The sequence below is a fragment of the Hermetia illucens genome, chromosome 6, assembly GCF_905115235.1.
Source record: "Hermetia illucens chromosome 6, iHerIll2.2.curated.20191125, whole genome shotgun sequence".
Classification (NCBI taxonomy): domain Eukaryota; kingdom Metazoa; phylum Arthropoda; class Insecta; order Diptera; family Stratiomyidae; genus Hermetia; species Hermetia illucens.
The window spans coordinates 58,760,422-59,320,747 of record NC_051854.1 but is presented as its reverse complement, the minus strand read 5'-3'; the positions used below and the strand labels follow the sequence as shown (position 1 = coordinate 59,320,747).

The following is a 560,326-nucleotide window of genomic DNA, read 5'->3' as shown; positions in this document are numbered from 1 at the left end:
GGTTTACGTTGAAAGAAATCCACTAACAAACGTCGGGGGCTCCCCTGACTGGACCACTTTCAACAAAATGGCCACATGTTAGTCTCACCCTTGAAGAATGTCAGGGCCAATACAGACTCAGATCACTATCTCGTTGGCATTGTTCATCGACAATCAAATGAAAGTGATCACCAAAGCCATCAATAACAAAATCCTCCATAACACCTATAATGAGATATGGATGCCGCAATAACCGCGATCGAATGTCCTGGAGATGAAGCATCAACAAATGACCTTCGCCAACACCTAAAAAACGTTATTATAGGTACATATTTAGCCCCAGTCGCAAAAAATCGGATTGACTGGCTTCATGATGATTGTGATCTAGCAATGGAACGGAAGAATTCTGGATACCGGACAATGCAACAATCTCAAAGGATGCAGGCATGTGCAGAGACCTATCACGAACTCCGAACTCCGCACTAGGCGCGCAAGTTTTACCAAGTCAGTAAAATGAAGCTTTATACACCTCAGTGGTCAGTGGTCATCCTGCCGACACAAAAAGGAAACCTAAAGTTTCCGATCATATTGTAGTGATGGACTGAATATTCTGATGAACCGCTCAACAACCAGATCAGAATGAGGAGAACGAGAAACAAATCGTGCCGCAACCAATCATAGACGGTACAGTTCGTACAGTTCATTGGCCTTAGAACCATAAGTGACCTAGAGCCAATGGTAATTAATGGTTAAATATGGAGGTGACTAACTACCCCAAGGGACTTATGCTCAAGGTTTGGGATAGCGGATCATGGCCTGATGGCTGGCATCAACGAATTAACTGTCTGATAAAAAAAACCTTGCTGAGTACCATTTATAATATATTCTCTGTTATTCTGCTAGGCCGGGCCAGGGTAAAACTGCACAAGGCAATGAAACAATTTAATATTCCAACTGAACAAATAAGACTGATTAGGCTGACCCTGACTAATGTGCGAGACAGACAGAAGTAGCAGGATCATTCTCGAGATTTTTCAACATCAATAACGGGTGAAGGAAAGGCATCCTTTTCAACATGGCCCTGGAAAAAGTTATCCATGATACTAACGAAAATGCGAGAGGCACCATCCTCTTCAAGCTCACCCAACTACTGGCCTATGCTGACGATATTGACATTGTGGGAAGGCCAAGAAGACATGTACAAATTGCATTCATCTAGATCGAGCGCTTCCCTTTCTTCCGCCTCTTCCGTAAAAGGTGCGATTTACTCTATATTATGTAAGTCGAAGACCATCATTGTTCTTCGCTCTCAAAGTGGAGATGATCCTCTACAGATTCTTGATATGATTGAATTTCAATCTATCTAGTCCCTGAGAACATTCAGACTCTTTTGGTCCAGTTAGAATACCAAGCTGAAACCCTCCACGTTTGCAGATTTGTCCTTCCGACATCGGATATGTTCTGTACTGCGCGGCTCAGTGTTTACAATAGTGAACTTGGGCCGACTGCTACAACTCAAAGCCGGGATCACCTGGAGCCACTTTAAGGCGATCTTATTAGTGCACTTCAAGTGAAGAAGCTCATTACGAGAACCTTGATTGTTAAATCCTGGCTTCTATCCAGGCTACAGCATTTTTTTCCGCAAGCGTTCTCAGAGGATGATACATTGTCCCTCTGACATTTTGTCACCCTTGGAAGAAGCTCCTACGGCAGCGCTCAGAACTGGGGTTGCAGCTTGCGCATACGTCACTTTCCTTCCTGCCTTCGTGTCCGTATTCCTATCGGAGAGACCAGTTTCATTGAGATCTCTCTCGCTGATTTGATTACCTCCCGGCACATCGGTCGTAATTTCCGCGGGACGGGTGGATATAAGCCCTGATGCGGAGCACAATAAAGCGTTGGCCACAACAGATGTGTTGGTCTTACGCTTCTTGCGCCCATAACCGTTGACAGAAGAGTCTGGTGTGTCCAGTGTGGATCTCACCGGGGTTGCCAGTTTTTCCCAACTTCCGCCGAAGATTCCGCTTCCTTGCGTCCAATTTCTCTGGATATTACCGCATCTAGCGGTATAGCCTCGTCCATGCTCTCATTCCCAAGGTACTTCATCTTCCTTCGCAGTGTCTTCTTCTCCTACCGGCTTGGAGCCTTTCCAGGTTCACGTTGTTCGGGTCGCTTGGGTCCATTTCCACATACCGGCGTTAAACTAGTAGCGTTCTTAAACCAACCCTGCTTACTGGCTGGAGTTCCCTTCTGCCGAGCCTTCCTCTTCCGGTTATGGGTAGATTTTAGCTGTAGTAGCGCGGACGGGTCGGCCGTAGTCGAATTTCCAGTTTCTCCCAAGATGAGAGTTTCCGTATTTTCCTTTCTGGTTACTTTCGCTGGAGGCACTAAATGCAAGCTTTCCATTGAGTCGGAAAGCATGCCTTCTAGAGATTTATCCATAGGGGCGCCTCGGCTGCGACATGATGGTGGATTCAGTCTGTGACTTCTTACCACTTGGAGAGTTTAAATCCCTTGTTTCCATATTCATGTTTGGACACCGTTAATGTAGTAGTTAATTACTACAGGTTCCCCCACCACAACAAGCTGGTGCCCGAGGGGGAGAAAAATTCTCCTCTACTCAGGACCGGACCTGCATGCCTAAAACGGGGTTCTCCAAAGCATCAAACCTGTGTCGAAAGTCCGGCATCGTCCCATTCCGTGATAATGAGATGCTGAAAAACGTCACCCATCCAGTCTTTCGGTCTTGGGCTTGAACCTGAAACCGGCGTCGTATCGAAACGAGATTGCAGCGGTGGTACCCTGAAGGTTGAGATACCCCAAAGCTGTTTTTTTTGTTCCAATATTATTCGCTGATTAGCACTTGGTCTGTGTGAACTATGCTAGCAACTCGTCGGGTTGGAGAGGCTCTACTGTAATACCAGAAACCATAGGCTTGGAACGGGGCAAGAAAAACTACCCAAATAGACTTAAATGAAGGTTTATTTCATTATTCAGAAATTTTCAAGGAAAAACTGCGCTAAGTGGTTGCAAATGACTACTAGGTCTTACTTGCACCCTCTACTGACTATTATAACTGGGACACGGTGATCGAACCTTAACAATCTCCTCCGAATATAACAACTTTGCCTTACCAATAAGTTCTTAAGTCTTAAATTAAAAGTCGTGTATGCTTCAAGTGTTTGCTATGCCTTGTATCGCTTGTCGCCTGCACGAGCTTGTGGCAGGCGCAAGTCGCAAAAGAATGGAAATGCCAGGTAACAGACGAAAGATGAGCGCGAGGAATGTAAACACGAAAAGAAAACGAAACGAATGCCTTTAGGTCTCACTTTGAACTTCTTATGATGTACTTAAACCAATTGCTTATCAAAATAAATAGGAAAACAGCATGCAGACCCTGGGGGCGCTACGTGATGTTCTCCGTCGCGCCTCTGAAACGCCACACAACCTTCGTCCACTACCGCCCGCAATAATTTGTTCTAGAATTTAACTATAAGTCGCGCTAGGTCCGAGAATTATTGGTCGCCGCCCGCACCCACCGCGGAGCATTCGTTGAACACTTGCTGTACCTTCGCGAACACCTCGTCGGCGCTGAGGCTTGCATCGATTTCCCGCACCAAGTTCAGCTCTTTGAAGTGCTCTATGATGGGCAGCGAGTCGTTGTTGTAGGTGTTGATGCGCTTTTTCACACTCTCGGCGTTGTCGTCGGAACGACCGCTTCCGGATTTGCCGCGCCCCAAGCATCGCTCCGTGCAGATGTCCTCAGAGCAGTTGAAGAACAGCACGAAGAGGATTTCCGTCTTGTCGGACATTTGCTCGTTCCAGCCATCCAGGTTGTCCTGGTTGCGAGGAAAGCCGTCGATTAGGAACTTGTTTTTGCCGAATTGCTGCAAGTAAAATCAATAAGTTCGGTAAAAATCGAAATGCGAGGCGGCTTGGACGTGGCTGGGACTGACCTTAATGTTGTGGTTCATTGCGTTCTCAAGCAACGAACAAGTCACCTTGACGGGGACAATGGAACCGTTCCTGATGTGGTATTCGATTTGTTCTCCGTATTCAGATCCCTCCCGGGCGCGCTCCTCGCGCAAGAGGTCCCCGGCCGATAAGTGAACGAATCCATACTTCTCTACAATTCTCTGGCACTGAGTGCCCTTTCCGGCGCCTGGACCACCTAGAACGAACACAACTTTTGGCTTTCCACTGGCCATTGTCGACGAGTACCACCGCGTTACTACTTTTGACGGCAAATAACTGGTCTTGCGCGGTTGGCAGGACGTCCACTGACGATTGCTAGCCAACAACTTTTTGACACTAAAGCTAACGTGCCGGGCACAATGGGTTATCATCAAATGCTGATTAGTCACGCACTAGGTCTGTATGCACTGACATCCGCCGTTCACTTAATCAGTCAGACCAATTACAGCTTGTTTCCCAGCGAAGTAGACGCGATAATATCGTTGATAGGGAAAAATGTTCTATAATTGAAATTGGTTTTAAGTAGGGGAGTGCGAGGCGGAGGTACTCGGATCGGAAGTCACAGATGTCAAAGCGGCAGTGGTTCGGCGTTAACAGTGTATGAAAAGTGGAACAAGAAAGTCGAAGATGAACGAGACTGTACCCACGTCAAATTAAGCGCCTCGAGCGATTTGAATTGACTTCTTCTCGCGTGGGGTGGGAATACTAAACTAAATCCAAATTAATGCCGCAAAATGTGCTTAAAAGTCGATTAAACAACTGAATCAAGTACCTAGCAGATGTTATTCCAGAACTTCACGAAAACCCTTTCAATCCGTTAAACTTAATGTCCCGAAAATATATTATGCCAATTTCCTCATAGTTGACAGCGTCTTTTCCTTGGAACTAATAATAAAAACAAAACATGCCGCTTCCAGTAGTGGACGGCCTCTATTTTTGTTGTGTAAAATGGTGAAATGTAAACAGTAGCAGTGATGTCAAGTAAATTTCTAAATCTTGATGGCCTGAAGGAGTGCTTGGGGTCTGAAAACCCAGCAAAGGCGAAGGAGATAGTGGAAAATGCCTGCAAGTTCTTTGATCAAGACTTAACTTCGGCGGAACTAGGTAACTATTTGAAGAATTAGTGATAGTCGCAAATTGGCGGGAAAAAATGGTTGCATGATTGGTGAAAGGAAAGGATAGGCGGATTTGGTGCTTTTTATTATGTAAACGACGAAGGACGAGGGTGTCTTTTGGGTCCGATATGTCTTAAATCCTCAGATACTAACTGGAAAGGGCATTCATTGCTCAATGTCAACCCTGTAGAGAGCACCTGTAAAGAGGTGTAGGTTTCATGGGTCTGAGGAAATCCTTTGAAGGGCCATGTTCTAATAAGGTCTCCTTTGAAGATCTACACTTTTCTCATACTAGTGGGAGTTTTATGGCGAATTTGGTTGATTGTAGGCACCGTCCAATTCTAAGACGTAATTAGGGCGAATTATTTCGTCAAACCTGTTAGCAAGTGATCCAGAAACAAGAGAAATTGCGAATTCTTGGCCACGTTGGAGAGAAGAATCCTCGGAAGAATTTTGTTCTTCCTACATGGATGGACGATCCCGTAGCCTACACAACCACGAAATCTATGAGCGATATCATGACCGTCAGGTTGTGGATAAAATCCGGCTCAATAGGTTGTGGTGGGCGGGTCACTCAATCCTTATGGATGAGGATGATCTAGCCCGAAAAGGCTATAAAGGGAATATCTATGGTAGAAAAATAAGACGAGGCAAACCCTTCCTCAGATGGAGTGATGGCTTAGGTTTGGACACCAGACAGCTTTTAGGGATGTCGAAGTCTGGTATTCCTTACTAAGCCAGATCTACACTGGATACCGGTTGTTGTACCATTGATGATACTGGCCTCAGTGGCTTCTAGCGTGCCACCTGAAAAATACCTTTCTTTGGGTGTATAAATTGCTCTGTACTTCAATAACTACTCAACTATGATATCGGGCTGGAAATTGGGAATTTTTACGCATGCTCAAGATATTAATAAATATACAATAAAAAATTCGCATTTCAGTCAGTTTTTCACAAAACGTGGCCTTCTTTTGCGTACTCAAACACATGATACTGAATAAAATGAAGATTCTTAACTTATCTCCTTATGCGGAGTTATGCTTACCAAGCCTTAAGAAAAAGTCACAGGCGCAAACCTGTGAACAGGATGTTTGGCTTGGTTGCTAGCGCTTGTAGGCGATTTTGGGCATCCACACTTCATCATCATCAACAATCGGTATCCGGTCTAGGCCTGCCCTAATAAGGAACTCCAGACATCTCGGTTTTGCGCCGAGGTCCACCAATTCGATATCCCTAAAAAATTCCTTGGGGTCCTGACCTACACCATCGCTCCATCTTAGGCAGGGTCTGCTTCGTCTTGTTTTTCTACCATAGATATTGCCCTTATAGACTTTTCGGGTGGGATCACCCTCATCCTAACTCATTGAGCCGGATTTTATCCACAACCGGACGGTCATGGTATCGCTCATAGATTTCGTCGTTATGTAGGCTACAGAATCGTCCATCCTCATGTAGGGGGCCAAAAATTCTTCGGACGATTCTTCTCTCGAACGCGGCTAAGAGTTCGCAATTCTTCTTGCGAAGAACCCAAGTCTCCGAGGAATACATGAGGACTGGCAAGATCATTATCTTGTACAGTAAGAGCTTTGACCTTATGGTGAGACGTTTCGAGCGAAACAGTTTTTGTAAGCTGAAATAGCCTCCGTTGGTTGACAACAACCGTGTGCGGATTTCCTCATTGTAGCTGTTATCGGTTGTGATTTTCGACCCTAGATAGGAAAAATTGTCAACGGTCTCAAAGTTGTATTCTCCTATCCTTATTCTTCTTCGTGTTTGACCAGTGCGGTTTGATGTTGTTGGTTGATTCGTCTTCGGTGCTGACGTTGCCACCATATATTTTGTCTTGCCTTCATTGATGTATAGCCCAAGATCTCGCGCCGCCTGCTCGATCTGGATGAAGGCAGTTTGTACGTTTCGGGTGGTTCTTCCCATGATGTCGATATCGTCAGCATAGGCCAGTAGTTGGGTGGACTTGAAGAGGATCGTACCTCTTGCATTTACCTCAGCATCACGGATCACTTTCTCGAGGGCCAGGTTAAAGACGACGCATGATAGGGCATCCCCTTGTCGTAGACCGTTATTGATGTCGAATGGTTTTGAGAGTGATCCTGCTGCTTTTATCTGGCCTCGCACATTGGTCAGGGTCAGTCTAGTGAGTCTTATCAATTTCGTCGGGATATCGAATTCTCTCACGGCCGTGTACAATTTTATCCTGGCTATGCTATCATAGGCGGTTTTAATGTCGATGAATAGATGGTGCAGCTGTTGTCCATATTCCAACAGTTTTTCCATCGCTTGCCGCACAGAGAAAATCTGATCTGTTGCTGATTTGCCTGGAGTGAAGTCTTTTTGGTATGGGCCAATGATGTTCTGGGCGTATGGGGCTATCCGGCCTAGCAAGATAGCGGAGAATATCTTATAGATGGAACTCAGCAACGTGATACCTCTATAATTGCTGCACTGTTTGATATCTCCCTTTTTATGTATGAGACAGATAATGCCTCGTTGCCAATCGCCAGGCATTGATTCGCTGTCCCATACCTTGAGCACAAGTTGATGAACCGCTTGGTGTAACTGGTCGCCTCCATATTTAACTAATTCGGTTGTAATTCCGTCGGCTCCTGGCGACTTATGATTTTTAAGCCGATGAATTGCACGGACTGTTTCTCCTATACTTGGTGGTGGCAGTATTTGTCCGTCGTCTTCAGTTGACGGGACCTCCAACTCGTCGATGTTCTGGTTGTTCAGTAGCTCATCAAAGTACTCAACCCATCGCTCTAATATGCCCATTCTGTCGGAAATATTTGTCTCAGCAGGATGAGCATCGTGGTGTATAAGGCTTCATCCTGCTGGCTTGTTGGTAAAACTTCCACGCCTGGTGCGGTTGCTCTTTGTACTTTTCAAGTTCACAGACTTGTTGGTTCTCCCAGGCTTCCTTTTTCCGTCTGTGAAGTCGCTTCTCCGCTCGACGCGTACTTTGAGAATGCAACATTACTCGGTATGCAGCAATCTTCCGTTCCGTTGCTAGCTTACATTCATCGTCAAACCAGCCGTTCCGACTTTTTTTGGCCGTATCAATGATAACGTTGTTGAGGTGGTTGTTAAGATCGTTTGTTGATGCCTCATCTTCAGGTCCTCTGTCGACTGCGGTTATTACGGCATCCATTTCCCCCTTATAGGTGTCGCGGAGGGCTGTGTTGTGGATGGTTTCAGTGTTAACTCTCACCTGATTGTCAGAGGGGATTGTAGGTGGTGTCGTAATTCGAGCTTGGAGTACCATGCCAACGAGATAGTGGTCCGAGTCTATATTGGCCTCCCTATATGTTCTGACATTCATCAAGGCTAGGAGATGGCGGCGTTCAATTAGCACATGCTCAATTTGGTTGAAAGTGGTCCCGTCTGGAGAAGCCCACGTATGTTTGTGAACCGCTTTCCGCGCAAATCACGTACTTCCAACAACCATCTCGTGTGATGCTGCTAACTGGATAATGCGCAATCCCTTATCATTGGTATCCTTATGTAAGCTATGGTAGCCAACGTATCGCCTGAATACTGGCTCCGTCGTGCGGCAGCATAACTTCCTTTTTTAAAATGCGCGCCACTCAGTTAGTTGCTGTCATAGCGGAGCGCTAGTGGTCTCGTTCAAGAGGGGATACTGTAAAGTTTTGTCCCGACACGGTTCAGTTGCCATCATGCGTTGGAATAGTGAGGAGCGTGCTTTTGCCGTTGAGGTTTACTTTTCAAGCGGATATTCGGTTAAAGCACAGCGTGCATTTCGGAATCGCTTTAATTTAGCCTCGTTGGCTCCCGTCCCAGACCGCAAATCAATTGTTACATGGGTCACTACATTCAGACAAACTGCAAGTGCGACAAAAGGAAGAACTCGAGTCCCTCGGCCCGTTAGATCACCTGAGAACATTGAAGCAGTGAGAGCGTCAATGTTGCAATCGCCACGGCGTTCTGCGCGCAAACACGCATCTGCCCTTGGACTATCCGATCGTTCTGTGAGAAAAATTCTTCGTGATGATCTTCATTTTCATCCCTATAAGATGGCGATAGTTCAGCAACTTTCAGAACGTGACTTCAATTCTCGGATGAACGCGTGTGAGCTTCTTCTTGATGTCGTTCCCGAGGGTGCTATTGTTTTTTTTTTTAGTGATGAAGCCCATTTTCATGTGTGGGTCGGTTAACAAACAAAACATGCGCTACTGGGCTGACACCAACCATCGAGAATTGCATCAAAAGCCTTTGCATTCACCCAAAGTCACAGTGTGGTGTGCAATTTCCTCAGCTGGAATTATTGGTCCCTGGTTTTTTGAGGAAAATGAGGTTACAGTGACAGTGAATTCGGACCGGTATGTAAACATGCTACAGAATTTTTTTTCCCACGGCTAGAAAATTTGGATTTGGGGGACACTTGATTCCAACAAGACGGTGCAACAGCACATACTTCAAGAGTATCGATGGCTGTTTTGAGGGAACACTTTCTTATCTCAATTAGAGGCTCTCCCGATCTGTCCCCTTGTGATTTTTTTCTATGGGGTTTTTTGAAATCCTGTGTTTATGTGAACCGTCCAAGAACCTTACAAGATTTGAAGACCAACATCCAAGAAGAAATTGCCAACATAACACCTGCAATGCTAACAAGAGTCATGACAAACGCCAGAAATCGGTTTACGCAATATATGGAGAATGGGGGACGTCACTTAACAGATTTGATCTTCAAAAAAATGTAAATAAAAACTTTAGATATGTACCTACATTATAAAAAATAAATAAATATTTTCCGATGCATACAATAGTTTTTATTGAGTTTTGAAAAAAGAAAGTTATGCTGCCGCATCCTGTATTTTCAAAGCTGATAACAGCAGCATTCGGTCTGTACAGGGAGCGCACGTTCCATGAGAGCTCCTTTCGTGGCTTCGTAACATTGGTATTCCGTGTAGGGTTGTCAGCCCTACCCAACCCCCATCCTGGAGGATCAGTTGGTACATTTGGTCCTGTTTTTAGGTGCGGGAGACTCGCCTTCATCTTTCTCCGTCTGCAGTTTTTCATAAAGAAAGAACTCCCAGCGATCACCACGTGGAGGTGGAGATAGGGTTTGGTAGTAGAGCTGTTGGTGTTGGTTCAGCAGGCGTTTCCCAGGTTTTATGCTCCATCGTGGGTACCAATCCACGTTTCGCCCTGGGACCAATACTACCCTTTGACCGCCACACTTGCCAAACCTAAAAAAACCTTCGTAACGCAAACATGTGGACAGGGTATTTAGCTTGTAGTCCAGTCATTGAAGCTCGCTGAAGTCGCGAATTATTTCAATCAAGACCGATTGACATAAACTTTGAGGTGGGAGTAGAGGTCGGCATAAGAAAAAAAAGTTATGTAGCGCTGATATGTGCATCCCTTCCGAATGTGGCACCCTCTTTCGGGGGTGAAATTTTTTTTCGAAACAATCGCAGAAATCGATCAAATGATCTGAGCAAAAAATGGCCATCCCTGAGAGGGTTGGGGGGTCTTTACTGAAAGAATTCGTAGGTCGCATCCGATTTTCAGTTACAATGACTGGACTGGTAACTAGCGCTTGTCGCTGATCCGATGGAGTGTCGGTTTTTTGGTATATATCAAAGGGTGTTTTTTCAACTAAGTCAGGATGTGGAATCTTCCAAAGACATTACCAGAAGCCGCTGACGTGTACGATTCGTGGACGTAAATCTGCGCCTACATACTCAGCCACACTTATGCATCCTTCAAACCCTCACCCCGCGGAACTGTCGTTAGATATTACTTCACGCGGGCGGTTAGCAGTTATATTGTCATTCCTGTACTGTTGTCGCTCGCCCTCTCCTTTCCGCTATACGGAGCTTTTTTTACACATTAGTTACGAATGGCACTAATTCCTGCCATTTGTCTTCCGACTTAAGCATGCGCTCCACCAGAAGATGCACGCCCGGAATGTTGGTCCTCTACGCCGTGAATCGTCTGCAATAGAATATTGTATGCTCTGCGTCTTCTTCCTCGCCTGGGCAGGTTGGGCATGTTGGCGAGTCGTCATGCCTAAAGCTGTGTAGATATTTGTGGTACCCGCCGTGACGAGATAGAAAGTACGCTAACTGGTGACGATTGACCCACATACGGGTGATTAGAATCAGCTTATGCGTCCATCAGCTTTTTGTCGAGTTATCCCATTGGGTCTGCATCTGACCATTGATGATACCTTTTCCTCGCTCCAGATCAATCGCAGTGCGTTTTGAATTGTCGTTCTGCTGCTGTAGATTCGTTACAAAATGTCTTCCGGCAGCAGTCCGGCTATAACTAACGCCGCGTCGTCTGATATCGTTCGAAAGCCACTCTCAGGGCACATAATCTGTACGAGGGGGATGTTTCGATGACTGACCAGTGTACTGAGTTAAAAGCATTCTTCAAGCCCAACGTGACAACTGCGCAGTACCCTTTTGACCCCCATCGCCACCTCACAACTTCTATAGCAGCGGCTGCGGTGTTTCCCACAACGTTTATTGCATCTACGGTGGACCTTTCTAGAATCCAAACTGCATATTGGAAAGAGCCCTTTTATCGGGGTACTGGTGCTTGAGACAGTAACAAATGAGGAACTTCAACAGCGTACAAGCCGGATACTCACGGATGTGTTGATATGAAGGCGGAAGGCGTAGTGGATAAGGTACATATTAAGGAAGGGCGAGTGTGCCACCCAATAGTCAAGTTGCACAGGAGACAAGAGTGGAGAAGAATTTCGAGTTCCGCAGAAAGTCGTGGGGTCAGTTGTTTCACATCGGGGTGTATATATATAGGAGATTCTTAGGTTGATGGGTATTAATTCCATCTGCATTGATTTATATACGACATGCCAGTCCATCCCTAGGTCCAGCCTATAAATTTCTAAGATTTCCTTCCATGTTTCTGTTCTTATATGAGCCTTACATGAAAACCCTTTTGAAGATGTACAATTGTATTTTCAGCCCATGCCATTGAGGTCCTATTTCATGATGTTAATGGTGCCCTCGCTTTCGTCAACAAGTCCATCAGGCACAACAAACTATTCAACGTTTCAAACGTTGCCATTTTCGAACTTTGGAGCAAATTATTCTCAAACTATGCAAAAGAAATCAACTTTGATGCCTACATCGAAAATGCTTCCACAGTAAGTAAATTTTCACACTTTTGACCTGCTTTGAAACATGTTTCCTTTATCGTATATTAGACCTGCTTGCAATATGCAGTATCGACTGTCGTTTCTGCAAAGGAGAAAGAATGCGCTACAATTGTGATGCAAGAACTAGTCCAGAATGGTTTGATGCGTGAAACGGACGTGTCTCCTATTGTTACAAAGCTGTTGGCAATTGTAATGAATCAAAAGATTAAACAAAGCACATTTTTGCAAGAAGTGTATAAGTTACTGGGGATAATCGCTCGTAACTCGCCTAATGGCATGACCAGTGTGGTTGACGCTGAGTCAATGCGGGATGTGTTTTTGAAACCTTTGGAAATTGTTTTGTTGAATGAAGAAACGGTAAAGAGACTAGATTTCTAGCTACAAGAAGATTTTTGATTATATCATTTTCATCTGTTGTCTGCAGCTCCAATTCAATACGCTAACAGGAGCTCTACAAGGACTTAATCTATATTTGATGAGTTTCGCACCATCCCCAGAGGCAGAACCAGATGTTTGTAAGCGAATATATACGTGCGTGAAAAGGCTATCGGATCCAATGGACAGCAGCAAGAAGGCTACATTCCGGGCAGCAATTGAGCTATTCACAACGCATACATCTCTATTTGGATCACTGATATTCAAAGATGCCCAGTACTGGCATACTTGTCTGGAAAAGTGGCTATCATCAACCATCTACGAAGATCGTCGAAGAGGCATCTATGCAATTCACGCTTTTCATCAGGCAATTGCCGCGGAAATATTACACCGTAAAGATGAGAATGATCGAAACATTTTGGGATTTTTTATGAACTTTTTTCGCGAAAAGCTTGAATCGAAGGATTCGCCATCGTATTTATTTCGTATTGCTGTACGTGGATTTGGAGTTATGTCCGGTCCATGTAAAGCATTGTTGCCGGATATGCTGGATAAGTTAACGTTGTTGGTGATACAGCGAACTGAACTCGTTTCGATTGCGGAGGATAATGAATTGCGAGACATTTTAGAACATTTTCCAGACTATGTAGAAGCCTTGTCGCAAATTATAACAATTACGGATGATAAGCAGGTAATGGAAATGTTGGCGCACAATGTTGAAACTATTACGATTAGGCTGATAAGAGACTTTCATTATTTGTCTCGAGCGTACACGCAGTTGGTGTTAGGATCCTTGCTTAAGGCGTTCTTCAATTTGAGCAAAGTCAGCGGCAATTTGTTGGATGATATTTTGGAGAAGGTGTGTTTCGATTTTACTTGGTGCTAAGATGCAAGGTTTGATATCAAACTCCTCTCTTTCCAGGTTATTTTCCAAGGAATGATATTCACCTGTGCCCACAAGTTGGTCTATGATGCAACTCTGGACTGGTCAACAGATATCGATTGGAAGGAGAACATCACGTTCAGAGCCTATTTTCCTTTGTGGGAAGGTTTCATTCTTGATGTGGAGAACTTTACGTACAATAGGCCAATGATTGCAGAGAAAATATTTAATTACATCATGAAAAGCTTATTTGCGATAGTCAACAAACTGGATTTTCGCACGAAACGTCGCGTCTATACTGATGAAGATGGGACTGATAAAGAGTTCTACTTTTGTGATCCTAATATTGATTTGTGCCCGGTAAAACCACAGGACTTTCACATATTCTTCAACGTAGTTGACTTCCTAAGAGATTTGTTTTGGGTGAAGTTTCGGGCCACGTATTTTCGGCCTTGGATTCAGGAGTTTTGTACAACGATGCTTCGATTGGCCATACAAAATCCTCTTGTGAGTGGATTCTTAAAGTTGCTTGAGATTGGATTAGTAAAGGCCGAGTTTCTACGTTACTTTGACGATACAATGTTGCTAGAAGTTCACAATCTTCGATTGCACCTCTCCCACTTCCTCAAGCATCTGATAACGAAATGTCAGAAGATTTCTGGAGAATTGCAGATATCGTGCTTGGAACTGATCTTGAAATATCCAATTCATTTCTATAGAGAGTACATTACAGCCCTAATACCAGTATTTCAGATCGCGCTGGATATAGGCAAGAGTACACTTTGGTTAGCGAAACTAGCCGTTGGAGCTGTTGAAAAAATGCATGACCAGTATTCAGAAGATTCGCCGGAAATGTCGAAATTCTTCAAACGAGTTCTTCCGTGCTTGGACTCATACTTACGAAGTAAAGGCTTCGAGGAAGCTAAGAATCCTGAAATTGTAAAAGTGAGAAACAAACGTCGCATGAATAAAGCAATTGCACCGAAAGTGAGTGAAACTGAGTTGATATCCCTTCAAAAGCGGATAATGGCATTTATTGGCAAATTAAGTCCGCAAACTGCTACCGCAATGATTTTGGACGGGAAACCCCTCGATAATTTAGTGAAGTGGGAAATGAACCAGAGTTTGCGTGTTATTCTTCATTTCCCGACAATGCGGCCAAGTATCTATTTGGACACTATTATGCCAAGAATATGTGAGTTGGCTGTGACTTCTAGTGATCGAAAAACAAAAGTTTCTGCTTGTGAATTAGTGCATGCTGTGATACTTTATGTAATGGGAATTCGGAGATATAAGGGACAAATTTGGAAGGAATTATGCCGGTAAGTTTAATTTTTAATTGCACTTTTCAACAATAGAAGGACAACCAGTCAGTTAGGGTGGCAACACACGACACAGAAAACGTAGTAGCAAATTTTTTCTCTAGAAAAGAAAAGAATTTCCAGGCCTCCAATCGTAGTTTTTGGATATTAGGCTAAAATGTTTTTAATTATTGTCGCCTGATGCATACTCAAATCTTTCAATCTACTCGGGATGTATCTTCTTTTTTAATCTTTGTCTCGTTCACAAGCGTGGCGGCTCGTCGTGATCCGTTGCGCCATTTTGCTTTGTTATTTGTCTGATCTGATCACCATCCAGCATATCAGGCCACCATTGTTTCGGCTGACTGTTTGGTCGTTTACCATCGACTCCTCCTTTGAGTTAACTTGCTCTATTGCGATCCGAAGAGCAGAGTTCGTAGTGTGGCACGTACATAGGAATCGCTCTACGTCTCTATCGGTATTCATCCGCGATTCACCATTTCTTTTTATTCTTGTGAAGTGCACTGTCCGAGGCACTGCACACTGCTCTATCGAGGTGATGTTTTCCCATCCTCTCAAAGCACTTCTCACAATTGACGGTCTCTCCCATTGGCTCGCATCAATCAATTCAACCACCGAGGATAATGGAAACCGCAAAATGAAAAGCCAGCCAATAAAGACAATGAACGCTGCCTCGTGGTTATGGAAATGAGAGAAATCGGGGGCACAAAGTTCGAGCACAGAGGCTTCCATAAGGTCAGTTGGGTTTCAACTGTTCGACACCGCACGAGCAGTCAGATCGACCGCTTTGCGATCAACAGTAGATTCAGGAGTTGTCTCCTGGATATGCATAACAAGAGAGACGGTGACGTCTTCCTCGAAAGGGAAGTTCAACGTGGTATGCACTGGGACAAAAAAGGGAATTTGCTATTGCGCTGGTCAGGGAAGCGGAAGATGCCGCAGAATGCAATGATTTCAGAAGCGTATATTGCATTACGAAAAAGCTTGCATGTGTTCACAAATCCTTCGATCGTCCTGAGAAGGATGTTATCAGTCGATTCCTCATCCACAGTGACGAGCAACTGAAAAGATAGAAAGAATATTTTACCACGGTTCTTAACGATATCATATCCGTTGAAGTTTCTCTGATTTCCGCTTCGGATCTTCCTGCATTGACCAGATCAACACCTTACAGATCATGTTGGAAGAGTGCGCGGAGTTTAGATATTCGCTTCGCCTGTTCTTCATCGATTTCGAGTAAGCTTTCGATAGTGTGAACAGGGAGTGTATCTGGCAGGAGGGACATTTCGGAGAAACTAATAGCTATTATCAGAGCATATCAGGCATATGATGGCGCAAATTGTCACGTGCTGCATCGAGGTATAACTTCAGAGGATTTTGAGGTCCAAAGCGGAGTCCGTCAGGATTGTATCTTGTCACCGATATTTATTTCTTTCAGTTATCGGTGGCGTTCTTCATGCTGCCTTGCCCGGAGGACATGGAGCAGTTCAATGAACGATGATTTTTTCTTCATACATCTCGACTACGCTGATGATATTTGTTTCTTCTCTCGCTGGATCATGGACCTTGGCCAAGTGGCTCTGGATTTGGAAAAAGGCTGGTAAAGTTGAACTAGAGAGAAATGACAAAGTCAATGTTCTGAGCCTGACGGGTCATCATACTCTCAATATCTGCATTAATGACCAGAGCATCGAAAGCGCTGATCAATTTATATATCTAGGAAGTGTGGATTCTGCCGAAGGTGGCACTGGAACCGAACTGGATATTATCCGACGTATTAACAACGCCACTTTGTTTATAATCTGGGAACGGAATTATCTCAACACCAAGATCACTGTCACTCAAAGACTCCAAGGCTCCAACACCTACCTCTCTGCCATGCATCACTATTACAAAAGGAAAAACTTGGTCAGTGAGTTGTCGAGTTCTAACCAGTAATCGGTTCTTTTTTATAACTTGATGTATAGCAGATTAGAGATTGAAAGAAGAAGATAACAGTGGAATGCGGAGAGCTAAATGATGTCACCAGAAGAGAAGACATCTTGCTGCCTTCGAAGAGCAGTTCGGCATTTTTTCGAAGAGCAGTTTCAGTATTAAAAGTTGCTTTCGATAGTCTTAAATTCTGCTACTTTGCAGCCGACGACCAAGACAGGTCGAAAATCCACCAAGGGCTGCACCAGAAAGTCACGGCGTCTATTGCTTAAAAGGCAAGAAGGTATGGATGATTGGCGTGCTGCAAGTAGTGGCAAGTGTTTAGTATATAGAAAGGAAATTGATACAAATTAACTTCAGCCATTCAGAGGCGGCTCAGGTCCTGGTAGGCCATTCAAGAGTGACATTTAGGCAATTTACGAACAGTACCAGCATTATGATGGAAGCAGGCCTTTCAAAAAACTAAGGCGGGAACTGATTTGCACATCTGCTACCCTCATTCTAATTTAACTGTGTGAAAATTTGGAATAATTTCGTGTTGGGTGCTAAAAATCCCAGTCCTAAAATAATTGGTGGCAATTTCAACGCATAGGCAGTCGAATGGGGTAGGTAGGTAGGGTAGGGAACAATTCTTATCGTCACAAACGTCAGAAGCGAAACTCCCTTTTGAGAGAAAAGCGCAGTCTTGATTATTGATTCTACGTAGTTCAGTGCTCTCTTGATGAGGGGCTTGCTTGGCGAGTGAGTGAACATTATACCCAAGAGATATTTAGTTACCTTTCTTCACATTGGAGACAGGGAAGTCAGCAATGAAATCCGTTTTCGTAACAAGACAAGTCATGGTGCTCTACTTCTCCCTCGAAGCTTTTTAGAATTCAAGCAAGAATACTTTTTCAAAAGGTAAGAGCGATGTCGGATCATCATTGGAAAAACTACAGAAAATCTGTGGAAGTATTAGTGAAGCGAAGTCTTCTGGATGCGATGGAATTCCAAATAGAGCTCTTAAACTGGCCATTGAGACCTGGCCCAAGTGGTTAACGATCACTTTTCATTTGTGCATGATGAGCAATGAGTTTTCCCTTCATCAGAGAAGCGGAGGTTGGTTTTAGGACCAAAACCCCAAAAACGCTGTTCTTAATCATCAAGCAAGTTGGAGGTTTATCAGAAAGACAATGTGGGTTTCGGTAAGCTTTTTCTGCGTACGATGTGATAGCAAGGGTCGTGGATCTAGCTAAGGATGCGATGACCTTCGGCAAGTGCTGCGCTGTGGTAACGCTGGACGTCAAAAGTGCGCTTAATTGGATCAGCTGGGACTGTACTAACGGCACTTTGGCAAAAGTATTATAGTTGTCCCTGCTATCTACCTTGGTTAATCGGGAACTATTTCTCGGAGAGACTCCTATGATTTGATAGATCCCTATCAAGTGCCGAAGGAGTGCAATGGGATCTCTTTTAAGGTACGTGATGTACGAGTATGGTGAAGGATTCTACGGTTGTCGGTTTTGTGGAAGGCTGCAACTGCTAGTCCATGCTTGGCAAGGATTATGCCTAACATTGGATTAATGAGATGCAGCGCAATCTATTCCATTACATGTAATTTCTATCTGGCCAGGAGTAATCTTCATCGCCGAAAACCATAGAAAAGTGATTTCCGGTATCGTAGGAATGATCCCTATATGTGTTCTAGCAAATGAGATACATTGTCTTTACGAAAAAAGGAAAAGAAATTCATCCGATGTGATTGAGGAGGAGAGGACACCTTAGGACCCCGTTATCGATCAGTATGTGTGCATTACAGAAATCAATATTTGTCTTCGTAGGAGAAGTCAGTTGACTGGTAACGCCCTATCAGCGTCTTACCAATCGATTGATTGTCACAACGAAGTTAAGTGTTTACTATTACTTATGTTAACATTTTTCCTTCGATTGGCTTTTTGATGCATTGTCATATTTAAAAACAAATCATATACATATGGTTCCAATTAGAATAAGGGCAAGTTCGAATAATGCGAATGATCTCTTTCTCATATTACAGATGCATGTTTATCTTGGGATCAGACAGCGATGGAACAGTTCAGCAGATGTTTGAACCCTTGCTCAAACAAGTGATGCATTACATGTCGAAATACGAGAACTTTGAAGGAGTTGAATCCTTAATGGAGGCCTTAATGAATGGTATTTCCAATAGTGGTAACAGTTCTATACGAGATCTGTCGGCTGTCTGCCTACGCGAATTTGTTGAGTGGAGCATCAAACAAGTCAGAGCGGAACAATTGGCAGCATCGGAGGGCAGTATATCTACTATTTTGGAACATCTAAAAATGTACAGCTTCGACTCAGATAGCGCGAAAAGGAATGGTGCCGCCTTAGCTTTCAATAATCTATATCGCATCTTGCGAGAACAGGAGACAATATGCGACGTTTACTTCATCGATTTGTTTCATACGTTTTGCGTTAATTTCAAGCTCAGTGAAGAGATGAGTACGATTTCATTAGCAGAGAATTTGAATTCTGATCTGGAACAAGTTTCGATGAGTTTAGATCATGTTGTTCGCGTCTTGAAGGAGCGAAATGACATTTTCAATAGAGAGCAGTCTAACAGAATTGTTCCCTCCGTGAAGGAGATTAAAACGTTGAAAGACATTGTTCTATTTCTGGTTACTGAGTGTTCTTCAAAGCTGATGAATTATCGTCATAAATGTATCGAAATAAGCAGAGTGTTATCAGTTCGGGTCCTTAACATAAATTCATATGCGGAGTTTTTGAAAAAACATACATCTATCGGACTTTTGCAAGATATTTGTGAAGGGCCAATGGACGGAACGGGGATTAAAGCACGCCCAAATTTAGATTTTTTGAAGAACGAGAAGAGTTCTCCGTATTCATTGATTTATTCATGGCTCCAACACTTTTTGTCATCTTTGGATTGTTATTGTTTGCTTTTAGATGTTAACTCCCTAGAAGGCTGCAATGATATCTTTGATGGAGCCAAAATCTTTGAAGTCATTTCCTATTATCTAGATAACATTTGCTGGGAAAAAGTTGTTGAAATTTTGAACAGAATCGATCCGAACCCATCCATTAGTAGTGCGGATACAATCGTGCAAATGAATTCCGAGGATTGCTCTAGAATCGAAACGATTAAAACAATCATAACAATTCGCATTATGGACTTTATGTGTAAAGCTCATGCGAATGGCTGTGCTGATGCATTTCCAAGTTCATATTGGGCTGAGAATAAACATCTTATCATAAAATTTCTAAATCAGATGATATTTGAGGTGCACAAACTGAACTTTGACTTTAGAGTGCAGAACATTCGTAGAAAATTACCGAAATACATTGAAGTTCTTATGGAAATTCTTCATGAAAAATGCGCAGATAAACAATTTGTGGCTGAATTGCAACGAGACATCTTAGAAAGTTTGAAATTTCGCTTAAACGACATTCACACGTCGATAGAAGAAATTTTAAGCTCTGACTCCGTATCTGAAGAGCAACAGAACTCTGTAACTGGTATTAAATTTGTATGTCAGCACTTAGAAGTTTTTCATGCCGATGCATCGGGGCGGAAATTTTTGAAGAATATGTCAATGGAAATTTTCAGTGATTTATTTTTGAAGATCAAGAAAACTGTGCTTCGAAACGCCTTTGCTGTTGAATTGGATCCAAGCGTTGAGAAACTAGTGAACGAGTTGATGTCTGTGTGCTTTATTGTAAATACCATGGCTCCGAATGTTGTCCATTGTCTTTTAGACACAACGGAATTGAAGGCGCAGAAATCGGGCACAATGATAACGCATGGGAGTCATTTTTTGAAAGTTTACAAGAATACGGTCTTCAAGTATAGCGATGAAAGGTAAGTGCCGGGAGTCGAATTTCTATTTCTCGTATAAATTAATTGAATTGTCGTACAGGTTCATTCAAGATGTAATTTCACAACTCCTTCGAAACATTACTTCGTCCAATTTCCATCAAATCTTAAATTTTTTCATTGATCTCATCGATCATCTGGATAAAAACAGAAAGGACGATACATCAAGCCTTAAAGCAGCAATTGACCATATTTTGGAGAATATAGCAAACATCATTCAAGTGGTTAATAAAAATAATGAACATCAAACATTCACCAAATTGGTGAGTAATTTATTGAATGCTAGTCCGTACGAAGTGCAAAGGTTCCGAAAAAAAGCTGCGAGTCTTGAAGAGTGGATTTTGGATCAACTGAGAAACGAAACATTATCCTTGAAGCGAAAATCGAACATCATCTATCTTCTTCCAGCATTGGTTGGACCCGACGACCAAGAGCACTGCGAACTCACTGAAGCCTTGGAAGGCATCCAACGACAATATCTCCCATTAAGATCTTCAGAGTTTGCTAAAAACAGCTATGAGGAAACTGCACTGAAATATGTATTCAAATATTTGCTGAACTGCCTAGTCTTTTCCAAATCCTATGTGATTTTAGAGTTTTTGATCAAATGCACTGCCCCAGATAGTAAGCATGTAATCGAATGGATGATCCGGTCGGAGCTAAAGTCATATACTTTACTGCTGTCCATTAATCAACAAACTACGCAATTGAATCTGGTCTTGAAGGTGATCAGCGATCGCGAAATTGAGCCGAAATTCCGACTGACAATTCTTGATCGCTTTCTGCTTACAATGATTCAAAATTGTCATACAAAGAGTCTTGAGGAGTTCTTTATCGCTAGCATAAAGCGAATGTACGAAATGATAGAGACTAACTATGGATCGGGAAACTCTGGATGGATTGTTGAGCATTCACTAGTTGATCGTATCATTGGATTTTCTTTGGTTGAAGTGATGTTTGGGAGCTTGTCTAAGGACAATCTCCTCAGTCGAGATAGCGCGATAGGAAGGCAGCTTTTAGGCGAGTTGAAATCTGGCAACGAACTCGTCGGGATTTTGACAAAGAAAGCGTTCTATTCCAGAACTGAGGTGTTTGTGACGGATGATCCATCTGCAAAGGAGTTATTTCGCCAGTATCAATGCGCCGCTTACCGTTCAGTTTGTTCTCTTGTCTCCAATACACAAAACGGGTTACAATTTTATTCTAAATTCATCTTTGAAGAAAACTCAACGAAAAATGAGTTAGTTTGGCAAAAACTAATTGATTGCACGAATAACACATTATATAGTTTCGACAGCCAAGAGATGGAAGAATATCTCAAAGTCAAGGAACGCTTTATATCGATTCGAAAAATCAATCCACGACCAAGTTCCAGTGGCCTACTACCGACGTATTCCTCCAGACAACTTCAAACTCAAAGCATTTTCCAATCGAGTCTAAGTCAAGATGTTTCCAAGCTCGACTTAAATTACTCCACAGTTCGGACCGACGCTGAAGTGCTTGCGCAAATGGAAAAACTCGAAGGAACTGTTGCTTCAGTCCACTTGGAGCGCACCGAATTGAATAAACATGAAGTTATGCCGATTTTATGTGGAGTTATTGAACATATGTTTGAAAATAGTATTGCACCGAAACCACCACCAGGATCGGAAAATCGACGTCCATACAAGTGGATTACTGCAATTGCAAGTGCTATGGAAAATTCTGAAAATCATAAGAATATTCGATTGTTTTTGGCGCAAATGGTGCAGAATTGTCGAGAGGTCTTTCAGCATTATAGTTACGCGCTTTTCGGTCCAGTCCTTCAGGTTTTGGTTGATGAATGTGCGGGGACTCGACTTAATTTCTTCACAACTGATCTCATAGCAATGCTGTTATCTTGGAGTAAGTACAATTATTTGTAATTCATTTTTCTATAAATTTAATATTTAGATACTGAATCAAGTGAAATGGATGCGCGGTTTTGTATCAAAATTAGACACAGCTATCAGAACTTTGAGTTATTTCCTCTCTGCGACCAGCATGATCTGACTCTGCAACAAATCGGTACTTAATTGTTGCGAATTATTTTGATCGATCTCATTTACCAAGGCTCTGAAGAATTGCCTGTATCACCACTTGTTTAATTCATGCGATCCAATACAAATTGAATACGGACTACTTAACCCTCTATAAATATCCGTTTTTAAGCGGAATCTCCTCTCCGCTGTCTTTAGTTAGGCTCGGTTCTTATGGTCTATAATTAGGCTGTTTTTTGTGGGTAGGATAGGTGAATGTGTTTACGCACAGAGTGTTGGACTCCCATAATGCACGTAGACGGACTGCCAACTAATGTAATGTATGTATAATGTATGTTTTGCGCAGTGAATCCGGCACAAGTGCAGCAACATAATCCGCATAACTGACCAGACACGACTCTTCTGGCATGACGAGTCTTATCAGGCTATCGTTGGAAGCATGTCAGAGCGCAAGAGATAGCTCGGCATGTGAATGAATTTACTAGTACGTCTGCCCATCTTAAGAAATTGAATGCATTTTGTGGAGTCTCCTTTTATCTAATCCGTATTCTGTCATTGTGGCTTGCCTCCTTCGGCATTCTCGTTGAATTTATGGTAGTGTCACCGCGAATCTGAAAGCATCGGGCTGGTGCACTGCGACAAATAGCGTGAACCACTGGGAACTTGCCGAGAAGTCTTCTAGAATTCGCGTTAGTGATTCCAACGCAAAGGTTATGTCGGGTATGCTTCGCGTCGCCTTGGATGCGGAGTTTAAACTATGAGCTGTGTTCTGCCATTTCCAGGAGCCTTTTCCCTCTGGAATTTATCCCATTCCACCGCCCTGACATTGAAGTCACCTCCAACCAGGATCCACCACTCCGGTATCCTGCAGACCATTAAGCCTGCCGGATAATTACCTTATTTACTCATCCGCTGTTAGATAAACGCTAAAAACCATTATCACAAAGCCATCCTCTCGGCTCAGAGCAAGAATCTAAAATCGGGTGCCGGACCCAGATGGCAGCGGTATCTGATAAGTCGAGATGTCATGAAGCTTCCATCCGTGAATTGGTACTGTACGCTGATGAGCACTAAATCATATTTTACTAATTCTGATTTTCCTGCTATTAAGGAATTTCCTTGCGTATTGCACGGCAACTTCCACCACAGCGGGATGTTCTTGAGACTTCGAAAAGGTGATACCCGTTCGGGCTCTGGTTACACTGGACTTTCACGCTTGGTGGTTTCCTCTAATTTGACCTTTTCTGTGAGACAGTCAAGATCTCGAATTTGCATGGAGAACGTAAACTCTAGATTAGAAACCAGAGCTTTCTCTCCTAGTAGCCCCTTGACCATATAGCGGAACATACTCTTGCGTGTTGTCTTCGGATTTAATTTAACTAAGGCTTCGCAACCTTCCAGTGTCTTCGGGCTTGATCTTATATCGGATCTCGCCGAGAATTTCCGCAAAAATTTTGTATTCTGTCAGTTTAATGAGACGGACCGACGATCCAGTTATCCTCCGTTTTTTCATCTTTACTTTAATGCCCCATCATTGGTATCCGCCTTGACTTTGGGTAGACGTGTTGTTTCATTTTCCTTTTTTTTTTAAACCCTGGAGATTATTTGGATGGAGTCTCTTCCAGAGGTGTCTTCCTGTTTCCACTTTTCCCCAGTGCGTTTGGCAAACGAACTAACTGCGGCCCGTTTGGTGCTTACGGTGTTCTCAGCTGGTAGCGCAGTTATTTCTGGGTGTTTTCTGTTGTTCTTTTTCAGGGGCAGGGTACTAGAATTGCCGTCCCGGTACCGGCAACCACATGATTTCCTATTTATTTGGCTGTGCATATTCTGGTGTCTCGCTGGGTGTTTCAGCCCTTCCTGTCTTCTTCTTTGCGTGCTGCAGTGAGCGATGCATTTTCGTACTCTGCTCAAATGCAGGAAAATCTTCCTTCTTCTTTACTATTTCCTAAATTTTATTATTTTCATACTCCAAGAAAATGATGCCAGTCCATTAAAAGCCCCCGGAATTTACGGATGAATCGGCGCTCGTCCGAGCCGACGCAGTATACTAATATCGGTTCGGTGCACAATATCTTTGATAAAAACGATAGTGGAAGTTGGCTTGCATTTTAGCGTAACCACTTTGGAGTGCCAGCTTTTAAGCGGTTGCACGCCATGTTGCTGTTTATCATGCGTTTTATTATACAAAGTCCATGCGTATCGTCCTGTCGGAAAATTATGGTGGAAATTGCAGTAAAGTTAGTTTTAGAGAAAAGGAAAAAAAAACTAGTAAGCCATTTAGCCTTTGATATCGAAAGAACATTAAAATTAATAACTAACATGTGAATAGCATTATTCACGCGAGAAAAACGTTAAAAAACGGTTTCTGACAAGATTTTGACTGGTGGATTCCGCATGAAGGCATCAAGCATCAAGGATAAAGAGCATCGAAATTGTGTAGTGCTACGCACCAATGGATATTTTCAATATAGAAGGAGGAGGCTCCCTATATGGGTGATCTGAATGACAAGTTGAGCTCCGACAACACTTTGTTGATCGTAACAGTAACGGTTTGTACACTTTTGCAACTTCCTCCGTGTCGTCGTCGGTGTTACACTTTTCAAGCACAGCTCTGTCATATATTTTGATCGGTACCGAACATCTAATCAAATCAACCATATTTCAATCAATAGTGCTCAAGAAGGCTACATACAGAGGAGTAATTCAATTTTGTCTGAATGTTATTGCGTATTCGCAGGGTAGGTGAGAGGTAACTAACTGGTCCGTGGCCCTTGTGCTTTATGAATTGGTGTGTCAATGGCGTTTAGATGGGCTTCTTCTGTGGGTTTCCCCATTCCATGTGGCAAGCATAAACAGCTTGCAGCCATGTGTTCGCCGCCGCCTGGTCGCCCACCAATCCACTGCATCACATGTATAGGACTAACACTAGAGTACAATGGACCACTAGGGTCTGAGTGCTCAGAGGCTTTGCCCCTCCCCCACCTCATATACGGAACACCACAGTAAATGGGCGAAAATTTCCAGGCGCAAGTAGCGAAGAACGTCGAATATATGCAATTGTTTTCTTCTAACATACATAATTAAAAACAAGTCGGAATACCGGAAGCTCGCACTTCGAGTATAAAGGTTTTGTGTTCATCTTATCTAAGAAATTTCAACGCACATTTTTTTATCCGTATACAGCTACAAAACTACGAGACATACGTAAATATTACAGCCGTAGATGTTACGCTCACCCTAAACAAACAAACTGCCTATTTTCGAATACTGTACACATATAGGCACGTATATAAATTGATCGTACCCATATTTTCGATTTACTTCTTATATCTATCGGAATTAGCCACTACCCGCAAAGTCCATTAGCACGCATATACTATATACCTACATACACACATGTCTCGTTGGAATAATTGATATTCATATACAAATGACTAAAAACTAAAACAAAATAATCCTTTTCCACCCAATTCATACAAACTTATTTCGTTGTGGTATTGACGAATTGATATGTGATGATGACGTCATGCAGGTTGTAGAGTGCATGAAATTCACAAAAAACTGTAAAGTTTTACCCCCTATAACTTTGTTAATAATAGTTTGATTTTCTTCAAACTTGACCAAGTTGTGCATTATGTTCTTCATTACACGCATGCCAAATTTTGTACTTCTGGGATGAACATAAGGGGGGGTTGCCGGGTAAATTTCTAAAATATAGAAATATACTATTATTAACTTTATTCGTGTAGATATCGGAACCGGATATATTTTGAGGCCTAGACTTCGTAGGGATGCACCACTGTGATTTTTTTTCAGATTTTTCGGTTGTATAGGTTCTGAGAACGAGACCTGTTACGCTTTTTGGGGGTCATATTTTGAGCCCTTACTCCCCTATGTTTCACCCAATATCAAATATTGAACGGAAAGTACTAATGGTACTAATGGAGACCTTTCATTTGACATCCCACATGGCCACATTTTATGAAAAAAAATTTTGCACCCTCCTTTCACATGTATGGGGAGCCCCCCCTTAAACTTAACACAAAATGGTGTCAGTTACTGCATGTAAAGGGAACGGCAGGTCACATACTCCTACCAACTTTCGTGACAATCGGTCCAGCCGTTTCCGAATAAATCGGCTGTGACAGACAGACAGACGGACAGACAGACAGACGGTGCAGGGCTTCGGAAACCCAGTACCGGCGGCTTTTGGGAGTGGGCAAGCAGGCTCCCGGCCGTCGATATCCCTCGACTGCAGTGCCTCGGTGGTGGATTACTTGGCCACCGCTGCATCAAATACTACAAGTAGCCTGGAGAAAGAGGCATTTAAAAGGAGTACATCACTCCCGAGAACGCCTGTTCAAAACCCAAGAAAAGATGGGGCACAAACTGGTCAGTTATTAGCCCATAGCGGGGTAACTACACCTGGTCGAAATATGTCGCAGGACTTAGTGGTTGATCCATTTAAGAGAAGCTCGACGATAGCGCGATCTCCTCCGAAATCAACCTTGATGAAGGAAGGGAATCAGGGAAGCATTCGGAAGGCTAATAAGTACGTAAGCGCCCAATGTGAAAACCAAGCGGAGGAGCTATCTCAGAGTCCGGAAGAATCATCGTTTGCCCTACTCGAAGGTAAAATAGTAGAGTTGTCGGAATTTATTAAGGACAAACACAACGTGCACCAGGCCATCAAAAACATGGTCCGTACCATTCGGGTACTATACAATGGTGCCAAGGAAGAAAAAAACGCCTCGAAGAAATCAAGCGTCGCCCAGGCAACACAAGTGACACCCCCTCAACATCCAAAGGGCGGTAAACTTGAAAAGAGGAGTAGAGAGTGCGCGAACGATTCTTTCGGATCCTCACAGGACGCGAAAAGGCAAAAAGGCCTCTCACCGGCAAAAGGCAAGGGAAACAAAGTTACCAACATCGTGGAAACTGCGGCGCCGGCTCCAATTGACCCAAGGGAGGCAAAGCCTCAAAAAGGGACCAAGGAAGCATGGACCAAGGTTGGTGGAAGGAAAAATACGGCGCAGAAAAGAAGATTACGGCCCGAATTAATCATCATCTCCAAAAAAGGGGATATGACTTACGCCGATATCCTTAGGAAGGTTAAATCCTATCCTGAGCTGATGGACCTTGGAGAAAACATCAGCCGAATCAGACGCTCCCAGAAAGGAGACTTGATTCTGGAGCTGAAGAAGTCTCCGGGCAAAACGGCAGAAAATTTCCTCGGCAAGGTGGAGAAGTCCTTAGGAGAAGAAGCTCAAGTACGGGCCAGAAAGCAGGAGCTTGTCATAGAATGCAAGGACATTGACGAAATTACGACCAAGGAGGATATCCGTGACGCCCTAGAAAAGCAGTTCGGACCACTTGGCTTGCAAGATTCCGCAATCAGGGGACTGAGGAAGGCGTACGGAGGCACGCAAACGGCAACTATATGCTTACCAACTGAAGCAGCGTTCAAACTGCTGGCGGCTGGGAAAGTAAAAATAGGTTGGGTCGTTTGCCGACTCAGGGAGCAGGTATCCCTTAAGCGCTGCTTTAGATGCCTGGAATTCGGCCACATAGCGGCGAAATGCACCGGTGACTGTAACAGGTCAAAATGTTGCAGAAAATGTGGGGGAGAAGGCCATATGTTCAGGGAATGCAAGGCTGAGCCTGAATGCATGCTCTGCAAGGAAAAAAAGGGCGTCGACTGTCGGCACGTTGCAGGCAGCAGCAGATGCCCAGTGTTTAGGCGAGCCTTGAATGCAGTCAAAAAATGAGGTTGATACAAATCAACCTCAACCACTGCGAGGCAGCGCAAGAACTTCTCTCGCAGACCATCTATGGGAATCGAAGCTGCCATAATCAGCGAGCCCTATCGCAACAATAAGAGCGGTGCCTGGACTGCAGATGAAATTGGCAAGGCGGCAATATGGGCGTGTGGAAATCAGGCCATTCAAGAAGTGATGGAGTTTCCAGAAGTTGGATTCGTCAGGGCAAAAATAGCTGGCATCTATATATATAGTTGCTATGCTCCACCAAGCGCGACGATAACAGAATTCGAAGGAATGCTAGGTATGCTAGTCTCGGATGCAAGAAGTCGAAACCCCAAGATCATAGCTGGTGATTTCAACGCGTGGGCCGTGGATTGGGGCAGTCGCACTACGAACACCAGGGGCCGTATCCTGCTCGAGGCTTTCGCGGAGCTAGATTTGGTGCTTGCCAACACGGGAAACGTTTCCACTTTTCGTGGGACAGGGTCGGGCTCAATAGTCGATCTGACATATGTGAGTACCACATTGGCGAGGAGAATGACATGGTTTGTCAGTGAGGATTATACTCACAGCGACCACCAGGCGATTTTCCTCCAGATCGAATATGGGCCATGCGTCGATGCGTGTCCCCGTGAGGCTGGAAACCGGGGCTGGTCCGTGAAAGGGCTTGAGGAGGATGCATTCATAGAGATGCTATTGGGAGGCCAATGTCCCGGTGGTGCGGCTACGGAAAAGGTAGAGCAAATGATGGGACGCATAACAAGAGCATGCGACGCTGCTATGCCGAGGCGACGAGTTCTCGCAAAAAGGCGCTCAAACTATTGGTGGAATGAAGAGATCGCGGTGTTACGGAATGCATGTTTTCGTGCTAGAAGGATCTGCCAACGATCTAGAGCAAGACCAGACTTCGACGAGAAACGGCTAGCATATGTGAACCTTCGAGGTAGGCTTAAGCAGGCTATACGGACCAGCAAGCGAGAATGCTTCAAGCAGCTTTGCACAGAGGCAGACCAAAGCCTCTGGGGAACAGCGTACAGGATAGTTATGAAGAAGATGAGAGGGCGAACACCACAATTGACCTGCCCGCATCTTCTGCTCGATATCGTGACGGCGCTCTTCCCCCCGGATAAAGGGGAGCGCAAACAACACAAGCGAGCACTCGACGTCTACACCATACCTGCGGTAACTGAGGAGGAACTTATGCAAATTTGTCGGAGAATTGGTGATAACAAAGCACCCGGTCTGGATGCTGTTCCCAATAGAGCCCTTAAACTCGCTGTTAAGACCAGACCCGACTGGTTTATCAGCGTGTTTGAGACATGCATGATAGAAGGAATTTTCCCCGATCGGTGGAAGAGGCAAAAACTAGTTTTGCTCCCGAAGCCGAATAAACACCCAGGACACCCATCATCATACCGACCGATTTGCCTTATCGACACGGCAGGAAAGATGCTCGAAAGGGTCATCTACAACAGACTGCTCCCTATCATTGAATACAAGGATGGACTATCGGAGCGACAATTTGGATTTCGTCAAGCCCACTCAACGATCGACGCCGTAGACGTTGTTTTGAAGCTGGCTCGAGACGCGATGTCGTCTAAAAAATGCTGTGCCGTAGTGACGTTGGACATCAAAAATGCGTTCAATTCCGCAAGCTGGGAGTGGATAAAAAGTTCACTGGCTAACACGGGTGTCCCTAGTTACTTGACTAAGCTCCTCAACAGTTACCTTTCGGAGAGGACACTGTGGTACGACACGGATGAGGGATCCAAGCAGTACACCGTCACCGCAGGAGTACCACAGGGCTCAGTGTTGGGTCCTCTCCTGTGGAACGTCATGTACAATGGGGTCCTTGTCCTTCCCGTGCCAAAGGAGGCCACGATAATCGGTTTCGCAGATGATCTAGCTGTGGTTGTCGTCGCGAAAGAACCTGAAGACGTCGAAATGTACGCTAACGAAACCATTAGCGCCATAAAAGCGTGGCTGGAGATGGTTCAGCTTGACCTTGCGGAACAAAAGACGGAGGCGGTCTTGATTACCAATCGTAGGAAGAGGAATACGATTAATATTCGCGTTGGTGGTCACGTCATCACTTCGAAGCCGGTTATCAAATACCTGGGGGTGATGATTGACGCTAAGATCAATTTCAGGGGACATCTGGACTATGCCTGTGAGAAAGCGGCAAATACCAGCGTATCATTAGCGCGGATGATGCCTAACATTGGAGGTCCAAGGTACAGTCGCAGATTACTTGTAGCCGGAGTGGTTCGCTCCACACTATTATACGCGGCACCAGTTTGGGAGAAAGCATTAGCGTGTGAGAGTAATCGTAGGAGAGTGAATATGACTTACCGCTTAGTGGCGCTAAGGGTGTGCAGCGCCTTCAGAACAATATCAGGCGAGGCAGCGTGTGTTATTGCGGGAATGATCCCGATAGACATTCTGGCAAGTGAGACACGCTGCCTGTACGAGGCAAGGAAGATGAATCCTCTTGAAAAGGATGCAGAATGCCGAAAGGCGGCAAGGCGAGAGTCGCTGGAAAAGTGGCAGAAACGGTGGGATCACTCGCAGAGGGGTCGCTGGACCCACACTTTGATTCCCCGTATTGAAGAGTGGATCCAGCGACGACACGGTGAGATTAACTACCATCTGACGCAATTCCTGTCAGGACATGGTGGTTACAGGAAGTACCTGCACCAATTCAGGCTGGATGATTCTCCCTTGTGTCCTGAATGTGGTTGCACACCTGAGGACCCGGAGCATGTTATGTTCCACTGTCCACGATTTCTGGTCTGTCTGGAAAACTCCCTGAAAAACAGTCTAAGCCCGCAGAATATCGTCGGGGAAATGTTGAAATCGAAGGGAAACTGGTGTGCGGTGAACACCGCCATCAAAGAAATACAAGAGGAACTGGCAAGAGCGGAGCGCGCAAGGAGGACGCGAAGAACGGAAGGCGTGGTCGCGTAAAGCGCAGTCCACCCCGCGAAGTAATGCTTTGCGGCGGTCCCGCGGGGAAGGAAAAAGGAGAAAGTGGGGGTGGTTTTAGTGGGTGAGAATCCCACACGCTGCTGCAACCTGGCGCGGCAGTGTCTTTCTAAGATTTCCACCTCCATCCATAAAAAAAAAAAAAAAAAAGACGGACAGACAGACAGACGGACAGACATCGAATCGATTCTAATAAGGTTTTGTTTCACACAAAACCTTAAAAAAGGGCCGCGAGACGAAACTTCTGTATGTAGTTTTTTTGGTCGTGTTGACGTCGGCGTCGAAAGGGAATTTCATCTGGCCATAAAAATTCAAGCAATGTACCGCGAGACGAATGTGTGTAGTCTTCTTGGCCGTACCAACATCCGCCTCCAAAGGGAACATCATACCTTCAGCGTGCAGCGAAGCACAAAAACAATTTGAAAGTGCTACTTTTCCTAAGAATATTAACGAAGAATTGGAGCACTCACAGTATCCTCACATACGTCAAAACAGAAACCACTGATTGGTGACCACTGATTGACTTCGGGGAACAGAGAATGAGATCTCATGTCGAATGTAATTTCTGTTGAGCAAAGTGAAACCCATTCATGGGGGAAACATAAAAAATGTGTTGTCACCAGGCATTGACCTCCAACAAAACCAGAGATAAGCACTTTTTACTTCAGTTCAGGATGCCTCGCTCCCAACAAATATATAAATATTTGTACATTCTCGATGACTCTTCAATTACCAACACTAGTTGTAGGTTATGCAACTATGGAAAGGAGGTCATCCAGCATATAATAACTGTCTGCAGCATGCTGAGCAATACCGAGTACACCAGCCGTTGTAGCTCCGTCTGCAAGATTCTCCATCAAATCTATTGTCAATGACGACACTGTTGATAACAATAGGCCCGATCTAGTTCTATGCGTCCTGCATAATCGAAGTAGCTGTTCCTGGACCGGAACACTGCTTATAAACAGTGAGAAAAATTTCGGAGCTAGGGCGCTTGGCGGACGAAATGGAGCAGACATGGAAACTACAAAACATCCAAGAAGTTCCAGTTGTGATTTCAACGACGGTATTAGTCCCAAAAGATTTGCATAAAGCGCTGAAGACGGTCGATCTAAGCCGGACTGTACATGGAGATGAAAAAGGCTGTGATCTTAGTAACCTGTGTTATAGTCTGAAGAGACCTGCTCGATAACAGTTTGGCCTAGTGGGCTCGGTTTTCAATTTGTACTGTCTAGAATTTATCACCTACCTCTCTCTGCTGTTTATAACCACCACCACCTCCTCATTGCTTAAAGTGTTTGCGACTATCAGGGAAGTAGCGATATATTTTCATATTGTCGTAAAGACGCATCATTGCTGTGATGTGACCTTTGGTTTTTCCCTTGTCTTAGCATAGTGAAATTCAAATTAGATAAGAGCACTCTTGAATCGAGCTCTAAAGATGGGAACGACCAAAATTGCAATCGGCACAAAGAGGATCAGAGAGCTCTTTCTCTAAGATAGAAATTAAAGTCTATCGTAATCAAATAGCAGTTTAGCAACTAATCAACGCATGCTTACAGATTAGGGGTAAACGATAAAGGGTGCAGAAATGACCGACCATTTGTATCAAGTGTATTTTCAAAACGGCATCAAATAATAATTCTAGTCCATTAGCCATACATAGCTTGTAACTCACTGGATTTTATATGCAAAATAGTATCATTGGAGCGAGTTCAATGGGTATTTAATTCGTTCCATAGCCACAAACCGCCGGGCTGAGATGGCGTCATTGTTACCATATTAATAACGAGAAAGGCTCCTGGTATGGGCACCTTGCTATAGCTTCTGGACAATGAAAGTCTTTGCATAAGCAAAGCAAATTTTTTTTTACAAAATATAGTCAAATGAAAGGTCTCGATTAGTACTTCCCGGTGTCGGTCTTATTTTTGATATCTGTTCGAAAAGTGGGGGGTGCGGGGCATCGAAAATGATCCTTTCTTTCACGGACCCGTTCTCAGAACGTACTTAACCGAAAAATCTGGCAGTAACGATATTCTGCCTAGGCTTCGAAATACCCTCCATACTGATGTCTGTTCAAATAAAATTAATAATAGCATATTACTTTAATTTTTAATAATTGGCTGCAGAACCCCCTTAAGGTCATCCTAGCACCGTGAAATGTATGAATGCAGCAATGTAGGCTATGGCATAGAGCATGATCTTGCCAAGTTTGGTGGAAATCGCACTATTACTAACAAAGCTATGATAGGTCAAAGTTGTCAATTCTGTGCAAATCTAAGACTTTGAATGTTAGTATCACGCGAAAGTGGATATATGCATATATTACGTGGGAGATTCTAATGGAACAAATGTCCACTCAAATATTTTTATATAAGAAACACACAAAACCAGAAGTGTCCAGCTTCCGGTCCCCTGACTTGTTGATGTATGCATGCAGCGTCTTGTGAGTTGACGGTGCGTTGGCCGAGTTGGTTGAATGTTATCCTCTTGATCTCGCTGCCCCGCTTCAAATCCGGCTTAGTCGGAATATATGAGTTTGTCTTTTTGCTGCTCCGCTGTTGTCGGCTTATCATTTGTACAGCATTGAGTGTGATGATAATGAAACTGAAGAACCCCCTCATTTAAAACAAATAGGAAAAAATAACACTACGAAAAAGAGACTGCGTTGATGTTACATATTCCGCAAAGGGGATGAACAGGAGACATAAATGCATTCTGAGTGTAATTATGCGGTGTTTTCAACGATTTATTATCTGAAATAATAAAAAACTTTGTGGAATATATGACATCCATAAATGCATGTGGTTGAAGCTAAACTTCATTTAAATCAGGAAGATGCAAGTAGAGATTCCTAGGCTGCAAGTTCTGGAGGCGGAGCACGATGAATGAACAGGTGTTGAATCGTACGGCTATTGGGAAATCTCAGAATAAGCATTAGGTCCCTCTGATTCTTGTGAATCATATGATTTACAGATTTATCTTTAAGAAGACATACTATGTCATAATTGCCATACTATGTCATTTGGAATTACGAGCATACTAATGGTAACGACGGGTCAGTTATGGTAGAACGATGCAGGTCAGGGGTGTTCTCGAAAATTCCGATTATGGAAAAAGGGTAAAATAATGATCATATTGTAGAAGGAGATTTGCCTTTTTGTTAGTAGCAGAAGAATGTTTGCCATTCGAATTTATTTCGACAGTCAGTCAACGTTACGTCACTAAATGGCAACGCCACATCAAGTCAATTGGTGTGGAACTGCGGATCGGCTTATTTCTTGCCTTCATTGTGAAGTGTGAAATCGAATCCTTGCGCGCAGCCGAATATACGAATTTGAACTCATGCCGGCAAGCAAAAATCTCTGTAAAAGTTGAGAAAATATCTCGGATATATGCAACCAGGGTGAAAAAAGGAACAGATGGTCCTGCACTTTATAAGCAGTAGCTTGGCTTCCTCAGAAGAGCAGACGAAGACAAATCAGTGTTTTTTTTTCAACGAGGAGGGGTGTGCAGATACCCTCTGCACGTTGGTTGAGAGGGAGATTCAGTCAAGCCGTTTACGATCAGATAAATCAAGAGCTCCTTCTGAACATTCCAATTTCTGTTTTGTGTCGTAAATCTTTAGTTTTAGTTTGCAGCTCTGAAACGCTTAAATGATTCTAACTTTTTTTTCTACTTTCCAGCTTCGAAAAATTTCTATACTCCGTCGACTTCTGAAGAAAAACATTTGATATCACAACTGTTGAAGTTTGTCATGAAAAACGCTTGGCACGAAAAGCGAGAAATATTTAAATTCAACTTGGAATTGATACAATCCATGATCAATCTATGGAAAGATTGTATAGCGGTTCCAAGCCAACTGCTTTTGGATGCGATTACAAGAAGTCAAACACCAAATTCACGTGAAAATGGCTGTGGAATCATGCTTCTTGGTCTGGTGCTTAATAGTGGATTAGATGTTTGGACATCCAACACAAAACAGCTATTCCTCCGCAGTATAGTTATGAATTTGAACAATGACTTAACGATTATCTACCAATCGGCATCAAGCGTCTTAGGGATGATGTTGAGCAAGTTGCAGTCGGAGGAAGATACGGATTTTGCTGAAACTCAGATACCTGAATTAGTACAAAGGATTAAAAACATGAGAGGGAAGAATGAGAAGAAATTTCTAGACATAGTTTATGGAATTCATAAGCACTATCCTGAAATAGTTGATTCGTTTCGGGAAATTATCATCTTTAAAATCCCTTTAGCGTTGGGTACCATCAAGTGCATGTACTTGGAAATGCTGCTGACACGAATAGAGGCCTACGAGGGTGACGATTTGTATAAGATATTGGTTTCGATTGGCATTACGAGTATAGTCAAGAGCTTGGATTATCAACTCCTCGGATTGCATATCATTAATCGGGCTGTGCGCAAAATGAAGCACGAGGATGTTCAAACTATTCTAAATATCATAGAAGAGTGCATCGAGTCTCGGAAGGCCGATTGTCGAGATGTAGCCTACGAAATTCTCATCTACATAGCACTGAATTTCCCCACCGAGATGGGCAATCGAGCAGGACAGCTACTGCTAAACGGTTTAATGGATCCAGATACGAAAATTCAGGATCGCATTTTTCACTTCTGGTCAAATGAAACCTGTTTATCGTCAAAAATCGAAGAGAGAATATTGTTTTTGATATCAGACTACAGTGTGAAATGTGAAAAACAGTTTTTAGGATTCTGCACTCAATTGTTGCTTGAACTGACAATCAAAAGTCCCGAATCCAAGCGGCAGGTGTTTGAGTTTCAAACCGACGATGATTCAAAACTGATGGAGTATTACATTAGCACAGAGCCGCAAATTAAAAAGACGAATTCGCTACCGCCGTTGTTCGCAGAAACCCATAATACACGGCGAAGTTTATTGCTTGGTTCGCAAAGTTACAATTACGTGCAAAACGGAGGAAGTAATGATTATTTCTTTGAACCTACTCTGGATCCGGGGAAAACAAGAACTTTAAGTCAATCTTTTACATTGCCGACTCAAAGTGCGCTGCCGTTTATAATATCATCGCAGACTCTTGATCGGAATTCACAGAAGGTCAAAGCTCAAGAGGGAACTGAGGCTATAAGTTTGAATAAGTCTTTCGATAGACTTCGAAAGCGGTTCCTCAAGGATAAGGAGAAAGAGACTAGATATCGAGTGCTGCAAGTTATTGATAGGAGAGTGAAACAGAAAACTAAGATGGAAATCGATTTGAAGAAAAAAGAAAGTCGTGTTGTCTTATATCGACGCTATCGTAATGGGGACTATCCGGATTTGCTGATAAATCATTTGGCGTTGTTGCTGCCGTTGCAAGGACTAGTGAGGAGAGATCCAGTTATTGCTAGAGAGGTAAGTTGGAAGGGCTTCGCGATGCCAGCCGGTAGAAATTGAGGTTGAAAATTCTGTTTTAGGTTTTCGTATCCATATTTGCTACTGTGTTAGAGGCTCTTGGACCTGAGGCAAACATGTTCATTATTTCGATCAGCAGTAAAATCCAGGGAATCTTGGAAAACGCAAAATCTTGTGATCCTATGATCTTCGCAACGTTCCTTGAAATTGCCCTTCTTCAACCTGCGAAGTTCGATTTTGCTCCCGAAATGATAGCAATGATTGCGAAGGCGACAAATATGCTAACAATTGGGGCAATCTATTTGGAGCATCGAATCAATGCTGATTGGGACACCGATTTGCTGTCTGCGAAAAGTAGTTCGACGGTGCCGATAGATGAGCAACATTGGCTGCATTTGTCGGATATCTACAATTCTTTGGCCGAGTATGATGTGGTTTCGTCAATTTTCGCGGATAAGATGAGAACAGATCCAAGACTTGCTGAAGCAATTGAATTGAAGGCAAACGGGAAGTATGAGGAGGCGCAGCAGCTTCTTTTGGAAGTGATTGATAGGCGTGTACAAGTCGAGCACTACTATGCCTACATTTGCTACTATGAATGCTTTTTGGAAATGGGAATGTGGTCCGAACTTTCTAAAAACGTTCAGAACCAACTTGATGATTTCGAAGAACTGTGGACTGATGACTACAATACGGCTTTCCTGCTTCCAAATCTTATGCAATCCGAACTGCAGTTGATACTTCAGAATAAATCACAAAGCAACGACTTTCTCCGGATCCTCGAAAGTTGGACAGCGGATCCAGTAAAATCGGAGTACATGAAACGAGTCTTTTGCGAGGAGTTGATGATGTTACACATTGCCAGTCGCGATTTCCTGCAAGCTCGTGTGTATGGTGAAGCTTATTTGCGGGCATTCCAAATGGATTGGGCTATAATAAGCTCGATGAATAATAAATTGCGACTAAAGAATTTACTGAATGCACAGAAGGTAGCAGAGATTGATCACTATGCCTCGCTTTTAATTGACAACTTCAGCGAGGCGTCTGTGGCAAAATTGAACAGTCGCTGGGAGCGCTGTTCCATTGGAGACTCAGAATCGTTGCGGTTTTGGAATTGTGTCCTTGCGTATCGATCGTATATTGGACATTTGATTCAGGATATGTTGGGAAACGTCAACAGTGAGTATATCTCTTGCATGTATTTGGTTCTTTTATAGGCTGATTTTGTCAACGATACATTTCCGCTAGGGAAGATTACTCTAACCTTTTTTGGTACTTTCAGATAAGTGTTTCCACTTTTTCCCAACGGTTCTGGCCAAATTTACATCTAAATTTATGCATTAATCAACCTTCCTGGAAAAGTTTATTCCATAGTTAAAAGTAGTATTGTTCTCCTTTCTTGAAGCGTGGTCTTTGGGCCGTCACTCTCGTCTTTTAATCAACTCGTTCCCATTTGACTCGTATTTTGCCTGTTTGTATTGCCAGTTATCCTGCTTGTTTCCAGATTTCAGACAAGAGAGCAAATATCGTTTGATGCTTTTAATATCTTGTTCGTCGATGTGTATAGGGAGAATGTTACATATGTCAGACTGAGAACGAATTCACGTTGGTGCCTAGGTTCGAGTACTTGCCTCGTTCCAGAACTTTAAAGGGGCCCTCGTATGTTGGTTGCAGCGACTTCTGAGGGGCGTCCTCCCTGATGAGGACCTGGTCACACGTCTCGAGATCCCTGGGGGTGTTGACTTCCAATGTCGCGTGTCTGGACCGTGGAATCGGCCGTATCTTCGAATTTGGGTCCCTAAGCAGACGCAGCATTCCCGAGTCGTTTAACTCTGCTCTGATGTCCAGAACAGGATCGGCGGGGGGCGTAGATTCTCCCCGTAAACCATCCTCGCTGGGCTGGTCGCGAATTCCTCTCGCTGGGCTGCACGGAGGCCGAGGAGGACGAAAGGCAAGGACCACAATCACGACGGATCGTCGTAGGTCAACGTTCCAGCATACCATTGGACTGTGTATGGTGTGCAGTAGTCCTATGCCGTGTAAAGCCAAGGAGCTTTCCTAACTCCGCGGAAAGAGTAGATTCGAATTGCATTCCCTGGTCCGTGTTGATGACGGCTGGGAAACCAAAGTGCGGAATCCATTCTCGACAGAGCGCCTCGACACATGATTGCGCCGTACTGTCAGACAGAGGTATTGCTTCAGGTCGACGATGATTGTGAGGCAATACTTGAATCCGTGCGAATCTCGCAAAGGCCGATGATGTCGAGATGATGGTATGAAAGCGCTTGGTTGCGCTTCAATTCAAAGGCGCTTGTTGATCTTGCATTTCTGGCACGTGATGCACTGTCTGGTCTAAGAATTTACGTCCTTATTCGTGGACGGTCAGAAATATTTTTCGGTGACTAATCGGTTCGTCGACCTGATGCCTGGGTGCGCAAGATCGTGAATCGCGTGAAATACTTCCTTGCGAAAATCGGCGTTAAGAGTTTGAGCCGAAAATAGGAAACTCCTTGAATTTATATTTTGATTTTACCTTCAGGCTCTGAAGTTCTGCGTCGTTTTCTTGTGCCTCGGCGATTGCCGTATAATCGACCGAGGCGGGGACTGCCCTGCGAAATTCGAGACAAAGCGTCTGCAACAACATTGTCTTTACCAGACACATGTTGGATATCACGACTTTACGGCTACGACCTTGGTTATCGAAAACGGCTAATGGTTGGTTCCTGGAATGTCCGGGTCTCTTGCGACATAACGCTTTTGTACTCTGGGAAGTCAAGCGGTAGCAGATACTTATCCGACATCGAATTTTTATTGAAAGCTAACGCCAGGCGAGTTCTCTTGAACTGGGAGCTGATTTCTGGCATAATCTTGACTGTAAGATTCTGGTCCAGGTTAGGGAGGATCACAATTATTCAGTGATTCGCATCAACGGAGAAGGACGCTTTCTATGAGCAATTACATGCAGTTTTAAAGAGGCTTCCTAAAAGTGATATTGTGATCATGATGGGTAATCGCAATGCCAGGGTGAGCTCTGACAACATGCGGCGACTGGCGACTGAATAACAACGGTGACAACGGTCTACAATTGGTCACCGTCCAAATTGGTCGCATACTGTTTGAGCACAGTTCGATCATGTTAGTCGGGTTTCGACTGACCATATGGTGATCAGCACTAGATTTAGGAATTTCCTGAGGTGTTGACATAGGCCTCGAAAGGGACCAACCAATCTGATGGTTGCTTACCTTTGTGCATCGCTACTGCATCTGCTCGTAAGGGAAATAGAGCGGCGGCCCCTCTAAATTCGAAATTTGAATTCAATATGATCTCGAGAATCCCGAGAATATTGATGAGCAAGGGGTCGCCATCACGAGTGCCTTGATTTATAGTGCGGGTTAAGTTGTTAGCTAGGCCTCGAAAGGACGTTACAAGATCAAACTAACTGCGGAAGGTGGATTGATAAAAGTAAGGGGCTGAGAGGTTTATTGTTAGTGACGAGCGGAGGTGGACATTGATGCACACAAACGAAGTAAAGCCGGGGTTGATGGTCTCCTGCGGAACTTTTCCGGGCAGCTCCTGCAGAGTTGTTACTTCCACTCATTTGTAAATGCTAGGAATCTTAAAACTTAAAGATTCTGAAGAAGAACAACCGTCTTGGGCACGATAATTGGGAAAGTATTCGCATACTTTCTGCTGTCACAGAGATTCGTTAAAATCAGCCTGGAATTCATAAAGAAATACCTCAAAAGTTTAATCGACAAAGAGCAGGCCGGTTTCCGTTCTGGGTTTTCCTGTACCGACCACATTTATATTTTTCGGATCATTGTGAAACAGTACGCAGTTTAGATTTCCAGCGGTTTCGAGGAAGCTTTCCATAGCGTAAACAGGGACTGTGTCTGGAATGATTACTTAGGAGGAAAGTCCGCCAGAGGTGCATCTTGTCAAAAATACTTCTTTTTCCCGTTATTAGTGACTTTCTTGATGCTGCCTTGGCTGGAGGATGTGGAGGGATCGACTAAGCTGATGATATCTGCTTGCTCTTTCACTGAGTTATGGATTCTTGCCAAATGGTTCTAGATTAGAAAAGGGAGAGTCAGATTGGAAATATATACCAAGAAAACCAAGGTTCTCCGTCTGGCTGGCAATAACAATCTTCTAGTCTGTATTAATGGACATAATAACAAGGGTGTCAAGTCGATCAAGTTGTTTAGCTAGGTAGCGTTGTTTCTGCTTGACGCATTAACAATGCTAGGGCCGTCCTCACTGTTTGTGCAAAATTTGGTAATGGAACTGGATCTCAACATTAACATCAAGAGCCAGTGTTCTCTCTTTGCTATTATATGGGGGTGGTTTCACTCCAAACTGACATTCAGATCTTTTATTACGGTTAACTGTCATTTGAAAGGAACTTATCTGCATTTTATGGGTGTCTCTTCATTAGTATTTCCCTCTCTTTTTTTCATTGTAATCGTTGATGCTTTGTATTGATTTTTTCGATGCTCTTGAGTTTGGAAACCTTATAGTCAGAGCTATGTCTGAAACCAGCATTTTGGACTCAAGCCCATCCAAAATGGATGGGCAAGCTTTTCGAAATCAATTAGTCCCCCTCATAAGAAGTTGACGATTTTATGCTTTGTTTAATTGCCTTCGAACTATGTCCTAATGTAAACCATTTCTTTCAGGTGAGGGACTCGAGTCGATACAACTCCAGGACAATCTCTTCAAAATGAATCTTCAACTTTTCAACACCGCTTTGAAGCAAGGAAACTACATTCTCTCCGCAAAAGTTTTAGAGCAGCTGAGATCTAGCCCCTGTTGCAATCGCAACCTTTTCAATCTGCAATGCGAAATTTCAACAGTAAAACAAGTTGTCCTGGAAAGCCACAGTAGTACAGCCAGCAACCAAGTTCAGATTCTCAAACGAGCCTGGTTGATGTCCGATAACATTATCCAGAACAATGAAGTATTCAGAGATGACACTGCTCTGCATTTAGAAGTGCTGAAACTACATTCGAATATTGGAGAACAAATATTGACCTTATTATCGCCGGATATCCTGAGAGGTGAATTGCTTAGCGATTTAAAAGATATAAGTGGTGCAAATACCGCGCAACGGATAAAACAATACATTTTCGATCAATCGTTCCAATCAACGAAAAAAGCTGCTGAAATATCAGAATCGGTCGCCCAGAAGGCTGATCTACGAAGTAGTGTTTCGGACAGCTTTTATAGATTTGCGCAGTTCTGCTACGACCATCGAAATAATGAAACCAACGAAGATTCTGTCGAAATGGAGGAGCTGGTCATAAAGTTCGTGTTTTTAGCAATGAAATACGACTCCAAGGAAGCTTGTCAATTATTTCCAAGCATTTTACAACTACAATCGGTTGAAAATCAGACGCTACTTTCGGCATTTAGTGATTACTCTGCAGATGTGCCAGAGTGGATGTTTTTGCCTTGGATACCGCAGATATTATCGCACTTGGATTTAAATAAATCATCCCATCTGGACGATATTGTTCGAAGAATTGCGCATGCATATCCAAACGCGCTAATTTATCCATTCAATGTTTGGTTCGAACGTTTTACGGACGAACCATCTTTAAAAAGACATTTGAGAGCCGACATTCAAGAGATAGCTGACATTCTGGAGAATCCAATTGCGGATATGTTCATAAGAAATTTAAAGATTCTATGCCTGCCTGAAGCTCTCCTCATGACACACATAGAGCAACTACTTAAATCAGTTACACAACGGGAAAGACCAAGCCAAACTGTATTCCGCCAAAAGATAGATAGCCTTGTGCATTCCGTCTTCGTGGAAAACCAGGAACTGCAAGGACGAGCATATCGCAGTATTCAAATACACAAGCAACATCTCCTAAATCTAAAAACGCTCAAAATTCAAGTGGATTTTGAAACCATTCAGGAACGCTTGCATAAAATTCGAGACAATGTGAAAGGTGCCATGCAGAAAGTCGAAAATCATATTTCCCTCGAGTCGATCTGCCCTTGGCTCGCACATTATCAATGGTGCGGGGAAGAATCATTCCTAGAACTTCCAGGCCAATACGAAGATGACGTTCGTCCAAAAGTTTTCGATCACATAAAGATCATGAAATTTGGGCAGAAAATTGAAGTTTTTGGATCATTACGAAGACCCTTCCGGATTACGATTTATGGTAGCAATGCTAAGGCCTATGATTTTCTAGTCAAGTTTGGTGAGGACTTGAAGCAGGATCAGCGTATTCAGCAGCTGTTGCGATTAATGTCTTCGAAACTGGCAGAGGATCAGAATTGCAGAAATCATAATTTATTCATAAGGACCTTTAAAGTAACTCCGATTGGAAGGACTTGTGGTATGATGAGTTGGGTGTTGGATACAATTTCATTGCAAACTTTCTTTACGAAAGCATTGCTCAGCCGGGATCCAACTGGAAGCGCATTACTCGGGGAGATGCATGCAGGCCATGTTCAGTTTTTGAAAGATGCCAGTCGAGATGAGAATCGGGGAGCTCGCCCGGCTTTGGATATTTATGGAAAGGCTGCTCAGCATTACAGTAGGAATCAGGTAAGGTGCATGTTATAATTATAAATGATAATTTGGTATTGATGTGCAGACACAGTTCTATAGTTTTTTGTTATATTGCTTATAATAATATTTTCCCAGAAGCGAAGAAGTAAAGGCAGGTTTTTAAGGCGTTTGGCCTCGCGGGAAATTTCTCATTTCTCAAAAGAAAAGTTTTTCGCCTGGTGGTGGAGATGGTCGTATGTATTGCCTACATTGTCTTATTTATTAGATCTCATGTAGACAACCTTGCCTAAGTTATTTTCATTTAATCACCGTCTTTTGTCCGGTTTAGATTGAAGATTCTTCTCAGGTTAGTTTTTCAGAAATTGCTCTGAGGTGTCTATTATAGGTACCGATCATTGTACTTAATCACATCTCTGGCAAAATTACAGGAATTTACGGCAAACACAAATATTTCACCTTTGAAGTTTTTTACAAGGAGCTTTTTAATCAATAATCGGTTATTCAGGAGCATCCCTTTGCAATGGTAACCCCGTGAGGGAGCGAGCAATTTGCCTGTTGCGTGGCGTACGCACGCAATTGTTAACGCTCTGGAAAGAGTCCGCCATGACTTGAAAAAATTATTTTTTGACAACTACTAAAAGTGGAAACGAGCAAGTATGAGCCTAGAGCGCCGGAGAGCGTTTTCTTTGCGCTTCATTATACCAGATATCAGTACTTTCTCATCCCTCATTTACCCAACGCTCTCCATTAGGTCATCTGAAAAAATCTTAATCTGCACGCTCAACAGCCTTTCCAACGTTTCTGAAGACGTCGCCGATCCACGCATTTGCGCACTTTAAAAAAAAATACCTCAAAGTCAGTACCGAGCCTAGTTTTTATGTTTAACATCATTTAACACTGCTGGTTCCCCTATCTTTTCTAACGCGTGGCCAATACCAGAAGCTTGCATTTGCGTGTAAAGAGTTTGAAGAACTTTTTAAGCATGGTATTGCAGCCTTCAGATAGCTGTTGGTTTTCGCCACTTCCCATGAGCTCTTAACCCAATGACAAATGGAGACCTGATGGTGATTAAAGACGTCTAAATGCCCAGATAGTTCTCGGTCTAGAGGTATCCCGCTCATTCACCACTTTGAACATAATCAAGGCATATCTTCACACTCCTGCAGCTCCCGACGATATACGCACACCCTTCGGATTCTTCGAGTTTACTAGGATAATTTTTGGATTGTGCAATGCATAGAAATTTTTTTAGAGATTCATCCATTCTGTGCTGCGAAGCCTCCACTTTTGTTTCGTTTATGTGGATTATGTTTTGTTCGCGAATTCCAGTATTTAGAGCAGTTCGAGTGCATTTTTTAACGCGTCCCTGAAGCCGGTCTAGTACTCAACGTTGGAATCCAACTCCTTGCAATTGCAGGTGAGATTAGCCCTGAAGGCTAATCGGGTCGCACTCAGAGCACAAGCGATTTCGAGCTTCCTGCTTCTGAAAACAAGTAAGGATCTGGAAAGGCTCTTGAGCTTGTTAAAACAGTACCATCATTTCTTGCCCAAGCCCGCCCGATCGCTCAATCGATCCTCAACGTTTATTTATTTGGGCCGAAGGCTTCCGTGGTTCCCAGAGGCGTTTGAAACCATCAAGAAAGAGCTGGTAGAAGCTACACTTCTGGTATATCCAAGATGCACCCCTAGTCGTATTTGTCGGTGCCTCAGACATCGCCGTAGGTGTTGTCCTTCGCCAAAAAAATCTGGCAATCGTTGAGCTCCTTTGCTAAGCAGCTGAAACCCGCTCGGCGGAACTACGGGACTTACAATCGTAAGTTATTAGCCGCGTACCTCGCAATTCAATACTTCCTGTATTCCCTTGAAGATAGACCCTTCACACAAGATCCGCTACTGTTGATTTTCCGACAATCGCGGCGATACAAAAGGACGGCGTAGTTTGTGAGAGTCTCAGGACCAACTTCAAATATACATTTATGAAGTTTTCTATCTTCGGCTTAACGTTTATTATAAACTGCGAGACCTCAGACGAGGGACCAAGAACATATATTCTGGACGATTTTCGAAAGGATGTATTTCATGCCGTTCATGTCCTAGCGCAACGCGGCGTTCAGACAACGAATCGGTTAGTCACCGCAAAGTATTTCTGATCGTCCAGGAATAAGGACATTAATTCTTGAGTCAGGTAGTGCATCGCTTGACAGAAGTACCAGGCTACGAAGCATATCAGGGAACTTGTAGGAGTGTTCCTTCGGTTTACCAAGCATTTCAACACAACCCATCTTGAATTAATTAGCCATTTTCGAGACTTGAACGATTTCAGGTAGTGCCTCACAATCAATTAGTATTCGGCAACGGTCACAATATAAATTCCTCTACCTTTACCGTCGTTTCTTCCCAAGGGCGCCCAATCGATCCATAACGCTTACTTGAACCGCTTGATTGCTTGGTGCGAGAGATCAACAAGCAACAGCTAGTGGAAACTACACTTTTTACATTCCTTCAATAAGGAGCACCTCTAGCAGTATCCGTCGATGCTTCAGACATCGCTGTAGGTGCTACCCTTTACCAAAAAGTGAACCAAATCTGGCATTCGTTGAGCTTTTTTTCCAAGCAGCCGAACCCTACTAGACGCTAGAAGAACTTGCAATCGCGAGTTATTAGCCGTGCACCTTGCAATTAAATACTTCCGGCGTTCTTTTGAAGGTAGTCCACAGTGTTCACGAACTATACGCAATTCAAATCCGACAAAGCGTCCATTCGCCAACTTAGGCATCTGAATATTGTCTGACGTTTTGTCACGTATTGCAGGGGTCAAGATCCCTACCACTGTTGCTTTTCCAGCAATCGCGGAGGCACAGACGGACGATGCAGTGCTTTAGAGCTTCAGGACCGTTCCAAATACACATTTATGGAGTTTCTTATTTTCGGTTCAACGTCTAGCATATATGGCGAAACGTTAGACCAGGGACCAAGACCATATATTCCGATCGATTTCGGTAAGGAAGTATTTAAGTAAGCGTTGAGGCGATACTTCTGGAAGACATTTCTGCAAAACTTTATGCCGAGGCCCTCTGTCGAGAATGAATTCCACGCTTCGGTGTGGCGGTATATATAACCGCCGACCAGGGAATGCAGTTCCAGTCCTTCCTTTTCTCGGAATTAAGCAGATTCCTCGGCTTTAAACGTTACTGGACAACTCCAGTTCAATCGGATGCTTGAAAGATGAAGAATGCCGGAGGTCCCTACAATTGTCCAAGACGACCCTTTTTGTTGATGTATGAGAAGTGATTCTAATAAAATATCCCAAGAGGCAGATATAGTTTTTTTTATCCTTGAAGTTTTAATACCACTTAAAAGAATGTATTGTCTCTTTCATCGAAAAACTTTCTGCTAATTTCTGCTCTTGAAACTGTTTCTTCAGAATAGAAGACATCTCAAGTTTGAATGCGTGAGTGGCTGCGTTGTCCTTGCCAAATTGCTGAACAAGATTTGGTTTTTCTTCCTTGATGATCTCTTTGCGTATTGGGAGCAAGTTTTACTGGTTTTGTTTTCAAAGTAATTTATGATAATGATGAAGAAAATGGATGCTAGCAAATTCTCCACAGAGCGTGAACAATTGAATGTGCTGGACGTCGGTGTTGATGGTCGCTTCCAGACAATTTACTGCTACGTCTCTAGATCGAAGTAATGTATCTTAATCTCATCCATCTTGGCCAGCCTAGAATATCTCAAGTTTGTCCTTGCCAAATTGGCTTTCCTTTTGTTGAATGGTTAACATTTTCCGTAGCCAATATGAAGATGCCTCATGTGAAGTTCATTGGTGATAATTCTTTGGATGCTGATCTATGAGATGTTCGTACTTTCAACTAAGTTTTTTCTTTCCAGTTTCTCTAATCGAACGGAAAGGCAACCTCGCAGAACAAATTGACTGGCCTTTTTTTCTTCCGGTAAAAGTATGTAACTTTGCAGTCGTTCTAAGTTAGTTCGATACTTGGGGGAGCTGTAAAGTATCAGTTCTGGCGGCATGGACGCCTATGGGCCAGTGCCCCCTGAAAACCGCCATAATCTAGTGGGTATTAGCACACGTCTGGCCCAAAATCTTTTGCGATCGAGGAAACTCTCGCACCAACTCCACAGACCATACGTCACCGGTCTTTTACCCTGCCCTGGTTGGAAAGTACACAGCAAAATTCCTTTTGAAAGGTCGACTTGCGTGTAGGGTGATCTGTTGCAAATGTCGAGAGTTTCAATGTGAGGAGGCGTAAGATTACATTGACGGCATCTGTCAGGTCAGACTGCAAGCACTTGCATCTGGTTCTTAGCATGGATGCTATCAATGGTGCAAGACATCCTTTCAACCTTATCCTGGTTGAAGCCTTCATGTTCCTGGTATGAATTTTGTTGAATGCTTCTTCTTTATACAACAAGGCATCTAGGATATATTGCTTGTAGCGTAGCAATCGTGCTAATTACCTCGTGATGGAAAACGGTTCCTGTGATTTTGTTTTTGAGATATTTAAGCTTGGAGAATGACGTCCTTTCCATGATCGTTCTTAAGTAGATGTCCAGGACGCGCTCTAAGGTCGTCAAGATCACAGAGGTGAGGCTGATTGGCCAAAAGTCATTCGCGGATGCCTGATTTCGGTATGAAAACCACCCGCGCACTTGTCCTGTAAATCTATACAAGCCACAACACAAACCCTTTCTTGCTGTTTTGGAACATGACTGGCATATGCTGTCTGGGTCCAAATATTTGTTGCGGAGAAGCTGTTTAGCTGACTTTGTCCTTGGTGATTACCGATTTGATAATCTCACACGGCTGGGGCTGCAAACCTTCCAAACAAGATCCTGATTCACAGTTCTCTTCGTTGACGGGAAAATGCGAAGATTCTGTCCAGGAGCCTTCCGAATTTTTAAAGATGGATGGGCTCCTATGTCTCTCTGCCGGAATCTTACAAGAGCCTCCAACCATGCCTCATAGTTATTCGAGTTGGAGAAATGCAAGGTTAGTGTACTGCCCCTATCAACAGGCCTTTCTGCCTAAGATGATGGATGTGAGATTTTATAGTTTTTCTGCTGGAGTTAATCTACGGTCATGAATCATGTACGCCCAGGAGACATAAACATTTTCATCTTTTCCGGTTTTCACTCCGAATCGCACTTTGTAGTCAGTCTTTACCAGGCCCTCCAGATTCTTTTCATTTGTGAATGTGGAGTTGAAATGGTTTGCTATTCACCTGGAGTTCCTCCTCCTTGATAACTTTTCAATCGTCCATGGGAATCCTAGGGTTTTGAAGACGCAGGGATTGGGTGAGCTTATCCTTGTCCATGTGAATCTTTGGCGAACTGAAGCAAGCACCCGTCTCCTGAGTCTTTTTGTATGGAACAATTTTGAGCTTTACGCCCTTCCAGACTTCGCCGATTTTAGCGACGTTCGAATCTAGACAGTAACTTGGAGACTCGGTTTTCGCTTGCTATGAACTGATATCCGCGGACTACCTGGGGTGGATCGAAGCTGGAGATTCATCCCATTGCTTTCCAGGGTTTTTGACAGCCTGGCCTCAATAATCCACCTATAAATGACTCCTGGCCACATCGCTGAAGAGTTTCGCAGTGAGTGCTTCGTCGGCCGGGCATTGCTGTTTCGCTGCTTGCAGAGACTGTTTGGCGTCCGAGCCCTTGCATTGCAGCTTGTGGAGAATCGGTTTTGTGGCAGCATATTGCAGCCTATTGGCTTACTGTATCACTAGGTGTACCTGTTCAAATCCCTTTTCCGAATTTGTTATTCGTTAGATTATATACTCTATCGAGAAAATGCGACTGAGTATGATGTAAGAGGTGGTCTCGCCTTCCCCATCGGAAATTCTATATATTGACTTTCCAGTGTAAACTTTCATTGTACGCACGTGCTTTCGTAAAGACCAGCGGCCGATAATTAGACATATCGGTATTCTCATTTTGAATTCATTTAGTTACAGGATTTTGTTTGTTTTTGATAGCTTCAGTCAACCAGTTCTGGTCGATGGATTGGTAGTTTGGTAATTGCTGAAACAAGTGAATTTTCGAAGGCGATTGCCTTTGTTTGTTATACACTCCAGATTGAAATATGACTTTGACATGAATTTACTTTGTAATTAGGATATTGCCTAGAAATTACTTTTAACTTGTATTACGTAAGTTGAGAAAGGTTGAATGTAATAATGAAATTCTTTTCCTTATAAAAATATGCTCATATTGCTCTTTACAGATAGTCGCAAACTTCAGAAACCTGGAAAACATTATCAACTTGGAAATTATCAAACTCGGCTTGGTCGACATGTCCGTATCACCCGACAGTTTCTACGTCCTTCGAAATAACTTTGCGACAAGCATGGTTGCGATGAGTATCAGCAACTGGATTTTAGGAATCGGTGATCGTCACATCTTAAACATTCTTATAAGCACTAAAGATGCAACACTAACTGGAATCGATTTTGGTTGCACATTCGGTTGCGGTGTTCGAAATTTGCCGGTGCCAGAATTAATTCCGTTTCGTCTTACACCTCACATGGTTGGCACCATGAATCCAATGGGTACATCGGGTGTAATCTCAAAGTGCATGGGTCATGCCCTTCGAGTGTTCCGAAATTCAAGGAGAATTTTGATGGCTTGCATGGAGGTGTTTGTACGAGAACCTACAGTTAATTGGGTCAGTTCGACACGAATTGGAAATATTGGCGGTGGGTCTGATTCATCCGATGAGAATTGGGAGCCGCGGGATCGGATCGAAGTCGCTGAGCAGAAATTGTTGGGTTATAATCCGATGCATTTGATGGAAAAAGAATTGAGGGCAGGTGTTATTGGCAGGTATTTATTTTGACTTTCTAAAGTAATTTTAGGAATTAAATACATTTTTGTCCAGACACCCCGATTATTTGGAAGGATACGTGAAGATACTTAGAGGAGATCAACAGTTCAACATAAGAGCTCGTTTGCCAGAGCAAAATTTAACTGTAGAACAGCAGGTGAAATGTCTTATAGACTTGGCAACTGATCCCGCAGTGTTAGGCATCGCGTATGAAGGTTTCTTACCGTGGCTTTAATTTTCAAATTTCTATTACCTATAAGGCATTGAACAGAACAGAAATGTTAACCGCTATGAAGGTGAAATTTGTTATAAAATAAACATAGTTTAGTTTTGTTTTTCAGAAATGGTCGTTTATATTTGCTGTTGTAAAATTTGAACTTTTATGCTTATTATCTAGCATAGATGGGCGGTAGCGTGGCAAATGTCAAGTAACCTGTATGGCCAGGCATTGTCGGTGGTGCAGATGATGTCAAGTATTTTTTTATTTCACGCTCTTGTTTGGCGTTCGTTTCTTTCTTCGAGTCACTATTGTCTTTTACCTCGTTATTCTCTGCTGGCTGCGTTGGCTTCTGGAAGAGAAAGAAAGATTCAATTCGATTTAAATTTTGACGGAGCCAGAAGCGACCTTAAACTATTGACCCGCTTACAATAAAGTTGTCATAAAGGAATGTTGAATTGATTTCCAACATTATGACGCCACCTGAAATGCTTAGATGTCGATAACATTTTGAAATTAGTTAAAAATCTCTAAAAACGAGTGATGGTTTTGTCTAGGCGTCGGCAGAAGGAAACTTTAGCCGCAAAGGAGAAGGGACTACAGGCGTGCCGATCAGAACCTTCTTCGCCTGTATCCGGAAAAACGGAAGAAAGGGAAGCTGGTAATGTGGACGCAACTGGTCTAACGCCGGTATGTGAAAACAGATCCATGCAGCCCGGACATCGTGAACCTGGTAGGGCTCCTAGCCGACGACAACGGACGGTACTGCGAAAGAAGGGGAAGTTTTTTGGGAATGAGGACATGGGCGTTACTACACCACCAAGTGTGGTGATATCCAGAGAAATCGGACGCAACAAAACGGAACTTTCGACGGAAGGACAAGTTGGTAACCCTGGTAAGATCCACACTGAATGCAGCAGACTTTTCAGTTCGCGGCGGTTTTCATATTAGACTGCACTTATGGCTTCAAACATAAGAGTTAGTCAAATTAACCTGCAGCATGCCAAAGCTTCTTCCTATCTACTGGCGGCAGGGCTAACAAAGTTGCAGGACTATCCTTATATATTTTTGGTTCAAGAGCAATGTGTTCATTTTAACAGAATCTGTGGTATTGGATCAATCAACGGAACTAGGATCTTCTTTGATGAAAGATCCTCGAGACCGAGGGTCTGCTTTCTTATGTCAAAATTGTTTTAGGGGCAACCATGCTGAGACAATTCTGTTCCCAGAACCTTGTTGCGGCCAACTTACAATACCACGTTAATGGTAAGATGAGAAACGTCATAGTTGCCTCTGCTTACTTACCCTATGATTCTTTGTGCCCTCCGCCGACGCATGAACTAAGGGAGCTGGTAGTGTATGCAGAATCGAATGGCCTTGAACTTTCAATAGGTAGTGATGCGAACGCTTAGCATATTTGTTGGAGCAGTAGCAATTGCAATCCTAGAGGAGGAAAGCTGTTTGATTTCATTACTTCAGCTGGTCTGATGACCGCGAACGTAGGGTTCGCCCCTTACGTTCGTGGGGCCAAGAAGAAATGAAGTAATTGACCTAACAATCTGCACTTCAAAGTTGATTAGAAACTGGCGAGTGCTGGATGAAGTCTCACTCTCAGATCACCGTTACTTAGAATTTAGTTTGACTATTGCAGGCGAACAGTCTGTAATACAAAGACGAAATCCTAGGAACACAGATTGGGCAATGTTTAATGAACTTCTTGGAGTTGAGCTCCCTAGGTGGCTAATGACTCCTTTGGCGATAGAAGATCAGTTGAAAACTGTGAATCGTACACTTTTAGAGTGCTTTGAAGAGGTTTGTCCTATTTACCGAGGCCAACGTGGTAAATTGATTCCATGGTGGAACCGAGAACTGCAGAGACTCAGGAAATCAACCAGACGGCTTCTAAATCGCGCTGGCAAAAGCAGTAAAGATGGAGACTGGCTAAATTTCCGGAATTGACAGTGTGAATATAAGAGGCTCGTAAAACGTTCGAAACGAGACTCTTTTAGAGCATACTGTGAGGAATTGGAAGGTGACGGAGAGACTTCCAGGCTGTGCAGAGTACTTAATAAGGATGATTTGGTCAAGTTCGACTCTTTTAGAAAACCGGATGGTACTTTCACGAACTCCAGAAACAGAACAAATAGACAACTCAAATAAACTTTGTATTCATTTACAGTTCCTTACAGTTTTGGTAAAAATTAGTAGAGAGTACGACTATTGTTATTCTGAGATATTTGTCTATTGGTTAAATATCAATATTTGGTTGGGCCCCCTTTGGTTTCCAGGACTGCTTGCACCCACGATGACACAAGCTTCTGTGTAAAACTTGGAGGTATAGTATTTAATTCATCCTGTAGGGCCTTCTTTAGAGAACTCTTTGAACGAATATGATGTTTGTGTAACTGCTTTTCGTGGTAAATCCACAAGTGATCGATTGGATTTACGTCTGGACTCTGCTTTGGGGAATGCAGTTGCTTTGGAACATTATACAGTAACCACTCACGTGCAATACGAGCTGTATGTTTGGGGCCATTGTCCTGCTATAAAATGTAATTGGGACCCAAACCCTTTTTATTGACAGATTCCTGTAAATTGTTTTTCAAAATATTTTGGAATACATGCTGGTCCATTTTACCATCAATAAACACTAAATTACTGACCCCTGACCAACTCATACTCCCCCAAAGAAGCACATTATCTCCGCCGTGTTTCACGGTGCTCCGTAAATTCTTCGTCTCTTATGCAGTACCCTTATTCCACCAAACTTGTGCACCATCGTGACCAAATATCTTGTACTGACTTTCATCTGTAAACACAACTTGTTTCCAGAACGATGTGCCCTCGTGTTTGTGCAGAAAAGTAAATTATTTTCTGCAAAGTTTTTTAGCTCTACTGATAATAGGCTTTTTCCTAGCTATCTTAGAGGAATACCCGCGTTTGTTTACAGTTCTTTGCACCGCCCTAGTGCTAACGTCTTCATTATGCTTTTGGAAAAATTCTTCTCTTAGTTCTATTACACTTGTTCTTAGGTTTTGCGTATTGCACTCACTATCACTCTTTTGTCCTTTTCAGATAACTTACAACCGCGCCCTGTCCTTATTTATATTCCACTGTTCTCGTTTCTTTATAATTTTCCACGATATTTTAGAATGTTGACTTCGATTTTTTTTGAGTTTAAGCTGTTTCCCATAATGTTCAAGTCCATAAATTAATCGCAACTTGCCTAAAATCTGTGGATGTGTGTTTTCTTTTACTTTTTGTAGGCGGCATTATACATTTACACTTCGAAATCCTTGCGGATATTCCTTTGCGATCACTGCGTTGTGACTGACCGCATTGCTATGCAGTTTCTGACTATGACTTTTATCGTTTGAGATAAGGTGCATATTTATATTTTTTTTTGTGCTATTACTCAGGAAGGATGCCAGGCAAACATTGCAAACAGGCGTGGCCAATAACACTTGTAATAGAAGTAATAATATATAATGGCATAAATAATATATAATCAAAATAAACAAGTCGGGAAACCGGACGCTTGACGCTTCAGATATAACAGGTTTTGTGTTTCCCTTTGTGAGGAGCATACGGCAGTTCTCTATTGGGTGATAGCATTGACTCGAGATATTTAAATTACTCAGTATTGTCAGCTGTAGTAACCTGCCCAAAACAGAGCGAATTAAATATCTTGGGTCAATGCTATCCGTCAATGGAGAACTGCGTAATGAAATTGTTTCACGTATTAATGCGACCTGGATGAAGTGGCACTCCACAACTGGTGTTCTTTGTGATAGACGTATCAGCGAACGTCTCAAATCTAAAATTTACCCCAATGTCGTCCGTCGTGTTGTGAGTGTTGGCCGACTATAGAAGACAATTAACGGCGTCTTGCGGTAATGATGAAGATGTTGCTTTGGACTGATGGCGTGACACGTTTTGATTCCATCCGAAATGAGGATATCCGCGATCGATATGGGGTTGCACCGATCGTGGAGAAACTCCGAGGAAAGCGTCTTCGATGGTATGATCATCACGTAATTCGCGTTAACGAGAATTCACTTACCAAGAATGCTCTGAACATCGAAGTCAATGGTAAGCGATGAATAGGCCGGCCGAAACAACGGTAGCTTGATACGCTGGATGGGCATTTAAAAGCCTCGAAATTGCATTCAGATCAGGCATTTTATAAAATAAAATGGCGAAACCAATCACGAAGAGCCGACCCCGCGTGTGAACGGGACAAAAGCTGAAGAAAAAGAAGAAGATCTGACGAGCGACCAGTGCATGACAGCTCCGTGTCACATAGTTAAAAATTCCATTGCGTTCTAGTTTTTAGAAATCGATTTAAATAAATCATTTGATCGAAAGCCCTGTATTGATAATAGTCAACCACATACGCTGCAGACTGAGTCTATTATTATTAGCAAATGTAAAGAATTTAATCTACAACAGATACAAAAAAAGGCTAGGGAAAAGTAGATTGTTCATGAGGAATTTTAATATTTCATTCGAATGTCAATTATTGTCGTTAATTATGACGTCAGCATCTTATTTGTATGGCCTAGGATGCTGTTAATTCGCACGAAATTGATAAATTTGAACTGCTATAACTTTGCTGATGCAACATTTCTATATTCCTAGGAGTTGGTAGTATACTATATATTAGTAAGTTTATTTGAGCAGATATCGGAATGGGACTTCATGGGATTTCATCTAAGCGCACCTTCCTGACTTTTTTTCGAATTTTGGTTTGGGTAGTTTTCGTAAATGAGTCCTGTCTTACTTTAAATGTGCACATTTTGACTCCTTATTCGCGCACTTTACAATTCACGTCAAAACTAATTACAGATTCGGAAAGAATTGATTGAGACCTTTCGTTTCATATTCCACATGACTATATTCGCCGAAAAAAATGTTTATATCCTGCCTTTATATGTATGGGAAGCGCCCGTGCAATTTTAAGGCACGTAAATTTATATCACGAACGATAAATTCGCGGCAAATTCTACTATTATTGAAAAATTTGCAATGAGTGAAAAGCATCTTTCCAAAGTTGCTTATTGTAGAATCTCCGTATTTTTCTCTCTCTCGACAATTTGAAAGATTTTACCACTTCTATTATTTGCAATCAACGTATTTACTCACAAAATGAATCGCCGATCATCAAAAAATAATGCACATATACATAATATTCACATTCATTTGTTTAGCAAATTTCTGAAATCTGCGTTTGCAAAACATTCATTGGACGTCCAAACAAATAAACAGATTCTAATTTCCTTTTTGTCAATGATTTTCGTTTATTTTCCAAATACGCATTTCGGCAGCCACTTGCTGTTTTCTTCAGCGGAATATTCCGGGGCATTAAGAAATTTAATAAAAGTTTCAAAATTCGAATGTCGAAAAATATTTTTCGGAATAAATTGGAATGCACGAAAACACAACGGGAGCTGTGGTGTCACATTGAAAAAACGTTCAGTCAGCGGCAGCGGCATTTGTTCGGACATGAATTCTGTCAATGCAAACATACCGTAATACCCTTCATTGGACTTCAGTTTAATTACTTTCTTGCAATGAACCCCGTTTTAGTATCGATGAGCGGAGAGTGCCATGCAGAATTTCATTCAAAAGTAAATAGATGTGTTTTATCTGGTCTATTCTAAAAATATTTTTACTGTAATAAAACTATTTGCATGATGTGTACACCAATAGTCATCATCACCTCATATGTCAGGATGGCCGAGCGGTCTAAGGCGCCAGACTCAAGAGTAATCTTGTTCGGACTCCGGTTCGAATCTGAAACTGGGCGTTCTGGTCCTCTCTGAGGGCGTGGGTTCGAATCCCACTTCTGACAAAATCTTTTTGAAATTTTTATTAGCTTTGGCAAGTATACACGTTTTCCCACTTCATCTGTATAGTGCGCACTCTTTTAGATGTTTTTCGATTCCGCCCAATGATATTAAAAGGCCTATATTCTTGCTTTTTAAAAAGTTGACTCAACTCGAAGCTCTTTTTGCGACAGGCGATTTTGACTGTGAAAACGTTTGACATCATTGAGATTAAGAGAGATAATATTCCAGCAACCAAAAAGGGTCCTGCTTGCATTTCAATCAAATTATCAATTTCAATCAAAACGTCATAATTACCGAGAAATAGTCCAACTAGAAGGATTAAGTGTGAGTACAGTTTCTACATATGCTAAAAATATCCATGAAGGAAAGAGCTACCAAGTCTGCGATCGAACTGTAAGACCCAACGGAAAATCGCACCGAGAATACACTGGATTGTGATTAGAAAATTGTTGGAGAACCGCAAAGCAACTTTTAAGAAGGCCGAAACAAAAATTGGAGACTAGTGGGGTTTTTTGTCCATTAGAACGTTGAAGTGTCGATGTGCTGAAACTGGTCTGAAATCATATCGTCCCATAAAAAGGGCAAAATTCATACATAACAGACGATGAAATAGATCCGCTTGAATTTCGCAAAGCAATACAAAACCTTCACTGCAGCTGACTGGGAAAAGGTAGGAATTGAAAGAAAAGTAAGTAAGACCAGTGTGTTTCCGTTTGACGACGATCAAGGGAAAAGTACCATCCTTCCTGCGTTCAAATAACTGTTAAACACTTTCATTCAGTGATGGTACGGGGAGTGATAGTGACCAAAAGTTCTGGACCCTTCCACTTTGTGGGAGGCACCAAAAACCAATATTGAAAAGTCTTAAAAGAGGTCGTCTTCCATTTAAACAGCGAATGGAAGCAAATGGATATTCTAAAATCTTTATGCAAAGCAAATATCATGCCATGTTGTGAAATCTGTCAAGGCGTTTCTGTCCACTTCGCATATGGCCGCTCTTCCTTGCCCACTCAAGTCTCCTCACATCATTGTAATTGAAAATGGTCGCAATGTTTCAGCACAAAAGGCTTATGAGAGGCAACACTCTACAAAGAAAGTTTTAACGCGAAATATTTACGAAGTATGTCTGGGCTTGTGTTCAAAGGATGCCGCGCAGAATTGAAAGTAGGATGGAAAAATTATTAATAACTTTTAGATAAAAATAGATATATTAAAATGGCCCATTTCAAGGGGGCGGTGACATCAGGAACTGGAATTAGAAACGGTGGTGGAAAACCTCAACACAATCGTCATTGACGTATATGAGACCAGCTGTCCGGCCAAGACAGTCAAGTCATCAAGGGATGTACCATGGTGAAAGAAGAACCTAGCCAGAATGAGAACAGAGGCACGAAAACTCTTTAACCGGGCAAAACAAACCGGGGACTGGCGGAGGTATAAAAATACACTGACTGCGTATAGCAACGGGATCAGGGAAGCGAAACGGAACAGCTTTAGGGAATTCTGTGAAGGGATTGAACAGATCACAGAAGCAACCAGGCTGTACAAGGCTGTAGCCAAAGACGGGGGAATATCCTGTCTGCTTGAAAAAGGAAGATGGGACATTCACCGAGAATGAGGAGGACAGGGTACACCTGCTTCTCAGAACTCATTTCCCGGGGTCCTACCCCTCGGCGGCAGGCGACAACAATCTGCCTGACACCCCAACAACAAATAAAGGGGGAAGGAAAGAGAGCTGGAAACTAGCAAAAGAGGTATGCTCAGAAGCTAGGCTAAGATGGGCAGTGGGAACTTTTAAACCAATAAAATCTCCCGGAGTAGATGGCATTTTCCCAGCACTTATTCAGAGAGGCCTAGGAATTATCTTAGAGTCTCTTCTGAGGGTGGTAAGGGGGAGCATAGCACTGGGTTACATACTAAGGGCCTGGAGACGGGCAAAAGTGGTCTTTATTCCGAAAGCGGGTAAAAAGGATCCTTTTCACCCTAAATGTTTCAGACCAATCTGCCTAACATCGTTCATACTCAAAACGGTGGAGAAGGTCATAGTCAACTATATTAGAACTAACGTTCTAAAGCGTAATCCCCTACATCACTGTCAACACGCTTACCGGGCAGGATGGTCAACTGAAACTGCTCTGTATCAGCTGACAGAGGTACTACGGGACACCATAGAAACAAAAGAAATTGCACTGTGCCCGTTTTTGGATATCGAAGGAGCATTCGACAACACATCGCACACAGAGATACAGGATGCAATGAGCCGCAATGGAGTGGGAAACACCCTGGCACTCTGGATGGGCAAAATACTAGAAAGCAGACAAATAGAGGTACAAACAGGTACAGATTCTATTATCATGAACACCAATCAAGGCTGCCCACAGGGTGGGGTACTATCGCCGCTGATGCGGAGTATGGCAGTGGATGAACTCCTGGACGTGTTAACTAATACTGGAATACAAGTCCAGGGCTACTGCGGACGACATTGTTCTAATCTGTAGGGGCAAATATGAAGATACCCTATGTGATAGAATCCAAACTGGATTAAGGGTTACTAGTACCTGGTGCAGGAAGGTGGGACTGCGGATCAACCCAACCAAAACCACCATAGTACCATTCACTAGGAGGCGTAAGCTGGATCACCTGAAAGCCATAACATTACATGATATGGAGGTGAAACGAGAAACAGAGGTCAAATATTTGGGAATCACGCTAGACCAAAAATTACTCTGCAAGACACATGCCGGAAAGCCACGAGGGCTCTGATGACTTGCAGATCCATAGCAGGAAAAAAATGGGGTTGCAGCCCGAAGATACTACTTTGGATATATACTGCAATAGTAAGGCCAATGATTACCTATGGAGCGGTAATTTGGGCAGAAAGAACTCAACTCAGCACACAAGCCAGGGAATTACATAAGCTCCAAAGGCTGGCTTGCGTGTGTATCAGTGGGGCAATGAGGACATATCCAACGGCATCCCTGGAGGTCCTTCTGGGATTAACCCCTCTACATCTGCACATACAGATGCAGGCAAGGAGATCAATATTCAGGATGGCCGGTAGTATGAGTGAGGCGGGGAGTTGCCTAAATCGAAGGAAGATTGATATTCTTTCTAGGCGGTATCCCGAATTACTGATACCGGGGGACAACATGACAACGAGGTTTCACTTCGATAAGAAGTTTGAAACACGTTGGAGTAACAAGGCAAACTGGGAGAGCGTGGTTGTGACATACGGCTTAAACCAGCAACTGATTACTTGGTACACTGACGGATCCCTCACAGCAGAGTGGGCGGGTGCCGGTGTCATTGGTCCAAGGAAAATGTACTTTGAGCCAATGGGCAGGTACACTAGCATATTCCAGGCGGAAATTTACGCCATAGACAAATGTGCCTCCTTTAATCTGCAAAGGAACTACAGGGGGCAGAACATAGCTATTCTCACCGATAGCCAAGCAGCGATCAAGGCACTTAGGTCCGACCAGGTGAACTCTAAACTGGTATGGGAATGCCTTGAGAGACTGAATACACTCGGCTCGTCCAACAAGGTCTGGATACTTTGGGTTCCAGGCCATGCTGGGTTGGAAGGCAATGAGGCAGCGGATGAACTAGCCAAGAAGGGAGGAGGGATGCCTTTACACGGGCCAGAACCCTTCTGTGGAATCGGAAACGGTTTCATGGCTATGAATCTAAGAAACGAAGAGAAAAGGTTGAGGGAAGTATATTGGGCGGGCCTACCAGGGATGGAGCAGTCCAGGGTCCTTATTGGGGGATACGAACTCATGCGTACAAAGGATTGCTTAAACCTCACCAAAAAGAACCTCCGAATTATAGTGGGAATTCTCACTGGTCATTGTCGGCTGAACTATCACTTAGGGAAGCTAGGGATATCTACGGAAACTGCCTGCAGGTTTTGTGAGGAGGAGGACGAAACCTCTATGCACGTCCTGGGACAGTGTCCGGCACTTGTGTAAAGTAGGTCGATACATCTGGGAGAACACTTAATACCAGATGCAAAGCTGAAACATCTAGAAGTGTTCATAATCCGGTGGCACTGCACTGTATAATAATCTTTTGATAGAACTATTTACAAATTGACTTCAGGCGTAAGGCCCTGGAAAATAATGAAATCAAAAGTTGTGCAGTAGAAAGGCACCCCAGTGTGACCGCTGGGGACTTTATTTGAGGTTATTAGAAACGACCCTAAATATGTGAGAGGTGCCATTGAAGTAAAATAAAAATTCTGTGGGATGACCACAACTTTAACAACTGCGATAAACATTTGTAGACTTTTATGAAACTTCCATTGCTTAGGCATTTGGTGCATATTGTTCGAGCACAGAGTTTGCCATACGGTCAGTTGGGGTTTTACTGAACACGTTGTGACCAACTAAAGATTTGGAATTAGTTGAATATCCGAAAAACCCATTAGAATGTATAGATAAGTGGTTGCCAGCCATTGAAGGATTTTAACTTTTCGAAATTTGGGGTGGAGGTGATATTCTACAGCCCAGATTATGTGACCAAACTCGCCGCCACCACTCAGCCTTCATGAATGCCAGAATATATAGGGGGGCGAGTATAGACTTGGATCACTATCTCGTTGGCATAATGTTCCGGGCTCGAATTACAACGCCGCCTACAATCCCCTCTGACAATCAGGTGAGAGTGAATACTGAAACCATTCACAATACAGCCCTCCGTAACACATATAAGGGGGAAGTGGATGCCGAAATAACCGCAGCTAACAGATGCCCTGGAGATGAAGCATCAACAGATGATCTTCACAACCACCTGAAGGGCGTTATCATTGATACGGCCACAACATACTTGGCTTCAGTCGCAAGAAAAGTCGGAGCGGCTGATTCGACGATGAATGTAAGCTAGCAACGGAACAGAAGAATGTTACATTTTCAAAGAACGCGGGCACGTTTGGGAGAATCAACAGGTCTGTGAGCTCGAAAAGTACAGGGAGCATCCTGTCGAGACAAAGAAGCAAATCTGATTTCCGACAGAACGGGCATATTGGAACAATGGGTTGGGTATTTTGTTGAACTGCTCAACAACCAGAATATCGGCGAATTGAAGGTCCCGCCAACTGAAGACGATGGACAAATGGTGCCACCATCAAGCATAAAAAAAAACAATCCGTGTAATTCATCGGCTTAAAAACCATAAGTCGCCAGGAGCCAATGGAATTACAGCCGAATTGGTTAAATATGGAGGCGACCAATTACACCAAGTGGTTTATCAACTGATGCTCAAGGTGTGGGACAGCGACTCAATGCCTGACGACTGGCAACGACACATTATCTGTTCCATACATAAAAAGGGAGATATCACACAGTGCAGCAATTATAGAGGTATCACGTTGCTGAGTATATCTATAAGATATTCTCCACTATCTTGCTATGCCGGATAGCCCCATACGCACACAACATCATTGGCCCATACCAAAGAGGCTTCACTTCAGGCAAGCGATGGAGAAACTGTTGGAATATGCACCATCTTTTTATCGACTTTAAAGCCGCCGGTATCCCGATGAAATTGATAAGACTGACTAGGCTGACCCTGACCTGGCTGGCCAGATAAAAGCAGCAAGATCACTCTTGAGACCATTTGACATCAACAACGGTCTAAGCCCTGGAAAAAGTTATCCGTGATGCTGAGGTAAATGCGAGGAGTACAATCTTCTTTAAGTCCACCCAACTACTGGCCTATGCTGACGATATCGACGTCATGGGAAGAATTACCCGAAACATACAAACTGCCTTCATCCAGATCGAGCAGGCGGTGCGAGATCTTGGGCTGCACATCAATGACATTAAACTACAACTTTGAGATCGTTGATAATTTTTCCTATCTAGGGTCGAAAATCACAACTGATAACAGCTACGATGACGAAATCCGGGCACGGTTGTTGGCTGCCAACAGATCCTATTTCAGCTTACAAAAACTGTTCCGCTCGAAACGTCTCACCATAGGGTCAAAGTTCTTACTGTACAAGACAATGATCTTGCTAGTCCTCATGTATTCCTCGGAGACTTGGGTTCTTAACAAAAAAAATTGCGAACTCTTGGCCGCGTTCGAGAGAAGAATCCTCCGAACATTTGTTGGCCCCTGTATGAGGATGGACGATTCCGTAGCCTACATAACGACGAAATCTATGAGCGATACCACGACTTATTTAGCTCACCCGTATCCAATATGGCATATGCTAACAAATGTTTTAAGTTTTGCTATTGCTCCCAAGGGAGAATGGATTGCGCTTTTTTCTGGGGACTTATGCTTTGATTTATCTATGGCTCGTGTTTCACTTCTTTGTGGAGTATATGAGATCTAGACAATCTCTTCTTTGTTGTTATTATTTTAGATAAGACTATGTTTCAGTTTTATTATTATCACACTGAATACCGACAAGTCAACAGGAATCGTATAAAGCAAAAACAAACATAAGCATCCTCGATGATAATCCAGATTCGAAGCTGGGGTTACGAGATCGTTTAACCACGCGGCCATCGCGCGAACACTGGGAGATCTAAATTTTTGTTTAGGAAGTGAACTAAGTTTTTTGTTGCCTATCAATTCTCTCTCAAAATAACCTCATATTTTTGACTTTGATTGATCTTATTCCCGGTAGATTCATATTGATAATGCTACTGAGACACTCTGAGTTGCTAGCTCTGGACTTTTCAATCCTGTGCTTTTAGGACTTAATTTTTCATCCCTTTAGTTGGAGGATATCTAAACCGAAAGACTTACTGACTTGTAGGTACTTGAAGGAGAGGTTAATATATTAGAGAACTCACACATGAAATTAAGTTATACAGACTGGGAACCATAATTAAAGGCGAACCTTTGAAAAGTAAAGCGTCGAGATAGTATTGTGGCATCTTAGAAGATGAATGCGTCCATTTTCATAAAGAAATTTAATTGTTCTGCCGATATCCCAACTGAATCAACACACTAACAAACAATGATACAATCAAAGGGACGACAACCTTAGGAAGAAGACCAGATCAGAAACAGTGAGATTTTCCTTTATATTCTACACGTCTCACTAGATTTTTCTCTTTCTTTTGAGTTATAGAGCGTTTAACGACGTCATATTAAGAAGCACAAACCAATTATCATATTAATCAACATTTAAAGATGGCACACGCCATAACTATTATGGTCCCATTACAGAATCAATTATGCAAGTAATTAAACAAATCTAAATGTGCCACATTACAGATATTATCGCCGTGCTTCAAGTTGATAGTCTCAACATGGGGTCATGATTTTAATACATAAACTCACGAAACTCCCACTTTCTACATTGGCAAAGGCAATTTTTCATCCTAAAAACTTTGTGTTCTTTCTTATCAAAATTACACTGAATTGGCACGAGAATTAAGCGATATCATATGCGTACAGGCCTTCGGAAAGATACAATTTAAATCTATATTTCCATCCAAGAACCTGTTTATCTTCTTCCTGGGGTCAGCAGCGTGTCTTGTCAATGGCTCACTTTTCGGTAATAAGTTTTGGAAAATAAAAGCCCATGAAAGCCGTTTATGCTCTAATGGATGTATTAATGGACACTTTAAAAGCCCATATGTGAGGAATTCGTAAATCTTCATGGTTATCTTGTTTTCGGTGACAATATTTTTGGGGATAAATGCGAGGATTCAGTGCGTGGAGCAAGAGTAAATCCGGTAGACGGATGACTGATCTGTTTCGTTTTAGGGAAATTAAAATGTTTTGCGGTTTGCGGTTAGCGTCGATTGCGATAAGAGCAAATTCAGTTAGTTGGTTATTTTCGAATATTACCTTATGCTTGAGATATTCTAAATCCATGACTGGAATGTTTTTAGTCTTCACAATATCTTCAACCTGTAGAATTTCCATTGACTGGATTTCAATGAACCCATTAGCTTGGAGCTCCTCACAGCACCTTTGCGATTGTTCAATGCATGGTGAGAAAGAACAGAATCGACCGCCTGTAAATGATAGAAGAAAAGTGGGAATTATTCATTTGAGGTTGATGATGGATATCAATTTAAATTTATATAAATCGGAATTTATTGATCAATTTATCTAGATAGTTTGACCCCCGAAAGAAATTAGAAAAAGAAGATTTTTCCTCTTATATATTTCCAGTAGCCAATGTATTTATTATACTCTATGCTCCTTGCGCATTCCTCCTATGTAGAACAGCCAAAATCTTTTTTTTTTCTGGGTTCAGGTTTTGCGTTTTCCAGCAAGACTTTTCCGATTCATCAGAGGGACGAGGTATATTATTCAAAACATATGTATAAATAAATATTCTAAACGTTTCCAGTTACTACCGGCCCTATCAGACCACTAGTTAAGTATTATTTGGGCTTAGTTTCAGGTCCCCAAGCTTCGAGCTCTTTCGGTCGGTTTCCTTCTTGCTCGCTCCTTTTGAACGTTTACAATTGCGGTTTTCACCTTGCTCCACTTCTGCATTCAGTGCGTACAGTAAACTCATTTTCACGCAAGTATGTCGTCGGAATTAAGCCCACCACTATAAGCATTGCTTCATCTGATGTGGTCTAGAATTGCTGCAGGTCATCAGAGCTATTAGGCAATAACCCGGAGTGTTACGAGCGTCTTCCTCAGCATAGACGTGATATGAACTATATATGTTATGCGCAATTTCTGATAGTGTTTCTGCCCGTTGACATTTGGAAATATTCTTGTCAGCAGCCACATTCTAGATACTGACTGAGAAATGATCGCATGTGCTTTCCAGTCAGGACTTTACCGCTTCCCGTTGCAAAAGTTAACACTCGTAATGTTGTCGTGCCGTGATGGGATACTTTGTGGAGCTCCCATCCGTCCCGTACCAGAGAATCCTCTCTGGAAGAACATTATCGACCAAGCCGGCCAAGCATCCTTGTTTTAATGTACGTATCGTAAGTTCGACTCCAGTTGGCGGAATTCGGTGTTTTTTTGACAGTCAATACCCGATCACCAGCCAGAATGCATGAATTCTGGCCTAGTACATCCACCGTGGATTGGAGCGCGGAAACTCATACTGGCGCTTTACCAACTTTCTCATTGTATCTAACAAGCAAATTTGGATTTTCAGGTAGCTTAATGGGCTTAAGAATCAGCATCAACTTTGTGCCGATTCTGCAACATTTTGCCCGTTGCCAATTCTCCCACATATTTCCATGAGTTCTCCTCGGTAACTGGCAGTTTACCTGCATGATCCTCACAGTTTTTCGGCATCCTTACGTACCTCTTCCTTTCTTTTGTTCCGGATGGCCTCTTTTAGGTTGACTCACAGTTTGTATGCTTGCATTGATGCCGGGTTTTCCTCTGAGCTTCTGGTCCGAAATTATGCGGTCTGCAGCATTGTCATTTCATTATCCCATTAGTAGTGCTGGTAACAGATAACTAGAGGGCTACCGGGCCAGCATCCTTGATAGCATGTCAAATGTGGATGAAAGAGTACCCCCTTATAATCTCACCGGGAAATGCTTATTCGTACGGTATACTGACCAGGAGAACGAGTAGACTAAACCATGAACTACCGGATAGTCGCTCTATGCTCTGTAAATGGCTTGGCAATGGAAGATGGTTTCGTGAGATTTGTGGTTGATGTCTAAGTGAACAAATGTAAGATGTTGCGTTTTCTATCTGGGATGCCGTATATTTTAAGCTGAACTGGTTTATATAGGCTCTGTTTGCAGCAGTAACATTGGAAGGACCTGCGCCCTATAATAAATCGCCTCTTTTGTAGATCCTTTCTTCTCGGAGAGCTCACCTTCGTTTCTAACAAGTTGACAATCCGGTGGATCGTCTCCTTGACGCTCACGCTAATTGTTGCCCGTTAAATCAACATCTAGGACCATATTATTTTCCAATAGTAGTTGGGTTGCCTGCCTGACACTGCATTTGGTTATAGTAGCATTGCCTGCTTCCGTGACTCGTTCGAAAATCTGGGCTATACCGTTCAGGGATAAAGCTTTTGCCATTCATCCGCGCAGCCAACATCTTCGGGAATTACATGAGCTGGTAATATTTGCGAGTATCGCATTCTGACATCCGTTGCTCAGTTGTTTCAGTCAAGAGCCCGCACGTAAAAACTCTCTGCTGTGATTTTTTAGGGCCGGAAAACCCTCCTCCTATTCGGCAAATGTAGTGCTATGAGGAGCTTAGCAACTTTGTATGTGGATTACTTTTCCCTTCGCCGAAAGAAATCTCACCTCTGAGTGCTCTAACAAATGATCACTCAATTCTGGTAGGCAATCATTTCAGGTCTTACTCGGGTATACCTAAAAGGGCATTTTCTCAGAACAGGGCTATCGTTATTTAGTATTTTTTTAGGTAGGGTAAGTGAATGCGTTTACGCAGTGTTGGACTTCTTCAACGGTAGGCCGTCGGATTTCCAACTAACCAGAGAATTAACTTGGAACCGATTGAGATATTACTTCGAGATAGCCATTTCTTTCTCCTGCCTAAGGGAGCTTCTTTCACTAGGGAGAGGAGAGAAATTGTTAGTTAAAGAACCCTCTGCCAACCGCAGGTCGAGCTCTATCTTCTTCACAACAGGAAGAACCATAACGTAATGCGCTATTGGCGGCTCAATCTGCCAGTGTCATGATCTCTTGGAAAGAGTTTCCCTGCACCTGCATAAAGCTGTTGACGAATCGGAGAAAAAAATGTGTGACTGGCGCCATCGTCGAAGACGACCAAAATGAGGAATACACAGTTAGGGAATTGTGCCTTCACTATCGTGTGTAAGACTCAATACCTCCATCCTCGCTTAGAAGCTGGGTGAGGAAATAATCAATTTCACTGTGCTTTCGATTTAGCCACGAACTTAAGGTACCGATGAGTCACGCAGCTCATTTTTCTCTTGGCTCCTTTGCCAAGAGGGCAGCTACTCATTTTGTGTTTGTTGCCATTCTTCACGAGTAACCAGCTCCCTTGCACTTGTACATGACTTTATGTTCGTTAGTAAGGAGGGCTGTTTCGTCTGTGTTGTTTTACGTGAGTACCTGTCGCGTTGGCTTAACGAAACTAAATCTCTACCGAACTAAGAAGTACGGCCCCGTGTTGAAACGCAACACCATGCCGAGGTCCGAAGGTCTCTCTGTTAGCTTGAAGGTAATCAATCAGGTAACCAAGCGGTATAACCAAGCTGAACGCACATGTGACAAAAATTCTCTTGCGACATGTAAATTCAGGGGTCCCGGTTCCCATGGTACCTGTATATCCTAGTAAGGTTTCGGGACCTATAGCCACTTCAGATGAGTCCCCGCGCAGACTCGGGTCTGATCGCCCTAATTAGGTTTTTGAAGCATTTATATACTTTATCATGGTCAGTAAACCATAGTGAGTACAGTGTATCCCGGTGCAACTACGTGGAGGTCCTCCTCGGCCATTTGGGTTTGGTCTGGACGACAGGGTTGCTGCCCCGTCTTCCTCGTCGTCACCTCAGAGCACCAAGCAAAGAGGGCAACGGGAATAGCTCCTGCGATGAGCATCACGGCTAATTCTGCCATTAGCCACTAGCAAAGCTTCCCATATTCGGCCATGCGCAAGGCGCTTACGATATGATTCTCTGCCAAGAGCATCAACCTGCACTTTCGCGCCGTGGATCAGGACGGGCTGTGTTGCATTCATTGCAATCTATTGCTGGATGTTGGACACCTAACGTTTGCCATAAGCCGAATTAAGGCCAGAACTTCGGCTGCAGCCTGTCTGCTGCTGCTTTCATCTTCGAGTCGAGGTACTTAGGCGTTGGTTTTGATTCCATTATCAACTCGATAATCGCCATGAGGAATATTTTGGGTTTCTTTTACCAAAGCAAGGCTGGAAGGTTGAGCGATCATCCATCCGATTAGCCGTCGCATTAATGTGTCAAGTCTGCTTTCCGCTTATTTAACAGTACGTCCGGCAACAAGTGCCGCAACATTATCTGTATAATAGACCAGGTGCAACTCTTCTATCGAGCGTTGCAGAGGTCCGGCTCTAGGATTGATTCCTGTTCTATCTCCGACGTGATCTGCGTCCTCCTCTAGCCTTCTAGCGCCTCATGGAACAGAGAGCGTTTTATCAGATAATCCAGCAATATCCGTAAAAGATAGCCCGGAATGAATTTGTTAGTGTGCCTGTCTTTTCATCTTGCGTAATGCATATCAGTACTCATCCTGTACATTATCGTATCGATTCCAATGTCAGTAAAAGTAAGATAATGGAATCAAGCTGTCTAAATTATTTCACTTACTGAATGTAGTGAAAATCAAAGTGAAAACGCTCGACGTCTGCATTTCAGTCGTTCCGGTCTTAGTTTTGACAGTTGTTGGAAAGGTGGGGAATGCAGAGGATCCAAAGTGGTCATTTCTTCAACGGACCCATTTTCAGGAACTACCCGAACGAAAAATTTGAGAAAAATCAAGAGGCTACCACTATATAGTGCCTAGTCTCCGAAATACCGTACATACCGATATCTGTTCAAATTAAGTTAATACTATAATTTTTAGTAATTGACTGCAAACGCGGGGACGCGCAGAGACTTACCACGAACTCTGTCGAGCGGAGACGCGACTTCACAGACGGAAGAAGGAAGCCAGGGAGAACCAACAAGTCTGTGAACTAGAAAAGTACAGGGAGCAACCGCACCAGGCGTGGAAGTTTTACCAACAAGTCAGTGAGATGAAGCCTTATACACCGCGATGCTCATCCTGCCGAGACAGGGAAATCTGATTTCCGACACAATAGACATATTGGAGCGATGGGTTGAGTACTTTGATGAGCTACTGAACAACCAGAACATCGGCGAGTTGGATGTCCCGCCAACTGAAGACGACGGACAAATACTGCCACCACCAAGTATAGAAGAAACAGTCCGTGCAATTCATCGGCTTAAAAATCACAAGTTGCCAGGAGCCCATGGAATTACAGCCGAATTGGTTAAATATAGAGGCGACCAGTTACACCAAGTGGTTCATCAACTTGTGCTCAAGGTATGGGACAACGAATCAATGTCTGCTGATTGGCAATGAGGCATTATCTGCCTTATACATAAAAAGGGAGATATCACACAGTGCAACAATTATGGAGTTGTCAAGTTGCTAAGATAGCCCTATACGCTCAGAACATCATTGGCCCATACCAAAGAGACTTTACTCCAGGCAAATCAGCAACAGATCAGATTTTCTCTCTGCGGCAAGCGATGAAAAAATTGTTGGAATATGGACACCAGTTACACCATCTATTCATCGACTTTAAAGGCACCTGAGAATTCGATATGTCGACGAAATTGATAAGACTGACTAGGCTGACCCTGACCAATGTGCGAGGCGAGATAAAAGTAGTAGGATCACTCTCAAGACCATTCGACATCAACAATGGTCTACGACAAGGGGATGCCCTATCAGGCGTCCTCTTTAACCTAGCCCTCGAGAAAGTGATCCGTGATGCTGAGGTAAATGCAAGAGGTACGATCCTCTTTAAGTCCACCTAACGATTGGCCTATGCTGACGATGTCGACATCATGGGAAGAACAACCCGAGACAAACTGCCTTCATCCAGATTGAGCAGGCGGTGATTGGCGCGAGATCTTGGGATGCACACCGATGAAGACAAGACATATATGGTGGTAACGTCAGTACCAAAAACCAACCAACCAACAACATCAAACCGCACTGGCCAAACGGGAAGAATAAAGATAGGAGATTACAACTTTGAGACCGTTGATAATTTCTCCTATCTAGGGTCGAAAATCACAACCGATAGCAGCTACGATGATGAAATCCGCGCACGGTTGTTGGCAGTCAACAGAGCCTATTTCAGCTTACAAAAACTGTACAAGAGGCTTGGGTTCTTAGCAAGAAGAATTGCGAACTCTTGGCCACGTTCGAGAGAAGAATCCTCTGAAGAATTTTTGGCCCCCTAAAAAAGGATGGACGATTCCGTAGCCTACATAACGACGAAATCTATGAGCCATACTACTGTCAATTTGTGGATAAAATCCGGCTCAATAGGTTAGGGTGGGCGGGTCACTTAATCCGTATGGATGAGGATGATCCAGCCCGGAAAGTCTATAAGGGCAATATCTATGGTAGAAAAAGAAGACCAGGCAGATGGAGCGATGGCGTAGGTCAGGACACCAGACAGCTTTTAGGGATATCGAATTGGTGGAAACCGGGATGTCTGGAGTTCCTTATTAAGGCAGGCCTAGACCAGATACCGGTTTTTGTGTCGTTGATGATGATGATGATATGTACTAACTGTTCGATGTTTGCAAGGTCTATTCACCCAGACGGAAATTCAAGGTTGCAGTTTGACCTTAGCCCCTTTTTCCAAACCCAGAATCCCAACAAACAAGGCGTACGTCAGCTAAGTCAATTAATCGTTTTGTATTGAACTTGAGAGGCCTGCAGACCCCTCCATTTTAGACTGTGGAAACAAATAACTGAAGATATTTGAATATAAAATTGCCCTCGAAGCGGAACGGTTTTGACTACTCTTGTTTAGGATAGAGAAAATGCATAATAACATTACCGAAGATCTGGTGGCAGGACCATGACCGATTGCTTATGCTCTTCGGTATGTGTTTGTTAGCTTCTGTCCGCGATGTTCTAGCTTCGCGATGACAATAAATTGGCACGCTTTATTTTAACATTTATTAATTTATCATCCAACTGCACACTCTGTCCGGTATCCAACGTTTGGTGGCTCTGATGGCGATTCTGGTATTCATTGGACGCGCATCATATGGAAGAGATCCCAAAGCTTACACTGGACACCGATGAAGGCGCAATTCATGTTTCAATCAGCAAGTTAACTAGTAATTGACATTCGAATTTGTACTTTATGTGTTGACTAATTAATTTACGTTGGGCTTATCTGGTAGATGAATTTGATTTGCAGGAATGGGCATCAGAAGACTGAAGATACTATGTCAAGTTATCAACTAGTAAGAGGAAGGAAATACGGAAAAATGCGTCGTTACTTTCAGAAATCTATGAAGAATAATATTATTTTTTTTAGTTATCTGTTCACATTGCGGAGAAAATTCTGGACTTGTTTATCTATTGACGCAGTCGTCGTTGTTCCGAGATTGAAGGTACACTGTATTGCGCAAACTGTGAATAATGCTACGAAACATTTCAGATCTAATATCAATAGATACAAATCGCAAATTAGATAAATAATACAGAGTTGTTTGCGAACACTAACGAGAATAATGGTCTCTCCAATATACAAAATACGACCCTTTCAATCTTTACCTATTGAGAAGTCACGAACGGAACAGGCTGCCGCATTTGGCCTTGCACATCTATCTCCGCGCAGCTAATGATAATTCCTTGCCTTTTTGCCAATAATTATCTATTCACTAACTACACCTGCGAAGGAATGCAAGAAGACGCAATTCTGTAGTTCCGAATACAGCGCGCACTCGACTTAGGCGTGAATTTAACTTGGCATCGAACCAACTCCATGGAATCGGGGCCAAAAGCAGGAGATTTTCAATCAACAAGAAATTGTCATTACAATGTGTGAATCCGTTTACAAATAAGGCGATACTAGTAATCAATTAAAAATAAAGTTCATTTGCTGCACCGCGGGATGACGCGATGTTTTCTGCACGGGCCTACAATGTAGGTAACGAAACGATCGATCGATCGTCGTCACTCCGTACACTAATTGCAGTCAATAAGGAAATGCAATCTTAGAAATATGCACCCGAGCGGCTGACAAACCGCTCCAAATCGCCATCGCATCACGGATTTGCACTAATTTTGCCCATTTCGCGACCGCGCGACAAGCCTTTACTGTCACACGTGAGCCTATAGAAATGCCCACGAAGGCGATTTACGCGAAAAGCACTAATCTTAAATCTCCCGATAGATACTCAGGTCGATGCTAAATCAATGGATTACGGAATAAAATTTTTGTGTCGGCGGCTGTTTTATGGAGTGCCACGATAAGGAATGGATGATCGTTCGAGATCAAAGGGAGTGTGTGGTGTAAATTGGAGTCCCGGTTCCAAGGTGAGTGCGTCTCATTTAAATTGACCAGAGAATCTTTGAAATCTTAAGCTAATTTGATGACCTTTCTTGAATTGTTATGGAGAGAGGAAGACCCTGTAGGTTGACAACTTAGAATTTTCCTTCGTATTTCCTGATAAACGGATACCGAACTTAATATGAATGTGTGAGTACACAATTTAGGAACATAGAAGTTTTCTTATTATAGTGATTACCAGCACTTTTAGGTTGGAAAGAAATTCTCACCCTTACGACTCTCAGCAACAATATTATCTGAATATGAGCACTGACGCGCGCTCCTTTAGACAACCGCGGTTACGCGGGAACTCCTGTGAGTCTGCTCTTCATTCTTTTATTTCAAAGATGGAGGATGCAACTCTGAAGGGTGAGTACGCGATGGGGGTGTTCGTGGACATTGAATGTGCGCCCTTCCAAAAGCTCTGTGATGTCGCCAGAGATCATGGTGTTGATGAAACTCTAATAAAGTGGATCTACGCTATGCTAACGCAGAGATTGTTGTGTGCTGAAGTGGGTGTTGATCACTACCTAATAACGGAAGGGATGAAAGGCTGCCCTGAAGGAGGTGTGCTATCGTCACTTCTATGGAGTATGCTGACCAACTCACTACTATGCGAATTGCAAAATCTGCCAATACACGTTCGAGCTTATCCGGATGATGTGGCTGTGTTGGCAAAGAGCATTGGAAGAGTCATTTTAAGAATTGAATCTAGTTTTGGCAATGTCTCCCGATTCCCAGATCCTCATACATCTGTTTGTTCTTTAGGGCTGAAGTGAATGCGATCCTAAGGGCGACAACCTGGATGATTGACGAGCGGTTGAAGGGCAGGCGCATCGCAATCTGTAGCGATAGTCAAGCTGCATTGAGGGCGTTGAGTAGTAATTTGATCACTTCAAAAATCGCGCAGGAATGTAGAAACCGATTGAATACCTGGTCATTGTGGTGTAGAGGGAAATGAAATCTTGGGTGCCTTAGCAAAACAGGCTTTAACTTTCCCCATGCCCAGAGCGGAACCAGCAATTGGGGTGTCGGTAGCATTGGCTGATGCTGTTATCAAAAACCTTGAACAAACCACCCATAATGAATGACAGGTGGCGAAGCCTTAATGCTGCTGGACACACCCAACTTTTCCTGTCAAAACTAAACAAACACTGCAAAGTTTATCCTGTCAAAAAGCAGGAAGACTTGCAGAAGTATTGTAGCCATTCTGGCTGGGCATAATTCACTAGCTGGGCATATGTTCAGAATAGGAATTATTCAAGATGATACGTGTCCATCCTGTAATGAGGAATCGGAATCCACGGAACATTTTCTATGGGAGTGTCCCGGCTATGGACGCATCAGACATCCGATTTTTGGTGCTGGCGTGCTCCAACTGCAGCGGGTAGGATCGCATCCTCTAACGGAAATCCTGCAATACATAAAAGAATCCGGGATATTCAATTAGACGGGGGAATCGAGTACAATGGACCACTAAGGTCTGAGTGCTCAGAGGCTTTGCCTCTCTCCCACCTCAAACACACACATACACGCACCGAACGACCTAAAAGACTATGTTTATACATGCGTTTATACAATTGTACTTCTAATGAAGCTGCCCTGTAAGTATAATAGGTATTTTCAAATGTATTTTTACTAAAGTAAAACCCTGTTTTGGAAAGACACGATTAACAACGTGAAATTTTTGTAGTGACATTATTAGCATGAGCTTGATCCTATTTCTAAATGGTTACATAGAGGTAAGTTAGTGCCGCTCATTCCTCTAGGTTGTGGGGGTTATTCTGTTATTCACGAGTTGTGAAAATAAAGAATTTCATTCATAGGTACACTCGGAAACGATGCTTTCACATCGAAAGGCAGTAGGATTTCGTCTTCTTGTATCTTTCTAACTCCGTTCAGTTCAGTTCAGTTTTCTTTTGTTTGAGGATTGAGAGGTTGAATCAGCTGGACGCGGACTTAGGATTTTCTCGGAATCTTCAAACAAAAAATTTCACTTCCGTCAAGTTTGCCATTTCAATATACAGTGGTGTTCAGTTGGATATAATTCTCACCGATGTCCTGTTTGCTATTATACAAGTATATAAAGGAACGATTACCATTGTTGAAAACAAAATCTTATTAGAATCGGTTTACTGTCTTTCTGCCTGTTACATGCATGAAGTCACTTCGCAATTCTATGATTGGGGTTTCATGTTGCAATTATAATTTGATTTCATTGTCTAGCTGATTTTGGGGAGTTATGTTCCTACACGGACTGTTTCTTCTATACTTGGTGGTGGCAGTATTTGTCCATCGTTTTCAGTTGGCGGGACCTACAACTCGGCGATGTTCTGGTTGTTGAGCAATTCATCAAAATACTCAACCTACCGCTCCAATATGCCCATTCTGTAGGAAATCAGATTTTCCTCTTTGTTTCGGCAGGATGAGCATCGAAGTGTATCAATCAACACGTGCTCAATTTGGTTGAAAGTTATCTCGTCTGGAGAGGCCCATGTATGTTTGTGGACCACTTTCTGCGCAAACCAGGTACTTCTAATAAACATTTCGTGTTCCACTGTAGTGTAGTGCTTTTTTGTGAAGAACTGGATAAAGGTAGAGATACGAACTTTTCAACACATATTTATTAATATCTTGAGCATGCGTAGTAATTTTTTCAGACCGATAGCATAGTTCGTTATTGCAATACAGAGCAACTTATACGCAAACTAGGGTTATTAAAAAATAATGAAAGCTGATTTTTTGATGCCTTGTTAAACTGTTTTCTTTTTTGGAAATTTTGGTGTTTTTTCAAGGCTTCTTTAATGAATAAAAAAAACTACCGAATGAATTGAAATTATCCTAGTTTGCGGACCGTAGAAATATGTTCTGAATAAATCGCGCAAATTTCAAAGAATTTCGTTGGATAGATTTTGAGTTATGGTGGCAGCAGATTTTCAATATGCAGTTTCGAGAAAAACGCATTTAAAAAGTAGAATGCGATTTTTAACCATGAAATCTTAACTGACCAAAGACAAGTAAAGGCTTGGCTTCAATTCTTATGATTTTAGGGAAGTCATTCGAACGTCATTCGGACCGATAAATAAGCGCCTTATTACGGCGATCGACATAAACCTGGCATTTAACATTTTACCTGTTTAACACTGTAATTTCCGAACGACTCCGAATATCACCTTGCCCATATATTCTACACTATATCTTGATACAATTGATGCCAAAAAAATCGATCTATTCCATGCAGTGAGCAACATCGTTTTTTTTGCCGCAATATAGGCACCCGGGGCATCAAATAAAAAGTCCTGCCTAGTACTTTGTAAAGCTCAGGGGCTAGAAAGTAGTCATTTCTTTTCCAGATCAATTCTCAGAAGCTATTTAACCGAAAAATTTGAGAAAAATCATGGATCTGCCACTATACTATATGCTCCGAAATGTCTTCCATATATATAAGGGACCTACTATGAGCATAATTGAAACTCTTTCGAAGCAGCTAAGGACCTAATTTTCCCCTGGCGTGGCCAGAATAAAATCATATTGCGAGCAACGGGGGAAGATTGTATGTCTTCGGTGATCTTTTGTTTTTATAAGTGGTAACGGAATGACAAGCAAAGAAATGCGCATTTTTCAATAACCGCAAGAAATGTTCGATAATGGCATTTGATTCAAGAGTTTGATAAGTATTGATTCCATGAGAGCAAATATCCCCAGAGCTGCACCGAATACATCGTCAAGCTATCCACTCCGTCTCTATGTGAGTTGGGGTTTAAGAATACCATACACTCAAAGTATTCTCTGCTTGTAAAAGGCAACTAAAAGGAATTGAAATTTTAGGGAAAATGAAAGACACAAAGCGGCCTCTGTAACCCGCGGGGTCACCAAGCCGGGTAAGCGGTACATCAACCGAGATACTTGGCTTTGGAATGATGATATTGAAATAAAGGTCCGTGAAAAGAAACGCCTCTACCACAAATTTCTCGACGATGAAACGCCTGCTAATTGGCAAATTTATAAGAATGCCAACCGGGAAGCCAAGAAAGCGGTCGCTGTCATCCGAGCGAACCATTTCAAAAATCTTTACGATAAACTGGACACTCGGGATGGCGAGAGAGATCTGTATCGACTTGCTAAAAGCCGTAATGAGGGTACACAGGATATCGAACACCATCGAGCCGCAACGGATAGATGGCGAGAATACTTCGAGCAGAATCCAACTGAACAATTGGTCATCCTCCGCTTCCACAATCATTGCCGACATTTAAACCAGTACCACCTGTCAGCGCAACTGAAGTCGCGGAGGCAATAAAACGAATGAAATCGGGGAAAGCCATAGGACCTGACGACATCTGAGCTCTGGAAAGCGAAAAGCTGGGACCCAACACTGTGGCTCAGTGAATTCTTTAATCGGGTTATTCAGGAAGGAAGAACATCATCTGACTGACAAGAAAGTATTACCGTTCCAATATGGATAAAGAAAGTTAGTCCAGCAGAATGTTCAAATTACCGTCCGATCCGGTTACTTTCTCATACCATGAAGATTTTTGAACGCATTCTTGACAACCGTATCTGCGAAATCGTTGAAATGACCATGAATCAAGTTGGATTTGTCGAAAACTGCGGAACTACTGACGCAATACACGCTGCGCGTTTACTCATGGAGAAACACCGTGCATTTGTGGATCTAGGGAAAGCGTTTGACCGTGTGCCACATGAACTCATCTGGTATGCTTTACGACAACACTTAGTGCCAGAAGAACTCGTGCGCTGGGTACAATTGCTCTACCACGATCCGAAAAGTAAAGTTCGAAGCATGGCGGGTGTATCCGGACCGCTTCGTATCTGTTGGTGTTCATCAATAAAGTGCCCTCTCACCACTCCTCTTTGTTCTTGTTATGGAGACCGTCACACGGGATATCCAACGTCCTGCGTCCTACACATTGCTTTATGCAAATGATGTTTTCCTAGCATCTGATAGCAAAAATGATCTCGAGCAACCTGTCCAAAAATGGAATGATTGCCTCATGCAACACGGTCTCAGATTGAATCTAAACAAAACTGAATTTTTGACGACCGATCCCCACGGAACAGGCACAATGATTGTCAGCGACAGTGATCTGTCCAGAACTGAGCGATTTAAATACCTCGGATCAACACTATCAGCCAATGGATAACTGCGTTATGAAATTGCTTCACGTATTAACGCAACCTAGATGAAGTGGCGTTCCACAACTGGTGTTCTTTGTGGTCGACGTATCAATGAACGTCTCGAATATAAAATTTATCGCAATGTCGACGATCCAGTCGCTCTCTATGGTTCTGAGTGTTGGTCGACTATAAAAGACAATGAACGGCGTCTTGCGGTAATGGAGACGAAGATGCTACTTTGGACTATTGGCGTCACACGTTTAGATCACATCCGAAATGAGGATATTGGCGATCGTTATGGGGTTGCACCGATCGTGGAAAAGTTGCGATGGTATGGTCACACAATTCGTGCCAACGAGAATTCACTTGCCAAGATTGGTCTGAACATCGAAGTTGATGGTAAACGACCAGAAGGCAGGCCGAAACAGCGGTGGCTTGATACGCTGGATGAGGATTTAAAAGCCTCAAGACTGCACCCAGATCTGGGGTTTCTGAAGCAAATGAATTCGGACTTAAGAGAATTAACGGTTAAAATACGCAATGAACCTATTGGTTAGGAGTTTGGGAGAGGGAGGCTAGTGAGAGCCTGGGCCCGCTCGCATTTAGGATGGTGTCATCAACGAAGAGGATACCTACTGATGCAGGAGAACCATTGACGTTGGGAAGAAAGGGCAGGGCCTGAGTTGTCGTTGGCGTGAGTGATAAGTTTACAGAAGGGAAGAAAATATCATGGAGGAAGATGTTAAAAAGTTTGGGGTCTAGAATGGATCCCTGAGGGACTCCTGGGTTTACCGGGAAGTCGATGGAGCGAAGTCTATCGAAGCATCTTCGAAGCGCACGTGGCAAGTTCTGTAGGAGATGAAGGGCTGATTTCCATGATACGGGGAAGTGTCCGTTGCTCAGGTAGTTGTTGAAAAGGATGGCGAGATGTTCGCTGATGGCAGGCGCAAACTTCCGCTTGACAAAGTTAGAGATACCGTCGGGACCCCATGATTTTTTATTGTTGGAACAGGTGATTGCAAGGTCGACTTCTTCTAGGGGACACATGCAGCCGTCTAGGAAACAAGACCCTCGAGGGGAAAGACGGGACTCTAGCGTTAATGATGTCCGCGCTAAAGAAGAGCACTTTGCCGTTTTTGTTAACTGAGACGCTGTTGCGGTCACCGCCGATGATGAAGGCGTCGAAACTGACCGCGAGTGCGGGATGCTTTTAGCTCTCTCTTTGCGTTGTGTTGATTCCAGCCTACGGGGGCATTTGGAGAAGTTGGCTGACCCAGTTGGCCACAGTTTGCGAATTTGAGAGGCGCTGCCGGCTCCTTGCACAGTCGAATGGGAGCAGTCCCTAGAGGCGTGTGGGCCCGCATACTTGACACATCTGGGGTCAAATCCGTAGTTGGCGGAAACGTGGCCAAATTGTTGGCAGTTAAAATATTCGGCGACATCCCCGAACTGATCCGCTGATGGAGCAGGATATTTTGTTTAGTGGCTATGTTGGCATCTGCCTAGAAATTAAATTGGTGTCGTTGGCTCGTGACCACCGGGTGGAAAGCCTTGACACGCGGATCGGCGTAACCTGTGTTAACTCCTTAATTTCCGATGCCACGTCTTCGGGAGTGAATTCGTGGAGGGAGATTCCTCTGGCCTCCTCTCCTCCTTCAAGATGAAGGAATGACTTTCCAGTTTGGCGATCTTGATTAGGTGGAGTTTCTTATGGGTATTGGGGCAATTGAGCCGAACTTTGAGCCTGTCGGCCGGTGGGTTGGTAATCCCAAATTCGGCAATTTTGTCGATATTCTTGATAACAAGGCCTAGTGCCCAGTCAAGCCATACAGAAAAATCAGAGGGACAAAGCTAATTCTATTCTTATCTTTAACTACCGGTGGGCTGGTCGTATCGGCAGATTTCAAAGTTTCGGGACGTGCGTGCGTCGTCTCGGGGCGATGCCGTTGTTAGAGAGAAGATAGAAGCGGTTTTTGTTCGCTGGGGCGTCGGTGTCCGAGATGTCCGGATTCGTTTGTTTTCGCTTGAAGACAGGCTTACCTGAAGCAATTTTGAATTCGTCTTCCAATCCTCTTTCAATTCTGATCTGTTTTTTGTTTTTCTCTGTAATGACATCTCTCGATCAGAGAATTTGCGTTACCGTGTTTGTGCTTAGCAAGTTTTACTTGAATCCTTTCCTCAAACCACTAGCGCTACTAGACGCTAGGACTGCGGCCTGTTCGATTACCAGCATCTGATAATGACTTTCTTCTCAAAATTGTTACTATCCACTTAGTAGAAATATACAAGTATTCACCAACGATCGATCAAGACGAGCCAACCTCGCTTCTAAACAGGACAGGCTCTAAAGAAGGGAGATTACGTTTCCTGAGAGGTTTGGGCAGCAAAAATATAATCGCCCAGCATATTGAGCCGCATAATTTACACTAATATTTTTGTGAAGATTCTATTTTCCATTCAGTTCTTTACAAAATTCCTTCCATTTTCGCTATGGATTTAAAACCCATTGCAAGATTTTTGTGAGAGATTCAAAAGCGGCATCCTAAGCGCTTTGCTCAGTAAATGGTCTTTATAATGGTTGGGGAGCTATCCTTGCATTCTACTCCACCAAATCACACAGTATATGATAGAAGTAAATATACTTTCTGACCTACCTTCATCTTTAAGAGCTTTCAACGCATGTGGAACTGCCAAATGTGGTGCCGGCAAGTCCAGAAACACGGCGTCCGCTTTTCCATTCAATTCTTCCGAGAAACCATGCTGACACACGTCGCGATGATAAACCTGGAATGAAATTAGATATCTTAGCCTTGTCTTCAGTTAAATCTAATGAAAATCGTCCATTACCGTCACAAACTCGTTAATTCCATGTTTCGTAAACTCCTCTCTCGCCTGCTCCGCTCGGGCTTCATGGAAATCGAACGTATGAAGTTGTCCGGATGGTTTCACTGCTCGAATGAAATAATGTGAAAGTGAGCCTGACCCGGTACCCGACTCGATGACGATGCTTCCCGGCTTGATTTCTAATTGAAAGAGAATCATGCTGATGTCGGGGGTGTAGATGATCTGCGTTCGGTGCGGCAGAGTCTGGGTCCACAGCTCAGGATTGGCTTGCAGCACGTAAGCCCAGCCCCGCGACAACTTGATCTTCGATCCGTACTTCACTCCGATCAGTTCCTTCACTTTTAACGCCCCGTACGTGGTCTGGAAGACATTCTCAATCGTTTCCCCTTTTTTGTTCAGAATCGTTGGATTCACATCGATTGCGTGCATGTTGTTTATGCTTATGTAGAGGATGACAGTGTCACCTTGGTCTATGATATCCTTTGGCTTGAGGAAACTCATGTTTGTTTTATGTTTACTCGCGTGGTTAGAATGCGACGAGACCGCGACCGCGAAAGAGCCGAGTTGATGTGAACTGCAGAACGTAAACAATAAACATAACCTAAATCTCACATGTCTTTGACGTAAGGTAAAGATATTCAGCTAATGTAGTTTATGGCTGAATGTGTCACATGTGTGACCAGATTGCTGCTTCTTAAAGATGATTTAGCCGTTACGAAGCGTTGAAGATTTCCTTTATAAAAGTGGTTCATATGGATGACTTCTAATCGATTATTTTATAAAGTAAATCCTTTCTGTTGGAAGTATATAAACTCATAAGTCCATGTTCATTTCCGTTCATTAAATCCTACAATATGATAAAATATATAGAGTGTAAATAAGGGAGAGGAAATATTTCTCATTTTGCATTGGTTGCTTTATGAATTATATTTACAACTGGCTGGTTGGATAATAGTCGGAACATTAAAAGCGGTAGCGAATCTGCGAGGCTCAGTAAGATTCTGTTTAAGAAACACAGGAGCCCATATTTTTTTAAAAAATCGAAAGGCTCCTGGACGTAATCCTCTGGTGAAACCGTGGAGCGGCTGGTTTAGACGCCCTTCCCTGCCAGCTAGTAGGACTGTGAGTCAGAGCCTTGCATGAAGGATATGCAGCCGTCCCAACCGTTAATTACCGGGAATAAGATTGGCTGAGCTATAAACATGTAAATCTCCGGGTCCAAATGGCATAATTCCAGGCATACTACAAAATCAGCACAAAAGGTTTGTGGCGTGGCTTATTGAGATGTACGGAAACTGTATCTCTTTGGGATACGGACCCAAGTATGGAAGACAAGCACGAGTGGTTTTAATACCGAAAGCGGGCAGGCGCGGCAATGAGTCCGCGAAAGACTTTCGACAAATCAGCCGCACCTCTTTCTTGTTGAAGACTCTAGAGCGCGTCCTGGAATGTATTTAAGGAGGATTATGGAGAAAACGCCTTTCTCTAACTCCCAGCATGCCTACCTCAAAGGCGAATCCACAGAAACCGCCCATCAGGAGCTAATTGGAATGATTGAACATTTACTGCAGTACAAGCAGTATATTCTAGCTCCTTCTTGGATATAGAGTGTTAGTACCAATGTTATCAAGGAAGACTCGACCAGTATTAGATTGGAGGGGTATCTTACATAATGGATAATGTCCATGCTAAGAACCAGGTTAAGGTAGTCGGATCTGGAAAGCAACCACTTGATTAGAGCTGTGAACAGACGCATGCCCCTGCATTAAATACATTGTAACGTGCAGTACTGTCAGACTGAGTGCGGGTGCTGGACAGCGAAGGCCATAGTAAGATCCTAGAAGAAGTACCTCGCGAAATCAGGGCAGAGTGAAAGACCGGCGACGTGTTGCAAGGCTCAGTATTCTTCACCGACAGATCAAAGATGGTCGTGGGGTGGATACGGGAGTTTTACCGAATACACACAGTGTACCCGAGTCGTACGGTTTCCCAGGTTTCGCCACTGTATTCCAAGCGCAAGTACTGGCGATACTGGAAGCCTGTCACTGCCTGGAGCATGATCCAAACCCCAACCGTAACATAGCCATTTTGATCGACAGCCCCGCGGTCATTAAGGCCTTGTAGTCAGCGGCGACATCCTCCAGACTGGAGGGGCAGTACAGAAACGCGTTGAACTGCCTGCGTGGCACGCTCAAGGTAACCCTCCTCTGGGTTCCTGGTCATAGGAACGTGGGGGGGGGGGGAATGAGTAGGGTGTCGAACTTGCCAAGCGGAGCTCTGGTCTTGGTAGTCCTTCGGCGGGAACAGTCTGTGCCCCGCTGGCGGCTGTCAATGATGGAGTCCACTCGCACTATCTAGCAGCCCCAGACCTCAGATGGCGAAGGCTCTCCACCTGTGCCAAGACAAAGAGGATTTGGTCAGCTTATAACAAAAGCCGATCGCGAGAGCTCTTATGCCAGACGCGTGCAAATACATACAAGATTACGGCGGTTTACATGGGGGATTGGCCTATAGGGGACTATGCCGCTAGACTACAATTTGTATTACCAAAGCTGCGGAGAAGAAGGGCAGCGCCGTTTTTAACGTTTGGTCTGAAACAAAATTCACTAAAACCACTCTCAATTTCCCTTTGTTTCTTCCTCGCGGAACCGCCGCAAAGCATTACTTTGTGGGGAGGACTACGCGTTAAGCGACCAAGTCTTCCGTTCTTCGCGTCTTCCTTGCCCGCTCCGCTTTTCCAAGTCCCTCCTGTATAGTTTTGATTGCGGAGTTCACCGTACATCAGTTGCCCTCCGACTTCATCATTTCCCCGACGATGTTCTGCGGGCTTATGCTGTTTTTCAGAAAGACTTTCACGCTCCTCGTCTTTGAGTAAAATTATGGACAGGCAGACCAACCACATTCAGAATAAAAGTGAAACCTGAATTGATGCAGATACTTTCTGTAACCCCCATACCCTAACAGGAATTGCGTCAGATGGTAGTTAATCTCACCGTGTTGTCGCTGAATGCACTCATCAATAAGGAATCCTGCGATCCCTCTGCAAGTCATCCCACCGTTGCTGCCACTTTTCTAGTGACTTTCGCCTTGCTGACTTTCGATATTCTGTATCCTTTTCAGGTAAGTTAATTCTCCTTTTCTCGTCCAAAGAGCGTTTCTAACTTGCCAGAATGTCAATTGGGATCATTCCCGCAATGACACATGATGCCTTACCTGAGATTGTCCAGAAGACGCTGTACACCTTTACCGCCACTAAACGGTAACTCATATTTACCTTCTTCCGATTGCTCTTACACGCTAGAGTTCCTAGACCGGTACCGCGTATAAAACGGTAGAGCGCACCATTCTGGAAACAAGTAATTTGCGACTGTATTTTACACCTTCAATGTTAGGCATCATCCGCGCTAATGATACGCTGGTATTTGCCACTTTCTCACAGGCATAGTGCAGGTGTCCTTTGAAACCGATTTTTGGGTCAATTATCACCGCCAGGTATTTGATAACTCGTTTTAAAGTTATAATGTGTCCAACACGAATACTAATCGTATTCGTTTTCGTACGGTTGGTAATCAAGATCGCCTCCGTTTTTTGTTTCGAAAGGTCAAGCTGAACCATCTCCAGCCACGCTTTTATGGCTACGGTGTTAGCATATACTTCAACGACTTCAGATTGTTTTGCGACACAGCAGTGACGATATACTGTTTGGGTCCCTATCGGGACCGTATCATACCAAAGTGTCCTTTCCGAGAGATAACTTTCGAGCCAGTTTTCACGTTCAACGTCACAACATTTATTCGACGACATTGCGTCTGGAACCAGTTTCAAAACCACGTCCACGATCGTTGGGCGGATTTGACGAATTGTCTCTCCGATAGGTTATCCGTATAGTCTATGCTAGGGAGAACCCTATTCTAGATGACCTTTTCAAACATTTTTCTTCTTCTTCGGTAGCAAAACTAGTTTTTGCCTCTTCCATTGAACATGCTTCAAATACCCAAAATCTGATCTGGTCTTTATTATCACCGATCCTCACCTCAGTTACTGCAACTATGGTGCAGTCATCCAACGGTTGTTTATATTTTCCGTGCGCTCCTTGATCTGGGGGGAAGAGCGCCATGATTATACCGAGCAGAAGATGCGGGCAGGTAAGTTGTGGTGTTTGCCCTCTCATTCTCTTCATAATCATCTTGTACGCCGTTCCCCATGTGTTCTGGTCTGCCTCCACAAGAATTTCCTTGACGTATTCTCGCTAGCTGGTCCGCTGCGCTCCCTTTTCTGAAGCCGCACCACCGGGTTTGTGGCCTGCCAATACCGCTATGAATGCATCCTCTTCAAATTTTTCAAAAAGCTAGCAAGGGGGGTTTCAGCGAGTAATCAACCACACGCTCCCCTCAACTCGGCTGCCGTAAGTCAAAGCGGACACGAGGCGAGCCTCTCGTCTTGGTCATCCTAGCTGAACGAAAGGCTTCAGTCGAGCCAAGGAGACCCATTTGGTGGCTGCAGCAGCTTTCGACCGGCGTCGGTCCTAGTTAGGACATGCATAGATGATTCGAGATCTCTGGTCACGTCAGTCACGGTTTTCGCGTGGTTGCCTGATGGTGGTGGCATCAGTTTTCGCATTGCTTCCTTGAGCAGACGCAACAGACCGGTAGCGTTGAATCCCGACCGATGTTGAGAATAGGGTCGCTGGAAAGTCTCAGATTCTCCCCGTATACCAGCTCCGCGGGAGTTGTAGCAAATTCCTTGCAATTGGCGTACGGATTACAAGAAGAACGAGTGGCAGGATCTGTCATTATAGCGGTTGCATTCCTTGGTCTGTGATTATAATTGCCGGCACATCAAAACGTGGAATCCATTCCTGAGAGAGGGCCTCTCCACAGGACTGTGCAGTAATGTTTTTCAGAGGTATTGCCACAGGCCACCGCGTGAACCTATCGCTGGTTCAGAGGCAATACCTGAAACCGTGCGAGTCTTGCAAAGGGACGAGGTGGGTTGTGCGGAAATGGTTAGTGGAGGAGGAGGGAACACTCCTACCTCTTTCCTCACATGCTTTATTGTTTTGCACTTCTGGCATGCGATGTACTGTCTGGCTCAAGAACTAATGTCTTGTTCATGGGCGGCCAGGAATACTTTGTGGTGATTCACCGATTCATTGACTGAATGCCTGGGTATGCCAGACCGTGAAGGGCGTGAAATACTTCCTTTCGGAAATTGTCCGGAATATATGGCCTTGGTCTGAGGTCTCGCAGTATATACTGGATGTTGAGCCGAAGATAGGAAACTCTTCGAATGTGTATTTGGAGTTGGTCCTCAAGTTCTGAAAAACTGCGTGGTCCTTCTGTGTCTCGGCAGTTGCCGGAAAATCGACGGTGGCGGCGATCTTGATCTCTAGAACACGTGACAAAGCGTCAGCAACCACGTTTTTTGTCACTAGGGTGAAGTATGTTTGTAGCCGTATCAATGATGGCTGTGAAGATCATTTGTCGATGGTTCGTTTCAGGACCTCTGATAGTTGCGGTTATTGCGGCAGTCACTTCCCTCAAATAGGTGTTACGGAGGGCTTTGTTATAGATGACGCCAGTATTCACTATCACCTAATTGTCAGAGGAGATCCTTATATCAAGGCTTTCAATCAATACGTGGTCAATTTGGTTGAAAGTGGTCCCGTCTGGAGAGGCTCACGTTTGCTTATGGACCGCTTTCGCGCAAACCGGGTACTTCGAACAACCATCTCGTGCGATACTGCTAACTGAATGTAAGCTATGGAATTGACGTAACCCCTGAGGAGGGACTCCGTCCCTACTTAGCTGTTAAAATCGCCAAGGATAAGTTGACAGGATATCATACTTGGAACAGGTTTCGCCGCTATATTGCCTCGTAAAAGGTATCCATTTCCGACTCTGCAGTCTCCTCTGTCGGGAGTGAATGTTAATGAGGTTTATATTTCTAAATTTGCCTCGCAAATGCAGAGTGGATAGACGTTCACTTATGTTTTCAAAGCCGATAATAATGGCTGACTTGGAAACCTACTCGGAGCATATGGTTTACTGGGTGGCCGCTATAAGATATGGTCTAGTGATTTTTCTCCAGGAAACCGGTCCCTGTCCAACGCATTTCTTGCAACGCTGTTACATCAACCCTATATTGGGACAGGGTATCGCCTAGCTGCCTCTTCCATGAGAAAATGTTAGTTTTCGTTGCCGGGTCTGTCGCTGTAGAATCCGTTCAGTTCGAGGCACCCTTCGTAGTTCCGTAATTTCGGTTTTCCTTGTAGGGTTGTCAGGCCTGCCCAACCCCAATCCTGGAGGGTCAGTGTGTAACATTTGTTCCATTTTTAGGAGTGGGAGACTCGCCTTCATCCTTCTCAGTCTATAGTTTTTAATTAAGAAAGGACTCCCAGCGACCACCACATGGAGGTTTTAGTTTAGCTGACGTTTCCCCGTTTTTTTTTGCGTCATCGTGTCTGTCAATCCACATTTCGTCCTGGGACCTATACTACCCTTTGACCGCCAGGCAATGCATACGTTTTCTTGAAAATCACCTGATAGCGTTCAATTGCCCTATTACTGAGTCATTCACTTTGACAAAGTGGCTTATCTTCTTTGGTTAGCAAAATATTGAAGGCTACACTGTGCAACCTATCACCAAGTTTTTGTAGCCCCGGCATAATCTTGAAGGAAAAGCTACCTCAGTTTGTGGGCCAGTTACCTTTGGAGATGTCGATTAGAAAGTTAGAGTGGCAGCAGGTAGATCATAAAATTAGAACAGGTGGCAATTCTATTCCTTTCCACATTATGAGGAGAAGAAGCATAGACGGGAAGTCCTATGAGATTGGAAGGATATTACCAGAAATTGGTGGAGATGGTGCGTAAACTTATCGACTCTATGCTCCAATATGCAAGTGCATTTCAATACTATTCCCGTCATAATCAAAGTTTGGGAGTAGTGGGCGTCGAAAAAGACTCTTCAGACGCCCCAACTTTTTCAGACCTTGACCCATAGTTATAAAACTGCTTGATAACAAAGGTGAAACTGACGTATAGTTAGCCACTTTTTACATCTTAGTCCACGCTCCCAAAGCTTCAAGAAACAACGACGTGTTGTTTAATGATTGATTGAAATTTGGATGGCTTCCTCTTCCTTAGCTTGCGTCCAGGGTAACTTTTTTATGTGAGTATAGAAATTATTGTTGTGTTCCCTGTTTAATATTGCTTCACAGGATTTCCATTCTGTTCACGGTATACTTCGAAAAGGGTAAAAATTTCCATAGATACAGGGGTTTGTTTACATCCAATACTAAGCGTCTATGGTCATGTCGTGGTCTTGTCTTTTCATCATTAGTGAAATAGTTTCGAATTAACAAACTTCTTTGAGTAAATATCGAAGGAAAATGCTTACAAAAAGGGAGAAACTTCTCATTCGACCATGGCAAATGCAACGATATGAGAACCATAAGAGGAAAGTAAGTGCAATCTTAGTCGTCCTTTCATTTCCTCAATAATTTTGAATACATTTTATTTCAGATTGAAAGCGCCCAACCAGCAATTGACTTCTCCTCGCCAACAATTTACCCTCACGTATCCTTAAAGTGGAAAAAACTTCAGGCGGAGAAGGAACGTCTGGACCAAATCAAAAAAGAAAACGTTCGTCTTCTCCAAAGACTTGGCAATATAATGACGAAGAAACGGATTGAAAACTTTTGGCAGCACCCAAGACCAGAGTAAGTAGCACCTACAGTTAACTTTTCTACATCTTTAAGGATACTTTCTTAATTTTTTGAAGCTTTTTGAACCGGGAGAAAATCTACGCCAATCGCCCGAAAACATGTTCAGGACGGGTTGAAACTGTAGCAAGTGAAGAGTCCTTTGTATCAACTGCGAAATCTAAGAGTCGTGGGCGCTCGGCAACTCGTTGTGCTACTTGCTCTGGGAAACCGGTGAAACGGAATCAGGTATCAGTTCGTTGCCTTCAAATTACTAATATTTGATCGATACTTTGGTACTATCCCCTAGGTTATCCCGGAAGAACGTATCCCATGGGAACCGCCACGTAAATCGTGGAATGTAAAAATTATTTCCAATGAATTCAAAGGACATAAATGTTGTCCTGTGTGCTGTTCGCAATGATAAGGCGAGGGCTCTCTTCCCTTGAAATTTATACAGTTGAGACTGCTTCAATAAATATTGAGAAAACACTTACTGAGACTTAAGAAATTTTGTATTTGGTCTGTATCGGGTAAGCTCCGGGTGAATCTATCTGATCTGATCTGATCTAATTCCCAGATATCCCAGAACGTTATGGTGCATCATTATCTGCGTGATAAAAGGAAGAATATATCGCTATATAGCTTAGAGTTAATCTATGTTAATCTTTTCTGCTCTTGTCGCAATCAATGCAAATTTGATGGGTGCGCAGAGAGTTTGGATTCAAGCATTTTTATGCCTGAAAAAACGTCAAAAACTGACTTGTCTGTAACAATCGGATAAGCATCCAAATTTTGGTAGTCTATCTGACTGTTGTTACTGCGGCTTTTTGCTAGTTGTCAGTGGACCTCAAAAACATAGACCCTGGTCGGGTACTATGCATTGAACCGGTGTTAGTAGAATTCCGGGATCAGCGTTCCTGCCTATTGCGGCCCGCACACGCTGTGCTGGTGAGTTTTTTATGGAGAATACACATAAATTAATAAAAAAAAAATCGACGAAATAACAGACAAGAAGGAAGAGCTGAGTGCGTTTGGGCGCAGCGCAAAAATGCGTCGTTCACCGCAGCGGTCAGCGAAAGAGGCAGCGAGGGCTGACATACCCAATGTGACACCAGGGCGCCCAAATAAAGAGGAAGCCTTATTAAGTGGCGCGACTGACCGTGTGGAGATGGCAACTATAATACCTTGTAGTGTCCCTGTTCGGAACGAAAGCCTAGTCAGAATTGCTAGTCCTGAACAGATAGATTCGTACACAAACCGGGTGCAGGTGCACTCGATCGTCTTAGCTAGAGTCAAAGAGGAAATGCTCATCATTAAAGGTGTGAAAACGGGCTGATTGAACTGGAGGAACTATTGGACCGCATCTCCTTCTATAGGCGAACGTGGAGAGCAGTGGAAGACGATTGGAGAGCAGAAACAGCCGCACTCCCCGTTGAGATTGCTACTTGCGTCAAATGGACCGCAGATAGCTCACTAAAAGACGAACTGAGGAAAAAGCGGAAAGAGTACGACGTGCCTGAAGGAGACTTTATCGTAGTTTCTAGAGCCCAGAAAAAAGGCGAAGAAGGAAAAAAGGAAACAACTGATTACGCCGCCAGAGACCCGTCTTTAGGAATCCCGAATCTTGACTGTCTCAGAGAAAAGGTCGAAGTGGAGGAGACGATAAAGCGTGAATGTCCAGAGGTAATCAATGCCGGGATAGGTATCACCTCTGCAAATGCTCGAGGTCAAAAACGCCGAACGAGACGATGCTGGACTTTCGGTGCCTGCAGAGCCGAGCTGGAGAGCGCTCCGGGGGTGGTAGCATCGCAGTTGACACCGTTGTAAATTCAGTGATGAACCCGATAACGACGGCGCGTGAGGCTTCTATGCCCAGGAGGAGCGCGATAAGCCTTCTATTTGCTGGTAGACCGCATAGATTGCCGACCTACGACGGGAGTGTCATAAGCTCCTCCGTTTGGCACAATGTTTACACGCCAACCTGGAGTCATGCGCTATAAAGGCACAGTATAGATCAGTAAAAAGGGGACTACGCAGGGCTAGAAATAAAAGCAAAGCTCGCGGCTGGCAGAACCTTATCAACGAGGTGAATGAGGACCTGTGGGGCTTGGATATAAGCTTGTTACCCGAAAAATCGGAGCTCTGCGGAGGCCCTGCATACTAAGTATTGACCAGATGGACCAGAAAGAGTCGAGGATTGCTCCTTTTTACAATGAGAGAGCTCGAAGAAGTGGTTCTCACTATGAAAAACAAGAAGGCACCAGGTCTGGAGTTCCCCCAACGGCCAGACTTGGTGCTGGAGGCGTTCAATGCTTGCTTGAAGGAGGGCATATTTCCTTGTCACTGGAAAGTGGCCAGACTCGCGTTGACGGACAGATATGCTAGGCACATTAGAAAACTCATTCCACGTGCCAATTGGGGATATTGAGGGATTGTCTGAAAGACCGCTCCTTGCTTTATGAGACGCTAGAGGGCCAGATAATAATAATAATAATCGTTGGCGCAACAATCCATATTGGATCTAGGCCTTGAAGTGTGTTAGAGCACTTCATTCAAGACCGTAACGGTACACCACAGTATACTGTGGGAGGCAATGTGGTCAGCATTGCGCTCGCCCGAGATTATTACCCTGATTTGACTCAGGTACTCATTCACAGCTGAGTCGACTGGTGTCCGACATCCAATCACGATAACAAATTCCTCTGCCCCCAGCGAGATTTGATTGGGGATATTGAGGGATTGTCTGAAAGACCGCTCCTTGCTTTATGAGACGCTAGAGGGCCAGAGGAGGATGGAAATCACGTCGGGAGTAGCACAGGGGCCCATCCTAGGGCCGGACCTCTGGAATGCTTCCTACGATAGTCTGCTGAGACTTAATATGCCCGAAGAGTCGCCCCTGGTCGGTTATGCGGACGAAGTTGCGGCGCTTTTTGCGGAACTTGTTGCGGCGCAAGGCAGACTTGGCATATTGATGCGACGGGTAAGCAGATGGATGACTGATCATAGCTTCAGCCTTACGCTGGAGAAAACCGAATTAGTCATCTTGACCAGAAGGAGAGCATCCCATATCGATCGGCGAGTTAACTATAAAGTCAAAACCAGTGGTTAAATACCTTGGTTTAATGCTCGACTCGAAGATGAGCTTCTTCGAGCAAATCAAAGCAACAGCGGACAGGGCTGCAGCTTGAGTCACGGCTTTGAATCGGCTAATGGCGAATGTTGGGGGTCCTATCTTTACTAGGAGACGTCTCCTTCTGGGAGTAATGCAGTCGGTTTTGCTCTATGGCGCGGAGGTATGGGCTGATGCCCTTGACAACGAGGTGCATCGTAAGCGGCTTGCTCAATTGCAGAGGCGAGGAGCTTTGCGAGTGGCGTCTGGTTATCGCACTGTCTCCGGTCGGGATGGTGATTGCAGGAGTGATCTCCGTTGCCCTCCTTGTCAAGGAGCGGAAAGCTATCTACCGCTGTAAGGGCGAGAACTTAAGAGAGGTGGATGCCCTTGAAGAATGTCAACGCACCCTTACCGAGTGGCAACTCTCTTGGCAAAATGAGCCAAGGGGCAGGTGGACTGTGCGGCTCATCGACAATTTAGATCCGTGGCTGAACCGAACTCAACTTCTAAGCGGGCATGGAGGTTTTCAGTCTTACTTGCACAGGGTTGGGAAGGCGCGATCTCCTGGCTGTGTGTTCTGCAATGGAATGATGGACGACGCTGAACACACCTTTTTCTCTTGCGAGTGGTGGGAACGGTTTTCGTCAGCAGCCTTATGCAGACACAGGGGAGCTCTCTCCAGACAACATTGTCAGAGAGATGCTGAAGACCGCTGGCAGCTGGAATCATGCTGCGCGCTATATTCGGTCTCTTTTTATTGCGAAGAAGATTGAACTCGACCGACGGAGGGATCGGATGGTAAGGGGTTCCCTAAACTAACACCTCCCTTCCTCCCCTCCCCTCCCTATGGTGAAAGGGATTCCCTGACTTGACCGCTCCCAAAGCCGGGAGAGTGGGAGGACTAGCCCGAAGTAATGTGTCACACGGTTGCAGGCTAATTCTGTGATGGCAGGGAGGTGTTTAGTTGCTAGTTCGGCAGCGTACGGTTGCGGGAGTCCAACACTTTGTGCGTAAACGCCTACCCTTCTACCAAGAAAAAAAAAATAAAAATAACAGTCCAAAGGATTACAGACCGATCGCTCTGAATCCCTTTTTGTTAAGAACGATGAAAAGACTGTTGACTTTGGATAGGTTTCAAAAGTTTAACACGATAATCGATCGAAACAACGTTTTATGAAGTGGTTTCTTTCTTTCTATAAGAAATATGCACTTGGTATATTCTTAGACATTGCAAGTGTTTCAAAAATATTACAATTGAGGGCAATTTCGAAATTCCTTATATCTATATTAAATTGATAACGAACTGATTGAAGTAATTAGTACTGAAAGGACCGTTAGCTGTATTTCACAATGATAACTATTATCACCGCTTTTATCGATACTTTTGAATGACTCTTTAAAAAGCCAATCAACGGTACTGAACAAGAAAGAATAGAGGATTACTGCAATTGAAGGCGGAACACAGAACCCCAAAAAAATATGGAGCCATAATACAGGCAAATGCTAAACGTAATGTGGAATACCTTACTCCACAAAAGCCGAAAGAGCTGTGATTTGTTAACACAATCACCCCAAAAAAACCTTCGACACTCTCAAAAGATATGGGGTACTATGGAAGGTAGAGGTAGCGATAGGACTAAGGGTAAACTAAGCATCCGCATTTGCTGAGAACGCCAGGGAATTACATAGAAGAAGGGTTGCTGAAGCAGGAAAATATTATCCAGTAGCATTTATTGACTGTAATGGACATTATATACATGTAAATTAAGCCAAGAGAGATGGAAAATTTCGCAGGAATGTGCACCCAATAGAATCTGTTGTTGGGTGCCCCATGCCCTTATTTAATGAAGTGGAGCCCCTGAACTCGGCGATATTCATGGAGTGCAATAAGGGCTGGAATCAAGTTTTGATGATACCCAGACCAAAAGTATTACGGCGAAACGTTGCACAAGCTTATCCAGTAGCAAAGGAGTCTCCAGGACCAAGAAAGGAACATTTTGATTTGTGTCCACTTTCATCGTGGATACAATTCTCTTCTTCTCCGTTCGGAGTTTTTCTTCCAGGTGACAAAAAGCTACCATGACCAATGTACTAGGAAGAAGGGTTTGAAAGTGAGATTATACTAGGATCTCATAGTTTTTCTTTTCCTGGGCTGGCTGTTGTTGTTGTAGGAGCTGTCCGTATTCACATGTTATAGTGGCTTGCCATATCATTATCAAGAGGTAGAATTTCTTCAGATGTTATATGATGTAGAATCGTGGTGATTCTACCTCTTCAGTTGAGTTTGATAGTGGACCATCGAAAGACATACGGCTACATGCAAGCTCTTTCGTGAAGCAGTAGACGGTAGTGAAATCATTGCTATTTACAGCAGCCTCCGCTTCTGCCACTAATGCAGTGGTGAAATTCCTGTTTTCAGGGAGTACACCACGTTGTTTTTCTCTTGCTTTTTAACAAGTACGGCTCAAAAGTTGTCTGGTTGATTTCCTGAGTTTTTGCAGTTCCCGGTTCAACCGAGGAACCGTTTTACCACTTTGGCCTCAGGAAATAGGACAGGTCTCTTCATAACACTCCAAAAGTGTGTAATTCAGAATTTTCAATTGATCTTGTATTGCCAAAAGAGTCCATAGTCGCCTAGGGAGCTGTACTTTATTATCAAGAAATTCATTGAACTTTGTCCAATACGTTTTCCCAGTTTCGTTTTTTTATTTCAGACTTCGATCCTTCTCTCTCCCCGTACCCAACGTTTGCAGTTATGAGACCAGCTGAAGTGATGAAATCAAATAGCCTTTCTCCTCTCGGATTGCATTTGCTACTGCCCCAGCAACTATGGTGAGTGTTCGCATCCCAATCTATTAAAAGTTTGAGACCACTTGTTTCTGTATACACTACCAGATCCCTTAGTTCTTGGGTCGGTGGAGGACACAGAGAATCATGGGGTAAACAAGTAAAGGAAACTATGATGCTTTTCCTTTTAAATCTGGTATTGAATGATAACGATAACCAGGTCCTGGGAGCAGAACTCGGTCAGCATGGTTGCCTCTAACCGTCTTAACATCTGGATGCAAGCTCTCTAATGTTTATTGGAACTCAATGCAACTCATAAAGTTAGTTTAATTTGTAATGGAAAACAGTTCGTGCGGCCGGCGTGCGACGGGGTTTCGCCCACACAGCAACGCCAGAGACTCGATCCGTTCGTGTTTGAGAATAGCCGCAGTTACAGGTACAGCAGTTGCCATGTCCTCATCCATGAAAGGTCTCATCTCAGCTTATCGTCTGTTTTCCATTGAACACCTTCATTGGTTTGCGGTGTTCGGTTTGCATAGTTCCGATCACTGGCACTGACACCAAGTCAGTTTCGTTCACATCTCCAGCTTCCCTTTCTTCCACCTGTTCCGTAAATGGTGTAGGAGAAGATACCAGTAGGTAGCATTCACTCTATAGTCTCTCACCAGTATGAATACCCATACAATGCGCACGGCTCCATTGTGGGAAAGTTCACCGAAGATTCTGGAATTTGCTCTATAATGTGTGAGTCGGAAGCCATCATTGTTCTTCGCTCTCAAAATGGAGATGATGTTCAACAGTTTCCTGATATGATTGAATTTCAATCTATCTACCCCCTGAGCACATTCAGACTCTTTTGGTGCAGTTCGAATACCAAGCTGAAATCCTCCACGTTTGTAGATTTGTCTTTACTGGGATTCATGAACTTTACCCTCCAGCGCGGGAGGACTGCGGATGATGTCCTCGGCTTTCCTTTGAGGGCCAGGTAACCAACATCCGACATGTTCTGTCCCGTGCAGCGCAGTGTTCACAATAATGAACTTGGGTCGACCGCGAGGACTCAAACCGGGATTATCTGCTGGAGCCACTTTGAGGCTGTCTCATCAGTGCATTCCAAATGGAGGAGCCCATCGCGAAAACCTTAATTGTTAAATCTTGGCTTCGTTTCAGGCTCCACTATTTTTTTCACACCCATTCCTGGAGGATGATAAATTGTCCCTTTGACATTTTGCCATCCTTGGAGGAAACTCCTACGGCGGTCAGTAATGAGGTTGCAGCTTGCGCATACGTTCTCTTCTTTCTCGTCTTCGTGTCCGTATTCCTATGGTTAGGTTTGTTGAGATCTGATCCACGCGGGATGCGCAGATGTTGGCCCTGGAACAAAACATAATAAAGTGTAGCCCATCACACGCTTTTTGCGCGCATTACCGTTGACAGAGACCTCTGGTGCGTCCAGTATGGGCCTCAACGGAGTTACCAATTTGTCCCCACCTTCCGCCGAAGATTCCGTTTCCTTGTGTACGATTTTTCTAGTGATGCAGCCACGTCCATGCTCTCATTCCCAAGGTGCTCCACCTTTCTTCCCCGCCGGCTTGGAGCCTTCCCAGGTTCATAGTGTTCGGGTCAGTAGTAGGGTCCATGTCGCCAGCATCCCTTTCTTCCACTCTTCCCTGATAAGGGTGATGGAGAAGGTTCTGACAGGCAGGATTCAGCCTGAAACAGGCATTATCACTGCCCATGGCAGTCAATGGTGAACTACTTTTGAAATTGCTTCACGCATTAGCGGAATCAGGATGAAGTGGGGATCTACAAATGGCGGTCTTTGTGATCGACGTAGCAATGAATGTCTCAAATGTGGCTTGTTGCCCTCTATGGTTCTGATTGTAGGCCGACTATACAAGACAATGAACGGCGTCTTGCGATGTTGCGTTGGACTAGTGGCGTGATACGCCTTTATTACATCTGAATTGAAGATATCCGCGAACGATATGGGGTTGCACCGATCGTAGTAAAATTGAGAGAGAGGCGTCTTCGATGGTATGGTCACGTAATTCGCGTTAACGAAAATTCACAAAAACTTCTGAACGTCAAAGTCGATGGTGAGCGACCAAAAGGCCGGCCGAAATAACGATGGCTTGATACGCTGACGAGCCGACCCCAATTGTGAACAGGACAAAGGCTGAAGAAAAGGAAAAAGAATATCGCTCTTCTTTTTCGATCAGAAAGAACTGAACTCAGCACAGTAGCCACGAAGTTACACAAACTTCAAAGAGTTGCTTTCGTGAGTACCAGTCGGGCAATGAGGACATGTCCAACAGTCCCTAGTCTTTCTGGGATACAGATGTCCCCATCTTCATATATAACTTCAGGCAAGGAGAGCGATTTTCAGAATGACCGAGAGTATCAGTGAGGCAGGCAGCTGCCTAAATCGAAGGAAAATTGACATTTTTTTCTGGGGGGTATCCCGCATTACTGATATCAAGGGATAACATGACAAAGAGGTTTCATTTCGGTAAGAAGTTTGAAACACGTTGGAGTAACAATATTCTAGGTGGAAATATATACTGTAGACAGATCTACCTCCTTCAACCTCCAAAGTAACAGTAGGAGAAGATTGCAATTCTGACCAAGAGTTAACGGGGGATCAAGGTATTCAAGTCCTATCAGGGGAACTCCAAACTGGTATGTTGCTTTGAGAGACTGAACACGTTTGTCTCGTACAATAAACTGTGGTGGAGCGAATGTACACAATTGCGAATCGCGTTAGGCATGACTTCGAAAATCAATTTTTGACAGCAAATTTGTTTTTCTAACCAGTGTACGGAAAAGCCTATAGACTTTAACAAGAGATCATTTTTTTGGTGAAACTTTAAGTGACAGATTTATACATATTAAAAAGTGCAAAAATTTGAATTTGATTAAAAGAAAATTTTAATTAAAATGAGAATATTTAATTAAATTGTTCAAACCTCACCTAGAAGAGCCTCCGGATTATAGTGGGAACACTCACTGGTCGCTGTTGACTAAACTATCATCTGGGTAAACAAGGGATATCTATAGACATTGCCTGCAGGTTTTGTGCACACGTTCAAAGTAGCATCTGGCTTCCAGGATATACACATACGCATAATAAAAGCAATTATGTCTTTCAATTAAAGAAATCAATTTTATTATTCCAAAATTTCAGTGTTTTCAGGCGTTCTTAACTGATTTTGGGTGCATTTTTCAGTCATTGTTCCAAATGACACAACTTTAGTCGAAGAACAAAGCTGTGTTGTTTGGCACAATTGCTGAATATCAAGTGATTCCATGGATTAATAATCGAGTCAGATTCCATTTGAATGAGCGCCAAAACATGTTTGCGCTACCAGTCGCCCCTACACTATCTGAATTCCCAACGAAAGCTCATTTAGTGCAATAACGTGTACAGTATCAGGTTGTCCGCTCTGCCTTCGAAAAGTCCAAGATAACACCTCTGACCACCATGCCTGGAATACGTAATGCACTTTTAATAGTCCGCCAACTTAATTAAAAGCAGTTGGGCGACGAGTGGGCCGCGCATTCTATTCGCAGTGAACCAGTGATCATAAGACAATGGATAGCGGACAGTGAACAGGTACACACGACAGGTAACCCATCAAAGCCCACTATCAACTCCTCACCTGGCTGCCAGATAAAGAAGCGAACAAGCTCCACTATGCAACCGTGCAATGCCCGGATCAACTGATAAATGAAACGTGAACGCGTGCAAGTGTTTGTAAAAAACAATCCCAACAACAATGGGAAAGTTGAGCGCACACCTTCTTGCCCCAGTAACTGCCGGTGTGTGCGTATTCTTGGGCCCAGGTAAGATCAGGTGGGCGCCAGGTGAGACGGCGAACGTGGCCGATGATTTATGCTGCAAGTCGTCATTGGCCAGTGGTTGGGTTTGAGCCGGCTTGTTTCAGAGCAAACCCGGCCTACACCAGGCTACGCCCATTGGTTTTGTTATCAGCTTACCTGTCCACCTCGGCGATTAGCCGTGGTCACCTGGAATTTATATCTTGCAGTGAATGTATGCGTGTGAACTATGGGCATGGGATCAGAGCGGTGTGGGCGATGCTGGGGGACAGTTGGCGATTTGATGTCTTCTTTCCAGAAATATTTAAGGCAAACATGTCTCTTTTATGATGGCCAGCAGTAAATTTACCAATTTATTTGCGTGGATATTTTTCTCAGATGCAAATTTTGTCTGGCACGTGATATTAATTTGAACAACTTAATGAAATTCAAATTCCGATTTACGCTGTTTGTCGGATTTAACGATAATTTTTAGCATTATCATTGTTTGAGGACTCGCTTGGACACAGTCGCTATTGTTCCAGTGTTTGCTCCACTTATATGGGGTGCACAGTTGGCTATTTATGGAGGAAAGGCAAACATTGGATTAGGAAATTTATTCTGATTTAAAAATATCATGCCAAGAAAGCGTGAACAGTCCTGAATGACTGGGCATTTTGCTAGTTGGAACTAGTTAGACACGTGAGCCACGCAAGCTCAATTACCGGTGAGCGGTTTCGTTCCGCTCTAATAAGGACTAATTTTTGAAAAAATATGGTTTTTGTAAGATACGTGGGTGGATTAAATAAAATGAACTTTTTTATATACAAAGCTTTTATCGCTTCAGTAATGTTCAGGTAAACTAGCATTTTGGATTGGTTGCTAGCAGCTTTCTGCTGTTACTAAAGCTAAACCTTCCCCATTAGATGTCTAAGTTCCCAGATTCCGACTATGCCAGGCGTGCAACAACAGACCAGGACTTATGATATTCTTTCTGCGGGTGATGCTTCCGTGTAAGTTTCGGGGCGATAAACACCTCTTAATAGTTAACTTTTGGAGTAATTGCGTTTGCACAGTCTGTAAGATGCTGGCTTGGCCAGAATGAGAACAGAGGCACCAAAACTCTTCAACCGGACAAAACAAACCGGGGGCTGGCAGAGATACAAAAATGTCCTGACTGCGGATAGCAACACGATCAGGGAAGCAAAACGGAACAGTTTCAGGGATTTCCGTGAAGGGATCGAACAGATCATAGAAACCACCAGGCTTTACAAGGCTGTAGCTAATGACGGGACAATATCCTCTGTTTGTTTGAAGAAGGAAGATGGGACACTTACCGAGAATAAAGAGGACAGGGTACATCTGCTTCTCAGAACTCATTTCCCGGGATACTCCCCTAGACCGGCAGGTGACAACATTCTGCCTGACAACCCAACAACGAATAAAAGGGGAAGAAAGGAGAACTGGGAACTAGCAAAAGAGGTATGCTCAGAAATTGAGTTATGGCGGGCAGTGGGAACTTTTAAACCACTAAAAGCACCCGGAGTAGATGGCATTTTCCCACCACTCATCCAGAGGGGCTTAGGAATCATCTTAGGGTCTTTTCAGAGGGTGGTAAGGGGGAGCATAGAACTGGGATATATACCAAGGACATGGAAATGGGCAAAAAGTGGTCTTTATTCCGAAAGCGGGTAAAAAGGATCCTTTTCACCCAAAATCTTTCAGAGCAATTTGCCTAACATCGTTCGTATTCAAAACGGTGGAGAAGGTCATAAACATCTATATTAGAACTAACGTTCTAAAGCGTAATCCCCTACATCACTGTCAACACGCTTACCGGGTAGGACGGTCAACTGAAACTGCTCTGTATCAGCTGACGGATATACTACGGGATGCCATAGAAACAAAAGAAATAGCATTGTGTGCATTTGGATATCGAAGGAGTTTTCGACAACACACCGCACACAGAGATACAATTTACTCTGAGCCCCAAGGGAGTGAGAAACACCCTGGCTTCTGGAGAGGCAAAATGCTAGAAAGTAGGCAAATACCGACAGGTACAAATTCTATTATCATTAACACTACTCAAGGTTGTCCACAGGGTGGGGTAGTATCGCTGCTTATGTAGAGCATGGTAGTGGATGAACTCCTGGACGTGCTAACAAATACTGGAATACAGATCCAAGGTTACGCGGACGACATTGTTTTAATCTGTAGGGCAAATATGAAGGTAGCCTATGTGAATCCAAACTGGACTAAGGGTTACTAGTGCCGAGTGCAGGAAGGTGGGACTGCGGATTAATCCAGCCAAAACCAGCGGAGTACCATTCACTAGGAGACGTAAGCTTGATAACCTGAGAGCCATAAGGTTACATGACATGGAAGTGAAACGAGAAACGGAGGTGAAATATTTGGAAATTACGCTAGACCAAAAATTACTCTGGAAGACGCATGTCGGAAATAATTGTCGAAAAGCCACGAGGGCTCTGATGACTTGTAGGTCCATAGCAGGGGGAGGGGGATTGCTGCCGGAAGACAATACTTCGGATATATACTGCAGTAGTAAGGCCAATGATTATCTATGGAGCGGTAATCTGGGCAGAAAAAACCGAATTCGCTACACACGCCAGGGAATTACACAAACTGTAATGAGGACGTGGCAAAGAGGACATGTTCAACAGCATCCCTGGAGGTCCTTTAGGGATTAACCCCTTTCCATGTGCACATACAGATGCAAGGAGGGCAATATTCAGGATGACCGGGAGTATTAGTGAGGCGGGGAGCTGCCTAAACCGAAGGGGTATTGATATTCTTTCTAGGCGGTATCCCGAATTACTGATACCAACGTATAACATGACGAGGAGGTTTCACTTTGATAAGAAGTTTGAAACACGTTGGAGTAACAAGGAAAACTTGGAGAGCGTGGCTGGGACATACGGCTTAAACCAGCAACACTGGTACACTGACGGATCCCTCACAGCAGAGGGAGTGGGTGCCGGTGTCATTGGTCCAAGAAAAATTTACTTGGAGCCAATAGGAAGGTACATTAGCATATTCGCAGCAGCAGGAACGCTTTTACACGGGCCAGAACCCTTCTGTGGAATTGGAAACGGTTTCATGGCTTGGACATTAAAAAATAGAAATGGAGGAACAGTTGAGGGAACTATACTGGGCGGACCTACCAGTAATGGAGCCGTCCAGGGTGCTTATTGGGAGATACCTTACCAAAAAGAACCTCTAAATCATAGTGGGAATTCTCACTGGTCACTGTCGGCTAAACTATCATCTAGGGAAGCTAGGGATATCTACGGACACTGCCTGCAGGTTTGGTGGGGAGTGTGATGAAATCTCTATACACGTCCTGGGACAGTGTCAGGCACCTGCGCAAAGTAGGTTGAGGCATCTGGGAGAACATTTGCTACCAGATGCAAAGCTGAAAGATGTGGTAATAGGGAATATACTAAAGTTCCTGACGGTTATAGGCTTGCTTGATGATACTTGAACCAGTAAAAGTTCTTTAAAGACGCGGTGCAACTTTCCCTTAACAGAATAATAATAAAATGCTTTTAAAAAATTTTAAATATTTGCTATACGGTTTCGATCGCAGGGCAGAGGCGATCTCATCAGACGCTGCCCATGGCGGGTTTTGAATTGCATATAAACGAGCCAATTGCCACCTGTTGCCGCTTTCGGTCACGCTGCTCCGCAGGGTAGAGGCGCTGAGGCAGCGTCTGATGAGATCGCCTCCGCCCTGCGATCGAAACCGTATAGCAAATATTTAAAAATTTTTTAAAAGTACTGGGCGCTCGCCCACGAAGGAGCAGTCCGCGCACTGAATAGAAGAAGTAAGTTGCTTCTCTAATATGTGCAGCCCGCCATCAAGTAGATGGTGGGCTAAGGACAAGCTCATCCCAAAACAAAATTTATTTTTAATAAAATGCTGTCGTTTTCTGGCAATCATAATAAGTAATCTATCACCAAGAGCCACAACAATGGAGAAAGAACCCTACCATGTGGACAGTCTCAACTTACTTCAAATGTTATGCATCTTCCTCGAATCTATGCCCCTTTGCCGCGTTACATGTAGCTGCAATTGAGTCAATATTGATGATTGCACCTAAAGCGAATTCCCTTATTCATCCATACATTAGAAGAAGGTGTCGTGAAATGCGCTTTCTCCCAGGCAGTAGAAGATATGGCAGTGCGTTTCTTGCCCAGCTATCTCTATATTCGTTTTGGAAACGTCAAGGAAACTCATAGTCTACCAGCTTCATTTTCCTGTCTATTGCCTACTATCACACAAGACGTTGTACTCTAATTGCTTTGAACATTACAATATTTCAGAAACTTGACAAAAGTCTGCTTCTTACTGCGAAGCTGTAGGAAGGACTTCATGAATGATGACAGCTCGGTAACTATTTCCAGCGTTGTCCGTATTCCCTCTAACAGGGCAGTACTGTATAAGCTGTTCGTTTGTGCACTCTTTGGAAGGTACTTCGTCTAGGATGTTACTATGGCCGTAGGGCTTTACTGACCAGTATCCGGACTCACGTAGTCAGACAGCACTGCACGATACAATGTATTTAATATGGAGGTGAGGGGTGTAAGAATTCATTTAGGGCATCTGCCGGGCAGGATTGCAGAGCTTCGGTATAAAATCAGGATGTCTGGAATTCCGTATTAAGGCAGACCTAGACCGGCTACCGGTTGTTGCGCTTTTGATGATGATCATCATCGTTTTGCTTGCCGTTCCACTACGTTTTCAAACTTAGCCGTTGTTGGTAGTACTTTTATGGTACTGTTTAGGTCAGCTGAGTGGTTAGAGCACAAGGCTGTCGTACGGAAGGTCGCGGTTCAAATCTCGCTGGTGGCAGAGGGATTTGTATCGTGATTTGACGTCGGATACCAGTCGACTCAGCTGTGAATGAGTACCTGAGTCAAATCAGGGTAATAATCTCGGGCGAGCGCAATGCTGACCACATTGTCTCCTACAGTCTACTGTAGTGTACCGTTACGGTCTTGAATGAAGTGCTCTAACACACTTCAAGGCCCTGATCCAATATGGATTGTTGTGCCAACGATTATTATTATTATTATTATTAGGTCAGAAAGTCGTTGTCTTTTCGATTTGCTTTTAGTCACATAGTCTCAGAGGATACTATCCCTTGCAAACTAAAGAATTTGACTTGTCAGGAGGTAATTATCTATATCAACTTATGCTCAAAGTATGGGACAGGGAATCCAAGCCTGACGACTGGCAACGAGGCATTATCTGTCTCATATATAAAAAGGGGGATATCACGCAGTGCAGCAATTATAGAGATATCACGTTGTTGAGTACCATCTGTAAGATATTCTCCTCTATCTTGCTAGGACGGATAGCCCCATACGCCCAGAAAATCATTGGCCCATACCAAAGACGCTTCACTCCAGGCAAATCAGCAACAGAACAGATTTTCTATCTGCGGCAAGCAATGGAAAAACTGTTGGAATATGACCATCAGTTGCACTATCTTTTTATCGACTTTAAAGCCGCCTATAAGAGCATAGCCAGGGTAAAACTGTACACGGCCAATAGCGAATTCGGTATCCCAACGAAATTGATAAGACCGACTAGGCTGACCCTGACCAATGTGCGAGGCCAGATAAAAGCAGCAGGATCACTCTTGAGATATGAACAATATCATCAACAACGGTCTAAGATAATGGGATGCCTTATCATGCGTCCTCTTTAACCTGGCCCTGGAGAAAGTGATTCGTGATGCAGATGTAAATACTACTACTCCTACTTTCATCCAGATTGAGCAGGCGGCGCGAGATCTTGGCTGCATATTAATGAAGGCAAGACGAAGTACATGATGGCAACGTCAGCGCCAAAACCAAAACCGAAAGAACGAACAACATCGAATCGGACTGGTCAAACGAAAACAATGAAGATAGGAGACTGCAACTTTGAGACCGTTGAAAATTTCTCCTATCTCTGGTCAAAAATGACAACCAATAACAGCTATGACAATGAAATCCGCGCACGGTTGTTGGCTGTCAACAGAGTCTATTTCAACTTACAAAAACTGTTCCGCTCGAAACGTCTTACCATAGGGTCAAAGCTCTTACTGTACAAGACTATGATCTTGCCAGTCCTCATATATTCCTCGGAGACTTGGGTTCTTAGCAAAAAAAAAAACTGCGAACTCTTGGTCGCGTTCGAGAGAAGAATCCTCCGAAGAATTTTTGGCCCCCTATATGAGGATGGACGATTCCGTAGCTTACATACCGACGAAATCTATGAGCGATACCATGACCGCCAGGTTGTGGATAAAATGCGGCTCAATAGGTTACGGTGGGTGGGTCACTTAATTCGTATGGATGAGGATGATCCAGCCTGGAAAGTTCATAAGGGGAATATCTACGGTAGAAAAAGAAAAGGGAGACGAGGCACACCCTGCCTGAGATGGAGCGATGGCGTAGGCCAGGACGCCAGACAGCTTTTAGGGATATTGAATTGGTGGACCTCGGCGCAAAAGCGGGATGTCTGGAGTTCCTTATTAAGGCAGGCCTAGACCGGATACCGCTTGTTGCGCCGTCGATGATGATGATGATGATGAAAAGCTGACCATCAAGGTGGTAGATGATTGGAGGGAAGTTTTCAGTGAATAACATAATGGATAGCATTTGATTATATTAAGTAGCAATTTATTCGTAGCACACTATAGAGTTAGTATACTGAAGTTTGATGAAAAGTGGCTTTGTTTAACAGGTGCATCGACAACAGAAAATAGTTTGAAACCATCTGCATATAGAAAACAGAGACAATTCAATAAGGATGGAAGATCTTTTACGAAGATTGAAAACAAGAAAGAACCAAGGATTGAGGGCTCCAGAAGAGGGAGAAAAGGGTGATGATACACTACCATTGAAGGAGACACAACATACTCTATCATTCAGGTAGGGGTCAATGAAATCGAAATCTGTATACTTGAACTTTGGAAATATTCTCTATTTCCAAGAAGTGCCATCGTAGGTTAATTTTCAGCCAGAATAATGTCAACAAAAGATAAGAGCTTTTTTCCACTTATGTGGAAAGGTTTTTGTTCGTTTGTTAAAAATGATAAAAAGAGGAAGAAAAATGTAATTTTTAAGTTTTTTAAGAAGGACATTTTCAAGGTCATCATGACACTTTAGTCGATCCTAGCGATAAGAAAGTCATAGTATAGAAAAGGAGAAGAGGTAAATGTACTGATTATGGCAGGATCGGCTGCATTGGAAGAGGAGTAGAATGAAGAGGTAGAAGTAGAAACTGAAGACAAGTGATTGCGAAGGAAGTTGTAAAATGTTAAGCCGGCCTGGTACTATCCAATTACAGAAAGACGCCTATTCAGGTCTAGGACATATAGGTCCTGTTATCGTCAAATCTTTCACGGAGACTGAATTAACAACGCTTTTTTTCATGTGTTTTTCAGTAGTTTGAACGGACGGTGAACGGACATTCAGGGAGAGATTCATCATCAATTGGAACTTCATTGGAAAACGACGAGAATCGTTGCGCTTTATTGATTATTACCACGGTTGAATGGGTTAAGTATTATTTTCGTTATCTTGTGCCCCGGAGTCAAATCACAATTACATTCTAGATACTTGCATTTCTTCCTTGTGCTTGGCTTGTTGCTGTGGGTCACCCAATACTGGGATGATATCGAAACTGAAGCACGCCTCGTCGAAAATGAAATGAAAATGGAAATAGAGGGTGGGGATGCTTTACTAGGAAAGAGCTATAAAATTTCAAGATGATGACTGCGCAAAATTCATGAAAATGATCCTTGCAAAATTAATGACTCCTACGAGAAGCGTTTCACAAGCTAGACGCAATCTTATTTAGTTATGGTCCGAAGTTTACTCTTTGCTTTCCGCTAGCTGTAAAATGTTTTCCGTCCTGTCGCCCTCTATAGTTCTGAGTGTTGGCCGACTATAAAAGATAATGAACCGCATCTTGCGGCAATGAAGACGGAGTTGTTGCGTTGGAATAGTGGGGTAATACACCTTGATCACATCTGAAATAAGAATATCCGCGATCTATATGGGGTTGCACCGATCGTCGAAAAATTACGAGAGAGGCGTCTTCGCTGGTATGGTCATGAAATTCGAGCTAAAGAGGATTCACTTGCCAAGATTGGTCTGAATATTGAAGTTGATGGTAAATGACCAAAAGCCGTCGAAACACGGTGGCTTGAAACGCTGGATGTTGATTTAACAGCCTCACAACTACATCCAGATCAAGCCTTTCGTTGAAAATTGGTCTTTGTACCGCTTCGGTATCTTGACCTCGCTTGAGGTCCTGTAGTTGATGGTATAGTGGTATATCCTCTTTCTCCTCGTTACTGTCCCTTTGGGTGGACTTCCCTGGCTCGCTAGAATCGCTTCTACACCATGTTGAAACTCGCCAATGGTAGCCAAGTGTGAATATGGTTATCAACAAAAACGCCAGAGTAAATTATAGGCTCACCATAATGATGAGTACATTGAAATAATAATGGTGATGCTCCGCTGGTGGAATTGTCGACCCAGTCTTGATGTGTAGCTGATTGAATATCGGTTCGTCCATTAGATATATCGGTGAAAAATGTGATAGGGATGCATTCGTTCGCACTTTTGTCCAATCTTCAGGTAGAAGCGGTTTTGAAAATGCTTATTAATTATCCCCACGTCCGCCAAAGCCATTTCTCACCATACAATAGCAACCGTAGTAGGTTCATGGCGATATTCAGCTAACTGTTCGCGGCCATAAGCTTCTTCTATATTGTTCTGTTATTGACGACTTCATTCACATAGCACCTTGGCTTATCGGGGCGATCATATCATATATATATCATATATCCAGTACGCAGTTAGGTACGTCGTCTATATCTTTGGTTATTTTGGGTGAACATAGAAGGTCTCCTTTTTGCTTATAGCATGACGCCAACAAGGCCGGATCGAGATTGAAATACCTGGCCAGATTGAAGTTACCGCAGTATTTGATAGAACGCCCCCAGCTTGGCACCTACATTAGCCATCGTGCTTGCCAGCGTTTCCTGACTAGTAAGGCCAAACAATCACCCCCTTAATGCAAAGGAGACGCGATTCGCCTGTACTTTGTGGCTAATTCGTCATAGTTATTCATCATCATCATCAACGGCGCAACAACCGGTATCCGGTCTAGGCCTGCCTTAATAAGGAACTCCAGACATCCCGGTTTTGCGCCGAGGTCCACCAATTCGATATCCCTAAAAGCTGTCTGGCGTCCTGACCTACGCCATCGCTCCATCTTAGGCAGGGTCTGCCTCGTCTTCTTTTTCTACCATAGATATTGCCCTTATAGACTTTCCGGGTGGGATCATCCTCATCCATACGGATTAAGTGACCCGCCCACCATAACCTATTGAGCCGGATTTTATCCACAACCGGACGGTCATAGTATCGCTCATAGATTTCATCATTATGTAGGCTACGGAATCGTCCATCCTCATGTAGGGGGCCAAAAATTCTTCGGAGGATTCCTCTCTCGAACGCGGCCAAGAGTTGGCAATTTTTTTTGCTAAGAACCCAAGTTTCCGAGGAATACATGAGGATTGGCAAGATCATAGTCTTGTACAGTAAGAGCTTTGACCCTATGGTGAGACGTTTCGTTTGTAAGCTGAAATAGGCTCTGTTGGCTGACAACAACCGTGCGCGGATTTCATCATCGTAGTTGTTATCGATTGTGATTTTCGACCCTAGATAGGAGAAATTTTCAACGGTCTCAAAGTTGTATTCTCCTATCCTTATTCTTCTTCGTGTTTGTGTTTGACCAGTGCGGTTTGATGTTGTTGGTTGATTCGTCTTCGGTGCTGACGTTGCCACCATATATTTTGTCTTGCCTTCATTGATGTGCAGCCCAAGATCTCGCGCCGCCTGCTCGATCTAGATGAAGGCAGTTTGTACGTCTCGGGTGGTTCTTCCCATGATGTCGATATCGTCAGCATAGGCCAGTAGTTGGGTGGACTTGAAGAGGATCGTACCTCTTGCATTTACCTCAGCATCACGGATCACTTTCTCGAGGGCCAGGTTAAAGAAGACGCATGATAGCGCATCCCCTTGCCGTAGCCCGTTGTTGATGTCGAATGGTCTTGAGAATGATCCTGCTGCTTTTATCTGGCCTCGCACATTGGTCAGGGTCAGCCTAGTCAGTCTTATTAATTTCGTCGGGATACCGAATTCTCCCATGGCCGTGTACAGGTTTACCCTGGCTGTGCTATCATAGGCGGCTTTAAAGTTGATGAACAGATGGTGCAACTGTTGTCCATATTCCAACAGTTTTTCCATCGCTTGCCGCACAGAGAAAATCTGATCTGTTGCTGATTTGCCTGGAGTGAAGCCTCTTTGGTATGGGCCAATGATGTTCTGGGCGTATGGGGCTATCCGGCCTAGCAAGATAGTGGAGAATATCTTATAGATGGTACTCAGCAACGCGATACCTCTATAATTGCTGCACTGTGTGATATCTCCCTTTTTATGTATGAGACAGATAATGCCTCGTTGCCCATCGTCAGGCATTGATTCGCTGTCTCACACCTTGAGCACAAGTTGATGAACCACTTGGTGTAACTGGTCGCCTCCATATTTAACCAATTCGGCTGTAATTCCATCGGCTCCTGGCGACTTATGATTTTTTAGCCGATGAATTGCACGGACTGTTTCTCCTAAACTTGGTGGTGGCAGTATTTGTCCGTCGTCTTCAGTTGGCGGGACCTCCAACTCGCCGATGTTCTAGTTGTTCAGTAGCTCATCAAAGTACTCAACCCATCGCTCTAATATGCCCATTCTGTCGGAAATCAGATTTCCCTCTTTGTCTCGGCAGGATGAGCATCGAGGTGTATAAGGCTTCATCCTGCTGACTTGTTGGTAAAACTTGCGCGCCTGGTGCGGTTGCTCCCTGTACTTTTCTAGTTCACAGACTTGTTGGTTCTCCCAGGCTTCTTTTTTCCGTATGTAAAGTCGCTTCTCCGCTCGACGGAGTTCGTGATAAGTCTCTGCGCGTGCCCGCGTTCTTTGAGAGTGCAACATTACTCGGTATGCGGCATTCTTCCGTTCCGTTGCTAGTTCACAGACTTGTTGGTTCTCCCAGGCTTCCTTTTTTCGTCTGTGAAGTCGCTTCACCGCTCGACGGAGTTCGTGATAAGTCTCTGCGCATGCCCGCGTTCTTTGAGAATGCAACATTACTCGGTATGCGGCATTCTTCCGTTCCGTTGCTAGCTTACATTCATCGTCAAACCAGCCGTTCCGACTCCTTTTGCGGCTGGGGCCAAGTATGTTTGTGGCCGTATCCATGATAACGTTCTTCAGGTGATTGTGAAGATCATTTGTTGATGCTTCATCTCCAGGTCCTCTGTTGACTGCGGTTATTGCAGCATCCATTTCCCTCTTATAGGTGTCGCGGAGGGTTATGTTGTGGATGGCTTCAGTGTTCACTCTCACCTGATTGTCAGAGGGGATTCTAGGTGGTATTGTTATTCGGGCTCGGAGCACCATGCCAACGGGATAGTGATCCGAGTCTATATTGGCCCCCCTGTATGTTCTGACATTCATCAAGGCTGAGAGCTGGCGGCGTTCGATCAACACGTGGTCAATTTGGTTGAAAGTGGTCCCGTCTGGAGAGGCCCACGTATGTTTGTGGACCGCTTTCCGCGCAAACCAGGTACTTCCAACAACCATTTCGTGTGACCCTGCTAATTGAATAGTTCGCAGTCCCTTATCATTTGTTTTTTCGTGTAAGCTATGGGAGCCAACGTATCGCCTGAATACGGGCTCCTTCCCTACTTGGCTGTTAAAATCCCCAAGTATGATTTTGATATCATATCTGGGACAGGCTTCGAGGGTTCGTTCTACTGCCTCGTAGAAGGTATCTTTCTCCGACTCTGCAGTCTACTCTGTAGGGGCGTGAACGTTTATGAGGTTTATATTTCTAAACTTGCCTCGCAAGCGCAGAGTGCATAGCCGTTCGCTTATGTTTTCAAAGCCGATAACAGCAGGTTTCATTTTTTGGCTGACTAAGAAACCTACTCCGAGCACATGGTTTACTGGATGACCGCTATAATATATGGTGTAGTGGCTCTTCTCCAGGAAACCGGTCCCTGTCCATCGCATCTCTTCCAACGCTGTTATATCAGGCCTATATTGGGACAGGGTATCGGCTAGCTGCTCATCAGCTTCGTCTCTGTACAGGGAGCGCACGTTCCATGAGAAAATGCGCAAATCGTTGTTCCGTTGTCGTTGCCGGGTCCGTCGTTTTAAAATCCGTCCTGTCCGAGGCTCCTGTTGTGGCTTCGTAACAAGTTGTTTTCCGTGTAGGGTTGTCAGCCCTACCCAACCCCCAACTTGGAGGACCAGTTGGTACAATTTGTCCCGTTTTTAGGCGCGGGGGACTCGCCTTCATCCTTCTCCGTCTGCAGCTTTTCGTCAAGAAAGAGCTCCCAGCGGTCACCACGTGGAGGTGGAGATAGGATTTGGTAGTAGAGTTGTTGGTGTTGGTTCAGCAGGCATTTCCCAGGTCTTATGCTCCATCGTGGGTACCAATCCACGTTTCGCCCGGGACCTATACTCCCCTTTGACTATACTATTCACGGCCATCAAATATGTTGTTATAACATGGACACTCAATCTACCGGAGTCCACCTCGTTAAACCGGTTGTTCATTTGATTTACTGTCTGGATAACTTTGTTCAGTTTTTCGGTGAATTGCCCCAGTCGATGAGAAACCCCAGAATGATACGTCTCATCTCGGCACGTTCTGCTGGGTCACCGCCTATAACGTCGTTAGTTTCTCATGCCGGAGGCCTTCCATATCGTTGTATGCCTCATCCTTAACTACGAAAACCGCAGTCAGTGCTCTGCCTAGAAGACCCATCCTTTTCCTTATTGTCGAAAGGTCAAGGAGCTCATCAATATCGTGGATAATATCCTTGCATTTAAAAGTAAGGTGATTTAGTAGCGCATCATAATGCGTTGTCGTGAATAATTTTGATGTATCCTCGCACATCGCGCGTGATGGATTTAGGACCTGCATGATGTCTCGGCGGTCATCCTGTATTACCCCCACTGGGAAATCCACTTCAATCCTCAGTTCACCTCGAACTATTCGGGCTTGGCCTAACTTTTCTATGTACATGGTATCTCGCGTGAGGCCTTAAAATTTCATAGTTCTCGATGGAAATGTTCTGAGAAAGTGTCATCTCATGTGAAGAACATAATTGTCAGATTCACGAGTGTCCTTGCCCATATACATGGCGCGATACGCGGTTTCTTAGATCGTTGAATGACAGAAGATGTTGAGAAATTCGCGCTTCGTTTTATTTTCATCGGTTCTGCCGTCAGTTGTTTCTGCTCTGCTTACTTCGATCTTTTCAATGTTGGCTCTTTCCGCTCGGATCTCCTTGATCTTTCCGCTAGAAGGGACAAACAAAAAGTGTCCCAATGTCAATGCTTCGAAGTCTTCAGGATTGTTCGATTGGGGAACTTAGCCGATTTTACCGCTGCTTCCCATAATCCCCCAAAATGTGGGGTTGCGATTGGAATAAATCGCCAGGTAACCCCATTTTTTGCGGATATTGGAGCCATCTTTCTTGATGCCACTGCTATGGCCTGTTACATCTCCTGATCCATTAGGTTCTTTGCTTCCACAAAGTTTGTTCCGTAATTGTTATTTATTCCCGAATACAGTCCTCTTCGTGCCGTAAACCGTTTGAAAACAGTCAATTCGAGATGCACAGCCTTTGTCACCATGCACACAAACACGCAAATGTACCCCTTCAGTGCAACGGTGGAACGTTCTTTTGACATCCTAGTTTTGAACGGACCTGCGTAATCAAGAGATTAGATATTGTCTGCTATTTGTAGTTTAGCCTAAAATTGATAAACCAATAGCTTCCTCCAAACTACAATTTTTATTTTTCAATGTACATATATATTTCGGTAGCAGCTTACCTTCTTCATCAGTACAAAGCTACTGCAAACAATTGGTATTATACCCTCCTTTTATACTTAAACACTAATTACCTAAATTACTTAAAAAAAAAAAAATTAAATAACTTAATTACCGCGGCGAGTCTTACTAATTTTGTGAATTTGCGTTTAATAACCGCGTCTTCTCTCAAAATTTCAAGACTTTCCTGAGGCTCCAAGGGTGTCGTTCGGTTTATAAGACGCAAGAGTTCAAGATTTTCCTGTTGAATGGTATGGCCTTCTTCGACCATGTGCGCTGCCACTGATGATCTTATGCACGACTTTTCTTTCCGAACACTACTTACCGCTTCCTTGATGTGTTCATTAAATCTAGTCGTTATCAGACGTTTAGTCTGTCCGATGTATACCTTATTACAGTTGCTGCACGTTATTTGGTAGATCCCGCTTTTTTCCTCCGCTGCTAAAGGATCCTTGACGCTTTCCAGTAAATTCCGCAAGGTGGACGATTGACTCGAACCTACGACTTCCAGTTGAAATATTGTTTATAGAGGAGGTCTAACAATCGCAAATAGGTCATCTACATACCTAAACCATACATTAGGCATTATTCCCCTTGATTCAATTTCTTCTTCGGTTGATGAAATTAACCTTCCAGTGAGCAACGGCGAGAGAGGGTTCCCCATCGCTACTCTCGAAGTAGTTTTGTAGAATTTATCCCGCAACGTAAAATAGTTTTCGTTCATGCAGAGCCTCGCAAGGTTTACATAGATACGAACTTTTCTTCTCCATTCCGGGCCAGATCCAAACTGGTTCAGCCATCTCTCGAGCTCGAAAGTTGACACTTTCACTAGCGTGCTGGGAAACAGTGTCTTCACATCAAACGACACCATCACCTCCTCCTCACCCATTCTCTCAATACTTAGCTTTTTCCATAACAACGACGTTGTTTCCTTTGTCCGCCTTGAGAAAGTAATCAACCCCACAATGGAGGAACGGTGGACTTGAAGTGATCCGTACGGCAGAAAGGTCACCCATCAATTGCTGGCCATGACTTCTAGCATATCTCACACAACTAAGGCAGCGATGAAGATACTCCCGGATTATTAAACGTGATGTTCTCGCGGTAGGAGTATCGGATTTTTCCGTTGGTCTGACAAGTCCGCATTCCGCAACCTTCCTCCAACTTTCAGGGGACCTTCTTGGTCAATAAACGGATTTACTTTCTGAAGTCCTTTTTGCAACGAGTTTCCTTTTACGAAGTCGTCTATCTCTTTGCTAAATTCAGCCGGTACCAACCGAAGAATCCGTAATCAACTCCTTTCATACTCTTTTGAAGTTGTACATCCTTTCTCCCCATCATAGAGCGTAGGATATACCCCGTTACTCTCACCAGCTTCGAAAATGACGAAAAACGTTCCAATAGATTGAAACCCTCAATCATACTTGAAAAACACTTGATGTCTTCAGCAATGCGTCCCTGAGGCATTGAGAACCATTCCACCATAGTGGGTGCCCTGCGAGCTCCTTAGAGTTTATTCCTTCAGGAGCACAATTGGCTGGATTGATATTCGTTAAATATAATTTAACACCTCCGATAGAATAAAGGGACGAAACCGATCATGACAAGCTAACTCCGCTTGTGGACGGGACAAAGGCTAAAGACAAAGAAGAAAGAAGAAGCACCCACTACTCCGAAAAATGCTCCATTTAGAAGGTAGTTCAGTTTCTTTTGGGTACCCTAGGATATTACGGTCAAGTAGATTAGGTAGATAGCTGCTCATATATTTTCCACCTCCAGTTTGCAGTTTTAAGTCCATCAAGTTTGCTAATTTTATTCCTCCGAAGCAGAGCAGTTTTGGCAGAAATTTGGCTTCTCCAGGTTTAAGTTACTAATGCACCCTTCGAAATTGGAAAAATCTTTGGAGTACCAAAACTCCCCAAAATGATTAGGAGGTCCTTTCCTTTTCTTGAAATATGCTTGTGGTGGGAGATCCTTTTCTGAGTTTAAGTTTTAAAGAGCATCTCATCCAACTTGGCGCCAAAATTCATCTTCCAGTAAGTTACAGCCACTCACTACCTTCCACATGGCTCTACCTTAGCCGCCGGGTGAAATGTCCGACTATTTTCCAGCCAACTTATAGCCAGAAGATGCCCAAGCTTAGAGGCTGTAAAGAGTGTGTGCACACGATGCGGTGGCGATCGATTGGGCGATCTTGGGCAGGTATCCCCCCGAATCAGCGGACAACTCCAACCGGAGGTGAGCCAACAACAAGCAAAAACACCCGAGCCCCGACGCTTGAATGTATACGAGCGTACGTATGATGCATGGATGGGATCGGAGCCCGGGCCGCTTACACCTTGAGAAAATTTACCTTTACCGGTAAGATACTTTAGTGTTCTTTAAGATCGCTGCGGATTAACATGCGCGTCGAGTTAGCGAGTGAGGAGGATCCGCGTCGCTAGTGAAATTCCGTGTTTGATAGACGATGCGATCGCGCCTTTTCTTTTGATTTTCGCTCTTCCGTATACGGAAATCGGCCCAAGGAATGACTGGACTAAATTTTTGTAAGAAAAAATCCTTGAGGAAATGGGCTTGGGAAAACGGTCGGACAGCGTTTGTTAGTGTTCTTTTGTGAAATTTTGCACATTTTTTGAAATGTGAAGTGGTCCCTTGATCTGGTTACAAGTTTTCCAGATGAGTTTTCCCGCGCATTATTTGTTAGATGTATCTTGGCTCGAACCTTAGTACCCGTCGTATATAAAATACGTTAGTGACCATATTGCATAACTGATGATTACAGAAATGCGGACACCTCATCTCTCCGATACATTCCGTAAATGTTGCATGTACTAGGTGGTCTCGATGTTGTGGGTGTGACCGCTGTAAGATTAATTAATCATTTCCCAATAATCCATACAATAGTAACGATTTTAGTAGATCCAAGTGCGAGACTGCGTACAGATTTCGGTATCTAATGAATGGAGAAAGTTGTGATTGTTTTCGATAATGAAATGTATTGTTTAGAAAAAAGCATTGTTTGATGTGCGATGAAATACAATATTTGTTTGGGGTTGTTTTGAAGAGATTACTCAATCGTATTGTGCTTGAATGAAGTGTTTGCTCCGATACTGATTTCTCACGGAATGGATTAATAAATCATTATTGAATGAGGTTCGTAACTTATTGAATTTATTACATTTTACCCGGTTAATTTTTATTATAAAAATAGACCACAGTCTCAGAATTGCATCAGAGCAAGTTTCCTTATTGTTGTAGTGTTATTTATGGGGGACTCAATGCTCTAAACAGTTGGATGACGTGTTTTTTCTGGAATACTGGAAAGTTTGATGTACTGTGAATCATTTTTTAAGGTTTTCTGTAAAACAAAACCTTATTCAAATCGGTTTACTGTCTGTCTGTCTTTTTTGCCGATGGAAGGTGGAAAGCTTGAAAAGCTACCGCAGGCTCCTGCCACACTTTCCCCGCGGGACTCTCATTTGGTACTACTTCGCGGGGCTGGATCAGAATTTATTCTGCGATCATGTTAACATTCCTATTTCTCTCACTTTCATTCTTTCGGATGACTTCTTCCTGCCTAAGCTTCTTTCCGATGGCTGCAATCATTTTTTCGACTTCGGTCCATATCTCCTTTGCTTTCACCATAAGTTCCATTATATTTTCGGGTGTAAAGTACTTCCCGGTTGTAGCTTCTAATGTAGCCCTTTGGGCTTCGAATCTGGGGCAATGAAAAAAGACGTGTTCTGCGTCCTCTGCAATATTTGGGCACTTAGGGCAATATGGCGAATCATCACGCCCAAATCGATACACTACTGCCTGTCTGTCGTCTGTAAGTCTGTCCGTCACAGGCATTTTACTCGGAGATTGACTACTACACGTTGACACCAAATTTGGTGGAAAAGTTGGCACTGTGAACGCTCATGCATACAGTGAGTTACATCCTTTTACGTCTCATTTAAGGGGAGGTCTCCATACAACCAAAAGGGGGTGTACATTTTTTTTCACCAAATATAGTCATGTGGCGCATTATATGAAAGGTCTCAGTTAGTGCTTTCCGAAACTGGTCTTAGTTTTGAAATTTGTTGCAAAGGCGGGGAATTCTGAGGATCGAAAATTATGATTTATTTAACGGGTCCATTCTCAGAAGCTGCTCAACCGAAAAATCTGAAAAAAATCAAGAGGCTGCCACTATATGTTGGCTAGGCTCCAAAATACCTTCCATATCGATATCCTTTCAAATAAAGTTAATAATAGTATATTATTATAATTTTTAGTAATTGGCTGCTGCTGATATTGTTTTTCCACCTTAGATTTTGTCTATACAGACTTTCCGGGTTGGATCATTCAGTTTCATGCAGCCCATTAAACTGGATTTTATCCACAACCAAACCGGCAATGAAATCGTCCATCCTCTTTTTCGGCGGATTCTAGCCATTTTATTCCAAGAGCCCAAACCTCCGGGAAATTCATGAGGGCTGGCAGGATCGCTGCCTTATGCACTAGAAGCTTTGACCTTATGATGAGGCGTTTCGAGTTGAACAGTTTTTGCTTGACACGACCGATGAGTTTGCAACTATTCATAACTTTTGTTCTCACCACAGGGTTGGAAATATGTCCAGATCTCACTGACTTTTGCCTAAGATTGAATATCGATCAAATCAAAAACTGCCCCTTTCGGTATGAAGTATGATTCTGATTAAGTAGTTACCTTAATGGCAAGAAAGAGCACCTTAGCTTCGATAACAAAGGGAGAGCTGTATCTATCAGTTTGCAGGTGGTAACATTTGCTGCGGTCGAACAATTATGTTCCCAATTGCTGTTGTACTATCTTTAAGATAATTAGGGATTTATCTAAATACACAAAAAGATAGAGAGAGAGAGAGAGAGATTTTTCGTCATACCGGATTCTTTTATTTTTAGATTGAATAAAGTCTAAATTAATGCAATAATTCAAGTCATTTTTTTTGTATTTAGTAAGGTGGCTTCATATAAAAAAGGTCCTTTCAACATATATATAGGTAAAGGAATCCCTAGTTTTATAAAGTAGAAATTGAAGGAAACCTGCAAAGTAGCAATTTTTTTATAAATGCTGTACCATTTTAAGGTTTTGTGGAAAACAAAAGCTTATTGGAGTCGATTTACTGTCTGCCTATCTGCCCTGTCTGTCTATTACACGTTTTTTCTTAGAAACTATAACACCCACTGACATGAAATTTGTTGAGGAAGTTGGCACTGCGAACATTCTATCTTGAAATTAAGGGAGTGGGGATCCCCTACATGGAAAGGCGGGTGTTAGATTTCTTTTTATCAAATATAGCCATGCGGAATATCAATTGGAACGTCTCACTCAATTAGTACTTTCCTAGTCAGAGTTTAGACACTAGGTGCACACTGGGGGAGTAAGGGTCACTTATATTAAGAGGTTATTTTTAGTAATTAAAATTTGAAAAAAATCACAAGATGCCCCTCTGTAAGATTTTGGCGTTATGTCTTGCGATTGGCTTTGTCAATGTAGAACTATCGTGCACAGAAATATCTTTACATAAATATCCACAAAACCTTTCATACTTCAAGCTTGAAGCTTTCGAGTTCCGACTTCTATAAATGCCAAACCAAAAAAATTTTGATAATATGATAGTGAAAGGAGATTTACCGCGGTTCATTCACTGAACGCACTGATAAGTTGGTATGCCACCCTTCCATGGCTGTCGCCAAAAACTTTGTTAGTTTTGGATCCATGCGATATAAATGTAGGATATTGATTAGCCAGGTATGCGGGACCCTGTCGAAAGCCTTGGCATAATCGATATAGTAACTAAGGAGGTTTCTTTGGCCTCTAGTTGCTTGTCCTACAATTATCTAGTCGGTAATGAGTTGCTGTTTGCAGCACCTTGAACCGACTCGGCAGCCTTTCAACTCCTTGGACAGAATGTTGTTGGTCTCGAGGTGCGCATTGACCCTTCCACTAATAATGGACGTAATGAATTTGAAGAGGGTTGGTAAGCAAGTAATCAATCTTGTGCCTGCGGCGTCCTGCACCGTGTCTTTTTTAGGGACAAGGTAGGTAATAATTGTCTGAACGTTCTGCTGGAATTCGTTGAGAGATCTAAAAAAACTCCGCTGGTTCCTTGCGTATGTTGCATTCTGGACACGTCTGGAGTGACTTTCGCCATACAGTCGTAACCGACTGCATATGACAGAAAGTTTCTGCTTGAGTGTGTCCAGAATTGCAACTACGGGTGTTTCACTGGGAATGGCATAGTTCCTGTAGACCCTTTGCATTTTATTTCTCCTCCGTCTGCTGGTATTTCCAGTGCTGATCTGAATCAGTCTAGGATTGTTCTGCCTTAGTGAGTCCTGCCGATGTTCTAGACAAATTTTTCATGGTATATCTCTTCGGTCACTCAAACCAATAATGAAGTAGCAGTAAGCAGTAACATATCAGCATGCAACATACAATCTCATCATTGATTTGAGATGGAATTCTCGGAGTTAGTGGAGATGCATTGAACCTGGGAATACTTGGCCTATGCAAAGGATTCATTAGCGAGAACTCTATAGACGGTCTTTGGAATTCGTCTGGAACTTCAATCTTGACTCCTGCTGGACGGTGGAAAATAGTGCTTCGGCGAGTACTGAAACTATTGCCTACAGGGCGGCGTGGTGTTGTTGATGCTGTCGCGTCTGTCCCCATTGAATCTTGGTCACCAGTTTCCGCGAATACCTCAAGTCGAACACGTTCCCTGATGATGAGCGGGATTGTATCGCTGCTAGTAATAAAGCGGTACTGGTCTGAGACTCGCTCCACAGTCACGTGCGCAAATGGGAACGCTTGACGAATCTCTGGTGCAATAAGGGGCGGTAAGATGTTGTACCCGCCCCCGTCATTATTTCGTAGTAGGAGCGATGAAGGAGTTCATTTCCTCAGTCTACTTCATTCGCTGGCTACGCGAATCTGCTGAAGTGAGCGTCACAGGTTTTGAACAAACAACTGCAGCCAGCTCCTGGACGTCGTGGGGCCTGTTTTAGAGGAGGCTTACATGCTAGTCTTAACCCCAGACAAGCAACTAACTTTCCTAGACCTTAAGGTTACGGCATTTTCCTTCGTAACTTTTCATTTTCCATTTTTAAGGAAATATTTTTAGCTTTGATACGAATGAAGAATTTGATACTGATGAATTCAGGAGTCATTGTAAAGCAATCAAAGGACTCATATGAAATACCTGAGTATAATTGCAGACTGCGATGGTATTATCATCGTGTAAAATGATACTTTCTAGACTAATATGGTAGGATTTACTCATGTGTTCAAGGTAATTAATATGAGCCGCCCCCGACCCTCTGATGAGAAAGCGCCCTAGTGTTGCATTGTATCTAAAGCCTTTTTTAACGGCGCGATGTTTGAGAGGGCAGAGCGCCAGCCTCTCAATCTCGTTGCTCTGGTTCGAGTCGTTGTGGATATCTATGTTTATATTGTGTTTGGCTCGTTACTGTGAACTTTTCACTTACACAGCATTAAGTCTGATGACAATGAAACTGAATTACAATCTTATCAGAGACTGTGTGAATGCCCTATACTCGGGAGTGAACCACTAAACTGCCTTTTATGCTATGTTCGCTAGCCTAATCGATGGACATATTCTGCCGTGGCAAGCTTTTGACGGAAAGAGAATCTTTGACGTGGAATAAAAGTTCTGTCGCAAAGACACAATAACAGGTATTTTTCTAGCAGCTTTCTGAGGATTCTGAACAGCACAGATAGGAAGTTTCAGTTCTGTCTAATTTCACGTCATATGGGTATTAACTCTGTTATTTTACATTTGTCAGTGAAGTGAGTAGACTTTACGGTAGCAATGAAAATGTATGTGAATTATCAAAATCCTTTTGTTAGTATCTCTTCTAGCATCCTTCCAGTTACATCATTTGTTCTTGGAATTTTCATTGGCTTCTTCTCTGATTATCATCTTGATTTCATTCACACGGAGGTATCTAACTAGTGGAGGCAGCGGACGAAGTATGTCTAAGAAATTGATTTTTCCCATCGTTTGATAATTCCACGCAATATTTTTTCAAGTAGCTCAGAGTTTTCTTGGGGGCCGGAACGGACATTTTTAATGAAAAAAGGATGAATGGAGGGCCCGCATAATTTTCATCTTTGGCCCGGGTTTTCCGGCCTAATTTTCGGCTGGGCTGGTTTACTGGTCCTACCTATATTTCTGCAGAAAAAATGTTCCTGGTTGATGTTTTCGAGTAGATTAGAAAAATATGTTTCAATGAAATATAGTTTTTACCCAATTTAGTCCAGCCCTTTATCTTTGCCTTTGCACTGTTAGTGAAGTTTTCTTCTTCTATGCTGATATTATTGGACATATTATATACTTTTTTATTGGCGGTACCCGCTGTAAGATGCTGTTTCTTTTCCGGCTTATGTGAAATACGGCTCCGATTCTCAACTAGTTTTTATTGGCTGCTATTTTTAGCGGAAAGTTCAGAGATCATATTTCTTGGAACAATTTTCTGTAGTCATTAGAGTCAGTCAAGTACCCTTTTACAAGTGTACTTTTATGAAGAGAAAGGTATTTTGTATAATCGTGGTGGGTGGTTCGTCCCGGGCCGAAGTTGCTGGTGGTTTCCCACAATATATTTCATTTTATCAACTAGGGTCATGCAATGAAGTTGTCTATTCTTCAATGTGTGACTTATCCACTCATTAGCATGTCCACGGGTATCGACGAAACACAGACATGAATTGATGCGACCCCATATACATAGAGAGGCCATTGGCGAAAAACAACCTCAACTTTATGTCGGGGTTGAGATAGTTCCGATTTCAATCAAGGTTGAAATCAACACATAGGAAGAAAGAGAGAAATGATAACGTTAGAAGATTCTGGAAGTACAAAAAAGACACAATAAACGAAAGAGATTTGAGAAAGAGACGCGGCGCGTAAATGTTTTGAGGGCAAACCTCGGACAAGTTGATAGGTTCTGAGGATCGGCTCCACCTTGAGCTTCTCAAGAAAAGGATGCTTCTAATTTAATTTCACTACACATTTTGGATATTCAAGCTTTAGAAAATCCGATATTTTGCCATTTATAATTTCCGTATAATATTTAGGCCTACATTATTATTACTCCTCTATTCTATTCCTAACTTGAGCGTATGAATTAGACACAGCTTCCCCGCCTTTATTTGGATGAATGTTAGCTGCCAGCTTATGGCATACATTGATGTTGTAATGTTTAATCTTTGAACACACGGGCAGGACATACATACGCCCATACCTAACGGTCAAACTGTTGACGCTTTACAGCCCTGCTGATATGATTTTTCAAAATAATGACATCACTTCATTCCTCACCATTATGAGTAATTCGGCATTTCCTGTTCTGGAGCCATTATCTGTAAGACAATGAGAATATAAGTCTGCTAAAGAGAGGACCTTCCAAGCTGATAGATTTGGTAATGTGAAAACTAAAGTGTCCGACGTTTAGCTTGTAAAATCATCAAGCTCTATCACTTCACGGTCCTCATCAGCCAACCCAGTTACGACGTTACATCGTAAGCTATGTTGGGCTATATATGAGCAGGCTGGTATATAGATTATTAGCAGCAGTAATGGAAAGAGGCGCTCAGGTAGACTACAGAATATTAATTTCTGGGAGCGGCTATTCAGGCGTTTCGCGAGCACTATCCCGACATGAGGGAACTGATGCTGCGAGTACAGTGAACTCCGAAGGATACAGAGCTAGTGAAGACTCTCTGGTGGGTTTTACAAAGGAACCTGACTTGAGCGCTTCCGAATTTCATTCCTTGACGTTATCTCTTAGAGTGCTGGACGCTAAAGCGACTACACGATAAAGAGCGAAAACGGAATTTTTATGTCAAGAGCGCCTACAATTTTTTGTCACGGACAACATCAGACAGAGAATTCTTTCGTCTTTTCACAAAACAGGATGATGGTCAAATTCGTAAATTGGCAAATACACCAAGAGGATATGGACATCGCAGGATATAGAATTGGTAAACATGTTAAACATTATTAAGTGAGATGAGTTTTTTAATGAAATTTTACTGAAATTCGTTTCTAGAGCTACCAGCTTCATCAAAAGCTCAAGTTCTGCTCAAGTGACCTTCAAAGTTTCCCAATCGACAATTTTAAAGCCTTTGGCCAAAAAAAACGAGGGAGATGACAATCATATTGACCTCTCCGAACTTGGAACAATCTCAAGATAACCTTTGGGGGATTTTGGGGCGCTTTATATACATATCTGGTTGCCATTCACCCCTTATCGTTTATAGAATGTTAACTAAACTCATGCCCCATCGCTCAGGATTTGCTGAAATACCCTTCAGCTCGTCCTATTATTTCAGAAGATGCCCGCACTCCTCCTCGACTATTCTGCACCAATGGCTTTTGGGTCGTCCTGGAAAAGTGGGTCGTACTGCATGGCGTAGCTAGCAATGGAATTGTTGCCCCTCTTTAATGTGTGACTTATCCACTGCTACTTTCGCCTGCCGATCACATCGCGTAAAGGTGACCGGCTTGTGCGCTGACAAAGTTCCTGGTTTGAAATAGTATCCGACTGGCGTACTCTGATAATACCACGGGGGCAACTGTTGACGAAGGCTTGGAGCGGGAAGCGGGTTCATTTTCCATGTGCTACTTCTATATAACAACACCAAAAGCATATCGGAACAGTATCAACTTGATCTTGCATTTCCAGATTTTAAACAAGGCAGCAAAAGCGTATCTAGCACTGTTAAGGCGTTGAGCGACATCTAGTTGTCACCGTCCACAGAAACCACGCTATACCCAAAATGCTCTGCGATGATACGTCAGACTGAGAATCTTGATTTTGTTGGTGTTTACCTTCAGTTCTACTCTAATTGCTTCCCTTTCTAAATTCAGAGCCATTTGGCCAAAGGCCATGACAGAGTGAGAAAACAAACAGATGCCATCAGCGTAGTTGCGGGGTTTGTGGAAAGATGTCATCATCCATTGACCCCCTTCCTTGTCCTCCGGCAAAACCAGCATGAAGAACGTCGCAGATAACAAAATAAAAATAATGAAAATCGGTGACAGATGCAGCCCTGGCGGATTCGTGACATTTTGCACCATAATATGCTATTCTGATACTAGCTACTAATTTCTCTGGAATTCCCCTCTTGCGTGGAGCACTCCAGATACACTTTTCGTACAAGCCATTGAAAGTTTTCCCGAAATAAATGAAGGATAAGTGAAGCAAATATTTAAACGTCACGTACTTTTCTAAAAAGATCGGTAGGGTGTTGACGTGGTCAATGCAGGAAGATCCAAAGCGGAAATCAGCCTGCTCTCTGTCGATCAAGCTTTCGAGATGTTCTTCGTTGTATTTCAGGATTATTTTAGCTATTATCTTTGCGACGGCAAATAGCACGCAGACCCCCAATTGTCACACTCAAAATGGGTGCCGTTCTTTGGAACGATCATTCCCTTATTGCACTCTTTAGGAAAAGTCTCCGATGACCAGAGTTTCCGTACGAGTGAAAGTAACAGGGACGAATAATTCTTCGGCGAGACCGTCAAGCCTAGTCGCTTTGTTTCATTTGAGTGCATTGATAGCCGAGACGATTTAAAAAGGGCACTCAGACGGGATCACTTCATGAATTCGTAAATTTTCGAAGAAGGTCTCCTGAATTGATTGGGAAAATCCCAGGGGTATTTGCCAGTGAAAATAATAGTTAAAATGATAAGTTTAGGATACGGTTTAGTCACTCATCATCATCAATGGTGTAAAAATCGGTATCCGCCCTAGGCCTGTCATAGTGACTAATTCCACAAATCTCGGTTTGCCCAGAGGTCCACTAATTCGATTTCCATAATAGCTGTCTGGCGTCCATTTGATTAGTGCTATTTGTGCTTCGGTTTTTTGCTTACGTTGTTACCGAGGTCAAAGAGGGTACATCATAGAGCATCCTCCTAACTTAGGCCGTTGTTCATGGTGAATGGTATCGAGAGAGATCCTGCTGTTTTTATTTGGTCTCGCACATCGGTCAGGGTCAGGCCAGCCAGTCTTATCAATTTGGTTGGGGTTTAGCCATTAGTCCTCTTTTAATACAGAAGTCAGCTAAAGCATTGAAAATGTTTTGTCTCCTTTTTAATGTGAAATGGGAAAATCTTATACTTTCCAAAGGGTTGGAAAAATAATACACAAAATGATAGTAAGAAGGGTCCACAAACGAACAAAAGAATACCATAGAACTACTTGACCAAATAGCATTGGAGAAAAGCGACGCTCTCGGAAAATGAAATGTTTGCGCTTCAATTCTTATCACAAATTTAGTACTTGACGCTTTTGCTAAACACCATAAGATCAGAGTAGGCATGCCTCAGGAGAGTGCCCTAGTGCCTATTTTGTATCATTATACATACATCGTATTTTGCTGTTGACAGGCTAGTGATCGCAATGCAATGTTTAGCACACATGCTATCTTTAAATGAAAGGGTAGAAAACCGCCTGCCGAACTGCAGAATGAAATAAAATCAGTTGAAATTTGTACAAACGACTTTCACTTTGCCGAAAGAAAATATGAAACACGTTAATAGCATTTACACTAAGTACAGAAGTGAATCGAAGATCATCCTCCCAATCTGAGCAAATTTTCGTGTGTGCTCCCCCATTGTGCGTGTGTTGAACTCGTCAGAGAAACTGATACTCACGCAGGGTGTGCGTGATTAATAGTGAAAGCGAAGAAAGGTCCACCTGAAAGTGGCATATAGAGGGGAAAAATCTCTTAATCTCTTAAATCACTTAGGTTGCAAAACTTTTTTTGGGTGTTTCAAAAAGATCGCATGTGAACTGTAAGTTACTGGTCTACAAATTAATGGTCAAATATTAGATTTAGCTTTTTAGATTAGATTCAGATATGGGCGAAATCATTCGATATCGACAATCTCAGTTTAAAATTTTGAAACGCCTACACATATGTTTAAGTGCAAAAGGCTAATATTGGAATAAATTGAGTATTGTGATGTCAAAAAGGATCCCCTTTTGTAGAAAATTCCCAAGGTTGAAAACAAGTGACCCTAACTTAGTTTGCGTTTCTCCTTCTACTTTGTAATTCATGATGAATTACAATCTTGGATATTAACCCTAGGCCGTTTTTGGCGAATTTTTTTAACCTCTTCTTGATACATAGTTAAGACTGGATACGACGAGTTTTGCGTGTTAGAAAGCGAATTATTTCGGCTGGTTGGCGATAGGAAGACTACCTATCACATTCGTTGCCATTATCTTGACACAATTTCTAGCCGGTTTTTTTTCTAGTTTTAATTCGACAAGCAGCATCTATGTACGAGGGGGGATCCAAAAAAAAAACGGGAATTTCGTCATAACTTCTTTATTTCTCAATATTTTTAAACCAAATTTTGATAACCTTCAAAGTATTCGCCTTTGACTACAACTCACTTCTCCAAACGATTCTTCCATTGTTCAAAACATTTTTTAAATTCACTCATCGGGATGTCCTTTAAGCCTTTCAGCGATTTTTGTATCACCTCCTCCACAGTACAAAACGCTTTCCTTTCATATTCCTTTTGAGTCTGGGGAACAAAAAGAAGCCACAGGAGGCTAGACCCGGTGAGTATGGGGTCATGACGTTTTTGGTCAAAAATTGCTTCACGGAAAGGGCGGTGTGGGCCAGCGCGTTGTCATGCTGGAAAAACCAGTCGCCTGTGCGCCAAAGATCTGCCCTTTTCTTCCGGATACTCTCGCTCAATCTTTTCAAAACCTCCAAGTAGAAGTTCTGGTTGACAGTTTGACCCGGGGGAACGAACTCCGCGTGCCCAACACCTCTGCAATCGAAGAAACAAACGAGCATTGTCTTGATGTTTGACTTCACATGACGAGCTTCTTTGTGACAAGGAGACCAAGCTGTCTTCCACTGCTTTATTTGCTGCTTTATTTCGTGGTCGTATTCAAAACACCACGATTCATCACTTTGGAAAAAAATGCAGGGTCCTCTTCGTCCTGATTTTGAAGCTCAAAACATGCCTGAAGCCGACGTCCCTTTGCTTGTCTGTGAGAAGGCGCGGGACGAATCTGGCTGCAACCCTTCTCATGTGTAAATCTTCGGATAAAATTCTCTGAATTGAACTCCATGACATTCTCGACATCTCACAGAGTTGATCAATGGTTCGGCGACGGTCTTCACGAACGAGGTCATTGATTTTGTCGACGTTTTCATCAGTTCTTGACGTTGAGGGGCGTTGGTCTCCAGTAGACATTTCTCCAATTTTAAAACGTGAAAACCAATCGTAAACTGTGGTTTTACTTAAGGCAGCATCCCCATAAGCAGTCTAACGGACATGTGGTCAAACAATAGGTTCCCCCTCTATCCCTCTCCACCACAGCGTAATTTCCGGAACTTATGGGTCCCCCCTCGTATAAGCCCTTCTAATCGTCTCCAGATTTTTTTGGTTGAACAACACAAATTCAAATTATGTATGTCTCTTTGTTTTAATTCTTGCCACAGAGTCTAGGTTTAACCCAAACAAAAAATGTCAGTAATAGCGGACTAGATATTTTTCAGTTCTGTGGATGTGGATTTGTTTCACTGGATTACGTAACTGAATTGAAAGTGTTTTAGAAACTTCTGAGAACTTTCCATGTAATTATTTTAATTATTCACCGTCGTGATGCATCACTTTGAGTTATGATCACAATCATTATGTACTTATAATTTGATTTGAATTAAGATTAAAAGATTAAAAAATTAAGATTAAAAAATTGAAGGGAATTTTTGAGGAGTATTCAAGACATATTCTTTTTTGGCTTAAACCCCTTTTGTCTACAATATAGGACTTTCTCCACTTTCCTTAACGGCAACAAAGTAAATACTGATACTGCTGAGACCTATTTTTAAGGGTTGATTTGTAAAATAAAACCTTACTATGTTTGTAAGAGAAAACCTTATTAAAATCGGTTCAATTTCTGTTCATCTGTTCGTCTGTCCATTCCTCTATTTATCTGTCTGTCACATGGAGTTTTCTCAGAAACGACTACACCCATTGACCCGACATTTGCTGCAAAGATGGCAACTGTGAACGCCCACACATGCAGTGAGTTCCATCTTTCTGTGCTGATTTGCACACATACAAAGGGGGGTGACAATTTTTTGTCATTTGCGGTATAAAATGAAAGGTATCGGTTAGTATTTTCCTAATTTTTAGTTCTGACATGTGTTGGAAAGGCTGGAAGTGCGGAGGCTAAATAGTGATCATTTCTTTAACAGACCTATTCTCAGAAACAACCTAGCCGAAAAATATATTATTATTATAAATATTATTAGGTTTTTGTGAAATTGGCTAGACACCCCATTAAGTTTATCCTACAGTCATAAAAGTCTTGCGTGTAAATTTACTTCAACTCAAAATATTAATCATCAATATCACACTAAATTGAAAAGTGTGAGATACCAAATGTCTTCTTTTTCTTCAGCCTTGACTCGTCGTGATCCTGGATGCAATTGCGAGACTTTTAAATCCCCAACCAGCGTATCAAGCCACCGTTGTTTCGGCCGACCTTTTGGTGGCTTACCATCGACTTTGATGTTCACACCAATCTTGCCGAGTTAATTCTCGTTAGCGCAAAATACGTGACCATACCATGAAAGACGCCTCTCTCGCAATTTTCCGACTTAATCCCACGGTCTTCTTAGGACACGGATTGATTTTGTGACCACAATCAGAGCCCCACTGTGACAAGCAACAACGGTACCATTCTATACCAAGTGCATGGCTTAACATTCATACTGGTGGATGCAAGACCTACCTAAATCTCTACCAAACTAAGAAGTACGGCACCCGTGTTGAAACGTAACACCACGCCGAGGCCCGAAGGCCTCTTCTCGCTTGAGCATAACCACAGCCCCCATGAAGCTCCCACTAGGGGGCCAACCGCAAGCAACCGAGCTGTACTCATATACGACAGGAATTCTCCCGAAGTATATGAGTCCAGGGGATACCCCGGTTCCCATGGTACCAGTATACCCCTGGTAAGGTTTCGTGGCCGAAGCCACTTCAGATGAGTCCCCGTGCAGACTCGGGTCTGATCGCCCTAATTAAGCCTTGGAGCATTCACCTACTACATCACGGCCGGCAAGCCAATGTGATACAGCGTTTCCCGGTGCTACCACGTGGAGGTTCTCCTCGGTCACTTATTTTTGGTTCAGCCGACAGGATTGCCGCCTCGCCTTCCTCCCCACGACCTCTGAGCACCCTCATTTCGGATGTGATCAAAACGTGTCACGCCATTAATCCAACACAATATATTCGCCTGCATTACCGCAAGACGCCGTTCTTTATCTTTTACAATCGGACAACACTTAGAACAATGGAGGGTGGCAAATTTTAGATTTGATACGTTCGTTAATACGTCGATCACAAAGGACACCAGTTGTGGAACGCCATTTCATTCAGGTTGCCTTAGTGCGTGAAGCAATTTCATAACGCAGTTCTCCATTGGCTGATAGTATTGACCCGAATTATTTCAATCCCTCAGTTCCGGGTAGATCACTACCACTAACAGGGATTGTGCTTGTTTCATTGGGATCGGTCTTCAAAAAATTTAGTTTTATTCAAATTGAATCTAAGACCGGATTGCATGACGTTATCCTTCCATTTTTGGACAAGTTGCTCGAGATCATTTTTGCTATTGAACGCTAGGAAAACATCTTCTGCATAAAGCAGTGTATAGGGCGCTGGACGTTGAATGTCCGGTATGACAGTGTTCATAACAAGAACAAAGAGCAGTGGTGAGATGGCGTTTCGTTGATGAAAACCAACAGAGAGACGAAGTGGTTTTGATACACCCGGCGCACTTTGTACTTTAATTTTCGGATCTTGAACCCAGCGTACGAGTTCTTCTGGTACTAAGCGTAGTTGTAGAACATAGAAGATGAGTTCGTGTGGCACACGGGGCAAATGGTTTCTAGATCCAGAAATGCAATGTAAAGAGGATGATGCTTCTCACGGTGTTTGTCCATGAGTAACGGCGCTGTGTATATGGTGTCAGTGGTTCCGCAGTTCTTGGCAAATTCGGCTTGATTCACGGTTATTTCAACGATTTCTTGAGTGTAGTTACTAAGAATATGTTCAACTATCTTCATGGCATGGAAAAGTAAAAGAATCGGAAATTATTCTGCTGAATTACTTTTCTTTTTCCATATTGGAACTGTGGTATTTTCTTGCCAGTCAGGTGATGTTTTACCTTCTTGGAGAACCCGGTTGAAGTATTCACTGAAGCACAATGTTGGGCTCCAGCTCTTCGCTTTCCAGAGCCTAGATAAGATGTCGTCAAGTCCTGTTGCTTTCCCCGATTTCATCCGTTTTATTACTTCCTCGAATTCAGTTGACCTGACTGGTGGAACTGCTCTAAATGTCGGCAAGACTTGTGGAAATTGAAGATGAACCAATTCTTCGAAATATTCTCACCATCTATCCATCGCGGCTCGACGTTCTGTAAGCAAAGTATCGTTCATGTCATTAACGCAATATAAGTCTTCGATATCCTGTGTTTCCGTTCGTGTCGACTTTTGGTAAGTCTATATGGATCCTCTCTCGGTATCACGAGTGTCCAGTTTATCGTAAAAATCTTTGTAATGGACCGCTCGGATGGCATTCTTATAAATTTGCTAATTGGCGAGGTTATTGTGGAGGCGTTTCTTTTCAAGGACCTTCATTTGAACATCGTCATTCCAAAGTCAAGTATCTTGATTGATGAACCGCTTACCTGACTTGGTGACCCGAAGGATTGCATAGGTCGATTTGTGGATCGCGTCTTTAATTTGGTTCCATGATTCTTCCACATTCGTAATGGTTGGTGATCGTGTAAGCGAGATAATTTCTTCTTTCTTCTCATGAAATCGCCCTCATTTAATGCGCGGTGGACCAGTGCGTTCCTCACCGTGTTTTATCGGTGGCTTGATTCGCAAGACGGCGATTAACGGAAGATGTTGAGGTACGATGGTCTCATAGAGAACGACTTGGCAATCAGTGACGATGGTAAAATGTCGGCGTCTTATGAGAATATAGCCAATTTGCGTTTTACTGTTCCCACTATAAAATGTAGGAAGATGAGACAATCGTTTGATGAACCATTGTATTCATAAATAAAAAGTCATGGGTGTCTGCAAAATTGACTACACACTACGCTCCAAACCCTTTTCCCCCATGGCACCTGCTACCATCTGCCTTTTCACCCACATGACTATTAAGGTCGTCTGCAATGATATGTAGTCATCAACAGGCGCATTGCTGGTCTTTGCATCGAGAAGTTGCCATCTTTCTCGGCATCAGGTTGACCTGTCTGTGGTGCGTACGCGGTGAAAAAGTGAATAGTGTGATCAGCTGATATAATGCTGAGCTTCATCAGCCGGTCATCAAATCGTTCGACTTTTTTAATGGCGTCACCAGATCATCGGGTTTCTAGTAGAGCGCAGATATCAATGAGCCTTTTCCGAAGGGCTCTTGGGAGTTCCTCGCAATTCCAAACACCTTGCCAGAAGAGTCGCGCCTGGTCGGCTATACAGATGATGTCGCAGCGCTTGTTGCTGGACGCACTATCGAACAGGTGCAAAGCAGACTCGGCATATTGATGCGACGGGTAAGCGAATGGATGACTACTCATGGTTTTAACCTTGCACTGGAAAAAACCGAAGTAGTCATCCTGACTAAAAAAAAAAAAAATTCCGACCCTGCGTCCCATATCGTTCGGCGAGTCAATAATCGAGTCAAAAGCAGCGGTGAAGTACCTCGGGTTGACTCTTGACTCAAAGATTTTCTGAGCAAATCAAAGCAGCAGCGAGCAAGGCTGCGGCTGGAGTTTCGGCGTGAAGTAGGCCAATGGCAAACATTGGGGTCTTACGTCTAGTAGGCGACGTCTCCTGATGAGTTCAATGCAGTCTTCCCTGCTCTACGGCGCAGAGGTATGGGCTGGCGCTCTTAACAAGGAGGTATATCGTAAACGCCTCGCGCAAGTACAGAGACGGGGAGCTTTACGGGTGGCGCCTGCGTACCGCACTGTCTCTGAACCGGCCGTGATGGTGATCGCGGAAGTGATCCCCGTTGCCCTTCTTGCTAGGGAGCCTCAGGCCATATACAAGCGCAAGGGAGATGAGCCAAGGGAGGTGGTTGCACACTCTAGATGAGTGGCAGCTCTCTTGGCAAAATGCAACTAGAGGCAGATGGACTGCGCGGCTCATCGGCAACTTAGGTACGTGGCTGAATCGGAAGCATGGTGAGACCGATTATTTCTTCACCCAATTTTTAAATTTAGATGGAAGTTTTCAGTCTTACCTGCACAAGATTGGAAAGGCGCGTTCTCCGGATTGTGTGTTTTGCAATGGAGTTGTGGACGACGCCCACCACACTTTATTTTCTTGTGGAAGGTGGGATGGGGTTCGTCAGCAGCTCTATTTAAACACAGGGGATCTCTCTCCAGACAACATTGTCGAAGAGATGCTGAGGGCTGCTGACAGTGGAACCGTGTTGCCCATTACGTTCGGGCCCTTCTCGTTGCTAAGAAGATAGAACTCGACTGGTGGAGGAGCCGGTTGGCAGGGGGTTTCTTGAACTGACAGTTCCCTCCCTCCTCTCCCCTTCCGTTGGTGAAGGAAATTCCCTGATTTGAAGGCTCCGCAAAGCGGGAGAGTTCGGGGACTAGCCCGAAGTAATGTGACAAACGGTTCCAGGCTAGCTCTCTGACGATGGGGAGGTGTTTAGTTGGTAGTCCGACGACGTACCGAATCGGGAGTCCAACACTGTGTGCGTAAATGCATTCACCTACCCTACCCCAAAAAAAAAAAAAAAATCCCAAACGCGGATTTGTTTTGCTCGGACTAACTTCCTTACGTCTTAACGCCGTCCATGCGTCAAGAACCCTTGCCCAGTTCTTGACAGGACCGGGTTGACTGAGATGGACGCCCTAGCCTCCGAGGCTTGTGAATCGATCCGATCATTTTGCTTTTAACGATATTGGATGCATTTTCTTAGTCTGCCTGTCGCGGGGCTTGTCACCAAGAGAGATCAGGTATGATTTACCATAGTGGCATAACTCCGACTATACTTTATTTATCTCTGTCCTTGATCTCAGTATTTTATTTTTGTTTTACTGAGGATGGTACGAAGTATGTTGCCTCAAACTCTTCTCCATTGCCTGGGCTTGGGACCCGCATGCTATGTAAATAATATTTATATCACGGGCTACGTATAAGTGGGGTAGTTCTGCACTCAAACATACTTCGAAAAAAAAGAAAACCTTTCATACTTGAAGCGTCAAGCTTCCGATTACCAAACGAACGCAAAGAGGTCCTTCGTTGTGACTTAGATTAACAGCATTTTGTTAGGCAAAAAAATTACGTAACGCGTTTTTGCTTTGGTGTATCATGCTACTGCATAATTAATTAAATTTTCACATCAATTAAATAGTTGTTTTTTGAGTTCGAAAAACATTATTTTCTAAATTTAGGTCACAATAATGAATCAATTAGACTCTCAAAAGATCAACCCCCATAATTGAATTAAGTCAAATTATTTGATCCTCTGAGAGGTATCCCGTTTTCTTAATCAAATTCAAAAAGATTCTCGCGATATCTAAAACTGTCTTCCGTGTGATTAATATTCAATGATTTATTGATTCAAGTCCGGACACGTGATTCATCAAATCGGTACATTCAAGAGTAGATATTTTCCAGCTATCATACGCGATGAGAAATAGTTAGCAATAATTGTTTAATGTGTGGTCACTGGTTGTCTTTGTTATTGTTTTTTATTCAAGCTGAAATAACATGATAATTTCCCAAGATATTATCCATTACCTTCATAAGCTCATCAGAGATTAGCTTCCAAGTAACTCTTTATAGCTACACCAGCTATTATTGATTCTGATTCTAATGAAGGTGAAGCGGCGACAAGAGCAAAAAACCGCAGCACCAGCAGCGGCCACTCTCTTTCTTGTTATATAAAAGAATGCCCATATCGCTGGTTTGTGGTTTGTTTGATTGCCTGTTTGTTTTTTATCATGTACTTTACGGGCTAATCAATAATCAAATAAATATTGGGATCTATGGTCTCAAAACGGTGAAGATGGAGAAGGAGCCAGTGGGGCTCGAAAATTGCTGTCAATTTATCCATTAGCAATTTTCAACACAAAATAAAACATAACACATATTAATCTTGTGATTTGTTATAATTTACTTTTAGAGACTTTCGATAATATTGTAATGATTGTGGTGGGTTTTAAATAAATTTTCTGGGCGGATTAAGTTGGTATTGAGTCTTCTGGGGCTTGATGAGGAGAGGTGTAAATGGGTAGTTATTTTGAAGCTTTTGTAGCGAAATATTTGGACATTTTTATCAATTATTTCGAATTTATGAAAGGGTAAAAGGTAATTTCTGACTCCACGATATTCTCAGCTTCTGTTTTCAAGGAGAATGGTTTTGTTTCCAGAAGATTTTTGCACACGCTGCGTTTAAATTTAGCTTGTTTATCATTTATTCAAATTATCTTGACATCAGATTTAATGTCTAGACTGGGAGTTTAGATAAGAAGATTGGAAAGTGAATTTCGATTTTCAAGGACATTGCGGGCAATCCAGCTTTCCAAATCAAATGCGGAGTTTCCTACTTTAAATACAATAATATCCAAAGTCTTTTTTTCGAATATTCAGCATTATGATCGCACGCATTGATTGTAACGGAAATGCCTCTTATAATCAGCTTATCAGCAACGCGTTTAGCATATATGGATTCGTTTCACTGGATTGCGTAATTCCAGAAACACCTTAGAAGTTTTTGTGAAATCATTTCAATAATTTACTGTCGTGGTGAATCATTTTGAGTTGCGGCTCAATTGGCAGTTATGATCATAATTAATGAGTATTCACAATTTGATGAGAATTCACGATAATAATGAAACCCGTGGGATTTATTTAGTTTTGTTTTGACGGTTTTTAAATTTACATAATTTTTTCGAAGTTTTTTTTACTACGTAGGTTTTAAGGAGTGTTTGGGACAAGAAAGGAAATGTTTTTATTTTTTGAATAAGGTTTATACTTTTTTTAACAAAACAAAACCTTATTAAAATCGGTTCAATGCCTGTCTGCCTGTTTGTCTGTCTGTCCTTTTTTTTCGGCGTGGGAAGGTGGAAAGGTTCAAAACCTACTGCTGGCTCCTGCCACGCAGTTATGTGAGACTTCTACTCACTAAAACCACCTCTTTCTCATTCCACTCTCCCCACGGAACTCCTATAAAGTATTGCGTCGCGGGGCTGGATCAGCTTTTAACTGCGACTTATTATGGTTCTCTCTCTTCCTTATTTTCGTCGTAGTTCCTAAGCTGTTGGTGAATAGCTTGCAGTTCCCTTATAACCTGGTTCCAGGCATCCGTTGACTCCAGCATGAACTCCACAATGTTTTCCATTCTTGTTCGGTGCGCGCTGAACCTGGGGCAATCAAATATGACATGCTCCGCATTCTCAGCCACGTTACCATATCTTGGGCAGCATGGTGATTCGTCGTGACCAAATCGATGTGAATAAGCATGATAACCTCCATGTCCACTTAAGAATTGTAATAACTCGTAGCATAATTCCCCATGGTTTCGTTCAAACCATCTCCGAATATCCGGAATGATGCGGTATGTCCAACGATCAGTTTGTGACTCGTCCCATCACTTGTGCCACCCTTCGATAGATTCCCACCGTGACAGCTGCCGTCGAAATGCGCTAGACTCTCCAGCTGCATACGTTTTATCGTAGAGTCGCCGGCCTTCATTCGCCAAAATGTCTATGGGGAACATTCCTGCTAGTACAAATGCTGCTTCTCCTGTCTGTCTGTCTGTTTGTCTGTCACAGGCACTTTCCTCAGAAACGGCTATACCGATTAACACGAAATTTGGTGAGAAAGTGGGAACTGTGGACGTCCAGATATGCAGCGAGATATATCCTTATACGTTGAGATTAAGGGGGGTCCCCATACATGCAAAAAGGAGGTGTGGCATTTTTTTTCGCTAAATATGGTCATCTTGGGTATCAAATGAAATTTCTCGATTGGTACTTTTCGAAGTAGATTTTAGTTTTGACATTTGTTAGAAAGGTGGGGAGTGGGAGGGGTGGAAAGTGATGATTTCTTTAACGGAGCCAGTCTCAGAAACTACCCAACCAAAAAATCTGAAAAAATCATGAAGTTGCTTCTATATGGTGTCCAGGCCTCAAAATACTTTCCATATCGATGCCTGCTCAAATTAAGTTAATAATAGTACATTGCCGTATTTTTGGGGAAATTGGGTGGAAAACGCCCTTAAGTTTATCCTAAAGTTTTTAATATTAGAGAATATAATATCAACCATGCTATCCCCAAGTTTGATCAAAATTGTACTATTACTAGCAAAGTTAAACTAAAAAAATGGGATAGTTCCGCAATCAAATACACTCACAGAAGAAGCAAATAAAACCTTTCATACCTGAAGCGCCGAGCTTCCGGTTTCCCGACTTGTTTATGGTTTTTACATGCTTTCTTGGAGCATCACGCTTACTAGAATATTCAAGAAAGTTAATTTCTTAACCCTTTTCTGAATTCTACTCAGGGCCTATAAGTACCGCTACCATAAAATGTTGAATTTAGTTAAATTCGGCTATGAATAGAGACTGGAAACTATTCAACTTAAAGACAAAGAAATAAAGAATACCGGCGAATTAGGAGTTGATGAATGCATTGTATTCAATGATAAGCAGTGAGACTCCCTGTCGTCCAATTCTCCAAATCATCTATAACCGTGGTTCTGACAAACAAATTGAAAATTCTTTAAATTTAATTTTTTTGTTTCCTTGTCGTTATATGGCTATTGTTTTGTTTGCTGTTCTAAGGTTTAAGAATTTGACTTGCTGATGACATAAAACTAAATTCAATTTATTTTTCTGCTTCAACGTTGCCTCTGTTCTGCTTATGTAAAGTTCTACTACATATCGTTCAATTTTTTTGGTTTCCCTGGCGGGCAGGAAATCGGTTTACTGTCTATCTATCTGTCTGCCCGTCCCTCCGTTTGTCTATCACACCCATTTGTGAACTGTGAGTCCTCTGTGAGTGAGTAGCATAATTCAATTGTTCAGTTTGAGGGAGGTCTTCATATATGTATAAGGGGTTATACACCTTTCTATCGAAATAGACATATGGGGTATCAAATTAAAGGTCTCAATTAGTAGTTTTTGAAACACTGTTAGTTTTTTTTTACATTAGTTCCAAAAGGAAAGGAGTGCGGGGGCTGAAATGGGTCAATTATTTCAAGGATTCTTTCTAAGAAACTATCCAATCTAAAAATCTGAAATCTGTTCCGCGCGCATAGCATCTTGGCTTCTCGTTATGATGCTCGTTATGTTATGCTCAAATAAAGTTAATAATAGTATATTGCTAAATTTTGAAAATTTACTGCAAACCCCTCTTAACCATTTCCTAGGACAATGACATTCAGCAAGACAGACTTTAATAGGAAGCATCGTAATGGAGAGTTTGGTGGAAATCTTAATATTATTAACAAAGTTATTGTAGGTCAAAGCTGCTCCTTTCGCGTCAAATTACTACTTTTTATAAAATAAAATGTCAGTACCACGTCTAATTAAATATCAGGTATATTAAACGTATATTCACTATGAGCTATATAAACATAAGTGGAACTATCATATGTACAATTTTTTACTTGTAATATTTTTGGTAAGAGCCGCGAAGTAAAAGTTGTATGAATTCGCGGTAAACAAGTGGGTCACTTTGGTGGAATCATCAGAGACAGAGTGTTAAATTTTGAAGATAAACTCTAGGTATATCGTCAGGGAGGTGGGAAGAGCTGGGGCTCGAAAGCTGCTTCAAATACTATTAGTATTAATACTACTTTTCATTATCATCAACGGCGCAACAACCAGTATCCGGTTTAGGCCTGACTTGATAAGGAACTCCAGACACCTCGGTTTTACTCCGAGGTCCACCAATTCGATATCCTTAAAAGCTGTCTGGCGTCCTGACTTACGCCATCGCTCCATCTCAGGCAGATATTGCCTTTAAAGACTTTCCGGGCTGGATCATCCTCATTCATATGGATTAAGTGACCCGCCCACCGCAACTTATTGAGCCGGATTTTATGCATAACCTGACGGTCATGGTATCGATCATAGATTTCGTCGTTATGTAGGCTACGGAATCTTTATGTACGAGGTCAAAAATTCTTCAGAGGATTCTTCTCTCGAACGCGGCCAAGAGTTCGCAATTCTTCTTGCTAAAAATCCAAGTCTCGAGGAATACATGAGGACTGGCAAGATCATTGTCTTGTACAGTAAGAGCTTTGACCCTATGTTGAGACGTTTCGAGCGGAACAGTTTTTTAAGCTGAAATAGGCGCTGTTGGCAGCCAACTACCGTGCGCGGATTTCATCGTCATAGCTATTATCGGTTGTGAATTTCGACCCTAGATAGAACGGTCTCAAAGTTGTAGTCTCCTATCTTTATTCTTCTCATTTGACAAGTGCGGTTTGATGTTGTTGGTTGGTTGGTTTTTGGTGCTGACGTTGCCACCATATACTTTGTCTTGCCTTTATTGATGTGCAGCCCAATGGCCGCCTGCTCGATCTGGATGAAAGCAGTTTGTACGTCTCGGGTCGTTTTCTTTATATCGTCAGCATAGGCCAGTAGTTGGGTGGACTTAAAGAGGACCGTACCTCTTGCATTTACCTCAGTATCACGGATCACTTTCTCAAGGGCCAGGTTAAAGAGGACGCATGATAGGGCATCCCCTTATCGTAGACCGTTGATGATGTCGAATGGTCTTGAGAGTGATCCTGCTGTTTTTATCTAATGGGAGAATCAGAATCAGATTGTGTGAGAGTCCCAAAACATCAAGGGAAGCGGTGAGGGATTTAGTTACAATACCTGTAGTTGATAATATTATGCGAATTACAACCATCCTCTCGACACGTCAAATATCTTCGATTTCTTGAGCCAGTGGCTCATGGTTCACCTTCTTCTCCACGTATTTCAGTCCAATGTTGCTATTATGGGGAATAGCAACATCAATAATATACGCGAAGCGGCTCTCCTTGTGGCCATCAGTTGCCAGTAACAATACATGCTGTAAGCAGAACTATCAACCACTTCCTGCTGCACATATCGGTAAACCGAACATGTTCCCGTGATCAGCCCATGCTTGTATGCAAGGTTTTGATGATTTACCCTACATACAGCAGGGTGCCTGTTCGTGTATTGCGCCGGTGGTATTGTAGTACAGCTTCTAACGTCGAACCACACATCCTGCACTGATAGTTTTCCACCCGTTCTTTCATTATGAGCATTTTGTATGCTTGTGTCCCTCCCACGTCCCTTGACGAGGGAAGTTCATCCGCTCCATGGCAGAGTCTGAATGATGCATTCGAAATTTGGACATAGTAGTCTGTATCCGCCGTTGAACGTTTCGCAGATAGGTTTTCGTCCACGACAGTATTACGAATGCATAAACCAGTGAAAGGTAATGTTGTTCCTCTGGAGATGCGATTTCAGCACCAGCTTTATACGTAGCAGCAATCCAGACAGCAGAGCATCCTTCAGAACACCAACTCGAGCATGGGTTCCGTGTGGAATTCTCATGTACTTGTAAAAGTCCGTTTTGGTTATAGCTTGGATGTGAAAGTTACTAATGCTATGTCCGGCATGTTACTCGTGATGGCATTTGCAGGGACTGTACCAGAACATGTATGTCGATTTGCAATTCCCCTCAACGAATCTTCTCTTGCCGCTGCGAGCGATCCGTCAGTATACCAGGTAATCGATTGCTGGTTTAAGCCGTAGGTCGTTGCTATGCGGTCCCAATTTGCCCTCTTACTAAGACTCTATTTAGGCGGACTACTAGGGGAGTATGGAAGCTTGAACGCCTAGAACAAATAGGGATAGGTTTATAGATTTTCTTTACAAATTGCGTGCAGTTAATTTCCAGCATTATTGCACCCTTTTTGTGTGGTGTATATTGCCTAAAAATACGGAACTTCTTCTTTATAGTGTCGATTGGTCATCATGTGACCACTGCATATTTACTACTATTGAAAAATAACATGGAGTCCTCCCCTTGGAGAAGCATTTTTCCTTCTCAGGTGAAATCATACGGATTAGTAAGTCGTTATATAATTACTGGATGTTTCTGCATTTTTAGGCTGAACTTTGAGACGTTGAGACTTTCACAACAACTACTAAGGCGGATTGACCCAGAGGTTACAATTATGTTTTAATGAGCACCAAATGAATAGCGTTTTCTCCCCAGTTCGTTGAAGGCATCTTTTGCCGTCGTTTTATAGCAAAATTAATTCGGAGTACAACCTGACGTGCCCTGGTAGATAGATACATATCGAAGATGAGAATATTCGCTATTTGTCTAGATACGTTCGAAGGAGTCTCAGACATGAACCTCAAAATAGTGGTGTGCTACTCCGATCTTTCAAATGGAGGACTACGCTACAGATTTTTACATTTGATAAAACTGAAGTGTATCTAAAGCCAGGAAGGTTTATATTATTTCAGACAGTAAAGCTGCAATCAAGGTACCAGCTGGCATTGGTATGAGTTAAGATTGGTTTGAGATTGTTCAGAAAACATAATCTTCCATGTGTGTAAAGGGACTCTCGGGATTCAGGAATTTGAAGGAAGACTGTGTTGCTAAACATGTCATTCGAAAGCTTTTGGTGGACCGTGAAGATTGTTTTGTAAACCTCGCACTACGAAATCGTCTGTGGTTTCTGACCATCCAGCAGACGCAAATGTTATACAACTTTTTGGCTTACAAAACGGGCTAGAATTTCAGTATTGAAACTACTGAAAAGGCCCCCAAGAAAAAATAACCAGGAATGATGTTGAAGGGAGGAGGGTTACTGTTCTTGAAATACATTCTGTATAACATAGAACTTTAGCCAACAAAACTACCAACTCTAACTTTGGAAATCGGCTCATAAGGGCTCTAGCTACATCAACTAAGACATATCTTGGGGTTGTGCGACCTAATTCAACCCTAAAAGTATTTGGGAGACAGTTTCGCAGTTAGAAAGTGAACCCGTCGTACCTAATCGAGGATTAGCTGGTAGAATTGTAGGTAATCAGGTCATAGATTTGAGGACGCATGTCACAATATTATATCAGCTTTAATAAGATTTTGAGCAGAATAATTTTCTTTTGAAATTTTTTCCTGAAAATGTTCACCATTTTTATGGTTTTTTTTCAAGCAATCGTTTATCGTTTCATTCACCCCATGGAATGGTTTCTTGACCCCATCAACTAGTATTTCGTATTAATGTTAAAATCGTGATTGTGTTAGTTTTTGAATCACGTTATTTACTGTTGAATTTGTCACCGTGCTCTTTGTTTCAAATTGGTATGTGCGAAATTTAATGGTCTTGAGGGAAATTTTGGCCATGTTTCAAGTTCAAAGATTTGGGTTAGATCGTGACTGAATACGTACGTTTAAGCGTTTGGAAATTTTTTTAAGTGCGTTCTCGCCTTAAAGAATGCTAATGGAATTGCCTAAAATCCATGTATAGTGTTCAATGAATTGTCAATTTTCGAAAAGAACTAGAGAAGGTTTCGCAATCACAATAGAATTTTATGCATTTTTATTATTTTTTATTAAAATCGGTTCAATGTCTGTCTGTCTGTCTGTCTGTCACAGGCACTTTTCTTAGAAACGGCTATACCGATTGACACGAAATTTGGTGAGAAGGTGGGACCTGTGGACCCCCAGACATGCAGTGAGTGATATCCTCCTACCTTTAGATTTAGGGGCGTCCCCATACATTAAAAAGGGGGGTGTAACATTTTTTTTCACCAAATATAGTTATATGGGGTATCAAATGAAAGGTCCCGATTAGTACTTTTCGAAACCGGTCTTAGTTTTGAGATTTGTTAAAAAGGCAGGGAGTGGGAGGGGTGCAAAATGATGATTTTTTTAACAGACCCATTCTCAGAAACTACCCAACTGAAAAATCTGAAAAAAATCATGAAGCTGCCTCTATACGGTGCCTAGGCCTCAAAATACTCAAGCAGGAGTTTTCCGTAAATTTAACTTCTTTGATGGGAATTAAGCTGTCTTATATTTCATAGACTATTTCATATCAGATAAATTAGCATTGGACTGAGGACATCAACTTCCTTTTCATTTTTCTGATACAGCAGTCGTCTAAGATTGATAAATCATGTAGGTCTTTACCGGTATATCTACCTTCGTTGCTGCCCTTATAATGTATTTAATTTTTTTTACGAAAGGCGTCTTTTACTTGAAAGTGTCGTATTGTAAAGCTTCGATAATGGATTACACATAGATTGCCTTGTTTAAATATACTAAAGGCGTTTATAAGCAATTTTCTGAGCTGGACTAAGTTTGTCAGTAACCATTGCACCTTTTTCACTAATATCTTAACAATACTTCTTAATGCTAGTTATATCTTCGATAAATATTGCCGAATATGCTCAAATCCTTCGAAAGATGAATTGCTCCGCATAGCCCAATATAATATGTTTGGAGGTTGCCATATTGCATTTACCCATGAGCACCGTTGCAAAGTATTTTCTTAGTGATGGTCTTGATAACATCGGATGTTCTCTTTGGAATGCTGTTGATTCTTTGGTGTACTTGTATCAGAGCTGAGGCAGTTTCTGGTGCTCAACTAATTTAGTTCTTTGTAAAAAGACTTCTAATGAACTATTGAATGAAAGTTTGAAAGGTAGTATCACGCTCGGGGAAGTCGTTTCAATTTGTCAAGAAAATAAACCAATGTCAGACCATCTTTCGACTTTCCCAACTTGGCACGATTCTTAAATGAAGAAATACTCAAGCCCCTCCAGAGAAGTCGGTACTGGTGTACCATGGGAGTTGATCCAGGTTCTGGTCAATCCAAGTATGATGATTTTGTGAGGCACAAAGGCAAGGGTACAGCTCTTTTTCTTTGAATAGAAAGGTTGACATTAAGACCAATTTTTTAGTGAAGAAAACGAGAAGCTCTTTTTATTGACGATGGAAAATTATAGAATTGCATTGTTTTTCACTGAAATTTTCCCTATAATCGTAAATTATCCTAGCTGTAGAATAGGAATCATCGTTACTGTTGGCAGGCTACACTTCGAGGCAAATGAATACCTCTTTTGTGATTCTGATTATGGTATAATTTCATTGGAAGGCTACATTTTGTATTTGCATAGTTGGTGATGTAAAAGGGGTTCAAAAAGTAAGTTGAGCATAAATGATAAACGCTGATTGACCAAACATCACATCCGAAGATTATGCAGCAGCGGGGTCCTTAAGGATTAGATCTACATCATTGAATTTCGTGCATGTTAATACATCACTGATCAAGCCTTAGCAGGTCATGATAATAAAACTGACGCATAGTCTCATCGAAATAAAATAGAAGAAGTATCTGCTGCTTTATGACATCTTTAACACTGAATGGGAGAAACATAATACTAGCTGAAACCGTGTCTGCCTGTGTCTAATTTGCCAAAAACTGCTTTTTATTTTTAGGCATTGGAAGAATCAAACAAACCTGACGATACACTTGTTTTGTTACTTTAAATGTCGGTGTGAAATTACTAACGTTTACAATATTCGTCCAAACGAAGCAGCTACTGCCGTATATGTGTTTGGATTCTTGAGTAGCTCCAAAAGTATAAGCTAAAAATGACTTTCGCGGACCAGTCAGTGGTGGCAAATCTACCTTGTCAATCCTCATCCAGCCTATCGTGAAACTCAACTAAAAAATATACGCTTTTGCTCGAAGATTTGTAATTCCTGCACCATGTTGTTGACATGTTTCGACAATCCTTGAAGTAGAAGCTCAAATTCGTAGGCTAGCAATTCGTGCATCTTGTTTTTTTTTTATGTTTCAGTAGCTCTTGAAGTAGAAGCGGTGATCCGGTTATATTGGCATTTTTCTTGATTATGCAGCGAAGATCCAGCTTGCTCCTTGTTCTTGCTTCTTAAATCTATGACTGTCCGGTGATGCTTTGTCATAAGTCCCCCAAGCCGATTGCGAGGGATCATAATTTGCTATCTCTGCTGATTGTTATTACTTTTATTCTAATCTATTTTAGTTACGGTTTTCAATTGACGCATTTTTTGGGTCAGTGTCAGACTACTGTTCTAAGACAGTAGTTAGTCTGCTAAAACACTTCCCTGTTGCCTCTAAGACACGAAACTGGAACCTTTTGACAATTTGTATAGATATGTAAGATATGCCTACTGAATTTAGGACCTCCGTAATTTTCGTATTAAGAGTGACTTGAGTGTAACGTAACACTTGGTTCCATATACATGCTTCAACTAGCAACTGACTTCCTCCACAAGAGTAGTGGTGGCAATGCTAGGCGTCATCAACGACCTCCAGCTAGTAAGTACAGCCCGGTGTGACCGTGATTTTTTGAATTTGTGCAGATAAATTCGAATGATCGTAAAATAACGTACAATGGGTATTACAGGCTCAGATATTATACTAATCAATCATACACGATCCATTTACTCCATTTCCCAGAATTGCCTTCAGGCGCTGAGAGCGCCCGCGCTACTGGCGTTTCCAGATGGTTCAAGTTTACCACCTGCATTATGTCGGGAAGAATTTGGCCCTCATATGACAAGTCTTGGTCATGAGTGCTTTTGGCTCAGGCTCACCCAAATGCATTGAGGATTATGGTAGTTTGGACGGAGTGCTAGCCTAAGGGACCATGTTGCCAGATTCAGTATACCTTGTATTCGCATTGTCAAAGTTGTGGAGAGGTGGAAGAAAGTGCAAGGCACTTATTTTGCTACTGCAGCTCTAGCTAATGCCAAGCTGCGGACACCAGGAAAACTACTTTTGGGGACCCTAAATCCCTGGTTATAGGTTGGGAGAGTTGCTACCGTTTGAAAATGCTACGGGCTGGCTGTGAATTTGTAAGCCCGCCGGATTCAGTTCTTCTTGCTTTTTACACAGCAGGCGTGGTGATAGGAGTTTGTGATATTAAAATGGCATACAAGGACGCTAATTGGGCATCTCGTCTTACTTACCCACCTTTCCTGGAAAATATAGATCTCCGCTGGAAGATGGATGCAATCACTTCTGATATCATAATCACCATTAGACGCTACTACGCGAAACTACCTGCCACTGTACCTGCGCTAGGCAGTTGCCGGACATTTTATTGCTGAGGGAATCATTCTATATTTCCGGTGTGTAAAGAGGAATGAATTGTTCTTATTAGCAAACGATGTTTGATGCTTCAAATCGTAAAATTTATCAAAATGTCGAAATATTTTATGATTGGTTCAGAGTGGATCCTCATTACGCCAAAGAAGGATTCAGTTAACTTCCTCTTTCATCAGAACGGCCACCGGAGTTAGGAACATTCACGCTCACTCGTTTATCTACTGCCTAATTGCATCACCATTCCTAGTATGTTTTGGGACGTGCGGCGATTATTGCCACCACATCATTTGTATTTATATCTCGAGTCATACGACAATTTCATAGAGCGATGCCCAGTTCGTTACGCAGTTGTTCGCTATTCACAAGAGCTAGTCTGAAATATGGACATGATTTTTCAACGCGTCAAATATGTTGGTCTACTTTTCAGAATTCAGGGTATCACTTGCCCCGAGAGGCACCGCTTATTATGATGGTTGCGCTGAGTCAGCTAGCCTGACCTCTGCGACTACTTTCCCAACCGCATAAATACTGATTTTCCGTCACTTACTGCTTTGGCGAGAGATCCTCTGCAGTACGTTTGGGACTAGTCAGTCTTGGCTTGATAAGATTATCGAGTAGTTCCTTCAATGTGTTCAACAAACTAACAGCACCGATCACTCGTGCCAATTCAATAAACTTTTTTACGAGCCTTGCAAATTTCTGGAGAGACATTCTCTATTGAGCATGCATCAAATGAGTTGTGTGGGCGGGTCCAACTGATGCCCAAACACGTTTTGCACCATCCTGTCCCGGCGCTTTTTCGTTTTTCATGGACAAGACTCTCTCTTGTATTTTCCTTACACAGAAGAGTCAGCGGTCTTCAGTACAATCATTTTGTCGATAACGCTGGCTTAGATGGTGGAAACAGTGTCCAACATGCTAAGAGCACCGACCGCTAGTGACAATTCATGGTAACTTTGACATTTTTTTCAGCCCGAGCCTTGTCATTTTCTGAAAAAATATCCATTACCGAGCATGCATCGAATGAGCTGAGTAGGCAGCTCCAACTGATGCCTAAGCATACTTCGCCAAAGGCATTATCCTGTCCCGGTGATTTTTCGTCAAGACCCTCTTGCACTTTCCTTACACAGAAGAGTGAGCAGTCTTCAGTACAATTATCCTCGTGGATAATGCCAGTTCAGATAGTGCGCGCAGGAAAAATAACTGCACGGTTTCTCCCATTTAATCTGTTTCCACGGGAGAGAGTGGTCGATATGCTTTGAACTTTTGGATGACCAATCTTTACAAGAGATGCCATGGGTAAATGTTTATGACACTGACTACCTCCTGCCAGCGACATATTATTTGCTTATTGATTAGATGGTGAAGTTCTTTCTTAGCAGCTTTATATTCTGTCGTCCTAAAGGTGTCTCTTGTGGGTAGTTCTTTTGTAAATTTGCAATTTTAGTTATGTACCAATACCATGGAAACTTTTCACCTCTGGCTAAGGACAACCTCTGCGTGGTGCCACCAAGTAGCGTTGTATTCATAACTGGCTTGCTGGTCTTGGGGGATCAGATCCGAGTCTGCAGAGGGCTCATCTGAAGCCGTTCTTGCCGTGAAGCCTCACCAGAGGTTATATGGTGCAATGGGAACCGGGGTAGTCCTCAGAGTTCATATGTCTCTGCAAAGTGGAAGTAGTGTTCAGCAAGATTCCTGGGGCATGCATTCTCGGTCCGGTTATTTGCGGTTGCGCCCCTAATGTATGGCGGATATGGCTATGCCCACTTTGCGGGCAGGGTTCTTCGGGTCTCAAACATGGATGTGCATCGCGGGTGCGGTACTTGCTAGTGCAGTAGAAGCCTTAGGTAGGTCTTGCATTCGCCAGTAGGAGTTCTGAGCCTGCACTCAGTATAAACTGGTATCTTTGGGCTTATTACAGCGGAGCTCTGATTGTGCTAGCAAAATCAATCCATACTTTCAGAAAACCGTGGGGTTAGGCCGACACGCCGTTTACTCGCGTAAAACCACCAGGATGTAACTCTTTTTGAGCGCTCCAGCGTTGAAATCCCTTTAAAATTGCATTCTTGCTTATGTATTTCTGATCTCATCCTTCAAGACACGGACTTATCCAAGAAAGCAAGTATTTCGTTAGGTGTGGGGTAAACTCTGAAAAATGTCGTTCAGTATAATAAATATTGAAGAAGGCATTTCTTATGCTATGGGTTCGCACTCGCAACTTGATTTATGTCGAACTAAAAAGCAAGCAGTACCGTATATTAGCTTAGCAAGAGCATGGACTCTACCTCGATACTGCTCAGTGAGGAACAACAAACCACTTCTTCTTTATCTTACTATTAGTCCAATCTGTTCTTGACCAAGTGAACTCCTGTGTATATTTCCTAACAAGATGTTGATTATTTTTGAGTTTTCACTTTTTAGAGCTGCTTTTTGAAGACCTGAGCTATACGTCATAGGTTCAGATCTTGAATTATCGGGTCGGAGCCACACTGTTTAGTATCCTACAGATTATCCTTGTGATATTTATTTTCTTTCGATCGAGAAATTGTTGCTTCTCGTTTTCGGAGAAACTGATGCAAGTTGTTGTCCTCTGGAGTTAGTGTTTCCTTTTCATTCCTTTGTGGAGTATAGGACATCCAGATAGTCTGCTTGTGATTCACATTAAACGCTGTGCAAGTGATAAGCTCACAACAGCCCGACAAATGCAAAACGAACACAGGTACCATGATGACTGGGATTCAAATCCTGAGCAGCGAGATTGAAAGTCTGAGACTCTACCCCCTCAACCTCGCGCCGTATTCGGAGTTGACAGATGTGATTTCCGCCTTGTAGTTGATCGTATGTATATCTCCTGTTTGGTCAATTTATTCAAGAAACCATCGAAAGGTCTTATGTTGAGGATGCATTTGAGTTCAAGGCTTGAGATGATTACTTTCATGCTCATTCTGGACTACCGATACACCGCCGGTTTTCTGGGTTGGCAGTGTTACAGATTTTTTGAAGAGCTTTCACAAAAGCCTTCTATTATTTAAAGATGTGACTCGCACCTTTTTTTTGCAATCATAGTTGTTTTCAACTTTGCTATGCTGTGGCCCTTATAGCCATTATCCAGCTTTTGCTGTTGTTTTTTTCCCCTTTTTCAAGTCTGTTTTGCTAATTGCTTATCATCTCGCCGAATTCCTTTTTGTAGCGCCATTGCCAGCTGTCTTCTGGGAGTTTTATTGATGTGTAATGATATCCAGGATTTCCTTTATCCTAATTCTGTCATTTTTAAGGTTTTGTGTAAAAAAAACCTTATTAAAATCGGTTTACTGTCTGTCTGACTCTCACACGCACTTTTTTCGGAAACGGTTATATCGATTGACGTCAAATTTCTTGCAAAGGTGGGGACTATGAACGTTCATCCATACAGTGAGTTATATCATTCTATGTTGAATATAAGGGGGGGGGGGGGGGGGTTCCATACATGCAAAACGAGAGGGTGCATTTTTTCACCAAATATAGTCATGTAGGGTATCAAATGAAAGGTCTCAGTTAGTACTTTCCAAAGCCGTGTTAATTTGTGATTTTGTGATCATTTCTTAGTGACAAAAGTAATCATTTCTTTCAAGGACGAAAAATCTGAAAAAAATCAAGAGGCTGCCTCTATATGGTGCCTAGGCTCGAAAGTAGCCTGTTCAAATAAAATTAATAATAGTAGAATATATTACTCTAACTTTTAGTAGATGGCTGCAAAACCCCTGTAAAGTTCTTCCTAAAATCACGAAATTTTGCTGCAATGTTTGGTGGAAATCACACTATTCCCCAAACAGGTAAAAATTGTCACTTCTGTGCAAATGTTCATCCAAATGCTTTAATAAAGGAAATACACAAAACCGTTTATACCTAAAGCGTCCAGCTTCCGGTTTCCCGACTTGTTAACGCTTATCCGGAAATTCTGCTGGAGGTTGATAATAACTTTAAATTTTCCGCGTGAGATAAGTTCTGGTGAAATAACCTGCACCTCTAACTGTTTATTTTTTCCTGAGGAGGGTATACCATTCAGCTCAGACCTTGCTTCTTTCCCCGCGACCTTTTTCCAACCTTGAATGGTGTCACCCACCTGGCAGCACCTGATGACAAGTCCACATCTACTAGCTTGATATGTTGTTGTTGTTTAGTGCTGATAATTTGCCCGATTTTCGGAACAGATTCGAATGGCGCGACCCCTTTATTTTTGCCGCAGGCATCTTTCTACTGCCAATGAATTGGTATATATCTCCGCCTGGAATATGGTCGTCATTTTTCGGAGAGGTCGAGCCAGTTCCATAATCAAATTACCTGAGAATACCCCTGCGCCAGATCCGTCTTCCACAGCTGACCTTTCTGCGAAGATTATTAAGTCTGTAATTTGAAAAGACTTATGGGAATTTATCGACCATTCTCCTCTTTTGGATCCTGAAACCATATGATCGGCGGGGCATCAGAGCTACCGGATGTTTGTTAAGGAATTTCCAGATCCGACTGCCTCAGTCGGTGTAGTTATCATTGCTCAAGTAATATTCAAGCAACCGAGCCTCTGAATGTGCGTTAGCAACTTCTTGCAGTTTGTAAATTTCAGTGTCGGCTATCAAAAGGGCTTTTATTATATATGTATACATCCAATGTGTCTGTTTTGGTGAAAGTCCCCAGGTCTTACCTACCGAAGTCCTACAGTAATATAGCAATCTGCAGGATTTCTGATATTGTTCCTGGATATGGTGCCACGTTAGCTTGGAGTCCAGATGTACTCCTAAATACTTGACTGTTTATACCAGCTGGATTTCATCCCCTGCTAAGGTGGGTAGGGTGTAGCTGCCTCAATTGACGTTTCTAGTGAAATTAACTAGTCTAGTTTTCCTAACGTTCACCGTGAGTCCATTGTGGAGGCACCAGCTGTGGATTTCATGCAGAGCTGTATTCAATTATTACGGCTAGATGGTCTCCAAATGCTTGTGCGAAGACTTTTTTGTCCTTCAGGAGCCAAAGCAATGTATCCATTGCCAGAAGCCATAACAGCCCCCCCCCCCCCCCCCCTATGGGCAGCCCTTAAAACATCCTGCCTCAATAGACTTCTGGCCAATTAATATGTGTTTTTTTTTACTACAGCATGTTAAGGAACCAACTGATTTACTTTAGAAACGATAGCTAGGCATCCATTACCAGGAGCCATGAAACAGCAGAGAGAAACCCTCCCTGTAGGCGGCCGCTAAGATGCTGTCTTGACGCGTTACAACTTGCCACGAATGAGGTATAATTGAAGGCACTTTGGATATCCACGAACGCGTCTAAGCGTGTTATTTTTCTTGCATTGTCTTCAAAATTTTTGCTGCACCCTTGTCGTTCTCCTCTGTTTTGTCAAATCCAATTTCTATCATTATATTTTACCATTCTTTGACGCCTTGAGTTGACAGGTTTCTTCGAAATCTTTGCTCATGCTAGTTGTGACCATCTACATTGTTTTCTCAACTTCAGCAATGGATTTGATGTGTCTCAAAGGGATTACGACTCGGGCTGTCAATTCTATCTTATACGACACCTAATTTGTCTTCCGCAGATTCCGAAATGGAGTCTCCGCAGGTGGATTCATGCGCATTATGAAGAGCGCGATATGGTTTGATACTCTCCACTATTCGACAAGAGCCGCAATGTCAGGGGATGCTATCGTGACGCCGATGTCCTCTACCCCGACCAAGTTTTAGAAATTGGGTTCATTACCCAAATTGAGGATCTCCAGATTAGCTCTTATTAGATACACCTAGAGAGGCTGGTGTTTTTTCGGTAAAGGTGCCATTGGAGTATTCGGGCGGCCAGATGTATTTAGAGGCATTGATTCATCAAGGGCGCAACAACCGGTGTCCCGGTCTAGGCCTGCCTTAATAAGGAACTCCCCAGACACCCAGATTTTGCGCAGAGGCAAACAAATTGGGTATCCCTAAAAACTGTCTGGTGCCCCGACCTAAGGCATCGTTTCATTATGGGCAGGGTCTACCTCGTCTTCTTTTTCTACCATAGATAGTTCCGTTGTAGAGTTTCTGGGTAAGATCATCCTCATCCATACGGATTAAATGATCCGCCCACCGCAACCTGTTGAGCAGGATTTTATCGACAATTTGACGGTCGTGGTATCGCTCATAGATTTCGTCGTTATGTAGGCTACGGAATCGTTCATCTTCATGTAGGGGGCCAAAAATTCTTCGGAAGATTCTTCTCTCGAACGCGGCCAAGAGTTCGCAGTTTTTTTTACTAAGAATCCAGATTTTCAAGGAATATACATATATAAGGACTGGCAAGATTATAGTCTTGCACAGGGAGAGCTTTGACCTTATGCTGAGACATTTCGAGCGAAATAGGTTTTGTAAGCTCAAATAAGCTCTGTTGACAGCCAACAACCGTGCGCGGATTTCATCGTCATAGCTGTTATCGGCTCTGATTTGTCACTCTAGATAGGAGAAATTTTCAACGGCCTCAAAATTGTAGTCTCCTATCTTTATTGTTTTCGTTTGACCAGTGCGATTCAATGCTGTTCGTTCTTTGGTTTTTGGCGCTGACGTTGCCACTATGTACGTCTTGACTTCATTCCGAGATCTCGCACAGCCTGCTCGATCTGGATGAAGATAGACTATACATCTCGGGTTGCTCTTCCTATAATGTCTGTATTGTCAGCTTAGGCCAGTAGTTGGGTGGAATTAAAGAGTATGGTGCCTCTTGAATTAACATCTGCATCGCGGATCACTTACTCCAGTGCCAGGTTAAAAAGGACGCATGAGGGGGTATCTCCTTGTATTAAACCATTGTCTCAAGAGATCCTGTTACTTTTATCTGGTCTCGTACGTTGGTTAGGGTCAGTCTTATCAATTTCGCCGGGATATCAAATTCTCTCATGACCGTGTACAGTTTTACCCTGGCTATGCTATCATAGGCGCCTTTAAAGTCGATGAAAAGATGGTGCAACTGATGTCCATATTCCATCAGTTTTTCCATCACTTGCTGCAGAGACAAAATCTAATAAAATAGACTACTTCTGAATTATGTACCAGGGAGTAATTATGGAGAAAGATAGTCGTGGCGGGAAGTGCCTTTTGGCGCTGAAACATATTGCCATGGGGGTCGTGATTTATTCCCCAGTGGCGTTACAGGGGGTATTAATTCAATTTTAAATTAAAATCAACTTATTTAAGTTCGAAATAAATCGGAAATTCCTCAAAATATAAATAAAATTTATTTCCTTTCTGCGACAATTTTATGACCTCGAACTCTATTGAATTGGCATTCAACAATACCACGTTTCCTATCAGTGAAATTACTGAAATAAAAGATGACCCATGTAACTGAAACAAAACTCTCATGTAACTGAATCAAATTTTACTTTCAATTGTTCCAAGACATTCCACACAAGCTCAGCAAAAAGGAAGGAATAAAAGACATCAAAAATCATATAACACCGGACCTATGGCTATTGTGAGTTAACCTCGATCTTGCCTTAATGTCGCTTTTTTATTACTACTTATAATTTTTCGTTGTTACTATTGTTGTTTGCCTGATATTGTGCTGTAGTTGTTGAAACAAAAATCTAACCTCCCGCAATGAAACAATGAAAACTCCACCAATATACGTAGCCCCAATATACTACATGCAAAATGCATCTTTAAAGAAAACTTTGTTATTTATTTTTTATCTTTTACAATTTTCATCTTGTGGTTATTATATATGACGATGAGTACAATATGTTGTATCTTTGAGTATCTGGAGGTCTTTCTTGCGTTCTCCTTGACTTCTTCAACTTGTTGGATTGCAAAAGAGTAATCGTTGCTATTGTTATGATTGTTATTCTGGTGGCTCCTATTCTTATCTTCTGTGTTGGTTTTATATGGATGCTGTCGCGGACGGTTAAAGTGGGTTATTTGTTATGTTGGCCCTAAACGTTACCTAGTCTAAAATTAAATAATAATAATAATCGTAACATTGTTGCTGTGTTTATAGAGGAGAATAGGTAATATAATATAAGAGCGCAATGAATGTGTCTTATGGGATGAAGTTCGGAGTCGTTAGATGAGTTTCTGCGAGACTTTGTAGTGCATCAAGGGTTTGAAATGGTGAACATCAGAAATCACGTATAGATGTTAGTGTGAAGTATCTAAACCAGTAATCTGTGAATCAGTAAAAGGATTTATTCTGACTATTAACATTGATCTTCAATGGAGTGACCTGGATTAGCTAATTTCAAACCCAATAGAGGTTAACCAATAGCCCGGTAAGCGGAAGCTTCAACCATGTAAGAAGTAATTATATTAACTAGTATCACGGATTCTTCTCAGTTCCCACTAAAAGGAGGGAACATTAGTATCACTTTGAGTTTCTACTAATGAAGGTTGGAATGCATGTCTTTAGTGATGAAGTTTAGTATAGGGTCTGAGATTTGAGAAGGAGTACCTATATACGTTTAAAAATATTGCCGTGGTCATCTACTTGGGAGGATACTCAAATGCGGCTAATTAGCCGAAAGGATTAGAGTCAGCTCCCTTTCAAATTTAAAGATGAACATTCCGCTTACTGATCTGTTCATGGGACAGTTAGGTTCACTCATTCATAAGAACGATCTTTTTAAAAATTTCACTCCAAATTAAGTTTATGTAGGTTCTCAATAACGAGTGCAGAGCTGCCTCAAAAGCAATGAAAATTAACCATGCAGGTGCACAAGCACCTAAGTGGAGGCCAGGCTTATGAAGATAGTCCAGAGATCCACAAAAAGTTACAAATAAGAAGGGAGAACAAAAATTAGGATTAAAAAATATCACGACTCGGCCTAGAAAACTCGATACCTGCATGCCGCGATCGAGGTGACATTAAAGTACAGCTTGCGGGGTTTCGACGTTCCCTTGTATCTTAGGCCTGCAATTTATGAAGACGCTCTTTGGTATGCCGATGTCTGACAGCTGACGCATCGAGGCGGACACTGCAATTAATTTCAATGAACTGGAACTTCGAAGTTTCGAAGGGTCAGAAGACGCCACACCTCATAGTTGGAAATATGATGAAAAGTGGCTGCCAAAGTTTGCTCGTACCCAATTTACTGGATTCCCACGAAGAAACACAAGCTTTCGAACAATTTAATGAAAAAATAAAAAAGTGAGGGGAACAAACGCTAAACTTCTCATCAGTAGTAAGTGGGCCACCCTCCTAATAAGTTTTGTGTGTTAGAGCAAGATAAAGTTATAAGTTTTGGTTCTTTCTCGTTCACTGCTCTGGAAATATCTTTTATTCTCATCTACTCTTTCCCACCTACTCCGCACTTTGATCCATGCTGATGATTTATACTTTCTGGTTATTTGCTTGGTGTACACTAGGAGCAGGCATACATCCTCATTCACCGTCTGTGCATTAGTAACGAGAATTGTAATATGTACGTGCGGATTATTCTTTTGGCTGTGAACAATAGGAAACTGGTGTTATCAATATTAACCGGAAGCACCACATCAGTACTCATATGGAGTTGTTGCCAGTTGCCAGATAAACTTGGTTGACTGATGCGGGTGATTGGCACTTAAGCACTTTTGATGTATTGGCGGGCCAGTGGTGCAGCTAACAAGCAGACTGATGGTGTTTTGTTTCTAGAGAAAACAGAAATAGCTGAACCTGTCAAAACTATATGACATTTGAGAAATACTTTTTAGGCACAATAGTAGGCTAAAAGGGCATTATCGTTGTCTTTTAAGATAAAGAACATGGAGACTCGAGAGGTGTTTCTAAGCTTTAACTTTTATATTGGAAGCTTATAGTCGAGGCTTTCTCTATTGCTATCGTGACCAAGTAAGAGGATCTGACGACCTTGCATTTCGTACGCTAGTGTCTGGGTTTCTCAGAATATACAATGGAACGATCGATAAAGGAATTACACACCTGCTTGCCTGCCTTTACGAGACATTCTTAGATTCATAATAGCCTGCCATAGTCATAGGCTAAAAATTATCTGAACTAATACCTTAGAGAATGACATATAATTATAACATTGTTGTGTAAAAAAAACTTATTAAAATCGGTTGACTAGCTATCTGTCCGTCTGTTTGTTTGTCTGTCACATGCATTTTTTTCAGAAGCGGCTATACCGATTGACATAAAATTTCAGTAATGTAGGTTACAATATAAAGGGTAATCTTACAAAGTTTGGTGGAAATCACACTATTAGTAACAAAGTTATAGTGAGTAAAACTTGTCGCTTCAGTGCAAATTCTAAGATTTTGAATGTCAGTAGCATGCGAAAATAAGTAGTCTAACATAATATGTTATGTTAAGTACTAATAGGACAAATGTCCACTCAAATGATTTTACATAAGAAAATACACAAAACTTTTCATGCTTAAAGAGTGCAGTTTTCAGTTTCCCGACTTGTTTTTTTTTTCTCTTTGGCTGAGAGAAATCCATCTAGATACCCATCTGGAATCTAGGACGCGCATGCCGGAATCTTACGGACTAAATTCTCCCATACTTACTCTACACTCTGTGGGGGTGTTCAGTTCTTAACTGTTCACTCTACATGCGCCGCTACGACTTTGGATGGTGTTAATTGCAGTAGCTTACCTTCAATGGCCCGCTCTGTTTCTGCTTTTTTAATCGCTGGTGGATCCGTGCACCTTTTCTAACCTGGTCTCTCGAAAAAGTGATCCGTGATGTTAATGTAAATGCGAGAGGCACCATCGTTTTAAGAAAACGAGTTAAACCCTGCCTTAATAAGGAACCCAAGCCATCCTGGTTTTTTTGCCGGGGTCCATCAATTCGACATCCCTAAAAGCTGTTTGGCGTCCTGACCTACGCCATCGCTCCATCTCAGGTAGAGTCTGCCTAGTCTTCTTTTTCTACCATAGACGTTAGACTTATAGACTTTCTGGGTTGGATCATCTTCATCCATATGGATTAAGTGACCCGCCCACCACAACCTATTGAGCCGGATTTTATCCACAACCAGACGGTCGTGGTCTCGCTCATAGATTTCGTCGTTATGTAGGCTACGGAATTGTCCAGGGGCCACAAATTCTTCGGAGGATTCTTCTCTTGAACGCGGCCAAAAGTTCACAATTCTTCTTGCTAAGAACCCTAGTCTCCGAGGAATAGATGAGAACTGACATTGTCTTGTACAGTAAGAGCTTTGACCCTATGGTGACACGTTTTGAGCGGAATAGTTTTTGTAAGTTGAAATAGGCTCTGTTGGCTGCCAACAACCGTGCGCGGATCTCAAAGTTGTATTCTCCTATCTTTATTCTTCCCGTTTGACCAGTGCAATTTGATGTTGTTGGTTGGATAGTTTTCGGTGCTGACGTTGCCACCATATATTTTGTTTTGCCTTCTTTGATGTGCTGTCCAAAATCTCGCACCAATCGCCGCCTGCTCGATCTGGATGAAGGCATTTTGTACGTCTCGGGTCTTTCTTCCTATGATATGGTCAGCATATGCTAGTAGTTGGGTGGACTTAAAGAGAATCGTACCTTTTGTATTTACCTCAGCATCAGGGATCACTTTCTCGAGGGCCAGGTTAAAGAGGACGCATGATAGGGCATCCCCTTGTCGTAGACCGTTGAGAGTGATCCTGTTACTTTTATCTGGCCTCACACATTGGGGTCAGCCTAGCCATTCTTATTAATTTAATTTTTAATTAATTAATATCTTGTAGATGGTACTCAGCAACGTGATACCTCTATAATTGCTGCCCTGCGTGATATAAGTTGATGAACCACTTGGTGTAATTGGTCGCCTCCATATTTAAGCAATTCGTCTGTAATTCTATCGGCTCCTGGCGACTTATGATTTCTAACCTGACGAATTACACGGACTGTTACTTCAGGGCTTGGTGGTGGCAGTATTTGTCCGTCGTCTTCAGGGAGGAACTCCATCTCACCGATGTTCTGTTTGTTCAGTAGTTCATCAAAGTACTCAACCCATGGCCCCAATATGCCCAGTCTATCAGAAATCAGATTTCCCTCTTTGTCTCTCAATGATAACATTCTTCAGGTGATTGTGAAGATCATTTTTTGATGCTTCATCTCCAGGACCTCTATTGATTGCGGTTATTGCGGCATTCGTTTCCCCCTATAGGTGTTACGTAAGGCTGTGTTGTGAATGGCTTCACCTGATTGTCAGAGGGGATTGTAGGTGGTGTTGTTATTCGAGCACGGAGCACCATGCGAACGAGATAGCGATCCGAGTCTATATTGGCCCCCTATATGTTCTGACACTCATCAAGGCTGAGAGGTGGCGGCTTTCGATCAACACGTTGAAATTTGGTTGGAAGTGGTCTCGTCTGGATTTGTGGACCGCTTTCCGCGCAAACCAGCTACTTCCAACAACCATTTCATGTGACATTGTTTATTGAATAATTCGGAGCCAACATATCGCCTGAATATGGGCTCCGTCCCTACTTGGCTGTTAAAATCTCCAGTATGATTTTGATATCAGATCTGGAGCAGGCTTCGAGGGTCCGCTCAAATGCCTCGTAGAAGCTATCATCACATCAAGTATTTTTGTTACGTCAGTTGGCTTACTGCTGGAGTGGAAATTACATTTTTGTGCCCACCACCTGCCTCTGGAAATTATTAGCTTATATCCATTTTTGGGTTAGGTTGAGCGAAGTTTTCCTCTTTTTCCCTATATGGGGTGGACAATATAATGAGGAGATCTTCGTATTTTCGTTGAATAGTTGCACACTAATAGTCACAAGCTGCATTTTGTGGTTTTGAATTTTTTTGATTGAAGTTGAGCTGATTGGCGAATAAAAGCATTCTAAACGAAAATAACTAACGAATTCAGAGCTTAAAACCTGATGGAAGCTTAACTTAGGCCCTTGAGTATGTCATTAAAAAAGCACTATCGATACTTCAGGAACGTTGTTCCAACAAGATGGTATCCTCCTGGATGTGGAGTCAGCGGTAATGGAACTGGAGCTAAGTTCCATTTACGCCAAAATAAGAAACATTATCCAAACAAGACAAAATATGTCAACAGGGGATTACAACTAGCTGTTAAACACTACGGCGCCTTTTAAGATCAATAAAGGAAGGCGCAGGCTGGAGAATTAGGTGTGATAGTCAGTCATGCTGCGCAAATGCAGTATAGCAAGCCGCATTGGACGAATGGTGGAGCAATAATCCGTAGGGCACTATGGAAATGCGATCATCCGATAGATGATCGTGCATCGCTCAGCATTCTTACTGGAACATGCAAGACCTACCAAAATTTCTATCTAACTAAGGAGTACGACACTTGAGTTGAAACCGAACTCTACATTTGAGGCCCGAAAGTATCTAGTCCGATTGGATGTAACCACGACCCTCAGGAAACTCCAACTAGGGACCAACCGCTAATAATCGGGTTGTAAGTTTTCCTGGGACATGTAAATTCGGGGGCTATTCCGGCTCCCATGGTACCAGAAAATTTCTGGTGAGATCTCACGGCGGGACTCACTTCAGACTATATGGGTTGGTATTTGCCTCAAGTACTACTGGTGTAGGAGGCTGTAGGCTCGAGCGTCCAACACCAAGCCGTCTTGCATCTCCTCATATTGCGCTAATGTTCCACTAAAAGGAGCATAACAGCTGTAGATATGGACGCCGTTGACTTTTGTTTTTACAAAGCCGTCTCTTGGAAATGCCATTGTTTCTTGAATGGCTGCCGTCCACATAACCATATCGCCGCGTTTCCCGATAAGTCATTCACCCACTGTAATTTTGGGAGGCTTCACATATTACCGTCACGTTCACATTCGACTCTCGAATGGTTTGCGGGAGCCAGTCCTGAGCTGCTTTGTAATGGTTGAGTTTGATTTGTATTAACCTCATTTAACCCTACGATTCAGGTCCCTCCTATATGCCGGCACCTGCTGCTGCAAAGTTGCTGAAATCGAGGCATCTGAAGCATCTCTTGAGAGATACTTGCTTTCTAAGTCGGCGCATGACCCAACCTATTCTTACCTTTCCCGCGGTAATAAGTTTAATCCCTGCTTATACCGGCAAGTTAATAATAGCGGTCTGTGTACCTCTTCTTCATCCTTTTGATGGCACTTTCTTTGCTAAGGCTGAATTGTTGTCTTAACGTAGCTCAGATATCCTCGTGATGTGACCCCGTCTAGGTCTTTGCACTCGATTACTATCTGTTGCTTTCTAGCTTTCACGTCTGTTTGCTCACCTAGCACCTTTTCTCCCTGAGAGTGAAAATGATCCACTGTCTTCTCGCTAGATTTGTTTAGCTCCAGGATCAGATCTCCTTTTTGCCTACGACTGTACGACTCACACTGCCGCCCAGGTTTGTCAATTCTGGAGCCGCTTTGGCTTTCCGAAGGATATTCATGAAGGACATATCTCCTTTCTGGACAAATCTTCATTTTCTCCTTCTGCCGCCCACCATTGTCCATTATTCGGGTTTACGAGTTGTAGGTTTGTCCCCTTCTGTCAAAGTTGGGTTCGTAATCGAAGAACTACCCGGAACTTCCGCTTGCTCAGCTTTTTTCGGCGAAGAAGCTTTTTTCTTCTTGGCAGCTTGTTGGGCTGTTGGCTGTTGGGGGACTCTCCAAGTTAATCTTCTCTTGTAGCATTAGATACCACAGTAACCAAGTTTCCAACTACTGAAGCACTGCGGTCGCTGGATATCGCCTGGAGCCCGCTTGCCCACTCCCAAAAACCGCCGGTACTGGGTTTCTGAAGCCCTGCACCACCGAACGTTCCCTTATCCGCACGAAGGGACACGCCTGATGGGAGATTTGGCAACTTCACACAGGTTATTAATCAGCTAAAGCAACAAATGGGTGCTGATATATTAGTGGGGCGTACTTAAATTGTCATATTGTGTGAGCATGCTGTGAAAAATTGGCGAAAGTAGGAGGCACTCTCTCGTAAAAATTAGGGCAGGCCTAGTTAATCTATTATGGTTTTTTCTACAAAATGTCACAAATTACACTCATTTTTCTTCTGGCATATAAATAAATACATTCATTGATGGGTCCAAATGTTAATTTAAACAAACAAATTATAATATGTCTACAATTGCATATCAATCGTACCGACATGTATGGCTCATGAGACGTTAATTCAATTTAGCCACCTTGTCACTTCGACGCAACGAAATTCTAACATAACAAAAACATCATTCAATTGTCATTGAATTAATCACCGAAGATATCGTAGAAATATTTTCAATACCCCCCATGGATAAGGTGGTACCAACCCAATAATCGCATTGTCGGCCTCGACGGAATTTAACTAATTGAAATAAACCCGTAACGAAGAGAAATTGATTTTCAATCATTTTACGCGTAACATTTGAATAGAAAGTACAACTCGATGAATTTTATAGATGATCTTGTCTGTTAGATTGGTAATGTGGCAACTTTATCTACTTTGAGTTCCTTGAGAGCAAGAAATTGATATTGCGAAATTGGTTGTAGAAAAGAGGGTATATTGCCATATGGGCTTGCAAATGAACTATGTAAATAGTGAAATGAGAGATCGATTAGCAAGAAATATATATTTGTAAATCTTCTTGTGGGAAAACAATTCTTTTCTTTGTAACTGAATCTTTAAACAATTAAAACCGTTGGTCGGTGCATTAGCTAATCTTCCTCGCACCGGGCCTTGTGTAAAGTATCCTAATTGATTACAGAAATTAAGGAAAAAAGTCCCACTTAAACAAATATTTCCGACCATGTTACTGTCACATATCTCCAGATAGTCTTTGTGTATCTTTAAATTGACATTGAAGTAAATAAATTGAGTGCTTATCCACAAAATCTCTTCAAGGCTACCACCAATAGATAGATTAGCTCCTAGATTCATCTTGCAATGATCGATCACACCCCAACTAAACCCATTGCTCATAAAACTACCAACATTTTGGGCGACCTTTTGTTCTCGTGAAACAAGTTGTCCAGGAGCATAATCAACGTCTTCGGGGGTCATATTAAAATGTCATTTGCTTCTGAATTGAACATCCGTCTTTTGTATCATTTTATCGGTGGAAACCTGTTCCTCTGTGCCGTTCAGGTTGTTCGACTTGTCGGACCTATGAGGCATCAAGCAACAAGAATTGAAAAATTAAGCTAAGAACCGGTGGACGAATGGGAAGGAGCCATGGTCGATAGTCATACGCTGTGCGGCCTGCAACAATGTGATCATCAAATGGTCGATCAGTTTACGGAGAATTCTAGTCAAGACAAGTGAAGTCTTGTGATAATGAACCCACCTATGATGTATTTGGGACACGGGACAGTTTCTCGCATGTCAATAGCCTGAAGACCACGGAATGTATCACATGGAGATGCGTATGCTGAGGCTTCACGTTAAGTGCTAATTAATAAAAAAAATCAATGTCAATCATATGAATAATTACTGAATAGCCGACTCGGGATTTTGGACTTTTTTGTTGAATTTTCTTTTGGTTTAAGTTGATGAACATTCCAATTTAGATTTGACGAGATAAAATCTGATTTTTAGCAGTTTCGGTGAGGTGTAACCGTCATTAATTAATGTGGGCACCTATAAATCCTCATATTATACGAAATAAAGTTTCTCGCTCAAGTCTTTTGTTTTTGTATGATATTTATTTCTTGTATATGAACTTCTTATTATGAAAACGCACTAATGTTGTAAATAGCATATGTGGATCGAGTTTTTGATCAAAAGCTCTTTTTTTGTAAAATTAGCTTCAAGGTGTGACTGTGGAATGTTTAGAATTAATAAAAAGTTCTGAGAAAAATCTTCGAATCCATATGGGTATAATTACAGTTTTTTTCCAATTATGGCAGTGTTTTCTTTTATTGAGCGCAATTTAGCTCAAGCGTAATTCACGGCAATGTAAAGTAGTGAATAGTTGGATTCCTTTAACCAAAGGAAGGTGTAGGGTATTTGCCATTTATCCTAGAAGTGGGCCGTTCACTTGTTGTGAAAATATATCAAGTTGGGCGACAAACATGATGGTTGGTTGCAGTATTAAATACAGAGATAATGAGCGGATGAACAGAGTAGCTTTTCCAATATCGTTGTTTAGGATCTGCGGGATCCTAAGTACCCATCCACTTGATGGTGGACCGGACTAAATGAGGAGCAACTTACTCCCTCGTTTTTTAGTCCATGGATCCCTAGTATTGGAGCGTAGCACCCCAAGCATTAAGAATTGAAAAAATCAAAAAATTTTTTTTTTGATTTTTTCAATTTTCCAATCATTACTGGAAGTTTCATATAGATTTCAATTCCATTACACTAGACTTGTTCATTTTAAGATAGCTCTAATATATAAAAATATTACATAATGCAGTGGTAGATCCTTATAAAATCTGAGGGAGTGTCTTTATGATCTCTGCATCTATAATTCAAATCTAGTGTGCAGCGCTGCATAATAAAGTATGTAATATTTTCATCTGAATCGATGGTTCCAAGCACTGTCATAACCTGGTATTAAACAAACTTTTATTTTTTGACGGCGCGTGAATTGTAGGGGAAGACGGCCTGCATTTCAATCTGTTGCCTTGGGTTTGAATCCTAGTCATTATGGATATCTGTATTTGTCTTGCGTTTGACTTGGTACTGTGAGTTTACCACTTAATCACAGCATTAATTGTAATGTTAATGAAACTGATGCACAGTCTTAATTAAAAATGAAGAGAAAATAAAAACAGTAACAAGAAAGAGACCGTGGGATACCTTTGCGCCGTGGATTGTTGCGCCAACTATTATTATCATTATCACTATCAAAGATAGGACCAATGTGACTATTTGTCATGCGCGCAGAATTCTTCCGACACGAACTGAAATTGCCACCGCAATTAGAGCCCCTCAACGAATGTCACAGCGGTATAGGTCAAATGACGGTTGTTTTCTGTGTCTTTCTCAATGTCTAAGGGCCAAAACAATGCAGTTGTAAAGTTTTTACTAAATTTTTATAAAATTCAACTTGTGTTGGCATTCGCAAGTGCGTTACAGCCTAGGAACATCATCATCATCAACGGCGCAAAAATCGGCATCTGGTCTAGACCTGCCTTAATAAGGAACTCCAGACATCCCGGTTTTATGCCGAGGTCCACCAATTCGATATCTCTAAAAACTGTCAGCCGTCCTGATCTACGCCATCGCTCCATATTAGGAAGGGTCTGCCTCGTCTTCTTTTTCTACCATAGATATTGCCCTTATAGACTTTCCGGGTGGGATCATCCTCATCCATACGGATTAAGTGACCCGGCCACCGTAACCTATTGAGCCGGATTTTATCCACAACCGGACGGTCATGGTATCGCTCATAGACTTCGTTGTTATGTAGGCTATGGAATCGTCCATCTTCATGTAGGAGGCAAAAATTCTTCCGAGGATTTTTCTCTCGAACGCGGCCAAGAGTTCGCAATTCTTCTTGCTAAGAACCCAAGTCTCCGAGGAATATATGAGGACTGGCAAGATCATTGTCTTGTACAGTAAGAGCTTTGACCCTATGGTGAGATGTTTCGAGCGGAGCAGTTTTTATAAGCTTAAATAGGCTCTGTTGGTTGACAACAATCGTAGCTGTTATCGGTTGTGATTTTCGACCCTAAATAGGAGAAATTATCACCGGTCTCAAAGTTGTATTCTCCTATCTTTATTCTTCCCGTTTGACCAGTGCTGTGTTTTGCCTTCATTGATGTGCAACCCAAGATATCACGCCGCCTGCTCGATCTGGATGAAGGCAGTTTGTACGTCTCGGGTGGTCCTTTCCATGATGTCGATATCATCAGCATATATCAGTAGTTGGGTGGACTTAAAGAGGGTCGTACCTCTTGCATTTACCTCAGCATCACAGATCATTTTCTCGAGGGCCAGGTTAAAGATGACGCATGATGGGGCATCCCCTTGTCGTAGACCGTTGTTGATATCGAATGGTCTTGAGAGTGTTCCTGCTGCTACTCAACCCATCGCTCCAATATGCCCATTCTGTCGGATATCAGATTTCCCTCTTTGTCTCGGCAGGATGAGTATCGAGGTGTATAAAGCTTCATCCTGCTGACGTATCGGTAAAACTTCCGTGCCTGGCGCGGTTGCTCCCTGTACTTTTCTAATTCACCGATTTGTTGGTTTTTCCAGGCTTCCTTTTTCCGTCCGTGAGGTCGCTTCCCCGCTCGTCGGAGTTCGTGATTAGTCTCTGTGCGTGCCTGCGTTCTTGGAGAATGCAACATTACTCGTTATGCAGCATTTTTCCGTTCCGTTGCTAGCTTACATTCATCGTCAAACCAGCCGTTTCGATTCCTTTTGCGACTGGGGCCAAGTATGTTTGTGGCCGTATTTATGATCACGTTCTTCAGGTGATTGTGAAGATCATTTGTTGATGCTTCATCTCCAGGACTTCTGTTGACTGCGGTTATTGCGGCATCCATTTCCCCCTTATAGGTGTCGCGGAGGGCTGTGTTGTGGATGGCTTCAGTGTTAACTCTCACCTGATTGTCAGAGGGGATTCTGGGTGGTATTGTTATTCAAGCTCGCAGCACCATGCCAACGAGATAGCGGTCCGAGTCTATATTGGCCCCCTTATATGTTCTGACATTCATCAAGGCTGAGAGGTGGCGGCTTTCGATCAAAACGTGGTCAATTGGGTTGAAAGTGATCCCGTCTGGAAGGACCCACGTATGTTTGTGGACCGCTTTCCGCGCAAACCAAGTACGAGTACTTCTAACAACCATTTCGTGTGACACTGCTAACTTAATAATCTGCGGTCCGTTGCATTTTGCATTTTGCATTTTGGTGAAAGCTATGGGAGCTAGCGTATCACCTCAACTAAGAAACCTACTCCGAGCACATGGTTTACTGGATGGTCACCATAATATATGGTGTAGCGGCTCTTCTCCAGGAGACCGGTCCCTGTCCAACGCATCTCCTGTAACGCTGTTACATCAGCCCTATATTGGCACAGGGTGTCGATTAGCTGCTCAGCAGTTTCATCCCTGTACAAGGAGCGCACGTTCCATGAGAAAATGCGCAAATCTTTATTCCGTTGTCGTTGCCGGGTTCATCGTTGTGTAATCCGTCCAGTCCGAGGCTCCTGTTGTGGGTTCTTAACTTCGGTTCTCCGTGTAGGGTTGTCAGCCCTACCCAACCCCCAACCTGGAGGGCCAGCTGGTACACTTTGTCCTGTTTTTAGGCGCGGGAGACTCGCCTTCATCCTTCTCCGTCTGCAGCTTTCGTTAAGAAAGACCTCCCAGCGGTCACCACGTGGAGGTGGAGATAGGGTTTGGCAGTAGAGCTGTTGGTGTTGGTTCAGCAGGCATTTCCCAGGTTTTATGCTTCATCGTGGGTACCAATCCATATTCCGCCCTGGGACCTATATTGTACTACCCTTTGACCACCAGAAACATCATAACTTCAAAATGTTCGATTTTTTCTCTTGCAGAGCGAGAATTTTTGTATGAAAACGCATAATTTTGAACCAAGTTCAGGGCTTTCTACCCTCAAAACGAAGGACTTAGGATGTATGAGCCTCAAGAAAAGCGTTACCTTCCAGAAGAGCAAATCACTTCAGCAAAGATTTTTTGCAGTCTATCCCGCCATTCGGAGGCTCTTCTAAAAGATGGGAACAATTCAAGTCCCTTGCTTGAAATGGTCATCAAGCCCAGTATAAGATTCACTCATTCATTCCGTAAGAGCAAACTTACTCTTTTTAAGACAGGTTCAAAACCTTTGGAGAAAAGTAACAGCTCGGAGCTAATATGGGCCACTGGCTGACGTCCGCGAGTACACAGGGGACGCAACTCCATGAGGACTTTATCCTTTGTAATCAGCAAATATAAGTTTTATAGGCTCTTTGACTTTAAACGTTACTTTTTCATGTTCAGGGGGTGATTCCATGCTGGTCTGTATTCGATCAATAACAAGGTTCGATATACGTGCTAGAGACTCTTGAAGAGAATGTGATTAAGGGGGTGCATTGGCAGCTCGTGTACTATTTACTTGTCTATTTTGAAAGCGATGCTCACCGTGGGAAACGGAAAACCTTATCTAAGCCAATTGGATTGAGCACTATCACCATCTTTCACTTTCTACGGCAATTACACCGGTGTCTACCACCACCTTTATTGCATCGACGGTGGAGCGACCTTTCCTGAATTCAAACTGCATATCAGAAAGAGTCCTTTCATTTTCTGCTGTTTCGCGCAATTTGTTGGCAATTATTGACGATGGATCGCCAGGTTGGTTGTTTCCTTTTGGCAACAAAACCAAACGCTGTTGTATCCATTTTTGGGTAATATCTCCTTGTCGAGGCATTTTTGTATTGCTTGTACAGACATGTCTGGGCTCGCGTGGCGGTTGTTTTCACAGTTTTCAGGTCATCAGGTCCAGTAGCTTCCTTGCCCTTTATTTTTTTGCATACCTGGAGCAATTCATCTTCGATGATACACGGTGTGGTTTCTAAACCAGCTGCACCGATTGTTTCGATTACTGTGTTAGATCTTTATGTTAAATCTTTATTTTCAGGGTGAACTTCCCATAGCTTTTATACCTACCATACCTACAGGTATGGTTTAAGGCCTTGTTTTGCAGCGTAAGAAACCCGAGTTGGTAACAGAGCTGTAGGTGGTAAATCAGAGTTCATTTCCCAGTTTTTGGCTGTAGTACACTAGTGTACTACTTTAGTATACTCATGCAGCCCAACACGCTGAGGCACATACTACCCTTGAACCGCTAGCCAGCCAGCTTGAGAACATGGCTATGCGTGCACATCTGCTGGTGCGAAAATGAGCATGCTTTTAATGTAACTGCCGAGCGTTCCCTTATCCGCAAGAAAGGATGTGAATGATGGGAGATTGGACACAGGAACTTCATGCTGTGTATCCTGTTCTCGACCTAGTACTCACCACTAACCTCCCAGGAAAGAAGAACAAGCTTTTATTACTCAGAATGAAAGAGCCACAAAAGTTACATGGACAAATAGCTCTCCTCCGAAAAAGGAAACAAGTCGGGAAACTGGAAGCTGGACGCTTTAGGTATGAAAGGTTTTGTGTATTTCCTTTATAAAGACATCAGTACGTAACATGTAATATACGCATAATACTATATTATGTGAGGATATCCACTTTCGGGAGAAATTGACATTCAAAATCTTGAATTTATATAGGAGTGATAACTTTGACCTATTATAACTTTGTTAGTAATAGTGCGATTTCCACCAAACTTGGACCAAGCTCTGGAGCATGTTGGTTTCCACCTGGTCTGGTCCATCATCAAATGGATGGCGGGCTTAGGAATCCCTCGATTCTTAAACAAAATTTTAGTTTAGCCTTAGGGGAACAGATGCCACCATGTAACGACTTCTGTCACGTTGCTCCCAGGGTAGAGGTGAGTCAGCGTCTGAGTTGCCTCCGCTCTGGACGAAACCATAAGTCATATATTTTTTATGGTTAAGGTTTGGGGTACCTTATTTGTTTGCACGCTTTAATTTTCTCTGTTGTTTTCTTCTCTTGCTATTGGAAGTTTTTCCTCAGGATTTGATCTTTCATATCGGTTCGTTCGTTTGAATCGCGATCCTGTTCAGGCGTTTTCTTGCTACTGTTATCTGTGGCATACCGCAAGTTATAGGGAAGTTATAGGGAATATTTTCCTTCCAGTATAGTTTTCTCCCTACAATGTATTTCGGGCCTGTAGTTTGAATGGGCCACCATGACTTTCTTCTTCTCCGCAGAGTTGAGTGCATTGACAACACAGCATTTATCTTCTTCTATTGCAGCCACACAATGACCAGCACTACATTGACTGCATGTATAGTTGATCTCGCCTTGGGAATTTCGAATTGCTTATCAGAAAGGCCTCCATCGTCTTCCGCAATATTGAGCAGTCTTTTTTATATTACTCGTTCAAATAGTTTGTCAACCGTATTGACCAGACATATCGGCTTATATGAGGAGCGGTGGTTTACCTAAGTTCTGAATAAGTAGCAGCTTTTGTAGGTATTTGGGGACATTCAAAGTAGCTATTGCGGTTGACAATAGCCAAATCGAATTTTGATTATCGCCAAGCATCTTGGTCAAAGGGAAGTATAGGTCCCCGGGGCGAAACGTGCATTGGTACCCACGATGGAGCATAAAACCTGGGAAATGCCTGCTGAGCCAACACCAACAGCTCTACTACCAAACCCTATCTCCACTTCCACGTGATGACGGCTGGGAGCTCTTTATTATCGAAAAGCTGCAGAGGGAGAAGAATGAAGGCGAGTCTTCCGCGCCTAAAAACGGGACAAATTGTACCAACTGGTCCTCCAGGTTGGGGGTTGGGTAGGGCTGACAACCATACACGGAAAACCACTTGTTACAAAGCCACAACAGGAGCCTCGGACTGGACGGATTACACAACGACGAAACCGGCAACGACAATATAATAACGGTTTGCGCATTTTCTCAAGGAACCTGCGCTCCCTGTACGGAGATGAAGCTAATGAGCAGCTTGCTCTGCCCTGTCCCAATATATGGCTGATGTAAAAGCGTTGCAAGAGATGCGTTGGACAGGGAAGGGTTTCCTAGAGAAGAGCCGCTACACCATATATTATAGTGGCCATCCAGTAAACCATGTGCTCGGTGTAGGTTTCTTAGTCAGCTAAAAAATGAAACCTGCTGTTATCGGCTTTGAAAACTTAAGCGGCAAGGCAAACTTAGAAATATAAGCCTCATTCACGTTCACGCCCTTACAGAGGATACTGCAGAGTCGGAGAAGGATACCTTCTACGAGGCAGTAGAACGAACTCTCGAAGCCTGTCCCAGATATGATATCAAAATCATACTTGGTGATTTTAACAGCCAAGTAGGGAAGGAGCCCGTATTCAGACGATACGTTGGCTCCCATAGCTTACACGAAAAAACAAATGATAACGGACTGCGGATTATTAAATTAGCAGGGTCACCCAAAATGGTTGTTGGAAGTACTTGGTTTGCGCGGAAAGCGGTCCACAAACATACGTGGGCCCCTCCTGACGAGACCACTTTCAACCAAATTGACTACGTTTTGATCGAAAGCCGCCACCTCTCAGCCTTGATGAATGTCAGAATTTATAGGGGGGGCCAATATAGACTCGGATCACTATCTCGTTGGCATGGTGTTCCGAAGTCGAATAACAACACCACCCAGAATCCCCTCTCACAATCAGGTGAGAATTAACACGGAAGCCATCCACAAAACAACCCTCCGCGATACCTAAAAGGGGGAAATGGATCCCGCAATAACCGCAGTCAACAGAGGTCCTGGAGATGAAGCATCAACCAATGATCTTCACAATCACCTGAAGAACGTTATCATAAATACGGCTACAAACATACTTGATCCCAGCCGCAAGAAAAGTCGGAACGGCTGGTTTAACGATGAATTTAAGCTAGCAACGGAACGGAAGAATGCCGCATATCGAGTAATGTTGCATTCTCAAAGAACGCATGCACGCGCAGAGACTTATCACGAACTCCGTCGAGCGGAGGAGCGACTTCACAAACGGAACAAGGAAGCTTGGGAGAACTAACAAGTCTGCGAACTAGAAAAGTACAGGGAGCAACCGCACCAGGCCCGAAGGCGGGAGTTTTACCAATAAGTCAGCAGGATGAAGCCTCGATATTCATCCTGCCGAGACAAAGAGGGAAATCTGATTTCCTACAGAATGGGCGAGAGGATGGACGATTCCGTAGCCTACATAACGACGAAATCTATGAGCGATACCATGACCGTCCGGTTGTGGATGAAATCCGTCTCAATAGGTTACGGTGGGCGGGTCTCTTAATCTGTATGGATGAGGATAATCCCCCCCCCCCCCCCCCCCCGAAAGTCAATAAGGGCAATATCTATGGTATAAAAAGAAGACGAGTCAGACCCTGCCTAAGATGGAGCGATGGCGTAGGCCAGGACGCCAGACAGCTTTTAGGGATATCGAATTGGTGGACCTCGGCGCAAGACCGGGATGTCTGGAGTTCCCTATTAAGGCAGGCCTAGACCGGATACCGGTTGTTGCGCCGTTGATGATAATGATGATAATTTGTGGCACGTAGTATTGAAGCATAATTTATGCAGCAATTACATGAATACCATCCCCATGATGGAAACATTTATCGGGGCTGTATCTGAAAATTCGATCGACGAAGTTCTAGTTGACCAAAAATGCATAAAATCCATAAGAGACATTACCCGACCGCGTCTTGATAAACTTGGTAGCAAAGCTATCTAAATTCCATCCGACATTTTTGAGTGGAATCGGCTACTACTCTGTTGATTGCATGATTGGACTCGTGAGACATAAAGAACTGACCCTCTGACCTATCGGATATCATAAAAAAATGTACATTCACATTGCATTCATTCGCATAAATCGGTACACATAGTTCGCCATGATAAAAACTTCCAACAAATTTCAATCCCTGCTGGCGATAGCCCCAACACAAGTTTTTGATTTAATATAAACAAAACGCGGATCGTATTCCCTTGATTTTATTCAAAACTCCCCAGATATCCTTAAAGTCGCCCAACAAAACAACCAAACCGACTTTTCCACTGCACATTTGCATTACTTTTTGCAATTTCAGAAATATTCCGAGTTCCAATCTGTACTGACTGCAGTTGCTGCTTTTGGCTGCTAAAATGCAATTGTTGTGATATGTTTGCAGCGAGTCTTCTTTTTTTCAGCCTCTCAAAGACTTTTTGGTTCAGTTGGACTGCTGGAAGGAACCCTGTGGGTTCTACGGGGGAAGGTCTTCCAGCAAATGCAGCCAGACACTGCCAAGTCGTGAGCAACTGTTTTAGTTTTTCCTCACGAGAAAATATTGGAACGTACTCGGTTTGGTCCCAAACTTGCAGCCATTCACTGGCAGCCGTTTGGATTTTTTGCATTATAATAAATGTGCAATATGGAAATGGTAAAATGAACATATGGACCGTTTTGAAATTTATACTATTTTATTAATATATTCTTTGGGATTGGTGCACACGTTATGCGGGGATTTACCTTACATGGGAAAACACGTGGCTGTTTGAAGGATTTTGGAAGTAGTTTGCTGGGGACTTAAAATATAATACAAAAGACCCAGTTGCGCGTTTTGTACCCTATTTGAATTGGCAGAAGCAAGTCATACCTTTATCCGAAATTGCATTTAGTGGATGAATGGAGACCACAGCACCATTGGACCTAAACTGATTATGAATCACCTACACAACCCACAGAACGAATCTTTTGTCCATTTAAATCAATTTTCATAATTCAAATTTTCAGAAAAGACTTTAATCAACTCAACCTCGCTATCTGTGTGAAATATCTGAATCTGAGCCGACATTAATAAAATCAAATCTTGAAGATAAATCGATACCGCTTGTGAGATTGTCACCTTCTTGATTTATTGCCGCCCAGGTCGGGTGATTTATAATGTACCGAAAAGTATTTAAATCGCATTCAATCAAAAAAGCTGAAAATCAAAGTGTTTTGTAGACCTACTCGTACGGGAACTGGCAGTTGTCAGGCATAATAAAGGCTTATCTAAATGCATGGCTAAATTGTTTTGGTCACAAGAGGGTGTAGATAGTATCTGCGCGATTTCAATCGATTGCAATCATAATGAATTGCTTCAGTGGACGAATTGCTTGTAGCTATGAAAGTGTGTAATTGTGTTTGAAAAAGGTACCTTGCGGTCGAAATTGTGGATGGTTACATCTGAATTTGGTGATTGTTGAACAAAACGGCAGATTTTTGTGGGATCAAGTTGGAGTTACCTCGGCATTGATCTCTCTGAATGTAATATTGATGTAATAGATCAGGGAAAGGTCACCAGAAATCTTAATACCTGGGACGCATTTCATGAGAAAACCTAGGCAAGACCGTTTCATTTTCATTTTCGGTATTCTGAATGATCATCATCATCATCAACGGCGCAACAACCGGCATCCGGTCTAGGCTTGCCTTAGTAAGGAACTCTAGATACCCCGTTTTTGCGCCGAGGTCACCAATTTGATATCCTTAAAAGTTGTCTGGTGTCCTGATCTAGGCCATCGTACCATTTCAGAAGAAGACGAGCCCCTTTCTTTTTCTACCATAGATATTGTCCTTATAGATTTTCCGGGCTGGATCATCATCATACATACGGATTAAGTGACACGCCCACTGCAACTTGTTGAGCCGGATTTTATCCACAACCAGCCGCTAGTGGTATCGCTCATAGATTTCGTCGTTATGTAGGCTACTTAGTGATACCTAGATGAAATTCAGAATGTTTTCATTGTAATCTTTTCCATACACTCGCATTTTAATGAATATTCTCAAAAATCTTTTATTTTATGATTTCAGATCAGTTTCAATACTTCGCCATCAAGATGCTTTTCAAAAGGAGCTTACCCTATAGACACTACATATTTAAAGTTAACTCCATGTTACAATTAAGTCACCAAGACAGATAGTATTTAAGGGAAACTGTTGCAACTGCTCAGATCTGATTTATGTTCATTAATCCCAAAGTAACTCAAAGTAGTCGTCATGTATAGTGAAAAGAGTTTAGATAAGCAAGCGGTTCCGTCGCAACCGCCACCACCATTACACCATCATCTTCATCACCACCACCATCATCATCACCACCCTTCAAATCATCACTCCAATCATCAACAACATGCACATTCAAGCCCTCATCAGATTCAACTGCAACATCAACAACAGCAACAACCGCAACAGCAACAACCAGCGCAGCAGCAGCAACAAGGATCACAAGCGGCAATGTTTACAAGGTAAGGATTTATTTGAAAATGAAATTGTGTTTGGTTATTTATAAGTGAACTTGAAAAAATCGATTGGAATAATTGAAAGGCAAATAGGAACACCAGAAAAGCTGTTTATTCTTAATTACTGAGGCCTAACTTTATATTTAAGGGAGCCTCTTCAAAAAGCTAATTCAATTCATTTGAAGTGTTCAAACTGAATACAGCAGCACTTTTAACAACTCATATTTGCCCAGAGGGCTTCTGCGTCAGGTGTATATTATATATGGCGCACCAGCTTGGTCCCGACCTGAGCGGCAAAGGCAGAGCTGCATGCGACCACGCACGTGTCATAGGTTGGGGACAACGACTTGGCATACCGGGTCAGCTACGAATATCGCAAGTTAATCTTGTAAATAAGTAGCCGCGGACAAGCAGAACATTCCGTCTGTGTTCATCTTCCTTTACCTATTCTTCCCTTTCAGGGGGAGTAAACCTCCTTAACAAATCTGTAATCCGAGGTGAAGGAATCGACGCGCTTATCGGATGAATTGCAGTGACGTTACACTGTATTTCAGCGGCTCCCCTCCAAATACCTTCCCTACCTTTGGAGGTTACCATGGGGCATTGCAACATTGGGGCTCGTTTACAGGGTTGACTGCCTCCCCAGTACTCGTGGGAACACAATTGGGGACATTTTTAACAATTTCAATAGGACCCCAAGGTTGCGAAGACAGTACCCAATACGGTTAAAAGTCGCTCAACAACCTTAGAGCGGCTCTTCGCCCTTGGATGTTTTGGTGGTTATGCGGTCAACCACCAGGGACGGAAGAACTAGGCGTTGTATGGTTTGGACGAACCAACTCAATGAATTTATCGTCTGCGCCTATTACTCTATAACGGATTTGGAACGGAATCCATCACGATACAGTCATCGAATACATGACGCGTTAATAATCTGATTTCCGGAACGAAGTCATGTTCGGGAATAGAACGTCGTCAGCCAGTATCGGGTGCTAGTGAATAACAACCGAGTTGTCCTACCAACTAGACAACAAATCTTCCTAGAGGTGTCACTTGACCTCGGTGTGGAGTCATCAACTTACCGGACTAGTCAAAGCAGCAACACAAGTACTCCACCTGTAAGACATTCCATGAACCCAGTAGTCAGAGGAAGCTTAGCAACTGGGGATGTCGACCGAATTTATAATAACGCTTTGACCGCATTCCAGGTTGCATTGAGAGAATATGCTGAGATTCTCCCAGACGCTAGACCAAAGATCTCAAGACTAAAGTTTACTTCGAAAACTACTGACATCATTGTTGCCGGCGACAGAATTTTGGCTGATCGTTTGGCTAGCGAGATTACTGCTACAGAGGTTCACAACTTGATCTACGTTGCAGTTGCCATGGTTATTTGTCTCCATAATCAACATCTTAGAGTGAATAACAGATGTATGCGCAGGAGGATTTTACCATTCTGGGTATTTCGACTCAACAAAAGAGTCGAAAAGTTAAGAAAGGAGATTGGCCGTGTCACGTAAACACTTCTTGGAAATCCATCACCAAGAGTACACAGATGCGTTGCGAACAGCACTGGAAACTACCATCTACCAAAGCTTTGAGCGAAGGACAGACAACACCTTGTTCCAACCAACCAACAGGGATTCTATACAAATCTCACCAACTCAGGTAGGGAAAGTAACCTCGATCTGGATCAGGCAGAAGACTTCTGGAGAAGTGTTTGGAGTAAATCCAGCCGTTATAATTTAGAAGCGGCGTGGCTCCCACACCTTTTGCATTCATACGAGGCCCTCCCCGAAATGACCATGCCTGACATTACTGAAGCTGACGTAGAAGCAGCCTTTGACAAAGCAGGTAATTGGAAGACGCCAGGAGTTGATAAGATTCCTAACTTCTGCTGAAGCGGTTCAAGAGCATTCACAGAGTATGGCAAATCATTTTAATCAAATGATTGTCTAACCGAAATTATTTGCAGAATTTTTCTCGAAGGGGATAACTTTTCTCATGCCCTAGAAACAGAGTGCCTCTTGCGCTCCAAAATGTCGACCAATTCCTACCATCTACAAGGTCTTCGCAACATGATGATGTTCATAAATTGATAGCTGAGGAGCAAAAAGGATGCCCAAAAGGCTACCGAGGCTGTAAAGGACAGCTTATAATCGATTCAGTAGCTGTGAAGCAGGCTGTCCACCAGAAACGAAATATCCCAACAGCCTACATACGATTATAAATCAGCCTTTGACTCCATATCACATTCGTAGTTACTACAAGTGTTACGCTTCCACAAAATCAACCCGAATATGGTTCTTCTCTTGAGAACAGTAATGAAGAAACGGAATAGCTATCGGTATCCGCTATATCACCTTTTGCATGACAGCAAATATGGGTTCGAAGTCAAACGTGGCATATTGCCGAAATGTACATTAAACCATTTAATGTATATTGATGACATCAAATTGTATGCCAAAGACGAAAACCAACATCGTTCCTTGCTGGACATCACCATCCGGTTCAGCAAGGATATCGGCATGCAGTTGGGTTTGGAGGAATTTAGCATTAAAACAATTGTTCGGGGAAACACACCGACAACGGAGGATACAGCTACAATAACATTCAAATTAAGGGTATGGATTCGGATGACGTCTTCAAATACCTCGGCATATCCCAAGGAACAACACCTACTGTGGCAATAATGAAATCGAAGTTGCTGGTGGAATTTGAACGACGTCTGGATCTTGTCCTTAAAACTGAGCTGTTTGGGAAAAATTAAATCATGGCAATCAACAACAATTCTCTAGCCAATTATACCAGGCTACCGTCATGGCAGATGATAAATTATCTCCTTTGATCTTGAAAAGCAGAGAATGGGATCACATGTCGAATGTTACTTCAGTCCAACAGAATATCGTCATGTGGAAAGAGACAAATGATTGACAAATGGTGTACAATGTACAAATGGTGTACTTTCCCATGAGACCAAAGCATACCTAAATCCCAACAAAAAATGTCAAAGGGTACATCCTTCACGACTCCTCAATCACCAACTCCAGTTGTAGGTTATGCAACTGTGAATGATGGTCTTCTCATCCAGCACATAACATCTGCGTGCAGGATGTTGAGCAATACCGAGTACACCAGTCGTCATAACTCTATCTGCAAGATTCTCCATCAAAACCTTGCGTTGAAGTATAACTTAGTGACAACCTATCATCCTTACTATAAGTATACTCCGCAGAGAATTTTGGAAAACGATCGGGTCAAACTACTGTGTTATCACACTATTGCCACCGACCACAGTGTTAATCACAACAAACCCGATCTAGTTCTGTTTTTGAAGGAAGAAGGAGCAAGCTTCATAATCTATGTAGCCGTATCGTTGGACCGGCACACTGTTGAAAAACAGTAAGAAAAATTCGGAACTGCGGTCCATTGGCGGACGATATGAAGCAAACTTGGAGACAACAAAAGATCGGTAATTTCGGCGATAGGATTAGTCCCGCAGAATTTACGTAAACGGCTGAAAACGCTCGATCTTAGGACTGGACTATGCATGGAGATGAAAAAGCGGTTGTCCTTGCAGCCTGTGCTATAATCCGAAGAGTCCTGTCCGGTAACAATCTTATCTAGTGTCTTCCATTTAAGATCCATATGTCTGTAGTATAGAATGGAATTCGACCGAAAAATTAGGCAGCGAAAAAGGAAAATTTTGCTTTTCCTAGGCAATGTAGCTTCGCATCCTCGCCACTTGCAATTACAAAATATACAAATTATTTTTCTTCCAAGCAACACGACTTCAGCTTGTCAGCCGTTAAATTAGGGCGTTATTAAAAATTTCAAAGTTTACTATCAAAGCATGCATGTTAAACACATCTTGGCAAACATTGACACTTCTTCGGCGAAGAAACCAATTAAGGTCTTGGAGCCTGTGCATTTTACAAAAGCAGCCTGGATTAAGGTGCAGCCAGTAACAATTGCAAACTGTTTTAGAAAAGCGGGATTTAACAAAAATGATTCTGAATCAGAAGAATTCAACCTTGAGGATGATTTGCTCTTAGCAACGTCGTGTTCTATAATATTTTTCAGTTGGCAGAAAAACTTGGAGAGAATTCCTCGAAATCGATAAAGAATTAGCCTCTGAGTCCTCATCAACACTCCCCAAACTTGAGATCGACTGTTCCATTAACGGAATCTGCTTAGAGGAAGAGGATTCCGACATTGAATAGTCGGTGTCCGCCCATGAGTGTTTTCATTGTAATTGCCCGACCGCAAAGTTTCTACATGGAATCGATAGTATCTGTTTGGAAAGTAAATTTTCAAACAAAAACACATAGCACTAGACAGTATTCGTTGAAAATTCGGAATTTCCAAAAGGTCTTATTTTTTATCGTTGAGTTATTCTTATCTATTAGAATTAGAAATAACGGCACCCCTGTTGCATCAGAGATTTATCGAACATTTCCCCCAATTTGCGCACATGACTGTGCATCGAGTCGCAGACCTGTACCGCTTCATAACTCGCAGCGACACAATCCCGGCCACCATCACCGAGCGGGTTTGACTTGGGGTCATCGTGCAAATTGGTGACCGGGAGTCAATGGGGGCAGCGGCGGTATCAACAACAGCACTCCGCACTGTAGGCAGAGAGAGAAGGCGAGAATATTTCGTGCAGATTTCAACTAAAGAATTTGTTCATCCTCCACTTCTATTATCATTGTCGACATTAGCAGCAGTTCCACCTGTCAGCGCAACTGGAGTCGAGGACACAATAAAACGAATGAAATCGGGGAAGGTCACAGGACCTGACGACATCGCATTTGAGCTGTTCAGGAAGGTAAAACACCATTTGACTGGCAAGAAAGTACCTCAGTTCCAATGTGGAAAAAGGGAGGTAGTCCAGGCAAATGTACAAATTAAGGTGCGATCCGGTTACTTTCCCATATCATAAAGATTTTCGAACGCATTCTTCCCCACCGTATTCGCGAAATCGTTTAAATAACCGTGCATCAAGCCGGATCTGTCAAGAACCGCGGAACAACTGACGCAATACACGCTGCGCGGTTACTCATGGAGATGTGAGAAGCGTCGCCATCTTTACATTGCAATTCTGGATCTGGAGAAAGCGTTTGATCGTGTGCCATAAGAACTTATTTGGTATACTCTACGACAATACCTAGTGCCAGAAGAACTCGTGCGCTGGGTTAAATTTCTCGCGTGCAGATTTCTGCTTTCGATTTCGCTTCGTCGATTAATATATAATATTGTCCCTAGCGTAGCCTTACACCTTCATACCAGTATTAGTTAACCTGTCCAGGAATCATTATAGTTTCCAGTAGCGGGGATAGTACCCCAACTTGGGGACAACCTTGAATTTCATTAATGGCAGTAAAACATATGCCTGTTGAAAGGTAAGGATGTTTCTGATTCCTTTGCGAATCAGCGCATTCTGTATTTCCGCAAGCGATGTGTAGTCGGAACCACCTTTCATAATCAAAAATGTGGTTTCTTTTACATGGTATGGTAACTATGTTGTAGTGGATGCAAGGAACTTGGAGCACTAGCTCTAATACAATTGTTTAGGATCTTGTTCACTATTTTCGATAAACAATTTAACCTTGAAGATTCAGAGTGAATAAGATCCTTTTTAATCGATTTCAGAATAAAGATCTTCTTTTGTCAGTCTGCATGCCTTTGATATGCAATAGAAAGTTAAACTACAGAAACTGTTAATAATCTTTTGGATTTAGAATTACTTTGAAAGACGTAGTTTTCGTACTGAAGAAGGGATATGTCACTCCCGATATATATATACATATAAAGTTAAAAAATCCCATGAACCGTCTTGCCGTACAAACGGACCGAGGGGCGATCAACCTAAGGATGGGCTGAAGGCGACATCTAAAGGCTCGCATCACAGGGATGATGCATTTCAACACAAAATGCGTGCAACGATGCGAAAATGTATTGCTACATCCCAATTGTTGCAAACCCTTCAAGCAATGACGCAGTGGTTCTATACTACACAGACATAGATTTAAAATGGAAGAGAGTACGAATGAAGGCTGAAACCAACTAGGTCAGATAATTACCGGATGGGACTCTTCGGACTATAGCACAGGTTGCAAGGATAACCACTTTTTGCATCTCCATGTATAGCCCAGCCTTCAGATCCAGCGTTTTCAGCTCTTTATGCAAATTTTGCGGGACTAATTCCGTCGCCGAAATTACCACGGGAACTACTTCGACCTTTTGTAGTCTTCAAGTCTGCTTCATATCGTCCGCCAAGGGGCCGTAGTTCCGGATTTTTTCGTGCTGTTTATCAACAGTGTTCCGGTCCAACGATATGGCTACATCGATTATGAAGCACGCTCGTTGTTCCTTCAGAAGCAGAACTAGATCGGGTCTGCTGAGATTAACATTGTGGTCGGTGGTAATAGTGTGATCCCACAGTAGTTTGACCCGATCATTTTTCAAGATTCTCTGGGGAGTCTACTTATAATGAGGATGGTAAGTTGCCACTAAGTTATACTTCAACGCAAGGTTTTGGAGAATGTTGCAGACGGAGTTATGACGACTGGTGTACTCGGTACTGCTCAACATACTGCACGCAGATGTTATGTGCTGGATGGTCTCCTCTTCACAGTTGCATAACCTGCAACAGGAGTTTGTGATTGAGGAGTTAGAAGGAGTATCGTTTGAGATTTTTTATTTTTTTTTATTAATGCTTTGGTCTCATAGAAATGTACACCATTAGTCAACCATTTGTTGTAGGTTTCGATGTCAATGCCTGGCAATAACAAATTTTTTATATGGCCTCTGGGAATGAGTTTCTCTTTCCACATGTCAATATTCTGTTGGACTGAAGTAACATTCGACATGTGATCCCATTCTCTGCTTCGCAAGTTCTAAGGAGATAATTTATTATCTGCCATGACGGTAGCCTGGTGTAATTGGCTAGAGAATTCTTTCTCAAAGAAAAGCTTTCGAAGAGAATGCACTTCATTATAGTGCCTCCCCGGTGGCGTGGGATAGTGATCGTCAGTTTTTCGTCAACTCTATTGTGCATGTTGTTGTTTGTAAGAACTATCCTTACCCGTCTATTGACAGATTATAAGCTGTTCTTTCCAGCCTCGGGAGCATTTTGCACACTCTTTCTGCTCCTCAGCTGTCAATTTATGAACATCAAGATGTTTTAAGATATTCGCGCACAGAACTGCTGCTTTTTTGATACCTACGGATGCGAGTGGAGCACACCGCAAGTTTCTGCTTTAGCACCTAGACGATTACTTCGATTGGCATATCATTGGACAGATAGGATAGGTACCTTCCAATGATGTTTGCAACGCATCTGTGCACTCTTGGTGTTGGATTTCCAAGAAGTGTTTGCGTGACACGGCCAATCTTCTTTCTCAACTTTTCGACTCTTTTTATTAAGCCGAAATACTCAGAACGGTAAAATCTTCCTGCGCATATCTTTGTTATTCGCTCTAAGATGTCGATTATTGAGACGAATAACCGTGGCAGCTGCAATGTAGATCAGGTTGTGAACCTCTGTAGCAGTAATCTCGCTAGCCAAAATTCTGTCAACTGCAGCAATGATGTTAGTCACTGCTGAAGTAAATTTCAGTTTTGGGATCTTTGGCCTAGCGTCTGGGAAAATCTGAGCATATTCTGTAAATGCGACCTGGAATGTGGCCAAAGCCTCATTATAAATTGGGTCGACATCCCCAGTCACTAAGTTTCCAGTGATTACTGGGTTCATGGAGTGCATTATAGGTGAAGTATTCGTGTTACTCCTTTGTTCAGTCCGGTAAGTTGGTGACTCCAGGCTGAGCTCAAGTGAAACTTCGTGGAAAATTTGTTGCCTAGTTGGTAGGGCAACTCGATTATTTTTCACTATCACCCGGTATTGATTGACGACGTTCTGTTCCGGATCTGAAATTATGAAGTTATTGTTGGAAACTGGAAAATTTCTTAATTTTTATTACCAAAGATGCCAGAAATAAATTTGCAGTATATTTTCGTCTACCTAAATTTCCGGTAACAACCCAAAGTAAGCTTGGACATTGCAGCTGATTTACGATTAATTAATATCAGCGGATTGGGCATGGTTTTTCTCTTACAAGAATAGCTCTGATGTTTGGTATTCATTATTCAATCATATGCCAGTGGAATCCATAATGAACCCATTATTCTAGTAAACTAACCGATAGGATCTCGATGGTCGATAGGTTTGCTGTAAATTGAAAATATACGCGGATCTCTTATTCGAATCTTAAGAATTGATCGGTTTTATCTAAAGTCACCTAGAAGGGTATAACAAAAAAGATACATGTACTGGTTGCATATCGGTGGAGAGAATATATTATACAATGTTGATCAATATTCTGAGATATGCAGTAGCGCTTTAAAAATAAATTTAATTAAAAAATCAACACGAACTTCATTATTATCAAATCGTGCGATTCCGACGTGTTAGGGGTTATCTTGGAGTTAGCCTTGGCTAATGCTTTTAGTGGAATAGTTTTTAATAGGAACAGGAACTTGGTGCTTGCTGAATCAATCGAAGCTTAACGAAATTAGGTCGGGTCACAACAAATAAGGTAAATTGAGAAATAAGGAAGTAGCCATTATCAGTAATCTGTTAAGAAAAAGAAACATCAATTCTGGGCTAAATCTTAAATTCAAATGTTTTGGTCCATGTTTTGTTTGTGGAATATCTTTGTAAATATCCAGAATAATTTGGAGTTTCCCTGGCCTGATTCTATCTAGATGCCGAAAGCCATTCTCTCATCAAACTAATTGGATTCAAAATATTAACTTACTTCATACAAATTCAACTCAGTCACAACCAATAAACCAACTCTACCAAACTTTAATCAAGATTCTAATTAAAAATATTCGAATATAAATAACCACCTCCAATTAATTAGGCCATGTACAAAGTACACACAGCGCAACATATTCGTATGTGCGCTATGTGTTGTTCCCACATACACTTTCAATATAATAATTTTTACCTTGGCAAAAAACTGCCAACTTACCGATAACGTAACATAAAACACAATCAGATAACAGTGGAGGCCTGTCTCCAAGAAGTGCACAAGCCAAGCAAAAAAGTATCTTTAGCGCTACGCTTGGCATATCAACACATTGTACACATACGTTCTCGTGGAAGGAGTAAGAAAAGAAGTAAGACAGGCGAAAAATGAAAAACAACTTAGTGGACCTACTCCCATCGACGGTATTGTGGTAACCTTGCTCTTATTTTTTCAGTTTGAGATGACAAGCTGGAAAAAAATTTGAAACAAAGTGTTTGCGAGAGGAGTGGACGTTATAGAAGAAAATTAGTGAAGAAGGCTTCTTTTCTTCGATGAGCTTTTCCCAGAAAATATTTGAAGAGATCTCTGGGGACTATGCTAGGTTGAATGTAGTTTTTCTTACGTCTCCGTGGGTTTAAATTTTCTTCTGCTGAAAGCTATCCAAAGTAGCATAGAAAATTTTTTGTTGCTCATCATCTAGAAATGTGGGATGTACATTTTTATATCAATTAATTCGATTGGATTTATGCTAGTCATATGACACTGTAGTCTGTTTTCATGCATTTTTTGAATTCTTTCCGTAAAGCAAATGGTCATCAGTGCTACCTCAATTACTAACATTTTTCTAGGAGGACATATTCAGCTGATAGTGCGTAGTAGAATGTCCTTAAAAAGACATAAAGACTTACCTTGTCTTATCATTTAAAAAATAATAACAATACTAACATTTTCATTGTTGATTTTTACGCTCTGCAAGCCACAGCCAATTTCTGCTTTAGGATTATAAGATTCGTTCGCTCGATGAGATCTTTCTTGAGTCAATCGCGGCATTTAAATATGTTTGGTTTGGCGGCCTATTGGCATATTTTGCTTGGTTTTGCTGATTGTCGAATGACATGGCTGTCAGAATGATCGACATAATGGTTTAAATAATTGATTTGAATTCATCCGTTAATGCCAATTGCAAGAAAAGTGGATAAAGGCGGTATGGAAACTGGTGGTAAGTGAAATTGGGTACGCCAAAACGCCTTGAAAATTCCAGTAATTTTTAATGGGAGATTATTTATGTTTGGAATAATATATCTGCGAACTTGACCCATTTGATCACTTAATTTCTATTCAAAAATTGGTTTGAGTGTTAATCTTGTGTATGCAATTTGTTCTATTCGAGGAGGTTTTCAGCTGGAGTGTTGCAGGAGTTATATATTGGGCTGAGGACAAAGAAATGTCGTATTTGGGATCGAAATTTGACGCTTTATTTAACATACTTTGAATTATCTGATTTAAATCAAATATGCGTCGTTTTGTTCGCAAACTTGTTGCCCTCTTCATTTGCAAAAAAACTGAGACAGCCAGTTCCAGTGATAGTAATCACTTGGTGTCAGGTCCAGATTATATGGTAGGTGCGATAGGACATCCCATCCGAGCTCCCGTAGCTTCTGGGGGGTCATCAAAGATGTGTGAGGCCGAGCGTTGTCCTGTTGGAACACAACACCATTCTTATTGACCAATTCTGGCCGCTTCTGGTCAATCGTCTGCTTCAAACGGTCGAGTTGCTCACATTAGAGGTCCGAATTGAGGCCATAGTGGATGATTCCCTTCCAATCCCACTAAACGCACAGCAAAATCGTCCTGGCTCTCAATCCGGGCTTGGCGATGATTTGGGGCGGCTCGCCGCGCTTCGACCAGGATCTTTTTCGCTTGAGGTTGTCGTACGTGATCCGCTTTTCATCACCAGTCACCATTCCCTTCGAAAATGGGTCGAATTCGTTCCGTTTCAGCAGTGCATCGCAGATGTTGATTCGGTCCAAGAAATTTTTTTGCGTCAACTCTTGTCGCACCCAAACATCCAGCTTTTTTCGGAATTCAATCTTCTGCAAATGGTTCCAAACGGTTTGATGGTCTATACCCAGTTTCTGACCAATCGAGCGAGTGTTCACATGCCAGTCTACATGGATGATTTCGACGATTTTATCGGTTCCTACGACGATTGGCCTGCCATTACACTGTGTATCTTCGACATCCACTACACCAGAATGAAATCGATGTCGGTATCGGGCCCATAAACTTCACAAATTTTTTCGGCCGCTTTCGTTGCATTTTTACCTCTCAGGTAGTAAAAACGTAAAATATGACGAATTTCTTGCTTGCTTGCTTTGACGCACTATAACTTGAGACTGAAACGTACGATCACAACACTGTCAAAGAGACACTCGTAGCGCAGATTGTCGTCTTCAAATCGCCGTATAGTATGGCCCGATGCGATAAGCACAACACAAGATATGTTTAAGTGTCGCCATCTATTGACAAAATACGACATTTCTTTTTCTCCAACCCAATATATATATATAAATCAATATTCCATTCTCTATACACATCAGTTCTGCTTTTCATTATCAAGTTGTTTTGTGAAAAAGTTTTCAGGAAAATAATACTTTGTATAGAAAGTAAAAAGGAAAGTTACTCGCCTAAATCTTTTGATTTAAATGGAAGTCACTATGGATGACACTCGGGTAAATATTTTTTTAATAAGTTCAACTGCAGTTTGTTAGATCTGTAACAAGAGAAGGTAAAATGTATATCCCACTTATTAATTTGGCGATGTTTGGGACTCCTTGCAGTCGAGTATCAGGAGAATGGAGTCTTTGCGTGTGCATGACGATCTAAGGCAAGGTTTTGATGGAGTCGTGTTCATATCCAGGTTTAGGTAGTGAACCGTTGACAATTTGTATCTCTACTAGCTAACAGCTCAGTTCGGTATTATTTTGACTGGAGTGACGTTTATCTCTGTGACCTGAAGTTTGTGAGCACGCGGTAGCAAATTATGCCCTCTCTCTGGATGTTTAAAGTCTTTATGTGATGCAGATCCTTATTATAATCGGTATACTGTCTATTTGCTCGGCCGCTCCTCTATCCGTCTATCATACACGATTCAAAAGGAAATTTGATGGAAAGACGGGACTGAAAATTGCCAAGGATGCTGTGAGTAACATCACATTTTCTTATGTTCCCACATTGTCATGTGGGGTATCAAATAAAAGAAATCCAAACTGTAAAATCCAACGTTTTCCATTTATTTGTGAAGGAAAGAGGGAGGGAATATCTAGTCTCAGAAATTATCGCAACGAAAAATCTAAAAAATCACGAAGCCGCCGCTATATAGTGTCTAGCCCTTAAAATATTCTCTATATAAATATTGGATGAATGCATTGAAAACTGAACTTTTACAACAGACGGCGCCCCTAACACATGTGCTGCAATACTGGAATGGCATATTATGTTATTTTGAAGTACTATCGATTAGTTGTCAAGACAATTTGCCTGCATTGTGCGCGTATCATATTTTTCAAAGAATAGAAAACTTCGAAAACTGGGAAAATAGCAGTATTTACGGCAAGTATGGTTGGAGGTGTACAGAAACAATTTGAAGGCGAAGTATTAGAGAGCCTCCTCAGTGAAAGCTCGTGCCGATTGCAAGATGAGCTCGCAAAAGAACTAGGCGGGACATAGGCTTCTTCAGCCTTCGTCCCGTTCATAAGCGGGGTCGGCTCGTCGTGATTGGTTTCGCCATTTGGCTCTCTCAAATGCCTGATCTGAATGCAATCTCGAGGCTTTTAAATCCCCATCCAGCGTATCAAAACACCATTGTTTCCGCCTGCCTTTTGGTCGTTTACCATCGACTTCGATGTTTGGATCAGTCTTGGCAAGTGAATTCTCCTTAGTGCGAATTACGTGATCATATCATCGAAGACGCCTCTCTCGCAATTTTTCCACGCTTCGTGCAACCCCATAACGATCCCGGATATCCTCATTTCCAATGTGATCAAAACGTGTCACGTGTAATGGTCCGCTCGGGTGACAGCGACCGCTTTCTTTCCTTCCCGGTTGGCATTCTTATAAATTTTCCAATTGGCCAGTGTTTTATCGTCGAGAAATTTGTGATAGAGGCGTTTCTTTTCGCGGACCTTCATTTCAACATCGTCATTCCGAAGCCAAGTATCCCGGTTGATGTACCGCTTTCCCGGGTCGGTGACCTCGAGGGTTTCAGAGGCCGCTTTGTGGATCGTGTTTTTCATTTGGTTCCACGATTCTTCTAAAGTCGTAATGGTTGGTAATCGTGTAAGTGAGATCATTTCCAGAAGGCATCTTTCTCGGTATCAGGTCGACCTGTCTGTGGTGCGTTCGCGGTAAAAAACTGAATAGTGCGATCAGCTGATATAATGGTGAGCTTTATCAGCCGATCATCAAATCGTTCGACTTCTTCAATGGCATCACGGAAACCCTCTGAGATGGCAATGCCAACACCATATTGAGTGTATGGGCTATCAAAATAGAGAAGTTTATAGCCATTTTTAGAACGTTCGCGTTCAATATCGCAGCTTTTGGCACCAGACCATGCGGTTTCTTGCAGAGCGCAGGTATTAATGCGCCTTTTTCGAAGGGCTCTTGCAAGTGCCTTGGTCTTTCCAGTTAGGGGACCAACATTTAGCGTGCAGACACGTATTTGTTTTGTTTGTTTTGTTCGGACTAACTTGCTTACGTCCTGACGCCACCTTTGCGTCAAGAACCCTTCCCCATTTCTCGACAGGACTGGGGCCCGTTCTGCCGCGTCGACTGAGGTGGACGCACTAGCATTTTTTCGAGACTTGTGACTCAATCCGATCATCTTGTTTCTAACGACATTGTATGCATTTTCTTGGTCGGCCTGTCGCGGGACCTGTCACCAAGAGAAATCAGGTAGGATTTGGCATAGTGGGATAACCCCAACTATACTCTATTTATCTCTTTCCCTGATCTCAGCATTTTATTTTTCCTTTATTGAGTATAGTACAAAGTACGTTGCCTCAAACCCTCCCCTTTACCTGGGCTTGGGACCAGTATACTATGTTAATAGCATGGCGGAGTTAGGCGTTTTAAAGCGTTGGGGTAGGAAATTGTGTTCTACACGAACTGAAGCCAAGAGGTGTTAAAATACGATTATTCATGCCTAAAATGCACCCAGAACGCTACAAAAGAAAACAGTTTTTGGATCGAATTATTACACACGGCAAAAAATGGATACAATATGATAACCTGAAGCGCAAGTGATCATATGTGAAGCCTGGCCAACCAGGAACATTGATTGCAAAGTCGAATATATACGGCTGTAAGGCTCTCTGTATTTGGTGGAATCAGAATTGACCGATCCACTACGAGTTGCTGAAATCAGGTAAAACCATTACGGGACAGCTGTACCGACAACAACGAATTCTTTTGAAACGAGCATTGGCAGAAAAGCGGTTAGAATATGTGATCAGCGAAGAATCTGTAATTTCCATCATGATAGCGCTCAGCCACAAGTTGCTGCACCTGTCAAAAATTACTTGGATAATAATGGCTGAAAAGTTTTGCCTCCTCCGTCGTATTCACAAGACATGCCAATCGACTACCATTTATTTCGTTTCATGCAAAACGCACTCACTGGAGCACGGTTTTCTTCTGCGCACGGTACCAGAAATTGACTTGATTCTTCCTTGGCCTCAAAGGACGAAGCCTTTTTCCAACGCAATATTTTTTATAAAATGTAAATTTCTTGATCGTCGTTTTTCAGATAATAAAGTTAAAATATTTCAGTAGTTTTTAGAAATTGACATGATACTGCCGGAAGTTCATCTTAGAATCATAAAATGTCTAATACAGATATGCTCTATGGTATGGAGCACAATTCTGGAAAGTTTGGTGGAGTTCATTATTAATGAGGTCACAAGTTAAAGGTTTCTTTGGGTGTAAATTTACATAGTGTACATAATGATAGAAAATTGATGAGCTGCTCCGATTTTTTCCAAAGAACCCGAGCTCCATCCTTATCCAGTGGTAAAAATTCTGAATTGGAAATGGAAAATTCTGAAAATGACTTGGAAAAGTCTAGTTTGGAAATTTCTGAAATTAGTTTTGAATTGTTTTGCGAAATTCCGAATCTGACTTGCAAAACCTGTACTTTATTTCATGGAGAGTAATAATTTAACGTGAAAGGGCGCAACTTCGACCTTCTCCAACTTTGTCAATAATAATAGTATTTCCAACAAACTTTCCAAAATGATGATTTTACGAATTAAGATGAACTTAAGGAGGGTTCGCTGCAAATTTTCAAAATATAAAAATATGCTATTGTTTATTTGAGCAAATATCATAACAGAGAGTATTTTGGAGCCTAGATACCATTTGCATGGCCCACCATAATTTTTTTCAAATTTTTTGTTAGGCAGTTTCTGAGAACGGGTCTTTTCCATTTCCTGCAACCTACCCACTTTCAACCAGTGACAAAACTAATATCAACTTCGAGAAGTACTGATCGAGACCTTTCATTTGATATCCCACTTAACTATATGCATACATTATTCAAGAAAACTTTAAAAAATTATGTACGAAAGGGGGCTATTACCACTTTTCACATAGAGTTTCTCTTTTGGATTACTTAACAATTTGATCTTGTAAATTTGATTTGAAAAAAAATATTAAGGTTCATTTGGAAAATCGTGAATTTGGTTTGGAAAAAGGTGAATTTGGTGTAGAAAGTTGTTAATTTGATTTGGAAAATTGTCAATTTCATCTGGAATTTCGTTAACTTGGGGTGGAAATACTATATAAGAAATGCTCTTGCTCTATACTCTATTTGTACAGTAGCACACTTTCTAGGTCCACTAAAATGTTTTTGATTATGTACTGCACAGCGATGTTAGATAATATTGGGACCAGTCCGTCACCTTGCGCTAATCCGGAGTCTGCGCCGAAACATCTTGTTGGTTGTTATTCTATCTTTATTTGAGGATTGTCAATCTAATTGTCCTAATCAATTTGTGGTTTGTTCTGTGTTGTGAGATTGACTAGCCTCTCGAAATATGATACCCCCCCCCCCCCATTTTTGGCTCAATTAGTTCTTTTACCTAGCTTCGGAGTTTTCTTTTTGCGCAGCAGCAGTGGGCCAACTCATGTATGAACGCGGTTTTGTCATTAATTGCGCTGGTTCAGTTTCCGCCGATATGACCCTTTGTTATGAGTTTTATACGCTCCTTGTATTACGGGTTAAGCAACTCTAGTGGCATTCAATTGGTTCTTATTTGGTTGGTGCAAGAGAAGATATAGGTAGGGATAGATCCAGAGCAGTCAGAGCTGGCATGCTTTTCTGCTTGCGGGCTTATCTTTCAGTGATTTGATCGTAGTCAATCTGCAGTTGGGAAGAGCCGAGGGCTTATATGTGTAACCTATACTTTGTATAATATGTGTATGTATGTCGTAGACTGACAGGCTATGATGCCAACGCAAGGTCCACACTTTCACGTAGTTGCCAAATTATGAACGGGGTGTATCTGTTTTTGATTTTATTATTCGTATCCACCTACTTCTGTACATTAGAGATCAAATAGCCAACTTTCTACTTTCCAGATTTAAGACATTTTGGTGATTGAGACGACTTAACAAACGTTACTGGAGGGTGGTCAATCAAAGACCCTTATGCTGTATTCAAATCTGAATACTTTTGACTTTGAATCTCGGGGTTTGAGTTCCTAATTCATTTAGAGACCTTTGCAGCACCGATTAAATTTGACAAAGTGATTAAAATGCAATTTTATAGAATTTCTACTATTAATAATCGTACAATGGACGAAGAGGAATCAAAAATTGATATTTTAGTGGTGGTAAAGGTGGAAATTTGGCGGAGCTGCATTTCAAGCTGAGACACATCATTCACCTAGAGATACTAGAGATGCCTGTCATACAACCAGACGTAACCATGAAATCTCCAAAAGGGTTCAGGGCATTTAGTCTCATCTCCTCGGCATTCCTAGATATTTATTAGATGCCGACTTTGTAAATTTTACTTTTTTCTCACTTTCAGCACACTTACCTTATAGACCTTAAAGTTGACGACACTTTGGTAGTGTTCTTGGGAATGCAATAAAACCTTCCGTATAGAAACGCTCCAAGGGCCGCCATTTGTTCATTACGCTAGTAAACTCATAAAATTGATTCAATCATGTGGAAACTGAGACTCTAGAGGAAGATGGTAGCGTATGTCAACAACATAGTTACACATATTAGTGTTAGGGATACTTCATCCTTAGCGAAGGTATGCACCTTGGGCGTAGGATGCGTATTCAGTATAAATCCAGTCAGAACTGATTTGATTCTATTAAGATGTAGGTGAACTTGTCGTACCAGAACAGACAAGGATTTCTACAATCTTTTAATGTGAAGTCTCTTGGAAAGGTCTTGAATATAAATTTAAATTGAAGACTAAGCTCTACACTGTGGTTTTGAAGGTCTGCATATAGTTGCTTTTGTAGAGAAGCTTTCCACAAAAACAGTAGCCGCATCCAAAACTAGTTCAATGGATGTTCACAGCCGTAGTTCGTCTCATCTGAACTTATACGCTGCCCTAAGCAGGGAATATGATAAGGGCAAGCTTAATAAACTGTAGTTGTGGTCATTACTACAGCAATATGGTCTTGCTCAACAGATACCGTGATATTAAATAATTATTAGATACCGTGATAATAAATAATTTTGTTTTGTATTCGGAATCATAATCAGACTTAGCCTTAATATAATAATCATAAAATCAAAGTATTCAAATTGATGGATCGTTGGCCCGTTCCTATTAGTTTTTACCGGCGTCGAGCTGACAGTTCCTCCAAGTTTGATACCGCATAATGCAGGTACTGCTAGGTGGAAGCTGGTCAGTATAGTCTCTGGTGATTGTTAACACTTGTCTAGGATGTATTTACTGGGCACTCTAATCTTACATTAGATGGGTTAGATCATGGTATATAAATGAGCTGATTAGAAAGCGAAAGTGAAACTAGATAAGCCCATATTAAGAAAGGATAACCATCCATAGCCATTTTAATCATTATCATAAATTTGCAACAACCGGTATACGGTCTAGGCCTGCCTTAATAAGGAACTCTAGATATCCCGGTTTTGCGCCGAGGTCCAACGATTTCATATCCCTGAAAACTGTCTGGTGTCCTGGCCTACGCTGTCGTTTCATCTCAGACAGGGTCTGCCTCGTTTTCTTTCTTTACCACAGGTATTGCCCTTATATACTTTTGGGCTGGATCATCCCCATCCATACGGATTAAGTGATCCGACCACCGTAACCTATTGAGCCGGGTTATATCCACAACCTGACGGTCATGATATCGCTCATAGATTTCGTCGTGATGTAGGCTAAGGAATCGTCCATCCTCATGTAAAGGGCTAAAAATTCTTCGCGCGAGATTCTCCTCTCGAACGCGGTCAAGAGTTCGCAATTTTTCATGCTAAGAACCCAAGTCTCCGAGAACTACATGGGGACTGGCAAGATGATTGCCTTGTACAGTAAGAGCTTTGACCCTATGGTGAAGTCTCATATATTTATTCTTCTCGTTTGACCAGTGCGGTTTAATGTTGTTGGATGGTTGATTTTTGGTGCCGACGTTGCCCCCATATATTTTGTCTAGCTTTCATTGCTGTGCAGCCCAAAATCTCGCACCAATCGCCGCCTGCTCGATCTGGATGAAGGTAGTTTATACGTCTCGGGTCGTTCTTCCCATGATGTCGATATCGTCAGCGTAGGCCGGTAGTTGGGTGGACTTTAAGAGAATCGTGCTGCTCAATTTTACCTCAGCCTCACGGATCACATTGCCCAGAGTCAGGTTAAAGCGGCATCCCCTTGTCTTAGACAGTTGTTGGCGTCGAATGCTCTCGAGGTGATAGGCGGCCTTAAAGTTGATGAAAATATAGTGCAACTAACATCCATATTCCAACAGTTTTTCCATCGCTTACCGCAGGGAGAAAATCTGATGTGTTGCCTTGAGTAAATCCTCTTTGGTATGGGCCGATGATGTTCTGGTCATGTGGGGCTATTCGATTTAGCAAGATAGCGGAGAATATCTTATAGATAGTACTCAGCAACGTGGAAGTAGAACGTCATATCTCTATAATTGCTGCACTGCGTGACATCTCTCTTTTTATGTGTGGAATAAATAATGCCGGCGTTGCCAGTCGTCAGGGATTGATTGACTGTTCCACTCCTTGAGAATCAGTTGACGAATCGTAAAGGTGTAATTCGTCGCTTCCATATTTAACCAATTCGGCTGTAATTTCATCGGCTCCTGGCGACTTATGAGTTTTAAGCCGATAAATTGCACGGACTGTTTCTTCTATGCTTAGTGGTGGCTGTATTTTTCCGTCGTCTTTAATTGCCATGACCTCTAACTCGTTGATGTTCTGGTTGTTGAACAGTTCATCAAAATACTCAACTCATCGCTCCAATATGCCCATTCTGTCGGAAATCCGATTTTCTTCTTTGTCTCGGCAGGATGAGCATCAAGGTGTGTAACACTTGATTCTGCTGACCTGTTGGTAACTCCCTGTACTTTTCGAGCTCATAGACCTGTTGGTTCTCCCATGCTTCTTTTTCCGTCTGTGAAGTCGCTTCTCCGCTCGACGGAGTTCGTGATAAGTCTCTGCGCGTCCCTGCGTTCTTTGAGAATGCGATATTATTCGGTATGCAGCATTCTTCCGTTTCATTCCTAGCTTACATTAGTCGCCGAACCAGCCGTTCTGACTTTTTTGCGACTGGGGCCAAGTATACTTGTGGTTGTGTCAATGATCACGCTCTTCAGGTGAAGAAGATCATTTACGGCCTATTGCGGCATCCATTGCCCCTTATTGGTTTTTCACCTGATTTTCAGAGACGATTCTAGGCGGTGTTGTTATTCGATCGTTATTAGCGAGTCTTATATTGGCCCCCCTGTATGTTCTGATATTCATCAAGACTAAGAGGTTCGATCAGCACATGGTCAATTTGGTTGAAAGTGGTCCGGTCTGAAGATGGCGACGAATGTTTTTGGACCGCTTTCCGCGCAAACCAGGTACTTCCAACAACCATTTCGTGTAATACTGCTGACTGAATAATCCGCAAGTCCGTTATCATTGGTAGCACTATGTAAGCTATGGGAGTTGACGTATCGCCCGAATACGGGCTCCGTCCCTACATGACTATTGAAATCTCCAGGTATGATTTTGATATCATTCTTGGGACAGACTTCGAGGGTCCGCCCAACTGTTTCGTAGAAGGTTTCCTTCTCTGACTCTACGGTTTTCTTTGTAGGGACGTGAGCGTTAATGAGGCTTATATTCTAAAATCGCATCGCAAGCACAGAATGCATAGCCACTCGCTTATGATGCAACTCATTATTCTAGCAATGCAGACGAGTGGGATGTCCAAGAGCTACGTGTTATAACCCCATTGAAGGAAATTGAAAATCTTAAGATACACTATAAGCATTTATTTACAAAGCTGAAATGATAACGTCGTGGAATGAAAAGGAAGTGTTATGCCTTATTTCGTTACGCTTAGCAGTTATGAAGGAGACTTTAAGTAGGAGCTCGAACCTTGTGAAGTATCTACCGCAGAATACATCTAAACGCCGGAAACAAAAGTACTATGTAAATACGTCTGGACGCTGCTAATTGTTCAATTTGTTAATATGGAGAGTAACAATTGCAAGGCTGTACCGCTGTTCTACTTGAAAATGAAAAGTATCTCATGCAAGAACAATGTTGCTAACCTCTTTGCAAATATCTACTCATGCTCATTCAGTACAATCTAATTATGTGGAAATAAATATTGCCATCTTGAAACAATCCCGATTCAATTGTTAAACAAATGAACGTGCACTGGAAACAATTGTACGAGTCGATAAATCTCGTAACGAGCAAAATTACACGACACTAGAGCAAAATGACGAAAAAATCTTTAAATAAACTCAACTTCCTCCGAGCATTCTTATATGACAAAGTTGTCAATTTGCGTCTCCTTTTGTTGTTGCACATTTCATTCCGCTAGGGAACAATTGGCGAAACGAAATCACCTTGTTCATTTCGTGAATTTGTTAAACAATCACAACAAGTACGTACGAGCACTCCATGTTTATTCTATTGAATATACTCAGATACTTGAGTATCTATTATACGAGTCAGCGATACTGCCAAGTTGACATTTTTCCATTGAAGACGAAGAAATCGACGCGAGAAACAAAAGGAGAACCTTAAAACTTCTAAACATTAGTTTTATATCAAAAACTTTTGTTTGATAGTTGATTATCGGGGACTGAACACGGCATATCTGAGGGAGTGCCGCTCGGATGATTTATGGTCCAGTTAAATGGTTGCGCGATTAACAGCAGATAACAGATATATTGACATTAAAAATTTTGTTGGTTTGTTACTGGAAACCATTTAGCCTTGAATTATGTGGTAATACGGCACAGCGGGTTTCACAGCATCGAGTAATTTGTTGGGAATTCGCAAAGGTGAATAGTTGGAGCGAAATGCCAATGAAAATATCTACACAGAGAGTTGTGGTTAGCTGTCGATAGATAGTGAGCAATTATGATATATGATTTATATTGGATTGTTTATTTTAAGTTTACTTATATGCAATGATGATCATCATTTATTGAAGGCTAGGATCACATAGTTAGTAATATTTCACCAAGGGTTTACACTTCACTAAAGATCTTGCAGTTAAAATGCCCTAGTCACTTGCAGAAGCTGAATGTATATCAAAATACTCCCAAATTGTCCGCCTTAGGGGATGAATCAGCCCTCTTTCCTTCGACGGCGGATTCATACAACCCAGAAGTTGCAAAGCGAGAAAGTCGGCACTGTTAGATCTAATAACGGATCAATGTTGGCAGACTAAGGACTTCCTCAATTCCAAACCCAAAATCTAGTTCTACTTCCATCGGTAGAGATGTGACAGAGTTTCGTGAGTTGCCCTATATCCACCTTTCTTCCTAATGTATTTGCCATTTTTCAACGAAATTAAGATTGGCGGAGTTGCATGAACAGTCTTGTAGATTACTGACTGAGTAAGCTAGCAACACACATGGCAGCTAGGTATAAAATGCAAAATTTGTCTGGAACGTCGGCGCAGCTCATTAAGGCAGGACATTGCTATGTTAAATGAAATCTGCACTGGCAATCCCAGCAGATGGGCGAAAAATAAAGTCCATTCGCAATGAGGCATCCATAGTTGAAATTCAGGGGTTACCCGCTCAGCATGCTGAGGGGATCACCGATGAAAGCACCCGTCTTGTTTTTGTTATAAAAAGTTTACCAGTATGCACAGTCGGTGGACCTTTGGCATAAATCAGGTCATTAGTCGGCCTGAGTAATTTACACCCTTCCTCACTGTGAGAGTTATTTACCTTGTCTCTAAAAGGGACACTGTGTATGATCTGGCATGACACAAAAGACCAATTACTAGCTTACCACCTCTCTACAAATTCATAACGCCCATTATTGTGTGTGTGTGTGGTGAGGGAGAAGCTACAGCTTTTGAGCACTCAGGCCGTGTTGACCCATTGTACTCGCCACCCCCATCTAACGGAATATTCCGGATTCGCTAACGTGTTGCAGGATTTCCGTTAGTGGATGTAATGCTAACCATCGCAACTGCAGACCATCGGCACCAAAGATCTGATGCCTGATGCGTCCATAGGCGGGGCATTTACATTGGAAATGCTCCGTGGATTCCGCTTCCTCATTACAGAAGGGAAACGTATCATCTTGAGTAATTCCTATTCTGAACATATGCCCAGCTAGTGAATTCTGGCCTGTCAGAATGCAAACAATACACTTGTTAGTCCTCCTGCTTTTCGACAGGATAAACTTTGCGGTACGCATGTTCGGTTCTAACAGGAAAAGTTTTTGTGTGTCGAGCAACATTTAGGCTCTGCCACCTGTTATTGTGGGAAGTTTGTTCCCAGTTTTCGAAGACAGACTTAGCCAATGCTACTGATACTCATTAGCCAATTACTGATCAGCATTTTCCACAGAAGTGGCGAAAGCACAACTCCTTGGGGGCAGCTTTTCGTTGCTTCTGCTGTCAGATAGCGATCAACACCCACCTCAGCGCACAGCAATCTCTGCGTTAGCATAGCATGGGTTCACTTAAATAAAGCATCATCAACACCATGCGCTCTGGCGGCATCACAAAGTTTTTGAAAAGGCGCACAATCAAAAGCCCTTTCAATGTCCACGAACACCCCCCATCGCGTACTCACCATTCAAAATTACATCCTCTATCTTTGTAACCAAAGAAGGAAGAGCAGACTCACAGGACTTTGGTGAGCATGTTGGTTTTCATTAAGTGGGTGCGACCTAAGTACGTTTCGACGAATGTGATACCCCACCAGCCTCTCCAAAACTTTCAGCAAAAATGAAGTCAAGCTGATCTGTCTGAAGTTCTTTGGATTAGCATAGTCATATTTCTTAGAGGTTGGTCTAAGTGCTCCATACCCCCCTTTAGCATTGCTGGATAGATCCCATCCATGCCAGGTGCTTTGAAATGTTCAAAGAACAGTATGGCAGTTCTCACCTTTTCATGGGTAATAATCGCTTTGGCAGTGTTCCAGTTCCCCTTGCTGCACTTGCATGTTGAAGGGGTTGGAAGAACCCCGTTCTCCCGGGTGGTGTACTTCCAGGAGGGTCTGTACTGAATCCAGTCTGGAGCTCGTGAAAGTACCGTCGGGTTTTTTAAGAGAGTCCTACTTGAATCATCCCTTTTAAGGACTCTGAACAGCCTTGAAGTCTCTCTTTCACCTTCCAGTCCATTACAGTACGCTCTAAAGGAATCTCGTTTCGAACACTTAACGAGCCTCTTATATTCACGCTGTGAGTTTCTGAAATTTAACCAGTCTTCGTTGTTGTTACTTTTGCAAGCACGGTTCAGAAGTCGCCTGGTTGAATTCCTGAGTTTTTACAGTCCTCGGTTCCACCAATGAATCGTTTTACCGCTTTGGCCTCTGGAAATAGGACACTCGTCTTCATAGTACTCTAAAAGTGTGCAGTTCAGTGCTTTCAAATCATCTTCCAGCCCCAAAGGAGTCCTTGGCCGCCTAGGGAACTGTACTTTATTGCCAAGAAGTTCATTAAACTTTGTCCAATCCGTTTTCCTAGGATTCTGATTTTGTACTGCAGACTGTTCGCCCGCAATAGTCAGACTGAATTCTAGGTATCGGTGATATGAGAGTGAGACCTCGTCTAGCATTCGCCAGTGTGTAATCAACTTTAACGCTTTTAAGGTACAGATTGTTAGGTCAATTACTTCGCTTCTTCTCGGTCCCATGAACGTAGGGGCGCACCCCACGTTTGCAGTCATAAGACCAATTGAAGTGATGAAATCAAATAGCTTCTCTCCTCTTGGATTGTATTCGCTACTGCCCCAACAAAAATGCTGAGCATTCGCATCGGAACCTATTAAGAGTTCGAGACCACTTGATTCTGCATATGCCACCAGGTCCCTAAGCTCTTGTGTCGGTGGAGGATAATAAGGGGAGGCAACTATGATGTTTTTCCTATCGCCATTTACCTGATATTGTACGATGACCGTAACTAAATCTTGGGAACAGAACTGCCTCAGCATGGTTGCCTCTAATCGTCTTGACATCAGGACGCAAGCGTTCGGTCTTATGGATCTTTCATCGTAGCCTCCTTTACTGGTCCAATACCGTAGATTCTGTTAAACCGAACCCGCGGCTCTTGCACCAGAAAAACGTAGGGGAAGTCCTCGAGCTTTGTCAGTCTCGCTGCCAGCAGATAGGATGAGGCTTTGGCACGTTGCAGGTTGATTTGACTAATCCCATTATTAGTCAGGGTCAATGCGCACCACGCGAGGGCAAAGAAATCTTTTCAGTTGCTATATCGATTATGCCAAGGTTTTTAACAGCGTCCTGCACATCTGGTCAATCACTGCTCTCCTTTTGTATCCCATTGATACGAAATTAATAATTTGCGCGTTCATCTGTGGGTACTAACACCTCGGAGCCCATCCGCATACGAAGAGCATTTTCAAAAGGAGACTCTTAACTCCTTTTTGGTTCTGTATGGCACTGAACTCCTTTTAATGGCTACTGAATGCTGCTAGAGGTCATGATTTGCAATAAAAAGTGGCCTACGTGCTTCGGTCAAGCTGTGGTACTTGATGTACTTAGATGATATCTAGCTGTATGCTGGTACTAATGATCACCTTAGTAGTTTAGCCACGATATTCTAGTGGAATGCGAATTAAACAAGTATTGAATACGAGCCAGCAGAAAAACTCTTCACGAGCTACATGCCGAACATAGCATAGGTAACTTCCACATCCAATCTATGACCAAGACAGACTTCTAAATGTACCTAGGAATTCTGCAGGAAACCATGCTCAAGTTGTTGCCCTGGAGGATGCTCTGCTGTCCGAATTCCTGTGACGTATAAAGCTGGTGCTGAAATCGCATCTTCCGAGGAAGAATAAGATAAACGCATTGAATGTATTCGCTTTCTCTTCACTGGATTATGCATTCGGAATATTGCCGTGGACGAGAATCGATCTAGAAACCGTCCAGCGACGGAGATGGACTACCATGTCCAAATTCCGAATGCATCACATAAAGTCTGCCGTGGAGCGGATGAACCTGTCTATGAACACGGGAGGCAGGAGTGTGGTTGAGGTTTCGTCAAAACGTCCTCGCCAAATTGAGGAGATTTTTAGAAAAAAGCCTTCCTTTCCATCCTTGTAACATACAACCAAGTTGAAATTAGTGTCCATGTTTTTTTTTACAGTTGGTATATAAGTTGAAAAATAGGAACTAGGTTTTTTCCTTATCCTGTAAATATTTTTATTTTTTCCCGCATATAGATTAGGTACTAGCACTGAGGAAGGAGGCACGTGGTCTCCGAAACGATCGTATGCGGGAAAAATAAAAATATTTACAGGATAAGGAAAAAACCTAGTTTCCTTTTTTCAACTTATATACGACCAAGATTTGGCACTCTCGTGAGTGTCATGGGAATTAGGTTCGAAAATATATAGAAATATCTAGAAATATGGACCTCAGTGATTATACGTTTTAAAATACTTTCCATCTGAAATTCTTAGAGATCCCTTTTTGCTTTCAATCATACATTCGACGAGGATTACGTCTTAATTGTGATATACCAGATATACAGAAAAAGGGCCGGCATATCATCTTTGGGTGAAGCATCGATGAACTTTTTTTCGATTTTTACTACACAGAATATTTTTGCCGGCACATTATGTTCAAGTATTATAGATACTCGCCTAATGTCCCACCTTAGTACAGTGATAAGGCAGGCGCCGATTGAAGAGGCCCGTCCTCTTAACATGCGAGGACGTCCTGAATTGTCTTCTAGGCCCAGTCAAGTCTTTTCTTCCTTGCTAATAACCTTTGCTGAACTCGAGTCCAATTTGACGGGTCAAGGAATTGTCAGTATAAGCAATTAACTTGAACCGGCTGAAGCTGACAGAGATCGGTTCTTTTAGTGGGTGAAAACGCCAAATCGCTCCATTTTATAGCGAAATTTCTGTCTCATCGAAAGAGCATGCATACATGCTATTCGTAGGTTACACTTCCGAATGGTTATGGGAGTCTCATTGATGCAGTGGAAGGGATCAATTTCTGGGTTAACTGTTTGATATTGATCTCTGGGAGCAAACTTCAAATAGGACCTACAAAACTCAAGAATCATTCCCCGACTATTATCGCCTCATCTGATCAATATTGGCATGGCTTAATCACAGCAGACGGCTTAATGGGAGTCCTCCTCTTCAAATTTTGTTTGTGAGTGAGCTAGTCTGGTTAACAAGTATAAAAACGTCTGATCGCTTGACAATAGAGCGGTTTGAAAATGTATATGGGCTTCTGTTTCTAAGTTCAACTACACTAAACTATTCTGACAATCTCCTATGACCATACCTATCAATTAGCTTCGGTATATTTGTGTAGTCTTTGTAAATTTCATATCCAGGCATGTATTTTTTTGTATAAGACGTTGAGGTCTTGAAGTTCGCCAAGGACCACACTTGTATTCTCAACACTTCCATTTCGGTTCTCTAATGATTGAGGAAAAGAAATAAATTCAAAGATAACATCCTCTTAAAACCCCTGTTGTAGTAATCTCTGTGATTTTTCCAACATAATTTGGCAAAAGGTGGAAGAGTGGTATTATTTGAAACTTTTCGAAAGCAAATTAGCAGCTCTGAGCACTCTGGCCATTGTTAGGCGCTTCAATGGCTTCCCGTCTACGGCGTTCGCAGGCTTCAGTGAATTCAGAGAACATTCTCCAGAGGCAAAGAGAGTGCAGATTCTTCACTGAAGGAAACCTTGCTAAGGTGTCTCCGTCTGAGATCTGAGGAGGCCGGGCAGGTGCATAAGATTTGCAAGGTCGTCTCCTCCTCCTGTTCATATTGGCTGCGCATAGCCGAAACCACTACCCCAATCTTTTCCATATGGTAGTTTAAGGAGGAGTGTTCCGTTAAGAGCCCTACTAAGGTTTTCATATCCCATGCGGGACAACAAAAATGTCGCTCTAGCGACCCCAGGCTCTTTCACAAGGATTTTCCGGAAAGAGTTCAAATTTTTCCACTCGGCTGCGTGAATCCTTGCGATTTTACACTTCAGAGTAGATTTGACAGTGGATGACCGGATTCCAAAAACTGATTCTAGCCCCACCATTGTGGATTCAGACCCTCGGCGAGTCAGTCTGTGAGCCTCCCAGCCTCCCTCCCCATTACCAGCGATGTTAGAGTGCCCCGACACCCACAGCAGGAATGTTTCGTTCAGTTGGCCAAGTTTCAATAGCACCTGATGACAACTTCACACCAACTATAAGTTGTGCTGTTTAGTGCTGATAATGCTGCCCGACTGTCCGAACAGATTCGAATGGTGCGACCCCGCCATTTTTGTTGCAGACATTCTTTTGCTGCCAATAAAATGGCATATATCTCCGCCTGGCATATGGTCGTCATTTTTCCGAGGGGTCGTGCCAGCTCCATAATCGGATTCCCGAGAACATCGTGCGACCGATCTGCCCTTCATGACTGACCCGTCGATGAAGATTATTATATTAAGTCTGTAATCTGAAAAGGCTCATAGCTATTTGTCGACCATTCTTCCCTTTCGGTAATTATGACAGTGTATGTCTTTTCAAAGACGAATCTCGAAACTATATGATTGGTCGGCATCAGGGCTACCAGATGTTTGTCAAGGAATTTCCAGATAGACGCATGACCGTGTGATATATATATATATATGCGTCATTGGCTGCTTTCTGTTTCACTTTTTTTTCACTTATGCCAATTTTAACTAAAAATGATTTTGATTTAAAACTGTGGTTCTCAAAAGAGAGTTGTAATGAATGCGAAATGCGAGCCTTGGTCATGAAAATTTTGGTATCGGAATACCGGAGTTTCACTTTCAGGCAGTTAGTTAGTAAAGTGCCACATGAACTCATCTGGTATGCTTTACGACAACACTTAGTGCGGGTGTATCAAGACCGCTCCGTGTCTCTGTTGGTGTTCATCAAGGAAGCGCACTCTGACTACTCCTCTTTGTTCTTGTTATGGACACCGTCACACGGGACATCCAACGTTCAGCGTTCTATACACTGCTTTATGCAGATGATGTTTTCCTAGCATTTGATAGAAAAATGATCACGACCAACTTGTCCAAAAATGGAATGATCGGCTTATGCAACACAGTTTCAGATTGAATCCGTCCTGTCTCCCTCTATGGCTCTGAGTGTTGGCCGACTATAAAAGACAATGAACGGCGTCTCGCGGTGATGGAGACGAAGATTTTGCGTTGGAGTGGTAGCGTGACCCGTTTTGATCACATTCGAAATGAGGATATCCGCGATCAATATGGGGTTGCACAGATTGTGGAAGAATTGCGAGAGAGGCGTCTTCGATGGGATGGTCACGCAATTTGCGCTAACGAGGATTCACTTGCCAAGATTGGTCTGAATATCGAAGTCGATGGTAAACGACCAAAAGGCGGGCCGAAACAACGGAGGCTTGGTATGCTGGATGGGGATTTAAAAGCCTTGAGATTGCACCCAGATCAGGCATTTCATAGAGCCAAATGGCGAAACCGATCACAACGAGCCGACCCCGCTTGTGAACGGGACAAAGGCTGATGAAAAAGAAGAAGTGAAAGTCATAAGCAAATAATATACGGATTATATTGCAGCTGCCATGCGATTTGCGGTCGAAACTAATTTAACTAAAGGGATTTTATTATCAAGTGAATCAGTGATATTCGCCAAAATTGTGTAAAATTTATTTATGCCATTCTCATAACTTTCATTTCTTCAACCTCAAAATCCATCATGCGTCAAATATGTGGCAACAATCCACTCATTCCCATCAAATTTTGCAATTTCCGTTAAATGTATGTAGACCAATTCCACTGTGACGAATTTCCTATGATAAATGACCACCATCAGCCTCTTTCTAGCTCTCCTCCTTTGTTTATATTAATTAGTTTTCGAATAGGTAGCAGGCGGCTAACAACACGCATATAGCACCTTCTCGATCGGATTACTGCAAGTAATTAAGTGCTCACATATTGGAAATTGCCTAGATGAAAAGAGAATTTGAAACAATGATGACCAAACAAAAAATCAGACCATCAAAGTAGATTACTTTAAAATTAACGTTCGTCAACTTTCACCCTGGGTACATTTATCATTCTCAACGGGATCAGGTTAGCGGATGTGTATCAGAGATTTGGATGTCTGGTCGACATAGGAAGAGAATGGTGCAAAGTTGCGGATTTTTCATGTGTAAACAGTAAACTCTTTGAAATTGGAGGTGTCCCTGGTTTTCTTTAAATATCTATTTGAAAATGTTGACTGACTGGGAAATAAACGCAAGATGTCCGTACCATTCTCTCAAAACTTCGACCGTTGCTAGTTCAAACCTCAACAAAGGTGCTATAATGATTTATTAGGAATACTCTCAAATCTTTTTTTCTTCCTTGCCCAATCTCATTTTTCCCAACACCTAATAAATCCAATTGAGTCTAGTTTAATCCCATTTTTGGTGCCTCCGAAATCCCCCAAACAAAAGAACCCTCGATTTGTTTAAGTGGCGTAATACAAAACATCAAGTTAGTGTGGTATTAATCAAATGCCCCGACCAGACTTGAGAGTTCATTTACAGACATAAAGAGTGGATCAAACTTGACATTTGACTCCGCATGCCGGTCATTATCAGGTACACTGGAGTGGTTTTCTTGCGTGCATTTTAACCGCAGCAGCTCCCTGAGAATACCAAGTGCCTCTTAATCCGCTTGTTATTTTTGACTACCGAAATGATTCTCTATTGTATCCTAATTGAATTCTAATTTGATAGGCACCGTCAAATTTTCAATAGAACACGCTACATGTACTCGTACTCACCCTGGCAGTTTCCATTGTTCGATTAAATTAGAGACGTACGTCGCTGGGATGGCTGCGGTTGAATGGGGCTGCATCCGTGGCATGTGAAGAATAGGATTAGAATTTTAATTAGGACTTTTCAAATTTTTTAGGTAACCCTCCGGCCTATTTCTTTACCGATCGAGAATTTAAGAATATTGTAATTGAAAACCAAAAACGATGTTATTAACTGTCTTACAAAAATCATTATTTGGGTCAAGTTACTCGCTTAAATCTTTCGTTTCTGTTAGACATGTATTCGTATAACAAGTATATTGAATAGTTAAATTTAACTTGCAATTAAATTTGCTGATTTTCAGCATGCAGTAGCTGCTCAACAATTAGAACCTGCAGAAATTAGAAAAGCTTGGAAATTTATTTACATGTGCTGTTCTGAAATTAGAATAAATGACTCTAATTTTGGAGCTTAGAAATTCGTTTTCTGTTTAGAAGATATTTCCCTGTGTGTTAGTTCCCACATGTAGCCATATTATGCATTTTCTTTCCGTAGGTTACTTGAATATCTCTACAGACTGAGTATTCGACTGCTGCAACCGTAAGGCTGTAGTAAGAAAATCCGAGCTTGGGGTGAAAATTATATGGGCCTGCGGTGAAAATTATTCGGACGCAATATCCTTTTTCATTGAAATTTCTCTTCCGGGTACCGAGAAAACTCCGGACCTTGGGGCATCCCCTCTTTTCACCCCCTCTTGACGGGTCTGTTTCGGACTGCCTAATAATCACACCCCATTACCAGAGGTCTAGTCTGGAACCATTTGGCACATTACTTCGGGTTAGTCTTCCCATTTTTCCAGCTTAGGAAGCCTTCAAGTCAAGCAATTCGTATTACCAAAGAAAAGAAGGGAAGAGAGGGAGTTGTGAATTCGAAAACCCCCTGCCAGTCCAGCTTAATCTTCTTCCCAGCTTAATCTGAACCTAATGCGTGATTCGTCATCGTCCATTGGCATCTTTCTGACAATGGTGTCCGAAGAGGGCTCCTCTGTATCTACATAAAGTTGCTGTCGAACCTCAATGTACTTTCCACAAGAAGAAAAGGTGTAATCGGCGTAGTCTACCACTCCATTGCAGAACATGTAGTCAAAAAAAAGATTCACGCTCGTTTAGACGCTGTCTAATAAAATAAACAAACTCATCACGAATGAAAGGTTGCCTTGGAACATATTTTTCCGTTTTATTGGCTAAAAGTATCTAATTTAAACAAATACGTCAAAGATGGCCTATGGAGTCGGGGCGGGGGTTTTCTCGAATACACACGGTGTATCCAAGTCGTATGGTCTCCCAGGTTTCGCCAGTGCATTCCAGGCGGAAGTACTGGCGATATTGGAAGTCTGTCGATGGCTGGAGCGTGATTCGAGCCCCAAGCGTAACATAGCCATTCTGACCGACAACCAAGCGGCCACCAACGACGATATCTTCCCGGCTGGTGGGGCAGTGCAAAGACGCGCTCAACCATCTGGGCGGCACGCTAAAGGTCACTCTCCTCTGGGTTCCCGGGCATAGGAACATAGAGGGGAATGAGCGGGCTGACGGATTGGACAGGCAAGGCTCTGCTCTTGGCAGTCCCTCGGCGAATACAGTCGGTGTTCCGCTGGCGGCTGTCGGGGGCCGAGTCTACTTGCACTACCTAGCAGCCTCGGGCCTGAGATGGCGAAGGCTTACAAGCTGTGCCAAGTCAAGCAGAATTTGGCCCGCTTATAACATAGCCCGATCATGAGAGCTCCTGTGCCAGACGCGTGCAAATACATTCAAGATTACGCGGGTCTGCACGGGTCACTGGCCCATGGGGGACGCTAGGCTCGGCTTACCCTACAACTCGCATTGCCGAAGCTGCGGAGAAGGAAGGGAAACCCTCATGCACTTTCTCTGCGACTGCCCAGCTCTGGCTCGAGTCAGGCTGCGGACACTGGGTAAACCATTCTTTGGGGACCTCAGCGAGATTTCTAGCTGCAGGGTGGGAAAGCTACTTTCTTTCGTGAATGCTACGGGTCGGCTCTGAAGATCCGAGCCAGCTGGACTCTGCTTCCCTGCTCCCATAACAACTGTCACGGTCTAAGGAGTTTGTAGCATCAAAACGGCGCACCAAAGCGCTAATTGGGCTCCTCGGAGCGGCCACTGATACCTACCTACCTACCTAAACAAATACGTATTTCGGCGACCAACTGTCCCCTTCTTGAGTGTTATTATTTTCTGAAAAATTTTACATAAAGAAAGCAACGAGGTCAGAGAGACGGCAACGAATTCGCCGACCCGAAATATTGCGATTTGGGAAGAAGGGTGAGGCCTAAAAATATGAAAACGATCAGTGGAAAACGGCAGAGAAGTCATTGCCAGACTCAACGAGGCTGGGGTGATACAAAGTGATCAAATATTAGTATCCTTCGACGTAAAAGCGTTGTTACCAAGCGTACTGATGAGGGAAGCTCTACACTTGTTCGTGGAATGGATCACCATACACGAAAACTCATCCGAATGGAGGAAGAAGGTTAAACTGAATAAGAAACTGGCTTTCACGTGCATGAGCGAATCCTACTTCACATTCAGGAATAAATTTTATAAAACCACCTCCGGGGCAGCAATGGGCAACCCCTTCTCATCTTTGCATTGTGAGGCATTTATGGAGAAGCTCGCGAATGAACTTGAGGAGTCTGGGGCACTCCCGACATTTGGGATCAGATAAGTGCTCCCCGAAATACGTATTTGTTTAAATTAAGCACTTTTAGCTAATAAAACGGAAAATATCTTCTAAGGCAATCTTTCATTTTAAGACTTCGGCTAACAAACTACCTTTTAATCCAAAACAATCTCAACACACTTTCAGATCTGCCACGGCCCTAAGTTGCCGATAAGTCGTGCAATCATGCGCCTCTTGACTTTTTTCCCCAAGAGAGTTGCCACTCATTTAGTATATGTTACCGTTCTTCAAATGCAACCACCTTCTTTAAGTCATCTTCTTTACGTTCTTGAGCGATGAAGGCATCGGGGATCACTCACGTGGTCACCCTCATAGCCGGTTCAAAAATAGCACGGTAGGCGGGCGACACCTACAAAGCTCTCCAGTTCTCTACCTGCCCAAGGCTTTTACTCTGTCATGTCTAGTTTTAGGAGAATATCATAAGATGCATGAGGTCCGAATGGATCCCTGTGCTACCCGCAACGTAATCTACATGCTCCTCTGGCCATCAAACGTCTTATAGGGGACAGCCCACAAAATAATCCATCAGTATTGGCAAGAAGCAACCCGGCATGTGAAATTAATTTTTTAGTGTGCCTAAAATATCTGTAATATGGTGAAATCGAAGGCATTTCTGATATCAAGCATTACGAGGTGCACTACTTGTCGAGATCAACGTTGGATGCCTTAGTTCGATGAAGAGCATCCAAAACCTCTAAAACAGCATCCATCGTGTATTTCCCTGCCATAAAACCGAACTCTGCTGGGGATGAGTTGACAACAGCACATATTGCTTCGGTGCGTTTAATGAGCTTTTTGAGAATTTTCTGGCTGTGTCAAGCATACCGAGTGGTCAGAATGCTTATTTTTTATAGAGAGGATTGCCTCTTCCAGTTCTTTCATATTGAAAAGAGAATAACTCGGACGGAAATGTAAGGAATTTGGACCATCTGTTCGGCCTTAAGTGAATATAACAACGCTTTTTCGTGTTTATAACCGAGTCTCCATCATCCTCCGTCGACTAGTTCCTACCAACAGCCAGCTTTTTCTTTTGTTTTGGGCGTCGCAGAGTCTCGTTTTAGCTGATATCTATATAGTCATTGGAGTGCATAGGTGTTTCAATTCATTTAAACCTTGTAGCAAAGGGCAGAGCTTATAACCTTCCCTTCGTAGGTTGGAAATTTCCGCTGTCCACCAGTACCAATACCCACGGCTAGCCATGGTCGAGTGATCCCCGCCGCCTTTCGTTACCAGGTTCATAACTGACTTTACCACAGGGCGAGCTGTATCACCAGCCCTTCCGAAGTGCCCTCCAACTCGGTTTTGTCTGTCTCCCGATCAAGAAAACTATAAACAGGATATTCAACTCCTAGCACATTCTTTGAAATTTTTTGGAGACGCAAAAGTCTTGAACACGTACGACTGTAACCGAGAGATGCGCGAGCAAAATTCCGCACATAAGTGCTGGAGTTAGTATCGTGTATGGGATGCAGAGCATTGGTGTGCGCCCAAGTGGTTACGAGCATATGGCTGCAAGATGCTATCAGCACGTGGCAGCGGCTGTCATAATAATACACATTGCACAGCTGTTTATGGCTTCGCAAATCCCAGCGAGAACCAAAGTCAGAGCTTTCTTAAAGATATATAATATTTCGGTTTAATGGTGAAGGACCTTACCGCTGTCGCTGAAGTGGCTTCTCCTGTGTATAATCTCCTTGCCCCTGATGCTCAATTTGGTGAGATTCCATGCCCAGAGAGGCTGCGGGGGTGGTGGACGTCGGGATCTATCGACTGATGATAATACTGATTCCCATGCGAGAGTTTCGTCAGCAATGCTCTCTTTGCGGCATAGACGCCGAAACATTGCGTTGGTGTGGATTTGATGTTTAAAATTTTGACCCTTATTCTCGCTTCTATAACAATCCGCAAAGCTATATCCACCTGAGATTCAGTTTCTCAGACTGTACTGTAATCGAGATGGAAGAAATTTTTCGACTTATGACTGATGAACGTGGCCTTTCCCAAAGAGTGCAAGAAGGGGATGATCGTTAAGGTTTCAAAAAAGAGCACAAGTTTTGAGTGTGTGCTCTCTGCCGTTGCAAAGATAATATCTAAAATCTCCTCCTGCATTAACCACATTAAAACCGGATCATTTTGGAATAGCATGCAGAATTTAGATCTTCTCTGCACCTGCTTTTCATCGATTTCAAGAAACCCTTTGATAGTGTGATCAGGGAGTGTATTTGGAGTGCTCCACGTAGGAGACGCATTCCGGAGAAACTAATACCTATTATCAGAGCGACATATGATGACGTGAAATTTCTTTTTGTTGTTGGTGACGTTTTTCATGCTGCATTATCTCGAGGACGTGGAGGAATTCAAAGGACGATGACATCTTTCCTTAAACACCTTGACTGGGCTGGTGAAATGGCTCTGGGTTTGGAAAGAGACGCAAGTAGATTTGTACTGAAGATAAACACAAACAAAACCAAGGTTCTCAGTCTGACGGGTCACCGCACTCTCCCTATCTTCATTAAGGGTAGACCGTCGAAAGCATTGATAAATTTATATATCTAGGAAGCGTGGTTTTTGCCGACGGCGGCACCGAACTAAGTGTTGCCCGACGCATTAACAGCACTAGATCTGCTTTCGCTGCTCTATCTTAAATCTGGAAATGCAGTTATCTCAACACTAAGACCAGGTTGAGATCGTTATATGCTAGTGCTGTTTTTGTGCCGCTATATCCCATATAGCGCGTGGAAAGGGAACTCCATTGTTATTCAAAAGCTCCAAGCTTTCGTTAATACCTGTCTGCGTCGTATCATCGGAGTACGCTGGCCTGGCATTATTTCAAACGAACAACTTGGTCTGCGCACAAGCTTGACAATCGTATGCGATGTGATCGGAAGACGGAAGTGGCTGTGGATAGGTCACACACTAAGGAGAGACGACAATTACATTGCGGGTTATGCCATGCAATCCACTTTTTCAAGATTGCTGACAAGTGGGTCATCCCAAGGGCACTTGGCGCATAAGGGTAGAGGGCGAGTGCGAGCGTCTCGGGAAATCGTGGGGGAGCAGAAGAGCATTTCGGGTAACTGCGAGTAATGGCGCGTGGGTGTAGTTAACATGTTATACCCCACCAAGGGGTATGTTAAATCGTAGCCTACGCTACCATGCCTTCGTTTAATTCAGCTCTGCGTATAAACCCATGTATCCTACGATATTTCTTGCTTTCGTCCCATCATTTTTGCCATTCTACCAATGATAAATTCAGATTAGATTGGATTCACCGGTTTCACAGCTTGGTTCGTGCATCCGTAGGGTTTCAGTTGCATATCGAAAGGTATCATCTCAACATACATACATGCTACGTCGTGGGATGCCTTTTGCAAAGCGCAGTATGTCCAGAGGATGTTATGTCGATACGCTACAGCCATTTTTCTTCTAATGTTGATCTTAGCCATATGCTTGTCCACATATGTGCTACGTACAATCACTCCGAAGTAACCACCCCTGAAATGAGTTGTCGACGGCTGTGTTTTGGCCCCGATATTCGGTAGTAGTCTAGCGACCAACGTGTTGATGTTAGGGACCTTTGTAGTTTCATATTGCAGACGTTGCTTGAAGTTCAACTTTTGATCAAAAATCATCCCGATATATTTGAGAGCAGGCTGGGAATATATAATTTGGTCACGTTTGGTGCACTAATTCTGTTTTCTGCTCTGCAAGTAATACTCCAGCATTTTCTAACCACGACTTTATCTGTCAGATTGTTATCAACTTCGCTTGTTACGACTATAATTCCAATGTCAGTTGCGAATCCAATGGAGATGATTCCGCCAGGTAGACGCAACCTTAGCACTCCGTTATACATTATGTTCCATAACAGAGCCCAGGACTGATCTTTCTGGTACTCCATAGGTTGTTTGGTATGCTTAAGGTCAAGGCTCAAGTGGTTAGATCGCTGGGCTGTCGTAGCCGAAGGTCGCGGTTCAAATCTCACTGGTGGCAGAGGGATTTGTTATCGTGACTGGATGTCGGATACCAGTCGACTCAGCTGTGAATGAGATGTGATGGGAAGACGGAAGTGGCAGTAGATAGGTCACACATTAAGGAAGGGCAACAATTGCATTGCGGGCTATGCTATTTAGTGGAATCCACTCCCCCAAGATGGCTGACGAATGTTTCCCCCTATGGGTACTTGGCGCAGAACAATAGAGGACGGGTGCGAGCATCTCGGGAAGTCATGGGGGAGCTGAAGCGTTTTTCAGGTAACCGCGAATGATGAGGCGTAAATGTGGTTGCCGCGTTATACTCCACCAAGGGGTGAAAGGCAGTATGGTATGGATCAGTATGGTTTTTGCGAGCCTGTTCCACTGTAAATACAATAACAGCATTATACATAGCACATTGGGATGTATTCAACTTAATGAATTGAAATTAAACAGTGCATCGGCTGAAATAAGTAGACGATCTTGATCCGGAAGTAACTTTATGGTACGGACAAATGGAAGCCCCCAAAATTCCATCCGCAGAGTAATATATAACGATGAGTTCATGTTTCTTGTTGGCTTTTTGGATGGCTAGGCGTTGGGTGCCACAGCAAGAAAAGGATTGTGGAAGTCTACGCAACGAAGACAGTGCGTTTTCTAAAAATGGCCCGATTCACCCTGGGTTCGCAACAGATTAATAGCGTTTTTCACACATTCTACATGTCTTAGCATATGCCATCACTTTATGGAAATCAGCGTTCATTCTGTCGTTTCCGACTATTTATTGTCCTCATAAATACATAGGTAGGGTTTTGGCGGTAGCTTCAAAGTTTTTGTCTTCATATAGGCGATGGAGTTGTTCATATGTAGGGGTGAAGATTCTCTGAAATGGAATTTATCAGCATAAGTGTTGGTTTATGGACCACAGAGTTGACTGCTGGACCGGCGAGATGTGCGTGCGGTCGTCAAGTCATACATGAGTTCAGTGGCTTTATCTGGGCAAAAATAACCGGTGTATTCGAGTACAGCAGCTACGACAAGGCCCTTAAATTTTTTGAAATTGAAGTTATGTAGCACAATCTTGTTTTCAACGCATGGCGACGGGGTTCAAAGGTAATTGCTGGTCACTTCGTGGTCCCTTAAATGGGAGAAGCAAAGAGGCAAATACAAGTCAACGCAGTTTATTGGAAACTTTTTCCTAGGTAGATATATTGGCCGACGAAGATGATATCTGTAGATATGTAGATTTGACCTTTATCAGCCCGGCGCTGACTTGTAATATGTTTTCGCTAGTGGTAGAGCGACTACCAGTCAATCATCTTTTAACTATAGAGGAAGTCACATGGCAAAAAGAATCCTAGGATGGTCTAAAAAATCAATGAATGAACAAACATACCTAGAGGTGTGGCTAGGTTAGCATAACAGGACAAGCATTTTAACGGTCAGAGCCTTTCATATAACGGCAGTAAAAAACTGAACTACTCGTGGAATAGTGAACTGGTCACCTTTCCCTGAGCCAGGCGAATGGCGGAGGTAAGATCGATTAGCGGCAAAAGGGGAATGCCTATATGGAATTATAATAATCGTTGGTGAAACAATCCAATTGGATCAGCTCCTTGAGGTGTGTTAGAGCACTCCATTGAAGACCATAATGGTACACTGCAGGATTACAAGGATGATAGTACCTTATAGGGGGCAATGTGGTCAGCATTGCGGTCGTCCAAGATTATTAACTTGATTTGACTCAGGTGCTCATTCGCAGCTGAGGTTACTGGTATCCGATGTCAAATTACAACACGAATCCCACCGCTACCAGTGACCTCGACCTCCCGTACGTTAGCCTTGTGCTTGAACCACTGAGCTATTAGGACCTATAAGTAAGCTAGCAAGAATCTCAACCTAGCCTTCTAGCGGAGCAACAGAATTGTGGTTGGACGATTACGAGGTTGCTCATCTTCGCACATTCCCTACCGCCTTGCTGCCAGGGGTTATTCCCCCAGCAAGAGGGGACACTGAGAACTTCCAGCGATCCCTAAGTGGTGCAGAGATGTGCAGTAGAATAAGTGACAGTAAAGCCCCAGGTCTAGATGGCACACCAAATAAGGGCCTGAAGCTTGTTGAGAAATCTAAACAAGACATGTTTGCTGAGCTGTTCATAGCGTGCATGTCTAGGAGATTTTTCCTGCATCATGGAAGCTTCAGGAGCTGGTAATATTCTCTAATTCTCTAATAATATTCACCAGGTAAAGCACCCTCCCATAAACACACAATTCTTCTAGACACTGTGGGAGAAAGGTTGAAGCTTGTAATTTACAATAGATTACTACCGGTTGTCGAGAGCCAAGAAGGCCATTCAGATGGGTTGTATGGGTTGCGTAAAGCCGATCAATTGCTGATGCCAACAGCTAGTCGTAGTATTAGGACATATTGTGTAGTGGTGACCGTGGACCGGAGGAAGTCATTCAATTCGGTTAATTGCAACCTTATTTTTCTGGCATTCCCACCTATCTCGCTGTTATTTCGAATAGCTAATTTCGAGAACGGACCCTTTCTTATGACACCGACGAAGAACCAAAGGAGTACTTTGCTTCCGAGGATGTCCCATAGGGTCCAAACTGGGCCAATTACTGTGGAATATTATACACAATGATGTACTTAATCATCCCGATGTAGAAGATTGCACGGTGGTGGATTATGCCAATGACATTGTTATTGTATTGTTGCGGTCGTAAAACATCTCAAAGGTGCCGGATTGTAGTTAAGGCTTTGTTTGAGAGCCTTGGACTGCAATTGGCATCTTCAAAGACGAGATGGCAAACGTATATAATATCAAGACAATCTCTCCTCTAACGCAGGTGAAAACAACTGAAACGGAGAGATCTATAAGTAGATGGCAACAGCAATGGGATCACTTCATCCTCCAGCCTTGGAAACTATCGGGGAGTGGCTTGAGAGAAAACATGCGGAAATCAATTATAATCTTACCCAGTTTCTACGGGTCATAAAGGATACCGTCAATACCTGTATAAGTTTAAAATGGACAACTCACTTGATTGGTAAAAATGCGATATTACCCCGTAGGACCCAGCATATGTATTTTTCCAATGGTCGGGGTTCGTGGAAGAAAGCAAGAATTTAAAGAAAACTATTAGCGAAATAGTATCACCAGAACACTTCGTTCGAAAAATGTTTGAATGCCAGGAGGACTAGGATGCGATCAACTGGGAAAAGAGGTCAGGAAGGCGCGGTTCAGAACGCCGCAGAGAGGAGATCTATCTGAAGTAAACTAATTCGATTCGATTTCAAACAATCAACTAGTCCTCCAGGTTGCGGGTTGGGTAGGGCTGACAATCCCACACGGAAAACAACTTGTTACGAAGCCATAACCGGAGCCTCGGACTGGACAGATTACACAACGACGAACCCGGCAACGGCAAAGGAATAACGATTTGTGCATTTTCTCATGGAAAGTGCGCTTCCTGTACAAAGATGAAGCTGCTGAGCAACTAGCCGATACCCTGTCCTAATATAGGGCTGATGTAACAGCGTTACAAGAGATGCGTTGGACAGGGACCGGTTTCTTGGAGAAGAGTCACTACACCATATATTATAGTAGCCATCCAGTAAACCATGTTCTCGGAGTAGGTTACTTAGTTAACCAAAAAATGAAACCTGCTGTTATCGGCTTTGAAAGCATATTCGCTTGCAAGGCAAATTTTGAAATATAAGCCTAATTATGGTTCACGACCCTACAGAGGAGACTGCAGAGTCGGAGAAGGATAACTTCTACGAGGCGGTAGAACGAACCCTCGAAGTGTGTCTCAGATATGATATCAAAATCATACTTAGGGATTTTAACAGCCAAGTAGGGAAGGAGCCCGTATTCAGGCGATACGTTGGCTGCCATAGCTTACACCAAAATACAAATGATAACGGACTGCGGATTATTCAACTAGCAGTGTCACACGAAACGGTTGTTGGAAATGCCTGGTTTGCGCGGAAAGCGGTCCACAAACATACATGGGCCTCTCCATATAGGACCATTTTCGACCAAATTGAGCACGTGTTGATTGAGCGCCGCGGCCTCTCAATCTTTATGAATGTCAGAACATATAGGGCATGGTACTCCAAGTTCGAATTACGACAACACCTACAATCCCCTCTGACAATCAGGTGAGAGTGAATACTGAAGCCATCTACAACACAGCCCTTCGCGACACCTATAAGAAGGAAATGGATGCCGCAATAACCGCAGTCAACAGAGGTCATGGAGATGAAGTATCAACAAATGATCTTCACAACCACCTGAAGAACGTTATCATTGATACGGCCACAAAGATACTTGGCCCCAGCTGCAAGAAAAGTCGGAACGGCTGGTTTGAATGCAGCAGGCGCGTAAGTTTTACCAACAAGCCAGTAGGATGAAGCCATATACACCTCGATGCTCATCGTGCCGAAACAAAGAGGGAAATCTGATTTCCGACAGAATGGGCATATTGGAGCGATGGGTTGAGTACTTTGATGAGCTACTGAATAACCCGAAAATCGGCGAGTTGGAGGTCCCGCCAACTGAGGACCACGGATAAATACTGCCATGTATAGGAGAAACAGTGCGTGCAATTCATCGGCTAAAAAATCATAAGTCGCCAGGAGCCAATGGAATTACAACCGAATTGGTTAAATATGGAGGCGACCAATGGCACCAAGCGGTTCATCAACAACAAGGCATCGGACAGCGAATCAATGCTTGACGAGGCAATGAGGTATTATCTGTCTCATACATAAAAAGGGAGATATCACACAGTGCAGCAATTTTAGAGGTATCACATTGCTGAGTACTATCTATAAGATATTCTCCGCTATCTTGCTAGGCTAAATAGCCCCATACGCCCAGAACATCATTGGCTCATACCAAAGAGGCTTCACTCCAGGCAAATAAGCAACAGATCAGATTTTCTCTGTGCGGCAAACGGTGGAAAAACTGTTGGAATATGGACACCAGTTGCACCATCTATTCAGCTACTTTAAAGCCGCCTATGATAGCATAACCAGGGTAAAACTGTACACGGCCATGAGAGAATTCGGTATCCCGACGAAATTGATAAGACTGACTAAGCTCAGCCTGACCAATGTGCGAGGCCAGATAAAAGCAGTAGGATCAGTATCAAGACCATTCGTCATCAATTACGGTCTATGAGAAGGAGATGCTCATGCGTCCTTTTTAACGTGGCCCTCGAGAAAGTGATCCGTGATGCTGATATAAATGCGGGGGGTACGATCTTCTTTAAGTCTACCCAACTACTGGGTTATGCTGACGATATCGACATCATGGGAGGAACGACCCTATATGTGCAAACTGCCTTCATCCAGATCGAGCAGGCGAAGATTGGTGCGTGATCTTGGGCTCCACATAAATGAAGGAAAGACAAGGTATATGGTGGCAACGTCAGCACCGAAAACCAACCAACCAACAACATCAAACCGTACTGGTCAAACGGGAAGAATAAAAATAGGAGAATACAACTTTGAGACCGTTGATAATTTCTCCTATCTAGGGTCGAAAATCACAATCGTTAACAGCTACGATGATGAAATCCAGGCAGGGTTGTTGTCAGCCAACAGAACTGATTTCAGCTTACAAAAACTGTTCCGCTCGAAACGTTTCACCATAGGGTCAAGGGTCTTACTGTACAAGACACTGATCTTGTCAGTCCTCATGTATTCCTCGGAGACTTGGGTGCCTAGCAAGAAGAATTGCGAACTCTTGACCGCGTGCGAGAGAAGAATCCTCCGAAGAATTTTTGGCCCCCTACATGAGGATGGATGATTCCGTAGCCTATATAACGATGAAATCTATGAGCTATACCATGCCCGTCAGGCTCGATAGGTTGTGTTGTGTGGGTCACTTAATCCGTATGGATGAGGATGATCCAGCCCGGGAAGTCTATAAGGGCAATATCTATGGTAGGACAAGAAGACAAGGCAGATCCTGCCTGAGATGGAGCGATGGCGTAGGTCAGGACGCTAGACAGTTTTTAGGGATATCGAATTGGTGGACCTCGGCGCAAAACCAGGATGTCTGGAGTTCCTTAGTAAGGCAGGCCTAGACCGGATGCCGGTTTCTGAAAATGCTGTTTTGGTGCAACGAAAGGCGTCATTTTCAATACAGATTTGGCAAGAGGTAAAGTTCACGTCACATGCAACACCCGATAGATAATTGTCTGGCATTTCGTTGACGTAAATCGTCAAGGATAGGATAGGATGGATTGAATTGAAAATATCTGACCCACACAAGTACTAAGGGAGAATCTGTAAAAGTGGATACATTGAAGTAATAAAAACTTGTTGTTTCTTTTTCGTTGGTGTGGGTATTTATTCTTGCAAATACCGATATTTCGGGAACCACTTGTTCCCTTCATCAGTGCAAACAAGTTTCGTGGATACATTACTTTATTATAGCGGGTTAGTGTCAGATCTCACTATAAACAAGCATTTCACTGCAATTGTTCTACTTTGCTGAAGTTTCTTCACTTCTGAAAAGTATGTTCCAGAAAAAACTCCAGCCCCTGATTCTAACTCACATTTGGCCTTAAAACACTCGTACATTTACAAAATGATTCGGAGGTGATAGTTCAAAAGACGAAGTGACCATCATGATGCCGACAATGATTACGATAATCTTGATCTTGTCCAAGTTTAACACGGCTTGATGGCTGGCTCCCATCCGAAAATGCGCATCTTTTCGGCCGACAGTATCTTTTCCCTATTCTTTCGGTCACTCTGGCCATTGTGACATAACAAATTTTGACAATTATAAATAACTATTAGTTCATCAGATTGACATACCGAGATAATCGACGAAGTATCTATGTCTTTTGTAAGGTAACTAGAGATAGTGGTAAGCCCATGTTACAGAGATGGATAGCAGTAACTGAATGGCAGATGGAGCCGATGGAAGAATCATCGAAACTTGAAAAATCCTAGCTGTATTATTAGATGAAGTCAGTGCTTGAAAACCCACATTCTTTGGAAATAGTAAATTAGTGTGAATCAGTTACCTAAATTCGAATTAAGAGCAAAAGTATGTCAATTCTGCATTTTGGAGTGAATACAGTTAGCTGGGAGGTGTTATATTCCCATTCAGTCTTCAAAGGACAAAAGCTATATTTGAGTTGATGCAGTTTTTATGTGACCCGAAATTGTGTTTAATTGGGGAAAAGTTTTGTGTCACTATCTCAGTCATCATCAATAGATTGTTGGCTTTGCCTATGCGAACTAAATATTTATTGTAAAGTCTGTATTCCCTGAGAACTTTTCATGAAAAAATGATCAGAATTTGTGATGAAATACCAATTAAAATGAATGCCGATTTGATCTTTTGTGGTTCTTGTTAGTGGTGGAATTGCGATAGTTTTTATGGTTGGAATTGACTTACTTTTGGTCTTTGGCTTTCTAGATTTTACTTCGTCTAAATAAACTTTCTTCCAGTGGAAGTTGAAGCTGGTACTCATCATCTTTCATCGGACACAGTTTCTCTTATCAGACCGCAATGTATAATGTTAGTACCAAACTGTTGTCTTTGTAACCAAGAACTCCCAATGTAAGCATGACAACAGCTTAGCGACGAATAATAAAAAGCGCCAAAATGAATAACAAAAGAGAGGACTTCTTGAATGCAACACTAATTGACTTAATGCGGCGCCTACAGGTCCTTTGTTCTTATATTTCACTTGAGATGGCTGGGGTGATACCTTACCGCGCGCCAACGTATCCAATACCAGTGGAATCTTGGGTTTTTGCTTTCCGCTTGTCGCGGTCCTAATAGTGCCAGTGTAAGAGGGTATTTATCTTGCTTGTAATCTTCTGCTCAACAGGCACATTTTCTCATTACACATTTAGAACGATGACTAACTAAAGTTTAGGGAGTGATATGGTATTTGCACTTGAAGCGTTTTTATATTGACTTGATTTTCTGGGAATGGACGATTGTTTTTATGTTGTAGTTGGCATGTGGTAAGTAAATAAATGACCCTTCAACCTCAATAGCGCTTACTCCATTTCGTCGCAGTCGGAAATCCATCCTTAACTCCAAAATGTATCTAAATATTCTTACAACATTTAATGTGACCCATTTTGTTTTTTTCGAGTCTCGCTTTCAATGAAGTGTTTTTTATTTGACTCGACTTTTTAAAAATTTTGTTGAAAATAAAACCTTTTTAAAATCGGTTCACTGTCTGTCTGTCTGATCATTACATTAATTGACACGAAGTTTGGAAGAAAGGTTTAAACTGCGACCTCCGCATCCCCCCGTGAATGAGGGGTCCAAATTTATTTCTCCCCAAATATAACCATCTGGGGTATCGAATGAAAGGTCTTTCTGAAGCAAATATTAGTTTTGACATTGATTGCTAAGAAGAGGAGTGCGGGGCCCGAAAGGGACCTATTGTCAGAAATTACTCTAACGAAAAATCTCCAAAAAAAAAAAAATTATGCACATCTAGGCCCCAAAATCTCCACCGACGCAAGAACTTAGGGATCTGGTGGCGTATGCAGAATCAAGTGGTCTCGAACTCTTAATAGGTTGCGATGCGAATGCTCAACATATTTGTTGCGGCAGTAGCAAATGCAATCCAAGGGGAGAGAAGCTATTTGATTTCATCACTTCAGCTGGTCTTATGACTGCAAACGTAGGGTGCGCCCCTACGTTCGTGGGACCGAGAAGAAGCGAAGTAATTGACCTAACAATCTGTACCCCAAAATTGTTAGAGTTGATTACACACTGGCGAGTGCTAGACGAGGTCTCACTGTCAGATCACCGATATCTAAAATTCAATCTGACTATTGCGGGCGAACAGTCTGCAGTACAAAGACGGAACCCTAGGAAAACGGATTGGGCAAAGTTCAATGAACTTCTTGGCAATAAAGTACAGTTTCCTAGGCGACTAAGGACTCCTTTGGTGCTGGAAGATGAATTGAAAACTCTGAACTGCACACTTTTAGAGTGCTATGAAGAGGCTTGTTCTATTTCCCGAGGTCAAAGCGGTAAAACGGTTCCTTGGTGGAACCGAGAACTGCAAAATCTCAGGAATTCAACCAGGCGACTTCTAAGTCGTGCTTGCAAAAGTAACAACAACGAAGAATGGTTAAATTTCAGGAACTCACAAAGTGAATATAAGAGGCTCGTGAGGTGCTCGAAACGAGACTCCTTTAGAGCGTACTGTGAGGAACTGGAAGGCGAAAGGGAGACTTCAAGGCTGTGCAGAGTCCTCAAAAAGGATGAGTCGGCCAAGTTGGATTCTCTTAGAAAACCGGACGGTACTTTCACGAGCTCCAGACTGGACTGAGTACAGACCCTCCTGGAAGTACACCACTTGGGAGAACGGGTGAGAGAAGTGGTAGGGGGAGAGTTGACGGTTCTTGCAACCCCTTCAACAAGCAAGTGTTGCAAGGGGAACTGGAACACTGCGGTTGTTACCCATGAAAAGGTGACAGCTGCCATACTGTCCTTTGAACATTGCAAAGCACCTGGCATGGATGGCATATATCCGGCAATGCTAAAGGAGGGTATGGAGCATTTAGAGCGACCTCTAAGAAATATTTTTCGAGGATGTCTTGCTTTGGGCTACGTGTCTTCTTCTTGGCAACAGGTTAAGGTAGTTTTCATACCGAAACCTGGGAAAGATGACTATTCTAATCCAAAGAACTTCAGATAGATCAGCTTGACTTCATTCTTGCTGAAAGGTTTGGAGAGACTGGTGGAGCGTCACATTCGTGGAAACGCACTTAGGTCACACCCACTTAGTGAAAACCAACATGCTTACCAACGCGGAAAGTCCTGTGAGTCTGCTCTTCATTCTTTGGTCACAAAGATAGAGGATGCAACTTTGAATGGTGAGTACGCGATGGGGGTGTTCGTGTACATTGAAGGGGCTTTTGACTGTGCGCCTTTTCAAAAACTTTGTGATGCCGCCAGAGCGCATGGTGTTGATGATGCTTTAATTAAGTGGACCCATGCTGTGCTAACGCAAAGATTGCTGTACGCTGAGGTAGGGGTCGATCGCTACCTGACTACGGAAGCAACAAAGGACTGCCCCCAATGAGGTGTGCTTTCGCCACTTCTGAGGAGTATGCTGATCGACTCACTGCTATGCGAACTGCAAAATTTGCCAATACACGCTCAAGCTTATGCTGATGACGTGGCTGTACTTGCTGTTGATCGGGATCTTGGAACGGTGTGTAGGAATATACAGCGTGCCGTTGATTTGATAGCTGGTGCCTTAGACATGGTTTGTCAGTTAATCCAAATAAAACCACAATGTTTTTATTCACAAAAAGGAGAAAACTGGATGGACTTTGTCTCCCTGAGATGAGGGGTACTACCCTTCAACTCTCCGAAGAAGTGAAATATCTGGGGGTCACTCTAGACAAAAAACTTCTTTGGAACAAACATGTAGAGGTAAAGATGAAACGAGCTCTCACAGCGTATGGGCTGTGCAGACGGACCTTTGCCTCGACATAGGGACTCAGGCCTCATGTGGTAATGTGGATATACGTTGCCATCATTAGGCCGCTGTTCGTATATGCATCCGTAGTGTGGTGGGTTAAGGTGAGGCAAACAAGTTTTCACCGTAAACTAGCCGCACTGCAAAGAACTGTTTGTCTGGGTATCACTGGTGCCATGAGCACGACATCAGGCGCAGCTCTAAATGCACTACTCAATTTGCAGCGCCTGGATATATTTATTCAAAGCACTGCAATGAGAGCAGCTCATAGGCTAATTCGATTAGATCTATGGGAAAACAACGGTTGTGGGGGGCACAGAGCATTGGAAGAGTTACTGGGAGGACTGAATCCAGTTCTTACAATGCCTTCCGATTCTCGTGTCCCCATACATCTGTTTGGTAGAAGATATGTAGTTATCCTGAAGCGTAGAGAGGACTGGGAAGACCCAGAGGAATGCGTGGCGGGATATACGGAAGTCTTCTACACCGATGGCTCAAAAACAAAAGAGGGTTCTGGAGCCGGAGTCTACCTCTCGAAAAAAAACGAGTTGTTGGGCTTTTCCTTTGGGACAATATGCAACGGTTTTTCAAGCCGAAGTTTATGCGATCCTAGGGGTGGCAAAGTGGGTGATCGACAAGCGGTTGAAGGGCAGGCGCATCGCAATCTGCAGTGACAGTCAAGCTGCACTGAGGGCATTGAACAGTCCTTTGATCACCTCGAAAATCGTTCAGGAATGCAGAAACCGTTTGAACTTTATGTCTAGATTCAATACGGTGGAACTACTCTGGGTATCTTGTCACTGTGGCATAGAGGGAAATGAAATCTCGGACGCTTTAGCGAAAGAGGGGTGAATCTCCCCTATGCCGGGACCGGAGCCAGCAATTGGGATATCAGTAGCATTGGCTAAATCTGTTTTCAAAAACTGGGAATAAGTTTCCCATAATGACAGGTGGCAGAGCCTAAATGCTGCTCGACATACCAAACTTTTCCTGCCAGAACCGAACATACGTACCGCAAAGTTTATCCTGTCGAAAAGCAGGAGGACTTGCAGGGGTATTGTGGGCATTCTGACAGGCCATAATTCACTAGCTGGGCATATGTTCAGAATAGCAATTATCGAAGATGATACGTGTCCCTCCTGTAATGAGGAAGCGGAATCCACGGAGCATTTCCTATGTGAATGCCCCGCCTATGGACGGATCAGGCATCGGATATTTGGTGCCGATGTTCTCCAATTGCGACGGGTAGCATCACATCCACTAATGGAAATCCTGCGGTACGTTAACGAATCCGGAATATTCCGTTAGACGGGGGTGGCGAGTACAATGGGCCAACACGGCCTAAGTGCTCAGAAGCTGTAGCTTCTCCCCCACCATACACACACACACACACACAGGCCCCAAAATACCCTACGTTATGATATCTGTTCAAATAAAATTCTATCATTATATTTTGAAAATTGACTGCAAAGCTCTCTTAAGTCCATCCAAAGATTTCTTGAAAACCTCAAAGCTACAGTCATGGCAACATCTGTTACTCATATCATCGAAAAGAGAATATCGAGTGAAACTACCCTACAAGAAGCGTATGGTTTTCAACAAGCGTTCAGTAAGAAAGAATAAAGCGTTAATATGGTAGGCTGGTATGAGGCGATGACGGGTCAGTCTCGCCAGTTCTGCGGAGAAAATGTGCGCCTAGCATAATCTACGAAATTTTTGGACTAAAAATTCTTTACGCCTTTAGCCAAATCAGGTTCCACCTCCAGATTACGTCTTCAGTTAGCAAAGTATGATAACATCGAAGCGTTGAGTTCCAGTTTCTGTCGAAAAAGCTTTTGAGTTTTTTTATTACCTGTATACCTGACTATCGTGGAACGTAAAGGCGGTTGTCAAGGTTGTCCAAGCTACTGCGAAATCTGGGCTATGTTTGAGACCTGCATAATGGCAAAATGGAATTTGCTGATAGCCGAAAAAACCGTCTACAGGGGCCAGAGACGACCAATAGTCGTGAGCTATCCCAAAACCGAAAAAGAAAAGAAAGTTGGCGAAATTGACTGTGAAGGTCCGCCGCAAATACTAAAGCTCCAATAAAGTATTCCACCGGCACGCGCTTGCTTGTCTTTTCTTTAGCCAGGCTCGGAAATATGGTGGGATCCTTTAAACGCTTCGATCCATCACGTGTGATTTTGCAATATTTCACGTGTTCTTTAACCGATACGTGGGTCCATACCGCATGCCGAAAAATCAAAGAAACTTGGGACGTGCACCTAGCGAAAGTTCAACCCGCGTGCTACATCTGGAAAGTGAAAATAAACAAAACAAGTCGGAAAACCGGAAGCTGGACGCTTCAGGTACGAAAGGTTTTGTGTATTTCTTAGTATGTAGCACGTAATAGATACATATATTATGTGAGAATATCCACTTCCGGGTGATATTGACATTCATAGTCTTGAGTTTTCAAAGAAGTAACAATTTTGACGTATTATAACTTTGTTAGTAATAGTGCGATTTCCACCAAACTTGGTAAGATCATGCTGTATATTATACCCTACATCACTGCATTTTGTAGTGCTAGGGGTTTTGCAGCCGATTACTAAAAATTATACTAATATACTATTATTAACTTTATTTGAACACATATCGGTATGAAAGGAATTTCGGAGCCCAGGCACAATATAGCGGCAGCCTTCTGATTTTTTTCAGATTTTTGGGTTGGGAAGTTTTTGAGAATGGCCCCCATGAAGAAATGATCACTTTCAAACCCCCGCATTCCCCACCTTTCAAACAAATATCAAAACGAAGATCGGCTTCTAAAAGTACTGACCGAGACCTTTAATTTGATACCCCACGTGACTATATTTGATGAAAAAGAAATTTACACCCGCCTTTTGCATGTATGGGGACCCCCCCTTAAATTCGACATAAAAGTATGTAACTCACTATATGCGTTCACAGTTCCCACCTTTCTACCAAATTTGGTGTCAATCGCTATAACCGTTTCCGAGAAAAATGCGTATTACGGACAGACCGACAGTAAATCGATTTTAATAACGTTTTGTTTTACAGAAAACCTTAAAAATAGTGGCTTGAATGTGCACGTGGAACCCGCCTGCATTAAGTAGCACAGCCGTGATGGTTTATACTGAGTGTCAGCCAGTCTTATCTAGCACTTCTGGTATAAATAAGGTATGGTTTGTAAAGTGCAACTCGATCCTTTGAACTCACCGAGAGTTCTGTATGGCATATGACCGTAAGTACACCAATAACGAAGCTCTGTATAGGGAGAAACCGCTAATAACCAGGCCGAAACACAGCCTTCAGGAAGTTTAAGGGAATATATGCTTTCAGAGGTCACCGGTCTTATAATACCAAATAACTTCTGGTGAGGGTTCGTGGCAATAGTGTCTTTTGATAAGTCCTTGCAGACTCGGGGCCTAACCTCTTCCTCAAGCTTGTGAAAATGCTGATCTTAATATAAAGAACGTCTTCAAATTTAAAGACGAAAGGATTTGCTTTCGAAAGGAAGATGGTTGTGATTCCTAGGTCTAGAAGACTCCTTATTAGTCTCAAGGAGTATGGGCTGTAGACACCTTTGTATACCGCTGACAAATTGCTATCCACTCCCTGCTTTAAGGTTTCCACTGCACATTTTATTCTACCTTCCGATTAAACCGCGGCCGATGTCCCCAGTTTCTTTTGTCCCTTTCCCCTTAATCAGCGATTGATGAATATGACCTTGGGAAATGTGTCATGAAAAGTAGGTATACCTTATCCTTCTTATTTTAAATACACATTTCATTTCATTTCCATTTTTGGAGAGACAGAGGATATTGTCCTGTCTCTCCAGTGCCTTGTTTGCTCGATGACCTCACAGGAAATCTGAATTTTTCTCGTTTTGTTTCCCTAACCCTATCAGTTTCGGGTCAATGCGATACAGATGTAGGACTGGCCAAGTATGCGGGGCGGTATCGAAAGCCTTGACTTAATCGATATAGCAACTAAAGAGGTTTTTTGGCCTCTAGTTGCTTGTCTTATAACTACGAAGTCGATAATGAGTTGCTCTCTGCAACCCTTCACCCAACTCGACACCGCTTCTGCTCCTCGGACAGAATGTTGTTGGTCTCGAGGTGCGCATTGTCCCTTCCACTAATAATGGACGTTATGAATTTGTAGAGGGTTAGTGAGCAAGTAATAGGTCTTGGGTCCGCGGGTTTCTGCACCGTGTCCCTCTTAGGGATAAGGTAGCTTATCCCTGCAGTGAGGAAGGGTGGAAATTCCTCCGGCCGACTCATGACCTGATTTATGCTATGTGCCAACCGACTGTGTATGCTGGTAAATTTCTTATTCCAGAAATTCTGATCCAAACCCGGGCCCCTCCAGTTCTTCGTGCTGTTTATGACTCGTCGAAGTTCCTCTTCGGTAACATCCGCAAAATTTATGCCAGGCGTAATGGCATGGCGGGTGCCTTCGGCGGTGATCCACTCAGCATGCTGGGCGGGTAACTTCCAAAGTTTCTGCTTTAGTGTGTCTAGAATTTCAACTACGGGTGTTTTACTGTGGTTGGCATAGTTTCGGTGAACCCTCTGTATTTTATTTCTCCTCCGTCTGCTGGCATTGCCAGTGCTGTTCTGAATCAGTATAGCAATGCCCTGCCTTAATGAGTCCCGCCAACGTTCCTGACGAATTTTCGATGGCGGATCTCTTCGGTTTAGAGTGCTGCAGCGAGTACTGAAACTATTCCCTGCAGTGCGGCGTGGTGTTGTTGACGCCGCCGCCTCTGCCTCCATCGAATCTCGGTCACCAGTTTCCGCGATGACCTCAAGTCGAACACCCTCCCTGATGATGGCCAGGATTGTGTCGCTGCGTTATAAAGTGGTATTGGTCTGCAACTCGCTGCACAGTCACGAGCGGGAACGCTCGACAAATCTCTGATGCAACAAGGGGCTGTAAGATGTTGTACCCGCTCCCGCGCTTATTTCGTCGTAGGAGCGAATAATGAAGAGATTTATTTCTTCAGTCCACTACATCCGCTGCCTACGCGAACCTACTGAAATGGCCGCCACAGATTGTGGCGAAATAACTGCAGCAAGCGGAGCAATGCTCCTGGTGGTCGTGGCGACTAGACGTCTAGCGGTTTCGACGCCGTGCTGTCTATTGTGGGAGCCCGACCCAGTCACCAAGTCAGACGACTCTCGCCGGTTATCCGCACCTCAAATTTCTCCTTCTCTTCATTTTTAGTGGTGCATTTTATCCCTAGCTGCCAGGTGTGGGGATAGCTTCCTGAGTGAGTAATCTGTAAGACCGCAAAGTTCCTACACAGCGGCTGCCATTCTAAATCAGAAATGGACATTGACGCAGACTTAAGCGCCATGATTCTCCTCTCCGGACAGTTGTTTTCTGGGATTTTTTTCTTTGTGTCAAAATGTTTGAAAAGTTTGGTTAGGGACAGTTTTTCGTCGCTAAGATGTGCGGTGCGGCGAATAGCGTTGTAGAAACTACGACTCAGCCAAATTGGGTCGCTGGTGTAAAGGGCTCATTAAACTATTTAGAAATTTGAGTCTTCGATGTTTCTGGGATGTCCTTTCTGAGGATGTCAATGTTAGCAGGTGCCTTGAAATTTAGGTTCGACAATTGCAGTCCTTGTAGTCGAAGTCACTAAGATTGGAATCACCATGAGAATGGATTTACTGGACTAATTGGAGAAGAAGCTCACCTGAGATTCAAAGAGGATTAGGGTTCAATTGTCTTCGGTCGAGCTATGAAAGATATAGATCCATTCCGTTACCAAGTGAACTAGACGGTAGCTCTTTGTCAGGTAAAAAGCCGGAGGTTTCAGTCGTACCTTTCGCGAAAGTGCTCTCCTGCTAAAATGAGATGAAATTATTGAGGTTGGGCTTTCTGCCACACCCGCAGCTATTTGAAATAAAGTCCTGTATTCAAAAATTTATAGGAATAGACCTTTGAGTGTATCGGTTTTCTGGTTTGAACCAAAGTTTGGTAACGATTAATGCTCGAGGAAGAGTTGTTGTGCCCAGATTGGAGTTCATTAGGCACTACTTGGTTGGTCTAGAGAACCTTGGAAACTTGACCATATCCGACGCCAGGCTGGAACACGAACTCGCACCGATTTCAGAGACAACACCACATTCTCTATGAATCGTATCCTCTCAGATTCTGTGATAACTGCTCGTCTGAGTCGTTTTTTCTGTTGAAACTGCCTTCAGATAGCTCAAGGTTGAATCAAATTTTGTTGCATCTTTCTAACACGACCCCAAGGTGCTATAGCATGATTGTGGTTTAGACAGGATTGATTTTAACAGTATCTATCATCAGTGCGCGACTGTTGCTTTAATAACATGACGTTTTTGAAAAATATCTCAAAAAATATGTCTTTTATTGTTAACATTATGACAGTTTCGTCAATTTAATTTCGGGTCACTCACCCACTGCGGGTGATTCTCTCTACTTACTTACCGCAGCACTTAAATTTTTTCTCATTAATAAGATTGTCATACTTCTTCCCTCTTCCGTCGATAATAATCATGTCCGTCTTGAAGAGGAGTAAGTTAAATGACATGGAAGTTTGGTGAAAGTATTGGGATTGCTCAAATTTCGTCTGCTTTCCTATCAGAAGGTTTTGGTTCCTTTGTTGTCAGATTCTTATTCTTCTTATTTTCGCAACAGTTTCTCTGAACGATTGTGTAAGACAGAGCGTCAATCACATCAATCCTCCTGCGTAAGCAGATTAGTTTGCAACACTCAAAGTGCGCCTCAATCAATCCACTGGTCTCCCTACGTAAAGAAAATATCGAGATCGCATTAATACGAGAGCCCTGCATTGGTGGAGGTTGAGCCATCAAAGACTTCCAAAATAAATACATGTTACAATTCACTCTACAGTAGAACAGGACAAACCTATAGCATGTATCCTTACTAGCAAGAGTTTGTACGTCTTTCTGTTCCCGGACCTCAGTTCCAGCGTGCAGACCTTGGTCAAACTTGAGCAAGTGCAAGTGGAGAACGTGATATCTTTTCGGCTTATATATGGCGTATGATCGATTAGCTCTACCAAAAGGACTACAATATTTCAAGTCTATCATCGCAACGAAGAAGGCTAACCTGTTGATATGCTGCGAAGCCATTGCGAGTCGCTTTGAGACTGCTTGAAAATCAGTCAGAGAGTAATTTCTCCCGTTGATTTTATTATTAGCGCAAAGCGATCAACGTGTAGCAGTACACCGATCTTCCATTTCCCAGCTCGAAGCTCGAAGAACTGTGGGAGAAGATCCTTGATATTACTCTACTAACCAACAGTGGGACTTTCACGATGGACACTCTCCAGTGTCCAACCAGAGATCTTTCTCAACTCACAGCAGAATACTTTTCAGTCTAAATCACGCTGTAGAAGTTTCCTACCTTTTAAAAGACTCCGCGAGGATCGATTGGAGGAAATTTGGCCGGAAAAAGAATTCTAAGCAGTCTTCAAAGTCACGTGCCCTGCAGAATACAGTAAAAGAGTATTATCACAGCTTCAGACACAAATATTACCAGCAATACAAGGATTGCCTCAGTAGGTATGAGTCTACCACCAAAACTGTTAGGAAGCGGTCCTGGATGGACTACCATATTGTCAGAATCTTGGAAGCAGCAGATATGTGTGTTTCAGTAAGATTTCGGCCAAGAAACATAGCAGTCTTCAAAAAATCGGAAGGCTACTGGATGGAGTCTTCTTGTGAGGCCTTCAGGCAATTGAGCAGCTGCATATTTCGAAAGAAATTTGAACATCCGAATCGCGTAACAAAAAAGGTATATTTTCAGCTATGGCTAGGTGAAAGTTTCTCTAACGATGTCTTGGAAGGGCCACCCGTTTGTCAACCTTGTATTGTCTGATAAAAGTCGATGTTGTGTATCTTAATTGAAGTTTTCCTGCCGATTCCCAGATATAGTACTTTAAAAGGAATTTAAGTGACATATATGGTTGCTATTTCCCCAGGACCTCGCGAAACGTCCGCACTCCTTCTCTGCTGTTCGGTGTCAAGTGCTTTTGGGGCGATCCACTTATCGGCCATTTTGGGAGAGGGAGTTCAACTGTATAATATAGCCAGCAACCTATTTTTTAGCTTTCCAGATAAAGCCATTGGTAGATGGTATTTTTAAAGTTTTTATTCCCAAAAAGAATGCCTTGCTTGAGAGCAGGTTCAGCGGGAAGTACCAGTAACTAATAAATCTGTTATTTCCAATAGTCTATCATCAAATGCAATGGTGATGAAAACCCCGCTACTATCGGTCTAACAAATTTATCTCGCATAGAATTTAGAGCAGATTTCATCTTTTCCCCTTCTTTCTAGTATCCAACAACCACACGATTCAACTGAAATCAGATTACTAAGAAGACTGCTGGCCACTTCTTAGATACATTACCAATAAATTCCGCTAATTTTTTTTACTGAAGAAATCCACAAAACAAAATTCTACCAGCATTTCTAATCAAACCGTCAGATATTCCAGCAATGTAGGCTCACCCGAAGCGATGATGGATAGATGAAGGGAATTAGTCTGCCGCACAACCCAGCGGCCAGCTTCAAAGAACATTCTCTTATGGCACATTGTCAGCATATTTAATTGAAATTCAAATATTGAACCTTGTTGAGTATTCGCTCCTTAACCCTTTCATTAATAAATGATTGTGTCGTAATCCAACATGTGGGATACTCATTGCCGGTCACTTGCTTGCTATTCCTATCTAATTTTTACCGTATCGAAATCATTAATTATTTCGTTTTTTCCCTCTTTCTTGATCTGCGTCCATGGCTCTTTGATAGTCACCCGTCTGCACCATACTCTGACTAGCTGATATGAGGGTCCCCACAAAAAAAGTGAAGTTTGTGGGAAATTTCTTTTTAGTATTCATCTTGGGCCGGGTGAGTCATAGAGCGCACATGTCAATCGATTTGTTTGCTCTCACGTAGAATACCAGATAAGTGGGTACTGCCCGTGCATGTGATTAAAGCGGCACGCGCTCCTCGTAATTCCAAGCCGGTGGTTCGAAATGAATGGTGAATTAGGGGAGCTATTAAAGGGCCATTAGGATTAATAACGGTGACAAAGAGTTTGGCCAGAGTATGGGGTAATGGTGGTGCATACCAAATGGAAAAGTGATTTATACAGTCTAAGTGGGTTGCTTCAGGTTAAATAGAGTGAAGTGGGCTAGATTGCAGTAGAAAAGATCCCGTAAAGATGGGATAATTAGGAAGATAGATAGCTTTAAGTACGCTGAAAAGCTCTCGTTGAAGTAGGAATTCTTTATTTCAGAAAATATCGCTGCAATCAAAAACGAAAGACTTAAGCGAGAAACCCGAAATCTTTGTTTGGCTAGAAAACCCATTTGGAGCGCCATCAAATTGAATTAATCGCGCTGCCTAATTCTCTTTCCACATACCAACCCCTCAATTCATTCAGAATTTCAAATAAAATATTTTTCTCTTATTTCAGGTATGTGCGCCACCCGTTTTGAATTCTGACTTTTGGTCTAATTTATGTGGTAAGAACCAGTTTTTCCTTGACACTTTTGCTATGGTAAGTTTTCTAATGCATTTGTCCTTGTCCTTGTCTGAGTATGTATGAAACATTTCTAATATGAAGAAATATGCACACGTAATCTACAAAATCTCTTAACAGTAAATACTGTTCTTCTGCGTTCCATTGGCCACATTAATCCATCGATGGTTGAAGTTTACATTGAAAAAGGCTTATTACCTCCTATTATTCTCAAAGGATTCCTAGCACTCCATTTGCAATTTTCCCACACCGTTTCAATTTTCCTGGCAACTGACATGCTGTAAATCGGCTGTCGTCGAAATCACTGAGAGCCCATTAGAATGTGGCAAGCACAGCTAAACGGCAAGAGTTCCAATTAATTTGTTGCTATCACCTCTAACCTTTCCCTATGCATTTGGTATCAAATCGCAAATTCTGTAGGCAGGTAAATAACTTGAACCGTCTGTTAAATTAGTACTTTACGCGATGATAGAGTTTCATACGTACGCAGCGTTCGTTCCGTAAAGTGCACTGACATTGAGGAAAAGTAATGTACAAGGTGCATAATGACCGCATTATAAACTCGCGGGTACTAAGCAATTCCCGCCCGGGACGTTGAGTTTTGTGCGGCAATGGAAAACAGCCAGTTGTGAATTCTGTTCGGTGAGACCGACGAGCACTACAGTCTTTGGAGAACTCAAAGAACTCACTTATCTCGTCCAATGATTACACCAATCTATCTCCAATGGTGGCAGATTTAAAATCAACGCAAAAGTATCCATCAAAGGTAATTTACATACCAGGTAAAAATTGTAGAACGCATTCTCTGAAGCAGAGGTGGAAGAGTTTTGCATGTGAGGAGGAAGAGCACGGAAAGTGGTTTGTAGGATGGGTAATGTATGATGCCAAAAAATGATGTTTTTAATGTTGTGTAACTTGAAATTCCATAATTCTGTCAGGAGAGTATAACAAAACAAAGTAATCCACCGAGATATTTGGCTGTCAATGAAAAGAAAAGCTATGAACTTTGTGCATCCTCCTATTGAAAGTATAGATACATTGTAACTGTTGTAGTTATAACTAGCGGGTAGCTTTCCTAATAATAACAGTTCATAACCCTTGTCGAGTGTCGTTGAAGAGTGCTTCAGCATGGTTTGTGTAGACGGCTGGTACTAGCATCTGGAACTAAGCCCCTTCGAAGAAGTTGCTCATATCTGCGATAGCGACGTCAAGGGTCCCGGTAATAGTGGTTTTGGGGTGTCCGAAGGCTAGAAGGGTTCCGAATCAGTAACCGCCTTTAGCTGTTGTTGTATCATTCAGTATTATACAGTTGCAACAGTCGAAATTAAACTAGCTCCTTTTACCGACAGGGTATGTGATTGGCAAGCTTGAGTTTGGTATAATGATCCCAAGGATCAGTTAAGCGACTCCTAGGTGTCAAATATGTCTTAAATTGCTGGAATTTGATTCAATTTTGTGCAAAATTTCTAAAATTCGTACAGAACGGTTCAAGGTAAATTTTTTGTTAGGGGATTGAGGCGTCCTAAGTCCGTATTGATTTGATGCTGGACTAGAACAAATGGAGAACAACATTTTTCCCACTTTTTTCCTCTCCTCCTTTCCTCTCTTTTTGAGGTTAGTACCGAAAATTCAAAAGTCAGAGACGAAGACAGCCTACAATTTCGTTGAGGGCAGAGGCAACTCATCAGACGCTGCCTCACCTCTGTCTTGGGAGTAGAGTGACTGAGGCGGTTCGCGGATGTTAAAGCTCTTCCTTTATATTTTCGCAAAACACAACATTACTATGAATTATAACCAGCGTAAGTAATACTTTGTATAGGTTCACATAAAATAAATTACTGAGAACAATTTCACTGCTTTGCCAAAGGTGTTTAAAGCGTTTGATATGGCGAAGTGCTGATCTCGACTAGAAACTACGGAGATTCTCCATCTACCATGCTTGACATATTAAGCAGCAGCGAAGACTCTGATTGTTTGGAAGGCCAGGCAAAGAAAGGAACTCTGTTGCGCATTGACCTGCGTTTCCTAACTTTACAGTCAATAACCTTAAAATAGGAATATATATTGGTTCAGTCCAGATCGTTGCCTCATATCCATTCATATCCGTAGATGTAAAGCTTATGTAATATTTTTCTCACCCTTGGCTACCGGTACCCGGCTAGCAGAAAGCGTCATTTCACATGATTTTGGTTCGTGCATTCTCAGTTTTTCGGGGTACGAAAATATCTATAATAGGTCGGAAGACTATCCAATCCAAAGCGATACAGATAGAGTGTCTGCGAGTAATGCTTTCCTTTGAGGAAATATGCCAGCCGGTGTTTTCTCGCTCCTTCCCGTTAATTGCCAAATCCAGTGGTTTGCTTCTTTTCGTCTAGCCACCAAAACATAACTGTTCTGCACATTACTTCAGGCCAGGCTTGTTCGGTGTAAGAGCTTTCACCCCTTGGTTTAGGGATCTTCGGCTATCACATTGTCTCTCTGACCTATCCGGCTCTTCTTCGCGTTAACAATTCCTTGAGTGTAACCTGCTAGTCTAATTTGCGTGACTTCACTCAGCAGTATGGTCTTAATTGTGGTGCCCGGAGGCAATTGATACCGTTTCGACCATAGGCTATGGCGCTCTCACCTCCTGAGAGTGAAAAAAGGGTGACAGGCATCATCTACCACAGTCTTCCGGTTAATGCAGTCGGGTGACCGCGGTTTTCTGATTTTCAGGTAGGGCGGATCAGTGTCTGGTAAGCAACTGAGTTAGGTCATAAGATGTGCGGTCCATTTACTCTCGATTCTCTTTCGCATAATTGACGCCATGGGTTGGGAGGGCGGGCTGTCTCTTTATAAGTGACACACGCGGTACGGTACGCGGACGCAACTCGCAAAGTTCCTCGCCATTGTACTTGTGCTACCTATTAGCCTATACTTCGGAACCGTAGAGAGGGACATAGAAGAATTGAAGACGTCTCTTACACTCATCAGAAGGAGTATCATTTGTCTATAGCGGTGCAGCGTGGTCAGCGCGTCTCATCGCTTGGATTACTCGCATTAATTGTGGACCGCTTCGTTGCAAAGCCGTATTTTTCTGGTGAGAAGTCTTCCATAGCACATATCGCTAGCGATTCGGAGTCGAATTCACTTTTGCTTCTCTTTCACTGATTTCGTGATTGAGTTTAATTTTTGTTTTTTTTTGTACTCTGCGGACCTTGAAGGGGTACCTCATCTTGGCTTGTTGGGTACTATCCAATCCGTCGAAGTCAAAGGCAGTTCTTTTGTATATTTGCAATTTCAGTCATCCACCAGTGGATAGGTGATTTCCCGTGGCAGAGTTCCCCTTTGGGCATCGATGCAACCTTTCGAGGTCTCCCGGCTCGTTTACCTTTCTTGAAATAGCTTTGGCAAATTTTACAATGTCGGTTTTACCGGTGTTTCACCTGGTAGGTATTTGGGAGAATATTGGGAAGAGCCGTTTCTTACTTTGAATGCGAGATGCCGAGCCTATTCCGAGAAACTTACATAGATTCTTTTGGTGAAGAGGACGTCTTCTCAGTTGTGTATCCGCGCTGCAAAGTTGAGGGTGCTTCTCATCAAGACGGTAGCAGTAACAGTCTTATCGGCATATCACGAGGGTGAACTCCAGTGTAATTGTTGTTCGCTGCAGAGCAACAAGTTAGTTCTCTTTTCTGGCACCACCTTCACCATTAGGTCGTGAGCAGCATTTCTATACATTTTTGCTTCGGATGGAAGCGGACCATGGTACTTGCTTTTCACTTTTTGTAACTCTTCGTTGAAGTCCTGGCCTTGCCTTGATTCGGGAACATGAGTCACATCTTCCTTATTCAGGCCGCGATCTTTGGAAAGAACACAGCAATTTTCCGACGTGTAAGTTTTCGCTTTGCGGCATACTTATAGCGTAAAGTGCTTCAGTTATGCTTTTTGCAAACGCCGACTATGTGCCAGTAGGTGCAGAACTTAAAACTGCGTTCTGAACCTGCAACTATCATTCTCGGATATTGGATAGTCGGTTTCAGAATTACCATATGTTCAATTGTTTCTACTTTGATGGTGTTTTTCTTTCTGGGATTTGCCATTGTAGCCGTTTTTATCTTCTCTTCTGTAAGGGCAAAATCGCCATTTTTTGGCTAGGACTTCACCGTTTCCACGATTTCTATTGCACACCGCTACGCGTTTTCTGTTCGCTTATGAGTGACAATGATCGCCAGGTGGTTTGCCAAAACGAAAATTCTGGCCTTTTGAGGCAGAAGCAAAGAGAATAATCATCATCATCAACGGCGCAACAACCGGTATCCGGTCTAGGCCTCCAGACATCCCGGTTTTGCGCCGAGGTCCACCAATTCGATATCCCTAAAAGTTGTCTGGCGTCCTGAACTACGCCATCACTCCGTCTTAGTCAAAGTCTGCCACGTCTTCTTTTTCTACCATAGATATTGCCTTATAGACTTTTCGGGCTGGATAATCCTCATCCATACGGATTAAGTGACCCGCCCACTGTAACCTATTGAGCCGGATTTTATCCACAACCTGACGGTCATGGTATCGCTCATAGATTTCGTCATTGTGTAGGCTACGGAATCGTCCATCCTCATGTAGGGGCCTAAAAATTCTTCGGAGGATTCTTCTCTCGAACGCAGCCAAGAGTTCGCAATTTTTCTTGCTAAGAACCCAAGTTTCTGAGGAATAAATGAGGACTGGCAAGATCATAGTCTTGTACAGTAAGAGCTTTGACCCTATGGTGAGACGTTTCGAGCGGAACAGTGTTTGTAAGCTGAAATAGGCTCTGTTGGCTGACAACAAACCTAGCCTGACCCAGGAATGCCTATATCTTTTGCAGAAAATTGGGGTTTCTCAGGTCTGCTAGCTTTGAAGCTTAGTTGGGAATACCATCCAAACTTGTGTTGTTTGGTTGTGGGCACTGATTCAGCTACATATTTTTTACACTTCCTTTGCGGTGATGTTTGCTTCGCACTGTAACCCTTTAAGTCACACCCACTGGGGTGTGTAGTTCTGCTTATATAGATATTTTAAGCAGTTCCACTTTGAAGTTGATTTGCTAGTGTGTTTATATATGCTCTAATTTGACACCAACGGTTCTGAATAGCTGGTGGGATCGTATTACGCGAAACATGCGTACCGTATTTCCGGTGTCTTCTGGAGGCACTTGCTTTTTGATATGATGATTTGACTTCCACCGAGGCAATGCCATGCAATTGTATGTATATCGACATGAAGGACTTACTCAGTTAGTTTGTTTGGTATACTGTAAGCACTCTTTTGATCTCCTGATCACTGACTTGCATTCAATTAGTTTGCTGGCCACTGCAGGAATAATGGTCACAAATACGCCGCTGGTCCTGCATATATCAGACCCACTATGAACTTTAAGCTTTTTATTTGGAATGTGTTTCTGTTCCTGAGTTTCTAAAGTATCAATTGCAGTTCTACGAATGTTTTGAGCATTCATTCATTTATTTATTTAACGGACAATAAACAGAATAAACTCCAATTATTTATTGTCCTCAGGAGGAGGAGAAAATAATAATCTTCTCCTATGCTTGAAACTATAATACTGAAAGTCGAGAAGCTAAAAGGACCAAGCTGTTGTGTGTTGTAATTTCGGCAAAGCCTAGGAATCGGGGAATGGAAGTAGACTTCGAGCTCTTCGAAGGACGGTAGGTGATGTCGTTAGCGGCGGAGCAGTGTGTTCCACAGTTTTTTGAAGAATTGCTCTACGGTACCCATATTGGTAACTTGTCACGTTCACGCACATGGTTTCAGAATTTAATTTGAAAATCTGCTGTTGTGCTAGTTATTCCAAGAGTTTAGATCCTAGCGACTGGTTCTGGGCCAATTAATAACTGGCACAGTTCAACTTCCTTCGAAGTTGACTGGTTGGTGCGTTTTTGTTCAGTTCTAGTGAGTGACTTGTTTTGATGTTTCCTCTACTTCGAACCACATCTGGTGTATGCAGTCTGTTGAATCTTGACGCGATGGGACTGAGTGGTATGGATGATCAAAGTAGAGTATTTAATGTTTGAAGTCATGGGTATCATTGTTAGCTGTTTTCTAACTTTGGTCCTGTCTTCTTTTGTTTTTTGAATTTTTTCTGTTATCTTAATATGTTTGGATTTAAAAGTTAAATTGAACCCCAAAAGTAGGAAGCGCAGATGGCTCACGGTTTCGTATAGGCCGGGGTCTACTCCTCAGATGCTGACTCATTTCCCCACCAGGCAGGAAGTATCAAATTGACAGAAAAACTACTAGAGATGCTAAATCACTATGATTGGTTTTTAACTGTGGATATCGTTTCGAGGATAATCTGCCCCATATCGGGACCAGCTTAACTTGATTCCAAGTGGACTGGTATCAGTGAACGCTTTGAGGAACCTTATTAACACTCCTAAGACCTTGACTGCTGTGGGAACGCAAAGAGAGCTGAATACGGATTTTTAAAGCCAGCCTGTAGCACAAATTGCTCCTCCACCGCAGCTAGAGACCTTTGAGGTACTCAAAGAATTCTTTAACTAGTGTCAGCAGCCTTAGATGTTTACAATCGCAAAGGAAGTGTCTTAAGACTTTATTCTCTTCTCAATTTTGGCAATATGAATTGAAGAGTATGCCGAGTATAGCCTCTTATAAGCGAGTGCCCCGTGGAAATGTTCTGATCCTGTTTGTCCTTGTCCTGTCTTTGCACGTGCCCAAGAGTTTTTGCGATTTGGCCTTGTCATAGAAGGATCAAATTTTCCTCAAGTGGTGAGCCTTCCCCATCTCAAGTTAGTTGCTGTTAAGTAGTGTGAGAAGATTTCAGTCTTCACAGTTGCCACCTGAATGTTGCCTGCACCTACCGAGAGACTGCCAGTCTGGCCAGTCTTTCGGTCCGCTCGGTCCCCTCTATGTGGCTATGACGGGAAGAGGAGGATGGAGGGTGAGCGTGCCGTGCAGCCGGTTCAGCGCGTCGTTTCACTGCACCAGGATGTCGCCACTGAGAACAAAGGTTTAATAGTCGCTTGGCTGTCGGTTAAAATGACAATGTTTCATTTGGGGAACAATTCGTGCACCAGCATCGACTTTATTGTTGCCAGTACCTCCACACTAGCGAATCCTAAAAGACAGTACGGCTCGCCACACTGTGCTTATCCATAATATGTCGTAACCTCGCAATACGTCGCTTGTCTTCCACTCTGGGAAATTCAAGAATATATTGAGAGAATTTGACATCTAATATAACAAAGCCCCTGGAACATCTGCAAACACGCATCTTTAAATACTGTTATTGCGAAGAAAAGACCAATAGAATGCCTCAAAATAAGATAACAAGGATTTTCCCTGGAGGGTTGATTGATTGTATTCATATCGTGTTGAATTTCGCAACACGGCTAACGATATGACAAAGAAAGTTTTCTCCTTCGTTTCTATGCCTGCTGATTATAGAATTTGAACGCTTAATTTCACCCACTAGATAAACAACTGAGTGAGGTTAGTTATCCACTTTCCCACAAAGTTCTTTTAATGTGAGCACCTTATCTTTAGGAATGAAGCCTGGGAATACTAATCGACGGTCTCATTTCCATCAAGAAAACTTTTGTGCCATTCGGACGGACAGATTTGGGGGAGAGTTTTTGGACTCGTAAAGGTGAAATTTCTGAAGACTTTATAACTTCCCTCATCAAAAACTTTATAATGTTACAAATTGGCAACCAATGTGATAGTAGAAGGGTAGGGAAATCCATGGCTTCCTCATTATTTTACAGATCCCCGAAAGATTTTTGTTAAGATAGCCAATATCTCGTTGATATTTGGATATTCGTTGGGAGGCGAAAATCAGTCAAAGAAATCGCTTATCTAAAAATTTAGGCACACGCTATAGTCCTGCGAATAGATATTTCCTCCTGAATATCGCGAATAGCGGACCATTCGCAGTTTACCAAATTAAATCAATTCTTTAAAATATCTTAACCTCGAGGCTCTTAATACTGATGAGATCATCTTTAACATTTTGTTAGAGAGGGCATCCTATGGCTATGATTATCTTTCATCTTCTGTTCGGGGCGCACTTCCCTGATCCCTCCTAGATGTTGTTGTTATTTAGAAGAATGGTCTTACCATTTTCGAATGATTAAAATTCGAAAAACAGACCCACGTTCTTTGCTTCGATGAAAATGGATTCTTAGTTCAGAATCTAGGATGACTAGATAGCCTAGAAGGGTAATGTTCATTGCAAACTTGATCGCGAACTAAGCATTGGTTTTTGGCTATCTTCTCTTTAAATTCTTCTTAAAATTCTGCTAATTTGGCTTAGAGCTCCAAACACGTGAATACTTTTTCGAATGGCTTCTAGGAGCTCATTCTATTTCAGTGGTCATCTTCACGGCAACCCCTTCCATTTCTCTTGTATGAGAATTTCCCACTGCGTGCGATTTTCATTTAGGCGAGTGGATTTTTTCCTGAAGAATCACTACCTTCGCCATTTGATTGAGTTTTTGTACATTTTTGATGAGAAAATTAAGTCCGCAGGGAAGTTTGCCACGATACCGGTCGAGTGGTTGGTTGGTTGTTCGTTAGCTCCAAGAATTATAAAAATCCCAGTCGTTACAGCTCCGCACTGAAGATTGGAGCGCTCCTCTCGAAGCATATAGACACCATTAGGCAAACCAAAGGCCAGGCTACCGTGTTCCCCGTGTCGATGTGATCTTTCCGTGTTATCGGACACAATATGGAAACGTTGATCTCGATCTTTGATCGTCGGCAAGTGTGTTATGAGATCGATCAGCTTCCAGTCTTACTCTTTTGAAAGGCCCTCGGTTATAATCCAAGATCAATCCGCAACAACGGCACGGCTTACCTTACACACCTTGAGGGTTCCTTGGCCGCAGATTACGGCGATTTCAGAAGCTTCTATGAGACTCCAAAGTCGAGGGCCGTTTGTAATGAGATGAAACCGGTAAGGATTTCTTTTATTGGCGCACGGTCTACTGCGGAACGGAGTGAGTGGATCAGAAAAAATCAAATCAGCGGTTCCGTGGATTGCATTACTATATATACTGTACAAAAGAGATCTTTTACCCGAACAAACTGTAATTTCATATAATCTACTTGTAAAGCAATTTTCGTTTTGTGTTTTATACGATCTCCTGTACGTAGATTTCGAGTCTTTAGGCTAGGAATTGAGAAATGTATTGGGCCCCATGCGATAGCTCGCAAAGAGGGAAGAAGGTATTCATTAGAGATTTAATAGGTTTGAAAGTTTACTACCATCGAGCGCATTGCACGTAAACGGAGCTCGGTTCCCACACTTTATTTGCAGGAATTCCTTTTTCTTATTTCCCGCATTAGATGTATTGCGAGGAAGGCGGAGGTAATGGGGAGTAGCTCGAAATATGTGAGAGTATTTCTGCTGTGAATACAAAGTAGTACATTCCCCATCAGAGTAGCAAGGATTTAATCAATTTTGGTGTTTCTGTCTTGGAAGTTTATCAGTTCTTGTATCATTTAACATATTGTTAGTTAGTGTATGTGCGACTTCGGTATCATGAAACAATTGTAGTAGCCTTAATATATCCAAATTTTTCTTTTACTAGTGCATTTTTGTCCTTTAAATAGTGATTAGTATCCTAAGTTCTCAGGAATTGCCAATTGCGTGCAAGATTATTTTATTGATGGACATATCCCTGAAGTCTGCACGCCGTTATTCAAAAATGGCAAGGATATATGGTAGGATCTACGTCTATGAATGAATGAAGCATAAACTACACGCACGGACGTCTTCCTATTCTATTTTTGGCAATTCCTTTCTGGCCTTTCCTTGACAAGTGATGACCAAAGGCGAAACCCAGCCCACCGTTCTGTTTTGGTAGCGGTGAGGAAAATATAAGCGAAAGGCTATGCGTTTGCGAGGCAAGCTTAGAAATATAAGCCTCATAAACGTTCACGCCCCTACAGAGTAGACTGCAGAGTCGGAGAAGGATACCTTCTACGAGGCAGTTGAACGGACCCTCGAAGCCTGTCCCAACTATGATATCAAAATTTTATTTGGAGAATTCAACAGTCAAGTAGGGAAGGAGCCCGTATTCAGGCGATATGTTGGCTGCCATAGCTTACATAGAGATAAAGGACTGCGCATTATTCAGTTAGCAGTATCGCATGAAATGGTTGTTGGAAGTACCTGGTTTGCGCGGAAAGCGGTCCCCAAACAAACGTGCGCCTCTCTAGATGAGAACACTTTCAACCAAATTGGCCACATGCTGATTGAACGCCGCCACCTCTCAGTCTTGATGAATGTCAGAACATATAGGGGGGCCAATATTGACTCGGACCACTATCTCGTTGGCACCACCTACAATCCTCTCTGACAATCAGGTGAGAGTGAATACCGAAGTCATTCACAACACCTATAAGAGGTAACGCATCACCAAACGATCTTCACAACCACCTGAAGAACGTTATCATTGATATGGCCACAAAGATAAGTGGCCCCAGCCGCAAAAAAAGCCGGAACGGCTGGTTTGACGATGAATGTAAGCCACCAACGGAACGGAAGAATCCCGCATACCGAGTAATGTTGCATTCTCAAAGAAAGCGGGCACGCGCAGAGACTTATCACAAACTCCGTCGAGCGGAGAAGCGACTTCACAGATGGACAATGGAAGCCTGGGAGAACCAACAAGTCTGTGAACTAGAAAAGTACAGGGAGCAACCGCACCAGGCGCGGAAGTTTTACCAACAAGTCAGCAGGATGAAGTCTTATACACCTCGATGTTCATCCAGCCGAGACAAAGAGGGAAATCTGATTCCCGACAGAATGGGCATATTAGAGCGATGGGTTGAGTAATTTGATGAGCTATTGAACAGCCAGAACATAGGCGAGTTGGAGGTCCCGCCAACTGAAGACGACGAACAAATGCTTCCACCACCAAGTATAGGAGAAACTAAAAATCATAAGTCGGGAGGAGCCGATGGAATACCAGACGAATTAGTTAAATATGGAAGTGGCCAGTTACACCAAGTGGTTCATCAACTTGTGCTCAAGGTGTGAGACAGCGAATCAATGCCCGACGATTGGCAACGAGGTCTCATACATAAAAAGGGAGATATTACACAGTGCAGCTCCATACGCCCAGAACACCATTGGCCCATACCAAAGAGGCTTCACTCCAGGCAAATCATCAACAGATCGGATTTTCTCTCTGCAGCAAGCGATGGAAAAATTGTTGGAATATGGACACCAGTTGCACCATCTATTCATCGACTTTAAAGCCGCCTATGATAGCATAGCCAGGGTAAAACTGTACACGACCATGAGAGAATTCGGTATCCCAACGAAATTGATAAGACTGACTAGGCTGACCCTGACCAATGTGCGAAGCCAGATAAAAGCAGCAGGAACACTCTCAAGACCATTCGACATCAACAACGGTCTACTACAAGGGGAAGCCCTATCATTCGTCCTCTTTAACCTGGCCCTCGAGAAAGTGATCCGTGATGCTGAGGTAAATGCAAGAGGTACGATCCTCTTCAAGTCCACCCAACTACTGGCCTATGCTGACGATATCGACATCATGGGAAAAACCACCCGAGACGTGCAAACTGCCTTCATCCAGATCGAGCAGGCGGTGACTGGCGCGAGATCTTGGGCTGCACATCAATGAAGGTAAGACAAAATATATGCTGGCAACATCAGCAAAACCAAAACAACATCAAACCCCACTGGTCGAATGGGAAGAATAAATATAGAAGAATACAGACCTCTTCTATTTAGGGTCGAAAATCATAACCAATAACAGCTACGATGATGAAATCTGCGCACGGTTGTTGTCAACCAGCAGTGCCTATTTCAGTTTACAAAAATCGTTCTGCTTGAAAAGTCTCACTTTAGGGTCAAAGCTCTTACTGTTCAAGCCAATGATCTTGCCAGTCCTCATGTATTCCTCGGAGACATGGGTTCTTAGCAAAAGAACTGCTAATTCTTGGCTGCGTTTGAGAGAAGAATCATCCGAAGAATCTTTGACCCCCTACATGAGAATGGACGATTCCGTAGCCTACATTACGACGAAATCTACGAACGATACCACGACCGTCAGGTTGTGGATAAAATCGGGTCAACAGGTTGCGGTGGGTGGGTCACTTAATCCGTATGGATGAGGATGATCCAGCCCAGAAAGTCCATAAGAGCAATATCTATGGTCGAAAAAGAAGACGAGGCAGACCCTGGCTGAGATGAAGCGATGGCGTAGGTCAGGACGCCAGACAACTTTTAGGGACATCGAATTAGTAGACCTCGGCGCAAAACGAGGGTGTATGGAGTTCCTTATTTAGGCAGGCCTAGACCGAATACCGGTTGTTGCGCCGTTCATGATGACGAGGAAACATGTAGTTACAAAAATTATAGGACAAACGGTTTCGTCCAGGGCAGAGGCAACTCTTCAGACGCTGCCTGACCTCTGCCCTGGGAGCAGCGTGACCGTGAGTGGCATCAGATGGAAAACGCTCCTTCATATATTTAGGAAAACACGCCAAGGGTGCGAATTATATCCAATCGAAACCAATAGTTTGAGCCTGAGCTGAGGGTTCTAATGGTCATTGTGAATGTGAGTGCCGCGTTAGCGCTCCGACGAACAGTGTGACAAACCCTCAGCATAACATTCGTCCTGACAAAAAGAAATTTATCGCAGCGTAGGGGCTGAGTGGTTGGCACACATAATCAGCTCCGATCCCTATTCGCAAATAAAAACAGACACATTCGTAATATTAAGTTACCGGCCTCATTCACGAATCGTTCTTTTCCTTCGGTGATTGGGACTGCCTTAACCTTATTAAAATTGATTCATTGTTTGTTGTCTGTCGGTCACACGCAATTTTCTCTTCTTCTGGGAACTATGAAATCCTACGCATACAAGGATTGACATTAATTTATGTGGATTTTAAGGGGGGCATCGCCATACATGCAAAGGGGGATGTGTAATTCTTTTCATCGATTATAGTCATGGGTGGAATCAAATGAAAGATCCCGATTAGTACTTTTCGAATCTGGTATTAATTTTGGCATGAATTGCAAAGTGAGTGGGCAAGGGGTCAACAAGTGCACACTGAAAGTGAGACAGGACTCATTTTTGGAAGTCTCTCAATCCAAAAATTCGAAAAAAAAACAGGATGATGCGGTTAAATGAAATCTACGCCCGTTCTAGATCTACTCAAATAAATTTAAAAATTAACGGACAAACCCCCCTTAAGTTACCCTGGAGAACAATGTCTTTCATACGCATGCCAAGTTTCATGGAAATCTAGCCATTAGTGACAAAGTTATAGCAGTTCAAACTTATCAGTTTCGTGCAAAAACTGCATCGGAAGCCATGCAAATAAGATGCTGACGTCATAATTAACGAGAATAATTGACACTCGAGTGAAATATTAAAGCTCCATATATGAAGAAGTTACTTCTCTTCACCTCTTTTACCCTTTGCTGGTATTAGGAGGGCTCTTTTTAAGGTTTTGTATAAAACAAAACCTTATTAAAATCGATTTACTGTCTGTCTGTCACACGGATTTTCCTCATAAACGGTTATATCGATTAGCATCAAATTTGGTGGAGAGGTACGAACTGTGAACGCTTATGCATACAGTGAGTTACATCATTCTACGTCGAATTTAAGGGGGTTCCCAAATGAAATTAATGATTAGTAAATTTTTAGTAATTGACTGCAAAACCTCTCTCAAGCTCAAGCCGCCCTATTTCCAACAAAGTTATAACAGAAGTTATCGTTTCTCGGCAAATTCAAGACTTTGAATATCAGTATCATGTGAAAGTGGATACTCTCACATATATAGGTATATATTACGGCTAGGTCCTAATGGGTCAAATGCCCCCTCAAATGTTTTTATAAAAGAAATAGGATTTGAATCAGGGACACAAAATCGAGAGGCTAGCATTTGAACACTTTGGCCATCGCATGCCCGATTTGAATCAAATTGAATGTGGTTTTGCAGAAACTAAGGCTTTTACATGCGCGCCACTCAGTTAGTTGATGTCATTGCGGAGCGCTAGTGGTCTCGCTCAGGAGGGGATACTGTAAAGTTTTGTCTCGACACCGTTCAGTCGCCATCATGCGTTGGAATAGTGAGGAGCGTGCCTTTGCCGTTGAGGTTTACTTTTCAAGCGGATGTTCGGTTATTGCAACACAGCGTGCATTTCGGAATCGCTTTAATTTAGCCTCGTTCGCTCCCGTCCCAGACCGCAAATCAATTGTGACATGGGTCACTACATTCTGAAAAACTGCAAATGCGACAAAAGGAAGAACTGGAGTCCCCTGGCCCGTTAGATCACCCGAGAACATTGAAGCAGTGAGAGCGTCAATGTTGCGATCGCCACGGCGTTCTGCGCGCAAACACGCATCTGCCCTTAGACTATCCGATCGTTCTGTGAGAAGAATTCTTCGTGATGATCTTCATTTTCATCCCTATAAGATGGCGATAGTGCAGCAACTTTCAGAACGTGACTTCAATTCTCGGATGAACGCGTGTGAGCTTCTTCTTGATGTCGTTCCCGAGGGTGCTATTGTTTTCTTAGGGATGAAGCCCATTTTCATTTGTGTGGGTCGGTTAACAAATAAAACATGCGCTACTGGGCTGACACCAACCCTCAAGAATTGCATCAAAAGCCTTTGCATTCACCCAAAGTCACAGTGTGGTGTGCAATTTCCTCTGCTGGAATTATTGGTCCCTGGTTTTTTGAGGAAAATGAGGTTACAGTGACAGTGAATTCGGACCGGTATGTAAACATGCTACAGAATTTTTTTTTTCCACGGCTAGAAAATTTGGATTTAGGGGACACTTGGTTTCAACAAGACGGTGCAACAGCACACACTCCAAGAGCATCGATGGCTGTTTTGAGGGAACACTTTCCAGAGCGCCTTATCTCAATTAGAGGCGATTTGGAATGGCCGGCACGCTCTCCCGATCTGTCCCCTTGTGATTTTTTTCTATGGAGTTTTTTGAAATCCCGTGTTTATGTGAACCGTGAAATTGACGTAGGAAAGAAACTAAACACTGTAAATGGCTTGTTTTCGATTCACATTTTGCACTTGACAAAGAAGAAATTTTGTACTTTCACCACGCTCGGTGGCAAACTTTGCAAGTTTCTAGGCTATCCAATATACAGAATTCAGAAAAAACTACACGAAAAAATTAACTACGAAAAATCCTATGAGCTATTATGTCTTTAGATAAATTCTCCTTGCTTGAAAAGGAAAATCATCATCATCATCATCAACGGCACAACAACCGGTATCCGGTCTAGGCGTGCCTTAATAAGGAACTCCAGACATCCCGGTTTTGCGCCGAGGTCCACCAATTCGATATCCCTAAAAGCTGTCTGGCGTCCTGACCTACGCCATCGCTCCATCTTAGGCAGGGTCTTCTTTTCCTACCATAGATATTGCCCTTATAGACATTCCGGGTGGGATCATCCTCATCCATACGGATTAAGTGACCCGCCCACCGTAACCTATTGAGCCGGATTTGATCCATAACCGGACGGTCATGGTATCGCTCAAAAAGGAAAATCGCAGAAAACAAAAGTACTCCTCCCGTGCCATGTGACTCCGTTGCCAAAAACACACGTTCTCCTCTGTCCACCAGCTTTCTCATGATCAGCCGGTCCCGCTAAACCTGGCCTTGGAATTTTAGAGTTCATGTTGCCAGCAACATACGCAGTTGCGTTGACGGATGCGGAAGATCATTCCCCTTTGTCACGATCAATTTACACGAATGCATTCAACAATGTGCAATATGCGACAAAATTTGAGGTAAATGCACACTATAGAATCCATCATTTGATCAAATTAATCCCGAAAAAGGCGAATGAAATCTCGCTTCCGTCGCAAAGCCGCGACCACTACACATTGACTTGGACTAATTTAGAATCTTTCGGAAGAAGTTTGATGGGCGCCTAACTTAGTGTTATGAGTTACTTGTAGCCTTCTCGCCGGGGATTTAAATTAACGAAAATAATCTAGTCTTTGTTGGATCTATAAATTTTAGTCTGACACCGACGACCAGAATGAGATGACACGAAACCGAACCCCGATGGCGCGAAGAGCTGTCTAAGTTGTCTGAGAATTGTAATGAAAATTAATGAGTGAATAAGTCGTCGAATGGTAATAGGGTCGTTTAAAATTAAGAGAGGATTCTTGAAAATAGCTTTGGAGGTGAAGGAATAATTTATTTCTGGATTTAAGAGCGAAGAGATGCTCCTAATTGAAAAATAAATAATTCTTTCAACTCGAAAGTTGTTTTCAAAAATCCTCTCTTAAGTCTAAAGTGACTTCACTTTGTTTTATGAAATTAACTGGTAGTCCTTAAAACCTAGTTAAAATAAGAATGGATTTAGCTTCTGGTGCTCTGATCTTTCTTTTAGCAGTATCTATCACATTAAATCAAGGAGTTTGAAAGCAAAATTGCAAATTTCTACATTTTAATAAATTTTCATATTTGCCTTGTTATATTCCAAGTTAAACTTTCTTTTTTTGTGCTAAATTCAACTTTGTGTTGTGTTATATACACAAGCTTGTCATATTTTTTCAGTTCTCGACCAGTTTAACTGGCTGGTATTGTACAAAATTCACACACACATCATACAATTAGTTGACTGACTTTAAAGGTTTTGTACTCTTTGTTGTCACATTGTAGGAGTTCTAATTATCTTTACAGCTTCATTTCACTTTGCTGCTGTTAAGGTAAATTGAACAGAACCTCTTACCCCATTTACGATTGCTGAAATATTCAGTAGACCTCTTGGATATTGTAATTAATGCAATCAATATCCATCTCAACTTTCTGTAAGTTTTTTGTTATCCTTTTTTGGGCCCTTACAAAACCCTGAAATTTAGAAATATGACAAGTCTGCATTCACTACTGTACCTTACAAAAATTCCGAATTCATTTCTCAATTCATAAGATAGATAAAAGTCCATCTCGGAGCCCAAAAATTACTATTCAAATTTATATTCTACATCAAGTTTGCCCCCGTTCAATTAACACTTACGTGTTAATTTATAAACGAATTGTGCCTGCGTAGATCACACACATCCTGCCTCGCTAGACGGGACCACAGTGCATCGAAACAAATATTGGGAACAGTTTCAGATTCTCAATAAAACGGAGACTGTGTTTACTTATCAACAGTATGAAATTATTCATATCACAAGCAAGAATGAGGTGGCGGCCAAATATGTACTTGAATCTTACGTAAATCGATGATGCTGAATCAGACAGAGAAGAGTTTCAATCTGATCGGAAAATTAATCATTGCCTTAAATCATGATCATGATTATCAAGCGTGGGTTATTGGCCGTTAACTGGCCCGGATGAGAAGACGGGTTATGTGTTAATAAAATAAAATAACCATTTAAAGTGCGCATAAAGGTAAAGAATGCGAAATTTGTGTCAATTCCTTATTGAATCTTCACAAATTCGACCTTTTATCAACCGCAAATTTTCCATTCAAAGCAAATTTTGACAATCATGTATGAATTGATTGTCAAATAATTACCTTACATTACGTATATATAAGCATTTCGGGATATAAATAAATTTGTTAATCAAAAATATCACTCTGAAGAAATTTTATATGAACAAGTTACTCGCCTAAATCTTTTGTTTTCTAACAATAAAAGTCTGGACTCAATGAAGGGAACTCTATAACAGTCATGCTAAAATATTTTAAATTTGAATGTAAGAATAAAAAATAAATAGAGGAAGAACTAGAAGAATTTAAGATATCGTTATTCTGTATTCCCGGTTTATCTCAGATTTCCCTACGATGAATTAATGGAATCAATCAACAACGGTCAAGTACAAGGCGATAATAAACTGAAAAGTAAAAATTTTAAGGGTGACTGACTAAAGCGGAAAGGTAGTAACTGTTTACGCAAACACCACATGGAGGTAATTTTCTACTCTACGTTACCTATGCATGGATATACGTATTTGTGTGCATACTAATCCGAAGTAAACACTAGCAAGCACCAGTTCTCTCCCTATTTATCCAGAAATCCGTGCCTGAATTGACCAGAAGATTTCACTTCTTTCTTACTCTGGGCAACATCTTAAGATATTTTCGCATTGTATATAGTTCAGATTTCGGATTTAACACGAGTTCATTAGAACTACTTTTGGGTGTCACGCTAAATGGTCAAGTAAATGCTGCCGCTCTTAAAATAGACGCTCTAAGAAATGTTAAATTAGTTCTTCTGTCAGGTGATTTCAAGCATGAAGTAAGTAATAATACTACAAAGTCCTACATTCTTGTAAAATATACATATCTAAGCAAGAAATAAGAAAAATCTATTATATCAACCACAAGTATTTCGCACGCGCCTCAATTACTTGTTTATATGGGTATGCACGTATATATTTAGACGAAAAAAATTGAATATTGATACATGATTATGGTCAATTATCGATTTAAAGGTTTATAAAAATAGATTGATTGGGAGGTTATAAAAAGGATGAGTTTGATTGGAATTTTTCACATTTATTCTCAAGGCTAAAAGTTAACACCAGTGAATACACGTATTCAGCATGCAGGGAAGAACTTGTATTTGTGGAAGTGCAGAATTTGATGAATGAATAGAAAAAGGATCATATTTTTGTCATCCCACCAGTTTGATTTACAATTTTATTAATTATATATTTAATATTCGCACCGCGTCCTTGAGGAACTATTGTGCCCCCCCAAATATATTTAATAGGAAGGACAAAAAAAAATTAAGCTCATGTTACTCGTATATGAGTGCATACGTGTATTGCCTCTACGGTGGGTAGAGTTCTCCCAAAAAACTAAGAAATGATTGCCGCAGAACCAAGTTAATATCTTTTAGATTTGCTTTCCCCACACAACATTGTAGTCCCCGTGCATTTGAATTTTCCATGCTATTAACATAGTATGCTGGTCCCAAGCCCAGGTAAAGGAGGAGGGTTTGAGGCAACGTACTCTGTACTATCCCCAGTAAAACAAAAATAAAATACTGAGATCAGGGAAGAGTATAGTTGGAGTTATTCTACTATGTTAAATCCTACCTGATCTCTCTTGGTGACAGGCCCCGCGACAGGTCGACCAAGAAAATGCATACAATGTCGTTACAAATATGATGATCGGATTGAGTCACAAGCCTCGGAGAAATGCTAGGGCGTCCAACTCAGTCGACGCGGCAGGACGGGCCCCGGTCCTGTCGAGAAATGGGCAAGGGTTCTTGACGCATGGACGGCGTCAGGACGTAAACAAGTTAGTCCCCACACAACGAACAAAACAAATACGTGTCTGCACGTTAAATGTTGGTACCCTAACTGGAAAGGCGGAGGAACTCGCAAAAGCCCTTCGGAAATGGTGCATTGACATCTGCGCTCTGCAAGAAACTCGATGATCTGGTCCCAAAAGCTGCGGCATTGAACGCGAACGCGGTAAAAATGGTTACAAACTGTTCTATTTTGGTAACCCCCACACTGAATATGGTGTTGGCATTGCCATCTCAGAGGGTTTCCGTGATGCCATTAAAGAAGTCGAAAGATTTGATGATTGGTTGATGAAGCTCACCATTATATCAGCTGATCGCACTATTCACTTCTTCATCGCATATGCACCACAGACAGGTCGACCTGATGCCGAGAAAGATGCCTTCTGGCAACTTCTCGATGAAAAGACTTGTCACGTGCCTGCTGACGATTATATAATCATTGCCGACGACCTTAATGGTCATGTGGGTGAAAAGGCAGACGGTAACAGGTGCCATGGGGGAAAGGGGTTCGGAGCGCGCAATGAAGGTGGCGAGCGTATAATCGATTTTGCGGACACCCATGACCTTGCACTTATGAATACATGGTTCATCAAACGATTGTCTCATCTTCCTACATTTTATAGTGGGAACAATAAAACGCAAATCGACTATATTCTCATAACACGCCAACATTTTACCACTGCCACTGATTGCAAAGTCATTCCCTATGAAACCATCGCACCTCAACATCGGCCGTTGATTGCCGTCCTGCGAATTAAGCCACCGATAAAACAGCGTGAGGAACGCACTGGCCCGCCGCGCATTAAATGGTGGCGATTTGATGAGAAGAAAAAAGAAACGGTCTCACTCATACGATTGTCAACCATTACGAATGTGGAAGAATCATGGAACCAAATGAAAAACACGATCCAGAAAGTGGCCTCTGCAACCCTCGGGGTCACTAAGCCGGGTAAGCGGTACATCAACCGAGATACCTGGCTTTGGAATGATGATGGAAGGTCCGTGAAGAGAAACGCCTCTACCACAAATTTCTCGACGATAAAATGCCTGCTAATTGGCAAATTTATAAGAATGCCAACCGGGAAGCAAAGAAAGCAGTCGCTGTCATCCGAGCGAACCATTTCAAAAATCTGTACGATAAACTAGACACGCGAGAGAGATCTGTATCGACTTGCTAAAAACCGTGATGAACGCACACGGGATATCGAACACTCCTGTTGCGTTAATGACAAGAACGGTACTTTGCTTACCAATCGTCGAGTCGCAAAGGATAGATGGCGAGAATACTTCGAGCAGATTTCAACTGAAGAATTTGCTCATCCTCCACTTCCTCAATCATTGCCGACATTTGGAGCAGTTCCACCAGTCAGCGCAACTGAAGTAGAGGAGGCAATAAAACAAATGAAATCGGGGAAAGCAACAGGACCTGACGACATCGCATCTGAGCTCTGGAAAGCGAAGAGCTGGGACCCAACACTGTGGCTCAGTGAATTCTTTAACCGGGTTATTCAGGAAGGAAGAACACCATCTGACTGGCAAGAAAGTACCACTGTTTCAATATGGAAAAAGAAAGGTAGCCCAGCAGAATGTTCAAATTACCGTCCGATCCGGTTACTTTCCCATACCATGAAGATTTTTGAACGCATTCTTGACAACCGTATTCGCGAAATTGTTGAAATAACCGTGAATCAAGCCGGATTTGTCAAGAACTGCGGAACTACTGACGCAATACACGCTGCGCGGTTACTCATGGAGAAACACCGTGAGAAGCATTGCCCTCTTTACATTGCCTTTCTGGATCTAGAGAAAGCGTTTGACCGTGTACCACACGAACTCATCTGGTATGCTTTACGACAACACTTCGTGCCAGAAGAACTCGTGCGCTGGGTTCAATTGCTCTACCACGATCCGAAAAGTAAAGTTCGAAGTATGACGGGTGTATCAAAACCGCTTCGTGCCTCTGTGTTCATCAAGGAAGTGCCCTCTCACCACTCCTCTTTGTCCTTGTTATGGATACCGTCACACGAGATATCCAACGTCCAGCACCCTACACACTGCTTTAAGTAGATGATGTTTTCCTAGCATCTGATAGAAAGAATGATCTCGAGCAACTTGTTCAAAAATGGAATGATCGCCTCATGCAACACGGTCTCAGATTGAATTTACACAAAACTGAATTCTTGACGACCGATCCCTATGAAACAGGCACAATCACTGTCAGCGGCAGTGATCTGCCCAGAACTGAGCGATTTAAACACCTCGGGTCAACGCTATCAGCCAATGGAGAACTGCGTTATGAAATTGCTTCACGCATTAACGCAACCTGGGTGAAGTGGCGTTCCACAACTGGTGTTCTTTGTGATCGACGTATCAACGAACGTCTCAAATCTAAAATTTATCGCAATGTCGTCCGTCCAGTCGCTCTCTATGATTCTGAGTGTTGGCCGACCATAAAAGACAATGAACGGCGTCTTGCGGTAATGGAGACGAAAATGCTACGTTGGACTAATGGCGTCACACGTTTAGATCACATCTGAAATGAGGATATCCGCGATCGTTATGGGGTTACCGATCGTGGAAAAGTTGCGAGAGATGTGTCTTCGATGGTATGGTCACGCAATTCGTGCCAAGGAGAATTCACTTGCCAAGATTGGTCTGAACATCGAAGTCAATGATAAACGACCAAAAGGCAGACCTAAACAACGGTGGCTTGATACGCTGGATGGGGATTTGAAAGCCTCGAGATTGCACCCAGATCAGGCATTCGTTAGAGCCAAATGGCGAAGCCGATCACGACGAGCCGATCCCGCTTGTGAACGGGACAAAGGCTGAAGAAAAAGAAGGAGAAGGACCTAGAAATATAGTATAATAGTATATACCACTTCAATCAAGACAATTGTTGTGGTTTTACTGCCTATCTGTGTCTGCCACCCACTTTTTTCAGAAACGGTTAGAGGTTCAGGGAGAGGTAATTTGTTTTAAGGGGCAATCAAAAGAAAGAAAAAGATACCATTGGGAGTAACCCCAGCCGCTCAGCAATATTAAAACCTGTGGATGCTGCGGATTACTCAAGGAAAAACAATGTGAAAAGCATCAGCATCTTTACATTGCACTTCTGGATCCAGAGAAGGCGCTGAACCGAGAACCAGAAGAACTCGTACGCTGGGCTAAATTGCTCTACCACAATCTGAAAAGTAAAGTTCGAAGTGTGGCGGGCATATAAAAACTACTTCGTGTTTCAGTCGGTGTTCAGCAAGGAAGCGCCTTCTCATCACTTCTCATTGATCTTGTTATGAACACTCTCACATTGTCTAACACCCTGTCAATAGCAGTGACCTGTCCAGAAGTGAGTGATTTAAATATCCTGGATCAATGTTATCAGCCAATAGTGAACTACGTTATGAAATTGCTTCGTGCACTATCGCAACTTCGATGAAGTGTCGTTCCATATCTGGCGTTGTTTGTGATCGACGTATCAACGAACTTCTAAAAGTGTCATCAGCCTAGACAATAAACAGCGCCTCGTAGTGAGTTTTCTAATGTGCCTAGTATATTTGCCCATCTTACGGAATTAAAGGCATTTCTGACATCAAGCGTCGAGATCGGCGGCTGTGTACCTCGGCTCCCTATTGTGACCTCGAACTGCCTTGGAGATAAGTCCCCGACAGCACGGATCGCTTTAGCGAGTCTACTCCTGATGAGCTTCTTGAGCACATCTCCGGCTCCGAGTCTCCTTTTTCCTTGTTGATCAGCACGAAACTGGCCATCTTCCTGCGGCAAGGAAAATATCCTCCTTCAAGCAAGCGCTGAACACTGTCACATGTCAGGCATGCTTCCTTCGCAGCCTGGGCGCCGAAAAGTTGGCGTGGATCCGATGTTTAAAACTACTAGCCCGGTGTTCTCTGCCATTTCCAGAATTCGCTTCCTTCTGGAGTTTTGGTGAGGCATTCCCCATTCAAGGGCTTAGCTTTAAAATCACCGACTACCAGGATCTGCCTCTCCATGTCCACAACGACATTCTCCGCATAGTCTCATTCGGCGTCAGGCAGACGTTATCCTTAAACACCGAATCCAGAAAAACTCGTTCCATCGGCCTTGGGCAAGAACACGAAGTCGAACGTCGTCCCAAACCCAGATGGCAGCGGTACCCGATAAGTAGATAAGTCGGGCCTCTGTTTCAGTATTGCTTGTGGATTTCCACCACGGCAAGTTATTTGGCCTCGAGTATTTGCAGAGGTGATACCTGTCCGGGCATTGGTTACCTCTGGACATTCATGCTTTATCGTCTCCTCCACTTCGACGTTTTCTGTGAGGCTGTCAAGATTCAGGGTTTCTAGAGAGCATATAGGTTCTAGGCTAGAAGCAAGAGTCTTCTCCCCCAGTAACCCCTTGACCGCTTCGCAGAACGTACTTCCGCTAGTCGCTTAGCTTAATGAGCGAAGCCGACGATCCAGTCCTTCTTCGTTTCCTCGTCTTTTCTGCTACTGGTTTTTGGTTTGCAGCCTCCTTGTGTTTAGACATACCGGTCTCTGGGGGCGTGTTCAGTTGTTTCCTTTTGTCTTTTTTGGCCTTCTTTTTTTTTGACCCTGGAAACTACTAAACTAAAGCCTCCATCAGGCACGTCGTCCTTTTCCCGCGTTTTCTCCAGTTTCCTTTGCAGTGGGCTAGTTGCGATCAGTTTAGCGTTAGCAGTGTTCTCAACGGGAAGTGTGGCTATTTCTGCTTTCCAATCATATTCCGCTGCTCTCCATGTTTGCCTGTAGAAGGGGATGCGGTCCAATAGTTCCTCCAGTTTCATCAGCCCGTTTTCGACGCCTTTGCTGACGTTCCTCCGAGGATTTCCTGATGAGCCTTTCCTCTTCGATTTCCTCCTACTCGGTTTGTGTCCGAATCCACCTGCTCAGGGCTAGCGATTCTGGCTGGGCTCTTTTGCGAAGAAAGGCACTACAAGGTATTGAAATTGGCGTCCCCGCACCGTCAGACGCGCCACTTGGTAAAGAAAAGCTCTTTATTTGGGCGTCCCGGTGTCACAACTGGTATGTCAGCCCTCGCTGTCTGTTTCTCTGATCGCTGCGGTGAACGCCGCATTTTTGCGCTGCGTCCAAACACACTCAGCTCTCCTCCTTATTATTCCGTCGGTTTAGATTTATTTCCCATTTTTCATCGTGTGCAAGGGAGAGGGCCATAATAGTCAGAAACAGGTGTACCTTCGGGGACACAGTTCGTACCCCAGTTCCGTGAGGCCTGGCCTACGTTTAGCTGATCCCGGAATTCACGGACGGATCAGCGATCGCTCTGGGCAGAGCGGTATTCTACTTAAAACCGTTCAATGCACACTACTCGACCAGGGTACCGAAGGAGCTGGCTCACAACTATTACCTTGGCAGAGCTAGGCTCACATCACCCGATCGACGTGGGGAACTCCCAGTATGTCCCGACGTGTACCAGTCATTCGCTCTTCACCGAGAAACTTTCTCAGGGCTAATGCCTTCGACGCAGGTATACTGCCAGCTAGAGGGTCGGAACTACTTACCTCGGGGACGTCACATCCCGTCTCGTAAGTGGCCCGTTAAACGTCGCCGACGACCCCTGAAGTGAAGTGTTTTTCCATACCTGCCGTTGTTTGTGATCGACGTATCAACGAAATTCTAAAATTGAAAACCTATCGCAGTGTCATTAGCGCAGACAATAAACGGCGCCTCGTAATAATTGACGCGAAGATGTCTCGATAAATCAGTGGCATAACACGTCATTATCACATTTGAAATGAGGATATCTATGATCGATTTAGGGTTGCACAGATCTTGGAAAAATTGAAAGAGAGGTGTCTTCGATACTATGGACATGCAATTCATGTTCACGAGAACTTCCTTGCTAAGATTGGTTTAAACATCAAAGCTGATGGAAAACGACCAAAAAGCCGACCGACTCTTTTCAGGTCAGGTCTTTGAAAGAACAAAATTTCGAAACCGATCAAGGCGAGGAGACCTCGTCTCCGAACGATACAGAGCCTAGAGAAGAAGAAGTAAGCATACATGTCCTATCCTTATTACTCTTCCGTCCACTAGGCAAGACTCCAGAATTTATATTTGTGGCAATGAATGCCATTTGTTGGCAAAAAATGGTTTTCACACCACACTTCGACGTTTCCTGGTCACTTCCTTCTTCAGTGACTTTATTCTCGTAATCGGGCAACCCTCGACAAATCTTTCGAACTGGAATGGAGTCTAAGATTCCATCTTTTCACTTCGACCATATTTGATCTCACCAGGACCGAATGCTGGGCTGGCTCTCGAACGTTTGGCATAGCTAAACAAGTCGGGAAACCGGGAGCTGGACGCTACAGGTATGAAACATTTTGTGTGTTTCTTTTATAAAAAATATTTGAGTGGAAGACTATTTCCGAGCCTAGCCACTATATAGTGGCAGCCTTCGGAGTTGTTCAGATTTTTGGGGGTAGTTTCTGGGAATCCAACAGATGTCATACCTTTGACCGGCGTCGGAAAGTCCTAACCGAGAACTTTCATTTGATACTACACGTGACTATATTTGGTGAAAAAAGAATCTACACCCCCCTTTTGCATATATGGGGACCGTTAATTTTCATCTAGAATGGTAGTTGTTTTACAGAAAACCTTAGAAACAGTTTGAGGCAATGGTGTAGCTTAGAAGAGCACGTACGTCGTCTAGCAGCTGGGCAGTGCAAATGCACATGGTTCCGAAAAGGGACGGAGACTGACGACTTCCGGGGAGTGAACGCCCCCACGTATCGTAATCGCTATCCAATGCGGTTCTCCATTCCTTTGCGTAACAGCTTTGTGGAGCGAGAGTTTTGCTTCAAGATCGATCTTGTGAGAGCTTACAGCTACCGGTCATCGAGGATGTTCCTAAGATCATCATCACGCCTTTCGTACTATTACAATTTGCACTCATGGGATTCGGGTTACGCAACGCTGCTCAGACATTTTAACGATTTATTAACGAAGTGCTGAGCAATCTTGAATTTGTCTATGCTAATATAGACGATATCTTGATTGCATCGAAGGATGACAAACAATACCGCGAACACCTCAAGATTGTCTTCGAGTGGCTCCACACATTCTTCAAAGTGCGAAGGTAGTTAGCTGTCATCCGGAATTTCCCCGACTCCAAATGGGTAGAACATCTACGCCAGTTCCTTGGTATGCTAAATTTTTATAGTAAGTATAGTGCATATCCCACGAGGCGAGGACCCAAGTTCGGCTCTGTGAGTTTTTATAGGGCCACATTAAACGTTTGGGCACCAGCAGTTCGCATACCTACGTATCGACGCCAGTCTAAGCGCGTCACACCTGAGAAGCATTCGGAGTTTCAAACGTATGCTTGAACCGTGTGAATTTATAGTTTTTACCGACCACAGTCGTGTTCAAGCGAAAGCACAAGAACGCCTCAGCTCGTTAAGCAAGGCATCTGGATTATATAGGCCAGTTCAGGAGGGAAACCCAACAATGCTTTCAAGCGTCGAAACTGTGAGGGTCCCAATCGATTATGAGGCTCTTACGAGGGCACAACGCTCCAACTCTGAAGTGCGGCAGTTCCTGCAGAATGAGACTGGTCCTCAGTTGGAACTATCTCGACACTTACAATCTAAGAGATCCGCCATTCATCACGCTAGAATTCTGAAAAGCCGTATTCAAGTATGTATATGGACAATCATATCCGGGATTACCCTGCATCGTCAAGAACACTACGGTGCTGTTCTTCTAGCTTAACATCCAAGCTAGTTAAAGGGCTTTGGCCTAAGCGTGTCTGCAATGCCGGTAGTCGAAAGTGAGCCGACACCTATGGCGTGTACGTGTACGTAGATATAGTCGTGATATCTTACTATATTGCGAGGGAAATCGATATTGTCTTACATGCGTGAGCCGACTCTACCAAAAGCTTTCCCATGGCTGATTAGGAAGCCGAAATTGTTGCCCGGGCTTTCTGCGAGGGCTGGATTTACCACTTTGGCAGCCAACTGTATATTACCACTGGCCAGAGTCGCCATTTCGAGTACCATCTCTCTCATGGTGTCCGGTTGGTTGACTGGTTGGAGCACAAGGCTGTCCTATGGAAGGTCGTGATTCAAATCTCACTGGTGGCAATGGGGTTTGTATCATGATTTGAAATGGGATACCAGTCGACTCAGCTGTGAATGAGTGCCTGAGTCAAATTAGAGTAATAATGTCGGGCGAGCGCAATGCTGACCACATTGCCTCCTATAGGTTACTATAACCCTGCACTGTACTGTTGCGGTCTTGAATGAAGTGCTTTAACATACTTCAAGGCCCGGATCCAATTAGATTGGTGCGCCAACAATTATTATTATTGTCTGTCTCAGGCACTTAACCGCCTGACAGGTACGAAATTCCAGCAAACGACTCCGGGGCGAACAGGTTGGTCAACCGATTCCACCGACAACTGAAATCAGCCAGCCGCGCATTACCAACAGTGTTCCTGGGTATTTCTCAGCTGAGCTCGTGTATGCAACATCACTTCGTTCACCCGGGGAACTTGAACGGCCTGATCCTCCAAGAACCACGTCATTTTGACATACTGCCGCCAGAAATGACGACAATACGCGATCAGAGCATGCCATTTGCCTTCGAAGATATGAAAATGGCTACCGGTACGATGCGGTAAAAACACGCCAAAAATGCTCCACAATGGCCTCTACGAAGTCGGAAGTAGACACGACAAGCCGTCCATGCTAAAGATACGACGTCGGGAAGTGACAGGTTAAAAAACGGGTATGTTTTCAGTCAAGGTAATACTGACATAGGTATGGAGATCGGGATACACCCGCTCGTGAATAACAAAAAGACACCAAGCCCTAGCAAGCAATCCAACCAGCCGGCTAGGGCGGAGGATATATACTAAGCCAGTTTTACGTGACGCAGACTAAGGTTCCATCACTGGCAAGGGGTACTATGGCGATTAATGCTTCCTGTTAGCACCAATTAGTAAATATGAAGATACCCTATGTGATAGAATCCAAACTGGATTAAGGGTTACTAGTGCCTGGTGTAGGAAGGTGGGATTGCGGATCAACCCAACCAAAATCACCATAGTACCATTCACTAGGAGGCGTAAACTGGATCACCTGAGAGCCATAACATTACATGATATGAAGGTGAAACGAGAAACAGAGGTCAAATATTTGGGAATTACGCTAGACCAAAAATTCCTCTGGAAGACACATGTCAGAAACACTTGTCGGAAAGCCACGAGGGCTCTGATGACTTGCAGATCCATAGCAGGAAAAAAATGGGGTTACAGCCCCAAGATACTACTTTGGATATATACTGCAATAGTAAGGCCAATGATTACCTATGGAGCGGTAATCTGGGCAGAAAGAAGCGATCTCAGCACACAAGCCGAGGAATTACCTAAGCTCCAAAGGCTGGCTTGCGTGTGTATCAGTGGGGCAATGAAGACATGCCCAACGGCATCCCTGGAGGTCCTTCTGGGATTAACCCCTCTCCATCTGCACCTACAGATGTAGGCAAGAAGATCAATATTCAGGATGGCCGGTACTATGAGTGAGGCGGGGAGCTGCCTAAATCGAAGGAAGATTGATATTCTTTCTAGGCGGTATCCCGAATTACTGATACCGAGGGATAACATGACAACGAGGTTTCACTTCGATAAGAAGTTTGAAACACGTTGGAGTAACAAGACAAACTGAGAGAGCGTGGCTGCGACATACGGCTTAAACCAGCAACTGATTACTTGGTACACTGACGGATCCTTCACAGCAGAGGGAGCGGGTGCCAGTGTCATTGGTCCAAGGAAAATGTACTTTGAGCCAATGGGCAGGTACACTAGCATATTCCAGGCGGAAATATACGCCATAGACAAATGTGTCTCCTTTAATCTGCAAAGGAACTACAGGGGGCAGAACATAGCTATTCTCACCGATAGCCAAGCAGCGATCAAGGCACTTAGGTCCAACCAGGTGGACTCTAAACTGGTGTGGGAATGCCTTGAGATACTGAATACACTCGGCTCGTCCAACAAGGTCTGGATACTTCGGGTTCCAAGTCGTACTGGGTTGGTAGGAAACGAGGCAGCGGACGAATTAGTCAAGAAGGAAGCAGAGACGCCTTTACACGGGCCAGAACCCTTCTGTGGAATCGGAAACGGTTTCTTGGCTATGAATATAAGAAATGAAGAGAAATGGTTGAGGGAACTGTATTGGGCGGGCCTACCAGCGATGGAGCAGTCCAGGGTGCTTATTGGGGGATACGAACCTCACCAAAAAGAATTTCCGAATCATAGTGGGAATTCTCACTGGTCATTGTCGGCTGAACTATCACCTAGGGAAGCTAGGGATATCTACGGGCAGGGGTGAGGAGGAGGACGAAACCTCTATACACATCCTGGGACAGTATCCGGCACTTGTGCAAAGTAGGTCGAGACATCTGGGAGAACACTTAATACCAGATGCAAAGCTGAAACATTTGGAAGTGGGGAACATTTTAAAATTCCTATCGGTTACAGGCCTGCTTGAGATACTATGATCAATAGGTACACTATAACCAGGAAAAGGGGCACAATAGTTCTTCTAGGACGCGGTGCGACTTTTCCTTAACAGAATAATAATAATAGCACCAACGCCATCCCTCGATGTTTTCTGTTCTCTTCTGCAGTTGTCGCAATGATTTCAGAGGTGTATATCGCATTACGGAAGAACTTGTATGTGGTTGCAAATCTTTCGATAGTCCTGGGAAGGACTTTCCATCCACGACGACGAGGCAATTTTAGAGGTGGAAAGCCTTTCCTAGGCTACACCTTGAAATCTTTCAACGCGCTCAGTCTGAAGATAAATTCCAATAAAAGTTAAGCTGTTAGTCTCACGGGTCTTCGCACTTTGACTCTCTGCTCTCGTAAAGAGTTCCCTACCACTTTGGAGGTTTGAATTATTCCATATAAGGTACGTATGTTATATGAGGGTTTTGATTTCTCCTTACCGTCTTGGAGTTAGATATTCCCTATATTCAGTTGACAGAAGCGACAATCATTTAACATTAGGAAGTACATATCTTTTATGTTTGACTTGCTTCCAATTTACAACCTTAAAATGCGCCAGGAGTAAGCAATAACTGTCTTGGATTACTTTTAATTATACACATGCGAGCAGCTGCGACTCATTAAATTAATTCTGAATAAATATGAACAAGTTTTAAGAAAAATTGGAAAATAACATGCAATAGTTAAGTAAGGAATAAATTAATGGACAAGTTCGTATCTATTTCATTTAGATATGACACTTAATGCCATGAGTGAAATATCAATTACTTACTATCATAAATTATCAATCACAGAGCGTGGGAAAGATAGTTTATGACTTAAATTGTGGGAAATGTCTAACCTGTAGGCATTGGCCCTCACTTTACTCTCGTAGTTTTGCAAGTCTTATTGATAGCAGAACCGTAAAGATAAATTTAAGTTGTAGCATTTGAAACTAAAACTCCTCCACCATGAAAATTTGGTTAGTTTTGCGGACAATGAGTGCTATGAATGCATTCTGGTGCCTTTGAAGTCTACGACGATTTTTCAAGATTCAGTGACGTAAATCTTATCTGAACGATGAGCAGCAAGTTCGTATCTTACCGAAGCAGATGCTTGGGAAGACGTTGAAAAAATCTAAATAAAAAGATGAAGAACCATCGTCAGATCCAACATATCTAAACATACGTAGTACCATCGATTTTGATGTGTGTCTTTATGAGTAATTTATCTATCTATCACACCAGCCATCAAATTCGCCGTGTCATGTTCTGCTCGGCTCTCTGTTTAGAATTTCGATAGACAGTGATTTATAGATTAGAGATTCCCAAGACTGATTCAATCCGTAGGTATTTGCCTTAGATTTGGAGCTGGTCCCGGGAAAAATCACAGAGATTTTTGTGGAGATTCGATATTAAGCAGCTGGAATTATGGCTGGGGCAACTAGTGTGGGATACATATGAGGGCATCTGTAAGAGTTCTGTACCAAAGAGGCTGTTTGAGTTATGCCAAGGACTCTCCTTGAAGAACTGCAAAGCAAATTCCCCGATTATTTCCGCTTGGAATAATTTATAACACTTGACCAATTGAACATGTTTCCTGGTCATTAAGCGAGCACTTAGCAATTAGTGAAATTAATGTCCATAATCCCATCAAAAAATTCAATTATCATGTGCACAGTTAGATCACTTGGTGAGCTGCGTCCGTTTTGCTCGCTGCGAGCGAATTGCATGTTAAATGCTCATTGCAAGTGGCAAAGTGCAAACTGAGTTGCAATCGTAAATTATTTGTTAAGTGCGACAGTGCCTCACATGCCAGCCGGGGGACCGTGGCCTCTTAACTGCCTTGCGGACGACATGCAGAATTTAACGCTCCATGTTGAATACACTATGAATGTCCCGTCGCTGTTCGACGGACATCTGAACGGGTGGTTGTTTGTAAGCTCGTGTGGGCCCTACACCTCTCAATGGTGAAGTCTGTCGAAGACACGTATTATTCTCACAGCTCGTTGCACTTCACTTGCTTGCGTTTCACGTACGATTTGTCAAATGCAATTAAATCTTAGATTACCATAGGCGCACTGAGCGATAATAACAATTACAAGGTTTTCGGTTCTTTTTCGTTCATATGATTTAAGGTCTCAGCGAGTTGCAATAATCCACTTTCAATTTACAAAGCAGGTGAGTGTAACCGTCTTTGCATGAAGTGGGTTTTGGTCGGTAAATGTTCAATGCTTAGTTTTATATATTGTAATGACTTATTGAAGTTGGGGATAATCCGCTCAGCGCTGTTCCAAAGTCTAAAGAAAAACGGGGAAGTTGCTCGAAAGTGCAGAAGTGCTTGCAAGTCTTTTCACCAGCCAGGCTCCAGCCTGGCTCCTTTTGGAGACTTCAGTAGAGCTACACTCAGGTGCCAGTGGAGCTTAACAACCAACTTTGCAATTGTGCTTTAGGTTCTCAGATAGCTCTTCCTTCGTGGTTATAGTCCAACCCGAAAGGTTATTTGGCCATCTCCAACCTCAGGAAGTCAGACATTTCTTACATTTAGAGCAAAATACTTGTTAGGTTGCAATCTCCTAAATTTATGGAGGGTAAACTTTTGCGCTTCCCACCTTTTTTTGGCGTGTGATAAAAAACAAAAATTTCTTAATTTTGTTCCCGGTTAGCTTCCATATACTTGACTTCATTTCGAAAGCTTGGGGTACCCACCTTTTTGCCCGAAAGCAAGTGTCCTTAAATCTCGTTCCAGACCCACTTTGTAGAGTGGAGTTCCCTATCTTTTCCTGAGTAGCATGTTATAAAAGTCAAGCCTTTATTTTGAGTGAGTTTTCGAATTTGAAGTGTATCGCTGGAAGCCGAGGTGCCCGAGCAAGTGATTCTGACCCCTAGCTAGCATAATACCCTGCGTCCTAGATAGTATCCTCGCGAAACTTTCTGGGTGAGGAGCGTTCTACTGCTGACTTATACATGTCGGCACACATTGGGAGTCCTCGAAGCCGTCGACATCTCCGACGTCGATGGGGTGATGTGAGCCTGGTTCAGCCAAGCCGGTAGTTGCGGCGTGTATCAGGAGCAGGCCCTTCCGGACCCTGGTCGGGTAGTGTGCATTGAACCGGTATTACTAGACTGCGTTGCCTCGAGCAAGCGCTGATCCGTCCGTGAGTTCTGGGACCAGCTAATCGTAGGTCAGGCCTCGGGGAACCCGTTCCTGACGATTGCGGCCCGCTCCAGTGCCACAATGCGCTGGTAAAAAACTTAAATGGCGAACAAAAACGATACGAACGAGGAGATAGTGGGAATGGAGAGTAAGCTGACTTCGTTTAAACTCAGCATAAAAATGTCTCATTGGCCCCAGCGCCCAGTGAAGGACGCAGCAAGTGCTAAAATACCCGACGAGATATCGGGATGCATAAACAGAGAAGAAAACTCGCAAAATGATGCGATGTGGAAACAGCTGAAACTAACCAGAAACAAAGAAAGACAAGAGGCAATAACCCGCCGCGTCTTCAGAAAAACCTCTGCTTAAAATTAAGGCGGACACGAAGGGCAGGGAGCAACAGGGAGAAATTAGAATTGGTTGGGTAGGATACGAATCCGGGCCACCTTAACCAAATGTTACAGATGGTTGGATTATGCGGACTTGACAGAAGTGGTTCATCAACTTGTGCTCAAGGTATGGGACAGCGAATCAATGCCTGACGATTGGCAACGAGGCATTATCTGTCTCATACATAAAAAGGGAGATATCACACAGTGCAATTATAGAGGTATCACGTTGCTGAGTACCATCTATAAGATGTACCACTATCTTGCTAGGCCGGATAGCCCCATACTCCCAGAACATCATTGGCCCATACCAAAGAGGCTTCACTCCAGGCGAATCAGCAACAGACCAGATTTTCTCTCTGCGGCAAGCGATGGAAAAACTGTTGGAATATGGACAACAGTTCCACCATCTATTCATCGACTTTAAAGCCGCCTATGATAGCATAGACAGGGTAAAACTGTACACGGCCATGAGAAAATTCGGTATTCCGACGAAATTAATAAGACTGACTAAACTGACCCTGACCAATGTGTGAGGCCAGATAGAAGCAACAGGACCACTCTCAAGACCATTCGACATCAACGACGGTCTACGACAAGGGGATGCGATATCATGCGTCCTCTTTAACCTGGCCCTCGAGAAAGTGATCCGTGATGCTGAGGTAAATGCAAGAGGTACGATCCTCTTTATGTCTACCCAACTACTGGCCCATGCTGACGATATCGACATCATGGGAAGAACCACCCGGGACGTGCAAACTGCCTTCATCCAGATCGAGCTGGCGGCAATCGGCGCGAGATCTTGGGCTGCACATCAATCAAGGCAAGACAAAATATATGGTGGCAACGTCAGCACCGAAGACGAACCAACCAATAACATCAAACCGCACTGGTCAAACACGAAGAAGAATAATGATAGGAGAATACAACTTTGAGACCGTTGACAATTTCTCCTATCTAGTGTCGAGAATCACAACCGATAACAACTATGATGATGAAATCCGCGCACGGTGGTTGTCACCCAACAGAGCCTATTTCAGCTTACAAAGACTGTTCCGCCCGAAGCGTCTCACCACGTCTTGCTCTTATTGCCTCATGTATTCCTCGGAAATTTGGGTTCTTAGCAAGAAAAATCGCGAAATCTTGGCCGCGTTCGAGAGAAGAATCCTCCGAAGAATTTTTGGCCCCCTACATGAGGATGGACGATTCCGTAGCCTACACAATGACGAAATCTGGATAAAATCCGGCTCAATAGGTTACGGTGGGCGGGTCACTTAATCCGTATGGATGAGGATGATCCAGCCCGGAAAGTCTATAAGGGCAATATCTATGGTAGAAAAAGAAGATGAGGCAGACCCTGCCTAAGATGGAGCGATGGCGTAGGCCAGGACGCCAGACAGCTTTTAGGGATATCGAATTGGTGGACCTCGGCGCAAAACCGGGATGTCTGGAGTTCCTTATTAAGGCAGGCCTAGACCGGATACGGGTTGTTGCGCCGTTGATGATGATGATGACAGAAGCGCAATATTCCGCCAAAGGAAGTGAGGTAGGCTCCAAAGTAAACACCTGGAATGAAAAGGAGAGCTGTGTCCTATGCAGGAATCGTGGCGGGTCTGATGAGAATATTACGCACACTGTGGGCTCGGGATGGTGTCCAGTCTTCATTGCAGAACTGGAAAGAGCTCGCGGTCAACATTATTTGCATCCTTCAAATCAATATGCATAGCGTAGCAACCACTCATGAATTGCTAGCTCAGTTCACTGCCAGACCAAAGCTAATTTGGTGATCATGTGCCACCCCGGGTCCCTTTCTGTGTATGGAACGTTGCAGAGGTTTTTCGAAATTCTGGTGGGGCCGCGCTGGAGGGTACTCCTGGGGGTGATGGAGTTGCAGCTGACACTCTCGTAAATTCAATTATGAACCTGATAACGATGACTTGTGGAGTCATGCCCAGGAAATATTCCAGCAGAGGCATACAAACTGTTATTCCAATATCGGCCAGATTTACTGTTCGACGCATTCAACGCTTGCATGAAAGATGGCATTTTCCCTTCTCGTTGGAAGGTAGCGAGACTTGCGCTAATTAGCAAAGGGAAAGACACCCTGAGTTGCCAACTTCATACCGCCACTTTGTGTACTTAATGCTGCTGGGAAAGTGCTCGAAAAACTCATCAGAAGTAGATTCGTTGAAGTGATACGCACTACAAAAGACTTATCTCCACGGCAGTTTGGTTTTAGAGCAGGGAGATTCACAGTTGATGCTATCATGCAAGTCGTGGATGCCGTCCGTCAAGCGCAGGTACAGAGCCGCCGAGCTCGACTGGTGGGGGTCCTCGTAACGTTTGACGCCAGAAACACCTTTGATCCCGTAAGATAGAAAGACATTCTAGGCATACTAGACTGACTCTTGATTTAAAGATGGGCTTTTTTGATCAAATCAAAAAAGCAGGCAACAAGGCTGCCGCTGAAGTTTCGGCGGTAAGTAGGTTAATGGCAAATATTGGGGGGCGACGTCTCCTGATGAGTGCAATTTGTTTTGCTCTACGGTGCAGAGGTATGGGCTGACGCTCATGACGAGGAGGTATATCGTAAGCGTTTCGCGAAAGTAAAGAGATGGGGTGCTTTGTTTTTTGCGGGGTCTGCGTACCGCACTGTCTCTGAATCGGCCTTGGTGGTGATCGTGGGGGTGATCCCCGTTGCCGGAATGTCATGCCATATACAATCGGAAGGGAGAAGATCCAAGGGAGCTGGTTGCTCGTGAAGAACAACAACGTACCCTATAGGAGAGACAAGTCTCTTGGCAAAATAGCCTGGTGAACTGAAATTCCCCGATTTAAAGGCTCCGCAATGCGGTAGAGTTCGGGGACTAGCCCGAGTTAAGTTCATCGGTTTTGAAGGGGCAGAAAATTCCCCAAGCAAGGAAAGAAGAGACATGGAACCAACACTTTCCATTTCTACAAGCAATTGTTAAATGAGAAAATGAGAAACCGATGCCAAGTTTATGATGTTAGAGCAGTGCGAATGTCAGATAGTATATGAAGACATAGCGCTCATGTAATCATCTACAGAAGTGGAGCTATTTGATGGTGAACAAAGACAATTGACGATGTTACTTCCACATCAGTTCTCCAGATTGTAGTAACGATTGAGAAGGATAAAGAAAAATATTTTCGTTAAAAAAAACTTTTCCAGGAAATTATCAATCTCAAGAAGATCGATAATGCTACATTCGCACAGATGGTATGAAATTGTGATTTTCGCAGAAGAACCAATCATATCGCTTTGAAGCATGAACTGTTAAGGGAGAAATTTGTCGAATTCGACAGATTTTCATGGTTAGGTAGGTCGCTAATATTGCTATCCAGATATAAAAATTGCTCTATATTATCTATATTTTGTGCATTGACAAACCCACGTACTTGAAGAGGGCAATCAGACCCGAGTCTACACTGATTCATTTGAAATTGCTGTGACTACGAAGACTCTCTGGAGGCTGTCTGGTACTATAAGAACCGTGATGACCCTCTGAGAGCAAATGTTAGAAGAAAATTCCTGGGAGATGTTCCGTAAGCTGGATTATGGCATGATTGTGGGGGCTTGGTGGCTGTGGATACACCCATATTGCAGTTAGATCTCCTTGTGAGTTCAATGCGCTTTACAATCTTGGGCCATACTTTTTCATAGGGCAAAGATGTCAGGTGGACCTCGCATTCACTGGAACGAATGCCGAGCATGCACTCAGTATCCACCAGTACAGTTAAGTTGATAACGGCGTCGTTCTGTTTGTGGTTGCCAAATCAATCCGTATTCGAGTAGGAACGTGAGATCATGTCTGCATGGCAAACACTGACGTTAAACTCCCAGGACCTCCATGTTCATCTATGCAGAAGTGCTTGACTCGTCAGACTGAGGACCTTGGTTTTGTCACTATTGAGCTTCAGTTGATTCTCTTTACCTTTTTTTCCAAATCCAAACTCATTTCCCAAAGATCTTTGCCTCGGCTTGAAAAAGGGTGTTTACGATCATCGACTCTCCAACGACTTGTTCCATATGCTTTTCCATTAATTTTACAGCATTTTTTGGGTAGCGTCAGTCTTTTTCATAATAATCCGCTATATTTTTGTTTTTTTTTTTAACGGTTTCTTTGACAGAAAATCCATATTAAAATAATTTACTCCCTGTCTGTCTGTTAATCCGTCTGTCGATTTTTTTTAAGGAGGTGAACATGTTCAAAAGACACTAGTCTGGACGTGCCAGTGTGTGGAATTTTTATCACTAAAATCACCTTTATGGCTGCAGGGGCTCTCGGAGATTACAAGCGGCTACCCTGGCATGGCGAAATCGTCACCGCGGACAAAATTCATGAGGTATACCCCACCCATTGGTTGTTGCGGTGCCTAGCGACACAACAAGCCAGGTGGCATAGCTGTAGCAGATGGTGACATCATTAAAAGCTTCTTTGAGCTGGTAGAGGTAGGTGATGCTTTGCGTTCGGGAAGTAGGGCAAGATCAAGGTCTAGATCCCGAAATAATCGATCGAATAGTGGGTCTTCGTGACTTTCGGCAGGTACCAGGACACGCTGATACCATCGTAGGTTCGACGAAAAGACTCAGAATTGTACCGTTCCCTGTAATTTCTCACCAAAAAACCAAATTTGCTGGAAGTTCTGGCGATTGCTACCCAAATCTAGCGCCACGTCGCCTCACAATCAATGAGGAGCTGGCGCACCTATCTGATCGATACAGGCCCTGCAGTCTCGGTTCGTCCTGTATCCCGGCATCGTAATTTAATACTGCAATCGTTGAAACTCGCGGCAGTAAATTTCTCGTTACTTTACACGTACTTCGACGAGCCCTTCATTATCGCGGATATCAACATTCCCACCATGGGCGCAGCGGATTCCCTTGCCACTATGAATTGCTAGTGAATCTACATAACATGTCCCTTATTGACCACACAATTTCAATTACGTCATCTGGAAGGATCTCAACCTGCTCACCCAGCACTTTTTCTATCGTTTTTGAAGGTGTTGCAAATCCATGCGTCCGTTCACTTCTTCAAAAATGTCATCACCACCGAGGGTAGCCTCCTAAGCCCGTTAAGCATGATGTTTAGCACCAACACTACTGGCTCCCCGATTTTTTCTAAGGTTCGTCCATTACCATAGCAAAAGGTCGAAGTTACCCGAACAGAGTTTCAAGAAATTCTTAAGCAGAGTATTTGCAGACCCTTAGACAGTTGTTGGTCTTCCCTACTTCACATGGTCCCTAAACTGGGAGACTTTGTGGTGATTCAGGGATTTACATGCTCAGATAATTCGGAACCGATATCCCGTTTCACTCATCCACGATTTTGCGCACTCTATCCCAAACTGCCGCATCCACCTTGCTGTAGCTCCCAAAAATATTCCGGATTCGTGGCGGAACTAGGAACTTGCATATCAAACGCACGCAAATGCGAACCGCGGTGGCCGTAACATCGAAAAACAATTTTTGACAGCGAGAGAGAGTATAACTCCTTATGGCCCACAGCGATTTGATTGTCGATTTGATGGTAATTGGATGGCGGCGCGTCTCTTAATCTACGTGACTATAATAGTTTCCATCTTCTTATCCACAGGAGTAGCTTTTCATGTCCAGGAAGGATGTTTCAAGTATGACTTCAGAATCATTGCTAAGCAAATAAGGGTAGTCTCTTTTGAATTGGGAAGTTTGAGTCATCCTTTATTCACAAGAGATCTAGCCTTGGAGTCGACCCACCCCCCACCCCCCCTTGTGACGATGCACTTTCCTGGCCTCTAGTCTGTCTCAGATTAGGGAGTCTTCTTCGAAAGGTTACTTTCGATTAACTTAGCGAAGAACTCAGGAACGCTTATTCCAGAAAACAGAGTTTTAATTCTGTTCAAATTGCCTGAGCTGAATTGAATGCGCTTCTGCTGTCATGCATCACCACGACAAAGCACTTCCCAGAATTCACTATGCTTCTTCGCTGGGTTACAACTATGCTTATTGCACAATACTCCTAATAGATCTATGAGCGATACCATGACCGTCCGGTTGTGGATAAAATCCGGCGCAATAGGTACGGTGGGCGGGTTACTTAATCCATATGGATGAGGATGATCCCACCCGGAAAGTCTATAAGGGCAATATCTATGGTAGGAAAAGAAGACGAGGCAGACCCTGACTAAGATGGAGCGATGGCGTAGGTCAGGACGCCAGACAGCTTTTAGGGAAATCGAATTGGTGGACCTCGGTGCAAAACCGGGATGTCTGGAGTTCCTTATTAAGGCAGGCCTAGACCGGATACCGGTTGTTGCGCCGTTGATGATGATGATGACTCCTAATAGAGGCTACCGAGCAAAAATTCATCAATAGCGGCCAAAGGTTTTATCCTTTTGTAAGAGATGTAAATGACTCTTCACATATTTTGATGGTTTGCTGAGTTTGGGTAACAGCACCAATTTTAAACTCCGCTCAAATTTGGATTTTCGAAATATATTTGCAAATTGGAAACCCTCCAATTCCTCAGATTACCTTTTCATGCTGCCTGGGCACCGTTACTAATGCAGGTAGTTATCCACTTCATATATGCTCATTGGACAGTGACATTGATCTTTAGCTGGATTTATAGCCGGCTCGGCTTAATGGCATGTTTATGGCGAAGTAAACTAAGTATTAATAAAATCTGGGAAACATTTGCATTTTATAGTTCTCTTTTATCACAAGAATTATTATTATCAATGCCCACCACTTGCAACAATATGAAAATATTTAACTTTCATTTTATTGCCTACGCGCCGTGGGTATGCGAATTAATAAATCAACAGCGCGGCGGTGGTGACAGAAATTGGTCAAACCTCTTGATGGTTATTTATAGGCATGTTCGACAGGTTCAACGACGTTAAGAGATACGACGATGGAAAGGTGGCCGACTTGGAATGCCATTGGAAAAGATAAGAAAAAAAGTTGTCAAGCTACTTAGGTGATTGAGACGATGGCATATACCGGAGCCACCTGAACCGCTATTGGTCTCATCAAAAGTTGTAAAGTTGTTGATGGCGTCCAATGGAATGATTGGTTTGTTTTGGTTTGATGGATTTGCTTGTGAGGATTGTTTGCCTGGAGTAGAGGCACTGACTGGAACTGGAAGATTTCTTGTATTTGAGTGATATTTAATATCTGTTATCTGGAAGGTTGCAGAGCATTATCGAAGTCGATTAAGCATTTGCACTCATTATGTTGCAGCGCTAGTCACCTTATCCAACTGGGAACTCGAAGTTTATCAAATTCCTCGAACTTTTCTCATCGTCTGAACTCAAAACTTTCCATATATTCCGAAACAATTATGAACATATGAAGGTAACACGAGAGCTGATATTCTGCAATAGAAAAAGAAAGCCCCGAACAGCAGCAACTGAACTTACGTTACCAACAATTACCACTACTTGGCATTGCTAAAAGCCCTTACCTCAGGCTATTTAGCTGCTACCAGACACGAGAATCTATTTGGCGAAAAAACTAACCGTAACGCCGTCAAGTCGTATCACATGCAGCACAAACTCCATAACAAAAACAACACGAACCCAACTGCAATGAATCAGATATGCAGGAGCCATTTATTGATCTTTTATGTTCACGTATTTGGATCGTGGGAAAGAAAACACAATTGGCGATTATTACCGATTGCTGCATAAGACAGCAAATGATGGGTTAAATCGCATCGATTTTATTGCATTCTGGATGCACTCAATCGCTTCAACCCGTGCATGTCGGCGATATATAGGGCATGGCGTTAAAATTGCGGACTTGAGCAAAGATTAGGGAATATTTGTTGAGGGTTTCAAGCTTACAGGAATATGAAATATGGTTTACTATCAGGAGGACAGCAGGAAAGATGGTACGGGATAGACTGGCCCATAAAAGGGTTTTATGGGAGTCATTTTTCTCAAATGAATAGTCAAGTGGATTAGTTGCCTGGAAGACATAATTGGAGGCCGCTTCGGAGTGAGTTGTTAAATGTTTCAGTATTAAATATAGTCGTAAATAGACGAGAACAAACTGATATTAAAATTGCAAAGTGTGTAAAGAGTACTCTAGTAGAATTTAACTATAAAATGTAATGTTCATTACATAAAGGTTGAGTTTTGCATTTCGAGTTACTCGCTTAACTCTTTTGATTAGGTGGGCAGAACAGATGAGTGTAGCGTGTGAATCTAAGTTGAATATTAGATATTTGATGTTGTACCTGTATTTGTATTGTATAATGCTACTTTAATGGAAGAACAATTTAGAATACTGTGCAACCAGAGCTAGTTTTATCTTCTTTTATCTATTCTCATTCGACTTCATCCATTCCGTTGGGAGCTTATACATATTTATAACCGCAGCACATGCATCACAACCTTTTTTCTGAAACTTTCAAAAGTAGTTGGAACTTTGGTGATTGTCATTCTCAAAATATGTGCCTAGTTCTGTTTATATTGTTTAGGGCTCATTGGAAAAGCACAAAATGACAATGGGTTTTTAAGAAAGACTATCCGTTCTCGAAGTCTTTGTACCCCATCGGCGAAGAAATTAAAGCAGAACTTGTGGACATTAGATATGGTTTTTCCAAACTAAGGGCTGGTCTCTCTTTAAATTGTTTTGAAAATGCTCCGAAACGGCGATTACAACTCATTTTAATATCTTTCGAAAGGCTTGGAAAGTTTCGTGGGCTTACTGCTAGCCATTTAATCTTGCTTAAGTTCTCAGTAATCAGTTTGCAGAAACCGTAAGTGGAATAGACTCACTGGGTTTTGTTTATTAAAATTTTGTTAATTTTTGATTTTCAGTTAACTATAACAAAAAAGTTCAAGTCGGTCATCAAGTTCACCAGAAGACGTTCCTGGCTGGACCATGTTCAGAATAATGAAAGCACCAGCAGGTCTGCAAAAGTCAGTAATATTGTGGAAAAGTAACAAAGGAGCGCATCCTTTCTTAAAAAGTCGGAACGCTTGTGGACGAAATTTTCTGGCAAGACCCTGGCACTGGTAGTCCATAGCACTCCCTGGCAGTGAGGAGGACTATAAGTTAGCATCTTGCTTCAAAGGCATGTAGTCCCCGTCGTGTTAGATTATCAAATCCGTGATTGCCGAATATAAAATCAGATGGATTGTAAATAGTTTCTTCACATATAAATCGCCGAGCCCAGGTGGCATAATGCCAGTCAACCAACAGAAACAGCAAGAAAGCATTGTATCGTGGCTTGTAGAGGTTTATCAAAGCTGCATTTCTTTTAGGTAAGTCCTGTACTCCTGGAAAAGTTTGCACTTGATTTTGATACCGAAAGCGGGCAAGTGCGGCCATGAGTCCACGAAGAACTTTCGACAAATCAGCCCCATTTCCTTCGCGATGAAGAATCGAGAATGACAATGGACATCCATTTAAGAACAATCATAAAATCGACGTCCTTCTTCACACCTCAAGACTTATCCATTGAAACCGGTCTTCTAGAGGCAATTATCACGGTTTGGCGGCTACTGTACTACAAACAATATACTCTAGCTACCTTCCTGGATATAGGACCAAAACTATTAAAGAAGATTTAACTAGAACAGGATTCGACGGTATCCATGCTAAGAACCAGGATAACCCAATCTGTTCTGGGAAGTAGCCGCTTGAGTAGAGTTGTGAACAGAGATACACTTTAGGGTCGCGATATTCCTATACCACCTAGAATCCCTTCTGGCAATCAGGTGAGAGTGAACACTGAGGCCATCCACAACACAACCCCCCGCGACACCTATAAGAGGGAAATGGATGCCGCAATAACCGCAGTCAACAGAGGACCTGGAGATGAAGCATCAACAAATGATCTTCACAATCACCTGAAGAACGTTATCATGGATACCGCCACAAGCATACTTGGCCCTAGCCGCAAAAGGAGTCAGAACGGCTGGTTTGACGATGAATGTAAGCTAGCAACGGAACGGAAGAATGCCGCATACCGAGTAATGTTGCATTCTCAAAAAACGCCGGCACGCGCAGAGACTTATCACGAACTCGGTCGAGCGGAGAAGCGACTTCACAGACGGAAAAAGAAAGCCTGGGAGAACCAACAAGTCTGTGTACTAGAAAAGTACAGGGAGCAACCGCGCCAGGCGCGCAAGTTTTACCAACAAGTCAGCAGGATGAAGCCTTATACACCTCGATGCTCATCCTGCCGAGACAAACAGGGAAATCTGATTTCCGACAGAATGGGCATATTAGAGCGATGGGTTGAGTACTTTGATGAGCTACTGAACAACCAGAACATCGGCGAGTTGGAGGTCCCGTCAACTAAAGATGACGGACAAATATTGCCACCACCAAGTTTAGGAGAAACAGTCTGTGCAATTCATCGGCTAAAAAATCATAAGTCGCCAGGAGCCGATGGAATTACAGCCGAATTGGTTAAATATGGAGGCGACCAGTTACACCAAGTGGTTCATCAACTTGTGCTCAAGGTATGGGACAGCGAATCAATGCCTGACGATTGGCAACGAGGCATTATCTGTCTCATACATAAAAAGGGAGATATCACAAAGTGCAGCAGTTATAGAGGTATCGCATTGCTGAGTACCATCTATAAGATATTCTCCACTATCTTGCTAGGCCGGATAGCCCCATACGCCTAGAAAATCATTGGCCCATATCAAAGAGGCTTCACTCCAGGCAAATCAGCAACAGATCAGATTTTCTCTCTCCGGCAAGCGATGCAAAAACTGTTGGAATATGGACAACAGTTGCACCATCTGTTCATCGACTCTAAAGCCGCCTATGATAGCATAGACAGGGTAAAACTGTACACGGCCATGAGAGAATTCAGTATCCCGACGAAATAAATAAGACTGACTAGGCTGACCCTGACCAATGTGTGTGGCCAGATAAAAGCAGCAGGATCACTCTCAAGACCATTCCACATCAACAACGGTCTACGACAAGGGGATGCCCTATCATGCGTCCAATTTAACCTGGCCCTAGAGAAAGTGATCCGTGATGCTGAGGTAAATGCAAGAGGTACGATCCTCTTCAAGTCCATCCAACTACTGGCCTATGCTGACGATATCGACATCATGGGAAGAACCACCCGAGACATAAAAACTGCCTTCATCCAGATCGAGCTGGCGGCAATCGGGGCGAGATCTTGGGCTTCACATCAATGAAGGCAAGACAAAATATATGGTGGCAACGTCAGCACCGAAGACGAATCAACCAACAACATCAAACCGCACTGGTCAAACACGAAGAAGAATAATGATAGGAGAATACAACTTTGAGGCCGTTGACAATTTCTCCTATCTAGTGTCGAGAATCACAACCGATAAACAGCTACGATGATGAAATCCGCGCACGGTTGTTGTCAGCCAACAGAGCCTATTTCAGCTTACAAAGATTGTTCCGCTCGAAGCGTCTCACCATAGGGTCAAAGCTCTTACTGTACAAGACTATGATCTTGCCAGTCCTCATGTATTCCTCGGAAACTTGGGTTCTTAGCAAGAAAAATTGCGAACTCTTTGCCGCGTTCGAGAGAAGAATCCTCCGAAGAATTTTTGGCCCCCTACATGAGGATGGACGATTCCGTAGCCTACACAATGACGAAATCTATGAGCTATACCATGACCATCCGGTTGTGGATAACATCCGGCTCAATAGATTACGGTGGGCGGGTCACTTAATCCATATGGATGAGGATGATCCCACCTGGAAAGTTTATAAGGGCAATATCTGTGGTAGAAAAAGAAGACGAGGCAGACCCTGCCTAAGATGGAGCGATGGCGTAGGTCAGGACGCCAGACAGCTATTAGGGATATCGATTGGTGGACCTCGGTGCAAAACCGGGATGTCTGGAGTTCCTTATTAAGGCAGGCCTAGACCGGATACCGGTTGTTGCGCCGTTGATGATGATGATGATGATATTCCTCTGTTGGTCTGCTTAATAATGATGAGTGAAAATCATATTGGATAGGAGCTAGGTGAAGTTAGTGACATATGCCGGCGGTGTCCCTTTCTTATGAGTGGAATCATGGAAGGGGCATTGAAAAAGGTGCGTACGTGGGCTGCAAGATACGAACTTGGCATAGGTCAAACCAAAACAGAGCGGATGCTTTTTACAATCAAGAAAAAAGTATCCAAATTCCGCTTTCCGCAGCAAAGTGAACGAAGATTTGCTCCTCGAATATATAACATCTGGGTGTGATATAGAACAGAGATTCAAAAAGACTTATGTAGCCTCCTACGTCTACAAGAACGATATTTACAACCGTGGTATGTCCCATCTTAAAGTACGGTCTTATTATGTGGTGAGAGGGGTAAAAAATACAATAGAATCAAGTTTAATTGGATTCAAAGAACCGCGTATGCAAGTGCTACTGCGCGTATGCACCTCCTCTGCTGGGGCCAGATTCGAACGTCAAACATTGCATATGGGTTCTGACCAAAAGCCAGGCTTTATACAGAGTATAAATCGGTGGAGCAGTGCAGGGACGCGGTGAACAGTATCATCAGCACGCTTGAAGTCCCCCTCGTTTGGGTTCAAAGATCATAGAGGCGAATTAGCCGATTGTCGGGCGTGCCAAGCGGCACTCTGCTCTTCGCACTCCTTCAACAGACACGGCGAGCATTCTGTTTGTGAAAGAGGTGGGGCAGGAAGGCAGAATCTACTTGCACTACTTAACAGCCGTTGACTTCGGATGATAAAAGCTTGCTACCTGCGCAAGTCAAGGAGCCAGATGCATGCAGATTTGCACCTAGCACTGGCCTATATGGAACCTTATCACTAGACTTGGTATATCATAAATTTAGCATTGCAGAGACTATGGCGAGAAATGGAGCTAGGCTCAGGACATTAGGAAAATCATTTTTCGATATTCTCAAAGCGACCAGCAGAGTGGAGGTCACTAGCATTATTGTAAACGATAAGGATCTGAGGGAATTGTCTGAGTATAATTACGCGGTATTTCAAGCGATTAAATTATTTGAAATAATAAAAGCCAGCTTTTTCTATTCGCTGGTATTATCTATTGGTCTTGCAAATACCGATATTTCGGGAACCACTTCTTCCCTTCATCAGTGCTAACAAGTCTGTTCATCAGTGGGTTTATTAACGATATACACCTTTGGACAATCTGAGCAAGAGATTTTAAATATACCGCTCATCTCCTCGACCATTTTTCGGTCCTTTTCTCTAGCAAGCTGGGATTTTATTTGGTAGATACGACTTGATCCTACCAGTTATATGCTTGATTTTGCGTTGATTTGTAGTGTTAGTGAGGCTTTGTATATAATTTCATTCTGGACTAATTAAAGTATGTCAGTGTATATATGCTGGTACATTGATGGAGGACTCGGCTTTCTTTCAGGCACAACTTTTCCTTCTGTTTGTAGGAGGTATTTGTCAAGGTGAAGCTAAAACTGACAAGTGGTATAATCAATTGCTTTTAGCAGAAAATTTAAAATTCAAGTGTTACTACCGTAGAGCAGAAAAAACTACTACACCTTTGATTCAAGAGTCAGTTCGCCGATCGATATAGGATGCAGAGTGGGAATTCTCTTTTTGGTATTTAGTAGGATGACTACTTCGGCTTTTTCCAGTGCAAGGTTGAAACCATGAGCAGTCACCCATTCGCTTACCCGTCGTATCAATATGCCAAATCTACTTTGGGCTTGTTGGAGCAGCCAACAACAAGCGCCGCGACATCATCTGTATAACCGACTAGGCGCGTTCCTTCTGGCATGTCGAGCGTTAGCAGACTATCATAGGGAGCGTTCCAGACCTAGGCCCTAGCATGAATCCTTGCGATACCCTCGATGTGACCTCCATCCTCCCCTGACTCGCTAGTGTCTCATAGAGTAGGGAACGGTTCCTCAGATAATCCCTGAATGTCCGTAATAGATAGTTCGGCACGTGGAAAGTATTGCCCAGTGTGCCTAGAATGTCTTTCCGTCTAACGAATTTCACGGCATTTCTGATGTCAAGCGTTACGAGAAGCACCACCCGTCGAGATCGGCGGCGATGTGCCTTCGTTTGACGAATGGCATCCACGACTTGTATGATATCATCAACAGTGGATCTCCCCACTCTAAAGCCGAACTGCCGTCCTTTAACACATATCACATTTCGAATATTTTCCCAGCAGTGTCAAGCATACAAAGTGGGTGGTATGAAGGCAGCAACTCAGAGTCGCCTTTCCTTTTGCTGATCAGCGTAAGCCTCGCTAGCCTTCGGTGCATTCCGCACTGCCGACATCATTCCGTACGGGACACGCAGGGAATAGTACCCGTACAATGCGGTCCCCTAAGCCCCGCTTTGTAACCGAGTCTCGATGGCTCCCCATTCATCTCACGACCAAGTCCTGCCAGAAACGATCTTTGCTCCTATTTATTGTGCTGCGGAATCTCCTTTTGTCTCTACTCTGTGATTATGGTACGTGCCTCCTCCCGGGCGTTTAGTTATTGCATTAAGCGGCAGAGTTTGTAACAATCCATCCGGAGCTTTGCAGTTCGCGCCGTCCACTAATACGTAGAAGGCTTGCCATGTCTCAATGCTCTTCTGGGCAAGCTCCGCAGGCCGTCTTTATCAAGTTCATAACTGATAGTGTCCTGCCTGCAATGCCTTCCAGCGCGGCTTCACATGTTGCAAGAGTTTCGATAAACCTTCCGGTGCTCACCTTCACGACGATCCGCGCGCAGAAAAAGCGCCGGGGCGGTGCACACCGAGAGTTGGTGTTAACCACTTTAGGCAGTATATTGGTGGTCGCTTGTCGAAAAGTTTTCCGGAAGGGGCTACCGGTCTACCAGCGACAATGACAATGTACAGTAGCTCGGTTCGTAATGAACATCGACACTAAGACTGAGTAAGTTGCCTGATCCTACCATCGAAGACGCCTTTCACGCAATTTTTCAACGATTGGTACAACCCCATAACGATCGCGGATATCCTCATTTCGGATGTTAAGTCCTTGAGTGTTTTACGTAGGTACCTGTCGTGGAGACTTAATCCTATGATCTTCTTAAGACACGGATTGATTTTGCGACCACAATCAGAGCCCGCTGTGACAAGCAACGACGGTACCAGTCTATACAAAGTGCATGGATTAGCATTCATACTGGTGGATGCAAGACCTGTCTAAATCTCTACCGAACTAAGGAGTACGACACCCGTGTTGAAACGCAACACTACGCCGAGGCCCGAAGGTCTCTTCTCGCTTGAGCATAACTACAGCCGCCATGAAGCTCCCACTAGGGGGCCAACCGCAAACAACCGAGCTGTACTCATATATGACAGGAATTCTCTCGAAGTATATGAGTCCAGGGGCTACCCCGGTTCCTATGGTACCAGTATACCCCTGGTAAGGTTTCGTAGCCCAATCCACTTCAGATGAGTCCCCGTGCAGACTCGGGTCTGACCGCCCTAATTAAGCCTTGGAGCATTCGCCTACTGTATCACGGCCGGCAAGCCAATGCGATACAGCGTTTCCCGGTGCCACCACGTGGAGGTTCTCCTCGGCCACTTAGTTTTGGTTCAGCTGACAGGGTTTGGCGGATATTAAGATTATATTCCCAGGACTTTTCCAGTCTTTGCTCTACGTTGGTAGAGTTTGTCGCTTTTACTATAAATAGGGCAAACGACACTGTTGCGCCAACTGTCGGCATAGTTTCGTCAGATCAGATAGTGTCCATGAGTTAATGAACCTTTGCCCCCATCCCTATACTTCCTGCTTTTGGCACACCCGACGTCTTCTCTTTTCCGCCTTCGTTTATATCCGTTGTTTTTGTCTGTGATATGATGCTAGACCCGTTTCATAATGAGGACGAAATGAGACTGGGTGAACGTCGTCCCATATTTTGCTATGGATCCTGCGACCGGGAAGCAAGTTGATTACCTTGTCTGCTGCAAACGAATTCTTTGAGCCTTGTTCCATTTTAGTTAGGTTTCTCTGGGATACTATGACCCCCAACAGTTGGCGTAGTAGTATCTTCACATCGTTCGAAGGGGGCGAATCGAATACTGGTTAAATGGGAGTATAGCATTCTTCTTTTACTAAATCGTTCTTGTCTTACGTTGGAGCAAACATGTTGATAAGCCAAACGTTGCAGGCCACATTCTTGTGGCTGACAAAAATTTTTCTGCTTTTGGAAATAGTGTACGTTTCACACTCAAATGCCTCACTGGTTAATAATTTCGTTTCGTGGTGTGCCAAGATACCTATCTTGAACATTTGGACCTGTTCAAAGAATGCTCTAAGAGCCCCAGTTCATGGAGTGCTTGATCCAGGTTCCAAACTCATAGTATTTTTTTTTCGATGCCGTAGTCGTCGTTGCATTTCCGATCCGGACCTAGCCTCAGTTTCGGGTCCCATGACAATAGCATTCTATGGCCAGGTTGTCAGCCTATTGCGTAGCTCCCAAACTATTTTATGGCCCAGGGAACTCGCCATTCGCCCTCCCTCCTCTGCTGATACACATTGCTCAGCGGTTGCCAACATGAAGGTGAGAGTAAGATTGGATAATAGAGCCGCAGGTGGTAAATCAAATCATGGTAAAAGAAAGTTGGTGTTGTCCTTCGGTATGACTTTTTGAAATAACTTCAATAAGATGGGATGATCTATGAACTGTTTGCAACAGTTTTGCTTTTCTGACTCATTGGTGAATCTGCCTTTTCTGTATCTGCATTCCCCATGAACATAGCATTATCAGAATTCATGTCGAATGCCTTCATGGTTCAATCGAGCTACCCCTTTGGTATTTTCGATCTCTCGCTTTCTCGCACGACCTACTTTTGATTTGGGTGTAAATTTCTCGACAATTTCTGTAGTCGTTAGATAAGGAGTTTACAGACAACTTGGCATTTTGTGTGTGTGTTCGAATTCGTTCCTTTTACTCTGGTAAACTCCTTAGTAAAGTTTTCTAACTTAGGACCTGCTTCATGGGTATGTATGTTTCCCTAGCTTTTTTGTCGACTCTCTCAAGTGGCAAAGTGTCCAAAATTCCAATTGTGAGGGAACGGTGATGCCGGATTTGATGTTGCTGAATGGAATTTCTCCTGAGCACTAAAGTATGGGAGTCAGTTGCTTGCAATTAGATTAAGGACTATTTCAGGCCCCGCAACAAAATATATGCCATCTTTTGATCTCAGGTGTGGATAGATCGGAAGAAGTCAAGATTCATAAGACACTTAATTCTTCAAATAATGTTTCCTCATTCGTTGCGGATCGCGATCGAATGATTTCCAGTCGTGAACACAATATCTATTTTGAAAATGATACCACGAAAGTTTCATAACCCGGCCATGCCTTCCTCCATCCTCTCCTGAATTATTGAATACGATCATGTTAATATCTAACCTAATATTGAAATTTTGTTAGCCTACATTTCTAAATGTTAAATTTCGAATAACTTAACATTTAAGCCCAACTGCGCTCCCCGTCGGACCTTGTTGACAAAACAGTTCATTGAAATGTCTCCTTCGATTGCGAACCCTCGATGACTTCTTGGAGCAAATAGTTGCGGTGAACTTGCTGCCATAGTCATCGTCTTGACGCCACTATCACATTGTCTCACCCGGCCTCTATGTCCGTGGCTGCACCAATGAGGAGCGTCTCTTGTTCACAATCTTGTTCGAGGCGAATTTAAAACTTCTGTTCGCATTTAAATAAAATACGCAATCATTACCATAAATGTCACCAGCAACACACACTCCCTGGTGTTACACTCGTCCCAAGTATTTTCTGAGGAAATCAAACCCAACATTGACTCCTTAAATACGAAAAAGTCGTTATTATTCTTTCACTGTTGAGTTTCGTTCAATTTTCTCGCGTTTGGGTTGTGATGCAGAGCGATTCTAAGCAGCGAGCCCTCGATGGTCTTATGTGGTCTGCACGGGGTCTCTTTCGCGCTGGTTACGGTCACAACATTCAGTCGGCGACTTCCCCATCGTCTTCGATGTGAACTATGATTTCTCGATTTCCAATATAGAGGAGGTGGTGGCATTTTCGATCAGTAGTTCTGGGGTGATACTTGGATACGGTATATAAAGAAACAGGGTGATCTGCGGGACGCGGGGTCGAAAACGAACCAAATTTCTTTTTTTAAAAAACACTCTTGATTGATGACCCACCATTATGCATCCCATATTTTGAGCCGTGGTGAATCGTCTGTTTTAGTTCCCCTAAATCTGTATGGGAGGGAAAGTAGTTTCAGATCTATATCAATAGAAACAAAGTAGAAATGTACCTAGGCTCCTAATTGGTTATGCCAGTTGCTAAGGTCTCCCCTAAACAATCTCTGCGAGGTCTTGGGGGTACTTGTGACCAATATATCGGCTACTAAGCCAACCTATGGATTGTTCAATGGTTTGAAGCATTCAGACGGGACTATATGGATATAGCTAGGCAGCAGAGGCACTATCGGCAGGAACAATGATTATCAACGGAAGGAGTATAGTTGCTGTTATTTTGTGCTTTACTGGTCAGACCCTATTCGGGGTCGATCGGAGAGGACATTTAAATGGGACTTTTTCCCATTTCTCGCATTTTTAATGTTGTTAAGAACATTTTAATGGCCAGACTTACTTAGAGTTCAATTAAGGTGCCCTGGTATTTTAATGTTATGCAATTGTTGGTACTTCTGTAGACGCGACACAGTAGATTCAAATGAAGATTTGTTGATCTCATTAGTCGGATTGCTTGTGCTACATTTTGTGCTGTTGGTAAAGTATAAGAAAACGGCAATCTGAATAACTGATTTTAGTGTTACTTTGAGATTGATGTTCAGGTATTTAAGCCTTACTAGAAAATGGAAATATCGAAGCTTTCTTCAATAAGGTCTAAAATATTGGATCAAATCAGAGAATTATATCTGATTCAAAGTTTACTAACTTGCATGGGTGCCAACACCAAGCACTTCCTAAATTTTAAGTTAGGGAAGATCTCGATCAAGGTTTAAGTAGTAGATGTCAGGTACGTAATAGACACAAGAATAGGTTGGTTGTTAAAACCATACTCGGAGCATTCAGCCCCAACCTTGGGACGTACATTACTGAAACAACCCCTTTCATGTCTTGGAAAAAAACACAAGTTGGTTCTGATATCGAAAGCTAATAAGAGATGTGTCTTTCGGGAACTTCATCGTCGAAAATCAGCCAATATTAGTTTCGCTGAGCTCCACCTACAATCGATGCGATGGACACTGTAGTGAAATAGCACAAAGATGAATCCTGGGTAACGTATGCTGCATCTTGGTGTTAAAAAAGCCCTTAATTAAGTCAGGACCAAGCACTTTAAGGGCGCGCTTGTCAGATATGGTCCTATTTGACCAAGCTGGTAAAGTCACCTCCCGGAAAGTATTCTGCGGTACGACTTGGCGCTAGGTGTGGACTATCTACCCTAAAGGAAGTTAGTATAGAGTAGTTCGCCGCGATTTGGCTTTGATTGTAGTTAAAAAGAGTCCATTTAAAGGCATAGGTTCTCATTTGTTCAAGTAAACTTTATTTAAGTAAACATAAGTACTTATTTCGGGAGCTACTTACTTCCTTCTTCAGTGCTTAGCTACGTCCCACTGAGGACCGAAATTCTGTTGGTATTTGCCTACAGATCGATTCTGCTGCCACGGTGAGAGATCAAACATCAGCGCAGTCGAGATATTTGAGTTGAAATATCATAGAAACTCAGAACAGAGAAGCATGAAAGATGCTATCGATGCCAAGAAGGAATAATTTCAATGGCAGACTTCTCTCTTGATAACAGCTATGAGTTCCTTCGGAATACCCTTTTTGCGTAGAGCATTCCAGATACACTCCTAGGTATTAGATGTTGAAATGCATTCAATTCCGCCAACTGGAATCCAATTAAATGTATGTGTTTCCGGATATTTAGCAAGTCTGGCCGAAAATTGGCTCTTAGTGATGACTCTCTAAAGGGGTAACACAGGGCTCGATACTGTGTCCTCTGCTGTGGAATGTTATGTAATTGGGTGCTCGCTCTTCCGATTGCAGAGAAGGCTACGATTGTCAGCTTTTCGGATGACCTGGTTGTAGTTGTTACAGGAAAGGACCAAAGAATGTAAAGGTCTACGCGATGGAAACATTAAATGTAGAAAAGTTCTGTGTAGAAAAAGACAGGCTGACCTTGGTGATGAGTTAACGGAAGCGGCCTTAATAACGAATCGTGGAGAAAAGAGCACTGTGAAAGTAGAAGTCGGTGGATATGTCGTCTCAAAGGCGGCTTTAGGAGCTTGTATTCTTTTCCTTTTGACATGTTTTTCGTATTTAACAAAGTTCTCGTATTTAACAAAGTTCAATACACAATTTCAAAAAAGTACTCCTATTATAACTGCAAGATATTAGAAATTAAACTGATTTCCGTCTGTAACTATTTTCTTTCTGCACAAAACTCGTTCTTCTCACAATGACTGCCAACTGTCTTTCTTTTATTATTATTATTTTTTTATCTGACGTTTCTCGTCACCTACTCTGTTCCTCACTCTTGTAGCGAGGTCTGAACTGAGTGGAGAGCGCCAGTGACGTCATCTGTCCGCTGGTATTCGTGACATTCGAAATTTATTTCGAATCCGAATCCTACCGCGCCACACGGCTATCAAATAGTTGGGGGTTATGATTGATGCCAAACTGAGCTTTAGGGAACACCGGGAGTATGCACGTCAATAGGCAGCAAGTGCCATCACGGCCATGTGGCCTAGTTCTCGAAATTAACCCTCTTTCCATCATTACTTCCATTTTTGTTTCCTTTCCTCCTTTGCCAATTAGAACTATTTCTGCTTTGTTTTTAGCAAATGGCAACAATCTTTTAACCCGGAATTGCGTAAATCTTGATCTCGTTCAGACGTTTTTCTACTTTTGAATCTCGATATCGCCCGTGAAGCCAATGGTTACAAGTGCGTGGTGTCATCAATCCATCATATATAATTAACCACAGTAAAGAACCTAGACAAGATCCCTGGGGCGCCCTGCAAGTTATAGGAAATATCTTTCGAACATCTTCCGTGTCGCCTCAGAAGAAAGTAGACAACAACGGATACAATATATTTCGGCCCTTTAGTTTGACAAAGGACCTTGACTGTCATTCATTTTTAAGGTTTTAGTGAAAACAAGACCTTATTAAAATCAATTTACTGGTTCAAAACCTACCGCTGGCCGCTACCATATGATTGTATGAGACTTTTACTTATTAAAACCACCACCTTCTTCTTCGCTTACCTTGCGAGGTTTCCGTTTCGGTATTATCTCGCGGGGCAAGACCAGCTATCAACTACGGCTCGTGTCGTTATTTGCTACTCTCCCTCAAAGTTCTTCCTTTCTCATCAGGTTGTGGATCGTCTTATTTATTTTTTTCACCGCCCTTTAAGCTGTTTCAGAGTCAATTTTTGCCGCAGCTCTCTGTTAGGCGAAGTTTGGGCAGTTAAAAACAATATGCTTCGCATCCTCTGGAATCATCTTGAATGTCGGATAATATGGGGTCTTGTCATAGCCGACGAGATATAGGTGTGCAAGGGTCTCTCTGTGGTCGCTTAGTAATTGAGTAAGGCCGTATAGGGAATGACTTACTGGAATGTTTGGTAGAAATGGTACTATTCTTAACAAAGTTACTGTAAGTCAGAGTTGCCCCTTTGGCGTCAAATTGTTACTCCCAAGAGAGAGATAATATTATATTTCAGTACTGCTTCGAATTGAATTTTGGGTACGTTTAACATATATGTACTACGAACTATTTAAAAATGGAACCATTGTATACAGGAATATTATTACATGAAATATCAACAAAACCTTTCATACCTGAAGCGTCGATCTTCCGTTTTTACGACTTGTTCAGAATTGAGTGCATTCCTTCCATTTGAGTTTACTACTGCACAGTATTTGCTTTCTTCTATTACAGCCTGAGCCATGCCAGTGACCATATTGAATTACTTATCAGGAAGGTCTCCTTAAGTTTGCGCTTTAGGGGGCACCCAATTGTATATTATTCATTCAAATATTTTTTCAATGATATTGGACTGGCATATCGGTCTATATGAGGGACACCCAATGGGTTACCTGACTTCAGAACGAGTATCAGGTTTTATAGCTTCCATTACGCAGGGGATTTTTCCTTCTCTATGATATGGCGTAAAAATTTTGGCAAACATACCTGCTGCTGTTGGGGCTGCCCCTTATTCTTATTTTCAATGAGTTTCTTTGCTGTACCTAAAACCTCTTATGTACTACTGCAGAAATTTCTTCGGAGCTTACATATATTGCAGGAAGCCTCGTATAGTTTACATCATCTGTCGGAAAACGTGTTGTTTTTATTCTAGAAAAAACTGGCAGATAACGAAGTAGTCCATGTGGATCAGGTCCGATATCGGTGTCAACTTTAGCAATGAGGAACTTAATTAAGGAAGGAGTAAGGATATGAGTGGAAAGCGACTCAAAATCGTCTCTATTTAGAGGAGGCGAAAATGGAGGGGCGGGAGGCAAGGACCAGGAAAGTAAACACGGAAGGGAAGTAAAAAGAAAGTAATGTACAGGATCGGCGGCGAGGATTAGTTGCGAAGAGAGTAAATTTGATGGAAAAGAGACACAATCGTGAGTTTTTTACTTCAGTGTGAATGTAATCAGTTTTGCCTACGCTAGGTCTTTTCAGCTTGAACATGAGATCCCCTTTGTGAGTTATTCGGATTCTGTTCATATTTCTGCTCAGATTTTTTAGTTCGGAATTAGCTCTGACTTTTCTAAGTATCTCTGCGTATGACAAATTAACCTTACTGGAGATAACAATCCATCTGGACGAGTTCGCACTTTTCCTTTCGCTTTTTTGCTGGTAACTTTAGTCCATCCATCGTTTTCGTTCGTCTTCGTACGGTTAGGCGCACAGCAGTGTATCGTTAGTGTTCGTTTCCTCCATCTGTGATCTATTATAAAGGACCCTAATGCAAGTTGTGCTTGTCCTTGAAAAACTCGGGCAGTTCAACTATTTTTGCCCCAAGCTGGGTGAAGGGTAATTGCTCCGGATTGGGACTCCGCTCTCTATGAGCCCCGACAGGGTTACTTCTTTTATACGCTCCTTCACTTTTGGCGTTTATTCACCTTGCCTGTACTTTATCCTTTACCGTCTTTGACATTGGTGGAGATCTCATAGTTGACGAGCTTCATTTGAACGGATCCCTTTCATGGTCCTGGAGTACATCCTGCTGTCGCGCATCTTGAACATATGCGGTTTGTGTTATCACAGTTTTAGTTGTCCAACTATCTGCCTTTAGTTCATCTTTGTTTGGTCTTGTTACCGGTGTTCTCGGTAAAGTGGTACTTCGCTGCACACCTCCTTTTTCAGATCCAAATCATGTGTAGCATTATAGGCCAAGGTGGTCAAGTTGTCTACCACCGAAGCACTGCGGTCGACGGATATCGATGACCGAGAGCCCGCTTGCTCTCTCTCAGAAACCGCCGGTACTGGGGTTCCGAGTCCCTGTACCGTAAGTTTCCACCTTCTGTCGTTTTCCATGGTGGCTTTATGTTCTGCGTATTTTTCCCGTAGCCATTTTGGCCCACGCACCAAAGATGAGCAAACACTAACACATATACAGTCAGAACGGAAAGTGCAAGAACACTTCACTAGGTATGCTCTTATCCGCAACTGGGGTCGCGCCTGATGGCAGATCTGGCAACTCCTCACAGGTCTATCTGTCTGTTTGTCACACGAACTTTTCTCAAACGGTTGTACCGATTGACACGAAATTTGGTGAGAAGGTGCAAACTGTGAACACCCAGACATGTAGTGATGGCCATCTTTCTATGTTGAGATTAAAGGGGGGGGGGGGGGTCCTCAATTTTTTTTAACGAATGTAGTCATGTTGGGTATCAAATGAAAGGTCTTGGTTAGAACTTTTCAATGCCGATCTAATTTTTGACATTTCTTGGAAAGGTGGGGAGTGGGAGGGGCCGGCAGTGATGATTTTTTTAACGGACCCATTCTCAGAAAATACCCAACCCAAAAAATCATGAAGCTGCCCCTATACAGTGTCCAGGGCCGAAAATACTTTCCCTATCGATTACTGCAATTACATATAAATATCATACTAAAGTGGGTACTCTGACATGCTAAATTCATACATATAAAACGGGCTACATATAAATGGGATAGTTGCACTTAATATACATAGAAACAAACAAAACCTTTCATACATGAAGCGTCGAGCTTTCGGTTTCCCGACTTGTTTTTAAATTGAAGCTAAAGATCTGCTCAGTAATTCTATTTACACAATAAATACCTAATTCGCCAATTTTAGCCTTGATTTACTTCCGAAAATTTAGACCCTTCTATACGGTACTCCCCCCTTAAATTCTTCAGTTAAGTTATGCAATCATCATGATTCAACAATTAGATGCCTATCCACCGCAACAATACTCGGCCAATTTTTCGCAATTAAGATTAATCAGATATTGGATAACTATTCAGAGTAAGAAGAGAAGAAAACATTAACAAGCTGCAGGTTTTGATTTATTCCTCAAATAAATGCTAACAGCTAAAACCAACAATGAGAGGTGCTAAGTGATTGTTGCATTCCGCTCATAATTGACCAGGTGCTGGAATTTCATGCATTGGTTCTTGCATTTTATAGTCACTGTGCTGCACCATCATCCATAGGAGCTGCAAGCCCGGATCAAGATGTTCCAGCTTGCATGCTAATTTCATCCGGTAAGTGTTTATGCACTTGTCCATTCGCGGAATCTCATAAATGCATAAAACGCAAACGCAACCGAGTCGATAGCGCAAATATTGTTGTGCGCCAGTTGTCCCCGTTGCCCCGCGGCTAGTCTTTCGTTTTGATTTGCATAATTAGACAAAATGGCATAAATTATTGGATCCGTTTTCGCATGAAAGCATATGCACATCATGCAAATGCATCCGTCATCCAGAAAATCTGTTTGCATGCACTCGCAGCACGGTATCATGGCATGGGTGCCGGGGTCTTGTAGTGGCTGCAGTTTCGCAAGCAATTGTCAATATTCTTGACTTTCTGAGATATTTGTTCTTAGGCTGAGTATGTAAGTTGACATAAAGGTAATATTTATTGGCCTGTGGTTGCTATAAATCACATTATGACACTTGGCCAAGTGTTTTCGCTGGTCAACTTCAAAGCCATGCAAATCAGTAAGTGTTCTAGTGAACGCTGAGTAGGAAATAGTTGGCGGAGGTGGGAGAAGGTGGAATTGGAATTAGCTTTTGCCCATTAGTATATTTTTGAGTCGATTACTATGCGTCAAGGATTCTGAGGCCATTTCAGCTTTTAGAACGAGCTAGCATTTCAGCAGTACTTACAAGCTCTTTCTTTAATATAAAACCATCTACAGCCATTCTTATTGTCCCCAGACATAATGCTCAAAGGATTTTCATCTGGAAACCACTCCAATGATTGGAGGTTCCTTTAGCCTGTCGAAAGTTGTTCCTACACTGAATCCTCCACAATGGCCACCATCCGCTTCACATCAGCTTCACTCATAATTTTCTGCACTATTCCTCCCTAAGATACCAACCCGTGTGTACTTACGTCTTTTCCGCTGCTTAAAATTTAAAGCTATCATTAGTGCAAAAAGTTAAGGAGAAAATATTCGTTGTCTTTATTATCACTTCTTGTCCCGACGACAAGAGCGATATACAATCTGCTGCGACCGCTTTGGCGACGGCGATCATACCGCGATCCGGTCCATCTAAAACTTATGACCAAATCACATAAGAAAACGCTTAAAGATCGGCTTAATGATCTGTAATCATTGATAATAAACGATTTATATTAAATGTGCATCAACCATGCTATTATCGTCATAAAACATGAAACACCAAGTGTGAGTGCTGAGCGGGTGTACTGTGTTTGATGGCTTAACTCCTGAGTGCCGTGCTGGGAACATGTTTGGGTCTAGGGATCCAACTTACTGAGGACGAGTAACCAATCTGCGGTTGGTCAGAATAGTTTTGCAGCAGAAGAAAGTGTTCTGCACTACCGAAGAGGTAAGTGACGTTGCTCAAAGACAAGTCGACTTAGGCATCCTAATTGCTTTTTTGCAACAAATTGGTTTTTATCCTTTTGGTGAACTGAACTCGATACGCTCTCTTCTAGTCATCTCAGGGTTAACAGTATGCATGCTTGCATAACTAGACTCGCGTAAAATCCCTTTTCAAACCGCGGCTTCAAATTATTTCGTTTTCGCAGACATTTCGTTTCATGTATGGCACGTACTATGCCATTTATCACTTATTAGAGGCCAATGAGGACAGGTGATCAAGTGAATTTATGTGAAACGATTCGATCGTATGGCGAATTTGAACGAAGTGAGACATGCACATACATACAGGGATACAGGGAGTCGCAGTAAGTATCCTAGGCAACTAAGGCCCCAACAATGTTGGTACCAAGCCGTCTCTGCATCACTAGTAGGATTTGAAAATGTTCTCTAAAGTGCGAAAAATGGTACCTAAGCGCACGGAAAATTGCGTTGTTCATAGTAATCATGGATCAATTGGGATTCCAGCAAAGTGCGAATAAAGACGTTAAGTGGTGCCCATTTAACACACGATGGAAATATTCAAGTCATAAAAAACAGCAGGACATAGTATGTAAATGTATTTTTGAAAGTAATTCGATAGAAAGTGAGTCAGTTCAGTTGAAAAATGTGGAGGGAATGCCGTCGCTACGGCCAAGTGACCATGTTTTGACCAAAACTTCCCTTCTTAGGGACCGACCATTTCAGTATTAAAAGCGGAGTAGAATGTTAGTAACGTAAGTGTTTTGTGAGTTGGAGTTTTAATTTTATGGAAGGCAACTAAAAGGGGCAGAAATTTGTGGGTCTACAACCTGTAAATTTCGAAACTACTTTGCTACCGAAACATACTGAATCTTGGATAGGGTTTGACCTCTCGGGAACGACGATTGTAGAAAATGGTTTACAATTGGTCTCCAGGATGTATGCATGCTCTTCGACCATAGCATCGAGTACTTCCAGAATGCTCGCTTCCTCCGGGTTTTATGAGAATTCCATTGAAGTGAGATTATGGGGTAATAGAGAGTACTGTTATTCCTCTTCAAGGGGGCGGTGACATCAGGAGCGAAGTGGAATTTGAAAGGGTGGTGGAAAACCTCAACACAATCGTCATTGACGCATATGAGGCCAGCTGTCCGGCCAAGACAGTCAAGTCATCAAAGGATGTACCATGGTGGAACAAGAACCTAGCCAGAATGAGAACAGAGGTACGAAAACTCTTTAACCGGGCAAAACAAACCGGGGCCTGGCGGAGGTATAAAAATGCACTGACTGCGTATAGCAACCCCATCAGGGAAGCAAAACGGAACAGCTTTAGGGAATTCTGTGAAGAGATTGAACAGATCACAGAAGCAACCAGGCTGTACAAGGCTGTAGCCAAAGATGGGAGAATATCCTCTGTCTGCTTGAAAAAGAAAGATGGGACATTCACCGAGAATGAGGAGGACAGGGTACACCTGCTTCTCAGAACCCATTTTCCGGGGTCCTACTCCCCGGTGGCAGGCGACAACAATCTGCCTGACACCCCAACAACGAATAAAAGGGGAAGGAAAGAGAGCTGGAAATTAGCAAAAGAGGTATGCTCAGAAGCTAGGCTAAGATGGGCAGTGGGAACTTTTAAACCAATGAAATCTCCCGTAGTAGATGGCATTTTCCCAGCACTTATCCAAAGAGGCCTAGGAATAATCTTAGAGTCTCTTCTGAGGGTGGTAAGGGGGAGCACAGCACTGGGTTACATACCAAGGGCATGGAAACGGGCAAAAGTGGTCTTTATTCCGAAAGCGGGTAAAAAGGATGCTTTTCACCCAAAATCTTTCAGACCAATCTGCCTAACATCGTTTGTACTCAAAACGGTGGAGAAGGTCATAGACAACGATATTAGAACTAACGTTCTAAAGCGTAATCTCCTACATCACTGTCAACACGCTTACCGGGCAGGACGGTCAACTGAAACTGCTCTGTATCAGCTGACAGAGGTACTATGGGACGCCATAGAAACAAAAAGAAATTGCACTGTGCGCGTTTTTGGATATCGAAGGAGCATTCGACAACACATGGTACACAGAGATACAGGATGCCTTGAGCCGCAAAGGAGTGGGAAACACCCTGGCACTCTGGATGGGCAAAATGCTAGAAAGCAGACAAATAGAGGTACAAACAGGTACAAACTCCATTATCATGAACACCACTCAAGGCTGATGTGGAGTATGGTAGTGGATGAACTCCTGGACGTGTTAACTAATACTGGAATACAAGTCCAGGGCTACGCGGACGACATTGTAGGGCAAATATGAAGATACCCTATGTGATAGAATCCAAACTGGATTAAGGGTTACTAGTGCCTGGTGTAGGAAGGTGGGATTGCGGATCAACCCAACCAAAACCACCATAGTACCATTCACTAGGAGGCATAAGCTGGATAACCTGAAAGCCATAACATTACGTGATATGGAGGTGAAACGAGAAACAGAGATCAAATATTTGGGAATCACGCTAGACCAAAAATTACTCTGGAAGACACATGTCGGAAACACTTGTCGGAAAGCCACGAGGGCTCTGATGACTTGCAGATCTATAGCAGGAAAAAAATGGGGTTGCAGATCGAAGATGCTACTTTGGATATATACTGCAATAGTAAGGCCAATGATTACCTATGGAGCGGTAATCTGGGCAGAAAGAACCGAACTCAACACACAAGCCAGGGAATTACATAAGCTCCAAAGGCTGGCTTGCGTGTGCATCAGTGGGGCAATGAGGACATGCCCAACGGCATCCCTGGAGGTCCTTCTGGGATTAACCCCTCTCCATCTGCACATACAGGTGCATGCAAGGTGATCAATATTCAGGATGGCCGGTAGTATGAGTGAGGCGGGGAGCTGCCTAAATTGAAGGAAGATTGATATCCTTTCTAGGCGGTATCCCGAATTACTGATACCAAGGGACAACATGACAATGAGGTTTCACTTCGATAAGAAGTTTGAAACACGTTGGAGTAACAAGGCAAACTGGGAGAGCGTGGCTGCGACATACGGCTTAAACCAGCAACTGATTATTTGGTACACTGACGGATCCCTCACAGCAGAGGGAGCGGGTGCCGGTGTCATTGGTCCAAGGAAAATGTACTTTGAGCCAATGGGCAGGTACACTAGCATATTCCAGGTGGAAATATACGCCATAGACAAATATGCCTCCTTTAATCTGCAAATGAACTACAGGGGGCAGAACATAGTTATTCTCACCGATAGCCAAGCAACGATGAAGGCTGGTGAACTCTAAACTGGGGGAATGGGAATGCCTTGAGAGACTGAATACACTCGGCTCGTCCAACAAGGTCTGGATACTTTGGGTTCCAGGCCATGCTGGGTTGGCAGATGACCTAGCCAAGAAGGGAGCAGGGATGCCTTTACACGGGCCAGAACCCTTCTGTGGAATCGAAAACGGTTTCATGGTTATGAATCTAAGAAACGAAGAGAAACGGTTGAGGGAACTATATTGGGCGGGCCTACCATGGATGGAGCAGTCCAGGGTGCTTATTGGGGGATGCGAACCCATGCGTACAAAGGATTGCTTAAACCTCACCAAAAAGAACCTCCGAATCATAGTGGAAATTCTCACTGGTCGTTGTCGGCTGAACTATCACCTAGGGAAGCTAGGGATATCTACGGACACTGCCTGCAGGTTTTGTGAGGAGGAGGACGAAACCTCTATGCACGTCCTGGGACAGTGTCCGGCACTTGTGCAAAGCAGGTTGAGACATCTGGGGGAATACTTAATACCAGATGCAAAGCTGAAACATCTGGAAGTGGGGAACATACTAAAGTTCCTAACGATTATAGGTCTGCTTGAGATACTGTGATCAATAGGTACTACAGGGTGCGGCAGCATAACTTCCTGTTTTCAAAACTCAATAAAAACTATTGTATGCATCGGAAAATATTTATTTATTTTTTATAATGTAGGTACATGTCTAAAGTTTTTATTTACATTGTTTTGAAGATCAAATCTGTTAGGTGACGTCCCCCATTCTCCATACATTGCGTAAATCGATTTCTGGCGTTTCTCATGACTCTTGTTAGCATAGCAGGTGTTATGTTGGCAATTTCTTCTTGGATGTTGGTCTTCAAATCTTGTAACCGACCCACACAAATGAAAATGGGCTTCATCGCTAAAAAAAACAATAGCACCCTCGGGAATGACATCAAGAAGAAGCTCACACGCGTTCATCCGAGAATTGAAGTCACGTTCTGAAAGTTCCTGCACTATCGACATCTTATAGGGATGAAAATGAAGATCATCACGAAGAATTCTTCTTACAGAACGATCGGATAGTCCAAGGGCAGATGCGTGTTTGCGCGCAGAACGCCGTGGCGATCGCAACATTGACGCTCTCACTGCTTCCATGTTCTCAGGTGATCTAACGGGCCGAGGGACTCCAGTTCTTCCTTTTGTCGCACTTGCAGTTTGTCTGAATGTGGTGACCCATGTAACAATTGATTTGCGGTCTTGGACGGGAGCCAACGGGGCTAAATTAAAGCGATTCCGAAATGCACACTGTCATGGACCCATATTCAGAATCTTCTTCGTTTTCTTCAGCCTTTGTCCCGTTCACAAAGGGGTCGGCTCGTCGTGATGGGTTTCGCCATTTGGTTCTATCAAATGCCTGATCTGGATGCAATCGCAAGGCTTTTAAATCCCTATTCAGCGTATCAAGCCACCGGTATTTCGGTGGGCCTTTCGGTCATTTACCATCGACTTCGATGTTCAGACCAATCTTGGCAAGTGAATTCTCATTAGCGCGAATTAGGTGATCATACCATTGAAGACACCTCTCTCTCGCAATTTTTCCACGATCGGTGCAACCCCAGAACGAGCGCGGATATCCTCATTTCGGATGTGATCAAAACGTGCCACGCTATTAGTCCAACGCAACATTTTCGTCTCCATTGTGGGAAGACGCGATTCATTGTCTTTTATAGTCGGCCAATACTCAGAACCAAAGAGGGCGACAGGACGGACAACATACGGTAAATTTTAGATTTAAGACGTTTATTGATGCGTCGAACACAAAGAACACCAGTTATGGAACGTCACACGTTAATGCGTGAAGCAATTTCATAACGTATATAGTTTTCCATTGGTTGATAGCGTTGATCCGAGGTATTTAAACCGCTCAGTTCTGGGCTGATCGGTGCCGCTGACAGTGATTGTGTTGTTTCATGGGAATAGGTCCTCAAAAATTCAGTTTTGTTTAGATTCAATTTGAGACCGTGTTACATGAAGCGATCATTCCATTTTTGGACAAGTTGCTCGAGATAGGAAAACATCATCTGCATAAAGCAGTGTATCAGCAGGGCCTGCTATAACGTCAGTTGGGTTTTAACTGACCGACAGCAATCAGCAATCAGATCGGCCACTTTGCAATCATCAGTAGATTTAGGAGATGTTTCTTAGATGTGCGCAAGGGAGGTGCTGACATCGGCTTCAGAAAAGATTACGATCTGATGGTCCCTTACGATGACTTGCGTATTACGCCCGCTACTTCACGCAGGGTTGGTAGCTGCGGCCTCACAAGTTCAACATCGATTGCTTGTATGATCCAGCTGTCGCTTGCTAGTGCGAGAGTTATCTTGGTGATCGGAAATAGATTCACTGGGTAGCCCACCTGAGAATATCGGTGCTCATTGGGTCGCCATCAATAATTTTTTTTTCGAGGGTGCCAGATCGTTGGCTGCATCCCGAAGGAACGTCATAAGATCTGGTCGACTGCGGAATTGTAGAAGCGGATCGATGAACGGAAGAGGTTCTATTGACCGCTGTGAGCGATGGTGGATATGATGCGCTCGAACTTCGATGCCAAGCAAAAATCGAGAAGTCTGGTGTAGTTTATGCGTTATAAGAGAGAATTTGCTATTGCACTGGGCAGGAAAGCGGAAGATGCCGTAGAAATCAAGGATTTCAGAAATGTATATCGCATCACGAAAGAACGTGCGGCTGCAAATCTTTCGATGGTTTTGTAAAGGACGGTAGCGGTCGGCTCATCATCCACGGCGGCAAGCAACTGAAGAGGCGGAAAAAATAATGCACCATGGCTCTTAACCGTATCACATCCGGTGAGGTTCTTCCTCTTGTAAATAAAATGGCTTGTCACCGTAACATGCGAACACTGGTTGTTTTCCCAAGCAAAAAGAGAAATCATTTCGACCATCACCTGCAGTTATTGCAAATCTGCTACTTCAACTGCTACGGACATCTTGAGTATTCGAGACCTGTCTGAGAGAGTGGAAGAAGGGGATGATCTTTAAGATTCCAAAGAAATGCACCCGTTTTGAGTGCGGCAATTTGAGGGGTATTCGCGTCAAAGTAATAGTTAAAATATTCCTGGAGCGTATTAAGGAATACTTCGAAAGCTTGATACACAGAGAGTAGGCTAGTATCCGGTCCGGATTCTCGTGGATTGACCATACTGCCACCCTTCGGATCATTTTGGAAGAGTGCGCAGACTTTAGATCTTCGCTGCTCTACGCAGGAGAGGCATTCCTGAGAAAGTAATAGCCAGTTTCAGAGCGACATATGATGGCGCATCCTGTTACCAATATTATTTCTTTTTGTTATCGGTGATGTTCTTCATGCTGCTGATTATGACATCTCTCCTCAAACACCTCGACCAAGCGTGATGGCATGTGTTTGCTCCCTCACCAAGTCATGAACCTTGACCAATGCCTCTGGATTTAGAAAAGGATGACGATTGGGACGTCCTAGGTGCACTTGTCTTCGGACGGTAGGGAAGGAGTGTAGGGATTTCAATAAATTGGGGGGGGGGGGGGGGGGGGAGGGTTGAAGTCCTTTTATGTAACCGCGAATAAAAGTGCGTGGGTGTGGTTGACACGCTACATCCCACCAAGGGATAAATGGTATATATACTTAATTGTACGTCAAATTGATAGCCGCCAAGTCTGAATTAAGACCATGGAAATTGGCTATTTGAAAGTTGAGTTTAGTAGGGTTACCCCATAGAATTGAAATGCGTGGTTAGAGCGTCAAATTCAAGTCCTGGAAAAGAATTTAAAATGACATCATCTTCCTATGGTTTGGAAATGGAGATGTTGTGGTGCTTCAAAACCAGGACACATTCTGATAAAAGAGTCTTAAAGTAATGAACGGAAATTTCCTTGTAGTTTGTTATTTTGGTAAAATTTTATAAAATGTAATATTAACGTCTCACTACGCCCGGTTAAAACACTTTTGGCTTCTTAAGTTTTCAATTTTTTCAAAGAATTTTCAGAACTTTGGATGGCGTGCTGGTATCTCCTTATCTTGAAAGAATAGTAAAAGGGAACACGATTTTCAGAGCTTTCTAGTAGCCTGAAGTATTACAGCTTCAAAAGTCTAGGGACGTCTAATCTTCCATTTCTATAGCCATTGTCGCGTTCACAAGCGGGGTCGGCCCGTCATGATCGGCAGCGGCATTTTGTTCTATCAAAGATCTGATCTGAGTATTTCAAATCTTCATCCAGCGTATGAAGCCATCGTTGTTTCGGCCGGCCATTTGGTCACTTACTATTGACTTCAATGTTCAAACCAATATTGGCAAGTGAATTCCGTGAATTACATGACCATACCATCGAAGAAGTCTCTGTCTAAATTTTTCCACGATTTGTGCAACCCCATGTCGATCACGGATATCCACATTTCGGATGTGATGAAGGCGTATTACGCCACTAGTCCAACGCAACATCTTCGTCTCCATTAGCGCGAGACGCCGTTCATTATGTTTTATAGTCGGCAAATACCCAGAATCATAGAGCGCGACTCGGCGGACGACACTGTGGTAAATTTTATAATAGATTTAAGATGTTTGACATGTCGATCATAAGGAACACCAGTTGTATGAATAGATGTTCCATTAATTTTCGAAAATAAATCAGGATATCTGCACGAAAATATTAGGAAGTTAGGTATTGGAAGGCGAGAGTATAAGAGAAGGTTAGCTAAAGTTCCTCTTGGTTCATTCTTTCTCCATACCGAGGTCTGAGATTTTGACCATTTGAAAAAGTCTGGCAATATCCAAATGGTTCTTCCTCTTGTAAGGCCTGTTTTAGGTGACAGGATCCATGTATGTACTTCTGAGAAGAAGTTTTGATAAGTATGCAAATTTGATGCCAAAGAAGAACTTTACATTTTCGCATCTACTTTGAAATTGTAGCTGTAGTAAGGTTCTTGGGGACAATAGACCAAATAGAGTCATTTTAGATAGCTTAGTACTTCGTTCCTAGAATATTCACCATGCGTATGTACATATGTATCTATCTAGACAGAATCGTATGCCCTTGAATGTGGGGTACCCGAGTGTGAGGACATTTTTGAATTTTTGAAAGATGAAGATTATTAAAATGACGAATCCTTTTTGAAAAGAAATGAAGACTAAAGAAAGTTTTATTCTAGACAGGTCCTTGACAGATATGAAGGCTTTCTTTGTTTGGAATGAGCAGTATTTAATGTAGTCATTTTAGGATGATAATGGTGTATAGTAAGTTGTTTGTTGGTGGTGGAATGACTCAAGGGCAGTTGGTAGTGCGCAAAGTTTGTAGCCAGTAAGCTTTCGATGAAAAGGTGAAAAGCCAATAACCCAGAAAGGCTTCTTGCAGGAAAAATGGGAAACAACGAAAGTGTCATTGCCTATGTTGTCAGAATGATAATACTTGCTACAAGTATCCCATTCCCTCTTATCATCTTTTTAGAATTAGCACTTGACTAACGGATTGCCTTTCTTGTTTCTTTCTTATCTTTTCAGATTCGATACAAACAAATCAACAAAAGGAGCATCAAAGTTACGAAGGGATCTAATCAATGCCGAAATCGCAAATCTACGTGATTTGTTGCCGCTACCACAATCGACGCGACAAAGATTGTCCCAACTACAGTTAATGGCACTTGTTTGCGTTTATGTTCGGAAGGCGAATTACTTCCAACAAGGTTAGTATCTTTTTTTTTCGTTTGATTTAAATCTAATTCTATCCTCTAAAAGCGAACATTGGATTATATACTCGTACTTAGATATATCTTTGACATAGTACAGACTGTTAGATACAGAAGAGCTCAGTATCATTTCATGTCTGCAGCTAGATCGCTATGTGTTGTGACTCGTACGAGAATAGGCTGCAGGCAAAAATCAGCATTGTACAAACACAAGAGTATCTATTCCCGTAGCGTATCTACCTCTTGTGAAACAGTGTTAAGATTTATAGCCTCTGACTTGGTAATTAATTGCAGATCGAAAAGTAGGTTATTAGCTTTTTAGTAAAGGCAATTCGCAACGGTTGTAATAGAGATTGGACTTTCGTCCCTTTGGTTGGCATTGGTTGTAGTTTAGTTTTGGAAATTGATAGTCATGGAAATATCTGAATGTAATACAAAGAAATATATGTAAATCTGCCTAAATCATATATAAGTTTCTGCGAATTCGAAATAAAAGATTTAGAAAGGGTGTAGAAGTTTGCTTGGAAGTACGCAAAATTTTTGAAAATATTCTTGTTTTAAAAGACAGGTCCAGATCACAGCTCTAAACGTTTGATCATAGCCGGGAAGTGATTTTTGAAATGTATGATGATTGATCAGATGTTAAAATGGGGTAGTGGAGGACAGTATATAGTTTCACTGGTAGTTGATTGTATATGGTCCCTGTGATCAGTAGATATGGTATAGGAGGCTAAGCAAGCTTTTGCGCCGTCCATATCGTCGTTCCGATCGCTCCAGTCCTCCTCCTCCGGAAAGTATTCACGTTAACAGTTTTAATCTTAACTTTTTTTGAAATTAGATTTATAATTTTAGGTATTTTTTAATGCCTGGTGCAATTATCTCCTTTGCTATTAGTTCCTTATTATTTGTTCTGTTATTTGATGTTCTATGAGGTTTTCTTTAGTTTCTGCAGCAATGGGATAAGAATAACATCCAATACAAGACGGAATTAGTATTCCAACCTAGGACTTTAGATTGATAGGTTGATGTTCAGCCTTCCTTCTCTATTGCACCGTTTAACCTCGCTTTAGTTTATTTTTCCTGAATTGATATTTATTGGGAAGTCACCAGCTTTTAGTTGATTTAACAGGTTATAGGTATGTCATTAGGATTCAGTTAATTTATATTTAGTTGTAGAGTTAAAGGATTCAGATAAATATACAGCCAATACAGGTTCCCGGTAGTCAGGTAATGTGTTGATACAACTAGTGATGTTGTACTTATTTCCTTCTTCAGCCTTTGTGCGGTTCACAAGCGGGGTCAAATCGCTGTGAGCTGTTACATCATTTTGTTCTATTAAAGGCCTGATTTGGATGCAATCGTGAGGCTTTCAAATCCCCTTCCAGCGTATCAAGCCACTGTTGGCTTCGATGTTTAGACCAAGCTTGGCAAGTAAATTCTCGTTAGCGCGAATTACATAACCATAATATTAAACACGGCTGTCTAGTAATTTTTCCCACGATCGGTGCAACTCTATATCGATCGCGGATATTCTCATTTCGGATGAGATCAAAACGTGTCTCGCCATTAGTCCAATGCAACATCTTCGTCTCCATTACCACAAGACGCCGTTCATTGTCTTTTACAGTCGGTCAACACTCAGAACCATAGATAGGGACGGGACGAACGGCATTGCAGTAAATTTCAGATTTGAGACGTTCGTTGATACGTCGATCATAAAGAACACCAGTTGTGGAACGCCACTTCATCCAGGCTGCATTAATGCGTGAAGCATTTCCATTTCCGCAGTTCTCCTTTGGCTGACAGCATTTACCTGAGATATTTGAATCGGTCAGTTCTGAGCAGGTGACTTCCGCTGACAGTGATTGTGCCTGCTTCATGGGGATCGTCACAAATTCAGTTTTATTCCGATTCAATCTGAGACCCTTTTGCATAAGGGGATCATTTCATTTTTGGACAAGTTGTTCGAGATCACTTTGGCTAATAGGCACAAGGAAAACATCATCTGCATAAAGCAGTGTATAAGGCGTTTGACGCTGGATGTCCCTTGTGACGGTGTCCATAACAAGAACAAAGAGGATTGGTAAGAGGGCGCTTCCTGCATTGACATCGACAAGCACAAAAAGCGGTTTTGATACACCACGGCTTGATTCATGGTTATTTGGATGATGCTGCGAATACGGTTGTCAAGAATGATCGGACGGCAATTTGAACATTCTGTTGGACAACCTACATGATCATGTGTGCCCGCCTAATCTACTATACGTTCACCTTACTTATTGCTTGCTCTAAATCGTTTTCCCGTTCCCGTTGACTAGCAAAATATAAAAGTTTATAGCCAGTTTTACCGCATTCGCTTTCTATATCGCAGCTTTTGGTACCAGTTAATCGAGTTTGGTTATAGAGCGCAAATATCAATTCGTCCTTTCCGAAGGGCTCTTGCGAGTTCCATTTTTCCATTTAGCGTATCAATATTCAGCATGCAGACACTATTTGTTTTGCTCGCACTAATTTACTTGTGTCTTGACGCCGTCCATCCTTTAAGATCCTTTCATGTTTCAAGGTTTCATCTCAATGGAGACGATTAATACTTCCATCTCTAGTAAGAAATTCGGTTGGCAAACCCTTTCAGTCAACTCGATATGAAATTTCACATAACGGGATTTTTTCGGTCATGTTTGTTTCTATGACGTCTCCATACGCCCAAATGGATAGACGGGGATTCGAACGTACAAGGTCATTGGATCAACATGGTCATAGTCAGTCGAAACTATTGGGTGCCCTGAACGCGGATCGTCTGCCAATTCGGCCATCCTGGAACCTTTTGAACTATTCGTTGCAAAAATGCGTTGCTCTTCTTCAAACACAAAAATTAAACAGCTGGCTCAGCTTTAGATCAACTATTTGAAAGAATAACTATATTTAGAAGGAACCCCACTAACGAGTGGCATTTTTCCTGATGCTCTGCTAGCGCGTTATCCAAAAAGTGCCAGAACGTATGATATTGGTGAAGGTGGCTTATAGTATATTATATATTATATAGTGTTGAATGTCAGGGTATGCACGGTGGTTAAACTGAATAAATTGCTCGACTGTAAGTATAGTATCCGTTGCGGAGTGGCATCCGCACAGTTGAAATCATGCCTATCGAAATTCTGAGTAATGTGCTAACAGATCAAGTACCACACCAGTGTTCAATTTCCCAATGTTATCCGTAAACGTAGTCTCCTACAGTGCGTTGTTTCTTCTGGCCATTCTTTACCTTTTTCGTACTCTGTAGGCTACTTGGGTAAAGCCTTTTCCAGATGCGTCTTCCGCTTTTAGCCTTTTACCCTGATTTGCTCTTCACTTTTCATTTATGATGTTCTCAGCGGGGAGTTAATCTGCCCACTTTCAACAATTTCCTCTGAGTTTACTTTCGGGACAGAAGCACTACTCAGTGCTGAAGTTTCCATCTCCGCAACCGTAATCCCACTACTCTGGAAAATTCCCTTTGTATTTGGTCGTGGGCACCCTTGATTCTACTACGGTGTTTTAGCTATTGATACTTCCTCCATTGAACATTGAAGTGATCAACGCATTTTCATACTCTGCCGAAATGCAGCCTCCCCTTCCCTACTATCTCTTCAATTTCAGTCGCTTGAACGTGCAGCAATAGTTAGGTACGGGAGTTCAACAGAGTTCCCTGAGGCCTGACCTATGCTTAGCAAGTTAGTTCTGTTACCTAGTTTATCTATTGGACATTATGAGGAAGGAAGCATTTTCAACAATCGAGATGGTAGTGGTCATCTATTCAAGCGCTAGTATAAGTTCAAGTAAAAACGTTTTTTAGCCGGAATGTGCGTCACCAAAACGATATGAGCTCAGATAACAATTTGGAAAAAATTACTAACGAAAAATTGTTATCCGGTGTTGAAACGTTCGCGGAGAGGATAGTACTGTGATTTTGGGAATTTGGTAAAGTCGTTTGAAAACCAGCTTTTAGAAAACATTCTGGTGCGAGAAAGAAAGTAGACCCAGAGAGAACATAATTGAAGTACAGGTATCACAAGAATATATGTTTCTATATTGGTCTTTGGTAGCAATTAGCCATAGTTGTTTTCACAAAATATCCAGACGATGAGGAAGTGAGAAGAGAGAGTAAGGTCGCTTAAGCCCTTGCTGAACAATTTTATGCTGACAGAAGAGTCAGCAGCGATAATGATTACAAACCTCAGAAAAGGGAATTCTATCAAAGTATAAGTCGATGGACATAATATCATACTTTGGAGGGTAGAACCTGAAGTTGAGAAGGGTTATGCCGAAGCAAGCAGATAGTTATATAGTGAGCAGCAATAAAGGCAACATGATTCAAGCAGGGTATGTTGGGTACATTAAGAAGTTGAGACATGAGTATCTAAAGGTAATCCTAAACCACTTGGAAATATGTAAAAGTTCGTCTTGGGTTGGCGCCGCTCAGAGGATTGGAGGGTGTTTTTTGTGTTTGTAATCATATATACATCCGCGTTTTATGATTGCCAGAACTGAATGTGAGCAGCTCTATGTAAGGCCAATGTTTTTTTTTCAGCAAAATTCTCCTTTAACATATATTTCACTTATTGGGACGAACAAACTGTTGTTTTTATAAAATGAAAATAAACTTGGAAAAGACAAGCGTGGAAATATAACGATGACTTTTGAAACATATGCTTAGAAGATTAAACACAGGGGATGCAGCAACCTTTCAGTTTACTCGAAGATGCCTCCAACTTATGACAGTTCACAATTTCATCCCCTCTCGTTAGCCGTAGCGTTTACTTCTGCAAGTTAACTGGCTACCAAGGAACCCTTAGTTTTTTCTTAGTTTAGTTTACGGAGGGGAACCGCAACTCCAAGCACTCAGGCCTTTGTTAGGCTTAATGTATAATACTGTCCCCGTAAATCGCCTATTCAATGGCTTCCCGAATACAGTGTTCGCAGGCTTTACTGAATCTAAGCACATTCTCCAGAGATGGAGAGTGTGCAGATTTTTCATTGAAGAAAACCTTGCCACGGTGTCTTCGTCTGAGATCTGAGGAGGGCAGGCAGCTGCATAAAAAATGCAGGGCCGTCTCCTCCTCCTCCCTCCCCTTCAGAGTAGACTTGGCAGTAGATGGTCGGATTCCAAAAGCTGGTTCTGGCCCCACCATTGTGGATCCAGACCCTCGGCGAGCCAGTCTGTCAGCTACCTTATTTCCAGCGATGTTAGGGTGCCCCGACACCCACATCAGGAACGTTTCGTTCAGTCGGCCACCAATGGCCGTTGTTATTTAGTGCTGATAATGCCGCCCGATTGTCAGAACAGATTCGAATGGTGCGACCCCTCCATTTTAGTCCCAGATATTCTTCTGTTGCCAATGAAATGACATATATCTCCGCCTGGAATATGGTCGACATTTTTTCGAGGGTTCGGGCCAGTTCTATAACCGGATTCCCCGAGAACACCCCTGTGCCCGATCCACCCTCTATGAGTGACCCGTCGGTGAAGATTATTAGACCTGTAATCTGAAGAGACTCATGGCCAGCTGTCGACCATTTTTCTCTTTCGGTGATTACGACAGTGTATATCTTTTCAAAGACGAATCTGGAAACCATATGATCGGTCGTCATCTGGGGTACCGGATGTTTGTTAAGGAATTTCCAGATAGACGCGTGATCATGTGATTGGCCGCCTTTCCACGCCCCAATGGTATCGCGCCTATATGCGTCGTTGGCTGCTTTCCGTTTCACCTCCAAATGAATGGGGGGTAAATTTAGGATAGCCTCAAGTGCCACAGTCGGCTTAGTACTCATTGCTCCAGTAATACTTAGCCAACTAAGTCACTGAAACTGCGTTAGTAGCTTCTTACTGTTAGTAAAGTTAAGTCTTGGCCACCTGACCATGCATGCATACATCAAAATGGGTTCTATTATTTATTTATTTATTTATTTAATTTAACGTTCAACAAATAAAGTAAATTCCAATTAATTATTGTCCTCAGGAGGAGGAGAAAGCAAAAAACTTATCCTACGTTTAAAACTACTTAAAGTAGGGAAGTTAAAAGGACCAAGTTGTTCTGCATTATAATTTCGGCAAAGCCTAGGAATCGGGGAACGAAAGTTGACTTCGAGCTCTGTGAAGGGCACGTTGAAAATGTCTGCGCTACGCATGTTATAAGACGCAGGACGGCAGGTGATCTCGTCGGCGGCGGAGCAGTCCATCAGACCCGAGGAAAGTTTAAAGAATGTGCATAGATTCAGATAGGATCTACGCTGTTGTAGGAAGGGAAGGTTCAGAAAGCAGACGCGGGAGAGGTAATCCGCACGATGGAAGCTTTTCTTAAAGAAGAGGGAACGGGTGAATTTACGTTGCACATTTTCAAGGGCAAGACAATCACAGTTACGGCAGGGAGACCAGATCACGGAGGATATTCCTCACGAGGGAATTGAAGAGAGCTAAGGAGGGTTGAATGAAGTCAAAATCAGAGGAGGAGCGAATTATACAAACTGACAATTTTGCTGCTCGATTGATGACATCGAGGCAATGGGTGTCAAAGCGGAGCTTATTGTCGAAAGTGACTTCGAGGTCTTGAGTGGAATTTAAGCAGGATAAGGAATGTCTGTTAAGAGAGTAGGAGAAAGAAGTGGGTGCAGATTTTAGCGCTAAACCATTAGTCGAGCAACAACGAACCAGAGTGTCCAGGTTAGATTGAAGGGAAACACAGTCCATAGGCGACGATATAGCGGAAAACAGCTTAAGGTCGTCTGCATAGAGCAAACAGGGACAAGTAAGGAGGGAAGGAAGGACGTTAATAAAAAATAAAAATAACGAAGGGCCCAGAATAGATCCCTGTGGGAAGCCAGAACAGGGGGAGAAGGAGTGGGAAGTACAGCCCCCAAAAGAAACGCGGCAGGATTGGTTGGAAAGGTAAGAGTCAAGCCATAAAACAAGTGATATGAGAACGTTTAGGGACGAGCGTTTGGATAGAAGTATCTTGGGATTTACAGTGTCGAAGGCTTTCACGAAGTCAGTGTAAATGGTATGCACACTTTTCTTGGATTATGGATGTATACATCCAGTATATCGGTTTTTGTGAAAGTCCCAAGGTCTTACATACCTATCGCATTCCTACAGCACCAGAGCAATCTGCAGGATTTCTGATATTGTTCCTGGATATGGTGCTTCCACGTTAACTTGGAGTTTTCTCCACTCTAACATGTGGAGGATCCAACTGATTATCAGCGTTTCGGTTCCAAGCTGTCTTGCCGCATCACAAATTGTCGCGAGGGAGGCATAATAGAAGGCACCTTCGGTGTCCTTCGGTATCCATGAATGCCATGCGCCAAAGCCGTATTCTTTCTCGAACATCGCCTTTTAAATTTTTGCCGTAAGTCTCCGTGGATTTGCCTTTCTGGTAGGCCTGTTGCCTATGGTGAAGTTGCCAAGGAATCCTTAGTAAAAGGGTGAATAGACAAATTAAATTCGTTTATAAAGAAATAACCCAACAGTCGGTAGGGCTTATATCTCAATGAAGACTAAAAAAATTTCATATGAATTCTGCACACCCTCTTTTCATTCAAATATTTATCGTAGTCATCGTCCTATCATTTTCCACTCGGTTCATACATCTAATGGTAAAGTCAGCCAATATATTTCCGTCCTAAATTTGGGGTGAACTGAAAAGGAAATGGAAAAATCTATATGTATGACAAGATAATTTGCATTAGTATCTAACCACTTACCTGCAAAGGTAACTCCTATTGACTAATTGCTGAACCTTTTCTTTTCGAGGTGTATCAACCATGAATGTGAAAAAGCACTTGTTATTCCTGATTCCTAAAATTGTTTCAACCTCTTCAGTAATTTCTATGACTTTCTTGTTATTTATTTATCTAGATTGGATAACAAACAGTGCTGGCTTGAAAATATACCTCAGTGCAACTCCATTGTGTTACTTTGTCTACTGCTGGAAAATGTTTTGTTGTGGCTTTCATTTCAGCAATTTCTCTAAATAAGAAAAAAGATTTGCACTGGAAGATTTCACTAGGAACTTGAGGATTTCTATGGTCGGGGTTTGATGTTACTTGAGCTTAAGGGTGCATTTGTGAGGAGCAGGAAGGTGAAAACCGTTCCCAAAGCAGCTCCTGAGGGTCATTTGGCTTAATATGACGTTTATCCTTTGGTGTGAACTTTAAAGTAGGATACCGTTTGGTGATGTTCCTACGTCAAGTATAAGTTTTATATCGCTGTTCGAGAGATCGCTCTGTATCTTCCTAGAAAGTACCAGTTCACTATAGACCTACCATCAATCCCAGCATCATTTCTTTTTTGCATGCCCTCAACTCCAAGCCTCGGAACATTAGCGCTGGTCAGTTAAAAATCACAAATCGTCGATAATAAGTGTTGTAACTATGCATTTTGTATTTAAACTTAAGCCCAAATGGGCAGGTAACCTGACTGAACTCCCAGCACTTACGGAGTCGGTCCGTTGCCTCGTTTGCAGATGCCACTCCAGATATAATTAGTTTAGACTTATTACTTTCCACAAATGCATCGTACATTTGTAATATTTCGCAAAAAGATACAGTAGAAAGATGCATCCAGTTAAGGAGTGTGGTAAGATGCAATCCGTAAGCTACTCAAGGCGATTTGTTATTATTAGTAACGTTGATTTTTGAAGAGCCACATTTTAATGTTACCAGGAGATGGTAATGGTATGGTAAATTATCTTAAGGTGATAGGTGGGCTGATATATTAGGTATTAAATAGGGAAGTGATTAATGTTATTTGAAGAGGTTGTAGTTGTAAATGCGGAGAGAAAGGTTGCAATTTGAAGCGCAGATTCAGTATAAAGATGTCCAATGAAGTCTTAATTTTATCTTTGGATCTTCACATTTCAAGGGAGAATGCTGAAACCTGAATAATTCCTGTTTTACGGTCAAGTGCTCATCACCAGAGCCTTTCAACTCTTTATTATAAAGTATTTAAACTTTTTCCTAGCCCTCCGCTTTGGAATTTCGATGGCTTAGTAGAAGAAGTCCCAGGGTGTCTTCAGTGTAATCATGCTCGTTGAGGTTAGAACACGTATCAAGTATAGAAGTTACCGTGGTTTTTGAACATTTTATGCTCCTATCGTAAGATTTACTAATCACTTGGGGAAGTACTTAGGAATGTTTATTAATTGAATCGAAAGCTGTGCGACCAGAGAGATTTTAACAAGCAATTTATACGGGGATACTGCTGAAGCAATAGTGACTTTATTAGAGTTCAACTCTCTGAATAAATAGTTTTTCCCAACTCGTTGTGATTGGAACGCATAAGGGACAGATGAACAGTAAAATAGCAGCAAAATATATGAAGAGATGAGATGAAGAGATGAAGGGACGGAGATAAAAAAAGGCCGCAGAATAACTAGAGTATACGTGATCAGTGGAACAAATGTATATTCGAATATATAGAACGGGCAGCCACATCGATATGTGAGCTTAACTCTAAAATTGGGCGCTGCACTGTTACGTGCAGGGTTCTATCTTAGGACCCGTTTAACTACATATAGAATATCATATTTCAACCTATTCACCGTAAAACTCCTTATCGATAGTAATATGTTAGGCATACCTGCACGCTGTCCGTCGAGGGGTAACGTGCTTCAATTCTCTCCACAAGATTCCGAGAACCTTGTACTCCTGCCCTACTATTCTAGGGCGACCCACTCGTCGATCATTCTAGAATACATGGTTAAATTACGCGGCATTACCGACATTGGAGTTGTCGTCCTTTCCTAATGTGTGATTTATCCACTGCCAATTCCGTCTTTTGATTAATACGACCACGGGTTTCTTGTCTATATGCCGACGGAGTTCTTTACTGTATTCCGGCTAAGGTAGCATGGAAAAATGTCGTCGATTACGAGAATAAAAAAAAATGTCGATGACATGATACAAATCTGACGGACTCTTTGGACTCGCTTTGGACTCCTCTTAGCTTTTAACTCGATGCAATATGTGGCATTTTGTGCTATCCTGTGTCGTGTCCGGATGGCTCAAGTAGTTAGAGTTTTGTGCCGTAGTGGAAGGATGCGGTTCAAATCTCACTGGTGACATAAACATAAATACCCCCCCCCCCCCCATTTTCGCACTCAAGACGGGTGGCTTTCTTTGGAATTTAAATGATAATCTTCTTCCACTCATGAAGAAATACCTCAGATTTAGGATGAGTTAAATTAACAGCTTTACAGAGACTGCAAGAGCTGCATTGAAAAATTCCATAACGACACCATCAAGGACAGCGGTTATATTAAGTTGAAGCGTGTTGATTAGATCAGGGCCTTGCATGTTTGAGCACTTCATTCAACTCCGTAACGGTACACTACAGGTTTGCAGTACCCTGTAAGAGGCAATGTGGTCATCATTGTGCTCGCCCGTGATTATTACCCCGATTTGACTCAGGTACTCGTTCACAGCTCAGTCGACTGGTATCCGACAGCAAGTCACGATCTAAATCCCACTGCCAACAGTGAACCTAGTGCTCTAATCACTGAGCTATCCGGAGCGCCTTGTTGGCCCAGATAATTTTTCTTCTCTTCCCTATTTGAAGGAATAGTCAGTATTCACATGTTACGGTGGCTAGCTATATCATTCACAAGGTTTGGAATTTCACCGGATGTTAAATAATTCATAATTACTGCTTCTCGCTGGTTGTGAGGGTATGCCTATTATTTTTTTCCTAAACGTCTAAGTATAATATTCCCTTCATCGGTATCATTTTCAGAATTATGAAAAAGGTGAACAACCTTTTCTTTAGAACATAAAGCCCTTCAGATTTGTTGACACTTTCCAGCGAACTTCACAATAGAAATACTTAATTCTAGTATCTTATAGCCTATTTGAATGATGTGAACAGACTAATAATGGTCAGGTTCCTAGCAGCGTACCTGGAAGTCAGAGAACTCAGTACCATATACCTAACTGACTCAATAAGAAAGATTAACATGGTTAAAACCGTTTGCTGTGAACGGCAATTACGGCTATGGACTCATGTCGCTGAATGTAAGCTTAAGTCGAGGATATGAAGGGAACTGTAGTGACAAGTATACGGGTTGCAAAAGGTCATTACATTATCCCCCAGAATTTCCACTTTGCTTCATTTCTGGGCCATTTGCATGAATTCAAGAATGACTCGTAAAGTTAGAGAAGCTGCGATTGCTCAGATGCAGATAGATCAGTCCACAACTCGCATTTCTCCATGGGATAGTATAAGGATCATTACCCTTTTAGAAGCTGGTAAAGTTTCGAATAGCTAGCCTGTACGCCGACCACGTTTTTCGTTCGAAATTTTATCAGGTCAGAGTACTCCGTTAATACATCTCAGACAAGTCTTAACGAAGGCTTTGAGTTTGTGAGAAAGATATCCATGTGCTTCTCAGCACAAAAGAACATCAACATAGAACAGTCTCAACTTGATAGTGGGGCAGGTTTAAGATAAGTCGGATACACCGCTGCTAATGTATTGAGTGACATAAAGTTCAGTATCATCGTTGGCAGAAATTACGCTATGTATACAAGTTGGTCAATGCCTTCGGTGCTCTGTCCATTAATGCATATATGGAAAGTTCGATGACTCACTAGACTGAGAACCTTCTTTGTGTTTGAGTTCAAATCTATTTACTTTTCTTCCCAAATCCATTTGGCCAAGGACTATGATTAGGTGAAGGAGCAAACGGATGACATAAGTGTAGTCGAGGTCTTTGGGAAAGATCCTTTGGACAAGGCTGCTAGATGAAAGTGACCGATGGCAAGAAGAAATGATTTCGGCAACCAGATACAACTCTGGCGGGCCCTGCTTTGGACTTCAAATTCCTCTGATATTTTACCTTGATGCAGCACGTGTCAATTTGTACCATCATATACCGCTTTGATAGTTAATAGTTTCTCTGGAATGCCGTCCTGCAGTAGAGACTCCCTCTTCGCATTTGAGGCCGCCTGGTGCTCCTTAATATTCTCCGGGGAGCTATTTCACCTGTCTGCTCTCCGACCAGGAAGACAGTTTTCTAACTTGTGAACGATAGCCGAGTCCGGTAACCAAATCATGTTGAGCTTCGGGATCTAAGTTCATAGCAGGGGTTTAGGCCCGTTTTTATTTTGCACATCTAGAAGACATCTTCTAAATCGATTATCGATTGGAATGTGTTCGACTTGATCAGAGGTTTGTTGCCGGTCAGTTGACACTGAACTGACTTCATGGCATACTCTGTGCTCGCAAATATACCCACAGTGACGAGGCGGTGGAAGCTGTGGAAGCTGCTCGAGATCGCGTCTCCCCTTTTGAATTGAGTTGCTCATAAAAGGTCTCCCTTTTCCCTGCATCAGAACTCTCTCTTGATGTGCGCTTTTGGGATGTTCCTAATCTTGGATCGAAATCTCGCAGTTGGTGCTCTGTCTGATACCACATCTTAAGGCAAAAAGGCGCTCCTTACGGGTACAGTAAGTATTAATCCGATACCGCGTTATATCGAGTTTACCCTCGGTAGGCTTGCCAGAGTTCAACGGCGCAGTGCCGCAGGAGTGAAAGAAGGGCTGCCTAGAGTTTCACCACTTTACCTCGCTTAACTCCAAATGTCAAGTCTGTACCGCTAAAGTTGAAGCGAGCAAGCTTTCTGGGGGTTCCGATATAATCGTCGAGAAACATTGGCACATTCAAATCATCAACTATTGACGATTCTGAAAAGTCATAACCGTGAGCTCTACAGGTATGGAAGGTATTGCTGATGTTTCGGTAGCAAAAGTTCTGAAGTTTGCAGTTTGTTTGCGCACAAATCTATATCCCTTTTAGTCGCCAAGTACAAGCATCCAGGGTATATTTTGAGTGAATTCTACAACCCTATATTCACAAAGGAGAGGGGGTATCATAGTATAGTACTATAAATCGCAGCAAGCTATTTATCATCAAGAGCCATGACAAGGGATAAGAAATCCAATTGTTGACAGCCCTAAGGTAATAACAAATTGTCTAAACCAATTTCCTTCCAGCAATGAAATGAACCTTCTTCTATTCTAAATGAGGTGTATTTGAAGGCTTTTCTGTGGGTGCCCTTAAAGCCTTTCGAATATTGCTTTTTGCTGAACTACTATAAGCTCTTACCTAGAAATACACCAATGAATTCATCATTTTTGCCTTCTAAGAGAAACTCTATTAAAGCAATCAATAGAAATCTTTCTGCGCTCATGCGTTTGGATTCCTTAAGCTTGGGAGCATATCATTTTTATACTCCTCCTCTAGGCAGAGAAGCTCAACAGCTACAGTAACATTCTAAACGTAGGCATTGCCAACGTATTACACACTAAAAGTTTAGCTTCAAGACAAATTTCGTGACGCGATTTCCAACTACGGCAGAAGCCTATTGATTGGGAGGTTCCTTTCCTCTAGTTAGAGCCAGGCTGCGAAAGGTAGGAAAATAATTATTTGGCCACATCAAACAGATCTTTGGTTGTTGGATGAGAGACCTATCATTTTTCGTTATTGCCACGGGCTGGCTAGGAAAATCTGAGTAAAATAAATTCTACTCCTCTCGTCCTTCTCAAAGTAGCGTTCCTAATATGGCTGAATTTTCAGAAGTTAGTAAGTTCCTATTCCATTCCATCTATTGGGGATTGGTTTGAATTGAATGTGTAGGAAAATTCTAGTCTAAACTTAGATTTTTCATAGAAGAGCTTGAGTTTGCCAAAAATTCCTACACAATCAAAGAAATAATTCCATTGACGATGAAAAGGCAGAAAAATGAAAGTTGACAGGTCATCCACAACCAAGGGTCAACCGGAAATAATCACTTAATTGCAGCTTTTCCCCCTAGTTTCCCAAGAAATCTTAACTACAAAAGTTCGCTCAGTACGGAAAAATAAGTATCAGTCGATGGAGATGATTATAAGGATTGGGATCACTGTGGGTAAACCATAATCTGCTTCCATAACTGCCAGCGGTATTTGGTTTTCCGAAATCTAAAAGTGCCCTTTTTTTTCTTCAGATTTCCCAAGATTTCAATTAGGCAAGCCCAAAAGTTTTCGAGGGTTGTTATAAATATAGCTAGAAGTTAACAAGGGCTTAAACGTCCGCTTCGCAGTTATATTGTTATAATAGTGTTAATTTGCTTGACAAAATAGGAGTACAAAATTATCGTACTCAACATGGGAGGTGGTCGGGATGAGCCATTATGGTTCGAAGGTGGCTGATTTGGTAGTCTATCGGGAAACAATCGGTTTGGTTAATCTATACTATTTTAAATGCTTTCGGTTTTGTTCACTCTGATGAAGCATTTGAAACGGAACTAGGGGATATGGAGCTCCTTCTTTTATTTTCATGGTTTCCTCCGCACAGTTTTTCCGCAACTAGTCAGTTATCATGAAATAAAGTGGAAACCAAACTACGGTCGGCCAGTCGGTGACACTGTTGCCTAACTCTTCCAAAAAACGGGAGAGGAAGGCTCGGCAGAAGGAATCTTTCGCCGCAAAGGAGTAGGGACTACAGGCTTGCCTCCGCCTCTACCAGGAAAAGTGGAAGAAAGGGAAGCTGGTGATGTGGGCGCAACTGACCTAATTCCGGTATGTGGAAATAAATCCACGCAGCCCGGACACCGTGAACCTACGAGTGGTCCCAGCCGGCGACAATGGAAGGCATTGCGAAAGAAGGAGAAGTATCTCGGAAATGATGACATGGGTGTTGCTACACTCCAAGTGTGGCGGTATCCAGAGAAATCGGATGGAAGAAAACTTTTGGCGGAAGGTGAGGATAGGCTGGTAACTCACATGAGATTCACACTGAATGCAGCAGACTTTTCAGTTAGCGGTGGTTTCCATATTAGACTGCACTTATGTGTACAAACATAAGAGTTACTCAAATCAACCTGCAGCATGTCAAAGCCTATTCCTATCTACTGGCGGTAAAGGCTTTCAAAGTTGCAGGACTGTCCTCATATATTTCAGGTTAAAGAGCCATGGGTTTGTTATAAAAAAATCGGTGGTATAGGATCAGTAAAGACTAGGATCTTTTTCGATGAGAGATCGTCGAGGCCGAGAGCCTGCGTTCTGATGTCAAAATTGTTAAAGGCGACCATGCTAAGAAAATTCTGCTCCCAGGACCTTGCTTCAGTCAAGTTAATGGTAAGAGGAGAAACGTCATAGTCGCCTCTGCTTACTTACCCTATGATTCTTTGTGTCCTCTGTCGACGCAAGAATTAAGGGATCTGGTAGTGTATGCAGAATCATGTGCCCTCTTAATAAGTTGTTATGCGAACACGCAGCATCTTTGTTGGGGCAATAGCAAATGCAATTCTAGAGGAGAGAAGTTGTTTGATTTTATCATTTCAACTGGTCAGATGACCACCTACGAAGGATGTGGCCTTGGTCGATAGAGGATCAATTGGAATTTCTGAATCGCATGCTTTTAGTGCTTTGAAGAGGCTTGTCCTATTTCCCCAGGCCAACGCGGTATAATGCGGAACCGAGAATTCCAAGAACTTAGGAAATGAGCCAGACGACTCCTAAATCGTGCTTGCGAAAGCAATAAGGGTGAAGACTGGTTAAACTTCCGCAACTCACAGCGTGAATATAAGAGGTTCGTAAAATGCTCGAAACGAGACTCCTTTAGAGCATGCCGTTAGGAACTGGAAGGTAAAAGGTAAACTTTCAGGCTGTACAAAGTCCTCAAAAAGGATGAGTTGGCCAAGTTGGACTCTCTTGGAAAACCGCATGGTACTTTTACGAACTCCAGAGTTGAATCTATGTAGACTCTTTTAGAAGTACACCACCTGGGAGGACAGATCTCAAAAGTGAGAGGAAGAAAATTGGATGTTTCTGCAAATATTTCAGCATGAAGGTGTTGCAAGGGTAATTGAGGCACTGCGTGAGCAGTTGTTACCAATGAAAGGGAAAGGGCTGCTATACTATCATTTGAACACTTCAAAGCACCTGGCATGGACTGCATTTTCCCAGCCATGCTAGAGGATGGTATAGAGCACTTGGAGCAACTTCTAAGAAATATTTTTCGAGCGTGTCCTGCTCTGGGCTACGGGCCTTCTTCTTGGCAGAAGGTATAGGTAATCTTCATACCTAAGCCTGGGAAAGACGACCATTCAAATCCAAAGTATTTGAGGCAAATCAGTTTAACAACATTTTCGCAGAAATGTCTGGAGAGAAGGCGCTAAGGCCGCACCCACTAAATGAAAACCAACATGTTTATTAACGTGGAAAGTCCTGCGAGTCTGCTCTTCAGTCTTTGGCTTAAAAGATAGAATATGCAACTCTGCAAGGCGAGTACGCAATGGGTGTTGGTGGACATTGAAAGGGTGTTTGTTTGTACGGCCGTTCAAAAGCTCTGTGATGCCGCCAGAGAGCATGGTGTTGATGAAAGTTGATGAAAGAGATTACTGTGCGCTGAAGTGGGTGTTTATCGCTACGTAACAACAGAAGCCACAAAAGGCTAGCCCCCTAAAAGTGGTGAGTTATCACTGCTTCTGTGAAGTATATGATCGATGTATGTGCTATCGCCACTTCTGTGGACTATGGTGATCGACTTACCACTATGCGACAAAAGCTTATTTGGAACAAACATCTAGAAATAAAGATGAAACGAACTCTCACGGCTTATACGATGTGTCGGCGGACCTTTATCTCAGGTCGTAATGTGGATATATATCGTTGTCATTATACCAATGTAAGCGAACATCGACATCTGTAGTGTGGTAGACTAAGGTGCTGTAAACTAGCCACTCTGCAAAGAACTGTGTGTTTGGGTATCACCGGTGCCATAAGCACGACATTTGCAGCCCTTGGATTTATTTATTCAGAGTACTGCAATGAGAACAGCTCATACACTAATTCGATTAGAACTATGCGGAAACAATGGACTTGGGGGGCACAGAGCATTGGAAGAGTTAATGGAAGAACTGAATCTAGGATCCCCATACATCTGTTTGCTACAGGATATGAAGCGAAGAGGAAACTGGGACGAACCAGAAAAATGCGTGTCAAGATATAATGACGTTATCTACACCGATGGAGGGTTCTAGAGAGGAGCCTACCTCTTGAATAAAAACGAGAGTGGGCTTTTCCTTTGGGACAATATACAGCGGTCTATCAAGGTAAAGTGTATGCGATCCCAAGGGCGGCAACCTGGATGATTGACGAGCGGTTTGAGGGCAGGTTCATCGCAATCTGTAGCGACAGCCAAGTTGCATTGAGGGCGTTGAGCAGCCGTTTGATTACTTCCAAAATTGGAATCTAGTATTCGATTGAACTCTGCTCCTAAATTCAATAGGATGGAGTTACCCTGGGTATCTGGTCATTCTAGTGTAGAGGAAAATGAAATCTCCGTTGCTCTTAGCAAAAGAGAGTTCAGTTTCTCCCATGCCCGGACCGGAACCGACAATTGGCGTGTCACTAGCATTGGCTGCTATCAAAAACTGGGAACAAGCTTCCCATAAGGACAGGTGGCTGAGCCTTAATGCTGCTAAACAGACCAACCTTTTCTTGTCAGAATCAAACAAGCATACGACAAAATTTATAATAATAATAATAATCGTTGGCGCAACAATCCAATTGGATCAGGGCCTTGAAGTGTGTTAGAGCACTTCATTCAAGACCTTAACGGTACACTACAGTAGACTGTAGGAGGCAATGCAGTCAGCATATCCTGCCGAAAAGTAGAAAGAGTTGAAGAAGTATTGTAGGCATTCTGGCTGGCCATAGTTCACTAGCTGGACATATGTTCAGAATACGAATTGTCCAAGATGATACGTGCCCTTTCTGTAATGAGGAAGCGGAATATTTTCTATGAGAGCGCCCCGCCTATGGACGCATCGGACATCAGATTTTTGGTGCTGATGTGCTCCTAGTGCAGCGAGTAGCATCACACCCACTAACGGAAATCCTGCGATACTTAAAAGAATCCGGGATATTCCGTTGGATGGGGGAAGACTGAGTGATATAAGGAGTGAATGCAAAGGGAGCTGCTTGATAAGCAGGCTTGACATATGGTCCCACATGAACGAGCGGCCTATATCCACGTTGTTTTAGTCACAAACATTTCTAGTTTGCAAAATATTCTTCAAAATGGGCACGTTAACTTGAGTAGTTTGTCAGCTCGACCTCCTTGATGAGTGTGGTAAATGGGGATGGACAGAACCAGAACACAACAAAAGACTAGGAGAACCTTAGACTTGTTGATTCACATCTGGGCTCCAAAGTAAAAGGTTGAAACGATTTTCTTGCGATAGCTTATCTAGAAATCGGATACTAGGCAAGAACAAACCACCTGTCTGCTAGCTGAACAAGTGCTAGAACCAAATCTGAAACCAACAATAAAAACAACTAAGCGTAGAATTAGCTAACATACTGCATACCCGCACATTCAAACGAACTGACTAACGGCCCACAGGTAAATTACAAGTGCACAGAGTGGAAAAGGTAAACAGAAAAAAACCCAAACGGACATAATTTATCTGTTCAGCTGTAGTTCGACATTAAAATGCTCAGTGATTGAGTGCAGTGCACACCGAGCAAATAAACCCAACCGAACATAGTGCGATCGAGCGAAATGTTTTCCGCGCATTCCCTTTTCTATGTTACAAGTGTACGTAACGTACGTGCAGCGCACAGCGCAAGTACACCACCAAATACATCACAAAGTACACCACAAAGTACACCATCAAGTGCACCACAAAGTACACCCAGTTGTTAAAGTGCAATTCGAATGCATGTTTCATGCATGCTACAAGACTTTCACACACTTAATAGCTTGTCGTTGCGAATGTGATCAAATTTTAGTTGAAACTATATTCGTATCTTGGCAATAGTCCTGATAAACTAGATGCGAATGTAATCTTGTTAATAGTCCTGCATTGCGGATGATTTACTGGAAAGGTTTGATTTTTTGTTGAGAGACTGGACCTTCTTTCTTTTTCTTAAGCTTTTGGACCAATTTTTAAATTTTGGGAAATCCCCGATGTAGCTAGATTTCAAACAACGGAAATAATTGAAAACGTCTCTTTGGAAGTGCCAAGATGTCTTCTGAGAATTGGTTGCCAACAGAATTATCTGAAAACCAGTCAAACATTGTTTCGTTTCTAATAGCAATAAAAATCGATGGTGCAATTAACCGATTTGAGTCTTGTCCTGCAACTATGATAGGGTGTAGCTTCCGGTTTCCCGACTTTTTTTTTACGAACGGTATTTCGGGAACTATTTCCTACCTTCTTTAGTCCAAGATTTTCTGAATATCTTGATACTTGTAGGATTGGTTGAGGAAAGTTGAAGCTGAGGTAAATCACAAAATGAGCGACAAAATTTAAGGGTACTGTATTAGCGATTTGACTTAGGCTGATTCAGGCTGAAGCTAGTTACGTCTGAGTAAATTCTTGGGTGAAATGCGCTTGTCAATGAACTCAAATGACAGAAGAGGCTTTTCACGTCTGGGATGATAGGTTTTTCGGGGGCCTGGAGTATAAATTTGATTAAAATAAGAAGATAATCGGGAATACGTGGTACAGTTTTTATGCTGGATATACTGGAAACGTCAAGTGTCAGAATAAGCAGCTTCTTGGGTCTCTATGGTCCTCCTGAATACCACTAGCCATTGTAATACTAAATTTCTCGCAAGTAAGTCGCGGACATACTACATTTGTCTCTTACGATAACTCGACTGAAGCAACCCACATTTTAGGACTCATATTTTTAAAAGTCTACTAATGAGGACAAGGGCAAGCAGTGATATAGTACGGTAGACGGTTCCTGGAAAACGCTTAAAAATACATTCGTGGAAAAAGCTCCCCTCTTCCCCTCCCGCCGTCAATAAAACTTACCTTAATAAAACTCAAAACTCGAACGAGGGGAATTACCCTCTTTTTCCCATTAGCCCTTCCATCTCGGCGGGCCTGCCTTCAAACAATTTATTCAATTTTTTGTTCTTGCCTTACGAGGAGTTGCCCATCTTTTTTCTGGAACGAAATTGAGTGTCAATTTATATTACCTAAAGTCGTGAGTGGCATTCAGCTTAACCTTAGTCAGATCTCCATGGTTCCTTTATCACCTGCTACACATTTTATGTTAAGAACGCAAGTGGTCCAGAGCATTAAAATCACAATTTTCAACTCCCATCTGCTTCCTTAAGCAGGAGGATTGACGAAAGTGAGGAAAGAAAGTAATCTCCTCGGATCAAAAATTTCGCATAATTCACTCTGCAGGATTAGATTTTCTCTTTACAGTCCTGCCTGTACCATAAAATCTTTTTAATTTTTTTTGAAGGACCTGTCCAAAATAGTCGCATTAACGTAGTAGCTGACTTTAAATAACTAGAGGTAAAGAGCGAAAGGGAAGACAATTGCAATTTCAATTTTCAGGGAGAACAGCACTAAAGGAAAGCGAGAGAGATGAGTTAGAAAACTCTAGGCCCGCCCCCTTCCTTTTTGACCACCTCTCGCCAAGCCTACTTTTTCGGCTTGGATTTATTGATGCAAGAATACCGTTGCTGCTTCAAATTTGTTTATAATAGTTACTTGGTATTTGGTAAGTACGTATGCCGATGCTTCATTACAGTAGCAGTAATCAATTCTGTAGGTCCAATTGTCGATAAAGTTCTAAAGAAATCACACAATTCTATAATGTGTTAAGAACTTATTCGTCTACATTATTAGAGGATGATAGCCAGCCGAGTATGATCTTCCTTAGCTTGACGAAAAAAGAAGGTAAATATCCTTAAAAGATACCTTCAGAATACAGCACTGTTCTTTTCTGGGATTGACGTTCCATTTAGAGGTCCCAATCACGTTTCATTATTTGTCCTTGAATTTCAGATACTAGACAAATACGTGCTCCACGCTCTCCGGAATCACAACGCAACTAGCGTTAACCACTGGACTATCAAATTTAAACCTCTGGCGGTACTCGCTATAGCTGATCTTCCGTTATCCGACTATTGTTTGATGGTATCGTTTGGGGTGAAGTTTTTCCAATTTTTTTTTGAATGTTTAACACAGCAAACATTCCTACTTCATACAAGGCTCTCACTGGACATACTATGCCGTCAAGATGTCGATCGACATCAACGCTTCGGTGAACGATCCTGCATCATCCGAGATATTTTGGAAGCGCAATGTATCTTAGGATTGTGTAAGCTACAATTGACATGGGGATGCTCTATCATGCGTCCTCTTTAACCTGGCTCTCGAGAAAGTGATCCGTGATTCTGAGGTAAATGCAAGAGATACGATCCTCTTTAAGTCCAGTCAACTACTGGCCTATGCTGACGATATCGACATTATGGGAAGAATCACCCGAGACGTACAAACTGCCTTCATCCAGATCGAGCAGGCGGCTATCGGCGTGAGATCTTGGGCTGCACATCAATGAAGGCAAGACAAAATATATGGTGGCAACGTCAGCACCGAAGACGAACCAACCAATAACATCAAACCGTACTGGTCAAACGGGAAGAATAAGGATAGGAGAATACAACTTTGAGACCGTTGACAATTTCTCCTATCTGGGGTCGAAAATCACAACCGATAACAGCTACGATGATGAAATCCGCGGACGGTTGTTGTCAGCCAACAGAGCCTATTTCAGCTTGCAAAGACTGTTCCGCTCGAAACGTCTCACCATAGGGTCAAAGCTCTTACTGTACAAGACTATGATCTTGCCAGTCCTCATGTATTCCTCGGAAACTTGGGTTCTTAACAAGAAAAATTGCGAAGTCTTGGCCGCGTTCGAGAGAAGAATCCACCGAAGAATTTTTGGCCCCCTACATGAGGATGGACGATTCCGTAGCCTATACAATGATGAAATCTATGAGTGATACCATGACCGTCCGGTTGTGGACAAAATCCGGCTCAATAGGTTACGATGGGCGGGTCACTTAATCCGTATGGATGAGGATGATCCCACCCGGAAAGTCTATAAGGGCAATATCTATGGTAGAAAAAGAAGACGAGGTAGACTCTACCTAAGATGGAGCGATGGCATAGCTCAGGACGCCAGAGAGCTTTTAGGGATATCGAATTGGTGGACCTCGGGGCAAAACCTAAACCGGATACCGGTTGTTGCGCCGTTGATGATGACGATCTTTTGGACGTTGGGTATTACCCTTTTTTTAACGAAACTGTGTTGGATAGAGCAAAATTAGATTCCCTAACTTGCAGCTTGGAAGTTACGATATGACAATTATTTTGTCGAGAGAATTTGACCCCGAAAGGGTTAGTCTAACATTGTTTCGTATGAGTCCAATTCATGAGATTCTAGATATTTTACGATCAGAATTAGTGTTGTATTATCCATATCACTACTAAGTTAGCGTTCTCAGGAAAATCGATCACATCATAATGCATGATGCTCTATCATCGTTATTTTCATACTGCGAGAAAGATCTCTTTCGCAGTAGAGTATATATTCTGAATAATCACCTAATATGTATGGCTTAGAAGTTTATTAAATATTCACTCCTGGTTCAAAATTTAAGGGCCCAAATTACTAGTAGCCATTTAAAATCGGTTTACTGCCTATCTGTCTGTTAGTTTTTTGTTTCTTTTTGTTATTGTTGGAACGTAGGGAGGCTTACCTATTGCTGGCTTCTGCCATGCAGTTATGTGAACTTCTTAATCACTAAACCACTCCACTCTCGCCGCGGGACCGCTCTAAGGCATTGCGTCGCCGAGCTAGATTAGTTCTTTACTACGCTTCTTTGCGATTCTCTCCCTTTCTTTGTTTCCGTCAAAATTCTTTCTGCCTAAGCTGTTCATGACTAGGTTTCGACTTGGTTTCTAGGTCTCCTTGGCTTCTGCATGAACTCAGTAGCATTTCCAGGTGTTAAGTGGCCTTCTACGACAGTCTCCATTCCTGTTCGGTGCGAAGTAAATCTGGGGCAATGAAACACAGCATGCTCCACATGGCATATTAAAGCATCTTGGGGAATATGGCGAACCTTTGTGGTCAAACAGATATAAATATAACACGAAAACCTCCCTTTTTGCCCAAAAATTGCGTTAGCTTGTAATTGTATTCCCCGCGGAGTCCTCCAATCCATCTTCGAATGCGCAGAATGGTGCAGTATTTGCAGCGACTCGTGATTCGTCACATCAGGTTTGCCATTCTGTGATAGTTTTCCACCGTGCTACCTGCTGTTGGAGGGTGCTTGACTCCCTGATAACATACTTTTTATGGTAGAGACGCTAACCTTCGTTTGCATGATGTTTCTGGCGAGCATCCTTGCCACGTATGCTGTTCTCCTTGATGTTGTTGGATAAACACTACATGTTCGAGGTGCACTTGTTCAATAAGTCATTCCTAGTTTCCAATAGTTTCATTTGTTTTCCAGAACAAATACTTCAGTTGGAATTTCATCAAATAGTATGGAACTAAGGGCCCTTCGCATAAAACGACATCGGTTTGGCCCTGGCGACTCTTTAGTTGTTGCTCACTCAGTGTATTTTTCTGAAGTTAAATATATTCATTGCGTTGACAGTCGATCTTACGATTTCTGAATTGCTTGTCAGAAAGGCCTCCTTCCATTTCAGCAATATGATCCATTAGGCTAGTTTGAAAATGGTGGTAGCCAAATATCATGGTCTATATAAGAATGGGTCACCCAATGGTATACCTGACTTCGGAATGAGTATCAGCTTTTGTTGGTTTGCTGGTTTGTTGCTGCTGCCCTGCCGCCACTTTCAGAGCAGTATTTGGGATTCCATCCGCCTCTGGGGTCTTATTTTCAAAGAGGTATCCAGTTGAAGTTCGCTTAAATAGGGAATTCCACACATTCTGCCTTTGCGTCGTAGTCCACAAATTCGATATATCTTAGAGTTGTCTGGTGTCCCGGCCTATGCCATACATCAATCTCAGGCAGGGTCAGCTTGTCTTCTTTTTTTACCATAAACATTGGCGTTATAAACTTTCCGGGCTGGATCTGTCTCATCTATAGGAATTAAGTGACCCGCCTACTACAATCTTTTGAGCTGGATTTTATCACGAATCAGACGGTTACGGTATCGCTCATAAATTTGGTCATTTGTAGGCTACGGATTCGTCTATGTTTTTGTAGGAGGACAAAAAATTCTCTAACGGGGCTGAGTTCGGAATTTTTCTTACTCAGAACCTAAGTCTCCAGGGAATACACGAGAGGCAAGATGATTGTCTTTTACAGGGGGTCTTTGACCCTATGGTCAAATGCTTCCAGCTAATATATGATTTGCGGTTCCGTCCAGGGCAGAGGCAACTCATCAGACGCTGCCTCATCAATGTAATTCATACACATGTCGTGTTTTTGAATTAATATAAGGGAGCAAATACCACTTGTAACTACTTTGGTCCCCCATATGAGGGGTTATATACAAAAAAATTAGCGGTTTTTTTGGATCTTCTGTTGTGTACCTTCTTAGTATTGATCAGCTTTTCATATGCATTCGGGAGGACAACGATCTAACTAACTAAGCATTGCGCTGTCGACACCAAGAAATCACCTGCGTTCGTCTTTCTGCGGTCCCGCTGCTGCAGGTTTATCATTTGCACCATAGATATTGCCCTTGTAGACTTTCTGGTCTAGATTATCCTCTTCTATGCGGATTAAGTGACCCGCCGATCTCTTAGGCCCATTTTAATCCTTGACATACGAGTGTTTTGACCCACTTTTTTGTATCTGTAATGCAGCCAAGATACTCGGTATGAACGGTATCAGTTTCTGTCTCCGTTTTGTATGCGGCGAACATCGAGTAGCTAAAAACAACAAGCTTCGTATCCTCTGCTTAGGAATTGAGTTAGGTCGTAGCTAACTTCACCGTGCCTTCGCTCGATTCATTTTGAGACATCTGAAATAATCTTGTGATTGCAGCGTCTTTTAGATGAATCCTTCCATTTTTTTCTGCTAAAATAGTTTTATTTCGTATTAGTTGCCGATGAGAGGTACACGACTCAGCGATTGTGTATGATGGGGCATTGAGGCATCGATCTACGTTCGCCAAGATGTTGATGGGGACAATACCTGCTATCACACATGCTGCTTTGTATGATGTTATACGGTAAGCGCAAAATGTTTAGAATGCTTTCAAGTGGTATGGGACTGCGATTTTTTTCTATTTGTTTCTTACTTCATTGACAATTTCTAGCTTGGGGCCGCATAGAGCAACATGGAGCTGGCAACCCTCGAGGTAAGGAGCTGACGGCTTTGCCTAGGGTCGCCTACATTCGGTAATATTCTTGCCAATAATGAAGCAACCCCGGAAGCTTTTGTTGCTAAATTCCCAAGATAGGGCTTGAATTTTAGCTTTTGGTCAATCATGACTCGTAGATATTTAAGTGCTGCTTGCGTATGTATGACATGTTCGCCAATTCTGTTTTTTTTTCTAGCTTTGCTTCGTTCGCTTGGCAAAGTACGATGGTTTTATGCTCTGCGAGCGCCAGACAGGCGTCCTCTAACCAAGATATTATTTTAAAAGTTGCCTCCTTTGTAAAGACCTCGATCTCATGAATATATTGTGCTACGATAGTCACTCCGATGTCGTCTGGGAAGCCAATGATTGTCACTCCTTTGTGCATGTGTAACTTCAAAATTGGGTTATATATTATTATACACATGAGAGGACCGAGGACCGAACCTGGTGGAACCCCACAGGTTGTTGTATAGGTTTTAGACCTATCGTCCGAATCGTGACACAATCCCTTCTCCTGGAGAAATTCTATAGCTATGCACACCAAGTGTTTGGGACCGTCTAATTTGGCTAAAAGGCATCATTCACATCGAGAGTGACTACCGCGCAAAATTTATTGGCTTCCATTCCTTCTTCCACAATTTTCGCCACCATACCGATCACACTGACAATAGAGCTTGCCTGTTGGAATCCAAAATGCTTATCTGAGAGGCCGCCCTCCGTTTCTGTGATCGGTACAAGCCAATTGAAGACGACCTGTTCAAAAAGTATGCCGACGCTTTTTAATAGGCATATAGGCCTATAAGACGAGGATTTATTTGGCTTTGGGATTAGCACAAGCTTCTGTTTCCTCCATTTTTTCGGGAAAATCCTTTCTTTCAGGCACGTCGTAACTGTTTCAGCAAACTACTTTGGAATTGTTTTGACGGCTACTTCCAGAGCTTTATTTGGAATTTACATGTAATGCCGTCTGTCTGTCTGTCTATTTGTTCGTCTGTTTGTCTGTCTTCTTGTCATACGCACTTTTCTCAGAAACGATTGTATCAATTGAGACTAAATTTGGAGGAAGGGTGGAAAATTTAAACCACCATACACGCAGTGAATAATATTGCTGCATTTTCAACTTAACGGCGGGTCCCCCTACACGCAAAGAAGGAGTGGATACTGCCCAATTAAAAAATGTTACAGATATTATCGTGGTCCGTACGCATAGTATCTATGCCTCAAAATAATAATTATGCTTGTTAACGCAACAATCCATATCGGATCAGAGCCTTGAAGTGTGTTAAAGCACTTTATTCAAAACTGAAATGGTACACTACAGGATTACAATACCCTGTAGGAGGCAATGTGGTCAGCATCGCGCTCGTCCGAGATTATTACCCTGATTTGAGTCAGATACTCATTCACAGCTGAGTCGACTTATATCCGACGTCAAATCACGATACGAACTTCACTGCCGAAAGGCAGTGTACGACGCTCTTGTGCTCTAACCACTCAGCTATTCGGACACTAAAGTGAAGTTGGCCTCAAAATACAGTCCGTAAAGATATCTGATCAAGTAAAGGTATTAATATATTTTCAAAATTTTCACCCAACCCATTAAGTTCATCCTAGATCTGCAAAATTTTGAAGTAAGATTAAAACATATCACACATAAGAAACCTAATACTAGAAAGTTTGGTGAAAATCCTACCATTATTAATAAAATTATAGTAGGCCTCTTTCGGGTCAAAATTATAAACAAAAAAAAACCAAAACCGTGTCCTTTCACTTTACTAAAATTATTTATTTTATTTATGTTTGGATGATCCAAACGCAAGCACTGAAGAAGGCGACAAAGAGTCGTTGAAATATGCATATTTGCCTTTGAATAAATAATTTTGGTAAAGTAAGAGGAAACGGTTTTTGAATTTTCCTTTATACGAATATTCTGGTAATTTTCCTAATGGTTAAAAGTTTGCATGCTGCCTGTGATGATAGTAACGTCTCAACGTGGGGCGGATTTTAGGTCTAGATACAAGGTCACTGGACCACTTACATTTTATGCACAGACATTGCAGTATTATCTCCGAAAGATTTTTGATGCAGGTAGGAAGAGTACTATGACCAACTAGTCCTTGACCCTTAGTGTATGTGGTGCTTATCTTCTGTGCGACATCACTTGTCTCCTTGAGAAAGTAAGTAGATGTCAGTATAGTGGAAGTGTTTGAGGAAAGATGTCATGGTCCATTGAAGCCCTCCACTTACTGTGGACAAGGCAACTACACCGTCGTCATGACAAGAAGAGATATTGGTGAGAGGATGCAACTCTGGCAAACTCTGGTTTGGATCTAAAATTCCTCTGAGAATTTAATTCGGTGCATCACATAATATTCCTGCTTAGGTACTCCAGATACACTATTGCTTTAGAGGTTTTCGTGAATGCGTTCCAAAGTAATTTTATTTATTATCTGGGTGATGGCAAAAGGCACGGAAATACCTGTCCAATTATTGCACTTAAGATGGTTGCCCCTTTTTGGAATTTTGTGGATCATCTCCGTCTTCCGCCCTTTAAGGGATATCTTGGCTTCCGAAGGTTTTAGTACAAGTGCGAGTAGCAGCTTTGCAGAAAATCTAGGAGCAGCAATGTATCGCCGTATGGGGAAAATGTGAATTCCAGTGGTTTTACTCGGGTTGCGTGCATTGGTAGTCATCCGTATCTGCATGGAAGGCGTTCACGAAAGCCTCTGTTTCGATGGCCTGGTGAGAGTTTCAGTATATAACAGCCCAAATTACCCTTGTAGGGTTGATGGGGAGAGGAAGTGTTTAAGGAGCCAAGATGTTGGAATGCACCAGCAGATTTCAGGATGCACCTGAAGTACATGAACAGATGCAACATGCTTAGGTGGGGTGCAACGACAGGGTCAAGATATGTTGCATCAGATCTAAAACTTATCAGAGTTAAATCTGTCCTCACACCTGTTCCTTGTATATGCTGCACTAGTTTAGGGAGCTCTATACTGTAGCTTCTGGTGCATGCATTCGGGTTTGAGCAATTAAACGCCGCCAGCATATGTAGATATCCGACTCTACTTAAGTATAGATGAGACATATAAATATCTGATAAGGCAACCAACTTGTAAAAGTGACCCAATGAATTGCAACCTACTTAGAAAAGGTTTATTATTGCATTTTTTTACGAAAAAAAAATGGTAGTCCACAATTTGTTGAAGCTTTAATTCCAAACCTTGCAAACGACGCTTCCTTTTAACTTCTCCCAATGAATTTATTTTCTTTCAAAACATCTTCCGCCATATCGCAATGCACTTATTCATTCAAAACTTAACATAAATCCACAAGTCCATAAAAAATGTCAACAATTCTAGAAGTCAGTGAAGTGGGTCAAAAGGCTAACAAACTACCACCTGAAATGCTTTATTAAACATTAACTTTCGCTTCTGCTTTCCCCTGACTCTCGCTTGCACAGTTAAAAAAGATTTATCCCAAGAACATCACTGATAGATCAGAATGACACTTTTTCATTCGAACTGCCATAGATTAGTCGTCACTCTAACGAGGTTCAAAAATTAAAATGATAAATCACTGACCGTAGCGAAACATGAAGTTGCTTAAGTGTTTCAGAAAGGAGGCCTTCTATTCCTTCTGGATTTCAAATAAATCTACGATAACTGTTAGGTAGCAGCTGGTAGCATATCGCAAGCACATTTGAATTTCGACTGTACGTAAACCATACGGAGGGTATGTCACTCAACGTGGGTGATACGAATTGAAATTAATTAAGCTAACCATGTGAGCATGTACATCATATCATGTCAACGTATCGCAGTTACATCACAGACTCTGAAATGATGTATGTAATGTAAACTACATGGTTGGGGAATGTTTCGTAGTCCATAAATTAATTATAAGAGTTTTTACAGTGGAAGAATTCCTTACGAAACTGCTTCGCTAACTCCAAATATTGCTGTGTAGAAAACGAAAGATTTAAGCGAGCAACTTGATCGTAGTGTGTAATAAATATCTGAAGTTTGTTAAAGTTTTCGATTGGCTCTGCGCGGATAATAAGGAGACGTAAGTGGAAACTGATATTAAAACCATTCATGTGCACGTACAGACAATATTGCTCTCAATGATGAGCCGACGACATCCGCGTAAACGTTTTTTCTTGCCATGCGCAAAGCTTCAATATTCAAATTGCTTCGTATTTGTAATGCTGAGGAATCTCATGAACCCTTCATCCATTCATAACCCATTGAAGTAAACGTCTTCACTTAACATCTCAACAACCCACTCTTTCGCTATCACCACACTCTTAACCAATCGTGAGAGCTAATTATGCAGCAATACAACGCGGATGTAATTACGAATTATGTTAGTGATCCAAATAAACAGACATTAATCTGTTCACCCTGACAATATCTATTATCCGGGAACAGTCACTGAGCCGACAGTGTTTGTACATTGGCAAGCCAAACACAAAAGCCCATGTCTACAATGGGCAGCCAGTTTCGTGTCTAAGAAGGCGCGGAAAATACATCTGCAAAAGGTGTAAATCTGTTAAACATTAATCTTGGAAAAGTGATGTCGTTTGTAATCTAAAATGCAATTCAATGCGGATTTAATGGACGATTGATTCGATGCCGGCGTCTATCTAAGCTTGGGAATTTTCATATCGCGAAATGTGATTTTCCCAAGTGATGGGGCGATGCAGTGGGATTGTCTGATGAATGGGAGAAAGCCAGGAAAAATCGATTGAAAAAATCGAGTGTGCAATGGCGCCCGTCCAAGTTCCATCTGAGAAACTCGATCCTAATTCATCATCCCTGCTGATGCTCCATCTTAGCCCAACTGCATGTACGGCTTGAGCTTATAACGCGGCATTTAATTATATGCTTGATTGCTGTTAGTTTCTGCATTTTTTATTAACTTAATATATGCTCGACGGCTCAGTGAAGGCGAACAGAAAGATACTCATTTTCATTCATTGACGATAGTTTATTATCACACTGAACTAACAGCTATTAAAAGTAATTGTGGACAGAACGTTTTGTAGTTACAGATTGCAATTGCAAACAGTCGACTGCATGATAATTTGATGGAATTATACGAGAATGTATTTGATTTAGAATAACAGCGAGAATTTGTGTCACATATCAGTTGAAAAGAAGATTATTCACTGATAATTGCTTGTCATTGCCTGTGGGTTTGTTGCGAAATTAGCTATTCTTTTCTAGATAACTGTTGGCCAGTTCACTGAAGAAGACGTTTTCAAATGCAAATATTTGTGATTATTGACCTCCACCTTTGTATTTTGAAACAAATAAGTGTAAATTCTAAAAGAATTTGAAGAACTGATCAGCCCAACATAGAAGAAGTCCAGGAAGGTATGGCAACGCGCATAATATCTTCTAAACAATAATCTCGAATAAACTTTTAGGAAAAGCGAAATACCGTGGGCTGGGTCGAAATGAAAGCGGATTTTGACTAAAGGGCCCAACCAGCAGCTTTGCAGGGTACACTTGGGATGTGAAAGGTACGCTGTACCTGATGACGAAAAGTCAAACTGCCTGCTCGATTAAGTTAGTTAGTCTAGTTTAATGGGGGGAGCCGCAGCTCCAAGCACTCAGACCTTTGTTAGGCCCAATGAACTATCCTCGTCAATAGCTTTAACGAATCTGAGAACATTCTTCAGAGACAGAGAATGCGCAGACTCTACGTTGGAAAAACCTTACCAAGTTATCTTCATGTGAGATCTGAGGAGACCGAATAGCTGCATACGAAGTGCCGGGCCGTCTCTTGCTCCTCCTCACATTGGCTGAATATGGCCGAAACCGCCACTCCGATTTTTTCCATGTGGTAATTTAAGAAGCAGTGTCCTGTTAAAAGCCCTACTAGGTTTTTCAAGTCCCACTTTTTAAGGGACAACAAAAATGCCGCACTAGTAACCTCGGGTTCCTTCGGAAGGATTTTCGCAGCCAGCAGAATTTAATTTTCTCCATTCGGCTGCGTGAATCCTTGAAATTTCCCTCATTAAAGTGGGCTTGACAGTGAACGGCCGGCTGCCTAAAGCCCCGACAGACTGGCTTCCTCATTACCAGCGATGTTTAAATGCTGCCCAATTGTCGGAGCAGAAACGAATGGTGCGACCCCTGCATTTTGGTCGCAAACATTTGTCTGCTTCTAATGAAATGGGATATATCTCCACCTGGTCGTCATTTTTCAGAGAGGTTGACGCATGACCGTATGATTGGGCGGTTTCCATGCGCCAATAATATCAAGCGGATATACATCGTTCCACCATCGTTCCACCTCCTCAAATTGGGAGTAGATTTAGGGTACCTTCGGGTGCCGCGGTAGGCGTGTTACACATTACTCTAGCAATACTTAGACAAACAAGCATGTGAATAGTCAGCAGTTTTCTGCTATCCATCCAATGAATCCCTTTTGGTGAAAGTCCCCAGGTTTTACTTATCGCAGTCCTGTAGCACCAGACCAATCTGCAGGATTTCTGGTTATAGTGCTTCCACGTTAACCTGGAGTCGAAATGCACCTCCAAATATTTGAGTTTTTGTACAAGCTAGGATTCCTCCTCTGCTAAGTCGGATAGCGTGTAGCTACCCCACCTGACGTTCCTAGTGAATATAACACGTCAGTCCAAAATGGAGGCACCAACTGTGGGTTACATGTAGTGTTGCATTTGGACGGCCAATAATTATTACGGCTTGATCGTCCGCGAATGTTTGTGCGAAAACGTTTGTGTCCTACTTGAGCCATAGCACGATGTCCATAACTAGGAGCCATAGCAGAGGTGAGTGATACTCTCCCTTTGGGCAACCCTTAAAACATCATGCCGCAATAGACTTCTGTCTGACCAATACGTTGATCTTTCTTCATTCTAGCATGTGAAGGATCCAACTAATTGATAGCGGATCGATTCCAAGGTATTTTGAACTTATAAGCTACCGGGAATGAGGCATATTTGAAGACGCTTTCGATGCCCATGAATGCGCCTAAGGCGTATTCTTGATTGAAAATCACCTTCTCAAGTTTTGCCGTTTTTTCATCGCTTTCTGTGTACGTCCCAGTCCGTAAACGTAGATAACGTAGATACGATTCGCTTGAGTCTCTAGCCAAAAGCGTCTTCATGATGATCGTTATGCTCTTCTTTAGATCTTTTTGAGTCTTTTTGTACCGATTCCAGCCAGCTGCTGGGTCAGACTTTAGAACTTGGTTGAGGAGCAACGTTGTCATTCTCCTCTGTTTTCTAAGTCCCACCATGTTGTTTTACCCTTGTTTGGCATTATCAATGGACAGCTGTCTTTGAAAGCTTCTCTAGTGCTAGCTGTGACCATCTCTTCTCAATTCCTGCAAAGAATTTTGTACGGCTCCCAGAGATCGTACCTCGGGTGCTCAGTTATGTTTTTTATGTCACGTAATCTGTTTTACGTGAATTTCGAAATGGAGTGGGTCTAGGTGGATCTAGTAGTAGTGGGGTCTATCACTTCCATTGGCATACAACAAGTCAGCGTGTTGGAAGTTTAAGCTCCTAATTTCCTCACCAAGAAGCTATGGTTCTTGTATGAATTATATACATGTCTTGCAGCTATTAATCCGACGACTGATAAGTGCAGTCGACACTTGTAATGTGATGGTCCCAAGCGTATAGGGGAGCCGGTAGCCGGTTCGTTCCTGAACCTTCTTAATATCCGGTTCAGACACACCGATAGTGAGGAAAGTACCCGGTTTATCGGCTCTTCTACCAACTTTACTGCTTAACAGCATCCAGGTGGAGGTGTTTTAGTTATTCTAGGCTCCAAGTTGCTCTAAGACTTTAACACCATTACGCTCCTCTTCTAAAAGCTAGAGAAAGCACTTTTTAAACGATGAAACAGATAATCTCTTCATTATTAGTTGCCCACCCTCCCACACATCGTTGTTGGAGGAGTAGTACTGTTTGTGCCACTCGTTTGTGCTTTCATCGGCAAAGTTTATCCGAAACATTTTACCCTATACATCTACTAACTAAAATCGTAGTATGGTCCCTTGAGTGGGATTTTCCATTTATATACGTGGAGAATCTGAGACTAGACTCAGGTTCTCCATTGTTGAGCTTAGGGTTGGACCCTCATGATCGAAGTGCTGTTGTTTTGTTTTGCGCTTTGAGTTTTTAATTTGTTCATAGTTGCAGCCATCACATTTGTTTTACCAGGGAAAGTAAGTCGATCTCAGAAATCTCCTTTTTGCTGAGACAAGGTTAGTTGAAAGTGGGGATTCCCTAATACCCAAGGAGACTCCTTTACTGGAAGTCAGTGTTTACTGGTGGGCGGCTGAAATTACAGATCTGTGAAGAAACTGCCTCACACTTCAGCGGATTGAACAGTATACAAGAGGCGAAGATGAGGTAGCCTTTCAGCCAACAAAATACAAGAAAGCAAAAAAGGAATTACGCCAAAAAATCAACAGCCAAAAAGCACGCTACCCGAAGGAACTAGCCAGTGGCGTTAACATGGGGCCTCGGGTATAAGCTGGCGGGCACTTTTTCCTGGGCACTCCGTTCGAACTGACGTTATCAACGAGAAGCACCAGGACCAAATAGTATTTTCAGCGAAGTGTTGAAACTTGTAATCAAGTATAAGCCGGAATTGCTACTTAGCCAATTCGTCGAATGTTTGACAGCAGATGTTTTTTCCTCCCACGGGAAATTTACGAGGCTCGTGTTGATAAGCGAAGACAATGGCCATGAGCGCCGTCCGAATACCGTTCTCTCAATGTGTTGGACACAGTAGAAAAACTGTTGAGACGGTCATCCAGATTAAAGATGCAATACGTGCTGCAGGAGACCCCTCACTAAAACAATATGGTTTTAGTGCGGATCGATCCATAACTGATGGGATTAAAAGAGTGGTCTACGTGGCGAGAATGGGTAAGACACGTAACCAGCATTGCCGTCGAGTGATGTTCCTTGCTTCCTTCAATTTTGCCAGATGCTTCGATACGCTCAAGGCACTGGAAAATCGTTTTCATATTGCCGGCTACTTTTTGCGGATATTGGGGAACTGAACGCTCGGCAAGGACAGTACAGAATGAAAGTTACATCGGAGGTGGCTCAAAAATCTATCCTTTATGCGAACCTTTGGAATGCTTCAAACGATACTCTACTCTGACACGAGACGCCTCACGAACCTTATCTGGAAGGATCTGTGGATGATTTAGTGGTACTGGTAACCTCAATCAACATAAAAGCTCAGCGTAATGAATGGGAATGGTGATGCGGTAAGTCTGCAAATGGTTCACTGAGTATGGATTTTCCGTAGCTATGAAAGAAAACCGAGGCGGCCGTCCTGATCAAGAAGAGAGTTCCCACACTTGTCCTTATTCACGCTGTTCCCCATAATGATAGAGATAAATGAGCAAATTTGCGACACCACAGACAAGACTTCAGCTAAAATATTTGCAATTTCCGGCTAATGGCTTATTTACCTTACGGCTTCGAAGAATGGAGATGTATCGGGAGTGCTTCGTTTAAGTAGAACGAAGGGTCTTACGAGTTGCGTCTGCCTATCATACCAACAATGCTAATAGCAGAAGCTATTCCGATCGCCTTCCATCTACCTTGGAAAAGGTAATGGAAATAAGGAAGCCATCATTTGTGAAGAGAGAGTTTGCTGTCTGACTGCATGGCAGCAATCCAGGGAGAGAGAGTCGACGGGTAGGTGCATGCGCATCTTATCGAGAACGTGAGGCCGTGATTCAATTGATAGCACTGTGTGGTTGATTATTACCTAACCCAGCTCCTCAGGGGACACGGATGTTCTCAGTCTTGCCCGCGCATAATAAGGAAATCACGGTGCCTCGACTGGATTTACTGGAAGGATGTGGTGGATGATGCATGCGGCACCCTTTTCTTCAGCCGAAAGTGGGTTCGACGGAAGGGTATCAAGTGTCTCCGGACACTCTAATTGAGATCAAGGTGAAGGGCGACAACACATGGAGCGGAGTGATACGTTACACTGACGGCATTTTTATGGCCACTGGCGCAAACCCAAAGGAGCCCCGATGAGAACTTTACACAAGGCACGAGTTGCAGGAGATGTGTTCGACGGAAGGGTATCAAGTGTCCCCAAACACCATAATTGAGTTAATAGTGCATAGCGACGCCATGTGGAGCAGAGTGGCATGTTGCACTGACGGAATTTTTAAAGCGAAAAATACAGAGAGAGATAGGAGAGGTGAAACACGGGGATTTGCTCCTACACTGAATATCCTGATCTGAGGTAATGTGTGAAATGGTTCTGCCTTAGTGTCCTAGGCACACTGGGCGGCTGTTAGTCGGTAGTCCGTTTGAGATAGGAGTCCTGCACTTTGTGGTTAAATACATTTCACTTTCCTACGCAAAAAAAATCATTGGTGCTTGGTTTTCCCTTGTTAACACTGAGTAATTTTCAGAAAGTCTCTATTATGGAACTGATTCAACCACTCACAAAAAAAATCGATAGAATTGTTTGTAATACTAGTATATAGTCAGTAGCAAACAAATGAAAGGGAGCGGTTGCAAATTGTGTTGAGATCAACTAGAAAACATTAGGCATAGGGCTGGACACGTAAATCAATCGATAATGTCATTCAAGGACACCATATCTCATACGTTTAAGATGTCCGCCAATAGGCATTTTTTTATACAAAATTACCGTCCAAATCACTAGTGTTGCGGAATATGTGGAGAATGCAGGTCTGTAAATATCCTTCCAGTACCTTTTTGAAAGGCTGAATAAGTGTCTCGGTTTCACTGCTTTAAAAATGTACGAGTATTGTTGATTTTTGTTTATTGAACATTGTTCGCTATCTGGTCTGCCATAAGATGAAGAAGTAGTCCCTGGTTCCCGATGATGAATAATTCAATAATAATTTTGTTGCCCTAGACGAAACCGTCAGTCAACTTTTTGTTTTTTTGTAAACTTGGGTTTAACTCAAAAAGAGGAGTCCGTGAACTACAAAAGAGGGAGTAAGTTGCTCCCCAAGTGGTTCGGTCCGTCACTAAGTGGGTGCGGACTCAGGACTCCCGGCATTCTCAACAAGAAATAGAAAAGAGTTATTTTCTTCACTGGCTGTGAGCTGGCTATGTAGCTATCTAGTCACCATAGCATACGATAAGGACTGCTTGTCTAAATGAAATGAAGTTATCTTGGCATCAATGCGCTTAGACGAAGTAAAACCTCCTGGCTTCATGTTTCCCTTGAAATTCTTTCTTGAGGCCTTTTCTTTTATGCGGAACTGTTTTATCCTGTAATTTTAAAATCGGGGCATATTGACGCTTTCTCAATGAGTGAATCCGAGGCTTGTTGAAATCTTGGAGAAAGGAGGAGCTGAGCTGAGGTAATCCTGGATTGCATGGGAGGGCAACTTGAAATCCTAATAAAGAAAATCAAGTCCGGCTTTAAATATCTGTGCGTAGAATCAACACTCTTCAAACCATGGAGTTTAGATCCACACTTCATCTGTTTTCCGTTGATTTCGAGAAGGGTTCACACAACACGAACAGAAAGAATATTTGGAGTACGCTGCGTAGGATAGGCATTTCGAAGAAACTGATAGCTACTATGTATAGCACACCCTCTCCTACGTCCTCCCGTGTTGGCAGTTCGCTAAAAGGTGTTCAGCATTTTGCGCCATGTGCTTGTGGAGCGACGCACAGCAATGAAGTTCTCGCCCTTCCTCGAAGTCTAACCTATCCATTGTCAGTTTCGGCTTTCGATCAACATGTCCATGGGTAACTAGCCTATACGCCGACGGAATTCGATTTTATTACGGCAAAGCACCTCGATAACACAACTCGTTAACATGTGCAGTACAATGGAAAGACTGCGTTATGCTTTCGCATGTCTTCAGCATTTGAAAATGTTCTCAAAGACAGTGCGGGTTTATAGTTCACGTGTAGATCTTCACAAATGAATTCCGGAGGGAGCAATTACTGCCCTTAAATTAATGTCAGCCTCCTTTCCGACCAAGACGTCTATTCGTGTGAATTATATTGATTTGAATTTAGTTTAAACTGCTTTATAAAAAACAGGTTACTCGTTTAAATCTTTCGTTTCAATCGAGCATTAGATGGAGGTTTGTCTGGACTCTCGAATTGAAATTGTTCTTTAGATTAGAGGTTCGAATTTAATTTACATTTCCCTCCTGTGTACTAAAGCAGAGTCCTCATGACAGTAGTTCGGTGTAACAATATATTTATTAGAAGACTAAAACGATTAGTATTTCTAACCCTTGAAAATACGTTAAAGTCTGGTGCAACCTAGTAATTGGTATGATGCAAGGATTTTCAACAAATTTGATATTGTTCTTCCTTCATTCTAACACCTCCCAAGCCCATTCAAAAATTTCACATAGTCAACAGGTAAATAGTGCCAAGATCAATGCTGATGGTGATGATGATAATGACAAGTATCTGCCACTTAAGAAATAATGTTAAGTACTTTTGTTGAAGCATACACACTTGATTTTCGTTACGGTATTATGTTATTATTTTATTATTGACTCTAGTTGAAGGAGTGAAATCAATAGGTCGGTTAGTTTCTATTATAAGCTTCTCGAGAGTCTTACTCTGTTGCCGATTTAGTTGAGAGATTTGACACGTGAAAGAGCCCAAAAGATGATCTTGAGTTCAAGATGGCGCTTAATAGTTGCCACTTAAGGAACCCTCTTTTTTTCCACATCGCTCCAGCCGTTATCGTTAGACCTTGGTGCGTTTTTCTTACACTTGACGTATGGTCTACGGAAGATTTCATAAGAAAAGAAAACATGGCATTTCAAAATGTTTTGTTACTATTTTGATAAGTTCTTTTGGGAGACTACAACAATCATTCATTGGATGACCACACACGTTGTACGAGGCTAGAGACATGTGAAAATGTGTGATGTTGTGCAACCCATGTTTTCAGTGTAAAAGAAATTATTGCTTCAATAAATATGTAAATAAAGGATCAATATCGGTCTTGAGGAAATTCTTTTCAGCAGACTATGAGTATTATTTTCTACCTTCAAGGCATAGTGTAGATCCCATGCTTTCACCTGGTAATTTATTTGGAATTAGAATTTTTTAGAAGGTTAACAGGTTTCGCACCGGAAGTATATAATATTTCTGACCTATTTTCAAGAATAGGAATGAAAATATCTGGAAGTGTGTTCTGCGAAAGGACTGGATAAAACCTTAACTTCATGAGTTCGGAAATTTTGACAGCTTCAAATGACGGCGCTGAGTCATCAAGATTATAGTAGCGTTGTTAGTTATCTAGCACATCCTTGACAAGGATCCTCAATGTGTAAGTGGGTCTCACCAATCACAGGAACAAATAGGAGTTGATATTGCAGTACACAAATTTAGCGAATGATGGCAGATGATGGCGATATCATCACAATCAAAGTAAGAAAGGCCTTTTCTCTTCTGGTTATTTTCATTACAATGGGCACTAAATTCGTGATAGAGCATTCCTGTATGCAAGTAGTCAAAACATGTAGGCAATATCATTTTGCAATGTCAACGCTTACTACTTTCATTTGCTATGATAAAGATCACGCCGGTGGCGTTGCGATCAAACGCAAGCCTTCTAAAACCATAATTCTAGGTCGGAAGAATGGTAGAATGAATGTTTTTGGCCTTTGCACGATTATATCTCATCAACCTGGTAAGTATCGTCTTGTGAGTTGGGGCTTAAGAATACACTTAAAGCATTCTCTGCTTGCCGCAAAAATATAGAAATATGTGGGCTAGCTACTGCAAATTTTGAAACTTTATTACAACCGGAACATCAACACAATGCCTAAGATGGGGACTAACTTCATGCTTCCAATCTTTGAGTATCGAAAACGGACTTCGATTCGTTTCTGGAATGTGTCCACGCTTCTCAACGAGGGTAGCAAGGGTCCTCAAAACGCTTTCTTAAACCAGAGCGGGAATTTCAATGATCCAAGCTGGATATTCTGGGCCCAAACAAAGTATGTTATGATGGTGGGACTCTCGCTGCTGCGCCAATGTGCTTTTGTCTTCTGGATTGCCAAGTGAAAGCAAACGCGAATATCACGTCGAGTTACTTCTGACTGCTAACGCAAAACACGCTTTCTTCACCATGGTGCCGGTTTCTGACAGGCTTCTAACTACAAGATTCCGGTCCAGCTTAAGGAGAATGGCAGTGTAGAGAGAGGCAGAGCATGTATAACAATGTTTTGCACCAACAGAGACTCTGATATAGCGGAGAAACACGGTGCAGCTGTCGCCTGACAGTGCAAGCAGGGGGACAAGGAGTATATCTGGTGTGCTCTACGCAGGAGGGGCATTCCGGAGAAGTTAATAGTTATTATCAGAGCGATATATGATAACGTAAAATGTCAAACGCTTGATTGAAGTAAAATCGGCGAAGATTTTGAGGACGAAAGCGGAGTCTCCCGGGGTTGCATCCTGTCACCAATGTTATTTCTTTTTGTTATCGATGACGTTTTTAATATTGTCTTATCCAGAGAACAAAGAGTGGTTGGATAGACCATGACACCTTTCCTAAATCACATCGACTACGTTAGTGACACCTGTTTGCTCTCTCCATGACCCAGTGGTCATGGACTTTGGCCAAATAGTTCGGGATTTGAGAAGAGGAGCATATATATAGAGTAAAATTTATACCCATGTGGGCAGCACGGCTACTAGAAAGAGAAATCCATGAATGCAGTACATCACGACATTAAAGGGAATTTAACTGTACCTCATTGACAACTATTTAAGACGCGATAAGACAGCAAAATCGATACCCTCCTTATTATTTGAATTATTTACAACCCGTGAACAAGTGTTTTCATCGAAAGTGCATAATGATTCCCAGGCGATCAAGGGTCTATTGCAATTCCCGCCGTAACGATAGTTTTCAACGCATTAGTTATGGAAACCGGCATTTAAAGTGACTTTGGGGAACCCCATTACCGGACCGGCCACCCTTATAAAATATTACAAATATATTTTAGCCGGAAATATATGCATTTCTTTGCCAGCGAAAAAATGTCAACAAGGAGGATCGTAATAGGATGCTAAAGGTGTACCACTTCTTAGATTTGCACTTGGAGATGGTAAAGGTAATCGGCTTAACCAAAATTGATCTAAAATGTTATCTGAGTATTTCCGAATATGGCTCCTGTCATTTCGTCGAGTTTGAAGGAACCTATGGTGTTTGATCTGACGCACCACAAAACACATTAGTTATGAGGGACTGAGGATAAGTAGGTGTGTACCATGGTATATTGCATTCAATGTGACCATTTTATCTTCGCTTAGAATACACTGCAGTATCTTGGAAGATTGCATGAGTTGCGTTGTAACCTCGCAACATATCACCGGTCTTTTATTCCGTTATAGTTGGAAGCTCCATCGCAAAAACCCTCTCGGAACTTAGCCTGTATTAAGCGTAGTCTCTTGAGAATTCCCGAAATTTTCGTGGTATTTCATCTAGGATGTTACTGTGGCTATGGGGTTTTGCAGCCCACCCCACAGTCTGATGGGCTACACGGTACATCCTGTTATATATGAAAGCTTAAACGGGGCGGGGCGCATAGGCACATTTAAGGTATCTAGCGGGTTTATCTGCAGAGATCCAATACCACCTACATGTGCTCATTCTTGAATCCTACTAGCTTTAGTTCCATTGCATTTTCCGCCCAGGTGGTAGAACCACCGATGGAATAGGACGGGTGACTGCTGGGTACATCCGAAGAAATCCTTTACTAGATCCTCGATCTGCTGAAAAGGTCTTCTTCCAGGAAGAATAATGGAATATGACAAGTTCCTAGCCCTGATTGGGTCCAGAAACAATTGTAATCGCGCTGTGAGGGAAGCAAAACATGAATGAAAATTTCTGATAGCAAATCCTCAAAAGAATTTTCGGGATAGATCGAGGATCACAATGAACACCTCGAAGCCTGGGATGTAAAAAAGAGCTCCCATTTCCTAAGCCTTGTGAAAAGAAATGCAACAATGGCTTCCAGTCCTTCTCTCTGGTTCCTACTCCTCTTAACCCTTTTCTTCCATGAGTTTCAAGGGGTCCTCGACAAGCATACAAAGCCTTCCGCCCTTGATGTAGACAAAGTACATCTTCAGGTGTTGAATGACATCTGGTTCAACTAGGCCCCTCTTGCGGACTGTCGTGAAAGGGGAAAAGCTGAAAACAATCTAAATAGCTTGAGATCGATTGCCTCCTACTAAACTCCATGGTAAAAGCCAGGCTCAATCAGTCTTTCGAGGACCTCCATACTTTCCTTGTACCTGTTTTGCCTGCACACACGGTCCACCTTCTCCTGCCTCAACTACCTGCTCAATGGAGATGTGTACCATTGAGGGGAGCGATAAGAAGCACGTCCTTGGCTTATCCATTGATATTAGCAAGTCCTATGCAAGATGAGACCTGTCTGTCTTAATAATTGTGATGTACGATAAGAAACTCTCTGTTGATATTGATATGGCCTGCCCCAAAGATACGTCCTAAGTCCGATTCTCTTCAATATCTGTACTACTTGACTCCATAAGAAATGCTCCAATAAAGCAGAGATTTTTCAATATGCGAATGATTTTCTCATCATAGAAACTGGGGATTGCAGGAGGAAGCAGAAGACATTCCCGGCCAACTGATCGACCTCCCCATCAACCAATGTAGCACTCTCAATTTTTGAGTGAATCGTGAAAAGTCCTGCACACGCAAATTATTTAGAGAAGTAGTAAGGCCGGTCCCCGACTATGCGCCTTCTTCTACCTTCACACCTGAATATCTGGACAAGAAGAGAGAATCCCTCGCGGTCGCCTTCCTAAAGCCCAGACCTATGTCATGTTTGCACAAACCAATGAGCCACATCCTCCTCCTGAAAAACCCTCCAGTCGCCGAGCGAAATTCTGAATACAAAACTCTTTAATCCTACCCTTTACTCCCCCATCAGAGATAATTATGTCACCTATAACTACTGCTAACCTTTCAGTAACTTTTCCGTCTTACATCCCTACCAGGAGAAAGACATATGAGAAGACTGACCTTGCCTTACGCTGGACGCCCACAAATGGGAAGCCTTAGATTACACAATTTTGGCTACTGATGCTTCAGTCGACTCTGCAAACTCCGGATGCGCGGTTTTCTCAAAACTCGAACCACCCCGTTCCCTGATTAGGTCATCCGCAGTTTCGATCCTTACAGCGGAGTTTCTGGACATTCAAGTTTGGTTAATTACCAACTTATTAGGTAGGTGGGTTTCCAGCTGCGGTGAGTTTCGCTAACCTGGTGCGGAGCTCGGACGAATCTCCGCCAATCGGCCCTACACTACCACGTTTTCACAAAAACTTTCACCATTAAAACCGCGACCAATTATCTGGTCATTCAGGGGGGAAATGGAGTTTTTGTCCTCTGGGTTCCTGTACATAGCGGTAAATTTTACAATGAAAAGGCTGACGAGGCTGGTGGAGTCAAGGTGTCTGGCACCTATCTCTTGTTCCCTTCGCTTATGCAGATGCATAGCTTATTGTGGGCAAAACTTTTCGCGCAGAATGGTACGAAGAATTCAAACGTATCTGTTCTGTTTCTTTGCTGGAATTTCCCAAAACATTTTAGAAAGCCTTAGTTTCATGATATTCCTCTCAGTACGGGGGATGTGAAGACTCTCAAAAGATTGGCCATCGATTTTTCCTTTTGCAAAGCCTTCCTAGCAACTGTGGAGTTAACGAGGCAAATAATCATATCATCTTTTGTGACAAGTTCTCAAGGCGTAGGACTGTTCTTGACTGGACTCATTTCTGCAGTTCTTTACGAGACATTCTCGCGGTCAGAGGTTAGTCCCTTTAGACAGACCTGACCAGATCTATAAAAGAATCTTTAAACTCTAGCTCCGAACTCTTTTTAAAAATTTGTGCCAAACAAAACCTTGTTAGGATCAATTCAATGTCTGTCTTTCACACCCGATTTACTCAGAAAAACATCTGAACCAATTGCCGCTAAATTGGGTGAAAACGTGTGGTCTATGAGTCCATGTACATAAAGTGTGTGACATCATTGTTCACTGGGTTTAAGGGTGCGAAAGGGGAGTGCGATTTTTTCGCCATAGAATAAGGTCATTTGGTATATGAAATGAAAAGGCCCGACTACCACTTTTCGAACTTGGTCATATCCACTGGGTCAAATATAGAGGAGTGAAAGTTCGAAAAGTGTAAAATATCTCCTTCTCAGAACTTATCCTACTGAAAGATATGAAAAAATCTACAATGGTGCATCCATACGAAATCGAAGCCTCAAAATCGATCCGACATTTGGTCAAATAAAGATATTAATAGCATATTACTATAGTTTAGAAATTTACTCGAAAATCTCCTTTTTTTCTGGGAGTAGGGTAAGTGAATGCGTTTACGCACAGAGTGTTGGACTTCCGCAACAGTACGCTGCCGGGCTACCAACTAAACCCCTCCCTATCATCAGAAAACTAGCCTGGAACTGTTCGACACATTAGTTCGGGCTAGCCCTTCCGCTTTCCCGGCTTTGGGAGCTTTTATGTCAGGGAATCCCTTTCACTAACGGGAGGGGAGCGGAGGAAGGGAGTTGTTACCATCCGGTCCCTCCGCCGGAACATAATGCGTAATACGATTCCAATACGCGAGTCTGGCCATTTTCCAGCAACAAGGACAATTTCCCTCATTCAAGCAAGCGTTGAACGCCTCAAGCAGCAAGTCTGGTTGGCGGAACACTCGTTTATAAACTTTCGCCGGGATGCCATCAGGAACTGGCGTCTTCTTGTTTTTCATAGTGAGAACCGCTTCTCAGAGCTCTCTTATTGTGAAAAGGGGGCAATACTCGACGCTTTCTGCGCTATTGACACCAACCAGTACAGGATGTCTAGGGACCAATGCGCGTACAATGTGGTCCATTTGGTCGGTACTTAGTGTGCAGGGCCTTCGCAGAGCCCCGATTTTCCAAGTGACAAGCTTATAGCCAAGTCCCCCACTCCCCCCAAATGTTCTTCCTTCCGTCGGCTTAATGAGCAGAGCCAACAATCTGGTTGTTCTTCGTTTTCTCGTCTTTTCTGCTTCTGGTTTTTGGTTTGCAGCCGCCTTGTCTTTGGACAGATGGGTCTCTGGCTGCCTAGTCAGATGTTTCCTTTTTTCTTTCTTTGCCTTCTTTTTTTGACAAAGTTTTCATCAGGCATGTCGCCTTCTTTCCCCTTTTTCCCCAGTTTGCTTTGCGGAAGGCTACCTGTCCGTTTGACGAGAGCAGCGTTCGCAGCAGGCAATGTGGCTGTTTCTACTCTCCAATCGTCTTCCGCTGCTCTTCACGTTCACCTATAGAATGAGATGTGGTCCAATAGTTCCTCCAGTTCCATCAGTCCGTTTTTTGACGCCTTTGCTCCTCTGGAGGAACGTTACCGACCGCATACGCTTCCCCACTGCTGCACATTTCCTGATGAGCCTTTCCTCTTCTGGGGTCTAGCTAGGACGGTCGACTGCACTTGCACTCGGTTTGTATCCGAATTCATTTGTTCAGGACCAGCGATTCTCACTAAGTTTTTTGCAAAGCAAGGGCACTACAAGGTATTGGAATTATCATCTCCGCACGGTCAGTCCCGCCACTTGATAAGACTTCCTCTTTATTTGGGCGTTCCGGTATTACATCGGGTATGTCACCCCTCGCTGCCTTTTTCGCTGATCGCTGCGGGGAAAACGCATTTTTTTGCTGCGTCCAAATGCACTCAGTTCTTCCTCCTTCCCTGTTGTTTCGTCGATTTTTTTATTGGTTATGTGTATTCTCCATGGAAAACTCACCAGCGCATCGTGTGCAAGGGAGCAGGCCATAATAGCCAGGAACGGGTGTACCCTTGGGGACGCAGGCCCTACCCTAGTTCCCGGAAGCCTGACCTACGCTTAGCTCATTCCGGAATTCACGGTCGAATCAACGCTCCCTCGGAGCAACGTGGTCCACTAACACCGGTTCAATGCACACTCCTCCACCAGGGTCCCAAAGAGGCTGGCTCCTGATGCACGTCACAACCATCATCTTGGCATATCACCCCATTGACAAAAGCTGTCGACGGCTCCGGAGACTCCTAGTGTGTCCCGGCCTGTACTGGCCATTCGCGGTTCGCTCTTCACCGAGAAATTTTCACGAGGCTACTACCTAGGGTGCTGGTATATATTCCAGAGGTCAGAACTACTTACTCGGGCACCTCGGGGATTATAAATACAACTATAGTAAGTCAAATATAAATATCCAAGAAAGGGTGGACGGCACCCTTCTCCCAATCCCTCCACATGGCTGACTATTCGCAACACTTTCGCGTTGAATGGAACGAGGAATATAAACAGATCTCTCTGAAGAAAGGCTGGTTTTCTGCAGGAATCCACCATGACATTCCCAAGGAGCCTTGAAAAAGTTACAGAAGGTCAAAATTGTATATTTCATATGAAGTTGGAGTTTGGAAACACATATGTATGTCAAGGAATGTTTCGAATGTTTCGTTATGAACGAATGGGTGAAAATGCATAGGACATCTATCACACAAGGTGAACAGAAAACTTTTACACCCGGTATTTCATTTCACTTCCCTTTTATAGCTTTTGTCAGCATGTTTGGCAGATCAGGATTCTGATCCACATCAGCATGCTTTTTCATCCTATCCTTTTCCTTTTGATTGTTTTTCCTTAAGTTTCTGCTTTTATTAACACCAATCACAAACCAGATCTCTCCCCACCAGTACTACCTTCTCCTCCACTCTAATAGTGAAACGGTTCTCCTTTAGTTGTTCTGATTATAAGTCTCGATAATAATTCACTTTGACTAATTATTTGTATCGAAAATTGGTCCCTGTGGTACATTTTGGCATATTTACGAGCACTTCAACTTGTAGACAAATGTAGGGGAGGAGCGTTCATTTTCTTAGAAACGAAAGATTTAAGCGAGAAAGTCGATTTGGTTGAATTTAATTAAATTTTATTTTTATTGTCGTTTTTAATGATAAGTGTGGGCAGATTCTAGTTTCTTTAGATAGCTAATAAGCAGTTTTTAGTAGGACCAGCGCCGGTCCGCACATTAATTCGGATCAGATATTCCTGAATGTCTGGCTTTTCTACAATAAACGCGGAGATGGCGTGAGTAATGCACAAACAATTGATCATCTAATTGATTAACTGCTACATTTCGTAGTTATTACTAATTGAAAATTGCTAAAATTGAAAGTAATTTTCTGCAGAAATTATACAGAAAATTCTATTCGATTCCTCTGAACATTTCATCACATTCAGCACAATGAAATTGATACCTCCATCTTTAATTGCATATCCACAGAACTGAACAATACTCACGCCGGATCCCTAGCCTCATTTACCAATAATGTTAATTACTTATATCATCGACGTGCTGATGTCAGCTGTAAAAATTACATACTTTGATTTCAATAGAAAATTACAAGGTTTGTCAAGGTGAGGGTCACATAAGCACATACTTTCATCTTGAGCGCGAATCCAACTGCAGGGCAAACCTGCCCGGCAAAAATCACAATTATTGGGTTGGGCCGTATGATTTCTGTAGCACTTTTGTTTGTGCGGTATCTGATGATGTCTTAGGAGTACATAAGATAGATCCGTAAAGAAGCGAGAGATCCACAGACCTTCATAAGAGTGACGTGATGTATGGGTATTCCATGTGAACAATTTAAAAAAATTAAAAATGATTAAGGTGGGTTCTATGGAAGAATAATGGGTAGATTCTCTAGTAATCGTAGATCAAATTTGCGGAAGTATTGCCGAAAAGGAATGGTTCCTAACTTTACGGACTAAACTAGTGACAGGAAGTAGAGTAGATTTCCAGAGTTCTACTTGCAGGATATTCAAACTTGGATTTTCCTTTGGTAGTCCAACTAAAATATCCATCTTCACCCAATATCACCAACTGACTAGTAAATATCCAATACAATTGGTAACGTTAACACTAAGAATCTCAAACTACGGAATATCACTACAACTGAGCATATGCTTTGCGCAAAAAACTCCTCAACAGTTTGTTTTCTGCAGTTGTTTGTCTATCAACAATCCCACAATGGTCACTTTGTTGTTGCGATGATTTCCTGAGACTTTTCAATTGTTTTTAATTTGCATACATCGGTTCCAAGATAATTACAGGAATCAGTGGTTTAATGGCAACCTTCTAAATGGGCAATTTTCCGTTGTGCATTCCCTGCTGGCACTCTAATTTATCTAATGAGCGTAAAAGTTAGCTACAATGAGCAATGTCTTTCCAGCCAAGGTCCGTTCGGAAGCAATCAAATCCCAAGAATCGTCGAGGACTCAGCACAATTTCTGATGTCGATTGATTTTATGGGACATTGGGAAGGAAAACCGTAGGAAAAAGAAGAAAATGGCTGCAAACAACACACCTAGTCAGTTGAGTGAGTGCATTGATGATGGTTGCGATTATTTTGATGAGTATGTAGCAAGTTTTAGGCCCATGTCAGAGATGTTGTTGAGACTGTGATCGAGATGATATTAAATGCCTCCATGGAGGTAATATGGCAAAGTTGCAGGTTTGATTGGACGCCAGGCTTGCAGTTAATCCGAAAACAACGAGTCTTAATTAAGCAACTCGCCTGGATGACATCGATCTGATAAGCGGAAAACTCCCTGGTCATCAAATACTCTGTAATTTTTTGATCATGATGGTATTTTGCTGGGGATATGGTGCACAGCATCCGTGGTACTAGTGCAACGGGCCGATCACCCACGCATCAAGTGCATCGGGTTGTCATTTCATGCAGTGGGCTTTTGTCAACATCGTATGGAGCACTATATCTGGTGTGGTAGATACAGGCTAAACAGTGGTGGTCATAATTCTAGAACTGGTTGTAAAGCAGATGAAAATCAGAAAATATAATTTATTAGAACATGTTACGAGGCTTGAGTTGAAGAGATTGAAGTGAACAAGAAGTGATAGTTTTATCAGGGGCTGTTGATAACCTTTCAAATATCTTGAGATATGTTGCTAAGAAAAAAAGTAGGGAAAGGTGACTTCTGAAGTTACGGCTCTTGTATTCCAGCTACATATATAAGACGCTAAGATAATGGCTTACATTTAGGAACGAAAAAATTTGAAATACTTTAGGAGTCAATTCTTTTTGAAATTAGTGTTTTCTACCATTGGGTTGACCTCTTCCAAATTTCGGCTCCTTTTTCCTGGAATCTTCAGTAAGGAAATTAAGATAGTGTTAACATCAACCATTTAATATTAGCCGTTGTTGAGTCCTGCGAGTTGAGCCTTAAGAATGCTATTAAAACCTTCCCTGCTTGTCCTAAAAGGCGACTAAAAGAGATTGTGGGCTAGCAACGTGCAAGTTTGGAAATTCTACCGCTACCGAAACATCAACTATGCCTCAGATAAGGGCTGACCTCACTCCTTTTCCCCTTGCGGCAATATGCTCTTGTACTCTTGAAGCGCAAGTGAAAGCAGACGCGAATCCGGTGTTGGGTTGCTTTTGATGGCTATCGCAAGGCGCGTTTTTTTGACCTGGGAGCCGACTTTTGACAGACTTCTAACTGCTAAATTTCGGTCCACGATCAGGAGAATCACAATTGTACAATGCTACAAACCAACGGAGGTTTTCGATATAGTGGGAAAGAATGCTTTCTATGAGCAGTTAAATGTGGTTCAGGGGAAGTTTCTTAAAGGTGACCTTATAATCGTGATGGGTGAAGCAGGATCTAACCACACCTTGCTCGGACATATGATGGGAAAATAATGTTTTCGCGACCGTAACGGTAATGATGGGAGGTTCTTGGATTTCTGCAAATTTCACCGTTTCGTCATTGGTGACACACTGTTCGAGTACAGAGCCTGCTATAAGGTCAGTTGGGTTTGAACAGATCGACCATTTCGCGATCAGCAGTGGAATTAAGAGTTGTCTTCTGGATGTGTATAACAACAGAGGCACTGACAGCGGCCTCGGAATGGATCACGATCTGATGGTCACTTAAGTTCGCCTGGGTATTGCGTCCGCCACTTTTCGCAGCGTTGGGGAGCTGCGACCCCCTGAGTTCAACGTCGATCGCTTGTACGACCCAGCTGTCGCTCGACAGTGGGAGAGTTATCTTACTGCTCGAACAGTAGATATACTGAGTAACGCTTCAGAGAATATCGATGAGCATTGGGCCGCCATCAAAAATGCTTTTTTCTCAGGTGCTGCACAAGTCGACGACAACATCCCGAAGGGGCACCATACGGGATGTCTGCGGGGTCTTAGAAGCGGACAGATGAACGGAACGGGTTGACCCGTGACGCGATTGAACTCCGATACGGAACGAAATCCCGGGAAGATCAGCGTAGTTAGTACCGTAACAAAAGAGAATTCATCATTGCGCTGCCTATGGAAGCAGAAGATGCCGTAGATCGCAATGATTTCGGAACGGTATACTGCATCACGAAAGAGCTTGCACGTAGACGCAAATCTTTCGATGATTCTGTGAAGGACTTCTCATCCACGGTGATGAACAATTGAAGAGGTGGGAAGAACACTTCATCAGGGTCCTTAACGATATTACATCAAGTGAGGTTCTTCGTCTTGTAAATGAGATGATTGGTCACCGTAACATGCGGGTACAAACTGTTCCTCCAAGCAGAAGAGAAATCAATTCGACCATGATTGCACTCAACCAGAGTAAAGCGACATGGCTCGACGGTCTTCCCGCAGAGTTATTCATCACTGTGCCTCTGTTACTGCAGATCTGCTACTTCCGCTCGTACGGAAATCTCGAGAATCCGCAACCTTTCCCAGAGAGTGGAAGAAGGGGATGATCGTTAAGATTCCAAAAAGGCCATTCGTTTTTGAGTGTGACTATTGGAGGGGTATCTGCGTGCTTTCTGCCGTTGAAAAAATAATAGCTAGTTGAAGTAGTGGCTAAAATAATTCTGGAACGCATCACAGAATATCTCGAATGCTTCGTCGGCAGAGAACAGGCTGGTTTCCGCTCCGCATTCTCCTGCACTGACCACATCAACACTCTATGGATACCTTTGGGACCGTGCACGGAGTTTAATTCTTCGTTTTATTTGCTCCTCATCCATTTTGAGAAAGATTTCTACAGCATGAACAGGGAGTGTATCTGAAGTGCTCTACGTAGAAGGGGCATTCCGAAGAAATGAATAGCTATTATCAGAGCGGCAAATGATGGTGCAAAATGTCACGTGTTGCATCGTGGTCAAATCTCGGAGGAATTGGAGGTCCAAAACGCCAGGGCTGTATCTTCTCACGGATATTATTTCTTTTTGTTATCGATGACGTTCTTTATGCTGCCCTGTCCAAAGGACGTGGAGAAATTCAATGGACATCTCTCCTCAAATGTCTCGAATACGCTGATGACATCTGTTTGCTCTCTCGCCGGATCATGGACTTGGGCAAATGACTGTGGATTTGGAAAGAGAGGCAAGTAGAGTCAGAAGAATAGATAAAGAAGATAAACACCAACAAAACCATGGTCCTCAGTCTGACAGTCTGGCTTTCGCTACCCTGTCTAAAATCTGGAAATGCAGTTATCTCAACACGAAGATCAAGTTGAAATTGTTCTGTGCTAGTGTACTTTCTGTATTGCTTTATTGGAGAAGTACATGGAAAGTGTTATTCCAAAGCTCCAAACTTGCGTCAATACCTATCTGCGTCGTACCATCGGAGTACCCTGGCCTGACAGTATCTAAAACGAACAACTTCGTTGGCGCATAGGCTTGGTACTTGTATGCCATTTGGTAGGAAGATGGAAGTCGCAGTAGATAGGTAACACATTAAGGAGGGGGACGGCCCAAGGGCACTTGGTGCAGAACAGTAGAAGACGAATGCGGGCATCTCGGGATGTCGTGGGGGGAGCTGAAATGTGTATAAGTATGGTCGACGCACTACACCCTATCAAGGGGGCAACCATATATATATTCGTTGTACTATCGAAGGGTTTGAGCGTAAGAAGTGCAAAGTCGATTTGTTAATCATACAACGGTTAAAAGCTTAGCAATGTTTAAAGTAGTAGTGGATTTCCAAGGCTATACCCCATTTGACCTCTGGTGGTCTGCTTTTTTTAACCAATAAGCAAGCCCGATAAAACGACATACGTAATTATTGAAAACACTGCATCCTATGATTGACTTCCTATTGGAAATTACCTATAAGATCTGATTTCTGTCGGATCCATTTGTTATCCGACTGGAATTTTGATCGAGTATTACACAATTTGTGGTGGCGATTCAGGAGTAAGTTTATTTGAGTCTGCTTACTTGTGGTTAACGGTCCTGTGGCATTTTTGGAGTGGCTGTAATTGGAAATATCAGCCGCACCAAAAAACTGTTTGAACTGTGGCGCTGTAGTTTCTTGTTATCAGATTTCGGTTATCCAAGGACCTTCAGGTATCGCATCTACTGGAATAAATATCAAGCACGCACTGAATACTTAATACTTCTATCGAGGGGTGGCTTCTCCATTTTCTAGTGGCATTTCTCTTCATCTAGCGAGTGCATTTACAATTGTACTTTTCCTGCCTCTTATCGAATTCCGGTTTTTTCGCGTAGAATCACTTAGATTTTAGACTTTTCGATAAAACTATCTTTCCCAATGTCATCTATACACTCTTTTCTCTGCGAAACTAGGCCAACGGAAGGAGATGTACTTCGGGTCCTCTCGGATGCCACCGCAATTTGAATAGTTAGGGAAGATAATAATAATAATAATACGCTTATTCGACAATTTTCACGTGTCAATCAAAAGAACTGGACCCATCATAGATGTTGGTCATCTCATGGGTCCACTCAGCCTGCCGAAAAGATGGCGCACGAGAATATTTAGCAACTTTATGCGGACATACTAGGCTTTGGCTCCCCAAACCTCGAAAAAGAACCTATCTACTTAGAATGTCTCAAATAACTCCTGTTATATGTCTAGCCTTAACAACAAGTCCTTAGTTTTGTTTGGCATACCATCAAGTTTGGCTGGTTTGGTCCTAGGTTGGGCCTTGTCAAATTTCTGGCACTTTTAAAGATCTTTGGAAACTGTTGCCGTACCTGCCTTCCTGAGGAAATAAACCCCGAACAATTTTTAGGAGGAAGTCGAAATATGTAATTTGCGGCGCTGTCTGATTTGCCTCCTATTATAATCTACGATGCTTACCCGTGGTTTTATAAACGCATTGTGCGGAGCTGTTCGAGGGTGTCTTTTTTGCTTTGCTGGTTTGTTTTTCAGGAAAAATACGATTACCTGTAATTATTATGGATACAGTGTCAGCGGAGTTTTCACCATAGGGAGAGCTAAGGAAATTCAGGTCGACAACTGAACGAGGCCCTCTTTTCCGGTGTGTATTGATCGGACCATCGTTAGGCAATATGATATTCAACTGTTCGAAGGCCTACAAAAAATCATGCTAGTCATTACTGATTTGACCCATGCCTTGAAGTCACCGGCAGTGATTTCCGGTCTTTGTGCTTTTTCGTCCAGGATTAACCCATTCTACACATCGTCAAACTCATTCAATATAATGCTCAAGGGGGCATAACAACTATAAAGGCAGGCTTATATATTCTTGTATGACTTGGTCATCGCATGTTCACAAGCCGATACAGATCGCTTACATATATATTATTGCCATGATTTCTATGGGGCTAGCTTTCCCTTGCTCCATTGGCTCGTAGGTGGTATGCCAGGGCAGGTCTAGAGCAACCTTAGAGTGATAGAGATTGGTTTGAATATATGTCAATTTTCCACCACAATTAATGCCTTCTTAAATTCAGGCCTTGTGCTTCCAACATTATACCTGCTAACCGGGCTCCCCTTCCCATCGCACAGCATACATTTGATGTTTCTGTTACATTCCCTGGCCCTATTACACTCACTGTCTGCAACTGTGATATCGATCAAGAGCGATTGTATATATCGGTAGATGTTTACAAAAGAGGCACTTTAAGAATGTCTCCAAGGATATCTGCTTTCAAAGGTGACAACCTCTGATGATTGTCGGATAGTTGCCATCTATGTGCTACCACATACTTTACGTAGCTGATAACAATCCATACAGGATATGTAGATTCCATGCATTTCAGCTCGCACTGCAGCACTCTCGACAAGTGACATTTTCACTTGGTTACGGAAGCCTCCTGTTTTGCTCGTGCCGGATTTTTTAAGCTCCATCAAATTTTCCATCAAAGATAGGGGTCAACTTCCACCTTCTCAAGTACGATTGCGTAGGACGTACAACTCTTGCTGGAAATGATATTGGTCTCATTGCGAATCTTCATTTTCTCCTCTCTCTTCGGCTTTTTTTCCCCAACCATCAAGTTCTTAGCCTTTTAGCTTCTTGGAACTTGACAGTATTCCAATGAAATTATCTTCTACAACTATTATAGTACTGAAAAGTTGGTTTATGCACTTGTTTTCAAACCCTAGAAAATCAAGACCTGTAGTTACAAGGAGGGAGTGATTCTGATAGCAAAGATGGAGGAAACATCCCTAAGTGTAACACCTGAAACGTGCGTATACAGTGAACCTTCATATCGCAAATTCAACATGCAGACTTTACAATGAGGAGAAAAATGTAGCCTATCATTTCATATTAGACATTTGGGTAGTAGAAGTATACTGCTAGTATCGCAGGCCTGGCGCAGTGGAATGCCTCCTAGGCTCAGTGAATAGGACGAGGCCACTTATTTAAGCAAATTTTGACAGTACATATAATAAGTCAAAAGGTTACAAAATGGGCTACAAAATCCGAACCTAAACAATTTACTAGTCCATTCCCATATCTCCAATTGATCTATTCCTATAAATTCCCGGTAAAAGCAAGGCCGATGCTTCATGGACGAAGCGAGTTGCAGTGCTTACATAGCACAAGATCTACTTTAGAAGTTGCCTCAAAAGATCAGTCAACTGTCCCTCGCTAAGAAGCTAGCCAACATAGTAACAGAGTACGCATCACATATTTGGGTATTGGTTGTCCAATATCTCAATTGTTCCCGAACAGAGTAAACATGAAGGAGTGAGTAGCGTCTGGACAAGCGTTGGCAACTGCTTCAAAAGCCACTTCAGTAACCTTGGACATGCCAGTCAGCAAGTTGGAAGGTGGAGCCAAATTGGAGGAGAAAAAAAGGTGAACTTAGATCTGACAGCTCTTCCCGAATAATAAAAGCGGACTTGATAAGATCCATTTATTGTTTTTATGTCCACGTCCTCTTTTACCTTTGTTGGTAGGGTCTGGAAAATTTGGGACCTACAGGGGATCACCACCATTTCATCAGTGCGAATTAGAAAGGGTAGAATAGGTCCGAGGGCGAAAGCGTGAATTGGTACCCACGGTGGAGCATAAAAACTGGGAAACGCCTGAACCGACATCAACAACTCTATTACCAAACATAATCTTCACCTCCACGTGGTGACTGCTGGGGGTTCTTTCTTGAGTGAGTCTTCCGCGCCTAAAAATGGTATCAATTGTATCAACTAGTCCTCCAGGTTGGGGGGTATGTAGCGCTGACGGCAGTTTAAGCTCATTAAAGTTTATGCTCTTACAGAGAAGACTGTAGACTCGGAGAAGGATACCCTCTACATGGCAGTAGAAAGACCCCTCGAAGGTTGCCACCCCCGGAGATTTTAATTGCCAAATACAGGCGGAGTCCATATTCAGGCGTTACGTTGGCTTCCATAGCTTACATAAAAACACCAATGATAACGGACTGCAGATTATTCAATTAGTAATGTTGGACGAAGTGTTTGTTGGAAGCACCTGGTTTGCACGGAAACTAGTCCACAAACAAACGTGGGCCTCATCAGGCGGGACCACATTCAACTAAATTGATCACGTGTTAATTGAACGACGCCACCTCTCAGCCTTGATGAATGTCAGAGGAGATGGGGGGCCAAATATGGACTTAGATTCCAATAGTATTGCGTATTGCTCCGGGCTCGAATACCAACCCCACCTGGAATTCCTTTTGACAATTAGGTGAGAGTGAACACTGAAGCCATCCATACAAAGGTCTTATGCAAGACCTAGAAGGGGGAAATGAATGCCGCAATAACTGTAGCTAACCGAGATCCTGGAGATTAAGCATCGACTAATGCGGGGAGGCCTACCACGAACTTCTTCGAGCGTAGAAGTGACTTCACAAACAGAAGAAGAAAGCCTGGGTGAACCCACAGATCTATGAGCTGGAGAAGTACAGGGAACACCGCACCAGGTGCGGACATTTGACCAACAAGTCAACAGAATGAAGCCTTATATACCTCGATGCTTTCTCTGACCAGACAAAGAGGGAAATCTGATTATCAAAACGTAATCTTGTGATGTTTCTAGCGATTAAATTATTTGAAATAATTAAGCCTTGCTTTTCGCTAGTATTATTGATTAGCCTTACAAATACCGATATTTCTGAAACCACTTGTCCCTTTTATCAGTGCTACAATTCCTAGATTTGTAGCCGCCTAGAATGTCATCGGCCGATACTAAAGAGGCTTCGCTCCATGTAGATCAGACACTTAAAATATAGCCCTCAGTTACACCATTTTTGCACCAATTTCAAGTCGTCTATGATAGCATAGCCAAAGTAAAGCTGTACACGCCATGAGAGAATTTGGTATCCCGACAAAATTGGTTAGAGTGACTTGGCTATACTCGACTAATGGCCACTCTCGAAACCATTCGACATCAACAATGGTCTATGGCAAGGAGATGCTTTTCATGCAATCCGGTCCTGGAGAAGGTGATCCGTGATTATCTTCAAGTCCACCCGACCCCACTGGCCTATGCTGCCGATACGTGGGGATCATGGGAGGAATAACCAGAGATGTACAGCCTACCTTCATCCAGATCGAGCAGGCGATCTTGGGCTGCATATTAATTAAACAAAACGAAAAATATGTTGGCAACGTCAGCACCGAAGAACAAAGAAGTGACGACATAAAATCGCACTTGTCAAATAAGACCAAAAGCGATAGGAGACTAGAATTTTGAAGCCGTTGAGAATTTCTCCTATTTAGTCTCGAAAATCACAACCGAAAACTGCTACGACAATAAAATCCACGCACGGTTATTGAGTGCTTCTTCTTCTTTTTCTTCAGCCTTTGTCCCGTTCACAAGCGGGGTCGGCTCGTCGTGATCGGCTTCGCCATTTGGCTCTATCGAATGCCTGATCTGGGTGCAATCTCGAGGCTTTCAAATCCCCGTCCAGCGTATCAAGCCACCGTTGCTTAGGTCTGCCTTTTGGTCGTTTACCATCGACTTCGATGTTCAGACCAATCTTTGCAAGTGAATTCTCGTTTGCACGAATTGCGTGACCATACCATCGAAGACGCCTCTCTCGCCTATTTCAACCTAGTGTCAAAGCTCCTGCTGTACAAGACAATAATCTTGCCAATCCTCATGTATTCTTCTGAGGCTTGGGTGCTTAGCAAAAAAACTAACGAACCCTTAACCGCATTCGAGAAAAGAATCCCGTGAAGGATTTTTGGCAGCCCAAAGGGGGATGGACGATACGTAGTGTACATAATGACGATTTCTACCAGGTAATGATGGATGACTTACTTAATTCATATAGATGAGGATGATCCAACCCGCAAAGTCTATCTATGGTTGAAAAGGAAGACGTGGCGCACGCTGTTTCAGATGCAGAGATGGCGTAGGACCGCCCGACAGTTTTTAGAAATGTCGAATTCGTGGACTTCGGCGCAAAACCGGGATGTCTGGAGTTCTTTATTAAGGCAGGCTTAGACCGGATTCCGGTTGTTGCGCCGTTGATGATGATGACAATGAATTAGAATTAACAGAGACATATATCCAATGGGTTTCATTCACTTATCTTCTAGATCATAGCGTTTTGTATTCCTCTACTCAGTCAATTTCTAGTTCCTTTCCTATCTGCGTGAATATCAAATTGTCATTGCCATTTGATTTAAAAAACCCAATTCTCCGAAACTTTTTCAGTTCACTCGAGTCTTAAGCAATTCATCTGTAGTGCTCCATTTTAGTTTTTTTTTATGTCGATTCTTTTTTATTATTTTTATGTTGTTGCTGGCTTCATGGTCAGCTGAATGGTCATGCGCGATATTAGGTAGCTGATGATGGTGGCAATTTAATATCAGGAGATTGTGATATGCGGTTTAAAAAGGAGTTTTTCCCGACGGTTGGTAAGGGTGTTTGAAGTCGATGACTAGTTGAGGACCTAAGTAACCGCTAGAGATGACAGAAAGTTGGATGGAGAAATCTTGAACTTAGAGAAAGGGACGTTTTAATTTTTATATGTGATGAAATACCATGAGCCGTCATGAATTAACGAGTGAGAGAATGAGGTGTCAAGAATCCGACCCATCTTCTTCCCGACCTGGTTAGCAAAGAGATATGGAACCGGGGATTAACGGGTACTTTGTTGAAGCTACTTTACTGTCTTGTTTGATTCTACCTCTACAGCAGTAGGTGATTCTCTGTATAATTAGCTTCTTCTTTTAAGTATTACAAATTTAGTGTATTTTCCTCACTTGTGAATTTTAAAGATATTGCCCGGGGAAAGAAGTGAAAGTGAGATCAGACCCCATATGTTAACTATTTTACGGGGTAGTCCGTGAAGAAAGACGTCGCAACTATGATTATTATTATTATTCTGTTAAGGGAAAGTCGCACCGCGTCCTTGAAGAACTATTGTCCCCCTTTTACTGATTATAGTGTACCTGTTGATCATAGTATCTCAAGCAGGCCTGTAACCGTTAGGAACTATAGTATGTTCCCCACTTCCAGATGTTTCAGCTTTGCATTTGGTATTAAGTGTTTTCCCAGATGTATCGACCTACTTTACACAAGTGCCAGACACTGTCCCAGGATGTGCATAGAGGTTTCGTCCTCCTCCTCACAAAACCTGCAAGCAGTGTCCGTAGATATCCCTAGCTTCCCTAGGTGATAGTTCAGCCGACAATGACCAGTGAGAATTCCCACTATGATTCGGAGGTTCTTTTTGGTGAGGTTGATGCAATCCTTTGTACGCATGGGTTCGTATCCCCCAATAAGCACCCTGGACTGCTCCATCCCTGGTAGGCCCGCCCAATACAATTCCCTCAACCGTTTCTCTTCGTTTCTTAGATTCATAGCCATGGAACCGTTTCCGATTCCACAGAAGGGTTCTGGCCCGTGTAAAGGCATTCCTCCTCCCTTCTTGGCTAGTTCATCCGCTGCCTCATTGCCTTCCAACCCAGCATGGCCTGGAACCCAAAGATCCAGAGCTTGTTGGACGAGCCGAGTGTATTCAGTCTCTCAAGGCATTCCCATACCAGTTTAGAGTTCACCTGGTTGAACCTAAGTGCCTTGATCGCTGCTTGGCTATCGGTGAGAATAGCTATGTTCTGCCCCCTGTAGTTCCTTAGCAGATTAAAGGAGGCACATTTGTCTATGGCGTAAATTTCCGCCTGGAATATGCTAGTGTACCTGCCCATTGGCTCAAAGTACATTTTCCTTGGACCAATGACACCGGCACCCGCTCCCTCTGCTGTGAGGGATCCGTCAGTGTACCAAGTAATCAGTTGCTGGTTTAAGCTGTATGTCGCAGCCACGCTCTCCCAGTTTGCCTTGTTACTCCAACGTGTTTCACACTTCTTATTGAAGTGAAACCTCGTTGTCATGTTGTCCCTCGGTATCAGTAATTCGGGATACCGCCTAGAAAGAATATCAATCTTGCTTCGATTTAGGCAGCTCCCCGCCTCACTCATACTACCAGCTATCCTGAATATTGATCTCCTTGCCTGCATCTGTATGTGCAGATGGAGAGGGGTTAATCCCAGAAGGACCTCAAGGGATGCCGTTGGGCATGTCCTCATTGCCCCACTGCCAGCCTTTGGAGCTTATGTAATTCCCTGGCTTGTGTGCTGAGTTGGGTTCTTTCTGCCCAGATTACCGCTCCATAGGTAATCATTGGCCTTACTATTGCAGTATATATCCAAAGTAGTATCTTCGTGCTGCAACCCCATTTTTTTCCTGCTATGGATCTGCAAGTCATCAGAGCCCTCGTGGCTTTCCGACAAGTGTTTCCGACATGTGTCTTCCAGAATAATTTTTGGTCTAGCGTAATTCCCAAATATTTGACCTCTGTTTCTCGTTTCACCTCCATATCATGTAATATTATGGCTTTCAGGTGATCCAGCTTACGCCTCCTAGTGAATGGTACTATGGTGGTTTTGGTTGGGTTGATCCGCAGTCCCACCTTCCTACAGCAGGCACTAGTAACCCTTAATCCAGTTTGGATTCTATCACATAGGGTATCTTCATATTTGCCCTACGGATTAAAACAATGTCGTCCGCGTAGCCCTGGACTTGTATTCCAATATTAGTTCGTTCACGTCCAGGAGTTCATCCACTACCATGCTCCACATCAGCGGCGATAGTACTCCATCCTGTGGATAGCCTTGAGTGGTGTTCATGATAATAGAATTTGTACCTGTTTGTACCTCTATTTGTCTGCTTTCTAGCATTTTGCCTATCCAGAGTGCCAGGGTGTTTCCCACTCCTTTGCGGCTCAGGGCATCCTGTATCTCTGTGTACCATGTGTTATCGAATGCTCCTTCGATATCCAAAAACGCGCACAGTGTAATTTCTTTTGTTTCTATGGCGTTCCGTAGTACCTCTGTCAGCTGATACAGAGCAGTTTCAGTTGACCTTCCTGCCCGGTTAGCGTGTTGACAGTGATGTAGGGGATTACACTTTAGAACGTTAGTTCTAATATAGTTGTCTATGACCTTCTCCACCGTTTTGAGTACGAACGATGTTAGGCAGATTGGTCTGAAAGATTTAGGGTGAAAAGGATCCTTTTTACCCGCTTTCGGAATAAAGACCACTTTTGCCCGTTTCCTTGTCCTTGATATGTAACCCAGTTCTATGCTCCCCTTTACCACCTTCAGAAGAGACTCTAAGGGAATTCCTAGGCCTCTTTGGATAAGTGCTGGGAAAATGCCATCTACTCCGGGAGATTTCATTGGTTTAAAAGTTCCCACTGCCCATCTTAGCCTAGCTTGTGAGCATACCCCTTTTGCTAGTTTCCAGCTCTCTTTCCTTCCCCTTTTATTCGTTGTTGGGGTGTCAGGCAGATTGTTATCGCTTGCCGCCGAGGGCTAGGACCCCGGGAAATGGGTTCTGTGAAGCAGGTGTACCCTGTCCTCCTCATTCTCGGTGAATGTCCCATCTTCCTTTTTCAAGCAGACAGAGGATATTGCCCCGTCTTTGGCTACAGCCTTGTACAGCCTGGTTGCTTCTGTGATCTGTTCAATCCCTTCACAGAAATCCCTAAAGCTGTTCCGTTTCGCTTCCGTGATCGCGTTGCTATACGCAGTCAGTGCATTTTTATACCTCCGCCAGGCCCCGGTTTGTTTTGCCCGGTTAAAGAGTTTTCGTACCTCTGTTTTCATTCTGGCTAGGTTCTTGTTCCACCATGGTCCCTTGATGACTTGACTGTCTTGGCCGGACAGCTGGCATCATATGCGTCAATGACGATTGTGTTGAGGTTTTCCACCACCGTTTCTAATTCCAGTTCGCTCCTGATGTCACCGCCCCCTTGAAGGTGAGCAATGTTGTTGCTCAGGTGCGTTGTGTAGGATTCCCAATCCGTTCTCTTGGGATTCCTTATTATTCTTTTTATTTCGGAGTTACCCTCAATGTCGAATCTGATTATCCTGTGATCAGACATTGAGGGTTCATCCGACACCATCCAATTCCTGACCATCCCGTTCATTAGGGTATTTCCTAGAGTTATATCTAGTACCTCTTGTCTGGTGCTGGTCACAAATGTTGGAGTGTTCCCTACGTTGTATATTTCTAACTTATTGCTAAGAATAAATTCGAGAAGGTACTCACCTCTACGATTAGTGTCGCTGCTTCCCCAGACTTCGTGGTGGGCATTAGCATCGCAGCCGAGAAGAAAAGGTAACGCCCTCTCCTCGCAATACTTCGTCAGCTTTGCGACTTGTTCCGGTGGACCCCGGCTCTCGTCTCTCTCTCGAGTGCTCCTCCCGGCTTCCAATGAGACTTGGATAGCCACAAGGTCCCCGGTTAAGAACTCTGAAAGACATATGTATTTTGAATTACGTTTGAGAATTATGCAAACTCTTGGTTTTTCACAAGAGGAGTCCCAAATTACCTGCAACTATGATGCTAAAATCGTAAAATAACTCAAACTGCTACACAATTCAGTCGCTCCTCCGGTATAAAATTCCTAGCATCACTGTATGGTCAGTGTAGACAAACGCGCTCGACATAGATGACCCTTTTTTCAACTTCTCGGAAACCATTTTAACACTCATCGCGATATGATCGCGAATCTGGTTATTCTTAACACACTACGCGACCCCAACTCGAACCAATTGAATGGGATTCGAGAAAAAACTATGAGACAAGTAGTGGTTGCACCATATCCATGGCTACGATCCCATATAACATTGTGCACTTCTTAATCTTGGGCTGCTCGTTCCCTGCCGTGAATGTAGCACTTCTGAAACCATAACACATCACCATTTACCACTCACATGGTGAGTCAATGAATTTCGAGTTGGCTTTTCAATTGATCCTTAATCCAACGTACTTGGCCTCTCTGGCTGCAAACGATATACCACTGCACCAATTTTCGCTTGGGACAGTGTTGTAGCACGGCGTTAACGGAGGGTCTGGTACTTTGAATGTTTCATAACTATGACTATTAACATCTTATTGGCAATCTATGCTTCTATCTTTCAAAAGTTTCCTATTTTTGTGGTTTTAGTTTGAAACCTATTAAGGGCTGTGGTCTGTAGTTGTTGAAACTGAAGAGTAGTGACTGTACTACTTCACCTGCATGGTCCACAACCACTGCCTACATCCCAAGTGAAAACTGCCAATGATTGTGTGTGGCTCTCGAAGACGCGATTTAAAGAAGCGAATTTATCATTTTCTTGTATCTGCGCTAAATGCCTGTTGTTTGCGTTACATATCAGTCGATTTGCTCGGCTTACGGGCCCGGCTAAGTCGCCTATCTAAGACCCCGTGAAATGAGTCCGACCAAATAAAAATGCTCCAAGTCTCTGGGGCTCCTATAAGATAACTCAGCAAATCTGCATCACTTATCCTCCGTTTTCACTAAAGGGACAAACACATGCACATCCACCGATACCATATAGGCGGCAAATTAGGAGGATGTTTAAGAGAAACACAGCTTGATAAGGAAAGTTGTTAATTGCAACGCAAAACCTCTTATCATCGATACGACTGGAATCAGTACAAGATCTTGAGTAACTCCCAAAGTACATTTTAGCATTTTAGGTGATTTCGATCATCACATCCCTCCCACATGGATCGAAATGAGGCTCCGAATCCTGACATGATTCGAATTATGTGCACGTGTGCGCAATGCCTGGGTAATTAACATTCCATGCGGCTTAACCTATGAGACTTCATTCAAAGATATTTTAATTTAATTCAAAAGATTCAGAAGAATAGAAAAGGAGGTTACATTTTTCCGCTCGTTTGCGATGGTTTTGTCAATTCAGAACTTCTGCAATTGTTGCGCGTTCGTGGCGATTTTATTTTTCCTCTTCCTTTCGAGACGATTGCGAAGCAAAGAGCATGAGAAAAGCTTCATCAATAGCTCAATTGCGAATTCTTCATCCATATTGGTTGAATAATTGATGAAATCCGTGTTGTTAGCTACCGTTTCGAAACAATGCACCCCATACGGTATTTTTAGTTCAATTATTGGGAAATTGTTTTAAATTATCTGAGATTGTGTGGGAATTATAAACATAACGCTCGACTGAGTACTTGGAGGCAGATAAGTTTCGATAGTCACGTCTAATTAGGTTTGCAAATTGTGATAAGTTTCAATTTGAAAGGTAGCAGTGAATGCTATATTTGCAAGGCAAAGGAAACTCCGTTGAGCCATTAGTTACTTCCCTTCAAAAAACAATAAAAGAGAAGGTTTCAAGGTATTCTATTCTAGTTCAACTGAAAAGGATTAAGACCACTTAAAAAGCGAAACAATCTAATTGGTACCTGCTTGTGTAGTTAATCCGAATGATGGACTTATAATGACTTAAAAATTTCTCTACCTTTTATCAGTCCAAGGATTTGATATCTCCTAAAAGATTTTTGTCGCAAGCTCCAAGACCATTCTGACCTTCTATTTCAAATTTGGTCCCCCACGAGTACGTTGAACCAACAAAACTTTTGTGGTTTGGAACATCATTAAGATACGGAAGACCGCCTATTTTAGGTTAAGTTAGGAAATGGATAAATTCTAACCACTCAGGCCTTATCATACCTTATCATAGTTTCTTAGTTTTTGCGGGAATCTTCCTAAAGCAGAGGTGAAAATGACCTTCCCGAGATAACTTCATCCAAGGTCAAGGGAAGGGAAGGGAAACACAGGGCCACACCATCCTCTTCATTTAGCGGAACTAACTAGAACAACTAGATTTTCTCCAAGTTATAGTTTGGTGGTTAGTGCCAGCTTCAATATGGTTTTAAGGTGCCCTTCTTCAGGGACCACAAAAATGCTCCAAGCATTGACATACCTCGCGAGGATTATAGAGCAAGACGAGCGATTTACGTTTCAGAGTCGAGGGATTCCTGAGTCCGCCATCCACTTGATGGCGAATCGGACCAGTGGGACAGCAACATACTTCCACGGTTGTGGCCCACGAAACCCTAATTTTCTTGGGCAAACACCCAAATTGCAAACAGTATATGACTTGCGGTTTCGTCCAGAGTAGAGTCAACTCATCAGACACTGCCTTACCTCTGCCTTGGGAGCAGTGTCACCAAAGTTATTACAATATGGCATTTTCTCCTTTATTATCATCATCAACGGCGCAACAACCGGTATCCGGCCTAGGTCTGCCTTAATAAGGAACTCCAGAATTCCCGGTTTTGCCGAGGTCCGCCAATTCGATATCCCTAGAAGCTGTCTGGCGTTCTGACCTACGTCATCGTTCCGTCTCAGGCAGGGTCTGCCTCGTCTTTTTTTTCTACCATAGATATTGACCTAATAGACTTTCCGGGCTGGATCATCCTCATTCATACGGTGCTCTCCTCTTGCTGGGGGAATAAAACGTGGATGAGTTTCAGCAAGAGAGTGGGACACGTGATCTATGGAGATAAACACTCCCCTACGAGCTTACGTCCGCTTCTGAGCAGAGCTCCTCAAAGCATTTCCTCTTGCTTCGCTGGATGGCGAGCTTGAGGATTTTGCGGGCTGCCTTATAGGCGCACTCCTTTTGCCCCTGATCGACTCTACCTACCGCTCTCTGATCTGCTCTTCTGGCTCGGTGGCAGGCTGATTGAAAACCGGTCAGTTCATCATTCCACCAGTAGTTTGATCTTCTACAGGTGAATGAGCACCTCCTAGGCATGGATGCGTCCCATGCTTTGGCGATGCATTGAGCCACATGAACCGCTCTTTCTATAGAGGCGCCTGCTTTATCACGTTGATCTAACCACACCTCTGTGAAGGTCTGCTCATCCAAAGATTGTGCAGACCGGCTTGAAATATTTTTCAGTTTCGGGCATGATAGCTTTGCCCTGTTGCTCGACACATGTCTCGAAGAAGATTGCCTGGTGATCGTTCTGGGTGCAGTGTCCGCTGACGGACCAGAACATACCACGCGCCAGTGCAGGGCTGACAAAGGTCAGGTCTACAATCAAGTCTGATCCCTCTTTTTGAAAGGTGTTTACAGCATCTACGCCAAAGTTTATAATAAACTGCGCCCCCTAGCATTTGATTCTCTGCTACCCCACTCTAGGGCCCAAACATTGAAATCACCAGGAATCATCTTTGGATTTCGTCCCCCCGCGTCGAGAACGAGATTATGAAGCATTTGCTCGAATTCAGACAGTGTCAAACTTGGTGGAGCGTAGCAGCTGTATACATTTACACCACTTATTTTCGCCCACACAAAGCCACTGACTGCCTGACTTGCGGTACATTGTATGGCCTGTCGATTGCAAGCCCATATCGCCGCTCCACCAGTAGAATCTGTGACCCATATGCCACCGTGACGGTTTCTATACGGTTCACTTATGATGACAATTTCCATATCAGATTCGAACGTGGTCTGAGCGGCCCTGCAATGATTCATGTTTATTTGAATAAACTTCATTTTCTCGTTGCAGTGAGCGCCTTCCTAAATTCCGGACATTTGCCACTTCCGGCAATATGCCGGTTATCCTGTCCTGTCCTGTTCGCACAATAGGCATTTGGGGTCCCTATTGCACTCTCTGCCAATATGGCCTTTCTCCCCACACCTTCTACATCGATCGGACCGATCAATGCTGCTGGTGCATGCCCAAACATGAGACATTTAAAGCACCTCTTTAGTGAAATTTGTTCTCTTAAACGGTAGACAACCCAGCCAATCCGAACCCTTCCGGCAGCTAACAACATCTGCGCTTCCCTTGCTGGTGCTCGTATTGTGGCCGTTTGAGTACCACCATAGGCTTTTCGTAAGCCACAACAGACTCCTCGGTAAGTTCTGTCAATTTGAATTGCTCCTTCAGAGCAGTACAAATTTCTCCTTTCGATGTCAGTTCATCGAGATCCTCACATTGTATATAGATCTTATCTCTATCTATCTGCCTGCCTGTCTTTCTGTCCCACGCAGTTTTCTCTGAAACGGCTATACCGATTGACACGAAATTTGGTGAGAAGGTGGGAACTGTAAACGGCCAAGCATGCAGTGAGTTATGTCTTTCTACGTTGAGATACGTACATGCAAAAGGAGGGTGTAACATTTTTATGTTTGATCAAAATCATATATTGCTAACAAAGTTACAGTCGCTCAAAGTTCACTTCACCGTGTAAATTAACATGCTAAATACATATACATAACGGGCTACGTACAAATGGGAAAGTTCTGCACTGAAATATTCACTGTCAGAAGAAGCAAACAAGATCGTTCATACCTGAAGCACCGAACTTCTGGTTTCTCGACTTGTGTAAACACAAAACCTTATTAAAATCGGTTTACTATCTGCCTTTCTGTCTGTCTGTCCATCATACGCATTTTTCTCGGAGACGTTTGTAGCGATTCACACCAAATTTGGTAGAAAGGTGGGAACTGTGAACACCCACGCATGTAGTGAGTTACATCCTTTTACGTCGAATTTAAGGGGGGGAGGGTCCCCATACGTGCAAAAGGGGGGTGTACATTTTTTTTCCATCAATTATAGTAATGTGGGGTATCAAATGAATGGTCTCGGTTAGTACTTTTCGAACCAGGTCTTAGTTTTGACATTTGATGGAAAGGTCGGGAGTGCGGGGGTTTGAAAGTGATCTTTTCTTTAACGAACCCATTCTCAGAAACCACCCAACCGAAAAATGTGAAAAAAGTCAAGAGGCTGCCACTATAGGATGCCTAGGCTCCGAAATACCCTCCATACCGATACCAGTTCAAATAAAGTTAATAATAGTGCATTACTATAATTTTCAGTAATTGACAGGAAAACCCTTATTAAGTGCACCCTTGAATCACGCAGCAATATAAGCTACAGCATAAAGCATGATCCTGCGAAATTTGGTGAAAATCGCACTATTACTAACAAAGTTATAATAGGTCAAAGCTGGCGCTTCTCTGCAAATTCAAGACTTTGAATGTCAATATCACTTAAAAGTCGATATTTTCTCATAATATATGCATATATTACGTACTAGATGCTAATGGGACAAATGCACACTCAAATCTCTTTATAACAGAAATATACAAAACCTTTCATACCTGAAGCGTCTAGCTTCCAGTTTGCCGACTTGTTTACTTTTATTTTCAGGTTTAGCTCGCGTGTTGCTATTTCGATAGGGGCACGCGAATCTTCGTGTTTTCGTGTTTTCTTTTCAGGATTGGGTGCGGACCCACATACCGTAAAGGACACATGAATTTTGGTATAATAACACTTAAGGGATCGAAGTGCTCATAGGACCCTCCACATTCTCGATCCTGGATAGCACCGACACGTTCAAGCACATGTTGACAGGAGGATGGAACTTTCATATTTGCGGGCAGACCTGAACAGCCAATTTTGCCATTTTTTGGATTACCTTGTGATACCTTTCCCCTCATGGTCGTCTTCGACCACTCAGGAGGGTGTCGTAGGACATCGCTAATTTCGATTTGTCTTTACAAAGTTTATTATTGGAATCGAAATTCTCGCGAAGAAAAGAGCGTTCTTTTTAAGGTTTTGTATAAAACAAAACCTTATTAAAATTGGTTTACTGTCTGTCCATCTGTCTGTCAATTTGTCCGTCACCCGTATTTTTCTCGGAGATTGTTGTGGTGATTGACACCAAATTTAATGGTAAGGTGGAAACTGTAAACGCTCACGCATGCATTGATTTACATCCTTTTACGTCGAATTTAAAGAGGGTGTAATTTTTTTCACCAAATATAGTCATGTGGAGTATCAAACGAAAGGTCTCGGTTAGTACTTTCCGAAGCCGGTTTTAGTTTTGATATTTTTTGGAAAGGTAGGGAGTGCGAGGGGTCGAAACTGATTATCTTTTCAACCGACCTATTCTCAGAGACTACCAAACCGAAAAATCTGAAAAAAATCAAGAGACTGCCACTAGATGGTGCCTGGGCTCCGAAATACCAAATAATGTGCAGACGCACATTCAAATGTCTTTATATAAGAAGTATACAAAACCTTTCATACCTGAAGTGTCCAGGTTCCGATTTGCCGACTTTTTTTTTAAAGAACCACCAAGATTAGGTAAACCATGCATTACAGGTCGGTAGAATTTACAGGAACAGTTGTAATATCAGACGGTGTGCCTAAGATTAGTCTCGCGAAAAGATTTGATTCTTCCTGCAAGTAACGTGGGAGCTTATCTGTTTTCGGGGACATCCCATTGCAGGCTTCAACTCCGAGGGAGGTGGTTTGTTGAAAAGATTTTATGAAGTTCTATTACGTACCATATTTATTGACAATTTCTTGGGAGCAAGAAACCCCAGAAAACCAGCTTTGTAGTTGAATTTGTAATTTTGGAATGTTCCCAACATCTCCGCATAAACAAAGATGGTAGATTAAGCCATATTGGAAAGCAACAACATAATCAGTTCAACAAACAGATCTCTAGAATTCTTTAACAAATTTTTAGAATTCTTGCTCCCCTTTATTTATTTACCGTTGGCCTGGATGTATGTAAAATAATGCAATTAAATTCAAAACAAGTGTACTCCCGTCGTCAAGACGTAAACAACACCGTCCAATGTTTCCAAAACATATTAGTAACTGCTCCAATATTCTATGAACTTCCGCTTCAATTATGCGCCCAAATGCACTGATGCATTCTAAGTCCAGCTTTATTTACATTTCATTCATAACTCATAAATTATTCAAATTAAGGTTTACAAACTTATGAGGCGCCATAAAGACAGTTTTTCTCCACCAAACTGGAGCGCAACTAGTCTTGGTTCAATTTAAATATTTACCCAAGGAAATTCACACCTTTTGCGGTCGCAAGGTTCCATGGCTTCATGTCCGAAAGGTGGGTAGGCGGATTGACGATAGTATCATCAAGCCGTGGTATGACTGCAACTGACAAGAGGTAGAGGTGTCTTTGCACAGTGGATGCTTGGGACAAGTTGAATACTCGCATTTCTGTACGCTCTGAAATCAAATGCCGACACCTGGAGTTCATTATTCAAATGAATTCAAGATGGGAGAGTGGCAGTGAGCTATTTGCTGTGACGATTGCTGCCGTTGATGTCGCAGAAGTCAAGGCGCGCGCAGCAGCAGAAACGACTCCCCAATAAAGACCTGTCCCTGGTAATTCATTTGAATTGTGGCTCCTGTGATGCATAAATAATGTTCATGTGATGATCATATATTTATTCATACGCGGAGGCGTTAATAAAATTTTCATCAACGAATGGTTTCTGGTGCAGCAGTAGCATATGAGAGTGAATGGTTACCGGTAATTGCACGGGATGCTCTTCAAGTAACCAAGTTAATCCTGGCATTAGATGGTGATAACGTCCCACAAATAACACAGGATTTCCGTTTTATCCTTAAGCGCTTACCAACAATCATGAAAGTGATCGCAGAGAACCTGTGAAATGCGAAAACATCACCCCTGACAAAGGACAGGCTTCTTAGCAGAAGCTATGTATCTACTGTAGCCATTCACCCATATTAAACCACGTATATCAAACCAGAATTCCTTACAATATTTATGCCACCACATTGCAATATACTTTTACAATGGAGTTAATATATATATTCGCAACTTTAGTAAAACTAACTAATGCTAACGCTAGCAAGGTTCACCCAAGACTAAAATTTTGTGGCTCCACAGGGGCAGCTACAAACCGATAATGATCACTGAATTAAAAGGCGAACACTTGAATGTATTACTAATCGCAGTTAACGATCTTAGATACAATTTATTGCAAACATTAATTTTAAACGCAAACAATTCTTCCATTGCAGTGCTGAAACGACATGACATCGCCCTGCATCAGGCGCCAACACCAAATATAGGATTTTCTAAGGTGAGTATATAATTATATGTATGTAGCTGTCCATTCGAAACGAAGAAGAGTAAAACACCACGGTGGAACTTGGATTTGGCAAAACAGAGTAGAACGACAGGGGTGCTTCGCAATCGTGCTTTGAAGTCTGCTTCAGGCGCTGAAATAGGTACGAAGAGGCACAGAAAGCTTTAAAGGAGCACATAAGATTCGCTAAACGATCATCGTGGAGACGCTTTTGTGAAGAGATGGACCTCAAAGCCGAAGTGGACCGTTGTCAAAAACGTAGCTTGCTAGTAGTTGGGTTATCTACGTACAGAACGGGAGGTACACAGAAAGCGATGAAGAAACGGAAAACCATTTGTTTGAAGTGCGCTCTTCAGGAGATATCCAAAATCTCATCAGGTGCATACTGTCCTCAACTGGGAACTGGCACGATGTAGTATCACTGGAACGAGCAAAATGAGCATTTAACTCGTTCCATAGATATAAGCCTCCACGTCCTGCTCTAGTAATACAGCGAATGGATCCCCTCCGCCTACATATCCGGATAATATACCGCGCATGTCTAGCACACGCTTATATTCTAATTAACTGGCGCAATGTGGTGGTGATATTTATTCCCAAACCAGGGAAACCCACCTACATTGGCGCAAAAAACGTCCTTTCTACTAAAAGGATTGGATAGAATAATAAATTGATTCATAAGGGATACAGACATTTTTAAGTGGACACTTTACTATAGGTAACACGTTTGCCAGAAAGGGAAATCCACAGGAACAGCACGTCATGAGCTCAAGGTGCAAATCAAAAAGGCGAGGTCTGGAGAAGGATACGCCTAAGGTACCATTCTAGGACATCGAACATGCCTCATTGACTGCAGTTTTTAGCGCGGCAAGACAGCATGAAATGGATCCGCCGTTAATCAGTTGGACCCCTCACATGCTGGAGTCGAGAAGAATCCATATACTGATCGGCCAGAAGATTATTGAGCACGATGTCTTAGGGGCTGCCCACAGAGAGGAGTTCTTTCTCTTCTGTTATGACTTCTGGTAATGAATACCTTGCTATGGTTTCTCGGGGTCACAAAGCTCTTCATACAAGCATTTGTGGACAATTTGGCTGTAAAAATTGCATGCAAGTTTGCGGATACAGTACATATGTGACCGCTTGAATGCAACTCTGCATGTAAACCACAGTTGTTGCTACGATTCACGGTGAACGCTAGGAAGACTGGACTGGTGAAGTAGCTACATGCTACATACCTTACCAGGCACTGACTTGTGCAAACAGTCAGGTATTTAGGAGTACATCTCGACCCCAAGTTAACGTGGAAACACAATATCCGGGAGCAACATTAGAAATCCTGCAGATTGCTCTGGTTCTGAAGGACTGCGATGGACTTGGGGACTTTCACCGCAACGGATTCATTAGAATATACATCCAATAAGACTCAATTTTATATATGCATGTACCGTCTGGTGGCTAGAACTGAACTTTGTTAACAGCGGGAAGCAGCTAGCCCATTTAAAAAGACTCGGCTGGCCACGTATTACTGGACCACGGCACTCGAAGCTGTCCTAAATCTACCTTCCATTCAGTTAGAGGTGAAAAGGAAAACAGCCAACGACGCAGGTAAACTCGATCCCATTTGAGCGTGGAAAAGCGACCAATCATACGGCCATGTGTTCATCGGGAAATTCCTTGAGAAACATCCGGTGGCTCTGATACATTTCGATCGTATGGTTTTCAGATTCATCTTTAAAAAGACATACTTCGTCGTAATCACCAAAAAGAGAAGAATGGTCGGTAAATGACCACGAGTCTTTTGGGATTGCAAACCTAATAATGTTCACTGTTGGGTCATGGAAGACAGATCGGGCTCAGAGATGTTCTAGGGTAATCCGATTATGGAACCATTCCTGATTTAGGTGCAAAAGCACTCAAAGATCGCTGGTAATGAGGAAACTGAAAGGCTGGCTTGCCAAAAGTATGGATCCGCAATGGTGGGGCCAGAACCAGATTTTGGCATTCGCCTGCCCATTGGTAAGTCTACTTTTAAGGGTAAAATTGCAAAGACTGCAACTGAGTGAAGAAATTTCAACTCTTGCCAGCTGCATGCGAAAATATTTAAGGAAGAATCCGGGGCCGCCAGAGCGGTATTTCTGTTGTTCCTTAGGAAGTGAAAACCCTAGTTGGTCTTTTAACAGGACGCAACTTCTTAAACTACCATTTGAAAATAATTGATGTGATGGTGTGTGTCATATACAGCCAATGTGAGAACGAGGAAAACACGACCCTGCACTTCGTATGGAGATGCCTGGCCTGCTCAAATCTCAGATGAAGGGACCTCGGTAAGGGTGTCTTCAACAAAGAATACGCGCACTCTCTACCTTTGAAGAATGTTCACAGATACGCAAAAGCCTGCGAACCCCGGAGCCGGGAAACTTGGAGCGCCGCTTTCTCCACTAAACTAAATTAGTTGTATGTGGTCGACTGATTTGAAAAATATTCGAATGATATATTTGGATTTTCTTTATTACATAATGTTATTACTCCCCTAACACTATTGAAGTTATTGAAGCAATATAAGCAAACTTTCAGTCGAATATGGTGTTGTATCGATTGCTAATTGTCCTTTGGTAACATGGTAATAATACTATTGCGATTAAAATCCATTCCTAGAATATTTTGAAAAGCTTTAGATATCCCGGAATTTATTGTTGACTGGTGGCGAAGAATGCTACTGTGTAAGGTCTATGATTACTTCTAACTTGTAACTTAGTGATGTTGTATTCCCTCCCCTAATAGAATTGTCTTACTGGATTCAGTGGGCTCAATATTGTGAATTCATGGCCGCGTTCGAGAGAGTACATTGATGGCCGAAGCGATTTCTCTCCTACTTGGAGGAACAGTCCGTATCGATATGAAAGGGTGACTAGCCATTTCATTCACAATAGGAAGAACCTCAATGGATGTAATACGGCGAAATGGACCGCGCCCTGCTAAATCTATACTGCCACATTTATAGACCACCCGCTAGCTTAATGAACGGAAGCAGCCGCTTGTATACTACCCCCTCCAACTTCTTCCCCATAGTGTATAAAAGACAGACAGGGTGATATGAAGAGGGTGCGTTAGATGTTTTCTGAGGCTTCGGTAGTGGAACCATTCTCTGCCTTTTACACTGGGTGGAAAACACTCATTACACCATGCAAGATTCAAATGTACGGGTCTGATTTAGCAGTCAACTTCAGGGCTTTGTTCGGAAACCCATCCAATCACGGAACAGATCTCTCGCAGTTCCTCCTCGGTCTGGGTGAGAAGACGTCCCGTTGAAGCGTTGATTGAGGAACACTTTCTTCCTGTTGTGGGAAAAAGATTACGATTATTTTGAACAGGAGTCGTGAGCACGTCACTTGGGGTGGTTTTCGTCCACAAATGTTGTTTATAATAACCTTGTAAACATCGCCTCAGGGGTTCATATATCTCAAACAGTGTTTGTAACAATTCCGCTTACTTTCCCGTATAGCCTTCTTAAGGCTACTTCGACAGTCGATGTTCTGGCTTCCCTCTTGTCATGTAACAAAGGCTCCTTGCTTACAGACACGATGCGCCCAACAGCAAGATTTTTTGGTTCAACCAGCAGTTTGGGTTCGTAAGATGGAACTTCCGCCGGTATTGTAGAGTCGTATGCCTCAGTTATCCCATGTCATACCTGGTTCACCTTTTCCAGCGGTGTTCCTTTCAACTCCTCACCACTATTAAAGCCGCAGGAAGGTCTCTTCAAAACCTCCAGTAAATACGCCAGCTCTTCAAGATAAGAGAATATTTCGTTAAGCACACTTGAATCGGCGATCTTTGAGGCTTATTGCCCCATTTAGAGGGGGTACATGATCTGTTATGCCTGTCGTTAACCGATTAAATTGTAGACCTTTGTCAAAGTGTGGCCGGCACCTGGCCCATACGCTGACGTAGATGTTTGCTCTAGTGATATGATGAGATAGTGGAAGCAAGTAGCTTAAAACCTTCGAGCAACATTAGTGGTCAGTTTTTGTATGCTGCTCCGATATAACAACCCAGAGATAACATTGGGTGGGACAGCGTTAACTTGAGTGTTGAGGTATCATTAATTCCAGATTTCGGACAAAAGAGCAAAGCCGGATCGAACGCTGTTAATGTGTTAACCGACATAAAATTCGTCAGCGAAAACAACGATTCCTAGATAGGCAAACTGAACGACGATGTGTTTTACGATAAGGCAGGTAAGAAGATTTCCATGGTCAGTTAGATGGAGGATATTGGTATTTCTAATGTTGCTTCCAAGTCTTTTGAGATTCTCCCTCGAAGTTCCGTCAAATGTTACTCTGGAAATGGGGCACAATAGGACAGATTACAAGGAGTAGTTTCGCGGGGAGACCTTCAAACGCAACACGCCCCCTCCTCCAATGAGTATATCCGTTTAGAAGAAAAGTCCGTACATGTATGTTACTGTGACCGAAGCTTAGGCGCATCACGTTTGTCCCTCTTGTTTCTGCAATAGGAGACTCTAATTCTTTACAGTCGTCAATCCGTTTCTAAGCTTCCACTGTCTGCCAAATCTTCCGGCGCCCCTTTGGAGCATGGCAAACAGCTTCACTTGCGCCATGGAAAAAAAAACACTTTTGGTGGCAGTCCAGTGCTCAGCAATATTCTGCGGTGAGTTCTGGCAATATGAAGCAGATTTTTCACAGGATGTATATTATTAGGTGCTTTCATTCACTTAGCTAGCGGGTGGTCTATCAAAGCCACGGTATGGGTTTTGACGAGCCCATTCTGCTGCAAATGGAAATCTTGATCTGGATCTTTCTCTGAATGACACGAGTGTTTCTGATTCGACTAACGGGGGTTGGATTGTGGAGCCTTCCTTCCTATCAGTATACACTTGACTCGGCAAATAGAAAGTTACCTCACGGAGACTTTCCCTGGCGGACAGGCGGAGGGAAAGCAACACTGTCAATATGCACATGGATTTAGGATTTCTAATGCTTTTAGAAAATGTAAATCCTACACTTTACTGCAACCTGATGTAAAAGCATTTGTTTCAACCATTCGTAGAAAAATAAATAAAAATCTTGACGTTCCCAAGATACTTTGCTACTAATAAATATGCACTATTGTTATGGTCTCCTTGCCGTGACATTATTATGAAATGAACCTTTATAACAGCAAACTCACTGGGGAACAGTAGAACACCATAACATATTCTTTGGGTTTGTTATAAGTCTGGTACCAAAACCCATTTTCCGCCAGTTTGCTGTCAGTTAATGCAGCTGAGTGTGGTTTTTTATACTGAGACCTTCCGCCTCTGACTCGTAGGGGATCTGTGAATATACATTTTGAGCAATTCTAATTGGATGATAGGAGAGGTAAATACATTTGCAGCTTTCAACGGGGCGCCCGTTATCCTGGTATTCTTTGCATCGCATTAAATAGCCCTGGGATCTGTGTCGTACTCCTCCGTAATATGGATCTCTCCTTTCTTCTTCTTCTGCACAGACCAGTGTTTGATCAAGTTTTTTGAGAATGCTCGTAAAGAAGGCACTTGAAACATAGCTTCAAAGAGGTCTACTGTCTAAGGGGACCGATGATGTTGACTTTTCCTACGTTTAAGAATTACTTGGCTGCTTTGTGTGTTTTCTTGAGGCTTATAAATCCATCCAGTTTGAGGCTCCTTTCATAGCTTTACGGGTTGTAAGGTTTTCAGTCTTATCCAACTCGCAACTTGAAGGAATGCTTGGTACATTACAGCTAGATGTCTGGATAAATATAAAGGTTTGGACAGCCATCCGGAATCCACTCGTCCTAAAGGAACACAAATTCCATATAAATTTTCCTTTTCAACTTTATTTTCGCCTCGCTGCCCAACATTATTCATTGCTTGAGATGAACTTCTCCATCTCGTGCTCCAGGTCCGCATCCTAGTTTCGGTCATGGATGTTTGTGTTAACTTTGCGTTTTCCTCGCTGTTGCAATAATGAAATGGTATGGTAATCCTACCAAAGATAAAACAAAATAGAAATAAATTGATAACTATCGCGGAATAGAAAATGTCGACGTCCTACACTCCACAAAATATAGTTTGGCAAGCAAATGATATGCTTCGCTCATTGATGGTGTGATGGGAAAGATGGTTGTGCACCAGCCTCTTATTCTCGTATCTCGGGTTCAGTTTTCGATTGTATCATAGATATTTGGGCTTGTTCAACTGCTGTGGGCTCATTACTTTAGAAAATGAAATAAAAAATAAAACAACAATAGTAGAAGGGAATGGTTCAGTGGATGCCCAATTTTGTTTTGGGGATAGAGGGGAGAAAACGAGCAGAGACTTATCATGAACTCCGTCGGGCGAAGAAGCGACACAGATGGAAAAAGAAAGACTGGGAGAACCAGTAAATCTGTGAACTTGAAAAGGCAGGGAGTAATCGCACGACCCGACCAATTTTACCTTATACACCTTTCTGCTCATCCTGTCGAGACAAAGATGAAAATCGGATTTCCGACAGAATAAGCATATTTGAGCGATGGGTTTGTGGTATTTTGATGAACTGCTCAACAACCAAAATAACGGCGAGTTGGAGAATCCGCCAATTGAAAGTGACCGACAAATGCTGCCATCACCAAGCATAGAAGAAACAGTCGGTGCAATCCACCAGCTTAAAAACCATAAGTCACCAGGGGCCGATGGAATTAAATATGGAGGTGACCAACGACACCGAGCGGTTTATCAACTGATGCTCAAGGTGTGGGACAGCAAATCAATGTCTGACGACTGGCAACGAGATATTATCTGTCCCACATATAAAAAGGGAGAAATTATCCAATACAAGAATTACAGAGGTATCACGTTTCGGAGTGCCATCTATAAGATATTCTCAGCTATCATGCTATGCTGACGATATTGACATTAAGGGAAGAACGACTCGATATGTGCAGTCTACCTTCATCTAGATCGAGCAAGCGACGCATGGTCTCGAGCTGCACAGTAAGGAAGGCAAAACGAAGGATATGGTGGCAACGTCGGCGCCAAAGAACAGGGATCATCGAATCGCACTGGTCAAACGAGAACGATAAAAATAGGAGATTACAACTTTGGGACCGTTGACAGTTTCTCCTATCTAGGGTTGAAAATCACGACCGATAGCAGCTATGAAGATGAAATCCGCTCACTGTTGTTAACTACCAACACAGTCTATTTCAGCTTACAAAAGCTGTTTCACGCCAAACGTCTCATCATAGGGTCAACGCTCTTACTGTACAAGATTATGATCTTGCCAGACCCCAGCAAAAAAAAAATTGCGAATTATTGGCCGCAGTCAAGAGAAAAATCCTTGTCCCCTACATGGACGATTCGGCAGCCTACGTAATGCCGAAATCTATGAACGATACCACGACCGTCTGGTTGTGGATAAAATCCCGCTCAACATGTTGTGGTGGGCGGGTCTTATTTTCTGTATGGATGAGAATGCTCCAGCCTAGAAAGTCTATAAGGGCAATATCTGTGGTATAAAGAGAAGACGAGGCAGACTCTAGTTGAGATGAAGCGACGGTGTAGGCCAGGGCGCCAGAGAGCTTTTAGGGATATCGAATTATTGGACCTCGGTGCAGAGCCGGGAAGTCTGGAATTCCTAACTTAGGCAGGCCTAGACCGGGTACTGGTTGTTGCGCCAGCCTGGATTCGTTTAAGACAGTACTTCGGACTAGTCCTTTCCGTTTTGCAATAAGATCCACTGTCTCTTATCTCGTTCTGCCAGAAGTGTTTCTACCCATTCAGGGTAAGCTGCCCTTCTCTACGAGCAGTCACTTCTTTGAGTCCTTTCTCTTGCGTTTGTGGATTGTCTTAAATTCCATAGCAAGGAGGGTGACGGCTATTACTTTGCAAATGGGATATACATCAAAGAATACTGAAGGTTAACCCCACAAATCAAGAAAAGAATTATCTCATTGAAATGGAATATTTTTTTTATAAATTAAGGAAAACTAACCAAGAGTTTGAAAAACCGACGCTGAACAAGAAACATTTAAAAATTGCCCATTCCATAAAGCACCATAAATTAACTGCCTACTACCCAAAATTAAATAACAAACTGATCCCCAGCACCATTCTCTCCTTTGTACGGTAAACATATCTCCCAAGATTTATTACTTGGAAATTATCTGCATGTGAAACGGTAATTATACAAATTGCACTTGAACCAATCAAACTAATGAAAACGAAAGCCCAACATTTCTGCCATGTTCAGCATCCAAGCAGCATGGATACGTTGAGTCAATATCGCATTCTGACTGAGCCCGGCTAGTACGGGACCATTCAAGTTACTTCTTCGCATTTTCAGATAAAAATACACGAAAGGAACATAAACGGTCGATGTGAATCCATATCTCTCACGCACGGCCGCAATTCTTCGTATTTTACTTGAATCTTGAGAATTAATGCCCTCGGCCATCTGAGCTTGAAGAGTCTCTAGTTAGTTAGCTTAGGCCTACCTGTATAGTGGGATCTATAGGTATAAGACCTAAACCTGACGGGAAGAGTTCTACTTAACCCTTAGGGGATTCGTTTTGCCACTCTGGTGGTGTATATAACTAGCATACTAAGCCTCCGAGTCCACTTTCATCTAATGCACTTCTAGTCAGCGTCTTCCACCCGCCTCCTTGCTACTAGGTCCGAATATTAATTATATAGAGTCAAACGGGAAAACTGCTTTTTAACTAGGTTCTGGACCCGACTACTAAGTAAGCCTAACGAAGGGGTTAACCAAATGCGACAAATATCAGTCCAAGTGTTCTACGACCGAAGGATATCAACTCCGGAGCAAATGATCGCTAACATAAGACCTAATTAAAGTTTGCGATTGTTTCTCATCTGCCTTGTGGCATCGTCAAGTCCTAGCTAACTGCCTTCATGTCTTAATTAGACGATTCGATTTTTAATTAATTTCAATGTTGATCGTTATGTTGATAATGATAAAAGTTTTATGATAGTAAAGCAATAAAATTTAACACATGCCCCGATAGAATTATGGGGTGGCCGCAGTAGCTGAGGGCTGGCTTTTCAATGTGTGTGACTGGGCTCCAAATTTCAATCCGAGATTTTCGATACGTGTTGGTGGAAATGTTTTTGAGACACCCACGTGCCTGATCGTACCAGTGAGGTATATGGAAAACGGAGGCAAGGAGCGAACATTTCTACAAGAGAGGCCTAAATAATCATTAATTTTACTTTATCAACAAGTCGGAATACCGGAAGCTCGCGCTTCGGGTATAAAGGTTTTGTTCATCTTATGTGAGAAACTTCAACGCACATTTTTCCGTCCGTATATAGCTACAAATTCAACATAATCCTTCATATTTTTCCAAACTACGAGACATACGTACATATTACAGCCATAGATATCACACTCACCCTAAACAAACAAACTGCCTATTACTGAATACTGTACACATATATGCACGTATATAAATTGATCGTACCCATATTTCCGATTTACTTCTTATATCTATTTGAATTAGGCACTACCCGCATACACACATGTCTGGCTGACAAATAACTAAAAAACTAAAACAAAATAATTCTCTGCGACCGAATTCATAAGAACTCATTTCGTTGTGGTATTGACGAATTGATATGTGATGATGACGTCATGCAGGTTGTAGAGTGCACGAAATTCACAAAAAATTGGAAAGTTTCACCCCCTATAACTTAGTTAATAATTGTTGAATTTTCTTCAAACTTGACCAAACTGTGCATTATGTTCTTCATTACACGCATGCCAAATTTTGTATTTCTGGGATGAACATAAGGGGGGTTGCCGGGTAAATTTCTAAAATGTGGAAATATACTATTATTAACTTTATTTGTGCAGATATCGGAACCGGATATATTTTGAGGCCTAGATTTCGTAGAGATGCACCACTGGGATTTTTTTCAGATTTTTCGGTTGGATAGGTTCGGAGAACGAGACCTGTTACACTTTTTGTGGGTTATATTTTGTACCCTTACTCCCCTATGTTTCATCTAATATCAAATATTAAACCAGATTCGAAAAGTACTAATTGAGACCTTTCATTTGATACCCTACATGGCTACATTCTGTGAAAAAAAAATCTGCACCTTCCATTCACATGTATGGGGAGCCCCCCCTTAAACTTAACACAAGATGGCGCCACTTACTGCATGTAAAGGGATCACCAGATTACATACTCTCACCAATTTTCGTGACAATCGGTCTAGTCGTTTCCGAATAAATCGGGTGTGACAGACAGACAGACAGACAGACAGACAGACAGACAGACAGACAGACGGACAGACGGACAGACGGACAGACAGACACCGTCTCGATTCTAATAAGGTTTTGTTTCACACAAAACCTTAAAAATGACTCGAAGTCAATAAGGATTCTCGAAATCAGAGTGGTTTCTTGGAAAGGCCCAAATTCGATCGTCAGAGACACTATAATTACAACCAGCTTTCGCTAGTGCGTTTCACGATATTGAGAGGCAATTGTATGGTAATAATGCGTTCCAATTATTACGGGTGTTAAGAAATATGCCTAAAAATTATAATCATGGATGCTTAGGGGTTACCAAGCATACGGGCCCGTGCCTGTGAGGATGTAAACTTCCTCATTGGTGTTCTTTGTACAACGATCTTGAGAAGGCAATAAATAGCAAATTAAATGAGCAACGCAGGTTATGTCGGTGCCTGGGAAAGCGGTGGATAAAAACAATGATTCTCTTGGATGAAAAGGAATGAAAGTTTCACCATTCGGTTGAGTGATTCCATGTGACTTCCATGTGAGAAAAGCTAGCTATGGTCTCAACATCATAGAGGCAAATACCCTGTGCCAATCGATCAGCCTCTTCTTTGCCAGCGAGACTCGAATATGTTTCGAATAATGAGCGTATCCTAGTTCTGCCGTCACATTCTTTCTTTTCGCCAATTGGAAGACGTAAAATAGTCGTTATTTCTCCCAGTAGCTGGGTAAGTTCTATGCTTTTCGAAACCACCTCTGAAGGATCTGTAGGCGACAGTTATGTCCGAAATTTGAAAGAATCTGTGGCGCATGGTGACCACTTTGCTAGTTTCGGGATTAGGGCAGAATAGCAGCGGATGAACTAGCCAAGAAGCGAGCAGGGATGCCTTTACACGGCCAGAACCCTTCTGTGGAAACGGAAACGGTTTCATGGCTATGGATCTAAGAAACGAAGAGAAACGATTGAGGGAACTATATTGGGCGGGCCTACCAGGGATGGAGCAGTCCAGGGTGCTTGTTGGGGGATACGAATCCATGCGTACAAAGGATTGCTTAAACCTCACCAAAGAGAACCTCCGAATCATAGTGGGAATTCTCACTGGTCATTGTCGGCTGAACTATCACCTAGGGAAGCTAGGGATATCTACAGACACTGCTTGCAGGTTCTGTGAGGAGGAGAACGAAACCTCTATGCACGTCCTGGGACAGTATCCGGCACTTGTGCAAAGTAGGTCGATACATCTGGAAGAACACTTAATACCAGATGCAAAGCTGAAACTTCTGGAAGTGGGGAACATACTAAAGTTCCTAACGGTTACAGGCCTGCTTGAGATACTATGAGCAACAGGTACACTATAACCAGTAAAATGGGCACAATAGTTCTTCAAGGACGCTGTGCGACTTTTCCTTAACAGAATAATAATAAGTAAGGACTAGTGAACAATCTAGCTCCTTAACAGCGGATGGATTCCAAGCTGGCTTGGTGCAGCGAGAGACGGCCATTGGGGAATGTATGAACGTGTTATGAACCGATCTACTAGTCTTTCGTACCTTTTGGGAGAACGAAGGTTCGGATGACCTCGTGCAACTTGTCACGTTTTGAAGATTTTGTTGGAAGCAAAACCCTATTCAAATCGGTTTACTGTCTGTCCGTCTATCACATGCACTTTTCTTAAGAGCGGTTATACTTATCGACACGAAATTTTGTAGAAAGGCTAGAACTCTGAATCCGCACGCATGCGGTGAATTCCGTTGCTGTACATATAAATTAATGGAGGAAGGGGACGGTCTCCATACACCAGAAAAAAGGGTGCAAAATGTTTTCACCGTTTATAGCCATGTGAGGTATCAAATCAAAGTAGTTAGTGTTGACATTGGTTGCAAACCGGATGAGAGAGGAGGTCCGATAGGGGTAAATTACTTCAACGATCCATTTTGAGAAATCAGAAAAAAAATAATGCTGGTAGTATCTAGGCTCGGAAGCACTGCGATATCTGCTTAAATAAAGTTAATAATAGCATATTTCAATATGTTGAGAAATCCTTTCGAACTCCCCTTAAGTTCACCCCAGGTCCGTAAAATGGGGTAACATAGGTTTCAATTTGAAGTAGCATTATGGAAAATTTGGTGGAAATCCTACTATTGTTAACAAAGTTATTGGTGGTGGTGGAATTAAATAGTAGGTATATTCAATGTATATACACTACAAGTTATATATAAATGGAACCATCGCGTGCCGAAAGATTCTTACATACAAAAAGAACAAAGCTTTTTATATTTGAACCGCCTAGCTTCTGGTTTCCGACTTGTTGTAATGGGCACACGACCGTGCGGTAACTATATTTTTGTAATATGCAGGGCCATGCTACCTAGTCCTTCCATTGGTAAGCCAAAAATATTGTGATCTTGTACAGAAGTTATGCGTAAAATGAGTCGAGTGCTCTTTTGACCCACTCAAAAAATATTATCTTGCATATCAAAGATCAATCAATGTGTTGAGGGCCACTTTAAACTCCCATAGGATCTTCCTTGCAGGCAACGTAATCATCTGGGGAGAATGTTATACCACTTTTCCTAAATTAGATGACTACCTTCATGTTGACTTTGAATGGAGGGCTGGCTGCTCAAATATGATATAAGTTCGATCTACAATAGTACCAATCATGATACTTTTTTCTATTCTTCAAAATTACGGAAACTGGAAAACGAGCAGACAAATTGTGACAGTTTCCTATCTGTCTAGTCTAACAGGTTAGAAGTGTTTCATAACAGAATTCGTTCAACGATGACTCCTACGCTGCCAAGTTTTGTGTTTTGTGTTTTGTGTTTTGTGACACGACAGCCAAAATTAAACCGTAGCCAGAATACAACGCGTACCGAAATCTCGGTCCGCGCAGCGCTTCCTTCTATTATCAAATTTTACCACTGAGGTTGTATAGTCATCTATCGTTTCCTCCCATATTTTTCATAGCCTTCTTTTTGGTGGCCCCAAGCTACAGCGTTGAGCCTCGAGTTGTACGCTTCAGCACCACAAAAATTCCATCGAACGGGAAGCATTTCAGGGCGAACTAATCCTTCTTGTTTACGAAATCAGGAAGCTCAAATAGTCAGATCCTTCTTTAAAACAAAGAGGATTTTGCAACGAAGGATGTTTTCATGAAGAGCCAGGCGATGTTCTTCACTGAAACGCTCCTATTGGAGTAGTGACTGATGACTCGTGGTCTTGACAATACATACTACACACAGAAGATCCCCGTCCATTACGCACTTTGCCACAACCAGTTCAAAGTACGAGCGCTGTAGGATGAGCCTGAGGTTTATTGCATATGGCGCCTGCTTCGTGATAGACCGTGCCACTCCCGTAAAGGCGACAAACTGGACTTTGGTCCGCTTTTAATAAATCATAATTATGCAAATTTTGGGGAGTAACGGGTAGGATATGCTGCATTGAACTCCCACCGCCCAGCGAACTACCTCAAGTGCCCTAACTTTGGACATGTTATGGGGGTGAGGTTTGCTTAAAAACAGGGCACACCATTCCTGACCAGCCCAGTCCAACCCTAAAAGTCCGGTGTTACTTCAAATCTCTCCTTTACTCAGCCATTAGTTTTCTTCCACTCAGTTGCGGCAGCCTTACTACACCAACTCTTCACACCGACCAAACAAAAGATCCCGGTTCAACGTTAATTCCCCAAGCAGTCTACTGGCACCCAATCATGGATATTAGGATTATTCAACTAAACTTAAATTTACACTTTTTAGTTGGGCGGACTCGGAGACACAAGTTCGAGCTGTTCGTCGATGAACACCAACGATAAATAAAGCTTCTCTATGAAAGCTAGTTGCACTATCGCGGTCCTCATTTCTTAACTCGAAATTCTTCTGAACTGACGTTCGGCAAATATACGGCTGGACTGCTGCACGGAATATTTCCTATTTCAGCTCGGCACTGCATATATACAATGTGAGGAACTGCTACTCTTACCTTCACTACATTCTGATTAGCAGCAACATCATCATAAATCCGCACTTTAATTCATTCCCATTTCTAGAAACCATCCACAGTGCTCACAATGCCATAATTCTCGACATCTAACTTCCAGATTGATCCATCCCCCATTGCCTCTAAGAGCGGTCGTATACGCTGGCCACTCATTAACCAATCTCTTAGATCCAGACTTTCCTAAATCCAACTTTCTCAAACTGACGCGTGTGGAATTGGCAGCACGGTTCAGCAGTATGCCGAAGAGATTCAAGAATATACGCGTCCTCAATTACCAAAGCCTCGTCTCCCCTCGGATGATATTCTCGAAGACATCTGCTACAAAGCAATTCTACGGCCGAGACTATTTAGAAATAGATGCTCTTAGCACTACAAGATCACAAGATCTACGATTTTGATGGTTCAATCCGCGAGAGGACACTCGTCCTGGATGTCACTCATCTCCATAACCACCTGTCCAACATGGAATTAAACCTAGATATGTATGTATAGGGAAATCCATAAAATGACCCCAACGCTTACCCCCCCCCCCCCCCCCCCCTGATAAAAAAAGTAGTAATATCCTATCCTAAAACGAAAAATTAAACCGTTTTCCAAACGATTATCCTCCACATGCTTGACCAAAACTTAAGTCAATGCATTCGTCGTCCGTCCTAAGGCTAATTCATTGAACTCCCATGCAAACAGTCAAACTGGGTTATTCTCGACAAATCCCTTTCTTTGATTCCACCAATCGACAAGCCCAAAACTATAGTAAATTCCATTGAGCGGAGCAGAAACAAGATGTCGATGGACTTGACAAAATTTCAACTATCATCCTTAAGGAATATTCCACAACCATTAGCGCTCCTGTCCTCCCTTATTAATGACTGATTGATGTACGCCCACTTCCAAACGAATTGAAATCACACCCATCCGTAAGAAAAAGAAAGATTGTTGTCTTTCTGATAGTTTCAGACCTATCTCCATTCTTTCAACCTCCGCCAAAATTTTCGAACCATAAGCACTCTGATAAGAACAATTTCATCCCAAGTTACTCGACTATCCTTAAAAATTATGTCTTACTCGGAATTATTTGCAAAACACTAACAATAACCTGTCCCGTTGATATGAGACCTTTGACTTCCTCCGACTAGTTCTTGACTTCCATCAGCACCTGTGTAAGGTAACCCTTCCTAGATGGGCAGCAATTCCAGGTGAAAGCAGCCGTTCACACCATATAATGGTGTTGTTTGAAATCAAGCTAGGTTCCTTTCTTACCCCACCTCTCTTCCCGGTATTTACGGAGGATATTCCTGGACCCGCTCCCCATTGCAATCTAATCAATGTGGTTCAGTATGCCGATGGCCTCATCATTTATACTTCCACTAAGGATATTGTACTCGGTCCAGCTCGGCTAAATGCGTATTTGGATCAGCTTTTCCGTTAATTTACCAAAATGCAAACTTACCCTCAACCCCCCAAAAGGCCAGACAATTAGTTTTCACAAGAGCAGAATTAATATTGAAAATGGCGCCAGATATCAAGAACTTGTCCCTTAACGTCGAGTCATCTCCCATCCCCTCTGTTAAAGCAGTTGTTAAAAATTAACTCCAACCTGTCCTGTCAACAAGGCACACAAATCTCAAAAAGTTTAATTTTTTTGGTAAAGACAGTCAATTGGACCTTTTACCACTTGTGGATTCATCTTTTTGTCTCCCCATGTCATATTGGCACACTACGAACAAAAGCAGACTATCCGGCATTGTTCCTTAATATCTAAAAATGGCGTTGGTATGAATTCCATCACCAACTAAGCATTTTATGATTCCATCCAAACGTCGCGCGTCGATGTTATATGCCCAGATATACGGTATGATCCCTACAAAGGTGTCGACTATTGGGTTTGAAATTGGAGAGGAAAGCTGTTATTATGTCTGTCGTCAAGTATTCTTCATGAGTCCATATCATGACAATTAAATTGTGAAGGTTTGTTTTCAAATATGCTCCGCTTTTTGCCCAACAACACCCCTTAGGGTTGCTTCAAACTCAGTTACAGTTGGGAATAGATTCGGCAGCTTTCGAAGATTCCGAAGGAACTCAGCAAATGTTTGACGTATGGATTTCCTGCAATATGCACGAAACTTGATTAAAGTTTCTAACTCCGCCGTCGCTTGTCCCAAGATATGGTTGAGAAAGGAAGAGCGAGGATTGCTGTATCCTGAATGGCTGAGTTACACCTAAGGGCCTCAGGTGAGTAAGGTGTCATAAATTACATAGCCAAACCTGCAACATAGTTGTGTGAACTCTGGCAAGTTTCGAACCACCTAAAGTAGCTATCACCGATGCCACCTTTGGATAAGGTTTTGCGATGGGCCGACAACTCATCCATATAAAAGCTACTCCATGTTAAAAAACCTGGAACCTTTGCCGCGGATTGAACAAATAAACGACGATGACCAAGCAGATGTTTAACGGACTATTCTCTCGGACCCTGGAATATTCACTCCCTGATCAAACCAGGGGCCGTTAAGGCGTGTGTGTGCGATTCGCATTAGGACTCGTTTTTCAACCTCTGGCTATGAAGTCAATTAGAAGGCAGGGAAAGACAAGTTTTATGCACGCCTGGAGACACTATTCAACTCACTCCCAACAAATGATGTTAAAATACTTTTGTGAGATTTTAATGCGAAAATCGGAAACGAAAGCTGGCATCAGAGAAACCCTGGAAGACACAGCCTCCATGAGAGACAACGATTAATTGACTTCGCCAGGAGTAGAAATCTTGTCGAAAGCTCTACATGCTTCCCGCAACGGCGCATTCACAATCAGACCTGGTAATTAGCAGGCGCATATACTGTCAACCGAATTGACCACGTTCTCATTGGTAAAAGATGGCATCCAGTGTATTGGACGTACGATCTTATCGAGGAGCAAACTGAAATCCAGGCCATCACTTGGTGAAGGGAACATATCGGTGCAGAATCTCTTCAGTGCACCAATTGGGAATCAGCCCTACCAAAATCCCCGCCACTTAGAAACTCCTGAGCGATGCTAAGGCGCCTTGGAGGAAAAGCTATCTCCTATGCTATACGAAATCTGCATCGCAAATGTACACGGGCTCGGGGCAGAACTTAAAGCCAATATCAAGGTCGTGGGGTAAAAATCCCTGCGAATGCGAATTGACTAGTTTGACAATGAATGCAAAATATCTCTCGTCGAAAGGAACGAAGCCTACAGGCAATTTATCTAACGCTGAATATTAATGGAAACCTAGCTAATAGAAACAGCAGACAAGCATATACGAGTAGACTAGTTAATACAATCAAGAACGGTTATCAACCCAGAACTAGCTCGTGCAAAGACAAAGATCAAAACATCATTAGCGTTGCCGACGGCATCAACAAACGCTGGGCGCCCTATTTTGAAGATCTTCTCAATCCGACACCTGGCGCGTTCATACAAGTAGCCCAATTCGATGGGGGTGTTGGAGACGTTGGTCTCACTACACATCCTCCGACAGCAGAAGAAACGCGGTTGCGGTTGAACAGGTCTACTAAATGCGATACACCAACTACAGCTGCGAATCTGGGAGAACGAGGAGATCTCAGATGACTGGCGCTGTAGCATCATCTATCTCATCCACAAAAGGGGAGATAGATTGTTGTGATTGTGTTGTGAAACCTACAGAGGCACTTTACTCGTCTGTTCGTCCTATAAAATACTGACGAAAGGACTGGAGAATAGAATAAGACCATACGCCTAACGTCTCATTGGCGAGCATCAAGGCGTTTCAGGCCAGGTCGCTCTACAACGGACCAGTTTTTTACCGATAAACTAACCCTGCAAAACAGCTGGGAATATAACATTGATGTGCACCAAATCTTTGCCGACTCCAAACAGGCATACGACAGTATAGATCGTGGGGTAGTGTACAACATAATGCTGCAATTCGGTGTATCAGCTAAACTAGTACGACTAACGAAGAATGCAATGACCAACTTCATCTCACTGGTCAGTATCCACAATAAGTTGGCCGATCTACGTACTAGTTTAAAGCAGGGCGACGGACTGGCGCCAACACTCTTCAACCTAATATGCGATCCGAGCAATGGATTCATTAAGTCGACACAATTGTTAGCGTACGCAGATGACATCAACATCATTTCTCGAAAACTGACCGACGCATAAGAACTTACATACTTTTGAGATTGCTGCAATAGAAGTTGGACTACGTATCAATGAGACCAAAACGAAAATACTGATGCAATCAAGAAGTCGGAAGCCAGCTCATTCGAGCATCAATATAAGGGACCTCAACATCGTATTCGTAGACAGCTTTATACAGGGTGCGGAAGCATAACTTCCTTTTTTAAAATGTGCGCCACTCAGTTAGTTAATGTCATAGCGGAGCGCTAGTGGTCTTGTTCAAGAGGGGATACTGTAAAGTTTTGTCCCGGCACGGTTCAGTCGCCATCATGCGTTGGAATAGTGAGGAGTGTGCCTTTGCCGTTGAGGTTTACTTTTCAAGCGGATGTTCGGTTATTGCAACACAGCGTGCATTTCGGAATCGCTTTAATTTAGCCCCGTTGGCTCCCGTCCCAGACCGCAAATCAATTGTTACATGGGTCACTACATTCAGACAAACTGCAAGTGCGACAAAAGGAAGAACTGGAGTCCCTCGGCCCATTAGATCACGTGAGAACATTGCAGCAGTGAGAGCGTCAATGTTGCGATCGCCACGGCGTTCTGCGCGCAAACACGCATCTGCCCTATCTGATCGTTCTGTGAGAAGAATTCTTCGTGATGATTTTCATTTTCATCCCTATAAGATGGCGATAGTGCAGGAACTTTCAAAACGTGACTTCAATTTTTGGATGAACGCGTGTGAGCTTCTTCTTGATGTCGTTCCCGAGGGTGCTATTGTTTTTTTAGCGATGAAGCCCATTTTCATTTGTGTGGGTCGATTAACAAACAAAACATGCGCTACTGGGCTGACACCAACCCTCGAGAATTGCATCAAAAGCCTTTGCATTCACCCAAAGTCACAGTGTGGTGTGCAATTTCCTCAGCTGGAATTATTGGTCTCTGGTTTTTTGAGGAAAATGAGGTTACAGTGGCAGTGAATTCGGACCGGTATGTAAACATGCTACAGAATTTTTTTTCCCACGGCTAGAAAATTTGGATTTGAGGGACACTTGGTTCCAACAAGACGGTGCAACAGCACACACTTCAAGAGCATCGATGGCTGTTTTGAGGGAACACTTTCCAGAGCGCCTTATCTCAATTAGAGGCGATTTGGAATGGCCGGCACACTCTCCCGATCTGTCCCCTTGTGATTTTTTTCTATGGGGTTTTTTGAAATCCCGTGTTTATGTGAACCGTCCAAGAACCCTACAAGATTTGAAGACCAACATCCAAGAAGAAATTGCCAACATAACACCTGCTATGTTAATAAGAGTCATGGCAAACGCCAGAAATCGGTTTACGCAATGTATGGAGAATGGGGGACGTCACCTAACAGATTTGATCTTGAAAACAATGTAAATAAAAACTTTAGACATGTACCTACATTATAAAAAAATTTTCTCAAGCATACAATAGTTTTTATTGAGCTTTGAAAAAAGGAAGTTATGCTGCCGCATCCTGTATATCTGGGTAGCAGCCTGTCAAAGGAGGCCAATGAGACTGGCGAGGTCAAGCGACAGGTGCAGCTGGCGAATAAAGCGGGAAACACAATTGCGTGTCGAAAGCGGACGAGAGAAGCTGCGCGGACCGCACGCAGTTTCAAAGTATAATAAAGATTTCAGGTCGGCAAAGTTCGCTCCACATCGACAAGGTTCGTTCTGATGACGGATTACACCATTTGCAATTTGGCGACGTGTTTCGTGTTCGGCTATTACTTTTGAATGTAATTAGTCTACAAGAATTAGTGTTGAGAACTGCGGAAGGCACTATTTGAGTTACAAGTGTCAATTAGGAATGTCACTGGCATTTATTCTGAATCTTCCATTCATAAAAATTGAATTTAAGGCGGATGTAAGTGCGCTCTTATCGGCATTAATTGTATGATTTTGAAAATATGAAATACATATGCAGGTCTATTGTTCGCACACAAAATCACGGCATTGCATATAATGTTCAAGTATATGCAATTAGTGTATGCATCCTCCTTTATTTTATGCTATGAAATTCTTACAATTAAATGCCACTAAGAGTGCACATACCTCCGGCTTCAATTCAACTATTATGAATGAAAGTGCTTGGACTATTGCAAGTGACATTAGCACATGCAACGCAAATAGTGCCTTCCGCACTTCTCAAAACAAATTCATTCAAATTAATGACATTCAACAATAACTGTCGAAAACGAAAAGCGCCGCTATATTGCAAATCACGCGAACTCTCAACAAACTATTATTAACGTCTGCTATGCCAGATGCAGTTGGGCGGAGTCAAGGTTGGTGGTGAACTTCTGAAGTCGCTGTGCATTGCAGCGACTTCCTTAAAGCACTCAGGCCATCTTGGCCTGTGCCGACTCCGGATGGTTAGAGGTGTTAGCAAACACTGCTGACAAAATCCACGAGGTGCACGCGCGCCCCGTGGTCAATGACGTGTTGCGGGAAACCACGGGCCAAATTGTTGAGCTGCATCAGATGGTGGCAACCCTCGCGGCTACCGTCTCCAAGGGGTTCGGGTGGTAGGTTCCGAAATGGTTCGCGGTCCGCCAACCAAAATGGACGATCGGCTAGTCGGGCGTCGAGGTCTTCAACGAGTCCTGCAATTTGCTGGTACCACCGTATCTTTACCGACAAAGCAAATAGATGTGCCATCCCGTGCTCGTTCACGACTTCAAAAAACTAAACTCGTTGGGAGCTCCGGCAGCGGCTACCCAGAATGCAGCTCCACGCTGCTTAACATTATTCGATTATTCGAGTAAGCGCTATTACCTGGTCGACACAGGCGCAGACGTCTCAGTTCTCCCGGTATCGCGAAATCAGAAACTGATTCCGCATCAGCTCAAACTAGCAGCGGCAAATTCTTCAACCATATATATTTACGGCTACAGGTAAGTGGACGTAAGTTTGGGACTTCGATGAACGTTTTCATGGCGTTTCGTGGTAGCGGACATCAGTAGTTCCATATTGGGCGTAGACTTTCTATGCCACTATGGGTTGCTAGTGGATATGCAGAATAGCTCTCCTATAGATCCCGTAATTTCACTCAGATCTTCAGGAAAATTTGACACCTGCTTTACTGTCAGTCTTTTGATCATTTGTGAAGAGGTAGGCGATTGGAGACCATGCGGCGATTACAGACGACTGAATGCACAGATCATTCCAGACCGCTTCCTATACCAGTCATCCATGCACTTGCGCTAACTGCCGTGTTTTCACAATCTTGGACTTAGCCAAGGCGTGCCATCAAATCCCTGTTCAGTTACTCTGCCCTGAGAAACGTTAATTTTTGTTTCGTGTACTTAGATGATGTTTTGGCCGCTTCTTCTGAGTCTGAGCATTTGGAACATTTCAAATGCGTTTTCAACGTCTCCTAAAGGCCTGTTTTATACTTAACGTTGAAAAGTGGAAATTTTTTCAACAGCAGGTGTAGTTTTTAGACTTCTCGTAACCTAAGACGGTTAAGGATCTGGGAAAGTTTTTGGGCATGTTAAACTTATATCGTCGTTTCTTGCCCAAAGCCGCGCAACATCAAGCAAACCTTAATACCTACTTGTATGGACCGAAGATTAAAGATTCACGTGTGATTGCGTGGTCTACAGAGGCCGTCCAGGCTTTCGAGCGGGCCAAACGACGCTGGTTGACGCTACACTCCTGTCATTTCCTCAAACAGATGCATACTTAGCCGTATTCGTCTTAGATATCGCGGTAGGTGCTGCCCACCACTGCGTTTTTGCGTTTGCTCCGGGACACCATGGCAAGATTTAAATCACCCCCGCCATCGCGTCATTCTTCGACGAGGGCTGACATCCCAGAGACCTGGATGTCTGCACACACGTCTTGGTTCGCGTAGATGCTTCCCGGAATCCTTTGCAGCCACCATATGAGGGCCCATATGAAGTGCTGAACAGAGGGGAGCACTTCTTAAAGCTTGACGTCGGCGGCAGGCCCAAAAACGTTTTCGTGTCCAGGTTAAAGCCTTTTGTATCCGGAGCTGGGGTTCCGGGGAGAAGTGGTGCAGAACGCGTGACATTTGATCTGCGTCCATAAAGTTGGCGGGCCTGGAGTCGGGTTTGTCGCTGAAGCACGTTATCAGCTGGTGGTGGGATAGTGTGGAGGCACATGCTAATTAATGCGGATTCGTCCGGGCTCCGCACGGGAATGATGCAATTCACCACAAAGTGAAACTCACCTTTCTGAGTGGCTCGCCTACCTGTGGGTAGCGGGGCGAGAGGCACGAGGCTGGCGGAGCAATCAGGAAGTAAAAAGTCAGTATGAAGTTATGTAGAAAAAAAAAACGGGTCTGTCAAACTTTTCTCTTCTGTGCTTACTAACTCATCCGTAGTTTATATATTAATTAGATATTTATATAATCCAAATGTTATTGTTTTGTAATTATATTTTATGATTAATAAATGATTTCAATTACTGGACAAAAGCAGCCAAAAATTATTTGTAAACCCCACACACCTAGGGATAATTGGGAGATACTTTAACTTTTGGCTTCACTTGACTTCCTGCTGCTCCAACAATTTACATAACATGTCTCTTCATCAACACAATATTCATCGATTCCTGATTTTTATGAAATTCTCCTAGATGTTTCCCGATTGAAGAAGTATCAAATTCCGCAACATAACTCTTAAGTTGATTAATAGGTTACAAATTAAAGATCGCACTAATCGCCTAAATACGCTATGCGACTTATCTAATAATAACAGCGCTCGCAGCAAATGATTGGCGGCTCGAGGGTCACAACGAGCAGGGTTTTCTCGAGACGTCGACAATAAATAAAAAGTCTGATTACTAGTCATTACCTTTATTAGAACTGAAAATGATTTATCGTCGACGGAGATCTTTCGCCCTCACTTTGTGTATCGATCATAGATACAGATACAAACAGTACGTTGCGATCGATACGTTTGAATTTGATTTGTGGTCGCTGATAAAATGTATCTGATCAGATGCGAGTTGAAAGTAAAATGTAAGGGGGTGGTTGGGAGGTGATTTTCGATTCTGTGGGAGAATTGTAGTTTGAAGTGGAGGAAGCAATCACGCCACTACTAGCGTTGTGTAGACAAAGGAATGAAGCGCTTAGATCTTCTGTTAATTATCTCTAAATCTTTGATTTGAAGGCTCATTGGAGGTGCCCCCTTAGGTCTCTTGCAGTAAATCGATCTAACAATTTCGGCTGCAGCGCACCAGCAATCCTAACTCGAAAAAGTTAAAAGTTTGGCATTCGACATTAGACCAAATCGGCTTGAGAAATTCACTGACTCTGGATTTTTCGATGCAGATTGACAAACGGGGCAAGCAGGCGCTTTCTGTTTGAATGGCGTCCAAATTAAAACAACATAAAAGGCCGCCTATTTTGGTATGGCGATTTTTTTCGTGAACTCGAACCGCTGACCCCGTGCTTTGGGAAAAATATTCCGTCGGTCATCTATCCGCATTGAACCCATACATACGCACGCGGCATATCTATCTTTCTGTCGTTTCGACCTGGACCATCGATCCATTCGTCGTCTGTCCGATCGATTTCTATTGAGACAACGTAATAGGAAACCTCGACATCTTTATGAAAAGCCAATTGAAGGACTTCAATTGGCCGCTGATGAATAGATTGCTTTGAAATGTGAAATGCTACGATGAATGGCTCGTTCGGGAAAATATAATAAACAGCCTCTAAATGATTTGGCATAAAACTATTGTAAATAATCGCCCTTTCATAGTGTTTTGTTTGGCGATGATAGGCAGCGCGTGGGAATATAAATTTGGGAAAGGTTGGGTACAAATGGAAGGAGTCTATGGGAAATTCGCTTCCAAAGGTACCCATCCATAATATAATTGCGAACACAACGAGAATCTTACGCAAAATGGACTAAAAATTGATTGATCCTGAAGCCCTAATGCAGCATTACTCCAAAAATCGTTTGATGCTAATCCGACTAGTTTGATAAGAGTCTTAAATAATAAAATGTTACCAAGAAGCTCCTTGGCAATTCTGCATCACATACGCAAAACTTTAAGACTCGTGCGAAGATGACCCGAGCATCGTAATCTCCTTGTCCTTCCAATCTGCATCTGAAATGGAAAGATACGAGCCTGGGAATCTATTTGCAGCCGCCGAATCTGATGCTGTAAATTATCTTTGGATGATGGTGCTGATGCGTTCTTCGCTTGGAGGTGCATGCATACATTTTCAGGTATGCAAATTAGTCAGAAGCGAACGTATTTCCAGCCAATATTTTGATAGAGTCGTCAGCATCGCTCATTAATTATTCATTCGCGAAAATGTTATATGGACAAGTTCTGGCATTCATATGGAGTGTGTTTAGCGTTTAGCGGCATGTTGTGTACGGTATTTGTGCCATAAAGAAGACCATAATTTTTTGAGGCCGTGCCTTCTTAAAATTGGGTGCAGAGGTTTTTTAAAATTTTGTGTGAAACAAAATCTTATTAGAATCGAATCCAGTGGATGTTTGTCTCCCCGTCTTTTTTTTCCGGGGGTGGAAACCTTCCAAAGACACTATGCACATGCTCCAACGTGGGGGACTTTTACCCACTAAAACCACCCCCTAACTCCTCTTCTCTTCCGCGCGGAACCACCACAAAGTATTTCGTCGCGGGGTGGACATGACTCCAGCCTCCCCCTTCGCCCATCGATTGCATTCGCAACCGCGCTTTTTTCGCCTCCTCTGCCTCTCTTAATCTGCGCTGAATCCGCCGTACCATGTCGGTCACTGCATTCCAGCTTTCCTGGCCTGCAAACACTTTCCTAATCATATTTTCCGGTTCTATTGTTCATTCCAATGTTTCCACTAGACTCTTTCTTTCCTCAGCGAATCTAGGACAATGGAAGAAAACATGCTCCGGGTCCTCCACGGTCACATCTGGTACAGTTGGGTGAGCTGTCCAGTTTAAACCTATAGAGGAATTTACGGTAACCATTTCCATTTCCCGTGAGAAACTGTGTGAGATCATAGCTTATCTCACCATGCGTCCTCTGCGCCCACACTTTGATGCTGGGAATCAATCTGTGGGTCCATCGACCCTTTTTCCCAGCGTTGCTACCACCTGCTTAACAATTCCTCCCTTTCGGCGGATCAGAGGGAGAATCGGGTCCATGCAGTTGACCAAATTGGCGCTGCGTAAAGCAGTGTATAGCTCACCACTCTAGCTATAAGCAGTCAGCATCTATCATCACTCCAAGGTATTTAATTGCTGGCTTTGAAGTTATGATATGCTTCCCCCTTCTTGTGGCCTCGCTAGCAATTGGAACGTTGAGGACATTATTATACATTATGTTCCACAATAGCGGTCCCAACACAGATCCCTGTTGAACACCTGCGGAGACAATGTATTTTTTGGTTCCATTGTCCGTGTCGTACCAGAGCTTTCTACCTGTTAAGTAGCTGTCAACTAGCGCAGTTAAGTAACTGGGTACATCAATCGCCGCCAATGACCTCCTTATAACGTTCCAACAGACAGAGTTGAACGTATTTTGCACATCAAGGGTAATCACAGCACAATACTTGCTGGTGCCACTCCTTCCATGCATCACATTTTCAACTAAGCTAGTGCCCAGTTTGATGGCGTCGACCTTTGCTCTGGCCGTATGGAAGCCGAATTGTTCGCTTGATAAGCCTCCCAGACTTTCTACAGTCAGGAGCAATCTATTGTAGATTATTCGCTCCAACATTTTCCCCATAGTCTCCAATAAACACGTAGGCCTGTAGGAAGATAGTTCACCAGGAGGCTTACCAGATTTAGGCAACATCACTAACCTTTGTTTTTTCCATGTCTCAGGAAAGATCTCATCCACCAAGCATGCTTCAAACAACTCTACGAATATGTTTGGCCTCGACTTAATAGCCAGCTTAATTGCTTTGTTCGTGCAAAATTAAAGATATTTTTCTGGTGGTGCGATGAGGTTTGTTTGTAGAAAAAGGGTGCCCGCCAATGATTTAAAAAATGGACAAGACCGCTGATTTTAAAGTTTGAAAGTAAGGCTATTTTCATATGTAATCGCCGTTTAGTGTGGAGTATAGGGCGTCAGCCACACCTACGCGCTATTGTTATCGATTATTTGAAATGCTTTTCAATTCTCCATACGATTTACTGAGACCATCGCACCTCAACATCGGCCGTTGATTGCCGTCCTGCGAATTAAGCCACCGATAAAACAGCGTGAGGAACGCACTGGCCCGCCGCGCATTAAATGGTGGCGATTTGGTGAGAAGGAAGAAGAAACGGTCTCACTCATACAATTGCCAACCATTGCGACTGTGGAAGAATCATGGAACCAAATGAAAGACACGATCCACAGAGCGGCCTCTGCAACCCTCGGGGTCATCAAGCCGGGTAAGCGATACATCAACCGAGATACTTGGCTTTGGAATGATGATGTTGAAATGAAGGTCCGTGAAAAGAAACGCCTCTACCACAAATTTCTCGACGATTAAACACCTGCTAATTGGCAAATTTATAAGAATGCCAACCGGGAAGCAAAGAAAGCGGTCGCTGTCACCCGAGCAAACCATTTCAAAAATCTTTACGATAAACTGGACACTCGGGATGGCGAGAGAGATCTTTATCGACTTGCTAAAAGCCGTGGTGAACGCACACAGGATATCGAACATTTCTGTTGTGTTAATGATAAGAACGGTACTTTGCTTACCAACCGTCGAGCCGCAACGGATAGATGGCGAGAATACTTCGAGCAGATTTCAACTGAAGAATTTGCTCATCCTCCACTTCCACAATCATTGCCGACATTTGGAGCAGTTCCACCAGTCAGCGCAACTGAAGTCGAGGAGGCAATAAAACAAATGAAATCGGGGAAAGCAACAGGACCTGACGACATCGCATCTGAGCTCTGGAAAGCGAAGAGCTGGGACCCAACACTGTGGCTGAGTGAATTCTTTAACCGGGTTATTCAGGAAGGAAGAACACCATCTGACTGGCAAGAAAGTACCACTGTTCCAATATGGAAAAAGAAAGGTAGTCCAGCAGAATGTTCAAATTACCGTCCGATCCGGTTACTTTCCCATGCCATGAAGATTTTTGAACGCATTCTTGACAACGGTGTTCGCGAAATCGTTGAAATAACCGTGAATCAAGCCGGATTTGTCAAGAACTGCGGAACTACTGACGCAATACACGCTGCGCGGTTACTCATGGAGAAACACCGTGAGAAGCATCGCCCTCTTTACATTGCCTTTCTGGATCTAGAGAAAGCGTCTGACCGTGTACCACACGAACTCATCTGGTATGCTTTACGACAACACTTCGTGCCAGAAGAACTCGTGCGCTGGGTTCAATTGCTCTACCACGATCCGAAAAGTAAAGTTCGAAGTATGGCGGGTGTATCAAAACCGCTTCGTGTCTCTGTTGGTGTTCATCAAGGAAGTGCCCTCTCACCACTCCTCTTTGTCCTTGTTATGGGCACCGTCACACGGGATATCCAACGTCCAGCGCCCTACACATTGCTTTATGCAGATGATGTTTTCCTAGCATCTGATAGCAAAAATGATCTCGAGCAACTTGTTCAAAATTGGAATGATCGCCTGATGCAACACGGTCTCAGATTGAATTTAAACAAAACTGAATTTTTGACGACCGATCCCCATGAAACAGGCACAATCATTGTCAGCGGCAGTGATCTGCCCAGAACTGAGCGATTTAAATACTTCGGGTCAACGCTTTCAGCCAATGGAGAACTGCGTTATGAAATTGCTTCACGCATTAACGCAACCTGGATGAAGTGGCGTTCCACAACTGGTGTCCTTTGTGATCGACGTATCAACGAACGTCTCAAATCTAAAATTTATCGCAATGTCGTCCGTCCAGTCGCTGTCTATGGTTCTGAGTGTTGGCCGACTATAAAAGACAATGAACGGTGTCTTGCGGTAATGGAGACGAAGATGCTACGTTGGACTAGTGGCGTCACACGTTTAGATCACATCCGAAATGAGGATATCCGCGATCGTTATGGGGTTGCACCGATCGTGGAAAAGTTGCGAGAGAGGCGTCTTCGATGGTATGGTCACGCAGTTCGTGCAAACGAGAATTCACTTGCCAAGGTTGGTCTGAACATCGAAGTCGATGGTAAACGACCAAAAGGCAGACCTAAGCAACGGTGGCTTGATACGCTGGATGGCGATTTGAAAGCCTCGAGATTGCACCCAGATCAGGCATTCGATAGAGCCAAATGGCGAAGCCGATCACGACGAGCCGACCTCGCTTGTGAACGGGACAAAGGCTGAAGAAAAAAAAATACGATTTACTGAGACGTTCACACTCCTCTTTTACTGTTCTGAGCGATGTGCTCTTAGACTATCAGTCATCCTCGGAGAGTGGAATATACTACATGGCGTAACCTGCAATGCAATCATCGGCCCTCCTTATTGTGTGATCTATCCATTGCCACTTCCGCCTTCCGATTACATTGTGCACGAGTGGCAGGCCTGTGCGCCGATCAAGTGTCAGGGGTGCGTACTCCGAAGATACGAAGCGTAGAGCTCACTTTGCATGTACAGCTCCCATATACCAACACAGAAAGAACACTGGCACAGAACAGTCTAAATTTCATATCGGTGTTGATATAAATGCATTTTCAGATTTCAGATAGGGTGGCGAAAGCAGATATAGCACTGTCAATGCGCCGGACAACATCCAGTTCGGTGTCACCGACGCTAGAAACCGCCCTTCCTAGATATACAAATTGATCAACACTTTCCAGTGTGATGACCCTTTAGATTCGGAGCCTTGGTTTTGTTGGTATTCATTTTCACTACAAATGTTTCTAAATCCACAGCCATTTGGCCAAGGTCTACGGCCCGGTGAGAAAGCAAACATATGTCATCAGCATAGTCAAGTCATTGAATTCTTCCACGTCCTTCGGAGAAGACAGCATGAAGAACGACACTGATAACAAGAAGAAATAATATCGGTGACAGGATCCCACCCTGGTGGATTCCTCTTTGGACGTCAAAATCCTTCGACACGTGACATTTTGCTACCATCATATGTCATTCTGATAATAGCTGTTAGTTTCTCCGCGTAGGACACTCCACACACTCCCTCTTAACGCTATCGAAAGTTTTCTCGAAATATATGAAGAGCGGGTGCAGCGAAGATCTAAACTCCGCACACTGTTCCAAAATGATTAGTATGGTGCTGATGTGGTCAATGCAGGAAGGTGGACTGCTCTTTGTCGATCACTCTTTCGAGATGCTTTTTGATGCGTTCCCGGATTATTTTAGCTATTAGCTTTGCAACGGGGGGGAACACGCAGGTATCGCTCGAATTGTCACAACCAAAACGGGTCCCTTCTTTGGAATCTTAAAGATCATCCGCTTCTTTCGTACTAGTGCAGGTAACAGATCTGCAGTAACTGCAGATGCAGTGATAAATAACTCTTGGGGGAGACGGTCATGCCCAGCGGCTTTGTTTGAGTGCATTGATGGCCGAAATGATTTTTCTTCTACTTGGAGGAACAGTCTGTATCCGCCCGTTATGATGACTAGCCACTTCATCCAGCAGAGGAGGAACCTCACCGGATGTGATACGGTTAAGAACTATGTTGAAGTGTTCTTTCCACCTCTTCCGTTATTCATCATCGTAGATGAGATGCCGACCGTTGACGTTCCTCCTCCTTAACCAACGTAATAATAAATTCTCATTTTTCATGGCATATACCATATTGAACTTCCCATTCGGTTTCGGAGTTCGACCGCGTCCACTCACATTGGTCAATAGCCTTCAACCCCTTCCGTTCATCGATCCACTTCCGCGATTCCGTAGTTAGCCAGATCTTGTGTCTCCCGTTTGAGCTGTGGCTGACGACCTGTGTAGCACTCGAGAAAAGAGCATTTCTGATGACGGCCCAATGCTTAACGATATTCTCAGACGAATTACCCAGTGTATCTGCTGCTCGATCGGGAAGGTAGCTCTCCCATTGTCGAATGAAAAAGGGGTAGTACAAGCGGTCGATGTTCAACTTAGGGGATCGCAGCTTACCAACCCTATAGAAGTGGCGGACGAAACACGCAAACAAACATAAGCGACCATCAGACGGTGGATCCCTATTGAGGCCATTGCCAGCACATCTCTTTGTGCAATGTGCAATTGTGATGCTCCTTATCTGAACCTGAACCTTGCAGTTTGAAGTCTGTCAGAAAGCGATTCTGAGGTAAGGAGACCGCGCCTTGTGGTAGCTTTCAGAAGCAACCTGACGTCGGATTCGCGTCTGATACCATTTGGCTTTCCAGAGTACAAAACCTGATTGCCATTCACCGCAAGGGAAGGAGGAGTACTCGCCATTTTACTTCGCTTAGGCCCAGAATGTCCGGCTTATATTGTTGGAATTCCCACTCAAGTTGGAGAAAGCAAGTATTCTGCGGAACCCACGCTACCGTTTTGGAGGAGCGTGCGCATATTCCATCTTTGATAGCGAAAAGTTTTCGGCATAGGGCTAGTCCCTCTTCGAGGCATTGTTTATGTTTCGGTAACAGTAAAGTTTCATAATTTTCAGTTTGTTTGCCCACAAATTTCTATCCCTTTTAGTCACCTCTTACGACAAGCAGAGGGGATTTTGAGTGCATTCTTAAGCCCCTACTGACAGGGCTGACTATATTCGGTGGACAAGGTCAAAATCATGCGACAGTTAAAAGCAAAACAGTATCGGAAATGCGGAATAGTATTCTGCGTATTAAGCAAAATTTCAGCTCAGTCAATGAACAAAAATTTGAGGTCGCTAATGGAATCATTTCCGTCCTGCTCCAGCTTTTCATATCATAAAATTCTGTCATGACTTCATTGCTGGTGTTTGTGCGGATTTCATCCAAGTGCTAAAATTTTGAGAATAAGTTGTAATCACTTGGGGCTAGGCGTTTTCCCCATACTTCTGAATAGTCTTCCTCTCCGGTGATTTGAAACCGCCCATCTGGGTTTTCTGAGTATCTCACAACATCTTCAATATGTTCAAGAGGGCATAAAGTCAACCAGCAATGATTCCTTCTTTTCTCAAAAAACGAATGGCAAGACCTTACCAACAGGCTGAGTTTGTTTAAACTTTCTGGCTTCGGCGAAGCCAAGTGACGTAATTTGATTGGCTGCTTTTGTGTTTAGGGAGCAAAATGATAAATTCCAACAACTTCTCCTCATTTATTGAACATTGTTGCAATGACTGATGGATATATTCGACAAGTTTGAGCTAATGTTTTTCTGTGAAAATTCTCGTTAACCGCCGGCCACACACTTTGTAGAAGGTCAGTTTTTCGGTCAAAATCTTATGAATTATGGAGCTGGAATCTTTTGAGCTGGAACAATCAATTAACTTATGGTGGTCGTCCGATATCCTCTCGATATTTTCAACAATCCTGCCTTTCGCTCAGGTGTTTATCCAGAATTCGAGTCCAACTCTTTTTGACTCTTGTTCCAAATTCAGAGCCATTTGGCCAACAGCCGTATCATCGGCGCAGCAAATCTCTTTGAGAATTGATGTTATCGTCCATTAAACTTCTCCGCGTGCTCTGGAGAAGTCAGCATGAAGAACTTCACCGATAATAAGAAGAAATTACTGCGGTGGCAATTCCTCGATGTAGCAAGTGGCATTTTGCACCATCATTGGTCGCTCTCATAGTAGCCATTAGTTTATCATCTCCTTCATCTTGGAAGGGTTGCAGCTCTCTAGCCCTACGAGCCGTGACAGACGCAACCCACAAGCGAACATATGCAACCATCAAATGGTGATTCTTTTTGGGGCCGAGGGTTCTTTGTTATGCACATTCAGAAGATAACTCCTCTCTACTGCTATTTACTGCTGATTGCAAAGAGATCAATCTGATTACTCGTACGGTGTCGGATGGTTTAAATCTAACTGATCTTATGGCAGGGTTTATGCTGAAACATGGATCATGATCACAATATCACCTTTAGGAAGCCTCTTCTGAACTCCGTGTAATTGCTCGTAGAAAACATCCTTCACCACTGTATCGCAAGTCTCTGTTGGTTAATAGCTCTGTACAATGTTGATGCTCCTTAACCTGGACCAGAACCTTGCAGTGAGAAGTCTGTCAAAAATCGGTTCTCGGTTTAAAAGAGCGCGCCTTTCAGTTGGCCTTAGAAACAACCCAACACCGGATTCTGCTACCACTTAGCATTCCAAGTACAAAAGCGCATTGCCGCAAGAGGGGTAGAAGTACTTTCCCATCATCTTACTTAGCTTATGCCTAGAATGTCCAGCTTATATTGTGGGAATTCCCACTCGAATTGGAAAAAGTGAGCATTATTGCGGCCCTCGCTACTGTTGTCGAGGCGCATGCGCACATTCTTGAAACCAGTTAAAGTGCGTTTTCGATAGCCAAAGGTCTTCGGTTTGAGGTCAGTCCCTTTCTGAGGTGTTGTTGACGCTTCGTAGCAGAAAAGTTTGGAAACTTGCAAGTTAAGCCTCAACTCACAGGACAATACATAAACGTTGTGCCCTAACGATGTTTGAGATGTTCAGCTCCAATTGAACTACATCCCCTTAGTTCGTAAAAGGACCTACTCTACATTCTGTCCTATTTCCGATTTTTTCCAAATATCATTACTCAATTCGACACAAATATACTTCGGACCTTATAATATGCTTTCCAAATTGCTTCCATCCATTCCGTCCTGTTCATTCCTTTTGTTTATTTCTGAATTATTTTATTTCATCATCGTCTCGTTAAATGCAATTTCCATTAGAGCTAAATTACAAATCAATTTAACACACAACCCCGTCAAGAAGTCTTGATGGACATGCAATTGGCTTAAGGAAAATAATAATCGGGTAACCAAGCGATATACACACCCGTACCTGTACGAGTTCGCTAAATGTAAATATTTCACAATATTGGCCTCGGTTAAGGCTTGGCATGGCTTACTTGCATGAGGTTTAGATATCAGATTGGACTGTATGAAGATAGGTCAATGATGACTTGTTATTAGAATATAATTTTGAACTGAAAGCTGAAGACATATTTTATCAGAAATTATTACATTTATTCGTTTTGTTCAATGGTACGTTTGGTAGGTACCTGAGTTGTCTTCCACTTCTTTGTTGTCGGAAAGGAAAGATCATTAAAGATCCCAGAGAAAGGCCTTGTTACCAAATTAGAGTGGACAAAGGTAATGCACTAGTTATATTGTATTCAAAGAATTATGAGAATAGGATGAGGGACCTTCACACCGCAAAGCTCAGACCGATTCTCCACCATAACTCGTATAACATATTTATCAAGGAATGCCAACCAAACTTAGAAAACAAAGGACTGATAGCCTCAAATTAATGCTTCCTAAGATCCATAAATTAGACAAGGAGGTGACGGAACTCGTCTCCGCGAAAATACCATTAATGCACTAAATAGCGAAAGGGTTAGTAAGGGAATTCCAGAATACTGAAAAAAGGTTTGAGACTAAATCAGTCAAGACTTCAGTCGAGGGTTCCCAGGATATTCAGTTGATTGAGGAACTTGAGGAGGACCGACAGACTTTATATCACAGGTAGAGCACATCATCTTGGCGAACCACACCATTTCCGAGGGTGATGTAGGATTAATGAAATAAAGAAATGATGCAAGGAAATCAGACATGGCTGAGAGTATGAAAACCCAGAAACCACAGGTTCAAAGTCGAAAAGACTGTTCCGAATTTAAACTGGTGTTAACTGCAATGGGTAAGGTTGATTCAAAGCAATTTGAGCCACAAAATTTCGCTCATGTAGACGAGCTACGAGGTCAGAGGCAACCCATCAGACACTGCCTCACCTCTGCCCTGGGAGCAGCTTGACCGAACAACACTCTTCCTTTATACATCCATACAATACAAGAATTATTATTAGCGAATTATAACTAGCCTAGATCTACCAAAGTTCGACCAAAACTTAGTCGGAGCTAGATGTGTGTGTATTTGTAGTTGCGAAACGTCTAGCTCCGCCCAAACATTGGTCGTAGTATGGCGGATTTATGCCAGTTACAATTCGAGAGTGTTGACATCTGCGGACCATTTTGGTCATGCGCTCCTAAGACAGAGGTGAAGCAGCGTCTGATGAAACCGTAAGTCATTTTCCTGACCAGTGTCTACAGATCAGCATCACATGCATCGATTGATTTCTGGAGAGTATTTAAGGGTTAGTTTAGCAGGAAGAAGTTTTGTTAGTTTATCAGGAAAAACTTTTCTGCGTCATGGAACACAGAACAAGGCCAACCGTCGACCCCCTGAAAGAGGTAATACGCAGAAAGACCCGCCATTACAGCACAGTGATTGTGCCCTGGATGGGGAAAATGCATTCAATTCAACTAGAAGGTCAGTAAAGAGTAGTCAGAATGGTCATTTGGTTCGGGGTGGACAATGGACATAGAAAGTACATTGTCGCTGGCGAAGTCCTGCAATGTATAATAAATTGGCATTTATGGTAAATAAAACGGAATCGTTTCTCATCATGAGCTATTGTAAAGGAACATCTATGCTATGAGCTAACAAATGCCGAAATATGCTTGCGCTAAATTATCTGGTGCCAGTATGCCCCAGCAAGGCCGGTTGTGGACGGTTTATAATCAGGGAGATGAGCTCCACATTGTTCTACGCAGCGTTAGTCTAAATTCCTGCATCTAATGCGAAGCAAATTAAAATGATGGATCGCCTAACCTTTGTAAACGATGTGCATTTGTGATGGGAACTTAGCTACCCTGATTAGTTCTTAAAGAAGTCCGTTAAGCAGATCCTGTGAAAGACGTTAATGTAGGTTTCTCATTCACAAGATTAGATTTTTGTTTGGTATTTGTAGTCTAGCCTAAAATTGATAGACAAGGGTAGCTTCCTCCAAACCACAATTTTTAGTTTTCAATGCTACTCCCCTAGCTTTGTACTGATGAAGGGAGTAAGTTACCCCCGAAATATATATATATACTTTGAAAACTAAAAATTGCAGTTTGGAGGAAGCTACCCTTGTCTATCAATTCTCATTCGCGATAATGAGCAGCCGAAAAAATGGAAGAACACGTCACAATATTTGTAATGAAGTAATCACCGTAACACTATAATACGGAAAGCTCTTCCAAATAGAAGCGAAATTCTCCTTGAAATTTCTCAAACGGACTAAAGCCGTTGGTTTTCACCACCACCCTGTGGAGTTTTTCTGTGCAGATTTGGCAGCTCTTGCAATTCTAAGACGTTTCCCAGTGAGTCGAAGAAGAAGTGGCCATTAAGAGTCCAATGAAGCAACAGCGTGAATAGTGTATCTTTAACTCTCCTTGCAGTTGGGATATTGTGGAGAGATTAGTCGATAAAAGTGTTTAACCCAAAAAAGAGGAATCCGTGAACCATAAGAGAGAATGTAAGTTGCTTCCTAAGTGTTCCGGCCCTTCATCAAGTGGGTGTGGACTCAGGACTCCCAGGATCCTCAATAAAAGGTTAATAGATACTATAGAGCAAAATACGGCTGTGCATTTGAGTAGAACCTCAAAGAAAATTGAAGTAGAAAGCAGAGTTTTCCAAAGCTGCATCTTGTGGTTTTCTTTACGTTATCGCTGACGTCTTTCGCTGAAAATTATCATCTTTCCTTTCACACCTCGACTATGCTAATGAACTGAAGATAAAGACAAAACAAACAAAAGGGGATGTTACATTCTCTCTATCTGCATCAATGAACAGAGCATCAATCCGTTGATCACCGAACGGAAGTCCCTTCAGGCATTAACAAAGCTAGATCCGCCTTCACTGCCTTGTCTAAAATCTGGAAATGCAGTTATCTCAACACCAAGGTGAAGATGAGACCGTTCTGTGTTTATGTTCTTCCTGTGTTGGTAGACGGGTATAGCACATGGAACGTGACCACCGCTGTCACTCTAAGTCTTTAAGCATTCGTTAACACATGACGGCGACGTATTATCGGAGAACGCAGGGCTGATACTATTTCGAACAAAAACTCGGTCGGTAGACAGGTCAGTTACCCGTGGACGATGTGATCAGAAGACAGATGTGGCAGTGGTTAGTTAATACATTAAGAGGGGGCCATAATTGCATTGCTGGCTATACTATGCAGTGAACTCCGGCTTCCCAAGATGGCCGTGCAGATCAGTAGAGAATAAGTGCGAGTGCCTCGAAACGATCAAGAAAGAGTTAAAACCTATTTAAGTGAACCGAGTATGATAATGCGTAGGCGTGGTTGACGTGCTATGCCGTACCAAAGGGCAATAGCAACCATATATTAGTTTGACAGGTCACCACGCTCTTTTATCTCCAGTAATGTGCAAAACGTCAAATGCGTGGAACAATTTGTATATCTACGGGCCAGGCCTGACAGCTTGCTGATTCTACGTGGGGTAGAACAAAGCAGAAGGAGTGAAATCCTCTTGGGAAATAGTGGGGGAGTTAAAACAAATTTCCAAGAACCAAACGTGGTCGTGCGTAGATGTGGTTAATGCACATAATGGTGTATTTGTTTAATTGTTGCCATAATCTCTTGTGGAGAGAATTTCGTGTCAATCATACTTACCGGCCATCACTGCCAATGTGCTTCAACTTTTCCCGCGAAATACTTGCACTTCCTGTTTCCTATTGGACGCAATGTAGGAGGAGCAGTGCTCTCTAATGCATGGTATAACACGCTGGGGAGTTTTTGCGATTTTTTAAAGTCTGACCTACCGACAGACACTTTCGTTTTATGATAAACATGTCATTAAGGGATCACTAAGCAGCGAACAACCACGATGACCTTTCGAAAAAAAAATCTTTGGACCGATGGAGTAGTTTCGAATGTCAAGGTTTGGATGAACAGAAGCCATGCAGGGAATAAGTGCAATTACAGTTAATTTCAGAATTGGTATAAAGGTATAGTCAGTTCCAATGCACCTTGCAAAAGAGTCCAGAGGAGACATTGACTACGAAGGCATCATCGGAGGATTGACATGGAGAAATGCTAGTGTCCCTACTGAACTGAAATACAGTTAACTACATGGAAGGGTGCATTTAATGTAGGTTGAATGAAGCAGAGAAGGCGAGGGAAACGCGATTGCCGGCACAAACGATGGGCCCTAATCTAATATTTAATGGTACTCTTTAGAGCAAGACGGGTGACAGGTTGGTTGTAGTGGGTAAAAATGACACGCTAACAAAATATAAGTTAATGCGCTTTCGAACAGAGAAGAAACGAACGGAACCTTAGAACTAAACAGTAACAAACAAAGGGAAACAATGAAGCTCGAAAATCCAACCACTTGTAAATGACATTCGTCTTGCGGCTTTAACGTGAATATCTGCCATGTAGACATAGTCCCATTGTTCTTGTTATGGACACCGTCATACGCGATATCCAACGTCCGCCTCCTACACACTGCTTTATCCAGATGATGTTTTCCTAGCATCTGATAGCAAAAGTGATCTCGAGCAACTTGTCCAAAAATGGAATGATCGCGCCATCAACACGGTCTCAGATTGAATCTAAATAAAACTGAATTTTTGACGACCGCTCTCCATGAAATAAGCATAATACCTCGGTCAACACTATCAGCTAATGGAGAACTGCGTTATGAAATTGCCTCACGCATTAACGCAACCTGGAGAAATGGCGTTCCACAACTAGTGTTTTTTGTGATCGACGTATCAACGAAAATCTCAAATCTAAAATTTACCGCAGTGTTGTCTGTCCAGTCGCTCTCTATGGTTCTGAGTGTTGGCCAACTGTAAAAGACAATGAACGGCGTCTTGTGGTAATGGAGACGAAGATGTTATGTTGGACTAGTGGCGTCACACGTTTTGATCACATCCGAAATGAGGATATCCGCGATCGTTATGGGGTTGCACCGATCGTGGAAAAGTTGCGAGAGCGGCGTCTTCGATGGTATGGTTACGCAATTCGTGCTAACGAGAATTCACTTGCCAAGGTTGGTCTGAACATCGAAGTCGATGGTAAATAACCAAAAGGCAGGCCTAAACAACAGTGGCTTGATACGTTGGATGGGGATTTAAAAGCCTCGAGGTTGCACCCAGATCAGCCGATCCCACTTATGAAAGGGACAAAGGCTGAAGAAAAAAGAAAGAAAGAAAGAAAAGTGGACATAGTCCCATAGTCCTCTTCTGACATGGATTAATTTGCGGAGCCTACCGTAAACAGTTCAATCCCCGAGTCGTAAACGACAATTATACACATTGAGCTCAGAAAAAGTTCTGCCTTCGATATGGGGCTCACCAAACCAGCATGAAAATTTTACAAGTCCCCTATTGCAGATAACCAGGCCGAAAGTACATCTTTCGATGGTATCAAATAATCTTCCTTAAAGCTTTGTGGCAAAACCACTTGAGATCAATCGCTCGCAGATTTGCCGCTGATCGCTCCCTCTCGGCCTTAAAATCGGTTTACTGTCTGTGAGGAGGTGGAAATCTTCAAAAACATTAGCCTGGAAGGACCTGCGGTTGAGATTTTTACTCACTAAAAGCACCCCCAACTCGCCCCCTTCCCTCATACTCCGTAGATATTGCATTATTGGGCGGAGTCAGCTCACACTAGGACGGTCTCCTTTCATCTTTACGTGGCGTGCGTAACTGCGCTTTTTCGCAGTTTGCTTGGATATTTAGCTAAAATTTGCATTTAATTACAAATCATTTATTCCTTTATATTTTTTTTTTACTTTTAAATAAGTTTAATTTCAAAATTGAAAAAAAATGAAATTCGTCGTTCTTTTTTCTTTACTTCGCACGGCAGACTACTCTCTGCCCGGTTGCTCCGACAGGTAGGCGAACCACTCAGGCGGGTGAGTTGCGCCGCTTTGGTGTGGAGTTCGGACGAATCTCCGCTAAGCGATTCCATACTGCAGCGCCTCCAGAGATACATGCGATCATAAACTTGATCGCACTCCAGTACGCCTGACATGTTAGCATTCTTCGCATTAGATTTTCCTATACCAACACCACTACCAGAATCTCCTCTAGGTACTTCCTTTCTTCCACAAAGCTTGGACAGTGGAAGTATACGTGCTCTGGGTCCTCTGGGACCCCATTGCAGTTTTAGCAATCGGGTGGGGCATTCAGTTTAAAAATGCACAGGTTCTGGCGATATAATCCACGCCCCGTAGAAATCTAGATGGGATTATTATTAATCTGACCGTACCATTTCTCTAACCACTCCTTGATCGTAGGGATGAGCCTGTGTGTCTCTTGACCCTTTCCCAAGCGGCACCAATGTTGTTGCCATTTATTGGCAGATCTTGCCTTTCGGCGTTCTGCAGAAAGGAGAGGTGGCCATCTTATTGTATGTGTTTGAGATCTAATCTGCGTACAGTATTGCTTATAAATCAGCCTCCCGTCTATCATCACTACCAAGTACTTAATGGCAAGCTTGGAAGTGATGATATGATTCCCAGTTTGAACACGGACATAATTTCTTTTACTGGGGTAGGTGGCGAGAACCGCTTCAATTTTTTCCTCCGCGATGGTTAGAATAGAACTCTCTAGACAACCTTTAATAGCACTGATTGCTCCGTATAAGTATAACTCAGTATCCTCGATAGGCTTCGCGATTACAACCAGCGCTACACCATCGACGTAATTCACCACCGTGGCTTTCCACGGAACCGAAACTTTGCGAACATCGTTTCACATGGTGTTCCACAACAGGGTGCTTAGTACACAGCCGTGTGGGAAATCCGCGTATGCAACCTATTCCTTCGGTTCGTCATTAGTGTTATATTTCTTGTAAATAGCTGTTAAAAATAGCAGCAAGGTAGGTAGGAATACCAATCTTCGCCAGAGATTCCCGAATTAGGATCCAATTGGCCGAATTGAATGTATTTCGCACGTCGCTATATTTGCTGGTATTACCCTTTCCGTGAACTGCATCTAACCAACCAACCAATGGATGGCATCAATGATTGACCTTTCTTTACGGAACCCATACTTTCGATATGAGAGGCTTCCTTGGCTCTCAACAAAATTACCCGCCCTATAATTTTCTCCACAGGGGTCCAAAAGACATGTAGGTCTGTAGGAGATTCGCTGACCTGAAGGTTTACCAGCTATAGGCAGTGGTACTAACTTCTGCCGTTTCCATGTCGCGGGAAATATTCCCTCGGGCATGAAACTCAACGAACATATCCGGTATGGATTTCACGACAACCTTAAGGGGTCTATTCGATATGCCATCCAGAAGTGGAGCTTTGTTGTCTCCTATTTTACCGAGGATCTTCAACAGCTCGCCTCTGGTGGCTGGCGGAATTGGCATCATATTCAGAGGTTGCTGGAAGGTGCTGGTGTCCTCTTCCTGCTAGGGGAATAACCCCAGGATAACAAGAGGGAGATAAATTGCCTCATCACGATTCTCTCCCACGGATTCACGTTCGGTTTCGAGCAGAGGTCTTTAAAGTATTCGCTCTTGTTCAGTTGGATGGCGAACTTGAGGGGTTTACGGTCTTCCTTATAGGTACGGAGTTCTTGTCACTGATAGATTCCACCTATCGTGATTTGAGGCGCTCTTCTGGTTTGGTGGCAGGCTGATCAAAAGTTGGCCAGGTCATTATGCCATCAGGAGTTCGGTCTTCTACTGGGGGAATGAGGACCTCCTAGGCGTGGAGGCTCCACATGCTTTGGCGATGTTTAGGGCCACATGGACACCTCTTTCCTTAGAGGTGCATGCTTTCTATGAAGGTTTGCTCATCCAGAGCTTTTGCGGAGCAGCCTAATATCTTTTTCGGTTTCGGGCATGAAGGTTCTCTGTCCTGTGGCACCACCCATACCTCAAAGAGGATTGTCTGGTGATCACTGTGGGTGTAGTTGTCATTGACACACTGGAATATATCATGTGCCAGTGCAGGGCTGACAAATTTTAGGACTGTGATTTAGGTAAACCCCCTTTTCTGGGGACCTTATACATGCGAAAGGGAGGGTGTAAAATTGTTTGACCGAATATAGATATGTCGGGTATTAAATGGAAGGTTTCGTTGAGCATTTTCCAAAGCTGGTATAAGTTTAGACATTTAATTCAAGAAGGAGTGTGCAGGGAAAGTGATCATTTCTTTGACCGGAAGTTACCGAATTCAAAAATTTGAAAAGGCCGCCACTATAGGGTTCCTAGGCATCTCCATATCGATACCTATTTAAATAAAGTTAATTATACAAATTGGCTTGGACCCCCTTAAGTTTAAGCAAATTATCAAGCTTTGTAGTATGCATGACTATGAGCATGATACTACCAAGCCTGGTGAAAATCGCGATATTACTAACAAAGTTATAACAGGTCAAAGTTATCCTTTCTGTACTTAATGACAAACTACGTAAATGCATAAACATTACGAGCTAGATACAAATGGGACAAATGCTAATGAAAGTATTCTTATATAGAAACTATACAAAACCTTTCATTACTGAAGCGTTCAGTTAATTTTGTGTTAGCGATAAGCTCACAACAGCATTGAGTATTCCTTTGGAGAATCTTAATATTGAATCTGTGCAGTTTACTGAATAGAACACATTTTGGTAACATACTTGGAGCAGTATTACGCCTGGATATCTTTATTGAAACGCCTTGAATAGTAAACTGTAGGTTATATTTGAGGATCTAATACACAGAAGAACAGGAGAATCTTTTTGTCTACTCATTGCCAAATAGCCTGTTTAGCAAAGCCGTAAATATCGTGCTTCAACCAACTGAAATGAACATCGTTAAGGGCTTTCACAATAGAAATGGAACATCATTAGTATTTGCGAATGGCATGTTCATGGTTAGCACTTGAAACTACCTTAAAATTACCACATTGTGAGGTACTAATAAAATTCGATTTATACTTGTCCACGTACAATAAAACTTGAGCAAAATTTATCGCCCTCCAATATGCCCATACCCTGCAACTATGAACTCAAAATGATGCTAATTCCGCCACGCCTTAGCAGATTACATAAAGGTGTAATTTATAATAGATTTCTCGCCTTAATCATAATCAAGAGTTTCCAGGGTCCCAAGCAAATACACATCAAAGAAGCAAACAACAAGAAAATGTGGGTATCTAATGCCCTCAAATCGTTGGAAATGTTTCCCATAATCAAAAACCAAACCCAATCGACAAGAACATTACCTACCGCCACTTGCATTGAAGTGCATTGAATTCCGCCCCGTCTCCGCTCTGGTCTCTTCCTCCCCCAGCACTGGAAATGAGACTGCTCCAAATACCCTGCACTCCTATCATAGAGCCTATATAATATGTACCAAGACCAGGGAGCATAAATTCAATCGTAAAGAAACATGGCCCGTTGTTGTCGTTGTTGTCGTCATCATCATCGTCGAAGAATCAACGACGGGCATAACCGATAATATGGGTACAAGGCATAACCACCATAATGGTATCTGCAAAAGATACACAGCTATGAATATTGTAGCACAGTCGATAGATACTCCCAAGAAACTGCGCTCAACTGTAATGAAACTGTGGCCATCGCAGCAGCGACTATTTCGCACAAAAACCGTGGAAACTAGGTTATTTAGCAGAGGTACCTTCCTTCCTAATCTATTTGTACCTGGTCTCACTCGCGTCTTATCTTCGCGCTTCAGTTCCTTGGCTGCATTCACTCGGTCGGCCCCAGAAAGGTGCTTGAACGACTTTAGAAGAAATATCGTTTTACGATTGCATTTCCAGAGCAATAACTTGGCGAAAAACCTCCTGATCGCGATTATGGTGTTACCGATTTCCTTTGTAAGTCCAATTGGGGGATTCCCCTTTATAGTAGTGTTTTAAGGGAAAAGCTCGAATTATAAAGGGAAGGAAATGATTAACCGTTTTTACCAAGATAATCATAAGATCTTTTATTCACAAAAGTTTGCAATGACACTTATCAAAAAATTCATCCTGCTTAGAATGTATCTTTCTTCAAAATAGACCCCCCTTATATCGGCAACTCACTTCCAAGATCAGTTACTTTTGTTTAGGCCAGCAATAGTCTTAGATATCAGACATTGAGCACGGAGTTAGACGCAGAGCTAGTAAGGCTCGCGGTCCATTGGGATTCGTAGTAGTAGTAAACCACATTATATTCGAGGAGCACCAGTAATCTCCTGTAGTTAATTCAGTCACGAATGTAGATCGATCTGTTCCGTAAATCAATTTAATAGAGTTGTTTCGAAGACATCATTAAGCGGATTTGTTGGTTTCTTTAGATCACAGGTTATGATGGATTCTAGATTCTCGGTAGGTTTGTTCCTAGCCATGTTTGCGCTCATATTTTTTTGTGCTAGCTATAATCCTTCAGTTGTGGATCCAAACACTTGGGTTCAAAGCCAGTTGATGGACGACGTGTTCTGTGAATGATATCTGTCCGAGAATATCATTGGAAGGTTACGAGAGGACGAGACCGAGAATTTACTCAGAATATGCACACGTAGACAGTTCCGCGTCGAATTCGTGGGCCGCGTAAAGCTGATCCTTCACAAGGCAGATAGAAAAGGGTAGTGAGCGCTCCAAGTTGAACGGATACAGCTTGGGAGATTAGAAGCTCTTTTATGTGAGGGCTAACATAGTGGAATTTGTTGCCCTAATTGAGCATTATAAATTAAAATAGTTTCCTATATTCAGAGAGGTTCCATCTGATTGTTGAAAACCAAAGCGAATGGCCTCCAAAACCATCATCATCATCATCAACGGCGCAACAACCGGTATCCGGTCTAGGCCTGCCTTAATAAGCAACTCCTGACATCCCGGTTTTGCGCCGAAGTCCACCAATTCGATATCCCCAAAAACTGTCTGGCGTCCTGACCTACGCCATCGGTCCATCTTAAGCAGAGTCTGCCTCGTTTTCTTTTTCTACAATAGATATTGCCCTTGTAGACTTTCCGGGTGGGATCATCCTCATCCGAATTAAGTGACCTGCCCACCGTAAACTATTGAGCCGGATTTTATCCACAACCGGACGGCCATGGTATCGTCTATAGATTTCGTCATTGTGTAGGCTACGGAATCGTCCATCCTCATGTAGGGGGCCAAAAATTCTTCGGTGTATTCTTCTCTTGAACGCGGCCAAGAGTTCGCAATTCTTCTTGCTAAGAATCCAAGTCTCCGAGGAATACATGAGGACTTTCAAGATCATAGTCTTGTACAGTAAGACCTTTGACCCTATGGTGAGATGTTTCGAGCGGAACAGTTTTTGTAAGCTGAAATAGGCTCTATTGGCTGACAACAACCGAGCGCGGATTTCATCATCGTAGCTGTTATCGGTTGTGATTTTCGACCCTAAATAGGTGAAATTATCAACGGTCTCAAAATTGTATTCTCCTATCCTTATTTTTCCTGTTTGACCAGTGCGGTTTGATGTTGTTGGTTGGTTCGTTTTCGGTGCTGACGTTGCCACCATGTATTTTGTCTTGTCTTTATTGATGTGCAGTTCAAGATCTCGCGCCAATGAAAGCCTGCTCGATCTGGATGAAGGCACTTTGTACGTCTCGGGTGATTCTTCTCATGATGTCGATATCGTCAGCATAGACCAGTAGTTAGGTGGACTTGAAGAGGATCGTACCTCTTGCATTTACCTCAGCATCACGGATCACTTTTTCGAGGGCCAGGTTAAAGAAGACGCATGATAGGGTATCCCTTTGTCGTAGACCGTTGTTGATGTCGAATGGTCTTGAGAGTGATCCTGCTGCTTTTATCTGGCCTCGCACATTGGTCAGGGTCAGTCTAGTCGGTCCAAAAACATCGCGCTTTTAAAAGTGACAAAAATATTCCTAACGAACCTGCATTACAAAAATTATTATCACGAGATCCCATTTATATTTTTGATTCGTAATTAGTGTTGTGCGGGTAGCTCCGTTTTGTTAGTAAACAAGTCGGAATACCGGAAGCTGGAAGCTCCGGGTGTAAGGGCGTTGTTTATTTAAGCAGATATTGCAATAGGGTGCATTTTCAGGCTCAGATGTTGCATGGGTGCACCATTGTGATTTTTTTTAGATTATTTGTTTGGATAGGTTCCGAGAACGTGACCTGTTACACTTTTCGGGGCATACATTTTGAGCTGTCACTCCCCCATTTTTCATCCAAAATCAAAAATAAGAAAATGTTTGAAAGTACTAATCAAGCCCTTTGATTTGATACCCCACATAACCATATTTTGTTAACAAAAAATTTACACCCCTCTTTCGCATATATGGGGAGGCCCCCTTAAATTCAATGAAAAATGCCACCGGTAGCTATGTGTAAAGAGACCACATGACCAAATTTCGTGACAATAGCCTCAGCCGTTTTCGAATAGACCGGGTGTACCAGACAGACAGATAGACGGATGTACAGGCATTGAATCGATAACTTCGTTCAGGTCCAAAACACTAAGATCATCCAAGTTGGTGAACGACAGGAGGTATATCCAGTCAGGAGAAGTTAGTCAGCTCTGAGATCTGTGCCAATTGCAAAGACAACAAAAGGTAAAGCGAAGCGAAAGTCTATAAAGGCCAAAGGTAAAGGACTGTACAAAAAAAGTAATCCGGCCGGGAAGCTCTGATCCAGGGGAATGGAATTATCCCTCGTACAGCTCAGGGTGAAATCAGGCAAGTTGTCCGAGTTTATCAAGAGCAAACCCAATGTGCACCAAATCATAATCTGATATTCATCAAATATGGTGCAAGCGAACGGTTGCATCGCAGGCGGAAGAAGGAAATTCCAAGGAAAGGCCACAACCAGCTGTGTCATTAGTGCCACAGGTGACCCAAATGGTAAATAACTGCATTGTCATTGATTTAGAGGCAAATAAAAGAGTGTGGGAAACAACCAGATCTTCTATGAAATCAAGAGACGCTTTAGAGAAAACAAGTCGGAAATCGGCAGCTAGGCATTCCAGTTGCAAAAGGGTTTTAGGTTTTTTATCTAAAAATATTTAGAATGCTCCACGGTTCCATTCATATACATGAACTAGGTATGTCAGACTATTAATTTTAAACGGAAAACGAAACGAAACGAATAAGACAACTTTACCCTATTGTAACTTTGTTATTAGTGATAGGATTTCCACCAAAGCCTGCATTACAGCAATAATTATAGAACCAACTTAAGGAGGCCTTCCAGTCGGCTCCCGAAAAAAAAATTAACATCTGCTTTATGTGAGTAGATATCGTCATGGAGGGTATTTTGAGACCAAGACCTCACATAAGGGTGCATAATGATTTTCGTTAAGATTTGGAAAATAGCCCCCTAAAATAGATGACCTCTTTTTGATTCCCATTTGCAACTGGTGCCAACACCTGATTTGGAAAGTACTGATTGAGACCTTTCATTGGATGCCCCACTTGCTTATATTTGCAGGAAAAAAATGTACACCCTCCCTTAAGGTAAACATTCAACGATGTTATTTATTGCAGGCGTGTAGGCTCACAGTTTTCACATTTTTGTAAAAATTTCTTGCCAAGAGGAACAGTCGTTTCTAGAAAAATTGCATGTGACTGACAGATAGACAGATAAACAGATTTAGAAAAGTGATAGTTACGATGAAGAAATGAAATTAATTCAAATATACCTCAATTATTGCAGGGTAACTTAGGGGTTTGCTTGCGTGATTCATTTACGAATCCAAAATGGAGATTGACACCATAAGTGAACTCTACAGAAACCTTGCCGGTGCTGCATGGGTAGCATATTGGACTGGCTCAACATAGTTGTTCGGCCACGAAGCCATGCAATAAGTTAGACGGCTGTGTGGACAAAAATAAGCGGTGTTTCGTTTGCAGCGGCTACGCTTCACCAAGCTTCACTTTGTCTAAATTTGAGGACTTTATATAAGATCTTGTTCTCAACGCAAGGGCACATTCTTGGAGGTGTGGTTAGTCCAGCCTAGCGAGGGAAGTACTTATATCGAAAGAGCTCTCCATAAAGTGCAAAAACACAACTAATGGTAGAATAAAGAATGACCCGCCTTCGACTGATTTGCCACCGAGCCAGACGAACGACTCAGAGGGCGGTAGGTAGAATCAGTCAACAGCAAAGAAGCACGCCTAAAAGAAGGCTTGCAAAAACCTCAAACTAGATAACCCATGGAGCTAGGATAAATGTTGTAAGGAGTTCTATTCGAAAGCGAATATTAATCCATGGAGAGCGCTTATAGAATCGTAATGGGACGATTCCTCTTCTTGAAACTCATCTCGGGGTTATTCTTTCAGCAAGGGAGGAGCAGTCATAGCTTTCAATGTGATGGCAATTGCGGTAGACGCCTGAGACGTTTTGCAGAAGATCTGCAGTAGAGTAGACGTCAGTAAAACCTTGTGACCGGACATGTTCGCTGAGTTGTTCGATGCGCGCATATTCGAGGGGATATATCCCGCGTCATGGAAGCTACAGACTGCTGAACCAATGGGTGAGCAATCCTCCTAATGATCTGTATGTCCTCTAAACAGTGCGCTCAAGCAGGTAATATATTATAAATAAATTCCTGGTTGTTGGAAGTGAATGAGACCTTTTGGGTCGTCAGTCTGGGTACCGTAAAACTATATCAACCATTAGTGTTTCCTGTTCACTACTTAGAGGAGCATAGGACGCACATAAAGTCAGACTCTGCTTCAGTTTCACTATCGTCACATTTGCCACACGCAAGTAATAAGCTCACAACAGCGAGACAAATACAAGATCAACGCAGACACCCATGATGATTGGAATACGAATCCTGAGCAGCGAGACCGAGAGGCTGACGCTCTACCCTTTCAACCATCGCGCCGTCGTGAACCATTGATGCCATCGAATTGGTTACCGGTTTCGCCGAAAATACAATTCGCAGGAAGGGAAGTATAGTAGAATTCGAATAATTGGTATGTTTAAGGGACTGATGATTTGTAGTATTGCAAAATAAAAGAAATGATCCTGCAGATTTGTACGAATTAGCGGGAAATAACAATAATCAATGTACGAATTATCGGGATTCTACTGCACTAGCTAATACTGCGTGGTTGTGACCTTGATTTTCTACGAATGTATTCCATAAGACTTCGTACATGGTCCACTACTGTAGGAAACTATATACGATGATCTACTAAATCTTCTAATTGCGAAGGAGGCCACGCTGATCAGGCGATCGTACTCTGATATTACGTTATAGATAAGTATTAACGAAGACTACGAGCTTTTGGCTGACAGTGGAAGGTCACTTTCCGTGTGCAACTCCAATATAGAAACACAGAAAGAACACCTGCCCAGATCATTCTCAATGTAGTCTTAGTGTTAGATAACTGGATTTCCTAATTGTAGACATCCAGTCCACATTTCCTCGAAATACAAATTGATCGACGTCTTCGATGATCAGCCCATTCATGCAGATAGGGATAATACGATGCGATGAAACTAAGAACCTTAGTTTCTTTGGTATTATTTATCTACTTATCAATTTTATTTGCCTCTCTTTCCACATCCAGACTCATTTGGCGAAAGTCCATGACTCGGTTTCATCTAGTTTCTCACGGACCAAGGCAGATACCATCAGTACCTGTACAGGTTTAAATTGAAGACTTCATCTGATTCAGCTTACGATGAGTTCCAGAATATCCAGTCCGACAATTCTTTCGATGCTCGAGATTCGTGGAAGGAAGGAGAGACCTAGAGGAAAGGTTGGCTGAAATGCTATTTTCGGGAAATTTCGTCCTTAGAATACGTATTGGCAGTTTCGAAAGCCAGAACTTATAGTTTGGAAGAGGAAAAATATGTGCCTCAACTGCGAGCGTCGACAAACGTAGGGAATGAAAACAGTGGTTGGATCAAGATTACCAACAGAAAGTGAAAAGAGAACAAATGGGCGAATTTTCTCTGAGGCTATTATTATTTCCGTCAAGGGCAATCTATCGTGCGCGTTGGTCCTTAAAAAAGTTAAAACTGATTCTGACATAAAACCATCATATGGGGCGAAGGCCAATGGTGTATGTCGGGACTTCAATGCTCGGCAGTGACAATAAACCTGAACAATGATAATAATTGATTGCAATTCGGCCTTAAAGTACGTTAGAGCACTTCATTCAACAGCATGTTTGTTGCAACCCCAGGTAAAGGAGGATAAATAAAGTTTAATTGGAGTTACTCCACTAAGCTAAATCCTTCCTAATCTCTTTTGGTGACAGGTCCCGTGATAGGCCGACCAAGGAAGTGCATCAAATGTCGTTTGGAACAAAATGATCGGATTCAGTTACAAGCCTTGGAAAAATGCCCCTGCGACCATCTCAGTCGAGCGGCAGGACGGGCCCCGGTCCTTTCGAGAAATAGGCAAGGGTCCTTGACGCATAGATGATGTCAGGACGTAATTAAACTAGTCCGAGGAAATCAAATACTTGCCTGTGCGGTAAATATTTGCACCCTGTTTGGAAAAATCGAGGAACTCGCAAGACCCTTTCAGAAAAGTCGACCCGATGGTCTGGTGCTAAAGGCGCCAACGCGGTATAAATGGCTATAAGGTGTTGGCATTGCCATCCTAAAGGGTTTCCATGACGCCTTCGGGCAACTTCTCGATGCAAAAGCCTGTAACGTGCTCGTTGATGACTATATCATCATTGCAGGTGACCTTAATGGTAATGTGGGTGAAAAGGCAGACAGCAACAAGTGCCATGAAGGAAAAGGGTTTGGAGCGCGTATGGTGAGCGTATAGGGCGATTTTGTGACATCCATTACCTTTTAATTATGAATACATGGCTTATCAAATGCTTGTCTCATCTTCCTACATTTTATAGTGGGAACATTAAAACACAAATCGACTATATTCTCATAGGGCGCTGACATTTTGCTACTGTCACTGATTGCAAAGCCGTTCTCTATGAAACCATCGCACCTCAACTTCGACCGTTCATTGCCATCTTGCGAATCAAGCCATCGATTAAACAGCGTGAGGAACGATTTCGTGGGAAGGAAGAAGAAATGATTTCACTTACCCTATTACCAACCATTACGAATGTGGAAGAATCGTGGAATCAAGTTACAGATATAATCCACAGAGTGACCTCTGCAACCTTCGCGGTCACCAAGCCAGGTAAGCGGTTTATTAACCGAGATACCTAGAATGACAATGTTGAAATGAAGATCTGTGAAAAGAAACGTCTCGACCATAATATGCAAGAATGCCAACCGGAAGATCAGGAAAGCAATCGCTGTCATCCGAGCAATCCATCACGCAGATCTTTACGATAAACTGGACACTCGGAATGCGAGAAAGAAAGAAGAAGAAAGAAAGAACGGTACTTTGCTTACCGCACGTCGACTCGTAAAATATAGGTGGCGAGAATATTTTGAGCAAATTTCAAGCGAAGAATTTTTTCATCCTCCACTTCCACAAGCATTGCCGACATTTGGAGTAACTCCATCTGTCAACGCCACTTTGGTGCTCAGAGGTGGCGGTGAGGAAGACGGGGCAGCAACCCTGTCGGCCAAACCGAAACCTAGTGACCGAGGAGAACCTCCATAGTGGTGGCACCAGGAGACGCTGTACTCACTTTGGTTTGCCGGCCGTAATGCAGAAGGCGAATGCTCCAAAAGCCTAATTAATCTGAAGTAACAAATTGGTCACGAAACCTTACCGGGGGTATACTGGTACCATGGGAACCGCGATAGCCCCTGGACTCTCATACTTCGGGTGAACTCACGTTGTATGTGACTACAGCTCGGTTGTTTGCGGTTGGCCCCCTAGTGGGAGCTCCATGGGGGTTGTTGGTTATGCTCAAGCGAAAAGAGACCTTTGGGCCTCGGCATTGTGTTGAATTTCAACATGGGTGCCGTACTCCTTAGTTCGGTAGAGATTTAGGTTGGTCTTGCATCCACCAGTATGAATGCTAAGCCATGCACTTGGCTTAGACTGGTACCGTTGTTGCTTGTCTCAGCGGGGCTCTGATTGTGGTCACAAAATGAATCCGTGTCTTAAGAAGACCGTGGGATTAAGTCTTCACGACAGGTATCTACGTAAAACACTCAAGGACTCACTGTTAGCGCAACTGAAGTGGAGGAAACAATAAAACGAAGGAAATTGGGGATGTGAACTTTGGAAAGCGAAGAGTTATTATCGAACATTGCGGCTCAGTGAATTCTTCAATCGGATTATTGAGAATAGTAAAACACCATCTGAATGACAAGAAAATAACACAGTTTCAAAATGGAAAAAGAAGGTAGGCGAGCAGAACGTTCAAGTTACTGCCCGATATGGGTGCTACCCTATAACCATGAAGATTTTTGAACGCATTTTTTTCAACCGTATTCATTCAAATACAAATAACCGTGAATCAAATGGAGTTTGTCAAGAACTGCAAAACTACTGACGCAATACACGCTGCACGGTTCAGCATGGAGAAACACCGTAATAAACATCGCCCTCCTTGCATTGCATTTTCGGATCTGGAGAAAGCGTTTGACCATATGCCATATGAACTAATCTGGTATATTCTGCGATAACAGCTAGTAGCAGAAGAACTCATGCGCTGGGTTGAATTGCTCTACTGTACGATAGGAAAAGTAAAGTTCGAAGAGTGCCTGGTGCATCAAAATTGCTTCATATCTCTGTTCGTGTTCATCAAGGAAGCGCTCTCTAATCACTCCTCATTGTTGTTGCCCAAAAACAGAATGATCGCCTCATGCAACACGGTCTCAGATTGAATCTGAATAAAACTGAATTTTTGACGACCGGTCCCCATGAAACAGGCACTGTCACTGATGATATCCTCCATGGATATGGGGTCCCTCCGATCGTGGGTGGTCTTGTAATTCGTGCTAAAGAAAATTTACTCGGTTAACCTCATGCTCAGTTTTATGAAATGTGTAGGGTAAGTTTGCGCGAAGTGTTTACTGCGAGTATGGCTTTGGTATAGACAATGCCGAATCTAGGTTGAGCGCAGTGCTTTTGGACGCTGGTTATGGCCACGGATGTTAGCCTAATCCTACTATATGTAACCCTAGTTCGGGCGAGATATATCACTAAATGGCAGTAGATGAAGAAGTACAGAAAAAGATTAGTGGACACACAGGCGGATTGCTGGCTTCAAGGAGTGACTGGAGAAAATGTCCGTGTTGATAAATTATAATCTCACCCAGCTTCTCACGGGGTAAAAGGGATACCGTCAGTACTTCTACGGGTTTAGATTGGACACTTTACCTGATTGTCCAAACTGCGAGTTAGTACCTGAAAACTCTGGGCTCATATTCTTCCCTTGTCCGAGATTCCTGGAAGAATGGAGAAACCTAAAGGAAACATCAAGTGAAATACCGGTGTCGTAAAATCTGGTGTAGAAGATGCTAGCGTATCAGAAGTATTGGGATGCGATCAACTTGCGGCCGTGTAAACTTTCTACGGATGTATGTAAATCCAAACCTAGGATTCGCTAACTTAGCTGTTGGCTACCATGAGTGTGAAATAGATCAATTCGCTCTTAAGGATATCCAATACAGAACGATATATTATTCTGAAATTCTCGACTTCTACTTCGCTCAAAAATGTTCCCATCTACTTCAAGCAGTTCAAGTACAAATGGCAAACAATTAAAATGATATCCAACAAATATCTCCACCTCCACAGTGAGTAGTATTTCTATACGTTTCGTAATACAATAGAAATAAATCATATGAAAATAATATCATTTGCAATCCATGATTAACCCCCTTTATGGGCTCATCCATCTGCGACGTCTAGGCAACAAGCGACAGCTGTACTTATTGCATTTAGCGCCACAACCAAGGATTTCCCAACCCAACCAAGCACGGCTAATCGGAAAATCCCAACCGACCAAAGTCAGATGAATTATCTGCAAGAGATAGATGGAAAATCGGAAAGAGTGCAGCTGCTTCTAGATCGATGTATCTCGTTAAAGTGATTATTTATTCTTAGAAGACTACGATCGATTGGTACGTTTTTCCCTATTTGCAGAAGTGTTGGACTCGGTTTCAAGAATGGCACGTTGCTGACTGAGATTTGTCACTGAAATGCTTGCGAAAGTTTAGGTTTTCTTGGCAGTTGGAGCCTCACTGATCCTAGAAAATTAGGTCATGGATTTTCATATGGGTCTGGTTCCGAAATTATGATGAAATTTCGACTTGATTCTGATTTCAGGCTCTTGATATTTATATTTATAGGCGAATGAATAGCTAGCTAGATAGTAGATAGAAGCTAGTGACCTTTAAATAGTAATGACAGTGGAATTCGTTGCAAATTTTCGCCACTATATTCACACTAATACTTCCAAGCGAAAACCAAATAATGGAAATTAATTTATTTTTCCTTCCAGGCATTATCGGGCTTCCTAATGATGCTCACGCAGAACGGCAAACTACTGTACATATCGGATAATGCTGCCGAATATCTTGGCCATTCAATGGTAAGTTGGCAACCTGAGCTTGACTTTACTCGCATATTAAATCAATTTCGCTTGAACAATGAACAATCAGCTAATTCAAAATAGAAAACCTTCATCGAATTTTCCACGTTATCAACAGTTTCCATTCGCGCATAAAGTCCGCCTTTTATTGCTTATGAATATGATGGTAATCGCAATAGTGAATCCCAGCAACCATAGCAGAATATTATATTTCAATGAAAAGCCCTCAAGACTATTTGATTGGGAGATGGCCAGCTGCTCATAGTAAGTGAATGTGATGGAGAGTTTGCGGAAGTGCTAAAACCATCGGTGACTTTTCTAATAAGGTTTCGCAATCCTGTGAAATGATTCTATGAACACAGATGATAAAACACTGAGTTGTTGGTCAAATTGTAGCTTTAGGTACCGGCATGAGAAGGATAGAGGGGAGCGTGGCAGTGCTGCATATGGCTGACTGAAAAAAAGAAATAATTGGGAGGGGCCATGTTGGAGAAGACCTTCCTGTCTAAGTACTTTCAATTTTACAATCCACATTATTTAGTTGCCAAAGCAATAGCAATTTTTTGGGTAGCAAGGGTGACTGTTGCTGGTCATTGTTGAACTTTCAAAACGGTGAACCGTCGGACTACCAGCCAAACACTTCTTTGTTACTAGGGAGCTAGTTTCGAACCGTTTGTTATATAAACTGCGGCTAGTCTTTCCTATCTTAGGCAGCCCCCAAATCGGGGAATTCTCATCACTAACGGGGAAGGAGAGAAAGAAGAGGATGCTGCTTTAAAACTCACTCTACTCCTCTATCGGTAGAGCTTAATCTTCTTCATAAGAAGAATAATCCTAGCATAATATGCAACACAACAGTCTACCTGCTTTTCTAGTCGTTTTTCTAAAACAGTTGCCCGTCATTCCCCATATGTCGCAGTTCCTCATGAAGAATCATCTTTTTTGAATCCTCTTCCATGTATTATACCTACAGATAATCATGCGTTCTTTGATAAGGTCACTCTCGAGACCACCATATCCCGTTTTGAGACAGTATGGTAGGCAAACGCCAATGGCAACCTTCTTGCTAAGTGGTTCAGCTCATACCTCCGCACCGTAAAACAGAACAGAGCGCACGACGCTGATGAGAAAGCTGCTGGAGAAACTTTTGCTACAACCGTATCTGCGGTTATTCTGATCTGTTGGAAAAAGCCGATCTTTGAGTCTAGCATCAATTAAAGCTACTTTACTATTGGCTTCCACTTTCAAATAGTTTCGCCAATTACGAAATGTGACGAAAGGTCAGCGCAAAGTTGAAGTCATAGGCAATCATCTATCTACTTGCACGTCGCATCAAAATGTAGTCTTCTTTGCTCCTGTTCTACAGGCTGTGCATAACCAATTTGGTACGATTCTTTTGACAAGCCGAATTCTAGCACACTATCGTAGGTAGCTTTTCACAGGTTCGGCCGTAGGATAGGCTGTGCCACCCACAACGTTCAGCGTTTTATCAAGCAAAGTGCGGTTTCTCAGATAATTTCTCAATATCCGCAAGGGGCGATCCGCCGCATGAGAAGAATTTTCTGGAGTATCCTGTATATCTGCTCATCTTCCGAAATTGAAAACATTTCTAACCTGTGCAGATCGGTGACTCTACTCCTCAGCTCGGTGAATTGTACCTACGACTTCCGTGACAGCATCCACTGTGGATCTCCCGGTGCTAAAAACAAACTGCTTTAATGATGATTCACCGATCGGGGGACTCACTCTCCACATGGTTTTTTCTAGCACAGTCCTCCAATCCAGTCCATCCACCCTTTTGTCCCTACCAAGTAGTCTCGTGCATGCTTTTCGTTTCCTTATTCGACGAATCACCTTCGCGACCCTTCATGAGCCGGCAGAGATTTGGGCTAGTCTAGGTCGAGATAAAATGTCGACCAACTCAAACGATATGTGTTGATGATCACTTGCCATCAATGACAACAGTGATTCCTTTGCCAAGATGGCACTGGTTTTTTTTACAGCCTGGCCACTAGAATTTTAGTACGAATTCCACGTTTATTTTTCCAGGGTTTTGCTAGCCGTCATTTTCAGAATCCAATTTTCTCTGAAGTTTGTATGAGGCGTGACAAAGCCACCCCATTTGGCCTTGGCCCAAATCTATATGGTAGTCGCATCTGGCGAGAGATGATTTGAAGGGTCATTATTCCCTGTTCGTTGGTAGGTGGTACTAAGCCAGTGTTTCCTCCGAATCGAACTGCATTCACAACTCGTGAGCGGTTGTATTTCAGTACATGATGATCTATAACAGACTATATTAGCTGCGCCCTAGTCCCTCTCTTTGACACATTGAAGGACAGATAGTGCTTCGAGCCTGTGGTATGTTTAATGATTCGTCAAGAGAGGGAAAACAGCTCCTCTTTCATTGGAAGTCTTGCCGCATCTACGGCATGCTGCCCTCCAGTCAGATTCCCAGTAAGTTGCAGAGCGTTTGCCCAGAGTCCAAATAGTCGAATCTTAAAATCACCCAACTAATCCTGATGGCACTATGGTTCAAAAAGGTAGAGCTTTAGTTTCTAAATCTTGTTGGCTTGGTTCAAAATAACAGTCCTCGTGAATATTTATGTTTGCCGATGTATTTATTCTACTAATGGGGGCTGTACCACCATTGAGCGTTATGAAAACGAAACTGGAGTACATTCTCACTGAAAAAAAAGGATTAACAAAGAAACTGATGCTGCCGTTAGTATTTGCTTTGACTTCAGGCAGACGGTTACAGTTAGCTTAGCAATGGATTCTCAATGGTCAATTTGGCACTTACGGTGCTCTCAATGCGTGTGTTTCTACTTTTTGTTGCCCTTCATATTTTAATTTAGAAGGAAATTTGGCCCAGTAGCTCTTCCAGTTCCATCTGACCACTTGCCTTTGGCGAAGTTTCTCCTCGAGGAAGCTTTCAGATTGCGTGCACTTTTGCAGATGCCGCAAATTTCTAAATAAGTCTCTCCTTTTCAACCCTGGCAAGAACAGTCGCCTCGGCTTCTTTTCACCCGCAGTTGCATCACTTTCCGAGATTTGCCTCGTATTTGACCGTGCGCTATCTAGAGTCTTACCGGTTATTGCAGCTATTGATACTTCCTTTACTGGGTGCTTCAGTGAACACCTCCTTTTGTATTGCGGCAAAATGCAGCCAACTCTTCCTCCTTTCTTGCTATCTCCTCAGCTTTTTTATTTTCGATAGAATTTATACCACCGTATTGTATATAAAGAAGCGGGCGGCAGCAGCCAGGAACGGATGTAACCTCTTTACCTCTTCTTCTTTTGCTAGCACTACTGTTTTATGTTCAGCAAATAATAGTCCAGTATTTTTCACCCAAGAATTTATGTCCCACATTGTGTCGACTGTATAGACCACGCTGTTATGGAGTTGCAGGGTCAGTACTCCATCGTACACAGTTATCAACAGTAAAAGGTCTAGGACAGAGCCTTGTGACATGCTGCCAGTTGTCAGCAGTATTTTCAGTCCATATATGTATCAGATGAAGACAGAGGTAAGCGCAACGCGACTAACGAGGAAACCCCTCGATGAACCTTTTGAAGCATTCGTGAGTCTTACACGTCTACAGTGAGGGTACACTCTATCTGGGGTTTTAACATTGGTTATCCAAGTTGCTGTATAGTTGCTGATGAAACTTGGTGCTTCTTAAGATCTCTACAGTTACATAATATGATCAAAAATGAGAGGCTCTCCAACACAATAGTCCAAAAGTCCTCGTACTCTGATGAATGCCCTCGTTTTGAAGCACAACCAACACCGTTTTTTAGCAGCCGTGTGTCGGATTGAATATCTTTTGTTACTAGTTGCTCTCATAAATCTATTGCTGGTCGGGATCTGGCCGATTTTGTGTAGTCGTTCACCGCCTGGAGTAGGGTAGGTGAATGCATTGCACCTGGAATATTGGACTCCCGCAAGGATACACCTGGAACCGTTTGACACATTACTTCGGGCTAGCCCTCTTGCTCTGTCGACTTAGAGAGTCTTCAAGTGAGGGAATTCCTTTCACTAACGGGAAGGAATCCGTTGCCATCAGTCGAGCTCAATTATTTTCCCAACAAGAAGAACCCGAACGTAATGCGCAACACGATTCTAGTTACCAGCGCTTCTCAGAATCTCCCTCGCTACGTTGTCTGGAGGAAGCCTCCCTGTGTCCGCATAAAGTTACTTTTGAACGCGATTCCACTTTTCATAAGAGAAAAAGGTCGGTTCTGCATCGTCCGCGATTCCATTGCAGAACACACTGTCAGGAAATCGTACCTTGCCAATATTGTGCAGGTGAAACTAAAAGCGAAGCTTCCAGCGTCCACTTAGAAGTTGGGTAAAGAAAGAATAAATCTCGCCATCATTTCGACTCAGCAGCGGATCTACATTGCCAATGAACCGCAGAGTCCAACTGTCGCTTGGTTAATTTTGCCAAGAGATTTACCAATGTGTAAGTGTGCGTCAACATCCTTCACGGGCAATCACCTCTCTTAAATCTCCGCCCTTTCAGTTGTATTTGGCTTTTCGGCCAAGGCGGCAACGTACATCGCTCCCACGATCACCATTAAACCGCGATATTTAATCGCTGGTAGATTCTCATGCTGGCGGAGATGACTATGGTAGCCATGGACATCATTAACTCATGTCTGCTTTGTGCGTGCGCATCTGGTAACAAGTGCAGAAAAGTTGTCTGCATAACCGGCGCGATGCTCAGGCAACCCTGTCGGCTGAAACAAAACCAAATAGCCGAGGAGAACCTCCATAGTGATGCAGTAGGCGAATGCTCCAAAGACCTAATCAGGGCGATCAGACCCGAGTTTGCAGGGGGACTCATCTGAAGTGGCCAATCGTCACGAAACCTTACCAGGGGTATACTGGTACCATGGGAACCGGAATAGCCCCTGGACTCACATACTACGGAAGAATTCCTGTTGTATGTGAGTACAGCTCGGTTATTTGCGGTTGGCCCCCTAGTGGGAGCTTCATGGGGGTTGTGGTTACGTTCAAGCGAATAGAGACCTTCGGGCCTCGGCGTGTGCCGTACTCCTTAGTTCCGTAGTGATTTAGGTAAGTCTTGCTTCCACCAGTATGAATGCTGAGCCATCCACTTGGTATAGACTGGTACCGTTGTAGTTTGTCGGGTTAATACACGCCGCATCAACCACTTTAAACGCAATGTACTGGTGGTCACTTGCCGCGAGGTCTTCTAGATTTCGCACCTGTCCACGGACGGTGTCAGAGATTCCGACGCAATAGTTATGTCGAGGGCGTTTCCGTCGTATCCGTTGTTTAAAATTATGAGTCTGATTTTCGCCGCCATTTCCTGGATCCGTCTTCTTCTGGAGTCTGAATGTCCCCTTCAAGGGCCCTAACATGAAAGCCACCTCCTACCAGGATTCGCCCATTCTCCAGGGCATCGAACTGCGTCGGAAGTTCGGCATCATCTCATTCGGCGTTGGGGAAACGCTAAAAAACATTATCCCTAAACACCGAATCCAGACAAAGCCACTTTCTCGGCCTTCGACAAGACCCAAACTCTAATGCCGTCTCGAACCCAGATGGTAACGATATCCGGTAACTCGGGATACTATGAAGCCCTGCCTGTGTTCTGGCATTGCTTGCTGATTAACACTAGATAGACGAACTTCCTCAGCAGCTCGTGCGCATTTGCACTCCGGTGGATGTTAATTTGTAGTATGCGGATCATGATTGATTTTCTCGCTGTTAATGATTTTCCTCGCGTGTTACTCGGCGACTTCCATTGCATAAGTATTACCTTTCTGGACATTCATTGCTTCTGGGCATTTATGCTTCGCCCTTCAACCTTTTCTATGATGTAGTCAAGATCTCGGATTTCTAGGGAGTGCATAGACTCTAGAGTAGGATCGAGAGCCTCCTCCTCCGGTAGTCCCTTGACCACTTCATAGAGCATACTCTCGCTAGTTGTCTTCGGGCCGAAGTCTATAAGGATTCCTCCACCCTTCGTTTCCGTATATACTTCTGCTTCATTGTTTTCGGGTTTCATCTTAAAGCGGAATTCACTAACGATTTTCGAAAATGTCTTGCCATCCGTCGATTTACTGAGCAGAGCCGACGGTCTGCCCCTCCTCCATTTCCACGTCTTCTCTGTTACTGGCTTTCTATTCCTAGCCTTCTTGATTTTGGACATACGAGTTTCTGACGTCCTAGCGACGCTTATAATGTTCGCGCATCTCCCACTGCTGTTTAGGTTTGGTTGTAGAAGGAAATGCGGTCCAGTAGCTCATCCAGTTTCATCTTCCCATTTTTGACGCCTTTGCTAACGTCTGTCTAGATGAACGTCACCGACCGCACATGCTTCATCACTGTCGCACAATTTCTGATGAGCCTTTCTTCCTCGGCTGCAGCTAGGACGGTCGACTACACTTCCACTCGGTTCATTTTTGAATCCACCTGCTCATGTCTAGCAATTTTGACTGGGTGTTTTTTCGGAACAGGAACACTGCAGGGTACTGGAGTTGCTACCATCGCAAAAGCGCCACGTAACTTTGCAAGGCTCCTTCTTTATTTTCGTGCTGCGCCCAAACGTAGTCAACTTTTCCTCCTTCCTTGTCATTGGATCGATTTTTTTGTTTGTTATATATTATTTTCCATGGAGATTTTGACCAAGGGCGTGGGCTTCAATAGCCAAGACCTAATGTACCCTTGCGGACAGTGTCCCTACTCTAGTTCCCTGAGGTCCGCTTCACGCTTAGCTGATCCTGGAGATCACGGACGGATTAGCGCTCACTTGGGGTAACGTGGTCTACTAATATTAGTTCAATGCACACTACTTGACTAGGCCCCCAAAGGGGCTGCTACACGTCACAGCTACCACTTTGGCAGAGCTAGGCTCACATCACTCTATCGATGTGGGTAGAAAGCTGTCTACGAACCCGAAGTTTGTCCGACACGTACAGGTCATCCGCGGCTCGCATTTCACTGAGGAGCTTTTCAAGGCTACTACGTAGGTGATGTACTACCAGCTAGGGCATCAGAACTACCTACACAAGCACTTCAGGGACGTCCCCGTATCGTGAGCCACCCGTTTAAGTTCACAGACGATCCCTGAGCCTTTTTTTTAGCTCAACTGACCTTGCAGTAGGCTTTATAATTGACGAATGACGGGGTACTGGAAGCTACAAAAACCACTATAACTCTCACTGTTTCTACTATAGTCGCAAACGACTATGCTCGTTATAACATGCTCGAGCAAGGTGTTTCGAGAGTTCAGCATTTAGATCGCTCATCACGATTACATGGTCGTCTGCAAGTAGCCTCTTGCTGACTGCATGCAGTTACTCATAAACTGTATCGGTACGCATTATTGTAATGTTCCTTACCCTGGACTTGAATCTAATAGTTAAGATCTTGTCAGAAACTGGTTAGAGGAATATGCCTTTCGGAAGAAACCAACATCAACTTAGGTGCATGGCTGAATCGGAAGCATGGTGAGACTGACTATTTCCTTACCAAATTTTTAAGTAGGCGTGGAAGTTTTCAGGCTTACCTGTACAAGATTGGAAAGGCGCAATTTCCGGATTGTGTGTTTTGCAATGTAGTTGTGGACGACGCCCACCACACTTTTTTTTCTTGTGGAAGGTGGGATGGGGTTCGTCAGCAGCTCAATTTAAACACAGGAGATCTCTCTCCAGACAACATTGTCGAAGAGATGCTGAGGACTGCTGACAGGTGGAACCGTGTTGCCCATTACGTTCGGGCCCTTCTCGTTGCTAAGAACATAGAACTAGAATAGAAAAGGGGGTTCCTTGAACTGACAGTTGCCTTCCTCATCTCATCATTGTTATTTGCAGTGCGCTAAGGTATTCGAACATTGCGCTTAGTGAAAAATTATCTAAAAGCTGACCGATATAGTGAGGGCTTTATACGCTAGATGTTGATTTGAGAACCTCTTTACTCCACTTCGACTAGATTTACTATCAAGAAGCGGAGGAGGTGAACCTGTTCCAGAAGAATCAAAGTTCTACTGAATTGGGCACAGGCTAATAATTTTGAAGATTTGACTTTCTCGTACAACTACAATAATAAACGTTAGGTCTACGTCCTTACAGTTCGTCTTTAGTTATACATTGCTTTTAAGGCTGCAATCAGCCATGGACTAAATTTTATTTTATTGTATGTATCACCCGAGGCTCCTTTCGTGGCTTCGTAACATCGGTTTTCCGTGTAGGGTTGTCAGACCTACCCAACCCCCAACCTAGAAGATCATTTTGTCCCGATTTTAGGCGCGGGAGATTCGCATTCATCCTTCTTCGTCTGCAGTTTTTCATAAAGAAAGAACTCCCAGCGATCACCCCGTGCAGGTGGGGATAGGGTTTGGTAGTAGAGCTGTTGGTGTTGGTTCAGCAGCAGTTTCCCAGGTTTTATGCTCCATCGCGGGTACCAATTCACGTTTCGTCTACATAACGACGAAATCTATGAGCGATACCATGACCGTCCGGTTGGAGATAAAATCCGGCTTATAAAGTTACGGCGGGCGGATCCCTTACTCCGTATGGATGAAGATGATCCCACCCGGAAAGTCTATAAGAGCAATATCTATGGTAGAAAAAGAAGATGAGGCAGACCCTGCCTAAGATGGAGCGATGGCGTAGGTCAGGACGCCAGAGACCTTTTGGGGATATCGAATTGGTGGACCTCGGCGCAAAACCGGGATGTCAGGAGTTGCTTATTAAGGCAGGCCTAGACCGGATACGGGTTGTTGCGCCGTTGATGATGGTGATGATGATGATGGTATATATCACCCGCTCCCATTTCGGCTTCAAAACCTGTTGAGACAGAAGCCATTCATTACTGATTCCCAAAGTAAAGAAAACGTCAAGTTGACAAGGTACCCTCTATGAGGAACTCATTCACCGTCCAACTATTGGTTTGTCGACAAGATCTTAGTGATGCAGGCTTCTCCAGCGAAAAAGTCTTCAAAGCATTTTCACTTGTAAAGCTGACAATCCTGCTCAAGCGGTTGGAATTGTCTTATGCTCAGAAGGTGGTGCGGTGGTTAATTTCAGCTTTTTCTTTGCACTGTTGTACGGTTAACGTCTCCTGGACAAGGGTTGATTAAAGTTAAAGAAGGACGAAAGGAAATGAGTCCTTGCTTCGAAGAGCGCAATACTTATTAGGCAACTTAGCGGCATGGCTTTGCCATGTTGTTCAAAGTAGAGATGAATTTCATTTTATCTATTTAGCGAAAATAGGAAAATAAACGTCTTCTTCACCACGGATACATACAAAAATTGCACCTTTCTTCCGACTCGAGGAAAAGAGAATGCTTGAAGCAACGAATCGCACTCTACAATCTACTAATCCGCGGACCTATTTGTAATGCACTCGAAAACTTGTAACCTGGAGTGTTTGATCATTTCACTTTGTAATTACTTGAGTCGCTCCATGCTATTTTCTTGTCATGGATGCGATTCCGATGCACACATGCTGCACGGATGCCTGCATGCAATGCATCCGTGCCCGGCCGAGTTACACTTGAGCACGGGTACACCTCGCAACCTTCCGCCAGTCACATGCACCTCATATTAATCCAATTGCTTGCATACATTCGATTATGCTCGTAAAGGCAAAAATTATTCATCGTTTTTGTTTGCAGCCGTGATGATGTGATGATGTCAACCGTTTTTCGTTGACATGTTTTTCCGTCTGCCGGGACCGCCGTTCACGCCGTCCAGGCCGTTCAGGCCGTCGCCGTGCATTCAAAGGTGCAACACATGTCTATGAGCAATTTCTTGTTCTGAATTTCAAACAATATTTTCGAAATCCTTTCACTTTGATCATGTCGAGATTTCGGAAAATCACCACAAACAATATTTGAATGTTTGTTGCAATTACTGCATATTGCATGCAGATGGAAATGGAAAAACATGATTTGGAAAATGCATAAGCACGGCCTGGAAAACACTTGTAAACGGCTGGAGAGAAGGGCTCGCGATCGTAGCGGACGATCGTGGGAAATACTCGTGGTAGCTAAGGGCTATCGAGGCGGACCAGCAAAGGTGTGGAGATATCATTTGTGGTGTCTTACGAATATGGAATGTAAATTGTTATTATGACACATAATAAACATGGGAAAGTGTTAAAATAAATAATGGGTGCTTTGAGATTGAAATAGTAAAGATATGAGTGGTTGGTGCTATTTGCTGCACTTTTGAAATGAACTCTTTCAGTTGTTTTTGAGTTAGTTGCCGGATTTTTTGGCGTCCTGGCAGCATGAGTGCATCTCATGCATAGTGCATGGTCACGGTAATGCGCAGAGGTGGGATAGAAAAACAGTCATTGCAGCAGCTTTCTTCCTCAGCTATGGGATCGCCTGATTTTATTCTGCAGGTGGATGACAGTCTGCCCACTGCAGTCTACAACTATTGCAGCTGAGTGGAGCTGAATGAGCGCAGAAAGTGCCTAATGTGTGGGGATAACTCCCACATCGCCAGGGGGAGGGTATGCCAACCCTAGTGGCTCCAATATGGGCTAGTGTTCCGTGCAGACCGCCGCAATCTTGAATGCATTTGCACGCATTTGGCACAGGAGCTCTCGTGATCGGGCCAAATTCCCCTTGACTTGCCACAGCTTATAAGCCTTCGCCATATCAGGCCCGCGGCTACTAGGTAGTGCGAGTTGACTCGGCCCCCGATAGCCGCCAGCGAAACACCCCCTGTATTCGCCGAAGGACTGCCAAGAGCAGAGCCGTGCCTGGCCAATCCGTCAGCCCGCTCATTCCCCTCTATGTTCCTATTCCCGGGAACCCAAAGGAGAATGACCTTGAACGTGCCGCCAGACGGTTCAGCGCGTCTCTGCACTGCTCCTCCAGCCTAGAAGATGTCGGCGCTGAGTACAAGGCCTTGATGGCCGCTTGGCTGTCGGTCAGAATGGCCATGTTGCGCTTGGGGCTTGAATCATGGTCAAGCCAGCCACCATACAATAGAGCCGTATGTTAGGATCGGAAGCACTACAGCGGTGTACATCCAGAGAACAATCCTCGGCCGGAGATCCCATTTCCTTGCAAAGGTTCGCTTGCAGGCATAGAAGGTAGTGATAGTGTGTTCCCCTCTGTTCCTAGTAAAGGGAGCCTAGTACCAAGAGTACCAAATAGGGTTATCTTAGGCTCAGCCAAATATAGCTATTTCGTGAAAAGGAAAACAACGACACTGCCCAATGTTTACAAAGCAACCACTCCTGTTTTTGAGAACCTTATATATGAGGTGGTATCGAAGTACCAGAGGGAAATCAGCAAAAATTTCTACTACTGAATGAAACTGTTGTAAGACTCACGAACTTAAGAGTAAAGTTGCTGATATGTGTGTGCGTGTGTGGTGTCGGAGAAGCTATAGCTTCTGAGCAGTCAGGTCGAATTGGCCTATTGTACTCGCCACTCTTATCTAACGGAATATTCCGGATTTGTTAACGTATCGCGGGATTTTCATTAGTGGATGTGATGCTACCCGCCTGAAGAACATCGCTACCAAAGATATGATGCCTGATACGTCCATAGGCGGGGCATTCACATAGGAAATGCTCCGTGGATTCCGCTTCCTCATTACAGGAGAGAAACGTATCATCGTGAATAATTCCTATTCTGAACACATGTTCAGCTTGTGAATTATGGCCTGTCTGTGTGTCCACAATACTCCTGCAAGTCCTCCTGCTTTTCCATAGGAAAAATTTTGTGGTACGCATGTTCGGTTCTGGCAGGAAAAGTTTGGTGTGTCTAGTAGTATTTAGGCTCAGCCACCTGTTACTGTGGGAAGCTTCTTCCCAGTTTTCGAGGACAGACTCAGCCAATGCTACTGGTACTTCAATTGCTGGTTCCGGTCCCTGCATGGGAGAAATTAACCCCTCTTTCGCTAAGGCATCCGACATTTCATTTCCCTCTACGCCACAGTGACCAGATACCCAGAGTAGTTCCACCGTATTGAATCAAAAGATAGAGTTCAAACGGTTTCTCTTCTCCTGAACGATTTTCCAGGTGATCAAAGGACTACTCAACGTCTGGCTAAACCTGGCAGATTGCAGATGCGCCTGTCCTTCAACCGCTCATCAATCCCCCGCCCTTTGGATCACATAAACTTCGGCTTGAAAAACTGTTATATCTTGTCACAAAGGAAAAGCCCACTTTTCGTTTTTATTCGGGAAGTAGACTCCGGCTCCCGAACCCCTGTTTTTAAGCCATCGATCGAGACTTCCGTATATCCGCCACGCATTCCTCTGGGACTTCCCAGTTGTCTCTACGCTTCAAGGTAACATCATGTTTTCTACCAAACAGATGTATGGGGACACGAGAATCGGAAGACATTATAAGAACTGGATTCAATACTCCCAGTTCCTCCCAGTTCCTATGCTCTGTGCGCCCCACATCCATTGTTTCCCCATAGATCTAATCGAATTAGTCTATGAGCTGCTCTCATACAGTGCTTTGAATAAATATATCCAGGGGATGCAAATTGAGTAATGCATTTAGGGCTGCGCGGGATGACGTGCTCATGACACCGGTGATACCCAGACACACAGTTTTTTGCAGTGCCGCTAGTTTACTGTGAAAACCTTTTTGTCTCACCTTAATCTACCACACTACGAATGCATAAGCGAACATCGGCCTAATGATGGCAACGCATATCTACATTACCACATGAGGCCTAAATCTCCATGTCGAGGCAAAGGTCCGTCTGCTTTCCAGTGCAAGGTTCAAACTATAAGTAGTCATCCATCGGCTTATCCGCCGCATCAATATGCCGAGTCTGCTTTGCACCTGTCCGACAGTGCATCCAGCAACAAGTTTCGCGACATCATTTGCATAACAGACGACCAGGCGCGACTTTTCTGACATATCAAGTGTAAGTAGATTATCATAGGTAGCGTTCCAGAGGTCTGGCCCTAGGATGAATCCTTGTGCTACCCCTGACATGACGTCCATCCTCCTCTGAACCTCCAGCGTTTCATAGTGCAGGGAAAGCTCTGAAAAAAATCATGAGGTCAGTTTACCGAACTCATTTTAGGCGACCTGGAAATTAAAGCGGATTCTGGTTGAAGAGTGGAAGGTAAGCTGAAGGCAATGAGGAAACGGTAGAATGCCCACACAGTTTACCTTGATAGATGCGAAAAATTTCTGATTAACCTACCTTACTAGCAGATTGCTAAGTGACTTCAATGTAGTCAGTTTGGCCATGAGAAGCAGTTCTACTGAGGTAGTTTTCCTTCATTGGCTATTCATTAGCCAAAACAAGAAGAGGTAACTACTTAGTGTTAACTTTATCGGGAATGGAAATTCAGCTAATACAGTTAGATATTTAAGAACGTATAATTGCTCCAAATCAACGTCAAAACCCCGGGCACTAGAGTAATATCAATACATACATCCATCCAAATGTTGTTACAATTTTGAATGTTCGCTTATCTTAGCAGTGCAGGAGTGACGAAGATTTTGCCATCTGTGGCACTTGAAACTATCCAAATTTACTACCCATTCTCTTTGAGGTGAAACAGGAAGTCGCTAACTACGTATATAAGAACAATGTATATCAATGGTGCTTGAAATCAAGCATATGACCATACCTCTATTTGAAAATCTCTCGGAAAACACTAATGTACACAGATCATATGCTGCCCAGATTTGTATTTGACTAGATTCATCATCATAATCATCAACGGTGCAATAGTCGGTATCCGTTCTAGACCTATATTAATCAGGAACTCCAGACACACCACCGAGGTCCACAAATTCGATATCCCTAAAACTGTCTGGCATCCTGACCTACGCCACCGCTCCATCTCAGGCAGGGTCTGCCTCGTCTTCTTTTCTTACCATAAATATTGCACTTATAGACTTTTCGGGCTGGATCATCCTCATCCATACGGATTAAGTCACCCGCCCACAGTAAGCTATTGAGCCGGATTTTATCTACAACCGAACCGTCATGGTATCGCTCATAGATTTTGTCGTTATGTAGGCTGCGGAATCGTCCCTCCTCATGTAGGGGTCCAAAAATTCTTCGGAGGATTCTTCTTTTGAACGCGGCCAAGAGTTCGCAACTTTTCTTGCTAAGAACCCAAGTCTCCGAGGAATACATGAGGACTAGCAAGAACATTGTTTTGAACAGTAAGAGCTTTGACCCTATGGTGAGATGTTTCGAGCGAAACAGTTTTTGTAAGCTGAAATAGGCTCTGTTTGCTACCAACAACCCTGCGTGGATTTCATCGTCGTAGCTGTTATTGGTTGCGATTTTCAACCTTAGATAGGAGAAATTGTCAACGGCCTCAAAGTTGCAGTCTCCTATCTTTATTCTTCCCGTTTGACCAGTTGTTGGTTGGTTGGTTTTCGGTGCTGACATCGCCACAATATATTCTGTCTTGCTTGATGCACCAATCGCCGCCTGCTCGATCTGGATGAAAGCAGGTCGTTCTTCCCATGATGTCGATATCGCCAGCATATGCCAGTAGTTGGGTGGAACTACTGGTCTTGTTGGGTGGACTTAAAGAGGTACCCTTGTATTTACCTCAGCATTACGGATCACTTTTTCGAGGGCTAGGTTAAAGAGGACGCATGAAAGGGTATCCCCTTGTCGTAGACCGTTATTGATGTCGAATGGTCTTCAGAGTGACCCTGCTACTTTTATCTGGCCTCGCACATTGGTCACACACACAGAGTCAGCCTAGTCAGTCTTATCAATTTCGTTGGGATACCAAATTCTCTCATGGCCGTGTACAGTTTTACCCATGGCTATGCTGTCATAGGTGGCTTTAAAGAGGACGGAAAGATGGTGGAGCTGATGTCCATATTCCAACAGTTTTTTTATTGCTTGCCGCGCAGAGAAAATTTGATCCGTTGCTGATTTGCGTTGAGTGAAGCCTCTTTGCTATGGACCAATGACGTTCTGGGCGTATGGGGCTATCCGGCTTATCAAGATAGCGGAGAATATCTTATAGATGGTACTCAGCAACGTGATACCTCTATAATTGCTGCATTGCATGATATCTCCCTTTTTATGTACGAGATAGATGATGCCAGCAAAAGAGAGGAATGATTTTTCATTTTTTTCATTTTTTCATTTAGTACCCCACATAGTTACCTTTGGTGAAGAAAAATTGTACACCCTTCTTTTGCATGTATGGAAATGGTTTTATATAAAGCCTTAAACAGGTGCCGTAAAAACTATAGAACGCCAGTACAATGCAAGGAATCTCGGTGGGGATAAATCTGTAGTTTAGCCTAATCATGATATTGAAACAGGTATGCAGTCCTATTATCATAAGCACTCATGTGAGGTCCTGTGAGAGAGGCATGTGACAATAGTCTTTGGAAAACTAGGCTCAATAGAGGCAAGGACAGAATCAGAATCAGCGGAAGTGACATAGTACAAAAAAATATTCTTCCTACTAAGTGAAACTTCTGAACCACTCCAGTTCATCTACGGCGTCATTGTAGGATCATTTGTAGGGCATAGAAACTCTACGTTCGGAGTTGATCTTGTTTCCATAGATAAGGCAGGTATCGCCGTCAAAAACTTGTAGGAAGCAAAACACGAAAAGTTGGCAGCATATCTCCGGAACCATTGAAAAGTGGAGGGTTGTTAAATAATAGAATGACTTTAAACCTAGGAAATCTGCAGCGGACCAACGGTTAAGCGAGCCTTAGTTCCCCTCTCAGGTAGCCGGGATAATACTACCGATAGAATATACACCTCAATGTCAAGGGTCTAATAACGGGCAAAACTTTTCCATATAATAGGGTACTAGAGTAGGAAAAGACGCACGCGTCAAAAGGCAAAGTTACGGGGCGATCGTAAGTAAGGCTGCCTCAAGATGAGGTAGACGGTCCACTGGAGTAGGGACAGTAATAATGAGCCCTCAAGTTCCCAGCAGGCGACAGAAAAGAAAAACCCTTTTCACGGAAGAAAGCTGAGCCGGTGAAACTACCAGTAATTACTCGATTGTAGCCTTAGCACCAACAGATGACGAAGAATCGAAAACTCCTAAACGCGAACAATGAGCGGTAAAAGGACGAAAAGATCATTCCGAAGTAGTAATTATTTCCAATAAAAGATGTATGACCTAGAATGAAAGCGAATCCAGAATTGAACGATTTGGACGATAATGTGAGTCATATCAGGTGGACGCATTAAGGTGATTTGATATACGAGTTAAATAAGTTCAGGGGGAAGTTAGTGGATTATTTTCGCGGCAAAAAGAGGCTCTAGGTCAAAATCCGAAAGCAGAACCTAGCTTGTGCTAAGGGAGTAAGTTAATCTTAGTGGAACAGAAGAGAATGCTATAAAAAGGATGAGGAAGGCATGTATGACTTCTCAATGTCGTGACAGCGTGTCACGGCCCTTGCTCAAAACAATTACAACCCTTCTTCCCCAACAAGAGGAAAGTTAACCTCAACCAACGGTTCAAAAGGATGCCTTGTTGAGGTTACATTGGTCCGAAATGGTTTATAAGTACATTTAAATCATTTTTGCTGAAAGGAGTGTTTCCCATCCAGTGGAAGTGGCGGAATTTAGCCACATTATCGTAGCCTTTTTCCTATCGCCTTGAATATCTATTAGACACTATGGGGTGGAGGTTTGAGAGGGTGATGTGCAATGTGCATTGAGTTGGTGTATGGTCAATCGCAGCGAAAATATAGGTTCTAACGAGTTTTTGCTACGGTCTATGCAATGGTCGCGAATCTGGCTCGGGCTATCGGTAAGCGTTGCATCATGGTGACACTAAATGCCAGCGATGCCTTTAATTTTGCCAACTGGAGTTGGATTGAGGGACTTAACTGGATGCTCTGATTACTCACTCATTTTATCGAGAGTTACTTGTTGGAGAGCATTCTTCGGTATGAAATTTACGATGGTTTGAAAGATATATTGTATCAGCAAGCGTTCTCCAAGGCTTGGCATTGGGACGACAAAGTGCTTGGCCTTCGCGTTCCAGAGGTGGCAACGTTATAGTTCGGAAGCACCCGATAATGAGGGTCCTTATTATTAATAGCTGGGCAAACAATATTGTAAATCTCGGGCATTCAGACTACGCTGACTGACTTATATGCCACTTAAATAGGGTTAAAGAATGGAGATTGACTGGCGCGTGTGTTAAAAAAACTCTTCATCGACACCAGGGGCATTCTTATATTTGATCCCGACCAGATATTCCCGTACGCTGATGAAGAGAATACCTTGTCCTAATCTTTCCTTGAATGCTGGGAGGCCCTAAGTTGTCAGGCAAAGAAGAAGCTTTAGGACAAATCATATGCAAATCAGAACAAGTCCAAAACCAGAAGCTTGGCGCTCCATGTATTAAAGTTTTTGTTGGTTTTATATGTAAGAATATTTGGCTACCCGATGATTCCACTTATATATAGTTCGTAGTGTACACACTTTTAATGCAGCCAATATTCAATTTAATGTAGTACTAACATTTCATTTCTTAAGGGGTTGTAATTTGAGGTGAAAAGCGCAAATTTGACCTCCTATAAATTTGTTAATAATCCTTGGACTTCCACCAAACTTTCCATGATGACGCTTCATATCAAAACTTATATTACTTTCCGGATCTAGAGTGAACTTAAGGGGGTGGTTCGTAGTAAATTTTCAAAATATAATAATATACTATTACTAATTTTATTTGATGAAATATGGTAATTGGAAGTATTTTGGGGACTATGGATACTATGTGCGCCGACTACCATATTTTTTCAGATTCTTGGATTATTTTTGGTTGTAAAGAAATTGAGGGTGTGGTTTTGAATCAGTTGGAAAAAAATGCTGCAAGAAGCCGAGTCTCAAAGAGCGAATGGAAAGTGGCAGATATCGGGACGGGGAAGAGCACTGACAATGAACGACCTACTACCATGTAGCCTAGAAAATTCTGCATGATGTTGTTATTATCACCAATTGATATTGTTCAAATATCTTTTAGGTCGGAGGATTGTGTCTAAGTATCTCAATTAGAAATATGTCCTCAGGCATTGTAACAACTATGTATTCATCGTCACAGTCAACCCTGAAGGCATAAACTTGAAAATGACACTAATTAAACCTAGAGGAGATCTGAGCAAATTAAAATGCAAACATTTTATGGCGACAACCATCAAATAAATATCCATATATTGACTCAGATACAATGCGAAATTTCTTAAACTCGGCATATTCGTCATCTCATAAAGCAATTAAAACTGAATTTATTGATCATTTGCATGCCCTGGTGCCGAGCGCCTGACCATAAATGCAGCGAATTTCTATTCACTCCTTTTATATCGAGGCATTCAGCCTTTCGACAGGCATGCACTGTCATCCACCTCCCCGGCCACCTCTCCCAATACAGTGTTCCATCATAAATAAAAAACTAAAACACTATTCCTTCACAATTCGCAGCATTCGTAGTAATGAAATAGTAACAAGCAGCTCCGCTCGGAGATCTTACTGGTACATCTAATATGCTGTCCGATATGTGTAGATGTTTGGACATAATGTTCAATGCATTCATTCACCATTAGTGCAGCAAAATGCATTCGGTACGTTCCAGTGCCGTGCAAAACATCTAGTGTTTCTATGTTCTGCTAGGACCGCTAAGATTAGCGTTCTTATGCAGGCTTAGGTGCTTTAATGGCAAACATATGTCCGCAAAGTTTGTCCCATAGTTCAGAGTACTTACATGGCTGCATATGTCCTCATATGTGGGTCTTGTGTACAATGAGAATGTTATCTGATTTACCTACTTTTCCAGCTCAAGTTTATCTTCTTTTTTAAATGAAAAGCAATGTTCGGATGGAGTCAGTTCAATATCTACTTATTAATGTTGGGATAAATTGATTGCTCTGGAGAGTATTTCGATGAATGCATGCAACCTGGTAGCAGCTTTGATACTGACTTATTTTGCTGTCGATAGTTGGTTCGAGAATTCTTTCCTCTAAGAGGGCAGTTCATGCCTAAATTCCATTCCATTCGTCTCTCTTACCGTGAGACGCCGTTCATTGTCTTTCATAGTCGAACAACACTCAGAACCATAGAGGGCGACAGCGCGGACAACACTGGGGTAAATTTTGGATTGATCGTTGATAAGATGATCACAAAGAACGTCAGCTATAAAAAGCCACTTCATCCAAGTGCATAAAGCAGTTCACCATTGGGTTATATTCTGTTTTATTCAGATTCAATTTCGAGCCGTTTTGTATGTGAATAAGTAGCTCGAGATCAGCTTTGCTATGAGATGCTAGGAAAACAGCATCAGCATGAACAATGTAGAGGGCGCTGGACGTTGGATGTCCCGTGTGACAATGTCTATAATAATACCAAAAAGGATTGTTGATAGAGCGCTTCTTTGATGAACACCGACGGAGGCACGAAGTCATTTTGATATGCCCGCACACTTCGAATTTTACTTTTTGGATCGTGGTAAAGTAATTTGACCTAGAGCACGAGTTTTTCTGGCACAAGGTGTGGGCGCAGAGCACACCAGATGAGTTCGTGTAGCACATGGTCAAACGCTTTCTTTAGATCTAGAAACGCAATGAAAGCAAGGCGATGGTTTTCACGATGATTCCCCATAAGTAACCGAGCAGCATGTTTTGCGGCAGTAGTTTCGCAGTTTCTTGACAAATCCGGGTTTATTGACAGATACTTGAACAATGTGGTGAATACTGTTGTGAAGAATGCATTCAAAATTCTTCATGGTATAAGACAGCAATCGGATCTAACCATAATATGAACACTCTGTTGGACTATCTTTTCTTTCTGTGTTGAAACTATGGGGCTCTCTTACCAGTCAGATGATGTTCCTTTCTCAATAACTCAATTGAAGAACTCCCTGAGCCACAATATTGTGTCACAGCTCTTCGCGTTCCAGAGTTCAGATGCGATGTCGTCAGGCCCAGTTACTTTCCTCGATTCCATCCGCTTTATCGCTTCCTGGGCTTCCGTCGCGGTGACTGTTAAGTCGTACCATAAAGACACGGATTAATTTTGTGCCCACCACCACGACCAACAAATCAAAGTGTGTACAACATTCCTCAGTGCCACCATCTAGATGTTCTTTTCGGGTACATGGTGTTGATTTAGTCGACGGAGTTCTTGGCACATCTTTCTCCTCGCTATCTTAGAGTACCAGTCGCGGTGACAGGTTGTGCTCCACATGTCGGTAGTGCTTGTGGAAGTAGAGAAAGAGCGTTTTTTCCGTCGAAAAATGTGCGAAATATTCCCGCTATCTACAAGCAGCGGCTGGGCAAAAGCGGCGGCGTTCTTTGTTTTCTGACTGTCACTCTTGTCAATTTGCCAATTCGTCAGTGTTTTATGACTAAGAAACTAATGGTAGAGGCGTTTCCTTTTACAGACCCTTATTTGAACATCCTCATTGCGAAACCAAGTATCTCCGTCGATGAAACGCTTACCTGGCTTGTTGACCCCAGGGTTTGCGTAGCCGATTTGTTGATCATCTCTTTAGCTTGATTGCACAATTTTCACATTCGTAATGAGATCATTTCTTCTTTTTTCTCACCAAAAGACCACCATGTTTTAATGGTGGCTTGACTCGCACGAGAGCAAACAACGGTCAATGTTCAGATCCAGTGGTCTCATTGGCACGGCTTTGTAGTTATTGACGTCTCATAAGGATATAGTCGATATGTGTTTTACTTTTCTCAATGTAAAATGCAGAAAGAGAGAGAAAATCGTTTGATGAACCATGTATTCAAAATCGACTATACGCTCGCTACCCTCATTGTGTGCTCCAAACCTTTTTTCCCCATGGCGCCTGCTTTATCAATCATCAATCATCATCATTATCACCATTAAGGATCGTCCAATACCATTCAATATGACCACTTATACGGCTGTTTTTTTCGGTTATTGGGATGGTACCCTAGCAAAGATAATAACTCACTGGGTAAAGAGTGGCATTACTTGTGGCAGAGAAAGTGTCAGACTAAAGTTGCATTACCAGCTCATCAAATAGTAAAAGGAATCGAAACATTTGCCCCGAAACCAAGCGCCAGCTATCTAGGAGTGCTTTTTGTTATCTCCTACAAGAATTAAATCTTTCCGTATAGCGCCCCGAGTCTCTGGAACCAAGCTCAAAGTATAGTTAGAGGTTACTCTGAACTTATTACGGAAAAAGTCTTGTAAACTTGTCAGACATCACGCATCTACGCTAAGGTCGCGTAAATATACTATTAAACCAAGTTTTATCAAAGAACCCCTCACATTGATTGCAGTGTGGATGAGCTCGCCTCTCTGTGTTTGCTGTCCGAGGCGCCATTGGATTGCCGTAGATTCTAGATATGTCGTGATCTGGCATCCACATCCTTTGGAAGGTGTGGGGGGGGGGGGGGGGGGAACCACGACAGATCCTGGCGCTGTCTGATAGAAAGAACGTTTTCTTAGAAATGATATGCCGAAAACTTTCAGCTTTAAAATCTATTCAGGGCAGCCCCAGTGGGTCAAGATGTATCCGTACATGATGAAGCGGTTAAAAATAACTTCTTTCACTATCTTTCTCAATTCAATTCAATTCAGTCTATTAGGAGGATTATAACTAAGGGTCCAATCTGGTGAACCTATTGTAGTGGCTTCATCCATATTTAAAAAGGCGGTGCCCGTTTGGCGAGTTCCTAAGAGTTCGATCTTTACTCCCTTTTTTAGTTTTTTTCTTTACCTTTACCTTCATCACCTTTAAAAGTTAGGACTAAACTACATTATCGTGCAAGTTCACATCCATTTGTTGCAGGACGCGACCAATTAAAGAGCACCAAAAGACGGGTTAATTTTGAAACAGTGGTTGATATAAATTGTAGGATCTAGATGCATGTAGATGTTGTAATAAATAGGCCCACTGAGGCATTTATACAGCAACATTAATGACACCTAACGTAGAACTAAGTTTATTTGGCATTGTAGGTAGCTAAAATAGGCTTTTTTCCAGAGTCTGATATTCGTAGGACTTTTCCTCATTGGTCCATGCAAGGTAAAGGTGGTTTGGTGTTTTTTCTTTTATTCTTCAATTTCACCCACACAATCACTGTCAGCGGCAGTGATCTGCCCAGAACTGAGTGATTTAAATACTTCGTCTCAACGCTATCAGTCAATAGAGAACTGCGTTATGAAAGTGCTTCACGCATTAACGCAACCTGGATGAAGTGGCGTTCTACAACTGGTGTTCTTTGTGATCGACGTATCAACGAACATCTCAAATCTAAAATTTACTGCAATGTCGTCCGTCCAGTCGCTTTCTATGGTTCTGAGTGTTGGCCGACTATAAAAGACAATGAACGGCGTCTTGCGGTAATGGAGTCGGAGATGCTACGTTGGACTAGTGGCGTGAAACGTTTAGATCACATCCGCAATGAGGATATCTGCGATCGTTATGGGGTTGCACCGATCGTGGAAAAGTTGCAAGAGAGGCGTCTTCGATGGTATGGTCACGCAATTCGTGCCAACGAGAATTCACTTGCCAAGATTGGTCTGAATATCGAAGTCGATGGTAAAGGACCAAAAGGCAGGCCGAAACAACGGTGGCTTGATACGCTGAATGGGGATTTAAAAGCCTCGAGATTGCACTCAGATCAGGCATTTGATAGAGCCAAATGGCGAAGCCGATCACGACGAGCCAACCCCGCTTGTGAATGGGACAAAGACTGAAAAAAAAGAAGAACAAGAAGATTGTTCAATTTCAGCCACATCACTTTAATCGGCACCTAAAGTGGTACATCGGATACATCACTTCTTTATGGTAATATCACTCTTCGCTACTTGGTGCCGAACAATTCATCTATCTCTTTCAACTACTTTGCCTCTAGGGTGGGGGTGGCTCTCCGGGGCTCCCAGGTGCGGTGAATGCTAACACAATATTTTTTTTGTGCAATATTTGAGCTGTTTGTTTGCAAAGTTGTTCTCTTGAAACATCTGGATGATGGGTACGACACCATACCGGTCCCTTCTGTTTCCATTTCTACCGTGATCTAGTGCCACAATTCAGTTTTCTTACCTGTGGGCCGGTTTTTTTGGTCTTTTATCGTTAAAGAGGACAGAGGACGCCCTGAGATTCAAAATATCTAATTTCAGGATTATTCAGGATTCATTCAGATCAACCAGCCAAGGTGTATTTAATACTGTTAATACGTCGAGTTACATCGAGTAGCGTTGCCGTTAAAAACAACGGCATCGAAGTTTATAATTTGATTGGCTCTCTGCTCTCTGCCTGAGAATTTTGGTTCTGTTGGTGTTCATCTTAGTCGGTATCTGCTCGAAATTCTAAATTTCCAGGCCCATGACTTTACGGGAGACCAAAGAAGTATCACCAGTGGAGTCAATGTGCCCGAGGAAAAAATGTTATATGCTTTCATTTTCCCCCGTCAAGACAACGTGTTAAGTTCTTCAAATATGTTCCTTGCTGGCGTTATACAAATCTTTCTGGAAATATTGAACCCGCACACGATTTCACAATGGTTTGTAGGGCAGGGGGCGCGCGAATAGCCCTTTTACAGTTATAACCAAAGTAACTATCTTTCGGTGGAATCCTAAGAATCATCCCTTCTTCAATCCATCGTAAAGGAACTTACAAGGAATGTTCAGAGCATGTTCAGAAACTAAGTGCGCTGGGACTATCGTGAGTTTAAGGGTGGCTTTTCGACATGCTAGCAAAACTGCCGTACACTCTAACTACTCCATTTAAAAAGAAAACCAATTCGAGGTTAGGATCAACTCTTGATAAAAGTGTTGATCCAAACTCTTACCAAGTAGGAAATCCAGGCAGTCATTTGCTAGCTCCCTATAGATGGAGAAACTCCAGTTGAAATTTTTAATCACGTCTAAACTGTCTCACCTTTTTACGGCCCGGTAAAAGTATTACGAAAAAAAAGCTAGAAAAGTCATGCCATCCGTGTTTTGGGACCGTAAGAACAACATTTTGATTGAGAGGGCGATTCATAATAAAACGAGGGGCATGCTGACAAAGGAAGTATACTTGCTGCCGTACAATGCTAGACCCTCACGCAGCCAACAGTACAAAGCAGTTTGTTTCAATTCTCTCCATTTTTACTGATAAGCCCACACCCTGCCCCCTGGTGATCCACTCGTCGGCCACGCTTAGACAGTGGAATGATATGGCGTAGCAGTAGCCGGGAACCTAGACTGACCTTGACCAATGCGCGAGGCTAGATAAAAGCAGCAGGATCACTGTCAAGACCATTCGACATCAACAACGGTCTACGAAAAGGGGATGCACTATCATGCGTCCGCTTTAACCTGGCCTTGGAGAAAATGATCCTTGATGCTGAGGTAAATTTAGGAGGTACGATCCTCTTTAAGTCCAGTCAACTACTGGCCTATACTGACGATATCGACATCATGGGAAGAACGACCCGAGATGTAAAAACCGCCTTCATCCAGATCGAGTAGGCGGCGATTGGGGCAAGATCTTGGGCTGCACATCAATGAAGGCAAGACAAAGTATATGGTGGCAACGTCAGCATCAAAAACCAACCAATCAACAACATCAAACCACACTGGTCAAACAGGAAGAATAAGGATAGGAGAATACAACTTTGAGACCATTGATAGTTTCCCCTATCTAGGATCGAAAATCACGACCGGTAACAGCTACAATGAGGAAATCCGCGCACGGTTGTTGTCAGCCAAAAGAGCCTATTTCAGCTTACAAAATCTGTTCCGCTCGAAACGTTTCATCATAGGATCAAAGCTCTTACTGTACAAGACAATGATCTTGCCAGTCCTCATGTATTCCTCGGAGACTTGAGTTCTTAGAAAAAAGAATTGCGACCTCTTAGCCGCGTTCGAGAGAAAAACCCTCCGAAAAATTTTTGGCCCCCTACATGAGGATGAGCGATTGGAGCGATGGCGTAGGCCAGGGCGCCAGACAGCTTTTGGGGATATCGAGTTGGTGGACCTCGGCGCAAAACCGGGATGTCATTAGTTGCTTATTGAGGCAGGCCTAGACCGGATACGGTTGTTGCGCCGTTGATAATGATGATGAGTATTCGCGAACCGGTACTCTGCCGAGGTAGTGATTTCTCTGTATGCCAACTGTGAGATTCTGGTCCAGAATGATGAACATCACAATATTGCTGTATTACGCATCGACAGTGTCAACTCAACGCAGTCTAGGAGAGACTCATAAAAGTGCGATCGTGAAGGGGGATCTGAAAGTCAATGCAGGCTCAGATAAAATCTTGTTCGCAAATATTTTGGGGAAACACGATTTTGGTAACTGTAATGATAAGTAGATATTCCACAATAAGGTCAACTGGCTTTCAGCAGATCTACCTCTTCCGATAAAATGGATAGTCCATAACAAATCAAGAAGAGGATGAATGGCGCACTCGCCTTGAGTGCTATAATTGGAGGGCTATTTGCTTCCTCACTGCCGTCGCACAGATTGCAGCTAAAATGATCCTGGAGCTCATTCTGGAAAGTCCCGGAAGCTTGATTGACTGAGAGAAGGCTTGTTTCCGTTCTGAATCTTCCTGCACTGACCACCCTTCCAAGTTTACATCTTGCCTTCATCTGATGTTTACGAATTTCTAAAAGACATTTGCCAGCGTGAACTGGATGTGTATTTTGAATGCAGGAGGCGTGCAGGAGAAGATGATAGCTTTTATCTGAGAGACTTATAATGGGCAAAATAGCAAAATTTTCAACGATTGCAAAGTTTACAGCATGGTTCATTCTGCCATCGATACTACTCCTTGTCCTTATCTTATTTTTGTTATCGATGATATTCTTCGTGTTGTCTTGCAATATGGATAATCGTATCTCTCCCCAAACACCTCGACTTTACTGACGATATCTACTCGCCTTCACACTGAGCTATGGACCGAGGGAAAATTACTCTGGATTGAGAAAAAGAGGTAAGTAGGGTTGAACTGAAGGTAAACCCTAACAGAACCAAGGGTCTCAGCCTGGCTGGTCACTGCTGCCCTGGCATCTGTATTAACAAGCAGAACACCGAAGGCGTCGATCAGGTTGCCTACCTTGGAAGCATTGTTTCCGTCGGCGATGGCAAGGCTGAGCTTGATGTCCCCCATTGCATTAGCAGTGCTAGATGCGCTTTGTTGTTTTGTCTAAAATCTGAAAACGCAGATGCATCGACAGAATCTGGTTGACGTTGATCTATGTAAATATTCCCTGTGTTGTCATATGGAAGCAGACCATGGAAATCTACTATATCGGCGATATTATCCTCGTTAACAACAGCTTGCCGCGCACTCGGAGCTCACAGAATAAGAACCTTCGTGCGACAATAGGAACCTTGAGTTCTTTACCTTCCAAATTTTAGCACACAGCCAGATCTGATTAGCCACTTGACAAACGCTAGAAAAAGTGCAATTTTTATCTTCAAGATATCTGCTGTCTGGTCGGCAAGATATAGCATCCGAACAATAACCAAGTTCTAAAAATGTTCGTATTGAGCTTGATTGGCTGAGACTTGCCACCCTTTCAAGTAAATGTAAATAACGCAAGATGCAAGCGAAGGTAAGCGACCATCAAGTGATAATCTCTTTCGAGGTCGATACCACTATCCCTCTTTTTTTGCACTTCCAGGAGAATACTCCTTAATCTACTCATGTACTTTGCCGTTCAGTGGCAACTCAATTGACCTTGCGGCGGACTCCTTGCTCACAGTATAGCGTCAATTACCGGTAGTGGAAGTACTTAAAGTCACCAATCTCCCACTATTGTCGTTAGTTTCTCTAAAATCGTCCTTCCTATGTAAGGTGTTAGAGCAAGGCGTTACGAGAGCCCCCTTGGCATTTGGATCACTGATTACGTTCGCAACGCCTTCTTTGGTAGCTCCCCTTCGACTGAATTGAAGTATTCATAAATAGCCTACTCCCGTCTGTGTTTTCCGGATCCTATGTCGCCTAGTACCTGTGTGGGCAGCCTAGTTCGCTGAATTTCTGCTTAGTTTAGAGTAAGCGAGTATTCCAGAGAGCCTTGATGCTGCCGTTAAATACTTTGACCGAAAAATCGAGGCGAGGCGAGGCATGGATTCCAAAGCATAATAACTTTCGAGGTTTGCAAGTTGCTAGCCCACAAATTGCAATTTCCTTTAGCCTCATTTTAAAACAATATCGCCCAGCTTGCAGTGGAGTCACTCCCCCAGAGGGGTATCTATTAGTGTAATTTACATCGCGTAGCTTTCAAACCAACTTTGGCAATCACGTGACCATACCATACCATCGAAAACGTCTATTTCTCAATTTCAATACGATAGGTGCCACCCCATATCGATCGCAGATATCCTGATTTCGGATGTGATCAAGGCGTGTCACGACTCCAGTTCAACACTACGTCTTCTTCTCTATTACCGCTGCGCGCCGTTCATTGCCTCTTTTAGTCGGCCAGCACTCAGAATTATAAAAGGCGACAGGGCAGTCGCTCATTTTGATCGTGTCAGTAGATTCATATCATCTGCATCGGCTTCTGTTAGGGGTGATTTATAAAGTAGCGCCTTCTTCATATCTTCTGCAACTTATGGATTGCTAATTTCTTACGTCGAAATTATAATATTTAATAAGAAAATTTCGAGTCTTCTTTTGATTGTTTTGAATAATATTCTCTTGATATTTTCATCTGTTTCCAAAATGATTTTATAGCACACAACCGACATACATTCTTTAGTGCAACTGCAGACTTGTGTACGGTAAACTATTTGGTTTTTCGGTAACTGATGTTAAACTACCTTGAAGTGCCTGGATTGCCATCTTGAAGTTATATTTGTGGAATTTAGTGAAATTAGCTCTAAAAATTTGGAAGGAAATACAATATTAAGCGAGCATTCAATATCCCAACTTGCAAAATCTTGGTCAATAGATTGCATTTACGTAAGGAAATAGATCAAAACTCTAATAAATTTTTTTGGGGTCCGATACGGACTATCTTTTAAAGTTATTAGAATTTCACACCTTCACACCATTTCTGGAGCAAAAGAACGATAAAAAGAAGCCGTGAGGTCAGTCAATTAAAAAACCTCAGAAAATCCATAAATTCCTGCCTAAAATTTGATAACCAAACAAATAATTAAGGCGACCACCCAGTCCAATTACATAGAAAATTAACATGTGGTCTGACTTCCATCTAATTTCTTATGACAGGTGATGTCACCTTTTAATGTCCTATTGGCAACAGGTAATTATCTGCTGATACTGGCCAAGATAGTCATTTACTCGTTCAGATAGGCGTGAATCAAGTCATACGGACCAATGCATAAATCCGAGTAAATGGCGCGAAATGATAATTACAGGTTTCAGTGAACTTGAATTATACATTGGACCATGTATCTGAGGATTTTATGGTGTCTCGTTCTTAGATTTATTATGATACATTTGCTTGATGGAATGATGACATACTTAGCAGGGCTGATGGGAGGTGTTGGTTTGGGAAAGGATGTAATTAAATAAAATTGAAAAGCTTGGAATAGTGTAAAATCATGGTTTTCCTCGTGTCCATTTGTAGCTTGTTGGATGACGTTAGGATTGAAAACGAAAGATTTAGGCGAGCAACTTGATATTTGACTCCATGCACATTTTATTTCATTTATAAGCACTAATAAGCTGAAAATCCTCGTCGTATCTTGTAATGCGATCTTAAAATTATAAATGTGTTGCATTCGCTCTAAAAACGGGCAATGTTGCCAGGTGATTACATCAATAAAAAAACGTATCCTTCGATTTTCGGAAGCGAACAACTATAGTTTGTTAATGTGAGAGAATTGGTCGAACATTTTCAGGCCGTAATATATCAAACACCAGCAACAATTGTGAGAATCTAAAGAAGCAGCAACAAATGAATGCAGCAATAATATTCCATTTCCATAAATGCAAATTACCTGTCGATGCCATGAACTGACGCAGTCAGATACTTTTGCATGGCCGTTATGAGTCCTAATGCATTCCCATTTGTCATAGTCTATAAATATGTAATGAAATTCTAGATGGTCTTATCTATTGATCTGCATAGGTAACAGAGGCGAAATACAAGTAGTGGAAAGTTACGATTTAACGATAATCGTTTGTGTCAGGCGATCGGCGCGACGGGATTGCATGGTGTACTCCTGTAACATTCTTAATTAACAGCAGCTATTAGCGTGTCTTTAACTACATTCAATTGCATATTACATTCATATTTGAAGTGGTTTCAGGAAGATAAGATATGCATGTGTGGAGTGTTTGATGATTGTGGGAAAGGTCTAAAGATATGGGTGAATTACATATGTGGAGGGGATTAGCTGAGATGAATGAGTCAACTAACTCTCCACTTTTATAGAACTCTATATACTTTAAGTCGATATAAACATCTAGAGAGTTTCATATAAATTACAAATAGCATTTAAATCTCTTGTGACGCCAAACATCCATCCTTAACACTTGCCTCCATTAACTCCCCTGTTTACTGCCTTGCTCATTCAGTTGTTTCACCCAAGTCCTCTTAACCAATATGGTCCATTTAAATATCTCCTGCAAAAGAAAATGCCTTAAGACAGTCGCGTTAATTGAACTGTCTCACTACAGCCCACCGAACAAAATGTTTCCAGAAGACAATTTGCTAAATGAGAATTTACAATGTGTCAGTTAGATAAATGGACTATAAATTTGAAAAATTTGATATTGCCACTACTGAATTAGATTGCAAAAGGGGAGCCTTGGGCTGCGAGCCCTTTTATTGCAAGTGACTCAGTAGATGGTATCTATGGTATATGACATCAAGAATGGCACAACTTCTTGTTGACGGGATAAAGTTTGAAGACCAATTATTGAGTTCCTTAGTTGGTCTCCGCACTATATTTAGTTCGGTGGAAACGAGCCAGTTTTTTTAGAACTTCTGAAGCTTATTTCGAACAATTCTTTTAATCGCAGGAACTGCTAATTGATCAAGTAGAGATATGCAGGTTACTGATTTAGTAAGGTTTGATATTTTTTCGTAAAACTTAAAATAGTGGACTAAGACCATTTCTTAATTTAGATTTAGGACTTAATTTAGATTTAGGACTTAATTTAGATTTAGGACTAATCAGTTCGTCCCTGCCCTAACACATCATCTTGGTGGGTAAAACTGCTAATCGGAAGAATTTAATGGCAACTCAGCTATTAGTCGAAATAGCTATATTCGACTTGGAAATCAAGCCTCATCACTACCCTTAACAAGCTTCCCATATCACCAGGGTTAAGGCGTTTAATATGCTGTCGTATCGTGGAAGTCGGTAAAATTTGTTTCTACGAAAATGAGTGCTCCGGTTTTGTAGCCTATTTTCGTTAGTGAAAGATACAGAACGCTTCCCTATCACCTTTAAATTGAAATATCCTGGCCGAGTTGATCTTGAAGCGCAACCTTCTTGTAGTATCCATTGAAGATATTTTTCCTTCAAAGTAACGTATCCCCACGACTTCGATGCTATCGTCCAATCTTCCTTTTGGTCACAGAGGGTCTTCGTCAAGCCTTATCAGAGGACTAAGCTTCGTAAAAATTTCGGACCCGCTCACTTGTCTCGTCGAACCTCAGTGATTCTGACACTTGTACACTCTTTTATCAAAATGTAAGGGATCTAAGGACCAAACTGTCGGATTTCAAACTATGTGCCTTAACATTCCAACATCACGTCATTTGCATTTCTAAAACCTGGTTGAATGACAGGATTTTAGATTCCAAGCTCCTTGAATGTTATTCTGTATTTAGTTGCGACAGAGACTTCGCTGCACTATACAAGACAGCCGGAGGAGGTGCCCTAATAGCTGTTAAGTCCCCTTTCCATCTCTCCATGCCGAAACCATCCTTTCCTCCTCCTCGTCCTCCTACGATTTTGTTACCACACAAGCCATTCCGCCAAACAGTTTTATCATATCGTGAGTATGTTTTCCTTGCCTCAGTCCACCTTCTATGTACGAAGGTTTCTTCGACAGGTTATCGGAGGCACTAATCGCTTTGTTCTTCTCACTTCCTTTCATCCTGTAGCGACTTAAATCTTCCTACGCTCTCTAATAACTCCACCCACCCTTCCCTTCCTTTATCCACTTTCATGTACACCTGTGCCGCCCTCCAGTTTAACCTATAAACCACTTAGATCCCACTTTTGACCTTCTTCCTTCCTGTGCGTTGCTTCCCAATCCCCTCATGCCTCGTCTTACATTGCCCCTGAGGCTCATCATCCTGCTCTCGCTCTGCAACATGGCTTTGTTAAGCGTAGATCCTCGGTCTCCAACCTGCTTGACTTTACCAACTTTGTCGCTGAATGTCTAAATTCACGGCAAGAATTACTTAACATTTTCGTTAAAGCCTGCGATACTGTAAATCACAAGATACTTCTGTCCAAACTCTCGTCTCTAAGTGTTCCCATACCATTTATTCTATGACTTGCCTCTTACCGTTCCAACCGATCCTACCGCTCTCTCCTGACGGCTGCACTTCCCGCTCCTTCTTCCCCTTCTCTGGCGTCCCACAGGGATCTATTCTGGCACCTTTGTTATATTTATTTTTTATCAATGACCTTCCTCTCTTCTTTACTTGTCCCTCTTTGCTCAATGCCGACAACCTTAAACTGCTTTCCGCTATATCGCCGCCTATGGACGGTGTTTTCCTTCAATCTAACCTAGACACTATGGTTCGTTGGTGCTCAACTAATGGTTTAGCGGTAAACGTCAGAAAAAGTTACTCTAGGTGCTCCTGGCTTAAATACTAACTCACTTTTATCTCCTACTCTCTTAGCGGACATTCTTTATTATACTTAAATTCCACTCAAGACCTCGGAGTCACTTTCGACAATAAGCTCCACTATGACACCCATTGCCTCGAAATCACCAATCGAGTAGCAAAATTGTCAGGTTTCATACTTCGCTCCTCCTCTGATTTTGACTCCATCCAACCATCCTTAGCTCTCTTCAATTCCCACATGAGGAATACCTTCGAGTACTGCTCCGTGATCTGGTCATCTTCCCGGAACTGTGATTGTCTTGCCCTTGAAAATGTGCAACGTAAATTCACCCGTTCCCTCTTCTTTAAGAAAAGATTCCCTCGTGTGGACTCCCCTTTCCCCTCAGCTTTCTGAACCTCCCCTTCCTACAACAGAGAATCCTAGCCGGATTTATACACATTTTTAAGGTTTTGTGTAAAACAAAACCACTCGACTGATGTTTCTGCCTGCGTAACCCAGTTTGGCATTTGACTTGATGTACTTCTGTCGGCGCACGGAATCTTTGACAATTAGGAAAGGGTACAGAACAACTGAAATCAAGTTAAATGCTAATCATTTCGATGGATGCCAGCCAGGGGTTAAATTGGAAGTAAATATTAATTTTTTTCTCCTTTAGCGATTAGGACTGATCTGAAGTGGTTTTTGTTACGAAGCCCTATTGGAGGCTACCGGGTACTATAGAATCTGAGATGGCCTTATGGTCCAGGCAAAGCTGCAGGGGAAAATCTGAGCACGCTGTGAAAACTACTCCCTCTGTTATCTCTGCTTTGCATTAAGTAGCATTTTGTTCTGTAGAAAACTTTGCAAAAATTTGCTGGGCATGGCTTTCACTGGCCCCCTTGACGGCTTCACATTTTTGGCTTAGTAGATTTCCTGCAGGCTCACTATCTATATATATGGTTGTCATTCACCTCTTGGTGGAGTATAGCGCGTTAACCACACCTGTGCGCCACCGCTCGCGGTTACCTGGAATGCGCTTCAGCTCTCCCCACAAAACGCTCGCATTCGTCTTCTACTGTTCTGCGCCAATTTTCCTTGGAGCCTCCCATTCATCGGTCATCTTAGACTTATGCACTGCCACTTCTGTCCTCCTATCATGAGTGCCAAGCCTATGTGCCGACTGAGTTATTTCGTTTGAGATAGTGTCAGGGCAGCGTACTCCGATGATACGACGCAGACAGATATTGATAAAAGCTTGGACCTTTTGAGTAACAATGGAGTTCTGCTTCCATGTGCTATTCCCATATAGCAACACAGAAAGAACACTAGCGCAGAACAGTCTCTACGTAAAGCGTAAAGATAACTGCATTTCCAGATTTTTGACAAGGCAGAGAAAGCGGATCTAGCGTCGAGCAACATCTAGTTTGGTGCCCACGGTCGTTAGAAACCACTCTTCTTAGATATACAAATTTATCGACGCTCGTTAGACTCAGAACCTTGGTTTTGTTCGGGTTTATATTCAGTCCAACTTTGCTTGCCTCTCTTTCAAAATACAGAACCATTTGGCCAATGTCCACGTCCCGCTGAGAGAGCAAACAAATGTCATCAGCTTAGGCGAAGTGTTTGAAGACTCCGAACAGGGCAGCGTAAAGAAGGTCACCGATAACAAGAAGAAATTATATAGGTTACAAGATGTAACCCTGGCGGACCAAAGAGGATCCAAAGAGGATCTCAAAATCCTCCGAGATTTCACCTCAGTGTGGCGCGTGATATTTTGCGCCATCATATGTCGTCCGGATAGCTGAGTGGTTAGAGCACAAGACTGTTGTACGGAAGATCGCGGTTCGAATCTCACTGGTGACAGTCAGATTTGAATCGTGATTTGACGTCGGATACCAGTCGACTTAGCTGTGAATGAGTACCTGAGTTCAATCAGGGTAATAATCTCGGGTAAGCGCAATGCTGACCACATTGCCACCTACAGTGTACTGTAGTGTACCGTTACGGTCTTGAGTGAAGTGCTCTAACAGACTTCAAGGCCCTGATCCAATATGGATTGTTGCACCAACGATTATTATTATTATATGTCGCTCTGATAATAGCTATTAGTTTCTCCGGAGTGCCATTCCTATGTAGAGCATTCCAGATATTCTCCCTGTTTACGATATAGAAAGTTCTATCGAAGTCAATGAAGAGCAAATACAGCGAAGATCTAAACTCGACGCACTTTTCCAGAATTTTCCGTAAGGCGTTGATGTGGTCGATGCAGGAGGATCCGGAGTGGAACCCAGTCTACTTTCTGGCGATCAACTTTTCAAGATGTTCTTTGATGCATTTCAGGATTTTATTATTTAAGCTATTATCTTTGCAACCGCAGGGAGAACACAGATACCCCTCCAATTGTCACGCTCAAAACATGTGCCCTTTTCTCAAATTTAAACGATCATCACCTTCTTCCAATCTCTGGAAATAGTCTCGGATTCGCAAGGTTTCCGTATGGGTCCAAGCAGCAAATTGGCAGTAGCTGATGATGGCCGATTTCTGATGATTTCTCCTCTGCTTAGAGGGACAGTTCGTATCTGCATGTTACGGTGACTAGCCATTTAATCCAGATGAGGACGAACCTCACCGGATGTAATACGGTTAAGGACCCTGGTGAAGTGTTCTTTCCACCTCTTCAGTTGTTCATTATTGTGGATGACAAGTCGACTGTTGACATCCTTTACAGGACAATTGAAAGATTTGCGATAATATGCAAGCTCTTTTGTGATGCGGTTAGTAGAGCCTTCGACCACTTCCGTTCAGCTAGATCTTATCACGCCCCTTCGGTACGTGGCCGACGACCTGTCTAGCACCCGAGTAAAGACCATTTTTGACAGCTGCCCAATGCTCATCGATATTCGCCGGCAGATTACTCAGTAGTCACTCGATCAACAAGATAGCCCTCCTACTGTCGAGCGACAGCTGGGTCGTACAAGATCTAATTGCTTGTTCGGCGGGTTGGAAAGTTGAAACCCAACTGACCTTATGGCAGGCTCTGTACTTGAACAATGTGGCACCAATGCGAGGCGGTGGAAGTTCCAGAAATTCACGAACCTCCCACCATTTACTTTATCGTCGCCAAGATCATGGTTCCCCATTATATGTCCGAGCAAGGTGTTGTCCCACCTTGGCATTCAAATCACCCATCACGATCACAATGTCACCTTCCGGAAAATTCCCTTGAATCGCGTTTAGTTGCTCATAGAAAGCATTCTTCTCCACTAAATCGGAAGTCTCCGTTGGTGCATAGCATTGTACACAGCATCACAACTGCTCTTTAACCTGGATCGAAATCTAATAGTTAGAAGTTTGTTGAAAACCAACTCGTAGGTCAAGAGAACGCGCCTGCGGTAGCCGTCAAAGCAACCTGACACCGGATTCTCGTTTGCTACCACTAGGCTTTCCAGAGTACAAAAGCACATTGCCACTAGTGTAGCAAGAAGAAGAGGAGCTTCAGAGTCTCACCATCCCTCGCTACTCTTGCCGAGAAGCGGGCGCACATTCCAGGAACCAATCATAGTCCGCTTTCGATAGCCAAAGGTCGTTACCGAGAAGTCAGTTTCTACCCTAGGCGTTGCTGACGTTTCAAAATTTGCAGGATGTTAGCCCACAAAGTGCTGGAATAAAATTACCTGATGATCGCTGTGGGGATAATCTTTATTAAAGTCGTCAACGAATATCACTCCTACAACTGAACTAGATCCTCATTTTGGGTACATATTTCACTTTCGTTACCCACTACCATATCCAACTGCATAAATTCGAACGTGCTTCCTTAGGTTTCTGCTGGTTATCAGTAATCACGGGCTTCGAACAACAGGCTTCAGAAACATTTTATTTATTTTATTGTTATTATTTTATTAATATAAGACTTCAAGGAGCCTAGCGCCCTATCACGCCTACGTATTTAACAAGCTGCCTCTTGCAATTTGATATGGTTTGACAATTGAACGCTTATGCAACGACTCCGCCAGTCTCATCTGTGATCCATACTTCTTTGGGACAATCGCAGGAGAGATCATTTCATTTCAGAATACCATTGATATCCCTTTATTACCGAAACTACTTTTCTTCTTCTTCTTTTGTATATGTTTTCCTGAAGAATTTTTACATGAACAGAGAAAATTTGGTACGCGGATGAATAGGGCCACTTCAGCAATACCAAAATATTTATGTAACTTTGTCCCTCTTCTCTCTGCGGTATTCGGTGGGAATCGCCCTTCCCCACCCATCCTGTGAAACTTAGGAAAATTATCCTTTCGATCGAATTACTTACTTTGATTTTGCCCATGCCGTAGGCAGTGCTCCTTCTAGTTTCATTGCGGGGAATTGGATTTTACAATTCTGGGGCCGCATCCCTTAATTGCGGCGGAGGGGTTAGAAATACCTCACATTCATCCTTGTTGAGTCTGCACCCAGTGTAAACCAGTATTGTAACCCTTATAGCGGCAGGGCTCCGATTATGGTCCTTAAATCAACCTGTGTCCGAGAAAGACCAGGGGATTATGTCTACATTGCTGGTACCTACTTTTAAACCCTAGGACCTTCACGTCTTTTGATCAGAATCAGAACATATTGTACCAATGGTATGATCGAACTGAGGCTTGATAGAAATCAAAAAGCTTACTTTTAAATCAACTGTCTTTTCTGCGCAAATGCAATACCCAAGCAAAGCTGGCCTCAAATCGAAGTATGTCACTGGATGCTTTTGGCCATTTTTCTCTAATTAATACATCAAAGCACGTGTTACTTCAACCCACGTAGCCTTCCTAGCGTATGCTTACGAAGCGTTTCATTACACACTTGCTAAGAGTAGATATAATTAGAACGAATCCATTCTCTTCAAGCCATTCTTATTCGAGAACAATTTACTTCTAAACACTCGAATGAAGTGACCCCCACATTAACCACCAACATTGTACCGTAAAAATATTATAGCTCAATTAAGAGCTGTAAAAGAATGTTCCACCGTTCAACCTTAGCATGCAAACAAAACATTCGAAAGCAATAAACAACCATGTTCGTTACGGTGGACATTTTTAAACTTTATTGCAACATTACCCGCGCTACTAATTGAACCTTCTCCTACAAGTGAAAAACTTTGTTCTGGAAACTCTGTGTTCTGTGCGCTTACATACAAATCAGACCGGACAGACATCGTTCGACACACAGTCCAGCGAGTCAGGCAAATTATCCATTGCTTTGCAAAAGATTCTTGAACAATTCCAATTAACACAATCACACCTTGGTACCTTGCTACGGTATCTTGTTGTTGTTGCTAATGTAGCAATAAAACAATACATCAAATATGTGGAACGGAGCGCCAACGGGCCTTTTACACTCTGAGGTGAAGGTTGGGTGGTTGGGTGGAGGTTATTTGAGTTACCAAGAAAAAGGTTTTCCTTCTTTCGAATAATGGGCATTTTCTTCTAAGGGATCAGACCAGCATTGAAAAAGATTGAACTTGCAGGCACCAGACGAATTCCTACCTCAGTTGACTCGTTTACGCCATCTACACTACCTCCTTCTAATAGCCAGCCCCGGTGTCCACCAAATATTGCACCGCTTAAAATTCATTTCGCTTTCTAATGGAGCGCAACATTTTCAACAATCAATGTGAAATTAACCAATCGAATCAGAATGTAGGTGCGGGTGAATTAGAACCCACATTAGACGCTATAGTCATCCACTAGCAATTTACATTAACAAATATTGCGCCTATTCAAATGTCTAGGAGCAGGAGATATCTGCACAAACTGTTGAGGTAAAACATTATGGTTATTGCAATTTGAGTACATGAAAAGCTGATTGTTGTTGCGATCCGATCGCGTAGCTGAAAAACCACCTGCAACGCTGTTGACTCATAAAAGATATTGATGGCATGGCTGAAGGTTCAATGTTAGGTCAGCTAGTATTTATCTGGATTGTAACTGGCGATGTTACTGCTTGATGTGCGGCGTATATCTTGGGGCATGTATCATATTTTAACTTAATTGTTTGAATTGTATTTGATATGATGTGCCCTAATTTGCTTGTGCAATTTGCTGCAAGGAATTCAATTTAGACCAGCAAATCTTGTTGCAACATTGAGTAATCACCCTAATTTCAACAATACCGTATCTTTTTCTGAACACATCTGAAACTAGAATACATCAACAAACAATCATTTCCTTTATTTCAGGAAGATCTTCTGATTCATGGAGATTCTGTTTACGATATAATTGACAAACAGGATCACGGTCCAATACAGGCTGAATTGAACAGAAATGTACCACCGCAACCAGGACCTCATAGTCAACATAATTCCTCGATATCTTCGTTGGAAGGCGAACATAGGATATTTCTTTGTCGGATGAACGTTAGTCGAAATGCGAGGCGCCAAATGAGATTTGGAGATCAAAAGGTGAGTTTAGATTATTGGAAATATTTGCTCTAGAATAATTTTTACTTAATTAACACATTCACTCACTCTAAATTATCAATCTAAATTGTTTTATCAAATAAACTCACTATAATTGCAAATATCATATTTACGAGCTTTTTCTTAGTCCGAATTTAAAATGTTATGACTTTGAACTGAAATTCGCGTGCATTCAGTTGCAAAAAACGAAAGACTTAAGCGACCAACTTTCAAACTTGATTTTAGCTTCAGTGCTACAGTATTTTAAGTGTTTCAAATTCAATGTGTGAAAAAGCTTTTTCAACCAGTAAGAAAAATATAGTAGGTAGGAAGGAGTTCAATTAGCACTGTGGTGTGCCGTTTTGATGCTACAAACTATTAAGACCGAAATCTCTCTGAGGTCCCCAAAGAATGGTTTACCCAGTGTCCGTAGCGTGGCACTAGTAGGTGTGTAATTGCCTGAGGACTCCCCCCTCTTCTGCGCAGCTTCAGAAATGTGAATTGTAAGGTATGCCGAGCCTGGTAGCATGGCCCCCTATGGGCTAATGCACCGTGCAGACCACCGTAATCTTATTCGCCTTTGCACGCATCTGGCACAGAAGCTCTCGTGATTGGGTTTTTTTTTATAAGCGGTCCAAATCCTCCTTGGCTTAGCATAGGTGGTAAACTTTCGCCGTTGTTAAGTAGCGCGAGTAGATTCCGCCTTGAAAGTCGCCAGCGAGACATCGACAACGCCGAGTCGCCAAGAGCAGAGCTCGTGATTTGTGAAGATGAATGGCCTCTGAAATGACCCATGAAAATTTTAAAGGTCCTTCTTTGCGGGTTTATGTTCGCCTGTAAAAGTTCTTTCAAACATTGTGTCTTGCTCCGTTTAATACCCAACTCGAGGTCTTGGCGAGCTTCCTTATTGGTCAGATCCTTTCTTCCTTAATCGGCGCTACTTACTGCCTTTGGAGGACGGCTGCATATGATCAGCAGAACCTACTCCTCCCTCTTTTTATTTAATTTTTGTTGTTTTTATTTTTATTTTAGCATCTTAATAACAATGTCATCTGTGTCGGCATAAACCTGCTGACGAAAGCCATTCCACCTCTTGCAAGAGAAAAACGTGTGTTCAGGTCCGCCGCTCCATTACTGAACACATAATCAGGAGATCGTGTCTTCCTAATCATGTGCAGGTAAGACTGAAAACATACATGCCCGCTTTGAAGTTGAGTAAGAAAGTTGCGGAAAGAAGTAATCACCGTTGCGTTCGGTCAGCCACGGGTTTAAATTATCGATGAGCCGCGCAGTCCATCTTGCCCTTAGCTTATTTTGCCCAGAAAGTTGCCTCTCAGTAAGCGTGTATTGACGTTGTTCACCGGCAATCACTTTTCTTAAGTTCTCGCCCTTATGGAGGTAGATAGCTTTGCGCTCCTTGGCAAGAAGGGCAACGGGGATCACTCCCGCGATCACCATCATGGCCGGTTCGGAGACAGTGCGATAAGCAGATGCCACTCGCAAAGCTCCCCGCCTCTGCACTTGAGAAAGGCGCTTACGATGCGCTTTTTTGTCAAGGGCATCAGCCCATACCTCCAAGCCATAGAGCAGTGGCGACTGCGTTGCTTCCATAAGGAGACGTCTCCTGGCAAATACGGAGCCCCCAACATTCACCATTAGCCGACTCAAGGCCGAGACTCCAGCAGCTAGTTTTTTCCAGGATAAGGCTGAATATCAATAGGCCAAGTCTACTTTGGGCCTGTTCCACAGTGCGTCCGGCAACAAATGCCGCAAAGTCGTCTGCATAACCGACCAGGCGCGACTCTTCAGGCATATCGAGTCTCAGCAGACTATCGTAGGAATCGTTCTAAAGATCCGGCCTTAGGATGGATCCCTGTGCTACATTCCCGACGTGATTTCCATCCTCCTCTGAAACTGTAGAGTCTCATACACCAGGAAGCGGTCTTTCAGATAATCTCTAAATATCCATAAGAGATAGCTTGGCACGTGGAATGAGTTTTCTAATGTGCCTAGCAATCTGTCCTGCCTACGGAATTGAAGGCATTTCTGACATCAAGCGTTATGAGGAGCACTATCCGCCGTGATGGGCGGATGTGTGCTTCGGCTCGATGAACCGCATCTACGACCTCTATAATTGCATCCACTGTGGACTTCCCTGTTCTGAACTCGAACTGCTTTGGAGATAAGTCTCCGGCAGCGCAGATTGCTTCAGCGAGTCTACCCTTGATGAGCTTCTCGAGCACTTCCCTGGCTGTGTCAAACACACACAGCGGTCGGTATGTAGACGGCACCTCCGAGTTTCCTTTACCTTTGCTGATTAGCGCGAGTCTGGCCACTTTCCGGTGACAAGGAAAAATGCTCTTCCAGCGGCAATTCTGGCCGTTGGTAGAGCACCAGTTTGTAAACTTCCGTCAGGATGCCATTGAACCTGGCGACTTCTTGTTTTTCATAGTGAGAACCGCTTCTTCGAGCTCTTTCATTGTAAAGAGGGGGCAATCATCTTCGGGCATGGAAGCCTCACATGCCGTCGTTATCAGGTTCATAACTGAATTTACGACCTCCAGCGTGGCTCTGCGTGCTCCAAGAGCTTCGACGAACTTCCCGATGTTCACCCTCGCGACATTTCACACGCAGGGGGAGCTTCTCATTGGTGCTCACCGGCAAGTAGCGTCAACCACTTCGAACGCGATGCACTGGATATCACTTTCCGAGAAGTCCTCTAGGACTCACCAGCCGTCCACCGCTGATGCCAGAGATTTCGACGCAAAAGTAATTAAGCCTGGGCGCCGAAACGTTGGGGTGGATCCGGTGTTTGAAAGTACTAGCCCGGTTCACGCAGCCATTTCCTGAATCCGTTTCCGTCTCGAGTCTGACTGTGGCATGCCCCATTCTAGGGCCCTGGCATTAAAATCACGGCTTACCAGGACTCACCTCTTCGTGCTCGAAACCGCGTCCTCTAAAGCATCAAGGGGGCGCCGAAAGTCCGGCCTCTTCCTGTTGGGCGTTATGTAAACCCGAAGAACGTTATCTCTAAACACCGGATCCAGACAAACGTTCCCTCGGCCTTCGGCAAGAAGACGAAGTCCAACATCGTCCCGAACCCAGATGGCAGCGGTGCTCGATAAGTCAAGATGCCATGAGATTGGGTCCCTGTTTCGGTATTACTCGCTAATTAGCACTATATCAGCATTTACTTCTGCATTGAACTGTGCTAGCAACTGGTGAGGGGCTGCACTCTGGTGGCTGCACATGTTAATTTGTAAAATGCGGATCATACCGTTTGCACCTTAGCCCTTTCTAATTCCGCCCTGAAAATTGGACACCGCCCCGAGCCCGCAAGTGTGTGCGACGCTCTAACCAGATGCGTCAGGTCGCTGCAGAAAAAGCACTCTCGCTTTCATTGCAGGTCTCCGCTTAATGACCTACTTAGCCGCATCTCTGGCATGCAAGCTGCTGACGTGTGTCCATAGTCCTGTAGCACTGGGTGACGACTATCCGCATTCGTGCCCTGCATACTACCCATCCAATTTTAATTCTCCCGCTGCTAAGGAGTTTCCTCGCGGACTTCCACCACGGTGAGTTTTTGACCATTTGCAGAGGTGATACCTAGCCGATGCACATGAGGTATATATGTACACAAATGCCTTCTCATTTATTCATTAGGCAATAAGTTCAGCGTCTCTTTACAATGCTGCAAATCTATTTGTGAAACATCGTATTTTATCTATTCCTTTCATGAAGGTTCACTGGGCCGCCTATTCTTTACCGCGATAATAAGAACCGACACGTTTAATGTGGCAGCACCATTGCGGTAAAAGAACTGACAACTCTTTTGCCATCTAACCTTCATTGCATCCGCTTGGCGATTGCTGCTTACCAGGAAAAGCCCCATTCTGTCTACTTTGCTTGCAGTCTAATGAAGAGCAGCATACAAGTATAACGCAGATATCAAGCCCTTTTTATCGAAACAACGTTTGTTGAAACTGTGGAGCGTCTTCAACCAGAGTTCACTGTTGGTGACCACTTTATAACTACGGTCATCACTCAAACCTCAGCATTTTAGAGATACCTTGGCTCTTTTATTCATTTTTTAGAGAATCCAGTATACCGAGGTCCAAGATCCAGAAGAAAGAAATAGCAAACAAATTAGCTTACACTTAACCTATAGTAGGAAGAAAGGGTTAACGTGGTACAGCCTCGAATCGGGGACTGAAAATAAAATTTCTGCTTCGTGAAAGGCAACCTGAAAATTTTGTATTACGAGTCCTAAATGAAGTCACGCGGTAAATGTCGATAACAAGTTCGAATCAAGGAGTACATATGTTAAGCAAAATGTTAGATAGTTTTAGGTGAGGGGAATTAAAAGAGTGTTGACGAGTAGGCTAGTTATTAAACGGGAGAGGAAAGTTATCCTTACAGAAGAGGGATCGGTTCTTACAGGGAGGGATCTTTAAGTTCAATGCAATCGCAGTCGCAGCTAGGGACTAAATCACGGAGGAGTACTTAAGGATACTTTTAAATGTGGGAAATGCGAAATTTAATGAGCAGCGCATTGACTAGCTTTTCTGACGTTAACATGATACTAACTCATTCAAAGAGCACCCGCGAACCGTATTGTTTAAATTTAATTGTTGAGGCAAACAGTTTACTGGGGGAGCTACGCAGAAAAAGCGCTTAAGGGGGTCATCAAGTGTGAAGGCCGCTCTTTTTTGTGAAGAACTGGATGAAGGTTTGTACCACCATAAATTCATTAATATCTTGAGCATGTGCAGCACGATAGCATCGTTCATTATTGAAATACAGAACAATTTATACACCTTATACACTTATACACATCTCCAAAAAAGGTGTTTTTCTGCTGTCACGCTAGAGGGCGCTGTGATCATCTTAAAGAAAATGTAAACGGCATTCTAACATGCTGACTTAACCACAGTCCGCAAACTAGGATTATTAAAAACCGTTGAACGCATACATACATAAGTTTCCAGACTGGATCATTCTCATGCATACGGATTAAGTGACCCGCCCACAGTAACCTATTCAGCCAGATTTATCCACAACCTGACGGTGATGGTATCACTCATAGATTTCGTCGTTATCTAGGCTACGGATTCGTCCATCCCCATGTAGGGGGCCAAAAATTCTTCGGAGGGTTCTTCTCTCGAACGCGGCCAAATGTTCGTAATTTTTTTTGCAAGAACCCAAGTCTCGGAGGAATACATAAGAACTGACAAGATCATAGCCTTGTACAGTAACAGCTTTGACCCTATGGTAAAACGTTTCGAGCGGAACAGTTTTCGTAACCTGAAATAGGCTCTGTTGGCTGCCAACAACCGTGCGCGGATTTCATCATCGTAGCTGTTATTGGTTGTGATTTTCGACCCTAGATATTAGAAATTATAAACGGTCTCAAATTTGTAGTCTCCAATCTTTATTCTTCCCGTTTGACCAGTGCGGGTTGATGTTGTTGCTTGGTTGGTTCTTGGTGCTGAGTTTACCATCATATACTTTGTCTTGCCTTCATTGATGTGAAGCCCAGGATCTCGCGCCAATTAAAGCCTGCTCGATCTGGATGAAGGTAGACTGTACATCTCGGGTTCTTCCCATGATGTCGATATCGTCAGCATAGGCCAGTAGTTGGGTTTGACTTAAAAAGGATCGTACCCTCGCATTATTATTATTGCGGCATCCATTTCCCTCTTATAGGTGTCGCGGAGGTTTGTGTTATGGATGGCTTCAGTGTTCACTCTCACCTGATTGTCAGAGGGGATTCTAGTGGTATTGTTATTCGAGCTCGGAGCACCATGCCAACGAGATAGTAATCCGAGTTTATATTGGCACGCCTATATGTTCTGACATTCATCAAGGCTGAGAGGTGGCGGCGTTCGACCAACACGTTGTCAATTTGGTTGAAAGTGGTCCTGTCTGGAGAGGCGCACGTATGTTTGTGGACCGCTTTCCACGCAAACCAGGTACTTCCGACAGCTATTTCGTATGACACTGCTAATTGAATAATCAGCAGCCCGTTATCATCTGTATCTTGATGTAACCTATGGGTGCTTTCACTTGAATATGAATAAATCCCCAAATATGATTTTGATATCATATCTGGGATAGGCTTCGAGGGTTCGTTCTATTGCCTCGTAGAAGGTATTCGTTTCGTAACAAGTGGTTTTCCGTATAAGGTTCTCAGCCCTACCTGTTTTTAGGCGCGGGCGGCTCGCCTTCATCCTTCTCCGTCTGCAGCTTTTTGTTAAAAAAGAGCTCCCAGCGGTCACCACGTGGAGGTGGAGGTAGGGTTTCTTAGTAGAGCTGTTGGTGTTGTTTCAGCCCTGGGACCTATACTACCCTTTGACCACCAAACCGAACATGCAAGCATCAAAAGAAACGTTACTGGATTTGTTTGTTCGGTAGAACGTGTAGATGACACGAATTCAGACATTTTACCAAAAATCATAAGGTTTCGTTTTTCCATAAGATTAATGATTTTGAAATGATTAATATAAGTTAATAATTGCTCAATAATAAAATGCTTAGAGCGACGCTGTACCAAGAAAATAAGACATAAATGAAGTTAGTCGCTTAAATCTTTCGTTCTGTTTCATGTATGCTGAACTTCCTAATTAAATTGGCGGGTTGGAATGTTTTAAGAAAAACTTGATTCAAAAATGTTTGGTCCAATACTGGATTCTGTCTTCTGTTCACCCCTGTGTGGAGTATAAAGCCTTAACATAGTTTCTTTTTTGGAATTGTTATTTATTTTCAATTTGATTTTCAATAATACAGGGTGCGGCAGCATAACTTCCTTCTTTCAAAACTCAATAAAAACTATTGTATGCATCAGAAAATATTTATTTGTTTTTTATAATGTAGGTACATGTCTAAAGTTTTTATTTACATTGTTTTGAAGATCAAATCTGTTAGGTGACGTCCCCCATTCTCCATACATTGCGTAAACCGATTTCTGGCGTTTGTCATGACTCTTGCTAGTATAGCAGGTGTTATGTTGGCAATTTCTTCTTGGATGTTGATCTTCAAATCTTGTAGGGTTCACATAAACAAGGGATTTCAAAAAACCCCATAGAAAAAAATCACAAGCCATTCCAAGTCGCCTCTAATTGAGATAAGGCGCTCTGGAAAGTGTTCCCTCAAAACAGCCATCGATGCTTTTGAAGTGTGTGCTGTTGCACCGTCTTGTTGGAACCAAGTGTCCCCCAAATCCAAATTTTCTAGTCGTGGGAAAAAAAAAATTCTGTAGCATGTTTACATACCGGTCCGAATTCACTGTCACTGTAACCTGATTTTCCTCAAAAAACCAGGGACCAATAACTCCAGCTGAGGAAATTGCACACCACACTGTGACTTTGGGTGAATGCAAAGGCTTTTGATGCAATTCTCGAGGGTTGGTGTCAGCCCAGTAGCGCATGTTCCGAAATGCACGCTGTGTTGCAATAACGGAACATCCGCTTGAAAAGTAAACCTCAACGGCAAAGGCACGCTCCTCACTATTCCAACGCATGATGGCGACTGCACCGCGTTGGGACAAAACTTTACAGTATCCCCTCTTGAACGAGACCACTAGCGCTCCGCTATGACATCAACTAACTGAGTGGCGCGCATTTTAAAAAAGGAAGTTATGCTGCCGCACCCTGTATAATGATCTTATCAAATACAAGGTGTCTCAAAAGATATTTTATATTTAGTGGATTGATTAAAAAAAAGTAAGCCGTATATAGAAAAAATGTTTATTAATTATTAAAATACACTTTTTGCGGATTTATTTCTTAAAAATAATATCGTCTAAATGTAGACTCTCGCGGTCTCGGCACTCATTTAATCGAACAGTAAAATTACTTATGACGTCTCGGCGGGTGGACTCAGGGATGACTGCCATTTCGTGACGGATATTTTCTTTCAAATGCGCCAGTGAAGTTGATTTATTAATGTAAACTTTAGATTTAAGATAACCCCATAGGAAAAAGGGGATTAAATCTGGACTGCGTGGAGGCCAATTTATGTCAGCTCTCCGGGAGATCAATTCGCCTGAGAAAATTTCACGAACACGTGGCAGAGACATATTGGACATGTGTGAAGTTGCTCCGTCCTGTTGGAACCAAGTTCTTTGGTTATAACCAGGAAAGTTTTGCAGTTCAGGTACCAAGAAGTTGTCTAACATCTCTTGTGACTGCACGCCCCCTTTCGTCTTCAAAAAAGTAAGGGCCGATAATTCCTCGCGCCGATATCGCAGGCCATACGGTCTTTAGGTACTTTAGGCGAATGAAGGGGTTTCTGATGTTTGCGTTTCGGATTCGTTGCACTCCAGTAGCGACAGTTCTGCTTATTTACGTCGCCATTAAGATGAAAATGGGCTTCATCCGCAAACAAAATGTTGGTAAACGTTGAAAATCGCTCAATCACCCGATTTACGAAATTAAGCCTCTGACTGGCATCTTGGGGCTTTAATTCTTGCACCAATTGAATTTTGTAGGGGTGCAGCTGTAGGTCTTTGTGCATAATGCGATGTGATGATGATCTATGCACATTTAGAGCACTTGCGCGCTTCCGAATTGAAGGGTTCGGGTCGTCACGAACAGACTAATTAACATTCTCCACGTTTTTTACCGTTCTTGATGACCTAGGTCGCCCGGATTTTGATTTATTCCGCATTGTACCAGTGTCCTGAAACTTTTTAACTCAATGTCGAATGAGAGGAGTACTTGGCGCATCATTTAAGTGGCGAAAACCTCGAATACTGCACAATTTTCCGCGCTACAGTTGCCGAATCGCCGTTTTTGTCAAATTTCGCGCGATCTGCTCCCGAGAAATGCTCCATAGTGACTGAATTGCCAAGAGCCAGGCTACCGATTGACATAACCCCCGCGCCCCTCAGATACGTTGCGTTCACGCAGTAAGCTAAATAAATAAAAATTTCTTTTGAGACACCTTGTATCAAATCTTCAATATTTCTTTGCTTATAATTTACTTCTTACTTTAATGGTGCTTTAATGGTTCATATTAGAGGACATGATTTAAAACTCAACACTGGGACTTGATTTTTTTTTTTAATTTTCAACGACGTGTTTAAAATTTAGGCTTTAAGTTTTATGTCAGACCCATTACAATCAGTGAGGTCCAACATATTTTGAGACAAATTTTAATTCAACGTAGCAGTAATTGTTATTCTGATAATTCATGTTATATTCTGCTTCCCGTATTGGATTTTTCCTTCCCATAAATGCAAAATGTAGAAAAGATACACTACCCTGACCTTCCGACACGAATCTGCATTTAGAAAGTCCAGAATTCATTGCACGAAAACAATAGCATGCAATGAAATCTACACTTCATTGTTAGAAGCACTTGATATGTCTTATCCTGCCTTCCATCGACTACTCAATGACTTCCAATCACTGAGAGAATATCTAATTCAATATCATTCCCAGCCACAATATCGACTTCAAACTTCGAACGCTGCTGTCGATAAAGCTGATCAAGTGCAAATTATCGTTTCAGCATAAATTGACGTGAATATCTTGATCTTACAGATTTATAATTGAATCTATTACACATCCATGGATACAGATGTTAACACTTTTGCCTCGATTGTAGATTTACTGAATATGCATGTGTACTTATCGACTGGAACCCGGTTTGTTTTAATTCAATGCTGTTTTGTTATTTTCCAGGTGGTTCTAGTTCAAGGGCATTATTTATCATTTTTACCATTGTGCAGTCGAAACGAGCCAGTGTTTCTGGCCACGTGCACGCCCATTGCTATGCCGGAGACTAGGGAGTGTGTAGTTCAAGGTGCCACCAATGTCTTCACAACTATTCATTCTATGGATATGAAAATTGTTCATATTGACAAAAAGTAAGTATAGAAATTTGTATTCATTTAAACATTGTGCTCTTGTCTTTGAAGATAGCTGAGAGTCAGTTGGAAAAATGCTTTTTATATTTCTTGCTATTAAGATCGAAAGTTATTCTTCGGTAAGTCAGATTATTCCTTTCTTTCTTCCCATTGGATTAATGATTTCTCTGCCATTTCTACTATGCCACCATGAGTAATCTAAGGTCGACTTACCATACAAAGTTGCTCACTTCCGAATCATTCTGCAAGGACTCCCAACAGAAATTCTTCAAATAAATTCGTGATTGCCAGTGTTAGAATTTCACACCTGTTGTGTTTACTCTGTCTCCTCAAAATAGCTTACACGTCTAGAACCTGCCCCCCCGCCTAGTCCTGCATTAGCTAGAAAAATTCTTCCTGACGAAGAACACTTCGAAAATATGTTGCACTCACAGCAAATGGAAAACGTTGTGTCACTTGTACGTAATTCAGAAAACCAACAACATGACTAGTAGCACAAGATTTTCAGCGAAACAAGGGTCAGGCTGTTGACCGTTACATAAGAAAAATGCCAAATAAACGTTCGCGAACTGAAAGTGAACAATGGTCAAAGTGGTACAACATGGAAAGACCCTTGGGGGTGCAAACAGAAGAAATCCCAAACTGAATTCGAAATGAATTGTTTCTGCAACATTGGAGGCGCCATTTGGTCACGACAACAATTAAGTATGCACCGGAATTGTTTCTTGAATTCGGTGTTTGCATAAATTGTATCTATGGTTTTGTGGTTTAAACTGTGGTTGTTTGATTGTTATCATTCTTTTCTGAAATCGAGAAAGTGGAGTATTTTTGAAGAGAGACGTTTGTGCATAGTATTTCGGACCAACTCTAGGTTTCCTTACTAGAATTTAGAGTGGGTGAATAAAAATATTTTTAACTCATTGGTAGATCTAAATCTCAATGCAGTCGATTAAATTGTTCGCTCCTGCACTTGCTTGCTACCTGAAAGTCGACAAAGTGAAAAACCTAGCTATTTACAGAAGTAGGCAAAGACACTAAATTAAAACTATATCAATCAAGTAGAAATGTTGTCTGACTTCTAAAACTAAGTTCCGTTGGGAATCGGGATTAGGCAAACACCATTTCCAGAATAAATAATCAAAGGGAAAATCACAACGAAACTCACCTTCAGTCCAAGTCTCTTTTACCTCAAACTTTCAGGAGGCCCTATCTTCGGTATTCTCGTCATTCCTTGGTCCCCCTCGCTTGGATCATGCTCTTATTTTATTTAAGTCAAAACATTGTAACAGAAAAATTTAAAAGATAGATCAAAGAGAAAAACCAAATGCGTGAGGAACTCATAATAAAGTAAAAACTCTAATGATAATAACAAAACAGTAACCAAAAATGTATCAAATAAACCCATAAAGCATATCAAAAGGGTAGTTTAGGCCCCAGGACAAAAGTGTGGATTTGCAGCTGAACTCTACATTTACCTCTACGTGATGATTTTTAGGATTTCTTTCTGAACGAAAAACTGCAGACGAAGAAGGATGAAGTCGAGCAGAAGCCATAGCAAAAGGACTGTAATGATCATACAACAGCGGACTCGGCCACGAGAACGGACAAACAATTTGCGCATTTTCTTATCAAATAAACATTCCTTGCACAGATCAAATTTGCTTAGTAGCTAGCAGGTGCCCTATCCCACTAAAGACCTGGTACTATCGCGATACAGGCCGAGCAGATGGACCACATTGTAAGGGCACTCTTCCCTACGCACCCCGTATGGGATGATGACGTCGGCGCGGAGAGCAAAGAGGACTGTCGACTTTTCTCTATAAAAGAGTTGGAACAGGTAGTCTTCTCTATGAAAAACAAGAAGGCGCCAGGACCCGATAGTATTCCAGCAGAGGTATACAAACTGGTATTCCAACACCGGCCAGATCTACTGCTCGGCGCGTTCAACGCTTGCCTTAAAGAGGGCATTTTCCCTGCTCGTTGGAAGGTTGCGAGGCTTGCGCTGATCCATAAAGGGAAAGCGACCCCGAATTGCCGTCTTCATACTGCCCACTATGAATACTTGACACTGCTGGGAAAGTGCTCGAAAAGCTCATCAGAAGTAGACACGCTGAAACGATACGCGCTACCGGAGATTTATCTCCCCGGCAGTTCGGTTTTAGAGCCGGGATATCGACAATTGATGCTGTCATGCAAGTCGTGGATGCCGTTCGACGAGCAGAGGCACATAGCCGCCTCACTCGACGGGTGGTGCCCCTCGTAACACTTGACATCAGAAACGCCTTTAATTCCGTAAGATGGAAAGACATTCTAGACACACTAGACAATACTTTCAACGTGCCTAACTATCTCTTACGGATATTCAGGGACTATCTGCGGAACCCTCCCTGCTCTATGAAACACTAGGGGGTCAAAGGTGGATGGAAGTCACGTCGAATCCATCCTAGGGCCGGACCTCTGGAATGCCACCTATGACAGTCTACTTAAACTCGACATGCCAGAAGAGTCGCTCCTGGTCGACTATGCAGATAATGTCGCAGCGCTTGTTGCTGGACGCACTGTCGAACAGGCGCAAAGCAGACTTGGCGGGTAAGCGGATGGATGACTACTCATGGTTTCAACGTTGCACTGGAAAAAACCGAAGTAGTCATCCTGACTAAAAAGTGAATTCCGACCCTGCGATGGACTGCGCGGCTCATCGGGAACTTAGGTGCGTGGCTGAATCGAAAGCATGATGAGACTGACTTATCCAATTTTTAAGTGGGCATGGAGTTTTTCAGTCTTATCTGCACAAGATTGGAAAGGCGCGTTCTCCGGATTGTGTATTTTGTAATGGAGTTGTTAACGACGCCCACCACACTTTTTTCTTGTGGTTCGTCAGCAGCTCTATTTAAATACAGGGGATCTCTCTCCAGACAACATTGTCGAAGAGATGCTGAGGACTGCTGACAGGTGGAGCCGTTTTGCCCATTACGTTCGGGCCCTTCTCGTTGCTAAGAAGATAGAGTTCGACCGGTGGAGGAGCCGGATGGCAGGCGGTTCCTTGAACTGGTAGTTCCCTTCCTCCTGTCCCCTCCCGTTGGTGAAAGGAATTCCCTGATTGGAAGGCTCCGCAAACGGTTCTAGGCTAGCTCTCTGACGATGGGGAGGTGTTTAGTCGGTAGTCCGACGGCGTACCGAATCGAGAGTCCAACACACATGTATTCACCTACCCTACCCCAAAAAACAAAAAAACTATCGCGATACAAGACATGCAGTAGACAAGGACCGGTTCCCTGGATTGTAATCAACATACTATATATTAGCTAAATATGCGAACGGTTATTCAGTCTGAACTTACGAGGAAAAATCTCACTCACCTTAACCTCTCCGGGAAAGAAGACTGCAAGGTCGAAGAAGAATACATTCTAAGAGACAGTGGAACGATATCCATCAATGTAATTAAAAAAATTTCAAAAAATAATAATTCACTTTATTGGGACAGATATCATAGAATGCCGGCTCCAACCCCAGGTAAAGGAGGAGGGTTTGAGGCAACCTACATTGTACTATCCTTAGTAAAACAAAAATAAAATGCCAAAACCAGCGAAGAGATAAATAAAGTGTCAATTGAGGGGCGTCCACCTCAATCGACGCGGCAGGACGGCCCCCGATCCTGTCGAGAAATGGGCAAGGGTTCTTGATGCATGGACGGCGTCTGAACGTAAAAAGTTAATCGGAATAAAACAAATACGTGTCTGCACGCTAAATGTTGGCACTTTAACTGGAAAGACCGAGAAACTTGCAAGAGCCCTTCGAAAAGGCCCATTGATATCTGCACTCTGCAAGAAACCCAATGGTCTGGTGCTGCGACATTGGACACGAACGTGGCAAAAATGGCTACAACCTTTTTTATTTTGGTAGCCCACACACTCAATCTTTGTTGGCATTGCCATCTCAGAGGGTTTCCGTTATGCCATTAAAGAAGTCGAACGATTTGATGATCGGCTGATGAATCTCACCATTATATCATCGCACTAATTACTTCTTCACCGCGTACGCATCACAGATAGGTCGACCTGACGCCGAGAAAGCTGCCTTCTGGCAACTTCTCGATGAAAAGACTTGCCACGTGCCTGCTTGCGACCTTAGTGGTCATGTGGGTGAAAAGACAGCCGGTGACAAGCGGGGAAAGGGGCTTGGAGCGCGCAATAAGGGTGGCGACCGTGTAATCGATTTTGCGGAGATCCATGACCTTGTACTTATGAATACATGGTTCATTAAACGATTGTGTCATCTTACTACATTTTATAGTGGGAATATGAAAACGTAAATCGCCTATATGCTCTTGTCTATGAGACCATCGCACCTCAACATCAATCGTTGATTGCTCTCCTGCGAATTAATCCACCGATAAAACTGTGCGTGAGCGGACTGGCCCGCCGCACATTCAGTGGTGGCGATTTCGTGAGAGGAAAGGAGAAATGACCTCACTTACGCGAGTACTACCCAATACGAATGTCGAAGAATTGTTGAACCAAATGAAAGACACGATCCACAAAGCGGTCTCTGCAACCCTCGGGGGTCACCAAGCCAGATAAGCGGTACATCAACCGAGATACTTGGCTGTAGCAACGATATTGAAATGAAGGTCCGTGAAAGCGAACTCTTCTATCACAAGTTTTTCGACGATAAAACACTAGCCAATTGGCAAATTTACAAGAATGCCAACCAGGAGCAAAGAAAGTGACCGCTGTCACCCGACCGCATCATTACAGAAACCTTTACGATGAATTGGACACTTGGGATGGCGAGAGAGATCTGTATCGATTTGCTAAAGCCAAAACGAACGCACACAGGATATCAAACACTTCTGCTGCGTTAATGACCGCGACGGATTGATGACGAGAATACTTCAAGCTGAGCAACTGAAGAATCTATTCATCCTCCACTTCCACAATCATTACTGATATTTGGAGCAGTTCCATCTGTCATCGCAACTGAAAGCAATAGAACCGGACGACATCGCATCTGAGCTCTGGAAAGCGAAGAGCTGTGACCCAACACTGTGGCTCAGTGAATCAATCAGAGAATTAATCGGGTTGTTCAGGAATGTAGAACACCATCTGACTGGCAAGAAAGTACCACAGTTTCAATATGGAAAAAGAAAGGTAGCCCAGCAGAATGTTCAAATTACCGTCCGATCCGGTTACTTTCCCATACCATGAAGATTTTCGAACGCATTCTGAGAAAAATCATTGAAATAACCGTAAATCAAGCCGTATTTGTCAAGAACTGTGGAACTACTGACGTAATAGACGCTGCACGGTTACTAATGGAGAAACACCGTGAGAATCATCGCCCTTGACACATTGCATTTCTCGATCTGAAGAAAGCATTTGACCGTGTGCCACACTAACTCATCTTGTATGCTCTACGACAACACTTAGTGCCGGAAGAACTCGTGCACTGGGTTCAATTGCTCTACCACAGTCCGAAAAGTAAAATTTGAAGTGTTGTGGGTGCTATATACTGCTTTATGCAGATGATGTTTTCCTAGCATCTAATAGCAAAAGTGATCTCGAGCAACTTGTCCAAAAATGGAATGATCGCCTCATGCAACACGATCTTAGATTGAATCTGAATAAAACTGATTTTTTGACAGTCGATCCCCATGAAACAGGCACAATCACTGTCAGCGGCAGCGACTTGCTTAGAACTGAGCTATTTAAATACCTCGGATCAACGCTGTCAACCAATGGAGAGCTGCGTTATGAAATTGCTTCACGCATTAACGCAACCTGGATGAAGTGGTGTTACGCAACAAGTGTTCTTTGTGATCGACGTATGAACGAACGTCTCAATTCTAAAATTTACCGCAATGTCGTCCGTCCTGTTGCTTTCTATGGTTCTGAGTGTTGACCGACTATAAAGGACAATGAACAGCGTTTTGCCGTAATAGAGACGAAGATGTTGCGTTGGACTAGTGACGTGACACATTTTGATCACATCCGAAATGAGGATATTCGCGATTGATATAGGGTTGAACTAATCGTGGAAAAACTGCGAGAGAGGCGTTTTCGATGGTATGGTCACGTAACTCTTGCTAACGAGAATTCACTTACCAAAATTGGTCTGAACATCGAAGTCGATGGTAACCGAAACAACCGTGGCTTGATACATTGGATGGGGATTTAAAAACCTCGAGATTGTATCCAGATCATGCGTTTTATAAAATAAAATGGCGAAACCGATCACAACAAGCTGATCCCGCTTGTGAACAGGACAAAGGCTGAAAGAAAAGAAGAAGGGTATTTTGAAGTCTGGTTGCCATGTGCATGGATCGCCAGATCAGATTTTTCAGTTGGGTAGTTTTTGAGAAAGTATCCTTAAAGTAATTGACACTTTTCAACTCCCTCATACTTCTCATTTCCAGTCAACATCCAAACTAATACCTGTTGCCAAAAGTCCTAATCGAGATTTTTCATTTGATACCTGACTTGGCTATATTTGGTGAAAAAAATTGCACCTCTCTCTTAGGTGTACGGGGCTTTTCCCCCTTAAGTTCAACGTAGAGGAGTATAATTTATTGCATATGGGGGGGTTTACAGTTTTTATAAGGTTTTGGTAGTTTATTTCGCAGGGTGGGTTTTTTGTCCTAGCTACGCTTCTATGACATGTTCCTCGTTTCGTACTTTTACCAACCGATTTGTTTGGACAATATATATACTGGTACATTCCAGGCGTGTGAACATATTGATTCTGCTCTCTTTCTCTTTAGATGTCGTTTCCTTTACGCTGCTAAGCCGAGTTTTAAAATGCGCACGTCTACTTGTTGGGACTGACTCTATTTTGAATTCTTTCAATGCATTACTGATCCTGGGTCACAATGAGGTATAAGTAAGGCTGGATCTCACTGTTGTCTTGTCGCTGGTGCCTAGTAATGGCGGCAATTGTTTCCTGTCTATAATGTCGGCGTTGTATCCGTTCTTTCTTGCCGTATCTTTTAAACCTTTCGATCTGGCTAGGGGGTATGATTAGTAGTCTGTGAATCATGCTGTCGAAAATCGCGAATTTATGGTCATATGAATTGAAAGAGGTATTAGGAATGGTTCGTTTTGTAGCTATAGGTTTCCTGAATATATTGAACTCGAAGTCTTCCCCGTTTGTGACGATTTGCATGTCTAGGAATGGTGTTTCGCCCATTTGTTCAGTCTCCATGGTGAATATTTTTATGGAGCTAATTGATTTTTTCCAGCAACCCATTTAGGAGCGATTGTCATCATTGATATTCTAACCCAAAAAGCAGGCATTATCCCACACTGTTACATTAGCTCCTACAGGCCTGCGGTAGTGGGGAAAGCATTCAGAGTTTCCAGTTGGTCTTCTATTGCCAAAGGAGCTGCACCTTGTTCCTAAGAAGTTTATTGAAATTTGTCGAGTGCATTTTCCTAGGATTCCGTTTTTGTATCTCGGTATGTTTGCCTGCAATGGTCAGACTAAATTCTAAATAACGATGATCTGATAGTGAGGCTTCATAGGGGCGCACATCACGTTCACAGTCATCAGACCAGCAATCGGCTTCTCTCCTCTAGGATTGCATTTGCTACTGTCCCAATAAATAATTTGAGGGTTTGCATCACCACCTATTAAGAATTCAGGGCCATTTGATTCGATTTGATTAGTTCTTGCGTCGGCGGAGGACACAAAGAATCATAGGGTAATTGAACTAAGCAACTATGACGTTCCCTCTGTTGCTATTAAGCTGGTTTTGTAAGTTTACCGCAACAGTTGTAGACATAAGTTTAGTCTAAAGTGAAAGCTGTCAAAAACTGAAGTCTGCTGCGTTTAGTGTGGGTCTCACCGGGGTTACTCGCTTGCCTATATTTCGTTTGAAAGTTCCGTCTTGTTGCGTTCGATTTCTCTAGGTATTGTCCCACGTGATGTTGTAGCAACGCCCGTGTCCTCATTCCTTACAGTTCCTTTTTTTCGCAGTACCTTACGCTCTCGTCGGCTGGGAGACTTCCCCTTCTAGGCATGGATCCGTTTCCACATACCGATGTTAGACTAGTTGGGTGAACACCACAACTTCCCTCTCTTTTGCTTCTCCTAGCAGAGGAGAAGAAGAAGTTTCTGGCAAGCTTGGCTTAGCTTGTAGTTCGCTCTCTATTCTGGTTGAAGTTTCCTTCCTTTCCTGTTTTCTGTAAAAAGTAGGCAAGATCTTCATCGATAGGTTGCCCGTAGTCAGATTTCCAATTTTTCTCATTAAAGGAGCTGCAGTATTCTTCATTCTGGGTAACCGTGCTGTAGATACTGGGTTCCAAGTCCGTAACTCCTTACCAATTGAAGAGTAAAAGTACGTTGCTTCCATTTTCGTGTGTTCTGAACACCTTTGTTGTGCTAGTAACCTACTACACTACCATGATACCCCCTTGAACATCACCAAAGGGGAGCATCTGGCTGGTACTGAATGAATTTAACTCAGCTTCAATGTATTTCTTTACTTCTGTATCTCTTTCCCTTGTAAGCTTTAATTAATGTAGATTCAGTCCATGCAACAATATTGTGGTTCAAGTTTTATCAATATTTCCGTAAGGCAAGAGGTGAATTAAATCTATCAAATCTATTCGAAAATTGCAATATCTAAATAGCAAATGGGTGCTGTTTAACCTATTCAGTGACCCCAACTAGTTAAAGCTGGTGTTCGATGCATTCGAATTATGTTAGATGAAATAAACATTCCACAAAAGATTAAGCCCGCCCACAACACATTTCAAAACCATTCCCCTATCCACACTCGCTTGTATCTAATACTATTCGCTATCTTAACCATATTTTTGTATCTATTACAGCGGAGAATTTCACTTAGGTTATACAAAAAATGAAATCCAGGGAATATCGTGGTATCACCTGCTTCACTGGGACAGTTTAAGGGAAGCACAAAACAAACATAGACTAAGTAAGTATCTGACATGCTGTTTGGGTAGAGTTGCGGGTGCTTTAGTAAAAGTTGATTTGAATTATGCATTACCAAATTTGTTCAATATCTTTCCAGTTACACAATCGGAACAGGACCGTTCATGCATATTATTAGTGAGAATGCAACGCAGACAGGGAGATTTTATTTGGGTCCACGTCGTACTGCAAGTTCGCGACGGACAAGATTCAAACCAACAGCCTGTGATAGTGTGTACAAATCAAGTGTTGAAGTAAGTAGTCTTAAAATCGCAAGAACTATTGAATGCAGATAGTGATAAAGTCTTAGCAATAGGCCCCACTTTGAACTATGATATGGTGAAGTAAAACAGCGCAAAAATGGCAGCCATGCTTAGACAGAAAACCGCATTCTTTCCCCAACAAAAGACAGTATATCACCAGTCAGTCAGCTACTGTATAATTTTCGTATCAAGAAAGCAATGAAATTTAACACCCACGACAATAATATGGTGGTTTGTTAGATGGCTCCACCGCCACTATGGTTGATGTGGTGCCGCTCATTACACCATTTAAAATCGCTGACACAATAAAAGGGGGAAATAATGAAAGCGAATAATACAACACACACAGAACCAGGTAACAAGACGATGTCTACCACTTAACCGTGGCGATAAATAAAGCCGCGCTAAGTACTCGCAATTTATTTCTGTCCTCATCTTTCAATGGCTCTCTCCGCACTCGGCTCGTTTATACTTGAAGATTGTTATGCCTCTTTCTAAATGGAGTGCGAAAATTTAGATACAGTGGCGGTTGATGGAGATTTTCTGGGGACAGTGCACGCGGGTGATTTTGGAAAATGTTGCTGATTGGTATGTAGACTGGTTTATGTACTTCGGTTGCAATGAGAGGGAGGGTCTGCTATATCCTCAAGAAGGCCCTAAAATACCACTAGATATACATAGAGTCCGAAATTATTATCTTGACCTCTTATTTACTAAGTTCAGAATTAACTTGAAAATTTCGGTGTGAACCTGATCACATTCAACTACTTTTTAGGCATCTAATATACACGAATTCTAGGGTTATCTCTAATGAGTTGGTATGGAAATATGTATTTAGGAAAAAGGATAATATCTGGTCTCTTATTTCAAAATAGATCCTATGATCATCTTGTCAAATTTCTACCTTTCGTGAGTGTACTGCCTCCTCGACATTACTAAAAACATAGCACCACCAGCGATTCCAACATCTCGAATCTACTGAAATTGTAGTTGATGATAACAAAGGCCAACTTATGATTCCAACAAAATACCTGAAGAACTGTGTGAGCAACCTCAGCGGCGACAAAGTGGACGTCGACAAATGCCGCGCATTGACGCAACGCGTAAATATGCCCCGCATCAGAACAAATAGCATTCGCACAAAAATGCTGTTTATGCACTCGCGTCATTTAACATGACATTTGACAAAGAGACATCACTTCTTCGGTATCTTCTTGCGCGTATGTATCTTTTCTTTTATTCATGCTGGTCCGGTTAGCGTGCGTTTGTTGTTATCATTTGCATTGACGCACATCATTCGCGGATTCAAGCTGAGCGAGAAAGGCACTAGATTGGAGCCAAGACAATTTGTTTGCTGATTGCAGAGGTCATACGCTAGAAGCGGGTGGGATGACAAAGTCAACAAAGCATTTTATCTTTGGAATTGAGATGCTTTGGAGTAATGCAGGAGCTGAAAACAAGATACAACTATTATTCGCTAGGCGAAGAGTGTTTTTGATGATGGAAATTTGCAGATAATCAGATGATCTCGATCTTCGTTTGATAGTTAGTTCTGGAGCGGTTTCTTTGTTGGTAATAACAGGTACGGGGATGACGTGAGTAAGTGCAGAAAACCCCATTGTTGCATTGTTTGAAGTTATTGCACTTTGTTACAAGACACTATCATTTGTATGCTACGAACTTAAATAGAAATATTTTAGAAAAATATTAGTGCAGCTGCTGGTAGAATTAGAATAAAGAAAAGCAAGCGGTGATCGACACTCACCTTTCCCATTTCCTCCTTTCAAATACAATTCACTATGCGTTAGGAGCTGAAATATACTTCTGATACAATACCGCATTTAGTATAGCTCTTTGGAGAGTGGGGATTATTTGATCTGGGAAAAGGGTAACCGAATCGAATTGTAATGCCCGCTGAGCTCAAGAAGCGTGTTCTCCGTCATAAAGTATCCTGAATTTTGGGTAAATGTACCATCAATTATAATGTACCCGGCGAAGAAAGAGGAACCAATTGAACAATAGAATTATTTACCGCAGATTCAGCTTTTACAAGCATCAGCACCCTATTTGGACTCTTCATTTTGACCACCGAACTCCGTAAAGAAACTTAAGATGTTGAAGACAGCGCTATGCAAAAAACCTTTTGAGAATCTTCAATGTGGGTGTTATTGATTGGAGGGCATAAAGAAGACTTATCAGCATCGAACTTTCGGAAACAATAACCAAACATACTTGATGATTAAAATAGCACAATATATTCATCGCTATACGCAACATAAAAATACGAAGAAATTTCGAGGTTGTGTTCTTCAATTATTATAGAAAGCAATCAGAATGGCTACTAGTCGAAATTGCGCTCCTATTAGCTCAAGGTGGAGTTATTACTCTTTAAATGAAATTGGCACTTCCTTCCTTAGCGATCCAAGCCTACAGTCCTCAATAAAGTAGGAACTCAGCATACCCGGCTCAGCCGGTTCCGAATGGAAGGTTTAATCAGAACTGCATATTCGACTACCCACTCGGACACCACCTCGTCGTGGTGGGGGAGCTTGTGGTAGTTTACCATTACATTTAGGGTGCCCAAAAACACATGAAGATGGAAACAAAGGATTGTAAGTCTCCAAGTGGTAAGAAGTCTAACACTTCGAATCCACCCGCGACTTTGTGAAATCAGGTCGTGGCCTAGGCATGGATTTTGGAGGCTTCACCTAATTCATGTTTCCTCACGGAGGAATCTGTGGAAGACGGTCTCTCCGCTTCATTGGACAACCTACAGCCGGTGTCGATGGCGCGGTCGGCCACGAAGGATAGCACAGAACCTGCCTGAATCAGAGCAACTGGAAATATAACCACGCGAAATGAAGGCTCTGCGAAGAAAACTTTAGTCATAAAGGAGAAGGGACTACAGGCTTGCCTGTCAGAACCTTCTCCTCTGAAGAAAGGGAAGCTGGTAATGTAGACGCAACGGGTCTAATGCCGATATGTGAAAACAGACCATGAAACTGGGAGGGCTCCTAGGCGACGACAACGGAAAGCACTGTGAAAGAAAGTTTCTTGGGAATGAGAACATGGACGTTGCTACACTACCAAGTGTGGCAATATCTGGAACTTTTGGCGGAAGGTGAGGACACGCTAGTAACCCCGGTAAGATCCACGCTGAACGCAGCCGACTTTTCAGTTAGCGGCGGCTTTCATATTAGACCGCACTTATGGCTACAAACATAAGAGTTAGTCAAATTAACCTGCAGCATGCGACAGCTTCTTCCTATCTACTGGCGGCAAAGCTGGGAGATTTGCAGAGCTATTCTAATATGGGTTCGTTTTTACAGAATCTGCGGTATTGGGTCAATCAAGGGGACCAGGGATCTTCTTCGATGAAAGATCCTCGAGACCGAGGGCCTACGGCTCTAATTTCAAAATTGTTAAAGGCAACTATGCTAAGACAATTCTGTTTCCAGGACCTTGTTGCGGTCAACTTACAATAACAAGTTAATGGTAGTAGGAGAAACGTCCTTGATTATCCTCTGATTCTTTGTGCCCTCCGCTGACGCAAGAACTAAGGGATCTGGTAGTGTATGCAGATTGAAGTGGCCTTGAACTTTTAATAGGTTGTGATGCAAACCATTTATACAACTGTCAGACTCCTGTCTTAAACAGACTACCGACTAAGACATATCCCCATTGCATTGAGGCCAGGTCTATTCAGTCTAGGAGTACCCACCTAGTGGTTCTGAAGGCTCAAATACCTTACCATCTCACCTATTTATGTTTATCTTTTTCGTAACCTTGACTTTATTGTGCCACTCTGTTCCACGTGTCCTCGTTCTGCAGCATGGTCTCAGTTATGATGGCCGTAAGCACTTGGTACCCTTGCGCAGAAGAAAGTAGTAAAATGAGTTGTAAATACAGTCGGCCGATCGTGATTCCTCGATGGTGCGCATGTAATATTGAAAATTACCGTGATCGCTGAGTAGCTGGGTTGGGTAAAAGCCAACCTCACCGTGCCTCCATTTTCTCGCCATTTCGAGGATATATACATCTCCGCTTTGCAGTATGGCGAGCGATCGGAATAATTTCTGCTATCACCGTTACTACTGTATCCAATATGGTACGATAGGCGGACCCAACTCACAAAGCTCCTCGCTGTGATACATCTCCTTACTGAACGATTAAAGAGGTCGGGCAGCACCGGATTCATCAGAAAACGGCGCTTTCTGGGTAAGGTATATCCAAAATTGGCCATCAGAGGGCAAATCGCCAATATTTCAGCTGTAGCACTTTCTGCGGTGTTCCAAATCTACTCGAAGAAGTTGATCTTTGTGTCAATCCTGTTGTCAAGGTGTTTCACTTCCGATTTCGACAGGACTATGATTTCAGCAAACTGAATAGAAACAACTTGACGAAGCGTTTCCTTCCTCATGAAGGTCACTTCGGCTTTCTCCAGAGTTGAAGAAAGCCCATGCCAATGCAGGTAATTCATTTGTTGATTTGCCGCATCACATTCCCCGTTTGTGCTAAGATTGTTAAACCGTGTATGAGATCATCTGCGTATCCGACAAGATGCGATTCTTCGGTCATCTTGAGCCGTAGCAAATGTTCAAAACGAGAGGGCAAATGATAGATCCTTGAACTGTTCCGTGTGAGCTTCATTCTACACAGTCCTTCCACCCGGTCCTTTAAATAGTCGTTCAATATCCACAAAAGGTGATTGGAAAATGGAAACATTCTTCCACTTCCTTGGACATATCGCCACCGAAAAGAAGTGCTTCGCTTAGAAGTCTTCCGTGGAAAGTCAATCTTTGGCTGATGAGCTTTTCAAACAGTTTCGCCGCTGTGTTTAACGTGTTGAGAAGATGGTTCGATGAAGACCCCTTAGGCTCACATTTGTCTTTGCTTATCGGCACGAGCTTCCCAACCTTTTAGCCGGAGAAGAAAGCATCCACTGTTAAATAAATAAATATGAATTGAATGTGCGGGATAGCAAGTCCGACCTAAATTTGAATTCAAATCTCCGCACTTCGCTCGGAATATCATGTTCTCCTGGTGTAAAACAAAACCTTATTTAAATTGGTTTACTGTTCACATTACAGCAGGGGGGGGGGGAGAATTTTCATCCAGTAAAACCAACCCCACTTTCTCCTTCTTTCCCACAAAACCACCTCAAAATATGATTTCACGTCCCCGCCCCGCTTTCACAAATTTCTTCTGAATTTTTTTTGGTTAAGGGGTCTACCAATTTGCTTTTGGCATATCCTTGATGGTGTTTTCGGGCTTATAGTGATTTTCAGAGGGTATTTCAGGCTTCTTCTTTATAAGCAAACTCTCGAACAGTAGAACATGACGTGACAGATGTACAATTACATTCAGGATAAAATAGCAAATAATACAACCGAAGATGGAGTGTGGGTCCAAAGACCCCTCTGCCTCTCATCGCGACGTAGCTGCCACTTTTCTAGCGACTCCCATCTTACTGTCATTTGGTATTCTATATCATTTTCACACATATTCATTCTCTTTTTTTTGGGCAAGCAACGCGATTTCCTGGCCATAATATCCATTGAGACCACTCCCGGGATAATACACGCTACCTGCTTTGAAATCGTTCTGAAGGCACCGCACACCCTTAGGTCCACCAAGTATTTACCTTCCTCCGATTGCTCTCTCACTCTAGTGTTTTCTTCCTGGCCGATGCGCGCTGAGATCAACATTCAAACCTGGAGCTTAAGCGTCACCGATTATTCGCGAAGTTCCCCAAATTACTCCTCAGTTGCGGTAGGCAAGGTGAAGACAGCAAGCGTTTGTTTTAACTTTTCGCGCTGGACATTAATGACGGACAGGGCGGTTAGGAGCGCCATTATTATATAGAAAAGAAGATGTGGGGAGGTCAGTTCTGCTGTTCGCCGCCGCGCTGTTCTCCAGATGATTTGCCAGTCCATTTCTCTGTCTGACTGTTCGTCTGCATCTCACAGAGAATTTTTCAAAACCGTAAATTCGAAATTCAGTGGGAAGGTCGGAATTCCCACGTATGCTGTGAGTAACTTCGTTCTACCTTGTGTTTAAGGGGGGTCTACATACATGCAGAAGGGCCATGTCGGGTATTAAATAAAAAGCCTTGATTAGTATTTTTTCCAAGCTAGATTAGTTTTTATATTTGATGCAGGGGGACGAAAGCAGGGCGGAGGTTATCAACTATTCATCTCTCGCACAGAACCATTTTCAGAAAAAAGAAATACCCGAAAATTCTGAAAAAAATACATTACCTGGGCCTTTAAATACTTTCCATACCGATGCTGGTTAAACAAAGTTAATAATGGCATATTACCACTTCTATTATTATAATATGGAACGCCCTTTAAGTCCATCGTAGCATCATGAAAACTTTGCAATAATATAGGCTATTATATAGAGCATGAAAGCATTATATAGAGCAACAAAGTTTGTTCCTCCTGGACAAGACCGCCTCTTTCAATTTCTTTACAGTGAAGACTGCACATAATTCAGTCCTGCTCCTGTCATCGGCAACTTGAACTCGGATGGGGTGTATAATAAAAAATACTCCTTCCATTTTCAGTGCTTCTATGGAACAGGGAGTTTGATGAGTACCGACTGTGTAGCAACCTCCTTGTACCCGAGGACGCTGTTAATTTTTAAGGTTTTGTGTGAAACAAAACCTTATTAGAATCGAGACGGTATCTGTCTGTCTGTCTTTTTTTTTTTTTTTTTTTTTTGAGGAGGTGGAAATCTTCAAAAGACACTGGTCTGGACACACCAGCGTGTGGGATTTTTACCCACTAAAACCACCTCCGACTCCCTCCCTGCCCCGCGGAACCAGCGTAAGGTATTACATCACGGGGCGGAGTCAGCTCACTCTAGCTTAATCCCATTTCTTCTATACGCGGCGCACGTGACCGCGTTTTTCTCCTTTCCTCTGCCTTTCGCAATTTATCTTGAATTGATGCGATCATGGAGTTGACCGCATCCCAATTCTCTTGATGTGCTAGCATTTTCGGCACCAGATTTTCTGGTACCAGCACCTCTCCTAGAGTCTCCTCTAGGTTCCTCCTTTCTTCCACAAATCTCGGACAGTGGAAGAATACATGCTCTGGGTCCTCTGGGACTCCATCGCAATTTGGACAGTCGGGTGAGGTCTCCAATTTAAACCTGTGAAGATATTGGAGATATCCTCCATGTCCCGTGAGAAACTGGGTGAGATTATAATTAATCTCACCGTGTCGTCTCTCCAACCACTCCTTGATGGCAGGAATGAGCCTGTGAGTCCACCGACCCTTTCCCGAGCGTTCCCACCGCTCTTGCCATCTATTTATGGATCTCTCCCTCTCAGCCTTCTTCGTCTGCAATAAGGGAGAGATTGGCTTCGCATGGTATATATTTGCCATCTCATCTGCCAAGATGTCAATAGGCATCATTCCAGAGATGACGAATGCTGCATCATCTGAGACAGTCCTGAAGGCAGAGCATACCCTCAGAGCTGTCCTCCTGTAGACTGCATTCAGTTTGCTAGTGTTAACTGACATCCGTAACGCCTCGCTCCAAACTGGGGTCGCATAGAGCATGATTGAGGTCACCACCCTGGCTATAAGCAACCTAGAGGTATGCCGTGGCCCTCTCAAGTTCGGCATCATCCTGGCCAGGGCCATACTGGCAGTGGATGATTTATCACAAACATACTGTACGTGTTGCTTATAGCTGAGCTTCCTGCCTATCACCACCCCCAAGTATTTGATGGCCGGCTTGGAAGTGATGATATGATTCCCGATTCTAACACAGGCGTAATTTCTCTTCCGGCGCTTAGTGATGAGGACCGCTTCCGTTTTTTCCTCCGCAAGCGTCAGACCAGAGCTCTCCAACCAGCATTTGACAGCACTGATTGCCTCGCTTGAGTATAACTCAGCATCTTCGAGATGCTTTGCGACAACAACCAGTGCATTGTCGTCAGCGTAACCCACCACTGTGGCTTCCTCCGGAAGGGGAAGATTAAGTACATCGTTGTACATGATGTTCCACAGTAGTGGGCTCAATACGGAGCCCTGCGGGACACCCGCGGAAACAACGTACTCCTGCGGTCCGTCATCAGTGTCGTACCAGAGCCTCCTTTCAGTTAAATAACTATCGACAATTGCGGCGAGGTAGGCGGGAATACCAACCTTCGCTAGGGATTTCCGGATTAGATTCCAATTGGCCGAATTGAATGCATTTTTCACGTCCAGGGTTACTACCACGCAATATTTGCTGGTACTACCCTTTCCGTGAATTGCATCTTCGGCCAAGCCAGTAACCAATTTGATGGCATCAATGGTTGATCTGGCTTTACGGAACCCATACTGCCGATCTGAAAGGCCGCCTTGGCTCTCAACTACTGGGAGTAATCTATTATAGATTACCCGCTCTAGCATTTTCCCCACCGTGTCCAAAAGACATATGGGTCGGTATGAGGATGGTTCACCTGGTGGTTTACCAGGCTTAGGCAGAAGCACCAACTTCTGCCGCTTCCATACCGCTGGAAATATTCCCTCGGACATGCACGCTTCGAACAACTCAGTAAACATGTCCGGCCTGGATTTCACGGCAAGCTTAAGGGCCTTATTCGGTACTCCGTCCAGACCCGGTCCTTTATTGTCTCCTATTCTGCCGCAGATCTCCAGGAGCTCGTCTCTGGTGACTGGCGGGATTGCCGTCACATTCAGAGGTGGTTGGAATGTGTCGGTGTTCTCCTCTTGCTGGGGGAATAACCCCTGGATGATTTTCAACAAGAGGGCGGGGCACGTGATCTGCAGAGACGAACGGCCTCTAAATCGTCCCATCACGATTCCATAAGCTCTCTCCCACGGATTTACGTCCGCTTCTGAGCAGAGCTCCCTAAAGCATTTCCTCTTGCTTCGCTGGATGGCGAGCTTGAGGGTTTTGCGGGCTGCCTTGTAGGCACACTCTTTCTGCCCTTGATCGATTCTACCTACCGCCCTCTGAGCCGCTCTTTTCGCTCGGTGGCAGGCTGATCTAAGGCCGGTCAGTTCAACATTCCACCAGTAGTTTGGTCTTCTACGGGGGAATGCGCACCTCCTAGGCATGGACGCGTCACATGCTTTGGCGATGCATTGAGCCAGATGGACAGCTCTTTCTGTAGAGGCGCCTGCTATATCAGGTTGATCCAACCACACCTTTAAGAAGCTCTGGTCATCCAAAGATTTTGCAGACCAGCCTGAAATCTTTTTCGGTTTCGGGCATGATAGCTCTTTGCCCTGAGGTTCGACACATGTCTCAAAGAAAACTGCCTGGTGATCGCTGTGGGTGTAGCGTTCGCTGACGCACCAGGATATACCACGCGCCAGCGAAGGGCTGACAAAGGTCAGGTCTACAACCGAGCCTGACCCCCCTTTCTGGAAGGTGTTTACAGCACCTTCGTTAGCCAAAACAATGTCCATCTGCGCAAAAGCTTCTAATAAACTGCGCCCCCTAGCATTTGATTCCCTACTACCCCACTCTAGGGCCCAAGCATTGAAATCACCAGCAATCACCTTTGGACTTCGTCCCTTCGAGAACAAGATTATCAAGCATTTGCTCGAATTCAGACAGTATCAAACTTGGCGGGGCGTAGCAGCTGTATACATATACACCACTTATTTTCGCCCACACGAAGCCACTGCCTGCCTGACTTGCAGTACATTGTATGGCCTGTCGACCGCAAGCCCATATCGCCGCTCCACCAGTCGAATCTTTGACCCATACGCCACCGTGACGATGTCTATACGGTTCGCTTATGATGGCGATTTCCATCTCAGATTCGAACGTGGCCTGCTCAAGTAAATCCTGAGCGACCCTGCAATGATTCAGGTTTATTTGAATAAACCTCATTTTCTCATTGCAGTGAGCGCCTTCCTAAATTCTGGACATTTACCACTCCCGGCAATATGCCGGTTATCCTGTCCCTCTTTTACTTCGCACAATAGGCACTTGGGGTCCCGATTGCACTCTCTGGCAATATGGCCTTTCTCCCCACACCTTCTGCATCGATCGGATCGATCAATGCTGCTGGTGCATGCCTTCGCGAAGTGTCCAAACATGAGGCATTTAAAGCACCTCTTCAGTGAAATTTGTTAAACAGCAGACAACCCATCCAATCCGAACCCTTCCGGCAGCCAATAACATCTGTGCTGCCTCCGCTGGTACTCGTATTGTGGCTGTTTGAGTACCACCATAGGCTTTTCGTAAGCCCACAATAGACTCCTCGGTGAGTTCTTTCAACTTGAATTGCTCCTTCAGAGCAATACAAATTTCTTCTTTCGATGTTACTTCATCGAGATCCTTACATTGAAGGTAGATCTCATGTTTTTGGGCACGCACTGCGGCATTCTCCCCAAGTGAGTTTTTCACTTGAGTGCGAAAGTCATCAGTTTTGCCCACGCTGAATCTTTTCAGCTCGAACATGAGATCCCCTTTCTGGGTTCTTCGGATTCGGTTTACATTTCCGCTCAGATCTTTTAGGTCGGGATCCGCTTTGACCTTTTTGAGTATCTCCGCGTAGGACAGATTGCCCTTACTGGAGATAACAATTACATCTGGACCAGTTCGCACTTTTGCCTTTCGTTCCGCTTTTTTGTTGGTAACTTTAGTCCATCCATCGTTTTCGCTGGTCTTAGGCTTCGCAACGCTGGTCGAGTTTCCTAGATTCGCTGTACGGTTTCCTCCTTCTGACCTGTTGGTGTTGGTTTTCCGGATGTCCTGTCCACCTTTTTTTCTCTTAGGCGCCTGCTGATTACTTAAAGGATCCCCCTCTTTTTCACGTACTCGCTTATTTCGCTGGGATTCGATGGTAGTACAGTTAGGCGTCACTTGGGTTGCTTGTGATACTGTTGGCACAGCGGGGTTCGGCGTGTTCTTATTATTCTTTTCCTCCATCTGTGATCTATTATAGAGAACTCTAATAGCCCATATTCTTTATGGCTTGGTGCACGTTGTGCTTGTCCTTGATAAACTCGGACAGCTCAACTATTTTTGCCCCAAGCTGGGTGAAGGGTAATTCCTCCGGATCGGGACTCTGCTCCCTATAAGTCCCGGTAGGGTTACTCCTTTTACATGGTCCTTCACTTTTGGCCTGTACTTTATCCTTCATCGTCTTTGGCATTGGTGGAGATCTCAAAGTTGATGAGCTTCTTTTGAATGGATCTCTTCCTTGTTCCTGGAGCACCTCCTGCTGTCGAGCATCTTGAACATGTGCGGTGGGTGTTGTCACGGTTTTTGTTGTCTAAAAAGCTGCTTTTAATTCATCTTTGTTTGGTCTTGTTATTGGTGTTCTCGGTAAAGTCGTACTTCGCTTGAATACTTCCTTCTCCAGATCCAAATCACTTGTAGCATTATATGCCAAGGTGGCCAAGTTGTCCACCACCGAGGCACTGCGGTCGAGGGATATCGACGATCGGGAGCCCGCTTGCTCACTCCCAAAAGCCGCCGGTACTGGGGTTCCGATCCCCTGCACCGTAAGTTTCCTCCTTCTCTCGTCTTCCATGGTGGTTTTATGTTCTGGGTATCCTTCCCATAGCCATTTTGGTCCGCGCACCAGAGATGAGCAAACACTAGCCCATGCACAATCAAAAAAGAAAAGTGCATGAACACATATTTACACATCAATAGGTATGCCCCTATCCGCCAGCTGGGGTCGCGCCTGATGGGAGATCTGGCCACTGCTCACAGTCTGTCTGTCTGTCACACCCGATTTATTCAGAAAACGGCTGGACCGATTGTCACGAAAATTGATGGGAATATGTAATCTGGTGTTCCCTTTACATGCAGTAAGTGGTGCCATATTGTGTTAAGTTTAAGGGGGGGGGGGGGGCTCCCCATACATGTAAATGCAGGGTGCAAATTTTTTTTTCACAGAATGTAGCCATGTGGGGTATCAAATGAAAGGTCTCAATTAGTACTTTTCAAAACTGGTTCCATATTTGATGTTGGGTGAAACGTAGGGGAGTGAGGGCTCAAAATATGACCCCCAAAAAGTGTAACAGGTCTCGTTCTCCGAACCTATCCAACCGAAAAATCTGAAAAAAATCACAGTGGTGCATCTTTACGAAATCTAGGCCTCAAAATATATGCGGTTCCGATATCTGCACATTTTAGAAATTTACCCGGCACCCCCCTTATGTTCACCCCAGAAGTACAACATTTGGCATGCGTGTAATGAAGAACATAATGCACAATTTGGCCAAGTTTGAAGAAAATCCAATTATTATTAACAAAGTTATAGGGGGTGAAACTTCACATTTTTTTGTGAATTTTGTGCACTCTACAACCTGCATGACGTCATCATCACATATCAATTCGTCAATACCACAACGAAATGAGTTCTTATGAATTGGGTCGCAGAGAATTATTTTGTTTTAGTTTTATAGTTATCTGTCAACGAGACATGTGTGTATGTAGGTATATAATATATGCGTGCTAATGAACTTTGCGGGTAGTGCCTATTTCAAATAGATATAAGAAGTAAATCGGAAATATGGGTACGATCCATTTATATACCTGCATATATGTGTACAGTATTCGGAAATAGACAGTTTGTTTGTTTATGGTGAGCGGAATATCTATAGCTGTAATATGTACGTACGTCTCGTAGATTGGAAAAATATGAAAGATTATGTTGAATTTGCAGTAAACACGGATAGAAAAATGTGCGTTGAAATTTCTTACATAAGATAAACACAAAACCTTTATACCCGAAGCACGAGCTTCCGGTATTCCGACTTGTTATTCTATGAAACCCGTATTCACAATAAAATTTTCGTAGGAGCATAAAGAGGAGATGATCAGTGGATTTTTTAAAACGGTCGTCTGAAGTAAGGAAACCTTCCTGCCTTTGAACATCGAAAAATAAATCAGCTTTTGTTTGGAAAAGAAGTTGCAAAGGTTTTGATATCGTTGTTGTTAAATAAGATGTTTGAAAATATTGAATATCTACATAAAGTAGAATTCCCTTGCTTGGGTTGTGAAGTAGGATAGACAAGGTAACAGGATTGTAATTAATTGAATGAGAAAAATTTAGGTAGTATTAATTGCCAAGACTCAATTGGCGCTCGGCCCTCGGTCTTTCAATACAGGGATTCTTCTGTGAAGAAAACTTTTTCAAGGTATCTTCGTTTAACCTCTGAGGAGGGCCGGAAGCTGCATATAAAATCTAGGGCTGCCTTATCCTCTTCATTGGCTACATATTATCCAGAGTAGCACCCAATTTTTTTCCATGCGGTAGCCACTTAGGCAAAGTTCTTTTGAAATTATCCGGAATTATGCGAACTGTTACCAAAGTTCCGCCTTGTGAGATGACAGTTTCTAGGACTTACCTATTACTGTCCTACAACACCAGAGTAATTTACAAGATTTTTGACAGTGTTGCTGGCTTCCACTTTAGCTTGGATCCGAGATGCACTCCTAAATACTTGACTATGGAAAGTGTGTAAAGTTTCGTCAGTCATATATGTAGCATTACCGTAAACTTGCCAATGATTATTAAGGCTGGGTCACAACCCATGGGAACAGACAGAGAACCGCCGTGTCGTAAAACATCCTGACATTTGCCGTCCTACGTCCTTTGGCAAGGGTTCACTTCAACTTGGACTTTGTCTAGTTAGTTTTCTGTTCAGAATCAAAGCTTTCTGACCCCATTTGTATCGATTCTAACTAACAGTTGAGTCAGACTACAGAGTTTGATTGAAGAGGTTACTTATTTTGTTTTTTTCTTATCTTTCTCAGCACTAGTTTGTAGGTCGCCCAATATACTTTCCGCGGATTCTGAAATGGAGTATTTTCAGGTTGATCTATACCTATTATGAAATCAAAGTGTCTGTCATCTATGGGCATTATATCATTCTGAATCCACCAATGTGATGCTGATAGCTTCTCGCCTGGCTGTATAGAATTAAATGGCTCATTGTCTAAGTTGTAGATCCGCAGTTGGGTTTCTATTAATTTAGATCCCCTCATGTTGATATTAGAACCTCCCCAAGAGATATAGTCGCCGTTTGTCCACATTTGCAAACTCAGAGCACCACACTCGTAAAAGACCCGTGAGGACATTTTTCCCAAACTTCTTAGCATCCGTTTCCGCAACGCCAATAGCAAGGATAGTTGGTGACCTATCAGTTCTTTCTTCTACTCTGCAACTTAGCAGTATTCAGGTAGTGGTTTTAAAGTTGTCATTTATGGCACAACAACCGGAATCCGTTCTACGCCTGCCTTAATAAGGAACTCCAGACACCCCGGTCTTGCGAGCAGGTCAACTAATTCGATATCCCTGAAAGCTGTCTGGCGTCCTGACACACGCCATCGCTTCATTTGAGGCAGGATCTGTCTCATTTTGTTTTTCTACCGTAGATATTGCCCTTATAGACTTTCAGCGCTGGATCATCCTCATCCATACGGATTAGGTGACCCGGTCACCGCAACCTATTGAGTCGGATTTTATCCATAACCAGACGATCGTAGATTTGTTCGTTATGTAGGTTACGGAATCGTCCATCCTCATGTAGAGGGCCGAAAATTCTTCGGAGTCTTGTACAGTAAAAGCCCTATGGTGAGATGTTTCGAACGAAGCAGTTTTTATAAGTTGAAATTGGCTCTGTTGGCCGTACGCGGATTTCATCGCCATAGCTGTTATCGGTTGTGACTTTCGACCCTAGATAGGTGAAATTTTCAACCGTCTCAAAGTTGTAGTCTCTTATGTTCATTGTTTTCGTTTGATCATTGCAATTCGATGTTGCTCGTTCTTTGGTTTTTGGTGCATGCCACCATGTACTTCGTCTTGCCTTCATAATTGTGCACCCCGATATCTCGCGCCGCCTGCTTGATCTGAATGAAGGTAGGCTGTATATCTCGGGTTGTTCTTCCCATAATGTCAATGTCGTGACCGTAGGCCAGTAGTTGAGTGCACTGGAATAGGATGGTGCCTTTTGCATTCACATCTGCATCGGGAGTTACTTTCTTTCGGGTGAGGTTAAAGAGGACGCATTAAAGGGCATCTCCTTGCCTTAGACCGTTGTTAATGTTGAATGGCCTCGAGAGTGATCCTGCTGCTTTTATTTGGTCTCGCACATTGGTCTGGGTCAGCCTAATCAGTGTTACCAATTTTGTCGGGACACCGAATTCTCTCATGGTCGTTTGAAGTTTTAACCTAGCTACGCTATCATAGACGCCTTTAATGTCGATGGAAATATGGTACAATTGAAGGCGATATTCCCAAAGTTTTTCCATCGCTTACCGCAAAAGGAAAATCTGATCTGTTGCTGATTTACCTGCTGTTTCTTTTATTCTCTGTGGTGGTCTTCAGTTGGCGGGATCTACAATTCGCCGATATTTTGTTTATTGAGCAGTTCATCAAAATAGTCAGCCCATCGCTCTAATATTCCCATTCTGTCGGAAGTCAGATTTCCCTCTTTTTCTCGGGAGGATAAGCATCGAGGTGTATAAGGCTTCATCCTGGTGGCTTTTTGGTAAAACTTGGTTGTGAAGATCATTTGTTGATGGTTCGTCTCTAGGACATCTGTTAATTGCGGTTATTGAGGCATCCATTTAGCCCTTATAGGTGTTGTGGAGGGCTGTGTTGTGAACAGCTTCAGTCATGGCTGAAATGAATGTTGTAACCAAATTCGGTTCCCTTCCAGTAGAGCTGTTTCGGCTTACAGGGCGATATTTTAGAAAGACTTCGCCTGTCAGAGCTGTGGTAAAGCATACAGATAGTCTACCAGATATGCGCAGGGAGAATATCCCAGCATTGTTGACATAAGTGTGTATGAAGAACTTGTGCTCTCTTGTTGTGATACTTGACTTTGCTAGGTGAGACAAATTAAAACGACAAAATCTTCACATTTAATTGGGTGGTTTTACACTACCGATGAGATGTTCAAAGCCGAACATTGAGCCATCGCATTTCATGTCCAATCTCTATATTGGTGCTGTTTATGAGAAGGCTACTTCGCAACCCCAGCTATTTCTAAAGCCACAGGAAAAGAAGAAATCTCCGATTTAGTAGGGCGCTTCTTTTTTCCCCGTCTATCCCTTCTATCTAAATCCTTAAAGGCGACGAGTATTTGGAGGCGCAGACATCTGATGTGATACCGGGCGTAGAATTTAGTTTTGGGACTGGCAGATTGTATACGTTAGTAGGCCGTTAAAATCTTTGTGGATTTCAACCAATAACCCGGCCGATTAAAATTTTATATATTCTCAAAGATTTTCGGGAACAAAATTTGCTTAGGAAGTATATCACTAACTTTTCTTCCTGTTTTCAGCACTAATTGTGCACACTACTAACATTTGATACACCTTTTGGTGGATATTCTATAGTATAGAGTTATCTAACATAAAATAGAATCACAATAACGGCCAGCAGAATAATAGAAACCCATTAATTTTTAAAGGCTTCCACTGGGTAGTTATTATTTCAATTTTCGCCGAATAATACACAATCAACATCGATTGAAGCGAAATGAACCCATCAAGTATAACCCTACGACCTATAAACTTTTCACATTACCATTAACTCAATTTATTCTTCGTACAATCATCTCACATTCTCTGAAAGATTTATAAGTGCTTTGGTCGCCATAAAGCACCCTTATGGATGCCCTCTTTCTGAGAAAAACCAACAAAATAAATAACTCCAATATACGATCGTCATATTTTCCATAAAATTATAATGTCATCAATCAAAAGCTCTGATTATACGTATTTCCATCTCGCATTGAAATCCAAACTTCCTTCTACGAAATGGAAATTCTCATATTTTTAACACACCAATCACCTGGACATGACCATATAAAGTGCACTCGCGCATCATATTGTCCACCAAAGTGACTTATTGACTCTTTTTCATTCTTTCCCCGCCTCAATTTCCACGGTCCGCGTGCGTTTGCGACCATCATCAAGTCCGGCTGAAATATATGAATCTGTAGCCAAAAACAAACAAGTTAATCGTGGAATGAGAGCGATTCGTATAAATCTCAGGTGAAACGGCGTATCATCTGCGCGGGGATCTATGGCCCCGGCTTGACCGTCATTACTTGTAAGTCATACCACAAGATTGAGCACTTGCGCGAATCGCCAGTGCCGATCGTCGCCGTGTCCATCCCCTGCACAGAATTATCCACCACACTGCCCAGCCACATACATGCGTAAGCATCAGATTAGTTGCGCATTTGCACATCAATCGTCTGGTTCTTATGCCACATTGAAAATTGCGCAATAATTCATATGGGATCGATAAATTTCTGCATCGGAAATAATAGCACAAACATCAGGAATTCCCTTCGTGGTTGGGGAACCTGAAATTATTCTTGCGGTTGATTTGAGAGGGTGAGGGAAGTTACAGTGATGCTGGAACAGGAGTTTGTGATGACATTTGAAGGGTAGGTGAACGTCCAAGAAAAATATTATATCATTTTTAAAAGTTTCTCGCTTAAGTCTTTTGAGACCTAAGTTAACAAAGGGTTACTCGCTTAAATCTTTTGATTTTAGTTAGTCTAAGTATACTGGTGTTGATATTTCCTTATTTCGGCAACAGTCGGGATAGATTAATTGCTTTATTTTCAAAGGAAAGTTTGTCACCACTGGAATAGCTGGAATTCCTTCCACACTTTTCCTTTAAGTGGAGTACATTAAATCTCATGAATTTGGTCCAGGTTATGGTAAATGCATCGTTGATCATTCAAATATGACCAATGCAATGGAAATTGACCTAGCTATTGCCATACAAAATACCAATACAAATGATGAGCCCGTTTAATTGAAAAGCGCGGTAGATGGCATTAGTTCCGAAAGTTTCTAAATTCTCTCACTTCACTAAGCACCTAATAACACGGCCATAATCTGGTCAACTTCTCTTTTTATGATACCGTGTAGACGGTATATAAAATTATAATCTATGTCGCTGTGATTCTACGGCAGTAAAACATCCAATTCAATGCCTAAGGCATTTTGTTCGGTATCTTCTGACGTTCAAGTGATTTAAGATCAACTCGTCGTCGCTAGCGATGCTTTTGAAATTGCGCGACGTCGACGGTTAAAGTTGAGGAAATGTTGCAAATCGTTCGATTCGATTTTATTTGAATTATTATTCTCACATAAATTATTGCAAGTGAAGACCACCATCGTAGAATAGATCTCACAGATTCACTTATCGATTCGAAAGTGTGATTACATGCTTATCGGAATCATGTTTGTAGAGAGAATTGTGCATTCGCACCTGGCGGTCGGTTATTATGATATCAAGTTTGGGATTCATGTTAATTTTACGTTATTTCTGTTACATTCCTTTTTGAAAAGTGTTTAATCTAAAACTATATCTGCGGGACTGAAATACATGGTCTATCAAATTTGATAAAATTGCACTCGAAAGGCAAGCAGTTTACTTTCCAAGTTATATGTTTCTGTAAAGTTTTATTATTTACTGTTTTATTTCCCAACTCTCATCTCAGCGCTTACTATTCCGATCTGTACTCATTTTAGGGATTATTTCTCTGATTCTTTGCCTATTGCCTCATTCATCATCATCAACTGCGTAACAACCGGTATACGATTTAGGCCTGCCTTAATAAGGAACTCCAGACATTCCGGTTTTGCGCCGAGGTCCACCAATTCGATATTCATTAAAGTTGTCTGGCGTTCTGACCTACGCCATCGTTCCATCTTAGGCAGGGTCTGCCTCGTCTTCTTTTCCTACCATAGATACTGCCCTTATAGACTTTCCGGGTGGGATCGTTCTCATCCATAAGGGGTAAGTCACCTGCCCACCGTAACCTATTGAGCCGGATTTTATCCACAACCGGACGGTCATGGTATCGCTCATAGATTTCGTCGTTGTGTAGGTTACGGAATCGTCCATCCCCATGTAGGGGGTCAAAAATTCTTCGGAGGATTCTTCTCTCCCGGCCAAGAGTTTGCAATTTTTTTTGCTAAGAACCCAAGTCTCCGAGGATTACATGAGGACTGGCAAGATCATTGTCTTGTACAGTAAGAGTTTTGACCCTATGGTGAGATGTTTCGAGCGGTACAGTTTTTGTAAGCTGAAATAGGTTCTGTTGACTGACAATAACCGTGAGTGGATTTCATCATCGTAGCTGTTATCAGTTGTGATTTTCGACCCTAGATAGTATAAATTATCAACGGTCTCAAAGTTGTATTCTCCTATCCTTATTCTCCCTGTTTGACCAGTGCGGTTTGATGTTGGTTGGTTATTTTTCGGTGCTGACGTTGCCACTATATACCTTATCTTGCCTTCATTGATGTGCAGCCCAAGATCTCGCGCAGCCTGCTCGATCTGGACTGTAGACTGTACGTCTCGGGTTCTTCTTTCCATGATGTCGATATCGTCAGCATAAGCCAGTAGTTGGGTGGACTTAAAGAGGATCGTACCTTTTGCATTTACTTCAGCATCACGGATCACTTTCAAGCAAGATAGCGGAGAATATCTTATAGATGGTATTCAGCAACGTGATACCTCTATAATTGCTGCACTGTGTAATATCTCCCTTTTTATGTATGAGACAGATAATACCTCCTTTCCAATCGTCAGGCGTTGATTCGCTGTCCCATACCTTGAGCACAAGTTGATGAACCACTTGGTGTAACTGGTCGCCTCCATATTTAATTAATTCGACTGTAATTCCATCGGCTCTTGGCGACTTATGATTTTAAGCCGATGAATTGCACGGACTGTTTCCCCTATACTTGGTGGTCGCAGTATTTGTCCGTCGTCTTCAGTTTGCGGGACTTCCAACTCGCTGATGCTCTGGTTGTTCAGTAGCTCATTAGGTTTATACTATATGAATATACCCAGTTTAGTTAGATAATCTCCTATCGGAAATTGGAATCTTGCATGTACCACGCTGTAGACTGGACTCAACGTTCAGCACAAGCATTCCGTTTTCTACTTTTATTGTCCGTAAATATCCCTACCTTTCCCAAGTAATAGTTTAGCCTGCAGTGATCAGTAAGTATTCCCACTATGATCCGGAAGCTCTTTTAAGGTTTAAAAAATCTTTCAAGCGATCCATATCCTCCCATAAGCGCCCTGGTCGGTTCCTAGTAAGTTCGCCCAGTACAGTTCTCTCAGACATCCTCCTTCATATTTCAACGTCGTAGCTACGAACCCATTTCCGTCTATTCAGAACGACTCTGGGTCGTATACAGGATGGCTGTAACTTTCTTTATCACAGCTGTCTCATTGCCTTCTAACCCTATATGGCATGGAACTAATTGAGCAAGCCAAGCGAGTTCACTTTCTCAAGGCATTCCCATATCTGTTTGGAATTGACCTGGTAGGACCTAAGTGTTTTAATAGCCGATTATCCATTGGTTATAATAGTAATTGTCCAGCCTTCTGTAGTTTGTTTGGAGGCAAGGCAATTCTACCTGTGACGTATATTCCCGGCTGTAATGTGCTGGTATATTTACCCATTGGTTTACGTTTTCCATGGACCAATTACTTACGCGCCTGCATTCTCTGCCGTAAGAGACTCGTAAGTGTACTAGGCAATCTATTGCTGATTTAAACCATGTGTCAGTCCCATGCTCTCCCAGTTTCTGTTGTTGCTTCCACCTGTTTTTGGAACTTCTTATTGAAATGAAACCTCGTTGTTATGTTATCAGATACCGCTTCGTATCAAAAATTCGGGATACCGCCTAGAAGGAATATTATTCTTCTTTCGATTTAGGGTCCGGTCTCACAGGTACCCCCGCATACTCTGAAGATTGTCTGCATCTGTATGAATAGATGGAGGGGAATCAATTCGAAAAAGACCTCTCGGTATGCCGTTGGGCAACTTATCACTGTTCCAATGATACATGCTCAAGCCAATGTCTGAAGTTTATGGAACTCCCTGGCTGCTGTGTATAGCTTCGTCCTGTATGCCCAGATTGCCACCCCATTGATAATTATTGGCTTTACTATTGCAGTGTATATCCTGTGCAGAATTTTCAGAGTGCATCCCCATTTTTCTTTGCTATGGACCTGCAAGTCATCAGGGTCCTTGTGGCTTTCCAACATAGATTTTGGTTTTCCCAAATATTTGACCGTTACTCGTTTCACCTCCAAATCATGTAATCAATGGTTCTCAATTGATAAAGCTTTGACTTACAAGTGAATTGTACTATAGTGGCCTTGGCTGAATTTATGCACAGTCCCGCCTTTCTGCACCAGTCACTAGTGATTCGCAGTCCGGTTTGAATTCCGTTCAATTGGATATCCTCATATTTGAGCCTACATATTAAAATAATATCATCAGCGTAACCCTCGACCTGTATTCCAGTGTTTGTTAGCTCCCCTAGGAATTTATCAACTGTCATGCTCCACATGAAAGGTGATAATTCTGTGTGTTCATGACAAATGAATTTGCACCAGTCGGTACTTCTATTGGCCTATTCTCTAACATCCTGACCATCCAGAAAGGAAGGGTGTTTCCCACTCCCTTGCGGATTAGGGTATTCTGTATCTTTGTGTGGAAAATTGGTTTGAAAGATTTAGGATGAAAATGATCCTTTTCACTCGTTTTCCGAGTGAAGACTGTGCACCGCCTTAGAAAAGATCCTAAGATCTTGCCTTGGCCCCCTGAAGTAGTGCTGGAAAAATTTCATCACCTCTAGCTGATTTTAGTGGTTTTTTCTACTGTCCACCTTACTCTAGCTTCTAAGCATACGTTTTTCGCTAGTTGCCAATTCTACTTGTTCACCTTCTGGGGGAATGGGAAAAAATGAGTTCTGAGAAGCAGTAAACGTCCCATCTTTCTTCTTCTGACAGACAGAAGATATTACCTTGTCTTTGTGTTTGTGAAGGCAAAGATGTTTCTGTGGTTTATTTTATCCCTTCAGAGAGTTCCCTGAAACTGTTCCATTTTGTTTCCATGGTTGGATTCCTATACGATTTCAATGCTCTATTTTACCTCCGTCAGTCCCCGGTTTGTTTCGCCGATTCTTTTCTCATTCTGGTTTAATTCCTGCTCTACCAGTATGGACCCCTTGTTGGCTTCGTTGTCTTAGCCGAACAGCTGGCCACATTTGCGTCTATGATGGCTCTGTTGCGGCCTCCGACCAACTCTATTTTGCTCTTGATGCGACCGCTCATCTGCAGATGAGCCATGTTTCCTCTCAGGTGTCTTATGTAAGAGTCCATCTCCTGGGATTCCTTATTATTCTGTCAACTTTCGGATTGCTTTCTATGTTGAATCCGATTATTCTGTGATTGGACATAGAAAGCCCATCCAACACTCCTCATTCTTGACCAATCTACTCATCAGAGTTGTATCTACTATCTCTCTCCTGGTACTGGTGAAAAATGTTGGCGTGTTTTCTACATTATCTATATCTCACTTATTACTCACGATGAATTCAAGACGGTACTCACCTCTTCAGTTGATGTCGCTGTTTCCCCAGATTTCCTGGTATTGACATTGCAGCCCAGGAGAAATGGTAACGACTTTGAAGAAAAATGAAATCCAGGTGCGATCTATTGGGACGTATCTGAATGCTACGACTGCCTCTCGAGTTCTTTCTCCGGCTTCCAGTGAGACTTGAAACTCTGAAAGGCATATATATTTTAAGTTTTCCTTGGGAATGGTGGAAACTTCTGGGTTTCCACAAGATGATTTCCAAATTGTCTCCATATTTCCTCCTTGCATACCATAAATCTGCGCCCAATACATCTAGGCTTCGGAGCCAATACTATTCCAATAATATCCTTGGAACTTCTTCCTTGGAAAAAATTCAAAAAGTGGCTGACAATTTCGTCCAGGGCAGAGGCAATTCATCAGCTGCCTTACCTCTGCCCTCGGAGCAGCGCGACGGAAAGTGGCTACAGGTAGTAATATTACTTTTATGTATAATCGCAAATCCGCCTTCTATATTCAGACCAAAACTAGGCCGAACCGAAATTATTTTTGTTTGAGGATTGAGAAAGTCCTAAGACCGCATGCAGTTGATGTCGGACCGGACCAATTGGGGAGAAACTTTCTTCTACGATTGTGTTTCACACGTCTAATGAGCTGTCCCGGCCTTGAATGAAACCGTCAGTCACTTTTTGAATTTTTGAGTATTTAGCTCAAAAAAGAGGGGTCTGTGGACCAGAAATGTGAAGGAAAGTTTCTTCCCAATTAGTCCGGTCCGACATCAACTGAATGCGGATTTAGGACTCCCTAAATCCTCAAACAGGTCCACTTCCCCCCCCCCCCCCCCCCGCTTGGTCTTGCACTTGCGGCCTCTATGACCCCAGCGATTCCTTCGGAAACCTCGGTGGGCTTCTCACCCGATACGTTGTCCGAAGTATCCTACTTTTGTTTCTTCCTAAACGCGGACACAGGTAGGGTACCAAACTGCCGTAACACAAAGCTTTTAGTACGAAATTCCATGCTACTGCGCCTTAAAAGTGACTCTTAGGCGCAAAAGTGTCAGCACGCTTTTAGTGATTTCAGATTTCAATAAAATCTCCTCCCTCTCCTTTTCTTTCTCTCCTCCTATTTATTGAATCAATAATGATGAAGGACACATGCTGCGTCCAAAAAATTGGCTTGCTACATATTCTATATAATAAAAAATTGATAAACCTGGAGCCGATTTTCAAGTATTTTAATCTCCTACAAGAATACGTAACTATATTTCCACAGTAGGCTGCAAAGCTAGTTTGAAAGAAAAGCAATCGCTGTAGTCTAGGGTATAGGCGGAATAAATCTTACCCAGCTATTAATGTTTAGTGTTGTTAAGCTCTCAAGTTGGTTTCCGATAAGGCAGTGGCTTCCTTATGAGCTTCAGATTGGGAAGTTGCTTGAATTATTCGGTCTTTGTTGGTCAAGGCGATTCAAAGGGGTAGAGGTTTGTGCACTAGCAAATCATGGATTTAATTTATGGTTGGAAGCTAACTGATTTTCTGGTTTTGGCCTCTTGCTTCCTTCAACGATTTCTGTTTGGATTCTGGACAGCGCGAAAGCTCCCCATTGATGCTATAGAAGCTGCCTAGAGTGCTCCCTTACTCAAATTTCTCCAAGAATTGCATTGATACAGGCTAAACATTATGGTGTTATGCAAGGTAGGGTGGTGAGAATGTGCTCTGGTAAGCTTGTCGAAAATCTTAAATGGATCGCCGCGGAATATTGATCACCATTGGATCGACAGCAAAAGTGCTCTGTTTTCAGGGAAGGTCAAGTTGTCGACTACATCCTAATGACTCGTAGGCTGACTATCGAAAGGTGTAAAGCGAGCAACGGGCGTAAGGAACTGAAGGTTCTTATTGTCGTTACACATGGAACCCTCATCAATGACGAGGAGTAGCTTAAAAGGTAGAAGTGAACTTTACCACAGTCCTGAACCATATAAGATACGATGAAGTTTAAACTATTGTGGGTGCGGGGGTAAGTCACCGTAGAATACGGATAGGGGTCATTCTTCCAAAGGGAGGTCATCAATGGCTCATGTGGAGTAAAGTCTATGGACTTTCCGGTCCTCATATGGAATATTTCTACGCAGCTCCTGAAGTTTCTGATGAGCTGCTACTTTCACTTAGTGTAGTTCTGATAATATATATAATTCAATAGCTAAGATTCCGAAAAATGGTGTTTGATTTGAATGCAACAATTAGGAGGGGGGGGGGGGGGGGGGTTCTTCCCCGTAAAGACAATAAGATAATAGTTAAGATAACCTTAAAGCCGAAACTTCACCGACAGATAGGGGCCAGACTGGTTTCCGCTCTTAACTTACTCTTCATCGATCGATCATCGATCTAAAATATCTGAAGAGTTTGAAGTCAGAAGGGGAAGTTCGACAGGGCTACGTGCTGTCACCGTTGTTATTCAGACAAGTCGACTACGCTGCTGATATTATTCTTATTTTACACTTATTTACACCGGTCCCTGTTAACGAGTATCACAATTGTACGTAGCTTTGATGGATATTTCCAACATAAAGTCGGAGGATGCTTTGTGATGTTCGTCTACCTTGGCCTGTATTTCGCTACTGTAGAGGAACCGAGCCTGGGTCTCCCAAGCTCAATACGGTCGCTTCTGGTGTCCAGCTCACGAAATCTTAAAACACTGGTCAAAAAGACTGATAAGTACTGAAGCGCCATCAAAAGTATCCTTACCTTTGACGGAAATGATGTTGTGAACCCTGTCCCAAAAGGAACTCATATGGTCTGGTTGACTGCGGAAACGTGGAGAAACCTGTGTAACTGAGGGCTCTTATCATTATTGCCGACGAGACTGAGCACGAGGTGTTAGAGCTTCCTTATCGACAAAAAGTACCCGAAGTACAGCGTAGTGCACGTGATGAAGAAAATTTTACCACTAAATTGGACAAAAACGCAGAAGCTGACACAAATAGCAACAGTACCGTATATTGTATAACGAAAGAGCTTGAAGGTGATCATAAACTTTTTGAAGTAACCAATAGGCTGACACCGATGGTGCTAGACAACTGAAGGGGTAGAAGAGGTACAACCTTCTCCCTCCTCTGGTTCAGAATCGCATAATATCTGAGGAAATTCTACATGGCAAGCCACTGTCACATGTGGTTCTTCTAAACAGAAGCAAAATTTATGGTCTCCTCGTGGAATTGTTTCTTGTAGCCCCTAAGGTCCAAGTTGTTATCCTCCTCATTTGTAATTTCTGGCAAGCTGTGATTTTCGAGGTATGCCGAAAAAAGGCATGACGACTAGGATTCTGAAATAAGCACATTGACATACTTCCTGCCATCGCGAAGATAATAGTTAAATTATCTTGGAACGGTTCAACAACCTGAACGGTGCAACCCGGCATCTTGATCCACAGAAAATAGAAGAATGATAACTTTAATGCGGGTTACACCATGGAATCGAACCAGCTATCCCAGGACAGCAAACGAGTGGGTTACCTAACGTAGCGTAGAACAGTGAAGGAGGAGTGCAAGCTTTTTGGGAGATAGTGGAAGGAGTTGTAGCGCATTGCCAGAAACCGACTATGATGACCCAGATCCACCCATGATGTAGCATGAAATCTAGGAAACGCTGGCTAAACCAACATCAACAGCCCTACTGCTGAAACCCCGGGTGACCGTTGGAAGTTTTTTCTTAACAAAAACCTGTAGATGAAGAAGGATGTAGGGGAATCTCCCGCGGCTAAAATTGTACACAATATACCAACTGGTCGTCCAAGTTGGGGGGTTGACAACCGTACATGGAAATCAATTTGTTTAAAAGCAACAAAAGGAGGAATGGATGGATTTCACAGCTGCTACCCAATACACTGCCCCAATATGAGACCGATGTAAAAGCAATGGACAACGATGGTTTTCAGGAAAAGAGCCATTACACCATATATTATAGTGGCCATACAGTACACCATGTGCACGAAGTCGGAGTTTTAGTCAGCCAGGAAATGAAACCTCCTGTTTGAAAACATAAGCAAACAGCTGTGCACCCTGCGCCCTTACAGATGGGACTGCGGGAACGGAGAAGGATACCTTCTACGAGGCAGTGGAATGCACCTTCGAATCTATCCCAGGTATGATATCAAAATCACACTTCCAGAGTGTAACTGCGAAGTAGGGACGGAGCTCGTATACGGCCAATACACCGGCTCCCATATCTTACACAAAACTACCAATGACAACGGACTATGATTTACGCGGAAATCGGTCCATAAACAAACACAAGCAACGCTCCAGACGGGATAACTTTCAACCAAATTATAATAATAATTGTTGGGGCAACAATTCATATTGGATCAGGACCTTGAAGTGTGTTAGAGCACTTCATTCAAGACCTTCAAGACCAAATTGACCAAGTGCAAATTGAATGCGCCACCTTTCAGCCTTGATGAATGTCAGAACAAATAGAGGGGGGGGGCAATCAGGTGCGGGTTAACACTGAAGTCATCCACTACCCTCCCTAATACCAATAAGGGGGAAATGGATGCCCATATAACTGCAGTCAACAGAAGTCCTTGTGATGAAGCATCGAACATACTTAGCACCAGTCGCACAAAGAGTCGGAACGGCTGGTTCGACAATGAATGTAATGTAGGAATGGAGCGGAAGAATGCTGCATACCGGGTAATGTTGCACTCTCAAAGAAGGCGGGCACCCGCGGAGAGTTATCTAGAAATGCGTCTGGCGTAGAAACTTCTTCATAGATGGAAAAAGGATGTCCAGCAGAACCAGTCTGTAGGAAGCACTAGCACCAGGCGCGCAAGTTTTACTAATAAGTCAGCACATCTCGATGCTCACCCTGCTGAGACAAAGAAGAAAATCTGTTTTTCAAGCATATGGGCATACTGGAGCGATGGGTTGAGTATTTTGATAAGCCGTTCAACAACCGCTATACCGATGAGTTGGAGGTCTCGCTAACTGAAGATGACGGACAAATGCAGTCACCACCGACCATGGAGGATACACTCCATGCAATTTATTGGAATAAGAATCGTAAGTCGCCAGGAGCCAATGGAAGTGCAGCCTAGCTGGTTAAACAGAGCAACACAGCAGAGATAAAAGCAGCACTCTTGAGACTATTCGACGTCAATAACAGTCTACGGAAAGGAGATGCCCTATCGCGCAACGTTTTTAAAATGGCCCTGCAAAAAGGAATCCATGACACTGAGATAAATTGAAAAGGCACCATGCTTTTTAAGTCCACCCAAATACTAGCCTATGTTGACGATATCGACATTATGGGAAGAACAACCCGAGATGCACAAACCGCCTTCATCTAGATCGAGCAGGTGGTGTGAGATCTTAGGCTGCACATCAATGAAGGCAAGACGAAGTACGTGGTGCCAAAGGCAGCAACAAGAGGCGACTCTTTGAGACCGTTGATGATTTCTCCTATCTAGGGTCAAAAATTACAGCCGATAAAATCCGCGCACGGTAATTGGCAGCCAGCAGAATCTATTTTAGTTTACAAAAACTGCTAAGCTCGAAACATCTCAACATAGGATCAAAGCTTCCACTGTAGAAGACAGTGATCTTACGAGTGATCTTCGGAGGCTTCTGTTCTTAGCAAGAAAAATTGTAAATTCATAGTCTCGTTCGAGAAAAGAATCTTCCGATGAATTTTTGGCCCCCTACTTGAGAAAGGACGATTTAGGGAATTCACGGGATGTTTGGAGTTTTATTAAGTCAGGTCTAGACCGGATACCGATTGTTTCCATTTAGTTGATGCGCTATGACCTACATACATGGGCCATCAATGTAATTGTCTTCCTAAACATTTTTAAAGGTTAATTTTGGGAAACGTCTCTATTAAAGTCCGATTTTCTTGAAAAAGATTCTTGCTCTGCTAGCGTAAATTTCGCTATTGCGGACTACCATTAAGTTTCATTTGGCAATGGTATTCTTAATTGGTGACCATATCTTTTTCTTGGAGAAATCGGCATGGTTCCTAAACGCTCATTGGCTGGTATCCTGCAAAGATACCAGTGATTTCCAAAACGCACGTAAATGCTAAGCCATTCATATCCACTTGTTCGGCGTACTATAGAAAAGATTCTTTCGGGATATTTAGCGATTATTTTCTAGCGCTTCGAAATTATGGTTAATTCGTTATCCCGAAGGAAAATAACACCAAGACGAGCTAGAGTGACTTTTACAGATATTTGTCCAGATTTGTTGGAACATCGATATGCCCTTGAAGTAGGAAAAGCTGTTATAGTAGATAAATAGTGCAAGCTTTTATGCGAAGGAAAGGTTGAATTTCGCGAAAAAAACATTCGAAAATATTTGATCTTGGGGTTTAGAATTCATTTTTGTGGTTGTTCACGAAAAAAATTCCCATAGCAAATAACATGGATCATTTGTTGGCTACTTTTGATGAACTTAGAGCAAAGATAGCAATCAATTGCTATTTACCATGGTCCAAAAACCCTCAAAGTCTACCTGCCTATATCACACAAAACGCACTGTACACACTCGAGACAAAGTCTGAGTTCGAAATATAATTTCGATTGCATCTGGCCGAACATAATTTTTCCTCAAAGTAGAATTAGTCGACATGCAATCTGATTAAGGGAGTCGCCGGAGCTCTCAAATAAAACGCTCCTCCAAACGAAACGAGCGCTGGCCCGGATGAATGGCATACCAGAAGGACGAGCCTCGGTGCAAATAATGATGATGCCCTTATAACAAGTGTTATACACTTCAAGGAAAACATTTGAACAAATCAAAACAAAATAAAGCAAAATTAAAAACAAAAAACACAGTCCAAGGTGTTGCTGCACCTCCAATCTGTCTGGGTGTGATTTGTAGAAGGAGCGAGAGTTTCTGGATTTCAGTGCCAGATATTTTTAACATCGAAACTGCAAGAAGTACGGCAAGGTGATGTGAAGAAGTGCACTCAGCCCGTGGTACCTTGGCACTGTCTTATTTCCTCGAGTGTTGTTGGTGACCTGTGCAACTACTTGAGCGAGGTCTCGAAAGATTACTCTCACTGATGCTGGACGAGGTTTCACCATTTTTACCACAACAGGAATACACGTAACGATCGATTTGTTAGATGCGGCGTTTTTTTTGGTTCTCTTAATTTTTATCACTCATCTTAAGTGTTGCATTTTATTTTACAAATTGAACAAATTATGTGGATATTGATTAGGTGCTCAATTTATTGCAATTTTTTGAGATACAAAGGATTATTATTGTCGGCTGGGGGATTTATATGCTTTTAAATGGCATTTTGAGGATTTGTAGTGCAATTGAGCGTAAATGACTATCATTACAATCTGAAATTTTACAGTATCTTAGTAAAGGCCGTCTTTCTTCTTCGTTTGAATCATTCAGTTCATCGTAGCCTACCTAACCTCACGGGGCTGACCTTTGGCAATGAGACAATGAATGCATTAACCCAATTTACGTTACCCAGTCAGCACAAACATACCCGAAACCCATGAGTGGCCAATATGGGTTGACTGCATTGCATTTAATAAATTTCTCATTGAAGCGAACTCACTTTCAAAATAAAACTCATTCAAACTCGTCCCCTTTGGCCTGTTATTCAATTTAAACAACTTCGCTGCCAAAGAAGCCACACACATTTATCAATGGCCTTTCGAAAAGTCCAAGCGGAATCGATTCAATCGTACGAGGACAATATGCATACATTGAGATACTTCCAAATTGCTCAATGGTTAAGTCAGAGGTTCTGTGGAGACGCGAGACCCAGGAAGGGAAATCAGAGCACCTTCCCGGTATCATTTCGCGAATTCCACTGTGCAACACACACAATTTTTATAGACATACCATCAGACATTCACATGTTTTCATGGGAAACAATCGACAATGTCTTCAGTTGAATATTAGAAATCGAAAATGTCGTCCTCCATCCAATGTGGAGGACTTTGAATATTCCCGTTGTTACAGACAGTACGACACTGAGAACAATGGACGATTTTTGTTCAGAGTGAGGACAAGACATTTTACTAAAGAAGACAAATGGCAATGAGCGTACAATATGGGGATCTGTGATGCTGGTTGGAGTTGGAGCGTAATCCATTTGTTAAGCTTTAAAAAACTTGGAAAAATAAGACTACCTGAGAAAAAGTTTTAAAGGTTTTGGACTTCACTCACTCGGAGACGGAAGCTGATAAAAAAACTCGGAATAACGAAAAATCGTAACTTCGATGTGGGTATTTATTTGTAAGGAAGTTTAGAGGTGCAGATATTCTAAAGTATATATGTTGCCGAGGTGTCCTAAATGCGTTGTATCTATAAGCCTTTGTCGCTTTTCGCTAAGATCTACTCCGGCTCCCTCAAGATCTTCCCAAGAAGCAGGAACTCTTCCTCATTTGCTCTACGCCATATATTCCTAGGGCAACCAGTTCGTCATCTAGCCTGGGATTGTAAGGCAGCAATAGAGTTGTCACCGTCCTCTCATCTATTCTAATCACTATCAATTATACTTTCTCTACTCACCAATATGTCCACATGTATCTGGCCTACACCCACGAAGTCCTTCATTCGAAATTTTACCCTGCCAGAGTCCTCCGATGATCCAGGAAGACAAGTGTTAGCCAAAGCTTGGAGTTTACGGATAAAAGTAGCGTTCTTTCTCGATATTACTTTTCTTTATTTTCTCTAGCCCCTTGTCCCGCTCACAATCGGGGTCGGCTCGTCGTGATCGATTGCGCCGTTTTGTTCTGTCAAAAGCAAGATTTGGATGCAATCGCGAGGCCTTCAAATCACCATCGAGCATATCAAGCCTCAGTGGCTTCGGCCGGCCTTTTGATCGCTTACCATCGACTTCAATGTCCAGACCAATCGTGGCAAGTGAATTCCCGTTAGCACGAATTACATGACCATACCATCGAAGACACTCCTCTTCCAATTTTCCCACGACCGGTGCAACCCCATACCGATCCCGGATATCCTTATTTCGGATGTGAGAAAGGCGCGTTGCGTGCCAATGCAACATCTTCGGCTTCATTACCGCGAGATGCAGTTCATTGCCTTTTATAGTCGGTCAATACTCAGAACCATAGAGGGCAACCCGGCGGACGACATTTCGGTAAATTTTTGATTTAAGACGATCGCAAAGAACACCAGTTGTAAAAGGCCACTTCATCCGGGTTGCGTTAATCATCGGCTGATAGCATTGACCCGAGATATTTAAATCGCTCAGTTCTGGATAGATCACTGCAATTGACAGTGATAGTGCTTGTTTCAAGGAGCTCGGTCACAAAAATTTAGAAAATATCATCTGCATAAAGCGGTCTATAGGGAGCTGGATGTTGGATGTACCACGTGACAGTCTTCATAACAAGCTATAACAACAGCAAACAAGAGTAATGAGAGGACGCTTTCTTGATGAAAACAGACAGAGGCATGAAGCGGTATTGATACACTCACCACACTTCGAACTTCACTTTTCGGATTGAGGTAGATCAATTAAACCTAGCGCACGAGTTGTTCTGGCACTAAGTATTGTCGTAGAGCATAAGAGATGACTTCGTATGGCACACGGTCAAACGCTTTCTCCAGGTCAAGAAACGCAATGTAAAGAGGGCAATGTTTTTCACGGTGTATCACTTCCACTTACTACGAAAAGTCTAGGTTTCCCAGGATTTACAGATAAATGGGGGTAGCAACTCTACAGAAACTGCAGATGTAAGAAGCACTTTTGTGAGAAAACCAAGTCTAGCGACCTTTCCCCGCTTGACGACATAAATACCTAGGATGATGTTACTTCTGTTTGGCGAAGCGGTCGGTATTCGGATGTTACGTTGATTAGCCATTTCTTCAAAGGTTGAACTTTACCACAAGTTGAACGATTGAGAACGGTAATGAAATGTTCTTCTACCTCTTAAGCTGCTCGTGATCGTATCAGGAGTCGACGCTTAAAGTTTCTGAGCAGACCATGGAAATACTTTAACTGCATGTTCTTTCTTAATACGTTATACGGTAGCAAACTCAGCATTATTTGTGGCAACTTCTACCTTCCTGACTGGCGCAATAATTAATCTTCTTTCGTCATTCCGTATGCTACACTACGCCTTCCGAAAATCGCCTTAATCCAGAATTTATACCCACTCGAAGTGGTATTAAGAGACTTCAATTGCCTGTGTAGGCTGACTAACTTCCAAGTTTCAATAGTCAGCTAGGTCTTGAGGTGTAGCTTTCCGAGATGTTCGTTGTTCGGTCAGAAAGATTCAAAAGACGTCAATCTATATCGAAGAACGGGATATTGCCGCTTTGCTTTTGAGGTAGGCGTGCTGAGATTTTTAGAAGGATATTCTCTATACGATCGTCCTTAAGGGGATATCCAAGAGTTTCTAACATGGAACTAGTGAAGCTGATGAGCCGAAAATCCATGGTGGACTCATGGCCCAACGATATACATCAGATATGCCACAATTCTCTCCAAATATTTATGGAGTATGACTGGCAAGCGAAGTCCTAACTAGCAGTACTCTTCACTGCCGTACAGACTATCAGCTTCAAGATTTGTATGGTTGCCAGTTTTGCTACCTGAAGCAGATGTTGAAAACCTCCCTGATCAACCTCCTGAAATTGGACAAATCTTGATTTAACCAGTGCGGCAATAGTTTTTTCTTTAGAGCCGAATGCGTTTTCCACATCCTTGACTTTGATTCTATATCGTGGCATTACATTATTACCATTTCGCGGGCCGGAAATTTTGTTGTTAATAACTTCAGACACTCTCCAATTCTCCACCCTGAAAATCCCACTGTCTGTTAGTAGGAGTGCTCAGAGGTGGCGATGAGGGAGATGGGACGGCAACCCTATCGACCAAACCAAAACTAAGTGGCCGAGGAGAACCTCCATAGTGGTGGCACCGGGAGACGCTGTACTCACTTTGGCTTGCCGGCCGTGATGCAATAGGCGAATGCTCCAAAGGCCTAATTAGGGCGATCAGACCCGAGTCTGCACGGGGACTCATCTGGAGTGGCAAATTGGTCGCGAAACCTTACCAGGGATATACTGGTACTATGGGAACCGGGATAGCCCCTGGACTCTCATACTTCGGGTGAACTCCCGTTGTATGTGAGTACAGCTCGGTTATCTGCGGTTGGCCCCCTAGTCAGAGCTTCATGGGGGTTGTTGGTTCCCTTCGCCTTCGCCCTTTGGGCCTCGGCGTGGTGTTGCGTTTCAACACGGGTGCCGTACTCCTTAGTTTGGTAGAGATTTAAGTAGGTCTTGCATCCACCAGGATGAATGCTAAGCCATGCACTTGGTATAGACCGGTACCGTTGTTGCTTGACTCAGCGGGGCTCTGATTGTGGTCACAAAATTAATCCGTGTCTTAAGAAGACCGTAGGCTTAAGTCTCCACGACAGGTACCTACGTAAAACACTCAAGGACTCACTATGAGTTAGGGCCTGTGCGGCTCATTGAAATTATTTCTCTTATAAAAGGCGAATTATTGAAATAGAAATTTGTAGATTGAAAATCTACCATGTCTCGGAATCAGACTGATCTTTCAACTACGACGTTTTGCATTTGTAAACAGTTAATGAGGGGATTTTGGGATGTGCGAACGCTTCTTGCCGACAATGTCAAGGCTTGCTTAAATGCTTGCTTCCACCAATTTCCCACTCTTTGCAATACTGTGCTGTTGTATTTGGTATGCCTGCATGAAGCATATGTGAACCCGATGTCAGGAAAAGACTTGTTCCGGTAGAGGCCCTCATCTCTTGGGAAAGCTGCGGAGCACGTACCAAATGAGACTTCTGTCCGACACAACCTGACTGCCGTTCGTTAGTAAAAAAATTATTTTGCTGATCCGATGTCTTGAGCAATTCTGCATATAAACCTGCTTTCCTCTCCGGTGCAGATGTGGCTCGAAGGACGAGGGAACTGAAGGCTCTTATTACCGCAGCGAGGGGGGTGAATGCGATTCACTTGAGCTCAGGCACTGCACGAAATCTTGGCAAGTGCACTGGTCAATGAGCAAAAGCTTCCGCAAATAACTGCGACTTCACTCTCATATTACGAAAGCACTTGCATGTGGCCTAACATATCTCATTGGAATTGTGAGGGACGTTTACAATAGGCTCCCCATCCACGCCGATGAAAAGTTTGAGAGGTAGAGTGAACATTCTTAACCGTATAGCGTCTGGTGAAGTTCCACCTCTTTTGGAGTGCTTTCAAGTGGGCCAAGACCACTGGGCCTGACGGTCTCTCCTCCTGAACATCGTATCTTCAGCTGTTCATGAAGAACTGCTTCTTCTAATCATCTGTAAATGCTGAAAATTTGAGATCTTTCCCTGAGTGTCAAGATTTCAGAGAAGGGAACCCAATGCGGAAAGTGCAGGAGTATATGAGTGTTTTCTACAATCGAAAATATAATATTTAAAGTTATCCATATCGCATTAAACTACACCGAAAAAGCTATGTCAATCGTCAAAAAGCAGGCTGATTTCTGCTGTGGACCGTCCTGTATTCACCATATCAATACCGTTCGGTGCAACGTCTGGCGTTCTGATCTCCGCTTCAACTGCCCTTCATCGGATTCGAGAAGTCTTTCCACAACGTCAGTGCCATCAAATCCAATTTACTATCTATGTCAAAATGTAGTGCATCGACGGTGTTCATCAAATTCTCTATCCTGGTAGTGTTGCATTTGCCGATGGTGGCACCCGTCATCACATCCATTACGGAACTTACAAACAGCAGTCAACTGTAATAAACCAAAGAGGAAGGTGATTTTGAAAGAGATCAGAGGATTCTCCTGGATCTCGTGATACTAGTCAAACCTCTGGTTGGGTACCAATTAAACAGGAAGAATATATAGGCTTCTATAATTGAAACCTAAAATAAAGGTAATAAAATTTACTTCTTGGTCCCGGCGTCCCAGCTTTCATGAATATTAATAAAAAGGAGCTGTGCCAACCTATGTAATTTAGAACTAGTTACCGGTTCTAGAATGGCCGGAGCAAGTAAAAAATTAAGAGATAGAGGTCAAGGCACTTCAATTCACTGATCTGCATTTGCGGTATGGAGACTGTTAATGAAAGGGCGGAAAACTTTGTCCGCTCTCAATTGTTTTCCTCAATCATCATCATCATCAACGGCGCAACAACCGGTATCCGGTCTAGGCCTGCCTTAATAAGGAACTCAAGATATCCCGGTTTTGCGCCGAGGTACACCAATTCGATATCCCTAAAAGCTGTCTGGCGTCAGGACCTACGCGATCGCTCCATCTTAGGCAGGGTCCGCCTCGTCTTCTTTTTCTACCATAGATATTGCCCTTATAGACTTTCCCGGTCGGATCATCCTCATCCATACAGATTAAGTGACCCGCCCACCGTAATCTATTAAGCCGGATTTTATCCACAACCGGACGGTCATGGTATCGCTCATAGATTTCGTCATTGTGTAGGCTACGGAATCGTCCATCCTCATGTAGGGGGCCAAAAATTGCTCGGAGGATTCTTCTCTCGAACGCGGCCAAGAGTTCGCAATTTTTCTTGCTAAGAACCCAAGTTTCGGAGGAATACATGAGGAGTGGCAAGATCATAGTCTTGTACAGTAAGAGCTGTGACCCTATGGTGAGACGTTTCGAGCGGAACAGTCTTTGTAAGCTGAAATTCCTCAATTATATGATATTCAGAGAAAAATGCTAATATTCTGTCAGCTAGTAATTTCCTTCAACCTCAACTGTTGACATGCCCATAGCATAAGCATTTCTAAATTTGTTTTATTTGATGAGAGGTCCAAAGTGAAGTCTAGCCCTAACGACAATTGATGTACAACTCAAGGCCTTGATGTTTACCTAAATGTTGCATCAATTATGAAGTATCACCTTACAGTTGAGTTAGAAAGTAGCTAAGGACATTACCTCAGCATCGTTACTGCTTAGCTGCGATCGCAAAGGAAAGGAGAGATCCCCCCCCCCCGCACGATGAGTTAGCACATGATTCTTCTTGGCTCCTTCGGCTGTTTCAGGGTTAAAAATTAGAGAGGAGATAATTGCGGTTGTGGAATATTACAGTTAGTTCGTAATCCTTGATAGCTATTTATGCCCCCTTGTATTTGATAAGTATTAGCTAACTTTTATTTAGATATAAAGAAGATCCTCTTTTCCTTTCATTGCAGTGAACGCGAAGCATCTGTTATGGTGGCAAACTCATGGCTCTATCACTACTACTCCGTGCAGTCCAAAATACAATTTGGGCTACCATTTGAGGGTCCAACACGAATACCACCATCTCCTGCGTACTATCACCACCATCATCATCACTCCGGAACACTTCAACCAGGCATACCACACGGATATCCACCGCATCCGCCTCATCACGTACCATATGGATACCACTCACCAGTTGGGTTGGCTCCACCACCTACTTCTCATCATCACTCCTCACCTTCTCATATAATGGGACATCACAACGGCAATGGTAGTAATGGCATGGTAGGACCCTATGCTTATCGGATAGAAGCGCAACCAGTAGACTACAGTCAAACTACATCTCCTCAAATCGAGGTTCGATGCAGCAGCACCAATAGTTCTAACTCAAGCTCACATCGACTAGGATCCCCACCACCGAAACGTCGACAAACTAGCAAGCTAGAACCCCTTTATATAACGGAGAGCAGTCACCAATCCCCCGAAAGTATTACCGAACTAGACTCTCAATATGTTTCTCATGGCGAACATGGCTTAGTAACTTTTGGGACACTTCTTCCAGCCAGACCCCGCATACTAACCAAAGCTCCCCCACCAGATCCTCCGGATTTCATCGAACAATGGAATCCTAGCCCACCCTGGTCAGAGGGCGCACAGAAAGTTCCAGATATTGCTCAGCAGGAATTGAGCCCATACATCACAACCACACCACCTACTCCTACTAGTGCCCCGCCTATTCAAACCCTGGGACCAGCTTTTTCCTTTGACTGGATGTCAGAGCAGTTTGTGCCAATTATGGAGTGTGGGCCCTGCATGCCATGTATTACGCAAGATGGGATATCTGTTCCAGTTCCCGTTCAAGTATCTATACCACATTGGCCCCATGACCATCGGATTGTAACAATGCAATCGGATAGTAGCACCTCTCAAACGGAGCCCGTCTTGACAAGTTCTGTAGAACCAAAAAGTTGTGAAGAAAATCAGGAAAATGGCGAGTAAAAAAATTCTTAAAGTTTAAATTTTGTTGATAAAAGTCGCATATGTACAGCAACTTGCTATTTATCGAAATAAATAAGAAAAAATCCCACATCAAACGTTTTATCTGAATTTTTTGGTGTTCTAAGTAAAAAGGAAAAATATACCTTCAGTTCTTCCTATTTTCATCACAAAACTGCAAAGATTTTTTTTCTATAATAATAAAATACACACATAGAATCATAGATAAATCTGGTAACTATGACAATGGCTGGTTAGTGCAATTTTTACTGGAGATAACAAACAAACAAATCGTAAATATTGAGGCTTAGGAAAGTGCTTTTAACGTGCAGGTTAGCTGCGATTTATTTTTATAACATTAAATTATTGAAGTTAACATTAACCGCTGAAAACCGACGGAACTTTAAGACCTATCTGAAATACGAATTCTGATGCATGTAGTTATTTTTAAGGTCGAATATTCAATTTTAGTAAGTTTTTATCTTTATAATAAGCACAACAGTGAATGCTAATTTGAATAGCTACTCCAGTGATAAGCAATAAATATTATTTTTTAGATTTTAGCCAGAGAAAATATAAATATTTCTTATCTTTTGAACATAAATCGTAACTACTGTTCTAAAATGCGTAAATTATGATAATAAAATTATTTCCTGTGTATATTTTATCTTAGTTATTTTTATTTTAAAATGAAGCTTCCATAAAAATCGAAATAAAAGTGTGTTAGTTTATGGACAGTCCGTGATCCACATGTCATAAGCAAGTCTAGGTCTAGATAAGAATTATGTTTACGAAGTAATAAATATTTTAAATTAATATTATTTGTATCTATTTTGTAAATAGATGTTTTCCACCATTTTTTATTGAAAGGTAGTTTTATGACGAACAATGTGAAATTTAAATTATAATAAAATTATTAGTTCTGAATTTGAATTCATTGTTTCTATGTTCAATACTTCAACGGGATGGATTTCGTCAATACGCGGTGGTGGTGTTCTATATATTAATATTTTGAATTTATAGAAACTACACTAAGATAGCAGCAACTTAGGGCCTATTCTATACAATGCGTTAACTAGACTGAAAATTTCGAGGTATATGAAAAAATAATTGAAGGCAGCGACCACATGTAGTAACCCTGCCTTGTAGGTAGGAAGGTGACCGCTCTGAGGGGCCCAATTTGTCCCGCGGTGCGTCAGTTTGATGCTACAAGCTTTGAATGCCATGGCGGCTGTGGAAAGAGCACAGGAGCGGAGTCCAGTCGGCTCAGATCTTCAGGGCCGTAACAGCAAGTCTCTGACTCACGGTCTTCCTCGAATGCGGGGAAGTACGTACATACCAGCAATTTCAGGACCATATTAAAATATTTCGCCCAGAAGCCATTGGACTTTTCAAGAAAGGATGGCCTCCCTTTTTTTGGCCAGAATCTTACTGAGTTTCGCAGTCTCTCTTTATGGCTTCAATGTTCGAACAGAACCGCTTCTTCGCAGTCTTAATGACCGATTTGTACCTTTTCAGGCAGTCCTTGTACGGCTGCTGCAAATATTGCAGACTTCCCAGGCCAGTTCACTGAGAATTTGCAGATATTAATTCCACCACAGTGGCATTGTTTTTAAGGTTTCGCGTAAAACAAAACCTTACAAAAATCGGTTTACTGCCTGCCTGTATTTTTTTTTTTTTGACTGAGGGAAATCCATCATGGAGGCGCATCTGAAATCCAGGACACGCATGCCGGACTCCGCATCATCATCATCAACGGCGCAACAACCGGTATCCGGTCTAGGCCTGCCTTAATAAGGAACTCCAGACATCCCGGTTTTGCGCCGAGGTCCACCAATTTGATATCCCTAAAAGCCTTCTGACGTCCTGACCTACGGCATCGTTCCATCTCAGGCAGGGTCTGCCTCGTCTTCTTTTCCTACCATCGATATTGCCCTTATCGACTTTCCGGGATGGATCATCTTCATCCATCCGGATTAAGTGACCTACCCACCACAACCTATTAAGTCGGATTTTATCCATAACCAGACGGTCGTGATCTCGCTAGGGGCCAAAAATTCTTTGAAGGATTCTTCTCTCGAACGCGGCCAAGAGTTTGCAATTTTTCTTGCTAAGAGCTCAAGTCTCTGAGGAATACATGAGGACTGGCAAGATCAGAACAGTTTTGTAAGCTGAAATAGGCCCTGTTGGCTGCCAACAAACATGCGCGGACTTCATCGTCATAGCAGTTATCGGTTGTGATTTTCGACACTAGATAGAAGAAATTTTCAACGGTCTCAAAGTTGTAGTCTCCTACCTTCACTGTTTTCGTTTGACTAGTGCGATTCGACGTTGTTCGTTCTTTTGGTTTTGGTTTTGGTGCTGACATTGCCACTATGTACTTCTTTTTGCCTTCAATAATGTGAAGCCCAATATCTCGCGCCACCTGCTCGATCTGGATGAAGGTGTACATCTGGTGTTGTTCTTCCCATGATGCCAATATCGTCAGCATTGGCCAGTAGTTCGGTGGACTTGATGATGGTGCCTCTCGCATCTACCTCAGCATCACGAGTCACTTTCTCCAGGGTCAGATTAAAGGGGACGAATGATAGGGCATCTCCTTGTCGTAGATCGATGTTGAATGGTGTTGAGAGTGATCCTGCTGCTTTATCTGGCCTCAGACATTGGTCAGGTAGTGTACAGTTTTACCCTGGCTATGCTATCATAGGCGGCTTTAAAGTCGATGAAAAGATGGTGCAACTGATGTCCATATTCCAACAGTTTATCCATCGCTTACCGCAAAGAGAAAATCTTATCTGTTGCTGATTTGCTGGAGTGCAGCCTCCTTGGTATGGGCCAATGATGTTGTGGGCGTATGGGGCTATCCGGCCTAGCAATATAGCGGCGAATATCTTATAGATGGTACTTAGCAACGTGATACCTCTATAATTGCTGCACTGTGTGATATCTCCCTTTTTATGTGTGAGACAGATAATGCCTCATTACTAATCGCCAGGTATTGATTCGCTGTCCCATACCTTGAGCACAAGTTGATGAACAACTTGGTGTAATTGATCGCCTCCATATTTAACCAATTTTGATATCATACTTGGACAGGCTTCGAGGGTCTACTCAACTACGTCGTAGAAGGTTTCTAAACTTGTCTCGCAAACGCAGAGTGCATAGCCTTTCGCTTATATTTTCAAAGCCGTTGTCGTTGCCGGGTTCGTTGTTTTGAAATCCATCCTGTCCGAGATTCCTTCCGTGGATTCATAACATCGGTTTTCCATGTAAGGTTGTCAGCCCCACCCAACCTCCAACCTGGAGGACAAGTTGGCACATTTTGGCCCGTTTTTAGGCACGGGAGACTCGCCTTCATCCTTCTCCGTCTGTAGTTTTTATGAAGAAAAAACTCCCAGCGATCACCACGTGGGGGTGGAGATAGGGTTTGGTAGTAGAGTTGTTGGTGTTGGCTCAGCAGGTATTTCCAAGGTTTAATGCTTCATCGTGGGTATCAATCCACGTTTCGCCCTGGGACCTATACTTTGATGCCGGACTTTTGCCGACTAAAACCTCCCATATTTTCTTCACACTTGCCCGCGGGACCACCTTTCTGGTATCGCTTGGCGGGACTGTTGAGTTCTTAGCTATTCACTCTAAATGATCTGCTACCGCTTTGCGTAGCATTGATTGCAGTAGCTTCCCTTCTATGCCTCCGCTGCGATTCTGTTTCTTTTAGATTAAGTTTCATCATTGCCTATGTACTTGGCCAGATTTCCGGGTATTTAGCTCTGTATCAAGCTTTCTCCTTGAGCTTTTAAATCTTGGGCAAGTGAAGAAAACGTGCTCTGCATCTTGAGCTTCACACGTAAGACAATTGGGCGATTCATCAAGACCGACTCTATAGAGGCACTTCCTGTACCTATCGTGTCCGGTTAAGAACTGAGTCCGATCGTAACTCGTCTCATCGTGATTCCGCATTATCCACATAATTATGTCTGGGGTAAGCCTCTGGGCCTGGTCCCATGTTGTTTGCCACGCAGCCTGTGAAGCCAATGACCTCATATGCTCACTTTGCTTGTTTAGGCTCGTTTTCTGATTTTCGTACATAAGACTTGCCGCATCGGTTAGAATATCCACTGGAATCATCACCGTAGTCACGCATGCTGCGTCATAAGATGCTGTTCGGTAAGCGCAATATGTTCGGAGAGCGCTTGGCTGATATGCAGCTCGAAGCTGTCTGCAATTTTCTCCGAATTTTATTGCCAACGCTTACACTGGTGTTTTTACTTAAAAGCTCAACTGAGAGTTGAATGTCACTCCCACGTATTTCAACGATGGCTGGGAACTAACAACATGCGCTCCGATGCAAATTTCAACAGTTTTCCGTTTGCACCGCTTTGTAAAGAACACCAACTCCGCCGTTATAAATTACCAGCTCTAACACCTTGCCTGTTGAATTCAGAAGACAGATAGGCCTACAGGTATTGGTTCACCTACCGGGATCAATGAAAGCTTTCGTATTTTCCACTCTGCGGGGAAGGACCCTTCTTTTAGGCAGTTTGTCAATACCTGTGCGACCAGCTTTGGTGCCATTCTCATTGTCAGTTTCAGCGCCTCGGGTTCGATCAATGTCGGGGCTGCGGTATCCCGGATTCTTTACACTACGTCCAAGACTTCATCTGTGGTTTCTTGAGGGATGCCTTCGGCGCTCATCACAGAGTTGCACTCGTGATGGCCTAGTGCAACTTTTTGCGTGACTATTTATATTCGACGTTCCTTATTTGTAGTGTTGGGACAACAACTGTTCTTGACGACCAATTAAATTCTTGGTTTCTTCAGGTGAGGATTTATTGTTCTGGATCCCTTATCCCTATGATAGTAATATACACGAAAGTAAGATCCAAGCTCTCCACGCCTAAAAGTGTTTACGCTTCCGACATTGGCCAGGGTGGCATTTAGGCAGGAGAAAACCTCGAGTAGGATTCTGCCCCTTTCGTTTGTTTCCGGACTTCCCCACTCCATTATCCAAGCGTTGGAATCCCCAGAAATAATTTCAAGGCTGCGTTCTTTGCTGTTTCTCGCTAGTTTAATTAGAATGTTGTAATACTCCGATATTGTCATACTTATAGCACTGTAAATGTAGAGGTCACCGCTCTTAACCCCCAACAAGACTCGATTAGCGCCAGCCCACACCGCAGCCTTTCCACTTATGTCACACATATTTTTCTCGGAAATGGTTTTAGCGATTGACACAAACTTTGAGGAAAAAGTGGAGACTGTGAACGCTCATCATCATCAACGGCGCAACAACCGGTATCTGGCAGGCCTTAATAAGGAACTGCAGACATCCCGGTTTTGCGCCTAGGTCAACCGATTCGATATCCCCAAAAAACTGCCTGGCGTCCTGGCCTACGCCATCGCTCCATCTTAGGCTGAACGCTCATGCTTGCAGTAAGTTACATCATTCTACGTGGAATCTAAGAGAGGGGGGTCTCCATACATACAAAAGGGGGCTGTAAATTTTTTGTAAAGTATAGTCATGTGGGGTATCATATGAAAGGTCTGGGTTAGTACTTTCTGAAGTTGGGATTACTTTTGTCATTTTGTAGGATAGGTGCGGATTGCGGGGAGTCATAAGTGTGTGATAATTTCCTTCACGGAGTTTCAGAAACTACCCAACTGAAAACTTTGAAAAAATCAAGAAGCAGGCATTATGTAGTGCCTAGGCTCCGAAATACCTTCTATACCGACATCGATTCAAATGCAGTAATATGGGCAATAACACAGAGTATGATCCAATCAAGTTTGATGCAAATCGCACTATTAAAGACATTGAAAGTCAGTATCACGTGAAAGCGGTTATTCTCACATAATAGATGCAAATATTACGTATTAGATACTAATGGGAGAAATGTCCACTTAAATGTTTTTGTAAAAGGAATACACAAAACCTTTCATACCTGAACCGTCCAACTTCCGGTTTGCCGACTTGTTTTACTGTTTTGTAAGGCACGAGACTTTGAAAGCGGTTTCGACCGAGTTTTTCAGAATTCTGAACTTTCACTCTAATCCGTCGGTCGTACCAATGCTACCGATTTGCGATTTGTGCATCGGAGGGTTTGCACTTAAAAATTTGGCCAGGCATTCTGCAATTAATCTCTCTGGAGTCATTGAAAGAGTTGCGAAATCTGCAGTGAGATGTTTTTGAACTGCCCTCTTGCGCCAACGACGCAGCCAATAAAAAGGTTGGCTTTCCTTGCTTCGATGGTGGACGTCAAACATTGTACTTCTTTCGGTGGAGCTGATTGTTCCTGAGCCATATAAACCGAGGAGATATAAACGTTCTTCAATCCTGCCTATTCAGGTTTCCCCACGGTAGAATGATGAAGCTCTGAACCGAACACAGAAGAGGATACATGTTCTAGGTCTGTACTGACCAGTGCCCCTTGTCCAGCGGAATAAATTGTAATATTTACTTTGGAGCCGATTAATGGTGCGGCCTCATCTGGTATAACCGCGGCGTCAATGTCTTCGTCTCAGAAGGGGATCAGGAGATTAGCTAAGAAGGACTTTGTGCATTGCAGATTTACTTGCGGTATTCTCACCGTAATCTACTTCAGTAGGGTGTGTTTTAGTCTCCGTCGGACTAGTCAATTGTACTCTCTAGTTCGCTTTTCCCGAGTCTCCAGACGTTCTCTATTTTTGCAGAGTAGAAAACACAGTTTCCTGGAGCAATGGTCTCTGGGCTCGTTGAGGCTTGAAAATGTACGGATTGAAGGAACGTGTCCTTACTCAAGCTGATCTCTGTAAACCACATGTGGGCATTCTTCTGGGAATTTCTTCGTATTGAACTTTACGGCTTACTAGGGTTGATGACATTAGCGACGCACAAAGTTAGAAAGTTACGGGAGAATTAGTTTTTGTATGTTATAATATGAAATCCACAGACCACCTGTGAAGAATCTAAGCAGATCATTTGGTACTGGCTCTGGAGCAATCGAAAATCGTAACCGATAACAACTACGACGATGAAGCCCACGCACGGATGTTGGCAGCCAAAAGAGCCTATTTCAGCTTACAAAAACTGTTCCGCTCGAAACGGCTCACCACAAGGTCAAAGTTCGTACTGTACAAGACAATGATCTTGCCAATCCTCATGTTTCCTCGAAGACTTGGGATCTTAGCAAGGAAAATTACGAACTCTTGGCCACATTCGAGAGAAGAATCCTCCGAAAAATTTTTCGCCCCCTTACATGAGGATGGACGATTCCGTAGCCTACACAATGACGGAATCTATGAGCGATACCATGACCGTCTGGTTGCATATAAAATCCGACTCAATAGGCTGCGGTGGGCGGGTCCGTATGGATGAGGATGATCCCACCCAAAAAGTCTATAAGGGCAATATCTATGGTAGCAACATAAAACGAGGCAGACCCTTCCTGAGATGGAACGATGGCGTAGGCCAAGACGCCAGGCAGCTTTTCGGGATATCGAATGGGTGGACCTCGGCACAAAACCGGGATGTCTGGAGTTTCTTATTAAGGCAGGCCTAGATTGCATATATTTGCATAATTTCCATGAAATGAAATTTGCTTTTCCGTAAATGCGGAATATTAAAGACGAAAACAATATGCATTTTATTTCCACCCGGATCCATATTTCCCATGACTCATTTATCAGCCATTGTTATTATTGGTACATTCCATTTCCCTTCTATATGAAATTCGAATCACGAACAATTCGTTGAAATGAATCTGAATGAAATAACAATGAGAAATACGCAAAATAAGATCACCACTCCATTGATTGCATTTTGAGGTTGTTCTACTTCAAAACGAATTTTTATGTGTCGGTAACGAGAAGATATCGTGATGCTGAATATCTGGGAATTTTTTAGATTTAATCCATGTCCTATGACCAAAATATCGATTTTGGTGTCGTCATTCAAGTTGTGGACAAAAATAATATTTGTTCGAATTTAAAATGATAATTTAAATGTTTTGTTAGCAGAAAAGAGTAAATTGTTCAAAACAATATTGAATATTTGCAAATATCGGACAAAGATTCATTTTTATGGATAAATCCAATTAAATTTGTTGTGAAACAATGACTTTCAGTACGAACTTGTTGGTATCTATAGGTAAGATATATGACTGTACTATTTTCAGATAATATTCTTTTGTGGACTTGGTTTTCATCCTGAAAATCTGAAAGCGTATGGAAGTTTCTTAGATTTTGAAGAGTCCTTAGAATTGAATGGTTTTATTAATACGCATTTATCTCACATTGCCTAGCTGTACTACGTAACTTCCACTAAATGAAGTGAACAATCTATGGGTAGTCAATTGGTGCCGGTGATGTCTTTTTTACTGCCTTGTCTTGAGGGGTGGAGGGATTCAGTGCATCATGACATCTTTCCTCAAACGAATTCAAAGGTGATATTAATAGAAGCTGAGTAGCCAATTAGGCCAGCACAGAGTTTAAAGAGACTACACATGTCGGGAAACGTTTTACGTAGTACAAGGCAGGGGAAATTAAAGGAAGATAGATGTATAATAGCCCACACGGGGAAAGTTCTTCTCACAAAAGAGGGATCGGCCAAAACTTAGTTGAACTTTTTCGTCGCTTGAAGGGAATCAGATCACTGAGAAAATACTCAAGGATTTAATAAACGAGGAAGTTGAAAAGTATAAAAGATGAATTGAGTCAAAGTTAGAATAGGAACGGATATTCTTTGAGTGCTACTGGTGACATCAAGCTAAGGGCTTATTATCGAATGTTACAACGGGATATCCAGTATAGTAAAAGGTGATTGCTTAGGGAGTAAAAGAACTGAGTGGTAAGAGGTTGAGGATAACAACATTTAATTCTAATAATTAATAACTGAAAGTAGAGCAGTAGTCCGGGTTTCTAGAGGCATACACTCTGTTCGTGAAGCTACCGAAGAAAGGAGTTTAACGTTTCCAGAGTAAGGCAAACAAAGGGAAATGAGAAGAGAATAAAGCTTTTTGATGAACCCTTTACTGTCGTGCGGATAAAAATAGTAGTGGGCCAAGAATGAAACCTTGTGACACAGAAGAAGAAGCAAAAAAGAAACGGCATACGTCAATCAAAAGAAACGGTTAGAGACGTAGATGTCTAATGAGTCGGAAGGGAATGTTAAGTGGAGCGAGTTTGGGCTGAAGTACTGTGTTATTAACGGAGTCGAGCATCGTATGGGCGTACGGTGAATTGCAGCATTTAGCTACGAAACTGGTAAAGTTTAGTATGTTGTTATCAATGGGCATAAGTCTCACAAAGCCATGTCTCCGTTTCGCTAAAAGGCGGTGAGTAGTCAATTGGTCGTTAAAAAATTTCTCAAGGGTTTTGGAATTGAAGGGGAAGTCTAAATAAGAGGATAATTTTTGGTGATTATATGTCCACGATTTTGACAGTGAAATCCAAGAACTCCGTAATGTTATTTACATAGTATTCTGGTCCCGAGTCTACGTGATCTTCTTTGGTTACAGGTCCCGCGACAGACCAACCAGACAAATGCATCCAATGCCGTTAAAAACGAAGTGATCGTGTTGAGTCATAAGCTTCGGACATATACTAGAGCGTTCACATCGGTCGATGTGGCAGAATGGGCCCCGGTCCTGTAAAGAAATGGGCAAGGTTTCTTAACGCATGCTACTGTGCCTCCATACTATATATTGGTACCCTGACTGGAAAGACCGAGGAACTCGCAAGAGCCCTTCGGAAAAGACGCATTGATATCCGCGCTCAACAAAAAATACGATGGTCTGGTTTCAAAAGCTACAACACTGAACGCGAACGCGGTAAAAATGGCTACAAACTTCTCTATTTTGGTAATACACAATCAATACGGTGTTGGCATTCCGATCTCAGTTTTCGTGATGCTATTAAAGAGGTCGAACGATTTGATCACCGGCTGATGAAGCTCACCATTATATCAGCCGATCGCATTATTCACTTCACCGCGTTCGTATCGCAGACAAGTCGACTTGATGTCGAGAAGGATGCCTTCTGACAACTCCTTCATGCAAAAACCTGTAACATGTCCGCGGATGACACCCGAAATTACGGATGGACGGTTCATCAAACGATTGTATTTTCATACATTTTATAGTGGGAGCAGCCAAACGCAAATTGATTATATTCTCATAAGACGACGACACTTTACCACTGTGCCTGCCCCCTGTGGAAGAATCATGGGAGCAACTTAAAAGCACGATCCACAAAGCGGAATAGGCAACCCTTGGGGTCACCAAACTAGGTAAGCGGTTAATTAACCGAGATACCTAGCTCTGGCATGACGATGTTGAAATAAAGGTCCATGAAAAAAAACGCATGTACCACAAGATTCTCGACGATGTAGTGCTGGACAATTAAATTTATAAGAATCTCAAGCGGGAACCAAAAAAGCGATCACTGTCACTCGTGCAGTCCATTACAAGGACTTTACGATAAACTTGACAATCGGGATGGCGAGAGAGATCTGTATCGACTTGCCAAAAGCCGACACGAACGCACACAACATATCGGACATTTTCATTGTGTTCATGACAAGAACCGTACTTTGCTTACCGACCGTCGAGCCGCGACGAACAATTCTACTTGTCAACGTGACTGAAGTAATAAAACGAATGAAATTCGGGAAAATAGCAGGACCAAAGGCCATCACATCTGAGCTCTGGAAAGATCACGGCTGGGACCCAACACTATGGCTCAAAGAGTTCTTCAAACGGGCTATTCAGGAAGGTAGAACACCATCTGACTGGCAAGGAAGTACCACAGCTCCAATATGGAGAAAGACAGGTGTCCAGCAGAATGTTCATACTACCTTCAGATGCGGTTCCTCCATACCATCAAGATTTTTTATTGCGTTCTTGAATCAAGCCGGGTTCGTCAAGAACTGCGTAACTACTGACGCAATATACATTGCACGGTCACTCATTGAAAAACACCATGATAAGCATCGCCCTTTTTATATCACATTTCTGGATCTACGCGTTTGACCGTGTCCCAAACGAACTCATCTGGTATGCTGTACCACAACACCTACTGTCGGCAAAACTCATGCGCTGGGTTCGATTGCTATACCACGATCCGAAAAGTAAAGTTCGAAATGTAGCAATTACATCAAAGCCGCTTCATGTTTCTGTCGGTTTTCATCAGGAAAGCGCCCTCTCACCACTCCTCTTTGTTCTTGTTATAGACACTGTCACACGGAACATCCAACATCCAGCGACCTATACACTGCTTTATGCAGATAATGTTTTCCTGGCATCTCATAGCAAACATTATCTCGAGCAGCTTATCCAAAAATGGAAAGATCGCCACACTGCCCAGAACTGAGCTGAAATTGCTCCGCGTGGCATTCTACAACTGATGTTCTTTGTAATCAACATATCATCGAACGTCTCAAATCCAAAATTTACCACAGTGTAGTTCGCCCTGTCGCCCTCTGTATTTCAGAGTGTTAGCAGACTATAAAATGAATGAATAGTGTATCGCGGTAATTGAGACGAAAATGTAGCGGCGGCGATTTATGATTTTTTAGCCGATGAATTGCACGGACTGTTTCTCCTAAACTTGGTGGTGGCAGTATTTGTTCGTCGTCTTCAGTTGGCGGGACTTCGAACTCGCTGATGTTGTGGTTGTTCAGTAGCTCATCAAAGTACTCAACTCATCGCTCCAATACGTCCATTATGTCGGAAATCAGATTTCCCTCTTTGTCTCGACAGGATGAGCACCGAGGTGTATAAGGCTTCATCCTGCTGACTTGTTAGTAAAAGTTCCGCGCCTGGTGCGGTTGCTCCCTGCACTTTTCTAGATCACAGACTTGTTGGTTCTCCCAGGCTTCCTTTTTCCGTCTGTGAAGTCGCTTCTCCGCTCGACGGAGTTCGTGATAAGTCTCTGCGCGGGCCCGCATTCTCTGAGAATGCAACTTTGCTCGGTATGCGGCATTCTTCCGTTCCGTTGCCAGCTTACATTCATCGTCAAACCAGCCGTTCCGACTGCTTTTGCGGCTGGGGCCAAGTATGCTTGTGGCCGTATCCATGATAACGTTCTTCAGGTGGTTGTGAAGATCATTTGTTGATGCTTCATCTCCAGGTCCTCTGTTGACTGCGGTTATTGCGACATCCATTCCCCTCTTATAGTGTCGCGGAGGGTTATGTTGTGGATGGCTTCAGTGTTAACTCTCACCTGATTGTCAGAGGGGATTCTAGGTGGTATTGTTATTCGAGCTCGGAGCACCATGCCAACGAGATAGTGATCCGAGTCTATATTGCCCCCCCCCCCTATATGTTCTGACATTCATCAAGGCTGAGAGGTGGCGGCGTTCGATCAACACGTGGTCAATTTGGTTGAAAGTGGTCCCGTCTGGGGAGGCCCACGTATGTTTGTGGACCGCTTTCCGCGCAAACCAGGTACTTCCAACAACCATTTCGTGTGACCCTGCTAATTGAATAATCCGCAGTCCGTTATCATTTGTATTTTCGTGTAAGCTATGGGAGCCAACGTATCACCAGAATACGGGCTCCTTCCCTACTTGGCTGTTAAAATCCCCAAATACGATTTTGATATTATATCTGGGACAGGCTTCGAGGGTTCGTTCTACTGCCTCGTCGAAGGTATCCTTCTCCGACTCTGCCGTCTCCTCTGTAGGGGCGTGAACGTTAATGAAAGTTATATTTCTAAATTTGCCTCTCAAACGCAGAGTACATAGCCTTTCATTTATGTTTCCAAAGCCGACAACAACAGGTTTCATTTTTTTGGCTGATTAGGAAACTTACTTCGAACACATGGTTTACTAGATGGCCGCGATAAAATATGGTGTAGTGGCTCTTCTCCAGGAAACCGGTCCCTGTCTAGCGCATCTACACTACTGTTGCAGCAGCCCTATATTTGGAGAGGGTATCGGCTAGGTGCTGAGCAGCATTCGGTTTGTGCAGAGGCACAAGTTTCACGAGAAAATGCGCAAATCTTTATTCCATTGTCGTTGCCGAGTTCTTAGTTGTAAAATCCATCTTGCCTGAGGCGCCTTTTGTGGCTTCCTAGCTTCTGTTCTCCGTGCAGGCTTGTCAGCCGTACCCAACCCCCAACCCGAGGAACAGTTTGTATAATTTATCCCGTTTTTAGACGCGAGAGAGTCGCTTTCGTCCTTCTCTGTCTGCAGTTTTTCATTAAGAAAGAACTTCCAGCGATCACACGTGGAGGTAGAGATGAGGTTTGGTAGTAGAATTGTTGGTGTTGGTTCAGCAGACGTTTCCTAAGTTTTATGCTCCATCGTGGGTACCAACCCACGTTTCGCCCCGGGACCTATACTACCCCTTCACCCGCTTTATTGCCTTCGTTAAACCGAACCCATGGCTTTTGTGTAAAATAGATAAAAGAGCAGGCTGAAGTTTTTTTCAAATCAGATCTTTAATTTATTTAGGAATTTTGCTGCAGAAACTAAAGAATTCGACAAAACGCTGCATATTTTTTCTCAATGTGCAATGTACAATAGCGTTAACTCATGAGCTCTCAAAATCAACAGTTCCAGATTTATAATAACATCTAAGAAAAGGCAGCAAATACTGGATCATTGATTACTTTGGAAGTACCTTCGTTGCACACTAATCCAAATAGCAATTCTTTCGACCCTAAAATAAACAAAGCGATATATTTTTAGACCAAGTGTTTGGATAAATGAATGCTTTTATACGAAGTGAGTATTGAAAATAAAATGAAGTTGCTGGCTTAAGTCTTTCGTTTTTAGTACGATGGAAATATATGAGTTGGGTTGTGTCCGAATCAAAGTTCATAAAAACCTATGAAAAAATCAATACCCAAATGTCGGTCGACATTCTCTGAAAAAGACAACGGCAGCGGGGAAGTGAAACACCCACAATTTAATGAACCCTAGAATGCTCCCAAATTCTAATCAACGCCACACCGGAGATACTTCCGCTCTGTAGGCAAATTGATTTCTTGCATGGTATAACCCAGAAATAGTCTTGCCCACACTGCGTCATACGCTGCGCAGAAACCAAGAATATGAATCTAAATAACAGATACTTATCTCGTGTTAGATTTTTAATTAAATAAAAGATTTTCAAATAATTCTAATTCCGCTGGATTGGTCGAACAGAACATTAATTGGCACGGTATGGGGTAGGTCCGTAAACGTTGAATTTCGGTAAGTCTGCCGCAATGGCACAAGTGGATACTGTGGCTGGGGTTATATGAAGGCTGTGTACAGGTTCGAGGCAGCTCGTAGCGTATGCCAATGTATACGAAGCTGGTAGACAGAAGATGGTGATAATGATGGGCATGATGTCTGCAATTGATTAAACGAAGAAGTCAAAAGTCATCAGTATTGTACTTCTACCAATTTGGTTCAATCTTGGGATGACGGGTGAGTTTTTCGGCTTTTCGACCCGTGGTTTGTTCCGTTCGAGAAATTTTTGTGGGTGTAAGTTCATATTATCTGGGAGAATGTTCCAAAAATGCTCATACGTAGTTATGATGCACAATTTTTAGAAGTTGCAAGTATTCAAGTATTTTCAGTTTTCGTCAAGATAGGATCCACATGAATCACATAACTCACCACAAAATCACCTTCCGCCCCTGTTCAAAATCCACGAGGTGTTTGTTTAAAATCATGTCTATGACGAATATGTGTTGATTTCGAAATTGAAATTGATGTAAGAAACTTTCAAACACCGCAAAATCATGGATTTCTTGCAGCCTATAGACACCCATTGGGATTTGTAGTGAGCTCAGCTTAGAGGTGTTGGCAGAGCAGAAATGTATCAGCAGAATGTTGACTCAGTTGGAGGTCGGGCTGAGTGCTTCAGTTTTGGGTCGTAAGGGTCAAGAGGTTATTTGTTTTCGTAATTTTACAATTTTTGGGGTGTTTATTCGATGGTTATGTCTGACTGCATGTTGGCAGATTTTGTAACATATTCGTTTTGACTGAGGTGAAAACTGTTGATTTTTTCTTTAATTATGTATGTAATGTAAAACTATGTCGAAATGTTTGCAGTGAGCAAGCATTTGGTGATAGGTGTGGCGCTTGCTAACTGAGATTCGAATTGAAAATCTGTGAACCTCACCAAGGTGTTTGTTATGATTCCTGCTATTTCAATGCATGTTGAAATTAGTATAAGTTTTTATCGATTGTAGACGTGCGAATGACATTGATGTTAATTCAGAGAAAGTCTCGATAACTGTTGACAATGATTTCGAAATTAAACATTTCGGATTTTGAGCATTGAATGCAGTTTGAAAGTGGTCATGCCGCCATGCACACACAATATAATTCCAAGCCCTTTCATGACTAATCTGCATTTCCATTCCATTTTCCATTCCATTCCATTAGAAAAGAGTGCTGAAAACCGCCCAAGAGCCTTTCAACAAATGCTCCGTCGATTAAGCACTTTTCCGCGTAGTTGACTCTGTTCTGCTTGAACACGTTCTCGTACACACAAGGCGGACGGTTCATTAATCCTCGCCGTAGTTACAGGTAGAACACACATATCACATTCACCTGGCCCATTACACATGTTAATGGGAGTCCCGTTAAAAAGCATAGTGAAAAACGATGCGTTTACATTTGCCATCGCACACCAAATCGAAGATTAAGAGGGACATTAACGGAGCTCATCGATCATCACCGCGAAAAGCGTTTACACAAAATTGCAGATATAATTGATTGTTATTGCCTTATTACCATTACCCTTTCGTCCAGCTCATGGCAAATGCATAACATCTATTTGTTGTGCTTCTTCTCCTTTCCCTGCTTGGTGAAAACGCAAGAACGCTGGGCAGTTGGATCGTTTTTCTACTACGTGCAAGGTGATGTCAGTGTGCAAAAGTTCACATACGCGGTATAATGAAATAGAAGTGAGTTACGCCGGAGATTAACATTGTCTTCTCAACTTTTTGGGTTGTGTTGTATAAAGAAAACTACTTTAAAATAAACAGGCACCTAATGAGCAAAATCCTGTATTAAATATTAGGAGATGATCCGCCGCCTCGAAGCAACTATGATCCGGAATGAACTCCCTAACTCTTCAAGAAATTTTGGTTTTGGATGATTCAATTGTTTATGTAAGTTGTATCTTCATCATCATCAACGGCGCAACAACCGGTATCCGGTCTAGGCCTGCCTTAATAAGGAACTCCAAACATCCTGGTTTTGCGCCGAGGTCCACCAATTCGATATCCCTAAAAGGGTTCTGGCGTCCTGGCCTACGCCATTGCTCCATCTTAAGGTGCCTCCAAACGACGTCTCTTTTTGGTGCGCGAAGCGCATGCTTGCGCCGTAAAAACGCATGCCTGAAATTGAATAACGCACGTGCGTCATAGCGCATGCAACTCCAGCGTCCACACGTTGCAATTAGTTGTTTTCGCTTTCTCGTGGTTTCTTTCAACATGTCAGTGAATTGTTTAATGAAAGCAGGAGTATGTGCAGCGTATATAATAATTAAATGGAACTGCGATAAAAGGACAGCAAAGTCAAAAAGGATATGGATGCGTGACTATTTTAAAGACAATAAAAATAAGTTTTTAAAAGAGATAGATAATGACGACTATCTTTTCAAAAATTTTACACGGATGTCTCAAATAGATTACAATATTCTATTGGATATGATAAGGCCGCTAATAACAAAAAGGGATACGGTTATGCGTGAGGCTATACCTGCTGAAATCAGACTCGCAATCACACTCCGTTATCTGGCAACAGGCGACTCATACGCAAGCCTAAGCTTCCTATTCAAAGTTTCAACACAAAGCATTTCGAAAATTGTTCCTGAAGTAGCGAAAAGTATTTGTTCAGCACTGAAAGATTACATAAAGGTGGGTTTATTGATGAATTGGTACATACGAGTATGTATATATGCGTTCATAAACCGAATTATATATAAAATTCTAGAGTTAATACTGACATTTCTTTATTGAAATTGAAATAACGTATAAAAATAACCTCAATTATATGTTCAAAAGTTCTGTTATTACAGAATTGTTGTTGACGTGTTGCATTGTAGCGATCGGTGATGATGGATGAGGTTCTGGTTCAGGAGTAGGAGTCGCTGAATATTGCTCCGATGAACTTGCGGTAGATGGCGAAGAAATTAAGATTAAACCTTGGTCATTTTCATGACTTATTTCCAATTCAAAAATGATATTATTGATGCGGTTTTGGGCGATACTGCGCAATGTAGCGCTTTTAAGTTTTCGAATTTTATGCGCTATGTAATCCCCAAAAGCTGAATATTCATCCATAGTTTTCATTTCACTAACAGCCTTCATAAAATTATAAGCTTCTTCTTCTCTCTCATCACTCACATTAGTTGTGACGTTCCGCCTTCTTTTTTTTGTGATTTTTCCATCTGCCGCTGGTTTCCGAAAAGAATTTGAAGTATCCATTTCTTCTAATCCTTCATCAGCGATTGTCTGAAAAAATGTTGATTCTATTAAAACAATCTATTTTAGGTAATTATGTCTAACAATTTAAATTTAATTTTCAGCTTCCTCAGGACACAGGAGATTGGAGGGTAGTTGCAAACAACTTTGATAAAAACTGGAATTTCCCACATTGTTGTGAAGCAATGGACGGAAAACATGTGCTCATTCGATGCCCCCAGAATAGTGGAAGTACATTTTTTAATTACAAGGGCACCTTTAGCATTGTGTTGTTTGGTGTCGTTGATGCAGATTATTGTTTTACCTACGTTAATGTCGGTTGCCAGGGGAGGATCTCAGATGGAGGTGTGTTCAAAAATACGGAATTCGGAAAGAGACTTGAAAAGAATCAACTAAAATTACCCAAAGAAGAAGCCCTCCCTGGAAGAACGCTGCCAATCCCGTATGTCTTAGTAGCTGACGATGCATTCCCGTTAACCACAAATATAATGAAACCTTTCCCAGGGGAAATAACAAGAAACTCGCCAAATAGAATATTTAATTACAGGCTGTCGAGAGCCCGTAGAATTGTTGAAAATGCTTTTGGATTACTGGCAGCCGTTTTTAGAATATTTCGTAAGCCAGTAGAATTAACAGAACTCGAAACTGCTATAGATGTCGTATTATGCTGCATTTACTTGCATAACTTTCTACGAAAGCAATCTTCCTCCAGAAATATACACGCACCCTTTGGTACTTTTGATTCGGAGATGCCAGTTGTGGCGAAATTATACCCCGTTCATGGAGAAAAACGACACAATCAGACAGAGGTTTGCAACCACTTTCTTCAATTCCTAGGAAACCTTCAAATGATGCCAAGGAAATAAGAAACGAATTTCAACAATATTTTCTATCCGAGGAAGGATCATATCCTGCCATTGAGGATAAATACATGTAAATTTCTCTTATCCAAATTATATTTTTTTGATTAAAATATACTACTTACTTCTTCAATGTCATGTGTATTGCTCCCCTGTTGGGCATTCTTCTCCACTATGCTGTCTTTTGTTGGCAATGGTACATTTACATCTTTCAAAAAGAGTAAATGTTTATACGCGAACCAATTTGATTCGTACACTTCCTTTGTACCACTGCCGCTTTTTTTTGTTTGAGTTTTTTGAAATTCTTTACAAAAATATGACCTTCAATTTTTTATTTTACATTTTATTGCTTTAACGTCGGCACCATATTTTTCACTTAATTTATGAAGTGCATCACTTCTTAATTGTTTATTAGAATATCCTTTCTGGTCACATTTCCAGAGCACTTCACTTAATTTATAATCTTCTATGAAATTTAACGTCGTTTCTTTGCTGTCGAGCGACATTTTCACTGTATAATATATTATAAATACGAATGCACAATAGAAAGCAGTCGATGTCTCTTTACTTATTCAATGGAAAAAGCGCACAAGACTCCCATCTGTGATGGGAGTGCTTGCGTTGCGGCATGCGCTACAATATTTGTTAAAACGCATGCGGCTCACGCATGCGCTATATGCAATATGGCATGCGCTGTGCGCATGCGCAAAATTGCCTGGAAAATCGACTCGTTTAGAGGCACCTTTAGGCAGGGTCCGCCTCGTCTTCTTTTTCTACCATAGATATTGCCCTTATAGACTTTCCGGGTGGGATCATTCTCATCCATACGGATTAAGTGACTCGCCCACCGTAACCTATTGAGCCGGATTTTATCCACAACCGGACGGACATTGTATCGCTCATAGATTTCGTCATTGTGTAGGCTACGGAACCGTCCATTCTCATGTAGGGGGCCAAAAATTCTTCGGAGGATTCTTCTCTCGAACGCGGCCAAGAGCTCGCAATTCTTCTTGCTAAGAACCCAAGTCTCCGAGGAATACATGAGGACTGGCAAGATCATTGTCTTGTACAGTAAGAGCTTTGACCCTATGGTGAGACCTTTCGAGCGGAACAGTTTTTGTAAGCTGAAATAGACTCTGTTGGCTGACAACAACCGTGGGCGGATTTCATCATCGTAGCTGTTATCGGTTGTGATTTTCGACCCTAGATAGGAGAAATTTTCAACGGTTGTATTCTCCTATCCTTATTCTTCCTGTTTGACCAATGCCGTTGTATCTTGCCAACATAATATGAGGTCAAATGGCACAAATATTCATATTCCTAATATGTACAAAACAGCGAACAGTCAAGTTGGTCGGTGAACAATCTCCGAGTGGCTTAGTGATTAGAGCGCTAGGCTATCGAAGCGGCCACCGAAAAGGTTTTCCGGAGCGCGTTTTTGAATGAATTTTAGGACGTGGCCACCATAGCAGTTGGTAGTGGTATTTCCTATGGTACTTCAACTGTTCGATCCAACGATTTTCCATTTCGTCAGTGTTCAAACGGGAAGCAGCCAAGTAGCCTCGAACAAAAGTTGCGCTCGAAGAAAAGATAAAAGGTGTCCACGAGCCCCAGTGCACGGAACACCAATAGTTGAGTTCCGCAATCGCTAACCAAGAAAGGGTTACTTCATTACAGACGCTCGGAAGTCACGTAAAAAAATCATCGTCGCCAAATTGGAATCGAGTCTGCAGGTAGAAAGTAGTAAACGACTATCCGACCAGGCAAATGGACAAGCGAGGGGGGAGTGGAGTTTACACATTTTTTTCTGCATTTTTAAGGTTTTATGGAAAACAAAACCTTATTAAAATCGGTTTACCCCCTGTTTATCTGCCTGTCTTTTTTTGGCGTTAGAACGTGGAAAGATACCGCTGGCTCCGGCCATATGGTTATGTGAGAGTTTTACTCACTGAAACCACCTCCTTTTCCTTCGCTTACCCTGCGGGACTGCCATTTTGGTATTACGTCACCGAGCGGGATCAGTTACGAACTGCGGCTCGTGTCGTTTGCTGCTTTCCCCTGAAGTTCCTCCTCAACAGATTGTGGATCGCCTTTATGATTTTTTCCACCGTCCTCCAAGTTTTTCAGAGGCTAACATTTCATCCACGATATTCTTGGGTGACAACCGTGCCCCGGCTCCAATTTCCGCCTCCGCTCTGTGTGTGGCGAACCTTGGGCAGTTAAAAACAACATACTTCTCATGCTCCAGAATCATTTCGCATGTTGGGCAATATGGGGAGTCGTCACGCTCGAAGCGATAAAGGTGTGCAAGGTACCCTCAGTGTCCGCTTAGGAATTGAGTTAGGTCCTAGTTAACTTCACCGTGTCTTCGAGTGATCTATTTTGAGACGTCTGAGGTACGCAGTCGACGGCTTTGCATTCCTGCCAACAATGTGGCAACCCCAGAAGCCTTGCTAAATTCTCAAGATGTGGTTTGAATTTCAGCCTTTGATCAACCATGATTCCTAGATATTTGAGCGTTGGTTTCGAATGACTTTATTTCAAAAATAGCCTCGTTCGTGGGGATCTCGATCTTCTTCATATCTTGCACCATGATAGTCATTCCGATGTCGTCTTCGAAGCCAATGGTTGTCAATCCTTTGGACAGTTCCAACTTTAAAATACCATCATACATTATTATCCACAGGAGAGGACCAAGGACTGACTCTGGTGAGACTCCGCAAGTTGTTCTATATGTCTTAGATCCATCGTCCGAATCGTAACATAGTTGCGTCTCTCGGAGGAATTCTATGACTATGGGCACCAGGTGTTCAGGAGCAACCAATTTGGCTAAACCCGCAATTATTTTGCTCTATTTTGCAGTATTGAACGCATTTTCCACATCGAGAGTAAGTATCACACAAGATTTATTGGCCTCTTCTGCTTACTCAGCAATTTTCGTCATCATAGTGATCGCATTGACAGTAAATCTTGTCTTTCAGAATCCGAACTGCCTATCTTAGATGCCACTCTCCTTTTCTGCAAACGGTACAAGTATATTGTAGATAACCCGTTCGAAAAGTTTGCCTACCGTTTAATAGACATATAACCCTATAAGACGAAGGATCACCTAAAGGTTTATTTCGCTTCGGGATTAGGGCAAGCTTCTGTTTCCTCCACTTTTCCGAGAAAACCCCTTCTTTGCGGCTTCTTTGTAAATGTTTCAGCGAAACACCTTGGAACTGTTTTAACGGCCACTACCAGAACTTTATTCGGAATCCCATTTAAGCCTGGGGCTTTATTTTAAACAATTTTCTTTGCAGCTTTCAGGACTTCTTCGGTGGTTATCTCAGGAGTTTTATCGGAATCTATCTGGACAGTGGGCAGATCCGATTCATTTCAAATTGTTGGAAAGAGGTTTCAAATGATATCCCGCAGCAAATCAGGATTGAAGGATTGATGATCGGTGGTGGGCGTTCACCCTAGATTGATGCCATGACTGCCTGGTATGCACGTCCCCATGGGTCGGAGTCTGTTTCCTTACATAACCTCTTCAAGTATTCAGTTTTACTTCTAGAGATGGCTGCTGTTGTTTCTTCGCCTTCTTATATCGGTTATGCAATTCTTCAGACCCAGGTCGGCTTCCGTTACGTTGACTATGTCTCCTGGCTTTAAGGCAAGCTTTGTGAAGTTCATCAATTTCAGCATTCGACCAGAAGTTGGGTATTCGTTTCTTGAGTACAGTGCGGCATGGCATGGAAGCGTCACGTGCTTTTCATATCCTTTCAAGAACGTGCGTCATCATTTGTTGCGCGTTTTCCATCGGCATCGTTTCCTGCAAAAATATTTCTTCGAACATTTCCTTCTCAAGTTTCTTAGTTGTCCAACCCGCCTGTATTACATTCCATCTGGAAGAAGATCGCCTGATGGTCGCTGTACGTGTATTCCTCGCTCACCTGCCCTCAGATAATATGAGGCTAACAAACGTCACCGAAAAGCATTGACGCTACCAGCATTTGCCAGAACGATTTTCGGGCGTGAAAATACTTGGAGCACTATGCGGTCTCTTGTATTTATTTCGTGACTATTCCAAATCTTAGGGCTAAGCGTTCAAATCGCCGGGCTATTATTAATTTTTGAGGCTTACTTCGGAAGCTAATCTTTCCACCATCAGTATGAATTCATCTTCCATGAAGGTTTTCGCAGCGTAACAATTAAATATGTGAATGCCGCCTACCTTGACTCGTGTGAATCCGTGTTCTGGACTATTGATCGTGTCTTCGATTGCTCGGTTTCCACAGGTGCAGATTGGCGCTTTTCTGCTTCTGTCTGATATAAAAGCACTACTGAGGAGATCCTATAGTATTCACATGCTGGCAACGTCAATTTTATTTTCAAGCTCGCTTTACGACCGCAGGTCCTGGGCTGCCTGGCAATGGTCTAAATACACATGTAGGAATTTTATTTACGAAAAGCTCAAACCGCCTTCTTGAACGCCGGACATTTGTAACTGCCTGTGATAGAGTAAGCATTTAGGATTCGCATTGAACTCTTTGGCAGAATGCCCTTTTTCTCCGCACCTCCGGCACAAATTAGAACTATCGTACTTGCTTGTACAGTTTCTTGAAATGTGTCAAAATTCCAGGCATTTGAAAAAACCCCTTGGCGATATCTGCTCTCGCAATCGACAGCTGACCCAGCCATCGCAAATTTTATGAACTGCAATAGATTTTTTTGCTGCTTCGAATGGCAAGGCTATTTGGCGTCTGAGTACCACCATGTGCATTACGCAGCCTGACCACATTGGACTGGAAGATTGAATCTAGTCCAAGTTGGGTCTTCAATTCCTCCCAGATCTCCGCTTTTGTCGTGACCTCATTCAGGTCCATGCACTCAATCAGCATTGGGTCCTGGTTCACCTTTACTTCCGCTACTTTGCCCAATGATGATTCGATCTTCTTATGGAGATCGACTTACACTCCCCAAGCCTAAGCTCAATGAGTAAATCGCCTTCCTACGTGCGTCTTATCCTGTTCCTGCAGGGAATTTTCTCCCTTAACCTTCCGCAAGATTTCCGCATATGGCAGCTTGCTGTCGTTTTTATAATTAGCGCATCTGGCCGCCATCTCTATTGCGGTCTTCCTTTTTTCTCTACATTAGTCTAAGTAGACTCATTGATGCGTTTTTCCAGATGACTCAATAAACTTTCACTCGGTAAGACTGTGTCCCCATGCAAGCAAAAGGGGAGGGTACATTTTTTTCTTCAAATTTAGTCATGTGGGATATCAAATGAAAGGTCTCGGTTAGTGCTTTCCGAACCCCCTCTTAGTTTTGGCATTTATTGGAAGGATGGGTAGGGCGGAAATTCGAATGTAATCATTTCTTTCACGGACCTACTGTTTGGAACTACCTAAACGAAAAATCTGAAAGGAAAAGCTGCCACCATATGGTGCCTAGGCTACGAAGCATTCTCCATACCGATATCTGCTCAAATAAAGTTAATAGTAGCATGTAACTATAATTTTTAGACCCCCTTAAGTTCATCCGCGAATCATGAAATTTTGCAGCAAAAGTTATAACACTGAACATGATCGTACCAAGTTTGGTGTGAATCGCGCTATTACTCACAAAGTTATAATAGCTGAAATTTGTCGCTTCTGTGTAAATTCAAGACTTTGAATGTCAGCATGACGCGAAAGTGCATGTTCACACATAATACATGCATATTTTACGTGCGAGGTTCTAATGGGACAAATGTCCCCTCAAATGCTTTTATCAAAGAAATATACCAAACCTTTCATATTTAAAGCGTCCAGCTTCCGATTTCCCGACTTGTTTAACATTTCTTCCTAAACATTTTACACAATATTCTTATACCTTTGATACCACTCAGTATATACTGCGAGACCTAAGACAAGGGACGAAGGCTATATATTTCGAACTAGTTGTATAAGGATATCTCTTGCTACCTTAGGCAGATAGTGCACCGTATGGCAGAAATGCAAAACTCCGCCATGCTATTAACATAGTATGCTGGTCCCAAGCCCAGGTAAAGGAGGAGCGTTTGGGGCAACGTACTCTGTACTTTCCTCAGTAAAACAAAAATAATATGCTGAGATCAGGGAAAGAGATAAATAGAGTATAGTTGGAGTTATTCTACTATGCTAAATCCTACCAGATCTCTCTTGGTGACAGGCCCCGCGACAGGTCGACCAAGAAAATGCATACAATGTCGTCACAAACATGATGATCAGATTGAGTCACAAGCCTTGGAAAAATGCTAGGGCGTTCAACTCAGTCGACGCGGCAGGACGGGCCCCGGTCCTGTCGAGAAACGGGCAAGGGTTCTTGACGCATGGACGGCGTCAGGACGTAAGCAAGTTAGTCCGCACACAACGAACAAAACAAATACGTGTCTGGAAAGACGGAGGAACTCGCAAGAGCCCTTCGGAAAAGGCGCATTGATATCTGCGCTCTGCAAGAAATCCAATGGTCTGGCGCCAAAAGCTGCAACATTGAACGCGAACGCGGTGAAAATGGCTACAAACGTTTCTATTTTGGTAACCCACACACTCAATATGGTGTTGGCATTGCCATCTCAGAGGGTTTCCGTGATGCCATTAAAGAAGTCGAACGATTTGATGATCGGCTGATGAAGGTCACCATTATATCAGCTGATCGCACTATTCACTTCTTCACCGCGTATACACCACAGACAGGTCGACCTACTGCCGAGAAAGATGCCTTTTGGCAACTCTCGATGAAAAGACTTGTCACGTGCCTGCTGACGATTATATAATCATTGCCGGCGACCTTAATAGTCGTGTGTGTGAAAAGGCAGACGGTAACAGGTGCCATTGGGGAAAGGGGTTCGGAGCGCGCAATGAGGGTGGCGAGCGTATAATCGATTTTGCGGACACCCATGACGTGGTACTTATGAATACATGGTTCATCAAACGATTTTCTCATCTTCCCACATTTTATAGTGGGAACAGTAAACCGCAAATCGACTATATTCTCAGAAGACGCCAACATTTTACCACTGCCACTGATTGCAAAGTCGTTCCCTATGAGACCATCGCACCTCAACATCGGCCGTTGATTGCCGTCCTGCGAATTAAGCCACCGATTAAACAGCGTGATGAACGCACTGGCCGCCGCGCATTAAACGGTGGCAATTTGGTGAGAAGAAAGAAGAAACGGTCTCACTCATACGATTGCCGACCATTACGAATGTGGAAGAATCATGGAACCAACTGAAAGATACGATCCACAAAGCGGCCTCTGCAACCCTCGGGGTCACCAAGCCGGGTAAGCAGTACATCAACCGAGATACTTGGCTTTGGAACGATGATGTTAAAATGAAGGTCCGTGAAAACAAACGACTCTACCACAAATTTCTCGACGATAAAACACCTGCTAATTGGCAAATTTATAAGAATGCCAACCGGGAAGCAAAGAAAGCGGTCGCTGTCACCCGAGCGAACCATTTCAAAAATCTTTACGATAAACTGGACACTCGGGATGGCGAGAGAGATCTGTATCGACTTGCTAAAAGCCGTGATGAATGCACACAGGATATCGAACACTTCTGTTGTGTTAATGACAAGAACGGTACTTTGCTTACCAACCGTCGAGCCGCAACGGATAGATGGCGAGAATACTTCGAGCAGATTTCAACTGAAGAATTTGCTCATCCTCCACTTCCACAATCATTGCCGACATTTGGAGCAGTTCCACCAGTCAGCGCAACTGAAGTCGAGGAGGCAATAAAACAAATGAAATCGGGGAAAGCAACAGGACCTGACGACATTGCATCTGAGCTCTGGAAAGCGAAGAGCTGGGACCCAACCCTGTGGCTCAGTGAATTCTTTAACCGGGTTATTCAGGAAGGAAGAACACCATCTGACTGGCAAGAAAGTACCACAGTTCCAATATGGAAAAAGAAAGGTAGCCCAGCAGAATGTTCAAATTACCGTCCGATCCGGTTACTTTCCCATACCATGAAGATTTTTGAACGCATTCTCGACAACCGTATTCGCGAAATCGTTGAAATAACCGTGAATCAAGCCGGATCTATCAAGAACTGCGGAACTACTGACGCAATACACGCTGCGCGGTTACTCATGGAGAAAAATCGTGCATTTCTGGATCTAGAGAAAGCGTTTGACCGTGTACCACACGAACTCATCTGGTATGCTTTACGACAACACTTCGTGCCAGAAGAACTCGTGCGCTGGGTTCAATTGCTCTACCATAATCCGAAAAGTAAAGTTCGAAGTATGGCGGGTGTATCAAAACCGCTTCTTATCTCTGATGGTGTTCATCAAGGAAGCGCCCTCTCACCACTCCTCTCTGTTCTTGTTATTGACACCGTGACACGGGATATCCAACGTCCAGCGCCCTACATACTGCTTTATGCAGATGATGTTTTCCTAGCATCTGATAGCAAAAAAGATCTCGAGCAACTTGTTCAAAAATGGAATGATCGCCTCATGCAACACGGTCTCAGATTGAATTTAAACAAAACTGAATTCTTGACGACCGATCCGCATGAAACAGGCACAATCACTGTCAGCGGCAGTGATCTGCCCAGAACTGAGCGATTTAAATACCTCGGGTCAACGCTATCAACCAATGGAGAACTGCGTTATGAAATTGCTTCACGCGTTAACGCAACCTGGGTGAAGTGGCGTTCCACAACTGGTGTTCTTTGTGATCGACATATCAACGAACGTCTCAAATCGAAAATTTATCGCAATGTCGTCCGTCCAGTCGCTCTCTATGGTTCTGAGTGTTGACCGACTATAAAAGACAATGAACGGCGTCTTGCGGTAATGAAGATGAAGATGCTACGTTTGACTAGTGGCGTCACACGTTTAGATCACATCCGAAATGAGGACATCTGCGATCGTTATGGGGTTGCACCGATCGTGGACAAGTTGCAAGAGACGCGTCTTCGATGGTCACGCAATTCGTGCAAACGAGAATTCACTTGCCAAGATTGGTCTGAACATCAAAGTCGATGGTAAACGACCAAAAGGCCGACCTAAACAACGGTGGCTTGATACACTAGATGGAGATTTGAATGCCTCGAGATTGCACCCAGATCAGGCATTCGATAGAGCCAAATGGCGAAGCCGATCACGACGAGCCGACCCCGCTTGTGAACGGGACAAAGGCTGAAGAAAAAGAAGAAGAAAGAAGAAGATGTCAGAAATGCAAAACTACAAAACTTGCGTGGGAATGTCCCCTCGGGTCATCAAACGCTTCCACCCAATCGATTACACCACATGGGATAATCGACCGTTTACGAGATTTGTACGGTTTCAGGTATTGCCTTGCAATCATCCAGTCATGCGATGCTTTGAGTTGATAACTCTGATAGACATTTCCGCAGAATCTTGTACTAAGGCTCTCTGTCTCTGAGAGTGGATTCCACGCATCTGTGTGCCAGCAGTTAGAGAATACAGATCGATTTCTTTCTTTACTCGGAGTTAGCCAAACTCCGGGGCTTAATCTGCCGCTGGATAGCCGCGTATCACCGGCAGTCCAATAGAATGCTTGAAAGATGACGCAGAACGCTGAAAGCTACTATAATGATGATGGTCCTTCTTGGTTGCAAGTCTTGCATTCGTTCAATTTGGCCTACGAATCGGTGCCGGCATTTGTGTTTACTCACGCTCCATTTCCACGTAGAAAGGCATTTGCCTTGGAGATGTATTATATTGGAAGTTCCTAAACCAACTCTGTTGACTGCGGTTTTTATGGCATCCATTTCCCTCTTACAGTTGTTGTGGAGGGCTGTCTTGTGGATGGCTTCAGTGTTAATTTTCACCTGATCGGCAGAGGGATTCTGGGTGGCGTTGTTATTCGAGTTCGGAGCACCATGCCAATGAGATAGTAATTCGAGTCGGGCACCCATATGTTCTGATATTCATCAGGGCTAGGAGGTGGCTGTGTTCGATCAGCACGTGGTCAATTTGGTTGAAAGTGGTCCCGTCCCATTTCGCGCAAACCAGGTACTTCCAACAACCATTTCGTGTGACGTTTGAATACGGGCTCCGTCCGTACTTGCCTGTTAAAATCCCCAAGTATGATTTTGATATCATATCTGGAACAGGCTTCGAGGGTTCGTTCTACTGCCTCGTAGAAGGTATCCTTCTCCGACCCTGCAGTCTCCTCTGTAGGGGCGTGACCGTTAATGAGTTCTCAATAGCCTCGCAAGTGCAGAGTGTATAGCCATTTGCTTATGTTTTCAAAGCCGATAACAGCAGGTTTCATTTTTTGGGTGACTAAGAAACCTACTCCGAGCACATGGTTTTCTGGATAGCCGCTATAATATATAGTGTAGCGACTCTTCTCCAGGAAACCGGTCCCTGTCCAATGCATCTCCTGCAATGCTGTTACATCAGCCCTATATTGGGAAAGGGTATCGCCTAGCTGCTTGGGAATTTCATCTCAGTACAGGGAGTGTACGTTCCACGAGAAAATGCGCTAATCGTTAGTCCTTTTCCGTTGACGGGATGTCGTTGTAAAATCGATCCTGTCCGGGGCTCCTGTTGTGGGTTCGTAACAAGTTTTTTCTGTGTAGGATTGTCAGCCCTACCCAACCCCCAACCTGACGGGCCAGTTGATACAATTTGCCCCGTTTTTAGGCGCGCGAGACTTACCTTCATCCTTCTCGGTCTACAGCTTTTCGTTAAGAAAGAGCTCCCAGCGGTCATCATGTGGAGGTGGAGACAGGGTTTGGTAGTAGAGTTGTTGGTGTTGGATAAGCAGGCGTCTCCCACGTTTTATGCTCCATCGTGGGTACCAATTCACGTTTTGCCCTGGGACCTGTACTACCCTTTGACCACCACCAAGTCATAAACATGACAGAGTAATAATTGGCACTGGGATTCATAGTCAAAATTCATGGGTATAAATTTAAGATATTTTATTCAGTTGGCGCATTATAATTCGATATTTTACAAATGCAAACACAGTGCAGTTAGCTCCATATTCATTTGTAGAAGTTGCCATTTGGTCGTCATGAAGATAATACAAATTGTTGTAAATGAGCATGGTCCCTTCGAATACATAATCGTTCAACTTCGTTCAGCAGTCAATCCTAACCTGTCCTATAAAAAGCAACTCCGCCCAAAATGTAAAGTTTCCTTTTGGTACTTGATCATAAAACCGCATATGTATGCTGGTGATCGTATTTGGTTGATAGAATAACCGCAATGGAAAAATATTCTTTATTCTGTCCATCCTAGGGCCGATCATATATCTGCCAGCTGGCAAAGGACATATTAGCGAGAAGTTTGTCATTTGATAGGCAACGGCCTTAAATGCTTTTGCGAACTGATTTCGGATCGAAAAACGCTCTAAGTCACAGGTTCGAGATGATGCATTAAACATTATAGTTGAGCCGCGGATATTGTTATGTTTTGAAAGCCCAATAGTCCATGTAGGGTTCACGCAAGATTGAAGAATGTCAATATACATCATAATGCCAGATTCATTTATCCATGCCGTATTAATTTTAACATATTCACTGTTTTGTCCTGACCTTAAGGCGTTGAACTCTACACGCAAGCAAGTCTGCGGAAATTATAAGAAGCCTCTATCAAAAGACTTTACAAACTAAAGGTATAACTAAGAACTCTAAACTTCCATTAAATGACTAAAGTGTAAAGGAACATACTCGTCGAGTTAAAAGCAACGCCGAACAGCTCAACAAAATGGTAAAACTGTAGGACCACGTCAGCATCTTGTCCGGCGGACGATGCAACACCGTATGTGACATTCAAATGAAAAAATGACAAAATGTTGATACCAATTATTAGACTATTTGCTTTATCTTTCCACTTGGATAATTTAAATTACAGCCGAGGGTAATTATCTGCACTCAAAACAGTTTGTATTTGTTGAAGTATATTTTGAATATTTCAATGAAAAGAAAAATAAAACTAGTTTGGAAGCATCATATAATTTGCAGTGGTACCCGGTAATGGAAGGCTGAATTGGGAAGTCATTAATCGATTATAATCAAAGGTAGATAATATATTTCCGCATAACCTGCTCACCTTTCGGAGTTCAAAACAGTGATCATCTCCATCGTGTGATATGAAGGATTGTCATGCAGTGTCAAGTAGTACCCACAAAAACCCTTCTGTATGCGTTTCATTAATATTTTTGTAAGGAACCTGATTGGCATTAGAAGAAGAGGAATTAGAAGTTTGAACTCTCAGCAGTTGTAAATATGTTTCAGCTAGCCAGTCTCGGATTTGCTTTATTAGGTTATCTTGCAAAACCCTATCTTCAAATGATTTATAGTATCTTAACCATTGGCAATTGCAACTAAGCGCCACCGCTGTCGGTTCCTGATAATGAACTTCAGGTCAGGTCATTTATCACACTCCTCCTCCGTCAACCGCACATGCATGCCATTGTTCGGGCTTACCTGAAATACCCTTCAGCTCCCCCCACGACTTCCGGAGACGACCACACTCCTCCTCTATTGTTCTGAACAAAGTGCTCTGGGGCGAGACACTCATCGAAATGTAATTGCGGCCCTTCCTTAATTTGTGACTTATCCACCGCCACTTCCGCCAAGCCTATGCGACGAACAAGTTCTTCGTTTCGACGCTGAAGGGTGTTGATGAAGGCTTGGAGCTTTTGAATAACTGTGGAATTCACTTTCCATGTGCTACTCCGATATAGCAACACAGAAAGTACACTAGCATGGAACAGTACCGACTTGAACTTCGTGTTGACATAACTGCATTTCCAGATTTTAGACAAAGCAACAAAAGCTGTTAATGCATCGCGCCACATTCAGTTCGGTGCCACCGTCAGCAGAAACTATGCTTATTAGACATACAAATCGATAGACGTCTTTAACGCTCTACCCTTTGATGCAGATAGGGAGAGTGCGATGGCCCGCCAGAGAATCTTTTGTTGGTGTTGAACTTCAGTTCAACTTTATTTGCCTCTCTTTCCAAATCCAGAGCCATTTGGCCAAAGTCCATGACCCGGCGAGAAAGCAAACAGATGTCATCAGCGTAGTCGAGGTTTTTGAGCAAAGACCTCATCGTCCATTGAATTGCACCACGTTTTAAGGGTAAGACAGTATGAAGAACATTACCAATAGCAAGAAGAAATAATATCGGTGACAAGATGCAACCCTGGCAGACTGCGCTTTGGACATCAAAATCCCCCGAAATTTTATCTCGGCGCAACCCGTTACATTTTGCGCTATCATATGCCGCTCAGATAATAGCTTTTAGTCCCGGAATGTCCATGCTGCATAGAGCAGTCTAGATACACTCCCTATTCACCTTATCGAAAACTTTCACGAAATCGATGGAGAGCTACTCCGCTCATTATTCCAAAATTATCCGCAGGGTGTTGACGTGGTCAATGAAGGAGCATTCGGAGCGGAAATAGGCCTCCTCTCTGTCGATCAAGCTTTTGAGATGTTCTTTAACGCGTTGCAGGATTATTTTGACTATTATCTTTGCAATGGCAAGGAGCACACAGATACCCACCTATTTTCACACTCAAAATGGGTGCCTTTCTGTACAATCTTAACGATCATCCCCTTCCTCAACTCTCTGGGAAATGCCTCGGATTCCCAAAATTTCCATAAGAGTGGAAGTAGTAGATTTGCAGTAACTGCAGGTGCAGCGATAAATAAGTCTGGGGGAGATTGTCCAGTTTCTCGACGTTACTCAGTTCGAGTGCATGGCCGAAATGACTTCTTTTTGCTTGGAGGAACAGTCCGTATCCGCGCATTTCATTCGGAAAGGGAGGAACCTTACCGGATGTAATGCAGTTAAAGACCGTGGTGAAGTGTACTTTCCATCTCTTCAGTTGCTCGTTAATGTGTATTACATCCTTCACAGGAAGATTGAAAGATTTGCGACCACATGTAAGCTCTTTCGTGATGAGGTATACACTTTTGAAATCATTGTGCTTTCCGGCATTTTCCGCTTCTTTGACCAGAGCAATAGCAATTCTCTCTCGTAACGGTATACGTTATGATTTCGCTCGATATCAGAGTTCCAGCGCGTCATGCCCGCCGCCACTCGCAGCAGTCAATAGAGCCTTCGACCCACTCCGTTCGTCGATCCGTTTCCACAATTCTGCAATCAGCCAGATCTTATGATGCCCCTTTGGGACGTAGACGACGACCTGCGCAGTACCCGAGAAAAAATATTTTTGATAGCGGCTGAATGATTGTCGATATTCTCAGACGGGTATACCTGCCATCCGATTAGGAAGATAGCTCTCTCAATTAAACAGCTGCATCACACAAGCGGTCGATGTTGAACTTAGAATGTCCCAACCCCCAACTTTGCGAGAGGCAGCGAATGTGATACGCAAGCAAACACAAACGACCATCAGATGGATACCCCTTTCGAGGCCGATGTCAGCACTTCTCTTGTTACGCACATCCAGGAGACAACACCTAAAGCTAATGCTGCTCCCGAAGCGGTCGATCTGATTGCTCGTGCGGTGTCGGTCAATTGAAACTGAACTGACCTTATGCCAAGCTGTGTGTTCGTACACCGACGAGGGGATTGAAACTACGGTAATCCACAAACTTCCCATCATTATCATTACGATTGCCAAAACCACGCTCCCCATCACATGTCCGAGCAATCCGTTGTCAGAGCCCACCTTGGCATTCCGATCATGTGAATACCCCTGCAATTATCGTACTAACAACCGGCGCCCTTTTTCTTAGTATTACCGGCTATCCCCTTCTTTTACTCTCTGGAAGGACTCTGATGGCCACAATTTATGAAAGAGTGGAAGTAGATACTGTGCAGAGACTGGAAAAGCTCCACTTGAGTGTGTTGATCGTTGTTGTCGGTCTGATTAAATGCTTATTGGACGAAACCCAACTGATCTTTTGGCAGGCTCTGTGCTCGTACAATGAGTCGCTGATGACCAGGCATTGAAATTTGTAGAAGTCTACAAATGTTTCATCATTGTTGTTACATATAAGTTAAACCACGACGATCGTGGAAGCTACCTGTTAACATCCTAGAACTGCAATCACAGGCGTACGCACACCATCGAGGCGATTGCAACTATCTATTTCGATAATAATTTTTCACTAAGAATTTTTTTAAAATTGCATCTGTTTTCTGAGTTTCTATCATTATCATGATGCACTTTCCGAACAAAGAATGTGGTTACTTTCATTTTGCCATTTTCATTTTGTTGTTGTATTTTAAGCAAACATAAATAATCATATACATATATAAGCAGCTATGTAGTATATATAAGGATGGAAACGTATAGTAATGAGGTAAAAGACAATGAACCAAAACAAAAATAATAAAAGAAAATAAAGGCTGATAAAGCAAGGAATCTATACTTCAAATAGAGATGGATAGGTGATATAATCGCATGTAATACTACAAAGGTGATATGACCTTAAAGTGTAATATCACATTAACATCACCGAGTGCGATCCAAGCATTACAACATCATCAAACATTACAGCATGACCTAACATTACTATATTACCAAAAATCATCATATTACCAAACATAACCGCATTCCCAAACATGGTCACATTACAAAAGTGATCCTGCAACGAGATATCATATTTCAAAACATCCTAACATTATCGCTCTTTGTAGTAAAGTGACGGCGGCAGTTGTGCTGGTCTCGGGGTGGCTTCTGAGGTGATTTTGGATTGTCCTCGGACTTTGGGCTGACTCTGGGATAGAAAATGATTGCGGGTGCATGTGACTATGGGAATGAAGATTCTTGGCTCTAAGTAATTGATTTGTAATGTTATAGATTAGAATGAATGTGGGCTATTAGTTGATGTATGTATGGCGTTTGTCTATATATTTGCTAGTAGAAGCCGTCGAGGCGAATATCGGTTGCAAATCTGTTCTCTCGGCTGGCATTCAACTTTTGATTATGCCGAACAAAGATAGCTTCTAAGTGAGTACTGTTTGTTCGCAAAAATCATGATTCGCTGTTTCTGGATGTGAAAATGTTGTACTATCTTTTATCTTATATCCTTTTCTTCCCTTGCCTCAGAGGCTCATTCATTCTTCATTGCTACCTATTTGCCGCAATTGTATAATTTTCATTGTGAACATAATAAACGCAGGACAAATTATTCTAGTAATAAGTAATATTTGAAAATATCGCCTACCCGTTGTTGTATTTTGTGTCGTACCCATGTACAACCAACTTCAATATTGATTTTATGTACGCAATTACAACTATAAGACAACAATACATCAAATTGGGAAAATATTGAATCACACCGGGGAAATTTAATTCGTACCTTCCCACAATACCATCCTGAAATCATATTTCCAGGAGATGTGCCGTATATTGACCTCTCTACAGACCTTGTTAAGGTTTACCGATTGGGAAGACGTATAGAGTAGGCGTGGAATCCTATACGATAACTATTCTCGTTCTTTAAAGCCGCCAGCCAGGGTAAAACTGTGCACGTCCATGAGAGAATTCGGTATCCTGGCGAAATTAATAAGACTGACTAGGCTAACGCTGACCAATGTACGAGGCCAGATAAAAGTAGCAGGACCAGTCTTGAGACCATTCAACATCAACAGCGATCTAAGACAAGAAAGTGATTCGCGATACCGATGTGCAAAAAAAAACTGCGAACTCTTCACCGCGTTCGAGAGAAGAATCCTCCGAAGAAATGTTGGTCCCCTACATGAGGATGGACGATTCCGTAGCCTACATAATGACGAAATCTTTGAGCGATACCACGACCGTTGCGGATAAAATCCGGCTCAACAGGTTACGGTGAGCAGATCACTTAATCCGTATGAATGAAGATGATCCAGCCCAAAATGTCTATCAGGGCAATATCTATGGTAGAAAAAGAAGAGGAGCAGACCTTGCTCGAGATGGAGCGGTAGGGTAGGCCAGGATGCCAGACAGCTTTTAGGGATATCGAATTATTGGACCTCGGCGCATAATCGGGGTGTCTGGAGTTCCTGATTAAGGCAGGCCTAGATCGGATACCGGTTATTACGCCGTTGATGATGATGATAATTTTCGTGTCGAGAAAAAAGGGTTTCAAAACCCTGATTTTTCTGTTGCCAGACCATGGAACTGAATACCAAAGGTCAAAGATTTTGATAGCACGTTGTTTCAAAAAAGCATTTCAGAGATGAACAATGTTCTTATGGCCGGCGACTATGAAACCTCGCTACGCACAATACTTGGCGTATGCTCTAAAAGTGAACCTGTCGGCCCGTGTATATGGTGTCATCATCCAAATTCACGGTGCTTTTGAACGGACATCACGTTAATTTCCGACTGCCAGCTTCCGTATTGTGTCGTTCTACTTACGTCCCACTTAGACGGTTATTTTATACTTTTTATGATGTGAATTTGCGTTTACCGAAAACGCTACTGAGCGATTCTGCGAAAATTTCGACCTATTTCGAAGTGACCATATGCAGTGGAACATTCCTTATTCAACGTTTTGGTCATTTTGTCATCTATCTGAACACAATAATGCAAATATTAACTTCGTTTTGATTTCTGTTGAAAAGAACCTATTTTCTTAAAAAAGTACTAAAAAATGAGAAAAAGTGCTAAGGCACGGATAAACTTCAAAACGTACTAAATTCAGTACTTCTAGTACTGAAAAGTCAACACTCTATGTACGGTTAGGGTAATGAAAGGTGATTTTTTATGTTACTTATTAAAATCGATTCACTATCTATCTGTCTGTCTGTCACACGCACGTTTCCCCAAAACGGCTAAACCGATCCCAATGAAATTTAGTGGATATATGGGAACGCAGACAGCAAATGACGTAAATTTACATGCAGTTTAAAGAGAGGTTCCCTATACACGCAAAGTCCAGTATCTTTAATTTAATCATCCCTTCTTTTTTGCCACTCCAAAATAGCTTCATTTCGTGCTAATTGCCGACGATACGTACAGGAGTCACCGGTTGCATATGATGGGTAATAGAGGCGTCGACCTTCGTTCGCCAAGATGTCGATGGGGACCATGCCTGTTATCACACATGCTCCTTCATCTGCAGGCTGTACCATTCTATTTTTAGGTCCATCTTCCGAATCGTAACATAATTGCTTCTCCAAGAGAAATTCTGTGATTATGCGCACCAGGTATTTGGGAGCGCCCAATTTGGCAAAACCCGTAATTATTTTGCAGTATTGAGAGAGTCGAGAGTAACTATCGCGCAAGATTTATTGGCCTCTACTTCTTTTTCAGCAATTTCCCTCACCGTACTGTGCAAACGGTACAAGTCTATTGTAGATGGCTCGTTCGAAAAGTTTACCGACGCCGTTTAATAGGCATATAGGCCTATAAGAGGAAGGATTTCCCAATTTCGCTCCGGGATAAGGAAAAGCTTCTGTTTCCTCAACTTTTCGGAAAAACCCCGGGGCACATCGTAAATGTTTCAGCACTTTGGAACTGTTTTGATGGCCATTGTCAGTGCGTTACTCGGAATGCCATCCAAACCTGAAGCTTTATTTTAAACAATTTTCTTTGCGGCTTCCAGGTCTTCTTTAATGTTTACCTCGGGACCCTCATCGGGATCTATCTGGACAGTCGGTAGGGTCGATTCATTTGAAGCTTGTGGGAAGAGAGTACTAATGATATCCCGCAACAAATCAGGGTTGGTGATCGGTGGTGACCGGCGCTTACTCTTGATTGATGCCAGAACTGACTTGTATGCACCTCCCTATGGGTCGAAGTCCGCTTCCTTGTATAACCTCCTGAAGGGTCCAGTTTTACTTCTAAAGATGGCTGCTTGCATTTGTTTCCTCGCCTTCTTATATCGCATGTGCAACTCTTCAGACTCAGGCCGGATTCTGCTACGTTTACTGTGTCTCCTGGCTTCCAAGCAAACTATAGGGAGTTTTTCGATTTTGGCATTCCACCAGAAGTTGGGCATTCGTTTCTTGAGTACAGTGCGGCGTGGCATGGAAGCAGCACACGCTTTTTGTATGTTTTTAAGAATGTGCGTCACCTTTTCTTTTGCGTTTCCCATAGGCATCGTTTCCTGCAGAAGTATTTCCTCGAACATTTGCTTGTAAAATTTTTTGGATGTCCAACCTACTACTGTAGTTTTCTTGATTCATATTGCTCCTGTCCTAGGCTTCATCTGGAAGATGGTAGCACTGTGCGTATATTTTTCCCTCACCTGGAGATCCTTAGATAATGTATCGCTAACAAACGTGAAGTCTATCACCGATCCCATATCCCGTCTCCTAAAAGTTTTGACGCCGCCAGCATTTGCCAGAACGACATTTAGACGTGAAAATATTTCGGGCAATGTTCGACCTCTAGCATTTGTTTTGCGACAACGCCAATCTGATTCTTCGCTTTGAGAGAGCAGTTCCCGGTCTGCGTGGCAATGGTTTAAATTCAGCTGCAGGAAGTTAATTTACGACTTCTTAAACACGGAGCATCTGTAACTGCCTGTGATATTGCCGATGTTATCCACCTGTGTTTCTCTGCAGATCAGGCATTTAGGATTCCCATTTGGCATTTGGCGATATTTGTCCTCGCAGTCGATAGCTGATCCCCCTGAGGCGCATTTTGCCAACAGAAATAGCCTTTTTTGTTGCTTCGAATGGTAAGGCTCTTGTGGCTGTTTGAGTACTACCATATGCATTTCGGAGCCTTATCACGTTGGACTCAAGGATCGAATCTAGCCCGAGTAGAGTCTTTAAGGCCCGCTTTTGTGGTGATCTTATCTAGGTCCTTACATTCAATTAGCATTGAGTCTTGGTTCACCATTACCTACGCTGCATTGCCCAGTGACAGCTCGATCTTCTTATGTAGATCGTAGGACTTAGTCTTCCAGGCCGAAGCTCAAGGAGTAAATTGCTCTTCTGCGTGTGTCATATCCAGTTCACGTATTCGCCCAGGTCCAAGAAAGAAGTGGCTGTCCTCACTATCCGCAAGATTTCCGCATATGCCAGCTCGCTTGTTGTATTTATAATCAGCACATCTGGCCACGACCTCTAAAGGTGATGATTTGTGAACCTCTACTATGATGCATTGAGTTTACATCCCATCCACACCCAGTTCGGGTGTGGGTTTATTGTTAAGGGTGTTCCAAATGGCTTAACTGTGTGAAACGGCACTGAACTTTCTCGATGTCGATGCAAAATTCTTCCGAAAAGAGTTTTCTACAAAAACGCTAATAAGTTCTTACATACGCCTCCCATATGATACACCTTCTAATCCATAATAGACCATGAAGCTCCTGAACTGGAAACTATTGGAAATAGTATTTGGTGCTGATGAAAATTGAAAGTGGATTTGAGACACAGCCTCTAAACCTACTTTTGAGCTGGAACCTGTTACATGTGGTCAATAAACCCAGCAACGTTGGTGGCTCATTGCCAATTTTCCCAGGTGACGAAAAGGAACACAAATCATTTATTATAAGTGCAGTCAAAGCAACGTTTTTTGATAAATTGAAGTGCAACCTACACGCAAAAACGTATTACTGCAAGTGCACTGTATCGCTGCATCTAAGATTGAATGGCGTACAAACAGGCCAGCAACCATTCCAACCTGGGTCTCACAGGAAAAAGATACAATTTTAATTGGAACAAAACGAAATGTCGGTCCCAATTCAACTTCCAATCCCATATTATTATCTGGTCGAGACTTAAAAGCGACTTATCTGAGTGACGGCAACATGAACGGGCTGTGCTGTCATGGTGCCATGGCGGATATGTGGATGGTTCACTTGTCCTCCTCAACAATTTACGGTTATTGTGCGCGGGTGTTAACTTTTCCTTCGCTCACATAACAACATAACTATTAAAAATAATTGTTAAGACAGACGTCACTTATTTATATGGCCTTTTTTTCGCTGGGTTCTTATATGTTTTTGCTGCACCATGGATCGCCGAGAGTGCTAAGTAGTGACGAAAAATAAAAGAAGTTTTTCCAAGATAATTGGACTATGATTTCTAGGAAGATTCGAAAACATGGAGCTAGGAAAGTGAATAGAAGTTGGATTGGCACTTTTCCTCCTGATTAACTTGAAAGGTTTTCGGCTATTAAGACATCAGAAATGTAGATCAGAGAAAAAGAAAGGGATTTGTGTAGCGAGGTACGTTCGGTGTTTTGGGCGCCCCATTCCTTTTCAGATTTTTGCTTTCCACAGACCTAAATCTGAACTTTTTTAAACAGAACTTCACATGTTAATTCTCCAAACTGGTAGAGGTAGGATAAACTCAAAGAGAACATCGGTCTACATGGTTGAAAACAATACGGGGATATTCTCTAACATCCGTTTGACAATTGTCATTGAGTGAATACATGGGATAAGGTGGAGAGTATAGCGTGCACTTTTCAAAGATGTCACGGTAGCCGAGTTGATTGCCCGTGGTTGCGTTCTCGATGTCTGTATTTGTTTGTGTTCGCCCTTCTCCAACTTCATCATTCTGTTGGTGAAATCAGTGGTCTTCACGAACGTGGAAATGAAGGAAGTGCAAGTGAAGGTGTAGCCTGAATCGTGCACGGGATCAACGAGAGAGTTAGGTAAAAGAAATGTCACCATTTTCGGTAAGGGCCGACACGAAAAACGAAGCATCTTAATAATATATGTGTTAGAGATAACCAACCACTACAAGCTAATTCCCTGCTTAATCCTGTCTTTGCAATCTCTATGGACTTCGAGATTAGTTCGGGGTGTTGGCAAATTTTCCACCTGATATCTCCTCCGAACTATCTTTCTTCGACTTATCCCTGTGTACATGCGCAGGTATGTTACCAAATCCATAGTTCATATGGCAATTTTGTCGCTCCGGAGATCGGTAATTCACCACGATTGGGAGAAGTTAACCTTTGTCCTTCTCCGTGCTTCTGAAGACTCCCCATAACAGCGTTTGAAGATCATCATTTTGAGCAATTAGTAGGTACATAAGATTCTCTCTCCAGGACATCAAGGAAAGCCGTGAGGGATTTAGGTGCAATACCTGTAGCTGACAGTATCCTTTCTTTGATTCCTCGAGCCAATGGCTCATAGTTCACCGTCTTCTCCACGTATTGCCGTTCGATATTGCTATTATGGGGATAGCAATATCAATAACATACGCGGAGCGACCCGTCTTGGCAACTAACAGTACGTCAGGTTTATTATGTGCAATATCGCGATCAATTAGAACTTGGCGGTCCCAATACATGCTGTAGGCGGAACTATCAAGTACTGCTTCCGGCTCATATTGGTATACTGGACATGTTACCGTGATCAGCCCATGCCTGTATGTAAGGTTTTGATGGATCACCTTACATACAGCATTATGTCCAGTGATGTATTGCACCGGTGCCATAACAGTGCAACCAGAAATGAGATAGTCCAACCTCTCTAAACCCGAACCGCACATTCTTCACTGGTCGCTCTCCACCCGTTCTTTCATGATGAGCTTTTTAGAAGCTCCGATGTTGACCACGCCATCTTGAATAGCACACATGAACCCCTCCATTTCAACAAAGAGCTCCCCAGCACATAGCCACCTGTTCGACAAATGGCTGCCAAAGACAATTCACGTATTTACCGTGCATTGCCTTCGATTTCCACTCATCAATCCGCTCTTGGTCCGACTTCACTTCACTCAGAGGATTGAAAGATTTATCCTTCAAATTAAGTGGAGTCAGCCCACAGTCTGCCGTATAGACAGCCGCATGCAAAGGACTCGCCTGCTCTTTGTTGTAAAAATAAGCGCGCAGCCCTTGACTTGGCGATAATATTGTTCCGCCACGTCAACCACGCGCCTATGTTCTATTTATTTGAAAAATATACTTAAAACTAAATCACTACAAATTAATTTAATACACATTCATTGTTACTACTATGTGGGTCTTCGGACAGGACTAGTGTGTTAATAATTGAGACTGTTGACAAATGTTATTCTTGACATTTATCACTCCAGTCTCATATCAGTCCGTCGGCTGTTTCTGCAGCAATTAAATAAATTGAATGACCCAGCATTCCTGAGTCCCTTAACTTTACTCTGGTGTCCAGTACAGAGTCGGCGGAGAAGCGCAAATTCTCCCCGTACACCATCTCCGCTGGGCTGGCCTTGAATTCCTCTCCTTGGGCTGTACGGAGGCCGAAGAGGACGAAAGGCAAGAACCGCGACCACGACAGATCATGACAAGCCATTAAGGCGACCTTCAGCGCCCGGTGCCAACGTTCCAGTATACCCCTTATCTTAAGTCTCGCAGAGTAAATAACAGTTTGAGCCGTGAACCGAAAATTGTATACTCCTTGAACTTGTGTTTGGAGTTTGCATTTAGGCTCTCAAGCTCTGCGTTGTCTTTTTGTGTCCCACGATCGTGGTATAAACGACTGCAACTACTTTGTCTTTCACTAGATTGGTCTTCGTCCATGGTGATATTCCGAATGCATAAGTCAAAGAAAGGATAGCGAATTCATCATTCACTGCCCTTATTTGATTATTCCCCAAGAGGTATGATTTCGCATCCTTCATATCCTCCTCCCGAGCTTGGTTTTCTTGCGGAATTCGGATGTGGAAGTCACTATGCTATGTTCGGCATGCGGCGCGTGATGAATTTTGCGGATGACTTGGATTCGACATTTGTCTAGACCAAATTTCATACGAATATCATGTCATCTAGGTACACCAGAATTCCTAGATGGGTTTCAGTACCAGTATACAACTTGATGTCATCTATGTACATCAAGTGTGTCTGCTCGGACTAAATATTTGGGGCATATATGATTTCAAAGTCTAACCTACTAGCATCAGCAGGGAAGTTCAATGCAATAAAAAACCAAAGGAGACTTAACCAGGCCTTCTGCTATCGATATCGTTAGTTTCAAAATGTGCATTGATCTTTCCACTAATAGCGATAGTCATGATTTTGTAGAGGCAGTGTGTGCCCATAAGGTAGGGAAAGCATGGTCTCTGAGTACTCAGACCTTAGTGGCCTATTGTACTCAACTCCCTCGTCTAAGGATTTCCGTTAGTGCTATCTGTTGCTGCTACCAGCGAGATTTGAGCCGCGACCTTCTTTCTGTATGACCACCTAGTCCATTAACCGCTAAGATATCCGGAGACTCTAGAATGGCTACCAGATATTTCACTTTTTCGGAGAGTTCCCTTAGTTCTGAGAGACAAAGTCCTTCCCCGTTCAATGTCCACGAATACCCCCGTCACGTACTTGCCTTTCAGATGTGCATTCTCTATCTTTGAAACCAATGAATGAAGAGTAGACTCACTGGGCTTTCCACGTTGGTTAGTGTGTTAATTTTCATTTTATGGGTGAGACTTTAGCGCCTTCCCACGAATGTAATGCTCCACCAGTCTCTCCAAACCTTTCTTTAGATTTGAATAGTCATATTTCTCGGGCTTCGGTATGAAGACTACCATAATTTTTTGCCAAGAGGTTTTCTAAGAAAATCCAACTTTGCCGACTCATCCCTTTTAAGGATCGTACATAGCCATGAAGTCTCGCTTTCGCTTTTCAGTTCCTCACAGTTAGTCGGCTTTCTTTAATCCGATTCCAAAACCTGCCATCAAGCCACTTCTGTTCAAGTTTCCCTTGATTCGGTTTGTTCCCTGAAAGGTGTAGGAGAAGTTACTAACAGGTAAGATTTACTCTGTAATACTTTCGGCACTGTGAGCCTCCATGTGAGGTTCCGCCACCCTCCGTACGCAGTTCCATTTTGGAGAAGTGTCCCGAAAATTCTGCAATATGCTCTATAAACTTCAACCTATCCAAAAAAAGCTGAAACACCATCTAGTGATTGTCCCTGAGCAACTTCAGATTCTTTTGGGCCAGTTCGAACACCAAGTTGAAACCATGTATGTTTCTAGATTTATCAATCGCAGAATCTATTGATTTTATCCTCCAGTTTTTCCAGGTTCTGTTCACCCAGCATGCGGATGATATTCCCTTCCTTCCTTCGTGGACCAGGTATTCAACATCTGGTATTTTCTGTCCTGCACAGTTCGGTATTCTCAATGTTGAACTATTCGACTATTTCCTATTCTTGGAGGGAATTCAACTTGCTCATGTGGCCTCTTATTTCCTGCCTTCGTATTTGTATTGCTATGTGATAAACCAACTTCGTTCAGATCTCTCATGCTGGTTCGATTACCCCCCAGCACACTCGCCATAGTCCACGCTGGGAGCGTGGAGTGGATGCAGGTACTTTCGCAGTGCCTTCCTCTGCCGCCGGATGGAGGTTCACTGTGTTCGGGCTGCTTCGTTTCATTATTACATACCGGCGAGGTTAAACCAATAGCGTCTACACTAGCTGCCTGCCTTCCTTCCACTCTTCCTAGTCAGAGTGAAGAAGAAGGCTCTAACAAGCAGGATTTAGTCTGCAGTCTCCCTTCTTAGTGGCAGAAATTTCCCTTCGCCGAGGCTTGCTCTTCCGTACAGGGGACAGTAGAACCGCGGACGGGCCGGCCGTAATCGAATTTCCAGTTTCCCGGAAGGTAAGAGTTGCCATACTTTTCTCGACGGTTGGATGCTCCTTAGGCAAGTTTTTCATTGAGTTGGAAAGCATGCTTTCCACAGATTTCTCTGTAGGGAGCATGAATTTGGCGAGGCCTCTAAAATCAGCGCCTCGGCCGCGACCTGATCACATATTTTGCATGCTTTTTGGAATAGAAATGTGGGTTTTGGCTTAAGAATGCACTCAACGTCTTTTGCTTGTCACAAAAGGTAACTAAAAAGGAGAGAGGGCTTTTTTATTCCTACCGAGACATCAACAACTCCTCGGATAGGGACTGACCTCACAGCGGCAATCTTTGGCGAAAAAGGGCTATCATTGGTTTCTGGAATGCATGCGCGCTCCCCGACAACGGTAGCGAGGCTCCCCAGAATGCTCGTTTTCTCAAACTCGAGCAGAAATTTTAACGACGTACACTGGACATTCTGGGCCTATGCGAAGTAAGATGATGAGAATCTGGACAAATATAGTGGAAGGGAATGCCTTTTCGAGCAATTGCACACAGTTCAAGTGAGAATTCATAAAGAAAACATTGTGATCGTGATATGTTATCTGAATGACAAGGTGGTCTCTGGCAAAACCTTGCTCGGATATGTGATGGGGAAGCACGGTCTTGGCGACTGCATATATACTGATTACCCTTCCTAAGAACATCGACAATCATTGGGCTGCCATCCAAAATGCTTTTTTCTCGGGTGCTACACAAGTCGTCGGTCACGTAGCAAGGGGGCGTCATAAAATCTGGCTGACTGCGGAATCCTGGAAGCAGATCGATGGGCAGAAGGGGTTGAACACTGACTGCAGCAATTGATGGCGGGCTCTCAAACTTTATACTGGGCAAAATCTCAAGAAATTCAGTGTAGTGTGTACCATGACGAACGGGAATTTATACTGCACTAGTCAATGATTTGGGAGAGACAGTGTAATGATTTGGGAAATGTACACGGTATCACGAAAGTGCTTGAATGTTTGCGCAAATCTTTCGTTGTAAAGGACGTTAACGTCAACTCCTCATCCATGAGCAACGGAAGAGATGGAAAGAGCACTTCACCACGGTTCTTAATTGTGTCACATCCGATGAGATTCCCCATCTTGTGGATGAAATAGCTAGTCACCGTAACATGCGGATACGGACTATTCCTCCATACAAAAGAGAAATCATTTTGACTATCGATTCACTCAGACGAAGTAAAGCCGCTAGGCTCGACGGTCACCCCACAGATCTCCTGTTTGTACTCGTTCAAA

The 560,326-nt window shown here is 42.9% G+C and overlaps 7 protein-coding genes and 1 non-coding gene across 9 annotated transcripts; 4 read left to right on the top strand and 4 right to left on the bottom strand.

The window, feature by feature from the left end:
• Positions 1-2,943: 2,943 nt before the first annotated feature.
• On the bottom strand, positions 2,944-4,490 carry LOC119659831 (UMP-CMP kinase). The gene is made up of 2 exons (XM_038068125.1): positions 3,936-4,490; positions 2,944-3,866 (listed from the first exon to the last, which is right to left on the bottom strand). The coding sequence occupies exons 1-2, from the start codon at positions 4,323-4,325 to the stop codon at positions 3,495-3,497; spliced, it is 762 nt and encodes a 253-aa protein (XP_037924053.1). The 5' UTR covers positions 4,326-4,490; the 3' UTR covers positions 2,944-3,494.
• A 105-nt stretch (positions 4,491-4,595) lies between these two features.
• LOC119659829 (DNA-dependent protein kinase catalytic subunit-like) lies at positions 4,596-50,507 on the top strand. Its single transcript, XM_038068122.1, has 12 exons — positions 4,596-5,058; positions 12,047-12,228; positions 12,289-12,597; positions 12,665-13,474; positions 13,538-14,820; positions 18,788-20,611; positions 20,670-22,510; positions 35,078-36,780; positions 36,843-37,959; positions 41,461-43,349; positions 49,564-50,162; positions 50,218-50,507. The coding sequence occupies exons 1-12, from the start codon at positions 4,929-4,931 to the stop codon at positions 50,396-50,398; spliced, it is 11,868 nt and encodes a 3,955-aa protein (XP_037924050.1). The 5' UTR covers positions 4,596-4,928; the 3' UTR covers positions 50,399-50,507.
• Positions 50,476-80,849, bottom strand: LOC119659830 (tRNA (adenine(58)-N(1))-methyltransferase catalytic subunit TRMT61A). 2 transcript variants are annotated; one of them, XM_038068124.1, is made up of 4 exons: positions 80,251-80,849; positions 80,058-80,187; positions 64,045-64,214; positions 50,476-50,729 (listed from the first exon to the last, which is right to left on the bottom strand). In XM_038068124.1, exons 1-4 carry the CDS (start codon positions 80,746-80,748, stop codon positions 50,553-50,555), a joined length of 975 nt encoding a protein of 324 aa, XP_037924052.1. In that variant the 5' UTR covers positions 80,749-80,849; the 3' UTR covers positions 50,476-50,552. The 2 variants fall into 2 exon arrangements, with proteins under 2 accessions (XP_037924052.1, XP_037924051.1); XM_038068123.1 differs by having other exon boundaries at positions 50,477-50,732.
• On the top strand, positions 56,110-56,234 carry Trnal-caa. The gene is made up of 2 exons: positions 56,110-56,147; positions 56,190-56,234. It is a non-coding gene; the product is annotated as a tRNA-Leu (tRNA).
• A 6,713-nt stretch (positions 80,850-87,562) lies between the features above and the next one.
• LOC119660284 lies at positions 87,563-88,392 on the top strand. The gene is made up of 4 exons (XM_038068755.1): positions 87,563-87,709; positions 87,771-87,967; positions 88,030-88,198; positions 88,260-88,392. The coding sequence occupies exons 1-4, from the start codon at positions 87,638-87,640 to the stop codon at positions 88,371-88,373; spliced, it is 552 nt and encodes a 183-aa protein (XP_037924683.1). The 5' UTR covers positions 87,563-87,637; the 3' UTR covers positions 88,374-88,392.
• A 25,672-nt stretch (positions 88,393-114,064) lies between these two features.
• Positions 114,065-516,265, top strand: LOC119660589 (neuronal PAS domain-containing protein 4B). The gene is made up of 10 exons (XM_038069258.1): positions 114,065-114,816; positions 171,198-171,628; positions 296,920-297,101; positions 366,765-366,826; positions 420,476-420,565; positions 458,464-458,685; positions 468,369-468,553; positions 477,385-477,491; positions 477,588-477,741; positions 514,309-516,265. The coding sequence occupies exons 2-10, from the start codon at positions 171,384-171,386 to the stop codon at positions 515,336-515,338; spliced, it is 2,277 nt and encodes a 758-aa protein (XP_037925186.1). The 5' UTR covers positions 114,065-114,816; positions 171,198-171,383; the 3' UTR covers positions 515,339-516,265.
• Positions 516,266-532,309: 16,044 nt separating this feature from the next.
• LOC119660023 lies at positions 532,310-544,667 on the bottom strand. Its single transcript, XM_038068401.1, has 3 exons — positions 544,558-544,667; positions 533,730-533,880; positions 532,310-532,774 (listed from the first exon to the last, which is right to left on the bottom strand). Exons 1-3 carry the CDS (start codon positions 544,665-544,667, stop codon positions 532,310-532,312), a joined length of 726 nt encoding a protein of 241 aa, XP_037924329.1.
• LOC119660168 lies at positions 544,597-545,376 on the bottom strand. The gene is made up of 2 exons (XM_038068574.1): positions 545,276-545,376; positions 544,597-545,172 (listed from the first exon to the last, which is right to left on the bottom strand). Exons 1-2 carry the CDS (start codon positions 545,339-545,341, stop codon positions 544,684-544,686), a joined length of 555 nt encoding a protein of 184 aa, XP_037924502.1. The 5' UTR covers positions 545,342-545,376; the 3' UTR covers positions 544,597-544,683.
• Positions 545,377-560,326: the final 14,950 nt, after the last annotated feature.

Bases quoted from the DNA above. Each gene is read 5' to 3' on its own strand.
- LOC119659831 (XM_038068125.1), bottom strand. From the start codon at position 4,325: ATGATAACCCATTGTGCCCGGCACGTTAGCTTTAGTGTCAAAAAGTTG. The intron at 3,867-3,935 runs GTCAGTCCCAGC...TTTTACTTGCAG, and splicing joins CAATGAACCACAACATTAAG to CAATTCGGCAAAAACAAGTT.
- LOC119660168 (XM_038068574.1), bottom strand. From the start codon at position 545,341: ATGCTGACGTGGTCCTACAGTTTTACCATTTTGTTGAGCTGTTCGGCG. The intron at 545,173-545,275 runs GTATGTTCCTTT...TAATTTCCGCAG, and splicing joins CGTTGCTTTTAACTCGACGA to ACTTGCTTGCGTGTAGAGTT.
- LOC119659830 (XM_038068123.1), bottom strand. From the start codon at position 80,748: ATGAGTTTCCTCAAGCCAAAGGATATCATAGACCAAGGTGACACTGTC. The intron at 80,188-80,250 runs GTAATGGACGAT...ATTTCATTCCAG, and splicing joins GAATTAACGAGTTTGTGACG to GTTTATCATCGCGACGTGTG. The intron at 64,215-80,057 runs GTAGGTCAGAAA...TATCATTTACAG, and splicing joins GAAAGCTCTTAAAGATGAAG to GCGGTCGATTCTGTTCTTTC.
- LOC119659829 (XM_038068122.1), top strand. From the start codon at position 4,929: ATGTCAAGTAAATTTCTAAATCTTGATGGCCTGAAGGAGTGCTTGGGG. The intron at 14,821-18,787 runs GTAAGTTTAATT...CTCATATTACAG, and splicing joins ATTTGGAAGGAATTATGCCG to ATGCATGTTTATCTTGGGAT. The intron at 50,163-50,217 runs GTATTTATTTTG...ATTTTTGTCCAG, and splicing joins AGGGCAGGTGTTATTGGCAG to ACACCCCGATTATTTGGAAG.
- LOC119660589 (XM_038069258.1), top strand. From the start codon at position 171,384: ATGTATAGTGAAAAGAGTTTAGATAAGCAAGCGGTTCCGTCGCAACCG. The intron at 297,102-366,764 runs GTTAGTATCTTT...CTTCCATTGCAG, and splicing joins GGCGAATTACTTCCAACAAG to TGCTGAAACGACATGACATC. The intron at 458,686-468,368 runs GTGAGTTTAGAT...GTTATTTTCCAG, and splicing joins TGAGATTTGGAGATCAAAAG to GTGGTTCTAGTTCAAGGGCA.
- LOC119660284 (XM_038068755.1), top strand. From the start codon at position 87,638: ATGCTTACAAAAAGGGAGAAACTTCTCATTCGACCATGGCAAATGCAA. The intron at 87,710-87,770 runs GTAAGTGCAATC...ATTTTATTTCAG, and splicing joins ATGAGAACCATAAGAGGAAA to ATTGAAAGCGCCCAACCAGC. The intron at 87,968-88,029 runs GTAAGTAGCACC...AATTTTTTGAAG, and splicing joins TGGCAGCACCCAAGACCAGA to CTTTTTGAACCGGGAGAAAA.
- LOC119660023 (XM_038068401.1), bottom strand. From the start codon at position 544,667: ATGTATTCGAAGGGACCATGCTCATTTACAACAATTTGTATTATCTTC. The intron at 533,881-544,557 runs GTAAAATATCGA...AACAAAAAAAAG, and splicing joins ACTGCACTGTGTTTGCATTT to CGGCAGTGGTACAAAGGAAG. The intron at 532,775-533,729 runs GTAAGTAGTATA...ACATTTTTTCAG, and splicing joins ATACACATGACATTGAAGAA to ACAATCGCTGATGAAGGATT.